We start from the raw sequence: 573,783 nt of genomic DNA, 5'->3' as shown, positions 1-573,783 counted from the left end.
AAAAATGAGAGAAGAAACATGGAAGTGATTTCCAATTCTTCTAGACTTGGGGATCTCATCATAATTCAGAATCAGCTACTGTTGACCTTCAACACAGATAGGAACTTTCCCAATGTGCGGGCATTATTTTGTGGCTTCCTAAGAAACTAAAGAAACCAAACCAACAAGAGAAAAGTCTAAGCCCTCCATTAGGGAGGGAACACATTCCTTTCTGAGTCTTGTCTGTGGTGGGGATGAATGAGGAATGGCTGGGGTTAAAGGTTTTGGAGTCAATGCTATCTAGGTTAAATTTCTCCACTGCTATATTTGTTATCATGGTAAAATACAGATAACATAAAACTTACCATTTTAACTATTTTATTTTATTTTATTTTAGTAGGCTCCATGCCCAGCCTGGAGCCTGATGTGGGGCTTGAACTCACGACCCTGACATCAAGACTTGAACTGACATCAAGAGTCAGACATTTAAGAGAGCCATCTGGGTGCCCCTTAACCATTTTAAATTGTACAATTCAGTGGCATTAAGTACACTCATGATGTGGCATAACCACTACCACTATCTATGTTCAAAACCTTCTCATTATCCCAAATGGAAATTCTGTCTGTACTTCTTTTTAACTGCAGTTTTGGTCAAGTTGCCAGTTTCTTCATCTGTCAATAGAGGCTAATCATATGATCTACTGAGGATCATTGTCTGGATTAAATGATGTAATACGTGAAAACTATCCAGCATAGTGCCTGGCACTGTGTTTTATCAAGTAATACTCAATAAATGTTATTATAGAAAAGAGCAGGGGGGAAAGGAAATTCAAATTATTTTGATCTGGGAGGGGACTTGAGGTAGGGCATACTTAGTTCACAGAAAGCATGCTGGACAGCATCTTGATGGAGCTTGACCAAAACTACACTGGTGCAAGTAACTTCTGCAGGCATGAAAGGTGTGGGGCTGGAGGCAGTGCTCTGTAAAATTCTTTCCACCACTAGCATTACATCTGGCACATCATGGGAACTCAGCAAATACTTGAGTAAGTGAATGAATGACCACATATGCAACCATTTCAATGCTCAAAGGGAGGATAGAGATAACTTGGTCTTTGTTGTCAGTTTATCAATGAGAAGACTCAGAAAAGTAAATTCAGTCCACGTCACACAATCAAGAGTAGAGTTATAGGAAAAAGCCAAGGCTCCTAAGCATGTTGTGCAGTCTTCACTTGAAGCAGAATCCAGAAAAAATAGGAGAAAAACCTGAGAAAACCCCAAAGGCCCCTACAATGCCTAATTTAGAGTCAAAGTCTGCAAATGTTCAATGTCATTCTCCCTAATCTGACTACATATTTGATCCAGAATGTTGCAGATAAAGGCTTTTTGTTAAGGAGAGAACATTTCCTTCCATTTCAGGGGCAGTGGTCATTTTGGTAAGGAGGATCACAGAAAATAACTATTTTAAAATCATGATTCTTGGAAGAACTAGGAACTTTTAAAAGAGACCCCAAATAGCCTGCATATGTGAACCTCCCCCAGCCTCGGTTTTACTTGTCAGAGATGGGTAATAATGCCTCACAAAGCTATGATGAGAATGGACTGAGATAAAGAAAATGATGGTGCCTGGCATGTGGGTGGCATGCAGCAAATATTTGATCCAAGTAAAGGGGGGATATTATTGATGAAGCACACTCTCTAACCCTATCAACAGCCCACTTGACCCTGCTGGGAAGATTTGCTGGTGCTGTACACACTTTGTTTGCAGTGTGGCGGGAAGAATAACCTTGGGGGAAGAGGTGGCCATTACGACGAGAGCAATTTATGGCAAACACGTGCTGCTGTTTTGCTGCTGTTCCCCAGGTTTCAGTGAGTTAGAAATGGCTTCCCATGTTTACTGGAAACATTGAGAAGGGTCTTGGTGACACTGATGCTGTGGCTGCAGATTTCAGTCTATTCCCAGGGATATAGGTCACTCGGTGTAGAGGCAGTCATCTTATACCCATGTAGAGCAATGGGAAGAATCTTGCACTGGGCATCAGGACACTAGGTTCTAGACCTGGCCACTTTATTAACTCTGTAATCTCAGGCAAGGGGCTTCACTTCTCTGAACCTCAGGATCCTCTTCTATGAAATAAGAGGCTTAGAATGCATGATGTCTATGACCCCCTCCAGTTTGACAACACTACATTCTATTCATTTATTCCACTTACAGCTTTCCAAGTATTGCTGCTCAGTGACAATATGAGTGCCCATACATGTGCACAATTACACATGCTCTCTCTCTCTCTCTCTCTCTCACTCACACACACACACACACACATCCTCTTACACTCAAAATCTTCACTTATGAAAATAGCACAAAAACCTAATGCCCCAGTGAATAGCCATTTTACTCACCACCTTTAGAGTGACATAGCCCAGCTGCTTCTGGACTAGAACCTCATCTTCCTTGTGACTCGGTGCTTCTGCTGCCAAATGAGGTAGAAATGGTGCAATCTGATTTCCACCCCCTAGAGCAACTAGAGCAACTGCTGCTGCGGCTGCTGCAGCCGCCCGCCTTTTTGACCATGGATGCTGCATCAGCACAGAAATGCTGAGCACAGCACATTTCTGAGCTTTGGGAGGCAGACTGGATTGCTGCAAGAGGCAAATGGGTTTCCATTCTTCCAAGGGCTATTTTCACCCAGTGAGTTTTAGTGGTGAGAGGAAATTTTCTCTTAAACATTGCAACCCCCAAAGGGATGACTTTGAGAAACCTTGGCTTTTGCCAAGATCAGCTCCCCACCCCTCCTCCCCTTGTGAAGTCAGATTCAATCATCTGGGACTGTGATCTCGCTTCCTGCTCCAGACTTATACACTAAGGCAACATTTGCGTTTGTTGATGGGGATGGTGACAGTGTGTTTAAAGCATCCTAGGACAAATGCCTGTTTTTTTTCTTAAGAGATGATGTTTCTCCAGGCTTCCAGGATTCAGGGCAACATCACTCAGCCTGATAGAATGAGATATTCTTTGTGGTGCTGGCTTTCCTGGCATAATCTATTGGGAATAGACCAGGGCAGAGCCTGGGACTCAGTAGCCATGGGGGTGGAGTTTGCTTTTTAATTTCCACAGATGTTTGCCTGAATTGCTCACTCAGCTTTTGGGGTGCCAGTTTCATTGGTGGCTGGTCTTTACTTCCACATAAATTTTACAGCTCATGTTCTCTGGGCATTTTTGCCACTCTGAGTTTCAGTTTTCTTAACTGCAAAATAATAACACTCACATGGTGATGATCATGAGAAGTTGTTGAAATGACTTATGGCAATGGTCTCCAAATCTTTTTGAGAATGTTTTCCATCAGTAAAAATGTATTTGCATGTGTGCCCCCAATGTATGTATATTTATATATTTGTAAATTACATCACTTATTTCATTAGCTAATATCTCAAGTTGTAATATACATTAAGGATAAGGTTCATTATTAATGGATGCTAAATGGCATTTCAAACAGTTATGATAATTGCAAAATTTTTTGACCAACTTCTTAGATACAAGTAAGTCATTATTTTGATCTTATAATGTGATTGTTATAGGGCTGAGTTCTTACTAGTAGTGGAAAAGCCCTGCCTTTTCCTATTGCTTGTGTTGTAAGTACTCACTTCCATTTGGGATTTCTTTCTGAGCCAAGCATCCACTTTGTTGGCGAGGGAGGGGTTAGTTTAATCAAAACTAGATCATATAATCTGCAATGCCACATGAGCCTTCCATGTTGTGGAGCTCCTACTCTTCTCTCAAGTCACATGATTCCTAGAAGTTACGCCTGGGCTTTTGACACAGGAAGAAAAAGTCATCAATGCCGATCCATGTATTAGATATTAATAAAAATCAATTTCTGGTATTTTTTTTAAATTTTTTATTTATGATAGTCATACAGAGAGAGAGAGAGAGAGAGAGGCAGAGACACAGGCAGAGGGAGAAGCAGGCTCCATGCACCGGGAGCCTGACGTGGGATTCGATCCCGGGTCTCCAGGATCGCGCCCTGGGCCAAAGGCAGGCGCCAAACCGCTGCGCCACCCAGGGATCCCAATTTCTGGTATTTAATGTAACACAGGAGCTCTGATGTTTTCTTTCCTGTGTTTCAATGGATGGTTCTGCATATCCCCTGGCATATGTACATGCTTGTGCCCTTTTTGGGGCACAAGTTAGTGGATGCAAATGTTTTTTATAAGCTGCAAAGCACTGGCTATGGAAAGCAATGGTGAGGATGTGAATTTGGAGAGGAATGTTTTCATGGGCAGAGATATGCTTTTCCAAAGCTCTATGAACCTCTGAACAGGTTTTAAAGAAGAATTGGTGCTCAGAGTAAGAATAGGCCTGGTCATTCCTCCTTGGTGATTGGAGTCTCTGGCAAGCGTGGGGGGTGTCACACCCAGACCTTTTCGACTCCAGACATGCTCCCTGCATGACTAGTAGGAGCACCTTGAGTGTAGATCCCAGTTCCTCCTCTGGATTAGAGGCCTAAGAGAATGCTCTATAAGAAAGATGGCTTCTGTGAGTTTAGTGTGGCTATAGAACTGAAAATGGGAAGAAAGAAAAAAAATGCTTTTGCACTGCAACTTTGGAAGGCTTTGTTGGAGTTCAGAGAATTGGAATTATTACTTTAGTTCTAGGATTTTGGACAGAAAACTCAGAAAGCCTTCCCCAGATCCTGACAAATCCAGTTCTTTCTTCAAAAGCAATTAGGTTACAAGGTTCTGATATAAAATAAGTGAGGTCAGGCTGTGTTGGGCATTGAGCCAGAAAAGATGCTGCTATGACCAGCCAGACTTTGGGAGAGAGCAGTAGAGTATTAAAAAATTATGACATAAGCAAAAATTTAACCTGGCAAGTCTCTGTAGCTCATTCTGCATCATATACATAGGGAGAAGCAAAAACTCTAAGCCATTGTGCCCTCCAAATTTTATTGGGCATGGAGAAACTCTAGAACCTAGGTTTTTTTCTAGAACAGAGTGGTAGTCTCTGAAAGTCTCTTGGATAGTTTCTGGTCATTACAGGGGCAGGTGAGAAAGACTTCTAGAGAGCCTTCTGGCTTGAACAACACCTTGGAGGGAGTGATTCTCTCTGGAGTAAATTTGGCTTCAGGAAGAATAATAGGGTAGGAGAGTCTCAAGGAACATGCGTTATCCAATCCCAAAGGGAGGAATAAAACAAGAGATAATTTTAAACATATATTACATGAAAAAATAAATAGCATCTCAGGCCCTCTTAATATGCCCTCTCATAGATAGTGGAACTGTGTTTGGGCACATGCTTCATGGTAAGACTATATTCTCAGCTTCCCTTGCGATTAGGTGTGGCTATATGATTGAGTTCTTGTCAAAAGAATCTCAGTCACTGCCAGTTCTGTTACTTAAAATATTGCTGTGTCTCCATCATGCTCTCTATCTCCCTCCCATGACATGAACCCAGACAAGATGGTGACCCAGCTTTGGAAATATGGATGATGACAATTTTCTGAGGGATGGCTAAGCAGTGTTTGGATCCTTGAATGGCCACGTAGAATAAGACTGCTGCTGCCCTTCCAAAACCTGAACTACTGTAATGAATCCTGTGGTGGGCTGCCTACATTTTCCCTTTCAGGCCTGAAACACTCATTCCCCCAGATTCTGGGAATCCTGGCTGCCGAGAACTCACATTTGGATTTTTCAGGAATTTCTTCTGGCAGAGAGAGCTGTCCCACCTTAAGTTCCCCTCCCTCCTCCAGTGGCAGCTCACATCCAGTAATTGGTGGATGCGTGGTCAAAAGGTGTGGCCCCCATGACTCTATTTTGGACAACTGTAAAGGGCATCTCAGCTCTAGAGCTTCCTGTGGTAGTGGCTGAAGCTTCTGTTGCAGATGCAACAACCCCTCTGCCAGTTGCTCCTCCCAAAAGCACACCCCAGTAATGCTCTAGCATGCAAGTCTCCTTCTCAGTTTATTTCCTGGGGAATCCAACCCCGTATACCACTCACATTGTGGCTATTACATGAATGGAGAAAAATCCTTATTCATTCTTCAAGTCTCTGAAGTATTGGGTTTATTTGTTATAATACCTCAAATTTCATCTTATTTCAATTATTGAGCAGTGAGAAGCAAATTGACCTGGGAATTAGAAGACTTGAATCCTAGTTCTATTTTCTCAGGAACTCATGTTTTGACTTTGAAATTCACTTCTCTTAGCCCCAATCTTATCTGTACAATGAAGGTGCTAGATTAGATAATTTTAAAGGTCTCTTCCAACTTTAATAATCTGTGGTTATGCTCTTTCTAAAAAGTATCTCTTCATGAGGCTATAGCAATATCCAGTGGCTGTTATATCAGTTGAAAATTTCCACCCAAGCAAAGGATTTAGAATGTAACCCTATATCATGACCTCTCTCTTTTGCTTCTCCTCATCCCATCTCTTTTCCCTTCTGCCTTCACCACCTGTCCTCTATTCCTTTCTGATTCATCTCATCCACCAGCCAGAGAGTAGGTCCAGAAAACCTCAGTCATTTCTTTGAGCTCAGCTGCTGCTGTATGCCTCCAGCTGAAATTCCATCTGGAGCTACTGTTTTAGGCCAACTCCTCCTGTGAGAGCCGTTTCTCTTTTTTTTCATTGCACCTCTCAGCTCTTGCACCCCAGGGATGGCTTGGGCAGCACTGGCCACTAAGGACAAACATTGGCCTTTTTCTTTCACCAAGTCAGAGCTATTTTGGAATCAGACTGTTCTTGATATCTCTCCCTGGGAATATGATGCTTTGTTAGGCCCTGTAACCAGTGAGAAGAACCCAGCCCTGCCTTCATGGCACTTACACACAGCTTACACATTGTCACTCGAACAGTCAGAATATGGTTAGCCTTTTGTTTAATAGTGCTTTGCAGTTTAGGAAGCATTTTCATATTATCTCAGTCCATCTCTGAAATAACTCGGTGAGTCTAGTATTATTATTTTCCTCACTTTGCATACAAAGAAAGAGAAGCTAAATGACCACACTGTAACTGGCAGAATTAGAACTGAAGCCCCTATCTTCTAACCACTAAACCTGCACTTTTTTTCCCCTTTTGCCTTTTATTAACCTAGTAAACTTATTTTCTAGATCATTGCCTAGATCCTCCAGGCAGGTCTCTGGGCTTCCATAAAAATTGGATCATGTCCTGGTATGTAAATAATTAGTTTGCAAGATGCCACCCACCCCCTCAACTGGATTGGGAAATTTTTGAAGATAGAACCTGTATCTTGATCATCTTTATATTTCATTTAAGTGACTAAATAAATATTTTTGATTTATAAGAAGTTTAATGCATTTTCCCCCATGACACTAAAATCTTTCACATTGTGTGATGGTAATAGTAACGAGGACTGCTTATATGTAAAGATGATAGGAGGCTGCTTATGGGTGTAACATTCAAAGTCTGGAGAATTCCTTCCTTCCTTATTGCCTCCCAAATACCTTTCTTAAATGGTGATATAACCATTCATTTCATGGCATATAAGTTCTCAAATGACTTAAATCCACTTTGGTTTAGAACAGATTTCTCTCAGGCTCTCTTCCAAGAAGAAGAGAAGTGGGTTGTGGAAGAAGTGTGCCTAAGACGGGGGGAGGAGGAACCACAGGGAGAGAAAAAAGGACATAAGAAGTGGATTTTTGAGATATTAGCGGAAAATGATCTAAACTGCCAGTTTGGCTGGTATATGTCTCAGGGCTTCAAAAATCCCTTTTCTGTTTCTTCAGGAAGCTGGTGAGAGCAGTAGGAGTAAAGGTAAAGGTGGGTATTTGAGGCATTTTGTACCAATTCTGAAACAAGCAATTCCAGGGTTAAGGGCAGTGTGACTCCAGCTAAATCAGAAGTGGAGCACGGTGCAGCCTGAAATCACCCTTGCTGCCTCTGCATGTTCAGGCACCAGGTTGTGCTACTTCAGCACCGAAGACAGCGCCATGAGGGCCCCCTCAGAAACTGATTTGGGCCTCTGTGGCTCTTAACATTGGGGAGTTCTGCATGTTTGATTCCGCGTCCTTGGCAAGCTGTGCTGAAGCTGGAGTCTTAAGGAAGGCTCAGTATCTAGGAATCTAACTCAGATTCCTTTGGCTTTTACTCTAGGCTAGTAATCCTTTCCCTTTTAAGTTTATTCTTCGGGCTTTAAGGCTCATCCTCCCAACTCTCACCCCCACCCTTTCCCCCAGCCGTTTGGGGCATTTATCTAATCCTTTCTGTCCCATTCTATGAGAAAAATGATGGAATCCTGCGGCATCTTTCCCCCTCCCTGTCCTCTGTAACTAATCTCATCCCTTTTGGTTTAAGTATGCTCTTTCATTCCTTGGATCTCTGGCTCTCTGTTTTCCATGTAAGACTTGGCTACATAGCCCTAGATTTCAGGGAGGCATGGATAGTCTGTGAAATATAATTGACAGAGAATTGGATGCCATTTATTTTCCATTTTCCAAAGTAGTACGTGGACCCTATGGCAGGGATCTCCTGTAGACATGGCATCTTAGCTCAATGAACATGTTCCCACTAGTGGGAGTTTCAGGCTCAGTTTCAGGACAAGCTGGGAGAAAGTCTCTAAGAATCCCCAGGGCTTCAGAGATGCCACAAATTATGCAATAAAAGCTACATTGCAATTCTGTCTCTGTGAAAGGCCACCCTGTGTATAGATTTGATTCTTCAACAAACCATGAAGATTAGAACAGATCACTTAACTTCCTTGAGTCTCAGTTCCCTCAATTGTAAAGAATGAAAACAACAACTACCTGTCTTATGTAAAAATTAATGAGATCATTTATGAGAATTATTTTGTTCACAGCAGAGTGTTGCCCAATAATTAATAATAATAATCCCTGCAAAAACTTTGAAGGGTAGATATTGGAATTTCTGGTTTCCTAATCCTTATGGGTTATGAAAGTATCAAACCATGCCCATCAGAGATGTGCAGATAGTGATTACAGGACAATTCAAAAAGAAACTTGTTATTCTGCTTTGTGTTGGCTATTGCCTGTGAACTTGGCTTTGGCCTGTTCTGTATCTGAAAAAAATTTTTTCTTCCATTAACTTAATAAGCCAGGGACACTCACACTGACACCCTTGATTTATCAGACACAGTGCTGCTGGAAACAGCTAGTGACACATCCCCTCCTCCACCCTCATTTCTCACTGTCAGTTAGACATCTCAGAACCTTGCAGAAGCCTGTGGGTTTTATTAGTCATTGTCCACATGTTCTCATCCTTCCCCCAGCTACCTTCATGTCACTTCCACTCATTGCTGCATATCTTTTGGATGATTTGACCTTCCTTCGGACTTCCTAAGAATGACCACTTTGTGCTGTCTCTAAAGAAGGATAAGCCCTATCATTTTTAGGTCTGTGGAGAATGCAATTTCTGTCTATATGCTCATTTAGGTGTTTAACACTCACCACTCATCCTATTATGTCCTTGAATGATTTGTATAATCATCCTGCTTGGTTGTCTACACAGCCTCCATTTCCCCTTCTTTCCCAACAAGGCTCCAATTGTGTTCATATATCCTCCATTCCCTGTGTAGTCATGTGCCAAACTTACCCCAAGCTCCATAGTAGGCCTGAATGAGGGAGGAGTATTCCTCTTCCCTGTACCAGTGGCTAATGCTGTGAGGTCTCTACAAAAGGCTTTCTTACTCTTAAGAGGCCGTGGAGTGTGTGGATGAGATGCTGAGAATTGCTGCTGCCACGTTGCTACCAGCCTAATATTAAAGCCAACACTGCACGTGACAGGGCACAGAGATGAAAAGAACCTGGGTCCTTAATGACATTGCCAAGCCCCTATTTCAATCAATTGTGAAACCTGCTTTTCTTTTGGCCTTCCTGTTATGTGAGCTAATCAAGTTCTTTATTGATTGAGCAGGGGTTTCTGTTACTTGCAGCTAAAAGCATTCTAATACACCAAGTTTCTAGTCAGGAGATGAGTCTAGGTCATTTGTTAAAGACACAGCGCACACTCGATCTGCTGTTGAGCCCCACCATCAGTACTCCAAATTAATCTACAGAGCTTCTTAAACCAACAGCATTTTCACTCACGCCTGCCATATTTAGCCATGTGTGTCTGACATTAAGCGACAGTAATTAGAAGACGTATTTTTTTAAGATTTTATTTATTTGAGAGAGAGAGTGCCTGCACAAGCTGGGGGGAGGGGCAGAGGGGGTAGGAGGAGCAGACTCCCCAGTGAGCAGGGAGCCAGATGCGGGGCTTGATTTCAGGACACTGAGATCATGACTTGGGCAAAGGCAGACTCTTAACCGACTGAGGCACCCGGGTGCCCCTAGGGGAAGTATTCTCTCAGTTTGTGGATTTTGTTGGGGGGTATTCAGATTCACTCTTAATCATAACTGGTTCTATTTCCTCCAGGTGCCAAGCCTCATTTGCTACCTTAATTACTTGATCTGTGTAGTTTTCTTTGTTTTTGCAAGAAATAGTTCCTTCAGCTATGCAGAACAATGAGCTAACCAGGGAAGAAGATATTCGTCAAGTAGGGAGACCCTTTCACTCCTTGAAGCTTGTTTAGGGGCCCAGGATTCTCTATGTTAAAGATTTCTGGCGGCCACATCTATTAAACTTCCTCAAAGGAACATGTTGAGAGGATATCATATCCACCCTTCTATGGAAGACTCTCTAACCAATGATCTGTCAGCTGAAACAATAATTTCTTTTTCGCAACTGTGGTGTGCTGTCTGACTCACAGGGGTGGTAGAAAGTGAAGAAAGCCATTTTTTAAAGACTGATTCTTCACACTTGTAGATAGATGATTGATAGGCTACTAGATGGAACTTAGAAAAGAAAGGACAGATAGAGGATCTGGGGGACAGAAGAAGCTGCTAGGAGATGAATTTCATACTTCCTACAGATCTAATAGTAAAATCCAGTCCAGAAATCATTTTGAGTGCCTGCAAGTGCAAGTTTTGTTGAAAGGGTCACTGAGGCACTTTCTCTATCCTTGGGGTTTCATAGTCTAGTGAAAGATTGTATAAATAAGCAGAAAGTTACTTTTTACCATAAAACTAACTGAATAGAAGATATGAATAATTGTTCAGGACAATAGTGAAAGAGCTACCACAAAAAGATAGGTCATTAATTTTTCAAATTTTCAAATGAGCTGTGTAGATTATAATCTAGAGAAGAAAGGAAGTTGGGGCTACAATGGTCTAGGAAATTATGGAGGATATGGGAATGAATTCACTACCATTACTGTCTTAATTACTATTATATTGCTACTCTGATGATAACAGATTCTATTAACTGAGCATCTACTGTAATCTAGAGCTAAGCACTTTTCTATAGTCACTCAGTCTTCACAACAGCATTATCTGCTTTATCCCCACTTTATAATAGGGAAACTGAGAATTAGAGGCTGAGGAATTTTTAAAAACAGTTTTATTGATATATAATTCACATACCATAAAATTCACTCATTTAAAGTTTACTATTCATTGCTTTTTAGTATATTCACCACTGCTCAACCAGCCATCACCACAATCAATTTTCAAATATTTTCATCATCCTGAAAAGAAATCCTAAATCCATTAGCCCCATTTTCCCCCAAATCCCCAAACCTCTACTTACACATTTTAACTCAGGCCTGTTGGGCACTGAAGGATTTGTAAAAGATTACAACTCCAGAATTACTATAATATTATTTAGCTCCCCAAGCCTTACCAACTTTGAGACTGATCTGACAAAATGGGTAAGTAGATGGTTTAGTTTAAACATGAGGATGAATTGCTGGATGAATTCTTAGCCGCATCTTGTCTGTTGTGCTGAGTTTTCATATGTATTGACTGGGATAAGAAGCTCTACACTTGTGCTTATAGGCCATTTCTCTCTTCTCTGTTTATGTGCTGCCCAAGGCTGGGACTCTTGCAGATTTCAAATAAAATTTCCTTTGCAGTTTGGGCTGAGAGTGGAGAGCAGAGAGCGCTGATTCACAGATGACTAAACAAATAACGTTTAACATCCTTGGCCTCACCTTCAAACTGGGAGATTGGTTACTAAACAGAATGCTTTGCTGAAGCAAAAGCTCCGTCTCTTCCCCTTTCATCAGTCAGTGGGTTAGCCAAGTTGGAAATTGGTATGTGTTCCTGTTATAGAACTCCCAACAGATCCCTCTGTATTGAGAACCAGTCGGCAAGACTTAAACCCTAATGTCTAAATATAAAAACTTGGTGAATTTGAGATGTGGAATCCAAAACTGAATGTTAAAAGCATTCAAATTGCAAACACTAGGATCCCAAAGCATAAAGCAAGGATCTGAAATTTTCTGATACCTTCTTTTAAGTAAACAAGGACAGGAAGTTGGAGAAGAAATGGGCCCGTCCAGACTGTCCTCAGTCCTGAGATTCAGAGAATATTAAGTAACTTGTCTAAAATCACTCAGCTGTTCAGTTGAAGAAGAGCTGAGCTTTAAATCCAAGCCTCCCTGATTCCAAAGGGCATTTTCTTTCCACTATACCAAGACGTGAAGAGCAAGTAGAGTCATGGAGGAGAACCAAAGAGCCAAGAGACTGAGTGATAAACAAAACATACTCAGAGTATCCTAGTGGGGGGTGGAAATTGCTTCTTCCCGCCAGCAGGAAAGGTGGTCTCAATATCTAGAGGCAGTTCTGAAGGCTGGTAGCAAGAGCTCCTTCCCTTTGGTTTGCTCATTCTCTCAGGGCTTCTGTTTGTTCTGGGAGATGCCACCTGAGTGCTGGGTGGGGGGAACGGGGCTTGAAACAGTAATATCTCTAATCTCCAACAGGCTACCAAGCTTGCAGCATATTTATTTTTTGATGTTTTAAACTTGATGGAACAAACCATGGCCCTCACAGAAATTCCTACTTACAGGTAACAGTGCCAGCAGTGTGCCATCTTTTTATCTTTCATGCCAGGCAGGAGAGGAGCAAAGAGGAACACGTTCAGATGCATGGGTGGGAGGCCATGAGCCTCCCTCTAGACGCAGCCCATAGAGAATCAGCCCCATCTCTCCTCTGGGCTTTCGCTAAGAGCCTATGGAGAAGAATGCGATCATGTCTGAAAAGTGAACTGAATTTGCAGCAAGAAGCTGAATAACTCCAAGACCTACAAGTGCCATTATCTGGCTCCCATTTCTAGTCCTGATTCAAGGACCAGATTGAGTTTATCTTTTAAAAGAACTGGTCAGCTCTTGAATCAAAGAGCCAAGCCCTCTTATTTTCCTCTTCTGGGTTTTTGAATAGTGGTGAGAGCCCCCAGTGCCATGGTAACGGAGCTGTGGAAAACCTAAACCAGAAAATGGGATGGGAATGACCCCAGGGGGGTGGCAAGCCTCTGAGAGATAAGGGAGTCATCCTTGTGAAGGCAGGTGGGAAGCTGGTCCTTTGCTCCATTGTGATGTCGCTCACTCCCACTAAGATCGCGGCGGGTGGCATAACAGGGAGGCCAAACCTGCAGTGCTCAGACTGAATGCCAGCTCTGATACTTACCAGCTGTGTGACATTTGACAGGCTGATTAACCTCTCTGAGCCTACGTCATGGGACTGATGTATGGATGATATCAGAGGATGAGTGATTATAAGTGCTTGGCCCATATTAGATGCTGAACAAATAGAAGTCATTGTGGCTTATTTTAAGCATGGGCTTCTTATCTCTCACCCCAAGTTCTCTCTGATGATATGGTTTGTCTATCTGAAAGAGGTATGAGGGCCCCTGGTTAGCACAGTCAATTAAGCATGCGACTCTCAGTTTTGGCTCAGGTTGTGATCTCAGGGTTGGGAAACTGATTTCCCACATCAGACTCTGTGCTCAGTGGAGAGTCTGCTTGGGATTCTCTCTTTCCCTCTCCCTTTGCGCCTCCTGCCCATGCTCTCTCTCTCTCTTTCTTTTTTAAAATTTTATTTATTTATTTGAGAGAGAGAGAGAGCACACAAGTGGGAATTGGGCAGAGGGAGAGGGAGAAGAAGGCTCCCTGCTGAGCAGGGAACTCAACATGGGGCTTGATCCCAGGATCCTGAGATCAGGACCTGAGCCCAAGGCAGACACTTAATCGACTGAGCCACCCAGGCGACCTCTCTCTTTATCTAAAATGAACAAATCTTTAAAAAAAAAATGAAAGAGATATGGGTGAGAACAAACTCCCATATCATAGGCTTACTTTGATCTGGGAGGACCCAGGGAAAACTAGCTGGTATTTTTCTTATATATGAAGCTGTTCCTGTTCCAGACCTGATGAGAATGGAAGAAGAGAAAATTTGTAGACAGAGAGTCAGAAATGGAAAAACCCAGATTTCTACAGCCCCAACTTACAGACAGACCCTGGGCCAGGCATTTCCTTTCACTGACTTTAGACTTCTGCTATTACATGGGTTCCAAAAGATAGCAAGCTCTTTTGAAAAAACACATATTAGGGTTTGGACGAGGTTACCCTCCTCTGTAAAATACCTTTCTACTCAGCTCCTTGTGGACTGACACCCTGCTGCCAGAGTCTTCTCCCCTGCATTGGGATTTTGTCTGTTGGGCCAAATGCAATCACTGAATGAATCACTGAATACATCACAGCTCTGGGGTGGGGGAAGGACCAGACTTGTATAGGGGGAGGAGAGACAATAACTGAAAAGCCAAAGCTACAAGGCCCGAGTACATCCTCTACCTTTAGCATTTCCCTAGAGCTGGCCCATTGGCCACCTAGCAATGGAGCCCTGGTGTATTTATCAGTCCAGACCACAGAGGGACTCAGGAACTCCCTGTCACTCCATCTCACTGGGTGGAAGGTCACTGCACCTCACTGGGTCCCCAACTCCACTTCTGTGAAATGAAAGCATTGGCCAGCTTCAAGTCTGGAACTCTGATGGTGTGCTTATATGGGAGGATGCTCATATGGGGTTCCCAGTGGGGAGAAGGGTGAGGGGGGTTGGTTAGCAGCCAGGAGCTCTGTGATGAAGCCCTTAGCCCCATTCCTTCTACTGCTCACAGCTTGCTCAGGGGGAAAGGCAGAGGTCACTGGTGAACCATCTTGCAAGCCCTGGATTGCAAAGGCTGACTGGAGAGAGAGGAATTCTACAGGAAGTGGGTGGTAGTGCATTGAAGGAAGCCCCTCTCCCTTTCTTATCTAATGTTATTTTATTTTTTCAATAAATATTTATTGAGCACCTATGGCATATTGGGTCATTGTTCACATCAGTGTACAAATACACAAAGATCCATGTCTTTGCAAAGCATATGGTCTAGTGCGGGAGATAGATGGTAAAAATGAGTGTAGAAAACACTAATTTACGATGTCTTCTTGGTGATAAGGACCATGGGAGACAGAATGAGGGTGGTCATGGTGGGGTTTTGATGGGGGTGTGGTTAAAATGAAAATAAGTGACTTTCAAACAAAGATTAGAAGGACCTTGGCTGGCCAAGGGGAGAACATTTAGAATGCAACTACATATTAATATTCACAAAATGCCCTTTAATGATGCTATTCATTAGTGCTACTTGTTTATTAATAATTAATAAATGAGCCATCATCTGTTCATTCCCTTTTTTCCTCTTTCGCAGAGGCTTGTGCACGCTTTGTGTTTCCTCGGCTGTCCAACTTTTCTCTTTGTCTCCCTCTTCTTAGGGATGCTCCTGTTTCTTCCCTCATTTCTTCCCCGTCACCTGGGATTTTTCCACCGTGGTTCCCGCTCCTGCCGCGTCCCTCCCCCCACCCCCGCCCCCCTTCCCCCGCGGGCTCCCCGCGACCCCGCTCTGCTCCAGCTCCCCCGCCAGCCTGTCAGTTTCAGTCCGCTGCTGCCCGCAAACAGAGTGGAACAGCCGGGCGGGGAGAGAGAGACGCGAGGCAGGAAAACCCTCCAGCCGAGCCGCCGCCAGGGCGCATTGCGGGTGCACCCTCCCCTTCCCCCTCCCCCTGCCCCAGGCTTGGGGGGGCCTTCCGCTCAGCTCTCCTTCTCAAAGTGATTAGGGCGCTGGGGACAACCCCAGGACGAGGCAGCCCCCACCCCCCCCAAGCTCGCATCCCCTTTCAGATGCAGCAGGCCAGCGCGAGGAAAGACACCCCAACTGCAAGCCTCTGCCTCCTCACATTCAGAGTCAGGATGATGATGATGTTCATCATCATATCGGCTCAGGGTTCTTGTGAAAGTTGAATTAAAAAAAAAAAGTATGCGACAGTGCTTTGGTAAATGCCACACTGAAACTCAAGATAACATTCCGGATGCAGGGCAGGTGTGTGTGAGGGGGGTGGGGGTGGGGGGCGGGGGTTGTGCTGGGTTCTGAGCGGGCTAGCAGTGAACTGACCCGCTCTTGGCCCGCGGGAGCCTGCGTTTCCCTCTGGGGGAGAGAGAAAGAGAGGTGTGCCACTGGCTGTGACAGAGTGCAGACAGGGATGAAGCCCACCACAGAGCTCTATTCTGGCCTGAGGATTAGGAACCACCCTTCTTTGTATTGGCCTGGAGTGATCTAAATGTAACTGTGGTTGGAACGCGGTAAGGTTCCAGTGATGATCAGACTGAGGAGGGGCAATGCAAGGACGAGCGTCCATGTGCGATGGGGCTTCCGTTCCCCCTAAGGAACTTGGTGGCCTGACATGCCAGGGAGCACAGAGGATGCTGGGCCCAGCAGGATGCAGGTAAAAGGGCGGAGGATGTGGTTAAGAGGCTCCCGGAGAAGCCCTCTCCCGCCTGTGGGACAGCTCCTCACTGATGCTCCGTCCAGACACTGCTGATCCTTCAGAACCCTTGGTGAAAGGACGCCTGGGTGGCTCAGCGGTTTAGTGCCTGCCTTCAGCCCAGGTCGTGATCCTGGAGTCCTGGGATCGAGCCCCACATCCCACATCGGGCTCCCTGCATGGAGCCTGCTTCTCCCTCTGCCTGTGTCTCTGCCTCTCTCTGTGTGTCTCTCATGAATAAAAAAAAAAAAAAAATCTTATAGGCATGGTAATAAGCTAGGAAGCTATTAAAAAAAAAAAAAAAGAACCCTTGGTGAAGAGGGCATAGTTTTACATTCTGTTGAGACAACGATCTTATGCACGCATATTTGTCATTGTATTTGGTTCTGGATTGCCTACTTGTGCTTTGTACCCATTTTCCATTGCTTATTTGTATACTGTTTTGTGGGGATTTTTGCTTTTTTTTTTAATTTGTTGGGGCACTTAATATATTATGCGCAATACTCCCTTTCTGGCTTGCTGCCAGTAGTTTTTCCAGTTTGTGTTTTAATTTGTTTATAGTATTTTTGACACCTTTTTGGGGTTTAGTTGGTGTATAATAAACTGCACATATTTAAAGTGTTCAATTTTATGAGTTTGGAAACGTGTACATCAGTGAAACCATCATCACGATCAGATTAACATGCATTTTTATCACCCTCCAAAGGGTCCTCCAGGCAGTGGTAATCCACGCCTTTTTTTCTGCCCTTATCCCCAGGCAACCACTCCATCTCCTTTCTGCCACTATAAATTAGTTTACATTTTCTAGAATGTTACATAAATGGCAATATACAGTTTGTGCTCCTTTTTGATCTGGCTTCTTGCACACAGCATAATGATTTGAAGATTCATCCATGTTGTTACATGTATCAATAGCATGTTCTTTGTTACTGAGTGGAACCACTGCATGGATATACCACAGTTTGTGTATCCATTTACCTGTTGATGGACATTTGGGTTATTGCCAGTTTGTGGCTATTAAAATTTTAGCCCCTGTGAATATGTGTATGTCTTTGCATGTCAAGTAGGATTTCGACAGCTACAGATGCAAACATATTTAAGACAGAGGGAGTACATAGCCGCAGAGAAGTAAAGACAGAACATGGACAGGGAATGGTGTTGTAGCTGTCTGGGGTAGGTGGAATCCAAGATACTCGCTCAGAGGGCAAGGGGAGAACAGAGAGCAGGTTAGAGTTGAATCCCAGAGGGTTTTGGAGTTTCTGGTTTGGGTTTGTTTTATTCTATACACAAAGGGGAGCCACGGCAAGTTTTTTTCTAAGGCAGGAAAAATACAATTAGAATTTCAACTCTTTTCAGATGAACATCCCCTCAATTCATATTTTGCTGAATAGTGAAGCCAAATGGTCAGTTTGCTTTTAATGTTAGCATTGGGAAGCAATTACTTAAGCAGAAGCTTGGAGCTAGCCAGTGGCAGAGCCCTAGGGTCTTGCGGGGAAAGGATTGTCCTCTCTCTCTTATTTTTCCCACTTGTATAAGAAAATAATCATAATGAACTGTCCCTTGTCCAGGTATGCCTTTCTGTAGTGGCATGTATGTATTCCAAAAACAGCTCATAAGATGTAAAAATGGATTTCTGGCCAATAAATTCTAATTTCTCATTTATTTCCATTGAAAAAATTGGTTACATGTTACTGTAGAAAAGTGTCATCTTACAAAAATCATCCTTATAAAATGAATTAGTTAGGGTCCCAACAGGAAAAAGGCAGCAACTCAGAATGGGATAACTCAAAGGGACTTTTTTAAAAAAAGAACTCTTTACAAAGGCATGGAACTTTGGGGGCCACAAGAGATAAGTGTGTGTGATAGTCAGAAAGAACAAGTGGAAAGAGTGTTTGTCATTGGGACCGTGATGGAGACTCATGTAGTAAGCCTCCCTTTGTTGAGGTAGAGATAACAAAACACACACACACACACACACACACACACACACACCTTGCTCACACTCTCATCTTTGTTAGTGGCCAAACCCAAGTAGAAGTTGGAGATCATGGGATGTTGCCCTTTGATGTGGCCCATATGAGCTGAAAGTAGGCTGGAGAAGGATAAGAATACCATTGGGAGGTGTGTGAAATCAGCTTCTATTACCTTTGCCTCAGGTACCCCCTTCTCCTCCTGATCCACTCTCCATCCTTCACTGTTCTGTGCCTCAGGGTCACCTTCACCCTCTGGCTTCTGGTTAGATCTGACCAAGAGGAGGTACCATAGAGAGTGGTGTGGTATTTGCTCCCCTGCTCTCTGCTCACTGTATTGCTGCAGGCTGGCTGTGCCCTGTACCAAAGGATGCAGCTGCTATTAGGGAGCATCTCCCTATACAGTTACTTTTCCCCAGGGTCTGGCAGCCAATACTTCCCACTGGCCCTATGGGTTCAGGAATGAAAACGGGTCTCTGATATTTAGTCCTGGGGTACAACATCATCCCTGGTTAGTTTGATCTAATCCGACCAGCTTCTTTATGAATAGTTTCTTCCTATCTCTCCTTTTTAACATCCTTGGGTCGCTATCCATTTCCTGCCAAGATTCCAACTGACCAAAGTCAAATACAAGAAAAAATTCACTTGGCTCTCCTGATTCACCAAATGATTCCCTGTACCTAGGCAGACTAACATAGCTCCTGGGACAGTTGGCCCATCCTACGGCATCTCCTGGCCGCTGGAGGCCTTGTGTTTCCCTGCAGATTGTTTTGGAACCTCAGGAGTGCTCTCCTACTTCTGCCTCCTACATGTGACTGCTCCATCTTGCCTGATCACTTTTAGGAAGCCTTTGCTTCAGGCCTGCTGCTCCCACACCCACCCTATGCAAGGAAGCATAGGGATGGGATATCTCAGTTTTTCTCTGCTTTATGTTCATAGCCTCTTCCAACCCATTCCAACTTGTGTTGTGCAGAACCGAGATCTTTCTTCGCAAGACAAGGGAAACCAGGCCATACCTTATTTTTTTGCTGGCATCTCTATTGTTAATATAATTAAAGTGAGGACTAAGATATAATTGTTCATTTTTTCTCTCCCAAAACTCTCATGTTAAGTGGATACCTCTATTTGAAATCTTTTTTTTTTTTTTTAGTTTCAGAGGTAGAATTTAGTGACTCGTCACTTACATAGAACACTCAGTGCTCGTTCCATCAAGTGCCCTCCTTAATGCTCATCACTCAATTACCCCATCTCCCCCACCCACCTTCCTTCCAGCAACCCTCAGTGTGTTTCCTATGATTAAGAATCTTTTATGGTTTGTCTCCCTCTCTGTTTTTGTCTTATTTTTCCTTCCCTTCCCCTGTGTTCATCTGTTTTGTTTCTTAAATTCTACATATGAGTGAAATCATATGATATTTGTCTTTTTCTGACTCAGGCCATACTTTTGAGTGAGACTTGCTATTACAGTTTCTCCTATCAGTGAGCAGCTGATAGGAACAGAAATTGCATTATGACTATGTTGACTAAAGATCTTAAAATAGGAATAGCAGGCTAGTGGTTTCATACCTGTTCTAATTTATCTTTTTTGACACGTGGCTCTGTCTCATTCCTTGTCCATTTTTCTTAATTAGACTGCTGGTACATTCCTTACTGTAGAATTTTTGTTCTCCCCAGAGTCTATCATCTCGTTCCCCTCTCCGCCCTGTCCAGAGTCTTCTTGTCATTCCTTGTCTGGGAGAGGTATGTCTACTCAGGCTTCTGGTAGAGTTGCACAACAGAAGAGTTTCTCTTCTGACTCCTGGTTTTCTTCCAGTTGATGGAGGGGTTAGGAAAGGCCAGGTATCACTTCGTTATTAGTGAGTTCATAGTCCTTATGAAGCCAGGCACTTGGGTTATGCACAAAATACAAACAAACAATAATAAAATAACAAAATAAATATTTACAATATTAATAAACAATAATAAACAATAAACAATAATAAAATGTTAAAGATATTTGAAAATGAAAATAAATGGAAATTAGGAGTAAGTTTATTTTTTCACAAATATCTACTGAATATATACTATGTGCCAGGCATTGTTCTGGTTACCAGGGAATGGATTGGGCCCATGGACTATTTCCAGCCTAATAGTACTAGTATTAGGCTAGTATCGATAGGTATAATTAGGTATTAGTGACTTATTAATTCATTAGCAAATGCCTAGATAAATAATTAACTTAGGGACTATTTAGAACATAGAGTGCTATTATGGATTTATTGGGTTTCGTAAGGTTAACTGAGGAATGTGGTTTACTGATGCGGTTTATTTAGAACCTTGTCACACATCACACCTGTAAGATAGCATGTTAACAGGCAATGTGTATCACGTATTGTGGTTAAGAAGACAAGCCTGGCAGTATGAAAATCTGGGTCTGCTTCCCATTATTTGTGTGATAATGGCACTCTGCCTTAGTTCTATTCCTTGTCCAATGGGAATGACTGGAGTATCTACCTCAGATAGATGCTTTCTGAATGGTGACTGTTTACATACACAGCCCTTATGACCTGTACAGTCTCCTTGAATTAGAGTTGTTTTTGTACACTTTGTGTCTCTTCTATCTGATTGCGTGTAAGTTGTCTTAATTCACTCAGGCTGCTCTAATAGAATACCACCAACTGGGTGGATTATTCAGAAGAGAAATTTATCATTCACAGTTTTAGAGTCTGGGAAGTTTAAGATCAAGGTGCCAGCTGATTCAATGTCTGCTGAGATTCTGCTTTGTGGTTCATAGATGACTGTCTTCTCATTGTGTCCTCACATGGTAGGAGGGGCGAGGGAGCTCTGAGGGGTCTTTTTGATGAGGGTACTAATCCCAATCATGAGGCTCCACCTTCATGACCTTCTCACCTCTCAAAAGCCTCATCCCTTAATGCCATCACATTTGGAAGACACAAACATTCAGTCCATAACATACCTTTAGGGCATCCCCATATTTCTCATGATGCCTAACTTAGATGTTTGACTGGTGATTACTGACAAATGGAAAACAGTTGCTGAACCCTTACTGCATGCTTACTGCATGTTAAATTGGCACTGTTCTGACCTTTTTTTTTTTTTTTTTTTTTAAGATTTAACTTGTTTATTTGACAGAGAGAGAGAGACAGCATGGCAGGCAGAGGGGGAGGGAGAAGCAGGCTTTTCGATGAGCAGAGAGCCCGACTCAGGTTGGATCCCAGAACCCTGAGATCATGATCTGAGCCAAAGGCAGATGCTTAACCAGCTGAGTCACCCAGGCGCCCCATGTTCTGATCCTTGATGTAAGGATAGCCCTATGAAGTAGGAACTGCTAGTATCCCAGTTTTACAGTGAAGAGAACAGAGTACAGGGGATGTTAAGATTATCACGATAGTAAGAAGCAGAGTAAGGATTTGAACCCACAGGTTGCACTAAAATGTCTCCCAGAGATGTGTTTGATGGGGCCCTGTATTGAGACAATAACTGTAGGGATATAGGGATGGATAGAGGTAGCCACACAGGCCCTCACGTTCTGCATGCTGCGGAATGATACAGCTTCCTTAGGTCTCTGTCTGCTTCCTTATTTGTCTTAATTTGGTTCCAAGGCCTGTTCCATGTCTGGCAACTGCATTTGAAGAAGTTGCTACTGACAACTTAGAGTAGATTTGCTTATTCTTTTTCCTCCAGTCAGGCATATTTACCTGGACTTCTCCTAGTCTCTTTTATGCTTTTGCAAAATTCAGGGCTTAGATTTTGAGTGAATCGAACTAACCGAATGTGCGCTCATGATTTTTTAAGTTCTTGTCAACTTCTGCTCCAATCCTGGAAGGTCTGCCAACTCAAGAGGTAGTGGTCTAGGACTCTAGCTGGGAGCTCAGATATTTGGCCTTCGTTGTGACTCTGCTTTTCATCAGCTGAGGGTCAGACACAAGGAATTCATCTTCTTTGAGCTCCACTATCTAGTTGTAGAATAGAAAGGCTTTTTCCGGCTTGACGTTTCTGCCGGCGTGCAGTGTCCGCCTATCTGGCTGACTGTATTCCCCAAACATTTATTTGAAGGTTGTAAGCACAGCTAAGTAGGAGTGAGAGATGATTTTTCATATTCCATAAGGAACTTGTCTGGTGGTCTTGGAGAATTGATACATTGAAAAAGGGATAGTCAGGCATCAGAACAAGCTGAAGTGTCAGCTAAGAATGCAGATTCCTGGGCCCCTCCTTCAACATATTGAATTAGGCTCTCTGGTTCTTATGCACAATAAGGTGGAGGATTCTTGCTGTGTTGTATTTGGATGCTGGTGGTGACAGAGCACAGATGGAATGCCCAGCAAGAGGTAACTGCCCCACAGAGGATGGCATTCGTCCCTGTGCCACCTTCATGTTTTTTGCCTTAACTATGTGAGACTGCTCTATCATTTAGTTTATAGTGTTCTTTAAATCCATTTATTTAATGATCTGAATTATACCCCTCAAATGAAAAATTTATGCCCTAAGAGTAGATAGTAAACAGATACTTCTTGTCACAATGGAAGGCAACTGTAAAGGGAACAGAATGGAAACAAAGTTATGCAATGCCAGCTAGACACTGCTTTGAGTCCACATTTTCCCAGTTAAAATGGGAAATTAGCAAGTGTTTGAGAGATGGGAGCTTGTGCTCAGAGAGAGGAAGCATGGTTACAGAGTGGAGGTCAGTCTGATGTTGGTGATGCAAAACCCTTGAATGTTGATCAAGAAGAGAGCTTTTCAAATGTATTTTCTTGACCTTTCTTCAGAAAGCATTTTATAGAAACATCAGTGTGTAAAATAGATTAAAAACAACAAGAAGAAAATAAAACCCACAACAGGATAAAAACCAGGATAGTGGATCCATTCCCTACTTTGTCAGAGCCCAAAAGCAATCAGACTGCAGCTTGATAAGCACTGGCTTCAGGCAATGGGGAGATTTGGGGGATGTGGTAAACCAGAGTTTGATGACTTGGGTACAATGACAGGACCCTGCAGTCTCAATGACAATTGAGAAGTATAAGGGGTAATAGGCAAGAGTGAACTATCAGAAGAAATTAGCCAGACTTGGGGTAGGAGGAGGGTTATGAGATTTCTGACCTCAGAATTAGGCTATTTTATGCTATTTTATTTTACTGGTTTCTTTAGATCTACAGAGGCAACAGGGCAATGTTCTCTTAGTCTAGAGCAAAAGCTGGACTTGTCCTTTTGTTCAGGAGGGACAAGGAAATCTAGACATGGTGGTTAAGAAAGCTGGATATATATTTTAGATTATTTGTTAAGGAAAAGATTCTTGGAATTTGGGATTACTTGAGGCCTGGCTCCTGTCCCTGTCACTCTGGCGAATCAGGAAATCATTGAAGCCTAGAAAGAAACATCATGTGATCATCCTAAATGCTTTTACGGAATCTTTTATGATATCTTATTGAAAACCCTTTTTACTCTGGAAAAAGTCAAGGGTGAATCAGTGTGTTCAGTTTTGGAGAAAAACCAGAGTTAGATTTATGATTCTGTTTATTTATTCATGAGAGACACACAGAGAGAGGCAGAGACATAGGCAGAAGGAGAAGCAGGTTCCTCACAGGGAGCCTGATGAGGGACTCCATCCCAGGACCTGGGATCGCCCCCTGAGCCGAAGGCAGACTCTCAACCACTGAGCCACCCAGGCATCCCTAGAGTTAGATCTAATTGTAAATTTTAAGATGGGAAGTTTAGTCAAGATGATAGCCAAATTTAGTGGATACTGTAGGGGTTCAGAATGAGTTACCCCAAGATATGCCACTTTTGCATGTGAATTATTTTGAGTTGAAAGCAATCAAGGCCCAAAAGACTCAGGAAGAAGTTTCACCTTCCCTCTAATTGTTTAAAAGATAGAAGACTTGCTCCAAGAAGAGGGCTAGCACCATAAATAACTATATTATAATGTGAACTAGTTCTGGTAGACAGGAAGGAAACTAGCAAGGCCTATTTGACCAAAGTCCTTTCTACGTCCCACTGTTTCTGGATGGCCCAACAAACATTTGTTTACCAAACATTCACGCTTTCCATTCTTCCTGTGAATTGCCTTTCTTCCCTTTGAAGCCCCAGACCCCTACTCTCCTTCTCCTTCATTCAGGATGACATGTATACCTCATGTTGCCCAATCTCATGTCTTTGAAATCTCATGATTATGTGGATTCTCCATATTTATGAAATTAAAATTGATTTTCTCCTGTTAATCTGTCTCATGTCAACTTGATTCTTAGGCCAGCCAGAAGAACCTTGAAGAGTATAGAACCTTTTTCTTACCCAAGAATACTGTGGCATTCCACTTACATTTCTGGCCACTGGGAAGGGCTGCGAAGGACTGAGAGTTCCATCTCTTGCTGAGCTTTGCTCTTGGCAGCAGGGAACTGCCTCCTCCAAGGTTACATCCCCCTCAGGAGGCAGCCTGCATGATGACTGGCTGATGCAGGAATACAAAGGCTAGCCCCTTGGCTTCACTTTGGGATAACCCTGAAGGGGCATCCTCACTTCAGAGCCCTCTGGTGGGTTGATTCTGGTCTCAGTTGCAATCTCATCCTGGGTCAGCTCCCATCTTCCTGTATTCTTGGTGACATCATGATATGAAACCAGACAATGGAATTAAATAATATTAAGTTTCCAGGAAAGTGAAATTCTCCTGAGGAATAAGGATGCCTCCAGGCAACAAAACTGCTTGGAGCTGCAGAACCTGTCTTCCAAGCCTCCTGTATGGGGTGGCTCATCCCTGTATTCAGAGGACAAGTAATAAAGTTTGGGTGAATACAGATAACACCTGAATGTGTGTCCATAGATACACAATTCCAATATAAAAGTAGCATCTGTGTTCATCTGTGTGCAGTCTGTCCAGATCCAATTTATACTTCTCCCTGATTTGCTTAGTATCAACTGCCCTCTAGTTCTTGGCCGTCTGATCGGTGAAGAACCCCAGCTGCTTCCTCTGTCACCTCACCTCCTAACACTGCCATCTGTCTCAGCCTCCCCCGAGTGAGGGCCAGATTTTGGCAAGGCCTCTGTAACGTCTGCTGTGGTGGTAGCCACAACAGTTCCAGTGTGTGTGGGTGACCTGATACACCCATGGAAGCTTAGGTGCCCTCATGTCTGGTTTCAGAGGTAGTACCAGGTCATGAGTATAGGACTTGGTTTCCTCAGTGGCTGTCCTGAGGATGTGGATAACACAACCTGGAAGCGTAGAGGGGTTTTAATATCCATTGGATGAAGTTTGACCAAGAGACAAGAGACAGGAAGGAACCAGCAAATAAATGACTCCCCTTTTCTCCTTCTCATGGACTTTTTCAGGTGGATGACTTCATGTGGTCTTTCTGGAGACTTCCGGTGTGACTAAGCAACGGGCTCTGTTGTTTTGTGAAGTGGTAGCCAGCTCGGTGTTTGTCTCTGTTATTTCCCCCTCTCATTTCCGCTTTCCCCCTCACCCTGGTGGCCCTGGGATTATATGACTAGTAATATGTTGGCACATAAAATTTGCTTCAGACTGCTTTCTTGAGAATCTGGGCTAAGGCAGCATCTGAGGACTTTCTTGTACATTTAAATGAATATTTTATGTTTAAGTACTGTGTTTAGCATTCAAATGTGAATAAAATACCAACATGTGAATAACAACTGAACTGAATGTGTGTGTAACAATTGAATGAGTATGTTAACATCTGAATGAATGTGGGAAAGAGCTAAACTAGGTGTGCAGAGCTTGTGGGGGTCATACATGTTAAAACTGGTGCATTAGTTATCTATTGCTGCATTACAAATCACCCCAAAATATAGCAGCTGAAAACAGCAAATATTTATTATCTGACAGCTTCTAAACTGGGTCAGGAATCTGGAAGTAGCTGAGCCAGCGATTCTGGTTCAAGGTCCCTTAAGCGGCTGCAGTCAAGTTGTCAGCTCAAGGTTCGACTGGGGGAGAATCTGTGTTCATGCTCACTCATGTCCCTATGGCAGGCTTCAGGTCCTCACCATGTGGTCCTCTCCACAGGGCTGCCTTGCAGCGTGGGAGCTTGTTTCTACAGAGAGCAAGGGAAAGCTCCAAAATGAAGCCATAGACGTTTTATAACTGCATCTTGGAAGTGACATACCACCATTTCTGCCATGTTCTATTCATTAGACATTGATAAATCCAGCCCACACTCAAGGGGAGGGGATTACGCAAAAGTGCAAAAAATACCGGAGGGTGGGGATGACTGGGGGATATTTTAGAGGCTACCTATCATATTGGGTGTAATATTCCAATGTAATAATACCAACTGTCTCTGCTTAATCTTGGAGAAATCTCCGTGTCTTATCCCAGGATCCCCTTGGATTTGTTCTGGAGACTGTTCTGACAGAGCTGAATAATTCTGCTGTTTTTGTTTCCAACTCTGTGGGATCTGAAAATCCCATTTCTCCTAACTGTGGTGGTCATCACAGGTATTTTGTTCAAGTCTGGGAGAAGCATGGCATTTATGTGGGAGCAAAGGTGGACAGGCTCTCTTGGAATGCCATGAGGACAAGTCACCCTTGAGATCCTGAGAGTGAAACTATGGGCCTGAAAAGTGAGTATTTATCTTTCTAGATGGCATGACCAATTTTGCCTTTGTGTTTAGGAGGCAGGGAGTTTTGTACAGCACCTTTCACTGAAACCCGCTGTCTCAGCATTGCTCTAGATTACTGTGAGGAATGCACAAATGAATTAAAATAGAATCTCTGTCCTCATGAAATTTACTTATATGAGCCTAGAGCTGAGAGGGAAGTCAAGGCTACAAGCATACATTTGGTAAAAACATCAAGCTATTGATGAATATTATAGAGGAGTGACTGTAGATAGATCCCAATGGGGCTGAAGATAGCCTTGGGCACTCTAATATTTAGTGATTGGAAGGACCCAGAAGAGAAGGGAAGTCAGGGAAGTCTCATCTTATTTGTCCCTAAGCACATTTGACCCTACTGGGTCAGCAATTGATTTGGTTAGTTCCTGGTTTTGAGACTGTCTCTGGGTCCTCCTGCAGCCAGCTGCAGGTCCTCAGACCCTAAATTTAGAATAGCCACAGCCTCAGGGGACTCTCAGGAAAAAAAAAAAAAAAAGAATATATATATTCTTTTTAGACTGGTTTTAGGGTCACAGCAAAACTGGGCAGAAGATCCAGAGATTTCCCCTAGACCCCTGTCCCATATATGCATAGTCTCCCCAACCAGAGTGGTACATTTGTTATAACTGATAAACCCACACTGACACGTCATAATCACCCCAAGTTTACAGTTTACATTATGGTTTACTTTTGGTGTTGCACATTCTATAGGGTTTGAGCAAGTGTATACTGACATGCACGTAACCATTCTAGTATCATTCAGAGTAATTTCACTGCCTTTTAGCCCTTTTGCTCAGCAGTTTTTAAAGCTTTTTCAGAGCAAAGTGGAAGGGATTGGGGAAGTAGAGGGGCACTACCCTGCATATGGCTTCAGGGAAAAAGCAAGATGTGATCCTCAGTCTTACAAAGAATACTTAGGGTGACCACTGTCTACAGGGGTAGAGTTTCCCACTGCCACTGTCTATACAAGCTATACATGTTTAAATGTTTTCTTTTTCTTTTTAAAAAGATTTTATTTATTTATTCATGAGAGACACAGAGAGAGAGGCAGAGACATAGACAGAGGGAGAAGTAGGCTTCTCGCAGGGAGCCCGATGTGGGATTTGATCCCTGGACCCAGGATCATGCCCTGAGCTAAAGACAGATGCTCAACAGCTGAGTCACCCAGGCATCCCTGTTTAAATGTTTTCTTAAAAATGTGCTCTCTATCAGTGCTATGTGTTGGAGTAGATAAGTCCACCAAAATTTGAACTCACCATATCATCTTGACTGCAAGTTTCTGGATGGTCTTTTTTTGGAGACAGATTTGCTTTCTTTTGATGTGAGTGATCCCTGAATCTCAGATCCCATGAATTTGAGCCTAATGACAGGCACAAGGCTGAATTTGTTTAGGTTATACTAGAGAGAGGTGATCATTATGGGTGAGGGAATACTGATTTTTTATTACAAAATAAGAAAAATAATATCTTGCTTTGCACCAAGTCTCAATGAAATAATATATGTGGAATTGCCTTATAAACTGTAAAGTGACCTATGATTTATAATTGTGACTAAAGAAATGTCATTGACAGGGAGATTTGGTTCACAGAAACCTAGGGTACTCAATCTAATTTATTCAAGTAAAGTAGAGTAAGCAGAACTCTGTGTTTAAAAAATGCACATTGGTTCCTCATTCATTCCTCCCTTCAGCTGTAACTAGATATGGACCCGAGGCCATGCCAAAATGAAGGGAGAACATCTGGCCAATTTAATCAATCCAATAAAAGCATCCTTTTAAACTGGTCCAAAGATTCGGAGTCCAGATCTCTGGTAAATGACTGGCTAAATTTTCTGATTCAACTGATAAGATGTTTTGGGTTGTGTAGACACTACTTAAGAGATCAAGGGTCAAGCAGCAAATGGAAAGTCTAATTGGGATTAAAACTTAGAGTCCTTGTGTTGTGCCAGGCTGAGCTCACCACCCAGGTCTTGAGAGGGGCCCCCGAGTCTATAGGATGGAAGCTAGGGAGTCAGGGAGATGAGCCCTGGAAGAAGCTCAACTGGCTTCACTTTTCCGAGCATAAGTCAGGGAGCTCCTTTCTGTTATCCTTGCTGTCTGATTCTTCCCAGCTCTATTTTAAGTATCATAAGTGATGGATCACTTCCTAAGGGACACCCCTTCTTTAATGCACCTGGTCTCTAGGGAGCTCTTCTTTTCTACTCTCCTCCTTGAATGCTTCCATTTGAGTCAAGGCCACCCAGGGGGCTCTCAGCTTATTGAGACCAACCTCTTCTTTTTCCCAGAATCACTTTATGGACTGAAATCAAAGAGGCTCAGAGACCCCACATGGCAGTAAGAAAACTCAGGAAATAGAAGCCATAATGATTAGGGGAAAACTAAGGCAAGAAAGGGAAAAATCAAAAGACCTCTCCATAGCACTTTGTCTCAATGAGATAATACATGCAGAATGCTTAATAGAGCTCCTGGCACACAATAAACACTCAAACCATGTTAGGTATTATGATTATTATTATCATCATTATCATCTGAGTTTCTCATGGCTGTTTGTTCCTTTTCACTTTGTAAGAGTGACCTGAAATTTAGTGAGATAATGGATGCAAAGCTCCTAGCATTGGGCTTGAAAGTTGGTGCTCAACGAAAGTTTTCTCCTATGTATATGTCTTCTAGGCTTCTCTGTATTTCCCACAGTGCCTAGCATAAAGCTGATGCTGGATTCAATCTTCTGACTGAATGGATATACTTTATTTTATTTGACATACCAGCAAACAGGCTGTTCCAAAATGATTCTCAGTTAAGAGCAGGTTTTTCATAGGAAGGGAATCATGGCCACTTGTATCACTGCGTGGATGAATAGCATGGGGCCAGGTGTCTGCAAAGACAAGCACTGCCATTTTCTCCTCCCTGGGTAATCCAGGGTGGGCATGTCCTCTACCCTTTCTTCTAGGAAGCAAAACAGCCTTCCTGGATTTCTCAGTGAGTAATGGTAGCTTCTCCCTGCATTATATCTTTACATACCTAACTCCACCCCTAACTGACTGCCCTCAAAATATTGTCCCTGAATTTCACTCAGAGGCCTCATCATACCTTGTGGCTAAGTAAGATCCTGACCTCTCTCAGAAAGCTGCCTTTCAGATGTGCTTCCTGCCTCTCCATGCTCTGAGTTGTAAGAGATCCCGAAGCTTGTACAGTTGAAAAGACTCACTCAGTCAACCAATCAACAAAGAAGCCATCAGAACCCAGAGCTTCATACTCTCCATCCAGTGCTCTTTCCATTTTACCCAATCTAGCTTACACTTTCTTTCAAAATATGTAACCCACGTGAGGATTCTTTTCCTTTTGTTCTTGGTTGAATGTCTATTTAAAAGGGAGTGAACTAAACCCATTTCTAATAAACTTAGCATGAATAACATCTCACAGAGATGTAGTAACTTTTCATGGTGCCCTCATGTGGTATCTTCTTAGGTTAGATGGGAGAGTGTCTTTCGAGAAGGATTCTTCCTGAGATGATAAGAACCTGTAGGATGGTTGGAAAGTTGGCCAGGAATTGGTGGTGGGTGGATGGGCTCCAGAATTGAGAGCCTAGATCATTTGTCAGCAGGTTGCAGGACAAGGGTATGCCATAGTTTTTGCCTCATTATAGTTTATGCTGAATATCCCTCTTCCCTAAGCTGATCTGCAGTAGTTTATTTATTGAAAGTACAGGTTACAGAACAGATCTACTTGAATGTTCTTTTTGATCATTCTCTGTGTCCCATTTTCGGATAGCAGAAGGGTCAAGTACATACAGTAGGGTGCAAAAGGCAGAGATTTGGAATCAGACAGCCCTGGTTTCCCTTACTGGCTCTCTTAGATTAGCTTAGTAGGGATAATAGTACCTATGGGTTGTTTTGGGATTAAATATAATATATGTACATACTATGTGTTTCATAAATAGTAGTTATTATTGTCATGAACGCTGTTATGTAATCTTGTGGAAGTTACTTAACCTCTTTGAGCCCCAGATTTTCCTCTGTAAATTAGGGATAATTTTATTTTCAATGTAATCAAACATATCAGCCTTTTTTGGAAAAAATTGTCTTGGGCTCTGAGGTCACAAAGATTCAAATTTCTTATGACTTTTGTATTGATGGACACCTTTCTTGCCTCAAAAATTTCTTTATAGACATTAACATCCCCTTGTAACCCAGATTTTTGCTGGCATACCTCCTGTAACTATGGAATATCCAGTGTTTAAATTGGGGACCTGAAGTGCCTGTGCGTGTGTCCTATGGGAACCATGCCATGTAGCTTTCTATAATCTCTATGAAATAGGTGCTAGAATGATTCCACTTTTTAAAAAGAATATATTTATTTCTCTGCCGGGGCGGGGGAGAGAGAGAGAGAGAGGGAATGAGCACAAATAGGAGGAATGGCAGGCGGGGAGAAGCAGGCTCTCGCGGAGCAGGGAACTTGATGTGGGACTCGATTCCAGGACCCTGGGATCATGACCTGAGCCGAAGGCATACACTTAACCTACTGAGCCACTCAGGCACGCTAGAACAATTCTACTTTCTTTTCTTTTTTTTTTTTTTTAAAGATTTTATTTATTTATTCATGAGACACACACACACACACACACAGAGAGGCAGAGACACAACACAGGCAGAGGGAGAAGCAGGCTACCTGTGCAGGCTCCACACAGGGAGCCTGAGGTGGGACTTGATCCCGGGTCTCCAGGATCAGGCCCTGGGCTGAAGGCGGCGCTAAACCGCTAAGCCACCAGGGCTGCCCACAACTCCACTTTCTAGAAGTAGCTTCACAGTGATATGTAACCTAACAGTGGTTGTCTTTTTTGCTTATGACAGACACATTAGCTGATCATGTTAACCCCATCTTGCCTTGCCTCTTTGACTGCAAAGGGTAGGAAAGCTAAATATTCATTCTCCCAGCTTCCTTTGCAGTTAGAAGTGGTCATCTAACAGTACTGGCCAATGAGGCCTAAGTGGGGCTCTCTGGATGCTTCCCGGAAAACCCTGTTTTCTTAATAAAATGAACAGATTTACTAGAACGACATCCCTTTGTCCTTTTATCTTTCTTGAATGCAGATCTGATACCTGGCACAGGGGCAGCTGTCCCGAGACCATTAGTGGCAAGAAGCCAACAAGCTAAGGCTGGCAGAGTTGAAGATGGATTCAGAGTTTCTGGTGGCATTACTGGGGTCTAAACAAATAACTACCTACCTCCAGTTAACTCTATTTTTTTTAATAAAGATTTCATTTATTTATTGAGACAGAGAGAGACAGAGACAGAGACACAGGCAGAGGGAGAAGCAGGCTCCATGCAGGGACTCGATCCTGGGTCTCCAGGATCACACCCCGGGCTGCAGGCAGCGCTAAACCGCTGCACCATCAGGGCTGCCCCAGTTAACTCTTTAAAATGAAAAGTTATCTGGACATCCTGTGGGGAGGTGTGAGCTGTTCTTATGCTAAGAGAGGGTCACAAAACTTGGCTCTGCCGCAGGGCAGATTGAAAGGGGTGGCTGAGTGCACAACTAGGAAGTTTGCTTTCTTTACTAAGTTTTGAACAAATTTCTAGGCCAAGCTTCAGAGAGGGCCCCCGCTATGAGCTGTCCACCCGGGTGGTGCTGATATGCACATTAAGCTGCCTAGATAGGAGCTGTCCCTGCAATTGCCACGGCATGGCAGCAGCAAGGAGATAGCAAGGTGCGTGTGTGTGTGTGTGTGTGTGTGTGTGTGTGTGTGTTTGCGTGCGTGTGTCAGAGAGAGAGAGAGAGAGAGAGAGAGAGAGATTCTATCATTCCAGTGAGAGTCATCCCTCACAAATGGGATAGCTCACTGGCCATGTCATTTCCAGTCTTCCCAAGGAAGAGAGAATCTTATGGGGATGAGGGTTGAGAGTTCTTGTGGGGGTGCCCCACCATCAACTGTAAGAGATCCTGCTTTATTTCCCAGCCCCTTTTGTTCAATGTGGAATAAAATAAGGGATCTGTGAAGACCAATTGCCTGGGGGATTGGTTCTGATTTTCAGGTAGGCAAGGAATAAAATCCTGAAGCATCTCAAAGACATGTCCCACAGGGGCCTTCTGGGACACACTGTCCTAAGGACATGCCTGGACGATAAGAACAGCATTTAGGTTTTGGTTTTTCTTTTGAGAATCCTGAGGATTGGGGATCCCTGGGTGGCGCAGCGGTTTGGCGCCTGCCTTTGGCCCAGGGCGCGATCCTGGAGACCCGGGATCGAATCCCACGTCGGGCTCCCAGTGCATGGAGCCTGCTTCTCCCTCTGCCTGTGTCTCTGCCTCTCTCTCTCTCTCTTTCTCTGTGTGACTACCATAAATAAATAAAAATTTAAAAAAAAAAAAAAAAAGAGAATCCTGAGGATTGGACCTTTTGCTCATCCTTTTTGTTATCCTGTATTGTCACAACCTTGCCAAACAGGACATAGCACATATTTTTTCCCCTTTGCCTCCCATCCCTCAGTGAATGCACAATCCTAAGCATTTTTGCTGAGATACTGACATGGATAAAAACAAAACAAAAACCAAACATAGGTCAGTTGCTAAGTTACATGAAGTCGTAAAAGCTTTTGAGAAATGGCTGGTACTGATCTTGGTTGAAATCTAAATGGAGCTTCTTTTGACTCTATTTAACCTCTTTCTGACCCTTTCACTGACCTATCTCTTGGATTTTTTTCATCCCTTGAATTCTTTTTTGATTCGATGGACTGGTGCTTTTGTATCTCTCAACCTCCTTCTCATTCAGCTTTTTGCTGTAGAAAGGCAACATTCTACTCTATGGAAAGTGTGAGGTATTGAGGAGGCTGTGATGATCCTAGGTGGCTATTGGGAAGTGAAATGTGCTTGGTCCTTACCTTCACCCTAGGATCTTTCTTGGAGTCCCATTCCATGCTTATAATTGGATTGGTTGATTGATTAATTGATTTCAAAGTCTAGGACTTGTGCTTGGTTATTTATTTATTTATTTATTTATTTATTTATTTATTTATTTATGATAGTCACACGGGGGTGGGGGGCAGAGACACAGGCAGAGGGAGAAGCAGGCTCCATGCACCGGGAGCCCGACGTGGGATTCAATCCTGGGTCTCCAGGATCGCGCTCTGGGCCAAAGGCAGGCGCCAAACCGCTGCGCCACCCAGGGATCCCGTGCTTGGTAATTTATTTATTTTATTTATTTATTTTTTATTTTATTTTATTTTTTTCCGTGCTTAGTAATTTAAAGAGAGAGTCTTAAATAGCTATACTTCTGGTTTTAATTCTGATAACCTTTTCCTACCTTCCTTTCCAAATTACCAAATTCTTCTCATGTTTCAATTTTCTATTCAAGGCCCCTTTTATTTATTTAATTTATTTGAGAGAGAGAGTATGAGCAGAGGCAGGGCAGAGTGGGAGAGAGAATCTCAGGTAGACTCTGAGTTGAGTGTGGAGCCTAACTCCTAGGCTTGACCTCATAACTTTAAGATCATGGCTTGAGCTGAAACCAAGAGTCAGTCGCTTAACTGACTGAGCTACCCAGGTGTCCCAATCTCCATTTTTTTCTGTGAAGGTATTCCAAAAAGTCACAAGATCACTCAATTAACAATAAATTACTTGTGTGTTGTATTGCTCCCAACAAGAATGTCTTTCAAGCTAGTTAAGAACTCACAGATGCTCATCAGGTAATTAAATTGACAGTATTTTAAAGCATTTTGGATACCAGCACTAGAAATCCAGAGATGAGTAAAGGAGGATTTAATCATGATTTAAGCATAGCTTCCATTTTTTTGAGGTCATTTGCCCTTTTTGTCTGTCTACCTCTTATGTACTGTCTACTAATCAATATACTCTCTCCTTACTGGCCTCTCACCTGCTTATCTTGACCTGGGATCTTAGATTCTCCTTTAGTTACCAAGTTGTGTGTTCTTTCATCTACTTACATATCCACTTTTCACCAAGGCAGGAACTCCTTTGAGCACAGGTTCCCTAACTGTTGGACTCTCTTTACAGAGCTCAGTTCTCTGGCACACAGACAAATTGTACTGTCAGATATCCATGGGGTGATCCTCCAGTCGTAGTCTGTTTGGGAACTTCAGCTTTATAGAACTCTAGATTTAACAAAAGCTTCATTAGTGGGTGATTATCCATTTTATAAAGATTCCTTTAAATAGCAAATTCCCAGAATGGCTTAAAATAGGTTTAATTTAACCCCAGTCCAATTGTGCACCCTGTTCAATAACATGCTGATTGTTAAAGATGAGGTACACTTATGCTTATTTATAGACTAATAGCTTGTTTGTCCTTTTAGCCCCCCTAATTCTTACCTACTAGATCATACTCCCTTTTCCAAACTCTTCAAGATTTGCTCTTTGGGAAGATTATCTTCTGAGGAAAAAGAATGCTTTCAGGTAGCTTCAGTTTAGTCCCATCATCACTTATTATCCATGATCAAGGAGAAGAAATTATCGCCATCAAAGGCCACCCCTAGACACATAGCCTCTCCCATATCTTTTTTCAGATCTCTATCCTTGTGTCATTTTTGGGTCTCTCTATCTTTCAACACACCCAATCAGCAATTGTAAAGTTCATAATTGACTTTAATCCAGGTCTCTGGGTCCCCAATAACAAGATAGTGTTCACCCCACACATGGTCTTTGAGATAACACATAGAGAAAGACAATAGGCGCATTGCTTATACTCGTCATAAAGCTAGGTGAAAGGACTTCTCCCTTCTGCTGAAATTGTACCTGAAATTCTACAATAGATATCACTGCATATTCCAGTGCTCATGGCCTGTAGATCTTATGCTATGGTTAGGTTTACAGGATTCTTACTAAGCTGGTAGAAAATGAGGGTAAGTGAGGAGAAAACTCAGCTTATCTTTACAAGTATTTTTTGAGCATTTTACTTATCAACTGAATGTTTTGGAAGTTGGTCTATAGGTAGATCTGTGCATAGGCACATATTAAAAAGCCATTTAAAAGGATGATTTAACAAATTGTTACCATAGCCTTCTGACTGGTCTTCTTAAAATCTCACCTCTTTTTCATGAAAATTTTTCTTTAACTGTGAACCTCAAACTTTAATGCACGTGGATCATCTGGGGAGCTTGTTAAAATGCAGATTCTGATTTAGTACTTTTGGAATGGGAGCTGGGATTTTTTAAAAGTTTCTAACAAGCTCCCATGTGATGCTGATGATGCTAGTCTATGGATTGCACTTTGAGTATCAAGCCTCTATGAACTGCTAGAGTGATCATTCTAAATGTGAGCCTGATCATATTCTCCTACTTGAAATCCATCAATAACCCCATCACTTCCATGGCCAAATGAAAAACCCTTAGATGGCATATAGGGAGCTTTATAATCAGCTCTTTGCCTACCTTCCCAGCTTCCTTTGTCACTTGTGTTGTTCTCAGAACTAGTCATGCTCTTCCTCACTTTAGCACAGGTTATAGACCCCATTGACCTAGCAGAATTTCACTCACCCTTCTAGATTCAGCTCATAGTTGTCTTCTCCAGGAATCCTCATCTGTCATCATGAGGCCTCTATACTTCCTCCTTGTGCTTCCCAAGTACCTGCTATATATCTCAATTATATATTGCATGGGTGGAAAGTTTGGTCTATATTTCTTTCTCTCTGTTAGAATGTTAGTTCCTGCAGGGGAATTGGCCATAACCTTTTAATCTCAGACTCTTCAGCCCCTAGCACTGTGACTGGTGTACTTAATAAGTACTTGAGTTAATGTTGAAACGAGCTGATAGTTTTGTCTTTTTTGCTCCCTATATGGCACTTGCTCAGCTGAGGTCAGCCTATCCCTGATTGTTGTCTGCCAAAACCTCATGCTCAGAAATCCATGTTTTACTTTCTATCTGGGGAGATGAATCCAATGCCTAAAAGTCATGTCTAATTCCATGGCCTGAACATTAGCAGCAGTTAACTCTTTACTGTTTTTCAGAAAATGTTAATTAATCAACATGATTTGTAGGGTGCCCAAGAGAAAAAGTTAAACTATTTTAAAAGCACTGTTTACCTCTTTAGGTAACTAAATTCTGTTAACTAAGGCAGTGGGTCTTAACCCAAGCTACCCACTAGAACTACTTGGGGATATTTTTAAAAATACTGATGCTTGGTCCCAACCCCCAGGAATTCTAATTTAATTGTTCTGGATTGGGGCCTGGCATCAATATTTTAAAGAACTACCACTGAAAATCATTGCACCAAGTTAAATGTCATAACTAGCAATCATATCTCTTTCCTAATAGGGTTGCCACTTATCTGATGATGGATTATCCAGCCATTGTTCCTCCCTGGAAACTCTTGATTTAAATTTCTTCTTGACATAATTAGCAAAAATGATAAAGTTCTTATTTCAACTTATTCAGTAGCTCTCATTTAGAGTTATGCTTCTGTGCAGTCTATAATTTTACTAAGAGGCCTTTTGAATTAAAACCCTTGCTTATCAACTCCAGTTGGGCTTGAATCAGAGAGAGGGAAAAATCAGCTTCAGGTTGCTTTACATCAACCCCAGAAGTGTTCACTGCTTATCTCTAGAATGTAATGTACACAAGTTTGAGGAAAATTTCAGGTAATGGTAGGGGTACAACTTTTTGGCTTTCTCTGGGTCAATTTGGATGGAGTGATTTCTTTGTAGTGCAGTCTTAGAGCCACCAGACATGATTTTTCAATTAGTTATAATTTTGAAGTAAAGCTGTTGATATCCCTCTTTTGGCACAGAGAATTGACAGTAGAATTTACAAAATGTTACCATAGAATGTTATAGAATCAGAGGTGCTTTCATACATAGGGGGCCTACTTTCCCCTCAGGGGGGATGAATTTTGTTAGGGCCTGGTTTGGAAAGGTGCCTCTCACCCTCTTTTCTCTCCTCACTTGGCAGATATAGGTCAACAGGGTCCCGGGAGCCACCATCCCATAATGGGAGATTTGGAGGAGGTCCATAGACACCAAGAGCATCATCCCACATTTTATATATATATATATATATATATATATATATATATATATATATATATATAATTTAAGTTCAATTTGCCAACTTACAACACCCAGTGCTCATCCTGTCAAGTGCCACCCTCAGTGCCTGTCACTCAGTCACCCCTTCCCCCCACCCACTTCCCCTTCCACTACCCCTTGTTTGTTCCCCAGAGTTAGGAGTCTCTCATGTTTTTTCACCCTCTCTAATTTTTCCCATTCATTTGCCCTCCTTTCCCCTATAATCCCTTTCACTATTTCTTATATCCCCTGTATGAGTGAAACCATATGATTGTCCTTCTCCGATTGACTTAGTTCACTCAGCATAATAACCTCCAGTTCCATCACATCAAAGCAAATGGTGGGTATTTGTCCTTTCTAATGGCTGAGTATTATTCCATTGTATACATAGACAACATCTTCTTTATCCATTCATCTGTCGATGGACACCGAGGCTCCTTCCACAGTTTGATTATTGTGGACATTGCTGCTGTAAACATTGGGGTGCAGGTGTCCCGGCGTTTCACTGTTTATCTTTGGGGTAAATACTCAGTAGTACAATTGCTGGATTGTAGGGTAGTTCTATTTGTAACTCTTTGAGGAACCTCCACACAGTCTTCCAGAGTGGCTATACCAGTTCACATTCCCACCAAAAGTTTAAGAGGGTTCCCCTTTATCCACTTCCTCTCCAACATTTGTTGTTTCCTGTCTTGTTAATTTTTGCCATTCTCACTGGTGTGAGGTGGTATCTCATTGTGGTTTTGATTTGTATTTCCCTGATGGCAAGTGATGCGGAGCATTTTCTCACGTGCTTGTTGGCCATGTGTAAGTCTTCTTTGGTGATATTTCTGTTCATATCTTTTGCCCATTTCATGATTGGATTGTTTGTTTCTTTGCTGTTGAGTTTAATAATGTTCTCCACTAGGATTTTGATGGATTCTTATCTCACATTTAGATCTTTCATCTATTTTGAGTTTATCTTTGGTTATGGTGTAAGAGAATGGTCTAGTTTCATTCTTCTGCATGTGGCTGTCCAATTTTCCCAGCACCATTTATTGAAGAGACTGTCCTTTTTCCAGTGGATAGTGTTTCCTGCTTTGTCAAATATTAGTTGACCATAGAGTTGAGGGCCCATTTCTGGGTTCTCTATTCTGTTCCATTGATTTTTGTATCTGTTTTTGTGCCAGTACCACACTGTCTTGATAATCACAGCTTTGTAGTACAACCTGAAATCAGGCATTGTGATGTCCCTGGCTCTGGTTTTCTTTTTCAATATTCCCCAGGTTATTTGGGGTCTTTTCTGATTCTACACAAATCTTAAGATTATTTGTTCCAACTCTCTGAAGAAAGTCCATGGTATTTGGATTGCACTGAACATGTAAATTACCCTGGGTAGCATAGACATTTTCACAGTATTTATTCTTCCAATCCATGAGCATGGAATATTTTTCCATCTCTTTCTGCCTTCCTCTTTTTTTCAGAAGTGCTCTGTAGTTTTTAGGGTAAAGATCCTTTACCTCTTTGGTTAGGTTTATTCCTAGGTATATTATGCTTTTGGGTGTAATTGTAAATGGGATTGACTCCTTAATTTCTCTTTCTTCAGTCTCATTGTTAGTGTATAGACATGCCACTGATTTCTGTGCATTGATTTTGTGTCTGGCACACTGCCGAATTGCTATATGAGTTCTAGCAATCTTGGGATGGAGTCTTTTGGGTTTTCTATGTAGAATATCATGTCATTTGTGAATAGGGAGAGTTTGGCTTCTTCTTTGCCGATTTGAATGCCTTTTATTTCTTTTTGTTGTCTGATTGCTGAGGCTAGGACTTCTAGTACTACGTTGAATAACAGTGGTGAGAGTGGACATCCCTGTCTTGTTCCTGATCTTAGGGGACAAGATCTCAGTTTTTCCCCATTGAGAATGATATTTGCTGTGGGCTTTTCATAGATAGCTTTTAAGATACTGAGTAATGTTCCCTCTATCCCTACACTCTGAAGAGTTTTGATCAGGAATGGATGCTGTATTTTGTCAAACGCTTTCTCTGCATCCGTTGAGAGGATCATATGGTTCTTGTTTTTTCTCTTGTTGATGTGATCTTATCACATTGATTGTTTTACGAGTGTTGAACCAAACTTGCATCCCGGGGATAATTCCCACTTGGTCATGGTGAATAATCTTCTTAATGTACTATTGGATCCTATTGACTAGTATCTTGGTGAGAATTTTTGCATCTGTGTTCATCATGGATATTGGTCTATAATTCTCCTTTTTGATGGAGTCTCCTCACACATTTCTTAAGACTGTTATACTTTCTGGCATTAAACACATTGGTACAAGGGCCTAACGTGAGGGACAGGGCATAGGCCAGTAAATTTGTTGTCAATAATTGGTAGTTTAGAGTCACTCATAGTATCTAATCTGGTTCAAAGGGAGGTTAGGTTTTGGATCATACATGTTCCCAGCAGATTTCCCATCTCCAATTTATAAAGCTGTCTCCTGAATAAGATCAACGATTTAAAGTGCTTTTGACTTGGGCTGGTAATACCTTGATAATTGTAGAATAAAGTTGAGAATTTCTTTCTTTTTTTTTTCTTTTTGGTAAGTTTATAGGAAAGCTTCAAATGCAACCCCACTAGATATAATTTCCTTGAATATAGGTGACTGTTTTATTCACTTTATATTATTCCCTTTATGGATAGTCATAAATGATAGTAAATAAATACAGCTAAAATTTTGAGCACTTACTACATACCAAGTACTTTACCTGTAACACCTAATTAAATATCATCAGTAACTCTGAGAGGTCAGTGATATCAACCAGTTTTACAGATGGCACTATTGAGGCTCAGTGAAATAAAATAACTTTCTCAGAAAGACCATACAACTAGTAAGTGGCAGAAATGAGATTCAGCCTCCATTTGTGTGATTGTAAGACATTTGCTTTTTTTCAAAAAAGATTTTATTCATTTACTCATGAGAGACACAGAGGAGGCAGAGACATAGGCAGAAGAAGAAGCAGGCTCCCTGCAGGGAGCCTGATGTGGAACTCGATCCTAGGACCCCAGAGTCACGACCTGAGCCAAAGGCAGATGCTCAAACACTGAGCCACCCAGGCACCCCTAAAACATTTGTTTTTAGTTTGTCTTGTGCATACTAAATGGTCCTAGGAATATCTTAGTCAGAATCATGAGGTGGGGAGGTAATTTGTAGCAATGCAGATTTCTGACTCAATTGGTTTGATTCTGATTCAGTTGGTTTGCTGTGCGACCCAGGGGTATGCTGCCTTTCAGTTACATGCTTGTTGAATTGCCTGTCACATCAACCCAGCTTTCTTGGCAAATAAGCATCTTTGTCTTCATCTCATGTGGCTGCTGTCAGGACACCCAAAAACAGTTCAAAATTTTCAAGCTCAGACTTTCCTCAGCAACATTAGCTCTCTCCACATCAAGAAGAGTTCTTGTGTAGCACAAACACATTTCACCACAGTCTCTTATGAGGCAAGTAGCTTCACCTGTTTGCTGAAGTGGGCCCCATATTACCTACATCAGTATTAATGTATGAATCATATACAGTGAAAGCTCTTGGAATGCATCAAGGAGTTCCTCAATATCCTCTATCACTGTAAATTGTGCTCTTGTATGTTTCTCAAGTGTGGTATTTCCGTCAGCCTTAAATGTTAATCTTGCATCAATTTATAAAGGTGTTGGTTTAAATTCTCAGGTAATGTGGGCTTCTTCCTTCCTGTGAGTTCTAGAATGTGACTTAAGAAAGACTCTTAGACTGAACAATGGAAGGAAGCTTTGAGATCCTTTTCTGACTTCCCACCTGCCCTCTGTCTGATAGAGGAGATTGGCTATACATGTCTGCTCCATTAGGGGGTGCTCACCCTCTCTAGAGACTGTGAATGCCATTGGTGGACAGCTTCAGTTGCTCCTTAATTTTTTTTTTTTTATCTGTAGAATGTATCATACACATAAAAGAGTGCATAAAATGTGTTGTGTACAGTGGAAGAATAATAGTGAATGGACACCATGTATAGTCTTCACCAGATTTCAGCAATAAAACATGACCAGACCCTGGAAGATCGGCATATGTACCTCTCTAGTTCTATTCCCTGCATTCCTTCCTCCCAGAAGAGTTTTGGGATTTTGGGGTTCATTCTTCTGAAGTTTTGGGGTTCATTATTTCTTGATTTTCTTTTGATGCTATCACTTAGATATGAATCAAGTTGTTTCCTCTTTTATTGTAGAGTCTTGTGACAGAGTTGACTAGTGTGGACTCAAGAGCCACACTTCGTGGGTACTCATCTTACCTGTCACATACCAGGTGTGCAATATTGGGGAAGCAACTTATCTTCCTTATCAGTGAAATCAGAGGAATGGTAATAGTTGCTGCCTTACAGAGTTGTCATGAGAAGTAAAAGAGTTTATGTTGCAAGCATTTATAACAGGACCTGATACATAATATTATGGCAGTGTTATTGTTCTTTACAATAAGCTGATGTCTATCTTCCTGTAGGTCAGTGCTTCTCAAATATCTCTGTGGTGAAGGATTTTAAAAAAATTTTCCAATCCATTGTGGACCAATAATTTTGTAAAATATGATAACATCGAATAGCTAGAAAAATGAGATAAATAGACATATAAAATTCAAACTCCAATTTTTTATTGTTAGAGTCAACAGAAATAAAATTACTATATCAAATTGGTATAAGTGTTTTTAGATAATTACTTTCAATTTCTGTACTTACTTGTCATGAGCTGGTAGCAAACAGCTTGTGGAAGGTCACCAACTCACGGGCACACTCCAAGTTGCCCTGCTCTAGACTTCCGCACACTGGTTTTTGCCTAGTTCTGTAAGAGGCCTATTCTTTGATTTGGCAGTCTTTTGTTGGGTAGCCCTCAGGAAGTTGTTTTTCTTCTAACTGCTTTTCACTTGTTAGAAATGATTTTAAAATAAACAGACATACTTAATCAGCGCTTAGATGTCACCATAGAACTTCTCTTCCTTCCTTTCTTTTCTCTCCCTCTTTCTTCCCTCCCTCTCTCCCTCTCTCCTTCCTTCTTTCTTTCTTTCTTTCCTTCCTTCCTACCTGCCTGCCTTCCTTCCTTCCTTAACACCTTCCTGTTAAGAAATCTTCTCCATAAAGACAAGGAGAAATATACATTCTAATTTTTCTACTCAGGAGTAAGAAAAGAGCAAACTTCCAATTTTCTGAGTCTTGAAATAGACTGTGAGCTCTTGAAGCCTTCTGTCTCCTTTTCCTCCCCTCTCTCCAGTAGCATCTTGAGTCCAGTGGACATAGTGGGTATTCACAAGATAGCTGTTGAGAGACCCATTAATGTTCTAAGGCTGAACACCACATGAGCTTGCCAATGCCTTACCATTTTTGATGATGATAAAGGCAATTTCATGTGGTTCAATCTACTATTTAGGTTTTCTGGGTTTGACCCATTTCATCTGGGGCCTCTCCCCACAGCTCTTTTGAGTCATCCTTAACCGGGAATGGAATGATCCAATTTCTAGATACTCACAGAAATCTCAAGTCCTGAGTGGGGAAGGATTGTCTGCTGGCCTCATCTTGCCTCTGTGTCCTAGCTTTTCACAGTTGCTACTGGAACCCAAGTCCAAGGAATGACCTTCCTCCCACCCCAGGTATCTGTAAAGAAAGAATCAATTTTACCATTAGAAATGGACAAAACCTGGCTGGTGTGTGACACTCATGACACTTGTTAAAGATAGCAAGGAAGACTTTGTTCAAGGACAGCTCCTACAAGGGAGTTCTGTTGTGGGAAAGAGAAAGATAGGGCTCAACTCTGAATACAAAGGGAAAAGTGGGGATTTGTAAGTGAGGAGCAAAGGGGGGAACAGTAGATAGAACATTTACTAAGACAACACAGCGGGAATAGGGAAATTCTTGCTAAACTAACTCAACAGGATACTTATTGAAGGCAGGGCATGGAGATACCATGTTATAGGGTAAGGAGGTGATGGCAGATGAGGAAATGTGATCAAATATTGAGGGTGGTCAGATCTTGAGGGCGGGGATTCTAAACTGACTCAGAAGGATGCTTGCTAAAACTGGAATTTTGAAGAATAGAGATGGAAGCCCAAGGTTGGGCCTAGTGGAGGAGAGGGCTCAGAGGAGCCTGACTAAAAGGAGAGAGTCTTTGTCAGGATATAACTGTTGATCAAAGTCAGGATGCTTGAGTTCTTCCCCAAGCTCTGCTCTGAATTTGTAGCCTAGGTCATTCTGTCTCCTAAATACATCTACATGTGACTTAAATCGGGACTTAAATCACAGTAGTTCAGAGCTTCTTCTGAGCTAGGAAATCTGCTATTTATTTTTAAACTATTAATGTTCACACCAGAGTAGGGGGTCAGAGGCTCTGTCCATCTGATGTGAAAATAACTGTTTTCAATTCTTAACAACTGATCAGTTCTGTGGGGGGGAAAATCACAAAGGCTGTATGAATTTTAATCAAATATTGTCAATCTATTGACCCTGGATTAACATGTGTGTTTTCTGAAAGCCCCAAGAGAAGAATTTTCATTGTCATCCTTTCTGAAAGAAGGGACATGTCAGTTTCTGCTTGCCGAAATCTGCCATACAAAATTCATGCCTGCCACCGGCCCTCAGACTGAAGGACAGGCTGCCAGAGGCTGTCACAGGTTACTGATCCTGTGTCCAGAGGTGTGCACTTGAGGGAGCAGCAGCATGACCACCCTGTGGTAACCTCAGCTTCTCTCCTTTATGTGTCTTTCATAGAGACACACGCTGAGGTTTGCACACAGTCACATTTGCCCAAATGCACACTTTTAGGCACAAATACATAGATCACCCACAAACCCACACAGACCCACACTCACACCATATGCCCTACCACACCCTTCACTGCTACCAGGAAGGGAGCATAGAAAGTTGGTTAAACTCAATCTCAGCTTAATTAGTGGACAAGGTCTCAAATGGAGCAAAGGACAAGGAAGACAAGAACAAAGAATTGTTCAATTCAGACAAGTGGCAAGAGAGAAAAATTAGGAGGTGGAATAAGCAGCAGGCTGCAGGCTGAGATGGAAAAGTTACCCAGCAACATGTACGTGACAGCATTTCAGTGGCAAGTACTTTGCTTTGAGCAGGAAAAGGTATAAGCTGTGCAACTTTGGGGCAGCGACTTTATCTCTCTATCTCAGCTTTTCTATCTGTAAACAGTCAGTAGGGAGTGTGGGAATAGCACAGGAGTTCTCACATCTTAGATTTGGTCAGATTCACTTAGGAGACTTATTAAAACAGATTGCCTGGCTCCACCTCTAAAGTTTCTGACTCTGGGGACGCCTGGATTGCTCAGTGGTTGAGTGTTTGCCTTTGGCCCAGGGCGTGATCCCAGGATCTGGGATCGAGTCCCACATCAGGCTCCTGCATGGAGTCTGTTTCTCCCTCTGCCTGTGTCTCTGCCTCTCTCTCTCTCAGCCTGTGTCTCTCATGAATAAATAAATAAAATCTTTTTAAAAAAATAAAGTTTCTGACTCTGTTCATGGGGAGCACAGCTTGAAAATTTGCATTTCTAACAAGTTCATAGGTGATTCTGCTACTCCTGGTCTGGGGACCACACTTTGAGAGCACAGATATAGAGGACTCTCTGGTCCTTATTAGGTCTGGAATCCTGCAACTGTGGGCAGACACGAGGACTAAATAGAACTTTAAGTTATTGTGGTGCTCAATTGCCAGTGAGTTTGTCCTGCAGAAACCATTTGGCCATATCTGGAGACATGTTTGATTGTCTTCGATCAGGGTGTGTGCAATTGACATCTAGTAAGCAGAGGCCAGATAAACAAACAAACAAACAAAATATATATATTAAGATTTTATTTATTTATTCATGACAGACAGAGAGAAAAAGAGGCAGAGACACAAGCAGAGGGAGAAAGCAGGCTCCATGCAAGGAGCCTGATGTGGGACTCCATCCTTGGACTCTGGGATCACGCCCTGAGCCGAAGGCAGACACTCAACTGCTGAGCTACCCAGGTGTTCCCAGAGATGCTGTTAAACATCCTATAGGGTACATGACAGCCCGCTACCCCCAGCAAAGAATTATCTGGTTTAAAGTATCATAGTGCCAGGGTTGAGAAACCCTGTTGTAAGTGATCTAATTCTGCTAGGTTTGAATTTGGATAAGAATGGGATCCCTGGGTGGCGCAGCGGTTTAGCGCCTGCCTTTGGCCCAGGGCGCGATCCTGGAGACCCGGGATCGAATCCCATGTCGGGCTCCCGGTGCATGGAGCCTGCTTCTCCCTCTGCCTGTGTCTCTGCCTCTCTCTCTCTCTGTGACTATCATAAATAAAAAAAAAAAAAAAAAAAAAAAAAAAAAAAAAAAAAGGCTGATCTCAGAATACCCTGGGTGTTGAGTTTCCATTTCCCAGGAAGAAGGGTTCATAAAAACTACCCAAGATGCTGTAAGTTAGATTCTGCTCCTTGTTCCAGGATCTCACTCAGGGCTGAGCAGGGCAATTGTGACTCTTGGGAAGTTTGCAGATATCAGGTCCCAAGGAGGTGGCCCAACAAAGCACAAGAGCTGGTTCCCAGCAGAGCACATTCCCAAAGCAACATCCATCCAGACCCTGCACTGGATTAGGACAGCACTAAGGTGTTGATTGCATTGTGTTTCCTTTCTCTGCTTCCAACTCATGGGTGAGCGAATGAGGGCAGCCCATGTGGGTTCTGATTACAAGCTTCACATATCAAGTCCCTAAATTTGCAGAATGTTGTAAGCCAGAAAGACTGTGTGTCTGTGTGTGTGTGTGTCGTGTGTGGTGAGAACCACATATTCAAACCATTCCCTATTTCTGCACCTCATCCTGCCAATTACAATCTGCTTGGTGGTGTGAAACTGACAGCCGGCAGCAGTGATGGAGACAGGAGTACGATGAACAGGGCTTTGTGCATTCTCAGCTTTAGAGAGAATGTTCAGTGGGGCGGACAGGCATGTAACTGGCAGGTTTAGGAATCAGTAAAAACCAAGAACTGGAAGTCCTAATTTATTGTCTGTTTCAATACAAGGCTAGACACAGGCTATTTAATATAATGCATTGTTTACAAGTGGAGGAGAGTGGAAGTTATTGATGCATTACAAATGCAGGCAAATGCATCTCATAAGCCAAGGGGTAGGTAATAACAATTGCAGAAGACTAAATTTGACTTTAATCCCCTGAAGAATGGCATGCATACAGCTTAAAATGATAAAAGCTGGAGGGGGTCTGGGGGAGAGGGAAAGAACGTAGGGAAACGGAAGGAGACAGGAAGAGAGAAAGAGAGAGACAGAGATAGAGAAATGAGAGCTGATTTTCTCCTGGGATTATGTATTTCTCAATTAGGAAATAGAGTGGAAATTGAAAGAAAAGGTTTTTTAACCCTGTTTTGATAAACAGCATCAAGCTTGGCAGGGTGTTTTCAGTAGCAGGTCTGGCGTGGTGGTCAAGCAGCTTGGAGTGATTTAAAGACCTGCCAATCCCTTAGATAATCCCAAAGACAGAAATAGAAAACAATCCTTCATTTGATTAGTGCATGTAGCCTATTCTGTATCCCCCCTTTCTGGGGTTGTTAGAGCCACGCCACAGTGGCTAGGTGTAAACAAGCTTGCCCTGAATGGTGGTTAAAATTCCCCACTGCTGACACTTGGTGCATGATGCTTTGGAAAGAGCAGGTGTCCCGTGAATGTTGGCTGAGCGAACAGGGGTGATGCAGAAGCCCATGAAGAAACTCCATGTTTCAGTCTCGTCAGCCAAGTGGCTGTAGAGTAAGCAAACTGAGCCCACTCCCCACCCACGTCAAAATCCCCTCTGAATATTATTGACAAAAGGGTCCACATGCTGAGGAAAAATCATGTCATAGGGCACTGCTTGCCCCTCCAGCAGCCCAGTCCTTCATGGAATGGGATTTAATAACTGTCAACATTTATTGTAAGTACCCTTACTATGTGGCAGTCACTGTGCTAAAATCTCCATGTAGTTTATCTTTATGCTTATATCCAACTTAGGAGATATTAAACATCGTTTTCCTTTAAAGGTGTGGAAATTGAGGCACAGAGAGTATTCACAGCTGGTAACTGGTGGAGGGGGCAGGCTCTGTAGGTCACACTCGGAATCACTGAGGACATTCTTTGTGCCGACCTGAAGTTTGTTTCCCATTCCACCCAGCAGACCCACTGCAGGCGCCAGTGCCACGGACTGGTGTGTCCAAAGTTGGATTTCTATTATCAACATGGTTCACATTTGCCTGGTTTATGGATGTGTTTGCAGTGCACCATCTGCCTTCTCTGGTGATCCAGTGGCAAACAGAGGGAGAAAGAAGATTGGCACCGGAAGATCTTTCTATGACAGCTTTCTAACTGTGACAGCCAAGTGCATCCAGCCGGGGTCATGGAACGCAGAGTCCTTAGTCATAACTGCAGGAAGCCACTGTTTGTGGATCACTCTAAGATAAACAAGTGAACTTACTCTGGAGAATGAGCAGTGGTCTCAGTGACCCCATCTGTGTGCTTAAGCTGGTTGAATCCTAAGGGGAGCCAAAATTTCACCTCTCTAGGCTAACCCCAATATAGTAGGCCCTCAGTAAACATTTGTCGACTATCTGATCTGACAGCATTTCTGCTGATGTTAATGCCGCCAGCCTGTGTGCTCAGAAAGGCTGAGCCTGGAGAGAGGCAACATTTTTTATTTGGAAGAATGATCTTGACTATTTGTGTGTGACTTTGGGGTAAGCAGACCTCACAACCCGGAGTCCTGTTACCTCACCACTGGCTTATATTTTTGTACTTTGTGTTATCGTGTTATTGGGTGTTTGCCCCTCTAGGCACAGTGGGAGTCTCTGCTTGCTCCCGCTTTCCTATGGAAAGCTATAGACAAGTCACTTCCCTCTCTGGCATAAGAAAGTCCCCTCTGGATGCTTCAAAGTGTGAAGCTAAACAACTTCAAAACAAAATATATGGCATACCTCCAAACCATTGTGATTATTTCCTTCTTTTTCTGAGGATTGTTTTTTTCTAATGGAACTTTACTTTTTGCAGTCAAACAAGCTTGAAAAATGAGAGGTATCTTTGTCTTCTCTCCTGTCTCTTGCATCTAATCAACAGCCCATCGTAGTGACTTTAGTTCAGAAGTATCTCCTAAACCAGTTTGGGTCTTCATTGTTTCTCAGTTGAGCACTTGTGGGAAACTTGTAACTGCCTTTCTTGCCTCCAGCGTTCAATCTACTTTGCTCCTGCACACAGGCAGAGAGAGCTTCCTAATGTGGTGATTTTCAAACTATGCCCCAGGAGCCCTAAGGTTTTCCAGAAATGTCATAAGGTCTTTTCAACGAGTGAGAAGCCAGGGCTCCAGTCTAGAAAGGAGCCCTCAGTGTAATTCAACCAGTTCTAATTTGAAAATCTTTTGAGATTTGAGAAATAGAAAGACTTAAGAAGCCAAAGATCAGCTCTACTTTTTAATCTGTTGTAGGACTTTTGTGTGAAATTTCACTTAGAGAAATCTATAACTAAGATTTTTGAAAACCCTAGTCTAAAACACAAGGCTTTCTTGAAGAAACTATAAGATGGAGGTTTAGTCTAGTTTTGAAAGCTTTCCAGATAGGAGAACCGTTTTCTCAACTTACCTCTTTGGTTCCCAAAAGCTAGTGGGACCTGGGGACATTTGGGTTTCTTATAAACCAAGGTGGGGATAGTGGGAGTGAGGAGAGTCCAAGGAAAGTTGGTTGAGTTGATTCAGTTGGTCTAAGGCTTGTTATCTAATCCCTGGAAAGACAAAACAGGAAATGGTTTGAACCAAAGCTGAAGTTGAACAGGGGAACCACTTAGATACCCCTGCCACACACCAGTGAAAGGCATTTCTTTCTTCTCCTGGTGTTGGTAAGGTGATGTACTTTGAATTTCTAGAGAGGAAGAAGATGTCTAATGTGTTCTTATCTCATTTGTGTTTTACAAGCAAAACTAAAGATGATAACAGATGATAACAGATGTGTCTATGGACACAAAGATGATAACAAAGTGGAACACAAGAAATGAAGCATTTGTTCTCTTTCTTTCTAGTCTTGGAGGTTTCCCAAAGTTGGGATCAGGTGTGCACTGCCCTGGAAAAGCCGTGACCTTTGTTCAGGAATATTTTACACGTTCTGGTTGTCATATATGTGACCACATCCTTGCTAGGATGGATAGTTGGAATAAATGAGTCAGTGAATGTGAAAGGAAATCTAATGTTTATCAGATGCATCCTCTGTGCCAAGATTCAAAGCAGGTCGGTCAGATGGCCATGCCTATGTTCTTATCACCACTAGCATGTCACTGAGGTAATTTAGAAAGTCTAATTGCTATATGACTGTGAGGTATTATTACTATTATTATTCTCTTAGTGTTTGAGAGCATACAGGTCTCAAAGAGGAATGTGGTTGTATTTTTAAATGATTTTACTATGAGCTCTCCAAAAAAGATTTAAATTAGTTCAAAATAAAAGACAGAGCTAATAAGACTTAAACCATGAAAACAAGAGTAAGAGAACAAGAATCGAATAATAAAAGGGAGCCAGGAAGTATTTATAAATTAACAAATGTAGGCCAGAGAGCCATTTGTCCTGACTTCTAAGAGCCAATTGTGAATATCTGCTCTAAACTCTCAGCTCAAAAATATTCCATTGGAAGTAGCAAATGTGGGAGTATTCATACCACAGAAATTGGCAAATGCCTCAGATCAGGATCCCCTCACCCAGCAAGAGCTGGTTGTTAACTATTTACCAGAACTTCATGGGGCTATAGACACTGCTACACTAGCCTGGTATGCTTCTGGCATTCTGACCAGCTCCCCATGAGGTGCTGGCTCCTAACTCCCTATAGTCACTGGGAATGCTTTCCATTGTGACTTCTGGAGGCAGAGTGATGGTATCATCCTGTTGAGTGAGTGGCTAGGATGAAAAGCATTATCTCAGAGACTCTGTTTCTTGTGCACAAAACCCATGAAAACTGGCCTAAGCCAAAAGACGTGTCTTTTGAAGATCCCAAGGACAGAGTACACACTTGGGTCTCAACCAGCAGTTGGAGAGGTGTCTTTTGAAGATCCCAGGACAGAGTACACACTTGGGTCTCAACCAGCAGTTGGAGAGGTGTCTTTTGAAGATCCCAAGGACAGAGTACACACTTGGGTCTCAACCAGCAGTTGGAAAGCCCTTAGGAGGAAGGCTTTCTCTGTGTTTGTCTCTCTCTCCCCCAGCCCCCTTTTCCCTCTGTCCCTCCCTCTCTCTCCTCCTCCTCCTTCCAGGACGTGTTCTCATTCTGCTTCTCTCCAGAGAAGAGAGAAGCAGACCACATTTCTCAGTTCTACTTCCATATGGACACAATATAGTCTACTTTGTCTTGACCATGTTCCAGTTTAAGTACTCAAAGGAGGCTAGCTAGAATTTCTGAGACAATGATCTCTTCTTGGAAGAGAGAATCTGGTTGGCACAGTTTGGATCAGGTGGCCGTCCTTGGTCCAGCTGGCCATGGTTGAGGGGATGAGGTCACTTGCTAGTGCTTACTCAGCAGGAATATTGGGAGAATGCAATGCAAGAAGAAGTATGCATTGATATCTCCTGGTGTTTGTACCAATACTGAGGGATGCAGAGGCCAAATCTGAATAACAAGACATACTGTATTGGTTAGATTATCTTTGAATGTACGTAGTCATCCCCTATGACAAAAAAAATGAATTGTATTACAGGAAAACTTTATTCTTAATCTTTTATTTTATTTTTAAAAAATTATTTATTTATTTATTCATGAGAGACACACAGAGAGAAAGAGAGGCAGAGACATAGGCAGAGGGAAAAGCAGGCTCCTCATAGGGAGCCGGATGCAGGACTCGATCCCCAGACCAGGATCACGCCCTGAGCCAAAGGCAGATGCCCAACTGCTGAGCCACCCAGGTGTCCCTATTCTTAATTTTTTAATGTTAATATTTCAGGTAGTTCATTCTTCATAAAAAGAAAGAGAAGGACAGTGGAAAAAGGGTAGGACAGAGACAACCAGAGCAGTGAGGAACCACGGCAGTGAGGAAAAATATCAAGCAGTCTTCTAGCATGGGCCCTGTCTCTTGAGAGTGAGCATGTCATTTCCTCCATACAGATAATATGTCATATTTACCTCTTGCGTGTGAAAGCCTGATGCAGCATTTATTAGTGAAGAAATTCTGACTGTATATGTGTTATTTCCCTAGTTTTCCACACTGATAAAATGAGAGATACCGTATGGAGAAAGAACCTGGGTAATCTTCTATGCGCTCTTTACCTATGGCTCTGAGCCGAATGTCAGTTCCCAGGGAATGGGGTAGGAGGCACAGTGCAGCTGTGTAGTGAGGCATGATATATGCCACTGTGTTGGGATGTAGACATCATGATCACGACTATCATTTATCGAGCACCTACTATGTGCCAGGCATTGCTCAAATGCTGTTCATACATAATTTCTAATTCTTGCTACAGCTTTGCAGTATAGATGCCTGCATAGATTATCATCCTTATCTTGCAGATCAGCAGCTGGGGTTCCATAGAGAGCCAGAGCTACATAGTTGGTACTTGGCAGGACCAGGAATTGGATCCATCTCTCTGGCTTTAAAGCCCACCCCTCAGTTCCCCTCCTTTTTTGCCACATCACCCTCCTTCCAGAAATAGTCAAGAGATGGAAAAAGGAATCAAAGGCAGAGTCATCTGCAAGTTACTGAGAAAAAAAAAAAAGGTAGGGAAGGGGAATAAGGACATATTTTTGTTAGGATTTCATTTAGGCTTTATTTTATTCCAGCTTCCACATGGTGATGATACATGCCTTATGTGGAGTTGCTATCATCGCCAGTTACTATAAGACAGGTATTGTGGGACCTTTAAAGGTCTTTCTCTATTTTTTATTTATTTTTAAAGATTTCATTTATCTATTCATGAGAGACACACACAGAGAGTGGCAGAGACACAGGCAGAGGGAGAAGCAGGCTCCTGCAGGAAGCCCCATGTGGGACTTGATCCCGGTACTCTGGGATCACGCCCCAAGCCAAAGGCAAACGCTCAATCACTGAGCCACCCAGGCGTCCCGAAAGGTCTCTCTTTAAAAAAGAAAACATACGTATGTGTATATTTTATTTCTTTGGAGAATTGGCTGCTGATGTGAAAACATTTCCAGAGTATAATCAGACTGAAGAGTGGTGGACAGGGTTGGGGTGGGGGGAGCCCAGGGGGCCTGAGGTCTGAGAGACAGAATGGTAAACAGCACTGCTTCTGGGGGCAGAGGCTTCACACCAAAGAATAACGTTCCTGTGTGATTTGTTGTGAAGAACTAGTTGCCACACATTTGTCTTTTTAGCCATGTCTGCTGCCTTTGAGGGGAAAACAGAAAGACGTACTCGTTTTAATTTTGAAGAACTGAAAAGGCTTTTAGGAGGACTGTCCAGAAAGCCAAGAAAAAACATCGGTGATTTATTGCTCTGAACTTTGAAATCTTTGTACGTGGATATCACTACATTCCTGTATTCCTGATGCCTAGATAGTCTGCATTATATTGTTGAGATTAGGTGGCAACTAAAACAAGTCGTTTCAACCACCAAAGCCAGATATTTTGGGGAAAATTAAAAATTCTCACTTGAAAATGAATTTTTACATAATATTTTCAATTGTGGTGAATTACACATACCACAAAACCTACTATTTTGACCATTTTATTTTATTTTTTTAATTTTTATTTATTTATGATAGTCACACAGAAAGAGAGAGAGAGAGAGAGAGAGAGGCAGAGACATAGGCAGAGGGAGAAGCAGGCTCCATGCACCGGGAGCCCAACGTGGGATTCGATCCCAGGTCTCCAGGATCATGCCCTGGGCCAAAGGCAGGCGCCAAACCGCTGCGCCACCCAGGGATCCCCATTTTATTTTTTTTTAAACTTATTTGTTTATTCATGAGAGACACAGACTGGGAGAGAGGCAGAGACACAGCCAGAGGGAGAAGCAGGCTCCTCACAGGGAGCCTCACGTGGGATCAGGATCCCAGGATCACGACCTGAGCCAAAGGCAGGTGCCCAACCGCTAAGACACCCAGGCGTCCCTATTTTAACCATTTTAAAAGAAGATTTTATTTATTTATTTAATAAAGAGAGAGAGGAGTGAGTGAGGTGGGGGAGGCAGAGGGAGAGCGAGAAGCAAACTGCCCGCTGAGCAGGGAGCCTGCCTTGGGCTTGATCTCAGGATACTGGGATCATGAACTGAGCTAAAGGCAGATGCTTAATTGCTGAGGCACCCAGGTGCCCCCATCTTAACCATTCTTAAGTGTACAGTTCAGTGGCATTAAATACATTCACATTGTTGTGCAGCCATCAGCACCATCCATCTCCAGAGTTTTTTCATCGTCCCAAGTTGAAAGTCTGCCCCATTGAATAGTAACTCCTCATTTCTGCCCCCAATCCCTGGCCACCACCATTTTATTCTCTGTCTCTTTGAACTTGACTATTCTCAGGACCTCATATATGTGGAATCATATAGTGCTTATCCTTTTGTGCTTGGCTAATCTCACTTAACATAAAGTCCTCAAGGTTCATCCAAGGTATGGCATGTGTCAGAATTTTGTTCCTTTATAAGGTCAAATAATATTTGTCCTATGTATAGATCACATTTTATTTATCCATTTGTCTCCTCCCAACAGGCACCAGGTTGCTTCCCCCTGGAAATGAATTTTAAAACAATGTTTTATCTGAGAACAAACACTGATGACTCACAGCAATGACTGTCTTAAGCCTTTTATTGGGCCATCAGAACTATTTTGATAAAAATGCTGTTTTACAGATTCAAGGTCCAAACATTTTCTGCAGGACTGTAGTCAGGTTGCTCATATCTAGATGCAAACCAAGGCGGGGGCAAATATACTCGGTAGCATACATTCTGTCATTGAAATACATTTGATGCAAGTACAGTTTCTGCCCATGGGAGTCTACCCTCAGCCGATCCCTAGATAGTGAGAGACATATCAAGGCAAAAAATGCGATTCACTTTCTAGGGTTCTGTATCCTTGAAACTTTTCTGGTCTTAATTTAATTTTTGATGCAATTGCACTACATTACCAGAGTCAAAATGCAAGGAGAGCCCACTAAGGCCAGGGGCAAACTTGGAGAGTTTGTCCTAACACAAAAGAGGAAGGGAAGTGGTTAAAGAATCCAATCTAGGGCTGCTGCAGGCAGGGAGGGGTTACCAGAACTAGTCAGCAGCAATGTTTCTACAGAGGTGGGGAAGGGAAACCAGATCTATTTGAATTTACAAATTACTATTCCCATCAAAAGGAGCAAGCTTAGAAGTTCCTCGCCTTCCTAGGATTCTCAGGGAACACAGGAGGTTTCAGGGAGAGACAGAAAGCCACAGTCCCGTCGGAGGAAAAAGCAGTCCTGAGGTGACAAATGACTGGCAAATAGGCATTCAACACTGAAAGGAAAGCAAGCGCTCTTCTCCAGCTGCAGTGGATGAAGACTTAAAAATCAGAGACCAAGAGACAGGTATTTTCTGAAATTAGTAATAATGACACTGATCTCAGGAAGCAACCATTCCAGCACAGAATGGCACGGAACAAGAACAGCTTGGCACGCAGAGGACCAGCAGAACCTTAAATCATGTGAGAAGAAAATAAATCCCCTCGAGACCAGACAAAAGCAGTTCCCTGCCCACCACATCTGACTGGGGCTTTTCACCAGTTCCCCAACCGGGGTGGGGGTGCGGGTGGGGGTTGGGGGGGTTGGGGGGCTGGGAGGGAGATTAGAAGTTAACATCAGAAGGCTGCTATGTATTTCTTGTTGTTGTTTGTATCATCCTGTTTAAGTTAACTATATATGAAACCCTGTGTAGTTCTCATTCCACGGTGCAGATTCACTGATTTCCAACCAACCTCTTTGTTGTTTTCATAATGCCTTGAGTTAGAAAGCCTCTTCAGGTGTTCTTGTAGCCTGATTTGTGAACCAGCTGGAACCTTCTTACTTCTGCAGGCAAAATTCTGGTGCTGAGCATCTTCCTTATGGAAAACAGCCTCAGCCTGGAGTATTCCCATCTGCAGGGGCTGCCCAGTACCCAGCTATTGTTATTGTTATGGAAACTGAAAATCGAGCTTCAGTTTATTGTCTCCCTAGATTTCTGTGTCTCCCATCCTTTTTTTTTTTTCTTTCTTCCCAGTTCTTTCTTGATGCTCCTAAAGATCTGAGCAGATGTAACACAGGGGTGAGGAGACATACACTATACCAAGATCTGAGTTCCCCAAATGGCTTCAACCTCGATAGGAAGCAAAGAAGAGAAAAGGCTAGCTGGGCTAGTAATCACAAACTGAGCTAGGGACTGGGTAGAGGCCATTTGCAATGATAATGCAGCAGCCTGAACCCCCGGCAGGGAGCAGTTTCGGGTGGCTGCAGGTCAGCAGCTGTCTCTTGAGGTACAATCCTTAAAGCTTATTAAAGCAATTAGCCTTTGGGGTTGCCTAAATCTTCCCTCCTAAGTTCTGTTAACATACCCTGATGCAGAGCACTTGCTTAGCTAAGGTAACATGTCCCTTTGGCAGGGCTGCTCTGTGCCCATGTATGTTCCCTGTACCCACTGCCCTCAGAAGCTGGCATGCCTGCCGGACTTCCATGTATGGAGACGTTGAAATTAGTTGTTTTCTCCCAATTCTTTTTTTTTTTTTCAGTGGAAAAAGAGAAAATGGATACGGGTAGGCTTATTTTCCAGAGAGTTAGAACAAATCGCCTTTTATTTTTAGTTGATTCCTTGGGGGCCTGTCTTCGGGCATGCAATATGATTTTCGTTCATCAATTTCTGAGTCACAATTGATTTTCTGGATCACCTCAGATGGGACCTTTCTTTTCACCCCTGTCTTGACATCTGTGAATTGGAAAATTTCTGGTCATTTTTCTGTATACTTCATGGGCATATAGAACAACCAACAAAGCTGTGTTCTATAAAAGTAAAACGAGTATCTTGGGGAAAAGAGTCTAGACTCAGTTTCCTGAGTTTTCATAGACATGAAAGGCAAGTTGAGAACATTTACACTTCGGTACCCTCTATTACATATGACAGAACTGTAGTCCAGAAAAGGTATGTGACTTGACAAAGGTCAAAGAATGGCTTCATGGCAGAGCTGGGTCTGGGACTCGAAGCCTCTGACTCTCAAATTATGTCTCCCCCTGACCCCCATTGTGCTTTGCTCTTTTCCATTGTCTTTGTTTAATGTATCTTGTCAATTCTGAAACCCCAGACCTTTAGGCTCCTGTGTACACCAGTCAAAAATGATTCTATGTAGAAATGAATGTAATTAAACTAGCTTTTCCTTAACAATGGGGTAAGATTGACATTTTAGCAGCTTAAGTCCTTTTTTCCCCCTGACAGATTATTTTCTTTATTCAGATAAAGCCTGTGTTCTATTTTGAATGCTGGGAGAATGTAGATTTTTTTTCATTTAGAGTTTGAGGCAATTAGAGCCACAAATTAATTTCTCACATTAAGAGGAATGTTTTGTCTTTCGATCTGCACCTGCTCAATCCCATTTCCAGCGATTTGTAGGTTGTAATACTAAAGAGGGAGAGGAAATACTTAGGCAGGGTCAGAGGGAATTACTAATGGCTGATCAATAACTATGGAGTATTTCAAAACTCTAAAGAGGCATGGCATAGTGTTGTGGAAGACAGTGGGACCACTTAGTTGTGGTTTCACTTCTGTGGGGTTTCCGGAAGGATCCAGAATTGATCACCAAGCATCAAACAACTCCACTTATGTGTCTTTTAGTCACTTTAAACTCAAGGACACATTCATGTATCTCCATTACCTCTCTGCCCTACTCCCAAATTGACGTCTCTGGATTTCCAGTCTTTGTTAAGGGTGTCAATGGCTACAGCCACCAGAGCCAGGAATCTTGGTGCTGTCCTTGGTACCTCCTTGGTACCTCATTCCTTCCCCTCCATCATGGACAAGAATTGGCTTCTTCCCCTGCATCTATTCCTTTCCTTTCACATTGTTCACAGCACCTCAATTTCCTCTGGGGAATCGCTCCTCCCACCCTGTATTTGTTATGTGGTTTGGGTAGAATTTACCTTGTCCCTACCACTGATGGCGGGCCCTGATTAATTAGAGTCAATCAACATAGTTCCATCTCTCTTGCCACAGAGATTGGCTCAGAGGCCCAAGCCATTTAGTGTATGGCCCTCCCCGGGCCCAGAAATAGGTCCAGTTTGGTCTGAAATAGTGTAAACACAGGAATTTTGGATGATGGCTGCAGGAAGAAAAACCTCTCTTTTGTTTTGAATGGAGTGATATGCCACTATGAGGTCTGGAGAAGCTGAACCCATTTTGTTACCATGAACAAGGCTGGTGCAAGGGGATGGTCTACTCACCAGGGATAGCAGAGCCAAGTGAACCGTGGAAAAACAGAGTCAGAGCCCAGGGTGTCTCTCACTGAGGCATGTCTGGAGCCCATTCTACAGCTGGATTCGTTTAATTACATGAGTGAACCTGTTTCCTTTATTGTTTATGCAAGTTTATGTCGAATGTTCTAGTAATCAAAGGTATTCTTAGCTAACATACTCCCCTCCAAACATTTGCTGCATCCTATTGATTTTTATTCCTTAGTAGATCTCAAATCCAGCCTCCCTTTGTTCTCCATAGTGTACTGGATAATACATTAGACAGTCACTATCTTAGTTATTGGGGCCCAACTTGATTTTTGAAGCTACGTTTTTATGATTGAGAAATTTTTAAATAATGCAGATGCCCAGTAAGTCGGAGATTAGAAAGCTGACTGATGATCCCCAAAGCTTCCAAAGGTGTGGAGTGTTTTATATTCCACAAAAAGGTCTTATGTAAACAAGGCCCTTCATGAGTTTGTTCCTATCTCCTGACCTCACTTTCTAAGCCCCTTATCCACATGCCTCATGTTACAACCACCTCACGTCTCTTGGGGTTTCTTGAGTTCCACACTCGTTCATGGCTCTGTGCTTTCTACTTCTTTTTAAAAATATTTATTTTCTTATTGCATTAAAAAACAGGTAACACAAAATTTAGCATCCTAGCCATCTTAAGTGTATAGTTCAGTAGAACTATTGTGCTATTCACAGTGTTGCAAAATAGATTTCCAGAACCTTTTAATCCAGCAAATATGAAACTCTATACCCATTGACAACAACCTTTTACTCTCCTCCTTCATCCTTTCGTATCCACCATTCTACTTTCTTTTTTTTTTTTTAAGATTTTATTTATTTATTCATGAGAGACACACAGAGAGAGAGAGAGGCAGAGACACAGGCAGAGGGAGAAGCAGGCTCTATGCAGGGAGCCCGATGTGGGACTCCATCCTGGGTTTCCAGGATCATACCCTGGGCTGAAGGCGGTGCTAAGCTGCTGAGCCACCGGGCCGGCCCATCCATTCTACCTTCTTTTTCTATGAGTTTATCTACCTTAGATACCTCATATAAGTGGGATCATACTGTGTCTTTTGTGACTGAATTACTTCACTTAGAATAATATCTTCAAAGACTTATCCATGTTATAGCATGCAATAGTTTCCTTCCTTTTTAAGGCTGAACAACATTCCATGTGTGCATAGACTACATTTTCTTATCCATTTATCTGTTGATGGACAAATGGACATTTAGGTTGTTTCTACCTCTTGGCTATTGTGAGTAATGTTGCTATGAACATGGGTATGCAAATACCCTTTCAAGACCCTGATTTCAATATTTTGAATATATACCCAGAGGTGGAATTGCTGGATCATATGATAATTCTATTTTTATTTTATTTTTTGATAATTCCATTTTTAATATTTTGAGGAAACTCCATACTGTTTTCCATCTCCTTGTACCATTTTACAATCCCAGCAGCACTACTCAATCCCTCCTTTTTCTACCTGGAAGGCTGCCACTTTTCCTGTAGTACAAACTGGAGATGTTTTAGTCTGCTACATCAAGACAGATGTAGAGACACAGGCCTGACCAGGACCAGGGATGAGAATAAATTGACCCCAAGTTCTTGAATCAGGTGGTCCAGAGACCAGTGATGGAAGCATAAACAGAGCTCAGGTGGATCTAACAGCTCCAAACAGGCCAGAGGGCTGGAGGATCCAGCAGAGTTAGAAGGGGGTCACACAACAGTGACCCAGTTAATGGTGCATCTGAGCAGGAGCTGAAAAAAAGAGGGCAGACCTCAGAGCTTCAGCCCTGAGCCCACTGTGTGGATAGCCCTGAGCCCAGTTTGGTTAATCTGAACCAAGGAAGGAAGTCAGAAGATAGGAAGAGAATCCTACCCTTGATTTAGGGACTGAGAGAGAGAGATGCTGAAATTAATTTCAAAGGTTATCTTTTTTTTAAAGATTTTATTTATTTATTCATGAGAGACACAGAGAGAGAGAGGCAGAGACATAGGCAGAAGGAGAAGCAGACTCCATGCAGGGAGCTTGATGTGGGACTTGATCCTGGGACTCCAGGATCATGCTCTGGGCCAAAGGGAGGCACCAAACCGCTGAGCCATGCAGGAGCCCTCAAAGGTTATCTTAACTTAGGATATGAATAACAAGAAGGGAAGGCTGAGGAATGGCTCAGAAATCACGGTTGCATGGGCAAAGAGTGGCCCAGGTTTTGGTTGTTTTCAAAAAGAATTTGTGAGACCACTGAGAAGAAGGTATCCTCTCTCTAAGGGATACTTGGACTAGGGGACGGTGGAGATGGTGATGTGTGTATTTTAAAGAAATTCTTCAAGTAATTCTGATGTCCCCTCCATCAGGATTGCCCCATGGGGATCCTGCATCTGCTTCCATCTTTGATTCTTCTGCCCTTACTTCTTCCCTATATTGTATCAGACTATACAAGTCTCTGCTTTTACTTGTGCTGTTTCAGAATATTCTTTTTCCATATCATCCTCCATCATATCCCAGCTCATTCTATCATATCAATCATTCTCAAACATTCTATTCCTAATTCAGTCCCTAAACTTCTCTATCCCTCCACTCCGGGGTTACTCCACATGCCCTCTGCCACTACAACAATCTGACATTCCACTCCAGGACTTGTTTTTGTCTTGCTATTATCTACTTGCCTTTATGTCCTACCAGAGGTGAACTCTTTGAGGGCCAGGACTATGTAGTAGGTTCAACCACTAAGTCCATGAATATATGGATGGACCCATCCAATGGAATAAAGGCTTGAGGGCACTTGGTAAAACATAAAGTGTAACAAAGATGGAAGGCATTATCACCGCTAGTTAATAACGGTGAAAAATCTCAGAAGTGTTCCAATTTTACATTCCCCTTAGAGAGAATCAATGACTACTTTCTGGGAGTTCTTTCAATATGCAGCACTTGGCATTTTTTTCCAGGATGTTTTATGCAAAATACCAGTTTATGCCGCTGTCTCCCTCAATAGCTAGAAAAGCCCTTTAGGGATCCTTCCTTGGACCCACCTCAGTGCTCTGAACATTAATATTAGTGGGCTTCCTGCCCTCCTCCCTCTCCAGAGCAAATATCTTTATCTGCACCCACCTTCTCTCCTTCCTTGCTCTCAGAGGAAGCAGCAAACATTTACTTTCATGTGCCCTTGGGTGTTGAAGATGGGGGTGGGTCTAGAGTTTCCTTTAATCACTGACAGCTAATGTGTCTGCATGATGGATAAAGAGAAGAGGTCTCCTTGGCTCCCCGAAGAGAGGCCTTTATGCTCTGGGAGAATTAGGACAGAGAAGGGACATGGAGCCATGCGGAATAGAGGACTTTAGATGGTGAGGACTTCCTGAGCAGCTGAGGGAGCCCAGTGAGGGCCTGCTGGTGTCTGTGCAGACCCAGAAGCATCCTTGATGGGGACTGAACCTGGGATTGGCTAGATATAATCAGGTTGCACAATGCCATGTGCAAGCTGACCTCTGCATCGAGCCTGGGATTCAGTGTTTGCCTGAGCTTAACATAAATAACATTACCCTGCTTATTGATCTTGTCTGTCCATGTTGAGGCAGCTGCTGTTTTCCTCAAATGGAGGCCTGTGTGAGTGCTGTGAACTGATGTCCAGCCCAGGGAGGAGGCTGGGGGAAGAGGGAGACCCCAGTTACAAGCAAAGCCTGGAGCCTCAAGGATGGCAGATGGAGCTAGCTGGCATGATGCAGAATCACGAGATTCTGGGGGAGGAGGATTGAGATCATACAGTGCACCATTTAATGGAGAAGGACCTTACAAATGAGGCCCAGAGAGGTTAAGTGACTTGCCCAAAGTCATTGAGATAGACAGATCCTCAATGAGAACAAGTCTTACAGCTGACAGACTAGAGCTCTGTTCATGGTACCACCTGATTGGGCACCCTTGTAAACAATAGGGCTTCATGGAGGTCAAACCAAGGACAACTCTTCATCCTCAAGGGCTGACAGTCCATGGATGGGTCAGGAGAGAAGCTGGCTTTGACCAAGAAGTTATTGGGATGAGGCAGAGAGTGGGATGTGACATCTCTCTGTGGTCCCTTTCAACAGTGATGGGTCTTACTTATCTTATCCTGCAGCTTATTAGCTCAGTTCTGTTACTACGTGCTACTTGTCTATTCATGATGAATAAGACTGATTTCCTCCTTTTCTCTGTCCTTCCTTTCTCTTTCCCCTCCTCCTCCCTCCCTGTCCTCCCTTCCCTCCTCCATTCCTTCCTCTGTTTTTCCTCCTCCCCTGCCTTCTCCTTCCTTCCTTCCTTCCTTCCTTCCTTCCTTCCTTCCTTCCTTCCTTCTTTCCTGAGCACCACCCATATGCCAGACATTGTGTAATTTTGATTCAGAGATGGTATGGAGGAGGAGAGATAGGCAAGGTATGGTATGGAGGTATGGAGGAGGTATGGAGGAGGTATGGAGGAGGAGAGATAGGCAGTGCGTCCTCTTGAGGATTTAATCTTTGGCTTGAGGACTCCTCTACATGGAAATATAAAAGAGAATTTCTAAGATAACTCTGAGAATAAAACAAGATGCTCTTAAAGGCAACCCTCACAATTCAGTGTGAGAATCACTCACATATGATTCGTACACACATATATTCCCCCCCTTCTCTGTTACCTCCTTGAATTTATTCATTTATATTTGACCTTCAGCAAACTTTCATCCACATTCATGCATTTTTATAAATACCAAGCAAGCAGAAGGGCCATGCACATAGATACACATTTATGGAGTGACAGCCCTACACAAATACACATTGCTCCACAAACATTCATGAGTATAAATGTGTACAAATGTCAGTTTATTCGAGGACATATTACAGATATAAGCAGAACTACATAAATACACACATACATACATGAACAAAGCTGTATTTGCATTTGCATAACTGTGTTTGGGTTGGGGGAAGGACAGTTCAGTGCTTTGTCAAAACAACAATGACAATGAGGACAATGACAACACAACATACTTGAAGAAACATGGCCAGCTTTCAAGTGATTTACAACTTTGAATGCCTCAATTCTTACAGGGGAGATCCATCAGAGTAAATACTTCAAAAAAAAAAAAAAAAAAAAAAAGCTGGGATTACCTCAAAAGGAGCAGTAGAAATCTGGTTTCTTCTTTCAGAGGAAAGGAACCCAGAATGCGTTTGGCTTCATCTAGCTCCCTCAGCACTTTGTGTGAGGGAAGCCCTTCTGCTGTCATCACTGGCTTATTGGTTTGTTTCTGCCACTAGACCATGAATTTCTTAAGGCACCCAGTGTTATAGTCATCTTGGTATTCCCAGCTCCTAGCACAGTGCCTGATGCTTTTTTTAAAAAGATTTTTATTTTTTTAAAATAATCTCTCTGCCCAACTTGGGACTCAAACTCACAACCTTGTGATCAAGAGTCACATGCTCTACTGAGCCAGCCAGGTGCCCCACAGTGCCTGATTCATAGTATGGGCTCAATAAATATTTAGTGACTAGTGAACATGAGTAATCAAAAGCAAATGTGACATGCATACACACACACACACACACACACACACAATGGAATACTAGTTAGCCATAAAAAAAGAAGGAGGAGAGCCTGGGTGGCTCAGTGGGTTAGCGCCGCCTTTGGCCCAGGGCAAGATCCTGGAGACCTGGGATGAGTCCCACATCGGGCTTCCTGCATAGAGCCTGCTTCTCCCTCTGCCTGTGTCTCTGCCTCTCTCTCTCTCTCTCTCTCCCTCTAATTCTCATGAATAAATAAATAAAATCTTAAAAAAAAAAAGGAAGGAAATCCTGCCACTTGCCATGGATGGACTTTGATGGCATTATGCTAAGTGAAATAAATCAGACAGGGAAAGACAAATACTGTATGATCTCACTTATATGTGGAATCTAAAAAGAGAACAACACTAAGGGACAAACTCAGATATAGGAATTAGATTTGTGCCTAGTAAAGGTGAGATTGGGGATATTGGGAAGGTAGTCAAAAGGTACAAACTTCTAATATAAGATAAATATGTTCCAGAGATGTAATGTACAATATGATGACGATAGTTAATTGCTATATAGACTATAGTTAATAATCATATAGTTAATGATTATAGTTGATAAAGTAATATTGCTTTGCATATCTGAATATTGCTATGAGAGTAGACTTTTAAAAAAAGTTTTTATTTATTTATTCATGAGAGACACACACAGAGAAAGGCAGAGACACAGCAGAGGGAGAAGCAGGCTCCATGCAGGGATCCCGATGTGGGACTCGATCCCAGGACTCTGGGATCATGTCCTGAGCCAAGGCAGATGCTCAACCGCTGAGCCACCCAGGTGTCCCTAAGAGAGTAGATTGTAAATGTTTTCATCACAAGGTAAAAAATGTAAATATGTGAGGTGATGGATATTAACTAAACTTATTGTGGTGATCATTTTGCAATATACAAGGTCACCTCCTTAATTTTATGTATTTTCTTTCCTCTCAGTGTAGAAGATAGTGTGGTTGGGATCCCTCAGCCCCTATTTCAACCTCCTTTTCTTTTTTTTTTTTTTTTCAACCTCCTTTTCTTTAGTATCCTTGGATTACAGTCTGGAAAGTCAGGAGTGACATTCCCCAGACTCCTTTGCATCTACATTTCTGGATGTGATTTTGATGATATTAATCAGCTACATTTGTGCGAGACCTGCAGTTGATGCTGAGAGGGGCAGAGACTGCATTGCAGCAGACAGTGTGGCTTTGGGGTTCACTGATATGGGGTTAGTTTTCTACTTCATCCAGGAATTTCCTGATTGAGGCAGGAAACTTGATCCAGTTCTGCAGTGGAATTTTTGCAAATGGTTTTGGAAAGTCAGTATAGTCTGTCTCTGAAGCTTTCTTTCTCTGATACCATGAGCCATGCCTGTTGTAAATCCCTTTCTGTTCAAATCAGGGAGAATGGATTGTGTTCTTTGCAACTTATCCTGACCAATCCACAGTTGCAGGGACAAGTGTCATCTGTGCCTAAATTTTAGGGAAGCTGAGAGCAGAGTTCACATTGAACAGATTAGCCTTCTCATTACTGTTTCCATGTGAAATAGTCACAAGATACAAAGACTGCCCATCTTCTCAGATAATAAAATCTGACGTGTTATTTGAGATACAGAGATGACAAAGACCAGTTAGCTTACAGTCTAGAACTGAGGGGGGAAAAAAAACCCAGGAAAGCTGCTAGGAGGTGGTTAGGCTGCCAATCTAGTAAGAATGCAATAGAAAGTGGGAGTCGGCTGACATGCTGGGACTCATAACGATCAGGTGCTGTAGGAGGATGCTATGGACTAAATATTTGTGTCCCCTCAGGATTCACAGGTTGAGGCCCTAATTCCCAATGTGGGTTTAGCTGATTTGTTGGGAGAATGGAGTCTTTGGTAAGTAAGTAGGTTTGGGTGAGATCATGAGTGGAGCCCCCGTGGTGGGATTGGTGCCCTAATAAGGAACTGAAGAGACTAGAACTCCCTGCCATGTGAGGACACAGGGAGAAGGCAGCCATCTAAAACCAAGAAGAAGGCTCTCATCGGACACCAAATCTTCCAGCATCTCCATTTTGGACTCCTAGCCTCCAGAAGTGTGAGAAATAAATGTTTGTTGTTTAAGCCACTCAATCTATGGTATTTTTGTTATAGCAGCCCAGCTAAAGGAGAGGGGTAACTGATGCAGCAGTGAGCAAAACAGACAAAGTACTTGACTTCCTGGGGGCTTATGTATGTTTGCCTCAAATTTTCAGGGAGTTTTAAGAACCTCGTGGGCAAATCCTACCATTTTGTGACCCCAGAATAATGCTTAGCTCTAGATTCACGGTAAGTAAGAGATAAATGCTTGTTGACTTATTACTTGAGGCTAGCTGGATTTGCATGGCAAGATAGAATTACATAATTCCAAATGCTGTGGACAATTTGCCTCTCAGAGGGTTGGAAGTAATATCTCTTGCTTTAAGATCTATGAATTTTTTTCTCTGTAACTACCATGATTGTTTTAAAAATCAAATGGTACAAATATAGGCTGAACATATATTACATTATTTTATCATGACTTGGTTAAGGAACAATATAAAAGGAAAGAGAAGGGATTTTATTAAAATCTTTATAAGCACTATCCCCAAAGTACTGCTCTAATATGTGTTATTATCCTATATGCTCCCCTTTAAAATGGATTTTTTCCTACAAACCTGCATAAATTTTGCTTTATAGCTATTTGCCTTCTATATCTATATATCATTAAAACTTTATTGCTTTAATACAAAATTGTATGCTCCTTCTGATTACAACCAAGCAAAATGATGTGTGCACATGGACAAAAGCCAGAGGAGAATCAGAAAAAAGGAAGTCAGTTATTAGGTGAGGCTATTGAGACCAAGGGTAGTTCTTTCTCCTCTTTCAGATGAGTCTTTTATGCCCTTATCTCATATTTATACAAGACTATATTTACTATTAATTAGGTTTGAAAAAGAAGTTTCTCTGAAAATTTGACTGAAAAGCATTTAAAACCCAGCAGAATGACCTGGAGAGCACTGGCCTGTGCCAAAATGCTGCTGGCCTCACTGAAGCAGGCTGATGGGTGTCCTTGCATGCACCCTACATACCTAGAGGATGCAGAACTCCTCAGATGTTCCAGCCTCACAAGTCCAGGATGTTCAGAAGGGCCTCAGAATTCTCTGGATCTGGCCTCAGTCAAAGAAAGCACTGGGCAAGGAGTTCTCTGGGGAAGCCACTGCTATCGGAGGCCCCATTGTATCCTTGTTTATGTCCCGTATTTGATTCTGCAGACTCAGTGTCATCATTTTGCTCTTCTTCCTTCTTCCTCTCCCCTACCTTCAGCCCAAATATGTAACACAAAAAGAAAGGAAGTAGAAACCTGGAGAAACCTCGGATTCTAGTTCTGGGTCTGCCACTAATTCTTAGCGCATCCTCTTAACAAATTACTTAATTTCTCAGAGTTCCAGTTTCTCACACACAAAAATGAGGATGTTAGGTGATTGTTTCCTGTATTCCATGACTCTACAATTCCAAGAATAAAAAAAGAAAGTCATGCATTTTGTTTGTCAGGCAGAGCTTTGGGGCTCAGTCTGAGAATACTACTGTTGTGGCTACCAGAGAGGCCCCCAGACTCTTCAAGGTAGGTATCCAATCCAGTCTCTTGAAATCAACAGTACCTTCTTATTATTAATTAATTAATTAATTAATTAATGAGAGAGAGAAAGAGGCAGGGAGGGAGAGAGAGTGTGTGAAGGGGAAGGGTAGAGGAAGAAGGGGAGAGAATGAATCCCAGGTGGGTTCTATGCTTAGCAGAGCCTGATCCATCTCACTGCCCTGAGATCACAACCTGAGTTGGAACCAAGAATTGGATGCTTAACTGAGTCACCCAGGTACCCTACACTGAGCATTTCTCTCTCTCTCTCTCTCCTTTTTTTTAAGATTTTATTTATTTATTTAAAAGATTTTATTTATTTATTCATGAGAGACACAGAGAGAGAGGCAGAGACACAGGCAGAGGGAGAAGCAGGCTCCATGCAGGGACCCTGATGGAGCACCTGAAACTGGGTCTCCAGGATCACGCCTTGGGCTGAAGGCAGCACTGAACCACTCAGCCACCCGGGCTGCCCAGATTTTATTTATTTATTTGAGAAACAGAGACAGAGCAGGAGCAGAGGGGAGGGACAGAGGGAGAGGGAGAAGCAAACTCCTCACTAGCAGGGAGCCTGATGCGGGACTCAATTCCACAATCCCGGGATCACGACTTGAGCTGAAGGCAGACTGAGCCACCCAGGTGCCCTTATACTGGGCTTTTTGAAAGCAAGTTCCAGGGGCACTTGGGTGGCTCAGTGGTTGAGCATCGGCCCCTGGCTTAGGGTGTGATCCTGGGGTGCTGGGTTGGAGTCCCACATCGGGCTCCAAACAGGGAGTCTGCTTCTCCTTCTGCCTATGTCTCTACTTCTCTGTGTCTTTCATGAATAAATAAATAAAATCTTTTTTAAAAAAGGAAAGGAAAGAAAGAAAGTTCCAGAAGCTCAACTCAAACGTAGACTTTATTGGCTTATGTTATGAATGTGTTCCTCAAAATTCATATGTTGAAATCCCAGGCCCATGGTGATGGTATTAAGAGGTGGGACCTTTGGGAGGTAATTAAGTCATGAGGGCAGTGTCCTCACAAATGGAATTAATGCCTTTATATAAAAGGCCCTAGATGGATTCTCTGCCTCTTCCACTATTTGAGGTTAGAGTGAGAAGACTGAGGAAGCTGTTCCTCACCAGATTCTGAATCTGCTGGGACCATGATCTTGGACTTCCCAGCCTCCAGAACTGTGAGAAATAAATGTCTGTTGTCTACAAGCCACCTGGTTTATGGTATTTTGTCAGAGCAGCCCAAAGAATGCATCAAAATAGCTTACATGATTAAAAATCCAGTTTCTCATTCAGCTTGACTGAGGGGATCTAACAATATCCTCAGCTCTAGATTGTTTTCTTTCTATCTCCTGATCCTGGTTGCTCCATGTTGGCTTCATGCTCCCTCAAGGCAGCCTCAGGAGCTCCCAGCACAGATCATGCTCACTCCCAATCTTACTCCCTAGGGCAACCACTTTTTCAACCATTCTTGTTTTGGGTTCTTTCAGTTAGTCACTTTTGTAATCTCTAAAATAAATACTAATATAACAATATCAACAAGCTTATGGCGCTGCTTCTTAATTTATCAAAGTCAATTTCTTTTCATGATAGAGAAAGGTCAGGTCATTCTTATCATGACTGGCCCAACAGAGTTCTATCACTGTGCTTGGTTTCTTCTTCCCTGGGTGACTTCTGTAGCTATAAACAACATATTTACTCTTTTTTAAAAATTTTTATTTATTTATGATAGTCACAGAGAGAGAGGCAGAGACATAGGCAGAGGGAGAAGCAGGCTCCATGCACCGGGAGCCCGACGTGGGATTTGATCCCGGGTCTCTAGGATCGTGCCCTGGGACAAAGGCAGGCGCTAAACCACTGCGCCACCCAGGGATCCCAACATATTTACTCTTCATTCTTGTTCCAGCCACTGTATTTTTACTCTCTATTTTATAAGATGAGGAATCCTCTGTTCTCCTCCTTCCTTCCATCCCTCTCCACTCCCTTCTACTCCCTTTACCAGTTAATAAGAGCTACCTCACATTTCATAACCACGATGGGTTTTTCCAAGATTTCTCGATGTGTTGATTCTATCAGCTTAAAGCCAGGAAGTATTATTTACATTATAATGATCATGTAAATATTGTTCATTGATGTGTAATGTACCACGCTTGGGTTTATTCTCTGGGGGTATAATACCATTGCCACTCCCACTCGATAGAGACTATGCCTAACGTTTAGTTCAAATAGATAATTTTCTACACTCCACTACTTGCTTTTATCATATCCTCAACTTTTGTAAAACTTTGAATCCTATTTTTATTGTTGTTGGGGCTATAGTTTATAGTAGTGTATGTGTTTTATTTCTTCTTTTCTGCTTACTTTTACAATCTCTTTATCCTTGGTATTCTGAAATTTCATCATGCCATGTCCAGATAGGGATCTTTCTTCATCCTTTGAGCCTTTACTCAGAGGCTCTCTCTTTAATCAAGATTTGTGTCTTTTTCAGTTCTGGTATGTTCTCTTATACTATTTCTTTGATAATTTCTTCCCTCCTGCTTTCCTTGTTATCTCTTTCCAGACCACTTGTTAATATAATATTGACCTCCTGATTTGATATCTCTCTCTTAAAATTTCTCTTATATTTTTCAAAATTTTTTTCTTCCAATACTCTGGGAAATGATCTCAAATTTATCTTCCCATCCTACCATTGTACTTTTTAAATCTCAACAAGCGTACAGCCAGATTTTTGAATTCTAAGAGCTCTTCCTTATTCTCTCTTGGCTCATTCATAGAATATAATTCTTGGTTTTACAGATTTTGCTTTGCTTATGTTTTTAGTTTTCTTCTGTTCCCTGAATTTTTGTGTGTGTGTGTGATTTTTTTTCCTGCTTGATTTTTTCCTTTACATTTGCAAATATTTATTTACATTTAATACCAAAGCAATTGAGACCAAATTGGGAGTTCAGTGTATAGAACTGGGGTTGTTAACTGTTAGGCTTTTGGACAGGACAGGTGGGGAGCAAGTTGCTATGGAAGGGGGCTCTACATGGAATTAAATGAAGGACTCTTCTCTGTGGGGATACTGCTTAGTGGATGTCCTGATTTTCCTCCAGATTGCATTTAAAATTGAGAACAACTTTTCTTAAAAAATTAAGAACTCAATTCCTGGCCAGGGAGAAATGCCTGACTATGGCTGTTCTGCTCACTGTACTGTTGGGGAGTTGCTGGGAGAGGTCACATATCCAACAATCAGGCCTTCATTTGCTCCTGGTGTTCTCAGCACTGCTTACCACACATGTGCCCAAGTCACCTGCTTTCTTAGAATCCAAAGTTGTTCAGGTCCTGCAGATTCCTTCACTTATACCCTAGGCTGATGCATCCTTGGGTTCCTTTCCTTGGTCAACATTCTTCCATCTGTGTTATGTCTTCCAGCAACTCATCAATGTTGGCTCTTCTCTTGGTTCTTTTGGAGTTATATCTTTCAAATGATTTTATCATCTTTTTCATGAGATCTTGGGAAGAGCAGAGATACCCATGTGTGCTTGGCACCTCACCCTGAACCACCCAACTTTATGCTGATGTTAACTTTGTGTTGAGATGACTTTCTGGATTTTCAATTGATTATGAATATAAAGAGACTTTGAGTTTACTTCAGAATCCTCTAGTTTAGGACTGGAAGGAACTTTGGACTTTAATAAATAAATCCCATCACCCATCTCTTATTTTCTTTATCAGTCATGGTTCAATCAGAGAAGCACAACCACTAGATATTCATTTATTTATTATAGGAATTTGACCTTACACAACTGTGGAAGGTGATTAAAAGTCTCTCTATGACTGTTGTCTTTGAGTTTGATCCTGAATTTGAATTCTGCAGGGTGGGCAGGAGAGATAAATATAAAGCAGGGGAGAGTCAGAACAGGGTGGAACTCAGAAGCATGAGCTGGAGCCCATGAGGATGGATTAAAACAAACCTGTGTCCATTCTTTTTGCCTTTGACCTTGAAAGTGTGGATGTCCTGCTGAAGAAGCTGGTGCCTTTAATCACAGCAGCAAACACATATCTATTCCAGGTTATGGAAAAGCTAATTGAGGATCTGAGGGAAGGCAGAGAAGCTTTAGACTGACTGTGGCCCACACCAACAAACGGAGCCAGCAGGTAAGTGATAATGCACACGAAGTGCCTGGTTCCCTGCACCAGCCTGCTGAACATAAGAACAATATGGCTACTATTTTACTGCTACTTTCTAATTTTGGAGATCTGTCCCAACTGGGAACTTACAGGGAAAGGAATTTTAGGATCCAGTTTAGTTTCATCAACTTGACACATTTGAGCCACCACATTTTAGATTTGAAAAATTAGGCTCAGAGATGTGATGTGAATTTTCTAAAACTCAGTAATTTTTTTGTGGCAGAACTTGGACTAGATCTAGATATTATGATTATCAGTTTAGATATCTTCTAAAAAGTTTCTTCTCCCTCATTATATACATAACACATTCTTACTAAAAAAGAAAAACGAAAGAATTAAAGGACTACCCAGAGTTCCAACATTTAAACTCAATCATTGTTAATATTTTAGTATGTTTCCTTTTTGTTCCTTTTCCTATGCATATCTGCTGACATTTTCATAATTATACAATACATACATATATATGAATAGTTTCCTATGCATTAAAATCCTTTTAAGCATCATAAGTAATAATTTGATTATTTGACATTAAGAATATTTCTAATTTTCTTGCTACTACAAATAATGCTGAATAATACAAACAATGATGAGTATCCATACATATACATTTTTATTCCCATTTTACACTTCTGATAGAATGTTAAGATCGACAGCAATTACTCTGAAATTGCTTTCAACAAAGATCATATCAATTTATCAGAAGTGTGAGAATATCTGTCTTCCTAAACCTTTGATGGCATTGGATATCATCTTTTAAATATCTTTGTTATCAAGTTTTATCATTGCTTTAATTTGTATTGCTTTGAATACTTGAGAGAGTGAAAATCTCACCTGAATTTGTTAATCCTTTGTATTTAATTTTGGCTCATTATTTATCCACTTATTAATTGAGGGCCTTAATTTTTTGTTTTGTCTTTCACTATATTAAATATATTAACTCCTTGTTTTGTTATAGACACTTTTCTCCTGAGAAAGTTAATGCTTTTAGTCATAACCATGCCAGAACAATGGGCCCCAGAGAACAGAAGCACACCCATGTGGAAGATGGGGACAAGTCAACATTTAGAAATATTCTGGTCAAGAATTCTGATTGCTATTTGTTTTTTGAGGATGCTGGTGTGAAGTCCAGCTGAGTCATTAGGTTTAATAGATAACTGCTGTGTAGATTAACAAAGTCATGTAGGGAGCAGGGCAAGGCCAGAAGCTGGTGAAGGGCACATGCCTTGGGGCACCCTTAGAATGAAGAAAAGTGGATGTAATGGGAACAGTTGGGGAATGTGACTCTGACAACTTAGAGTTATAGGCAAGCACTGTCCTCAGACTTTGGGGGAAGTGTATTTGAAAAAGTTCAGATGACAGATGGAGGCAATGTACCATTCCCAAGGATGAAGGAAGCTGCTCAAAAACAAAATTATGACAAATGCATGTAAGAGGATCCTAAAAACTGAAACTTAGAAGAAGCAGCCAAAACATTTTGCTTTTCAATGCAGGGAGAGCAATGGGAAGTATGTTTGGATACAGATTTTATTCTCGAATGACCAATGAATTTTCTACATATTGTGTGGGAATTGATATTCTCATCTACACAGCTTGTGTATATCATCATGTATCTCATATATATTGCAAATAGAGAGGTTAGGACATAAAACATAAATGATTTTTCTGCTTCCTTTGCTGGGGATAATTCCCTTCCTTCTCTTCTCCATCTAGTGAACTCCTACACATACTCCAAGAGACCATTCACTTTTCACCTGTTCTTTGAAACTTTCCCCGGCTCACCCAGGCATAATGAACTCCACTTTTCTTAATGGACAGCTACCATATTGAATAATTAATAGTTTCTATGTGATTATAAACTCCTCGAGGTCTCTGTGCTCTCTATATCCTCACCATCTAGCCCTGAGTCTGCCAAGTATACCTAAATGACTGAAACATGAAGCACAGAAAGTCTTCATGGTGAACACACTTTGTTTCTTTTTTACTTTTTTACGTGGAGAGACTGAGAGTAATCTTTCTGGCCTCCCCCTGCTCTGCTCCCGCAGTCATGTGTCCCCAAGAGAGGAGGAAGGATGCCTCTGATTAGCTTGGGCTTCTGGGTTAGCCTTTATGCAGTTGGCTTTGACTGAGGGGTGAGTCTAATTCCAGGCGGGAGTATGAGGGCGTTCACTATGGCCCTGCACCTGAACCTGCTGTAGCAGTAATAAGTCTGACAAGCAGATCTTGGTCTGGCTGACTCCCTGTGTCTCTCTCAATTGGTTCCTGACTCAGGAATGGAAGAAAGGCATTATCTATTGCTCCCCTGCTAAACCCCCAACGTCTGACATTTGTACAGTGCTTTCAGTTTACAAAGCACTTCCACATCCATTATTTCAAGGGTTGTAAATAAGGTAACAAAGTGCTATGGGAGTTTGGGGGAGCAAGTGATTAATTTCAGCTCAGGAAGCTACAGCTCACGCATGTTTGTAGGCCTTGTTCAGCACAGGTGTTGGTCTGGAAGGTCTCTGAATTCTGCCCCTGCCAACCCCTTATTATGTCCAGCAGAGGACATTAACCCATTTCCAGAATTTGCCTTATCTACTGCCTAATTTACCTTTTGATCTACCACACATCTCATGTGTCTTCCCTGATTTCTGACATCTATTAGTTATGCACTGGTATTTCTAAGTCTTACCTCAGAAGGCCCTGGCTTTGTCGGTCCCTTTGGACATGCTACTGTGACATGATATGGCATCCTATGGGTCAGGACTTGATAATAACTCTCTAGGAGCATGCTCCATGACTACTGATCCTTTCCCCAATCTTGCTGCCAAAAAGTCAGCTGGCACCGACAGCTTTGAGCGCTAATATTCTATCACTGGCCTAGTAGCTTTAGAAGCAACTGGATCTCTTTGCTCAGTCACAGCAAAGACCTCATGACATCAGAGATATTGTCACACTGGAGGCACACACTGGGTGACTTTGTAGATGCCAGCAGTTTTCCTAGGATGTGGGTCCACCAATAGACACTGCCTTGATGTGGATGTGCTAAAAGGCATTTTGGAACAAACAGCTTCCACAAAAGTGCCAAATTCTAATTGACATTGTTTTTCAAAGTGTTAGAATATAAATTGAATTTCAAGGCAAAGGAAAAAAATTAGAATTGGAAGTAAAGAAAGTGAATCTGCAAGCAGAAATGAAATGAGTCAATCTAATTTCAAAGCCTGTCCTGAACCAAGGGTAAAATAACAAACAGTGTTTGTGAAAAAAGAGAATCTAATATTTATAAGGGGTTCAACATCTAAGGGATGATAAATTGCACTTGAGAGGAAACGCTGCATTAGATAAATTTTATCTTGACACTGAACCCTTTAACATGCCTGTAGAGCTTGTCTTGTACATCTGCTGTAGCCCACATACCAGTCTGTCCCCGGTAGTCACCGAAGGGTTATTTTACTGAGAAAAATCTGTTTGACTTAGAGGCTGGAAGAAAGGAGAGGGAAGCTGAGAGATTGGAATCTAAATGAGTAATAGAAAAATTTCAAATGCCACCATGGCAGGGAAAAGATGAACAAGCCTACAATAACTGACACCTCTTCTTACATCTAATTCCATTCTATACGATCTCCAAACACATTCTTAGCCTGGTTTAACATCATTTATGTCTCTTTGGAATCACAATAAAGAATGGGACAAAGGAAATTGAATCAGTGAAGTGCATTGTTGGGTGAAATTACCTGTGGAGATCTAGACCCATGGAGACCAGACATGAGGTGGTCCTGTTTCACTGTGGGCCCTTGGGACCTGTAGTCCTTCTTTGATAACAACTGTGGATGGGGCAGGAAGGATGAGGAGGGAAGGACAGAGTCCTAGCTTGGGAATATATAGGTTTGGGTGAGTAGGGAGTAAGGGCCTAGCTAGAATCACATGTGTTTGCACATATCTATAGCGAATATAGAATGAAGATTGAGATCTAACAGGTAGGATGCCCAGTTGCAGTCAAGTGAGGTTATAGCAGTAGTATCTGCTACAGGGTCTCCTTTCTTTGCTTCATGATTCGGCTTCCTTAGCTGTTGGCTGACCTCCAGAAGGGACACGTAAGACAATGCACTTAACACAAATAATCCAAACTGTGTTTTTAGGATAATCCAAGTAAAAGGTGGACATTAACCAGTGTTTATTCAATATCAAATATAATACTTTAATATGCATGCATTTTAGTTAAATAATTTATTCAATATAAATAATGAGATGATTGTGATGTTTTCATACCTTATAAGTATTTACTGATGAACATTTGATTTGACACTATAGATATAGACCTGGATTCTTTTTTTTTTTTTTTTTAATTATTTATTTATTTATGATAGTCACACAGAGAGAGAGAGAGGCAGAGACACAGGCAGAGGGAGAAGCAGGCTCCATGCACCGGGAGCCCGATGTGGGATTCGATCCCGGGTCTCCAGAATCGCGCCCTGGGCCAAAGGCAGGCGCCAAACCGCTGCGCCACCCAGGGATCCCTAGACCTGGATTCTAATCCAGTTCCCACCTTACCTTGGGAACTTTGAGTTTGTTGAGCCCTGTTTTATCACTTGAAAAATGGAGGTAAAATCCACCTTGAAGACTTGTTATAAGGACTACATGAAAAAATATGTAAAGGGCCTAGAACACATTAGGTGCTTTTCTCTTTCTACATTCTGGATAAGTTAAATTTGGTCTTTATTTTAATTTATTTATTTTTAAAGATTGTATTTATTCATGAGAGACACAGAGAGAGGTAGAGAACAGCCTCTGTGGGGAGGTCTTCACTGCTGCATTTTGCAGATGAGGAATGTTTGGTGCAAGGTCATAGAGCTAGAGAATGGCAGGGCCAGATTTTGAACCTGGGGTTGGTCCCACACTTCCTTTTATATTGGATTGTCATCTCTGCTGAAATTGATGTTAAAAAATAGGTGATTTTTGACTCACAAGCAACAAGTCCACATTGAATTTTACAGAAACTCACATGGTAACAGAGATGGGCGTATCTAAACTCTTGTTCAACATAAACACCTTTGTTCCCATGATTCCAGGTAGCCTGTGGTTGACTCAGTGTGACTCAAAATGACGGTTTTATGTGCTTCTGAGGGAGAACTGGTAGACTAATAGGTAGTTGAGAAACCTTTTACACACAAAGAGCTCAATAATTTCCCACTTTAAAAGTGTCACTTGCAGTTACCGGTTAACAACCGGCAATGGCTGCTCAACAAATAGACATTTATGATGAGTGCTTCAATGTGAGAAGCTGGACAAAACGACCTCTTGGGGCCCTCCCCATGGATGTAATCAATCTCATCAAACCTCAAACTCAGTCAGAGCCTGGAGTGGAGGGCTTCTCTCCTGTTTTGTGCTACTATACCAGTGTTTCAGAGGACCATACCTTATCTCTCCAACTAGCAAACTCTGTGGGAGCAGAGACTTGACTTTGGTTTTCCAAAGCACTGGGTGCAGAGTTGAGTGCATAGTAGGCACTCAGTAAACACTAACAGAATGATTACTCCAAGATCTTGTAACTCCAGGGGCTTGTAATACAGGGACACTCAAAGCCAGGTCAGAGCAGGAGGGCTCTAAAGAAGGATCCTTCAGAGCCATTATAAAATAGATTGGGGGAGACTCCTCAGAAAAGCTCCACAGATGACATTTCCTACTTGAGAGATCTAGCAGCCACTTTGTTATTGTTGTTGTTAAACATGGACTCAAGTAAACGAATATGTCTCTTTTCTCAACTCTGATTCTATTTTGGTCTCAACCCTGACAACGTGTGATAAAGAAATGAGCCTGTCTTTGCCCCTAATAAAGGAAGTTTCTTGAGTTAGAACCACTAATCAGTTTTAACAAGTTTTAGAGATGTGTGACCCAGCATCAAAATTTGTGTCACCCACCAGGGCTACAAGACACATCTTTGTAAAGAAGGCACAGTAAAACCAGATCACAGGATCTTCTTTCAACAGTACCTGATGGAATGAACAACCACATTAAAAAGTCAAGACATAATAAAACACACAAAAAAGTTTTTAAAAAAATGACGAGCAGCATTTAAACAAGAAAAAAATGTATTATTTAATTTATTTATATTTGATCCTAGTTTTATAAAAGTCTTTCTTCTATCTAGTTTAAATATGCACAGAGGACTGCCGGGATGATGTGTACTTTAGTAAAAGGTGAAAGATTTATGCAATCTGAAGAGAAACCAGAGTACCGTGCGCTTTAATATTAATAATGATTTATTTCATGCTGGGATGTTTGGGCTAAAACTTTACTTTTGCATATTCTGTATTGCTTGAATTCTTTGCTATGTATATGCATTATTAAAAAGTCAATATATATTTTGAATGCAGCATTAGCAACTTTGCAGGGTACTGCAAATTGGGACAATGTCCTCCTCCTCAGGTACTCCTGCTCTCATGGCCTTAACAATAGCTTCATTTCTCTTACTCCAGAGACTAGTCAATGTGTGCACAGCTGATTCTAGCTGTAGAGTTCTGCCCTGCAGCATTGCTATAGACTGATTGTTCATGACACTTCCACCCCCTCAAATCGTACACTGAAATCCTGACTCCCAAAGTGTTGATATTTGGAGGTAAGGCTTTTAGGTGTGATTAGGTTAAGAAGGTAGAGTCCTCAAGAATAGAATTAGTGCCCTTACAGAAAAGACCCCAGAGAGATCCCTTTACCATGTGAAGACACAGTGGGAAGGTGACCAGCTATGAATCAGGAAGCAGGCTTTCATCAGACCTGAAATCTGCTAGCCCCTTGATCTTGGACTTCCCAGACTCTAGAACTGTGAGAAATAAATTTCTGTTGTTTACAAGCCACCCAGTCCATGGTATTTTGTTACAGCAGCCTAACGGAATTGAGACAGGTGTCCAGTCTGCCCTTGGGTGGCCTTTTCACCACCATTTTCTTTTTTCCTTTTTTTAAAGATTTGAGAGAGAGAGAGAAAGAGAGCGCATGAGCACATGTGTGCAAATATGTGCCAGTGGGGGAAGGGCAGAGGGAGAGAGAATCTTAAGCAGATGCCCTACTGCACACAGAGCACTGAGTGGGGCTCAGTCTCATGACCCTGAGACCATGACCTCAGCAAAATCAAGAGTCCAATGCTGGGGATCCCTGGGTGGCTCAGTGGTTGAGCATCTATCTGCCTTTGGCCCAGGGCATGATCCCAGAGTCCTGGGATCAAGTCCCGCATCAGGCTCTCTGCATGGAGCCTGCTTCTCCCTCTGCCTGTGTCTCTGCCTCTCTCTTGCTCTGTTATGAATAAATAAACAAAATCTTTAAAAAAATGTCCAATGCTTAACCTACTGAGCTACCCAGGCACTCATCTGGCCATCATTTTTTTAATGTTGGAGTTTTACATTGCTTCTCCTAAGGATGGCAAATTTAACCTCTTATCACTGTTTTTCTACATAATTCTTTGTTTATAACTTTGATTACTTTTTAGGATAAAATCTTAGAGGTAGGGTCAAGGGTTATGACTTTTTATTTTTAGTGTTCATGATCTTATATAGCCAAATTGATTTTCAAAAAGGCTATACTAATTGATGCTTTCACTAGAGGTATTTATAAAAGTGCCTCTTCCATAACTCTCTCACCAGCACTAATCATTTTTTGTTTGACATTTGTGCCCATTTGATAAGCAAAAATGATACTTAATTGCTGCTTTAATTAGCATTTTTATTATTAGTGAGGTTGACTGTTTTTTATATGAGGATCACATTTTTAAAATTTCAGTGGAATTCTGTAAGTAGGCAGACAACATGATCATATTTATTTTTTAGCACTGTAATTTGGGTGAGGGTGTTGAAATTGGGTGGCAGGAGGAGCCCCGAAGTCAGGGATACCAGAGACTCAGATACTAGGTGGGTGTCCTGCTGGTAGGTGATGAGGGCCTGAAGCAGGCAGGGGAGGCAGGAGGTCTGACAGCAGTCCACCTCCACCTCTGACTTCCCTGATTCCCTGTTAAGTTTTTTTTCACTTTGAAAAATTAGCATAGCAATCACACTTTGACCCAATCAATTTCATGATGTTTTTGATCTCCTTAAATTTGGGGGAAGTTTTGTAATTCTCCTGAGAGATCCATTTCCACACTTCACATCTAGAGAATCAATAATTCAGAAACAAATTTGACTGCCAGGTGATGTATTTGTTCCCTATGACACCTATGTGGGAAAATGTGGAAATGGATTCTATGGCTCTAAATATGATGAAGAAATACACTGATCTGTTATTGGCTTTTGCTAGTACTGGTTAGTCTCTTGGCTTTTGCCTTAGACTCCTTGTATGTTACATATTTAGACTAGAGAAACGATACGTAGGTTTTAGCCAAAGCAAATCCTGATGAAAAAAAACACCAGCCCTCTGTCATTCTGAGCTGAATTGTAATTCTTTGTTCTCTGTAGACTTCAGATAAAAGGATTCATGTGGGATGGTAGATAGGGCGGTTTTAATTTGGATCAACTGGACTTACTGCTGGATTTTACACCAGCCATGCTGTGAGGCAGGTTCTTTGTTTTCAGCAATTATCAAACTAAGCCTAATTAAACTTGCTTTGCTTTGATGTACTGTAATGTTTTCCATAATTTTATATTCTGAACCATTTTCATAAGTCCTTGTTTGAAATCAAGGATAGACTAGGGATTCATTTTATATCTGTCATGTCATGATTTAGTATGTATCTAATCAGGTTTTTAAGATGCTTACTTTTGGTCGATGTAATTCAACATTCTTCTTGGTGTTGTGTTTTTGCAATTGGGACCATGGAATTGCTTTTAAATACAATATGCTAATATAATAAATACAATAGATGTATGTAGAAGGAAAGTGCCAACTTTCAATCCTACCAATTAAGTATACATCTTAAACTAAACTCTTCCATCTCATAAATTCAATTTATTTCCCTTTTTGTTGTGTTTTGTTCCTCAAGGGGACTTAAAAAAAAAAAAAAAACAGCTCATTTGGCCCAGTTGACTCTGTGTATATTTCTTTTGTGTAGATGTGCTAAACAATGTACTTTGTTGTCTTTTTTTTATATTCACAAGTTGTTCATTTCCCACTTAGTGGAGTGTCCATTAGATCTCTTATGCTTTATGGGTGCTAGCATAGGAGATGTGAGTGTTTTTCAAAGAGGATTTTTCTTCACCATCACATAGAAATAATTTAAAAAACACATTTGCTTCATTTATCTACTATCATACTTGGGGCTCTTGTTGTCACAATGCCCCTTGCTGCCTTTCAAAATGGACTTAACTGTTTTTGTAATTTTAGCCTAATTTCCTGTGGCTTTTAGCTTATCAGTTGAAATTGGCAAAAGATACAAAACTTGATCAATCATGTTGCACAGATCCTTCTTTCAGCCCAGATTGTGGAGGGGATTTTGCTCTGAAGATCCTTTTAAACATTTTTGAATGAAGTAATGCCTCTCCTTTCAAGATTTGTCCTGAAGAAATCTTATTCTTACCTGTTTCTATAAAAATCAAGAAAACTTAGAGCTAAATTGTTATCAATATTAGAAAAACTTTGTGTTGCTGGGCACAATTCGATATTTTTAAAAACTCTGTGTTGCAGTACAGTACATAGAGAAAAGTGAGTGCACAGTTCAATGAACTTTCACAATAATACCTGCTTAACTAGCACTCTGGTGGAGAGAGAACATAGACAGGATCCCAGAACATCCCTGTCATGCTCCAAACCAGTTACTGCTTCCCACAAGTCACCCCCAGAATAACCACTTTCCTGACTTCTAACAACATAGCTTAGTGCTTGCTACCTGCTTTTGGGCAATATACACATGAATTACACAGTATGTACCCTTCGATGTCTGGCTTCTTTCATTTAACATTATATATGAGAGATTCAGTTGTATTTTTCAATATAGTTGTAGATGTTCATCTGCATCACTTTGTAGTTATCCATTGTATGACTATACCACAATTTCTGTGTCCATTTTTTCTGTTGAAGGGTAGCTTTATGTGGTGCTAGGAGGTGGTGAGGAGGCCCTGGAAGAGGGGTCAAATGACTTTACATTTAATTCCTGCTCCAGTATTAACAAGAATTGTACACAAGTTAAACAGATCTGGTTCTAATCTCTAAGTGTTTGCTCATTCTAGATAGTAAATACCTGGAAGACAGATACTAGCTTAGTTTATCTTCTTCCCCAAACTGAGTGCCTCCTACCAAAGTAGTCAAATGAAGGTTGATAGGATTCAAGATTCTTCTTGCCCCAGCAGAGAAGCAATAAAATGCAATTTTGCGGATGTAAAACATAGACATGAAGAAAATAGTACAGGAGCTTCCAAAAGAAGAGATGGCTAAAGGATAGAGAAAGGAGAAAAAAGATATAACATAATGGCATATGACAATGGCATAAGACAGTATTTATTTTGCAGTCATGTAAATGAGCGTAATTAAGTAGATTCAGCATTACTGAATCATCTGATAAAACGTATAAATAGAACTGTTTTGGTTGGCTATTTTCTTGTTTATTATACAGTAACCTTCCTTGGTCTCCCATCTATGATTATTTTAAATGTATTTTGTTCAGGAGTGCCTGAGTGGTAGCAGTGGGTTACACATCCTACTCTCTTGGTTTTGGCTCAGGTCAGGATCTAAGGGTCCTGGGATTGGCCCCTCTCTGGCTCTCTACTGAATCTGCTTGATATTCTCTCTCTCCCTCTCCCTCTGCCCCTCCCACTCATGTTTCTTTCTTTCTCTCTCTCTGTAAATTAAATAAATAAAATCTTTAAAAAAATATTTTGTTCAATTCACATGATTTTTTTTTCAAGCCCCCAAACAGCAACTGAATGGAATAAACCAGTAATTGTATAAAGTTGACATTCATCACAGCCATATAAATGTTTGGTATTTCAGCCAATTTTGCTTTTCCAGTTTGTTTTTGTATCATGCTTCACTGTGGATCTTACAAATTCTAGTTTTTTGGTTTTTTATTGTTTTTTTTTTAGAACACATCATAACTTCTATTATTTTTTCTTTTATCAACTTGATTGAAGTCACTCCACAATCTCAATAATCAGAACACTAATGTTTGAATAATTGTTATGTCCCAGTAAGAAGAGTAAGAAAACTGTAGAGCCAATACCAGTGCAGTAAATAAATAATTTGTTAAAACATACAATGCCTATCTGGATCTATTGTTGCAGTCTACCAGCAAACATCTATTACTTTATTGGAGATTCTCATTTTGATTAAAAAAAAATTAAGACACCCCATTCATTCTGATAAATTCTGACCGTTAATAATTTGGCTGCTCTAGGAATTGACCTCAAGGGAATGTAAACAAGTGACAGACATGAAAGGAAGGCAGGGTAGAATTTGATTTGGTTGATTTCTGATTTATCTTTGTGTATTAGTTTGCTGGAGAATAGAAATTTATTTCCTTGCAGTTCTGGAGGCTGGAAGAACAAAATCAAGATGTTGGCAGAGGTGGCTTCTTCTGAGGCTTCTCTCCTTGGCTTGTAGATAACCATCTTTTCCTTCCATTTTCACATGGCTTTCTCCCTGTGTGTGTCTGGATCCTTATGTTCTCTTCTTATAAGAACACCAGTCAGATTGGATCACAGTCTCCCTAATGACCTCATTTAGCCTTAATTAACTCTTTAAAGACTCTATCTCCAAATACAGTCATATTCTGAGGAGGTTCTGGGGGCTAGGACTTCAACATCTGAGTTTTGGTGGGGAGACACTTCACCCTATAACACTCTGTTGAAGACAAAACTTGAAACCCATATGAAATACTCAGATCAGGCACATCTCATACTAAGATGTCTCTCAGTGTCATTACTTCCTGGGTCTTCAGCTGCTTGTTCTGTCTCAGCTGCTGCTCTGGTTTCCTTCCTATGGGACTGCATGGCTCCATTCCCTGGAAGTGACCAGTCCCTGGAACCTGCTACACAGCCACACTGACCAGTCACAATCCTGAGTCTTTGCCCTCCTACCCTCCTGCATCTCACATGGATGAGATGCTGTGGGATGGGGCATGGGATCTCATTTATGGAGCATCAGCCAAAGGGGCTAGAAGATGCAATCCAGAAACTCAGAGGAGTTAAGTCCCCATTGGGGCAAACTTTGACCAATTGAAGGAAATAAGAGATGGGAAGGAGCTGGGTGGATGGATTATTGCTTCTTGCTGTTTCCCATGGCTGATCCCAAGCCATTGTATCTCTATATTAGCCTGTCTAGAGATTCTGGCCTGGTGGGCACATCTACTGAGTAGTCAGTTTTCTACCTTCACAGTTAGCAAAGTGGTGGCCGGTGCTGTAATACACAGGGTCTTGGAGTGCTACTCATCCCTCCCAGCCTCACATCCCTTTTCTCTCACTTTCATTGCTTTGAGACTGTACCTGTTAAGTAAAGCATTAAGACTCAATCCTTGCCTCGGGCTCTGCGTTCTAGGGAATCTGGTCCAGGATATTATTTTACCCATTATAGAAATTTCACCCTAATTAGAGGGGCAGGAATAAATTTTATAGAGATTATGTTTCTTCAATATTTGCTGTAGAGCATTTGATCATTTTTCTTGAGATCTTACTAGCAAGGGGGAGCACAACAAAGTTATGACAAATTGCAGTGAACAGTGATAAATATTGAATCAGTTCCACACCTAGACTTATGTAGCTTCATCAAGTGGACTCATCTGCTTTGCTAGGTAATTTTTTATTTTAGTTTTTATGAGAAAATATGTTTATAGGCTGAACAAGATTATTTCTTAAACTACACCTTTATCTGTGACAAAGAATGTGTTTCTCTTTCTAGCAGAGTCCATGTTGCTATCCATGAGATCATGTCATAATGGAGGAACTCCATAAATAAAATTTCTTGAACTATTAAAAAAAACTCATCAGAGGAGCACTTGGATGGCTCAGTTGGTTAAGTGTCTGACTCTTGATCTCAACTCAGATCTTGATCTCAGGGTCATGAGTTCAAGCCTCACATTGGGCTCCATGCCGGGCATGGAGCCTACTTAAAAAAATAATAAATAAAAATAAAATCTTAAAAAATTCTTCAGAAAATTTTACCTTCTTTGAAAGTCTCAAACATTGATATATAGTATTTGACTAATTATTTTGTGAAATTACTAAGTAGCACTAGTATTTGGCCACTTGAAAGAATTTCCTGTAAGTTCTAGTTTTCAGAAAGTAATTTTTCAATTCCAGTGAATTCCTCAGACATCTAGTATATAGTAAGACCAAGGTGTGTCTGCTTATATGCCCATATGCGAATAAAGTTCATTTGAACTAATGGGTTAGATTGCTGTGCAAACTTTCTGATGCATTGAGTAGCATTAATAAATAAGCAGGAAAAACTGTATATTTGATAAGGGGTTTATTATTTATTTCTTTATTTATTTAAAGATTTTATTTATTTATTTATTTATTTATTTATTTATTTATTTATTTGAGAGAGAGAGAGAGACAGAGACACAGGCAGAGGGAGAAGCAGGCTCCATGCAGGAAGCCTGATGTGGGACGCCAGGATCAGGTCCTAGGCTGAAGGCGGTGCTAAACCACTGAGCCACTCGGGTTGTTCGGTTTATTTATTTTTTAAATAAGGGCTTTAATATCCAAAATATATAAGGGAAGTATACAACTCAATAATAAAGACGACCAAATTAAAAAATGGGCAAAGGAACTAAATAGATATTTTTTCAAAGAAGGCATACAAATGGCCAACAAGTACATGAAAATGTGTTCAATGTCACTAATCATCAGGGAAATTTAAGTGTAAACCACAATGAGATATCACCTTGCACCTGTTAGAATAGCTGTCATCACAAAGAGAAGAGCTACGAAGTGTTGGTAAGAATGTGGATAAAAGGGAACCCTTGTGCATGGTTGGTGAGAATGTGAATTGGTACAGCAATTATGGAAAACAGCATGGAGGTTCCTCAAAAACTAAAAATAGAACTACGATACAGTCCAGAAATCTCATTCCTGGATATACTCAAGGGAAATGAAGTCATCACCTTAAAGAGAGCCCTGTACTCTCACGTTCATTGCAGCATTATTTGCAATAGCCAAGATATGGAAATAGCCTAAGCATACGTTGATCGATAAATGGATAAAGAGACTATGGTATGTATACAGAATATTTTTCAGTCTCTAAAGAAAAAGGATAGTCATACCCTTTGTGACAACATGAATGAAACTGGAGGATGTTATGCTAAGTGAAATAAGCCAGACACAGAAAGGAAAAGACTATATGATTTCACTGATATGTGGAATCTAAAAAAGTCAAATGAATATAAAGTGGAGATTAGAATGGTGCTTACTAGGGTCAATGAGATGGGAAAAATGGGGAGATGTTGGTTAAAGGATATAAAGTTGTAGTTATATAGGATGAGAGAGTCTAGAGATCTAACATACAGCACGGTGACTATAGTTAATATTACTGTATTGAATATTGGAAATTTGCAAGATGAATAGATTTCAGGTTCTCTCCCCCACCCCAAAATATGGCACTTATATGTAAGGAGATATGTTCATTTGCTTGACTGTACTAATCATTTCATCATATAAATATATATCATATCATCATGTTTTATGCCATAAATGTATACAATTTTTATTTAAAAATGGATGAAAAATGAATTGCCAAATTCATGACATATGTGAACATTCAGCATTCAAGAATGAGAGAATCTCTGGGAACTTCCAGGACTTCCCAAAGTCATACCTTCTATTGTAATTTTTAGTACTTTACTCATGAATTAAAAAAAATGAGTGGCCATAACAACAAATAGTGAATTTCTGGGATGGTGTTATACATGGGTTTTCTTTTCTTTCTTTTTAAAGATTTTTTTTTTTAATTTATTTGAGAGAGACAGACAGATAGACAGAGACACAGGCAGAGGGAGAAGCAGGCTCTATGAAGGGAGCCCAATGTGGGACTTGATTCTGGGTCTCCATAATCATGCCCTGGGCTGAAGGCAGCACTAAACCACTGAGCCACCCGGGCTGCCCATACACAGATTTTCTATACAGAAAAATCTACCCCATGTAATATGCACATGATATATTCATATCTGGTTTATATGAACTGATATATTATGAAAAGATTATACATTTCAATAACATGCAGAACAATGTTTTTTTGATACAAACACCTGATAATACAAAACACCAAATAAGGGATCATTTGCACCAAATAAAGGCTGAATGAAAATCCTTTAAAATTTGAAAGATAACAGAAATATTTCATATTTTAAAGTTGTCATTCTAAAAGTAAAATTTTGAGGCACAGTAAACATTAATTTTCTTTTCCAATATTGGGATCTCTGCTTTGGTACCAATGTTTCAGATGTAAAGAAATTTCTTTCATTTTACATATTTATTGGTAGAATTGTTAAGGGTGAATCTAAAAGCATCTTCAAGTTGGATATCAGGATTTGTGATGCTTCATTTAAGCTCATTTCTTTTTTTTAATGTTTAAAATAATTTGTTGTTCCCTATTTTAGTCTTGCTATTGAAATCAATATTGCTTGGGGTGCCTAGGTGGCTCAGTCAGTTAAGTGATCGGCTATTTCAGGGCAGGTCACTATCTCAGGGTTATGAGCCAGTCTCACTTCGAGCTCTGTGTTTAGCGCAGTCTGCTTGAGATTCTTTCTCTCTCCCCCTACCCTCTGTCCCTTAACCCGCCTGTGCTCGCTCTCTCTCTAAATAAATAGATAAATAAATAAAATCTTTAAAAAAGAAATCACTATTGCTTTCCTCATTCAGATTTGAGGTCAATTTCTAATTTCATACTGAAGCATTCTATGACAAGTTTCACATCTTATTCTGTTTGCATTTTTTTCTGGTAAACTATTTATAAAAATCTATATAGTCTGTGGATAAAATTCAAGCACTAGAGAACACTAGTAAATACTATTGGGTGTGTTTCAGTAGCATAATATTTGAGTATCCTAGTAAATTTAATAGCACTATACAGAATCACATGTTGGCATTGCCAATTTAAGGTCTTATTTGGCTTCCAAAACTTGTTATTTCTTAGAACGTCACTCATAAGATTTTTACATGTGTTCAAACTTAGTAATTTTATTTGCAAGAATGATTAACCTGCCTTTAAGAGCAGACTGGCCCCATGAACATACACTTACAACAAGACAGCTGTAAACGAGACCACTTGGTGTTGTGATCGCTTTCCTGTTTCATGTCCTCTTCCTGGTTCTCAGAAAGAGAGTCTCCTCATGGACTCCACTTGTCAGTATGTCCTTCTCTTGCTTTTTTTTTTTATTTTTTTAAATTTTTATTGATTTATGATAGTCACAGAGAGAAAGAGGCAGAGACACAGGCAGAGGGAGAAGCAGGCTCCATGCACTGGGAGCCCGATGTGGGATTCAATCCTGGGTCTCCAGGATCACGCCCTGGGCCACAGGCAGGCACCAAACCACTGCGCCACCCAGGGATCCCGCTTCTCTTGCTTTTAACTGGGTGTCAATGGATTCCTTTGAACCCTGTCTGCCTGATGATGTTGAGCATCGATTCTCACAGGAGAATTCTCATTTTTCTTGACTTTGACGGATTTCTTGGAATTCAGGAAAATGTAAATTCCTAAGAAATTCCAGGAAGGAATTTCCTGGAAATGTATGGAAACACCAACAAGAGATGATAGGCCTTCAGTAAAATATTTCTTTATTGCTAGTGGTGGCTAGTCCCACTGTATATCTAGGAGCTGTTGGAGGTCCACTTTGAGTCCATCCTGGGAAGTAGACTCATCTAGGTATATCCAGAGGTCTGGTGGGGTGGGCCTGCCAGAGGCCAATATTCTTTTTTTTTTTTTTTTGCTCATCTTGTTGTACATATTTTATTTTTATTGTGCTGAAATATACAACAACATAAGGCTTACCTTTAAACCACTGTTTTAAAAATATTTTATTTATTTATTTGACAGACAGGTAGAGAGGGCCAGAGAGCACAAGGTGGGGGGAATGGAGAAGAGGGAGAAGCAGGATTCCCGCTGAGCAGGTTGTCTGATGCGGGGCTCCATCTCAGGACCCTGGGATCATGACCTGAGCTAAAGGCAGATGCCCAATTGACTGACCACCCAGGAGCACACCCTCCCCCCCCATTTAAACCGTTTTTAAGAGTATAACTCAGTGGCATTAAGTACATTCACATTATTGCATAATCATCCATCTCCAGAACATTCTCATCACTCCAAACTGAGACTCTGTACCCATTTTTTTTATTTTAAAGATTTCATTTATTTATTAGAGACAGAGAGAGAGAGAGGGGCAGAGACACAGGTAGAGGGAGAAGCAGGCTCCATGCAGGGAGCCTGACGGGACTCGATCCAGGATCACGCCCTGGGCTGAAGGCGGCGCTAAACTGCTAAGCCACCGGGGCTGCCGTCTGTACCCATTAAATACTAACTTCTCATTGTCCTCCATCCCTAGACCCTGGCTACCCCCATTCTACCTTCTGTGTCTATGAATTGATACCTCACGTAAGTGGACTCATACAATATTTTTCTTTTTGTATCTGGCTTATCTCACTTAGCATGATGTTTTCAAGGACCATCTATGTTACAGGATGTGTCAACAGAGGCCAATTTCTTTTCTTTTCTTTTTTTTTTGTTTTTAAAGATTCCATTTATTCATAAGAGACACAGAAAGAGAGGCAGAGACACAGGCAGAGGGAGAAACAGTTCCCTGTGGGGAGCCCAATGTAGGACTCTATCACAGGACCCCAGGATCACAACCTGAGCAGAAGGTAGATGCTCAACCACTGAACCACCCAGGTGCCCCAACAGAGGCCAATTTTTAAAGGGCCCTAAAATATTCTCAGGAAGAAACTCTTCCCAAAGGAAGGTAAGCACACTGGCTGGGTCTTAGAACAATACGTTAGTATTCAGAGTGCTGAGATGCTTCTGAGTACAGTTGGAAACTGCTCTTGAAAGTGGTCCTCTAATGTAGTTTCTTTGGATGTGGATTCCCATGGAGAGAAGGGGCTGAGTAAGAATACAGAGGAATGCCTTCGTCATTAACTCTGTGGCATAGGAAATTCTATAATATTGTAGGACCAGTGGCAGGAGGTAGGGCTGGCATTTCACGAGCATCAAGAGACAGTACATGTGGTATCGACATTCATACTCTCTTAGTGGGCCCCAGGGGTAGAGGCAGTAGAGAGATAGTAGCTTCGTGTGGGCTCATAAGTAGTGAGGGTTGGATAGCAGATATCCTTATTGGATCAGAAAAATATGAAAATGGTAGATATTTCACTGGTATTGGGATAATTTACCCATTAGTATATATGAGATATCTTCTGGAAATTCCTAGAAATAACTGAGGAGGTTTTGAGAAGCATTGGTGGGTGAGAGAAAGGCAAATATACTCTTACTGTGAATGTGATTACTGATCACCCTAAGCCTTATTTAGCTTAAGAAAATAGGTGTCACCATAGCAATGTGTGACTCAAGAAACTGAAAAGAACAAAACCATGCATAATGAATGACTGACCCTTGGCATATGGGGCTCTCCTTTCCTTTACAAATGAAAGACTTTAATTAGCTAGTGGCTGACCATCTTCCTGCTATCCCAAGTGCTGGGTATGGAAATGCTAGAAGAGTCCATTCATACTTCTTTTCATGACTGGAAAAGATCTACTTCCTTCAAGGTTTTGAGATGGACTAGTAGGACTTTGGGTCATTATAGGAAGTCTTTAATAATCTTGAAAGACTTCTCAGATGAGACTGTAAAATATCTGGGGATATTTGGCCAAGATTTCAGAGTAACTTCTCCGAAAGAATTGATGCCTTTGGTGGCTATCGACAGTCTACCATGTTTTACCCTTAAGTATAGTCTTTTGGTTCAAAGAGTCTGTTTCAGAGCACATGGTGTAGTCTCTACCCTCTGACTTTGTTACAACTATTACTAGCACTAATATCGCTTAGTGTAAGCAAGGTAATAGGGAACTGTTTTAAGAATGATAGTGTGATTGCTTCATGCAAGGTGATGTAAAAGTGATCTTGTTGAAGTCTTGTGTATGGTTTTATCTCCTTAAACAGTTTCTCATAAGGTATTCATCAATATAGCATTCCTCTCCATTAATCCTTCAGGCTTGATCAACATGGAAAACAAAATGACCTATGGCGGTGACACATTATAAGCCAGGGTGTTCAATAGTAGATGATTCAAGCCATTCATATTCATAATACTGTAGACAGGCATATAGATCTAAGTACTAAGCAAATATTCCATCGCTGCATGTATAACCCACATATGTAAGAAGGCATGAAAGAAGGAAATAGTTATACCCCATGGGGCAGCAGGTGGCTGCTTTTAACTCTAGTGGCAGTGAGGGCCGGGGGTGGGGTAGTGAGTGAGGGAAGTTTCATGGTGGGAGACAGGGCATAATCATAGAAAAACTGACTGCTGTGTGATGGGAGAGTCTTTCAGGCTGCGTTTGGAATTAAAGGCCATTACACCATCTGAGGACGTGCGGAGGCTGGGCAGAGTGAAGGCCAGTAATAGAGTCCTTTGGCGTTGGAGGGGAATTACCTGCACTGCATTTCCTGCATTTCTTGGTTTTTTGAAAGGCAAACAGAGAAATCACTAGAGCAATAAAAATGTTCTTAATGTTTTTGAGGCACAAGCAAGTAAAGTGATTTTTGAGCAGTTGCAGACAGTCACTGGGTGCACTTCAAAACCAAAAAGCAAATGGACTCTTGTAGGACCTGTAGGGAAAGCTGTCCACCCAGCTGTCCCAGCCAAGCAGGGACAAGTCATTCTCAACCCCTTAATTTTCTCCTCTCTCCTCCAAGTGGATTGTTTCTAGTTTTTTCTCTTAAGAATGTGTTGCTTTGGACATTTTATACATATTTCCTGGTGCATTTGTGTAAGAATGTCTGTAACAGAATGCTAAATTGTTTTTGAAAGTGATTGAACCAACATAAAAATGAGACACAGTGTATGAATCTTGAATTGGGGGAAAATGTAAATGATATATTTGGGACAATTGGGGAAATTTGAATACAGAATGAATATTAGGTGATACTGTGGAATTATTGTTAATTTTTAAAATGTGAATGATACTGGAGATATATAAGAAGATGTCCTTTCTTTTGTCTTTCTTTTTTTTTACTATTTATTTATTTATTTATTTATTTATTTATTTATTTATTTTAAAGTAGGCTCTACATGGGGCTCCAAACTACAACCATGAGGTGAAACCTTGCTGAGATCAAGAGTCAGATGTTTAACCAACTGAGTCACCCAGGCACCGCCCCCGCCTTAGTCTTTCTTAGAATATTTAAAAGTAAAATGCGAAGATTTTTATGGTTTATTTTCAAACAGCTCAGCAAAACAGTGTACATGGAGAGACAGAGAGAGAGAGGAGAGAGGGTAGGAGGTAGAGAGAGGGGAAGAAAATGTGGCAAAATTTTTGATGGGTCATGTATGCATGTTTGAAATTTTTCAAAATAAAAAGTTGTGAGAGGAAAAGATGATTGAAACTGAGTCTAGTTAGGAAAACAGAAATCACTCTAGGTATTTCAAAGGCAGAGATTTGAATAAAAGGAATTGGTTTCAATGGCATTGAAGGGGTGGAAGAGCAAAAGCAAGGAGTGAGGCTGGAGGAACAAAAAGGAAGACTCCGCGATACCCAGAAATCAGAAGGTGCTGGTGCCCTGGGTCTCAGCCCAAATCTGGGTTGGCTGCGGTGAGACCCTATTCCAGTTGGTTCTGGATCCACTGAAGAGATATCACCTCAGTCAGGGCTGGAACTGCTGAAGGATGGGCTGCCTCTTCCCAGACTGCTGGCATCTAGACCACTGCACTACCACTGCTGCTCAGCTTCATGTGTAACTGCCACCAGGTGAGAGCGAAATAGAAAGCTTCCCTCTTCTTCCCACCTTCTCATCTCCACCAGTGGCTTGCACTGGCAGGCCTCATGGTAAGCCAGCAGGCAAGGGATCCTGGGAAATACATTTTGCAGTCTGAACCCTAGTAGTGTTCCAGAGCAGAGCCTACAAGGAGGATGTGGCATTCAGAGGCATTAGCTAGAAATGGACACTCCCACCAATGGTAAGCAAGAGTTCCCTCTGTACCACATCTTTACTACTAGTTGGTTCTATCTGACTTTGAAACTTTTTAATCGGTAGGAGTTTTAATATGCATTTATAGTCATCCTTCATGGCAAGCTTACATGTTTCTTCCTTGGAGAAGCTATCTCTGACCCTAATCAGCTTCTCCTCCTATCCTCTCTGCATCCTGGACTTCTCCTGCATTATACTCCTCATAATTAATAGTTACATATTTGTTTGTGAGATCATTTGATTAATATCAGTCTACTCCACCATTGTGTAAATTCCACCAGGTGGGATGCAACTCTTATTTTTCTGCTGTATTTCTAGTACCGAGCACATTGTCAGACACATAGTAGGCACTCAGTTTACATACTGAATGGATGAATGAAGAAGGATCAGATATGACACCAGTCCTGTGTAATATAAGAAGAGGACCTGCATTGGACCAAGAAGAGGAACATCCACCTGTCACACCTGGGTGAGGGCAACATCAATCACCGGGGGGCTGGTGGTTAATCCCAGAACCCCAAGAAGTTGTGCCATTTTTTATAATTTGTTCTGTGTATTTTTATAATTTGTTTTAAATATTAACTGCTAACGAATTGCATGTGTTCCTTCTGAGGCTGTGATTCATTCATAATCAACGGGTTATGAAATTCAGGATAAAAAGGTCTCTAGATAGAGATTGGTAGAAAGAGTAGCTAAACTAATTGGAGCCACATGAATGGTGACCAACAATCCTGAAGAGTTTCTGAGGACTTGGGAATTGTGGTGCTAAAACCACAAAACTCCTGGGCCACCCCAGGGTTGGATTGGTCAGCCTAGCCAAATACCACTAGGTTACCACCCTGGGCCCCTACTGGGAGCCCTGAAAGCATCAGCCTTTAAAGGAAAGGATCTAACCTTGTAGGAATGCATTAATTCTTAGACCAGGTTGGTGACAGTGTTAGAGATGTTGGTTAGTTTTGAGGGGCCTGTGTTCACAGGCCTATGTTTGTGCATGTGTGTATTTTGGAGGGATTTTTATTTATTGTTTGTACCTATTGTTTTGTATTTATGCATGATGTGATTGGACCAATCAATAATTGCCAATGGATAATGTTGAATATGTTAAGGGGGGAAAAACTCCCCTAAAGAAAGAAAGAAGGTCAATGATAATGGTACAACCCCAGGAGCGGTGAAGCTTTTGGTCAATTCATCCACGGGTGACTCTGTAGTTGTGTAGCCAGCTATGGGAAGTGTACAGGTCTGTCATTTAGAGGCCATATCCATCTGTCAGATCAGAAAAGGGAGTTATTGCTTATGAGACACAACACCTGTGTTCATCAACATAAGCTGTCATTATTTTTTTAAATTTCATTTATTTATCCATGAGAAACACACAGAGAGAGGCAGAGACATAGACAGAGGGAGAACAGGCTCCTTGCAGGGAGCCTGATGTGGGACTCGATCCTGACCTGGGATCACGCCTTGAGTCCAAGGCAGACTTTCAACCACTGAGCCACCCAGGCGTCCCAACACAGGCTGTCATTAACCAAGAAGTCAGTAACTGAGTTTCCAGAAAGCATCTTCAGGCTATAGAGTCAACCTCATGAATGCCAATTCCATGGGATGATGAAGTGGCTCAGTAATGGCAGCATTTTGTTGTGGGGTAAATTCGAGGGCTTTGTGAAACAATTTTGCAAAGTTGCATTCATGGATTGTATAGAACATCCAGTTGATTCCATGGATAACCATTTATTGGTGTGATGACAAATACTGTAGTATTGGGAGAAGCATTTCCCTTCTTCCTGAGATTCTCTCCTTCACTGACTTCTGTTGTTACTCCTTCCTCCTGGCTTTAATTCTGCTTCTCTGGTTGTCCTCCTTCCCTTTCTCCTCTCTCCCTCTGTCCCTTCCTTCCTCCCTCCCTCCATTCTTCCCTTCCTTATTAAATAAATAAATAAATAACATTGTGGTAAAAAACACAAAACATGAGATCTACCCTCTTAACAAAATAATGTACAGCAGATCTCTAGAACTTTTCTGTCTTGCATGGCTGAAATTCTATACCATTGGACATCAGTTCCTCATTGCCCTCCCCTCAAGCCCTTGGAAACCACCATTCTACTTTCTGTTTTCTGACTGCTCTTTCTTGTCCTTTGGGCTCCCTTTCATCCCAAGAGCCCATCCTTGTTGTCAGGGCCATCGTGTCCCTGCTTGTTCTCTTCTCACGGAACACACTCTTCCCAGGGTGACCTTATCATAGTATCATTTCTAAGAGCAAAAACATGATTTTGAAACAACTCAGTGCTTCAACAGTACAGGATTGGATAAATATTGTTTATTATTTAGGTGGAATTCTATGCACTATTTGATGAAAATTGCATTGTACAAGTACATATATTGACATAGAGAGATGTTCATGGTATTGCTTAGTTAATAAACCATGTTATAACATTGCATGTATAATGTGATCCCATTTGTGTAAAAAATAGGTAAATATACAATGACACTTGAATGAATGTTCACCAAAAATATTAACAGTATTTATCTCTGGGTGGCAGGATTATGTGTGATTTAAGCATTATTTCTGTTTGTCAGCAGTTTCTAGTTTTTCTACAAGGAACATATATTTCTAGTGTAATGAAAAAGAAATATACGTTGTATGAAAACATTCTCTTAGGATCTGAATCCCGGTCAGCCAGTTGACTGCATAAAACTCTGCAATAAATATTTAATCAATCATTTCAGGTACAGAGTCAGGTCCATTCAGGGAAAGAGGCCATCCTCAGTTGCTTACCAGTCCTTCTTTTTAAAGACAAATTTTTCTTGTTTTAATAAAAGCCCATTTCTTTTTTTTCCTGGAAACTCATTGTGCTATGGAGCAGTAATCAACAGATAAGGAATGATCAGATCTTGAACATGGTGTTATTTTATTATTGCATCTATTATAAGAGCCATCCTCACTGCCAAGTGTGGGAATGCAAGAGACACTAAAGTACTTTGAACTGTTTGTCTTGCCCCTGGACACACGTAACAGCACCAGAGCTTAAACATCTGGGTGGATTTTTTTTTTAAGTCTATTTATTTATTTGAGAGAGCACAGGAAGGGCAGAGGGAGAGAGAGAATCTCAAGCAGACTTCCTGCTGAGGGCAGAGCCTGATGCAGGGCTCAATCCCAGAACCCTGAGATCATAACCTGAGCTGAAACCAAGAGTTGGGCACCTCTCTGGAGACCCTAGATGAATGTTCTTGAAGCTACATCTTCGATTACATTGTTATTCAAAACCTTTTTGGATGGACGCCTGGGTGGCTCAACAGTTGAGCGCCTGCCTTTGGCTCAGGGCATGATCCCAGGATCTGGGATGGAGTCCCGCATCAGGCTCCCTACAGGGAGCCTGTTTCTCCCTCTGCCTGTGTCTCTGCTTTTCTTTGTGTGTCTCTCATGAATAAATAAATAAAATTTTTTAAAAAATTAAATTAAATCATTTATTTAAAAAAACCCTTTTTTGGAAGTCTTTTTTGATTAATAATAATGGCTATCATTTGGTAAGCACTGGCTATATGTGACTGCTCCACATGCATTATCTCATTTAAATCACCTTATGAGATAGGTGGTGATCTGATTTTATAGGGAAGGAGACAGGCATGGAGAGTTTCAGCCACTTGCTGAGGTCAGCTAGAAAGTGTCAAAGCAGATTTCAGACCCTTTCTGCCTGGCTCCAAATCTAGTGTGGAAACTTGTCTATGCTACCTCCAGGTCCACACTGAAAATCCATCCTGTATCTTTTTTTCTTTTTTAGATTTTATTTACTTATTCATGAGAGACACAGAGAAAGGCAGAGATATAGGGAGAGGGAGAAGCAGGCTCCTCCCAGGGATCCTGATGCAGGACTCGATTCCCAGACCCAAGATCACACCCTGAGCAGAGGCAGACACCCGGCCACTGAGCCACTCAGGCCTTCCTATCCTGTATCTTTTTAGCCAGCCATGTTTCTGACTGAAAACATTGATGCCTAGTTTAATCGTCTGCCTTATTCTCCTTGTTTTACTTAGAAAGATTTCAGATTAGGCAGATTAGGCACCAGAAGTAATACTTAAAAGAATGTCCCTCGGGTTCTGAATCTCCCAAATTTCAAAGAATTGTTTCCCAAATGAGGAAAAGCACATCATCACAACTTCTATTTAACCATCCAAGGGATGGCTGTGAAGAACATCACTCATTTGAACAAGTGAGTCCAAATCCTCTTGTGAAAAACAGTTGGTTCTTTTCTTTAAAATTCTGTCATTCTGAGAGTCTGAATGGAGTTCTATAGAAATCCATGGCTTTCAGCCAGAGACATGGAGCTCCATCTCTTAGCAGCTGGGTGATCTTAGGCTTGTCACTTAATATATTTGAGTCTCAATTTTACCGTCTTTGAGGTGAATCTTATACTAACTTCATTAAGTTGTTTTGAGGATTAATGATCGGGGACCCAGTCTCTCTCACCTGGTCTATACAGTCATTCTTCAGAGGATATGAGCTTGGAGAGTCCCTTGTACTGTAAAGTAGTTTTGATCTTTATATGGCTGATTAACTCTCAGAGGTAGTATCTTTTAATGCAAGTTTTATACATGAAATGAGGTGCCAAGTTAACAACCCAGGAAAACAGAAGGCTTATGTTTTTCCGCATAATAAACCGTGAAGAAATGAGCTGGGCCAGCTTTCTAGCCTCTCTGTGAGCACAGTGTACCTATAAAACACACAATATACACACCAAATCTTTGTTGAGACACTGGGTTGCTCGGACTGAGGAATGGAAAACTAGGATTATCCAGAAATTTTCTAGAACTTGTAGCTAAGCTCTAGAATATCCAGGTTTGTTCAGTACAACAATGCACAGAAATCCTGTTATGTACCAGACACTGGGTATTGAGGGTTTCAGAAATAAGTAAGGCCACCCCCTACCAGGGTCCTCAGTTTCAGGAGAGAGTAGAAGCACAAACCAGTCACTTTCATAGCCCGCAGCAGAGTCAGGAGTGAAGTTTTCCCAGGGTGCTCTGGGAGCCCAGAGGAGAGATGTTCACCTTATCCCCTTACAGAAGACCAGGACTGACACATTTCGATATTATCAAGAGCAACACAAGACCCAGTGAGGCTCCCAAGTAGGCTTCAAGAATATAACAGACATAGTACAGGGAGCTAAAGACTCCTAATTTCTCCAGGAGTTAGCCCCAGTTCCCACCTTCCACTTGTGCGTCAAAGGAATCGCTCAGTCAACACAAGGCTGGCACACAGCTTTGGGGAACTTAAGAGTAGAAAAAGTACTTCACTTGCTCTGGCTCAGCACCTGCTATAAACAGACATTAAAGGGAGAAGTGAGCAAGGTGTTGCCTGGTTGCCAGGAACTTATAGTCTAGTAGAGTGGATTAGTTCTCTAGGGTCGCCATGACAAATTACCACATGCTGGATGGCTTAGAATAGCAGAAATTTGTTCCCTTACAGTTCTGGAGGCTGGAAGTCCCAAATCAAGGTGTCAGTAGGGCCATTCTCCCCCTGAAATCCTGGGTAGAATTCTTCTTGCCCTTTCTTAGCTTCTTTTTTTTTTTTAATTTAAAATAATTTGTTTGTTTGCTTATTTATTTGAGAGAGAGAGAGAGAGAACGAGAGCACAAGCAGGGGGAGCAGGAAAGGAGACTCCCCTCTGAGCAGGGAGCCCGACTCAGGGCTTGATCCCAGGATCCCAGGATCATGACCTGAGTGGAAGGTAGATGCTTAATCCACTGAGCCACCCAGGCGCCCCATCCTTCTTAGCTTCTAATGGTGGCCAGTAACCCTTCACATTCCTTGGCTGACAGCCACATAACTCCAGTCTGCCTCCACCATCATATGGCATTCTCCCCCTGTGTCTTTACATCATCTTCCCATGAGGACATTAGTCACATTGGAGCAAGAGCATGACCTACTACAATCTGCCCTCGTCTTAACTAGTTATACCTGCAATACTCTATTTCCAACGGAGGTCACATTCTGAAGTACTGGGGATTAGGACCTCAGTACATCTTTTTGGGGAACACAATTCAACCCATAACAGGGAGACAAGGCAAATGCACTGGTGTGAGGACATGTCAGCACTCCTCCAGAGCCTGCCCTCCCCCTTCCCTCTCTGTATCCCTTCTCAGTTTCCAAGTGCCTGTAGGCGCTCTGCCTACATTTGCAGAGATCCCTGCCTAGGAGTTCACATCCTCCAGAGCAGCCCTTAGTTTCTTGCCCAAGAAGAGCAAATATAGGTATAATTTAGACTCCAAAGCTCTTTTTGGGATGAGGCTGAGCCTGAGTCTTTACCTGAAGTTACCCTTTATGTGGCTTCTTCTCCTTTCCTCTCCTATTCCCCCCTCCTTCCTCCCAGTCCCTTCCTCAATAAATCAATTGTACCTGAGTCCTCATCTAGGGGTCTGCCTCTGGGGAAGCAAACCTGTGATAGTAAATAACTGTAATACAATGCAGAATACAGCAAGGCCAGATAAAATACACAGGGACTTCAGAGGAGAAAGGGAAGGAGTGTATTTGGATGAAAGAATCGGGAGATTGGCTGGCAAGTGATAGCCTTAATAAAAAAGGTGGGAGAAGAAGGAGGCATGGAGGGGATTGGGGGTTTTCCAGAAGAGAAGCAGCCTGCTGTGAGGCTAGGATGACATCCACCATCCCCTAGCATCTGGAAGAGCCTCTGAACAGTTTCCGATGATCTCTTCCAAAAGCACATCTGCATTTCAATGCTGGAAGCAAGAAATAAGAATATAAGGAGCTGGAGATTTTCCTGTCTTTTTGTGGGGGGCAGTTCCTTAAGCCTGTGCCCTTGGGACCTATCATACCCATCACATGTGGTAAAAGGAGTGTGGATATAGAGATGGAAAGGCCTGGGATCCGGCCTCACTCCCTTATGCTACTTACCTCTTGGGCCTGTGTCTTGCATCAGGGAAATGAGATGGTGGGAACACCTGCCTTTTTTTTTTTTTTTAAAGATTTTATTTATTTATTCATAGACACACAGAGAGAGAGAGACACACACACACACAGGGAGAGGGAGAAGCAGGCTCCATGCAGGGAGCCCGATGTGGGACTCGATCCCGGGTCCCCAGGATCACACCCCAGGCTGCAGGCGGCGCCAAACCGCTGTGCCACCGGGACTGCCCGGAACATCTGCCTTTTATCATGTCCTGAGGTCTTAGGTGAACTCCTTTCCCGTCACCGAGCTGGGTGGGCCTCAGCACGCGCAGCAGAAATACTAGTGCATAGTCTTTGTGTCTAGTGGAGAGCACTGTGCCTCTGTTCGTAAAATTATTACATTTCATCAAGTTTGTCTTCTCTTACTTCCCTCACCCCCAGCTTTTGACACCTCCTCTCTAATCTCTTCCAATTGACCAAGTAGAATAATGTAGCATTGTCAATCAACTGTTAATTACTCTTTAGGATGAAGGAATTCAGGTTCATTTATGACCTATCCTAAACATTTGAAAGTAAAACTTTCTGAGTCAGTGTAACTCCTAAAGAAATTGAAAGCACCCACAAGCAGGCAGGAATGTTCTTTGTTTCAATTCACAAGACTTGGTGTTGTTTCTGAAAAATCACAGTTTGATGATCATCGGAGGATCCTGAAATTACACCTGACTTAAGCCTCCTGGGACAACTGGAGTTAGATGGGGCGGGACGGCCTCCACGCACCCCCTTTCCTCTGTACAGAGCTCAGTTGCTGTATCTTTGGGGCTCTGAGGCCCGGACACCTGCAGGCAGCAGGAGCAAGTGCTGTGTCCCCAGGACCTGGCGCCCGTCTTGCCTGTGCTTGGGATGGCCAGGCAGCCCTCTCTCTCTGAAGCCTCCCTCGCCAAGTGCCTACACTTTGCCTGAGTTGAGGGACAGACCCTGTCCTTTTTCACCATCTTTAGACTCTCTGGTTCTGGAAATGCAGACGGAGGCTTTCTGGAAGTGCACACACTCTCTCTCTCTATGCTACTAAAGTTGGGTAACAGTGCTCTCGATTTCTGGGGAGGCCGCTCACACAGCCTCATGGTTCCAAGTTTCTGCTGTACCAAGTCCCCTGCTACTCAGGAGACTGCAGACAGAAAGCAGAGAGCGGCTGACTGTGGCTTTTGGACTGCTTAGGCAAAAGGGAGGCCATGCGAGGTACAGAAAGAACCTTAGTTCTGACCAGCCAAAAACCATGTTTGTGGGAATCGAATCCTGTACCTCATGTGAGAAAGGGTTCTCTCTCTCTTTTAGTATATGTGCTGCCAAAACGAGCACTCTCTCTCTCTTTTAAAGATTTAATTTTTTATTCATGAGAGACACAGAGAAAGAGGCAGAGACATAGGCAGAGGGAGAAGCAGGCTCTCCCCAGAGAGCCCGATGTGGGACTCAATCCCTGGACTCTGGGATCATCCTTGAGTCAAAGGCAGATGCTCAACCGCTGAGCCACCCAGGCATCCTGAGAAAGGGTTCTCAATATTGATGCTGACAGTAATTGCAATAAAGGAAGGAGATGACAATCATGAACATGTGTGCTAGCTGGAAAAGTAAGCTTACTCATGGCCATTTACATTGGTATCATTCCAGTTATACCAAAATGCCTGTAATACTTATAATACTACTTATATATATTTTCAAGTATTTCAGATTAATGTGATTTATGCTTAACTCTCTCTCCTCAGCTTCATGTTCCTGTTTAATTCCTCCCCTTGCTTCACTGAAGTATAATTTACATACAATACCATTCCCCAACATTTTAGTCACCTAAAAATGTTTCCTCCTGCCCTTTTGTGGTCTAGCCACCTCTCCAATCCCTGGCCTAAGGCAACCAGGATCTGTTTTCTGTCCCAATAATTCATCTTTTCTAGAATTTAGTATAATTAGGATTGTATGGTACTTAGTCCTTGTGTCTCACTTTTTATTTAGTGGAAAGGTTTGGAGACTCACTCATGTTGTATTATTTAATATTTTGTTCCTCCTTATTGCTAAGTAACAGTCCATTTCATAGATGTATCATAAGGTTTTTTAAAATTTAAATCCAATTTAACTAACACAGAGTGTATTATTAGTTTCAGAGGTAATTTAGTGATTCATCAGTTGCATATAACACCCAGTGCTCATTCCATCAAGTGCCCTCCTTAATGCCCATCACCCAGTTACTCCATCTCCCACCCACCTCTCCTCCAGTGACCCTCAGTTTGTTTTCTGTAGTTCAGAATCTCTTATGGTTTGTCTCTTCTGTTTTCATCTTTTTTTTTCCTTCCCTTCCCTTATGTTCATCTGTTTTGTTTCTTAAATTCCACATATGAATGAAATTGTATGATATTTGTCTTTGCCTGACTGGCTTATCTCACTTAGCCTAATACCCTCTAGTTACATCCACATTGTTGCAAATGGCAAGATTTTCATTCTTTTTGATGGCTAAGCACTATTCCATTGTATATACATACCACATCTTCTTTATCCATTCATCTGTTGATGGGCATCTGGGTTCTTTACATATTTTGACTACTGTATCACAATGTATTTAAGCTGTATATCACTGATGGATATTTGGGTTGCTCCCAGTTTGAGGGTTACTATGAGTAATGCAGATAAACACGTTCACATACAAATCTTTGTGCAAGCACATGTTTTCATTTCTGTTGGGCAAATATAGAACTGTGTTCATGGGTGTACAACACAAAAAATAGAAATATACCATAATAGAAAGGTCTTGTGCTTGTGGTTTGATGTTCTTCTTTGTCATCTTGAGCAGTTGCACCATTTTGCATCCCCACCACCAATGTATGAGAGTTCCAGTTGCTCTGCATATTCATCAGTTTCCGTTGCTTTCTACCATAGTTATCTCTTCAAACCCTGAAAACTAGAGAAGGGACTGAGATGTTGTGAAAGTCGCAATGTTTACCCATGAATATGTTCCCTACCCCGCCACCCCTCAAATCATCTTTCCTTTGGACTTTGGCTTCCCTGAGCTAATAAGAGGCTAAATAAACTGGTGTGGAAATGAACAGCAGAATTCATGGAATCATGAGGTTATACAATTGTGATCCTCTCTTTGTTCTCAAGCTGACACTGTCATGTTGTCTAATATCTACAGTTTAGGAAACTTGGGCATAAGAATGTTTTCCAGGCAAATAGACCAAAAGCATTAAACTGCTTTTTATCTGTGATCAACAGCAACTCTGAAAAATCTAGTTGACTTTTCCTATAAGAATAATGTGTGTTTGCCAGAAAACTAGTTGTCTTTAAATTTAATAAATAAGCATAGAGTTAAAAAGATAGCTTCCTTTCAAGTACAACTTCTCCAACAATGTAGCTAGCACCAGACTGTTTACTAGATTCTTTGTGACAGACATATTCATTAGAATAAAGACTTCCTGAAATCCAGATACTTTACATATAATTCTTTGCTGTTATCTAAAAGTCAGTTACGCTGCTCTAGAAGAAATCAGATTGATCTGACAGGCTGTGCTCTTCAAAAAACCACTTTTGCTGCAGTCACATTGTGATTGTGTAGGCATTTCCATAAAGTAACCAAAATATAACTTATAAGACGAGCCATTTCTTCATAACAAAAAGTGACTATGATATTTTCCTCTATTTCCTGTGATTTCTTAAAGTATCATAATAGAAATATTTCAGATTCTTAAATGTCTTGGTACATATGACACTGTGGCTTGCACTTTTGGGTACATTTTAAGTACAGCAAGTTGTTATAAAACAATAATGAATGAATTTAAGAAGTAGGTAGACCTATATAAAGAATGCTAAAATTCATTGAGGCAAAAAGAAAAAAAAAGAAATAGAAAAAAAATCATTTTAATGGATAGGAAAACTAAAGACATCTGTTCTCTTCAGCTTATGATAGGGACATAAAAGACTTCAATCAAAACCCCAAAGGATTTGGGGGCCAATTGACCAACTTATTCAAAATCTATCAACAAGAATGAATAGGAAGAAGAACCATAATATTTTTTTAAAGAATATTAATAAAGAAATACTAACCTCATTAGATGTCAAAACATTTTATAGAAAGTGCTTGGTCTCACTGAGAAATCTCTATTTTTTATCTGTCCATGCTGGGTTTGCTAAAGACAATAATAAATATTTCAGCAGAAATGTGGTGAAATAGGTTTATATTTTTTACTTTTGAACATTTCAATAAGGGAATACTGAACAGTAGCTTGTTCTGGTTGGGCTGGGTTTTTTTCCCCACAAGGGTCAAGTTTATTCCAATACTATCCTTGTGTGGGCATCATGCCTTCCTTTAGGATGGTCCCCACTGATTGTCTGAAAGTGACATGGAGCTTTTAGTATTAATAAAGGGGCTCGGTATCTTTCCATTAGTACCTTCCTTATAATGCTTGGATGTTCCAGTTGATTCCAAGAGCAGATGGATACTGAGAGCATTTAAATGATAGAAAAATAAGTGTATTATTCATACCTAGATTAACAGACAGATTTAGTGAATCACTAGAACTGCATCCATAAGCATCCTTCATAATTTCTGGCTTCTCATTTTCATATTAACTGGAATGAATTTATTCTAAAACACAGTGGGTTGGAAGATGAGAGGGGAAAAATGGATTTATTAATGGAAGAGGAAATAATTCCCTCCCCCCCCAAATTAGGTAGCTTTTTAATTTAAAGTTCCAGTAGATGAATAATGTTGATATTTCCCTAGGGTGACCTTGATTGGAATTTCCACCAAGTCTGAGAGAGCCAGGAAAAGACAGGTAGATGTTGCAGAGCTCCATACCGGCAGCTCTCCTATTCCTCCCCACTTTCCATCCATAGTGCTGGTCAGGTGTGGGGCTCAATGTTCCAATTAAAGCTAACCATATCAATGACAGCTTGCCCTGAACAAGAATGACTCAGCACTGTGACTTCAGGTATAGGATGTTAATGTAGCTAGATACACACTTGGTAAAAACAATTATTTTTAAAACTATCCATATCTTCACAAAACCAGACTTTCACCTTGTTCCGAGTCTCCTACCACTCAACCCCAACCTCTTTTCCAGGCACTGGTCTGTAGAATATGTCTTCCTATTCAGCCTGCCAGGTTATCTGTATATACTCAGATGGATATAAGAATGTATATTTAGGGAACACCTGGGTGGCTCAGCGGTGGAGCATCTGCCTTTGGCGCAGGGTGTGATCCGTGGGTCCTGGGATTGAGTCCCACATTGGGCTTCCTGCATAGAGCCTGTTTCTCCCTCTGCCTATGTCTCTGCCTCTCTCTCTCTGTTGTCTCTCATGAATAAACAAATAAAATCTTTTTAAAAAAAGAATGTACGTTTAGTCATTTGACACTTATTTAACACCTCTCTTCCAAATGTGATTATTATAATATTTTGGTCAAGGATGATCTCTTCCTTTCCCATAGTACTGATGCTGAGCAGGTCCCAATTTGTATCTCCAGCCCTGACATCTCATTGTATTTCAGACATGTGTATTCTGCTGCCTAGGAACATTAATTTATAAGCCAGATATCTGGGAATCATCCTCAACTCTTCTATGTATCTAATCTATTATATCCAAGTCACAAAGACCTGTTTATTCTAACTGCTAAATATTTCTCAAATCCATCCCCACTTCTCCATCTTTATTGGCACTAGCTTCATCCAGAAAACCTCCTAATGTCTTGCCTGGAATACATGGTAGCAGCCACCTAACTGGCCTTCTAGTTCTGGTGTGTACCTTTTCAATATCCATCATGCTTCCAGGGTAGTCTCCCTAAAATGCAAATGATTACATCATTACCCTATTAAAGTCTTTCAGTGGCCACACTAGCAGAGGGGCTAAAGGCCCATCTCCTGAGTATGGTATGTATCACCCTCAGGAGTGCGCACATGCTTACTTCCCTAGCTGCAGTGTTCACCACTCCTTGTTCACGATGGCCTTTCTGGCTATACAGAATCACCTGCAGAATACCGAATGGACCTTGTGTTTTTAATACTTTGCATTGCTGCACATGTCTCCATTAAATGGAATGGCTTTATCCCTGTATCTATCTGGTGAATTCCTATCCACTCTTCCACATTCAGCTGAAACTTAACAGCCTCTCAGGAACCTTCTCTGACCTTGCAAGGCAGAATGTGCTCCGATAACACTTTGTTGCTCAGGGGTAATGAGCTAGAGCTAGAAGGGCACACTTACAGCCTGGTAAGCAGGCTCAGACTCCTCTTTGCTGTCTTACCTTCTCTAAAAGCTGGGGCTAGAGGTGGTGTTTGGCTAAGTTAGGTGCACACCTGGAGCTTATCTACTGACCCTGGGGTCCCTGGGTCTGCCACTGTGATCTAATTTGGGGTAATGTAGCCTTGAGGGCTATGCATTGCACAAAGATATGAATATTCTTGATTTGCAGAAGATAGGATACAAACTTATGCAATGCATTTGTAACTCCATTATTTTCTTAATCATTATTTTGAGCTGATTCCAGAAAACAATTTTGATTTTTTTTCTGGCATTTTGCTGGCTCTGTGAGAGAATAGAGTCCATTCCCCGGTGTTCTGTGTGGGATAAAAGATCCCCTGTCAGGGTTCTTCCCATCTGCACCCCGGCAAGTTTATTATAATACTTAAGCAGTTGTATTTGTTCATATATTTCTTTGCCTGCATTCCCTGAGAACATAGGCCTCTTATGTTGGTTTTTATGGCCCAGGCATATTGCCTGGCACATGTAGGGGCACAATGAAGCATTGTCTTAGCATTTAATTATGATAAAATAACATAGTTTTTCTTATTCCATCACTCATAGCCTTTACTATGTTGCTCTTGATATTAAAGTAGCCCTGGCATTAGAATCATTAATATTTCTCTTGGATTTTTAACATTTACATATTACTTAGGTAGTACTTCATTGTAACACATCTTGTAAGACACACAGGAAGAAAATGACAGTCCTTAGGTTTGTTGGGGGCGAGCTGGATAATTCCATGTTTGGCCACTAGTTGATGTAGTTACAGGTGAAAGCCACCAGATGGCTTAAGGAAATGAATTTATTCCCAATCGAGGTTTTTAGTTTAGAAATCTGAGACCAAGAAAAGCATGAGTGGAAGGAGATCAAAAGGCTCTCTGTAGTAAACCCCAACTAACAACAACCCATTGACTAGTATCATCTGATACAGAAATGCGTTTGTAGAGGTTTTGCAAACTTCAAAGTGAAAAACACTAACCTGTGTTACCCATCCAATGTTCACATGCTTTAAGAATTACAGAATAATTACTGAAATTCAGGTCAATTCCACAAATATTTATTGACTGCCTAAGTTCCAATTAAATCTTATGAAAGGCTTATTGAAGCATATGCCACACGGAGCATAGCTTACTAAACATGGAAAAATGTACGGCTGACTAGAAGTAGAGATGGATGTCTTTTTCTCATTGTGTGCACTGGTGCTGGTTATTGTTTCAGGGAGAAATGCTGGTGGAAAACTAATTATGACCTAGAAAATTTTTGCATATTATCTACAGGCAGAATGGGTAAAAGACAAAACAAAACAAAGCAAAAATCTAAATGACTATAGTATTTATTAAACAAAAGGCATTGCATATGATATTTGTATATGGAAACCAGAGTTGAAATTAGGTTAGATTAAAAACTTTAATGAGGTAATTAAAAATAAACCCATAAATAAATAAACCCATATATAAAAATATCTGAGAGGATATACGCCATTGTTAGAAATATGTGCAAGTGGTTTACTGTACACTCCAGATGCTCTGTACTGTGTGAAGTTTTTGGAAAAAGCACATGTTTATTTATAATTTTGAAATGTAAAGAATGAAATATCAACCTGGTTAAGGATAATTCTATCCATTTATTTGACAAATATACCATGGGGTAGGCACTGTGAAGGAAACATACCTTAAAGACAGAGTTGTGAATTAGAGATCCTAATTTCTATTTACACTGACAGTGAGATAGTAAGATTTGTTAGCCTTTGTAGATAATTAAAAAATTATGTCAATTTGCAAGCCTGCTTTTTAACATATATATTAAATATCTACTTAGATATGTTAAATCTGGGACACCTGGGTGACTCAACAGTTTGGCGCCTGCCTTCAGCCCAGGGAGTGACCCTGGAGACCCAGGATCAAGTCCCACATCAGGCTTCCTGCATGGAGCCTGCTTTTCTCTCTGCCTGTGTCTCTGCCTCTCTCTGTGTGTCTCTCATGAATAAATAAAATCTTAAAAAAGAAATTAAATATAAAATGAAATAAAATAAAATAATTGTTAAATCTATGGGGCACCTGGCTGGCATAGTTGGTGGAGCGTGTGACTCTTGATCTCAGGGTTGTGGGTTTGAGCCCTACATTGGATGCACAGATTACTTAAAAATAAGATCTTAAATGTTAGCTATATTTTTAAGTGTATGTTTTTGAAAGTATATATATTAAAAAAGCCCTTCAGAAATATTCACTATCAAAAAAAAAGAAATATTCACTATCAGCTCATTTTTAAACTTCTGAACAAAGGTTGAAGTAGGTACAAAGGAGTTCAGCAAAGATTTCTGAGGGCAAAACACATTTTATGATACTTGGTTAGCAATTTAAGAATATTCATTTGCTAATGAGAATTTAATAAAATAAACCCAATAAATAGCCCATTTTCAAATATGATCTAACATTGGACAGTTAACTTTTAAAAGCACTAGTTTCTTCTGAAGGTGCAGGGGACAAAAGCTTATTTTCTTTGATAAAGCAGACATTTTATCTTTCTATTCAGGCTATGAATAAACTAAAGGAGAAAATAATCTACATTAATGAGGTAGCCCAGTATTTGAGATGAAAACAATAAAGTTGAATTGGTCAAGATAGTTTACTTACTCTTTCATTTTACCAATCTACAAGTCATATTTGCATTAATAATTCTTTGTTAAATAAACTGCTTTCTTTCTCATTACCAAAGTGATGCATGTTCATTCTAGAAAATTTTAAAATAGAAAAGCATGAAGACAAATAAAAAATACTCAGTTTTATGACAGAGTGGAAGCCATTGTTGGCATTTTGGGTTATTTTCTTTCATTCTTTTTCCTATAAAACTAAAATGAGGGATCCCTGGGTGGCGCAGCGGTTTGGCGCCTGCCTTTGGCCCAGGGCGCGATCCTGGAGACCCGGGATCGAATCCCACATCGGGCTCCCGGTGCATGGAGCCTGCTTCTGCCTCTGCCTATGTCTCTCTCTCTCTCTCTCTCTCTGTGACTATCATAAATAAATAAAAATAAAAAAAATAAAAAAATAAAAAACCTAAAATGAGATATATACAACCAGATGTTGAGGAAAATCTCACCTATTTACCTGGAGTTAGCAAAGAGTACTCACAGCTCAGGACAGAGAGCACTAAATACTGCATGATTGAAAAAGATCTTCAAGCAGTCAGAGTCTAACTGCTCTCACAGAGTTTATTATGAGGTGGTCAAACTTCTTCAGTGACTATAAGCCAAAGGCTGATGGGGGTGTGAAGGGAGATGCATCAGAACCTAGAATGGTCTGCCCCATACGGAGGACTCTACCACTCTGCCCTCCAAAGCTAAAGGGACTATTGGCACTTCTCCCTTGGGGAAATGCTGCTAACACCCTATCCTTGTACAACTGTTCTATACACTTCTGAGTAGGGAAAAGGAGAATAAAGAGGTAAGACAGGATTGTGAGATAAGGTGGTCCCATCGTTTGGCAAGAAGAGCATGGATAAGATCCTCTGGGACAAAAGGACAGTTTAGAAGGCAGTTTAGCTTGATTCATCTTGCCTCTACAACACCCAAAAGGGTTTCCTAAGGGTGGGAGATGAGGTTGGTTCCTAGGAGCCAGATGCCATGGACTGTACATCCAGGCCAGAAGCTAGAGGGTCTTTTCCCTCTGTGGAGCTCCCATACTAAGGTGCCATGCTGTGAGGGAGTCACTTGAACATCAGAGTATCTGCAAGTGACCCCACCACATGGGAGCTCTATCCCAGTGGGTGTGAACCTGAGAAGTCAGTATAGAAACCTCCAGAGAATCACACTGGTGGTCCACTTGAGGAAAGGTGTGCTCCACTTCTTCCATTCTTCTTCTCAGTTCCCAATCCTAAAAATCTTGATCTTAGGAAAAGGGGAAAGTTACAACAAAAAATGATCCCTTCCCTCTTCATAGCCTTTGGGAGGGAAGCAAGATTTGTGCTGGGAAGCCAGGTTTGAGACTGGGAAAGGGAATGAGTGGGAATTAAAATGGATGTGAGTGAAATCTTCAAGTATGGACTGAACTAGACTGAATTTTTAATAACTGAAAATGAGTAGGGAGCTTGGGGAACCCTCTAGATATCCATAAGGGTTGGGAAGGGAGATTTGGTTTAGTACATTTAAGATAGTTTGTTTTCTCCTTTATGCTTGAACTTTATTTCTTAAACTATATTAACTTTTTATAATTAGAAAGTGAAGACAGTTAACCACGTTTATATCTTCTAGGTTCAGATTATTCAATAAATGAATTACAAAATAGCATTTTTTCTGAATTAAAAAATGTGCATATAAAAATCTTCGACAGAATATTAACAAACTAAATTTAACAGCACATTAAAAGGATCATACATCATGATCAAGTGGGATTTAGTCTAAGGATGCAAAGATGGTTTGATATTTGCAAATCAATCAGTATGACACAACACAATGAAATATGACAAAGAAAAATGAAGGGAGGGGCGCTTGGGTGGCTTAGTCAATTGAGCATCTGCCTTTAGCTCAGGTCATGATCTCAGAGTCCTGGGATCTAGCCCCATGTTGGGCTCCTTGCTCAGCAGGGAGCCTGCTCCTCCCTCTCCCTCTGCTTGCTGCTCCCCCTGCTCATGCTTGTGCTTGTACTCTCTCTCTGTCAAATAAATAAAATCTTTTTAAAAAATGAAGAGAAGATGGGCAACCCCGGTAGCCCAGTGGTTTAGAGCCGCCTTCAGCCCAGGGCCTGATCCTGGGGACCCGGGATCGAGTCCCATGTCGGGCTCCCTGCACAGAGCCTGCTTCTCCCTCTGCCTCTCTCTTTCTCTGTGTCTCTCATGAATAAATAAAAATAAATCTTTAAAAAAAAAGGAAGAGAAGAAATTACACAATCATCTCAATAGATGGTAAGAAAAAATTTGACAAAATTCAACATCCATTCATGATAAAAACTCTCAACAATATGGGTATGGAAAAAATACCTCAACATAATAAAGGTCATATACAATAAACACACAACTAACATTAGACATAATGGTGAAAAGTTGAAAGCTTTCCTCTAACATCAAGAACAAGACAAGGATGTCTACTCTCCCCTCCTTTATTCACCATAGTATTGGAAGTCCTACTCAGAGCAATTAGGCAAGAAAAAATAAAAAAGTCATCTAAATTGGAAAGAAGGAAGTAAAACTGTCACTATTTGCAGATGATATGATACTATATAAAACTAATATAGTAAATTAAAACTGCAATAAAATTATAATTTAGTAAATTAACAGGATACAAAATCAATATGCAGGAATCTGTTGTGTTTCTGTACATTAATAATGAACTATCAGAGAAGTTAATAATCTCATTTACAATTGCATCAAAAAGGGTAAAATACCTAGAAATAAATTTAACCAAGGAGGTAAAAGACCCATACCACTAAAAACTATAAAACACTGATGAAAGAAATTGAAGAAGATACGAATAAATAAAAAGATAATCCACGCTCATGGATTGGAAGAATTAATACTGTCAAGATGTCCACATGATCTAAAGCAATCTACAGATTTGGTGCAATCCCTATCAAAATACCCAATGCCATTTTTCACAGAACTAGAACAAATAATTCCAAAATTTGTATGGAACCACAAAAGACCTCAAACAGACAAAATGAGAAAAAAGAACAAAGTTGTAGGTATCATGCTCTCTAATTTCAAACTACTTCAAAGCCATAGTAGTCAAAACAATATGGTATTGGCATAAACACAGATACAGAGATCAAAAGAACAGAATAAAGGACCCAGAAATAAACCCACACATATAAGGTCAATTAATATACAATAAAGGAACCAAGAATATATAGTGAGGGAAGGACAGTCTCTTCAGTAAATAGTGTTGGGAAAACTGGACAGCCACATGCAAAATAATAAACTTAGACCATACACAAACATTAGCTCAAAATGGATACATGACTTGAATGTAAGATCTGAGCATGAAATTCCTAGCAGTAAGCTTCTTGACATTGGTTTTGGATCTGACTCCAAAAGCAAAGGCAACAAAAACAAACATAAATAAGTGGGGCTACATAAAGTTAAAAATCTTGTGCACAGCAGAAGAAATCATCAACAAAATGAAAAGGCAACCTACTGAAAGTGAGAAGATACCTGCAAATCATATATTTGATAAGGGATTAATAGCCAAAATATATAAAGACCTCAAACAAATTAAGAGCAAAAACCCAAACAATCTGATTAACAAATGGGCAGAAGATCTAAGAAGATATTTTTCTAAAGATGACATACAGATGGCCAGAAGGCACATTAAAAGATGTTTAAAATCACTAATTATCAGGTAAGTGAAAATCAAAACCACAATGAGATACCACCTCTCACCTGTTAGAATGACTATTATCAAGAACAAAGTTGGCAAGGATGTGGAGAAAAGGAAACTCTTGTACACTATTGGTGGGAATGTAAATTGGTACAGCCACTATGGAAAACAGTATGGAGCCTCAAAAATTTTCAAATAGAACTACCATATGATTCTGTTATTTCACTTCTGGGTATTTATAAAAGAAAATGAAAACACTAATTCAAAAAAATAAAAGGAACACCTATGTTCATTGCAGTATTATTTAGAATAGCAAGATATGGAAACAACCTCAGAAAGTTAAAAATAAAACTACCCTTTGATTCAGTAATTGCACTACTGGGTATTTGCCCCCCCCCAAAATAAAAAAAAAAACTACTTCAAAGGGATATATTTATAGCAGCATTATTTACAAATAGCCAAATTATGGAAGCAGTCTAAGTGTCCATCAATAGATGAATAGATTAAGATGTAGTATACATATATACAGTGAAATAGTATTCAGCCATAAAAAAGAATGAAATCTTGCCTTTTGCAACAACTTGGATGGAGCTAAAGAGTATAATGCTGAGCAAAATAAGTCAATCAGAGAAAGACAAATAACTGTATTATCTCACTCATATGTGGAATTTAAGAAACAAAACATATGAGAAAAGGGGGGAAAAAAGAGAGACAAACCAAGAAACAGACTCTTAACTAGAGAGAACAAACTGATGGTTACGAGATAGAAGGTGAGTGGGGGGATTGGTGAAATAGGCAATATGGATTAAGGGGGGCACTTGTGATGAGCACTGGCTAATGTATGGAAGTGTTGAATAACCATATCGTACACCTGAAGTTAATATAAGACCAGTATGTTAACTATACTGGAATTAAAAAAAAAAGATATGGAAATAACCTAAGTGTCCATCAAAGAACGAATCATAAGGAAAATGTGGTAAACGTGTACAATGGAATATTACTTAGCCATAAAAAATAATGAAATCTTGCCATTTGTGACATGGACAGATCTTGAGGGTATTATGCTAGGTGAAATAAGTCAGACAGAGAAACAAATACTTTATGATTCCACACAAACGTGGATTCTAAAAAACAAAACAAACAAAAGTCACAGAGAGAACAGATTGGTGTTTATCAGAGAGTAAGGGGTTTGGAAGGTGGTGAAATGTGGGTATTGGGTTAAGGGTATAGTGACAAATGGTACCTAGACTTACTGTGGTGTTGTTTTGCAGTGTATATAAAAACTGAATTATTACATTGTATACTTGAAACTAATACTACATACAAATTTTACCTAAAACATACACATAAAACAAGGAATGTAAAAGAAGGAACAGAAAGAAAGGAAAATTGCCTATATTTTTGCCATCCAGAGATAACTACTGTTAACATCCTAATGTATATTCATGTAGGTTTTAAAAATTACTCTTGTGGCACCTGGGTGGCACAGTCAGTTAAGCATCAGATTCTTGGTTTCTGATCGGGTCATGATCTCAGGGTCATGAGATTGAGCCCCAAATCGGGCTCTATGCTTAGGGCAGAGTCTACTTGAGATTCTCTCTCTTTCTCCCTCTGCACCTCCCCTTCATGCTTTCTCTTTCCTTAAAATAAATAAATAAATCTTTAAAAAAATTTTTTTCTCTCTCTCACATATGCACACAAACACACCTACATTTAAAAATAATGAAACTCTAACTGTATTGTGCTAAAATAACATGTTGGAAAAAAAACATACTTTATCCTGGGGGCAAAAGTGTCCCCAAGAAATATATTGTTATTATTTTTTAAAGATTTTATTTATTTATTCATGAGAGACACAGAGACAGAGAGAGGCAGAGACACAGGCAGAGGGAGAAGCAATTCCCATACAGGGAGCCTGATGCGGGACTCGATCCCAGGTCTCCAGGATCAGGCCCTGGGCTGAAGGTGGCACTAAACCGCTGAGTCATCGGGGCAGCCCCCAAGAAATATATTATTAATTAACTGAATTATCTTCTTACAAGTAGTTCTGAATTATTATTAATAATTAATAGTCAAATAAGTTATCTGATAATCAGGCTTTTAAGAACCTATGTAAATCAGCTTTAAATTATGTAACACTATATCATTCATTATTTCACTCATTTGACACACATTTACTGACATTCTACTGTGTGTCTAGAGATGTTTTCTGGACAGAGAACCAGACAGTCCAGTTTATTAAATGGGGAAAACTTGACAATACCACCTTTGGCCTCTGGGTGAACTTAATGAACTACTTACCAACTGACAGGTCTGCCAAATGCCCTCTCAACTTAAAAAGTTGGTGATTCAGTGAATTTAGAGTTATGCCTTCTCTCTCCTCCCTCTTCAACTTCACTGATTAGAAAAACGGAGACATTAAAACACTAGTCAAAGGTCATAGAACTGGTTTATACAAAACTCGTACTATAATCCAGGCCTCCTCTTTTTTATTCGTTCACTTTGCCATTTATTCATTTAATCGTCAAATGTTTATTAGGTCTCTTCAATGGTAGACCAGGGCTGGGCTTGTCATATCTTAATATAAAAACAATAATAAGAAAGTAAAAGCTGTTAGACATTGGGCACTATATGAAGTATTTTCACTTGGATTATCTTGTTTACCGATCACATAATCTTAGCATGCACTTAGAGAAGAAAAGATGATGTTGATGAATTGTAGTAGTCTCAAAAAACATTTTGGGGCCAAGGGGAGAGATGAATGGGCAGAGCACAGAGTTAATTTTTAGGCCAATGAAAATACTCTGATATTATCATGTTAGATATATGTCATTATACATTTGTCCAAATTCATAGGATGTACAACACCAAGAGTGAAACCTAAGGTAAACTATGTACTTTGTGTGATTATAATGTATTAATGTAGATTCATCCTTGGTGAAAAATGTAGGATTCTGAAGATAATGGGGAAGGCTGTTCATGTGTGGGAACAGATGTATGGGATCTGGGAACAGATGTATGAGAGATCTCGGTACTTCCCTCTTAAGTTTGTTGTAAACTGAAAACTGCTCTAAAAATATAAAGTCTTTATAAAAAACATTCTGAGGAGATATCTATATTTCCCTATTCATTGAAGCACACTATTCACAATATCTAGGACATGCAAACAACCTAAGGGTCCACTGATGGATGAATGGAAAAACAAAATGCAACCCATACAACACCTGAAACTAATATCACACTGTATGTTTAACTAACTGAAAGTTAAATAAAAACTTGGGGGAAAACAAAAAAAATAAAGAAAATGTAGCATATACATACAATGAGATGTTATCCAGTCTTTAAAAAGAGGGAAATTCTTTAATTTGCTACAACATGGATGAAACTGGAGGACATTATGCTAAGTGAAATAAGTCACAAAAGGACAAATACTGCATTATTCCACTTATGTGAGGCATCTAAAATAGTCAAACCATAAAAGCAGAGGGTAGAATGGTGGTTTTTAGGGGTTGATATGAGGGGAAAATGAGGAGCTGTGGTTCAGTGTATATAAAGTTTCAGTTATACCAGATGAATAAGTTCTAGAGATCTGCTATACAACATAATGCCTGTAGTTAACAGTATTCCATTGTGTGCTTAAAATATTATTAAGAGGGTAGATTTCATATAAAGTGTTTTTACTATACAAAGCCAAAACCAAAATAAAGGGACATGAGAACTTTTTTGGTTTCTCTCTCTCTCTTTTCCCCTTTGCTCATTTTCTGAAATTCCACATATGAGTAAGATCGTATGGTATTTAGATTTATCTGACTTATTTTGCTTAGTATTATACTTTCTAGTTCCATCCATGTTGTTGCAAATGGGAAGATTTCATTCCTTTTTATGGCTGAATACTTATTCCATTGTGTATGTATACCACATTTTCTTTACCCAATCATCTATTAAGGGACATTTATGCTGCTTCCATAGTTTGGCTATTGTAAATAATGCTACAAATAAACACACAGATGCATGTATCCCTTTGAATCAGTGTTTTCATTTTTTTTCTGGTTAAATACCTAGCAGTGTGATAACTGGATCATAGAGTAGTTCTATTTTAAAATTTTTGAGGAACTCCGTATTGTTTTCCACAGTAGCTATAGCACTTTGCATTCCGACCAGCATGCACGAAGACTCCTTTTTGTCTTCATCCTCTCCAACACTTGTTGTTTTTTGTGTGTTTGATTTTAGTCATTCTGACAGGTGTGAGGTGGTATCTCATTGTGGTTTTGATTTGCATTTCCCTGATGATGAGTGATGTTGAGCATCTTTTCATGTGTCTGTTGGCCATCTTATGTCTTCTTTGGAGAAATATCTGTTCTGTTCATGTTTTCTGCCCATTTTAAATTTTTTTAATTGAGTTGTATTAGTTTTTTATATACTTTAAATCTAACCCTTTCAGATGCTTGGGTGGCTCAGCGGTTGGGCACCTGCCTTCGGCTCAAGTCATGATGTCGGGATCCGAGATCGAGTCCCACATCAGGCTCCCTGTGTGGAGCCTGCTTCTCACTCTGCCTGTGTCTCTGCCTAGTCTGTGTCTCTCATGAATAAACAAATAAATCTTAAAAAAAATAAATCTAATCTTTTATCAGATAGGTCATTTGCAAATACCTTCTTCCATTCAGTAGGTTGCCTTTTAGTTTTGTTGATTGTTTCCTTCACTGTGCAAAAACTTTCTATTTTGATGTAGTTCCTGAAGATAATGTTTTTACCAAAAAATGAGTTGACTAGATATTACTTAAATTCCTCTGCTCTTAGTCTATCTCCTAGAGAGAAATTTATATCTAAATAAAAAAACAGAATGGAATAATTTGGGCAGAAGGTAAAAGTTTCCTTTAGAGTCTAAAAGATTACCAGTAATCTCCCAATATCCATTACCTACTTCTTAGTCAATAACTCCACCTCCACCCCAGGTTGTAATTGGGCCAATGATATAAGGTAAAGATGACCATGTGTGGCCATGTGACTAGGTGAATGTCAAAAAGATTAGAAGTAATATGTACAGTTTCTAGGTCATGACCCTAGAAGGAAGAGGCATAATCTCCTTCTTTTTTTTTTTTTTAAGATTTTATTTATTTATTCACGAGACACAGAGAGAGAGGGATGCAGAGACACAGGCAGAGGGAGAAGCAAGCTTCACGCAGGGAGCCTGACGTGGGACTCAATCCCGGGTCTCCAGGATCACGCCGGGGGCTGAAGGCAGGCGCTAAACCACTGAGCCATCTGGGCTGCCCCATAATCTCCTTCTTATCCTTCTTTCCTGCTGGCTGAAACTCAGGTGTAAGAGCCAGACTGGAGTAACCACTGCAGACCAGGAGATGGGAGCCACGTATTGAGAGGAGCAGAGTGACCAGATAGAGTGATCTTAGGTCCTCAACCTCATGGAACTGCCATTTCACTCCTAGACTACTTATTCATAGACTAACACATTAGTCAGAGATGAACTTCTATTTTATTTAAGCCACTGTGGTTTTGAGTAGCTTAGTGGTTCTCAAGTTTAGCATACATGAGAATCAGCTAGAGGGCTTGTTGAAACACAAATTGATAAGCCCCACCCGAGAGGCTTATTTTGGGAGCACTCTGCTGGTAGCATTTCTAAGAAATTCCCAGATGATGCTGACACTGCTGGTCTAAGCACTAAACTTCTAGAAACACTATTCAAGTAGGTACCACACTTCCGACTACTCACTACCCTAGTCCTCCATAAACATGCCTCTGGTGCCCCTGGAATGTAATGATATTCTCAACTATCTTCACTCATTTCAGGTCACACACTGAATCCAAAATTAAGGCATAGATCAGTATTAATTTCTCTACAACTATCATTGCTGATTTGGAACATACCAGAAATTATACAAAGAGCTGAAAAAAAAATACAGTATATCCAATGGCATTTAATAGAATCTGTTGGACATCAAAATCCAGATTTCAGGCTGGATAATTTAAATCTTCTCTTTGTACTAATCCATCATTTTCAGGATTATAACTGGAACTTTAAGAACACATTTAAAAAATTCTACATATTTTGTTGTCTGTCAAATTAAATAAGGCTCTGTTTTTCAGTCGTTCATCTTCCTACACCAAGCACATCTTGAATAAGATCAGAAGCTGCTGAGAGGGTAAAGCATATGAAGCAACAGCCAAATGAAAATGATTTGAAGTCAATGATTGAAATTGAAAAACAAAAACCCCCACGGGAGGATCTCAAAGTTGTGAGTGGCAGCAGTTCTCAGCAGACAATACAGGCAGTGATAAGCTGAATGCTTGGGAACCAGAAAGTATCAAAAAGCTCTAAGAGAATATGCAGGGAAACATTTAGGGATATAGCTCACATGTAACTCAAACTTCCCGAAGTCACACCAGCCTTTAGCAGCATCTGATAAGAGATATCTCTGAGTTTTTACTCTGGCAGCATCCCAGGTGACTTGTGAGCTTGTCTCAGCTGTCACTGGTGTCCCCCCACTGCCACCACAGATGCCACTCTCTTGCTGCCACCATCAGAGCATATGACACTGCCAACCCCATGCTGTTGCTACTCCCTAGGGTTCAGGGGTCACCTCATTTTAATTAGGTACCCCTATGGGTAGCCTGATGTACTTCATCTCTGAACCCCTCCTCTTTAAGGAACTCAGGATCAGAACCTTCAAGTCATGTCAGAATATGATTCAGGAATAGGTTTCAGCACTGCACAGACTCTGGCATATAGGAAGCAGTATGTAATTAATAAATGTCCATTTTCCACTCTCTTGTCTACCACTAAGAATTCACCAGTGTTCCAGACCAATATACTCTCAGCACTCCCCTCCCCTACAGCTTGTGAAATACCCTGCCCACCTTGGAAGGTAAGGCAGCCTGGATAGTCTTTCTCAGCCTTCCTTGACTGCCAGGCTAGGTTAGTCCCCCCAGAGAATGACCTCGTGTCACCCACAAACCTTTCCTCCACAGGTTTTATTGGATATACAGATGGGGGTAATAATAGCAGCATGTAGCTTACAGGTCTTTTGGTTTTGTTCCAGTTTTTCTTGGCAATTATTAAATAAGTTAGTGTAGGAAAAGTGCCTGAAATCATGTCTGACACAGAGGAAGCCCTCAATAAGTATTAGTTATGCTTATTATAAACATCTGTTTGTGTGATCATTTGAAATTTGTCTTTTCCACTAGACAGTAAGTTTTAGGAAGGCAGGGATTGTGTTCACTTTTTATTGGATCTCAACTGACTATTCAATGTCAAGGGCATAACACACATTTAGCCAATATGTGATGAAGAAATACATGAATCACTCATAGCATCTCTTGAGCCAATTGCATAAGTCCCTCCAAAAGTCCTTTCTTACCCTTTCCCTTGTGTGTGTCCTGGGTGAATGGGTCTCCATGCAAATAGGACTTAGCTCTTATTTTCTTAGCTAAGTGTTCTTTAGTTAGTATATAAATTAAACTCCTTCATATACACTCATGTACACACATACACACATGCCACGGAGGCCCCCAAAAGATTCAAGTAGAATTTTTTTTGTATATTAATTTCTTTTTTTACCAGCTTTCATGAGAAATAATTGATATACAAAAAGTTGCACATATTTAATGGATAAATCTGATGGGTCTGGACATATGTAATCACCTATGAAACCATCACCAGAACTGAGGTAATAGACATATCTACCACCCCTAAACATTTCTTGTGTCCAAAGAAGACATACAGGTGGCCAAAAGGCACATGAAAAGATCCTCAACATCACTCATCATCAGGGAAATGCAAATCAAAACTACAATGAGATATCACTTCACACCTATCAGAATGGCTAAAATCAAATACACAAGAAACAACAGGTATTGGCAAGGTTAAGGAGGAGAAGGAACCCTTGCACACTGTTGGTGGGAATGCAAAGTGGTGCAGACACTGTGAAAAACAGGATGGAGTTCCTAAAAATTTTTTAAAAATATTTTATTTATTTATTCATGAGAGAGACACACTCATAAAGGCAGAAACACAGGCAGAGGGAGAAACAGGAGCCCTGCAAGGACCCTGATGTGGGACTCAATCCTTGACCTTGGGATCATGCTCTGAGCTGAAGGCAGATGCCCAATCACTGAACCACCCAGGCATCCTTCAAAAAATTTAAAATAGAACTACTCTATGACTCAGTTATCACAGTTACTAGGTTTCCTCCCCCAAAATATGAAAACACCTATTCAAAGGAATACATGCACCTGTATGTTTATTTGTAGCATTATTTACAATAGCCAAACTATGGAAGCAGCATAAGTGTACATTGATAGATGAATGAATAAAGGAGATCTGGTATACACACACAATGGAATATTACCCATAAGAAAGAATAAAATCTTGCCATTTGCAACATGAATGGAGCTAGAGAGGATTATGCTAAGCAAAATAAGTCAGAGAAATTGAAATACCATATGAGATCTCACTCATATGTGGAATTTAAGAAATAAAACAAAAGGGGAAAAGAGAGAGAGAGAAACCAAGAAACATGTTCTTAGAGAACAAACTGATGGTTACCAGAGGAGAGGGGGGGATGGGTGACAAAGATGATAGGGATTATAGAGTGCATTTATCATGATGAAAAAAAATTGATTAAAAAAAGATTAAGGACACACACACAAGAAAAAGGGAAACGATCTTGAAACTCGAGAGTTAAGAAAACTCAGGTTTGAATCCAGATTCTTCTTAGCAGCTCTGGTTGAGTTTCTTTACATATAAAACCATGAAAACAGGTGGTATCTGGGTGGCACAGTTGGTTAATCAATGGACTCTTGGTTTGGGCTCAGGCTGAGATCTCAGGGTTGTGAGATGGGCTCCCCCTTCTGGGTTCCTCACTCCACACTCCTGGCTTCAGACTCCAGGCTCTACGCTCAGCGAGGGGTCTGCTTAAGATTTTCCTCTCTCTCTGCCCCTTTGTCCTGCCCTCAGGCTCTTTCTCTCTCTCAAATAAAAAAATAAAAATTTAAAAAACCTTGTGAAGACAGGTCAGAGTGAAGGTTAGAAACAGTGCATGTAAAGCTCCTAAATGGTGACTGGAGGTTAAAAAGTGCTCAACAACTATTAAGTATTGTTATTAATGTTATATCTATTTTCCTCTTAAAACTCAATGAAATAATCCATGCAATTAGTTGAAATGCTTAAGATAGTTTTGTATCCTCTACTAATAGTCCATAAATAAGGCACATGGTTTTAAGTATGCATACTTAAAGAGAGTGTCACATTAAGCTTTCTATTTATTCATTTATAAGGGTGTCTATACCTAGTTAAGTGGATTTTTATGAAAAAGCCAAAAATCTCTTATCTCAGTTTGAGTTTGCCTGAGGGTCCCCTCAGTTATTTGGGGTTTAATAGAGAATACATGTAAGGGCTAACATGTCTTTTGGAGGCGACAAAGCCTTGCCTTTTTGTACAAGCTGTCCTTGACTTCATCTTCTGTACCTAGAATAGTCCTGGTGCATGGCCCATCCTATGACCTGCAACTTCAGAAGTTAAGGGTCTGATTTCGTCTCCTGAAAGACCCCATAGCCCTTTGTCCCGGGCTATGCTGCTGAGTACCCTTTGGTCTGCCTTGTGTGGTTCTATGGCTGGCTGGGCACGAGATGTCTCCCTACCACACTGTGCACCCTTGGAGAGCACAGAGGCCTTACTCTCTGATGTTGTGTGCCATCCAGTTGGTGCTTGCATCTGACATGAGTTCAATAGTATTTACTAACTGAATGATGTTCAGCAGAATCCGCATGTAGGGGCAATACAAAAAGTACACTTGAAGCAACACATCAAAAAAAAAAAAACATTTAACATTTGTAACCGAGAAGCAGGTATGTTCTCTATAATTTAGTTAATGGCATACATCTTCCTTACATAATGATTGATTTCCCAATTCTTTTTTTTTTTTTTTTTTTTGATTTCCCAATTCTTACTAAATGAAATGTCTTTATGTATTACCTGACTTTTCAGGGAGTATGTTTTTCTTTCTGATTGTGTTTTTGTTTTTAGTATCCCTGGCGCATAGATGGTTTATAAAAGAAAATTAATTGACAAAATAACTTGACACTGAAGTTTCTAAAATTATAAAAAAAGTTGCCTATGTAATTAGGCTCATTTTGTCAGTGATGTATACAATGTAATATGATAGCCCTTAGAAATTTAGTAGTGACACAATTTTATATAATCCTCTGGACAGGTCTTTTTCTTGCCCTCTTCTTTGTTGAACACTAGTCCCCAAATTCTCAGATTCTTCTTCATCCATGTGGATGTTTCTTGGATTTCATCCCCACATTCATGCAAGGGTAGGAGGATGGGAAGGGACACTTGGACTTCTCTCTCATCCCTTAATCAAATCTTTTATATCATTTCTAGTCCACCTGGGGAAAGGTGGCTTAAAATAGTGTGCAGTTAGGAAAGCTGAGAAGGAGAATGAGACAGAGCCTGTGGGAAAAAGAGCAACAGCTCCTTGTTAAGAAACAGGATGGGGTTGGGAGGTTGGATGGTAATGACTGGATGAGGGAGGAAGGGAGCTTGTGTTGATGGAATCCTATTCCGTGCCGGGGCCATCACACACATTACCTCAGTGAGTTCCACACATGCATTTCAAGCACCAGTAAAATTGGACCAAACATTTTGGAAGCCAGCATACATTGTCCATTTTCAACTTTGCCAAATAAGGGTCATAAAAGAACAACTGCTCTCTCATCACAATGTGTGAAGGAAGGATGTTCTAACACCAGAAAAGTCATAAGTGTATTATTTTAGAACAAAAGATAACTTTTTAACTTGAATATATTTAGTATTATGAAAAAATTATTACATTGGCTTTTTTCCCTCTAATTCTGCCCTTTTATTATAGACTGTTACCATACAATACTTCATTTGTTTGCAAGATATCCTAAGAAATAGAGAATATCCCTTACTTTTAGCCAGGGTAAATACCTCTTCTACAGAAGGTATCTTTTTTTTTTTTTTTTAACAGAAGGTATCTATGCTTTGATAGATCACATGTAATGACAGCAAAATTTAAACAACATAGCTCAGATGTAAGAGAAATGTTAATTGTCCTGTTTTCTAGAACTGATTTCATCTTGCTCTCTCATCATTCCTAATGATGGAGAAAAACACTTGATCTTGCCAAATAAAAGTGTCTTTTTTTGTGGCTTTTAGTTTTAAATTGCCTATTTGGGTAACTGCTCAGTTCTTTGGGATTCTCTCCAGGGTTTTTCTTATACCTTTCTCCTTTTCAAGATGGCATCTGGGTACTGGGAGAAATTATATGTCCTCCTGGTCTAATGGCCTCCTGTTGAGATGACTCTCAGCTTTGGCCTCTGTCCTCAGTATGTCTGCACTGGTGTGCAGATATACTGAGGACTCCTGGCCACTGAGTTCCTACACTGCTGACACAGAGCAACTTTTGCTCCATCCTTTGGATATCGTGCTGGCTCCTGTTTGTGAGGACTTTGTTTTTGCATCTCGTCACAAGGCCTCAGGGCTTGGGTCTCCTTGCTCCAGCTCCAGGCTTTGTTGGGGTCATTGGTTCTGTTAGTCCTTCCATATCCCTAACCCTTTTGGGAGACCTGGGAGTGCTCTCCTGCTTTTCCATAGTCAAAACAGTTGTGTAGGATCCTGTGAGGCTGCCTTCAGCTCCGTTGCTCCAACTTTGCATGCATACCACATTGTAAGCCTTGCCAAATGCAAGACTCTTCTGAGAGATTTATAGTCTCTCTAGACCACGACTTTCAATTTTTTAAAAAATTAATTATGAGCACGGGAGAGGCAGAGGGAGAACAGGCTCCCCACTGAGCTGGGAGCTAGATGTGAGGTTTGATCCCAGGATCCTGAGATCATGACTTAAGCTGAAGGCAGACACCCAATCATCTGAGCCATCCGGGTGCCCCTAAGGTTTATTTTATGACCAGTCCTGTATACTTTGGTTATTATTATGTAAAATCAGTTAAGAAAAGCTCTTTATTTTTTAAAAAAGATTTTATTTATCCATTCATGAGAGACACACAGAGAGCAGCAGAGACACAGGCAGAGGGAGAAGCAGGCTCCCTGCCGAAGGCCCTTGCCAGACTTGATCCCAGGACCCCGGGATCACAATCTGAGCAGAAGGCAGTCAACCACTGAGCCACGGAGGTGCCCAAGAAAAGCCTTGTAATTATGATAAGCCTGGTTTTCAAGAATATTGTCTCTTTATCTCACCATGACTTTAAAAAACAGTTTTAAAAAAAACCAAACACGTATTTTTCATCTTATGGCCTTTGTGGGTCAGGAATTTGACCTGAGGCATGTTAGCTGGGTGGTTCTGGCTCAGGTCTCTTATGAGGTTGCAGACAAGATGTCATCTGAAAGCTTGACCAGGGCTGAAGAATTTGATTCTAAGATTGCTTACTCACCTGCTGTTGGTAGAAGAACTCAATTCACCAGGTGAACTTCTTCATAGAGCTGATTAAAGATCTTCATTATATGACAGCTGGCTTCCCCTATAGGGAGTGATCCAAAAGTGAGCAAGAAGGAAGCTGTGCTGCCTTTTATGATTTAGTCTCAGAAGTTACATGCATCATCACTTCTGTCTTATTCTATCCATTTGAAGCAAACACTAAGTTCAACCAGAATGTAAAAAGAGGGGAATTAGTTCACTTTTTAGAGGCAGAAGAAAAAAGAATTTATGTACATGTTTCACATGTACCTTCACAGTAACTTATATATCTTTTCCATAATTATTAAGTACATGCAATGTGCTACCTGAATGATATAAATAGTGAGTTTTATGGGAGAACCCAGACTGAATGAATAATCACTGTCTCCTTGTGCAATCAGAGAAGGTTCACAGAGAAAATCAGTCTTGAGTTGAATGGTGAAGAATAAAATCAGAAAACCAGAGAGAATCAGGCAGGGATTGTAGTCAGTATAAACAGAATGAGTAAAGTTGTGTAGGAGGGTTCGAGAGCCCTCAGATTACTCTATATTACTCACTCTGGTTTCCTGTCTATCACAGTGGACTCTTAATCACAGTCCATGCTCCTGATCTCCAACACTCTCTTTAACAAAACTTGACTGGCCTGCATCTCGTGACTTCTGGGTCTGCTTTCTGAAGAGCAAGAGGCAGTTATGTAGGTGGATCTGGGCTTAAATATTAATGTATTCACTCTGCCCACATAGCAGAAACACACTTTACAAAATTTTTAAAGTTCAATTTAACAGTTTTTGAAATAAAGATACAGTTGTGAAACCATCACCACAATCAAGCTAATGAATATATCCATAGTCCTCAATATTTTCCTGTAAGCCTTTTTATCCCACCTCCCATCCCTTACCTGCATTCTCAAGCAACCACAGATCTGCTTTCTGTTACTACAGATTAGTTTGCATTTTCTCGGATTTTAAATAATTGGAATCATACAATTTTTACTCTTCCCCCCCCCTTTTTTAGTTTGATTCTTTTCACTTAGTATATTGAAATTTTCCGTGTTGTTGACGGTATCAGTTGTTCATTCATTCCCTTTTATTGATGAGTAGCATTCCACTGTAAGGATATACCACAATTGGTTTACCCATTCACCTGTTGATGGTCATTTGGGTTGTTTCCAGTGTTTGCCTATTACAATAAGACTGCTATAAGACTATATGCACACATGCTTTCTTTTTTTTTCAGGTTTAAAAACTTTATTTGCATATTCAAAAAATTGTGCATTCCAATAATTAAAATCACTTGAATCAAAAAATGGCACTCTGATTAAACTGCATTTTAACAGCCTGCAGGACACCTTGGGCCAGCTTGGTTTTTACTCTAGATCTCACTGTCCTGCCACCCAGCTTCTTCCTTCACCAACATGCAAGTTATTTTCCTTCCCTGCCAGTCCGACAAGCAGATGGGAAAGGGAGGAGCCTTCGTTGTCAGTAGTTCTCAGTTCTTTGATGTAAAAAGGGGCAGCACAGCCATTTAAACTTGATCCAATCCCTTTGCATCTTACAATGTTAAACAGCTAAAAAGTAAAATAAGAAGGCAGTGCTTGATGTTGGCAAATTGAACTCCAATTAAAAAAAAAAGAGAAGGCAGTGCTTGTAGAATGTACAGTGCATATTGGCAGCACATGCCTCATTACCATTCACCTGCTTGCTTCTCCTGTTCAATTGTTTCTTTTGAAGGCAGTGAATTTTTCTCTTGCGTTTCTGTCTTCTTCAATTTCGACTTATGGAATTTCTCAATCCCAGCCATATCGGGTTTGTCAGACATTGTTGCAGAGGAAGCAGAGTGAGGCACACGAGTGAGCTGGAGAGAGGAGTGATGCGGCCTGCGCAGTGGTCGCTGCCGAATGGGACCCATGCTTTTATATGAAATAGTTGGATCATATGGCGGGTGAGGGGTTAACAACTTAAGAAACTGATAAACTGTTTTCCAAAGTGATTATATAATTTTGGATCATTACCACAGTGTATGAGAGTTCCAGTTCCTCCACATCCTCATCAACACTTGATATGGTCAGTCTTTTATTTTATTTTTTTAATTAAAAAATATTTTATTTATTCATGAGAGACAGAGAGAGGGAGAGGGAGAGGGAGAGAGGCAGAGACACAGGCAGAGGGAGAAGCAGGCTCCATGCAGGGAGCCCGATGTGGGACTTGATCCCTGGTCCCCAGGATCACACCCCTGGTTCACAGCAGCGCTAAAACACTAAGCCACCGAGGCTGCCCTGGTCAGTCTTTTTAAACTATAACCATTCTGGTGAGTGTGTAGTGGCATTTTATTGTGGTTTTTATTTGCATTTCCCTAATGACTAATGTTGCTGAGTTTTTTTTAAATGTGCATGTTTGCAATCCATTTATCTTACTTGAAGTGTCTGTTTTTGCTCATTTAAAATGTGCTATTTCTTATTATTAAATTTTGAGAGTTATATATTGAAGGATATATATATATATTTACAAATATATATTAAATATATATATATTTATCATATATATATGATTTGTAAATATTTTCTGGCCACCTGGAGCTATATTTTTATTCCCTTAAGAGTATCTTGTGAAGAACAGAGTTCTTAGTTTTGATAAAAATGTAATTGATCAGTTTTCTTTTTATGAAGCACACATTTTGTGTCATATCTAAGAAATTTTGCCTACTCTAAGGTCATAAAGGTTTTCTTCTATGTTTTCTTTTAAACATTCAGAAGTCACAACCTTTGCACCTTGACTGAAAATTAATCTAATATATATATGTACATTTATTTTGAGACTCTCTGTTTTGTTCTATTAATTGATTTGCCTCTTGTGGCCAATATCACACTTTCCTGGCTATTGTAGCTTGTAATAAGTCTTCAACTCAGGTAGTGAAAGTCTTCTAGCTTTGTTCTTTTTCATATTTTTTGTGCCTGTCAGGTGTTGGGATGGTCAATTAGGATAGCAAACAAAATTGAAAGTAACAATCAAATCTTTATTCATTTACTGTAATACTGTAGGTAAGAGGCCAAAATGGAAAATGCTGGCTCCTGTTCCATTTTTTCCCCCATGGAATAACATTGGGTACAAGGGTCAGTGAGATGACATGCAGGACAAGTGGGGGAAATTGTCTTTCTGCTGAAGAGCACTGAACAAAAGTTTCCTTTTATATGGAGGGTGGGTAGGGTGTGGAGAGGAAGAAACCTCTCAAAAAGGCTTTCAAATGGAGATGGCTGAGCTAGAAATGCAGATATGATTATGACTATGGCTTTTGTAGGGTGAGGCCTAAGTCTGATTGCAATTCCCTCCATGAGACTGCAGTTCATTAATTGCCTGTGCTATACTCCTAATAGCACCAAGTGTGAGGAGGGCAGCTTTCCCTTATGAGACCCTTTGGGAAAAGCTTTTGTAATTGCTTATGATTGGGCCTAAAAGATGACATGTAGGATTTTGGCCTGGAGGTGGACTCCTCAGTTTTTGGCTACTCTAGGTCCTTTGCATTTGCACTTGAGTTTTATAATCAGCTTGGCAATTGCTAGGAAAATATCTGTGAGATTTTCATCAGGGTTTCATCAAAACTATGCATCAATTTTGGGAGAAATGCATTTTAACAATATTTAGATGCTGAGCCTTCTGATCCATGAACATGGTATATCTCTGCATTTATTTAGATCTTTTAAGATTTCTCTTAGCATTGTTTTGTGGGTTTTGATGTACAGGTCTAACACATCTTTAGTTAGGTTTATCTCTAAATACTTAATATTTTTTTGGATGGTATTTTATTTTATTTTTTTAAAATTTTATTTATTTATTCATGAGAGGCACACGCATGCACACACACACACAGACACAGAGAGAGAGAGAGAGGGAATGAGAGAGAGAGAGTCAGAAGGAGAAGCAGGCTCCATGCAGGGAGCCTGATGTGGGACTCGATTCCGGGTCTTCAGGATCACGTCCTGGGCCAAAGGCAGCGCCAAACCGCTGAGCCACCCGGGCTGCCCTTGGATGCTATTTTAAATGATGTTTTTAAAACTTCAATTTCCATTTTTTCTCTCATATATATTAGCACAATAAATGTTTGTATATAGGTCTAGTATCCTAAAGTGTTGCTAAACCAACATATTAATTCCAGCAATTTTTCTGTAGATTTAATGATATTAACCTAAACTATATGGCATTTGTTTAACAGCAGGCAGCAGACAAGGACACAGATAATACAGGCTGAAAAGCTGGTGATCCTTCTTAGGCTGGCATAAAACATTTGATAAAATTGCTAACTCAATACCTTGGAAGGCTAAACACATGCTCTTTAAATTTGTAACTATAGGGAAAATTGTCAGAAGGATGATTCTCTGACCAATGAGAGTATTGCTGTTGCCTGCTCCTTCAGCAAAGTCTTTTGCTAAAGATGAACTCAGGTAGAAGCTAGTCATTTTAAAAGATGAAGGGAAATAAAGCTCAGCTAAGATTGGAGTTCTCTGCCTGCAGTCTGCAATACAAACTGATTGAGGGTGGTTATTTAGGGCCTTCTAATTTTGATAAGCCAAAAGTCATTATACTCCCAATAGCAGAAGATAAAACTGCAACCCAAAGCCCTTCTCAAAGGCCATTAGCAAAGTGTAGTCTGCCAGATGATGGAAGCCAAGTATGGAAGGCAAGCAGTGAAGATCATATTAAGGGGAATGCCTTTCCAACCAAACCTGCTGTTTTTGCTGGCTGCAAGGGCACTGTAATTAAGTTAATAGATACAGGATAGATGGGACAAACAGAGCCTAGTACATAAAAATGAAGAGTAATTAGGCATAAGAAATATGACTAGTTGAGGTCTTTAGCTGTGGTTATTTGTACAAGGAATTGTAAAAGAACGAATAAACCAGAAATATTTCCAGTTTCTTTCCAAGTGGAATTGACAAAAAACTACAAGTCTAGCTTGCTGATACCTCTATGCATTTGACCCTGAAGTAATGCATAGTTCCTTGAAGCTGCACCAGTAAGAAACTGGGAACAAAAAGATGTGCAGCCTTCCAGGAAGGCATGCTTATTAACATACTCTTCAGATACAATTATGGAGGATCATGGAGAAGAACCTTCCAGAGGGTAAAGCCAGTAACTTCAAATGCAGCAAGCAGATGAATTCCTTCTGGAAAGCAGAAATGGGGTCTAACCAAGAATTTACTTCACCACTTGGGTAATCTGTAAAGTTTCTCTTTTGCAACATTTTGCTAGGCTTTGGACCAGTGACTACTTTCCCCCCATTCTTTTTCCAAATAATTTTTCAAATTTCTACCTCACCAGGTATGTGGGAGAGGAGAGCACATACCTCATCTTTTCTTAGTAGGTCACTGTGTCATGAAGAACTATATCCAGACTTGTAAAGGACTGCACATCTTCAAACCATGGATGTAAGAGCCAGCTACAATAACTACTTAGAAATTTAGTGCTTCTTCCTTTGGAATAGGGTATGTTCTGTTAGAAGATGGGCATATATAAAAATCTGGGGGATCAGAGGAGTGGACTGTGACAGAGTTGTCCACCAATGTACATTCTCATCTCCTTTTATTACTAGAACTGTTGAGTATTAGCTGGAAACGTGGTTGTCCAGCTAGAGAACTTTATCTCCCACCTTCTAGTTAGATGCGGTTATGCCTCTAATCAGGTCAATGGAATGAATAGTGCTATACATCTCAGGAGCACTGAGAAAGGGAAGGGGCTGAGCACTGAGATGTATAGGGGCAGGAGCACTGAGATGTATACCTCTTCCCTTTCTACCATTTTGCTGGGCTAAGATACAGATGTGATGGCAGGTTCTGGGATGGAGGTTATGTATAAGGATAGAACCACTTACCTCTGGACCTACCAGTCTTGAACCACTTACCTCTGGACCAGAAAAAAACAAAACTATCTTGTTTCAGATATGCATAAATGCATAAAAACTGATGGTTGTGAGAGGAGAAAGGTGGGTGATGGGCAAAATGGGTGAGGGGGAGTGGAAGGCACAGACTTCTAGGGATGGAATGAATAAGTCATAAGGATAAAAGACATAACATGGAGAATATAGTCAATGGTACTGTAATAGTATTACAGGTGACAGATGGTGGTACACTTGTGAGCATAACTAGATTTGTTAACTGGTAGGTCTGAAACTCATGTAACATTGTATGTCAATTATGCTTCAATTAAAAAAAAAGTATCTTGTTTCATATATAGTATCTTTGGGTCTCTGTTAAGGCAAGCTAATCTGTATCCCAACTAAAACCTAGGCCTAAATTTGGAATATAATATTCCAAATAGTATTCTTGTCTCTAAGCCAAGGGAGAGTCATTCTTGAACAAATGGAAAAGAAACTTTTGCTAATCTAAGTCAGGGTTTTGGCTCAATTAAGCCAATAGTGACCACTGGACACTTAATGTAAGCCAATTCAGTATGAGATATTATGGAAGGAAAGACATGGTCCTGTCAGCATTTAACTACCTACTTTTAGATTGTATGTAAAAGAGAAATGAACTTCTATTTTGTTTAAACTGCTGTATTTTGGGTCTTTTTCATATCTAAGAGGATGCTTAGACTGCCTCCTAAACAACATACATTGTTAGAATTTGTTTAAAACCAGTGCACAATCACAAAAATAACAAATCAGAGCAGTGTGTGCCTACTGGGAAATATGGACAAAAAAAAAAGACTCTCAGTGTGGAGCTCAGAAGGGATTAGGAGAGTCTCAAGAAAAGGAAGCCCTGGTGGTGAAAATGGCATCATTGAAGGCTGGAATATTTAATTTTCCCTTTCAACCAACCAACCAACCTACCTACCTTAGCGCAACTTGTCTTGCAACTATTCTGGTAAAAGAGGTAAGAAACTCCTGCTTTATGGGGGGTGGGGTGGGGCGGGGAGCTTTGAAATAAATCAAGGTACTCTTCTTTTAAAAGTTTTTTTTTTTTTTTAAGTAAGTAACATAGGCATTGGAACACTTGAGAACACTGTAACAATGTAGAACATTTTAAGAAAGTGAAAATCTAAAACAAAATAAGAAAGTGAAGACCATTACCTTGAACAAAAAACTACAACCATTATTTTAATTTTTTTTCTAGTCTTTCTTCAGTGGGTGTACAAGTGGCAATACATGCATTTTTGTATATACTACACAGTATATATACACATACTGTTCCTCTGTTGTGCTTTTTCACTTAGTTTTTTTATGAGTACCTTGTGACATGAAAAATCCTTCAGTTCTTAGTTCCTGTTATTTCTGACATGTTTAATTTCATATAACCAACCACAAAACATAGAAAATCAATATGTACGAAAAGGCAATAATTAAAACACACACACACACACAGAATATACACTCTGATGGAAAAGTGATCTTATTTTTTCAGCGACCAAGCGGAGAAGGGACACCTTGGGGGTGTTTTTAGAGAGGCCTGTAGAAACTCCTTCGTATGATCTCATAGCAAAAACAAAAGTAAAAACTGCCAGAGGAAATCTAAAATTACAAAATAAAAACTTTAAGCTTAGTGTTAACATGTCTGACCATATTCTACAGTACAGCAGGGCCAGTCCTCTGTCCTTCTATTGTAGTCCAGACCACATTAAAACAAAAGGGTAACTCAGTTGGGTCAAACTCTCATATCTGGGGGTGCTCATCTGAAGTTCCTTCCCTCATGAGACTATTTGCCCATTCCGGGGGAACATTTGCGCGAAACCAAAATTTCACACATGGAACTCCCAAGTCACCACCCATCTGGCTCTACCCACCTTACTGTATTGGGTCGAAATTTTGTCACAGGAACAAATGTCATCTCCCACGATTTGAGAAAACGACTGATTCAACAGCACCATTAAATTCCTAGAGGCCGGGGATCCCTGGGTGGCGCAGCGGCTTGGCGCCTGCCTTTGGCCCAGGGCGCGATCCTGGAGACCCGGGATCGAGTCCCACGTTGGGCTCCCGGTGTGGTGCGTGGAGCCTGCTTCTCCCTCTGCCTCTCTCTCTCTCTCTCTCTCTCATTAAAAAAAAAAAAAACTTCCTAGAGGCTGCGTTAACGGTGGCATCAAGGCCTTCTCTGTTTTCCTCCCTGCAAAATGGGTTTATTAGCGTGTACGTACGTGTGCGTGTACCGAAAACATCATTTTGAGTTATCTTCCCTGTTTTTGAGCTTTTTGAAAAAGTTGTGCTTGTTTTTATTTGGGATACTCAACTGTTGGATAATTTATCGCTATAATGGCTTCGAGTGGGACACAAAAAACAAAAAAACCCAACACATTCCAGTTGCCTGTAGAGCAGGTGGTCTTCTACCTTATTGGGCACCCTGAGCAAGCGCTAAGGCTCTTAAGGAGGCAACAAACTGTAAAATCGAAGGCTGGGCGGTATGATCAACTTTTGGCCTCTGCCGCTCCACGTACTTGGTTGCCGCAGTTAGCCCAGGTCCTCCGCCGGGGAACTTTGTACTGAAGCCGGCCCAGAAGTACTTGCTGATTGATGGAAGTACCCAGGGCCGGGCACCCCCCCCCCGGGTCCCGCCCCCCCCCCCCCTCCCCGCGAGAACACGCCCTCCGTTCCTGCCGCTCGGGCCCGAGCCTTAGGTCTCTATTCCGGGGCAGCAGCTGCCGCGTCCCGCAGCGCACTCGGCCTCCGCGGACCCGCAGCCGCAGCGCCGCCCAGTGCACGCCGGTCCCGCCGCCGGGCGCCCGCTCAGCCCTCGACCCCGCCGTGCGGCTCGGCGGACCCTCGGCCGGCGGCCCGCCCATGCTCTCAGCCACCCGGAAGGCGAGCCAGCTCTTCCACAGGCTCTTTCCGGGCCCGAGAATGGGCGACTCCGCCTCTAAGCTCGTCAGCCCCCAGGAGGCCCTGCCGGGCCGGAAGGAGCCGATCCCCGTGGCGGGTAAGGACCCCGGCACGCGCGGAAGGCGCGGTCATCGGCCTGGCGCATGCGCGTCGGCGCGGGCGGCTGCGCGTCCCCCGCCCGCCCGGAGGAGAGCGGAGCGCGGGCCTCGGGCGGAGAGTTCGGCTGGGGTCTGCGCAGGCGCGGAGGGGCTCCGCGAGGGGAGGGGGTGGCGCGTGGGGGGGGGCGGGGGGGGCGCAGCTTTTCCTTTGTTTGGCTTCTCACTCCTTAAAGCTGCACGTAGCACTCTGACGGAATCTAGTGTGTAGGTGTCGCTCACCTAGAGTGCAAGTGCCCCGGCGGCTCCAAACTTTGGGTAGGAAAAGCGCAGACCCGACTCCCGCTCTTGCTCGCAGGTGTGTGCGCGCTCCGCGCCGGCTTCTGCGCCCCCCGAACACTTCTGTCGTGTGCGGTCCGCTGGGATGCCGGGCCCTCGCGGCGACGCTGCCGCTGTGTGGTGTTGCTGGGAGCAATGGGATGGTGCACAACGATGAACACTGCAGTTTTGAAGTTGTGTCTCCGTCCACCGTGCCGTTTGCAAAAATTATCCTTAGGATCGCATTAACCCTCCACGGACCCCCCGGCAGGAGTTGCCCTTGACCCCGCGCTCGCGGGTCTGCCGGTGTCTATCAGTAGTCGGAGGGGTCGGCTGTAGAGCACTGCTTTACCAACTTAAAAATGATTTTCTAATCTCATAACGATTACTTTTGGAAAGTGCAGTAAAAAAAAAAAAAAAAAAAAAAAGCCAGAAAAATGATCACATGCTTTGGGTGCCCATCACCCTAAAAGTTATTCTCATAAAGCTTAAACGTCAGTTTCTGTCGCAGACCGGTAGCAGAGCGAAGACAGCCCAGGTCCACCAGCCAAGCGACCATTACCATTACCTTGGTGCAGGGCTTCTCGAAGTGTTTTTAAACAAACCCAACTGGGTGATTCTAATACACGCCATAGTTTGTAAAGCACAGCCTCAGAGCTGCCAGAGGGTTATATGGTGCTTAGTCTTGTACATATAGCTCAATGCCACGATAAATCCCCTACTTAAAAATTCCTAGGAATTCTTTCTCTTTTCCTTAAAGAATTACTGAGGAGGCCATGATGCGGGTGTGCACATCACACGCAATATTCAGTATCAGCATGAGATTTGAAAAAGTAGAGGTTTTTTGGACCTGGGGCAGTTTGGAAACTGAAGCGGTGTGACTTGTTTCTCCATCTGCGTTAGCACTTCTACTTCCTCGGCTCCTCTCCCTTCAACTCCCAACTCATGATCAGCCCAAAAAGTTTGTTTTATTTATTTTTTAAAAATATTTATTTATTTATTTACTTATTTATTGATTCTATTTATTCATTCATGAGAGACACACACACACACACAGAGGGAGGCACAGACACAGGCAGAGGGAGAAAAACAGGCTCCATGCAGGGAGCCATGTGGGTCTCCAGGATCAGGCCCTGGGCTGAAGGCTGTGCTAAACCGCTGAGCTACCCGGGCTGCCCCAAAAGATTTATTTATTTATTTATTCATGAGACACACACACACACACACACACACACACATACACACACACACAGAGAGAGAGAGAGAGAGAGAGAGGCAGAGACATGGGTAGAGGGAGAAGCAGGCTTCATGCAGGGACCCAGATGCGGGACTCAACCCGGATCAGGCCCTGAGCCAAAGGCAGATGCTCAACTGCTGAGCAACCCAGGCGTCCCAAAGTTTGTTATATTTTTGACTCAAATTCGGAGAATGAGTTTTAAACTTTATTTTAAAAATAAATTCTCTTGGGCCACCTGGGTAGCTCAGTTTGTTGACTCTGCCTTCAGCTCAGGTCGTGATCCTAGGGTCCTGCTCATTGGGGACTCTGCTTCTCCCTCTCCTGCTCCTCCTGCTTGTGCTCTCTGTCAAATAAATAAAATAATAAAAAAATTCTTTTTTACAACCCAGTGTTCATAAATGGGTATTTAAAGGCAATCCTTTTTCAATGGTGAACATCCCCAGCTTGTACTAAACTTCCTCTTTTCCTACTACAGTCTCTTTGATATACCTCCTAGACGTCTAAAAAACAAACAAATGAACACAAAAATCTTAATCAGATTTGCAAACTGGTTCAAGATCACCTTCAACTAAAATTTAGTTCTGCTTAAAGTCTTCCCAATCAATTACCTGATACATAAATGACATTTTTGATGAAAGATAAAGCAACATGGCAGAAACGAGCCAATGATTTATTTGTCGCATCCACCTAGTAACTCTAATGGAAAAAATCTCAGGGTTTGGCTCTCTTCCAGGTTCTTCTGTCTTTTTATATAGCCATGTGTACATCTCTGTATCCGGACCAGTAAACGGCTTTTTTTTGGTGTAGGGCCAAGCCTACAATGCATATGCATATGCAGTGCATATGTCCTTATTGCTCAGCTGTTGCAACTCTTTTCCTCCCCAAATAATTTCAGTTTTAGATTGTGGCCTTTCCAATCACACTCATGGTACAACTCCTGCCTTGACAGGTTGCTAAAGGTTCTGACTGGTCCCAGAAGTGGACAGCATTACCTCCTTGGTAGGTGTTGGTGGCTGTAAGCTTGAAGCTTATGGACTTACTGTTTTGAAAGTCAAATTTATCTCTATCCCAACCCCCAGTCTAACAGCCCTTTACTTCTCTTTATTACTCTGTGTCTGTTGTTAATTGTACCTTGACTTTCAAAAGTTCTGTGACAAAACATCACCTTTTGGTTTTCCACGATAAGGCCTGTTTTGTGTCTTTGGTTCAGTCTAGTACTAGGTTCTGTCTTTGTGTTCTATTACCAGATACTTTTGGTGTGAAGAGTTAACATTTTAGCTTTAATCCTACCTCTTTTTGTATTTGTAAGGAAACTTACACCGTTTTATAAACTGTGGCCTAGTAGTAGATTTCTACTTACAGGAGGGTAAGATTGAATCCTTCAAACTTTTTTAGTGTTTAATTTTTCTCAGGCTACCTATAGTGGATGAAAAGATGAATAGTCCTATTTTGGGTGATTGTTTGACAACTAAACTTGGACTAGACTGGCTCATTTGAAGCATACACTGTTCAGGTTAGTGGTGGGTCTGGACAGCACTGGCTGGCAGGGCACACAAGCAGTTTGCCCGATCTTATATGTGGAAGGTGGTCTCTCTCTGTTTCAGTGCCTGGCTTTAAACAGTATTCAGAGAACTTTGGGACTGGGGGGAAAAGTGGAATTCATGCTTGTTGAACTGAATTGGTGGGCAATTAATTGCTAGAGATAGGCAGGAAGTGAAAGGCTTATAATTAAAACTTCAGAGTGCCTTCTGTGTTGTTAAAATGTAAGTTTATTATAGTTAGAACTAATCTTATTTCCAGTGAATTAATTACTGCAAAAGCTCAGTTTTTATTTCGTGTGCCCCCCCCCCCCTTTTTTTTTTTTTGCGTTTTGGAAATATTGCTAATCTTTTTTTGATCAGGTGTTTGGGATTTGGAGATATTCAGGATAACATTGACAGCTCATGTTTAAGCTCTGCTATTTTGCCTTTATATTCTTAGATAGTGGGTTGTATTGTATTACTGTGGGTCTTTTTTTTTTTTTTTTTTTGAGAGAGGAAGCGATGTAGAACACCTGCTCACAGTGTACTCTTTTAAGAACTTTAAATACAAATAGAAAAATGGTAGAACAATATGAGTAATCCAAAAGGTGGCTCCTTGAGAATTGAAATATAACAATAAAATTTATTGTTTTTATTTATTAACTGTAGCTATCTGATAAAAAGGGAAGAAAGTACAAATACACAAAATAATAACTGAGAAGGAGGAGTAGAACATTTAAAGAATGTAAGAGACTATTTAACTCTTTGAAAATAAATTTGAAAACTTGGATGGAATAGATAATTTTTAGGAAAATATAATTGACCTGTACTGATATGAGAAAGATCCCATTCTGTTTAGGAAACAATGATTTTTAGAGAGGAAATGAGGTCAATGAGTTGTCTCCTCTCCAAGCATCATGTTTAGACAATTTTACAGGGGATTTCTACTGAATATTTAAAGAGCAGAAAATTCCAATATTATTTAAACTGAAAGAATTGTCAAATTATTTTTAAGAAGCAAGTGTAAAATTGAAACCAAATCTGATAAAAATTGCACAAAAAAGAAAACTACAGACCTGTCTCACTTATACTGATGAAAAATTGCTAAATAAATACGAGTAAACAGAATCCAGCAATGGGATTTAGTCCCAGAATGCAAGGATTGGTCAGTATTAGGAAATCTATTACTATAATTCATCATTTAATTGATCTAAGAAGAAAAATGGTGTAACTGACTTCTGGATGCTAAAAACTTGTTTGATTATGTTTAACAGCTATTGGGGATAATAACAGTTAGAGATGACTACTTCCTTAACATGATATAATAAATCTGTTTCTGTCCGAAGCTCAACATCATGCTTAATGAAGAAACGCAGAAATTTCCACTGAAGTCCCAATCAAGAAAAAATGTGGAGATGGCCTACTTTTGCTCATTCTAGTAGCAGTTGTACCCCATTACCAGATACTTTTTTTTTAAACATTTTTTTAAAGATTTTATTTATTCATTCATGAGAGACACACAGAGAGAGAGAGAGAGAGGCAGAGACACAGGCAGAGGGAGAAGCAGGCTCTATGCAGGGAGCCTGTTGTGGGACACGATCCCGGGACTCCAGGATCACGCCCTGGGTCAAAGGCAGGCGCTAAACTGCTGAGCCACCCAGGGATCCCCCATTACCAGATACTTTAACAAAAGTATCTGTTGTTAAGGGTTATCATCTTAACTTTAATCTTTTGTGTGTTCTTAAGAAAATTTTTATCTTAAAATTTTTTATTTAATTAAAAATTTTAAAAGAAATTTATTTTAATTCTAGTATAGTTAACATACAGTGTACAGGGATAGGTTAGTTTCAGGTATACAATATAGTTATTCAACAATTCTGTACATTTCTCAGTGCTCATCAAGATAAGTGTATTCTTAATCCCCTTCACCTATTTTACCCATCCCTCCCACCCACCATAATTTGGCTACTGTAAATAATGCTGCAATAAACATAGTGCTATATATATGTTCTTGAATTGGTGGTTTCATTACCCAAAGAAAATTTAGGTAAATACCCAGTAGCATATGGTAATTCTATTTCTTTTTTTTTTTTTTCATTAAGAGAGGGTGGGGGTAGGAGGGACAGAGGGAGAGGGGAATCTTAAGCAGACTCCATGCCCAGTTGGGTTTGATCTCACAACCCTGAGATCATGACCTAAGCCAAAATCAAGAGTTGGATGCTTAACCAACTAAGCCACCCAGACGCCCTTATTTCTAATTTTTTGAGGACTCTCCAGACTGTTTTCCACAGTGACTATACCAGTTTGCATTCCCACATGAGGGTTCCTTTTTCTCCACATATTCACCAACACTTGTTGTTTCTTGTGTTTTTGATTTTAGCCATTCTAATAGATGTGAGGTGGTATCTCATTGTGGTTTTGATTTGCGTTTCCCTGATGATGAGTGATGTTGAACATCTTTTCATGTGTCTGTTGACCATCTGTATGTCTTCTTTGGAGAAATGCCCATTTGTGTCTTGTACCTGATTTTAAATTGGATTATTGCTTTTTTTTTCTTGGTGTTGAGAAAATTTTCATCTTTTTATAAACTGTGGCCTAGTACATTTCTACTTTGCAAGAAGGTGAGATTCAAACCTTCAAACTTTTTTAATGTGCAGCTCTTCCAAAGCTGCCTAAAGTGGATCAAAGCATGACTAGGCCTACTCTAAGTGATTCATTATTAAAATTGTTTTGTAAATGGTAGCTAATGTAGTCAGATAGGAGAAGGCAATTAGAGATGTACAAATTGGAAAAGAGAAGGTAAAACTGCCACTAGTTTGCAGATCATGAGATTATATACCTAGAAAATCCAAGAGAATTAATAGGAATGTACTTACCTGACAACAACCAGTAGCTTTACTCTATGAAAACAACTTGTTAGGAAATATAATGGAAGAAAACAGCAACCAAAAAAATTAAAATTTATGAATAAACTTGGCTAGAAATATGCAGGACCTATGTGAGGAAAACTTTAAAACACTATGAAGGACACACAAGAAGACTTGCACAAATGGTGAGATATACCAGGTTCTTGGATAGGAAGACTGAACAGGAAACATATATCATATTCTCCTTATAAGTTTATATAAAGGTAACATGGTTTTAATTAAAATACTAAATTTTTTTGTTTTATTCTAGAACCAGACACACTAATTAGAAAATTCATATGGAAAAATAAACAGGAAGAGTTATGGTAACTGCCAAAGACGAGCAAAGAGGGTCAGCTAGCCCTACCACATAATAAAAGTGAAGCTTAATAATTTAATCAGTGTGGGGACTCCTGGGTGGCTCAGTGGTTGAGCATCTGCTTTGGCTCAGGGCAAGATCCTAGAGGTTGAGGATCAAATCCCACATTGGACTCCCCACAGAGAGTCTACTTCTCCCTCAGCCTGTGTTACTGCCTCTCTCCCTGTCTCTCATGAATAGATATAGATAAAAAAGATCTTTAAAAATTTTTTTAATTAGTGTGATACTGGTCCATTAATAGGCAGGTCAATGGGACAGAATAGAAAAATCAGAAATTCTTAAATATATATGGGAATGTAGTATAACATAAAGGTGATACCTCGAATCAGTGGGGAAAAGATGGAATATTCAGTAATAAATGGTTATGGGATAACTGGATAGCTGTATGGAAAAAAAAAAGTTGGATCTGTACTCTACATCGTAAACCAGGGTAAGTTCCCAAACAGATGTTTGATGATAATAGCTCATGCTTATTGAGTGTGTAGTGTATGTCAGGGACTCTAGTAATTACTTTACATTTACTAAGACATTTAAACCTCACAGTGACCTTGCAAGGTAGTAATTATTATTAACCTCATTTGTTGATGTGGATGCTAGGTCCATATGGGTTAGGTGACTTATCCAAGGTCATATAGCTAATAAGTGGTGGAGCTAGGACATGAATGTGGGCAGTTGGGCTCTAGAGTTTGTGATCTTAACTACTGTACTTTGCTGTTTTTCCATTTGGTTACATGTAAAAATGAAACAATTTAAGTGTGAGAAAGGGAGAATTCCTTTATAATCTTAGGATGAGGAAAGCCTTTCTACTTTGACTTGAAAATCAGAAGACTTAAAACATTGATAAGTCTTCTCATGGCAAAAATTACGGTAAGCAAATTCAAAAGACAGACTGGGGTAAGTATTTGCAACTTATAAGTAAAGGACTATTCTCCCTAATATATAAGAAGCTCCTAGAAATTAATAAGAAAACACCAACATCCATTAGAAAAATAGGCAGAGGTTATGAACAGATAGTTTAAAGAAAAGCAAGTACAATTGGCTCTTATATAAAGGGGTGCTCAACCTCACTTATAATGAGGAGGATGCAAACACCATTTTTCATTTTTCAGATTGGCAAAACTCCAGAACTTTGATGGTACACTCTGTTGGTAAATCCTTAAGGAAAAAGGCACTCTTGTACATTGCTGGCGAGAGTGTAAATTGGCTCCACTCTTATGGAAGGCAATTTGGCAATATCTATAAAAAATTTAAATGCATATACCTTTTGACCCAGGAATTCAATTCTGGGAATTTATCCTACAGATACACTTGCACGCATGCCAAATGATGACTATACCAGGTTATTCACTGCAGCTTTGTTTGCAGTAGCCAAAGATTGGAAACAACCCAAATGCCCATCAATAGGGGCTAGTTAAATAAATTGTGGTTCGTCCTCACAATGGAATATGCAGCTGTAAAAAAGAACGTGGAAAATCTATATGAATGGGTATAGAGAGATTGCCAAGATATAGTGTTACATGAAAAAAGCAAGGTCAGAACAGTGTTATATGGTATGCTAATTTTTGTGTGAACAGGGAGGAAAATAATAAGATGTATGCACAAAGAAACTTTGAAAGGATGGCTAAGAAGCTAATAGCTGGCGAGAGGGCTGTGCAGTGAACTGAAGATGGATGGGACACACAAGTGGGAGACTTTTCCTTCATGCTTTCTTGTAACTTGATTCTTGTAATGTGACTGCATTATTGAGTTAAATAACTCTGGTATGAGGATGATCCCTTTCTGTGGTATTTAGTTTAATTGACCACCTTTCTATCATCTTTTGTCATCCCTATTTCAAGTTCTTTTTCTTTTTTAAATTTTGCTCTCTTTTTCTTGTCAAGTAAGTCCCTTTTCTTCCTCAACTTGCTTTTGTAATCAAAATCTACATTTTGGCGTGATTTAAAAAATCTAAATTTAGAGGGTGAAATTGGAATAAGTTAACCCAAGTCATTTTACATTTCATAAATATTCATTTTTATTGAAGCATCAATTGTGGTGGCATCATTTATACAAAGAAAAGATCTTTGGGGACAAATTCCTTCCACTATTATGTAGAAAGCATTATGTGTATTTCTTTTATTTTGAGTGATGTACATAGACTTTTAAAAGAAAATGATAGAAAACAATTTTCCTTTTAGAAAAATTTTCCCCAATGTGTGATTAATTTCTAAATTGGAGGACATAGAACTATTATTTCTCTTCTTTGCATCTTGTCTGAAGCTTTTTATTTTACCCTCTGTTTTAGAACCTTGAGTATTTCCCTGAAGTCCCTGGGTATATAAGGGTATTCCATACCCCCCATGATCTGATCCTTATCTTCCCAGCCTTCCTGCTGTGCCCCTATAGAACCCTATCCTCTGGCTAACATATATTTCAATGTTTTGCCTCTGAAGTTGCTCATGTGATTCTACCCAAGTGGGTTTCACATGCCCACTTGGAAGTGTTTCATTTTGTCATTCATTAAATCCTTATTAAATGCTTGCCTAGGTAAAATATTTTTTCCATATGTTCTTATCCTGCCTCTTCCTCAAAACTTGCCCTGATTGGATTCCATTTCTCCTATAAATCCAAACCTTTTCGCTCCAACTTAAGTGATCCCTTTCTTTTCTTTTGGACAAATAATTATATACTATTTCATGAATCCTCCTTTTGGATCTTGCATTGTTACTTAGATGTCGTGTTGCTACCCAGATTGTTAAGTCTATGTCTTTTCTCCTCGTATGAGAGGGAGTTCCCTTGAAAGATGGCCCTTCAGAGGGAGGAGCTGTGTTTCACTCCTTGAAGGGAGGGGCTGGGCATGGTGGACACTGTTTTATCCTTTAGTCTATAGTACTTTGCAGATGACACTGCCTACATCAGGCACTCAGTTATGGTTTGTGGATATCGAGTAAAATATGGCTAATGCTGGTTGAAGGTGGTCTTTTTGTGTGACCATTGTATGACCAGTGTGACACAGAAAAGCTAACATAGTTGATCTTTTGTCCCTGGGGTATATATTCTAGATCATTTTTTCACTATGGTGATAGATTTGGGCTGATTTCAGACTTTCTTCTTAACTACTCTTGTCACCAGTAGTAAACTTTTCTGTTGGCCAGGTTGAGCGATGAGGAGCCCCTCATCTTTAAATCTCTAGGCAGGGACTTGCTAGAAATCTGCAGCAGTGATTGGGAAAGAGCCATCCTGCCCAGCATAATCTGGGGGGACCCTGGCCTGCTTCCTTCCAGATCGGAGTGACAGCAAGCCCCTGCTTCAGCTGGGGGAGGGAGGAGAGTGAAGACAGCTGAGGTGAGAAATGGGAAGCTGGTTGGGTGAGGAGATATCAGCCTGTGACATGGGTCCCCAGAGAGCCAGTAGCCTCCACACCCTCATCAAGAACAGAGTGGAGGCCTTTTTGCTAGGCTTGGTCTGCCCCTTCATAGCCCCCAGTGTCTTGCCAACCATCACCCCTGCTGCCTTGGAAGATGTCCAGGACCCTTCCCATGCCGTAGCAGCTGGCTGGCCCTGTCATCTTTTTTTTTTTTTTTAAATATATTTTTTTAAATTTTTATTTATTTATGATAGTCACACACAGAGAGAGAGAGAGGGGCATAGACACAGGCAGAGGGAGAAGCAGGCTCCATGCACCGGGAGCCCGACGTGGGATTCGATCCCGGGTCTCCAGGATCGCGCCCTGGGCCAAAGGCAGGTGCCAAACCGCTGCGCCACCCAGGGATCCCTGTCATCTTGCACCAGCCCAAATCTTCAAACTCTGGTGAAGTATGAAAGACTGAATTCTGCAAAAGATGGATTCGGAGTGTCAATGCATGATGAGTGAAAGTTGTTGATCCTCTGTATCCTGTTCTTTCGTCTCTCTTCCATCATAAATTCCCAATTTATTTGAGAGAATCCAGTATCTAATGTCTTGTGAAAATGTAGTACTAGATTGCAAAACTACTGAAGGGCAGGAGCTGTCTTATTTATTGTGCCTGGAACACAGTAGGCTGATGATAAATATTTGTGGAATGACTGTATCATATTATATCATGAGCTCTGAGAGGTGGGCCCCAACGAGCTCTTATTCAGTGTATTGGGGGTAGGGGCAGGGAGCTTTCATATACATTAAGGAACTTATACATATTTTGTTACTTAGGTACTTTGGTTAAACTGCTTATGCCTAGCATGTCAATATGCTAGTGCATACATTGTTCAAAAAATGGCAGGAAGCTCCACCCATAGGAGGAAATCTTAGTATAATTATATAACTTCAGGATGACTTGGGGGCTTCTGCACAGGTCCTCAGCTCCCAACCCACTCAAGCTGGCTTGCACATGGGGCTATCCAGCAAACACCTACCTAGCTAGACATCTTGGCAGGAACTGCTGGTTTTAAAACCAGAATACATTCCTTCCCTGCTTTTGTCCTTTCCCTCTCCTCCCTTCTACTGATAGATTGCAGTCTTCTGAGTTGAGTAACTTCTGTTGCATTTAGCTGACATGATGACACTCTTCATCCTGGAGTTAGAAACTTCCTCTACCTTGCTGCTAACCTCAGTGTTCCTGATCTCTGCCCTCCACCCCCCACCCCCCACCCCCAGCTGACATGATGACACTCTTCATCCTGGAGTTAGAAACTTCCTCTACCTTGCTGCTAATAGCCTCAGTGTTCCTGATCTCTGCTCCCCATCCCCCACCCCCACTCCCAGCTCTTAGTTCCTTCCTTCAAAGTTGTTTGCTTTCATCCTCACAGCCTATCTCAGTCTTCTGGGTCTTTCAAGCAGGCTCAACTGAGTTCTTCCCCTTCCATGCTGCTTTCTGGGGGTGGTTTCAACTTTGACTGCTCTTAAGAATTTGTTGTGGAGCTACAGCTTTGGGGCCTGGTTTTACACTTTGATTGTACCGTGTCTCCTCAAGGAGGTGAAAGTTGAGTTCCTTTAATATGTCTGGAGCTCAGTGATTGCTATTTTTCTCTCTGGTGGTTCCTGAACTTTTATTCTGGTTATGGTGCCCTGCTGGCATGGGTAGAGGTCTTGGGTTACAGTGGTTAAGCTGCTGCTTGGTTTTCTGGTCTTATTTCTCCTGGATGTCCTATCAAAGTGCTCTTTCCCATTTGGCGAAATACTTGACTATTTGACTCATGATCCTGTTAAAGGATAAACTGAGGCATATTAATTTTTTAAAGAGTTTAGTTGAACAAAAGTTGACTTGAATTGGGCAGCATCCAATCTAGAAGATAGGAGCTCCAAGGAGCTTGTACAAAAATGAAGGACTTTTTTTATAGGCCAAAGGGAATGGGAACAAGGAAGTTATACTAGGCAAAACAGCAGGTTGGTTATTGCAAGGATATGTTCCCCTAGGCAATGGCAGACTAGTTAGGGTTGATCAGGCAATTCCTGATTGACTGGTTTAGAATTTCATTTCTGGGAGAGCCAAAACTGTAACAAAGTTAAGTCTTGGTTTGGTGATGTGGGGCTTCAGAGAAGCGACTCCATTTTGAGCCAATTGTCTTGTTTTATTTTTTTAACAATACCTGATGCTTGATTGTACCTTGACCAAAGACCACCATATCCTCTGGGTTAGCTGGTATCTGTTCTATAAGCTGAGTCTCTTATGAAAGGTCAAATAAGGTTATTGTCCTTCATAAAGAAAGACACGGTTTCTTATATTTCTGTAGGGCTTTTGTATGATTTTGTGTGAGCATATCTACAGTGTTTCTCAGCAGGGTGTATTTCTGATCCACTAGCTTGTTGTTGAGTATGTGTATTAAATTTGCATTATAATGTAAGAAAGACTGGTAATAGTGAAACTGGAAGAAATGCAGTTACAATATGTTCCAATGAATATATTATCATTACGTTTTTAAAAAATGAAGGATAGAATTGAGAAACATTGAATGTCTTCCCAGAGCATGTATAGAAAATGAATTCTTTTGAAAATGTTACCATGGCAAAGTAATAACATTAGTGTTGAATTTTCTTCCGTAACTTTTTCATATTTTGCCTTTGATTATTTTTATTTGTAGTTTGCTGTTAGGTAATTTATACTTTGCTTAGGTCAAATGCGGTGTGAAAAATTAAAAAAAAAAAACATTGTTCACATGAGGCCAAAATGTATTCTTCGTCCAACTAAAAAAAAAAATTGATATTTTAACAGATTTTACCCAAAAGGCAAGAGTCATGAAAATGAAATACTGTGAGGGAATTCATAGCTTTCCAGCTGGAGAAAATGAAAGCTACAGTAAAAAATCCTGAATGTACCCTCGTTAGCAGATGAAAAGAAAACCATGTTAGAGTTTGCAGAATGGAGTAGCCAGCTGTCAAATCGAGCCCCGGAGAAAACACTGCATTGCTGAAAACCTCTGTTTCCTTATCTCTTCTTAAGAGCCAATTCATAAAGAGCTACGTCATCGAGCAGTCAGCTCTCTGCAGCAACTCCTGCTGGTCCCCAGAGTTCCTAGCTGCCCACTTAGCATTCCTTGCACAGCGAGATGTGTGCACTGGCTTGTAGAAATGCTGCACGGAGCTCCTCACTCCCCCCACCAAGGACTGCAGTGGGCCTGATAAGGGCCCGAGCTCAGGCGGGGGCTCTCCCTGACAACCGGAGGCAGGTTGCTGGGAGACCGCATACCTCCAAGAGTGGAAACTGCATCCAACTGCCTCTGAATGTAAAAAAAAGGTTTGAGGAGCCCCTTGCAGATAACTTTTTATTTTAAGAAACTGAAAAACAATTTTTTTTCTTCTTCAGGCTTATGCTCCTACTACGAAGCTCTGTGGATTTATTTTGTTGAGTGGAATAAATTAAAGGGAATGGCTATTTTCTGATGAAAATTAGGAGTTGGGAGAATAAGATTATATTGCTCTTTGCTGCAGTCGTTTTGGGGCAACCCACACCCGATTTAAGGAATAAGCTGTATAAATTTAAATATGAATTTCCAGGGGCAAGCTATGAACCAAGGGGTTTCTACTAATACATTGCTGGAACTTAGGACTGAATTGTTTTGGTTAGGACAAACCTGACAATTTTTTCTTTCTTAGGATAAGGAGACTCATTAAAAAGCTGAAGTCTAGGCTTCATTTTCTCTATATATTTGTTTTGGAACTTGTAGAATAGTTGACAAACAAAATTGATATAATTTTAAAAATGAGGATTCTCTACTGTTATCATCATATGGTCACATGAAACTAATTAGAAAGGAAACAAGAGATCTCTGCCCTGAATCTCCTGTTTCTCTATCCAGTGAATCTGGTACTGGGCTATTCTCACTGTCCCAGAGTGGGCTCCTTTTGAGGCCAGCCAGTTTATACTAGGATAGCTTCTCCTTGCTTCAGGGCCTTGATTACTTAAATCTCAGACTTTGATTTATATTTTTGCTCAAAGCTTGATTTGTCAGTAAGTTTTTAATTATTTTCATTCTCTTGTCCCAACTTCTAAAGTAACTAGTGTCCAAAACATTGTTGATGTATAATAAAAATGGACCAGCTCACATTCTCTGCATTTCACTCTTCTCATTTATTAGCATATCATGGAAATATCTCCAAGTAGCTGCCATATTTAAAATATTCTTTTTAAAAAATTAGTAGACTGTATAGCCTTGAGCAGTTTTAGGTTTGTAGAAAAACTCAGTGGGAAATGCAGAGAATTCCCATATATACATGCCTCCCACCCAATTTCTCCTATTGTTAATGTTTAGTGTTAGTGTGGTACATTTGTTACAATCGATGAGCCAATATTGATACACTATTATTAACTAAAGTCCATGCTTCATATTAGAGTTCATTTTTTATTTTTGTATATTCTATGGGTTTTGACAAATCTATAGTGACGTATATCCAGCCATTAGAGTATCATACAGAGTAGTCTGACTGCTCTAAAAATCCCCCGTGTTCCGCCTGTTTATCTCGTCCTCCCTACTGAACCCCTGGCAACCACTTGTTTTTACTGCCTTCATAGTTTTGTTTTTCCAAAAATATCACTTATATGGAATCATACAGTATGTATCCTTTTCAGATTGGCTTCTTTCACTTAGCAGTATGCATTTAAGGTTCCTCCATATTTCAATAGCTCATTTCTTTTTCAGTGCTGAATAGTATTCCATTGTATGAGTTTGTTTATCCATTCACCTACTGGTTGCTTCCAAGTTTTAGTAATTATGAATAAAGCTACTATAAACATTTTTTTAAAAAAGATTTTATTTATTTATTCATGAGAGACACAGTGAGAGAGGCAGAGAGACATAGGCAGAGGGAGAAGCAGACTTCCTTCATGGAGTCCAATGCAGTACTCAATCCCAGAACACTGGGATCATGACCTGAGCTGAAGGCAGATGCTCAACCACTGAGCCACTCAGGTGTCCCTACTATAAACATTCTTATACAAGTTTTGTGTGGACATGTTTTTAATTTCTTTGGGTAAATACCAAGAAGCATAATTGTTGGATTGTGTGGTATGAGTATGTTTCATTTTTAAAAAAAACTGCCAAACTGTAGTCTAAAGTGGTTGTACCATTTTGCATTCTTACCACCAATGAATGGGAGTTCCTGTTACTTTACATCCTTGTTAGCATTTGGTGTTGTCACTGTTTTGGATTTTAGCCATTCTAGTAGGTATCCAGTACTACCTTGTTGTTTTAATTTGCAATTCCCCAATGACATATGATGGTGAACATATTTTCAAATGCTTATTTACCATCTGTATATCTTCTTTGGTGAAGTGTCTATTCTTGTCTTTTGTTCATTTTTAAATTGGATTGTTTTCTTATTGTTGAGTTTTAAGTGTTCTTTATTTGGGAGAACAATCCTTTATCAGATGTCTTTTGCAAATATTTTCTTCTAGTCTGTGGCTTGTTTTCTTATGCTCTTGACAGTGCCTTTGCAGAGCAGACATTTTAATTTTAATGAAGTCTAACTTATCAATTTTTTCTTCCATGGATTACACTTTGATGTAGTGTCTAAAAAATCATTGCCAAACCTAAGTTCACCTAAATTTTCTCCTATGTTGCCTTGCAGAAGTTTTATAGGTTTGCATTTTAAATTTTGAGTTAGTTTTTGGGCTATTCATTTCCATTGGTCCATTTGTCTGTTCTTTTACCAATACCACACTGTCTTGATTATATAGCTTTATAGTAAGTCTTGAAGTTGGGTAGTTTCAGTGCTTCAGCTTTCTTCAATTGCATTGGCAACTCTCGCTGCCCCCTGCCCCCTGCCTCTCCATATAAACTTTAGAATCAACTTGTCAATATCTACAAAATAATGGGATTTTGATGGGATTGTGTTGAATCTATAGATCAAGTTGGGAAGACCTAACAATTTGACAATATTGAGTCTTCTTATCCATGTACATGGAATAACTCTCCATTTGTTTAGATTTTCTTTAATTCCTTTCATCAGAACTTTATAGTTTTTTTCAAATATATCTCAAATATATTTGGTTAGATTTATACCTCAGTGTTTAATTTCTTTTAGTGCTAATGTCAATGGTATTTTTTTTGTTTAATTTTTTTGGTATTTTTTTAATTTCAAATTCCAATTGGTTATCACTGGCATGTAAGAAAACAGTTAACTTTTGTATATTAACCTTGTATTCTTTAACTTTCCTTAATCACTTATTAGTTCTAGGAGTTTGTTTATTTGTTGATTCTTTGGGATTTTCTACACAGTCATCTCATCTGTGAACAAAGACAGTTTTATTTCTTTTCTTCCCACTCTGTATCCCATGTTTTCCTTTTCTTATTGCATTAGCCAGTACTTCTAGTATGATGTTAAATAGCAGTAGTGAGAGGGGACATCCTTGCCTTGTTCTGATCTTGGTGGAAAAGTATCTCATTTCTCATCATTAATTATCATGTTAGCTGTAGGTTTTTTTTGGTACATATTCTTTTATCAGGTGGAGGAAATTCCTCTCTTTGCTAAATTCCCTAGTTTGCTAAAAATTTGTATATTTTTAATGGTTGCATAATATCCCATGGTATATATGTACTATAATTTATTAGAACAAATGAAAAAAAGACAACCTCTGTATCAGTTATTAAGTATTTAGCTCCAGTAGTACTATAGGTGTGTTTAGTAATTATGGTATGTGGTATATGTATGGTAATAACTTGTGAATACCTTCCTTGTAAAATCTAGCCAAAAGGAAATAAAGTTTGTGTTAGGTTATGCAGTGCCTTGAAGTCATCTTAAGTAAGGAGTTCAGATCAGAATGGAAAATGAAAAGAATGTAACTTCAGTGATGATGTATACTTTGGGGGGAAATTAGAGGTGCAGGTGGGCATATGGTAAGCATCTTATCCATGAAGTATAAACATCCTATGAGTCTTTGATGCTTGCTGGTATATTTGGATTGGTTTCTATATACACCTTGGCAGCCAGGTTTTGGTATTGGTATTGTTTGTTCTGAGAACTTGAAGGTTGATTTTTACCCACTTACATTTGATGAACTGGACTAAAAAAGTTTTAGCACCTTTGCTATAAGCCAGAGGTTGGCAAAATAGACCTGTGGGCCAAATTTAGCCTGAAGCCCATTTTTTTTTTTAGTAGCAGTACTGCATTAGGAGGGCACATTTTAATTTATTTTTTAATTTAAGATGATAAAGGACTCTTAAATCTGACGAATTTAAGTCGTACTAGTATTTAACCTAGCTAATTATGGCAAAGTGTAACTGTAACAATAACAAAGTAATAATCTAACCAAAACAATGACAAAACTCCCATATTATCTGAATAATCCTCATTGTTTGTATAAACAAGCACCAAAGTTGCTGGATTGTTGTGAAACTCTATGCTTTGCTTTGTTTGGCAGGGTGGGTGTAATATTTTGCCACATTTGATCTCCCATACTGCTGATCAGAAATCACTAATAATATAGTATATGTATCTTGACAACAAAGAAGTCATTTCATTGGGGGTTGTTGAAGTTTATTTACCAGCATACGAACTAATTTTACATGATACCTGAGCTCAAAATTAATCATTACTATTTCTACAATTTTGTGTTTTGTTTATGTGGTCTCATAGCATGTATATTTTGCATCATAATTACTTGTGCTCATGTCTGACACTGCCATGAAATTGTGCACCTTTTAGGAGCTGAATCTAGGTTTGGTTCATCCTTATGTTCCTCTCAGGGCCTAGGATAGAGTTTTGTGAATACTAGATGAATAATAAGTGTTGAGTGAGTAAATGAATGAGTAAATCAACCAATTGCCCAGAAAAACTAATGGCAGTCCTACATACTGTCTGTATAGAATTGTTCCAATTGACATTTGTATATTTGTTATCTGAGGATCGGAGGAAACCAACCATGATCTAAGAGTCCTTTGATATTTTAAATCTGTTATCATAATTTTATTTCTCTCCACTCTGCCTCCCTCCCTAAACTCCTATGAATGGCAAATTTGATTATTGTGAATAACTTTTCAATAGAAACATCTGTTGAGGGCAGCCCGAGTGGGTCAGTGTTTTAGCGCCGCCTTCAGCCCAGGGTGTGATCCTGGAGACCCTGGGATCAAGTCCCATGTCGTGTTCCCTGCGTGGAGCCTGCTTCTCCCTCTGCCTGTGTCTCTGCCTCTCTCTCTCTTTCTGTGTCTCTCATGAATAAATAAATAAAATCTTAAAAAAAAAAAAAAAGGGAAACATCTGTTGATGTAGAAAGTGGCCAATTAGTAAAAAACATAAAGTAAATATAATACAATATTAAGTATCATAAAGAAGATATAATAAAATTTGCCCATTATTGCTTTTTATACTTTATACCATTTTTCTTTTTGTGAAATATAGTTTGTGGTAGTCTCTTTAAGAGAAGATCTAGGGTGGTAAGCTTTCTGTCTGGAAGTTTGTATATCTGAAAAATTCCTTTATTTCACCTTCACATTTGAATGCTTATTTAGCTAGGTACAGAAATCTCCATTCAAGATTTGTTCTGTTTTGTTTCTTAGCACTGAAGTTCTTGTTTCTAGAGAGGTTGATAAGAAGTCTGCTTTGGATTAGATTCTTGATTTTTAATATTATTTTTTTCTGATAACTTTTGGGATTCTTTTCTCTATTTTGAGGTTCTAAAAATTGTCTACATTATTATGCAGCTCAGCACATGGTAACTGTCATTCTGAAGCCTTTGTTTTTTTTTTTTTTGTTTGTTTTGTTTTTTTTTTTTTTTAGTTCTAAGAAGTTCTTAGATGTTATTTCTTTAAAAATTGGTTTCTCTGTATTCTCCTTTATAAACTTCTGTTTGTTAGATATTGGTAAAGCTAAAGCTGTTTTCTATGATTTTTTTCTTTTAAACTTTCTGTTTATCCTTTCTTCTTATATTCTGGAAGAATTCTTTACCCTTAATCTCCTAGCTGACTAATTTTGCTATTTTTTCATTCTGCTACAGAGCTGTTCTATTAAGTTCATAATGGCAACAATTAACATTTCTTCATTTTTCAGATCTTCTCTTGAGTCCGTTTTATAAAAATCAAGATCCTATTGTTTCATGGATATAATGCCATCTTTTACATCTATAAAGGTATTATTTATTTTTCTTATAAATATTTAGTTCTGAAGCTCTTCAAGCTGTGAAGGCTTCTTGTTCTGGTCTTTCTCCAAATCAACAGCCCTCATATTTCTAATTATTCCTGACTGTGAGCTCATCTTTTCTAGACTCTCCACAATCTCAGTTTGGGCAGCCAGTCTTGGAAGGGGGGAGGGGTCAAACGGCCTTGGGTGCTTGTGTTCTTTACTGTTTTCAGTGGGAATAGCGGTTGGGCAGAACTGACAGCAGCTGGCCTTTAGAGCTTGTCTGGTCCCCAGTTTGTCCTGGATATCATCATCTACCTGGGGACCTTCTCTATTTCTTCATCCTAAACACTGACCTAAACCCTGGGTGGAGAAGGAAGATCGTACAAGGATTCAGAACAATAAACTGCTCCCACTTCCACAGCTTTCCCAGACCCTTACCAGCTGTTTCTAGCCCTCTCTCACTCCAGAGTGCTACCACGTGTAGTCACAGAGCTCCCATGGTGCTGCACTCGTGTCTTGGTCTATCCTTGCCTCTTGCTCATCTCAACTGCACCTTTCCATCTGCCAGGAATTACTAGAAGCCTTGAGTCTTTTCACAATTTTTTAAAATTAAATTTCTTACTTTGAAATAATCATAGATTCACCTGCAGTTGTAAAAAATAACACCCTTCACCCAGGTTCTCCAGTGGTAACATCTTGCAAATCTTTTGTACATTACGACCAGGTTATAGTCAGTGATAGATAGAGTCAGTGTACACAACAGTTCTATCACAAGGACCTCTGTGTTGCTCATATATAGCCACATCCCACCTCCTTCCCCACTGCCAGCCCATCCATAACACCTGGCAACCACTAATATGTTCTCTAATTCTGTAATTTTGTTACATCATTAATGTTATATAAATGGAATCATACAGCAGGTAACCTTTTGGGGATTGGCTTTTTCCAATAAACATAATTGCCTGGAGAGTCATTGAAAGTGTTACATACGTTCATTCTTTTCCCTCTTTTATTGCAGAGTAGTATTCCTTGGTATGACTATATCAAATTTTGTTTAACTATTCACCCATTGAAAGACATCTGGATTATTCCCAATTTTTGACTGTTATGAATAAATCTGCTATGAATTTGTGTGCAGGTTTTTATGTGAAGGTAGTTTACATTCTTTGGGAAAAATGCTCAAGAGTGTAATTGCTGGGTCATATGGTAGTTGCAGTTTAGTTTTATAAGAAAGTGCCCAAGTGTTTGCAGAGTCATCCCATTTTTCCATTCCTACCAAGTACATGTATGAGTGATTCATTCTGCATCCTTTCTGGCACTTGATATTGCCAATATTAATTTTTAGCCATTCTCACAGGTGTCATGGCTTCAATTTTTATTTCCCTAATGGTTAAAGATATTGAATATCTCTTCTTGTGCTTTTGTGTCATTTGTATATCCTCTTCAATGAAATGTCTTTGGTAAAATGTTAGACATGTCTAATTGAATTATTAGTTTTTATTGTTCAGTTTTGTGAGTTCTTTGTTCTAAATACTAGTTCTTTGTTAGATATATGGCTTGGAAACATATTTCTCCTTGACTGTAGGTTATTTATTTATTTATTTATTTTTAAAGATTTTATTTATTCATTCATGAGAGACACACAGAGAGAGAGAGGCAGAAACACAAGCAGAGGGAGAGGCAGGCTCCATGCAGGGAGCTTGATGTGGGACTCGATCCGGGGACTCCAGGATTACGCCCCGGGCCGAAGACAAGCACTAAACCTCTGAGCCACCTAGGGATCCCAGGTTTATTTTTAAAAATCTTTGTAATAGGGTCTTTTAAAAGGAAAAGTTTTAAATATGTTGAGTTCCAATTTATCATTTTTTTCTTTCTTGGTTTGTGCTTTTTGTGTGAAGCCTGAGAATTCTTTGCCTAGCCTTGATCTCAAAGATTTCTCCTATTTTTTCCCTAAAAGTTTGATGTTTTTACATTTTACATTTAAGTCCATGATCCATTTTGAGTTAAGTGTTTAAAGTTTGAGATTTAGTTTGAGGTTCATTTTTTTTTTAAGCCTATGGATATCCAATTGTTAAAGTGCCCATTTGTTGAAATCCTTCCTCCATTGAATTACTTCTGCACCTTTGTCATAAATCAGTTGGACACATTTGTGTGGGTCTACTGGGTTCTTATTTTCTTCCATTGATCTATGTGTCCGTCTCTCTGCCACACTATCTTGGTTACTGTAGCTTTATAGTAGGCCTTAATATTGGGAAGAGTCATCCCTCCCACTTTATTCTTCTTTTTCAAGATTGTTTTTTTTTTCGCTATTTTGAGGCCTATGCCTTTTCATATATATTTTAGAATAAACTTGTCTACAATACTATATGATTCTACTTACATAGGTACTTAAAACAGTCAGAATCATAAAGGAAGAAAGCAGAATGGTGGTTGCCAGAGGCTCCATGGGGAGGAGAGAATGGGGAGTTGATTTTTAATGGGTATAGAGTTTCAGTTTTACAAGGTGAAAGAGTTATAGGAATGGATGGTGGTGATGGTTATAGAACGTGTGAATAAATGTATTTAATACCATTGAACTATACACTTAAAAATGGCCAAGATAGGGCAGCCCTGGTGGCTTAGCGGTTTAGCACCACCTTCAGCCTCCAGGGCGTGATCCTGGAGTCCCGGGATTGAGTCCCATGTCGGGCTCACTGCATGGAGCTTGCTTCTCCCTCTGCCTGTCTCTTCCCCCACCCCACCCCACCCCTGTGTGTGTGTGTCTCTAATAAATAAATAAAATATAAAAAAATTAAAAAATGGCCAAGATAGCAAATTTTATGTTGTATGTGTTTTACCACAATAAAAAGAATAAATACACAATAAACTGATCTATGTTTACAGACAAATCTTGCTAGGATTTGACAGGAATTGTACTAAAATTATAAATCAATTTGGGGAGAATAATTGTCTTTACTGTGCTTACTGTGCTGAGTCAATCTATGAGCATTTATTTAGGTTTTCTTTTATTTCTTTTATAATCTTTAGTGTATAGATCTTGTACATATTTGTTAAGATAACCCCTAAGTTCAGTTTTTTTTCCTTTGGAGTAATTGTAAATGGTATTATGTCTTTAATTTTGGTTTCCATATATTTGTTGTTAGCATATAAAATGTGGTTGATTTTTGTGTGTCCATCTTGTATCTCCAACCTCGTTGAACCCATTTACTAGTTATAGAAGGTGTGTGTGTACATATTACATAGGATTTTCTACATAGGCAACCATGTCACCTGGAAATAGAGACAGGTTTAATCTGTATGTCCTTTATTTCTTTTTCTTGACTTACTGCAGTGGCTAGATCTTCAAGTATTATGTTAAACAACAGTAGTGAGAGCAGACATCCTTATCTTGTTCCAAATCTTAGGGGAAATGCCTTCAGTCTTTCACAGTTAAGTGTGATGTTAAATGCGTGTAGGTTTTTTGCAGATGTTCTTTATGGAGTTGAGATAATTCCCCTCTTTTCCTAATTTGCTGAGAGCTTTATAACGAACAGGTCTTCCACCACCCATTTTTATAAATAAAGTTATATTGGGACACTGGCACACTTATTGGTTCATCTGTTGTCTGTGTTGGCTTATGTAGTTAGTACCAGAACTGAGTGGTTGTGACAAGGATCATGACCCTCAGAGCCTAAAACATTTATCCTTTGACCTTTTATAGAAAAGGTTTTCTGACTCCTGCTGTAGTTTCATGAAGTCTTTCTTTTGGTTTGCCTTTTCTTCCCCCCACTGTCAGAGTTACTGCTATCTCTTGATATCATAAGATGTTGCAAACTCTTAATTGGTCCACATGTGCTCTTCAATTAACTGAGACCTAGACCTTGAGTTGTTGGCCAGTGCCTACCTCAAAAGAAAGCAGAGTATGGTTGTGTGTAGATCTAGTTGACTTCCAAAGGCCCTTCCTACTCTAACATGTCTGTATTTTTATAAGCAGTAGTATTTTGTGTAGTTCTTGGCTTGATAACTGCTATTAACTTCCTACCTTGATCATCAATCTGAACAAATTACTTGAATTGCACTTACTTTGCAGCCTGACCTTTCCTGCCTCGATTCTCTGACTTTTACTGTAGTCTGCATTGCTGTGTTTCAGAATGTTCATGTGACAGCAAGATACATGGCTTTAGTGATCTCTAAAGGGTCCAGTAGAGTGTAGCATTCTAAAATTGATGACTCTTTACACTGTAGTTACACATTTATTGTATTTTGTTTTTCTGAGAGAGTTTTAAAGTCTTTAGCTTTGACAAGTTTGTTGTTTTGGCAGAAATGAGTTAGATAAACAATGGCTTGAGTCCTTAAGTTAGGAAATAAGCAAATATGCTCCTTTGATCTCTGACCGTAAACTTATTGTGGTTTTGTGCTTATTGACTATTAATTGGCAGAGATATTAAGTCCTGCATCTTGCTACACATACATTTTTTCTTAGCTTGCTTTATCTTTCTCCAAAACATGCTTTTAGTGATAATATTCCTTTTTCTTCTCTTTGAGGAGCTTCCTTTTACCTAGTTACCTCCTCCTTTCTTGGTGATGTCTTCTCTTACTCTCCAGCACGTTTTGACCCTCCTCTCTTATGAACTTCTAGCTATTTCTTTTCTTTGCTGCTCATTTGGCATGCAGTCAGATTGTGTGAAGACATTTTGTATTGTCTTATAATTGTTTAACTTTATAATAGCCATCTAATTTAATATATGCATATGTTTTCTCTCTAACTGGATTTTCAGCTTAGTGAGGGCTTATTATTTATATCCCCCATGCCTATGTTTATGTTGCACAATAATTATTAGATGAATGAAAGAATGATTGAGCTTATGCTCTGTGTAATATTCTGTTTGGAAGTTGTCTGTTCAATAAAATCCTTTTAGTATGGTGCAGGTCAATAGATATTAATATTAATGAATTTCGATAAATGGATGCTCTGTTTTTAACTTAACTTCCAGTGCAAACTATCTGTCTTCAGAAATTTGATTATGACTGGTTGTGTGAGCCCAATGGCTGACTTTTCAAATAGTTATTAGAGGAGATCCGAACTCTTAGCTGCTACATTACGATTTGTGTTTAATATTTATGGAAGAGAAGCCTTTCTACAAATATGTAAAAATATTGGTGAGTATAGGAAATGGCTCCCAGTGTGACAGAAGAAAATATCTTAAAAAGATCCACAGTTATCTGCAGTTTCCCCAAGGTTGTGTTTACATAAAAAAGACATTGTTTTATGTTCTAGAATCAAGAGGTGATTTTAGGATTTAACAAGTTCCACAAAGAACTTTTGTAAGGTCATCAGTACCCACATAACTGCTAGAGAGATCACATAGCAATATTTTTCTCTGGATTTATTGAGCTTCCCGCGTTCCTTTAGTATCTTTCGTATTTTTCTCCTGAGGGTACCACTTTCCTCTCTTGACTTAATACCAATGTGTGGAAACTCATTTATGCTGCGGTGTATGATCCTGGGAAAGGAGTGCCTGTTTAGTACGTCTCTCTACAGGACCTTTCGTGACCATAGGTAGATGTTTCCCATCTGAGTATAAACAGGTAGCATTCAGAAATGCATTCTCTAGGTTGGTTTGGTGGAAAGCACAGACGTTTCATGTTTGGACAGTGATGCTGAACTTCATTTCATATGCTTAGGCGCATATGAACAGATTTGCCTCAATTTTCTCAGTTGTACAGTGGAAGCAGTGGCACCCGCCTCCCATGAATATTTCTGGGAATGGATGAGACGGTCAAGAAGGAGCCTAGCATGATACCTGGCTTCTGGCAGATTGTGCAGAAATGTTTCTTATGCAGTATGATGTGTTCAGTGGGGACGTATGGGGACAGTTTACTGCTGTGTTATTGCCCTCTGTCCTGTAAAATTGGCTAATGGCCATATCACAACATCACATTCACCAAAAGAGCTGCAGTGTGGGACAGGGGGGCGAGCAAGCCACAGGCTCACTGTCATTTCAATCTCCATTCCTGGGACAGCCTTCCTGTCAGAAGGATTGGCTGCTGGATCCACCTGTGAGGCAGGGAGCTCGATTAATACTTAAGTCCGTATTCTTCTCACCCCTTTGGAATAAAGGTCTCTCAGATGACTTTTGGTGGCCAACATGGGTGACGGGTGTGCATTTTCTCAGCTTCCACATTCCCCACTCTCCAGAGATGGCATCCTTCCTGATTGGCCAATACCAATTTTCTCCCAAGTGAACTGCTTTGTGGTTCAGTGCTCTCTCTGTCAATAGAAAAGTTCTTTTTTTTTTTTTTTTTTAAGATTTATTTATTTGTTCATGAGAGACACACAGAGAGAGGCAGAGACACAGGCAGAGGGAGAAGCAGACTTCTCTCAGGGAGCCTGATGTGGGACTCCATCCCAGGTCCCAGGATTATGACCTGAGCTGAAGACAGGTGCCCAACTGCTGAGCCACCCAGGTGTCTCTGTCGATAGAAGAGTTCTGACAGAGCTCTGGTGGTTCTTTATTTGGGTGTCTGTAGAGCCCTTAACAACAGTGGTAGCTGCAGTTGTTGGTATTTAGAGTGCCCCTGATTTCTGTGTTCTATATTCCTGGAGGAGGGGGGGGGAGCAGAGAGAGAATCCCAGGCAGACTCCATTTGGGGTGTGGAGCATGGAGCCTGACCCAGGGCTCCATCTCAGGACCCTGAGATTGTGATCTGAGTTGAAACCAAGAGCCAGATGCTTAACTGACTGTGTCATCCAGGTGCCCCAAAATGAATCCATTTATACTCCTTTTATTATTTTTCATGTGGGTGCTTATCTTCTTCACTACCTGTCCCCCCGCCTTCTTTAAATTTGTGATTGTTTTCCTCATCTGTGTTCCTTTCTTACTCTCTGGCTCCTCCCTCCTCCTCCCCTCTAACCTTCCCTCCCTTCCTCCATTCCTCTGTCCCTCCTCCTCCTCCTTTTTTCTCTACCTTCCCCCCCCCCTCTTTCCCTCTCCCTTCTTCTCCTCCTCTCCCTGCTTTTGAGATTTCTGACAATTTGTGTATTAATGGGTTTCTTACAATTCTGTTCTTTTGGATATCATCAGTACCACATGGGGATGTGGGTATGGCAACTTCTTATTGTCCTTTCAGGAAGAGACTCGTGTAGTCGTTTGGTCCCATTCATCCACCCTCAGCAATATGTTAATCCTTCCTAATTATCTTTAAATTGTTACTGCATGATTTATATGTGTCATAGAGTATCTCAGAGCATTGTATTCAATACCCTGCTTTGTTACCAGTTTTTCCACTTTCATGCTTAATTCCTTAAAGGTTTTGGGCTGGAAGCCCAACCAGTTTTTGTCAAGAATAGTAGCAGAGGAAATGAAACATACAAAATAGTTTTTTGATTTAGAGCTGATACAAAGCCAATGTGGGAAAATTTAGTTGCTGCTTCCTAATAAAGTATATCATAACTGTTTTTTTTTTTTTTGGAGGGGGAGAGGTGAGTGCAATGAAGATGTCTGCAGTTTTGAAACTTCCTTTTTGTTCTCCCTCCCTCCCTCCTCCGACTTCCTCTCCTCCTCCCCCTGCCTCTCCTCCCGCCCTCATCATTCTCATCATCCCTTCTCCTTCCTCCACCTCTCCTCAGCCAGGTTGGTACTGAGTGTCAGAAGCCATGTTGGAGATAGGAATGGAAGCTGAAATATGTGAGATTATCTGGGCAGTTCACATAGGCATATGCTTATGAACCAACCTGCTACCCTGAGCAATAGATAGAGATGGGGATGGCTGCTTCATGCTCACTGGCTTCGCCCACCAGGCCTCTTGTCTGGGAGTTGTTTCAGTCCCCTTCACACGGCTCCAGCAAGAACTAGACTCTCTGCTGGGAGTGCCCTGGCTCTGCTGATTCCTGCAGTGGGATCTGACCCATCTGGGCTGAGTCTCCCTCCCAGGGCTTCTCTAGAGCCAGGAGCTGTGAATTGTACCCATCCAGAGCCGACAGTACAGCTGATGGAGCTGTTCTGGAGCTGCCTCTTTGGGGAAAGTCTGTTTTCACCAGGAGAGAAGTAAGTTCCATATTGAAGGAGGCAGAGCTGGCACACAGGCCTGGTTCTCACAGTGCTTGCTTTAGAGATCTAACTGCCTTTCTGCCCTTCCTGTGGTTTCATCCTTCAGCATTTCCTTGGACTCCTTGAAACAAAAGTTCCCTGTCTTTCTCCGACTCTCTTTGAAGTTGGATGTTGTCACTTGTCACCAAATGAATATAGGTCCTTTTCTTACCCTTAACTCCAGATGTGGCTTTAATGGGAAATAAATGAGAATTGCCAGTTTCAAGGCAGTGGTCTCTAGCTAGCTTTTCATAATAGCCACAATTTGAAGGCTGTGATAGCCAGGGCTACCTGAATGCCAAACATTTATGTTGCTCCAGTTTTCACTGTTGTTTTCAAAGATTCACTCCACTGGTGGGGCTTCATGCCCACTTGCATCACTGGGAAGCCCACCCTGCAGCAGTGGCTGTGGAAGCTGTAAGTTTGCTTCTTCGTGACCTTGACCACATAGAGCATTTCCCTCCAGGCACAGGACACATAACATATTTAGGTTGCAAGTGAGTGTTAGAACCTGGCTCAGCAATATGATTTGGTACTTATGTTTTTTTGTAGAAAAATAAAGCTCTCTATTAAAATAGTATCACCAGTGATTGCCATTCTTCCTCACTAGAAGCTATAACATTTATAGATAGGTGAATTCCCATTATAAACTAACAGCTTTGTTACTTAGCCCAACTGTTCTCAAATATTGCTTCATAAAAGCTTGGCTCCCCCCTGCCTCCCACTGTAAGGCAAACTTTTCTAGTCTTCCATGTTTAGCATTTCAGAAGTTAATCACAGGGGTCATGGCCTATATGATGACTCCTATAAGCCATGTAATGCTTTCTCCTATGGCCAGTCTTGTTTTGCTCCTCCAAACCAAGATGAGAAGCTGCCATGGCCTCGTGGGGTGGCCACTCAAGGTGGGCTTGTGAGTTCTGGGTTTTGCTTGTGCTGCTGGTCTCTGTGCAACTTTGTACAATTTACTTCCCTGGCCGTTCATTCATTTATCTATATATAAAAAAAAGTGCTTGAAAGCAAAGTTCCAGCAGGTTCTTTTTCCATTCATGCAGTGATTTTAAGTGCTTTCTTGGTATTACGCTTAACACTTCCTCTCTTCCCTTCGAAATGGATCTTCTTTCCTCAGAAGCTTATTCACTGGAGTCCCAAGCCCTGCATCTTTCTTGCATGGTTATAACTTGCTTCCCTCCTCCTCCCCTTTCTTTTCTGTTCTTTTCTCACCTGGAGGAAAAGGCAGAGAAAGGGAAAGAAAATGGAGGCATGCAACATGGTTGCAAATATAGTTAGAACTTCTGAGAGTCTCTTTCTCAGTCTGGAGAAAGGTACTTTGGACGAATGTAGCTCTCTCTTTGCCTCTAAACTGAGTTTTCCTTTCTTATGATTATTACATTTCTTTTTTTTTTAAAATTTTTTTTTATTTATTTATGATAGTCACAGAGAGAGAAAGAGAGAGAGGCAGAGACACAGGCAGAGGGAGAAGCAGGCTCCATGCACTGGGAGCCCGACGTGGGATTCGATCCCGGGTCTCCAGGATCGCGCCCTGGGCCAAAGGCAGGCGCCAAACCGCTGCGCCACCCAGGGATCCCTGATTATTACATTTCTGTGGGATATGACTACCTTTAAAAAAAATCTGGTTTTCTTCTTGAAATTTCTTAAGAGACTAGCTTTTTTCTATATCTGAATATCTGAAAGTACAAGTGAAGCAAATCCATAGGCCATTTACGAGTAGAACCACACCATGGTTTCCCTAATGAGCAAAAGTTCTTTCCACACTTAACCTCATATGGACCTTGTCTTTGTAGACTGTTGGTTCTCTATCGGCATACAACTCTGTCTCCTAAATGTGAAATTTGTCTACAATTTTCCCTTCCAAAGACTAGTGTCCTCCTAATTTCTGTGTGCCAGGTCTTCCACAGCGGCCATGCAGCAAGCCACTAGCCTATAAACTGTCAGTCTAGAAAGAGAAATGGCAAACAGAATGCAGAGGCAGGTTGAGATTGGGTGCTGGGGGAAATGCTTGGGAAGGTGTCATAATACAGATTGAAGCAGAAGTAGTTCAGGGCAGGATAGGCCCAGACACTAGGAGGAGGTAGCATACCTGGGCAGGACTGCATGCGAGATCCAGTCTTAGGGCAATGCCAGATTGCCATCAGGAAGGGGTTGATCCAGAGGCAACCAGCGCAAACATGGCCAGTCTGCAGCCACGTGCAGGAGGAGTACTTCTTTGAAGCTGCCGGTACCCACTTGTAATTTTAGGCCTCCTGCTCTTAGCTTAAACCCCAGTTTCTAATCATGGAAGTCCAAAGCCATCCTTAAGATTCTCTAAACTCTGGAGTGTATGCATGTATATAGGATGCTTATGTTCACTTGGTTACCTCTGCTTCTAGGTTCCTGCATCCCTAGATACCATCCCTTTTTTGCACTGAATCTACCAAAACTGCACTCATCATTAAGATGGGAATGTTCTAGACTTTGTGATGAGGAGCTGCTGACTGTATATGGTGCAGCACAGAGGTGCAGCTCCAGCCTTGGATATTCCTGCTCCCAAGTGCCTTCTGGCGGCTGTCCAGTCATGGTTTCTTCCTGCCTTTCTCAACACACAGGGCAAACCTTGCATCTCTCAGGTTCCAACCTCCCACCCTTCTTGGCCCTCATTTCTTTCACCCTCCTTCTCAGAAAGTGTAAATCTTTTCTCACACAGCAGATAGGACATCTCTTTGACATGGGTTCTAGTTAATATCCATGCTTTAAAAAGGGCCTCACCTTGAATTTCAAAAACTGTATCAAATTATTTTCTCAGAGATGGGTGGATTTTTCTAACATTGCCCTAGGATTAAATTTTGTGATAGTAGAGCTTGAACTTGATGCCAAACTGAGTAGGAGAGAGAATGAGGAGATGGTAATGAGAGATTTGGTTTGGAGGGCCCTTTTATCTATGAAGAGGTGTTTAGTCCTTTAGTCTTGTCACGTGTATTACATTTTACTAGATGATTTAAAAAGTTAATAGTTTCTTAAGGAGCTTATAGTTTTGTCAGGAAGACAGAAATAACTTAGAGGAGAACAATGAAGCCGTGAACTTTGTGGCACTGGTAAGAGAGTGAAATGATCAAGAATTTGGAAACCCTTAACTACATTTATGTTCCTTGTTGTGTACATAGTATTTAAATAAAATTCAGATTCCCATCTCACTTATCACTAATTCAGATACATTTTTTTCCAGATTAAAAACAAAAATGTAAAGTCATATTTCCAGGGATTTTTTTTTTAAGTTTTTAAGGGCACCAAGGCTTATGAGTTTCATTTTTAGCATCAGCAAAGGACAATCTGGTTTTAGTAAGTTATTTTGAATTTAGGATCTCTAAGATTCAGAATTAGTTTTGTTTTCCAGCTAATTATTCTAATGAGGAGACATTGCCAAGCAGGTATCAGGATAAAATATTGTTTTTGGATTTGTGACATATTTCCTGGTATTTTAAAAATCCCTTGGGTATTTTAAGGAAAATTTAATCTATCTGCTTTTGATCTAAATATAATTTACTCAGAATAATGGGGAAATATTTGATATCCAGAGAAATCTATTGATGCTCTAAAAGCTTTTCTCTTGGGAAATAAGAAATCACAGTTTTTCCAAGAGTAAATCACAAACCTACAATGTCTAATTTTTCTGTTTATTTAATAAAGTCTGAATTAAGCATCAGTTGGGCAGTCCAAATCAATTTTTTAATTTTTTGAACCTTCCTTTTAAAGCCATGCATAGGAAATTTTCTTCAAGGAGGTTTTCTTTTTTTCTTATTCTGACAGTTTTATCTGCTATTTTTTTTTTTTTTATCAAACAATGATTTTGGAAGATTTAAGATAATAAAACGATTTTGATGTCTGTGGATTAATAGTGTCTGCATTCAGGATGTTTCAGACCTGTCAGAAACTTGGAAATGGCATTTGAATGTATTTCTTAATTTTAATTTTAAAACACTTCCTCTGAGAATTAGATACCACTCCTAAGGGAATATTTTAAATTTAAAAGAGGAGAAGTTCAGGCCAAATTTTGTACTCTTGAAAGACCTGAAATCCAATTACAAATAAAAGAAGAGGTCATGATACCAGTACTGTAGTTTGAAAGTACAATGTGAAAGGACTTGGGTGGGGGAGATTAGATCATAGGAGGGTTTTAGCCACCTGGCTGCCCCCACACACTGTTCCTTCAGTATCTCTGTTTTCAGGAGTGGGAGGAGGGAGACTTCATCCCACTTTTCAGGATTGACTTCTACCCTCCTAAGGACAATGATGTTCACAGCTCTTCTCTTTCCAGGGTAGAGTTTGTATCTCTGATTTGAGCCTTGGCCTTGTTCCTTCAAATTCCCCCTCTCCACTGGAGACCAACCTGCGGGAAGTCTGGGCAGGAGCCTGTCTCCTGCTCCACAGCCCTCTGCTGCCCTCTGCTGCCCACAGCAAATGGCAGTTAACCTTCCAGTCCCAGCTGGCCCATGGGATCGGATGCCTGGGTTGTTGCAGTAGTCTTCTGGCCTCTCTTTCCTTTAGTTCAAGCATATCATAGCCAGACAAATCTTCCTCAAATATCACTTCACATGAGAATCAACTCAACTGTAATGATTAGGTGCACAGACTGGCTAGAGACTGCCTGGATTAAGTTCCAGCCCTGCCCTTTATTAACTGTATGACCCTTAGGCAAATTGTATGACTTTGGGCAAGTTAGTTCAAGTCTGTATGCCTCACTGCCCTGGCCTGAAAAATAAGTTGATCCAGCTCATATGAAGAATAATGAAATGAGAAGTGTTTAGAACTGTGGCACATAGTAAGTGCTAAATAAATATTCGTTTTTGTTCTACTTACTACCCGCCCCCCGCCATTTAGGATTTACTGTAGACCAGTATTTCCCAAAGAGTAGGACCTCTAACACAAGGCAATATTAGATGGTTCAAGGGTATAGTATTGAGTAGCATGGACCACAGTGAGAAAACCCTTCCTTTTTTCTACTATCTTTCAGCTCTTCTGATTATATCAAGGTGCAAGTATCAGTCTGGTGCTAGAATGTTTTTAGTCCTTCTCCAACACTTGTTAATTTCTCTTTTTAACGGATATAGGCCTCAAGTTTATAGATAGCTGCAAGTTTTGACAATTTAATAGCACCCATTCAACAGCTTTTTAAAAAATTTTCTGGCAAATGAAGCTGGTTTTCATTTTATAGTTGTACTATAAAGTTTCCTTTATAAAGTTAATTACAAATTATAAAATTTCCTTCAAAAACTAAACTAGATTAATAAGTTAGTTTAGGGGCACCTGGCTCAATCAAGCATGTGACTCTTGATCTCGGGGTTGTGAGTTTGAGCCCTACATTGGGTATAGAGATTACTAAAAAAGTAAATAAATAAACTTAAAAAAAAGAAGCCAATTGAAAGAATATTAAGTATATAATAAACAAACCATACTATAATTTCAAATATGGCAAAAATCATGAACATGGCACTGAAATGCCTGAAGTTGAGGAAACCCCATGAGAGATGTGAACACATGCCTTGGGACTTTGTAGTTGGTCCTCAGCTGGCTGGGACCCTTTCTGCTCCCCTTGTGGACCTCTGATTTGTCTATACTGCTTCACTGATGGCTGACATGTCTTGAGCATTCCTGCCCTTGGGAATTTTTTTTTCTCAAGAACACCTTCCAGCTTCCACTTTTTTGGATTTTTGGTCATTCTTCAAGGCCCCACTAAAAGTAATATCCTGGGCGCCTAGGTGGCTCAGTCAGTTGAGTGCCCAACTCTTGATTTTGGCTGGTGTCATGGTCTGGCGGTCATGGGATCAAGCCCTGAGTCAGGCTCCTTGCTGAGCATGGAGCCTGCTTAAGATTCTCTCTCTTTCCCCTCCCCCCACTCGTGTTTTTCTTTTCTCTCTCTCTCAGAAAAAAATAGAACACCCTCTGTAAGGCTTCTTTGAACACCTTGTTTCAGTCTTCTCTCTTTCCTCCAGACTCTATCACATTCTTTGCTCATTCCATATATGGGCAGTCATTTTTTAGTTTATGATATCTGTTATTTCTGTTTTCCTGTCCTGGTTTTGCAACTGGAAGGAGAGGACTGGATGCTCCTTTAGGTCGGGGGCAGTGTCTTAGTCATTTTAGTACCTCCTTTAGGGCTTACTACAGTGCCTCTAGATGCAGTAAATACTCTAATACTCAATGTGTATAGATTGAGGTATCATTTATATAGCATTAAACTCACGTGCTCTGGGTATGCAGTTTGATTTTTTAAAAATATTGTTTACAGTTGTGAAACCATGAACACAGTCTCATCTAAAGCACTTCGACTCACTCCAAAGTGCTCTTTTGCCCTTTGGTAACCAGTCCCCTCTCCTACCCTAGCCCCAGACAACCAGTGATCTTCCTTCTCTACGTAGAGTTTTATCTTTTTAAAAGTATTTCATAGAAATTGAATCATACAATATGTAGTCTTTTCTGCTTGGCTTCTTTCACTTAACATCACGTTTCTGAGGCTCACCCATGTTGCATGTATCAGTAATTGGTACCTTGCTGTCATGCAGCATTGATAGACTGCATTTTGTTTAACCATTCACCATGTTGTAGACTTTGGGTTGTTTCCAGATTTTGGCTATTGAGAATCATTTCTTGACAAGTGTTCATGTGCAGGTCTGTGTGTAGACATATGTTTTCTCATGGGTAGACTTAAGGCTGGAAATGGCTAGTTCTTATGGTAAGTATAAGATGAACTTTTAAAGACACTGCCACACTGTTTACCATTCTGTATTCCCACCAGCAATGTGTGAGGGTCCCAGTTTCTAGCATCCTCACCAACACTTGCTATTAACTATCTTTTTCCTGTTAGCCTTTCTAGTGGGTGCTGAGGGGGTAATCAAGGATGGCCCCTAGATTTTCAGGTTGAGCAGCTGAGTGCCATTGAATTGAGACTGAAAGAGGAATGAGCTTTTCTGAGAACAATCAAGAGTTCTGGTTTGACAAAGTGGAGTTTGAGGTATCTATTAACTCTTCAGAGGGTCTGTTAAGTAGGTAGTGGGATGTGTGCATTCTGTCTTCCGGAGCTCATTTAGTAATGGAATCTGGAATAGTTGCTTCCGTTTCCTATATTTAGATATGTGTCTGATGGTCTGGACAAGTCACATAACTTCTTTTGATGTCAGTTTCCTCATCTATAGAGTAAAATAACACCTGTCTTCTTCCAAAGGTTGGGTGAGAAGTGAATTAATTAAGGAATGTGAAAGTTCTTATTAGCATAGTTATTACTCATGCATGATTACCTTTTGTTGATGTCATTGCTGTGTTCATTGTGGCTTCTCACCCCATATTTTTTACATAACCGAGTGCTCAGTAAATACTGGCTTGATGGGGCAGCCTGGGTGGCTCAGTGGTTTAGCCCTGTCTTCAGCCCAGGGCGTGATCCTGGAGACCCAGGATCGAGTCCCACATCAGGCTCCTTGCATGGAGCCTGCTTCTCCCGCTGCCTGTGCCTCTGCCCTCCCCCCCCATGTCTCTCATGAATAAATAAATAAAATCTTAAAAAAATACTGGCTTGATGAATTAGTAGATGAAGATAATGATTAAGTGCATAATGGAGGAGAAGGGAGAGAAGAGAAGGAAGAAAGAAAGACAAGACTGGGAACAGGGAGGCAGTGGAAGAGAGGGAAGCAGAGGGAGAGAATGGGTAGAATTTGGATCGAGCTCAGGAAGGATGGCCATCCCAATGCCACATTTGAGATTTGTGGAAAGACAGTTTTGTCTTTTGTTTTATGACAACATGAAGGAACATGGAAAAATTAGGATTTGGGGAGATACTCAAATCATAATACTTATGATTATGTAAAGTGTAGTATTTCATAAGTATCTTATCTTCATGCTAGACTTTAGCTTCTTGAGGGCTGGGGTGATTTCTGATGTGCCTCTGGATTTTCTAGAGTCTTAGAGTACTGCTTTAAGCATAAGTGAACACTAAAAATATGTGTCAAATGAATCAATACACCTTTTAAACTTCTCTCCTTGTTCTATCTAAAGTGACTTGTATTTGACTTTTGGTTGGTCAGTGGGTGACCCTTCAGCTTATTTCCTTCTTGTGTTCCTAGGATGTCATGCACATGCTTCTGTCATAGCTGATGGGTGACCTGTAGTTGTAACTGCTTTTTTACATACCTGTTCCATGATGGCAGGGGTTCCATAGTCCCAGGACATACCTGGCATGTAGTGGCTATTCAGATAATGTTTGAGAGAATTATTCCTGAGTGGATATCTATAATTCAAGACATCATGAATAGCTGGGAAAGAAGACCAGATCCATGCTCTTTGGAATTTCGGATTATAGACCTAAAGATCTAAACCTAAGGAGGGAAAGAAAGTGGGAAAATGGCCCAATAATTTTATTTTCCCTCATTTTCTGACTTATGGACAAAGTAGATGCATTCTCAGTCTGATGAGGGAGTAGCTCCTCACTACCATCTTATGTCTCAGGTGACAATGTTAGCTCCTGTTGTCGATATTCAGAGAGAGCCATAACCTCAAAAGTTCTTATTAGATTCGTTCATTAGGGAGTATTTTTCTAGATTGGCTCAAAACAAAGGATTTTATTTTTTTTAAACTTTAAAAAAATTTTTTGTTTATTTATTCATGAAAGACACAGAAAGAGAAGTAGAGACATAGAGGCAGAAGCAGGCTCCTTTCAGGGAGCCTGATGTGGGACTTGATTCTGGGACCGAGATCACGCCCTGAGCCAAAGGCAGATGCTCAACTGCTGAGGCACCCAGGTGTCCTAAAACAAAGGATTTTAAACATTTTTTTTAGAATTTTGTTGTTGTTGTTGTTAAAATCTTGCAGTGTGAACCTTGTGCCAATAAATCATAAAAACAGACCTGTGGTTTTTGCAGTGGTGACATGCATCCTAGGGACCTTGTCTGCTTATCCTTTCTTTGTCCTTTTTTGAGGGCTCTGCAGCCTCTGGGAAGCTCCAGGGCTCCCTGGAAGAAAGTCTGAAAACCCAACGAAGTTTATGCATTTTGACGTGTTTCTTCTGCTACTTTCTAGACTTTGCTAAGTCTGTAGAAAGACTTAACCAGGCTACCATCTGCAACCACTTACTTATAGGCTGTATAAAACTTGAAGAATTGAAAAAAAAAACACCAAAAACTTGAAGAATTGGTCCTTTTTGATTTTTTTTTTTTTCTGAGAGCTTGAATCAAATGAAGGTTTTGAGGCTACCAATAAATCATACATAGTAGGCACAGGGAAGAAAATTCCCCATATTAGTGAATTTACCATTGTGAATTTATAGTCAGTATCATGTGTGGGTATAGAGAGTGCCCTGTCCAAGCAGGTGACTGGGGGAAGGAAGAGAGACAGGGATTCAAGTGTGTCAGATCCTGGGTTAGCACTCAGGAAGCCTCCCGAAGCCTGTTGGGATCAGGCTATACCTGAGTTGTGGGAAGAGAAGATTTGCTAACATGTAACCGAAACTGGCTGTCAAACTTTTGAATTCACTAGGTCCTGGCAGTTATGGAGGGTGACGGAGTGACTGTGTGCTTCAAGGAGGGCCTGGCAGTCCGAGAGAGTAGGCACTGTCTGAGGAGTCAGAACCAAGACAGTGCGCAGAAGGGAGCTGTATTTGGAGAGGCCAGGAATGCTGGAGTTGGCAAGGGTCTAACCAAGAAGTCAAAGCAGAGGAAGGCACTAGAATTCGCTGGGTAGACTCCTAAAGCAGATTCACATGGACAAGGTTTTAGCTAATGTTGAATGTTCTTTATAAGAAGAGGGGCTTTTGTGCGTTTGCCTTGGATGTAATCATTCAAAACACTCAAAAGTACTGGAGAGATGAACTGCAACTTTGCTTTTATTGAGATGTAATTTAACCATAAAATTCACCTTTTTATAGTATGTAATCGAGCAATTTTTGGTATATTTCTGAAGTTGTACAGCCATCCCCACAAATTCCAGAACAATTTCATCATTCCAGAAGGAAACCCTGTATCCACTAGCCTATCCCCATTCTTCTGTCTGCCCAGCCCCTGGCATCCACTAGTCTGTTTTCTGTGTCTATGGATTTGTCTATTCTGGGCCTTTTGTATAAATAGAATTGTATAATATGTGGGCTTTTGTGTCTGTAGCATAGTTTTTTTTTTTTTTTCAAAGGTTCATCCATGTTAAAGAATATATCAGTGCCTAATTCCTTTTTAGGGCTGAATATATACATATATACATATATATTTACAAATATATACATAAAAATCTTTTAAAAGATTTTATTTATTTATTCACGAGAGACACAGAGAAAGGCAGAGACATAGGCAGAGGGAGAAGCAGGCTCCCCATGGGGAGCCCAATGTAGGACTCCATCCCAGGACCCGGGGTTAATGAGCTGAAGGCAGATGCTCAACCACTGAGACACCCAGACACCCCTCCATTTTATATTTAGACCACATTTTGTTTACCTGTTCAACTGTTGATGGACATTTGGATTGTTTTCACTTTTTAATTATTATGAATAATACTGTTAACATTTGTATACAAGCTTTTGATTCACTCTGTCAATTTCTGTCTTTTAATGGGTGCATTAGACCATTGATACTCAAAATGATTATTTATATAGTTGGATAAATATCTACCATATTTGTTACTGTTTTCTATTTGCCCTTGTTCTTTGTTCATATTTTTGTCTTCCACTTTTTTCTGCCTTTTGTGATTTTAATTGAGCATTTTATATGAACTCAATTTTTCTCTTTTCTCAGTATATCAGTTATACTTTTTCTTTTTTAAACTTGTTTTAATGATTGCCCTAGAGTTTACAATATACATTTACAACTAATACAAATCTACTTTCAAATAACACTATCCTACTACACAGGTAGTGTATAAAATAAAATAATCCTGATACTCTCTCCTACCCTAATATCATTGCTGTCTTTTGTTTCACTTATACCTAAGCATACATAGGCATATATTTGTACAAATGGGCACATACAAACACACATATGTATATATACACATACACATATATAATTAAGTACATTGCTATTATTTTGAACAAACTCTTATATGTTAGATTAATTAAAAATAAAAAAATAAAAGTTTTTATTTTACTTTCACTTTTTCCATCTCTTCCTTTCTTTATGTAGATTCACATTTCTAATTATGAAAAGGTATTTGGTTTTGTCACATGCTTTCTGCATGTCTGTTGAGATGATTGATTGGTTTCTGTCCTTTACTTTATTAATATGGTATAGTACATTGATTGATTTTTCTATGTTAAACCAACCTTGTATTCCTGGGATAAATCCCACTTGGTCATGGTTTTATAATCCTTTGTATATGTTGCTAGATTCAGTTTGGTAGTATTTTGTTGAGAATTTTTACTTCTATATACATAAGGGATATTCATCTGTAATTTTATTGCAATATCTTTGTCTGATTTAAAAAAAATTGTTTTTTATACTCTATTTATTTCCACTCTAGTCCTTATTGTTATTTATTCGTCAGTTATTTAGGAGTATTTTTTCCATGTATTTGTGATTTTCCCAATCTTTTTATCCTGTGATTGATTTCTACTTTTATTCCATTGTGGTTGGAGAAATACTTCGTATGATCTCAATCCTTTTAAATTTACTGAGGCTTATTTTATGGTTTCATATATTGTCTGTCTTGGAGAATGTTCCATGTGCACTTGGAAGAATGTGCATTCTGCTGTTGTTGAGAGGAGTATTCTGGGGATGTCTGTTAGGTCTAGTTGCTTTACAGTGTAGTTCAAGCTTCTGTTCCTTGCTGATCTTCTATATAGTTGTTCTAGCTATTATTGAAAGTGGAGTATTGAAGTCTCCACCAATTTAATAATTTTAATTGGTGGAGACTTCAATTATTGAATTGTCTGTTTCTTTCTTCAGTTATTTCATTTTTTGCTTTTTATATTTTAGGGCTCTTTGGTTATGGGTATACATGTTTATAGTGGTTGCATCTTCTTGATAAATTGACCTTTTTATCATTATAAAGTATCTTTATCTTTAGTAACAATTTTTGTCTTAAAATATTTTGTCTGATATTAGTATAATTGTTCCAGCTTTCTTTTGGTTGCCCTTTGCATGGTATATATTTTTTTAATTTTTAAACTTTCAACCTATTTGTGTCTTTGAATCTGAAGTGTGTCTCTTGTAGACAGCACATAATTGGATTATGTATTTTAAATACATCCTGCCAATCTGTCTTTTAATTGGAGTTTTTAGTTCATTTAAGTTTAATGTGAATACTGATGATGTATTTACTTCCGCCATTTTACTGTTTTCTCTCTGTTTTTGTCTTTTTTGTCTCAGTTCTTCCATTGCTGCCTTCTTTTGTGTTAAATATTTTTCTATGGTACATTTTAATTCCCTTATTTTCCCAGTGGTTGATTTTAAGTTAACATTTTAATTTATAATAATCTAATTCAGATGAATATCATCTTAATTTCAGGAGTATACAAAAACTTTGCTCCAATATAACTCTCTTTTATCTTTCCTTTATCCTGTTGTCACAGATTATATCTTCACATATTGTGTGCCTGTCAATATACATTTATAATTATTGCTTTATGTTGTTTTAAAATCAGGTAGGAGAAAAAAGTTATAACAAAAAACACATTTATACTACTTGTATTTTTAAATTTTAAAAGTTTTTACAGGGGAGGAGAGGCAGAGGGAGAGGGAGAAAGAGAATCTTAAGCAGGCTCTATGCGCAGTATAGAGCTCGATGTGGGGCTCGATCTCAAAACCCTGAGATCATAACCTGAGCCAAAATCAGGAGTTGGATGATTAATCGACTGAGCCATCCAGGCACTGGATATTTATATTACTTTTAATATTTGCTTCTGCATTTATCTTTACTTATGCTCTTTATTTTCTTTATAAAGATATGAGTTATTGTCTAATCTCCTTTCATTTCAGCCTGAAGGAAAAAGTTCCTTTATTTCTTATGGGCGGATCTACTAGCAATTAGTGTTTTGTTTTTATCTGGGCATGTCTTAGTGTCTCTTTGATTTTTGAAGAAGACTTTTACTGGTATAGAACCCCCTGTGATTTTTTTTTTCTGTCAGCACTTTGACTATGTCATCCCACTGCTTTCTGGCCTCCATGGCTTCCATTGAGTTATCAGCTGTTAATCTTATCAAGGACCCGGAATATATGAGGAGTCACTTCTCCCTTGATGCTTTCAAGATTCTTTCTTCATCTTTAGTTTGATTATAAATTGCAAATCCACTGTCATCCTGCCCATGTTTCATCACCCTTATTTTGAAGGATTGCACAGAACGCTTTTGTTAGTACTTTAGTTCAACGCTTATAATACCTTGTAGCATTTCTCTGATCTATTAGCTTATGATTTAGTAATATGTGGTTTTATTTTTCATTATATTTCATAGTTTTATGGAACTTCAGAATGATACTTACATGATCCATTGCCATAGTTTATTCACCTAATAGATTTATTGAGCACCTGCATAATATGAAAGGCCTTATGGAAGACTTTCTTAGATAAGTGACACATGGTTTCACCTGAGAATGACACATCTGGCTGGTGAAAGACACATACTTAATTACCGTACAATTAGAGTGGAGGTATATTGAGTATAAACAGAGTATTTTGGGACCACAGAGGAGGAAGTCACTGAATTTTATATTTGACAAATGAGCAAACCAAGGAATATATAGATGAAGCAATTTGAGGCCTTGAAGTTACATACCTTGGAAAGACAGAGCGCCAAAGACTAGAACGTACTATTCTGTTTTTTTTTTTGTTTGTTTGTTTTTTTAAATAAAACCATGGTGATTCTAGAGTATAGCTACACTGTATTTTCAAGTATCAAAGGTAAAAATAGTTTCTTAAATGAAATAGCAGAAAATGGTTTGTCAGAAGTTGATTCTATTTGGGTACCATACCATGGCTTCTTGTTTCTGAATGTATTCATTGATCTGCAAAGGACAAGTAGATGTGTGAAGCACAGACTGCCTATTTTGCTTTAAAAGAGATGAATGCTACAAATAAAAATAAACTACTTATTTATACTTATTAAATTATAGTGTTGTGAATTTAGTAAACAAGCAACTGTTGAAACTTGCGGTTCAAAATATGAAAATGTACTTAATTTTATTAAATCTACTCCTAAGTTTTTTCTTTCCTTTTTAACTGATGTTTGTATTTTGAAAAGAATTCTCTGTCCCCTTCATATCCAGGAAAATTTTGGATGGGTACAGTTTATATTAGAATTTCCTTAATAATGGGATTTGCTGCTCACTCAGAACTATGTTCTTTTCCCATAGGGTAAAGCATGACTTATTTGGGCATACAGTTTTAATTTTAATCTGCATGCCTCCTTTTCTCTGCTCCCATGATTCTTTGCAGCAGGGCAAGGAAAAGCAAGTCTTATAAAAAGAAATACAGTATGTGGTGCTTATTAAAGTTACATACATCTCTTCTCACAGGAGAATTTTGATTTACTGCAGGTTGTGCATATGTCGCATATGGACATTTCTAGGGAACAGATTCCTTATCGCTGAACAGTGAATGGCTTCTAGTACTCCATTATTGCTCCGGGAACATGTTAGTAATGATTATGAAAGGTAGGATACCATGAAATCTGTAAGGTGATTTGGCAGAAGTCGATGCTGTTGGTGCCAGGATTTGGGTACCGTACCACAGTTTCCTGTTTTCAAATGTATTAATTGATCCGCAAAGGACATCTTTTGGAGACAAGAATTCAGACAGACTGGCACAGGCTGGACCTCCGCCAAGACTGCTCGGAAGGTTGCCATACTGGGAGCAAAAGAGTGAGAGAGAAAGAGAGAGAGGGAGAGGGAGAGAGAGAGGCAGAGGGAGAGCTGAGGAAAGAAAAAAAGGCAAGACTTGGCACAGCTCAGTCAAATCAGCTTCTTTTGTCTGCTTTCTCGGCTTGAGCTTCAGGAAAGAAAACCGTCCTGGGGTACAGAAAAACTCAGAACTTTTTGGTTTTCAAACTTAGAAGGCTTTTTAAGTCTCTTGGGCTATTTGAAAGTGTTGGTACATACAATGACGTTTAGTCACCAGTATTAAGGGAAATAAAAGCCTTTTTCAAAATGAAGCTTCCACAGTGTCCATGCATTTGGGAAATACTGTATTTGATTTTTTGCATGTATGATTATACCATGAGAGACAGGATTAATATAGAAGATGGCAAGGCAAATTTCTAATTAGAGAGAATATTAATTTTCTACAAAATAAAGTTTGTTCATCAGTACAAACCTGCTTTCAAATCAAAGCAGACATCCTTCGGAATGTGTTCAGAACGTAAGTTTTTAGATTTTATTTTTTTTTTCCCATTTGTAGACATTCACGTTTCCAGGAGTCTTTCTAAGATTTTATGCAACCCAGCCAGGAAGTCAGAGTAAAAGTTATTTAATCCATGTGTTTAAGAAAACGTTTTCTTAAAGCAACAGCTTTTATTTCTGCTGCTTCATGCTGTCCTAAACTACATCCCCCAGCAATGAGTGACAACACTGAAGACCAGAAAGGCAAGCTGAAGACACCAGACTTCGTTTGAAGGGCAAACAAGAAATGTGAGCTTGGTCATTATTTTTGTGTGTGTCTTTGCTCTGAACCAGTTTTTGGAGGTGGGTGGGGAGGTGGGTGGGGAGGTGTCTATGTCTAAAAGATGTGTGCGATTAGGGAATTCTCATTGTGAGAAGAAAATGATAAAAGGTAATTTTTATGATGTTGGCAGAAATGGCTGGGAATGGTAGAGAATAGAAATTTAATCTTTTGGATAAGAAGTAGCAAGCTGTGTTTGCAATACTTGGAGAAAAATTCCATTATTTTTAGTTGATTAGATTGTATAATTAAACGATTACTATAGCTTGGCTCTCTCAAAATGTTTTAAGTAGAAGGAAAATCTAGAAAGTTCATGAATTTGCTTTTCAATATTACCCAGTATTTTCCTTGGATATATACTTTAAATCTAATTTCTTAATAATAAAGTTTCTATTAGGCCTGGTTATGATTGGATTGTGATAGTTCTGCTCTTAAAAATCAGTATTATTGTAGGAGAGGTTAACTGTAAGGCACGTATTTTTGTGGACCACCCTCGTTGTCAGTAAGTATTGCTGTTTCTGAAGAAGAGAGTTTGAGTTGTAGCATTAGGTTATGACTTACTATGATAATATATGTTCTTTTTATTTCATATACTAAAAGAATATAGGGAAATCGTATATATTCACATAAGTACTAATCATTTTGGGTAGTATAAAAGACTGCTCCATGCTTTTGTTTTAAGCATGTAATCATGGATTTGTTAATCCTTTCACAAAAAAAATTTTTTTTGTTTATAGCTTTATATTACTGAGCGCCTTAAGTGATCAATTGTTTAAAATGGTTTTTATGGTATCATAATGACACACATCAGCAATTCTGAGAATGGCATTTAATATCCAAATACGAGTTAAAAATATGTGAGATCTAATACAGGTGTTTGCACAGTTGAGCTTAAGTATTTCCTTCAACTTTTTTACTAATCAACATTTTGATCTTCAATAAAATGAAATCACTTAATGCTCACATGGGTTGCCAAGATGACAACCTTTGTTTTATAAGCTTCTTTATACACCACCTCGCTGATACTCCTAAAATGGACGCCAAGACATAAAAGACATGCTGATAGGCACTGGGAAGGAGATGCTTGCATGGCTACAGTCTTCCTGTTGAACTGCTCACAGGATCCTTCACGCCCATGCTAGCAACCAACAATATAGGATACAAAAGAAAGTTCAGCAAATAAGTTTAAATTAGAGCTACGTTTTCATTCCGACCGTTTTATTACCGATTTATATTTACTTTCATTTACTTTTTAAACATTTAACATAGCCTCTCGTCATTTAGTTTTGCTAAATGTGTGACTTCTTTAGTTTATTTGAGACCATTTTCCCTTAAAGTTAAAAGAATCATTTGCTAGCTTATTTCAGAACTTCTTCTCAGCGAACTCAGTAAGAATAAACTGATCTTATATCTGGACTATTTTATCTCCAGTTGTTTTCTGACAGGATAATAAGAAATAAGTGAATTAGAAAACAAAGATGTCAGAACATACCTTAAGAAATATTAAATTTTTCGATACTGGTAAAGCTACATTTTATGGTGTTTATTAGACTTAAGATTTGATAATAAATATTAGCTGTTACCCCCAGTAAAGTTTCTTACCAATATATTCTCTCTGGCCTACTTGTTACATATCTTAAAAATGAAAAAAGTCCCATATTAAAATGTTCCTTGCTAACTGGGTATAAAACAGGCACTCCTTTGTACAACCTTTTTAAAAAAGTATGTTTAAAAATTGTTGATAACATTTTCAAACATACACATTTAGGCTTACCACAAGACATTTTTCTTTACTTTTGACCTTTTATTATACAAACACATTGATGTTTAGGTTGTGAATTATTTCCATATCAGTATTAATATTTCAAATCTTATTTTAAAGTGTGTAAATACCAATAGTATGATTGTAAATGAACTCTGTCTCAGCATATATTCATTGTAGTTTGAATTATAGATTTTGAAGTAGACTTATTGAGACAGAAATGGATTAATATTTAACTGCTACTTGATACCTATTATTCAGTCTCATTTAGATGTGTATACCTGAACATGCAAGCACATAATTTTATAAACTAATGGAAACCTCTTAGGGGGCCTTAGCCAAGCATTTTATAATTATTCAGTCATTTATTCATTCATTGAACAAGTGTTTATTGAATACCCACTTAAGCATGGTAATATTTTATTGATGAAGTTATTTTGGGTAAAAGGGAAGGAAACCACATGGATGGAAGAGAGCATAGATTTAAAATAGAATTACAAAAGCCTAGATAGAAAAGAGCACTGTAATGAGGTTTATTTCAATAGATTAAAGTATGTTAACTTTTTTTGCACAATGTACATATTATAAAGTGTTGTTATTAAACCTCAGGAGATTAGCTGTCGTCCATACAGCTGTGGGAACTTTGTTGGACTATTCTTTGGGTTTCTGCATCTTGTTGGCCAAAACCTTCAGTTCAAGTCTTCTGATGGACGTGTACAATAGGCAATTCAAATGTCGCGAGAAAGAAATTAAATAGGGAAGATCGAACCACGGCGCACATGCTAGATTTTACAGTTATCAAAGTGTCATTGAACTTTTGAAGATGTGGCTGCAACACAAAACAGCAGCCTGTTTATGAGGGATTTTTTTTTCTTTGTTTTCTTTTCTGAGAATGAGAAGAGGAGGCCAATCTCACATCTGTAGGCAAGGGTGGCCCTTAGGAAGCAAGTTTCCTAAGGGGCTGTGTATTTTAAGTGCACCAATCTGTTCATCTTCCATGCTGTCTAGTGTTTGATTCCTTAGTTTTGTTTACTAACATAAAGGCTCAGGGGTGATACATCTTTTGACTCTAGACATGAGTGAGCTTTTAACTTACTTAGCAGGCTGTCTTTATTCCATGTAGTTGTTCTTTCATATGAAAAGAAGGTATAGGTTCATATTCTTAAGAGGAGGTGAAAGTCACATGAACCAGGGAGGTGAGCTGAGAGGTTGAGGTTGCTATGGTGGCCAAGGCCTGTGTCAGGGCTAGAGGCAGGTGAAATGAGATGAGAAATATTTCAGCTGCAGGTATGAACTGCGTTCAACAAATATTCAACAAATTCCCAGAGGGCCTGCTCTGTGCCAGGCCCCATGCTGGTTGTAGGGGAGACAAAGTTATAATTTCTGCCCATAAGGAATTCATAGTTGTGGGGAAGGGAAGGAAAAGAATAATCAATAAATGTGTATCTCTTTACAGTTTTCACCTGCATCTCATTAATCCTAGTGACAGTGCCTAGCACTAGTACATAATCGCCATCCAGTAAAGATTCATTGAAGGAATGTATCAAATTGTGAAGCAGATTATTATCTGCTTGAGGCTTATTTGATTAATAAAACTTTTCCCCTCATGGTTGAGGAACAAAAAGCAGTATGCTTGCTTTTGAGTCTGTGTTGTTGGTTATAGGTTTAGAGGGAGTGGTGTGTAGGGGTGCATTCTTTGTGACCAAGTTAGAATCCCCCAAGCTAACCATTAGAAACAATATAAAATAAGGGCTCGACTAGTACACAATGGCCCTGAATGCCCATTCCCTCCCTGCCAGCCCTCTGCTGTCTTACATTCTTCCTCTTCTTGTTTCCCTAAAAGATCCCAGAGCTGTAGGCAGTGGTGGTGTGGCTTAGGCATGGAGCCCACCAACCGACTGTCTAACAGGTTGGAAATCTTCCTTATGTACTTGAGGATTGTGGTGACGGAAAATTGTGGAGAGCTGAGGGCACTGCTCACTAGCTGGCCTCAGTCCTGTCAGTAACTTTACAAAAAGAGTGAGAGTGGATGTAGGATCTTGAGGCTAGACTGGAGTATCAGAATTAGTTAGCACTGAGAGTGTGATAAGTCATCATGAAGGGTTGTTGAGGTCAGTTCATGTTGAACAGCATCTTTCTAGGTCTCTCTACAGAGGTGCTTTGAGGCCCAGGAGAGGGAAGGGCAGAGTCAAGACCATTGTGTATAATTATGAGGGGGTCGAAATTCAGGTCCAACTTTCCTCAAGTCCTGAGCCTTGATATGCTAGAGGAAGGTACTAAGTCACCCCAGGTACAAGTGGTGGCCCTAGAGAGAGTGAGCATGGGGGTGAATCCAGGCTTAGAATTAGAATAACAGGAACTGAAGTGAAGAGGGTCAGAGGAAGTGGGGCAAAGGAGGCAGCATTCCAGTATTTGCCTGTGGGATTCTAGTCAGATAGGAGATGTGATCAGTAGGGTTCCAGAGAACATGGTGAAATAGGGAGAGATAGGTATGTAGAAATTCTGGTAAAGTGAAAGAAAAGATTCAGAGAATACTAAAGTTAGGAATTTATTCTGAAACCCAGCAGGTCAAAAATAATAGCACCAGTTGCAAGGCTTGACTTAATTTGGTTATTGGTTGTGCCAAGATTATTTTATTTCTCTAGAAGCAATGGTAGAAAAAGAAAGAAGTTACGTGCTTGTGTTCTACAATATTCTAAGAATTAAAATTTTCTCTTCTGTTTTATAGTTAAGAATCTCTTGCTCCAGTATAATTACAATGCCTCTAATGTGTGGATCTTGAGGTTTTGTGGAAAATATTTTGGTATTAAAGTTTAGGTTTTGAAGAATTAGTCCCCCTTGTATTGATGCCATCCTCTTCTCATCCAGATCAATGTCATTCCCATCCCCTTTTCTTTTGGCTGCTATTAAGTTACTTTCCCTTACTTGAAAAGTTGAATTGTTCTCTGAGACTCAGGAGTGCTTTATCCTAGTTCTTCACCATCATGGGTTAGAGAAAATGGGTTTCAGAGTCTTACCAACCTCGTTTGAATTTTGACTCCATTTTTGCTTGTTGAACTTTGGTTGAGTTGTGCAAACCCAGTTTCTTCATGCATAGAACAGATCATGCTATCTTTCTCAAGGTTGTTGTGAAGAGACATAAGGAAATATATTCAAAGCTTTAGTGTACTCCCTGATACATAGCAAGTACTCAGTAAATGGTGGATTCTGTTCTTTTTTAGTTAAAATTTAAAAAAAAATTTAGTAAAAATACATAAACTTTAGCATCTTAATGATTTTTAAGTGCACAGTTCAATGGCAGTAAGCACATTCATGTTTTTGTGTGGTCATCACCACCCTCCATGCACAGAACTCTTCTCGTAAGACTGAAACTCTACCCATTAAATGACAGCTTCCCATCCTCCGTTTCCTCTCATCCCTGGCAGCCATCATTCTACTTTCTGTTTCTGTAAATTTGATTGCTCTAGGCACCCGATGTAAGTAGAACCATATGGTATTTGTCCTTTTGTGACTGGGTTTTTACTTAGCATCACATCCTCAGGGTTTAGTAATGTCATAGTGTGTGTCAAAATTTCCTTCCTTTTTGAGGCTGAATGACATTCCATTGTGTGTATAGACCATTTTTTTAATCTGTTCTTCTATCAATGTATCAATGGACACTTGGGTTGTTTCCACCTTTTGGCTGTTGTGAATAATGATGCTTTGAGTATGGGTGTACAAATAATATGTATGTGTCTTTGCTTTCAGTGCTTTGGGATATATACCCCAAAGTGAGATTGCTGGATCAATAGGCAGTATTAGCACGTGTAGCAGGTTACATTTTTGAAAAACTCGTAAGCTGAAATGATGTAAGTTGAGTTTGACTTTTCAGTATAGATAATGGTGTAATAAATTGGAGGTTAGAGACTTGACTATGAGCTCATGATATCTACCTTTTTTTTTTTTTCCATAGAAATAACCCAAATACCACATTCATCATCTCTGAATTATTTTATAGTATAGAGTTTTGCATGGTGTGTTAATCAGGGCACTACTCTAATCATTCACATGAAGTACTATTTATACAATATCATGGAATATAATTGTCATATTTCATTTTTAACACAAAGTGGTTTCTTAGCCTTCTTACCATTTCTGTTTAGAGAACTTCCTTTCCCCATTCTTTTAGGGTCAGTCCGCTGGTAACAAGTCTTTTAGTTTTCCTTCAGCTGAAAATGTCTTGATTTCCCTTTTCTCTGAAGGATATTTTTGTTGGATATAGAATTCTAGGCTGACAGTCCCCTTTTTTCAGTACTTTAAAAACACTATGCTACTTTCTTCTGCCACAGTGGTTTCTGGTGAGAAACCTTCTGTTATTACAATTGTTTTTCCCTTCTAAGTAAGATGATGTTTGTCTTTCACTACTTTCAAAAATTTTTTCTTTGTCTTTAGTTTTCAAAGAGTTCAACCGTGATGTGGCTTGGCGTGGATTTCTTCGGATTTATCTTGGGTTCACTCAGCTTCTTAAATATGTAGGCTTTTGCATTTTGCCAGATGTTTTTAAAGTTTATTTTTTTTAAAGTAATCTCTGTACCCAACGTTGGGCTTGAACTCATCCCTCTCAGATCAAGAGTGGCGTGCTCTTATGACTGAGCCAGCCAGGCATCCCTGTCTTTTGCCAGGTTTGTAAATTTTTCAGCCATAATTTCTTTGAATAATTTTTTAAGGCTTGCCCTCTTTCTCCTTTCCTTCCAGGACTTGGGATGATATGAATGATGGATCTTTTGTTATAGTCCTACAGGTGCTTGACACTGATTTTTTTTTTTAATTATATTTTTCCTTTGTTGTTCAGACTGGGTAATTCCTGTTGTTCTTGTCTTCAGGGTCACTGAGTCTTTTCTCTGTCATCTTTATTCTGCTATTGAGCCCACCTAGTGAATTTTAGTTTCACTTAATGTGTTTTGTCTGTTTCTTTGCTGAGACTTTCTCTTTTTTTTATTTCTTAACTATTCATAATTGCTTATTGAAACATTTTTATGATGGCTGCTCTAAAAATCCTTCTCAGGTAATTCCACCATCTGTGTCATCTTGGTATTGGCATCAGTTGATTATCTTTTCTTGTTCAAGTTGAGATTTTCCTTGTTCTTGGTAGAATAAGTAATTTTGATTATATCCTGGACGTTTTGGGTATTATGTTATGAGACTCATTACTGCAAGGTGCAGGTGGAAGTCCACATTCCTCAGTGGCTTTTATTTACAGCCTGCGGTGGCAGGGGTGCCTTGTTACCGCCTTGTGAAATTCAGGTTCCCCATAGGTGGTCCTGTTACTAGGATGGTTAGTTTTGTACTTGGTAGAATAGCCTGAATAGTCTCTGAGCTGTTACCATTAAATTTAGCTTCCATTGTTGGTGCTATTTGTGTTTGATAAGTTATTTCATAATATTTAAATTCTCACTAGCTGTCTCTAATCACCCACTTCCCTAAGATTACTATGTATTTACCATTAGCACATTGAATAAAAGATTTGAAGTGAAGAAACAAGATTATAGTTTGTATTTATTAACTTTGAAAATTTATTTTTTAAAGGAGAGAAAAACTTACCTGTGCAAGGTTTCCATTTTTTTCCCATTAAGAATATGCTGGCTTTTATCAGACTTTTATTACTTATTTTTAGAGGAGGTCAGTATATTAGAAATAGAAGAAATGGATTTGATGGGAGGCTTGAAAAATTATAAAGTATTTCATTTCATTTGCTAACTCATTTGATAACATAGACCTTAAAGATAATGCCTTTGACTTTAGAATAATAGATTTTCTAGATTCCCAGCGGTCATCTGTGGTGATGACAGTACTTACTAACTGGGTTATCTTGGGAAGAACTCTGAAACCCTAAAAGTTGACTTTTCCTCTCAGAAAAATGGGCGTCATAATACCTAAATCAAAGATTAAGATTATTAAATGAGATAATACACCTCAAGGCAATTTAACTGATAGATATTACACAAATATGAGAGATAATTATCTAGTTTAGCTACTTTAGGCATATCTTTACTTTAGGTAAAGATAATGCACCTAATTCTGTATGATTTCCAGTGCTCTTTGCCAATGGATTATAGGTTATATACATATATCTTTAAAATGCTTTAAAAAGTCTTAATTATGAAAACTTTCAAATACATAGCAAAGTACTGAATAAGAACAGAGTAAATACCCAGGTACTCATTATCCAGAACTAATGAATGCCATATTTAATTGTTCCAGTCTTCTTTTTTAAAGAAAATAAAACATTAGGAATATAACTAAAGCCCTATTCTTTCACCTCTGAAATTGATGTAGAACATTTCTACATACATTTTTGTAGTATTACTACATAAACTATACACAGTGTAACTTGTTTTCCATAATTTAAAATGCACATAAAATGTTTTATACTGTACTGTCTTTACAGATGAGATTAGGTATTTCTGAGATTGATCCATGTTTCTACTACAGGTGTAATGCTGCAGAGCATATTATTTTAGTTTACCCATTCTTTTGTTGTGGACACTTTATTTTTGCCTGTGCTAACCATGTTATGGACAACTTGCACATGTCTTTTATACATATTTGTGATCTCTAGGGGAATTACCTAAAAATGGAGCTGAGCTGCCAAACATGTTAACTTTACTCATAATTCCAAATTTTCTTTAAAAATTTTTTAAAAAAGATTTTATTTATTTGAGAGTGAGAGAGAGAGTGAGAATGAGCAGGCAGAGGGAGAGGGAGAAGCAGACTCCCTGCTAAGTAGGGAGCCCAACACAAGGCTTGATCCTAGGACCTCCTAGATCACGACCTAAGCCGAAGGCAGACACATAACCAACTGAGCCACCCAAGGGCCCCAGTACCAAATTACTCTTCAAAGCATTTTACCAGTTAACATTATGGCAGTATCGTATCTCTGCTCTGTCTCTGTCCTAAGTCTTTGCCAGTATTTGGTGGTATCAGATTTTGACATTTTGTCAGTGTGGTGTACAAGAAATATTTTAATATATGTACCCGATTACTGAGTTTGTGCCTTCTTTTATATTGACAATTTAGATTTCATTTTCTATACATTCTCTATTTATATCTTTTGCATCTTTTTCTTTCAATTGCTTTGTTTTTATTAATTAGTAGTATATTTATATGCCATTCCTTTATTATACAGATTGAAATATCTTCTCAATCTTTGATTAGTTTATTTTCCTTACAGCAGCTTTTGAAATCAACTATAATATACATTTGAAAAATTAGAATACTTTCATCTTTTATTTTCAAAAATGGTTTTGGTGATAGTACTTACAATCCATGCTTTTGGATGTGGCAGAGAGGGCTAATGAGACTAACTAATATTTCTTTGAATGTACCAGAATTTTATCCCCTAATTAATATCTAGAGGATAAAACTTCTTAATTTTCATGTAGACTTTTGGTTATTTGAAATCATTGCGTAGATTCCAAGCTTCTGAGCACCAATTATTGAATTAATGACTATTGTGAAGTTTTATTTTGTTATTTGTAGAACCTCCTACAGCACACCAGTAACACAGGCACATTCCCATTGCATCAGCAGCGTTAACAAATTGGAGTTCTTGGGCCCTTAGAGAGAATGTTCTGTTGATCTTATTACAGTGATTTCTATACAGTGAATAATCTCGGTGCAGTAAGCACTTTCTCCTTTCCCTAACCAATCCTCTTGCTAGCAAAATAACTTAATTGAGAAATTCAAACTGTTGGGGCAAATGGAATGGAGTTGTGGCTGAGGCTCTTTGGGTATCTTTTGTTGTGCAATCAAGTAGCACTTATTCACCAACTTTCCTTGCTGTCCCGCCCAGAAAAAATCCCACCTAATCTCCCAAATCACTTTGCAAAACAAAAGAACACACAGAAGATTGAGAAACCAGGAGGACTGGGGGCCCTGCTGGGTGTTGTACATTGAGCCCTCCCTCTCCTTTCCCTGCTAGTTACTATTTATATATAACTGCTTTGATAATTATATATAATTATATATCTGTTTTAAAATCTGAGTGTGAAAGTGTGCTCTCTTTACTTTACTACAGGTTTTTGGTAGTTCAAGCCATTTGGTGCCACTGCCTACAGGAAAAGATAGTTTGCCATAACCAGAGGTCGGTAGGGTTCTAGGTAGAAATGAACAGCTGGTGGAAGACTGGACTTGAAAATCCAAATCTTGAGGAAAAATTCCTGGATTTTGCAGATTTGCCTTTTTTAAGGGCGGTGGCCATGTGCTTTGCTCAATGCATGTTTGCTTCACTATACTTGCTTGCTATTTAGTGCCATGAATGAGTCTCTAGACAACACAGAAGGAAGCCAGCTAAATGCTCTGTCCCTGGCTGCACTTTGGTAATACTTCCTTCTTCCACTTACTGAGTTCTTCCCTGGAATCAGCATTTGGCACCAGTCTCCATCTCTGTACCACTCCTGCACTATTTAAAAGTTTTATGGAAAACTTCAGTAAAGAATGTGAGAAGAGTCACTATCCTTTTAATTATAAACTCTATTTTCCCTATGTTACCTATGTTAGCACAGCCCTCTGAGAAACACACACACATACACTCACACTTCTCCTCCCTCTACATTTAAGGTGAGAAAATTAAGGCCCAAAGAGGTGAAGTGCCTGGCTTAGTGACAACATTATGGCTAAAATCAAGTCTTCTGCCTCCAAATCCCTATTCACTCTACTGTTTGGCATTTGTTTACTCCTTGATGGGGTCACTTGAAGAGCAAGTTGCTACTATTAAAGGAGCCCCTTTCCATATGCCACTTTGGCCTGCTTAAATCCTCTGCCCTCCATTCATTCATTCATTCATTCATTCATTCATTCATTCATTCAAGTGGTTAACCCATCATTTATTTAATATCTGAGTATCTATTAGTGCTAAGTGATGAGGGTACAGTAGTAGACAAAACCTACACGTTGCCTTCATGGAGCTTATCTTACAATGCTGAAGAAAGACCGCAACTAAATTCAATCAAGTGTAATGACCGGTATGATAGGAGAAGAGGAGGATTCCATTTAAAAATCCTCCTTACTCTCTTCAACATAAAGGGAGAATTAAAATTCAAACATTTTAAGGAACAGGGACCTCTTGGAATGTGAGACTCTTTTGAGGTTTTTTAATATGACACTGAGTAGAGAGCCATAAAATAAACAAAGACTCCAGAATTTTAGAATGCTAGAGGTCATTTAGTTTGCTTCTTTGTAGCCAAACCAATGGGAATCTCCTTTTTTAGCTTCTGAGAAGCAGAACTAGAATTTCTGGGCAGCAGTGCCCCGTGCTAAACAGCACCTCACAAAGAGGTGCAAAATAAATTACTCCGTGGGTCTTTGACTCAGAACATTCTTCACACTTAATCTTCCACCTGGATTCCTTTTAAAGCTTTGGAATAACAGATCAGTGGAGATGAGCTTTGTTTGGCTATTTCTGGATGTAAGTGTTAAGGAAAAAAAAAAAGAAAAAAAGAAAACCACAAAAACCCAATGTGCAGTTTAAATAAAGAAAAATGAGTTTTACTTCCAAGAGAGCTTTTGCCATTTTATTAATGCTTATTCTCCTTCGGAGAGCTCATTATTGAACAGAGTGTGACAGTAGTTTACCATGGTGAATGTGTCTTGTCTGGGCCAGGGGATGAATTAGAGCCCCGATAAAGGCCAGAGGAGCAGGCGGAACTGTACCTAAATTACCCCAAGATAGTTGCCAAGCTATTCGACTTTTTTAAAGACCTCCAGAGAGCATCCTTAATCGCCTCTAGTTTCCCTTTTCAATGTTTAATACCTTTGCTGTCAGGAAATTCTTCCTCATATTTAACCCGATTTTCCCTTGCCACAGTTCGATCCCATTTCTCTTGTTGTCCTTGGTGGTGACAGAATAGCAGGTCATTATCTTGTTGGCAATATCCTTAATGTCCTTGAAGGGCATCAGGAAGTTTCTCCGAAGCGTATGTGATCTCCAGTGAAATGAAACCTATCCCTTATCTCTCTCTCTTCCCCGCCCCTCTTCTCATGGGTCCTATTCGGAAATATAATCTTTGACATTTTGCACATAAGTATCTGATCTAAATATTCACATCCTTTCTTGAGACCTTCATTGGTTCCATTTTTACTCAAAGTTCAAGATCGTTTTGTCCCTTCCCTTGTATTGGTTCATTCAACTTGACCACTCTTTGCAGCCCTCCCTCTAGGTGAAAGATGCCGTTGTAGAGGCTGAGCCAGGTGTGACAAGGAGTTCCTGTGTCTGACTTCCATGTACAAGGAGGGACCCTAATGCTTCTCACCACTCATGGTCTCGCCATAGACTGATAGTTCATGGGTTGGGTCTGCCAGTTTCTCTTTTCCATGAAAACATTTTATTCCAGTTTACATTTTGGTACAGTTAGGATTTGCATCGATCTTATCTTCAGAAAGATATGGTGTGTCAATGAAGTTGACAATATCATGTTATCAGTATTCTCCGCCCTCTTGATTTAACTTTATGAATGCCACAAGGGAAATTGGAACATAGAAACTTTGCTACAGAACTGATGGGTCAACATGTCTGTTTCCCAACTGATTTCTGTACCATCCTCACAAGAGGGTATGACTGATCTTTAATCTTCCCAGTATCTCTCGGAAATGGGTGACACACTTTAAGCGAACTTAATGACTGCTGTTTGGTTGTCAAATGAGTTATTGTGAAATTTACTTTATTTTGTTATTGTTGGTTTCTGCCTCCTTATTCCTTTCACCTAAACACAAAAGCAGCTCAAATCTTTTGCCTGGCTGCCAGTGTGGGCAGCCCTCCCACCTCGGCTGCCAAGCTTTTAGCAGATGAAATAAAAATCTATTTATAACTGGTCTCTGATGGATTTCCTCCCTACCTGTGGTAGTGCTCCATCAGCAGGTGTACTGAACAGATGGAGAAGGGTTTTAATTTTTTCAGTTCAATTAGATCAACTCTCCAGGTTCAGACCAGCACATTCCCTTTCTTACTTAGTTTCTTCCTCTTGGCATTAAAATTGTTGAGCATAGCAAAACACAAATTAAGACCAGAAGATACAATACATATAGTGCCTGCATTTAAGATAAATACTCTGGCAAAGGAACCACACTTAACATCAGACAGTATATCAGTTTTAATCTTTCTCTCCCTAGCACCTGATTTTAATGTTACTTAATATTTGGAGTACTAAAATGCTGAAGTATATGCATGTTTTCCTTTTCCTTCTGATGTGCTTTTAGCATTTGAATTTACATATTTTGAAAATGTATCATGCTGTTTTTCAAGAACAGTTTGTCTTTGATAGTAGTAGTTCAGTATATAGTAGTAGTTCAGTATATATTGCGAAGAAGGAGGAGCTGAAGTCATTAATTTCATGAAGTTCATTTGACATCTTTTCTCATCAATGATTGAATTATCCAGGATAGTGATGAAATGGTAGGATGTAGTCCCAAACCAGTCTGAATGTGACCTTACTTAGCTCTGGATTTTACCATCACTAGTCACTGAAAGATAGGTTATCATAATTTCTGACTTTACCATATTTATAGGTATGTTCTACTTTATCACATTTGCCCTTAGTAGGTTCTATCATCTCTTATTCTCAAGATCCTAGATTTCAGTTAATCCCTGGCTCTCAGATGTGAGGCCAAGGCTGACTGCCTTATTGAATGATTCCTGCATTCAGCAGACCTTTACTAAGCTCCTGTCCAGTTTGATGACACTGCTGTCACTGAGGCCCACAATTCAGGCCTCACTCTGTTTCCTTTAGCATCATCAACACTATTTAGTTAATATCTCTTTGAAGCTGAGTTTGAAAAAAAAAAGATTTGGCCTATTTCATTATATTTTTTAATTCAGATTTTAATAGAAGCAGCCCCCCCTCCCCCGCAATTTTATTTTGCTCAGTTCTTAATCATTCTTGGGTGATTTTTTTCCATAGATGTAGATTGTTCAGATTTGTGGTTTGCCCTCTGGCCTCTATTCCCATCTTCTTGCCCACTGAGATTTGTATCTGAGGTGTCTGGAGCTAAGTGAGATTCAAATAAGTCACTGCTGGCTAGAAATAGGGGGAACACTTTTGTTAGGAGAAACAACATAAATGAGAACCACCACTGCTCACCCATGTCATTGTCTGATGAGTGCATTTTAAGATTCTCTTTAGTCGTTTGCTGTACTTTTTAAAATGGGCTTCCGTATTTGGACAATAACTGGAAAATAATCTAGCAAAATCACCTTCTCTGATCCTTCTGTCTCCTTTGCAGAATCTGTGTCAAGTGACTGTCTTAGTTTTCACAGTAGAGATCTCTCTTTCTCCAAGGCTGGCTGATCCATGCTATCTTTGGTAGGTTATTCTATAGAGTTGTGATGCTGTAATCTTTCTTCCTATTACTTTCATCTGCTGATCCTCCTTGTACCTTTTGGGGTCACAGAGAACAAAATCTAATTCTAATATGTGCCAGCCTTTCACATATTTGAAAAATATCCCTTCTGTATTCAACCATTTATATATGACATGATTTAGTTGCCTGGCATTCCTCTAACCTGCTCCAATTTAGCTACTTCTATATTACAGAGTGGCATGCAGAATGGGGAGCAACATTTTATTGAGGTGCAGCCTGACAAGTGCCACGAAAAGCCAGATCATCACTGTCCTAGTTAGAGGTCAAACAAGTGTGAAAATTTCTTACTTGTTTGATTTGACTAAATAGATCATTTTATTCCCCCAGTAGAATAACAGAGTTTCTGTTGTATCCAGAGACAGGCGGAATGTTTCTGGGATGTGATGGATTCACTTTGATCATCTGGACCTAGCTTCTGTCATGCCTTGGTACCCAGTACATGGCTGTGTGATCATGGTATGTGAATGTATGGCGAATGATGTCAAATGGGTGCTGAATGACAAATTTGGGGCCATCTGGAATGCTTATGTGGCCTGTGAACATAAATCATTCTACCTCTCCCTGGCTCCTTCCCTCATTGCGATGCTACACCAGTGTGTAGTTTTCTTTCACAGGGCCACTTAATCTAGTCTCCTTTTAAAAATACTTTATAAAAGTGAAAACAATGGGATGCTAGGTTCTCAAATTATATAAAATATATTCCTAGGTTAATTCGATTTATGATTTATCCATCTCTTCCCCCGTAGCAAGTAGAATCGTCATAGGGAGGGGCCATCAGACAGGTTTCTTGGTAATTTTTAAATTTTTTGCATAGCATTAGTGTATCATGTTTTATTTCCAAGCGGAAGGTATATGACTAGGGATGGGAGTATCTTAATGTGGGAATCTTTAATGTCTCCAGAAGAACCTGGCACAAGGTAGGTGTTCAGTAAATGTTTGTTGAATGAATGAATGAGGCAGCAACTTTTATTCTATGTTGTGACCATCATTGTTTCAAAAGCTATTATGCCGCGAGACTGGCAGAGTTTCCCTGAGCTTCCTAATAGATCCTCATCTAACTACCACATTTGGGTGGCTCTAGAAGAAAGGTCTCTCAAATCTCTATTTAATTATTTTTAAAAAAATTTTAAGTAGCCTCTGTGCCCAACGAGGGGCTCAAACTTAGGACCTCGAGATTAATAGTTGCATGCTCTACTGACTGAGCCAGTCAGGCACCCCCCAGATCTCTATTAAATATGGCAAATCCCCAAGCTATCTTTGATTAATAATATCTCTCAAATAGTTGCCTCATATAGATTCAGCCTTACCTAATTTACTTTAGTGTACATTTAACAGATATGTTCTGAGTATTTTCCATATGCTAGGTGCTATGCTAAAAACTGGGGTACAGTGGAGAGCAAAAAATTCAGATCTCTGTCCTTAATACAGTAGACAGATATATGTTACATATAGGTGTGTGTGTGTGTGTGTGTGTGTGTGTATAGTATATCACCACAGATTATAAAGCACAAGTGCAAGGAGCTGTGAGAACATACTTCTGAATTACTACTATGTCCCAGGCATTTTGCTAAGTACTAGGATTAGATAGAGCAAGGATGTTAAAAAGGAAAAGAAATTTAAATAGGTATAGTCTGTCATCAGAAAACTGAAAATCTTTCTGCAGGGAAATAAAAACAATTACTGCCCAATATGAGAAGTTCCATGAGAAATATTATGAGCAAAGTTTACCCAATCACAGAGGTTGGATTGACCAATTCTGTGCCACAGTGAACTTGATATTCGAGTTGGATCTTAAATGATGAGTAGAAGTGTATCAAGTGAAGACATCGAGGCAAAATGACATGAATATCTGAGGTCTAGCGAATAGTTCCAGGTGGCTAGAGCATAGAATGAGGGGTGGAGTTCTAGAAGGTAAAGTGGGAAGGAGATGGTACAGTTTGCTGAAGATCTTACTGTGGAAAGTTAAGATCCTTGCTATAGAGACAAACCTTAGGTGCAGAGGATATCACAAGGAAAATGCTATGACATTTGAATTAGCAATTTGACAATTTGAATATATTAGGTTAAATGGATGATTTTTTGAGAAAATAGAAATGACCAAAATTGCCTTTAAAATAGGTAGAAGAACATAAGTAGATCAAGACTACATGGAGAAAGCTGTTAAGAAATTAGGATCTCAAATGCCATTGGGATTATGTAATTTTAAAAGCAAAGTATTTGGCTAGAATGCCTAGGTGATATAACATCTTCTAGAATACAGGGGAAGAAGTAACATGTGCTTATTCATGTTATTAGCCTGGGATAATCTGTTAAGGACAGGCAGGATGAAAGCCCAAATCTAAGATGTTAGCAGTTTTTTTTTTTAAAAGATTTTATTTATTTATTCATGAGAGACACAAAAAGAAAGGCAGAGACACAGGCAGAGGGAGGAGAAGCAGACTCCATGCAAGGAGCCTGGTGCGGAACTTGATCCCAGGAATCCGGGATCACACCAAAGGTACGTCTGCCAAAGGCTGACGCTCAACTGCTGAGCCCCCCAGGCGTCCAGATGTTAGCAGTTTTTTTTTAAATTTTTTAAAATTTATTTATGATAATCAGAGAGAGAGAGAGAGAGAGAGAGAGAGAAAGAGGCTTTAAAAGAGCACTTCTTTTCGTTTCTCAATGGAGCCAGCACTGTGCTCTGTGAACTATGTCCCTCAAATACATCCCTCAGTGACTGCATATTCTGTGATTAAGGGGGGGGGGGGGGAACTGAGGCTTTCGTGAGGCTTACTTCATCTGGGCATACAGCCTCTTTTTTCTAATGTTGGTTTTTTGTGGTCATCCTTTTTTCTTGGTCAAATTTGCCAGAAATTTATCTATTTGTCATTCTTTTCAAAGACTCAGTTCTTAGGTTCATTTAGTAACCCTAATAGATTTCCGACACCTAAGTCCTAGGTTTTATTGGCATTCTGAGACTACCTCCTTATTTTAAAAGAATAATTTGCTACAATCAGGTAGAGTTTACTAGAAGCACAAGAATAGTTCATTTTTTTTAAGGAAAGCTAGTATTGTAATGAATCATATTAATTTCTTAGAGGGAAATCTCTGTATGGTCATCCTGAAAGGCATACAAACCGTTTGATTTAATACAACATCCACTTTTTCTTAAAAATAAAGAAATAAAAAGCTCTTTGCAAAGGAGATATAGAAAGTGACTTTCCCCACAAAATAGAGTATCAATGAAAAAAACCATTAGCAATGTGATATAACTTGTTGGTGAAAAAAAAAAAAGCATTCTTATTAAAGTCATGACCAGATGAAATACCTGGTATCTTCATAATTATTCAACCTTGTTTTAGAAGTTTTAGCTAATGCCATAAACAATATAAAGAAATAAATACAAACACTGGAAAAGAAGCAAAAACATTATTTTCAGTTATAACTACCTGGAAAATTCATGAAAAGATACTTATAGAGTGTCTATCATATGCTAACTCCCTATCTTGCAAAACTTACAGTGTGTTGGGGAAGACATTCAATTAAATGCAATTGGAATTGCATTAAATAAATTAATTAAATGCAATTACTTAGTAAATTATTAAATAAATAACATTACATTAAATTATTAAATAATTGCTTAATTAAATCCCAATTAAATGTAATTCTAATATAGTGTTGTAAATTCCATGACGGAGAAAGCACAGAGTGCTATGGGAACTATCATATAATTGAGGCTATCCTAACTTTGGAGGATTATGTATTTATTCTATTCTTTAAACTTGCCAGGTTCATTACTGCCTTACAGTGGTGCCATTCCCTCTGCCTGGGAGCTCTTGGCCTTGACTTTTTATGGCTGGCTCCTTTGAATCGCTCAGGTCTCAGCTCAGGTGTCTCCTTTTCAGAGTGATCATTCCTGACCACCCCAACTAAAGCAGCCCCACACCCCCACCTGAAGTGCTTTCACATCTCTCTGTTTTATTTACAACAAGGTCACTCTCTGTAGTGGTCTCATCTATTTTTGTCTCTCTCTACTCCCATCACCTAAAACAGGAACAGCACAAAAACATAGGAACCTTGTTGCTCTTGCTTGATGTTGTATCCTCAGAGTGGAGAACTGTGTCTTCACCTAGTTGGTACTCACTAAATATTTGTTGAGTGAACGTGCTGGAAGACAGGAGGTGGAGATGGAGATGGAGATGACAGTTGGCCAAGAAGGCAGGACCTGGGCTGGGTTAGACTTGAGAGGTGATATGGACCAAATGTTTGTGTGCCCCTGAAATTCGTGTGTAGAAGCTGAATCCCCCATGTGATAGTATTAGAGGAAGAGGCCTGTAGCAGGTAATTAGGTCACGAGGGTAGAACCTTTATGGATGGAATTAGTACCTTTATAAGAAGAGACACCAGAGAGCTTGCTTCCTCTTTCTCTGCTCTCCACTGTGTGAGGATACAATAAAAAGATAGCTATCAGAAAGCTAAGATAGTTTCAGTTAAGAGAGAATCTGAAGTAGATTTTGCTCCAAGTATGGAGCTTAATGCAGGGCTGGATCCCATGACCCTGAGATCATGACCTGAGCTGAAATCCAGAGTCAAAGACTTAACTGACTGCACCACCCAGGCACCCCTTCTTTTTTTTAACGGCTGGATAATATTCCTTTGTGAGAAAGATATATCATATTTTCTTTTTTTTAATTAAGATTTTATTTATTTATTCATGAGAGAGAGACAGAGACATAGGCAGAGGAAGAAGCAGGCTCCATGCAGGGAGCCTGACATGGGACTCGATCCTGGGTCTCCAGGATCACGCCCAGGGCTGAAGGCAGCTCTAAACCGCTGAGCCACCTGGGCTACCCATAGAATATTTTCTTTTTCCATTCATCCATAGATGGACACTTAGGTTGTTCCCATGTACTTGGTTATTGTAAATAGTATGGCAATAAACATGGTGGTGCAGATATCTCTTTGAGAGCGATTTCCTTTCCTTCAGATATATACCCAGAAGTGGAATTGCTCGATCGTATGGTAGTGCTATTTGTATTTTTTTTCAAAGAGCCTTCATATTGTTTTCCACAGTGGCTGCAACAATTTACATTCCCACCAACAGTGCACAAGGGTTCCCTTTTCTCCACACTGAGCAGGGAGCCTGTTGTAGGGTTCAATCCCAGGACCGTGGGATCATGATCTGAGCTGAAGGTAGATGTTTAACTGACTGAGCCACCCAGGTGCCTGTATTGCTTATCTTTTTGATGATAGCCTTTCTAACAGGTGCAAGGTGATATCTCACTGTAGTTTTTATTTTATTTATGTAATGGTTGGTGATGTTGAGCACCTTTTTATAGATCTGTTGGCCATTTGTATATCTTCTTTGGAAAGATGTCATTGCCTATTTTTTAAATCAAGTTATTTATTTATTTGTTTGTTTATGCTGTTGTATGGGTTCTTTATATAGTTAGGATACTCACCTCTTATATGTGATTTGCAAATATTTTCTCCCTTTCCACAGGTAGGCTTTTCATTTATTTTTTTTAAAGATTTTATTTATTTACTCATGAGAGACATACAGAGAGAGAGGCAGAGACACAGGCAGAGGGAGAAGCAAGCTCCACACAGGGAGCCTGATGCAGGACTCAATCTTGGGACTCCAGGATCACGCCCTGGGCTGAAGGCAGGTGCTAAACTATGCTGAGCCACCCAGGGATCCCTGGCTTTTCACTTTGTTGATGGTTTCCTATGCTGTTCAGAAGTTTTTTCGTTTGATATAGTACCATTTATTTATTTTTGCTTCTGTTGATTGTGTTTTTGTTGTCATATCCAGAAAATTATTGCCAAGGCCAATGTCAGAGAGCTTTTTCCTGATGTTTTCTTCTAGGGTTTTTATGGTTTCAGGTCTTACATTTAGTCTTTAGTCCATTTCAAGTTAATTTTTGTGAGTAGTATAAGATAGGGATCCAGTTTCATTCTTCTGAGTATATTATTTAGTGTCCTATATTTTTGAGTTTTCTGGCTTTCCTCCTGTTACTGATTTTTAGTTTCATACACCATTATGGTCAGAAAAGATAGTAGATATAATTTTTGTCTTTTTGAGAATGTTAAGACTTGTTTTGGGGCCTAACATATGTTCTATCCTAGAAAATGTTCAATATATGCTTGAGAAGATTGTGTATTCTGCTATTGTTGGGTGGAATGTTCTGTATATGTCTGTTAAATACACTTGGTGTAGTGTTCAAATCTTACTTTTCCTTATTGATTCTCTGCCCATTGTCAAGAATGGCGTATGAAAACCCCCAACTATTATGGTATTGCTATTTATTTCTCCTTTTAATTCTGTTAGTATTTGCTTTATATAATTAGGTGCTCTGATGTTGTGTGCATAAATGTTTACAATTGTTTTATCTTCTTGATGAATTGACCTCTTTATCATTATATAATGACCTTCCTTGTCTCTTTTGACCATTTTTAGCTTAAAGTCTCTTTTGCCTATATAAGTATAGCTATCACTGTTTTCTTTTGGTTATCATTTGTTTGAAATATCCCACACTTCATCCCAGTGATCTCAGTCCATATATCCTTAAAGTAAGTCTCTTGTAGGAAGCATATCATTGGGTATGTTTTTTTTTAACCTATTCAGCCATTATTTGTCTTTTCTTTTTTAAGATTTTATTTATTTATTCATGAGACAGAGAGAGAGAGAGAGAGAGAGAGAGAGAGAGAGAGGCAGAGACACAGGCAGAGGGGAAAAGCAGGCTTCATGCAGGGAGTCCAGTGTGGGACTCGGCCCCGGGGTCCCTAGATCAAGCCCTGGACTGAAGGCAGTGCTGAACTGCTGAACCGCTGAGCCACCCAGGATGCCCCATTATTTGACTTTTGATTGGAGAATTTGTCCATTTGTATTTAAAGTAACTATTTATAGGTGAAGAATTACTATTGCTATTTCACTGTTTTCTGTTTTGTAAATCCTTTGTTCCTTATTTCCTCTCTTGCTGTGTTCCTTTCTGTTTTGATGACTTTTTGTGGCTGTATGCTTTGACTCCTTTGTCATTCTTTTGCATAGCTACAACAGGTTTTTCCTTTGTGAATATCATGAGGCTTATGGAAATATAACATCCTGTTTTATTTTTTTTATTTTTTTTAAGATTTTATCTTTTTATTCATGATAGTCACAGAGAGAGAGAGAGAGAGAGAGAGGCAGAGACACAGGCAGAGGGAGAAGCAGGCTCCATGCACTGGGAGCCCGACATGGGATTCGATCCCAGGTCTCCAGGATCGCGCCCCGGGCCAAAGGCAGGCGCCAAACCGCTGCGCCACCCAGGGATCCCAACATCCTGTTTTAATCTGATAACAAGTTAACTTCAATGGTACAGAAACATTATACTTTCATTACTCCCCCTCCCCACATTTTAGGTTATTGATGTTGCAATTTACATCTCTTTTATATTGTGTATCCAATAAAAAGTTATTGTAGTTGTGGTTATTTTTAATATATTTGATTTTTAACTTTTAAACTAGAGCTGTAAGTGAATTATGTACCAGCATTACAATATTAGGGAATCTGACTTTGACTATGTATTTACCTTTACCAGTAAATTGTACACATTTTTATGTTTTTACAATGTTAATTAGCATATTATTTCCATATGCAGAATGCTGTATAGCATTTCCTGAAAGGCAGGTCTGGTAGTGATGAACTACCTTAGCTTTTGTTGGTGGGAAAGCATCCCTCCTTCATTTCTAAAGGACAGCTTTGCTGGGTATAGTATTTTTGGTTGGTAGTTTTTTTTTTCTTTCAATTTTTTGAATATATCATTCCATTCTCTTCTGGCCTGCAAAGTTTTTATTAAGGAATCTGCTTACAGTCTTCTTGGGGCTCCTTTGAATATGATGAGTGACTTTTGTCTTGCTGCTTTTAACATTTTCTCTGAGTTTTTGACTTTTGATAATTTAATTATAATGTGTCTAGTTGTAGCCCCTTTTGGTTCAATAAATTTGGGGCTCATGATTCCAGATGTTTATTTCTCTCCCTGACTTTGGGAAGTTTTCAGCCATTATTGCTTTAAATAGTCTTTTTTCCCCTTTTTCTTCCCTTTTGCCTTCTGGATTCCCATAATGTGTATATTGTTTCTTTTGGTGGTATCTCTAAGTCCTATAGGCTTTCTTCACTCTTTTTCATTCATTTTTCTTCTTGTTCCTCTGAATGGGTAATTTCAAATGACTGATCTTCCAGTTCATTAATTATTCTACCTGGCTGATCTGATGTTGAAGCTCTCTATTGAATTCTTTAGTTCAGTCACTATATTCTTCAGCTCTAGGATTTCTGTTTTTTAAATTTTTTTTTTATAGTTCCTACTTCTTTGTTGAACTTCTCATTTTGTTAGTGTGTTGTTTTCCTAACTTCATTTAGTTGTCTGTGTGTTCCTGTAGTTCACTGAACTTCTTTAAGAGGACTATTCTGTTCGTTTACTTAACGTTTTAAATTTTAATTCTAGAATATTTAACATTCAGTGTTATATTAGTTTCAGGTGTACAATACAGTGATTCAGCAATTCTATACATTACTCAGTGCTCATCATGTTAAGTGTAGTTAAGTGTACTCTTAATCCCCCTTCACCTATTTCACCAATCCCTCACCCACCTCCCCTCTGATAACTGTCAGTTTGTTCTCTATATTTAAGAGTCTGTTTTTTGATTTGCCTCTCTTTCTTTTTAAAGAGAACTATTCTGAAATCTGTGGTAGATAGTTAATAGATCTCCATTTCTTTAGGGTCAGTTATTGGAGCTTTATTAGTTTCCTTTGGTGGTATCATGTTTATCTGATTCTTTGTGATCCTTGATTTCTCCTATTTGATTCTGAATGTTTGAATACATAATCTCCACTTTCAGACTTTATAGTTTTGCTCCCTCAGGGAAAAACCTTCATCAATCAGCTCAGCTTGGGGTATGAGACAGGTCAGCTGGTAATGTTCATGGCAGGTAGAGGTGGCTATTGGGGTCTCTGCCTATGTTCTGAGGCTTGGAGGGTGACATTGGCTGGGCTGTGTGGTTGAGTGGGCCTCTTGGCCGGCCTCTGCACTCAGACAGGACTATTGGGTGGAATATTGTTCTGGCAGAGCTGCTGGCTGTGGTCAGTGAGACCACTAGCTAGACTCTGCAGTCAGTTCTGGTTAAGAGAGGTCACAGACTTTGTTCCCTTGTAGGGTAGGCCAGGTAGTTTGTTGGTCATGCTGTGCTGTTGGGAAAGGTCATTGGGTGAGCTCTTTGATTGGAGGGGCCTTCAGCTAGATCCTGAAGTTGGGTAGGTCTAGAGACTGGGCTCTACAGTCAAGCAAGGAAACTGTCTCCTTTGTTGAGTTGGGCTGCAGGCTCTGCTCTGAGATTGTGCAGGGTCTTTGTCTGGACTCTCTGTCTAGGTGAGACCATAGGCTATGTTAAGCAGCACAGTGCCAGCCTGCAGGAGGAGTGATATGGTCAGCAATGTAGTCCTTCCTCTTATCCTTCTAATGTGCTCTTTTTTGGTCTCTGTGGCTCCTTAGAGTGCTTCAACCTTACCCCAGGGTTCTGGGATTTTCACAGTGGTACCTTGTTTATGGATAGTTGCTAGTAGGTCTTGTGAGAGGCACTGAAGTTGGGAATGACTTATGTTGCTGTCATGATGACATCACCCTGGGTTTTTGTTTGTTTGTTTGCTTGCTTGTTTATGTAGGATGGATTTGAGCAAGTACTGGGGGGAGGTTTACGTTGAAGTTACAGAAGAGGAGAGGGAGGGTTATTCTTTGGAGGACTGGGATACAGGGCACAGGGGTTAGCCTGAAAGAGGAGAAGAAACAGCTCATCCCTGTAATGGGAAGGTAGGAGGAGGGTATTGGCGCAGAAAGTGAGGTTTATAGGTTGGGTAATGACAAGTGGGGAAGTTTTCTTTGAGATGATGTTATCTTCTGAGAATGAATGGGAGGTGGCAGGGTTGGAGGTTTGAGTAAAGTAGATAATAAAATGTGCACAGGCCATTAAGAAGAGAATGAAAGACAACTGACTAGAAAAACATGGAAGGTAGAGGACCCATGAATTTATAGGGGCAATGGTCTATGAGTATAGGTGATTTTCTCTAGAAGCTTATAATGGTTAGCTCTTGTATTTGCATGTTTTTAAAAAATTAGTTTAAAAATTATTTTATTGAAATATAATTCACAGTCTGTAAAATTCTCCATTTTATAGTGTACAATTCAGTAGCTTTTAGTATATTCACAAAGTGGTACAGCGGTCATTATTGTCTAATTACAGATCATTTTCATTATCCTAGAAAGAAACTCTGTACCCATTAGCAGACAGTATTCATTCTTCTCTCCTCTCATCCCTTGGCAACCACTAATCTACTTTTTGTCTTTCAATTTGTCTATTCTGGACCTTTATTTTATTTTATTTATTTTATTTTATTTTATTTTATTTATTTTATTTTATTTTATTTATTTTATTTTATATTTTATTTATTTTATTATTTTATTTTATTTTATTTTTTAATTTTATTTATTTAATTTAATTTTATTTTATAAGATTTTATAAGATTTTATTTATTTATTCATGAGAGAGAGAGAGAGAGAGAGAGAAAGAGAGGGGCAGAGACACAAGCAGGCTTCATGCAGGGAGCCTGATGCGGGATTCGATCCAGGGACTCCAGGATCACACCTTGGGCCAAAGGCAGGTGCTAAACCACTGAGCCACCCAGGGATCCCTGGACCTTTCATTTAAATGGAGTCATATGATAGGGTGGCCTTTGGTATCTGGCTTCTTTTGCTTAGCATAATGTTTTCAAGGTTCATCCATATCACAGCATAGATCAGTACTTCATTTCTTTTTATGGCTGAATAATATTCCATTGAATGGATATACCACATTTTGTTTACCCGTTCCTGAATCAATGGACACTTGTGTTTCCACTTTTTGGCTCTCATGAATAATGTTGCTGTGAAGACTCATGGACAGGTCGTTATGTGGACATACATTTTCAGTTATCTTGGGATTATACCTAGGAGTAGAATTGCTAGGCCATATAACAACTTATGCTTAACATTTTGAGGATCTTCCAAACTGTTTTCTATATTAGCTGTAGCATTTTACATACCCACTAATAAGGGTATGTAAATACAAGGGTTCTGATTTCTCCACATCCTTGCCGACACTTGTTTTTGTCTTTTTCCTTATGGCCGTCCAGGTGGGTGTGGCATTTCAAGTAAATGCCTGTTGAAGGAGAGCAACTGGATTGATCCATGTTTGGGATTTTTTTCTAGGAGGTTCCATGGCAAAAGAAAGTCCTTATGCTTGAGAATGATGGCAAGTGAACGGTTGAATGAAGTGATAGGCCAGGAAATGAGTTAAAGAAATTAAATAAAGGACATATGAGAAGGAACTATAAAACTTCACATAAAGGAAGCCTTAAGTTAATGAAAGAATCAATATTGTAAAGGTGTCAATTCTTGCAAAATCTCATATACAAATGAAATATAAATCCAGTAAAAATCCCAATGCAAGTTTTTTTTGAAGAATTTGCTAAAACAATTACAAAGTTCAACTGAATGAATAAATGCACAAGAACACTCTAGATAAAAAAAGAACAAAGATGAGGACTTATTAAAGCATACTATAAAATTAGTAAACAGTGTGGTTTTATTTTTTTTAAAGATTTTATTTATTTATTCATGAGAGACACAGAGAGACAGAGAGAGAAGCAGGCTCCTTGCAGGGAGCCCGATGTGGGACTAGATCCTGGGATTGGGATCACGTCCTGAGCAAAGGTAGATGCTCAACTGCTGAGCCATTCAGGCATCCCCAACAGTGTGCTTTTAGTAATGGAAGAAGTCAATGGATTGGTGGGAAAGAAGACCCAGATTTACATGGGAATTTATCTTGATAAAGATGACATTGTATCATCAGAGTTGAAAGGATAGGTAATGTGACATGGCAATTGGCTCATTGTATTAAGAAAGTGAAGTTATGTCCCTGTCTTACACATTCAAGCAAATAAATTAGAGATAGATTAAATACTTACAAGGAAAAATATATCTATACAATGTGAGAAGAGAAACTTTGTAGTCCTGTGGGGGTTAGATTTTGTGTGTGAGGGGGGATAGGAGGATCAGAGATAGAGAAGGCCATGGAAGGACACATAGGGAAGACAGACCATGTGAAGGTGGAGGCAGAGATTGGAGTGATGTAGCTGTAAACAGAGGGCTAGCAAGGATTACCAAGCCATCAGAAGCTAGTAAGCAGGAAAGGAAGAATCCTTCCCTAGAGCCTTCTGGGGAAGCATTGTCCTGCTAATACCTTGATTTTGGACTTCTAGCTTCCAGAACTGCAAGAGAATAAATTTCTGTCTTTAAGCCACCAAATTTGTGGGAATTTGTTATCTCAGTCCTAGGAAATGAATGCAGTAACTAATCAGACTTGATTTGATAGAAGGAGTAGTCAGAAACATTACTGAGTTTTCTAAGAGATTGATACTGTAACCTGTATTTGATTATTCAGTTCTTGCGAAGGCAAGAAGTTCAATTTCATGGTTAGGAAAGCCTCATAGATCTGCATGATGAATTTGAGGAATCTGGACTGGTCCCATGGGGACAGCAATTTTGTCTTGTCACTGCTGTTTCCCCAGCATTTAGAACAGTTAGAACAGAACATAGCCTATACCCAGGACCTCTTTAATGATTGAATTAATAAATAGAAAATATACAAAAATACAAACTGTATCAATTTTTTTGTGGATTTTTAAAAAAGATTTTATTCATTTATTCACGAGAGACATAGAGAGAGAGAGAGAGAGAGAGAGAGAGAGAGAGGCAGAGACAGGGCAGAGGGAGAAGCAGGCTCTGTGCAGGGAACCTGATGTGGGACTCGATCCTGGATCTCTAGGATCACGCCTTGAGCGGAAGGTGGTGCCAAATCGCTGAGCCACCTGGGCTGCCTGTATCAATTTTTAAAACAATAAAGATAAATAAACCAATTTTTATTTATTTTATTTTTTTAAAGGTTATATTTATTCGAGAGAGAGAGAGAGAGAGAGAGAGAGAGAGAGAAAGGCAGAGACACAGGTAGAGGGACAAGCAAGCACCATGCAGGGAGCTTGATGTGGGACTCGATCCGAGGACTCCAGGATCACTACCTGGGTTGAAGGTGGCGCTAAACCGCTGAGCCACCCAGGCGTCCCTAACCCAATTTTTAAATTGGTTTTGGAAAAAAAAATCAGCATGTGGTGGGGACAGTAGAGCCAGAATAGCTACAAGAAAGAGAGGAAACAGTCCCTAGAAGGAACACCAAAGAGTCTGGAAAGTCCATAGCTTTCCTTTGGGCTGGGCCTGACAGTGCGGTAGGCCCTCTCCCCCACTCCCTGCTCCGACATGCTAGCTAGCTTCAATGTGCATAGAAAGGGAAGCATGGGGATCCCTGGGTGGCGCAGCAGTTTGGCGTCTGCCTTTGGCCCAGGGCGTGATCCTGGAGACCCTGGATCGAATCCCACGTCGGGCTCCCGGTGCATGGAGCCTGCTTCTCCCTCTGCCTGTGTCTCTGCCTCTCTCTCTCTCTCTCTCTCTCTGTGACTATCATAAATAAATAAAAATTAAAAAAAAAAAAGGGAAGCATGAGATACTCTGTCTTGAGTAAGTGTGAACTCATGGCCCTTCTTTTTGGGAATGGAGAAAGATACTGGATTTATATAAATGTAAGTTTCTATATTCTGGGTATTAGAATGAATCTTAGTTCGTGGGACCATGTCTTTTGTTAATCTAATAAAATGTCTTGTATAGATAGTCAGTAATTTGATGGTGTGATGTGAACACAATCAATACATATGCTTGCCCTGTTGTAGGCTTTTTGTTGATAGCTGTGAATGTTACTTGCTAGTATTAAAATATTTTAAGTTTTGATAACTTGGACTCCTTTTACTTTGATGAACCAGTTAGAAGTGTTGTCAGAGAAAACCTAAATTTACTCTCATTTTTAGTCATGAGTGAATCTCTGTTTACCATGATAAAGAAAAATCTGGGGTCCCTACATTCTTGCTTGAATTCACATGAATGTAACATTCCATCTTGATCAGAAGATGCCAAAGGTTGAACATAAATGAAAACATGCAAAGCACTTTATCACTCTGAGAAGATACTTAATTTTCATCAGTCAGGAAAGATACAGACACCAAATCAAAGGTGTTTACAGGATTTTAGTGAGTTTCTGGTTATTTTATTTTCACTGGCTTTTAACTGTCCCCCTGGGCACATGTTGGTTGGCAGATCTTGGATATTAGCTTTAGCTTTTGTTATCCCTCACTCTTGCTTTGGAGTAATGTTTTTACTTCATTGCATATATAGCGTTGGCAGGTATAATTAGTCACTGATGTACATTCTTGATTATAGGAAAGACTTTATAACAATGGCTCTTTTATTCATCTATTAAGCAAACAGCAACTGAATATTAGTTATGTGCAGTGAACTATGGGAAATGCTGAGGGGAAACGAAAATATGTAAATCATGGTTCCAACTATGTATAAGTCCTTTGGATGACATAAATAATCATAGAACACATATCTTTATCTCAAGTGGTTTATAACCTTATTGAGGAAATACTATAGTCTTAATCATCTCTTCTCTTTTCAAAGACTTTCAGTGGCTCTCCATTTTCCCTACCGTAGAGTCTGGACTCTTCAGCTGAATACTCAAGTTTATTTACAATCTAATTCCAAACCACCTTGATATCCTTATCTTCTACAGATCCTCCCCATATGCTGTGCTTGATTTTTTTTTTTCTCTTTTCCCAAATTCTATTTTCTTCCCTACCTTTGTGCCTTTGTGCTTTCTGGTTGTTTATGTGGGTTTTTTTTTTTTTTTCTTAGACTGGCCTCCCTTATTTTCACTAGTTGGTAAACTTCTACACATTTTTTAAGGTTTTAAAGAAACCTCCTCTGTTACCCCTTTTGTGAAACTCTTATTCAATCCCTTCCCTTTCCCCAGTGGCAGAGTTGGTCTCTGGGCTAGTGCTAAAAGAGCAGGGATGTAGAATCACTTTGGGGAGAAGTCACTGGTGCCTAGAATATTGGAAAGCAACAATCCTTGGCTTTTCTGGCTTAGCCTAGGCTGGTTTGGCCCCCTCCAAAAGGATCTCAGTATTCATAAAGGCAGGTTTTAGAGACCTTTAAGGGGAATCCCCCTATTTCTGAAACCTCTGGAATCTCCTGTGAATATGAAGGGCCTGTAGTATGACTTTTGGTTCTTATACATCTGTGTGGGCTATTGTTCTACTTCCTTATATTTCATAGTTTATGTCTGGACAAGTACTCCCTGAGAGCATGATAGTAAATAACAAGTATTAAGTGGAGATACATTATCCTGGATATCATTTCTAGTATGTTTGGTATTTAATATTGCTATATAATTTGTCTATAAAATTCATGTCTTTATAATAAAATATGAATGGGTATCTGTTGAAGGAAATGGATTTTTGATGAACAAGATGATTACAGGATACTATAGGAACCTGTTATTTAAGTCTTTATTGGGTGACCTTCTTTAGTATCTAGGGGAGGTAATGAAGGCCATTTGGTTAAGGTACTTTCTGTTGCAACCTCAGAAAACAGTGATTAAGTTCTATACTTTGGAGTTGTTTGCATTGGACTAAATGGTTGAAGTGTGGAGTTACTCTGGAATGAAAAAGCAGCTGTGGCAAAGTATTTCTTTATCTATTTGATTCTCTGATAAGCACTTTGGTACTGAGGTAATTAATACACAACCTTGCCCTTTTGGAGAGAAAAACATTCAAAGAAATGTGTGACCAAAGTATTGAGTGCTAAGAGAGGCTTGTGTTTGATTCTTGGTGAGTACCAGCTGGTTGTGAAGAACAGTCTTAGAGTAGGAGAAGAGATGGGGTTGAGTCAAAGACTTTTTAGAATTTGGGGCTGGACTAGAATACTGAGAGCAGTAGTGTTGGGATTATCTCTCTGTGTAGTGGATAAAGAGACTGTCTTAGTAAGGGTCTTGGCAGAAGTACTGAAGAGGAATAATTGGAGAAAGTTAATGAAAACACTGATTACAAAGGTGATCAGGGCTAAAAGAAAGCAATGAGGTATAGTAGAGCATCCAGGAGCTAGCAACAGCTCTACCAGTACTAGATCCAAAGGGGCAAGAGGAGAGAGGAATTATAGAATGGAACTGTGCTGTAGGAGAGGATCACCCCACAGGAATTGTGCCCTTCAGTAGAGGAACACAACCATTGCCAAATTCTGGTCTGGAAGGGAGAGATAGCTAGAGGAATACACTTGTAGGCAGTCTGTTGTTCAGTCTCCTGCCAGTATGTCCCATTAGCCAAACCCAACCAGAAGCCAGGGGTCAAGGGAGCCCATTAATGCATAGTCCATACAGACACCAATAGGACAGAGAAGAATGGAGAGTAGTTCTGAAAGAGGAAGTAGAAAATCGAGCAGAGGAACTTTTAGGCATAAGTGAACATTGTATTTCAAGACATCAAGGGCTCTGCTGAGTTTGGAAACAATGAATTTGTAATTGTACCAGATAGGAAGAAGATAGACTTTTTAGTGTGTGAGCATGAAGAGCTTTCTCTGCTAATCAGAAGACTTGTAACCTGCTAATTGGTATATGATTTCTGGTTAGCACTCTGGAATATGTACAAACGGATAGTGACACCAAGTGTTAAGGACTTACCTCTCTGTGTGGTTGTCACACAAAAAGTGCATCTACAACTTTTGGGGTGTTTATATACTTCAGCCAATATTACCTCAGTTGAATTAATTTCAATTAAATTCAGAACATTTTCTGAAAATCCATAATTTCCTTGGAACTGTGCTAGATAAGCTCAGGATACCAAAACAAGAAGGCACAGAGAGTTAGAATATAGTGAAAAAGATGGTTATGTAAAAATACTTGTGTAATTAAAGGATAAAACAGGACAGTAGGCAAGCTCTCTTGACTGATTTTCACTTAAAAGACTCACTGTATTAGTTGATAAGCCTTATTCTCTCCTTAACCACTGTGGCTGTTATGTTGTTAGACTGAATGTTTTCAGCTAGTAGGCCATGTGTTTGTGTATCTGTGCACTTCTGTAACTCATATGCTTTATTGAGAGCCTGTTGTGTTTTGTTCGCAAATGTTTTTGGGCTTGTTACTAAGTTTACACAATTTAATTATATATAATAGGCAAACCAATGAAATAGAAGTGCAAAAAAAAGATGTTGTTTGCATTAAAATCAAGTCAAACATTTTGGAAAAACTTAATAAAAATTTGTCACTTAAAAAATCCCATTGAAATAGGTACAGGTAAGACAGTCCTTTATCCTTTGAGCCTGGCAGTAAGGATGATCTTGACGCATAATTTTGTTGGTAGTGGACAAGATTAAGACAGTACCTTCTTGATGGTTTCTAGATACTTCTATGAGGTATGAGTAGACAGGGAAATGAGGAGGTGGGGGCTTGAGGAGGGTGAAGAAGTTTTGAAATAGATAATATGGAGAGTGGGAGAGGGAGCTTGTTGGAGGCTTATAGGACTTCTGCGTGAGAGACTGATGGTCTGCCTGAGGCTGGAGACCATGACTTTGTCATGGCACAACTTAAATGACCTTGTGACATCCTCTAGCAGTGCTCAGTAGGCTATAGAAGTAGTGTGGTAGTGATCTAGGTGTGGGCTTTTGTGAGGCAGTTGTGGCAGAAATTTAAAGGAGAGTTGGAGATTGGGACAAAGTGATTTAAGTCTTCTGTTTGGAATCAGCACCTCCTAACAATTTGTCAAAAAAAAAAAAAAAAAAAGCAAAGGGAAAGCAGACAGACACTGGCTATATGTTCTATAGGCCTTTTAGAAAACAGAGTTGTTCCTTTGGAAGCACCCATGTAAATCTATAAGGTGATATTGTAGATACCAAGGAATGGCCCATGAATATCACTATGGCATTGTTGTAAACAAGTTAAGGACAAGGTTATTGCCAGGAGTGTTAATAGAACACGTGTGCAAGAGCAAGAGAGAGCATTTTAAGCACTCTAAGAGTCAAGATAGCTTCCTAAAGTTCATGAAAAAAAAATCAGAAAAATAGGGAAGCCAAAGGGAAAGGTACCTGGGTTCAACTAAAGCACTTGCCCCCTCCTGCCAGAGAAGCAAGAGTATGTAAGAACCAGTGGAAAAGAACTTGAGCTGCTGGAAATTATTCCTTATGAATACATGGCATAATAGGTCTATAAAAAAAAAGACTTCCATATTGTTAAAGAAAACAAAGTGATTTAAATGATGAATTGTGATGTTTAGTCTTATTAGAAATGTTAGTGGATCCAAGGAACATAGTAGAGTTAGGGTCAAGGGTTTGGATAGAGAGTAAGCATGATGAGAGAGAGGGAACATTTTATGAGGCTTGCTAGCATTTGAGATTGCAGGGATGGAGGGATTTCTGGCTTGGGTGTGGCTGCAGATGTGTATGTCTGGCATAAGTGGTGGTGAAAGTCAATGGAACTGAAGACATCTATGAACTAAGAGGCAAGGGGATTCCAATGCTTTTTTTGGGGACACTGAGACCACCCTCAAATAATGCCAGGATTTAGGACAGAGAAGTAGATTGGGAGACAATTGACAAAGACCTGGACAAAAGTGGGAACATTCTCAAGGAGGTCAGTAGGTATGGTGCATGAGCCAAAAAGGGTTTTTTTTTGCCAAGGAAGGGAATGATGGTTTCCCCCTTTTTACCTCTGTTTCATTTTTTTTAAAGCATTTTTTTTTAATTGAAGTGTAGTTGACACACAATGTTACATTAGTTTCAGGTAAACAACATACTGATTCAATAACTCTATAGGTTATACTGTGTTCACCACAAGCATAGCTGCTTGTCACCATGCAACACTATTACAATACCATTGGTTATGTTCCCTGTGCTGTACCTTTCATCCCCATGACTTACTCAATCCATGACTGGAAACCTGTACCTCCCATTCTCCTTCACCCATTTTTCTCATTCCTCCTTCCTCTGGCAGCCACCAGTTGGTTCTCTATTTATGGGTCTGTTTCTGTTACTTTTGTTTGTCCATTCTTTTTTTTTTTAATTCCACATGTGAATGGAATCATATGGTATTTATCCAAAGAAAATGAGAGCATGAATTCAAAAAGATATATTCACCCCTATGTTTATTGCAATATTATTTACAATAGCCAAGAATAGAAGCAACCTGAATGTCCATCAGTACATGAATGAATAAAGAAGATCTGGTATACATATGTGTGTATATATACATATACATACACACACATATATATCTGGTATATATATATGATTATATATAATTATATATTTATATATATTTGCATATATATATAATCACTAGATTGTATACCTGAAACTTACATAACTTTATCAACTATACTTCAATTAAAAAATGGTTTTTAAAAAAAAACCCAGAAATACACACACACATACACATGTGTGTGTGCATGTACTGGAATATTACTCAGTCATAAAAAAGAATGCAATCTTGCCATTTACAGCATGGTTGGACCTAGAGGGTATTATGTTAAGTGAAATAAGTCAGAGAAAGACAAACACCCCTTTCTGATTTCTTTGTGATAAATCAGATCTCTTCTTTATGAACAAAATTTATGCTTTTAATTGGGCAGGGTATCTGCTCCCAGATAGGGGAGCATCTATTAGGGGGGCATCTGCTTGCGGTACTTGTGAATCTTAGGGAAAAATCCCAGAGTGACTTTGCCATAATTGGAACTAAGATTCATTTCTTGCTCCTATGATTCTACTTTGATATTAAATAAGTTTTCCTTTATGAGACATCAGTAAATAGAACAGAATGTATGGTTAGGTAATTAAAATTATTTTCATCATTACAATTATAATATGCCTTGCCATTTCAAATACCGAATATATGCTTATCTTTCCTGAGATTTTGCAAGAAATCTATTATTCAAGGGTACAGAGATGATTTTTTTCAGTTGAGTTAAACATTTTTATGGATTAGATATGAATTCAGTAAAAATAATTGAATTAAATTAGATGACATGAATAATTCATGACATGTAATTTCACATCAGTTCTGGCATAAAAATAAAGCTATTGGTTTATGTGCTAGGAAAATGTATTTTATTATTTAGAAAGATAGTGAACATTTATTATTTTGGAAGATAATTCACTTTATGATTAAATTGAGATACTAAATTGTAAGATTGAAAGAAAGTATAACATTACTAAGAGGACTTGGTGCAAGTCACCACTTCATCTACTTGACAAACCACTTGTAGCTGTGTCTTGGTGATTAGTGATTTTAGAAGATTTACCATGATAATCTTCCAGATCTTTTTTTTTTTTTTTTTTTGATAATCTTCCAGATCTTGAGGAGAAGTCCAGTAATTGTGCCAGAACATTCTAGAGTGTATGAAGGCTGCCAGATGTTCTCTTTGAAGAGCAGAGAGCAACTTTCTGGCTAGGTCTGTCCTCTGGGGCTGGGCTCTCAGGTCCTTGACTGCACAGATTTCCTCATTCTTCATCCTACTTCCCTATTGTGCAGGCCAGGTACCTTTCTTTTCTGGTTAAACTTTTTTTTTTTTTACTTTTTAAAGATTTTTAATTTATTTATTCATGAGAGAGAGAGAGAGAGTCAGAGACACAGGCAGAAGGAGAAGCAGGCTCCATGCAGGGAGCCCAATGTGGGACTTGATCCTGGATCTCTAGGATCATGCCCTGGGCTGAAGGCGGTGCTAAAGTGCTGAGCCACCCGGGCTGCCCTCTGGTTAAACTTTAAATTTTTGCCAGAAGAGAGCATACAGTTGGGCCATGGGGCTGACTCCTGATGTGGGTGGAGAACTGGCCTTTTCACACTTATCATTTGATCTGAATCTGGTAGTACTTAACGACAGTTGTTCGAAAACCTACTCTGTAGAATTTGTCATTCTTCTTAATATGGAAAATAATTAGTTCAATAACATCATTCATTCATTCAAAAATATTTACTGTATGCTCACTCTTTGTATAGCCCAGGATGCTGGGACATTTGGGTGAAAAAGGCTCAGGGAGTCTCTCACAGAGTTGGAAGAGTTGATGTGGTGAGGTGGGGGGCCAGGAACAGGGAGGCCCAGATAAAAATTTTAATAGAAAAGTGAACTTGGATAGGCAAAGATTTGGCCTAAGCCTTGAAGGGGGGCAGGTAGGAGTTAGCTAAGCAGAGAGGGGAAAGAAATGGGGACATTCTAGTAGTGGGAATAACCTAACCGGTGGTGCTAAAGTGAAATGTAATTGGTCTAGAACTGCTGGCTTTTGCTGGAGGGAAGTAGCATGGGGAGTATGGTGGGACATGAGGCTGGAGAAGATTTGGGGCCAGGTCACAAAGGCCCTTAGCTACCAGGGTAACAAGCTTGAACTTGATCTTGAAGGCAAAGAGGGAACCATTGAGCATCCCTGAATGATGGGCTTCTATGGGCTTCAAAGTTGTCTGAACTTTACATTCTATGGGCTTCAAAGTTGTCTGAACATCTCTCAGAAAAGTTATTCCTCCTAAACATTTTTGGTTGTTCAAGATATCAATTGATCCACAAAGGTATTATATAACAGATGATGCGGTATCTTAACCTCTGCCATCTTTTAATGAGGACAAGAAGCTCATTCACAGAAATATATACCAATAAATGTTATTACTTACACCAATGTTTCAACCTCTATTAGGCTACCAGAGTCTTTTGGCCGTTTAATAGTAAGGCGGCCATATTCCTTTTCAAAAAGCCTTTGTCACAGCTTTTATGATATGAGATTAATCGGAGGCACCAAGGGTCAGGTGTTCTACAGCACTCATCCAGATTTTGTAGGAAAAGCTCTGTATTTATCCATCTTTAAAAGGAAAGAAAGGAAAACCCTGGTAAACATGTTACTTTTATACTTGAAAGATTATCTCCTGGGTAGGAATACAAGGTTCCTATAATTAATAAGTTATAATTAACAAATTAATAAATACTGCCTGATGAGTGGAGTTGTGTCTCAGGTCAAATTTGTTGAAGCCAGAGAAAGTGGAGGAAGATGACAGATAAAATGGACTCCACTGTGCAATGTTTTAGTCAGTTGTTCTTTGTTAACTTTATATATATAATATCGTTAACCTTTTGTTTTAATTCCAGTTAATGTGCAGTGTAATATTTGTCTCAGGTACACAATATGGTGATACACTTCCATACATCACCCGGTGCTCATCACAAGTGCGCTACTAATCCCCATCGCCTATTTTAGCCATCCTCCCATCCCCTCCTCTCTGATAACTATTAGTTTTTTCTCTGTAATAAGGAGTCCGTTTCTTGGTTTGCCCCTCTCTTTTTACCCCCTTGCTTATTTGTTTTGTTTCTTGACTTCTACTTGTGAGTTAAATCATAGGGTATTGTCTTTCTCTGATAGACTTATATTGCTTAGGGGGAATCCCTGGATGGCTCAGCAGTTTGGCGCCTGCCTTTGGCCCAGGGTGCGATCCTGGAATCCCGGGATCAAGTCCCGCATTGGGCTCCCGGCATGGAGCCTGCTTCTCCCTCTGCCTGTGTCTCTGCCTCTCTCTCTCTCTCTCTCTCTCTCATAAATAAATAAATAAATAAATAAATAAATAAATAAATAAATAAATAAATCTTAAAAAAAAAGACTTGCTTAGCATTATACTCTCTAGCTCCATTCATGTCATTACAAATGGCAAGATTTTATAATTGTTTATGGCTGAGTAATATTCCATTGTATATATACATACCAAATCTTCTTATCCATTCATCAATAGATGGATACTTGGGTTACTTCCACATCTTGGCTATTGTAAATACTCTTATAAATATAGGAGTGCATATATCCCTTTAAATTATTGTTTTCATATTCTTTTTTTTTTTTTTTATGATAGGCACACAGTGAGAGAGAGAGAGAGAGAGGCAGAGACACAGGCAGAGGGAGAAGCAGGCTCCATGCACCGGGAGCCCGACGTGGGATTCGATCCCGGGTCTCCAGGATCACGCCCTGGGCCAAAGGCAGGCGCCAAACCGCTGCGCCACCCAGGGATCCCTGTTTTCATATTCTTTGGGTAAATGCCCAGTAGTAGAATTACTAGATCAGGAAGTATTTCTATTTTTAACTTTTTGAGGAACCTCTATACGGTTTTCCACAGTGGTTGCACCAGTTTGCATTCCCACCAACACTGCAAAGTATTCTTTTTTCTCCATGTTCTTGCCAATACCTGTTGTTTCTTGTGTTATTGATTTTAGGCATTCAGACAGGTGTGAGGTGATAGCTCATTTTAGTTTTGATTTCCATTTCTTTGATGGTAAGTGATGATCAACATCTTTTCATGTTACTGTTGGCCATCTTATGTCTTTGGAGAAATGTCTGTTCATGTCTTCTGCCCATTTTTAAATTGGATTATTTGTTTTTTGGGTGTTGAGTGCTATCAATTCTTTATATATTTTGGATACTATCTTTTTTATCAGATGTGTCATTTGCAGATATCTCCTCCCATTCAGTAGGTTGTCTTTTAGTTTTGTTGACTGTTTCCTTTGCTGTGCAGAAGCTTTTAATTTTGAGGGAGTCCCACTAGTCTATTTTTGCTTTTGTTTACCTTGCCTCAGGAGACATAACTAGAAAAGAATTGCTACAGCTGATGTCAAAGAGGTTATTGGTTGTGTTCTAGGATTTTTATGACTTCAGGTCTCACATTTAGGTTTTTAATCCATTTTGAATTTATTTTTGTATATAGTTTATTAAAATGGTCCAGTTTCTTTCTTTTGCATGTTGTTGTCTAATTTTCCCAATACCATTTGTTGAAGAGACTGTCCTTTTCCTATTGGATGTTTTTCCTGCTTTGTTGAAGGTTAATTGACTATATAAATAACTACATTGTTTTGTTAAATGATGAATGCTTACTATGAATGAAGTCAGTAGTACCCCAAAATACAAAGAAAGTAAAAATCACTGAAAAATTTCATCCGTTAAGGATAACCACGTATGATATTTTGGTGAACATAGCTTTCAGACATTGCTCTAAAACTCTGAGCCTTGTGTTCTTAGTCACTCTCAGTTTGTAAATTCTGGAGTGATTTCTCCCCTCTGTAAGATATCTATTGTGATTTTCTAGACTTTTTTTTTTTTTTTTTTTTTTTACTTTGCAAGTTTCTTAAATTAGAAATTATGTTCAGTTTTTTTTTTCAATTTTGTTTTTTCTCTTTACGGTACCTGGCTGTTTTCTAAATAAATATGATATATATAGGGTATGAGGAAGGGAAGGCAAAACCGAATCATTTGTAATTATCTTTGATTTGGACAATCTACTTTTTGTATTGTGATAAAATATACATAATGGAAAATTACCATTTTAACCTCCTTTAAATGTATAATTCAATGGCATTAAATGCATGCATAATGTTGTACAAGCATCACCACTATCCATTTCTGGAACATTTTTACCATCCCAAATAAAATCTGTATGCATTAGGCAATAACTCCCTATCTTCCCTTTTCTTGAGCCTCTGGTAACCTCTATTTTACTTCCTGTATCTATGAATTTGCCTGTTCCAGAAATCTCATGTAGGTGGAATCACCTGGTTTCCTAGATGTAGGAAACACCTACAGTGTTTCTCCTTTTGTGTCTGACGTATTTTATTTAGCATAATATCCTCAAGGTTTATCCATGTTGTAGGATGTATCAGAACCTCATTCCTTTTAAAAGGCGAATAATATTTGTATGTGTACACCACTATTTAAATTTGGTTTAGAGTTCATACTTGTGTTTAGTGGTCATTTTACAAAATAGATTTGTTCAGAAGAGTAGACATCACCCAGAAGGAATGAGCAAAGGGGTGATATAGTAAATGATATTCTCTAGGGATCTTCCCTGAAGTTTACCACTTAGCATTAAACCAATCAATGAATATTTGATACTGGGGTTAAGGACATTTGTTATATTTATGATAAAAGAGAATTGCGTAAATTAGCAAGTATTTTAGCTGACTTGATTAAAATTCAAAAGGTTGTTGTTAAATGGAATAAATACATAATTAAAAAATGTCAGAGTTTGAATAAGTACAAGTAGAGAAATTCAGCTATGAATACCATATATTATTATCTTTATAGCCTTGTAGGAATTTAAATTTTATTTAATTTTGGATTTTTTTTTCAGATGTTCAGGAAGAATGGATTTTTGTGTTGTCTGCATGTGGAATAATGTCTCTTTGCATGTGGGCATGCTGCCAGCTGTCTTTTCATCAAGGGCAGAGTTCTTCAGACTGGAGTGAATCATGACCACTCCTGTGGACTATGGTGCACTGAGGGAGAGCAGATATAGTTTCCCTCTCTGTATGTTCTTCAGGAGATCTTTAAGAATTTTCTGTTTTAATTCCAACAGTAATAAAGTGTTAATATAAACATATTCAAGATCATGTGGCATTGGTACTGGGTTTGCACTATTTCTGACTTTGACTGTCTTTTTGTGTATCCAAACTTCATTGACTCATATTAATTTACAATTCTCTGGAGAGGCATGTCTGTTGAGGCTAGTGTGGCTCCCTTAGCTAGTAACTGAGCCCAGAAAATGAGGTACTCAGTATTCACCTCTCAGCCCGGCGTTGTTGCCTATATAGGTACATTTTATGAGCAAATTCTGTCTGTGGTGGTATTCTAAATTTAGGACAGTTTCCAGAATGGGAAGGGGCTACTGTATTGTACCTTGTTCCTTCAGATAGTGCTGAGGACCCACTGAAAAATTATTTGCTATTCAACTCTTGCATTTTATCAGAGATGCTATTCATTACCTCATTTATTCATCCATCCCACAAATATTTACAAAATGTTTACTATGCAATGGACACATCATAATGAGTCATATCAAAAGCTTGTTATGTTAATTATATTTAAATTGATTTTTTTTTCCAGAACAGGAGTTGAGGAAGACATTCAAGTCTCCTTGGTAAATTTCCAAATGCCTTTACTGTCAGCTTTATTTAGGCGGCAACATTGCATAATATGCACTGTCTGTAAGTCTTCATTTTCTCACTAGTTGGCAAACCCCTTGAGGGGAGAAGACTCTATCTAACACTATCCCAATTTTGTTCTCCACAAACAGAGGTACTTTGGGGCCAATTGATGGGTTCTATCAACCAGAACATTTTATTCCTCTAGCTTCTGGTTGCCTGAAACTTATTTTTAAACAGACAGATACAAATTTGCTGCACGTTCTATCCTGACTTGGACATTCTTTGGCATTGTTGTAATTTTTTTTTTAAATTTTTTTTTCTAATTTTTTTTTTTATTTATTTATGATAGTCACACAGAGAGAAAGAGAGGCAGAGACACAGGCAGAGGGAGAAGCAGGCTCCATGCACCAGGAGCCCGATGTGGGATTCGATCCCGGGTCTCCAGGATCGCGCCCTGGGCCAAAGGCAGGCGCCAAACCGCTGCGCCACCCAGGGATCCCCATTGTTGTAATTATTAATGGTAATCCTGGTGGTGTGGTAGTGTAGAGGCAGAGCTGTAAAGAGAAGTGAGTGCAGCTTTGGGGTGAACAGATTGGCTCCCCTACTTGGAAAATTCATTTGACCTTCAAAATGAGAATTGAAATATACATCTTTCAGAGCTGTTGGGAAAATGAAATGAAACAACGTATATGTAAAATGACAAGGTGAAGAAATTGCTGTGGCAGTAACTTGAAACAATGATTTTTCTTCTTTTGCCGTCAAGTAGATGCTCATGTCCGGCCTGTCCCCGCAGCCTTGGGTTCAGGGGAACCAGAGCCCTAAGAAGCAGGACTTTGAAAAGGGGAAGGAGTAAAATCAGTTGAGAGAAGGAAGCCTGATTTTTGTTATTAACAATTAGAACACGAAATTCAGTGGATAGGACTGTATGGATCATAGTGGGTAGTAATGCTGTTAATTAGCAGTTTCAGATTTTCTTTCCCCAACTCCCCTATCCTTGAGTCTCTGGAAGGTAACAAATGTAGAGATACCAGTGATTAGGAAATATAAAGACATTCTGTATTTGTAAATAGTCGAGTTGAATCTGTGTCCAAACCTGCTTGTACTTGTGAAAGCAGTGCACATCTGGCTTGCTCACATTTGGCATTTGGCAAATATTAGTTCCACACTCTACATTCACTCTTTCTTATTTCTTTCTCTCTCTAGTAATACATGTGTACATATAACCCATAACACACATAGCAGCAGGCAGTTTATAAAATGTGTGTGCATGTGTGTGTCCTCGTCGGTCTATGCACTAGCAGTTCTCAATTCCCTTAGGAGTAGCTGGGTACATGGAACTGTTGGCAGGTGCATTTGGGGTAATCACATTGACTGGGGATGGGTACTGGCATTATCATGGATGCCAAATATTCGGCAGAGTGAGAGATAATCCTCCACAGCAGAGAATTGTCTTGCCCCAAATGCCAGCAGCACCCCCACTTACAGGGTGGAGGAATCCTCAGCAACTCTGTGAATTAGAGATTGTTTATAATTCTGTCATAAAGGATAACAACTTTTCAGGGGAAGTAAGAGAGCCTGTGCCTTAACTAATGGTGTTACTTGATGAGAATAGTGACTGCATCTTGATTCTTACTGTGAAACTCTAGATACGTTACATTCTGCCCTATATGTGAATATACTTTTGGATTTTAGGGCATTGCTCTCACTGTTATCTTAATATAGGTATGGGTGAAACAAAGGTGGTTACTGTTTGGATTCCTCCCCTGCCACCCCAGACATTCTTTCTTTAGGAAGCTATTAGATAAAAATTGGGTAGGCTTTGTGGACCAGGCATTTTACCAGAAAAATAATCTTAGCATCACTGTGCGCACACACAGAGACTGCACTCACAAAGCAACTTTGCGGGGCTCTTTTGATATGACATAGGGAAACTGACAGTGCCAATAATAGCACAGGGCTGTATCTCTCACAGAGCTTTTGAAGGCATAGAAAGCAAATGACAATTCCAGCGGTAGCTAAGATATATTTTGCAGTGGCTGGAAAGAAACTGGCATTCTTATAGGAGTCCAGGAAATTGTCTTTGAGCCTTTGAAGGCACACAGAAAGCTAATGACACCTCAGAGGAATAGCGTTCTCAGGTTTTAGATGCCACAGATGCCAGCGATGCTAAAGCCAGGATATAAAACCTTTCTTATAGGGCCTTTAAGAATCCTCAGTGTGCTTTTATTAGCAGGCTGAGTGTGTATATAGAAATGTTAATGGTCTGTGTAGCAAGCTCAGCTTGTTTTTGCAAACTACAGAACTATAAAAGTTATCAGAAAGGACACACGTTCTCTTTCCTTCCTTTGTTCCTTTAAAAAATTTTTTTTGTTTCCTTTTCTATATAATAGAGCACCTATCATGTGCTGGGTTCTGTGGATACAAAGGGAATCCCATGTAGATTCTTCTGTCTTAGAAGCTGACCACCTAATATGGGAAGAAATGTGTGCATTAATATCTACAATGCAAGGTAGAAGGTGATAATGATGCAAATAAAGCACCAATTAAATGGAAATTTAGCCAAAGCAGAAATTACTTCTGGCTGATAGGATCACAGAAAGCTACATAGAGGAAAGAGTGGAAATGGTATTTAACTGTTTTCAAGGATGTGTAGGATTTGGGCAGGTAGCAATTAGCTTGTAGGGAGAAAGAAGTGAGCATTGTAAGGGAGGGCACTCCAGCTGGTGGAATAGCATTGTAAAGGTTAGGGCAGGAGTGGTGCAAAACGGGGAACAGCGAAAGGTTAGGAGGGGCCTGGTATGTACTTCTGATTGTTCAGAGAAAGAACCTCTCTTTATTGGTCATTAATTAATGATTTGGAATTCTGGTCCTTATATTTTGATGTGCCATGGAAATTCCTGTGGAGCTTGTTGAGAAAGGGAGCCCCCTCCACACACCCTTGTCTAGAAGATCTGAGGTCCTTGTCATAGCTCACGACCTGTAGTTAGTGTTGGCTTAATAGTCAGCCACTGGACACTCTTGTCATGTGTGTCACTGTGCTGTGATACAGCGCCGGAATGCTAGTGGGTGGTGGAGGGGTGCTGGAGGGAATTGGAAATTATTTTTCTAAGAAGTAAAATCCCCAAATCTCCTTTTAAGCAGCTCTAATAACATCTCATATTTTATTTAATTTTCTTTTAATGGAAAAGCCAGTTATGCTAAATGAAAGCAAATGACCAGTAAAGATATGAATGTTGTTTATAAGTCTTTTCTGTGATTTTTTTATTGAGTTTTTTGGTTTCCTAATTGATTAATAAAGGGAAGAATGGGGGGTAGACTGATGTTTGTTATATTCTATCAGGGTTCAGATAGAGTGAAATGATTCCCACCTTGCCAATAAAATCCTCAAGGTTGATTGCTATTTTTAATTTATCTGAGCAGAGCTTTTCAGTGAAGTGACATTGATCCTGATTGTTCTGTAAATAGGGAATTTTACCTGAGGAAGTGAAATTTCCCCCTTCACAAACAAATTTGGGTTTTCAGATTGCTTATCTGACATTGATGATGTCAGATCCATCCTCCACTGCAGTCCTGCCCAGGCCACTGTCTGATGTTTTTGTCAGTAGATTCCCTGTAGCATCTTTGGCCCTAACTGGGTGTCCTGTCCCTCGGCGCAGGGTCTGGCTATCATGGTGTATATTCTGTGACCCACCCAGGTATGAGGAGTATTCTGTCAAAGAATAAGCCCCGTGGTCACATCTGAAGCATCAAGGGCTGCTGTTGCAGTAGCTTGCCTTAGAAGTTCCCTGCTGCCCGGCTCACTTCTGCCCACCTCAGTCTCTCCTGACTTTTCTATACAAAGCACTTGCCTGGGGCAGCCCCCATGGCTCAGTGGTTTGGCTCCGCCTTCAGCCCAGGGTGTGGTCCTAGAGACCTGGGATGGAGTCCCACATCAGGCTCTCCCTACATGGAATGGAGCCTGCTTCTCCCTCTGCCTGTGACTGTGCCTCTCTCTCTCTCTCTCTCTCTCTCTCTCTGTCTCTCATGAATAAATAAGTAAAATCTTAAAAAAAAAAACAAAAAAAACAAAGCACTTGCCTGTAAATGTAAAGCCCAACCATAATCCTATGAGATATGTAATAGTAATAAGCATACTGGTTACTGTTTACCAAGTGCCTGTTGTGTGTCTGATACAGTGCTAGGATCAGAAGGTTTAAATGACTTACCCACAGTCATAAAGTAAATAGGTGGCAGTTAGTACAGAAAGCCAAGTCTTTTGACTTGCAGTCTGGATGGATCCCACACTTGAGGAGAACAAAGTCTTGGGCATTTACTAACTGCCCCTGGGCTGGAAGTTCAGAATTCTCCATAGCAGGGCTGGCCTTACATAAATTCTCCTTTACTCAGAATAGGTACAATATGGGATCTTGGCTTGGAGCTGAGTCCTACAGGAGTGCCTTTAAAGGCCTGGAACTACCCAACTCTCAGGAAAGCAAAGCTATATTGGTTATCGATGCTCTGGGAAGTTGCCAGTGATCCCTGGACCACTGTCAGTGAGACCTACATTCTGCATCCTATTTTTCATGGACTATATACCGAGGCAGTCAGGCTGGTTGGAGGGGAGAGACTACTGTTTTTTTGTTTTTTAAAAGATTTTATATGTTTATTCATGAGAGACACACAGAGAGAGGCAGAGGGAGAAGCGGACTCCCTGGGAACCTTATGTGGGACTCGATCCCAGGACCTTGGGATCACACCCTGAGCCAAAGGCAGGCACTCAACCACTGAGCCACCCAGGCATCCTGAGAGACTACTGTTGATTGGGCATTAGCCACATGGTGCTAAGTGTGGTACATTCTGTTCTAGCTGATTGGGTTCTCAGACTACTCTGTAGGATTTGTGTCATTGACCTGTATTAGAAATAAGGACAGTCCTGTGGGGACACCTTGGCTCCTGTGTTTCCCAACTCAGGGAGGTGTGTGGTTCATCCATACCCAAGCCCAGCTTTGCTCTTGCCTCTGTGTTTCAGATGAGGTCCTGGCTGTGCACATGACTAGATCTTAGGGCTCTCCTCTCTGACCCTCTAGGAAAGATGTTTTATTTTAATTTTTTAATTATTTTAAGATTTTATTTATTTGAGAGCGAGAAAGCACAAGCTGGGGGAGGGGCAGAGGGAGAGGGAGAAACAGACTCCCCACTGATCAGGGAGCCTGACATGGGGCTTGATCCCAGGACCCGGAGATCATGACCTGAGCTGAAGGCAGACACTTAACCAACTGAGCCACTGAGCCACCTAGGTGCCTCCAGGAAAGATGTTTTAGAGACAGTCATATACTATAGGTCAACTAGCCTAGTAGATAGGCTTTGCTGCTTACTAGCTGTGCAACCTTTCAAGCCTGAACCTATCCAAACTTTAGTTTTATTATCTCTAAAGGTAGATAAATATACCTAAGTCATAGGATTATCATTAGGTTTAAATGAGAATATTAATATAAAGTATAAAGCACGTGGCCTGGCACATGGTAAATGCTCAAGAAATGGTAGCAACTGTTATTGTGATTCTTTGAGGCTGGCTCTTAACTGGATACATATCCTCCCATAAATCTACCTCTTTAGATCCTGTCTTAAAAGAACTTATGTCACAATAAGTTATAAAATGTCATTTCCATGCCATCTGGTTTTCTGTATTCACTCTTCCACTCTCCCCTGCCTTCATATGGCTCTGTTATAGGTGAGTTTCACAGCCTTCCAGGTGCAAGTTGGTAGCTGTTACCATATAAGAAAATGAGAAAATGGCTTATTGCTTCCTGGTGGTGTTCACCAGTTAGAAAACACAATACAACCCTTCAAATCTCTTAATGTTAAGCTAGTGTGGAGTGGAGATGAATTCTGTTCATGCCTATCTAGGTGCTACAAATGGGAATTTTAGTTGCTACCTCAGGGTTGCTCTCCAGTACACGTGATAGCAGGACCTATCCATGCCAGTGTCACACACCATTGCTGTCAGTGCTTGCTCTGGCTTGGGGACCTTTTGCTAAGAGGTTCGTTTTTCTGCACAATCTCTGGTCTAACATTACCCGTGGCCCATTGATTCTGGACGGGAGTCCAGACCAGACTGCACGCACCATGCTACACCCCTGAAGCCGGGTAGGGACAGAAACAGCCCAACTGCTTTATTAGAGAGGTATTAATGAAGAGTTTAGCAGGGAGGGATTTTCCTATGGCAGAACAGAGAAACTAAACCACATGTTTGGTTGAAATGTATCTGCAATGAACCCACTTTAATTTTTGTTTAAAAATATCATTCATTGCATTTTCCATTCAAGTGTTTTACAAGCTATGTTATGCTGCAGTGTAGGCTTTCTAAGAAATCAGTCCCAAAGAACTCTTGCTGGAGTGTTCTGTATCCAAGGTAGGCTGTTCAAGTTATGGCTGTTGCTAAGGGTATCAGCTGAGGAATTTGAATCTATAAATCTTGCTATTATATTTAAATTTAAGTTTTAATTTTTATTTATTTAAAGATTTTATTTACTTATTTAGAGGGAGTGCATGTACAAGTGATGGGGGGCTGGGCAGAGGGAGAGGGAGAGAGGATCTCAAGCTGACTCTATGCCTGGCAGCGATCCTGATGCTGGGCTCAATCTCATGATCCTGAGATCGTGACCTGAGCCAAAACCAACAGTCAGACACTTAGCCACTTAACCAGGTGAGCCATCCAGCTCACCCCTGGATTTTAATCTTATGTAATATCTGACCCAAACTTTACTTTAGGGTGAAGAGGGAAATGGAGTGTGGGAATGATAATAGGCAAGGACTAATGAGATAGGTACCATCATTTCAGAACTTTCTACCAGTAGGGTTTTTATTTCAGTCTTCTTGTGAACAATTCTATTTTTCTTTTAAAAAAGGTCCTAGATAAGCCCACTCTGTTTCAGGCCATGCCCTGGATGATGCAGCTTTCATCACTAGGGGCTGCTTACTTCAGGGAGAGACAAAGTGGTGGGGAAGAAATGGTTCTCCTAGGTTTTAACCATTGTTCCAATTTTAGTATATGTGCTGCCGAAGCGAGCACAGGTTTTAACCATTGAAACAAATCTCTAGAGTGACAAAAGAAATTCCACGGTTTACTGGGTGTGATTTTCTTTTTTTGTACCAGTTCTATTCTTTTTTTTTTTTTTAAGATTTTATTTATTTATTCATGAGAGACACACACACACACACACAGAGGCAGAGACATAGGCAGAGGGAAAAACAGGCTCCATGCAGGGAGCCCGATGTGGGACTCGATCCCGGGACTCCAGGATCACGCCCTGAGCCAAAGGCAGATGCTCAACCACTGAGCCACCCAGGTACCCATGTACCAGTTCTTTTCTACCTAAGCTCTGCCTGTTCCATTTTACCTAAGATCCATGCAAGGTGCCCGATGTGGTACTTGATCCTGGATCTCCAAGATCACGCCCTGGGCTGAAGGCAGCACCAAACCACTGAGCCACCTGGGCTGCCCCGAAAACAAGAATATTCTTATGCTGAAAAATAGCTGAAGCAATTCCAGTGGGTAATATTAATGATTTAATTAGTAACACTGAGATATAACTAATGTGCTGGGTATTATATTAGGAGTTTAATATACATTATCACACTTGAATTTATACTATGATAGACAAAGGTATTGGTTCATGATCCCAAGCATATAAAATGCACAGCAGCTGAATATGGAAGCAATATTTTCTGTATTGGTGTGCCCTTGTGCTAAATATATTTATTTTTTACATTTTTTTATATAAATTTATTTTTTATTGGTGTTCAATTTGCCAACATATAGAATAACACCCAGTGCTCATCCCATCAAGTGTCCCCCTCAGTGCCCATCACCCAGTCACCCCCACCCCCCGCCTACCTCCCCTTCCACCCCCCCCTAGTTCATTTCCCAGAGTTAGGAGTCTCTCATGTTCTGTCTCCCTTTCTGATATTTCCCACTCATTTTTTCTCCTTTCCCCTTTATTCTCTTTCACTATTTTTTATATTCCCCAAATGAATGAGACCATATAATGTTTGTCCTTCTCTGACTGACTTATTTCACTCAGCATAATACCCTCCAGTTCCATCCACGAGTGCTAAATATATTTAGATTGAACCACATGATAGGTACCATCATGTGGTTGGTGTTTTGTGAACTAAAAGAGTCAAATATTAGCACTTTCATGTGGTTCAGCCCAACACATGTGTGTATATTCAAATTGCCAGACATAGGTCTAGAATTTCCTTGGGACATACCTGACATCCCGTAAAAACATGGGCTTTCTCACAAATATGTAATTAACAAGGGAGGAAAATAAAATTCTTAAATGCTTTATGTATTATTAATCCCAGAACTGAAGAGCCACAAGGATCATTAGGGGTTGTGTGGTGGCTATGCCTTGTTTTCCAGAAGCAAGGCCCTGAGAGGTGAGGCGACTTGCCTGTGGTCATGAGGTGAGTTACTGCTGTGAGGCTGGGACTTAGACCTTTGTGGCTTTGGGAACACTCTGTTTGACCTTCTCCTATTGATTTTTCAATTACAGGCCTTCAAAGTCCATTTTACATGGGATGTCTGCAACTTAGAAGTAAACTAACTGGGATAGTCCTGCTGTTATGCTAGGCACAGGCATTCTAGGGGATAAGTTCTGTGGTGCAGAGAAGAATGATGGGAAGGAGTTAGACATTCTATGTGGAGATGGTGGAGGATGTTGGGTGGTCAGATGGGGGGGTGGGTGGGCAGCACAGAGCAGGGGCCTGCGTGTGCACTCAGGGAGGGCCAGCAGGGGAGACTGTCACCTGGCTGGCTGAAGGGTTGACCACCTTGGGCCATTTGGATCTCCCCCCCTGCTGCCCTGTAAGAAATGCTCTGGGTTACCTCCCAGGGCCTGTCAGCTGGATGCAGGCCTGTGCTGCACTGCTGGTTGGGAGTGGTCCTGCAGTTTCTCTCTTTTTCATCTCTTGGGGGTTTTACCTCAGGGAGTCTTGCTGTCCTTCCCTGCCGCTGGCGCCATCCATTTCCATCTCAACAGGCCTCAGGAATTTTGAGTTTTGGGTAGAAGGGTAGTGTTCAAGACCTAACATTTCCTTTTCTCTCAGAAGGACCATGGTACTGCAGATTTGCTCACCCTGTATCCACCAGCTTCTGAGTTCTTCACATCCCTCCTTATGCTCACATGCACAAGAATAAAGTTCCACTGCATTAGACTACTAAATTCAACTGTGTAGATAGTAAATAGCCACGTAGAATAGATACATCTTGGCAAGGACTATGGGCTTGTGACTTTCAGAAGCATAAAACATTTAAAAATTGAGACAAAGGTAAACCTGTACATTATATGGGCATATTTCTTTTTACATAGTAGAAATCAGTGCATATCAAGTTGAGTGGCTCAAATTGATGGGCACACATTTTTTCTGGAATTCTGCAGCTGGGACAGGAATCCACACTCGAAGCATGAGGAGTTTAATACTGGATCACCTCTCCTTGTCATACCTTGTATGGCCTCCAAAGGTTTACCTGTGACTGTATCTCTGCCCCTCTCTGTAACCATTCTCCATATGTCTTTCTCAAAATTAGAAATTGCCTCATTGTTTCTCTCCCACTGATTTTCTGCCCTGCTGCCATCCACTGTGGAAGGCATATGGTCATGTTAGAACACCTCTGGTCACTGTTCCCATGGACCTGAAAAGACTCTGCCCCTTTAACTCAGATAAATCAAAGAGACATTTCTCTTGAATTCTCCAGTAACCTGTGATGTATGTTGGTCTGAGAAAATCTGCTTCCACCTCAAATCCTTGTATACCATAGAAGGTATACATTTAACAGCAAAACAAAGCTCATCCTCTTTGCTGGGATCATGGGTAGATCATCAAACAGTAAACTGTCATTGGTGTCTTTCTCATTCTGACACCAACTTTAGAAAATAGTGTGTCTGCCTTTATTTCCCAAGTTTACTTAAAAGTGTATTTTAAAAAATTGGCTTTCAGTATTTGGGTGTAAGGAAATTGTTTTCTGGTTTTGTTTAATTTAGGAACTTGGAGGTGCCTGCCATTTTTCATGGCAATCATCTGAAAGATCCGTTTGACATTCCGAAGTTAAGTGCTCTTTCTTGACAGCAGACAGGGCTCAGATACACACTCGGAATCGGCATTTATCTTTTTTATTCTGTGCCTGTTTCATTGTAAGAGGATTGTGGTATACTGAGAAATAAAAGAATTCAGTGAAAACTCATTTCATAGTAAATGAGCTAAGCTATTAGAAAGAATTGACCATAAGCTTAATAGGAATCAGCCACGTGATGTTGAAACTAAAACAGTGCAAGTGGGTTTCAGTCTTTTATAAAGTAGGAGAGCCCTTTTCTCCATGGAAATCCTGGAACTATGCTTAAATGGACTGGGGCACTGACTGGTAGTTACGGGAGTGGAAGGAGCCCAGTGTAGCCTGCTCTACTCCTTTTTTCTTAGGTAGTTTACTCCTCAGAGCTTTGGAAAACTGTTGTGCTAATACACTAATTATACAGATAGACTAATACCTTAAGTAAATAAAGTGTTACAATTTTATTTTATTTTTAAAAAGATTTTATTTATTTATTCATGAGAGACACACAAAGGGAGAGAGAGAGAGGCAGAGACATAGGCAGAGAGAGAAGCAGGCTCCATGCAGGAAGCCTGAGGTGGGACTCTGGGATCATGCCCCAAGTCAATGGCAGACGCTCAACTGCTGAGCCACCCAGGTGTCCCAAGTATTACAATTTTAGAGGCATGCTTTCATGCATCATTTCTTTGGGCTCTGGGGAATGGGCAGCAAAGCCATCGTCCCCATTTCTTAGAAAAGGAAACTAAGGATCAGAGAGGTCCATGGCCACACAGCTAATCCGTAAGGCAGCAGGATTGGAATATGGTTCTTTTGGCTTTTAGTTTAGGGCTCACTTCACTGAGTCATAGGGTTGTCTCTGGATGATATAAAAGTCCTGGCTTTTTTGGATTGAAACTCTTTCTGGAATGTTTGTTCAGTGGTGGGTGGTAAATGGGAGGATGCCCAGAGCTAGGTGATTGGTATATAGCCCTTCACATCATAGATAGAAGTAAAAGACTTTAAAAATGGAAATGTTTGGGAGTTATTCACTAGTGTAAACTGATTTCAGTAAGTGCATGAGATGCTACGTAAGAAGGGGCTTGAGGCTCTGAGGGCTGGAGGGCAAGCTTTTGGATGAAGGGGTGTAGACATCCCAGCAAAGGAAGGAAGAGTAAGAGGACCAGGAGGCTTCAACCTCCTGTAACTTCAGCGATAAGTATTCTGTGGCTCAGGAGACACAGCTGGCCTACCAATTTTCAAAATACAGCCTTTGTTCTTTTTTTCAGGTTAAAAATTAGAAGGCTGCTTTCATGTTTCTACTTCTCACATATGTCAATTTTTTTCAATGACAGTCTTTTATTCAATATAGTAGGTAATTTGAACTCTAAGAATATTGTATATTGCCCCATGGGACTGAATTAAGCTATTTGCATTTTGAATGGAATAAAAGGCTCTAAAAACATTTTCCTTTCCCCCTCCTGAATCATCCTTGGAAAAAGGTTGCTCATCACTGATTATTTCATAATTTTATCTGAGGAAAAGCCACTTTTGTAGAATGAACACCTTTGTGAGTATGATGATGCAGAAGTAAGCCCAAAGGGTGGACAATTCAGTGAGAGAGATTTGGGCTCAACCTGACAGCAGCAGCAGCAAAATTACAGCAACACAGCTAGTCACCAGAACAGGTGGCCTAGAGTGCCACACTCCCCCTCCTTGGAATGTGTAGAGGCTGCACACTAAGTCAGGGGTACCTTAGACCGCTCTGTTCTTTTGAAATCCAAGACTATTATTTTAAAGGTTTTCACTGAGCTCTCGGTTCAGAAGGAGTAACTTGACTTTCTTGCATTTGAGTGGATAATGCCGAAGAATACTTAGCTTTCAGCACTTGAGCACTTCATTTTCTTATGTTGTGAATTTCTCAAAACTCTTGAAATGTTCTCAGAAAGAATCGGAGAGTGTGATGATGTTCATTGGGCCTGATTTGCTAATGTATCTTAAAAGCATGTAATCTGTGAATAAAAACTGATCTGAATATTGTAATGGTAAAACAGTAGTCTACATACATTTTATTTTAAAAATAGCATTTTTAAGTCTTGGAATGACCCTGGGGTTGGTAAATGTGTCCCTGGTGTAAAAAGTACAGAGAGGCTGTGTCCCTGAAAGTTGTGTATAAAGTGCCCATATTTTTCGTTTATTTGCATAGGTTTTCAAAGATTTTCTATTTTCATTTTTGATTCATTTTCAGGTTCCAGGTAGTTTTTCATAACTATTTAGCTTTCCTATTCTCTATCAGTGTTAGGACTCAATGGTCTATAATAAATTCATGTTTCAGTGTACTAAGGATCTAATATTAAAAATGAGAAAAAAATGAGCAAACAAAAGACCCTTAAGTGAACTCTTTTGGAATTCACAAGATTTCCCAACTTAACCTATTTTATAATTTGGATTTTCTTGTAGCAGAGGTGGAAAGCACTTTTTCTATCATAAGTCACAGATCCACAGGAGGAATGAATCAAGGTCTGCTAAGTAAAGAGCAACTTTATTTCTTTAAGAGAGAAATGTATTCTACTTCTGTGCCTTAAAAAAATAAGAACACGGGACATAAAATCTGTATTTAATAAATCCTAGAGGTAAAAATTAAGAGAGATTGAAGATGAAAATAAAGAGGGAAAGAGCTCACAGAGAGAAACACATACACATGAAGAGAAACAAAGGAAAAAAAATGTGGAGCAAGAGACCGAGACAAAGTGAAACAGACACCCAAAGATGAATCTACAGGAACACTGTAAAGCTGCAAACTGCTATCCTTTTTGAGGGCCAGGCAGGTAATAATGTAACATAATGAGAAGCAGAGGCAAATGTGAATTGGGGAGTGCCTGTCTTGCCTAAAGACACTCAAATCCAACAAAACAAAACACTTTCCTGACCAGAGGAAGTCCATTTGTCACATGCCAGCCACCAGGTCAGACTCCTGGTTATGAACACTCACTGAAGTAAGAGCTAACATTTACTGAGTGCTTCCTGCACGCCAGGCCTGGTTGGACATGCCTTACCTATAATGACTCCAGTCCTCAGAGCATTCTTAAAGGCACACGCTGGTGTCATTAGCCTCATTTCCGAGATGGTTACAGTGCTTATAAAACTGGGAAGTGGTGGAGCTGAGATTTGAACAGGAGACAGACACCCTTGCAATTGTCAGAATGTTTTCACATGCAGTATTTTACTCATCATCTGGAAACTTCTTGAGGTAAGTAAGGTAGATACTGTTATTCCCATTTTACAGATGAGGAAACCCAGACTCGGAGGGCTGCCTTGACTGAGGGCTTCCAGCTGGCAAATGAGTGAGCTGGTACCCAAGGGCTTCAGCCTCGAAATCCAAATTCTTTTTACTAGCCCGCACCGCCCTGCAATGATTTGAACAGAAAGCCATGGATCAGTCTTGAGGGAAATGTGAAACTTTGACTTATTTTTTTTTCTACCGTGGGGAAGGAATATTAAATATTTGCAGCATTTTAAAATTCCCTTCACCCCCTTCCAGGTCTTGATCCCCTTTCAGAGGATGTTTGGGACTATCATTTTCCTGTTTGTTTTTAATGTCACACTTTTTATTCCTCTGCAATTGAAAGAGGACATCGAGTATGATACTTTCACCCATTAGCTTTTTCCTAGGCTGTTTGATAAGATCTGTTTTAAAAAGAAAGGTTCACTGCCAAAGTCAGTTGCAATAATAACCATAAGAGTTTTAAAGTGATATTCACTAAATGCAAATTTCCTGTCGCACAGCTTTTGAAATTTTGAGCAGGCGTTGGAAAACAGCATTATTTTAAAAGTGTGTTCTTATTTTTAAGAATCTTAATTGAAAATTAAATGTTCCTGGAAACAAAGGCAATACCTTCCTTTTCCTGACCCCTGATCTTTTATTTTGTGCTTCTCTCCTGTAAATTCAGAGAACTTTGTTTTATGGAGTGAGAACTGGAATATTTTACTGGGACATACTTTCCAGTATGGGGGGGACATTCCCCCACACCCTAAATCAAGAAATTAAGCATGTGTCTATCAAAAGAATGATATGAAAAGAAGATTCCCTTTGCCATAATTTTGTTTTGTCTTTTCCTTTCAGGGGAGAGAGGGGCTGAAATGTGCTTAATTATTTGCTACATTTCCTGTGCGTACATATTTATCCCTCATATTATCTGAGACCAACTGAAGAGGGAGTGTTGAGAAAAGAGAGGAAAGCTAATACAAGTTGAAAGTAAGATGCTTGCATCTTAATTTTAAGAGAACACAGAAAGCCAAATGCTTTCAGAAAAGGGCCCCTTCATGGAGTAATTTGCCTGGTATGGCATCACAGTTTGCTGTATAATTTCAGCCCTGTTACTATGGAAACCTGCTTTAGTGTAGCAGTGATTGTTAATCAGGATTTGTCGTTATTCCCCTTTCATCACGAGGCTCTATATCCTTATGGATTAAATCACAGTTCTCATTGACAATGGCATAGATCAAACATTATTGCCACACATAAAACCCTGGGCCGCTCCCTGTCATTTCCCCCCATTACCAGCAGCCGTGAATGCCAGCTGAAGTCTAACTTTTACAAGGAAATCAAGGCTCCTCTTGGCTCCTCTTGGCTCCTCTGCTGTCTACTCTTGTGACAGAATGCCAAGTAGAGGAGGAAGAGGGCTACTTCCATTTAGACTCACCCTGCACCTATGGGAACGGCAAGCATCATTTCATGTCATTGCCAACCTGAGCCTGCAGATACAAATCCAGGCGGGCAGTTGTTTCGTTGTGACCTCTGGCTTCTTCTTCCATCCTTTTTCTGTGTTAGCACATTGGGCATTTAACTGAACCCCCCCCCCCCCCCCCCCCAGTGCAGCCAGCTTTCCCTTTCTTTCTGATCGATCTTCTGGATTCCTAGCTGCTGCTTTTTCATGGGAAGGCTGTGTCAAGGCAGTGAGGCCAAACTACCACCCGAGTTGTTGTGGCTGTTCAGTTGTAAACCAGGGAGTGTGGTGCAGCTTACAGGGTAGTGGTTTGCTTTTCTCACTTTGGAGAATTGGGTGATGACAATATCTGGATTTAGTAGTGCTACATCGTCACCGACTTTATTGCAATCCTCTGGAAGGAATAGGAGAATGGCGACAACGACAACTCTCGCTACACAGTGGTTTAGGGCCCATCACCAGTCATAGTGCATCTTTGGATTGCTAATGAGTTTGTTTGGAAACAAAAACCTTTAAACTGGGCTGGTTAATACATAGCCTCTGGAGCTGGTCTGCCTGGGTTCCATTTCTGGCTCTCTCACTTATTAGCTGTGTGACCTTGGCAAGCCTTTTAACCTCTCTGAGCATCTGTGTAAAGCAAGAATACTAATAGTACCTACCTCATGGTCTTGAAGATTAAATAAGTGAATACTCCCAACATGCTCATACTAGTGACTGGCACATTCATTGTGAGTGCTGTATAGGTGTTTGTAAATAAACAAAAAAGAAACAACACTGTGCTTACATGTATTCAAAATATATTCCAGATCGGATTACCCAAATATTAGTGAGGTGTTGAAAACAGCACTCCCTTCCCCCTCTCATCTCATCCCCCCCCCCTTCCTCTCTGCTTTCTCTTCTTCATCTCTGCAATGTGCCCAACCCCCAAGTATAATTCTGATTGGCTAAATTAATTCTGCAGCATCCTGCTGTGAATAATTATGTTGATCCAGTGTGTATTCTGATGCCTTTTTTTTTTCCCTTTGCCTAAATTATAATGTGACAATTGCGGCTCACAGCTGGCTCATCAGAGGTGGGCAGTTTGGGAATTGGCGCATCTGAATGTGCTTCTCTGTTAACCCTCTGCCTTGATTGCTTAAGACAAGACATATGTAAACCCCATGATTATTGCCATTTGTTTGGACTTTGCAAAGACTCTGCCTTCAAACATAAAGCTGCTGGGTTTGTTTTGGGGGAGGGGGACATAGAGAAGTCCCCTCTTCCTCTCCCCTCCCCCCCTTTCCCTTTTCAGACAATAAATAGCTGTCAGGCTTATGTCAAGGATGAAATTATAGGTGCACGTGAGGCCTTGATTACATTGTTTTGGAGAGATTGCTATTAGCATACTGAAATGAAGTCTAATTTTTCACTGACAGAGCTGAGTCAAAACTCAAGTGACAGAGGCAGGGCATAGGGTGTGAGGAAAGAAAGGTCCGACGGGAGCCCCAGTTCTATATCGGGCAGGCTTTTCCGTATTTAAAACAAACAACAAGAACACAATAATTAATGTGAAGAACACCTCGTTGGAAAAGAAAGGCCAGCTGATCAAGGATGAAAGAAGACATTTGGGTTAGATGAGGTTCTTTGTGAAATTACTGTGTGTGATGTTCAAGTGTATTTAATCCATTTTAAGGCAGCATCCAGATTATTAAGCGTATGTTTTAGCTGAAGAATGTACTGTCTTGATTTTTTATTTTGCTTGATGCCTGCATAATTCATTTCACACTGCCACGTCCCCCCCACCCCCTGCTCACATCCTCTGAAGATGCACGCTTATGATCACCCAATCTGCAGGGTGAGTGCCCTTGTTGTACTTCTGCTGTTTATACATTCTGATGATGTGAACATGTGGCTTGTTCATTTTCAAAATCCTTCATTTAAAGAAAAGTTCTTTGCATGTGATTCCCCTGAAATGATTTATGGAGTGGCATCTCATGTGATGGTAGATTAATAATTATATATGTTTTATTATAACTGTCCCTGCTCACTGTGGTGGAAATTTAAAAATTATACACACACGCACATGCCCATACACACACACACACAGGCACACATACACACAGATACACCCATGCAGGGTGTGCGTGTGTATGTGTTTGTTTGTGTATAAAGGTTTTGAAACTGCAAGTACCTTGAAAGGTTATTCCATACCATTGCTTTATTATCACTGTTATTAAAGGGGAGAAAATGAAGATCTAGTGTGGAGGGAGAAAGAAGAGGATGTCCTCCAATTTGAAATCTTGTAACAGTGAAGAAAATTTGTAGACAGATCTATTTGTATTTATTTGGAATATTAATTTCAGTACCTACTAAATACAAGCCACTTCACTGTAGTTATTGTGGGGATTTAGAGGTGAATTAGCAATGGTCTCTGCAGTTCAGGGATGGGTGGTCTGGACCGGAAGAGAACACATATGCCCACATTGCTCTAGTAGAGCAAAGCACAGTGGGATTGTGGAGGAAAAGCTGATAGTTGCTGTCCATTTGAATGTTCAGATATACAAAAGAAAATTGAGGAAGTGCAGAGATCCTTGAAGGTTTAATGGAGGAGGTTGTATTTGAAGTGCAGGGAGAATTTTAAACATGGAAATGGGAGAAAAATATCCCAAGCAGAGTGAGACACAGAAGCCAAAGCTGGGAACTAAACTGGTGAGAGGTCTGGTTTGGCTGGAGGTTCTCACCCCTGCCTGTGCTTTTACATGGCCTAACTGGTAGTAAAAATGTCTGCTGCCTGAAATCTATGGAGACAAAAGTAGATCAATGGCTGCCTAGGATGGGGGAGCTCTTACTGAGTATGAGGGTCCCTTTTTGGGGTGATGAAAATGTTCTACAATTGAATGTGGTGATGGTTGCACAACTCTGGATATGCTAAAAATCATTGAATTGTGTACTTTAAATGAATTGATTGTGTAGTATGTGAATTATAGCTCATTAAACCTATCTAAAAACATTACTGCTGCCAGGTTCCCATAGCAGACCCATGAGATCAGGATCTCAGGCCTCCTGTGACGGGTCCTCAGGTGAATGCTGTGTCGAGTGACGCTGAGCTGCAGCATGGGCTAAATAGGGGAGACACTGGGAGTTCAGGCTGGAGGGAGGGAGGTGGGCTTTATCGTACAGAGTCTCAGAGGTCATGTTGCAAGATCTGTGCTTCTACCAGCCAAAAAGAACCATTGTTAAGTTTTAAAGTAGGGGCTTGGCACATTTAGACTTTTTAAAAAAGCCTGCTCACAGACAGTTTGAGGATGGTTTCTGGAAGTTAGGATGCCAGTGGAGGTTATCTGAGGTTATCAGGGAAGAGACAAAGTGGTCCCCATCTATGCCAATGGGGAGTGGTTGCAGTGAGAATGGAAAGTTAGGGATGATGGAGGGGATGCCCAGGAAGCAGAAGTGAGGCCCAATGACTGTCTGGACACGGGGCTAGCAAGAGAGGGGCTGAAGCATTTTTCTAGACTGTGTTTTGTGAAGGACAGGGGAGTGAGACCAGATGAGGAGTGGAGAGATGCAGAGAAGGGCAGCTTTGCAAGAAATGATGTGTAGTTTTGCGTATGCTGGACTAAGTGACCATTAGCCCATCCACAAGCAGATGTCTGGCAAAGAGTTGGAAATATGGCTGTAGATTCCAGAAAAGAGGCAGGTCACAGAGCTTTGGGAGTCTGCAGACAGAAGCTTTGTACGATCTGTTTCTACAAAGGCTCACTCACCTGGCTGTTGGCAGGAGGGCCCAGACCCTCATGATGTGGGTCTCACTGTTGGCTGCCCATGTATTCTTACATCATGGCAGGTAACTCCCCTGGAGTTAGGTACCCAAAACTGAGCAAGTGAGAGGGTGAGACAGAAGTCAGTATCTTTTGTGACCTAGCCTGGGAAGTGGCATCCCATCTCTTCTGCAGGATGCTCTCCATTATGCAGAGCAGGGTGATACAGGGTTAGAGGGGGAACGCATGAGGTCGTGAGAACCTGGGCCTACTGGAGGGCATTCTGGAGACTGGTCACCACACTCTGATTCCTGGCACTACAGAAGATTAAAGAACAAACAAACAAAACAGTGTGGTTGGTCACTGACGCCAGAGCTTCTGCAAAGGGAAGGGCCATCAGATGCAAGGCCAATACGAGCTCAAGTGCACGGAAGCATGTGTTGCAGTGAATGGAAGCATGCGCTCCCTGGTAGATTTGCTCATTCACTCAGCATGTGAGGGCACCCCTGTGTGTCAGAGGCGGGGAAACAAAAGAAACAAGACCCCGAATCTCTGGACTGTCCTTTGTGGGAGTTTGCTGTCCCCTGACTCTGAGGGGGTGGGGCAGAGATTCCTAGACCTCAACAGTTGTCCCCAGTGCCATTCCATGGTGCAGAGCTCCAAAGGGAGGTTATATAACTTCTGAGGGACTGGAAAAGGAAGTAAATTTTTTCATCATCTGAAGCCTTGCTGCCAGTGCCCATCCATCTTGGCATATTGCCAGGTGACTTCACTAAGGACACTGCCACAGAGGCTACCAAGAAGGGCTGCACGAGTGATCCCAGGCCAACATCACATCTAAGCCCAGGTAAGCCACAAACGAAGGTGGGAGTGGATGGAAAGGAATCTTTTCAGCTCGGCAGCATATTGTTTTCATGAGGAGGAAAGGGGAAGTCTTTTTTCGAATAAGGATTACAGATAATATTCTATTTCTGGGAACACAGGGATGAGATGAAGCTTCTTAAATAGTGTGGCTTCTGATCCGTTTAAAAAAATGTGTTAAAATTTATTCCCTAAAGAAATTCACCCTATTTTAACTTTGGGGCTGGGGCTGAAGCGTTTTTTTCTGAAATGGAAAAATGTTACTTTTAAAATTAAGAATAGGAACTTAATTGTATTTAAAAAATAACGAGTTCTAGATCTTTAGTTTGATTATAATTTGGTAAGATGAGGAGAGGTAATCACGGAAAAGCTCAAGTGGAGAAGCTGAAGTCTGAAGACTGAGTCTCAGGGAGAGGACGCTTCATGCGTGAGGAGGGAGGGAGCAGGTGATCCCAGAGTGCATTTGCTGGTGGTAAATTGTTTATACCAACTTCTGTCCTGCTTGGTCTAGACCCCCAGGGCTCCTTTAGTGCCCCTGCTGCATGAAAGGAGGTCTCACCTTAGCTGCAACATCAACATGTCTATAATACTTGCTACTTTCCTTTTTTTTTTTTTTTTTTAAACTAAGAGGAAGCCTTGGGTAGGCTCAAATTTTGACATTGTTTGGTTTTCGTTGTATTTATTATATAGCTACCTTCTGTTTGTGGACAGTGATACTTGGCTTTCCATTTATGATGGTAGTGTGGAGTTCTCTTTGGAAAATAAATGGATATACATCTTAACAGTGGTTTACATGAAAGATAATATGTAACTCATATTAAAGGTGGCAAAAATCATGAAGGTGGTAGTGAAATGACTAACAATTAGGAAATGATCCATGGGGCATGTTAGTTTGGCTTTGATTTATTTAGTCAAAAACTGGTTGTGTTAGCCATCTTGGGCTTTTGTAGGAAAGTAACACAGACTGAGCAGCTTAAACAACAGACATTAATTCCTGTCTGTTCTGGAGGCTGGAAAGTCTGAGATGAAGGGGCTGGCATGGTCTGATTCCTGGTAAGGGCCCTTTTCTGGTTCACAGATGACTGGCTTCTCTGTGTGGTCCTCACATGGTGAGAGAGCTCTGGTCTCTTCCTCTTCTTGAAAGAATGCTAATTGCATTTTGGGGACCCCACCCACATGACTTCATCTAAACCTAATCACCTCCTAAAGCCGTACCAATAAAGACCATCACATTGGGGGCCAGGACTTCAACATGTGATTTTTTTGTGAGGGGAATACAAACCTTGAGGGCATAGCATGGGTGTTGTGATATCTTAGTGTCATGGGAAATGGGGGTGCTGGGGTTGGCATCCTCACATCTTGAGTGTGTGGCTACTGACAGATCATTCAGCTCAGTCTCCACATCTCTAAGGTGGGTTTGTGACATCTGTTCCTCTTCCTTCACGGGGGTCAGGGGAGCCCCAAATGAGATAATATTTGTGCAGTTTGTGTCCTTTAGGACTGGGAAAATGACCCTCTGTTAAACTGACTTTTCATTATGCCAGGTGACAAATGCATAAGCCATTTTATGTTTTTATAGAAGTTTGGGAAATATTTAAGAATACACTGTAGAATAAGATCCAAGTGTTACAGTGTAGTTTTGTCTTCTTGATATTAAGATGATAATACTGATATCTAGGACTAACTCATTTTTATGTAAATGAAGAAAGAGTTATCACCTTCTCTCCCCTCTGCCGGCCCCCAACTTAACTTTTTCTCCAGTTTCCTTAGCAGTCTGGCCAGTCATGTCCCCTTATTCTCCAGTCTTAAGTTTATTAGGAATTTGCTCATGCTTGTTCATTCATTTTATTTTTCTCTTGTGAAAACAGTGGGTTCTGGATTGGGGAGTGTGTCTTTAAAATATATGTTATGTGTAGCTGTGGCCAGAGAGGGCAGGTTGCCCCTTCCTATGCTCTGGGGAGGGTGAGGCATTAGACTGGCTCAAATTTGTTAAACGAGTTACCTCTTTCTTCCACCACCACTGTCTTTGGAGTTCCCACTCTGTGTCGAGTGACAGGAGAAATGAAGGCAGAGAGTAAGACCCAGAAGGGCAAGCACAGGGTCTTTTCTCTGAGAGCATCTGGCCACCCTTTGGCAGATATAAGAACAGCCTCCCCTGTGCCCGCAAGTTAGGGAAGCCCTAGGTCACTACATTTTCCAGGACATACCAGTGTTTCTGGACCCTTGTGGGTAAAGGAGACACCTTGGTCTAGAATGGCAATTTTGTTGATAGGCAGGATTTATTTTTTTAGTTCTTTTTTTAAAAGTTTATTTATTTTTAAAATTTTATTTAAATTCAATTAATTAACATATAATGTATTATTTGTTTCAGAGGGAGAGGTCTGTGAGTCATCAGTCTTATATAACACCCAGTGCTCATTCCATCACGTGCCCTTATTAATGCCCATCACCCAGTTACCCCCTCTACCACCCTCCTCCCCTCCAGCACCCCTCAGTCTGTTCCCTATGATTAAGAATCTCTTATAAAAAAAAAAAAAAACCTCTTATGGTTTGTCTCTCTCTCTGATTTCGTCTTGTTTTATTTTTTCCTTTCTTCCCCCATGATCTTCTGTTTTGTTTCTTAAATTCCACATATGTGTGAGATCGGATGATAATAGGCAAGATTTTAAAAACAAGCCCATATTATTGATGATGACTTCTTATGAATTGGCACTATTTATTTATTTATTTATTTATTTATTTATTTATGTAGGGAGGCAGTTTTAAAAAAAACACTGAGGTTTTTGCAGTCTTTCTCTGTCAGTTTACAAATATAGCGACACTCAGTCTGTTGGTAAGTGCTGTGATTTCCTAGTGGATGTTGTTAAACCACTCTGGGAGGCTTTACCTTTCTTAGATTATGATTTCTCTGTTGGATTGGGGGAAAGAGTGCCCTAATGATACAGGAATGCTTTAATAAAAAGGTTCACTTAAATACGGAGGGAATGCCTAGAGCTGAGTAAAAATGCAGAAAAGCTCTCTCAGTGAGTAATCTGCCAAAAAGGAAAAATGGAGCTTGGTGTGGTTTTTAGAATGTCCTTTGTCCTTCTGGCTTCTCAGAGCTCTTTTCAGATGAAGGAAGTGGCTGATACAGAGATGTTGCTAATTACTTCTGTGAAGGAAGTGAAACAGTGCGACCAGCCCAGAGCAAAGACCAGAGCAACTTTAGAGAGAAAACCAGTCTGTCATATTTGTACAAATATGTGCACTTCAATGATAATTACCATAGTCATTGTTTACTATTGCTACACTATATTAATTATCTATTCAATGATAATTAAATACATAATTCTAAACACCATCCCCAAACAAATTACCTTTTATCAATTGAAACAAACCAATTAAAAATTTCAAAATGCAACCATGTAATCAACAGCTTAATACATGTTAATTATGACCAAAATTTCAATTAATGTGTTAATATATGACCTCAAATCTCCAGAAACAAACAATGAAAAAAGCAGCCTCACATAGCAATTATGGCCTCATTTGATTGACAGATATCTGTGAGTATGTTTTTGTGTCTGACTTGGTAATTTGACTTATATCAAAAAAGCTGGCCTATTCCTCTGCTGTTCTGAAGTCGCTGCATGAAAAGCACACAGGGTTTTGAAACAGGGTTTTGAAAGCTCTCTTCTCTTCAGCTCCTGCATTGTCTCTTTCCTGCACTTGTATTTCTTTAGTGCATTGTTTCTTTAGTGCATCCCAGGAGCCTGTAGGGTGGTTAGCAGAGACTGTGATCCCTTCATTTTATGGATGGGTAAGGTGCGGAACCGGCAGGTTCATGCAGCATTCTGAACACAATGGTGGAGGTGATTTCAGGGAGTGCAAAGCAGCATGTACGTGGATGTGTTTGGAGGGCAGAGTGGATAAGACATGGTTGTAATCCATCACATAATATTTGTTCCGGGTGAGGGCCATAATAAGGAAGATTAGAGCAGGAAGGAATCATGCCTAGGGGTGTCAGGAAGGGCCTCTTGGTGGCTTGATGGATGGAAAGGACTTAGATTGGAAGAGATTGGGGGTGGACAACATTCTAGCAGAAGGAAGGGATTAGAGTTTTTGCATGGAGTCAGGATACAAGTTTGTCTAGAACTTAGAGTTGTTGGAGACGAGCAATGGTGAGATAAGTTAGATTGGGAAGATGAATCTATGAATCTTATTTTTAACTCTGCATGTGCTGCTTGGTAAGAAGACTGTGTTTAACCTGAAGTCAAGGACGAGGTCATTTACAAGGTTACCTGGCCTTTTTATCTGACTTAAAATTTGCAGCATAACTTCACATGTTGGTGTCCCATCACTTGACCCTTATTTCCTTGGTGTCTTATGATCAGTTCATTGTAGGGACTTTGTTTATTCAAAATAGAATGGGGGGTGCTTCTAAAGTAGTTCTTTAAAATTTTTTTTAAAAATATATATTTATTTTGAGAGAGAGAAAGAGTAGGGGAAGGGGCAGAGGGAGAGGGAGAGAAGCAGACTCCTTGCTGAGAATGGACTCACCTCCTCCTTCCTCCCTGACATGGGACTTGATCCCAGGACATTTATGTCATCACCTGACCCAAAAATCAAGAGTTGGATGCTTAACCAACTGAGCCACCCAGGCACCCCTTAAATTCTTTTTTAAGTAAACTCTGTGATCAATGTTGGGCTCAAACTCATGACCCTGAGATTAAGAGTTGCATGCTCTACCAACTAAGCCAGCCAGGCACCCCTAAAATAGTTCTTCTAAAAAAATGTACATATCACTACTCTGAAACATGGCTAACTTAACTGCCCTGGCAGTTATTATGTGCTGGTAAGTTGTGAGCATATTTTTTGTGTGTTGAAGTAGAAATCCCCTTGAAAATTCAGCAAATTGGACTTCAGTTTGGAAAGGATAGATGAAGAATAGAAGTCTCTGTGTGTAAATAAATGTGTATATGTGTATATATAAAAACACGATAATACATACACACATATAAACACATATGCATATGTATGTGTATATAAATAAATAAAATTGGATTGAGTCATAAAAGTATAAATATATCAAATGTAAAATCTATTAGAGAAGGAGATTGTTTTTATGACTCAGAAGGGAGGTGTAATAAAGAGGTATTTTTAAGACCAAGAACTAGTGTGTGTCAATTTCTTTTTGCCCAAGTCCTCATCTTCTTGACAGAAAGATGAGTCACTGGATTTGAATCATAAGGCTGTAAAGAATCCTGGGGCAAACTTATTTTAGGCTGGATACTTAGAAACATTGGTGAAATCAATGATTAGGTATCTGGGTGGGTTGGGGAATCATCAAAACAAATATTTCTCTTCAATTTTTTAGAATCTGTGGGTCTCCTGCTGAGTACAGAAGTGTGTTTTTAAAAAACATCACAAAAGGATAAGTTCTCTATAATCCAGTTATATGATGAGGTACCTAGAGTAGTTAAATTCACAGAGACAAGAAGTAGAATGGTGGCTGCTAGGGGCTGGGGGGAGGAGGAATGGAGAGTTTATGTTTACTGGGGACAGACTTTTAGTTTGGAAAGATGAGAAAATTCTGGAGATGGGTGGCGCTGATGGTTGCACAACCATGGAGGTGTATTTAATGCTGCTGCACTGCACTCTGCAGAATGGTTAAAGTGGTAGATTTCATGTTGTGTGTATTTTACCACAATTTAAAAAAACGAATGGATGATTTTATTCAGAATGTGGGAAAATGGAAACCTGAGAAATTGGCATGGCTAGACTGTTGTTGCCTGGTATGGAAGCACTGATAAGCCATGAGGTGAGGCAAGAAGGCAATGGAGCTTTCTTCCAATGAAATTGTTCTTTCTACCATGTCTTCTGCCTTCATTTCCCTCCTAATAACTAATCTCGTCTTTCTTACTTACCTACTGTGTACATTTCCCCTGTCACTTCTCCATTCACTCAGTCTATTTTTACCCTCTCACCTTTGCTCTTCTTTACCCTTGGAGAATGCTCACACCAGCATCTTTCTTCTGCTCCAGTCTTTTAGTCTCTTTTTCTCTTCTTAAGGCATAAGATCAACAATATGGGTAGAGATCTAGTGATGACTCTTCTTGGCTGAAAGGTAGGAGTCTGATGTTGTCACTTCCCACAGCGACAGCAGTCAATAGCACAAGGGGGGATGTTGCTGACCATGAGAAAGGCACATTAATGCTTTGGCTGCTTTTCCCATAATGAAGAGTGTGCTATGGTGTTCCTAAATATACTTCTGGAAAAAGCAAGTGAAACAGATGTAGAAAAAATTGGAGAAAGAGGACATAAAATTAGTTTTGAATCTTTTTTTTTTAAATTTTTTATTGGTGTTCAATTTACTAACATACAGAATAACCCCCAGTGCCCGTCACCCATTCACTCCCACCCCCCGCCCTCCTCCCCTTCTACCACCCCTAGTTCGTTTCCCAGAGTTAGCAGTCTTTACGTTCTGTCTCCCTTTCTGATATTTCCCACACATTTCTTCTCCCTTCCCTTATATTCCCTTTCACTATTATTTATATTCCCCAAATGAATGAGAACATATAATGTTTGTCCTTCTCCGACTGACTTACTTCACTCAGCATAATACCCTCTAGTTCCATCCACGTTGAAGCAAATGGTGGGTATTTGTCATTTCTAATAGCTGAGTAATATTCCACAACTATTGGGACTTCATCAAGATAAGAAGCTTTTGCACAGCAAAGGATACAGTCAACAAAACTAAAAGACAACCTACAGAATGGGAGAAGATATTTGCAAATGACATATCAGATAAAGGGCTAGTTTCCAAGATCTAGTTTTGAATCTTGTAGTCTCAGTTTCAATCTAAAATTCATTTTATTTAAGGATCAAGGTTTTAGGATGCTTCTTGTTGACTTCATTAATTACAAATTATTGAGATGTTTAACATCTAGAAAGAAACACAACAGTGGTATTTTGGCCATTTTCCTGTGGGTGGTCAATGTCTTATAGTCTAAGTCAGAATCACTGAGTCTGTACTTTCAGAGATAGTGAGGAGAGGAAATACTAGTTTGGGATCCTCAACATAATGTAGGCTTCATCTGTTGAAACTAGACTGCAAGGGGTAAAGCCTGATCTTCTTGATGGGTGAGAAACAGTCAAAACAAATTTACTAATTAAATTTCTATGGGTGGGGACACTTGCTTTCAAATCTTGCAGAAGAGTAGCCATCTTACCAAGGTTAGAGTAGATGTGACCATCCAATTAAAAGAACTAGCTAATAAGATACTACTAAAATATGCTTCAATAAAATGTAAGCCTTCAAGGCCATATTTATGTTTTATAGAAGTAAATTCCATTTTAAATAGAACAATTCACTTATTTCGTGTGAAATAATGTTAAAGCATGGGTCAGACCTATTAATTGTTGGAAGGTTATCTTAAGAAAATTACTTATGTGTTGAAAAAGATTTTAATTTTTTTTCTTGGAAATAGTGATCTATTGTTTCTATGGAAATTGGGACCATGGTCTTTAAATGCTCTGCAATGTTGATTCACAAAAGCTTAACATCTATTTAAATACCACAGGTACTGTAAAGCTTAGTGTGAAGGCTAATTTTAATAGAGTTTGATTCTTATATGTATATGTACTGGTATTATCTTAAATTCACATTTTGAGAGAGCAAGCTAATTTTATGATTAACAGAATCATTAAAAAGATCTTTTTATTCTAAGCTTGCCAAAGGGTCCTGTATTTAAAAAATCATACCCACACTGGATTTGGTCTAATGACAAAAGGAAATATAAAGAAACATTGAAGATTCTTTTTCTTTTTCTTTTCCTTTTTTTTTTTTTTTATTTTATTTTTATGATAGTCACAGAGAGAGAGAGAGAGGCGCAGAGACATAGGCAGAGGGAGAAGCAGGCTCCATGCACCGGGAGCCTGATGTGGGATTCGATCCCGGGTCTCCAGGATCGCGCCCTGGGCCAAAGGCAGGCGCCAAACCGCTGCGCCACCCAGGGATCCCTTTTTTTTTTTTTTTTTTAAGTAGACTTGTGTTGGTAGAGATATTGGTGATGAAATTCAGAATGTATTTTGTTCCCATTTAAGAGAGAGCAGGGGCGCTTGGGTGGTGTAGTCAGTTAAAGCATCCTGCTCTTGGTTTTGATTCAGGTTGTGATCTCAGGGATGTGACCTCAGGATCATGAGATGGAGCCCCTTTTTGAGGCCCACATCAAGCTCTATATTGGGCTGTGTGCTCAGCAGGGAGTCTGCTTGAAATTCCCTCTCCCTCTTTGCCCCCACCCCGCACAACTCTCTCTCTAAAATAAATCTTTAAAAAGAAAAGAGAACAAATGAGTAAATTTAATGATGTGTTGAGATCAGAGTTTATACTATGGATGAAGGAGGGACACAAATATGGAAAAGGGGGAATGTAAGGAAGAATCTCATAGTATTAGTTTTGAGTCAAAAATATCAGTATGAGTTGATGTTATACACACACAGAGACTAGTTGTAATTACTGTAAGAGACTAGAAGCCATGTCATGCCACTACTAACGAGCATCTCTAATGCCCAGATCTTGATTTCTAGATTCCATATTCCAATGAAAGAAACCACTGGAGGAATTAAGCCTGAGATATTTGGTTTTGCCTGAAGCAAGGAAGTGCTGGCAGACTGATGAGGTCGAGTCAAGGGACCAACTGAGAGGGACTTTCACTGGCCAAACTTGGAACCATTGCAGCATCAAGCAGAACTTTGATGATCATGGTTATAGCATATTAAATTTTAAAAAACTTATGAGTCCACAGTGATGAGGGAGAGTCAAGAAGGTGGAAGTAGGGAGAAGTTCTGCAGAGATGAAGGTTAGGTAACAAATGAACAAGGAATTATGGAGTTAAAAAATCATCAGTTTGTAATACCAGTGTAATCATGGACTCAGGGTGGATGCTAAAACCATTGGGAGAAAGATTGTTGATGGTGAAGAACAATGTTCTCATGTTCTCCAGGTATCACTCCACAGATTGTTTAAGAGAAGGAAATGTTGGGTGTCAACACATTAACCAAATGGTCAAGGTTGGCATCCCAAATAGTGAGAGTCCTGATATGATGGGGGGGGGGGGTCCCTGACTTCCACAAGATTGGTCCTGACTCCTTAAGTGATTTAATGTCATAAAGAAGAGAGAGAAATGCATATACTGTTTCAGATTAGGGGAGCATCAGGAGAAATAACAGCCAACTGCAATGAATGGAACTTGGTTGGATTCTGGATCAAAACAAAAAAACAAAGAAAATAAAGGGCATTTGTGAAACAAGTGCAGAAATTTGAGTATGGGCTTTATGTTGGGTGATAATATTGAATTAATGTTCATTTTTAAAAAAGGCATGCTTAAATAGGAGACGATCCTTGTTCTTCATTTATTTTTCAGAAGTTCCTTTTCCTTGATGGAATTATTGCTAAAGTAATTTTATGATGTCTTAAGTCCACTTTTGTATAGCGAAAGGGCAAACTTTTGTATTTATACATGTGTGTGCATGTGAGAGAGTGAGAGAGATTTGCCAAGCTACTAATAGTTGATGAACCTGGGTGAGGAGTATATAAGCGTTCAGTATACTATTGTTTTAACATTTCTGTAGGTTTGAAATTTTTCAAAATGAAAAAATTACAAGTAGGTAGAAAAGATAACCCATTAGTCTTTTTTTTTACCCCACACAGAAACATAAGATATGATGCTAGCATAGGGTCTGGGAAATAGTTTCCAACAGGACTAGTATATTCTCTACTCCCCTTCACCATGGAAAATGTGAATGCTGATGCATTTCTATTGAATAGTGGTAAGGGGGTGGAATTTTCTAGTAATACAGTTGTACTTATTTTCCTCTGGTTCTGTATTAGTCAACTTAGTTCTTTATAAAATTGGGAGATTTTTTATATGTTAGATCAAATTCATGTTTCCCAGTGAATTCTGGTAACAAAGGAATTACTAAGAATGCTCTCATTTATGGAATGCCTCCTCTCTGCTTGAAGATGTGCTATTTTTTGTTTGTTTGTTTTTGTTTTTGTTTTTTTACTGTAATTGTCTCCATCCTCCATTGTCTCCATGTTATGATGAGCAAACAGGCTCCACATGATCAGTGCCTTTCACAAGGTCATGTGGTGAATAAGGTGTCAATTTGAGATTTAAATCCAATTCTGTCTGACTCTGGTGTTTTTACATATTCATCTTGCAACATCAGGCTGCTGGTACCTGAAAGTCAGTGGTTTCAAATAGTTTCCAAAGTGATGACGTTTTTTTGAGAAAATTCATGGTCGTAAAGATCAAGTTAATACTTCGAATTGTGTGGTACTTGAGTTTAAGTAAGGGGACAATGGAAATGGAGTTGTACCATGATTAAGCAGTCCTGGCACCAGGGGGCGCCTGGGTGGCTCAGTCTGTTGAACATCTGATTCCTGGTTTCAGCTGGGATTGTGATCTCAGGACTGTGGGATCCAGCCCCATCTGGAGTGCTGCATTGGGCTCCACACTCAGCAGGGAGTCTGCTTGAGATTACCTCCCTCTGCGCCTCACCCCATGAGTGTGTGTACTCTCTCTCTCAATAAATAAATAAATCTTAAAAAAAAAAAAAAAAAAAAGCATTCCTGGCACTCGTTCCAGTTCTGTCCCTGTCTAGCAGTGTGATATGGAGGCCTTAGTCTTCTTGGATATATGTAATCACTGGTTGGCCTAGTTGATATCTCTGTTGACTTGAGGAATTAAAATAGCATGATACTTGCAAAGATTTCTAAAAAAAAATCACTGTGGCTGAAATAAGGCTTAGAGGTGAGGCTGATGAAGAAGGTTTGGGAGTATGCAGTGGTGGGAGATGGCTGCAGAGAGACGCAGGGCTCAGGTGTTAGGGGTCTGGAAGCCATCTCTTAGAGTTCCAAGTAATTATAGGTCAAATGATGGTTCTGGTAGGTTTTTTTTTTTTCACTCCAAAAATTTAATAGTCATTCTTTAATATCATTAAATATTAGAGTCAAATTTTCCTCACTTGTACTTTGTTCAAGTCAGGATCGAAAGAAGACCCATAGATTGCAATTGTTTGGTAACTCTCTCTTTCTTTCTCTCCCCCTTTCCTCTCTTTAATAACAGCTTTATTGAGATATAATTCATATATTTTACAGTATACATATATTTAAAGTATACAATGCAATGCCACACAGTTGTGCAAACATCACCACAATCAATTTTAGAACATGTTGTGACCCCAAAAAGAAACCCTGTGCTTGTTAATAGTCAATTCCTCATTTCCTCTCAACTCACCCCTAGGCCTAGGCAAATACGAATCCATTTTCTGTCTCTATGGATTTTCCGCTGGGGACATTTCATATAAATGAAGTGAAATCATATAATATGTGGTCTTTTGTCATCTTTCACTTAGCATAAGTTTTCAGGGCTCATCAATGTTGTAGCATATGTAAGTACTTTACTCCTTTTTATTGCTGAATAATATTCCATTGATGGACATTTGGGTTGGTTCTACTTTTTGTCTATTATGAATAATGCTGCTATGGTCATTTGCATACAAGCTTTTGTGTGGACGTTTGTTTTAATTTCTTTTGTGTATATCTAGGAATGGAATTGCTGGGTTATGTGGTAACTCTATGTTTCACATTTTGAGGAACTGCCAGCCTGTTTTCCTGCACCATTTTACAACCCCACCAGCATTGTGTTCCATCAGCAGAGGGGTCCAATTTCTCCACATCCTAACCAACGTTTATTATTATCTGTCTTTTTAATTATAGGCATCCTAGTGGGTGTGAGGTGATACCTCATGATACTTTTTTTTTTTTTTAGATTTTATTTATTTATGAGAGACACACACACAGAGGCAGAAATATAGGCAGAGGGAGAAGCAGGCTCCCTGTGGTGGAGCCTGATGTGGGACTCGATCCCAGGACCCTGGGATCATGACCTGAGCCAAAGGCAGACACTCAAACATTGAGCCACTCAGGTGTCCCCTTCATTATACTTTTGATTTGCGTTTCTCTGATGGCCCTTGGAGGGCGGTAGAGTGGCATTATCTGGTACAGATTTTACAATGATTACTCTTACTGCATTGTAGAAGATGGATTAGATGGGTACAGGAGATAAATAGGTGAAAGATGACAGTAGAGAGACAAAGGTAGTCGTAGTGAGGATGGTGAGACATAAAGGATCACAGGGGTAGCTAAGAAGTACAGTCTGTAGTAATTTGTGACTGATTTTATGTGGGGGTTGGGGAGTGCTTACAACTGGATTTCCTGTATGGGCAGCTGGGTTTAGGGGTTGATGCCATTCATTGACATAAGGGTCAGAGCAGGGTGGAGGGAAGAGTGATGTGTTTAGATTTGGATGGGTTAAGTCTGATGTGAAGTGCTTACTGTCAAGAGAAGACATTTGGAGAGATCTCTGGACTGTGGTGCATCTGCTATATGGTTAAGGAAGTACAAGGGGAACTACAGGTATAATACCCCTTTCCCATCCTCAAGGAGGGGAGATATGGAAAGGAAATCAAGACCTTCTCTGTGCCAGTCTCCAGTACTTGGTACGAGAGCACAGAGATGACAAGGACCCTGCCCTCAGGGTTCCATAGCATTCTAGTGGGAGGGAGAGGGAGTAGGAAGAGTGAAGGAGATAGGAGGAGAGGAGAGAGAGAGAAATATGGTATAGACAACACAGTATCTGTGAAAATCCACTCATTCAGTTAGTATTTATTGAGTATCTACTATGTTCCAGGTGCTGTTCTAGGCACTGGGGATCCAGCAGAGAACAAAGATAAAAAATTTTGTCATCATGGATTTTAAATTCATGTGGGGTTTCCAGACTATAAACATTAAGTAAACTACATATTATGTTAGAAGGTTATAAAACAAGGAAAACCTAAAATTATGAGGGGGTGGGAATGTGGTACAGTGACGTAGGGGATGGTGGTGATATAGTTTTAAGTAGAATGACCAGATACGAAGAGTCATTTGAGCAAAGATTTGAAGGTGGTAGGGGAGAGTGCCATGTAAATGTGTAGGAGAAGGACATTCTACACAGGGAATGAAGGTGCAGAGGTCCCAAGGCAGGATTGTGCCCAGAAAGTTCAAGGAACAGCTAAAGGTCATTGTAGCCAGAGTAGAGTGAGGGGAAGGTAGAGTAGTAGATGAATTCAGGGAGAGGGGGCTTGAGGGGTTGGGTAGGGAAGAGGGGTAGGTGACAGATTATGTGAGTTATTGTGGGCCACTGTAAGGAGTTTGGCTTCTGCTCTGAGATAGGAATTTATTGGATTTGAATTAAGGGCTTGAAAGTATCACCCTGGCTATTGTACGGAGAGTTTATTGAGATGGAGATGGCGGAAGTAGAATCAGGGAGGCCAATTGGAGAGATTCGTGCAGTAATTCTGGTGAGAGACAGTGATGGCTTGGGCCAACATGACAAGTAGTGGTTGGATTCTGGATTCACTGTGAAGGTACAGTGACGGATTGGTTGTGGGCTTTGTGACCCAAGGGAGGAGTCAAGGATGACCCCTTGTTTGATAGCCTGAGCCAGGGGAAGGAGAGGGATGGCACTGAGAGAGGATGACCGCCCAGGAGAAGATTTGGGCAGAAGGTTTGCCCACTCCATTTGCCATGTCTAGTGCAGGTCTAAGTACAGATGCTGGGCCAGTTGGGGTGGCCTGAGCAATCAGACCACAGGGGTGAGGAGTTCCGGCAGATGCTTGAACCAGAGATCTAAATGTGGATCATGTTCCCACCCCTGCAGGCAGGGTCACAGAACCCATATGGATCATATTCCTTGTAGGAGAAGAGGGTTAGCAAGAGGACAAGCTCTGCATTTCTTTCCCTATATCTTCATAACCAAATCTGAGATGGTTCAGGTGGGATGCAGTGACCTCTAAACTCTCCAGGTCTCAGATGCAAGAATCAGGTGGGGCTGCAGACCCTTGGTCCTGAGGTGCATGTGGAAGGATCTTAACTCTCATTTCTGGAGCCTTGTGGTGCTTTTTCCATTTACCTTTTTTGAAAAATTCAGAGAAGTACATTTCTGGTTCTTGCTCCATATAGGATTCAGTAAAAGAACTCTAATTCCTTCAATTTATTGAAATTTGTTCCAGGATAACATCTCTGTCAAAGCTCTTTAGTAAAGCAGATTTGTATGTATGTGTGTGGTGGGGAAACTGGAGAGAGGTTGCCTCTTCTAAGGCAGAATTTGATTGGCATTGCCTCTTAAAATCGTTATTCCTGGCAAAAATCATCCTAACATGCTATTTGGATATAAAGAATGGGGGAACTGTATTCCATGAAAAGATACACTGGTAGAAAAGTGGCTCTGGCTACTTACCTAATTTTTTTTTTAGGAAATGCATTTGTAATTTTAGAATATTCTTAATGGACATTTCACTGGTAAATTTGACAAAAAATGCTTATAAAGTTTTACTTGGTTTTTCCCAGGAAGATACCGTTAGAACTTAAAGTCTTTTGAAATGCTTTAGAAACACTAGTCAGTATAATGCCTTGCAGGGTGTTAAAATCAAGTACTTGTCTTTGTGTTCTTTGCATTTTGTCAGTTGAAAATGTGCAGAAAAGTCCATCTGAAATTCTCTTTGGGCCACTTAATTCAGCTTCATTGCAGTGCAAGTAGAATAAAAATAATATCAAACAAACCTAACAGGTGAATTGAAATATGGATTTGGGGGTGAATCAGTGGCTCATCCTTAAAATATCTTTATTTTTCCATTTCATGAATTTAGCCTGAGGACCATTTTAGCTAAAACTCTAGACAATATATGTCCTCTGCTGGCTTGGTTAGAGAACATGGGCAAATAGATTTTAGTTTTTACAAATGTGAATCCAATAAGTCACTCAAATTCCAAATAAATAAATTTATAAATTCACTTATGTTCTAGAATAAATGGAAGTAATTATGACTGCATTAGTGCAGCATTAATTAACATTGCTAATTCTTTGTATGTAATTATGTCAAATACTAACACTAATAAAATGTAAATATCAAATGAATAAGAGAGGAGCCTCCCTCCTCTTTTTAACGCCACCACATTACAGCGTCACATTATGAACACACAATATCATCAAGCTTCCAGACACCTACTTTCTAAATACAGGCTGTATGAATTCTAATGAAAACATGAACTCTGTGGTATAAATCTCCTCTGCTGCCTGGTTCAATGAGGGGCTGCCCAACAAACCAATAATTCCATTCCTCAGAGTATTGCTGAGAATATTTATATAATTAAATATCATCTGTTTCCCCATTTAATTCCTGGTGGCTTTTTTTTCCCTGGCTGTTTTTGCTATTTCCTTGGATGGGAATGGCCCAATAACGTTGTGCAGCTCTGATGGATTATCTTCATTAGCTACTTGGGGTGATGAGTCCCTGAGTAATGCTGAATTTGATTTACCATGCACCAAAGCCGAATCTTACGTGGAAGTTCTAAGTGGGGCAGGTTTTATGCAGCTTTAAACTGGTTTGAAGAAGAGAAAAAAAAAAAGTTCTTTTAGGAAATGATTTTGGGACACACAGAATCTTTTTTTGATAAAGAACGAAGAACATGGTGTGCCGAAAAGAACACAGGACGCCTGGGTTCTGAATCTAGAGGTACTGCTGACTCTAGCGGCTGATTCTTCCGTCTTGGTTTCTGTATTCAGAAAGCAAGAGAACTGGAATGGCAGCTGTCCAAGGCCTCTTCCAGCAAGAACCAGGCTGGGAATTGACAGACCTGTGTGTGAGTCCTGCCATTGGGCTCATAGCACAGCTCCCAGGCAGGCCACCCACTATTTCAAGCCTCAGGTTCTGCAGTTTTAAATATTTTATTTATTTATTCGAGAGAGAGAGAGAGAGAGAGAGAGAGAGAGGCAGAGACACAGGCAGAGGGAGAAGCAGGCTCCATGCACCGGGAGCCCGACGTGGGACTTGATCCCGGGTCTCCAGGATCGCGCCCTGGGCCAAAGGCAGGCGCCAAACCGCTGCGCCACCCAGGGATCCCCAGGTTCTGCAGTTTTAAAAGGGAACACACCACTCACTTGGTCCAGGGTGGCCGTGAAGATTAAGCAGGAAACTTGAGAGCAACTGCACAGAGTCTGGTTTCCAGCAGGTGATCATGGAACACTGGGTCCCTGCCCTTCCGTTCTATCTGAGAATCTAGAAGGCACAGAGAGTGCGACTTTGAAACAGGGTCTTAGGACTTTGACATGAAGTGATTAAATACTAAAGTGACAGATTTGAGCCTGCGACAGAGAGGGGGTCTGCTACGGAACAATGCTTGAATTATTCCTATAGCTCTGAGCCAAAGCTCTTACTTATTTATATTTTTGGAAGGGGTGTTGGCAGAATTGAGGCTTTGGGGCTGTGGTGTGTGATCTTGAGTGCATCCTGCTATCATTTTGAGTATTCAAAACACCCACTGAGTGCCAACAATGCTTCTCCCTTAATTCACAAGTATTTGCTTTCTGTGAGTGCCCTGCTTCTGAAGGTGCTATGAAGTGCTTCCTGATGAGCTGGCGGTATGATAAACGGAGGGCCAGCCACCATGCAAGAGGGGAGGGCTGAGGGGCTTTTATTGCAGGGCTTGTCAAACTATGGCAAGGGGAAAATCTATAGCGTGATGGTTGGCCTAAAGAATCAAGTACAAGATAAGACAGACTAAGGGAACAATTTCCTTTTATATTCCCAGGCCTGGTTCCAGCAGTATTAGGCTCCCTTGTGGGTTCGGGATACATTGCGTATTCTAGCATGTGAATATATCTGTTCCTAACCCCAACACTTCCGTTGCTCTAGGAAGAGTTGCTTTCTGGGTGCTGCTGCCATTTCTTTGGCCCCAGGACATCCCCGCCCCCTATTATTTCCATGGTTCTGTCCTGCTCTTCTTTCCTCAGAGACCTTGGAAAAGGGGAAGGAGAAGGAAGGCAGTTGCCTGGAGATGTGGGATTTGGAAGGTGGGGAGAGGTGGCCCAGGGGCTTCTAAAGAACATAAAAGAAGGGATACAGAATTCAGTAGTCCCCCCTTCTCTCAGTGAAGGGTACTTGTAAAAGGCAGTCGTGCAAGAGGCAAGAAAGGTCTCCAGAGTGCCTGATTGAGAATACATAGGCACACAGATACACCCATAAAGGAATGGTATTAATGATATGAGTAGCTTCTATTTATTACTGATTTCTGTGTTTTAGGCATTGTACTAAGGACTCTGTATACTCCATTTCATTTAATTCTCTTGACCTATAAAGTAGGTAGTAATATCATTCCCATTTGTAGATGGAGAGACTAGGGCTTGAGGAGGTTAGGTGGCTTGACCAAGGTCACCTAGGGAGGGGCACTAGGATTCTGAAGCAGGCATGATCAGAGCAGTCACACTTTAACCACAACTACGTCGTGTGCAGTGGGAGTTCACAAGGTATCATGGAGACTTAGACTTGGGGGGGCTGGTACTCTGAGACCCTAAGATGGATCCTTAGCTCTTACTTGACCTCTCCAAGGTAATCTGTTTTCTCTTTTGTAAAGCGGTACTCACCTTGTTGGGCTCTGTGAGAAGAAAACGAGGCCAGGTGAACGAAACTGCTGGGCATGCTGTTAAGAAGCCACAAATGTTTGTTCCATTTAAACTGTCACGAGGCTGATAGTCATTGACCATAGTTATAATCCTGCCATTTCCCTGGGGGACGGGGGCAGGGTACTCACGCACATGGAGTTGGAGAACAGAATTCCTATTTCGGTGCTATACTAGAAAGTCAGATTAAGCCAGCATGTATCCGGAAGTTGGAAGGATAAGTGTGAAATCAGTATGGTGTTGGGTAGAGACAGAATGCTCTGGCATCCTAGTGTGCTCTGAAATCAAAGGACTATGTACAGGATGGGTAATGTGGGAGCCACAGGCATCATGAAGGGGAAGGCACGCCTGGGTAAGATTTTTGTCAGGGGCCATAGACCCTACTGAGATGGACAGTGGATACCTCTGTGGCAGCAGATGGCCCATCGAGACGGAGCAGGTGGGAAGGTTGCCACTACCAACATGGCATCTTCTGCCATTTTGCCTTGAGTTGGTGTTGTCAGCTGCCACTTTTTAAAATATGAACACTCAAGGTACTTTATAGAATTAGCTTTTCTGTTTTCTGTGTTCTGAACCCAGAAGGGAGATTAATACTGCCAGGTCTACTTCTGGAAATATAAGAGGAAATCATTCTCTTAGTCTGTCTTACCTTGTACTTGATTCTTTGGGTCCTTAAGTTTTTTTTTTGTTGTTGTTGTTATTGTTGTTTTGTTTTCACTATTCTCCTCTTAAGAAATCATGCTCTTCTTTTTAAAACCACATACTTAGGGGCACCTGGGTGGCTCATTCAGGGCCCTGCGATCGAGCCCCACTTTGGGCTCCCTGCTCAGCAGGAAGTCTGCTTCTCCCTCTTCCTCTGCGCCCCCCCCCCCATGCTCGTTTGTGTGCTCACTCTCTCTTTGAAATAAATAATTAAAATCTCTAAAAAACAAACACATACTTAGCCACAGGTAAACTTATATCATGGAGTAGTACTTTTAACTGAACATAAAGAAAAATAAGTCTAAGGGTTAGTGTATCTTTCTTCCTCGTCCTGAACTATTATCATTCACACTTTAAGGTAATCCTCATCATAGCCTTCCTGATCTCATTTCTCCATTAGAATGTTTCTGTTAAATTTTCCTTTTTTAATTAAATTTTTTTTTCTATTAAACTTCCTTAAATACTTCCGGAGTGAAAAAAATCCCTCTGTGGACTGTTTACAAAGCCTTGAGACTTCTGTGTATTTGGCACCAGATCCCTTCTCTTAGCTGCTAGTCTGTGTTCCCCATCTCACTGATGTTTAGTTAGGGCAACCAAAGAGATGATCCTGGTTGGCTTCTCCAGCTTTGTGGAAGTTTTATGCTGTGCTGTTTCTACTTCTCCCCCTTTTTATAGGACTCCTCCATAGGCCAAATAAAAGTGAAATATATTTTTTGCCATTTTATTTTATTTTACTTTATGTGTGTATTTAATTGAAGAATAATTGACATATGGTGTTAGATTCATTTCAGATGTACGACATAGTGGTTTGACAATTGTGTACATTATGCAGTGCTCACTGCAGTAAGTGTAGTTGCCATTTGTCACCATACAGTTATTATAATATTATTGACTATATTCCCTATGCTGTACTTTTTATCCCTATGACTTATTGCTTTTATAACCAGAAGTTTGTACTTCTAAATGCCCCTCACTTGTTTTATTTCACCTATCCCTACTTCCTCTTCTCTGGCGAACACAGGTTCTCTGTACTTAGACTATTTCGCTTTTTTGTTTGTTTTTTTTTTAGATTCCACATTTAAGTGAAACCATATGATACTTGTCTTTTTCTGACTGACTTATTTCCCTTGGTATAATACCCACTAATTTGTGATGAATGGCAAGGTTTCATTCTTTTTATAGTAATATTCCATTATATATACATACATTGATAGACACTTAGATTGCTTCCATATCTTGGCTATCATCAATAATAGTATAAGGGTGCATATATATTTTTGAATTAGTGTTTTTGTTTTTTTGGGGTAAATACCCAGCAGCGAAATTACTGGTTCATATGGTATTTCTATTTTTAATTTTTTGAGGCACCTCCGTACTGTTTTTCATAGTGGTTGCACCACTTTACATTTTTACCAACACTGCATAAGAGTTCCTTTTTCTCCACATTCTTGTCAGCAGTTGTTATTTCTTGTTTTTTTTTTTTTTTTTTTTTTTTTAATCCTGTTTTGACTGGTATTAGGTAATGCATGCATTTCCCCGATGATCAGTGATGTTGAGCATCTTTTCATGACTATTGGCCATCTGTATGTCTTCTTATTGGCCATCTGTATGTCTTCTTTGGATCAAATGTCTTTTCATGTCTTCTGTCCATTTTTAAATTGATGTTGAGTTGTATGAGTTCTATATATATTTTGGATATTAACCACTTGTTAGATATATCATTTGCCAATATCTTCTCCCATTTAGTGGGTTGCCTTTTTGTTTTGTTGATAGTTTACATTGCTGTGCAAAAGCTTTTTTTTTTATATAGTCCCAATAGTTTATTTTTGCTTTTGTTTTCCTTGACTACGCATTCATATCTAGAAAATGCAGCTAAAGCCAATGTCTTATTTTTTTTTTAAGCCAATGTCTTATAAACCAGAGATTCCTTTTGGTTTTATTTTAGGAGTTTTATGATTTCAGGTATTATATTTAGGCAATTCACTTTGAGTTTATTTTTGTGTATGGTGTAAGAAAGTAGTTGGGTTTATTCTTTTGCATTGTATATTCTTCCTTCTTTTGTCATAGATTAGTTGACCATATAAACATGGATTTCTTTCTGGACTTTCTATTCCATTCCATTGATCTATGTGTCTATTTTTGTGCCTAGTACCATACTATTTTGATTACTTTAGCTTTGTTGTATAGTTTAAAATCTGAGATTGTAATACTTCCACCTTTGTTCTTTTTTCTCAAGGTTGCTTTGGATATTTGAGGTATTTTGTGGCTCCATACAAATTTTAGAATTGCTTGTATTAGTTATTTGGAAAGTTTTATTGGTATTTTGATAGAGATTGCATTGAATCTATAGATTGCTTTTGATAGCATAGACATTTTAACAATATCTGTTCTTCCAATCCATGAACATGGTATATCTTTCCATTTGTGCTATCTTCAGTTTCTTTTATTGATGCTTTATGGTTTTCAGAGTACACATCTGTCACCTTGTTGGTTAAATTTATTCCTAGGTATTTTATTCTTCTTGATGCAATTGTAAATGGGATAGTTTTCTTAGTTTTTCTTTCTGCTGCTTCATTATTAAGGTATAGAAATGCTACAGATTTCTGTATATTAATTTTGTATCCTGCAACTTTACTGAGTTCATTTATTAGTCCTAACTGATTTTTGGTGGTCTTTAGGATTTTCTGTATATAGTATCATGTAATCTGCAAATAATGACAGCTTTATTTCTTCCTTATCAATTTGGATGCCTTTTATTTCTTTTTGTTGTCTGTTTGCTGTGGCTAGGACTTCTAGTACTATGTTGAATAAAGGTAGTGATAGTGGGCATCCTTGTATTTTTCCTGATCTTAGAGGAAGAACTTTCATGTTTCACTATTGAGTAATGTTAGCTATGTGTTTGTCATATATGGCTTTTATTATGTTGAAGTATGTTCCCTCTAAACCCATTGGTGAGAGTTTTTATCATGAACAGATGTTGAATTTTGTCTAGAATTTTCTGCATGTATTGAAATTATTATATTGTGTTTATCCTTCATTTTCTTAATGTGGTGTATTACAGTGATTGATTTGGAGATACTGAACCATCTCTGCATCCCTGGAATAAGTCCCACTTGATCATAGTGAATGATCCTTCTAATGTATCATTGAATTGGTTTGCTAATAGTTTGTTGAGGATTTTTGCATCTATGTCCATTTTTGCATCTAGCCTATGTTTTGCTTTCTTGTAGTGTCTTTGGTCTCAGTATTGGGGTAATGCTGGCCTCATAGAATGAATTTGGAAGCTTTGTTTCCTCCTCTAATTTTTGGACTAGTTTGAGAAAGATAGTAACTCTTTTTTATATGTTTGGTAGAATTCACCTATGAAGCCATCTGGTCTTGGACTTTTGTTTCTTGGGAGTTTTTGATTACTGATTCAGTTTTGTTACTGGTAATCAGTCTCTTCAGATTTTCGATTTCTTCATCATTCACTCTTGGAAGATTGTAGGTTTCTAGGAACTTATATATATATTTTTAAATTTTATTTATTTATTCATGAGAGACACAGAGAGGGAGGCAGAGACACAGGCAGAGGGAGAAGCAGGCTCCATGTAGGGAGCTTGATGTGGGACTCAATCCCGGGATTCCTGGATCACACCCTGAGCCAAAGGCAGACGCTCCACTGCCAAGCCACCCAGACATCCCAGAATTTATCTATTTTTTCTGGGTTGTCCAATTTGTTGGCATATAATTTTTCATAGTATTCTCTTACAATCCTTTGTATTTCTGTGGTGTTGGTTAGTCTCCTATTTCATTTCTGATTTTATTTTAGTCCTTTCTCTTTGAAAAAATAAAATATTTAACAAGCAACCTTATGTTACAGAGAATGGAATAACTCTTGGGATTACATACTTGTACCCAAACCATAGTAGAATTCTTATTTTTAAAGTCAATACTATATTTGAAAACAAAATGCAATACCTGGAATACAGAAGGACTTTTAAAATATTAGTTTCTCCTCCCATCAGTACATGCTCCTTAATCCTGGTTGCCCATAAGAATTGTCTAAGAAACTTTAAAGAAAATATTGATGCCTGGGTTCTATCCTAGACTAATTAAATCAGAGTCTCAAGGGATGAAATATAGGTACAAATATGTTTTAAAAGCTTCCCAGGTAATTCTAATATTCAGCTTAGGTAGAGAAATGTAGCTCTTAGAAGAATGCACCTGGCCTTTTTTTTTTTTTTTTTCTTTTATACTTCTTGAGCTGCTGGCTTCTAATTAGAGTTAATATTACAATACATAATGCCTTTGTTTCACATTAAACTTATTTAGAACTAGCACTCCTCTTTCCAATAACATACCCACTTTCTCTGGCTTAAGCACTCATTAAAAAAACAAAAACAAAAAACAACAACACAAAAAACAGCCAGATTTCCAATGAAGAAACTCAAGCTTACACCAGAACAGAACCTTTGAAGTGCAAACAAGATTTTAGATCATGGATTTCAAATAGCTTGCTGGCAAAACCAGCCTGAAGACAGGCAAGAGGGTAAGACAAAGGTTGGGGAAGGGGGATAGGCTAACAGTTGAATTCACCCCTGTGCATTATTTACCAGGAAATGAGGGGCAGTCTGTGCACAGGTGGCCTTAATTTCCTAATGATACTTTACAAAGCTTTTAGGTTTTTTTAGGTTGAGTCTACTTTCTAACCTCCAAATCAGGACACACAGTCTTATAAGTGAGAGAGTACGTATGATGACATTGTCAGTGGAACCTGAGCCTGAGTTTCCAAATCTGTAAATTGGAGGCATTGAGGAGTCCCTTATGGGATTACAAAAGGATTAAATAATTGCTAACATTTACTGAGTGCTTACTTTATGTCACATATCATTCTAACTTCTAAAAAATATGAAGTTATTTAATTTCCAAAATAACTCTGTGAGTAGGTATCATCATCATCTCTTTGTTATAGACCTGAAACTAAAGCACAGAGATGCTAAGTAACTTGCCTGAGATTGCAGGGCTGGTCCATTGGGTACTGGGATTTGAACCCATGTAGTATGATTCTGCAATCTGCACATAAAACTGTGCTGCTTTGCCTAAGGCATATGAGTTTGCTTGAGATAATGCCTGGCACAGGATAGACCCTCACATGAATGAATCTGGTAACGGATGAATCTGGCTGATAAAACCACACGGACCAGACATGATTTTGTCTACACTCAAAAGAGCCAAGGCAGAGAATTGGCATGGGGTGGGGGGCGGGGGTGGGGGTAGTCTGTTTGTAGGCTTTTTTAGAAGTTTTGGAGGGTTTGGTTAGTTGCATTGCAGGGTAGAGTGAACTTGGAATGTTACTAATTAATGAAACTGTCAAAGGTTGAAATGTACAGGAGATGCATTTTGGCATGGTATGTGTGCCCACGTGTATATGTGCTTGTGTGTATGTGTACTTGTATTTGTGTGTGTGTATGTTTGTGAACATTTATGTATATGCACGTGTGTTTCTGTATTGGAGACTTACTTGAGAAGTGACCTGGTCTCAATCTTAAACTTTGCATTACCCAAGCTGGGGATCTACATTTTCTTTTTTGGCATCGTGTATTGCCCCAGCCCAGTTACTCACTTGCTCATACTTTCAGAGCTGGCTGCTATTTTTGCTGTATCAGCTTTGTCCTCACTAAGTGATATGATGGGTTCAGCCCTTTTCCTGAGGTCTGTGAGCAGCCCTGACTGCCAGCTCTGTGGCCTGCCTGGCTCTCAGTTGTCTGCAGAACCCATGAACTTACCTCCAAACCACAACCTAAGTGCATGTTAGCATCCTCTGGGACTGGCATCCAGGTTGCTCCCAGTCTCTCTGCCCAACTTTGCACCCTGAACACCCCTAATTAAATCAGGCCCTATAGAGGAGGGACCTGCATAAATCTAGTGTATTCCTAGGGTTGAGAAATCCTGGCTGTATGTACCTCATCTCTGTGAAGAAGACAGGGTTATGTGGACAAGTTAGTCTTCTAGGAGCTGCAGGAAAGCAGTAGGGCCAAATACCTTAACTCTGAGTCATTATACCTTTTACATTCTCCCCTTTCTCCTCCTCCTCTCTTCTCCATCCTCTTCCAACATTGCCCTTGCCCTTAAGCCCCCCTCTCCCTCACAAGGAATTAAAATGTTTTGTCTGGAAATAAGCGGACTTGGCAAATACGGCTGGGGCTCCCGCTGCAGCTGTGTTCAGTGTGTTTGGATGCCAGCGACGTGAGCTTTAACATGGAGATTGGTGTCCAAAGGCACCCGATATCGCTGTGTCCATTTCCATTGTGCTGAACATCACGTGGAAACCAATCAAATAATGATCTTGGGAATGAAATATTCAACGTACAGTGTTATTAACATATAAAAGACTTATGGGCAAATCACTTTTAAGTATGACAAGGCTTCAAAATGTGTTTCATTTGAGTATAGGGAAAAAGATTTTTGGGGGGTTGTTTATCAGCAGTGCCATGAGGGAGGCTTATTTCTTCCCTTTAAATCTGGATGAATATGCATGTGTGCGCTGCATGATAATAACAATCATGCCAGCCAGGAGATTAGCTGAGCTTTTGCTGTAGTAATTCTAGCATGCAAATTCAAAGTATGCAGAGCAAGCAGAGGAGGCATGTGTGGCATCTTTTGCTTGTCTACTTCCCAACCTTTGTGCTGTGTCCTGGGTATGCATCAGGGACAGCTGAATATGGAACCTTCCTGGTGTTCAAAGCCTGTGTAGTTGGGTCCTTACAGGGATGCTGATCCACTTTCTCTTATTATGAGATATACAAACAAAAGGGTACATAGAACTTAATGAATAATTACAGATATCTATGAAACTGCCCCTCTCCCAGGGAAAAGAATATTGCTGATACAGTAAAAGGTCCCTCACGTACTCTGATATTGTGTAGGAAAACCAAGCATGTTGGGATGCCTGGGTGGCTCAGCGGTTACGTGTCTACCTGAGGCTTGAGCGTGATCCTGGAGTCCTGGGATCGGGACTCCGATCATTGGACTCCTTGCATGGAGCCTACTTCTCCCTCTGCCTATGTCCTGCCTCTCTCTCTGTGTGTCTCTCATGAATAAATAAATAAAATCTTTTAAAAAAAAGGAAAACTAGGCATGTTGAGTAGGCATGTGGGTGGCCAGGAATGGAAAAACTCTTTTAGGACTTGGCGATGACTGACCAGAAGACAGTTCCTTTCCTTTCTGATCTTTAGGAGACAATAGGGATTCTTGAACCGTGTTACTAGCTTTATGACGTTGGGTAATGTCATACGCACACACGCACCCCATGCCTTAGTTTTTCTATCTGTGAAATGGGGATAATAACGTACCTAAGTCAGGATTGTGGTGAGGATCAAGTATGTTAGTACACAGGAAACACTAAAAACGGTGTCAGTTTTTTGCTGCTACTATTACTACTACTTTTATTATTATTAATATTCTTGGGTCTATATGTGTTATTTTATGTGTTGACTTCTTAGTCTGGCAAATACTATTGACATATGTAGATTTATATTATTCTGGTCCATTCACATCACTAGGGTAGCATCATCCCAGGTCAGCCCAAATGCCACTGGGTATGTCTCAAGCTTATGCAATTTCTTTCTCCACTTTCATGCAGAACATTGCAGTTTCACACAAAAACAGTTTTTAAAAGAATCCTAGAGTACAAATTGTTGAGAGGTAGAGAGGAGGATCCAGCACTGATTGAATATCTAAACAGTTCCATTTAGCCCCAATGAAGAAACCCTACAAAATAAAGTACTTTAAGTTCCTTTTATAGGCCAGGAAAATGAGGCTCAGAGAAGTGAAGGAACTTGCTGTCACACAGATGGTAGAGTTCAGCTGGGATTTGAACATGTGTCTGTTTTCAAGGACCTGAGGGGCTTTAAGCTCACCTCACTTAGTTCAGTCTCCCACCCCTGCAGGAATACATTTTTCCACATACCCACAAAGTGATAACCCAGGCTTTGCTGTAATACATCATAAATTTGGAAGAGCATGACATCTTGACTATGCTAAGTACGTATCAGTATACCTGATTAATTGCTTCTAGTCACTGGTAACACTAATTGACTTCAAGGCATGTGTAGATATTCATGATCAAAAGACATACACGTTGTTGGTGATTAATCACCATGTGGTACGGGCAGGATTATGGGTGAACCCTAATAAAGGGCATGTTATAAGGATTTTGGTATTTGTATGCTTTTTCTTATAACCTTCTCTCACAGGGACAAGAGATAGCTTTCTCACCCAGATACTCAAATTGAAACATCAGCTGTGACAACCTGCTAAGGCATCAAAGTGATGATGTAGCAAAGACAGTGATGGAATCCTGAGTCTGTGGCTATGCTTAGACACTACTGTGTTCCCTTACTTCTTTATCAGTCTAACTGTCCAAGTGAAGGATTTGTACAATAGGAAAACTGGTGAAAACCTTAGCATATTCATCAGCCTTCATTACTAGGTTTATAAAGCACAACTCTTTGCCTTAACCAGGGGAAGTTAGCATAAACGGTTATTTAGCTCTGTGTGTATCCTCTGAGTTTTGTCCGTTTCTCAGTTTCCCATGTTCTTGCCACTTTAGTTTATTAGTGTTTGCTTATTTCAGAACTACTTACCTTTCACTCCATATGAAATTGACTCAAAATGGATCATAAACCTCACTGTAAGATCTAAAACCATCAGATTTCCTGAAGAAAACATTGGATAAATCTTTGTGACCTTAAGTTAGATAAATAATTGTTAGACAGGACACAAAACCCCCCAAATTATAAAAGAAAAAAAAACCCCTGCTAAGTTGGGACTTTTAAAAAAAATTTTTTTAAAGTGTTCTTCAGAAGACATTGAGAAAATGAAAAGACCAATCTTGCACATATTAATTTCTAATGGTTTCATTTTCTTTGATGCTATTATAAGTGAAATCTTAAAAACATTTCAGTTTCTATCTGTTCCTTGTTAGTACATAAAAATTAACTTGATTTTTGTATATTGACCTTGTATCCTGAGACTTGTTAAATTCACATATTAATTCTAGTAACTATTTTTTGCCCATTCCTTAGTATTTTCTAGGTGGTCCATCCTGTCTTCTGTGAATAATGATGGTTTGATTTATTCCTTGCCTATCTAATGTGTTTTATTTCCTTTTCTTACCTTATTGGGCTGGCGAGGACCACCAGCATGATGTTGAATAGGAATGGTAATTGGAATAGATAGCCTAACCCTGTTCTGTTCGGTCATTTCCCATTGATGCTGGCTGTTTGCTAGAGAGCCTCTAGCTAGGTTTTGTGCCATTCACTTTACTTGAGGCACATTGTTGAGAAGGCTGTAGCTTCCTAACCAACTTTTTCTCTGTATCTTTAATATTCTGCTCAAGGGTAGAAAAGAGAAAGGGTGGGCCAGATGTAGAGAGTTAGAAAAAGCTGTTATTATATGGGAGTCAGTTTTAATTTGTTTTAGAAATATTTGACCTTTCTCTCCTGTGGGCCAGCGTGGGCAGCCCCCCCCTCTGCCCCGGGGTGTCCTTATTCTTTTCCCCCTCTACTCCTCAGGCCTGAACAAAAGTGTTGGGTTAGCATTTGGGGAGGATTATTCCAATTTAAACTTTGCTTTTTGAAAATAGGACTTTATGAAAATGAATAGCTCTCTTCATCTCCTTGTATTTGTAACAAGGATTCTTATCAACTTTTCACCCTCTAATTTCTATGAGAGAAAACAAGGGCCTTATATCTTTGTTGATAAGACATCAAATAACTGTTATTAATGAGCAAAACTATGAGAAGAAATATACTTTTTAATTTGTCAGTGTTGTTCTTCCCCCGGTGACTAAATTGCAGCATATTTGATAGCACTGGCAGGCGACCACAAACTACTGATATGGAATCACCCAGTTAATTAAATAAAGATTATATTACTGGAAAAAGCTAAATCATCAACTCAACCATGTGAAAAACACTTTTAAAATTATCTTTAAAATGTCTTTGCAATTTGTTTAGCTGGTAGTGGAATCTGTGCAAAGTATCAATCACGATAATAGCGTTATAGTTCTATTAACAACTACTCGAAATCAGAAGGTATTATATCTGTTGTTTAGATTTGCCAGAGCATTTCTTTTATAATGCTATCACGTGTTTATGTGTTTCTTATTAGAAAAGATAACATAGTATCTGAAGTCTGAAGTAGGCAATGGAATCAGAAGAATTTAGGTTATGGGACAGGGTGTATATAGGTAATAGCCCATATGCAGTGATGATGATAATGGTAGTAGTAGTAGTAATAATAATAATAATAATAATAATAATACCAGCAAATTCCCTCTTAGATGTCCACCTGGACTAGGGAATACCCTCCAAGGTAGGTGGGATCAGAGGGACAGAAGTGTCACAGAGCTATGGACATACTTTTTCTGTGCCAGTATCTAAAAAGTCGGTGACAGAAAGGCAATGGGATCTGGGGGGGAGGGGTGGCTGGAGTGATGGTTACCCTGCATGGGAGATGATTCTGAGCTACTAGAGGAGCTCATGGGTTTCAGAAGAGCGAAGGAATGACATTTGAGGAGAACCCAGGAAGTGTTGGTTGAGGTTAGAGGGACAGAACAGGCAGGAAGTGGAACTAGTTGGAAGGTCATGGCTGCTAGACTCATTTCCAGGGTTGACTCTGAAGCCTGAGCAGAAAAGTCCCATTGTGGGTCAGTTGAGGAGACCGGTAGGAAAAGAGGAAAGAGACAAAGAGAACACAAGCTCCTAACTTGGAACACTGGCCAAATGGCAGACTATTAATTGAGAGGCAGAGGTTAGAGAAGTGCCAGTTAAAGAACCAGTGGATGGAAAGTTACCTTTGACCTGAAATAGAGGAGGGATAAGAGCACGGGTCAAGGAGGCAAAAGAAATAGCCCAACTTGGTATTGGGAATGGACATAGGATGAACTTCTAAAAGAGAAGCTACAACCAGTGTTGCATGGGAAAAGAACTGGCTCATGAGAGAGGGGGAATCAGGGAGCTTTGAAGAAATAGAGTCATGCTCTACTTGGAGGCAAAGTAGTCAAGCAGTCAGAGACTCTGCCTGCAGCTCACCTTCTCCTCAGGTAGAATCTTGGGTTGATTAACTAGCCATGCGTATGAAGCACTTAGCATGAGCCAGACATAGTCACTGTGTCACAAAGACAAAGAAAAGCATCTTGAGGTTATGTGTGAGAAGGGGACAGATATCATACCAAGTGGAAATTGATAGCAAAAATGGGAGGAAAGAATTGGGTCTCTAGAGAGTTTAGAAGGTGAAGGAGAGAGAGGAAAGGGAAGAAGAACATTCCAGGCAGAAAGAAAGCATTGTAGAAAGGCCTTTTAGATTAGCACAGGACTTATGCAAATAGATGAACTTGGAGGGAGAGTTGCTCTTTTTTCTCTCAGAGCTGTCCCTTACGGGCCCTTTTTCTGTTTCAAAGCCTTCCCCAGTTCAAGCTGCTTTATTTACAGTCTTAAGTACCTTTAGTTCATGGATGTGGTTTTGAGCTTTTCCGTGAAATGCCAGGGCACCTGTGTGCTGAAGGTTCTCTGCATTCAACTCTATGTCGTCTTTGTTCTCTGCCATGTGAGAGAGTGAAAATGGTATCAGCAGTGTCATACCCAGGTCTTTGGAACTTGAAAGATCACTCTGGTGAGGAATTGAGACCAGTCAAATGGCCCACCATCACGGTTTAACTTGGTCTGGTGAAAGAGAGGGGTTGTGTCTCAGTAGCCGGGGTCACCTTGCTTCTACGCTGGGCCAAGCGGTCTCTCTTTCCATCCTTGCACTTGAAAGCATCAGCCCCCTCTGCTCCCCTTTGCAGGCATTGCCCACGAATTGAGGCCCCAACTGCTCTCCAGGCGTCTCCCTGACACCTCAGACTGAGCCCTCCTTGGGCTCCACGCCCAGCAGTCTTTCCGCTTGTCTCTTTCCTGGGCGTGCAGCCAGGCTCAACTTTTCAAGATGTTGTCATCCAAATCCTGCCTTGATTAACTCAATCTGCAGCCCCTTCTTTGTCACTGTTTTCTTGTCACTCTTTTAGTTTTGCCTGCAGTCATCTGTGTTCCTAGTCTGTCCCATCTTAGGTATTTGCATTTGCAAATGACTCCATTTACATTTAACTCACAGGAGGCAGCTTTGGTCTACCGCATAAAGAAGCACACCTGGGCTGCACCAAAAACCCTGGAGGAATCCAGCTGGCCGTCCTAGGGTGCTGCGGAGGTTTGATGGATTGGGCTCAACATCCAAACCAAAGAGGATTAGCCTGGGCACGTTTCCAAAACAAGAGCTAAGATGGAAGACTCCCAGCCACATGATTATCTGCGAAAGGTTTTGGGAAAGGGAGTAGGAGCCGTCTTAGCCCTCTGCACATTACAAAAAGGGATGTGGGTACTTATTAATGGCTATATCAATGATGGCTGGAGAGGTAGAAGTAGGGAGCTTGTACCAACCCTGTAAAAGAGGAGAGGGTGTGAAGGAAACATGGATGGAAGTGCTGATGTGGCAGCCAGAAGAGAGGAAGTGGCCTAAGTAATCCCAAGTAGTGCATGGGGCAGGCAGGTGAGAGGATGACCAGGAGTGAACTCAGGCTGGAGGAACCCAGATTCACCAGTAGCAAGCCATTATGTTTGGCATCATGCAACTGTTTTTTTCCCATGGCTCTTCCTGGATTTTAGGACATTGTCCGGGCTTCCCTCCTGCCTCCCCTGATGGCTTCTTTTCCAGATACCTCACCAGCTAGCTTCCCTTCTTGAATTCAGACCCCAGCCCAGAATTTTGCATACTTCTCCCTCTTGAAGCTCATCCATGCTCCTAGCTTCAATTATTACTTCGATAGTGACAGACTCCTGAATCTATGTCTACCTTCTTGACCTCTCATTTGATCCTGTTCCCATTTTTTTTTTAATTGCTTGTTGGACCTTTCCACTGGCTGCACCACTGTCACATCAGGCCCAGTGTGTGTGGTATACTGACATCTAGGTGGATGAGTCCGATTAAGTGACCTCTAAGATCTCTTCTGGTTCTGAATTTCTGTGGCTTGTATTCAGAAAGCAAACTCATCATCCTCATGTTCTTAAAGAGCATTTTCTTCTGTTTTCTTGTATTTGTCAGTACAGTAGCACCGCAGCCTGGTAGGCTTCACTCTCTCTAGCATTTCCTTCCCTTCACTGCCTTGTTGGTCTTGCATCTAGTCCTCCCCCTTGGTAGTGCAGTCACTACCAATTTGGAGTTTGATTCCTAAATGTCTGATCTCTGGCCTACCTGGTCTGTGATCCACCCTGGCAGTCCCTGTGCCCTTCAACACAGCTTTCGCTATCTGTGAGACTTGGCCTTCTTTAGCTATTGAGCACTTTTCCCTACAACTTTTCTACATTCACCTTTCTACACTCAAGCCACACAAGAGTGCCTCTAACTCTCTAGGAGCAGCAGGTTCTTCTCCCCAGTACTCCTGAGATGCCATGATGCTCACACCTCACTGCCTCCTGGAAACCTTCCCAGCCTATATTGATCATTTCAGTTTTTTCTTTGTTCCTCCAGAACTGATAACTTCTACTACACACTTTAACATGTCATCATATGTGTTCAGTGTTTTCTGTTTCAAGTGTATCACTTAAACACACCCTGTTATCAGATTACAGTGATTATTATTCTTCTATTCCATCAAATGCCAAGAATGTGAAATTGATTCAACAAATGTTAGTTAATTGATGACTGAGATTCTGGATTAAGGAAAGATTTTAGTCTAAAGAGCTTAAAACTTCAGGGCAAGAAGTCTGGGTGGAAAATACCCTTAGTTTGGGTGTGGTTAAAATGACTGTTTTGAATCTCTCTTCTCCTTTCCCTCCTCACACCCTTTCCATATTGCTGCAGATACCAGGCAGTCCTTGCTGTCAGCCTCATGTCTTCCCACTCAAATTAGTAGATGTTTCTACTAATTATGTTATGTTGCGTAAAAACCAAATGTTTACAGGATATAATCTAAACTCTTTATTATGGTATTTAAAAACCTTCCATGATCTGGCGTCTGCCTCACTAGAATCATAGGTCTTCTAGACTCCCCACCCTTTTCGAACCCAATCTCATGCTTCTTGCCCAGCCATATGTAATGGTGACCCATCGCCCATCCTCTGTCTCATCATTGGGTCCATGCTGCACCCTCTGCCTGGAATGTTGGTAGCCCCTTTGTTCACTTGGCTTAGTGATCTTCCTTTTCGGGCACACTTCTGGCAGGCATTCTTTCCAGAATCTTTCTATGACTTCATCTTCTTTGACTTAGACGCTACAGTAATACCCTATGCATCTTCCTATCAAACATGCATCACACTATGTTATAAAAATTGGTATACTTATTTATCTGTCTGATTGTCCTAAAACTCCTTGCTGGTAGGGGTAGTGTGTCATTTACTTTTGTATCCTCAGTACCTAGCAGGGAGCCCAATTTATTGGCAAAAGTTTGTTGAATGAATATTTAACCAACTTGTTTCAGCTTTTCACATTGAAGATGTTTGGCACCACTTAGATCCAGTCCTTGTAGTATTTAGGTAGCATTGTAAATGATGATTGAAGGTCCTCCAAACCTATGATGAACTGTAGGAGGTATTTTGCTTTCCTGGTTTGTCTAGGTAAATACAACTCTTTTATATTTTTAGTATTTACTTCTGGACTTATCATTCTTTCAAGTTTATTTGTATTTGATTCATTCCTTACAACTGATGTAGCAGAATGGATAAGGTGGCAGCATTGCCTTTCATTCCATTTTATCTTTTATCAGCATTTTGTTCTTCATGTGTAGCTTTGCCTGAGTCATCAGTATCGGGCTAATGGACTGGAACGGCCCAAGTTGAATGGTAATTACTTACTCTGTTGCTGATAGCTCAGATGAGAATAGGACTTATTAGATCTGTAATAATGGAAATCTGTGTTTAAGGCAGATCTTTTAAGCAGTTTGAAACGATCTCAAATTCATCTCTCTTTGCCATATGTTAAAATGTCACATTATGGTTTTAAAATTCAGGATAAGAACTGAAGTTTCAGAAGAAGTCTGCCTGTGGAAAAGTTCTCAAATCTGTCCTTTCTAAAATCAGAAGCATTTGTTCATCTCAAATCAGGTCTCCTCAGACAAGCAGTCCTGTCCAAGCGGTTGCCCCCAGCATGGAGTGGTACCAGGAAGAATAGGGCCTCAGTTCACAAGGGCCCAGGACAGTCAGGAGGGAGAGGAACTGGCTATGGTGGCCCCTGGGTGGTGCCTGGTGGCCTTCCCAGAGACTTAACACATGAATCTAGGTTGTATCTACATGGGGAGTTTCTTTGTCTCAATTGTCAAGCTGGGCCCCAGAACCTAATGCTCATACTTGTGTAGCATCAGGCCATCTCTTGTTTCAGCTGTGGAGGACTTCAGCTTCTCCACAAATACTGATTTATTCTTTCTCCTTTTTATGTGAAGAATAAAGATAGAAGAGATCTGACTTCAGAAACCTCTTTGAAAAGGTACTCAGTAATCATAGTCTGTCCTCTTCATTTTGCAGAGTGGATGAGCAGATTAGTGAAGTTAAATGGCTTGCCTGAGGTCATATGGCATTAGTGCAGCAGCAGGGGCTGGAGGCAGAATCTAATTCCTACCCAGGGCTCCTGCCATCACTTTTAGAAGTAAGTATGTTGCAAGAGGGCCTGTGACCAACCCAACAGCTAGGTGTGTTTTCAGGTTATTTCCACTCCCCTGTATCCTTCTTCTTGACTGGGAAATGGCCCTAAATAATTTAGCTTCCTCTCTTTTAATAGAGTCTTATCCAGAGACTTATGAATGGGAACTATAATATCACCATATATCATAAATGAAGCAGGGTCATGATGGAGCTCTCACCTTAGGGTGAGAAATGGTTCTGCAGACTTGTCCAGTTATGTGCTGCTCTTCTCTTTGGTTCAGTGAATCTCATGTGTCTTTGCAAATGGTAGATGTCCTGAGTGGTATATTATAGCACTGAAGAACTTGGTACTACTCCCGGCACATTTAAGTCCTGTGCATGGGGTAATGGAGCAGCTGATAACCTGGATCCTGTGTCAGCCTGTGTTCCTATGAGTGTGCGGTTCATGGCTGACAAATATCCGACAGAAAAAAAAAAAAAAAAAAAAGAACTTGGTACTAGTGAAATGCACCATGTATGTACCTCTTCTGGTTTTGAAAGTTTTGCAGCATTCATAGACAGGTTGATGCAGATTCATTGATGAGGGATTGGTTTGGATCCTTTGAATCTAAATTACTATGTACTTCACTGATAGATATAGTGGCCGATAAAATATATGATTTTCTGAGCTCAAGGTACTTATACTGTATGTACTTGTATATCGCTGCTCTTTAAAAAAAATATATTTCTGAACTTTGATACTTCTTGTTGATAAATTTCTTTGAGTTCAGTGAGCTTGATGAGTGCGTAGTACTTTACAAGTATATTTTTAGCAGCTCTTACTTTGGGAGGAAATGGGCACATTTTAGTACTTACCCTAATGGCTATAGAAATAATGGTAGTATATCAGCATTGACTTAAAAATTGCTTATAGTTATTTGGCACATGTTTTGGCAATATAATATGCACCATTAGGGAAATTTAAGATCATTTTTGGTAACAAAGGTCTCAGCTTATGTCTGGTATTTGTTGATGTTTTAAAAATTGGTGAACTTTTTCTAGCAGTAGTCTATGAACAGCCTTGAAATTTCTTAAAAACAGTCTTGGAAAGTCTATGGATACCTTGGATGGTAGGTTAAAAATAACCTGCATAGTATCTTTTCCATGTGAAGATAAGTCTGTCTATAGCTGAGGTAGACTGAGATTTTTGAGAACCAGAGGGAGTTTTCTGGGTTCCCAGTAGAGAAAACAAAAATAAAGAGGCAATGTGACTTCTCCAGAATCACTTAGAATTAGGTCCAGAATCTGGGTCTTTCTCACCTCTAGGCTTATGTTCTTTCCACCATATCACCTACTTCTTTTATTCCAGAAACATAAACAAATATTTTACATCTGATCACCTCCTAATGAGTACATCTATTCCCGAGACTGGCAAACTTTGTGATTCTATCAGAGCAAGCAATCTTATTTGTAAAGATGCTGGCTAATTATCCATGACATTTTAAATGTCTGCATTGTCCTTGAGCTAAGAGTGTGAAAATCAGAAGACTCAGGGGTGCATACACTTCCTGATAGATTTCACTTAGTTTAACACACTCTGACAGCAAAAACAAAATGAATCTTAGCTTTTCAAAAACAATACCATTCCAAGCAGGAATGTAATTTTAAAAAACCTGTTAACTGTAATATTGCTAATTTTCTATCACAGAAACTACCACAGAATTAGAAGTACAGTACGGTAAAGATGTGAAAAGATATATTTTGTCTGAGAAAAATGAAAAAAGGCATATATTTACCTTGCATAGATACCAGTGACAATGATGGTCACCTAACTCTGGTTTTATTTCATCAGTTGAAATTCCAAATAGCCCAGGTAGATAGGAAGGTAATGTAGTTGATAGACTGGAAAGCATTTCTGGATTTTATTTAGGATTGGATCTAAGTTGAGATGCTGTGAGATATTTTACTAGAAAAAGAGGCAGGAGAGATAATTGTTGTCTGTGATTTGGGAATAACAGATGGCAGCAGGATCTGGGACCTATGGCTCAGTCCTGTTGCCCGATGAAGAGATTGCTTCAATAAGGCTTTTGTGTCATGGCGTTTCTGGTTGTTCTCTGTTTTTTTACGAGAAGGACATGACTTAATACTTACACCTGGTTGCAAGTTTCTGGATGTCCCGTTGATTCAGGGGTTTTAGAGAGAGTTAATATAGCCTCTTCATCATAAGCTCCCCCTTGGTGGTATCTGATTAACTTGGATAATGGTGGTAAGTCTGTGCCCCATCCTTTGTCAGGGCTGGCTCACAGCTCAGTGCTTTTAATCATTGAAAAAAGTATTAATATTTGCATTTTTTTTGCCTCTATAGTATTTTTATTTTTAATTAATTTAATTTTAAAGATTTTATTTATTTATTCATGAGAGCTACAGAGAGAGAGAGAGGCAGAGAAAGAGACAGAGGAAGAAGCAAGCTCCTCACAGGGAGCCTGATGTGGGACTCAATTCCCAGACCGAGACCACGCCCTGAGCTGAAGGCAGAAGCTCAACCACTGAGCCACCCAGGTGTCCCATATGCTATTTTGATTTTTATAAAATTATTTTTGCCTGTATAGTAATGTGATGGTAAGACAGAAGCATCTTTTTTTAGTAGGCTGTACGCCCAGTGTGGAGCCCAGTGTGGGGCTTTAACTCATGAACCTGAGATCAAGACCTGAGCTGAGGGGCACCTGGGTGGCTCGGTGGTTGAGCATCTGCCTTTGGCTCAGGGCATGATCCTGGAATCCCAGGATCAAGTCCCGCATCAGGCTTCCCACAGCGAGGCTGCTTCTCCCTCTGTCTATGTCTCTGCCTCTCTCTGTGTTCCTCATGAAAAAATAAATAAAATCTTAAAAAAAAAAAAAAGACCTAAGTTGAGATCAAAAGTCTGATGCTTAACTGACTGAGCCACCCAGGCGCCCCTCATCTTCTATTTTTAAATAGATAGGAAATTTTCAAGTTTTGAATCAATCAGGTTTCTTGTAGGAGCTGCAGTTGTTTGGATCTGTACGTTGAAGAGGTACCAAGGACAGAAAACAAGGGTTCAGTTGCTTCAACTGTGGGACTCTGGGAGTTGGTCCCTTCATCTTTCCAGTAAAGGGGTGGAGCTGAGTGATCTCTTTGGTTACTTTCAGCTCTAACAATCTCTCATTTATAATTATAATGTATGCTGCATGTGGGCATTTCAGTCCTTCCAAACAGAAAGAAGGTTTTTTGTCTTACATTAGTTTTGTCTTGAATTGGCACCTATGTTTTTGTCGAACGGGTGCTTTCTGCCTTTTTCTGGCATGGTCTTGTCTTGCTTTTTTCTGTGTTGATGGTTTCTAGTCCAGGCCTGAATCCACCACCCAGCTTATGGGGCCTATTAGTTAGGAATGCCATCTGTGGAGTTAAATGTACCTGGGTTCAAGTCCTGGTTCTAAATCCCATTGAGCTAGTTTTTTCCTGTGTGAAATGGAGATGATGCTGACTTTGTGAATTGAGGTGAGGCTTAATGAAGTGCTGATGGTAAAGCCTTTTGACACAGGGCCTCACACCTGGCTATGTTGGTTATGCCGTCTAGTTTCCTGGCCCTTCCTCCCAAGGAAAGGCTTTTATATTCAGAAGTATGAGTCTGAAAGTTGCGTACTGTTTAGTATCAGACACTGTTTGAAATTGTTTTGTAGCTTCTTTTAGTTGAATGTATTGAAGAAAAGGATGGGAAACCAAATGTTATCAGAAGATAGTGGATCGGGATCCCTGGGTGGCGCAGCGGTTTGGCGCCTGCCTTTGGCCCAGGGCGCAATCCTGGAGACCTGGGATCGAATCCCACGTCGGGCTCCCGGTGCATGGAGCCTGCTTCTCCCTCTGCCTGTGTCTCTGCCTCTCTCTCTCTCTGTGACTATCATAAATAAATAAAAATTAAAAAAAAAAAAGAAGATAGTGGATCAAGAACTGGGCTAATATGCTCTGCCTTCTGCTTTACTATGTCCAAATATTGATGTAATTCTGAACCTGTCATATCCCTTTGCCTTAACTGACTTTCTGAACTTGATCTCTTGCCTGTGATGTTTACCTTGCTATCTCTCCACCCCTGTTTTCCTCTCTGGGCTTCCCTATCAAACCCACAGTGAATGCAGTAAATATTTATTGCATAGTAGGCACTGTCCCTAGGGCTGGTGAGTGATAAGTTAGAACAAGATAAATAGTATCTAACACCCACAATAAACTTACACTCAGGTGGAAGGAGGGAATAGAACATAACAGTGAACAAATACATAATTTCATATTGTGGTAAATGTTATAAAGTAAAATAAAGCAGAAGGTATAAATAGGGAGCAGAAAGGCTGGCCAGGGAAGGCCTTTCTGTAGAGGTTGCGTTTGAGTAGAAACCCAAATGGGATAAGATAGTAAGTCAAACAAATACCTGCAGGAAGAAAATTCTTGGAAACACTTTGTGGGGATGACAGCCTTGACATGTTCAAAAGACAGTGTGCAGTGTGGCTAGGGAACAGTAAGCAAAGAGAAGAGGAGATGAGATTGGAAACCAGTCATGGACAGATTCCAATTAGAATCTAGTTTCTTAGCGGCTTTGAAGTTTATAATACCATATTGTTAAATATAATCTCTATGCTGTGCATTAGATCTCCAGGAGTTATTTATCTACTAGTTGCAAGCCTATACCCTGAGACAGCATCTCCCCAATTTCTTTTTCCCCCTCAGCCTCTGAGAACCACTATCCTACCTTCTATTTTTACAAGTTCAACTATTTTGGATTCCACATATAAGTGGTATCAAGATTGTATTTACATTTAAGACAATTGCTGTCTTAGTTTGGGCTTTCATAACAAAATACCATAGTAGACTAAGTAGCCTAAATAATAGACATTTATTTTTCATAGTTTTGGAGTCTGGGAAATCCAAGATCAGGTGCTGGCAGATTTGGTTCTTGATGGGAATCTATTCTTGGCCTATACATGGCTACCTTCCCATTTTGTCTTTATGTGGAAGACATAGAACAAGCTCTGGACTCTTTTTATAAGGACACTAATCCCATCTTGAGGGGGCCCCACCCTCATGATCTCATCTAAACCTAATTAACTCCCAAAGATCCTACCTCCCAATGCCATCATATTTGAGATTAAGGCTTTAATGTGAAATTGGGAGTGGGGAACAAATGTTCAGTCCATAACAACTGCTCAGGGTGGAATGGGGCCCACAGAGAGGGTAGTTGTGGAATTGGTAGATGTTTTACTAAAGGAGGGAATTAGGTGAACTACTTGAGTAGTGGTAGAACTGATGAGAGATGGTCATACTCTAGATATATATTGAAGGTTTAGCCAGTAAGACTTCCTGATGTCAGGTACAGTTCATCTCACAAGAGTATTAGTGTCCTAGAGACCTTACGTCTCTCCTGTGTTCGTGCTCTTGCACATGAATGGCTGTTCCTCCATGCCTCCTATGCCTTGGCCTGACAATGTGATTGGTGTACATTTTTAGTAAAGGAGTGGATAGGGGGAGATTAAGGTAAGAACATATTTTTCTCTTCCTACAATATGGATATGTAGGTGAAATATAAAATTGGGGTGGAGAGAGGAGATAGAATTATCTTGGCACATGACCTCATCTGTAACTTTAGAGCTATTTTCTTAACCCTTCCCTCAAAGATTTTGAAGGTGGGGAGTAAATGGGGTGGGGGGGGGGGTGATTGAAGGTCTTCCATGACTTGCCTGGTTTATTTATTAAGACATAAAGCTGAGTCAGTTTTCCTGGTTCCTGACCCCAAATCCAGGTAATCTTTCATTTGATTTATAAGGTGCTATAAAAATATCTTTTTTTTTTTTAATTTTTTTTTTCGTTTATTTATGATAGTCACAGAGAGAGAGAGAGAGGCAGAGACACAGGCAGAGGGAGAAGCAGGCTCCATGCACCGGGAGCCTGACGTGGGATTCGATCCCGGATCTCCAGGATCGCGCCCTGGGCCAAAGGCAGGCGCTAAACCGCTGCGCCACCCAGAGATCCCGCTATAAAAATATCTTAAGTAAGAGGCAGAAATGCAGCCTATCGAGGCCATGGATACAAACAAAGCTATGTGTATTAGTTACCTATTGTTTTGTAATAAATTATTCCCAAACTGAGTGGCTTAAAACAACACACATCTATCATCATAGTTTCTGTGGTAAGGAATCTGGACAAGACTTTGTTTTATCTTTTGCTTTAGGATCTCTCACAATGCTGCACCTAGGGTGTTGACCAAGACTGAGGTCTTCTCTGAAAGCTCAACTGGGGAAGGATCCTCTCCCAAGCTCACTTATATGGTAGTTGGTAGAATTTAGTTCCTCAAGGGTTGTTGGGCTGAGGGACTCACTTGTTGCCTAGAGGCTGTCCTTGGTTCTTAGCCACATTGACCTGTCCATATTCTTTTAGTTAGAAGTAAGTTACTCAAGAAGAAGGGATTACATAAAGCCATAAAGAACAAGAGGTGAGGATATTTGGGGGCCATCCTAGAAACCACCTACCATAAATATATATATCACAGATTCACCTATAGAGCAAGAAAGACCTTAGTGGTGACGCTTGATCTCCTTCCTTCCTTCCTTTCTCTTTCTTTCTTTCTTTCTTTCTTTCTTTCTTTCTTTCTTTCTTTCTTTCTTCCTTTCTTTCTTTCTTTCTCTTTCTTTCTTTCTTCTTTTTTTCTTTCTTTCTTTCTTTCTTTCTTTCTTTCTTTCTTTCTTTCTCTTTCTTTCTTTCTTTCTTCTTTTTTTCTTTCTTTCTTTCTTTCTTTCTTTCTTTCTTTCTTTCTTTCTTTCCTTTTTCTTCTTTCTTTCTTTCTTTCTTTCTTTCTTTCTTTCTTTCTTTCTCTTTCTTTCTTTCTTTCTTTCTTTCTTTCTTTCTTTTCTTCTTTTCTTTTCTTTTCTTTTTCCTTCCTTCCTTCCTTCCTTCCTTCCTTCCTTCCTTCCTTCCTTCCTTCCTTCCTTCCTTTTTTTTTTTTTTATAGATGAGGAATCTAAAATTCAAAGACATGATATGATTTACTCAAGGCAGTGGCTCCTCTGAGGTAGAGCTGGGCCTTCTGATTTTCAACCCAGCGGACTATAAGATGGTTATATTTAGCCTGCCCCAAGCTGGTAGATTGTGACTTTTAAGTTTGCAGTGCCAGTTTCAAGTAGTTTTCTTCTGTACATTTTTTTTTTTTTTAAGAGAGAGAGTGAGCTTGCATGTGTGAGGGGGTGGGGAAGGGACAGAGGGAGAGGGAGAGAGAATCCCAAGCTGGGGGTTGATCCCACGACCCTGAGATCATGACCTGAGCCGAAATCAAGAGTCTGACTCTTAATGGACTGAGCCACCCAGACACCCCCTCTTCCATACATTTTTAAATTCACTGCCACTGTGTGGTGATCCCAGGCCTAGATCTGAATAGTATTTAAATGGCCCATCCTGTATGGGCCAAAGTATAGAGGCTGTGCCTAAGCTTATCCAGCTGAAAATCTGTATTTTCTATGCTTTTTCTTTCCTTTACATTAATATATCTTTAAAGTATGTAATGCAGTGTTTTTTTTTTAATAATAAAGCTTACAGCATGTCTTTAAAGCAACCACACTCCATGATCCAAATAGCCATCTCACTTGTCTTATCTAATGCTGTAGATCACCATGTTCAAAAGCTTCAGTACTATAGTTTATTTTCAATCTTAACTCTGCATTTACTCTTAGCTCATGAGACCTGCTTGGTTCTCTGACCCTGGTACTATGTTGGCCCTTTTTGTCCTGGCCTATCATTTTAGACTTTTATCACACTAAGATATAGGAGGTGATAGAAACAGATTATTTATGCTCAGGACTGGAACTGTCTGAGGAATAACAGAAGACAGACCTGTGCCATGTCCCTGGTACTTATAGGGCTAAATGTGAATAATAGGTCACAAAGTGGGAAGTTGAGAAAATGGCTGTGGTGCCCCCGGGATCTATTGATGAGAGATCTTACAGTGAAGGAGCCAGAGCAGTCCTTAGGAGTCTATTGAAGCCTCAGTCAATGACAAACGAAGTTTGGAGCAGTGGAAGTCAAGGAAGAAATGGTTTAAAGTACAATTCGGATTCAACACTGATGAACAGAGCAGGAGGCAGGCCAATTCTTGGTAAGAATATTTGTCCCCAGACTTTTTTTTATTCTTCAGTGGAAGCCTAGGCCTTGACATAGATGCCTTGTGTCCATTCTGCTACACGGAGGGGAGGAAGGTATATAGCACTAGAGGAGACGAAGCTGAGGCTGGCACTGTTAGAATTGGTAGTGTTGTTGTTTGTTGTTGATGTTGGTTATTGGTGGTAGTACTGGTGGAGTTTTAGTTCCTTACTGCTTTCCAACATGGTCAGCCTCTGACATAATTCCTAACCTCTAAGGGTCTCCATCTCCCTTAGAGTTTTATAGACTCCAAACCTCTTCCCATTAAAGTAGAAAGAATCAGTTCCCTGTCCCTGGGAACAGTGCATGTTAATAACTACACTCCTTCTAAATGTAGAAGGCTTGTCTACCATGTTATATTCAATGAAAAACCCTCTTTTCTTTCCATCCTGGGATTAAAAGGCATGGTTTACATTGGATTCTATCCCAGTTTAATTTTTTTTAATACTTCTTTGGCCAGCTGTTTTAGAAACTAGCAAGAAATCTTGAAAGACGGGATCCCTGGGTGGCTCAGTGGTTGAACGTCCGCCTTTGGCTCAAGTTGTAATCCCAGGGTCCTGGGATCAAATCCCACATTGGGCTTCCTGCAGGGAACCTGCTTCTTCCTCTGCCTATGTCTCTGCCTCTCTCTCTCTCTCTCTCTCTCTCTCTCTCTCTGTGTGTGTGTGTCTTTCATGAATAAATAAATAAAATATTTTTAAAAAATCTTGAAAGATGAAGACACATTTATCCCTTAGATTTGTCTGATGCTTTAATTTTCCTCTGTCCATCTTCTCATATGTTTTCACCTGATCCACTTAAATACCTTGGTAGGCAGGTAGAGCAGGCATGACTCAGATCTTATGGATGAAGAGAACTAGGCTCAGAAAAGTTAGGTGATGAAAAGTTAGGAGTCAAAGGACACACGGCTCTAGGTTGTACAACTCGTAATTATATGCAGTCAAGATTCCTATCTCGGTCTTCCCTCTTCAAATCCAATGTTTAGATTGAACAGAAAATAGCCAGATTTTATTACGCAGCCTGTGAAAGAAGAGAAAGCAAGGATGAACGAAAGGAAAGGCAGTAAATGATATTGAATAAAACATGAGAATAAATAGTTTGCATATGTAGCCTTATGATTTTTATTGCCAGGCTGAGACCTGGTTCTTAACTGTTCTTTCCTTGTGCCTTCTGCTTTTTGTAAATATTCCCAACATTTACCATGAAATCCTCTATCTGAAGGCTAAAGGGCTGCTCTTCTCTTTTGCACAACCCCTGCTGCTCTGTCGTCTCTGGAGATTGGCTGTGCCCTTAGTGAATAGGAATCCCCCTGTGGACAATTGGTGATTGAGGGACAGCTGGCTGCAAGGGGGCAGTTCATCAATATGCATCATGACTGGGGCCTGGCAGTGATTATAATTCATTATAAATTACTCAGAGTCCCAGGAATCTCATTTAGTTCTCACTCAACAGCTGGAAGATGCTACCAGCTGTGGATCTAGGGTTTCCCCCAAAGACTTCACCTAAGCATGGGGGGGCAAATAGGTCAAATGATCTGATGATGAGTGGGTGGGTGAAAGGGAAAAGCCTGTTTCTACCTCAGAGTGGATAGATTCTCTAAAGATGCCGTTGGGGGAATGAATAGAACTGTAGGCACAGATTTACTCTTGGTACCTCTGGTGAGCCATGGAAGACTCAAGAATATCTTTGGGAGTCATTGGGCAGAGGGATGCAAACAGAGAAGGGAGATAGACAACCAAAGGGAAAATGAAGGGCAGAGTTGTACATGGTGCTTTCTGATCTTCAAGATCTGATCTCTGATTGTCTTTTCCCTTTCAGCTACTTTGACACCTTTCACCGAATCCTTGATGGTGACCTAAACTAACCATTCCCTTGATCCTCTGGACCTTTGAGTCCTGTGTTCTCTCCATGTCACATGGCTTCCTTTCTTTCCCAGTTTTCCATGTGTGAAAATTTATCATCTTTGGAGGGCTCAACCCTAGCATGAGGACCAAGTACTATGGTGTGGATCATCCCCCTCACAATTCTCACAGAAGCTTTCTCAGATAGATGTTATTTCCATTCATTTTTTTTTTTCAGATGAGGACACTGAGGCTCAGAGAGGTTATGTGACTTGCTCAAAGGTACAGTTTTGGTGGTGGGGAGTAGAGTCCCCCAGCTATAGCTCTTTCCCCATTATTCTGTGTTATGATTTTATGGGTTCCCCTCTCTCATCAGGTCTTCATGTCCTGGCCCTGATATTGTGGCAGAGGTAGCCCTGTTTGACGTCTGTGTCCTTTCATTGTGTATCCGTTTTCCTGTCTATGTCCATGTCCTTACTGAAGAGGAGGCTTCCCCATGACCTCACATTCTGATCCCCTCATATACTGCCTCTCAAAGCTTTGTCCTAGGACAGGGGCAGGATAATTTTTCTATAAAGGTGCAGATGGTAAATATTATAGGCTCTGCAAGCCATACGGTGTCTGTCACAACTACTCAACTCTGCTATTGTAGAGTGAAAGCAGCCACAGACAATGAATAAATGTGGCTGTGCTCCAATAAAACTTTATTTAATGACACTGAAATGTGAATATAATTTGTGTGTGTCATGAAATATTTTTCTTCTTCTGATTGTTTTCCCACCATTAAAAAAATATAAAAACCACTTTCAGCTCAAGGGTTATACAAAAAGAAGTGGCAGGCTTTGGCTAGTGGGCTGTAGTTTGCCAACCCCTGCTCTAGAGCTAATTGGACAGTAATCATTTACTTTTGGTAAAATTGTCACTGTGTTGGTTCTCTTGGAAGCACTGACAATTTAAGCCTTTTCCTACAGAGGTGACACCAGGGGGATAGCTGCCTCTGTGTAAAATAAGGTCAGTCCTGCTGTGTTCCTATTGTCTCTTCAGTGAAAATATTAGATTTAAATCCTATATGTCATTTATCTTTGAGCTCTGTATGAAGAAAAAGGTCTTGCTTTGGTTTTGTAAAAATACCACGCTTAGATCTTTTTGTGTGAGCTGTCATCAGCCATTCTGATTGTTGATCTTGTAAATTCATGCTTTTTAGTGCTGGCAGAGGGATTGCTTTTGTTTCTGAACAATTTCATGAAGTGTTTCTTTCAGTAGGGACTTATATTGAATTTCAGCTTTAGCTATATTTTTCATCTCAACTAGATTTTAAAGACACGGGCAACTGCCAGTATACTATAGGGGGGTGCTTTGGAATACTTCTTCAGCATGAGAGCTTGAGCAAAGGGTACAGTTAGTTGTAAGCTATCTTCTTTTGGCCATAAAGACCACACAGTTGAGCCCTCTCCACTTTTGGTCTCTAGGTGACCCACAGTGACCATGAATTTTCTGAAATTTGGCCAGTGATCTCTGGAGTGCCTTGAAAGTTTTACTGCTTATCAACTCTTAGGTACATCCTACAGAAAAAGCTCTTATAAAATGTTATGTCTATTTGTGGAATTTGGAAAGAAGCATAGGAAAGGAAGTAGAGATTTAAGGAGGAACTGATTCTTACTAGTAACCCTTCCCCTCTTCCCTGTGCTGTGTGTTAGGAAGCATGGAATGTTGTACCTAGGATAGTAGGTAGGTGTCTGACTAATATGCGCACCCCTCTGAAAGACCTTCCACAGCCCAAAGGAGCACCTGTTTATTAGATTTCTGTATAAACTAGGGCATGGTAATCTGAGAACTAGAAAATTAGGTAGGTTACCCACTATAATACCAAGCTACAACTTCTTCCCCTGTATTTGTTCCTAAAGTGTTTGATTATATTAAGTATTACTAGCAGGTGGTAATTGCTTGCTATTATTTTTAAATTAAGCTGATTACGTTTTTCAAGTGTTTTAGATACAAATTATGTTGTCTTGCCAGCATGGAGCTTATACTCTGGTTCTTTCTATTCAGAGGCAATTCTGTAGTATTTCTACGGTACTAAAGAAATAGAATGATTGTTATTCAAACCTTTAATATGATTATACATGTAAACTGGAGACACATGGAATTTAATTAACCAATTTTAAAAATGATTTATTTATTATTTGAGAGAGAGAGAGAGAGCATACGGCGGGGGGTTAGGGGGGGTGGAGGGGCAGAGGGAGAAGGAGAGACAGAATCCCAAACAAACTGCTGGCTGAGTACAGAGCCTGACTGGGGCTTCATCCCATGACCCTGAGATTATGACCTGAGCTTAAATCAGAAGTCAGACATCTAACTAACTGAGCCACCCAGGTGCCTCACAAGGAAATTAAATTAAATGAGTAGGTTGGTTCTCTGGAACTTTGAAAATTATGTGCTGGGAAGGATAATCTTTTCTGTTTGCTTTATGAACTTTGAGTATTTCTATTTTTCTTTTCAGAAAATTAGGGAATATTGATATGTTTAGGATTTCTCATAAGATGTAAAAAAAATTTACTTTAAAGGAGTTTAAGACTCAAGGGAAGTTGCAGAAATAGTACAGAGTTCCAGTGCGCCCTTCAACTAGCTTCCCTCAGTGATAATATCTTATGTAATCACAGTACGTTGTCTGAACCAGAAAAGTCACGTTGGTATAATGTGATTAATTCAAATATAGACCTTATATGGATTTCACATTATTGAATGTACTTTTTTTCTAAGTTTAGTTTCCAATTGATTTCTGCAGTGGTATGTTTCATGTGGATGACATAAAAACAATGGAGAGCCATATTCAGGTTGTGAGCACTCCTACATTTACATCTACAATCCCTTTCAAGCTAAATGTTATGTAAGGTGTGATGTAATGTTGAGGTTTACTTTGTCCCATATGGATGTCAAGTTGTTCCAGCACCATTTGTTGAATAGACTACCCTTTTCTGATTGAATTACCTCAGCACCTTTGTCAAAATGCAATGCACTCTCTATTCTGTTCCACTTACTTATAGGACTCTCCTTTTGCTAACCCCACACTGTTTTGATTATTAGAACTTTATAGTAAGTCTTAAAATTAGGCAGTAGAAGTCCTTCAACTTGGATTTCAAGTTGTTTTGGCTATTTTATTAATTTTTCCATTTTTGTTGAGATATAATTGACTTATTGTACTAGTTTAAAGTATACAATGATTTGATATATGTATATATTATGAAATGATGACCACAATAAGTTTAGTTAGCATCCATGACTTTATGTAGTTACATTTTTTTTCTTGTGATGAGAACTTTTAAAATTTACTCTTAGTCACTTTCAAATATACAATACAGTATTTATTATAAACTATAATTACCATGCTATACGTTACATCCCCAGAAGTTACTTATCTTATAACTGGAAGTTGGTATCTTTTGACCACCTTCACTCATTTCCCTAACTCCTTACCAGCTACCTCTGGTAATCAATTTATTCTCTGTTTTATATGAGTTTGATTTTTTTAGGTTCCATATTTTTTAAAAACTATTTTATTTATTTATTCATGAGAGACACAGATCGAGAGAGAGGCAGAGACACAGGCAGAGGGAGAAGCAGGCTCCATGCAGGGAGCCTGACATGGGACTTGATCCCGGGTCTCCAGGATCACACTGTGCTGCAGGCGGTGCTAAACTGCTGGGAGATCATACAGTATTTTTCTTTCTCTATTTGACTTTTTTCACTTAGCATAATGCCCTCAAGTTCTATCAATATCACAAATGGCAGGATTTCCTTCTTTTTTATGTATGGCTGAATAATATGCCAGTGTATATACATACCTTCACCAATGGACATGTTGTTTCCACATCTTGGTGATTGTTAATGATGCTGTAATGAATTTGGGAAGCAGATATCTCTTTGAGTTAGTGCTTTCACTTCTTTTGGATATGTCCCCAGAGAGTGGAATTGTTGGATTATGTGGTATATCTATTTTTAATATTTTGAACAACCTCTGTACTGTTTTCCATAGTGGCTGCACCAATTTATATTCCTATCAATGCTCAAGAGTTCTTTTTTCTCCATATCCATATCAACGCTTGTTATCTCTTGTCTTTTTGATGACAGTCATTCTAACAGGTGCCAGGTGGTATCTTACTGTGTGTGTCTGTGTGTGTGTGTGTTTTAAGTTTTTAATTTTAATTCCAGTATAGTTAACATACAGCATTATATTAGTTTCAGGTGTATAGTGATTTGACAATTCTATGCATTACTCAGTGCTCATGATGATAAGTGTACTCTTTAATCCCTTATGTCCTCTACCCTCCTACACACCTCCCTTCTGATAACCATCAGTTTGTTGTCTCTAGTTAAGAGCCTGTTTCTTGGTTTGGCTTTTTTTCTCTTTTGTGTTTTGTTTTCCTCTTAAATTCTACATATGGATGAAATTAGATGGTATTTGCCTTTCTCTGAGTGATTTATTTAGCTTAGCATTACACTGTCTAGCTCTATCCATGTTGTTGCAAACAGCAAAATTTCATTCTTTTTTATGGCTGAATAATACTCTATTTTATACATATAGCACATCGATTTATCAGTTGATGGACATTTGGGCTGCTTCCATAATTTGGCTATTGTAAATAGTGCTGCTATAAATATAGGGGTACATATGTCCTTTTGAATTAGAATTAGTGTTTTTGTATTTTTTAGATAAATATCCAGCAGTACAGTTACTGGATCATAAGGTAAAGGTAGTTCTATTTTTAAATTTTGAGGAACCTCCATACTATTTTCCAGAGTAGCTGAACCAGTTTGCATTCCCATCAATAGTGTCTGAGGGTTCCCTTTTCTGCATTCTTTCTAGTACTTGTTATTTCTTGTTCATTGTGATTTTGATTTGCATTTTCCTGATGATTAGTGATGTTGAGCACTTTTTCATGACCTATTGGCAAGATGTATGTCTTCTTTAGAAAAATGTCTGTTCGGATCCTCTGCCCATTTAAAAATCAGATTTTTTTTGCTATTAATTTACATGAGATCTTTATATATTTTGGATATTAACCTCTTATCAGATATATATGATTTGTAAATATTTTCTTATGTTGCCTTTTCATTTTGTTGATGGTTTCCTTGCTGTATGGAAGTTTTTCAGTTTGATGTAGTCCCACTTGTTTATTTTTGCTTTTATTGCCTTTGTGGCCTTTGGAGTCAGATCCAAAAATTTAATTCTAAGACCAGTGTTAGGGAGCTTACCATTTATGTATTTTTCTAGGAGCTTTATGCTTTGAGATCTTACATTCAAGTCTTTTATCCATTTTTAGTTAATTTTTGTGTATGGTGTAGGTAGGTAGGAGAGTCTAGTTTTATTCTTGCCTATGACTGTTCAGTTTTTCCAGCACTATTTATTTAAGAGGTTATCCTTTACCCATTAAGAACTCCTTTATTGGGCAGCCCCGGTGGTGCAGCCCTGGTGGCGCAGCGGTTTAGTGCCGCCTGCAGCCCAGGGCGTGATCCTGGAGACCCTGGGTCGAGTCCCATGTCAGGCTCTCTGTATGATGCCTGCTTCTCCCTCTGCCTGTATCTCTGCCTCTCTCTCTGTCTCTATGAATAAATAAATAAAATATTAAAAAAAAGAACCCCTGTATTATTATTATTATTATTATTTTTTATTCATGATAGTCACAGAGAGAGAGAGAGAGAGAGAGAGAGGCAGAGACATAGGCAGAGGGAGAAGCAGGCTCCATGCACCGGGAGCCCGACGTGGGATCCGATCCCGGGTCTCCAGGATCGCACCCCGGGCCAAAGGCAGGCGCCAAACCGCTGCGCCACCCAGGGATCCCCAAGAACCCCTTTATTGTAAATTATTTGACCATCTATGTGTGGCTTCCTTCCTTCCTTCCTTCCTTCCTTCCTTCCTTCCTTCCTTCCTTCCTTCCTTCCTTCCTTTTCTGTGTGTGAGAGAGTGAGAGTGGGAGGGGGGAGAGGGGCAGAGGGAGAGGTACAGAGAGAATCTTAAGCAGGCTACATGCCCAACATGAAGCCCGATGCAGGGCTCAATCTCATGACTTTGAGATCATGATCTGAGCCAAAATCAAGAGTTGAATGCTTACCCGACTGAGCCACCCAAACACCTGTGTGTATTTATTTCTAGGTTCTCTATTCTGTTCTATTTTCCTGTGCATCTGTTTTTATGCCAATACCATACTGTTTTGATTGCTGTAGCTTTGTAATATAATTCAAAATCAGGAGGTGTGATACTTCTAGTTTTGTTCTTCTTTCTCAAGATTGCTTTGGCTCTTTGGGATCTTTTGTGGTTCCATACAAATTTTAGGATTATTTATTTTACTTCTGTGAAGAATGCCTTTCGAATTTTGATAAGGATTACATTGAATCTGTAGATTTCTTTGGGTTATATGTACATTTAACAATATTAATTTTTCTACTCTATAAGCATGAAGTATCTTTTTATTTGTATCTTTTAGATTTCTTTCATCAATATCTCAGAATTTTCAATGTACAGATCTTGTTTTGGTTATCTTAAGGCTTTTAATTTTCTATTTAAATTTTAGAATCAACTTCTTGGGGTTTTCATCTGCGTTATGTTAAACTCTAAATTTATTTGGGAGAATTTACATCTTAAGGATACCAAGTCTTCTAATCTACAAACATGGTATATTTCTCTGTTTATTTTGATATTTAAAAATTCTCTTAGTAATGTTTTCAGGCTACAGGTTATATATATATATATTTTTTAAAAAATCTCCTTAAGTGTTTAATGTTATTTGATGTTATTACAAATAATACTAAATATTATTTAATACTACTACTTTAATACTACTTACATATTTTTTCAATTTCCTTTTATCTGTTGTAACTAGATAGAAATATAGTGTATTTTTGTATGCTGACGTAGTAAGTCAGTGATCTTGATAAACTTACTTATTAATACAAATAACTTATTGATAAATTCCTTAGAGTTTTTTATTTTCACAATCATGTCATTTACATATAAAGATAACTTTTCCTTATCTTTCCTTTTTTATATGCTAGCTGTAGAATTTGGGTTGCTATTCATTATCAAATTCTCTTTTTAGTTTACTGAGAATTAAAAAAAATTATGAATTGGTGCTAAATTCTGTCAAGTTTTTTTTTTTAACAGCTGTTGAGCTGATCATCTATTTTTTTTTTCTTTTTTAGTCAGTCAGTATGGTAAATTACACTGATTGCATTTTTTTAATGTTGAAACAATTTTGAATTCCATGGATTAACCTCACTTGACCATCATTATTATACTTTTAAAATATATTCCTATATTTAATATTTATTAAAGGATTTTTGTGTTCATAAGGAGGATTTGTCTTCTAGTTTTCTTCTGTCTTTGTTTAGTTTTGTTATCATGGTAATGCTGGTCTCATAAAATGAGATGGGAAAAATTCCCTCCTCCTTTATTTTTTGAAGGACTATTTCTATTACCACTGTAAATAGAAATAATCCAGCCATCTCTTCCTTAATGTATCTAGAATTTCCCAGTGAATAAGCCCAGAGTGTTTTACTTCAGATTTTTTATTCAGATTTTTCTATTTCTTTTGTCAATTTTTGTAATTTGTGTTTTGCAAGGTATGTTATTAACTTATAGCCTTTCAGCTCTGAATACATCATTCTGAATATATTCGCTGAAAAACACAGGAATTTCTTTAGTATATTTCTTTTAATGTGAGCATGGTGCTAAGCTTTCTCAGTAGAGGGCACTAGGGAGATTTTGTGAGAGGAAGAACCTCTCCTGACATTTTTGGTATGGGCCAGGGTTGATAGTGTGAGTGTGAGGACCTCCGGTGGAGCATATCCCAGCCACTGGCCCAGAACTTTAGTCCCTGTGCGACTTTACAGCTTTAGCCTGGTTGTAACTTCCCTGCATTTCTCTTGACAAGCTCTGGAAACCAGAGCTCCTGTACTGTCCACATGCTCTCAGAGTCCCTGCAGACACTCTAAAGGCCTCTTGGGTTGTTTGGACCTTTACTGCATACTCATACCACTGGTTTCTGATTGCCTGCCTTCTGGAAGGGGGCCTGTTGCTTGCTTAACATCTCCAGGTCAGTTCTGGTCTGGCCAAATCAGTGAACTTCTCTGCTATTCAGTGGTTTACCTGCAACTTCTCCAGTGAGGTTTGAACCTGTCCAAATCTATCCTTCCTTCAGTAACCTTAGCCCTAGAATGCCATAGAGATTTTAAATTGTATAGTTGCTTTTTAATCATAGTTAGTGTCCTTTATGTTAGACTTCCCCTGTTTAACCTACTATATGGTTTCTGTCTCCTGATGTGATCGAGACTTCTGCACAGGAACTATTTGAGTTGAGACTTTTGTGACCTGTGGATTTTGTAGGAGACATTCCTACATATTTACCCAGTACTTTTGCTTCTCCCTTCACTCACACTCTTCCCTATGTGTTTTAACCTGGGATTTAACCAAAGTGAAGGAAGGGAAGACCAGAGTGTGAAGAATGATATTTCTCCAAGAACTGAAATTTAGCAAATAATGAGCCAAGAATATGGTTTCCTACACTACTGGAATGATCAGTTCCAACCTGACTCTTACAGTGTTTCATGGCTGTTGGCAGGGATGTTCAGAATTTCTTGAGGTACAGGAAGCACAGGATATAATAGGATCTTACTATTTTTCTGCTTAGAATAGATGCACTATGATCTTAAACTGCTATGGATGAAGTTATCCAGGCTAGTAAAAAACCTAGTATAATATCAGCAACAATTTTGATTTTTAGATTTGATTTTTATAGCCATAGAAAAGGGGAAAAACTATTTCTTAGAGATACCACAGTAAATAGAAATAATCCAGCCATCTTCTTACTTCAATGTAGTTAAAGAAAACAGCACCCAAATTCAACCAACCAAACAAAACCCCATCAAAATACAGAACATTTTCTCCATTGCAGTTAGGGCCTTTGGCATGAATTTAAAGTTAGCTTTCCTGGGAATTTTGGAAAAACATTTTTCTTCATTGTTTTCATAAGCCCTATGAGGCAGAGATATAACTTCCCCAAACAAAACAGCAGGAAAAGCAACTAACAATCCTCTGGATAATGCAAATGAATAAAAATTGCCAGAATTATTTTAGAAGTGCTAAAAGCCTTACTCTGATCTTTTATACACTATTCCTAGGCTTTAGTAGTTCAGGAATGCCTGTTTTAGCAATCCCAGCACACTAGGGAATGAAGTTTGTGGAGAAAATAAATTACATAGAGATAGTCTCCAACTTAGAAATGGATCACATTTTCTGGAGTTGATTTGTAAAGCAGCTACTGAAATAACTTTTTTTTTTTTTTTTTTCTGTAGAAAACAGCTCTCTGAAAAATGGTTTTATTTCCTGGTTTGTATTATCAGTTGTTAATTACTAAAAATTACATTATTTTTCCTTTATTAGAACATGTTTAATGTATTAGTTATCTACTGCTACATAATCAATTATTCCCAAACTTAGCAGCTTAAAAGAACAATCACTTATTATCTCATAATTTCTTTGGGTCAGGAATATGGGTGTGGCTTAGCTGCGTGCCTCTGGATCAGTGTCTTTCATGAGGTTTCAATTAAGGTATCAGCTGTGCTGCATCTTCTGAAGTCCCAACCAGGGCAGGGGTTGGGGGAATCCGCTCTCAAGTTCACTGAGACTGGGATACAAATGAGCTTGAGAACGGTTCTTCCCCAGCTGAGCCTTTGGATGAGACTGCAGCCCCAGCCAACACTTTGATTCCAGCCTGCAGGAGAACTTGAGCAAAAACTACCCAGCTTTACATTCTTATCTGAAATGAGATCACTGCATCTAAAATGTACCTCATTTTGAAAGTGATTCTTGTGCAACAAGGGATTTTTTTTGTTCTCTTCTCCTTGGGAGAAAACGTCCTTTCCACAGTGATAAAGTAGAGATTTCTTTCTATAGTTGAGTTAGTAGTTGAGCAGCTTGGAAAAGTAGGGAAAATGTTTTCTTTTCTCTATTTGCAGCCCCTAACCAACTTGACCAGTATGAAAGGGTGTGTTCTTGATGTTTGTAGGGTAGAAGGTAGAGTATATTTTCACAGTGAGGCAGTATCCCAGAAACAATGTTTAGACTCCTAGGAAGGAGTTCTATTTGAGACTCATTATAGGTTGAATAGGCCCTTGTGGGCTAGCTCACTACGATTTATAGCAGCATGTTCCTGAGAAAATGGATTCTAGATCCTAGATGTCCATCTTATAAACATACTTTTGAAATGCAACTCATTTTTAAGTTGGGGACTTGCTTATATTTCACTGGGTCCTCAGCTACCTTTCCACATTTTGAACTATTAGCCTTTTGGGAAGATAAAGTGACAGAAAATAGAGATCACTATAATTCACTCTTAGCACTAAGAGCCTGGCAGACCTATCAAGACATAATCTTGGTCCTGATCAGATTTCCTGCAGGGCCTGCACTGAAGTCCCTTTATAGTTGAGTTATGCCAGGCTATAGTCATCTTCTCCTTTTGTGGGATTCTGGGGTCTTAATTAGGTATTTCCAAAAACACTTGATCAGATTTAGTACATAAAATGGTTTTGGCCTGTCTTACACCTCCTTTAGCCTGTATCTGTACAGAAGCCAATGGCCTTCCACCTGAGAGAAATACCATTCAGGGCCCTGAGTGGGTTAGTGGAAGGCTGCTTGCCTTGGCTTCCTGCATACTTGATATTTTCAGGCATGGCTCTCATTTTATTCAGCATTACTCCAGTCAATCATTAGGGAATTCAACTAGAAATCAGCCCATCACTTGAATATCCAAAGGTCTGCTTGAGCATATATTCAAGGAAGAGAACTAAATAGGCTTTGCATTGCCACCTCCAAATCTCTATCCCTTCATTAGGTTAGATGAGCAAAGGCATGTCTTAAGAGCCATCCTTATCTCCATATAACTCCCTTGAGTTAAGATGTTCAGTTTTGTATCACTCTTTCATGGGAGACAAGTATTAAAAAAGTCATAAAATGCCTTTCTATGTCATTTATAGAACTGTAGTTGAAGATTGTGTCCACTGTGTTTCTTAATATGAATATGTACTGGATCAGCCAGTTTCCCTTAATCAGCCATGTGACTAAGCCTGCTCTCTCAGAATGACAGATCCTTAAGTGAAATTTGTAGAGTAGATGAGTTACATGTGCTGCTTCTCTAATAAGAACTGGATTAAAAAAAAAACTTCACTGACTTATTGAAAATCAGTTGAAGCCTTCATAGTAAAAACTTCATTTATCTTTTTTGAGAGAAATAGAAAATGTTTCAACCACTTTTAAAATTAGGAATGGTGAGCATAATCTCTATTCAGTAAATCTAAAATAGATTTTAAAATACTCTTATCTTCTATTGTGGAGGAAAATTACAAGGGAAGAAGAAACAGGATGAGAAGCAGGAGAGACAGAAATAATTAAAATATGTGTCAAATTCCAGAAAGGCAAAATACTGGCTTTCTCTCTTTTTCTCCCTCCCTCTCTTTCCTATAAAAAAATGGTAAATCTGGAAACACCTTTTATTTTAAGTAAACAATGTTTAAATTTCATCCAAAATTTGATTGATCCTCTTAAAATCCTTTCCCTTTTAAAAAGAGGACAGCTAACATATTGCTTTGGAGAATGCTGATCAATTTTAGGGAGGAAATGTAATGATATCTATATCTTGAGGACTTTTAGGATGCTGTAAACTACAGAGAATTTGAAAGCTTGTTGCAGACGGTTTTGCTGAGATCCAGGTGAGATCGTCTTTGGCATTTACCCCAGGCTTAGATAAAATGTCATCATCAGGCTGATCCAAGCTCAGAGGTTGCTTGCCTGCCATTGACCACCTTGTGTGTCATTGTGGCCCTCTGCCCTGGGAAGAAGCCCTTGGGTTGCAAGGGTAATCACTGGGTAGTGAAGACTGGGGACATTTAAAATAATTTTTTATTTCTATTTTTGAAAGTGTATTACATCACACGCACCATAGTTCAAAAAGTAAAGTCAGAGTGTTAGAAAAATTAACTGTAGCACATTGTACACATTATCCTGTTCTTTGATTCCAAATCCTCCTCAATAAATGGTGCATTTTGTAGATCTATGTCTATACCTATAAAGTTGTCTCATTCTTTATAATGGTTGCATATTATTCCACTGCATGGATTATTTAATGCAAAAGGTTGGTGCCAATCGTTTTACAAATGATTCTGAAACAACTTTATACATGAGCACAATGTACTATAGAAGCTAATCTCTAGTGAATCTTGTTAATGTTTAGTGTTAATGTTCTATCTCTTTATCAATATCTTATTCCCCTTAGAATCTTTTGTCTCTTTCTCCTTACCCCCAACAACAGATAATAATTTAATAAATGGAAAGCTTATTGATTTTAATGGAAGCTAAATTGATATTTGTTTGTATCTATGACTCTTCCTCTTTCTTGCTAGAATCCCATATTTAGCTATATCTCCTTCATTTTTAATGTAAGAAGAGAGTTGAGACAAGTTACGTAGGCTTATAACAACATACTCTGTTTTTGATTAGGAGCTTCCATTTAGAAATAAAGTAATAATTCCTTTTCATGAAAGAGCAGCAACAAGAAAGCAGACAGATCTGACCTTACCCTGTAGCAGGCCCCTTTGTAGTGCTGATGGAGAATGTTGGGAGGAAAGGTTGGTGTTGGTCTGAAACAGATTGCAAGGGGAGGTCTGGGCGGGTCAGGCTCAGCTGAGCAGAGGGCCTGATCATTTATCACTGTCAGAGGGGTGGGGGTGGAGGGAGGAGGAGGAACTAGAGCATCTCTCCCCGTTGGCTGATTGACAGCTGACAGCACCTCATGCAACCTCCAGGCCCACTATGTGCCATTGAGGGGCTATGTGCTTCCTGCTGAAGGCTGCCAACATGTTCACAAGGAGGAAGAAAGAAGGCCGGCTGCATGCTGTGGCTGCCCCATTTCCACGTGGCGTACAGAACCATTTGTAAAAGCCGACTTAATGGTATTAGAGGCATACAGCTAGGCTCCAGAGTGATACCAGCACTCTAGTAAGGGTTGAGGAAACCCCTCTGTGGTCTCATGCCTTAATCACATTCACAGGACTTAGATACTCTGTACAACGTTGATTACTTCAATGTGGCAGAATTGACATTGACAAATGCTGGGGAAATAGTAGATAATTTTGCTTCGCCTATGAGTAAGGGACCAAAACAATGCAGCCAGGGAAGCTGGGGTCCCCTAGAAGTCTTTGAAGGGCAGCATTTAAAAAATAATACTAAAAAGTATGATTTCTGCATGCCCCTTAAGAGTTTTTTTTTTAAGATTTAATTTATTTATTCATGAGAGACACACAGAGTTATGTTAACATCGATCTTACAAATCCAAAATATGTTTTAGGATCAACAGGAAGCATGCACCTTAGACTAAAAGAAAAGCATTGTGGGGGCAGCCTGGGTGGCTCAGCGGTTTGGCGCCTGCTTTTGGCCCAGGGTGTGATCCTGGAAACCTAAGATCGAGTCCCATATCGGGCTCCCTGCGTGGGGCCTGCTTCTCCCTCTGCCTGTGTCTGTGCCTCTCTCTTTCTCTGTGTCTCTCTCATGAATAAATAAAGAAAATCTTAAAAAAAAAAAAAGAAAAGCATTGTGATTTACTGTCACATTGTTCAGTACCACTATTTTCAACACTCTTATTCACAGAGATGTCATATTCATCGGGATGACATATAGATTTTAATCCTTAAGATAAACTTATTTTATTTTATTTTATTTTATTTATTTTTAAGATAACTTTATTTATTTATTATTTATTTATTTATTTAGATAACCTTATTTTATTTTATTTTTTTTAAAGATTTTATTTGTTCATGATAGACATAGGGGGAGAAAGAGGTAGAGACACAGGCAGAGGGAGAAGCAGGCTCCATGCAGGGAGCCTGACGTGGGACTTGATCCCGGGACTCCAGGATCGCACCCTGGGCCAAAGGCAGACGCTAAACCGCTGAGCCACCCAGGGATCCCCTATTTTATTTTTTTAAATAAATTTATTTTTTATTGGTGTTCAATTTACCAACATACAGAATAACACCCAGTGCTCATCCCGTCAAGTGCCCCCGTCAGTGCCCGTCACCCATTCACCCCCACCCCCCGCCCTCCTCTCCTTCCACCACCCCTAGTTCGTTTCCCAGAGTTAGGAGTCTTCATGTTCTGTCTCCCTTTCTGATATTTCCCACACATTTCTTCTCCCTTCCCTTATATTCCCTTTCACTATTATTTATATTCCCCAAATGAATGAGAACATATAATGTTTGCCCTTCTCTGATTGACTTACTTCACTCAGCGATAACCTTATTTTAAATGGAAATTCTATTCTCAAGATTAGCTAATTTTGGTTGTCATTAGGAATTATCTGTGTTATGAGGCGGCAGGGAGATTTTTATAAAAGTCAGGTGGAAATTGTCTATCAATTAATATTATATGCATGTCACAGATGCCTAAGTTAGACATGGTTCTTAAATGTAACTAATGGGGCACCTGGGTGGCTCAGTGGTTGAGTGTCTGCCTTTGGCTCAGGTCGTGATCCCAGGGTCTTGGGATCAAGTCCTGCATCAGGCTCCCCACAGGAAGCCTGCTTTTCCCTCTACCTATGTATCTGCTTCTCACTCTGTGTCTCTCATGAATAAATAAATAAAATCTTTAAAAAGAATAAAGTAAATGTAACTAATAGCATTACAAAGTAAAAATGAAATTTGTCTAAAAATGAAATAAATGATGATGGAATGCTTTATTGGAATAATGTAGCGTGGGAACTCATGCTAGTCTGGTGATAGTGGGGTAACAGGATATGTTAAGAGCTGTAGGCAGTGCTGCTAATACAGAAGCCTTGTGTCGGTTAAACCTGATCAGCAGCCCTAGAAGTTGGTGGTCTGTGAAGGATGAAGAGAAGGCAGACATTGTCTTACTATTTTTGTGTCACCAACAACAAACCCAGTGCCTGGCACATGACGAGTATTCAGTAGTTGTTTTCTGAACTGTGGTGTTATTGGGGCAGAATGTGGATCCCTGTGCTTGGACTTACTGAGGAAGATATGCCCTAAGTCCCTCTGCCAACCTTCATTCCGCCTCCCCTCACATACCTATTTATGAGTTCACTTGCTTGCTTATGAGCCCTACCCAGGTGAGGAACAAGTCCGAGATGGCCCTCATCACAGAGTGTCTAATGGGCCTGTGATACACCTGATTTGAGTTAGTCTAGAAGTCCTAGGACAGTTCCAGTGCTCATTACTTAGGGTGCAATATCTTAAGGAGCAAGCCAGAGAGTTCATGGTATTTAAAACTGCAAAGAAAAGGGCGCTTTGGTGAGGTCTTATGTGATTAATCAGGAAATAATATGCTCATTGGTTACTTTCATAAGAGAGTTTTAGGCTTTCTCTACTCAAAACATTTAGATTTTATAATTTTCAAGTAGACCTAATAGGATCTAGATTTCTTCTATTTCAAGTTTGCCTTTTAGTTTTTTTCTGCTTATTGTAGTTTACTGATTATCAAGGAAATATTTGCTCAAGAAAAATTTGGAAATGGATAAAAGTGTAAAGATGGAAGAAAAATCAGCCATAACTCGGCATATACACGCAGCCACATAGACTGTTGTACCGTTTCCTTCTGGTCATCTTTCTGTGCCTTTGTTCTTAATTGAATAGGATCCTTTTTTAGTATCTTGCTTTTTTCCCACTAAATTCTTATTCCTATTTCCTGATGCCATAAAAAAAACTATTTATGATCATACTTTAAAAATTACCATGCAATATTCCACTTTAAGATTGTGTCATAATTTACTTCATTATCTCCTTTTTGTTGGGTCATTTAGGTTGCTTACAGTTTCTCACTATTATAAATAATTCTGTTGTAAGCATCTTTGCACACCTTTGGTTCAGTTCTAATTTCCTAAGGTAAATATCTGTACTTAGAATTATTAGGTCAAGGACCTAAATGCGTTTGATGGTCTTGATGCATATTGCTGGATGGCTTTCCAAATAGATTGTATTCTATTGTATTGAATTCTCACTTCCATGAGTTGCATCTGAGAAGGCCCGTCTCCCTACACCTTCATTGGTACCTAGCAATGATTTGTAAATTTGCCATTTTCATGACTTAGAAATGATATCTCAATGTGGTAGGGATCTATTCGTGCATTTATTTGTTATTTATATATTTAGAGATTTTTTTATCTGTGATGCCTTTTCTGTCATTCTCCACTTTCTCTGTGGCAGTGGGATGGCTGTGGCTGTCTTTTACAGAATTGTGGAAGCCTTCTTTGGCACATGGAGAAGTCTTTCTGATGCCAGTTTCTAGGGGCCCCAGCTTGCCTGGTGCACTGTTGTTGTGGGTACTCTGTGTTCACTTTCCCTCACTCTCCAGGTCAATCCTGTGGCTTCTGGGAACACAGGAGCATAGTAGGACCACTCTAGGTCAATTTTTCTTAGGAACAAAAAAGGACCTGTGTCTGAGGGGATGTGCATATGGTGTGTCTGCTCTGGGTTTGTAGTCACACTCGTGGTCTTGTGCACCGAGCAGACCTCAGAAAATATAGCAGGCACTTCATGAACAACAAGAATGTCCCATGCTTGCATCATGTCATACTCTTCTTAAAACACATTCCTATCTTCAGCTCTCTGACTCTTTCAACTGGAAATCTTCCCTTAGGTTTCTCTCAACAAGTTTGTGGTTAAATAGAGATTCTTAGTGTAAGATCCATGAAATTTATCTTTGCTCCCACAACACCTAGTATCTGGCATGTACTAAACACTCAAGATGTAATTGCCAAAAAAAAAAAAAAAAAAAAGATGTAATTGCCAGTGGGTATGAGCCAAAGACCTCACCCATAAGTATTAGCTTATGCTTCATCAACATGTGTTATTGTGTAGGCTGGGGTTTAGGAACAGGTAAGAACCTGCCTTGTTCTGCCCCATTCTGCTCTGACATTGTCAAATTCGGGCTTCTGCCGAGGGACCCTGGGAGGTTTGGGGGCTGCCTGAGCTGGGGCATTGGCTTCTTTACTGGCCAAGAGATGCAGCTTAGGTTTGCTGTGCACAGAGCAAAGAGAGAAGAGAAGGAAGAATGGTGTTGGTGGGTGGGATTTAACTGGAGGAAGGACAACGATCAGGGGGTGAGGGTAAAATCCTGAATGGTATATAAATTCTTTTCTTAGAGCTACAATCTTAAACTGTTCCATCTGATTTCTTTTGCTTTTTGTATAGCTCCCACTTATATATAGTTGTTGGTCACCACGTGAGGAAGACAGTGAGGGTAGCCTTCCCTTCCTCCTTGAGCTTTGAGAGGAATGCTCTCCTCTTTGCCCACAGCAGTTGAGGACTTTTGTCTCATTTCCAGCATTGCCTTTACCAGAGACTCCTTGCTAGCCTCTCCTAGCTGCAAATTCCATCTGCCTCTAGCACGCACCTCAGCAGTCAGTAAGAAGGACCCAGACTTCTCTGGACATAGGATAGGTGGAGAGTAGAGGTCGGCCCGCAGGCTGAGTAGTGTCCCAGCAACTTGCCCACTGCCTTGTAACTGCCCAGCCTTCCTCTCCTCACATGCAGAGTACACTTTTAGGGGGCAAAACCCATTCTTGGTTGACTTTCACCTCAAAACATCACAGTCAGAAGTTATAGAAAATTATGTAAAGGGCCACAGTATATAAGAACAATATGGAACCACAGTGCCTCTAGAAGCACCATTACCTCTCTTTTCCTAGTGGACCTGTCCCATATTTCAGTGACTGGGTGACAGATGCATCTTTAGGACTCTGGCTCCTCTTTCTCTACAGTCAATGCTCACAGTAATCAAATCAAATCATGCTATAGAGGGCGCCTTGGCAGGACTAGGGCCCAGAATGCTTTGGTCAGTGTGATCCAGGGTCCTTCTGCTAGAGGCAGGAGAGGCTGGTCAAAAGCCAGGGCTTGGGGACCAAATATGAAACCTGCTTAGTTCCAGTCTGACTTGTACCTTGAGACCCTGGGAATTTGTGACCTGGAGAAAAAGCCACAAAGAAACAGACAATGAGAGGCAATGTGAGACTATATTTTGTTGTGGGCTTGATGGATTTTTGACAGATTTTTATTACCACACGAATAAAGGTACTTTTATTACTCTAGCCCCAAACTGAAGCTAATCACCACCAATGAGTTTTGTAGCAGCATGAATGATGGGTAGTAACACTTGAGAAGTATAGGCTGGGTTTTTGCAGGGTTAATAGCATGACTGGGAGGAGCTTCCATTGTTAGCTGACAAGTAGGCTTTAGTCGGACACAGGGCTGTTCCAATCCTGGGATGGTTCTAGGTCCAGTAGATGAGTAAGACTCCCTACTACAAGGTTAGCAACAGCACAGTTCCTGCAGTCTTGAATTTGGTGGTGTTGCCATCATTACCCAGACTGGAGGAGATTGGCCCTACAGGAGAATAGTCAGGGTCTGGGGGCCCACCCTCTAGTCCCTCACTTCCATGCCATTTACCTGCCTCATTTCCGCTCACTCTCCTCACTCAGAAGATAGAAGTTTTAGCTCTCTCTGTTTCGGCATAGGACATTATGCTAATCACTGGTTGGTTTATGTCTGAATTTGTATTATTACAGATATATTATTGAATAATTTCATTGTATTATTTTCAAAGAAAACAGTCATAAAGCTTCAAGTGCATTAGATATTCACAAAACAAAAGAAAAAAAGAGTGCTCATGTCATCTTCTAAAGCTTTTAAACATGTCCCCCAAATCCCCTTCAACATCTCTCTGATAGTTGACTTTGACCCAATCTTGCTCTAATTAACCTCACTGCTCCATAAGCACTGGGCTTTCAAGATAAATGAAAATCTATTCCTTGTCCTCATATACCCTTGACTGAGGACACGTCATGGCCATCAGCAGAGGTTGTCCTCCTGGAGCATGTGGCTTTGGAATGTGCCCCCATGGAGTGGCGGCAGGGATATCTTCCCGTTTAGCCAGATTGGAGGCATCCACCCTGCTGTGGCTGAGCAACAGATGTCCCTGTCATTGACCCTCTCCCGTCTCCATTTCATGCTCTGCCGGTAATCAATAGTTAGTATCCAATCAATGAATGATTTTTCTGTTTAGTCAGTTTGATTGTTCCTGTGGTGACATGTGCCACCAATTTTGAAAAAAAAAAAAAATTATAAATGCTCACTAGGTTCCCAAATTAGCCCACCCCTCCCCCCAGTCTTAATGACCTATGTAATGTGTTTAAAGGATCTCTGGTTCTTTGGCTCCCAAATACTTGCCTCAGCAGTTTCAATAGGAAAATACCCTCAGAAGCTAAACCTCGATTTCTAGTAGAACTGCCATGGCTTGATTTTTAAGAACTCACCATTCTTACATTATGGAATGGAAGTAGCACTTAATTTCCCCCTTTTCTTTTATCCCTAAAGCTATATATAGAGTTTTGGAGATTTTCAAAGGATTTTTTAAAATTGCAATTTATCATATAGAAACAAGAAGGAAATGGCTTCTTTTTTTGTCCATCTTTCTGTTTTATTCACTTAGACCAAGAATGACAAACCAGGGGCACCTGGGGGGCTCAGTGACTGAGTGTCTGCTTTTGGCTCAGGGTGTGATCCCAGCGTCCTAGGACCGAGTCCTGCATCAGGCTCCCCGCAGGGAGCCTGCCTTTCCCTCTGTCTATGTCTCTGCCTCTCTGTCTGAGTCTCTCATGAATATTTAAATAAAATCTTTAAAAAAAAAAAAGGAATGAAAACCAATTTCATCACATATGCACATATATCTAAATAATAAGGGACTCTGTGGGATGGTAGGTTAAGAAAAGATTTCCTGGTCCCATTTGGAGATCAAGAAGGTATGCTATGCTTGATTAGTGATGTCTGCTATGAGCACGGAAGTAGAGGAAAGGTATATCATGTGCCACAAACTTGAGTCAGGAATGACTAAGTCAGGAATGACTCAGATCTTGTGAAAAATAAAGTTGACACATAGATGAGAACACTATCTAACAGTTAGGGGGTGTTTACTATGTGTCAGGCACTGTTCTAAGTGTTTTACCTATATCAAAAAATTTAATTCTCAAAGCAGCCAACAAGGTAGGTACAAATGAGGAATCTGGTATAAATGAGTAAACTTGAGGCACAAAGAAGTTAAGTAATGAAGCCATGTTCCTACAGCTAGGAGGTGGGATGTCTGAGGTTCAAAGTCAAGGCAGTCTTGATCTAGAGCCCGAGTCCTTAAGCTGCTGACACTATGCTATCTCTTCTTGGCTAATGCTGTGTCTTTGCTGTCCAGGAACTGACTCAGCTGCAGTTCAGAAGAAAATGCCAAATTAGCTTTATAGATCCTGTTACTTTGGGCCTTGCGCTCTAGAATAAAAGATAAGACAGGATCCAAGGGGATCTGAGCATCCAGGAGAGGGTTGCATATGAACTTCCTCCTTCCTCTCCACTTCCAGTAGCATTTCTAGTCTTCCTGCCTCCACAGGCACTGCCACATTCTCAGATGAGGGTAGGTGAATAATAGGAAGGGGAGAGGTGAAGACATTTATGGAATGGAACAGAGAGGAGTTCCTTGGTCTCTGGCACCTGAATGGGAAAACTGCTTTTGGGTGGCCATTTTCAATGATCATTTTGTGTTAGGGACAATTGTACATATGAAGAAAGATATGTCTTTAGTGTATGCAATAATATATCCTTCATAGTGGCTGAAGAGAGACCTTTTAGCATTGTTTATGTCTTCCTTCATTAATTTAACAGCTACTTATTGAACACCTGTGCTTTGTGCCCTATTGAGCAGGGGCTATCAAAATGGTGACCCAAAGGAGCTATAAGCCATGTCCTTCCTGTGCTGGTAGTCTCCTTGTCCAGGTAATGACTAAGTGTAAAGTGCAGCTCTGGTGAGTGCTGTAGAAAATCGTTGGTCCCAAGAAAGCATTAGTAGTAGAGGGAATGAGGGACTCAGGTGGTCGGACCACATGGGTCCTCGAAGGCCACATTAGAATTTTGACTTTAGCCTAAAAAGCAGTGGGAAGCCATGGAAGGTGGGGGAGGAGGTTGGGGAGTTTGTGTCATAGAGTGACTTTGTCTTTCTTTTTGAATGATTAATTGTGTTTGAACTGGGAAGAGTGGATTGGAGAGGGGACATAGATGACCTAGAGGTATTTATAGGAATCCAGGCAAAGAGACCATGATATAGGCCACAGTGGTTTAGTGGTAAAGGGAAGAAGTGGAGGGATTCTGGATGTCTGGAAGGTAAAACTAGCTAGGTTTGGTGATAGATTAGATGTGGATAGTGAGGCTTCAAGAACAGGCAAGGATGCCTAGAAAGTAGGACAATAGTCCTATTCCCAGGGGTGGGGTTGCTGGTAGGTGGCCATGTTTGGAGTGGAAGGTCATCTTGTGTTGGAGGTGCTTTTGAGATTAGAAGTGATGTCATATAGGCTACACTTTTCATTGTAAATGTGTATTGTTTGGGCCGGGCTATGAATAAGCCTTGATGGGTTGGCCTGGGAAATCAAGTACTATGGGAAAATTTTTTTAATACATAATTTTGTTGTTTCTTAAAAATCTGAACAAACATATTTTCATTTAGAGAATGAGAATCTAACAATGACAAAGGAAATTATTAAAGGTAAATATCTTGCATGATCTCCCTTGTTGTTTTCATTCTTGTGTGTTTGTCTGCTAGAGAAACATTTCCCTTTTCCTATAAGCATTCATATTTTAATTGTCATTGCAGTCTACATCCAGTGTTGTAATAGGATTGTTTCACTTATTATCTCAAGTATTTTTTCACATTTTTATATGTCTTTCAAATGCCCTATTTGAAATATGTTGCATAATATTACATGTGTTAGATAAATCACAAATTATAATTTTCTAAGCAATGTTAGTACTTTTGGATTTGAATTGATTTTAAAATTTTGTTATTACAAGTAATAAATATTATATGTGTCACCTTCTTTTTTTTCCTCTGTATTATTCCTTTGGTTGAATTTTTATGAGTGGGATTAGTGGATCAAATAGTTTGAATGGATTTACAACTCTTGATGTGTGTAAAGACAAACATTTTTAGAGCCATAGGCAGGCACTGTGGGGTGCTGACCATAGAATAGAACTGTGACTTCCATGTCAGGCCTTATCACATTTCTTTGGATTCAGCAACCAATGGTTCTAACGATATCAATGAGTGCTTGACAAGGTCCTGTGGTCACCTGGGACCTGGGCTGGTCTCTTCCCTCCTTCCAATGTTTTCTGTTACTAAGATAGTGCCACTATCCCTGAAGAACCAGTGAGAGTCCCTGAATTGATGGTGTCCTGAAGATGTTGTCTAAACTCCACTGAGCCTCATAAGGCTTCAGGTTCTAAAAGACTTGCAGTGTGCTGTAGAGGCTGCCTGGAGTTCCAAGAGTTTGGATTAGGTTCTCAAGACCTTCCATGCCCTGGTCCCTGCCTACCAATCCATCCTTCATTGCCACTGCTTCTCAACATATCACCTGTACTATGCCCAGATGAGACTCTTCTGGCCTGAGCTGATGCTTCTGTCACATCCATTCTGGCTCTCATTCAGGTTGCTTCCTCACTCTCTGCCTTTCGAAACCCTGCCTCTTCTCTAAGACTCTGCGCTGGTTGCACTTCCTCCACATTGCTGACTCTTACCTCCCAGCTTGCTATTTCTCTGCTGTGAACTCTTTCTGTACCTTTAGTCCTCATTCCAGGACTAACAAATAATTGTAAGCTTTCTGATAAAGTTTGACATTCTTACCTCTTGAAGGTAACCGCACTCTCCACGAGGGCAGGAACTGTGTCCTACTCTCCCTAGCCCCCTTAGAGCCTAGCTCTAGTGCTGAGCCCTATGCCAGTGTTCCATAAATCTAACAGGACCCAGGACATCACAATATATGTATTAGAGGACGCAGTGTCAAGGATTTTCAGCCATTCTTTTCATTTTCAACATAAATGCCCATATCAAAAAATTGCTGAGGATATTAGTAAAATACACTTAGATGGATCATACTCAGATATGCTCTGTCTGACTGCAGTTTGGGGGGTGATGAGAACAAGTTACTGCTGGAAAACCATAACCTGGTCACCTCTTATTTCTAAGTTCTTAATATGCACAGGGTGGGAAGGATGATTGGCGGAGGGAACAAGGGTGGATGAATATTAGTAAGAAGCATTGGAAGGAATATCCCATCTGGTCTTTAAGAAGGCAAATATCTTTGGCTCCTGGAAACAGTGCTTGAATTGTAGTAAAATGGTGTGTCCTGCTATTCTGTTTTTTGAAAAGTTGGCTCCAGTGCTACCCTGCTGTCTTCACAGCTCACTTCATTGATTAGGTCAGTGTTTTGATAATCAGGAGTCTTCAGATGAAGCCTCCCCAATTTCCCCTGGAGCCCTGAGATTCCCTTGTTCTTCAGAGGCTGGCCTGGTGCTGTGAGGCCTCTGGCTAGGAGTCAGGAGTTTTGGGGCTGGGCTGGCTCTGCTGCCACCAGCTCTGCACAAGCTCAAGCCTTGGCGTCCTCATTTGTAAAACTACATGCTTGAAACTAGACCATCTCTAGGCTCTTCAGTAACTGAGATTAAAAACAAAATAATTGAAACTCTCATAAAAGGGTAAACTTTGGTGCCATTTTTAACTAAAAATGAGAAATAGGCTCTTTGACACATTTAATGACATGTGTTAGTATGTGTGTGGAACTTTACACTTAACTTGTATTTCTTTCTTTCCTCTCTCCCTCTTTTTTTTTTTTCTAGCCAAACATCATGTCAATGGCAATAGAACAGTTGAACCTTTCCCAGAGGGAACACAGATGGCTGTATTTGGTAAGATATCAACTCTGAAAGAAAACCCAAATTGTGTGCAAAGACTAGTGCCAAATTTCTGAGTTTTAGCAAGTGTCCTCAGGGCTTCAAAATCTGGGCTCTTCTAGATATTTACAAGTCATTGGAGCCAAAAAAACTATCGAGTTCTTAGAATTTCTGGGATCAGAAAAGCTTATTCTATAGAATTTAATATGCTTTCTTTTCTCACTTTGCAAACCAAATATCAAACTGTGTATTTGCTATTTCTTACGTCCACACTGTGAATTAACCTGATAATTTACAGTTTTGAGTTTTTCTTTCCTAGAAGAGCTTTTTTTTTACCCCGTACATTGATATGTAATTTTGTCAAAGGCTGGGGTTCAAGTAGTTTTGAGTTGTTATTCCACAAAAATCAATCTAATTGAGTAATTTCTTCTTCTTCCATTATGAACTTAGCATAATCAATTAAAACATCTTAAACAGAATAAAGTCTAATCTCGGAGTATATATTTACGATATACAATTATTTGGTTGAGCAGAACTCTATTAGATTCCGAATCTTTTGGTGATGAGGTCGTTTTTAATTCATGGTTCCTTCCTTCCATGTTGAATGTCACCCATACTTCCTTCAAAATGTCTCTAACCTGGCACTTATTTTGCCTGCCTACCTCCTCTTCTCCCTCCTTCCTCTGTTCCTTCCCTTTTCTTTCTGACATCCTCTTCCTTTTAGCCTCCGCCCTCCCCCCATCCCTCCAGCAATACACTGGGCACCCCCCATGGCCTGTCTCTACTTACTCTTTCAGGGATTACTGCCTCTGTCCTCTGGATTTTCATTTTCTCCTAGCTTCTGGATCCTTCCCATCAGCACTTATACAGATTCTGTGATCTGTCCTATTCTGAAATCCTGAAGTCCTCTGACTTTATACCTTCCTCTAGCTTCCATTCTACCCTGATCTTGATGATGGTCTCCTACAAGGGCCTTTGATGTAAAACTGCTTTAAGCATGGAGGTGTCTTTGAGCTGGAAATTAGCCTCAGGATGACCCATCTCTAAATTAGCCTATTCAGGATATAACATTAGCTTATTCACAGAGATGGAACCAGAATTAGTAATCAATGATGATTAACAGTTGCAGAGTTATGAAACAGGGAGCTAATTCTGCCTAGGTGTTTGTAAATCTTGCTCTGTATGGGCTGTCACCTTTTAAAATACACTGATCAGTGGTTAGGAATTATTATGCTCAGAAATTTAAATGAAGAATTTGATTTTGGAGTAAAAGAACATAATGGACACTCTAAAAATGTGTGCTAAATATTTAATTTGTTAACTTTCCTCTGAGGACTTATGTTCAGATGATGCCATTTTATTGGAGTTGTAGGTTTAGGATTGTTCCCAGGGGATGGCAGATGTCACATCAGTGCTCAAAGGGTTATTTTGATGATCTTTTTGTCTTTCAGATTTTTCATCCCCAGGCATGTTAGAAATTCAGTTCCATGTCCTATTGGGAAATATAAAACAAGACTGACCTATCTTAGCAGGTTTCCCTCTGTTGTGTTATTGGAGGAAAGCTTCCTTCCCACAGGAGAGCCCCAGCACAGGCAGGCAGTGATGTTCAGCCACAGATTTGGAAGTATCAGTGAATAAAGCTCACTGATGAGATTATTATTATTATTTGTCTTGGTTTTGGTGTATAGGGGTTTTCCTAAGAATCCTAAGCCATGGTCTTCAGTGTTTGGCTTTGGGCTTTGGGCAAGCACGTTCCCCTCTCCAAGCCTTGGTTTTTTTCACCCTATAGAATAAGAGGGCTGACAGAGTGCTCCGACACTTGCTCCTTTGCTTCTACATCTTACATATTCAAGACGGAAGGCTCATCTGGCAGCATGCAGTCCTCAGGAAACCCACTGTGAATGGCTAAGGTGTGTGGCTTTTAAAAGAGATGAATCATGTTTAATTTCTACAAGTGCAGAATTCTATAGATCGTAAAATACAGTATCTTTTGACATCCAATAATTTTTACATTATTAGAACTGCAGTTTGGCTCTTACACATGCTTAAATTAAGGTCTCTATTTGGGTTAAGTATGTGCAAGCATTTTATATTAATGTTTTAAAAACTGTTCTCATTCCCTGTTGTCCACCTGGCCTGCAGTAGAGAGAAGCAGCAGATGGTTCTGGGGGTGGGCTTCTCTCATTCTGGGTTGTTTATAGCTCGACTGAAAAGGTTAAACCAAGTATATAGCACTTGGCTCTTTGACATATGTTGGACATTTAATCCTCCTGGCACCTCGAAAGGCTGGTAGGAGTATGTAATCCTCTTCGCAGAGTGCTCACGTGACTTATCCGAAGTCACTCAGCCAGTGATATGATGGAGAGAGAATTTGAGTCCAAGTCTAACTGACCCTGAAGCCCACGCTCTTTTTGTGATGCCCCCTGACTCTTAGTACTGATGGAGGAAGCCACGGGCAAGTATGGTAGATGCAGAAATGCCTTTCAGCTGGATCTATGCACGAAAGCATGATTTCCAGCCAAGCCAATTTAGCAAATTGATTTGTAAATTTCTGTGAATTCCCAGAGTGCTCTGAAGGACTCTTGAGTTACAGCTTTTGCTGGGAAAATAGTATTGGAATGACTTCTCCTACTATTTATCATTTTCCCCTATTTGATGTCAGTAGCATTTGTTGATGTACAGGAGACTGTCTTACATATACTTGACTGTGAGTTCACCAAGGCACCAGTGGCACTTTCTATTTGTCCCAACCCATTCTTCATCCTTGCAAATTTTAATATTTTATGACAAAATAGTATCACCACTTTCAGTTTTATTGTCTATTGTTTAATCACTTGAATGTACTTTACAGAATGCTGTCTACATAGGAACTTTCAAATTTAATCCACTCTGAAAATGGTCATTGAACTGCCATTAGGCATTTAGAGTGGATAACGTAAGGAAGTGTAGCGCAAGGGACAGGGTATGCTCCACTGTGAAAAACATATGAGTGTGTCATTATATCAAGTGACCAAAGAATATATAGGTGGTCCTTAGTTTCTGATATATAATCTTCACAGATTATTCTTAGGCTAAGATGTTCATTTTTTTTCACATTTTCTTTCATGGCCCATTTGTTAGTCCTTGTCTTGTTTTTGTGTGGTCACAGTTCTTAAGATTCTTTGTTGCTCTTTCTGTACTCTGCACTTTAGGACAATGATAATGAAGGTAACAGGCTTTGCTCGCCCAGTGGGCTTCTCCTCGTCTGTGTATGATGCTCTCTTTCAAGTCAGCAGGAGCCTTTTTCCCACAAGCTGGAGAAGCAGAACTGAACATTTTGCAATTACTTAATGTCTTTGTTCCTGGTGGCTGAGAGTGCCCTATGGCTATTGTCCCTTTAATCCTACAACAGCCCTGTGAGGTGGGCACTATTGTGCACTGTTAGAGACAGAGAAACTGAGGCACCCAAAGATGAAAGAAATCTGGTCAAGTGGAGGGAATGCTTTCCCAGGCACGAGGACATCCATATTACATTTGCCAGCATGCTGTGCCTGACTGAGAAAGGTTCTCTCTGGCTCTCAATAACTTAATGAAAGTGACATCCCGTTGGCAGTGAGCCACTCCATCCACGCAGAGAGCACAGGCTCCAGCTTCTCTGTTGTGGTGGTTTTTAAGCACCGGACAACTTTTCATTTTATTAAAAATACTGCGTAGTCAAGAAGATGTCTCATTTCAAAATAAAATAAAAACCTATTAATTAAGGAAAATGCAGAGAAGTCAGGAGTTGGGAAGATTTGTGAATTTGGGAAGATTTTTAGTATAATTTTAAACAAATGAAATACTTGAGTTTAAAAACTTTAAAATACAGTACTTTACCATAAAATTTATCATTCAAAGTAGGATGCTTCTGAGGGTGAATGGATGCTGTTAAAATTATGTTAAAACAATGAGGTACAAACCTGAAGGACTTCAGACAACTGGAGTATAATGTCCCCCAATAATAAGAGTGTATATTATAAAATATTTTGGCAAGAGTAATAAACACGCATTGAGTAAAGTTGAAATTGAAAAATAATGAATGTAGATATATTAAAGGAAGTAAACAAATGAAAAAATTACAATGTGGTAGACCAGACTTACATTCTATATAATCTAATATCAACAAGTTTTACTAACTCCAAGATTTTCTCAATATATATTGTTATATTCTTTCTGAATGACTTGAAATTGAAAGTTAATTTAAATTTATAAAACCTGGTTCATAGCTCTTTAGTGAGAGGTAGGGAATTGATCTGATTATACCCTTGCAATTTTAATACGTGCTACTAGCATCTACTGATGTAGGGTGATGAGTTTTCTGTCACTAGAGGTATTTAAATGAGAGTGGTCATTCCTAACCAATTGAGAAATGGTATTAAATAGCCTATAAGAGCCTTTCTTCTTAATTAATGAGCATTTACTTTATTTCAGAATGTTAAGCCTTTTTGAAAAAAAATAAAAAAAAATTACTTCTAATGAGAAACCCTTTGATCCTATCATTTAGAAACCCACACCGAGGCTGTTTGCTGCAAGGTAAGATTCTGCAGTGAGGAATCTTAATGTATAGGAGTTGATACCAGGGACAATAGCAGAGGTATCTCCATGAGTTCTTAGGGTGCGTTTTTTAGGCTCCCACTAGTCTGACGGCAATGACCCTGTGATCTCAAACCTTTGTAAAACATGTTTTCTTTGTCAGGTTCTCTTAGTGCTTCTCAAATGAGAGGGAGCAAAAGACAATCCAAGATATCATGAAAATGCGCTGATGACCTTGTTATAGCCAGGGTGCCAAGAATTCCCCAGACTGTTTCTTGAATAGATGTGTGGAAGGACTGATTCCAGGGCCGGGGCTGGTGGCTGGCATAAACCTGCAGATGCACCTCAGTCCAGGGGCCTCACCTACAGCACCCCAGAGGAGAATGAGATCAGTGTCTGTAAGATGAACCAATCGTAAGACATCCAAGACATCCCCCTGCCCCCCCGCCCCGACTTCAACTGGAGGTGAATTTTGAAACAGCCACAGTTATTTTGTCTGCTAGCCAAGAAAACAGCATTGAAAGCAGCAGGCAATATGTCAGACTTCAAAGGAAAATATATTGGTGTCTCATTGGCTTGAATCCAACATTATGTTGGTAAATAATCAAATCCCGGTGTGGCATATTTCTCCCTGAACCTTGACTGAAAACCATTGAAGACCATTCTGTGAGCTGTGGAGTGGCAGTCACTCATTCTAGGAAGAAGGCCAGAAAGAATGACTTTGAAATGTGTTTATAATTAACTAAACAATCTAAATTCACAAGACTGTTAGAACAGCAGGCTGCTAACTGGTGCAAACTTCTTAAGTGATGAGGCACTTGGGGAAACAAAAACAGGCCTTCCTCCCATATAATCTGAAGCACCTTTGAGGGACAATAATTGGTCATTTAGGGACATGTTTTAAGATATATTTTGTTTTATATGTCTTTCTCATGTGTGCTATGATCTCAATTTTTATTTTTATTTTTGAGCCTGAAGAGGTCAGATAATACAGGGAAGGAGGAGGAGACCTAGCTGAAAATCCCATTTGGATTGTGTGGCATTGCTTAGAATGGTGCAGCCCACCTGGTCCTGGTCCAGAAAAACACAGCTGTGGAGTTTGAGAGTGTATTCTGGGGTGGGGAGGGTCTAAGGGGGATATATTTAGAATATGGAAGCTGGAGTGTGGGTGGGGGTTTCTGTGCTCCGAGAATGGAACTGAACCCACTGTAGAAAGGAGTAAATCCGAATCCAATAATGGTTGGTTATCATGCATCCACCAACCTCAACCATTTGGAATGCATGTAAGAGCCAGAAAATAAGTCCCCCTTGCCACACACACACACAAGAGCTGTGGAGTAGTCTATAAAGAATTCCAAATCCACAGAGACCTGTGCAGTCAGATATGAGTCTAGAACCAGCTCCTTACCTGTCCTAAGCCCCATTCCTCATCTGTAAAATGAGGGGAAGAATGTCTACTCCATAGGGTTGTTGTCCGAATGTCATGAGCTAATATGCACCAAGGCACTTAGAATAGCGGTGACGGAATTGGCTGTCAGATCTCAGGCACTGCTGCTCACAGGACAGCCAGGGAGGTGCTCCCCAGGGGCCACCTGGTCTTCCCAGTCAGAGCACACTCTGATCCAGGTCCCAGGCGATTGACCCCAACATTAGTTCCATTTGATCCATAATCTGTTTTGCATAATACCTGATGAGTCCCATAACTCAGGGATTTTGAAGGATAACAGATTGCATTAGTGGACAACTAATCTAACGTTGGCCCAGTACTGACCAGCCCTTATTAAACTTCTGTTAGGCCATTCTCATCATGTTGCTAAATGAGACTGGCTTCATCTTTCTGAATCAATACAGAGCTCTCAAAAAGTACCATGATTTTCCTTTGGCCTCCACTATTGAGTTGATCAGTTGTGTTATCCTAGTATATAGTGACCATCCAGTTGACCACCTTTTTTTTTTTTTAAGTTTTGAAAATGAAGAAGAGTTATATAATTTATTTTACAAATATGGCAGTAATTTCTTAAATTCCTGCAGAGAAGATATGCTCAATAGGATGTGCAAAAGAAACAATTATATATCTATTGTTTCTCTGTGAATTAGCTTTTTTAGAAGAGAAATGTAGATATGGAGAATGAAAAAAATTAGAGTTAATTATTATTGAATTTAACTCAAGTAGCATTTTTTTAGAAAAATACAGAACCCCATATTGCAGATAATATAAAGTGGAATATTCTGTCTCTCTCTTCCTCTTTCCAACCATTTATCCTGGGCTTTGTTATAGAACAAAATAAAGGAAAACAAATAGATACAAGCAAAATAGCATACATTAGAATGAGGTAAATGTTAGACCAAAGAAAAATATGAAAAATGAAATATACCAGTAGTGCATGTGGTAATACAATATAATTTATAAAAGTTGGCCACAAATTTGGCTCTATATTTTCTAGCAGCATTGTGAAGTTCAGTCAGTTAGTCGTATGGTTGGTTTCAGTTTTTAAAACTTGTGGTAAAATATGTATAATATAAAATTTGCCATTTTAACCACTGTTAAGTGTATGGTTCAGTGACGTGAAGAACAGTTATACTATTTTGCAACTATCACCACCATCCATCTCCTGAACTTTTTCATCTTTCCCAACTGAAATTCTGTATCCCTTAGATAATAATTGTACATTCTGTTTTCAGCCAGCCCCTAGCAACCTCCATTCTACTTCACGTCTCTTGGAGTTTCACTACTCTAGATATCTCTGATGAGTGGAGTCATTCAATATTTATCCTTTTGTGACTGGCTTATTTTACTTGGCATAATGTTTTCAAGGTTCATCCATGTTGTGACGTGTTGGAATTTCCTTCCTTTTTTAAGGTCAAGTAATATTTCACCAGATGTATATGCCACATTTTGTTTATCCATTCATCATCTACTGAAGGAAGATGGGTTGCTTCCACCTTTTGGCTATTTTGAATAAAACTGCTATGAACATGGGTGCAAATACCTCTTTAAGAGCCTACTTTCAGTTCTTTTAGTGAAAATACTTTTAAGTGAAATTGCTGGATTGTATGGTGATCCTGTGTTTCATTTTTTGAGGAACTGCCATCTCATCTTTTTACAATTGGCTGACCATTTTACATTCCCATTGGCACAGCACAAGGATTCCAATTTCTTCACATCCCTGCCAGCATGTGTTGTTTGTTAGTAGGCATCCTAATGGGTATGGTACCGAAAATCTACATGCTTGGGGGAATCCTCAAAAAGTAGAGTCTAGATTCTAGAACCAGAATCTAGAATGAGAAAGAAATTTCTTTCAAGGATATGTATAAGGTGGACACTGTAATATAAGACAGTTAACAGTACTACTGATAACCCTTTGGAGTGATTTTGTGAGCTGTTGGTTACACTACTCTTCTCTTTGGGCTCCTGACATTCACTAGGGAATATTTGGTCCACACATCTCCATAGGCACCACAGTGTGCTTTTCTGGTGGGCTTTGGATTAACCCATAAATTACTTGTATTGCATCTAAAACAATCAATGGTCTGGTTATCTTATAAAGAATTTTCTATCAGTATTATTTCTTTCAGTGGATTTAAAAAATATTTGTTTATTAGTTCTTTATTGTGAAAAATTTCAAATATATTAAAATTAAACTCAGGTAATGAAGCCTCCCTTACTCAGCTTCAGCAGTTATCAGTTAGGGCTGAGTGTGTTTCATGTATATTCTTACTTCTCTCCTCCATTTCAGGTTATTTCAAAGCAAATCTCACATATCATCTCATTTCATCCATGAATATTTTGGTATATATCTCTAAAAGACCAGTTTTCTGGGGGGAGCTTAGATGGCTCAGTTGGCTAAGTGTCCAAATATTGATTTTAGCTCAGTTCATGATCTCAGTGTTGTGAGATTGGGCCCCAAGTCAGGCTCTGTGCTGAGTGTGGAGCCTGCTTAAGATACTCTTTCTCTTTCTCTGCCCACCCCCGCACCTCCTACTTGGATGTTCTCTCTCTCTCTTTCAATAAGTAAATAAGTAAATAAGTAAATAAATAAATAAATAAGCAGCTTCTAGGAAACATACCACAATGCCATTATCACACCAAAAACACAGTTTTTAAAATATCATCAAATATCCCATGAGTCCATATGTTTGAACCAAGATCCAAATAGAGTCCATACATTGTAATTGGTTGGTATAAATACTTAGTTTCTTTTAATCTGTAAGTTCATCCCTTTCTTTTTCTTTGTAATTTGTTTTTTCAAGAAATTAGATAACTTATTCTGCACTGTTTCCTTCAGTTTAGATTGAATGATCATGTTTGTCATTCTTCTATATTTTCCAAGAACTGGGAGCTAGAGTCCTGATCAGAGTCCATAGGTGGGGTACGTAAACCATTTAGGAGGCATTTAATAACTGAATAATTAAGTTACCAGCCCTTAATGATCATTGCCTAGATCCATTATTTTATTAGAGGCTGCAGGATGGTGCTCTTTTAATTCTAGCATTTCCTTTTATTTATGAACTAGAATATTTCTATAAAAAGAAACTTCCCTTTTATTAACTAGTTGGTTATCTTGACATCCAGTTTGATGTAAAAAGAAGAATCATTTTTCCCCCCTTACCTGCCATTTTGCTCCATGGATCTGAACATGGGTTAAATGTATACTCTTGAATTAGAAGCATATATAAATGGGAAGCTTGGGTGGCTCAGCGGTTGAGTGCCTGCCTTTGGCTCATGTCGTGATCCCGGGATCCTGGGATCGAGTTCTGCATCAGGCTTCCTGCATGGAGCCTGCTTCTCCCTCTGCCTGTGTCTCTGCCTCTTTTTCTCTGTCTCTTATGAATAAATAAATAAAATATTTAAAAATAAGCATATATAAATATAATTGTTTAAGTAAAAATGATTTAACAAGTAATGGAAACCTCTTTAATTTGGCTGAATGACCATTTTCATGTGGGCATTTAATCAAATTATTGAAATTTATAACCATTTGGTTAAACACTTGAAAATATAATCATGATAGATTGGCTCAATAGATTTGGGTAAAACAAAGATGCAGGCACATAGGTGGTAGTAGGATGTCTCCAGCAAAGCTGGATCTGGGGAGCAGCCACCTTCTCTGCTGTTCTCACCCCAGATCTTGTGACCAGGAGATGTGCTGCCATGTGAGTCTCAGTCCTGAGCCTCAGCAACCCAGGATGAAAAGCCAACTCCAGAGAGAGCCTGAGGACTGGGGGCCATCTTGCTTTTAGATGTGGAGTGCTGTCAAAATATTGGACTGATGAGACTGGATAAGCATCCAAGAAATTACAAAGCCTCCCCAGGACTGCTGCCCACTGTGAAGACTAACAGCTGGGCTGTCTCACCTGGAGCACTTTTTCATGCTTTGGCTTAATATTATGAATGCGTTTGAGGGTAGCAGGAGACATATATATCAGAGTGCATTTTCCATGCTCTGTGCCTTCTTCAGTTTTCACAGACAGAGCAGGTAAAACTATCTGCAGTTTTTACTGCCAAGTATTTTGGGAACTATTTACTGATTCATTTTTTAATCTCATTTTCATTATTTATTATATTAGGTATTTTTTAGGGGTAAGTTGTCTCAGATTTTCCATTTGGAATGATGCTGTGTATAAAGTAAATAAAAGTAAAATAATTCCTATGAATGAAATTTCATAGGTCTAGTACAACATACAGGTTATTTTTTAAGGCATTCAAAATCAGACAGTGCCAGATCTGTTTTTTCAGAAGTAACTGGGATGTTATCACTGAAACCCTAGGGAGTGGGATTCAGTTGAAGCAACATGTTTGATCCACACTGAGAAACAGCCATTTAGTTCTGCATACCTTTGGCCAAAATAGTGTGAGCAGCAATGAAAGCCCCTGTGAACTTTCCCTGAGTTCTTATGTATAGAGTGTCAGCAGAATCACAGGTGTCTTATAGACCAGGAGCTATTACGTTGAACACCTTTCATCCTCCTCTTGTGTCACTGCTGCCCCAGGACTTAGACAAAGGACTATAGTGGATCAATTACATTGGGATCCATGGTAGTGCTTGCTGGATGATTTTCTTTCTGGTTTAAGTCCCACCATAAATCCTTCCAATCTCAGCTGTGATTCCAAGACTCATGATAATAGGGAGATAATTAACTATAGTTCGTGGTAGACCTTATCATGAGCAAACTCAAAGAGATACTTTAAAAATATGCTTACTTTAACATGATTGAAAACACTCTCAGATGTGGCTTTCCAGAATCCAGCTGAGTAGGAAGAATCACTGCTATTTGTTTTGTGGGAAAATAAATTTTATTTTTTAGCCACATCTCTGGACTCCCCAAACACCCTCTACTGGAGTCTTTTTAATCTCAAATGTCTTTCTATGTGATGACCCTTTCCCAATTTCTTAATTTCCATAGTATTGTCACTAGGTTCAAGATGAGAATGTGCCCATGTGGGAGCCTGGCATCCATGTTGCTTCTAACACTCCAACATTCATTTACTGCTTGGGAGAATTTCTTGTCATACTCTTCCACCAGGCTTCCTTTTCTTTGCCATATGACCTTTGTCCGAGTGGCAGTGACATTTGCATTGAGAGGAGCGGTAGAATTTGTGTTCACCTCATAGGGAATATCAGAAGGAGGAAGGTTTGAGGAGGGTTACCTGGGAAAATTCAGGAGTATGATGACACTAGGAGCTTAGAGTGAGAACTACCTGTGTATTGAGTGAGCTCTCAGGCGTACACAGGATAATGCTTTCTAGCATTCCTTTTGGCTCAATAGCTTGTGATTGGCAAGTATGTTCTTTGACCAGGCCTCATCTTAACAGCTTTGTTGTAGAAATGTGCACTAGCAGGACCACAAGATGGAGAAGGCCCTATAGGCAAGGATTCAGCATTGGCCTTGCCTCCCCACATGTAAAAATAAAAGCTGGATTCCCAAGCAAATAATGTGTGCTTTAATTTTGGTGTTAATACGTAGGTCTTCAGTGACACATAACAAACATTTAGGCAGGTATATAGCTGAATGATAAATAGTTTCCTAGGTGCTATTAATGCATTGGTAACTGGACTGACAATTTTGTCCCTGTGTTTTTTTCTACCATGTAGAACTTTTTTATTCTACCTAGCAATGAAGTGGCTGTAAAAACACCACCACCACCACCAACAACAACAACTTTTATATTTGGGCAGTAATGTTTATGTTTTAAAGTACTTATATATGCATTATTTCATTTGTTCTTTGTATTTAGCTCTGAGATGAGAAAACTGAAGCTCAGAGAGGTAAAGTGACTTTCCCAGGATGAGGCTACTAGTTAATGGTAGAGTTAGGCCTAGCACTCAGATAATTTATTCACTTATTAATCAAGTTGTTTATTTATTGCAGCAGGAAACAAACAAAAAATATCTCCCCTCAAGGACTTGTGTTAGTAGGCTAGGACAGAAAATAAGATAAATATGTAAAGTATATGGTACAGAATGTCAGAATGTGGTGAAGGCTGCTGACTCATATAAAGTGAGGGAGGAGCATAGGAAATGCCAGGTTGGGATTGGGATGGAGGCTTGTATTTTAAAATGATGATCAAGCCTGGAGTCCCGGGATCGAGTCCTGCGTTGGGCTCCCGGCATGGAGCCTGCTTCTCCCTCTGCCTGTGTCTCTGCCTCTCCCTCTCTCTCTCTCTCTCTCTCTGTCTAAAATAAATAAATAAATAAATAAATAAATAAATAAATAAATAAATAAATAAATAAATCTTTAAAAAAATAAAATGATCAAGGAAGAAAGCTACCAATGAGGGAATATTTAAGCAAAGATCTAAAAGATCATAGAGAGATCTGTGGAAAAAACATTCTAGGCCAAAAGAGTATAAGTGTAAAGTCCTAAGGCAAAAGAGTGCCTGACACGAGGCCTGTATGTTGGGATATAGTAAGCAAGGGGGGAGTAATAGTTGCTGAGACCAGAGATTAAGGACCTTGTGGTAACTTTGAGGACTTTGACTTTTATTTGACATGTTATAGGAAGCCTGTAGAAGATTTGGGGCAGAGAAGTGACATAATATGACTCATTTTTTAAAGTAGCACTTCGGCTGCTATCTTAAAGATGGACTGTTTAGGGTGATGAGAAAAGAAGCAGAGATACCATTGAGGAGGCTGTTGCCTTTCGGTCCCGTACTTTTGGCCAGAACACACACTGCCTTGAATGCTTTATACCTTTGTGAATCTTTCTCAAATGTTGTATCTTCTTAGTTTTAGAATATTTTCTATCCCTTGGTATTAAGAATTTAATTGGCCCTTTTAAATGACACATTAGCTAAAAGAACAGATATAAATCCTTTGTAGAGAATACAGTTGACCCTTGAACAACATGGATTTGAACTGCATGGGTCCACTTATATGTGGATTTTTTTTAAAGCTTTTATTCATGGGAGAGAGAGAAAGAGAGAGAGAGAGAAAGGCAGAGACACAGGCAGAGGGAGAAGCAGGCTCCATGAAGGGAGCCCGATGTGGGACTTGATCCTGGGACTCCAGGATTACGCTCTGGGCCAAAGGCAAGCACTAAACCACTGAGCCACCCAGGCGTCCCTTATATGTGGATTTTTTTCAAGTTTATTGGAAAGTTTTCTGAGATTTGCAAAAAATTTGAAAAAACATATAGATGAGCCATATAGCCTGGAAATACTGAAAAAAAATTAAGAAAAGGGTATGTTGTGAATGCATAAAATATATGTAGATACCAGTCTGCTTTTAAAATATAGACAAGTCTATTTTAAGAAGTTAAAATTTATCAAAACTTGCACACAAAACCCCTCATAGACCATATATGGTGCTATTTGCAGTTGAGAAAAATGTAAATAAATGTAAAGATGCAGTATTAAATCATAACTGCAAAAAATTAATCATAGTAAAACTGTACTATTGTAATAATTTTGTAGCAACCTCCTGTTGCTAGTGTGGTAAGCTCAAGTGTTGGTAATATCCATTTAAAATGCCATGTGATGCTAATCATCTCTGCATGAACAGTTCATCTCATTTTAAAATTGCATAGCCCAGTTAAAAGTGATCTCTCATGGTTCTTGCGTGCTTTTCTTTCTTTTCTTTTTTTTTTTTTTAGAGAGAGAGAGAGAGATCAGGGGGAGAGGGAGAGAGAATCTCAAGCAGGCTCCACGCTGGGGCTCGATCTCATGACCCTGAGATCATGACCAGAGCCAAAATCAAGAGTCAGATGCTTAATCAGCTGAGCCACTCTATTCTTGTCTATTCATTGTGTTTAGTGCAATACCATAAACCTTGAAAAACACCATAGAACTCATACAAGGTGCCACTAGTGATGTTGGAAGTGCTCCCAAGAAGCAGAGAAAAGTCATGACATTATAAGAAAAAGTTGAATTGCTTCATATGCACCATAGATTGAAGTCTACAGCTGTGATTGTCCACCATTTCAAGATGAATGAATATGGTAAAGGACAGTTGTGAAAAAGGAAAAGGAAATCTGTGAAGCCATCACTGCAGCTATGCCAGTGGGTGCAAAACCCTTATACTTTTTGCAAAATACCTTTTTATGTCGTATTGAAAATGCAGCTTTTATGTGGGTGCAGGATTTATAAGGCCTACCTAGAGATTCTAATAGGATTCAAGAAAAAGGAAAGTCATTATATGACAACTTGCAGCAAAAGGAAGGTGAAGGCTCTAAAGCTGGAGAATTTAATGCCAGCAAAGGATGGTTTGATAATTTGGCTTAAAAAATGTCAAGATAACAGGGGAAGCAGCTTCTGCCGACCAAGGGGCAGCAGACAAGTTCTAGATGCTGTTAAGAAAATCATTGAGGAGGGGATCCCTGGGTGATTCAGTGGTTCCGTGCCTGCCTTTGGCCGGAGGCGTGATCCTGGAGTCCTGGGATCTAGTCCCACGTCAGGCCTCCTTGCAGGAAGTCTGCTTCTCCCTCTGCCTGTGTCTCTGCCTCTCTCTCTCTCTCTCTCTCATGAATAAATAAATAAAATCTTAAAAAAAAAAAGAAAATCATTGAGGAGAAGAAATATCTGCCTGAACATGTTTTAATATAGACAGAAGTACCTTATTCTGGGAGAAGAAAAAGACACAAAGGACATTTATTAGTTAGAAAAAGAAGCAAGCACCAGGGTTTAAGGCAGGCAGGGATTCTACTATTTTGTAGAAATACAGTCACATTTATGACCAGGACTGCCCTTATCTATAAAGCTGCTAACCTCCAAGTCTTGAAGAGAAAGGTAAGCACCAGCTGCCCGTCTTTTGGTTGTAGAACAAGAAGGCCTGGACAACAAGAACCCTTTCTCTGGATTGGTTCTATTGACGCTTTGTCCCTGAAGTCAGGAAATATTTGCCGATAAGCTCTTCTGATACTGGAAATGCTCCTGGCCACGCAGAGCCCCATGAGTTCAACACTGAAGGTATTGAAGTGGTCTACTTGCCCCCAAACACAATGTCTTTAATTCAGCCCCTAGATCAGGAGATCATAAGGGCCTTTAAGATTCATTACACATGACAGTTTGTGTAAAGCTTTGCCAACACAATGGAAGAGAATCCTGATAGAACATCATGAAAGTATAAGAGGATTACATCATTGAAGATGCCATCATTATAGGAAAATCCATGAAAGCCATTAAGCCCAAAACAATAAATTCTTGCTGGAGAAAACTGTGTCCATATGTTTTGCATGATTTCAAAGAATTTACAATAGAGCCAATCAAGGAAAACATGGAAGAGATTGGGAATATATTAAAAAAAGGTGAGGTGTGAAGGGTTTTGAGATATGGATCTTGGAGAAATTCAAGAGCTAATAGGCACCATCCCCAAGGAATTAACAGAAGATGACCTGAGGGAGATCAGTGCTTCTGAACCAATGCTTGATGATGAGGAAGATGTAGAAGAAGCAGAGCCAGAAAATGAACTGACATTAGACAATTTGGCAGAAGGGTTCCAATTATTCAGTGTCATTTTTCGCTTCTTTTTTTTTTTTCTTATGACATGAACCCCTCCGTGATATGGGCACTGAAACCAAAGCAAATGGTGGGAGAAGGCTTGGTACTGTATAGAAACATTTCTAGAGAAAAAAGAAGCAAAAAAAAGGTCAGAAACTATGATGTATTTCTGTAAAGTTGCACCTAGTGTGCCTGCCTCTCCGACCTCTCCTTCTACCTCTTCTACCTCTTCCGAAACCTCTACCACCTCTGGAACTGCAAGACCAACCCCTTCTCCTCTTCCTACCCTCCTCAGCCTACTCAATGTGAAGACAATGAGTATGAAGACCTTTATGATGATCCACTTCCACTTAATGAATAGAAAATAATCATCATGCTGTGCAGTGAATAAACTCATCTGTGGTGCATGTGTATGAGTGAATTTGTGTGGAAATCTAATAACTGTAGGCAAGAACTCTTTGAAATGGTTTTGTGTCATCATCATCACCTAAGTAATCATTATGTAGAACATTGTGTGAAAGACTTGTATGGAAATGGATAGCCTATCCTTACATAGGCCTAAGATAAGTGATATTTAATATAAAGTTAATGTGTTAGTTTTCTTATTGTTGTATAACTGTTCTTTGAAAGAGTTATATTACCATACAGTATGCTTCTCTGTCTCATAATTGGAGAAACTGCACATCAGGCTATCATCCCAGGTAGGTGTTTTGTTTTGTTTTTTAAAGATAACAATGTTTCCAATACTGTATTATGAATATGACTGTAATACAGTATGCCATACAAGTTTTATAATAATTAACTCGTTAGTGTGAAGGCTAGGCTACCATAAAGCAATCATACTGCTGCTTCTTTGTATCAGTGTATGAATTGCTACACCTGTAAATAAATGTGCATTTCTTTACACATTATCTTTTCATTTTTGATGTCTAGTGTTAATAATGTGTATAACATCTACAATGTTTTGTATCATATAAGACAATATTGACATAGGTACTAACATGATTTGTCATATAATAGTCAATGTAAACTTACAGCATTGATACAATTTGTTTTTTTCTTCATGATTTTCTTAATAACATTTTCTTTTTTCTAGGTTTATTGTAAGAATATGAAATGTAATACATATAACATATAAAAATGTGTCAACTATTTATGTTATTGTTATTGCTTCCAGTTAAAAGGAGGTTAGTAATAGCTAAATTTGGAGGTGAAGTGTTAAAAGTTATACATGGGTTTCAACTATGCAGGTGTTTGGTACCCATAACCCCTGTGTTTTTCAAGAGTCAAATGGAAGGCTGTATTATTACTGCTCTACTTACAGATTGGTGTTACTTTCAGCTTTAGATGGAATTGATTGAATTAAGCTATTTAGAATCATGTTGAATGTGTGGATAAGATTCCTTTCAAAATGGGTTGTCCTGCACTACATTGAACAGTTTAGAAGTACTTCAGATTGAGCTCCTGGAATACACAGAGTATGGAATTGAGCACAGATCAAAGGAAATGGTGATGTGATTTAAAATATGAAGTCAGTGTTTATAATAAGACTAAAAGTTATCAATGAAGTTAATTAGTATTTCCCTAAGAAAGTACAGTTCCCTAAAAAATCTCTTAACTCTTCTAGCTCCAGAAACTGTTGTGATGGAATAAGAGATTTTTGTTATCATCCAAATTTGAGTTTGAATCCTAATTCACCTGATTTCTGAACTTATTAATAAGTTTCTAAAACTTCAGCTGATAATAATTTTGCCTCTGGACAAAACAAAACAAACACACACACACACAAAACCCCAAAAATAGTTACTTGAAGGAACTGGAGAGCAACCAAATGTTGCTGTCTGGGCAGAATCTAGAGGGAACATATCTCTTGAAATAAGGGAAACAAACTTGAAATAAGGGAAGCAAACTTGATAAGCACCATATATAACTAGCTTTTTCCTTGAGGGTACCTTCCATTAGTCAGTTCAGTTGCTTAGAAAAAATGAAAATACAGTTAGAAAGTGGCTATCTCACTAGGCTGAATAGAGAGAGGTCAAATTGTAGTACTGCAAGAGTAGCTAGCAGTTAATGCAAAATATTCTGTAAGGAAGGAGCAATAGAGGGAGAGTCCCCAAAATCTCTATGCCAATTCCCCTCAAATCAGTAGCTGCCTCTATCTGTGCCTGCACAGAGTGAGACTCCAAAGAAACCAGCAGAAAGCAGCTGCTAGAAAGCTGAGGTTTCAGCAGCAGCTTGGTTCTGGGAGGAAGTTGGAGTTCAAATCCTGCTAAGTTAAAGAGACTTTTAAAAACCTTAGGCTTTGTTTGAAACTCTAGGAGGGCCATGTCTTAGGAGTAAACCCAGGATAGAGGGTTACATCATAGGGCTAAGGGGAAAAAAAACAGAAATAAACCTACTCTTATAAAATCTAAAACTAAACTTGGAGAGGATCAAGATGACCCACCAGCAGTTTACTCGTGTGTCAGGATAAAATTCAACAATCTTTGGAGAAAAATGATAGAATATAGCACATATCATTCACAATGTTTAGTATGCAATAAAAATGATCAGATATATGAAGAAACAAGAAATTATGGCTAATAGAAGAAAAAAAGTCAATAGAAGCAGACCCAGAGATGAATCAGACATTGAAATGAGCAGTCAAGGACTTAAAACACGTTATAAATACATTAAAGAACTTATGGAAAAAAGATGGACAAAATGAGTTAGTAGAAGATACCAGCAAAGAAATGTAAACTATAAGAAAGAATAAAATGGAATTTCTAGAACTGAAAAATATAGCATCTGAATTAAAAAACAAACAAACAAACAACCCACGATTATTGGATAGACTTCACAGGAAGTACATTATTCCTTAAGAAGGGATCAGGGGGGATCCCTGGGTGGCTCAGTGGTTGAGTGCCTGCCATGGGCCCAGGGCGTGATCCTGGAGTCCCGGGATCAAGTCCCACATCGGGCTCCCTGCATGGAGCCTGCTTCTCCCTCTGCCTGTGTCTCTGCCTCTCTGTGTCTCTCATGAATAAGTAAATAAAATCTTAAAAAAAAGAGAAGGGATCAGTGAACTTGAAGAAAGGTCATTAAAAAATCGTGTAAACTTGAGAAAACTTTTTTCCTTTTAGAGGAGAGAGAGAATATTAAGCAGGTTCCACACCTAGCATGGAGTCCAATATGGGGCTTAATTTCTCTACTCTGAGATCATGACCTGAGCCAAAATCAAGAGTCAGACACTTCACTGACTGAACTACCCAGTGTCCTGAGGAGAGAAAAAAAAAAAAGAACAGTCTTGGTGATTGGGAGATAAAATCAATTGATCTAATATATGTAAATGGAGTGTCAGAAAGATCCCAGAGAGAGATACTGGAGCAGAAATACATATTTGTGAAAATAATAACCATAAATTTGATGAAATATTTTTTGGGGGTAGTCAAAATGTGTGCCAGATCTAGAGGGTCAAAGGCAAGGATCCAATCAGGACAATAGCACAAAGAGTTTTGAGTGGGGGTAAAGATTAAGTAAAAATAGATAACTGTAAAACAGGGAAGGTCTGTCTTTGCACACCTGCACCCTTACTCCTTTTAGAACACATTGTTTCTTTTCCTGTGGTTCCATGGTGACTTGTGTTGAGATGGGCTCAGTCTTGGGTTCAAACCCTAGCTGTACCTCTCTCACCAGCATATCATTATAGTCTGCATCCTAGGGTCATCACTTGTTAAATGAAAATAGTGATAACTTTCTCACAAAGCAGGTCTCTATGGGATAGACTATGTACACTTTATCAGGTAGTGCTGGCCATATCATGCTTAGGCCGTGGACAGTTAGTGGTTTCCTTTTTCTGCTTCATTTATCCCCATTGTGGTTATGAGACATCACTACCCACCCCGTTAGCCAGGGGAGGGAAATTAAACTTTATCTTAAGAGCAAGAAGAACCATAGAAATGGTAGGATCATGGTTGAATTTTAGAAAGAACCTCAGGCTTCAGTGTGAAGAATGGACTGGAAGGATAAGATTTGAGAAGATCTGATTGGATGCTACCAGAGGCCATTGCACATGCCTTCTCTTTATACTCTTTATAAACAGCTGTATTATCCTCTTTTCTTTCATAAGAAACCCCTGGTTTTCCCATTTATATCACAGCCTCTATTATTACTAACAAAAGTAAAATTGGGTTCCCCTTTCTTCAAGAACAGGGATGTTCAGTCTTTAAAGTGTGAGTGATGCACAACCCTGGTGGTGCAGCGGTTTAGCGTCACCTGCAGCCTGGGGTGTGATCCTGGAGACCCGGGATCGAGTCCCATGTCAGGCTCCCTGCATGGAGCCTTGCTTCTCCCTCTGCCTGTGTCTCTGCCTCTCTGCCTCTCTCTCTGTGTCTCTATGAGTAAATAAATAAAAAAATAAAATAAAAGATAAAGGGTGAATTATGATGATTGTCTGGGCCAAGGTGGTGGCAGTGGGCATGCAGTCCAGTGGACACATCTGAGAGTCTCTCTGCCAGTCTGTCATTGTCTTTTGATATTTTTTTCCAAGAGATTTGATACACACCCGACAGAGATTCTTTTTTTTGGGGGGGGGGGATTTCTTCTCAAAGTATAAATATAATTATACTGTTCTTTTCCTGGGGCATCTTTGTCTCTAGAAAGATAGCTCCACTCCTTAGTCTAGCATTTAAGTCCTTGTAGCATCTATTCCAGATCCACTCAGCAAGCTTTCATTTTCAATATGACTCTCTCCCAACCTGTGAGGGGCCTCCTCTTAGTTCTCTAACCACTTCACACACTTTTATACTTTTAGCTTAAACCCTCCTCTTAGAAGGCTCAGCAACTTTTCCCCAGTCTTTCCCTCTAGGTCTTTGTGCCTTTGTTCATCACATAAGATTTGTCACTCTGCATTATGATTAGATATTGAATTGATTACCTCTGTCTGTGTGCTTTTTGATGATAGGTACTATGTCTTACTGCCTTTCTGTTACCAGGGTCTAGTCTCAAATACAGTCCTTTAATATAAATATTTGTTAGATGAAAGAATGAATAGTATTCTGCACATCTGCAATGGAAATGAGAAGAAATTCTGTTACTTAATTTGCACACAGTTGTGTAAAAAATAATTTTCAAAATTTAGCTTGAGGAAAAGAAGCCTCGATAAGAGGAGTGAGAAGATGTAGAGACTTTTGGGGGAAGTCTTGAGGTGGGTTTCTGGAAACTTCTGAAGAATTTAGTGGTGCATGGCCTATTGGGCTTTATGGAGGGTAATTTTTATCCTCTGTGATGTACATGTACCACCATTCTCTGCATCCTTGTTGGATAAGTGACATTTGGGGATCCTGAGAGGAGGTGGGATGAAGGTGTGTGGTGAAAGGGGCTACATTTATTGACTGTCTACTAGATGCCAGGCAATGCTGAAAGGAAGGTATTTCCAAGGCAGAAAAATAGCGAGTAATAAGAAACTGAAAGAGGGAGTAATATATTCATGCTAAAAGAAGAAAAGGAAGAACAAAAGAAAAAAAGAAAGTGAAATGCCAGAAGAAAGATGGAATGTCTTAAATTCTTCAGATTCACGGGATAGGCAACCTGAGGAGTAGTTTACAATGTCATTTAATTTATTCAGTTGCTCCTGAACCCTGTAGATGCTGTCATGAGGTCTGGGGTAAGTTGGTGGCAGACACCCATAGCTTCTAGGATGTTTTCACCCCTGTTCCTAGAGCAAAAAGGTACTTGACCAAGTCACTAGGGGTCACTTTAATACTGCTTAGTCTGATGAAGTCACTTAGTATCTCAAACTAGTTGTCTTGTCTGAGCCTCAGTGCATAACTGGTACCATGAAAGCCTTGGTTTTCACTAACATCCATCCCAGCTACATTGTTCATTCTTGATCAAGTAGAATGATCCAGGCTGGCCTTCACCTCTCTTTATTGTTTTTCTGCTTCACATTGTGGTTGCAAATTGTTTTGGAAGTTTACTTCATTTGGGACCTCTTTCTATATCCATTTGTCTGTCCATTATTGTCTCTTAGGATTGAACTGGAACTGACACATTCTACTGTATTAGTCAACACCTACTGGCAAATGTCATGGTCATTTATTCATTGAAATTCTATAAATCTCCTACCCACTCTAGAAAGGAAAATAAATTTGCCTTACAGAAGGCAGGGCCCATGAACAGACAAATCTGGGAAATTAAAAACATACTTAAAGATGCCTCTTAGGAAAACTGAATGCTATTTCTTTTTCTTATGGCTTTCTTTTCTTTTCATAACTGTTGACCATATTTGTCAGGCCTTGATAAAAATCTCATAGCTCACTCTTACCCTGCCTTAGCTCTAGCCTCATGCTCATGTCCTCAGGAAGAGTATGGTTCTCTTGAATTGAGGTGCTACTCTATTATTCTCTAATCCAGCTAGCAACCACTTTCTTTCTACATGCTGAGAGAACTGTGCTGCTTCCTGCAAGCTTGTTTTGCAAAGCCTGGGCTTTCACAGTGCAGACACATCCAATGGTTGTCCTTTGTCTGGGAATCCACTGCCTCATCAGCCCATATCTGGGGAGCAGTTGTGGCTCTGCTGTCCTTAAAGGATACAGACACACTTGTGCATATTCTTTTTTCTTTTTTTTAAACTATGCTCCACACCCAGCATGGAGTCCAACACGGGGCTTAAACTCATGACCCTTAGATCAAGACTTGAGCTGAGATCGAGAGTTGGATGCTCAACTGATTGAGCCACCCAGGTGCCCCAAAAGTAAAGCTAGCAAAGCGAATATATGAGACCTCATTTACATTTCTACCACCTCTATTCATCTTCTTTAGGAGAGAGTCCTAGCATTTTAAAACTGAAAACTATCTTCAAATCCCCCTTCTCCTGCCCTGTTCTCTGCTGGATAGCTGACCCACAGTGATTTGCCCCAGGCCACACACAGCCAGGGTTTATGAATGTGTGTCTGTGACCAGGGCCTGACTGCCTCCTGTCTCAGGTCAGTTGAGTGCCTTTCTAGAATCTAGCCCAGGACATTCTCCATCTCTGCCCAGGTTCCCCCTTCTGTTAAAGGGTTTACACCTTGTGAGATTGTGGCTAGAACCTGGGTGTCAGTTTGTAGCCTTGGTCTGAGCTCTTGGCTGGACCAGAGTGACAACATTTAGGTGTCATCCCTGTGCTTAATAAGGGACAGGGAGCCATGGAAAGGAGTGCCTTGGAAATGTGCCACAAATAGTGCATTGTGTCTTTCTATTGAGTCTTTAGATATTTTATTTATATCTAGTAAAATCCTATTACAGAAAATGCAATTCCAGCAGAGTGCTCCATAAAATCATACTGCCTTTATAAGATCCACATGAACTGCCTTTTATTTACCAGGTGCCACTAAATTCCTGTAATGCATAATGTGGCACAGCAGAACCATCCTTCAAACCCTGTATCTGTAATAGGCAGGTTCTTAATTTAACTTGCTTATGGGTTTACACAGATTTCCATGAAGATAAGCTTGTGAAGTTTGTTTCTAGGAAGGCAGCATGGCATAACGGAAAAAAACCTCAGCTTTGAGTTCTAGGCATGCTTCCTGGATATGCCGTGGTTCTGTGTCTATGGGGAAGTGACCTAACCTCTCTGAATCTTCATTTTCTCATTGTTAAAGTGGGGTTGCTTCTGCCTTCCTTGAATAGTTACTGGTGGGGTTGGGGGGGTGTTTCATGTATACAAAGGTCTGGTACCATGTGTGGCTCACAACAGGCATTTGATAAAGGGGAAAAGAATACCAGGTTATGTACTGTTTGTAGGAAACATTTTATTTGCTCACTGATCACAATTGTAAAATCACAGTTAAAGTTGAGGCGAAGAGGAATATAGATTTCAATTCTCCCTCTTATTCTCTCCACAGAGCCATTGGATCATTCAATGATCAAGCTGGATGTTAGAAATATAATGTCATCATTTCTATATGACATGCATATGAAGCTTTTTCAGTGACTCTGTGATTAGTACTATTTATCTTCCTAGTTTATGGATGAAGAAACTAAAACTTAAAAGAGTATAAGGAGCTTCCTGAGACCACAATGTAGTGTTTCAGCATATAGGCCGAGTTGAAATATCCACTTTGAATGCTTCTGAATCCTTGTCTACAAAAGTCCAGAAATCTGTTAGAGAAAAGAGAAGTGAAATGAGAACTTTTTTCCTTTTTATGTTCAACACTCCATTTTTCCTCCATATAATCACTGAGTTTCCACTTTAGAAGACTCAAAGGAAGATCTGAGCAATCCATAAGCTGGCACTATGGTTTCTGGGAATGCCTGCTTTATAAACACCTTGAAAATGATAAAAGATGGTAGATTAAATTTCAGAGAATTCTGGTTCAATTCAAGGAGGCTAATACATGCAAGGTACCATACTAGGTGATAGAGGGAAAACCAAGTCCGGAGAGATGGCCCCCATGTTCTTAGTTTATAGTGTAGGGATGAGGTCACAGCACAGAAAACAAAAGTCATTACATAAGATAGACTATATAAATGTCTAATATGGGAGGACTTGGACGTGCTTTGGGGTTCCAAGAGGAGACACTTTATATCTGAATGGCACTCTGGAAAGAATTAAGGGAGAAGGTGATATCTGAAATTATTCTGAGTAGATAGGCAGGATTTCCAAAAGTGGAGGTAGGGATGAAGGATGCAGGGCATGGGTGGATAACATGGGGATGGTAGTAATGAAGCCTATTCTAGTTTGGCTGAGGATAGGGCATGAGTATTAAAATCTTAAAAGTTACTTTAATTTTGTTGGTTATGAAAGTGGCACATGTGCATTAGGGAAAATTTGGAAAATCCATAAAAACGCAAAAACAACTAGAGACAACTATTATTCTGGCATTTTATTGCATTTTCTTCCAGACTATCAATCAATCTACATAAACATCTAAAAAAAAACCCTCTTCTTTTTTATTATGACAGTTGGAATACATATTTCTTGTAGAAGTTTGGGAAATACCAAAGAGTATAAAAAGAGAATGAAAATCACCTGTAATCTTACTGTTAACATTTTGACTTATTCCCCTTGAATTTTTTTCAAAGTGTATACATTAAATCAAATATGACCACATTCTTTATGTAGCTTAATACCCTGTGTTTTCTTCCTTAACATTATATTTTGAATATTTTCCATGCAATTAATTAATCTTAGACAGATGGGTGCATAGGTATTAGATATATTGAATTCAAAGTGTCAAGGAACCTTCCAGGTAGACATACCTGACAGAGAGTTGGAAATGCATGTCTTTCTACAGCTTTCTTAGGTGGATGGACAGGGGTTTGATCTATGGATTAAGAGACATTTCTGTGATTTGAACTGTATAGAAAAGGGCTGGTTTAAAAGTGCAAAAAGGAAAGTATAAATGTGTACCTCACAGTAAGCTAAAACAGGCAAAGTAATTTTGGGACTTTGAACTGTCAGAAACTATAAGGAGTTAGGGTAGAAGTATGCAGTCTCAGAAGGGGGTAGCTGTGTCACTCTTCCTTTTCTCTTTACCTTTCTGTAGTCCTAGTAATGGAGGTAGCCCTGGAAATGACTGTGAGCATGGCTGTATTCTGTGTGAAGTCTAAAAGTGGAGAAAAGAGCTGGAAGAGAGGGAACGTTTGGATAAAATGTTAAAGGAACATGTGGTGACTGCACATGTTCTATTGAAAGCCTGGCCTCCCTGTTGGTTTCCACTCTGACAGTACAGACCGCTCTTCCTATCCCATCTGTTGTCTGAGGGTTTGTTATTCAGTGACACCCCTTGCAGGCAGAATTAGGAGAATGGGGTATGCTAGTTAGCAGGGAATGGGATGTGCTAGTGAACAGAGCATGGGATTTACTAGTGAGCAGAACTTGCCTCAGCCACTTTGTATAGGGTACTAAGGCAGACAAGTGAGACCACCTTTCAGAAGTGCCAAAGTTGTAGTGGCCAGCCACTCTCTTACTTTAAGAAAAATAGCATTTCAGCAATCACAGATCCTTAGTAATCAGGTCAAAAATTGCAGTGTGAATACAAAGGGCCTAATGAGATTTTGAAGTTTCCTTAAAGTTGTTTCTGAAAATTTCAGCTGAGTATCATAAATCTTAAGGGAAGATAAAGTAATTCCCACAAATATAAAAAAAATTCCATAGCCACAGATCATATTCATGAGAATTGACAGATAGAAAGTTTGACTAGAAATGCAGAATTCTAAAGTAATTCTAAATAAAAAAAATCCAGCAGGACTTTTGAAAATTTTTTACCATCTAACAATTTTGAATGATAGTGCAAAGAATGTAAGTCTGAGACAATGATGTAGTTGTAATTTTGATATGATTTTAATCTCTTAATTAAATGAGATGCTTAAATTTTGATATAAAGTGGAGTCTTTCCACCCTTCTGTTCAAAACTTTATTTCTACACATGTAGAATAGGTGTCTTTCAGAAGTTCTGGAGTGGGGGTGGTGGTGACAAGTAATTCATTCAATCCATGACTTTCAGAGATGAGTCTGCAGACCACTGGCATCAGTACCACTTTAGGATAAAGTATTCTTTAAAGAGCCAGTTAGTTATATTCTGTAAAAGAGAGCTGTTGTATTCCAGGAATCTAGGATTCACTCATCTCTTGTAGCAGTCCACTAAATAAGTCTCAACAGGTTTCAAAAGAATATATTAAGATCACATTCTCTAAGCACAATGTAACAAATTGCATCAAAATGAAAAGATAGTATTAAAAATGTGCTATATGTTTGAAAACTAAAATGTATGCCCTTACATAACTTATGGGTTAAAATAAAACATGGAAATTATAAAATACATAGAAATGAATGATAGGGAAAATACTACATATCTAAGCATATTTAAATATGTGGGGATGTATCTAAAGCAAAACTTAGAGGTAAATGTATAGCCTTAGCTACATTTATCAGAAAACAAGAGAACTTGAAAATAAATAACTATTCATATCCAAAGTCTTTTGGAACATAATGTAAGGAACATATTAAGAGTAAACTGCACAAGATAATAGTAAAGAAAGAACAGAAATAGAAAACAACAACAAAAAGATGGTCCATAAAAGCCAAGGTTTGTTCTGTGATGAAAACTTCTAAAAACAGAAATAGAAGTAAGAAAACCTGAATAAATGAATAACAGCAAAACAAAGTCTCTTATTTCCTCACTTCTACTCTCTAAAGACACAAGGTCCAGGTGGCTCAGAAAGTTTTACTGTAACTTCAAGAAGCAAATAATTCCTTTCTAATGCAATGTTATATAAGAGGGGGAAAAAGTTAACCAATCCATTTTATGAGGCCAATATAACTTTGATACTAATTCTGGACAAGACAGTACAAGAAAATAAAACTATGACAAATGTTCCTTATGAATATAAATGAAAAAATTTGAAATAAAATATTAGCAAAAGTAATTCTTCAGTATTAAAATACATTGTAAGTAGGTGAGGTTTATTGAAGGATGGCTCAGAAAAATCTGCAAATGTAATATACTACTTTAAGAGATGAAAGGAGGGAAACCATATGATCATCTCTAAAGAATGGAGCATTGTTAAAACTCAAAACTCATGCCTGATAAAAAGCTATTTACAGAATAGGAATGAAAGGAAACATTTCTAACTTGATAAAGAGTGTTTAACCAAGAACCTACAGAAAAACTTATACCTACTGAAGCATTCTCTTCTAGGGTGAGACAGATTCCCAGTATTACCTTTATTATTTAGCATTAAGCAGGGGGTCCTAGCTGATGGAAGAAAGTAAAATAAGAGAAATAGAATAGTAATTGGACAAGGAAATATGAAACTGTCAATTGTACAAAATATGATTCTTTATAGAGGAAGTCAAAGAGAACATGGAGAAAAGCCATTAAAACTAATCAGAGGATTCTCTTAAGTTTTCTGGCTCTATGGAAAGTATACTAAAATCAATGGAATTTTTATATCCCAACCAGAAGCAATAAAAAAGTATAATAGAAAAAGTAGGGTTTATAGCAGCAACACAAATCACAGGATACATAAAACCATACGCAATACAAATGTATAAGTCTTTTATGGAGGAATGATAGCATGGTATTGAAGGACATGTAAGAAGACCTAAATAAATGTACAGCTATATTGTGTTCATCGAAAGAAAGGCTCAACATTATTAATATGACAACATATTTTTCAAATTAATCTAAGTTCAGTGTAATTCTAGTCAAGATCTTAACAGGGTATGTTATGGAATTTGACAAGCCAGTATTAAAATAAATTTAGAATGGTAATGGGACAAGAACAGCAAAGAAAATTTTTGAAAAACTTGTTGCACTAGATATTATGACTCATTAAAACTAGAATAATTAAAACCTTTGGTTTTCCCCTACAAACCTGCTTCACCCACAATTCTTTACTCAAGCCAATAATTTCAGAGTCAACCTTGACTCTTTCTTTCAAACCTTGCTTCCAGCCTATCTGGAAAGGAAATCTTTTGGCTCTATCTTCAAAATATTTCAAAAATCTGATCATGACTTCCTCTGCTACCATTCTCTTGCACTTGGATTACGTTAGCAGTTTTCTAATCATTCCTTGCTCCACACCAGTCACTTCTCAGCAGAGGACATGGTAAAACATGACATTCCCTCTCCTCAAAACTCAACTATGGCCATCCATGTCACTCTGTAAAATCCATGGTCCTTACAGTAGTCTTCAAGGCCCCACACAATCTGGCTTATTTGATTTATGTTTCACTACTTCCCATGCTCACCTCACTCAAGCCACATACTTCTTTCCTGCCCATTAAACATAGCAGGCATGTTCCTAATGCCTTTGTAACTGTTTCCTTTGCCTGAAACACCCGATACCCAGGATATCTGAATGTCTTTGTTTTAAGTTGCCACCTCTTTGTTTTTTTTTTTTTAAGATTTTATTTATTTATTCATGAGAGACACACAGAAAGAGGCAGAGACATAGGCAGAGGGAGAAGCCTGATGTGGGACTCGATCCTAGGATCCCGGGATCACGACCTGAGCCAAAGGCAGTTGCTCAACCATTGAGCCACCCAGGTGCCCCAAGTTGCCACCTCTTTGAGCCCACCCTGAATACCTTATTTCACATTGCATCCTCTCCAGTACTCCTGATTCCTCTGATCCTGCTCTGCTTTTCTTTTTTAAAGAATAGCTCTTTATATCTTCTAACTTGCTATATCATCTACTTATTTATTTTTATTGTTTGTTACCTGTCTTTGCCACTAGAGTGTAAGTACTATAAGAGGGTAGGGTGTTTGTTTTGTTCACTCATGCATACTAAGTACGTAGAACACTTCTGGCACATAGTAGGCAATGGATATATATATTTGTTGAGTAGTAGGTTATTGGTGTAGGAACAGGCAAATGAGTGGAAGATAATAGCCCATTAATGGGAACACCTGAGATGATGTTAGAGATAAATGGGGAAAAATGTAATAAATAATAATTTATTTCTGACACTTGTTTATATAGAAAAAATCAAATTGAATCCCTACTTATGTACTACGTAAAAAATTATTTCAAGATGAATTAGCAACATAAAATGAACAAAACTTTAAAATTTCTGAGAATATATTATCTTTATAACTATAATGTATGGAAGGAATTCCTATGCCTGACACACAAAACGAATAGATTATAAAGGAAAATATAGAGAAATTTAGCCACAATTAAAATTTAAAACATCTGTATGAAAATAGGCATTATAAATGAAAGTAAAATGCAAATCTGACACAAGATGATATCTACAATCATAAAATTGACAAAAAATTAGTATTCAGAATATATAAAAATTCTGACACATAGGGCGAAAAATATAACAGTCTAAGGGAAAATTGGACAAAAGAAATATACAAAAGAGCAAACATGAATGTCCAACATGAAAACATGTCAACTTTACTAGTAATTATCCAAGTATATGTTAAAACCACAATGAAATATTTTTTAAGCTTGTCTGGTTGGCAAAAATCTCTATCACTTCTAACACCAATGTTTACAAGGCTGTGGCCCAACAGAGATCTGCTTTACTGCTTGTGGGTTGATTCTGCCTGACAAGCTTTTTGCCTATTTGTCCCTGGGCACAAGAAGCTCAAAGTACCTTAAAAAACAGCTACAGCTGTTATAACTCAGTGGATTCTTGCTATGACTCCTGATGAAAGTTTACTCTCCTGAGGACCAGGATATCTAACTCTGGAGTGCCAAGAGTTCTGGCAACAGGAGTACAAAGTCCCCCAGTGGTCACTGAGAATGATAGTAGAGCCAATTCCGTTTTCACACCTTGCTTTTCTAATGCACACATTCATCTTTTGGGTGACATGGTGCCCCAATATTTTTGGGGTCTTTTATTCAGTGCATATTCAGATTTCTAAAAGATACCACCTTGTCCTCATAAAGTATTGTCTATAAACTGGCACTGCAGCTGTGCCTTTGGACTGTTCAAAGCGCTCTATCAAAATGGCAGTTCTGGGTGGTGTGGTATATCATAAGGTAGATGGAGACTGCAGTCATGGATTTGTTGCTGTATCTTCTGTAAATCTGGTTCTCTGGTCTGATGCAGTGTTATATGGGACTGCATATAATTGGCTGAGATTTGGGAGGCAGAGAAAGTGGAATATGTGTCTGTAGTGTGAGAACAAACCACTGGCTCTTTCAGCATTGGAAAGAGCCTGGTGTTTCCCCCGTGCCACCTAGTGGTTGGTTGGTCCTCTTGAGAAATTGTACTAGATAAGGTACTTGGAGATTATTTCTGTTTCTGGCAAGTTGGACATCGGTGGTGGCAGTGGGTAAGATTGGTTAAGTGGGAGTCCACTGTTGTGCTCATGTGTGCCCTCCATCTCTGTAACTATGACCACTTTGTTCCTGTACCCATCATGCCAGTACTGTATGGCTAATGAAACAGGCTGACTGATGTCCATCAGCCAGGTCATTTTGTTAGCTTTGTATTTAGTGCCCATTTCTTGTTGAATGTTCTCTGTCTGGCATTAACATTAACATGATTGCAAGAATACATGAGTTACGAAGAATCAGGCAAATATGACACCACCAGAGGAAACTGATAAAGCTCTGACTGCAGAGGGAAATCTATAATTTTCCTGACAAAGAATTCAAAATAATCACCTTAAAGAAATTGAATGAAAAGCAAGAGAACATGGATAAAAAACTAAATGAATTCAGGAAGACAATGCATGAATAAAATGAGAAGTTTAATAAAGAAATAAAGCCATACTTGGGTGGCTCAGTGGTTGAACGTCTGCCTTTGTCATGACCTTGGGATCCTGGGATTGAGTCCTGCATCAGGGTCCCTTCAAGGAGTCTGCTTCTCCCTCTGCCTATGTCTCTGCCTGTCTCTGTGTGTCTTTCTTGAATAAATAAAATCTTAAAAAAAAAAGAAAGAAAGCCATAAAAAAGAAGTAAGCAGAAATCCTGGAGCTGAAGAATACAATGACAGAACTGGAAAATGCAGTAGAGAGCTTTGATAATAAATTTGTTTATGAAGAAGACAGAATCAGCAAACTCAAAGACAAATCATTTAGAATTAGCTAGTTAGAGGAACAGAAAGAAAAAAGAAAACAGAGTGAGGAAAGCCTGTGTGAATTATGGGACACTCTCAAGTGAATGTCCATTTGTATCCTGGGAGTCCCAGAAGGAGAAGAGAGCTTAAAGGGTCAGAAAGATTATTTAAAGAAATATTACTGAAAACTTCCCCAGTCGGGAAAGATATGGACATCTAATTATAAGAAGCTCAAAGGACTGCAAGCAGGATCAACCCGAGGAAGATTAATCTAAGACACATTATAATTAAAATGTTAAATTCAAAGACAAGGAGAGAATTTTGAAAGCAGCAAGAGAAAAGTGACTCATTACACACAAGGTAAGCCCTGTTAGGCTATCAGAGGATTTTTCTGCAGAAACCTTGCACACCAATAGGCAGTGGGATGATACATTCAAAGTGCTGGAAGAAAAAAAAATTGTCAACCAAGAATACTATACCAAGCAATACTGTCCTTCAGAAATGAAGAAGAAGTAAAGGCATTTCCAAACAAAGCCTAAAGGAGTTCATTACCATTAGACTTGTCTTACAGGAAATGCTAAGAAGAGTTCTTTAAGTTGAAATGAAAGGATGCTAAGTAACATGAAAACATATAAAAGTATAAAACTAACTGGTAAAGGTAAATATGTAGTCAAATGCAGAATATAATACTGTAATGGAGATGTGTAAATTACTTTAACACTAGTTTGTAAGTTAAAAATAATAAAAACATAGCTGTAATAATTTACTAATGGGTGCACAATATAAAAACTGTGACATCAATAACATGAGTGCATAAAATGTGAGAGAAGGAGAAATGAAGTGCAGAGTTTTTAAATGTGATGTAAAGTAAGTTATTATCGACTTAAAATAGACATATCTTAAGATATTTTGTATAAGTCTCATGGTAACCACAAAGAAAAAATATATAGTGAATACACAAAAGATAAAAGAAATGTATTAAAATATACTACTATAAAAAACAAGTTAGGAGACAGTAAGAGAGGGAAAAGAATAAAAGAATTAAAAAAAAAACTAGAAAGCAATGAACCAAATGACATTAGTAAGTTTTTACCTATTAATAATTACTTTAAATATAAGTAAGCTAAATTCTCCATTTGAAAGACCTAAACTGACTAAATGGATTTAAAAAAATAAGATCCAACAATGTGCTGCTTATAAGAGACTTTAAGTACAAACATAGGTAGAAAGTGAAGGGATAGAAAAATATATGCTGTGCACATGGTAACCAAAAGATAGCAGAATTGGCTATACTTACATCAGATAAAAGAGACTTTCATAGAGAATTATCACAATGGACAAAGAAGGTCACTACATAATGATAAAGAGACTAATTCATCAAGAGGATATAACAATTATACTATGCCCAACATGGAGCACATAAATACTTATAGCAAGTATTAACAACTGAAAGGAGAAATAGTAACACAATAGTAGGAGATTTCAGCGCCTCTCTTTTAACACTGAGTAGATCACTCAGATAGCAAATTAATAAGGAAACAGCACACCTGAATAATGCTATTAGGCAAATGTACATGACAGATATATACAGAACATTACATCCAACAGCTTTAGAATACATACTCTTTGCAAGTACACATGGGACATTCTTCGAGATAGATCAAATGTTGGGCGACAAAGCAAACTTAACAAATTTGAGAAAATAAATAATAAATAAAATTATAAATGAAAGAGGAGACATTACAGTTGCTACCACAGAAATACAAAGGATCATAAGAAACTACTATGCAAAATTATATGTCAACAAATTAGGCAACAGAAGAAATGCATAAATTCTTAGAAACATAGCCTACCAAGACTGAATTGTGAAGACATAGAAAACTGAACAAATCAACATAACTAACGGGATTGAGGCAATAATCAAAAATCTTCCAACAAAAAAAGCCCAGGACCAGACAGCTTCACTGGTGAATTCTACCAAATATTAAAGAAGAATTAATACTGATCATTCTCAAATTCTTCTAAAAAGTTGAAAAGGAAGGGACACTCTAAAATTCACTTTATGAGGACAGCATTACCCTGGTACCAAAGCCAGCTAAGGATGCTAAAGAAAACTACAGGCTAGCATCCCTGAAGAATATAAATGCAAAAATTGTCAACAAAATATTATCAAGCCAAAACTCAACAGCACATTTTTAAAAGGATAATGCACTATGATCAAGTGGGATTTATCCTTGGGATGCAAGGATGGGTCAGCATATCTAAAATAATAAATGTGATACATCACATTAATAGGATGAAGCATAAAAATCTTATGACTCAAAGATGCAGAAAATTGTTTTGCCAAAATTCAACACCCTTTCATGACAAATCGTTCAACAAATTTGAGAAGATGAGGAGGGAACATACCTCAACATAATAAAGGCTATATATGACAGACCCACAGCTAACATCATACTCAATTGAAAAAGCTGAAAGCTTTTCTGTTCAGATCAGAAACAAGACAAGGGTTCTCTCTCAAAATTCCTATTTAACATAGTACTGGAAGTTTTAGCCAGAATAATTAGGCAAGGAAAAGAAGTAAAAAAAGCATTCTATTAGAAAGGAAGAAGTAAAATTTTCTCTGTCTGAAGACAGCATTATTTTATATGGGAAAGATTCTAAAACTTTCACCAAAAAAACTTGTTAGAACTAATCAATGAATTCAGTAAAGTTTCAGGGTACAAAGTCAACATACAGAATTAGTAGCATTTCTATACACTAACAATGAAATATCTGGAAGAGAAGTAAAATAATCCCACTCCCAATGACATCAAAGCCAATAAAATAGGAATAGATTTACCTGAGCAAGTGGAGTAATCTGTGCACTATAAAATTGATAAGATACTGATGAAAGAAATTGAAAAAGACTCAAAGAAATGGAAAGCTATTACATGTTCATGAATTGGAAGAATTAATACTGTTAAGCTGTCTGTACTCCCTAAAGCCCTTTATAGACTTAATGCAATCCTATATCAAACCTAATATCAAATTCTAGTGGCATTTTTCACAGCATTAGAAAAACAATTCTAAAATTTGTATAGAAGCACAAAAGACCCCAAATAGCCAAAGCAATTCTGAAAAAGAACAACAAAGCTTTAGGCATCACACTTTATGATTTCAAATTATACTATAAAGCTGTGGTAATCAAACCAGTATGGCACTGTCATAAAACAGATACATAGACCAATAGAGTTGAATAGAGAGCCCAGAAGCAAGCTCACATATTTATGGTTAATTAATAATTGATCACAGAGCCAAGAATACTCAATGGGGAAAAGATAATCTTTTACATAAGTGATATTGAGAAAAATGGATATTCACATGCAGAAGAATGAAACTGGACCCCAATCTTATACTACTCACAAAAAAATAATTTGAAATGGTTTGAAGACTCAAACATGAGAACTGAAATAAAACTCTTGGAAGAAAACTTAGAGAAAAAGCTCCTTGACATTGGTCTTGGCAATGGTATTTTGGATACGACACCAAAAACACAAGCAACAAAAACAAAATCAAGTAAGTGGGATTACATCCAAATAAGAAGCTTCGATGCAGCAACAGAAATAATCAGCAGAATGAAGAGGCAATGGAATGGAGAAAATATTAAGGGGTTGACATCCAAAATATATGAGGAGCTCCTACAACTCAATACCAAAAAAACAAAGAATTTGATTGAATAGATGTTTTTCCAAAGAAGGCATACAAATGGCCAACAGGTACATGAAAAGACACTCAACATCATTAATGATGAGGGAAATGCAAATCAAAACCACAATTAGATTTCACCTCACATCTGTTAGAATGGCTGTTACCAAAAAAACAAAAGGTCACAGGGTGTTGGCTAGATTGTTGAGAAAAGGGAACCCCAGTGTGCTGTTGATAGGAATGTGAAGTTGCACAGCTATTATGGAAAAGATTATGAAGTTTTTCAAAGGTTAAGAATAATAGAATTACCATATGATCCAGCATCCTACCTCTGGGTATATATCCAAAGGAAATAAAATCACTATCTTGGACAGATATCTACACTCCCATGTTTATTCCAACATCATTTGTAGTAACCAAGACATTGGAACCAACCTAAGTGTTCTTTGACTGATAAAGAAAACGTGGTCTATATACAGCAGAATACTATTTGGCCATAAAAAAGAAGGAAATCCTGCCATTTATAACAACATGGATAGACCTCGAGGACATTATGCTAAGTGAAGTGAGTCAGATTGAGAAAGACAAATACCCTATGATCTCACTTCTATTGGAATTGTAAAAAAAAAAAAAAAAAAAAAAAAAAAAGAAGCCAAATTCATAGAAAGGGGAGTAGAATGGTGGTTTCTGGGGGTTGGGGAGGAGTGGGTGATGGGTAGATGTTGGTCAAAGGGAACAAACTTCTGGTTATAAGATGAATAAGTTCTGGGGATCTAATACTCATGATTATAATTAATTAGATTGTTTACTTGAAAGTTGGTAATAAATCTTAAATGTTCTTACTACAAAAAATGAAAATTATAATTATGTGAGGTGATGGATATGTTAACTACATTTATTGTTGTAATTATCCATAATATATATGTATGCAAAATCTTGTGTACCTTAAACTTACACAATGTCGTAGGTCAATTATGTCAATAAAGCTGGAAAAAAATTAGAAGTTATATAAAAAAGAACATAGTATCACCCATGGTTTTGCCAAAGGGTGAAATCTGAGTCTGTTCAAGGTTCTGGATCCAGCTGCAGATTTGCAGGCAATACCGAGGATAGAACAACAAGTTGAATTGTGCCATGAGAATGCAATTGGCAAAATCTACATTGTGGGAAGCTCTGCAAGTCAATGGCTCTTGTTTTCTTCAGTGGGTAAATCAGAAGGAAAAGAATGGAGAGGGAACCTGTTGATTACTTAAGGACATATCAGATTTAAAAAAATGAGTACAACCAAACAGTATCAGCATGGACACCTTGAGTGATAGAAATATAAAGAGACATAAGGAAGTGGTTGCTGTAAAGGTCAGGGAGTGGTTACGTTTGAGGGGGAGGAAAGGAGTTGTGATTAGGGTGTGATACAAGGAGGGATTTCTAAGGAGGATGGCAAACTTCCATTTCTTGATCTGGTTGGTAGTTACAAGGATATTTGCCTAATAATGATGCATTGAGGTATGCATCTGTTCGCTGTGGCTTCTCTGTACCTATGTTTTACTTTATAATCAGTTAAAATATAAAATATTTTATTTATTTACTTATTTATTTTTTTTTTTAGAGAGGGAGAGTGTGTAAAAGAGGGGGAGGGAGAGAATCCCAAGCAGGCTTCACACTCAGTGCAGAGCCCAATGTGGGGCTCTATCTCATGACCCTGAGATCATGACCTTAGCCAGAATCAAGAGTCAAACAACCAACTGAGCCACCCCGGTGCCCCCCTGCCAAAATATAAAGTATTTTAATGAAATTAATGCATACTATATCTTTATGTAGAGATATTTATGTTTTTTACTAGATTATTGTAAGTTCTGAGAAATTCTGTCTAAACTTGTTTTATTTGTCTAAGTACACACACATGCATACTCAAAATCAAATAATAGAATGTTTAGATTATACTGGAAGCCACTAGATGAAACATCTGATTGCTTCAAGGAAGAGTTTTATTCCTACAACAACCCTTATTCTAAGTTAAGTACCTCTCCAGGAATTTTGACATTGATTACACACCAGGTCCCTGAGGCATTATTTCAGCCACATATGACCCCTGTCCCTGCAGGCCTGTGCCCAGCTGGAGCTGGGTCATCCTCCCTCTAGCAAGAGTCTTTTCTTGATCCCCATTAAACATCAAAAAGGGATTAAAGAACTTGCAGCAAATATTTTGTTTGGTTTGGCCAAGATCCTTTTTAAGTATTATAAATCTATATAGCATGAGGATATAGTGAAGATATAAAGTCTGGCATCATTATAGACATTGGTCAGATTAGGCAGGTTGCTAAAATGACCCATCATGTACCTTGTGCATAGAATGCTGAAAACTTGAAGTACCCTTTGGTACTATCAATGTTAGTCGTTGTGTGAGAAGTATTTTACTCAGTGAACTTCACAAACCTCTGAACTCAGGGGTTAGAGTACCTTCAGTTTATCACATTGCACAACTCTGAGGTGCGTTTGTGGCCTTCGATGCTCAGTCATGCTGCCCATCTCACTTTTTACTTACCCTTCTCCAGAGATTCACTGTCATCATGCCTGTGGTGATTAATTTTATGTGTCAACTTGACTTGGCTGAGGGATGCCCAGATAGCCATTTCCAGATGTGTTTGTGAGGATGTTTTGGGAAGAGATCAGCCTTTGAATTGGTAGATTGAGGAAGGATGATCACCCTCACCAATGTGGGTGGGCATCATCCAGTCTGTCAAGGGCCCAGATAGAATAAAATGCCAGAAGAAGGGTGAATTTACTCTTTGTTTGAGCTGGGACATCTATCTTCTCCTGACCTTGTACATCAGTGCTCCTGGTTATCCAGCCTTCAGACATGGATGGTGACTTACGTCACTGGCTCCCGTGGTTCTCAGGCCTTTGAGTTTGGACTGGGATTATAGTACCAGCTTTCCTGGGTCTCTGGCTTGCAGGCAGTAGTAGTACATCATAGACTTCTCAGCCTTCACAACTGCAGGAGTTAATCTTCATAATAAATCTTTTTCTCTCTTTGTATCCTATTGGTCCTGTTTCTCTGGAAAATCTTTACTAATATAATTCCCTGATCCCAGAAATGCAACAAAGTAGAACTAATAGGGAATTTTTGTTCCAGATATTTGAGGATAGGCAATTTTTATTAATACTCTAAGTATTTAGCTGTATTCACTAGCAGCAAAGAACTCACTTGTAAAAAGGAAGAATGGTATCTTGCAGTTGTAACTCAAGCAATGCATATGGTTATGTTTTTCTTAGAATTTTTCCTTTTTAAAAAAGTACACATTTTTCATTTTTAAAGTAATATAAATCTATTACAGAGAATGTTGAAAAATGAAAAAAAATCCTGTATTCTCACCACTATAAAACAATCATGGTTATAACTTTGTATATCCTTCTAGTATATTTTGGTATGGATATTTTTTATAGTTATAATAAGAATGTGCATATACTTGTGTTTTTTTCCTTCTAAATTTAGCCCTAGTTAATTATGACATAGTCATATGCATATATCCATGTTACATTATGATCACAGTGGTAATTTTTTTACTATATTAATTTTTATCATTTGGCTCTATCATATTTTTTAGCTGTTAATTTATTTTTGGTAAATATACTTCCCCTCGCGTTTGACCAATATGTTTTTGTATAATGTATAGCATTATGCACATCTCATTTTCATTATTACTGTTCTGAATTTTAGGATATTAACAAGTGTCAAGAATTTCAGTAAACTTCAATCTAATTTTTCTTTCAGTTCTGTCATCGAGTCTAACAAATCTAGTGATTGTAGATGTAGGAGGCATATATTAATTTGCCAACTGTTGTTCTACCCAAGATCTTAATTATATATGACTTAATAAAGTCGTAATAAAGTTGAGCAAGGCAGTAATCTTGTTTAGATCTAGAAGTTGGTCACAGAATAGCAGTTGTGGACAGTTCAGAAACTCATGATACAAAATGAGGGCTCTTTATTTGGAGCCCAGGGAGATCTAATGCTACATTTTCGAGGTGTGTAAGTATGTGCATTCTTGGGAGATAGGTCTTGGTTTTCACCATATATTCAAAAGAATCCAATAACTACTGATGTGAGCAAAGTGTTTGCTAGTTGAATGGAATGCTATTTTTGTGAGTTTCTTTGTGTATTTGCTGTCGTCTCTTTCTTTGCCTTCCCCTTTCTCTCTTTCCTCATTCATCATTTTCAGTAATAGAACTCAGAAAAATGTACCCTTAGGTGAGCAGTGATTTATCACATGGAAGTTTATTTTTTTTAAGATTGTATTTATTTATTCATGAGAGACACAGAGAGGCAGAGACCTAGGCAGAGGGAGAAGCTAGCTCACCTTTGGGAGCCTGATGTGGGACTCGATCCCAGCACCCTGGGATCACGACCTGAGCTGAAGGTAGACATTCAACCACTGGCCACCCAGGTGCCCCCACAAGGAAATTTATGATGACAGACATTTTTGAAGAAACTGAACACATATATGGAATTGTTCATTGAAAACTGCATCAATCTGTGTTGATTTAGGGAAGTTTTCACATTTAAGTCAGTAAGTTAGTGTTACCTTTCTGTGGTGGTATTTTTTTTAAAAAGCAAAACCGGAATATTGATCATTAAATAAATTTTGCTATTAATACAAGTTATTATGTTTTAACAGGTCCATAATGAATTGAGTGCTGAAATCATTCATCAAATGCAGTTATTTTTTTACTATGTTTTTTGGAAAGATATATTTTACTAACTTCACCAAAATTTGAGCTTTCTGAGTTTTTGCAAAACTAAGGCAAAAAGACAGTCTATGCAAATAAACTTAAGTAAAATTATTTTTAGATGTTAAAAATTATTAATTGATTTTTTCACTTTGATTTCTAACATGTTTCTTTTTAATTTGACTACAGTTGACATACAATGTTACATTAGACTTAGGTGTACAACATAGTGGTTCAACAAGTTTAGACATTATCCTATGTTCACCATAAGTGTAACTACCATCTGTTCTGATACATTGCTATTATAATGTCCTTGACTATATTCCTTATGCTGTGCCTTTTATTCCTGTGACTTATTCATTCCATAACTGGAAGCCTCCTATTCTCTTTCACCTATTTTGCCAAACCCCCTACCCCTTCCCTCCTGGCAACGATCAGTTCTCTGTATTTATAGGTCTGATTCTGCTTTTTGTTGTTTGCTCATTTCTTGTTGTTACTAGCTTTTTTATTCCATTTATGAGTGAAATCACATGATATTAGTCTTTCTGAATATTTCACTCACCTTTAGGTACATTCATTTTGGCTCAAGTGGCATGATCTTATCCTTCTTTCTGGTTTCATGATATTCCAGTGTGTGTGTGTGTGTGTGTGTGTGTGCATGTGCATGCATACATGCATGTGTGTGTGTGTACACATTTTCCTTATCCATTATCTATTGATGGACACTTAGATTGCTTCCATGAAACTGTCCTTTTTTAAAAGATAAAATATTAGTTATTTTTGATTACCAAATGACATGAATAACCTCTTTTCTAGTATAACAGGGCTTCTGACATTCAATGACTACTTGTTTTTGACAAAGGACTAATCCATATCTTATGTTTTCTTAGGAATGGGCTGTTTCTGGGGAGCTGAGCGGAAATTCTGGACCAAGAAAGGAGTATATTCAACTCAAGTTGGTTATGCAGGAGGCTATACTTCCAATCCTACTTATAAGGAAGTCTGTTCAGGTAGGAAGAATTTGATCCAACTTCTATTATAAGAAGCAAGAAAGGGCACATCTTTGCTGGCAGGTGACAAGATCTTTAAAATGCAAATAAAATTGTTTGTGTTTCTTTAATCTTTTCTTTCCCATTTCTATAAATATACTTGCTGGCCTCTCACTTTATTTTTATATTTTTATTTCATTTCATTAAAGATTTAAAATTTTATTCATTTTAGAGAGAGAACACACATGAATAAGAGGAGGGACAGAGGGAGAGAATTTCAAGCAGACTCCCCACTCAGGCACAGACCCTGATACAGTGTTTGATCCCGTCACCCTGAGATTATGGCCTGAGCCAAAACCAAGAGTTGACACTCAACTGATCGAGACCCCTAGGCACCCATCTCACTTTATAATTTTAGAAGATAATAGATTTCCTATGGAATGTACCATTTAGGTTTTGTTGCAAAATAATCACTATTAAGCTTAATTCTAAAGTAGTCACTTATTAGTTTATGATTATGTGGGTCAGAATTTGGACTGGCCTCATCCTGGCGGTTCTTCTGCTAATCTCATCTGGGCTCATTCATGTGACTCCAGTCAACCAGTAGGCTGCCTGGGTACTAGTTGGTCTAGGATGGCTTCACTCATAGATCTGCGTTTGGTACTGGCTGTCCATTTTTGTTGGCTGGGGTAATGGGAATGATGGACCATGTCTTCAACATACTGGCCTGGGCAAATTCACATGGTGGTGGATGCAGATATTTCAGGAGCAACAAGAGAGGATAAGCCCTATTCTTCTAGCACTTTTCAAGTCCCTGTTTATGTCACATTTACTGTTGTCCCATTGGCCAAAGCAAGTCATGTGGTCTAGCCTAGAATCAATGTGGGAGGGATCCTCTAGGATAGAGAGGTGTGAAATCTGCAGTAGTCTACTATATATGAGGTAAACATCACGCACTATAATTGCTTCTCTGTGGGTAAGACATTCAAATCTAGTCCATAATGAAGGGATTGGCAAACTGGCTTGCAGGCTAAATCCTACCCACTGCTAGGTTATGTAAATAAAATCTTAGAAATCCAGCCAGACTCATTTTTTTGTTTATTTTCTGTGAATGCTTTCATGGAATGATGGCAGAGTTGACTGGATATGTCAGAGATGGTATGGCCTGCAAAACCTAAAATATTTATGATTTAGCCTTTTACAGAAAAATTTTTGGCTACCAGGATAGGCAGATGCACTCATGGCAAATTCTAGCTCAAATACCAGGCAACCATTCTGGATCTGTTTTTTGTTCTGGCCTTCAAAGATTTTCTTTATTTCACTGCCAGCTCAGGTAACATTTAAAACACAATTTTTTTTCTCTTTTAAACACTTTTTAAAAAATTTTTCAAATAAGAGTGGTATATATTTAAGGTGTATGACATGATATTTTGATATGCACAGTGAAATGATTACTAATAGTCAAGCTAATTAACATACACATCTCCTCACATACTTTTTTGGTGGCAAGAGCACCTATGATCTACTCTCTTAACAAATTTCAAGTGAAAAATACAGTATTATTAACTACCATCACCATGCTATACATTAGATTTCTAGCACTAATTCATCCTCCATAACAGAAAGTTTGTAACCTTTGACCAACATTTCCCTGCTTCCTTCTACTCCTGCACCTAGTAACCACTCTCTGTTTCTTTGAGTGTGATTTGTTTAGATTCCCATATACAAATGAGAACATGCAGTATACAGTTTTTTGGTGTCTTGATTAATTTCACTTAGCATACTTTCTTCCAGCTTCATCCACATTGTTGCAAGTGGCAGAATTTACTTCACGTGTAAGGCTGAATAATATTGCATTATATATATACCACAATATCTTTTTTTTTAAAATTTTTATTTATTTATGATAGTCACAGAGAGAGAGAGAGAGGCAGAGACATAGGCAGAGGGAGAAGCAGGCTCCATGCACTGGGAGCCCGATGTGGGATTCGATCCCGGGTCTCCAGAATCGCGCCCTGGGCCAAAGGCGGGCGCCAAACCACTGCGCCACCCAGGGATCCCCTACCACAATATCTTTATCCATTTTTTTCTGCTGGTGGAGACTTCAGTTGTTTCCAAACCATGGCTATTGTGAATGATGCTGAGGTGAACATGGGGGCATAGCTTTTGCCCTGAGTTACTGATTTCATTTCATTAGGATATATGCTCAGAAGAGAGATAGCTGGATCATAGAATAGTTTTATTTTTAATGTTTTGAGGAACATCCATACTGTAAAACACATTTAAAAAATATTTCATTCAGTATCTTGAGTTCTTTTTTAAAATTTATTTTTTTTTTATTTCAGAAAGTGAGTGAGTGAGCACAAGTAGGGTGAGGGGTAGAGGCAGAGAGGAGATAGAATTGCAAGCTGACAGTCTGCTGAGCGTGGAGCCCAACGTGTGGCTTAATCTCATGACTCTGAGATCACGACCTGAGCCAAAATCAAGAGTTGGATATTTGACTGAGCCACCCAGGTGGCTCTCTTAAAGAGCCCCTCTTAAAGAGTTCTTAAGAGGGAGGGTTTATTATCTTAATATATAGTCCGCCATAGTGACAGAAGTGGGATTTTAAAAATACATAAATAATTTTATCTTTTAAAAATAAAGAGTTGAACTCACGGTACTTGTAGAGGGCCCACTCAGCTGTCGGAGGGCACCATGAAGACAGGTGGGGGAGGAGTTGGAGTCTGAGAGTTTGTTCCATAATGAGCATGTTGGTTTGTTTGCTACAACATGAATTCTGATTTTGAAATGAAATTTGAGCGGTGCAATATTGAAAATATCATAAGAACATACATATTCTTGTTTTTCCTGCCTTTACAGAAGAACTGGAATTTACTCATTGGTGTTGAGAATGTGGAATATTGAACAAATACTTTAATAGTTAATCCAAGTTTTTTCTTTGCATCTGTTTCAAAATTAAAGAAATGCTTATGCAGAGTTATAAATAGATTCAGTTGAACCCTGGAGATTGCCCAGGTGTATCCTCTTAAGTCTCAGGAATGGAAATGAGTAGATTCCTTCCCATAATTGCAGACATGACTTAATAGCTCAAGAGAAAAGGTTGCTAAGAAAACCTCCAAATATCTACTGTTTATACTATTATTCTTCACCAGCAAAATGTTAATAATCAATTAGAATACTGTTTGCTCAGACTTGTTTCAATTCAGCTCTTTATGTTAAGAAGAACAGCATGGTAATTGCCCTTTGTTGAACTCCTACTATGTGCCAGACACTGTAAGAAGCACTTTTTTTTTTGTCTCTTTGCTTTTTTGCATCTAATTTTCTGAAGAATTCCATGAAATGTTTCAGTTTCTGTCTTTTACAGAGGGAGTGTTGAGGCTCAGAGAGGAAAGGAACTTCCCCAAGGTCATATACAGGAGGAATTCTAACCTCATCAACTGTCCGCTCCAAGTTTATGCCACTGACCATGGTGTCTGTCACCCAACTGTCATATCCCAGTGATTCTCTGTTCATCCATTCATACTTCCTAACACCCAAGTCCCACACTCTCTTTCATGTCCATCTCCACTACACTTTAAAAAAATTGGTGTGCTTTTTAATGATAATACAGTAAAGAAAATACCAAGCAGGTTTTGTTTTTGTTTTGTTTTTGTTTTGGTCTTTCTGATGTTTCGAAGGACAGAAGACAAAACTCTTTTAAGATACAGTTCATGCAAACAGCTGGTATCTCAGAGTCTTGTACAGAAGCCACGGAGGCTGGTAAAGAACTCTGTATTTGATGTGAACGCTATCTGCTAAGTTAGTGGTGGCACTGGGAAGCATGGTTGTCATGGAAACTTGTTCCTGATTGGGCAATGATGGTTATGGGGTCTTACCCAGACACAGAAGGAGAGATGATTTCTTTCCCTGGGCTTCCTTTTTTTTTTTTTTTTTGTTCTGATCATGAAAGGAAAAACAAAAAGACAGAGAGAAACTGTGATAGAAAAGACCCCCTGGCACAGAAGTGGTAGAGCCTTCAGATCTCTGGGAATAGCAGGGAAGGAGAACAAACAAGGTCCCCAGCTAGAGTAATTAGGGTAAGCAGCTAATTAAAGATTTGTGACCAGAGAGAGAATGGGGGAGACAGAATACAGGTGATACTGGCAGGGCTTCCCTGCTGAAGCCTCGGGTGCTCACAGCCGCGCTGAACAAGTCAGCCCTGGGGGAGTCTGACTTGCAGGGAAGAAAAACCAAGGCTCTACTACAATGTGTAATAATTGCTGAGGTTTCATATGAGAGAAATACTAGTCTGTGCTCCAGGATTTGGATTAATTTCAAAACTGCTCACGCTTGTGTTTGTAATTAAGTTTGTAAAGCTTTGGTCACTGCAGATTCATTCATTCATTCATTCATTCATTCATTCATTCATCATTCAAGAAACAAAGCCTAGGACAAGGACTGTCTGCCAAATTCCTTCTCGAATAGCAAGTACACTTGAGCCCAAGGTACCATTTGGTTTTTGGGGCAGGTGCCAGATTTCCAGGGATAGCACTCAGGGAGGGGGAGCAGTTTTCAAAATCCAAAGGGCCAGCTCTACCACTGCCCCCTACCCCCACCCCGACCCCTCATGTGATGACTAATGTTAGAGCTTCCACAGCCTTGTCTCAGCACACAGATTGGTGTGTGCCACAGAGGTTCCACAAGCCATGGAACCAGAAACATTAGCTGACGTTTGTTATACCCGCACACCAGTGGGTGCTATGTGTTGCCTGGAGGGATGAGCAGGTGAGTGGGTGTGTATGTGAGTGTAGAAGCAGGTGTGTATCCAGGTAGGATGCATATTAATGTCTGAATGGTATTTCTTTGTAGCTATTAATGCTCTTGTGATTCTGAGACTCAAGCTGGAGGTGTAGTTAGGCACGTAGAAAAGCTGTGTGTTTTCTAGTAAGAGCCAGGAGAAAGATGTGATCCCATGGTGGGTGACACATGGCCAGAGTTGATTTTGACATGTAAGTAGAACATTCATTAATGGCTCACTAATAGGGGTGTTACATGCCGAGTGATCTGCGTGATATTTGAGCCTGACATCTGTCGAAAATACAAGCGGACAACAGTTCCTAAGGCAGTAAAGTTGCCCTTTGGGAATGAAATATAAGCTGGCAATGCCTCAGAGTACAGATAGGCAGTCACTTAGAGGAGAGCTTGGCTTGGTCCGTAGGACCTCAGAGTAACCTGATGGAATACCCTGCCATATGTATAAAGGGAAACAAACAAACAAACAAACAAACAAACAGAAGGCCTCAGCAAGGAGGCTGGTCAGCCAGGCCAGCCTGGAAAGGGGAAAGTCCTGCTGGCCCTCTCCGGGTTGCTTTGTAAGGTTTGGCTTCTGAATAGACTACCAGACAGAGCCTGACACTCTGATGCTTTTAAGTTTTATCAGTAACTCCTCTTATTCTGATCCACACCCTATAGAAACTTCTCATCTTTTGTCCTACCGTGGAGATTATTTACAGAAAGAAAATGCAATGAGACCAGGTTGGTCAGCCAGACAGTTCTAATTCTCATTTCAAATTCAATTATATGCCATTCTGAGATGTATATCTCAGTTTATTGTGAGTTTAGTCTACACAGTTCATTCTCTCCTTATTGGATTAACCTTGGGTTAAATTAAATGATAAAAATGGAAGTTTGGCCTTCAAAGCTGAGAGAAGCCAGATCACAATGATTTTCCAAAGGCTGTGATTGTCTCCTTGCATTTCCCCAGAGACTCCTGCCCCTCACATGTCCATCATTTCATTTAAACCTGTTTTAAAAGTGACCTTTTTCCTGTAGCAGGCACCTAAACTTCCCTTCCTTGGATTCATCACTTAGCACTGAACCAAGAGCCACAGGCTGAGAGACTTGCATTTCCCAGATATTCTAGGCCTGAATTAGAAGCCTTCTGTGAGCTGCCTACCACCAGCTCCTGCACTGTGAACTCAGTCATGGCTTGGACTTGAGGTGGCGTGGCTCACGGCCACTGTTAAGCCACTATTTCTTGTGGTGTTTCAGATCTGTCTCTAATAATGTGCCAAGAAGTAATCTAAGTCCTGGCGGCCACCATTCTAATCCTAAATTGACTTCCAAAGATTTATGCATTCATTTGGTGTTCCTTAAAAGCCCAGTGCATGCCTAGCACTAGAGATCCCATAGAAACGTGGGATGACATAACTGTCAGGAGCCTAGATTTCATGTAGCCTTTCTAGAATGAATTAAATTGTACCTGTCTTCCAGAATTCTTTCTCTGTAGTCAAATGGAAGCTTAATCTCTCACATTTGTTTTAAAGTGTTGCGCTGACCCTGGATTTCTCTTTACACACACATGCATGTGCGCACACACACACACAAAACACACCAACTCCCCCAAACATTTGTTATGCAAACCAACTGATTAACTGGCATGCTGTTGCTTTACTACATTGATTTTAGAAGTAATTGAGCTATTCAGATCCCTGAATACCCTGATAGAGAATTATTCTTACATTTTATAATAACGACTACACAGATGAAAATATGAAAAGACATTCTGCAATGGGTAAGCATTCTGGGTTAATTTCAGTGCATTAGCCTAATACACAAATAACCCCATTTCTGGCGAGAAAACCCAGGATGTTCATTCACTGGGTAATATCTTTTCGTATTTTGCTTACAGATGTTCAGAACAATTCCATGTTTATTAGTCTATTCAAAAGCTTTTAGAAATTTGCACAGCCAAGTGGCACCAAAACCAGAAGCATGAAAAGGACTGCATAACTTTTTCTCAGAAGTGAGATTTATACAATCACCACAGAGGATCTGAGGCCCAGATACTTTCTTTCAATAGAACACTCCGGACGATTTTCAGGCAACATGTCCAACGGCGGATCTGAGCCGGAGCCTGGTCTGGGAGGAAGAGTGTGGGAGTCCTCATGTCACCTTCCAATGGTTTTAATGTTCAGGCCATTTTGCTTCCTGGACTCAGTCTCCTCTCTTGTCAAATGGGGGCGGTACTATTTTATGAAGCCAATAGAGTTGTGGTGAGGGTCTTATTTGAAAATAAAATGACTTTAAGTTGGAAGTGTCATAGAAAATCAAGAACATACACTTTCTACCGTGCTAGCTCTTGGGCATATTAAAGATCAAAGTGAAGGGTCAAGGACTAGGTGATGACCTGGGATCAGCCTGCAGAATGTGCACGTGACACAACAAATGGAAGCCATCTTCTCCTATTCCTCTTCTTTGTTCCTTATTTCCTTGATGCTGAAGAGTTCTAACGCAGTGTTGAATAATTTCTCCACTGATATAAAGCAACTCAGTATACTTTTTTAGTTTGACTTAATTTCTGAAGTGTTTGGGTGGATGTACATGTCTATGTATCTTACATGAGATTAATGATCCCATTTTTCTTCAAAGTAGTGATGAGTTCTGTTATTAGCAGATTTTACCAAGCAATGTAAAACTCTTTCTAAATTCCTTGCAGACTACATTAAATCTCTTTTTAGTGTGTAGTAAGTCTTATTGTACTCATTTCAATGTCAGTCAAGGTAAATTACTAAGTTATTGGCAGATCCCTGAAAATGCAAGAATTCTGGTGTTCAGTTCATGCTATAAGCAATTTGATCACTTTTTATTCCTCAGGTATTAGACATACAATTGATGTTGAACTTGTCTGCAGGAGAAAATGCTTGTCTTTCTCAAACCCCCTGACAGAAAGCAAGCCCCAAGGGCAGTGGTCCTATGACTCCTAGTTATAATTCCTGAGACCAAATATAGCTTCCCAGATCACCATGTTGCTGGAATCCTAAAAGAAAATTGAAATCAGTACCTATAATTCTTTTTAGAGTGAGGATGGGGATCAAGGATTCAGAGTGCAGTTAACTTTTCATTTTTCAGTGTTGAGATTTCAATACATCAATATTCTTGTCCACTAGATCCTGGTTATTTTTTTAGTTAGGCTGGATTTTTTTTTCCCTAAAAACTGAGGACTGAGATTTTTCTAATAGATCATTCTTATATCTGCTAGATGCTCTAAGGGCTGAGTGCTACAGTCAGGAGCAGAGCTAAGGGTGTGACAATGGAACCTTCAGGAACCTCTCTTGTTAGCCACTGTTTTGGCACCTTGTTTCCCCTAGACCTAGGAATAAGAAAGGAAATCATTAAACGAGAGGCTGTTGGGGCCTCACTCTCTTTCAAAGCTTCTGCAAATCTGGTTTCCAGCCTCAGCTGTGGAATCACAGGGCCTGTAGCATTAGGACACAGAATCTGTAAATTGATTTGTCCACTGAGCATGGCCTCATGATCTGAATAATCATCTCACATCTACTTCAAGTTTTCAATCTGTAAGGGAGCTGACACTGTGATAAATAAAATATACATTCCTCCAGTGTTACTGACCTCAGAGCAGTTCTTTGTTATCACATAGGTTCTTCATCCTGGATTCTAAAATTAGAGTGACTATCCTGGCGGCTCTTAAGCAGCATCCAGACAGAATTATTCTGTCTCTCATGCTCATATAGTGATGAGATCACCACGCTAAAGGACTGTCCAAAGTTCCCAATGTGAAGTGAAATACACACAAGCATGTCTCTTTGCTAGAGACATTTTGAGTTTGCCGAAATCTTTCATTCCAGCTTTAGGCATCACAGAAGATGAGTATTTTCTATAGCTTCTCAGGACTGCATGCTGACAAACACCAACAGAGGAGGCAATTCAAGCCCACCGTCCTCACCTGGTAAAAGAAGCATTTGTGCTTTTCCTTCCTGTTGGGTTTATTGACCAAAGACCCCAGGTGTGTCAGTGTCTTTTTTTTGCCATTTAAGGGAAGGGATGGTGAATGAATTTGATGGTTTATGGATTCTCTGAGGACTAGAGCATGTTCAATGTATTCTTCGTGTGACTTCATATTTTCACATTCCCTAAGTTTATTTGGCTATTCAATTCATCTGTCTCCTTGAGCAGCTTAAATCACTGCTGGGTACAGGTGTGGAGGTCAAAGGTCAATAGACCGACAGACTTGAAGTAGCTAAACATGTCAGTGTTTGAACATATCTGATGGTAAAATTCTAGTAGAGGCTCTTTAAAAGGAAAGTAAACTAAATGAAAAGGAACAATAATAAAAACATTCTTCATATTCACCCAGCACTAGGAATAGGTTCTTCTTTCATTGTTTCAGGATTATATTCTCAAAGATTTAGGAGGGAGATTAAGAGGAATTTGCTATAGCAAGCAGTTCTTAGAACATAATTGCAAAAGCAATTGATGAATATGTCTACACTGATATTTTCAAATCACATATAATGGAACCATAATGTAATATGAGAAAATAACCTTTTAGGGGGTTGAGCTTCTCTAGGAATTTTATGTGATACTCTGGGTCTTAATTACTTCATAATGACTGACAATTTTTAGAGGCTTCAAATGAGCATTATTTTTTTTCCTAAGTTACATTAAAAATAAGTATCTGGGTCAATTAGTGCCCCATCTGCCAGTTAAAATGGCAATAAGAGAGACTCCAATGAAAACCCGGTCACCCATTCTGTGATCGCGTCACCCAGTAGGAACGGAGCAGCTTCAGAGGAGGTCACTGCTGTTTGCCTTGCTGGCACGTTCAGTTTGCCCAGGCCTCATCAGCATGTGAATCAGCAACAGACCACTGAGTGCCTTCAGTGGTGAGCTAGGCTTTGCTTGGTAAATCCTGGCCTCCGATGAGTGGCATTGCGGGATCTATCAGAGGGCACGGAAGGACAGAACCGAGCTCCGCCCCTTCCATCTTTGCAGATGGGAACTAGTACAGCTTCTGTGTGCCAGGAGCTCTCCCAAGAGGACTGTTCACCCAGAATGGGCTGCATCCCTTTTATTTATCCCTTCCTCTTCTTTTTGGTTATTCCCCCTCCCTCTCCCACTCCCTCTTTTGTCCCTTCTTTCCTCTAGTTATAGATACATTGCCTTTCTCCTCAAGTACTGTTATTATTATAACATCCTTAAAAATCACAACTAATGACTTAAATAGTGCCCATCTTAGGTTTGGAACAGTTTATAACTTGGGGCATCTGGGTAGCTCAGTCAGTTGAGCATCCGACTCTTGATTTCTGCTCAGGTCATGATCTCGGGGTCTTGAGATCAAGCCCCACATCCGCATCTGTGCTCAGCGGGGAGTCTGCCTGAGATTCTCTTTCCTTCCTGCTCAGCCCCTCCCCTCACTTGCTTGTGTGCGTCTGCATTCTCTCTCTCTCTCTCTCTCTCAAATAAATAAATAAAATCTTTTTTTAAAAGGAACAGTTTATAACTTAATATTCTCCACAGGTATTACATTAGCTTATATTAATCACTAAATTTGTAAAATCTACAAGATGCTTTCCCAGGATGATCTTTGTCACACGTCTAAGAAATAGAGTGGCACTGTTGCTCCCACTTACAACACTGCAAAGCGCTCAGAATCAGTAAGTTGCTCAGTGTGGCACCTGCTAATTAGAGGTAGTGACAGCCTCTTCTGATGGCATTTCTTTTGAAAAGAAAACAGGGTTTGTATTTCAAACTGTCTCCTTCTAAGCTTGTTCTTTATCTGTTTCCAACAGATGCATTTTCACATGCCCTTCTTGAGCATTTTAGGATACTTTGAAAGAAATTAAGATGTGACGTTGTTGTAGGAATAAACTAGAATTTTGAAAATGGCTTGTAAAAAATGTCTGGGACTATTTAGATGAACTTGACCTATAGAAACAGGGATTTCTTTTTTTGTTGTTGAAATATAATTAATAAAGTTATATTAGTTTCCAGTGTTCAACATAGGGATTTGATAATTCTATACATTACTCAGTGCTCACCACAGTAAGTGTATTCACCATACAATGCAATTATATTATTGGTTATATTCCCTATGCTGTACTTTTCATCTGCATGACTTACCTATTTTATAACTGGAAGTCTGTACATCTTAATCCCCTTTATTTATTTTGCCCATCCCCCAACTCCCCTCTCCTCTGGCAACTATCAGTTTGTTCTTTGTATTTATGTCTTTTTTTTTTCTTTTTCTTTTAGTTGGATGGATCTTAGAGGTCCTCTGTTCCAGTGATTTCTGAAACTTCTCTTAAGCATTAGAATGGTTTCTTCAGATAAAAATTTTGCAGAGATGGCTAATATTGAAACAGGGTTCAGGATACTCTGATTAGAAGAGGGAGCTTCTCTTACCCTGTCCTCATTCTTTAGGCCAAGGAGGTACATTCCCAGAATGAAGCCTAGAAGCAGGTGAGGATCAGGGACAACTTCACTCTCAGCTGAAACACATGGAGGAGGTTAAGACCTCCCTTACCTCAATAAACTCTCATGCCTGCTTTAAGCCTGCACACTGGAAGTTATGGAAATCTCCAGCATTTCAGGGAGACCATCCAGAGGAAAGTTCTAGAAGGCCTGAGAAAGGAGTCTTTTTTCTCAGAGCTGTACCCAGGTTCCCAAAGCATAGGTGTTTCTGTGTTAGTTCCTTGTCTCACAGCAGATGGGCCCAGAGCATCCAGTTTCTTCCAATCACTGTGCTCCTTTCCTTTTCACTTTCAGCTCTGGCTCATGGAGCATATTTATTTGAAAGTGCTCTCTCCCCTCCTTTGTTCTGGAAGTAGGGAACTCTTAGCTACTGTAACACCCATGCCCCTGTCAGCAGACCTGCTTTGCTCCTGAAGGGTGAGTTGACAAAAAGTCATAGGTGCCTGAACTTATGTCTTTGTGCACAAGAAAAAAAAAATCTGTCACCTTGTTTAAGGCTTGTTCGGTTGTGTTTGATTGTTTGAAAATACTCCAGGGAAAACCATCTGTCTACTTCTGAGAGTCAGGTTGTAAAATGGCTAAGCCACATACTGGGGGTGGGGATGGGGTGGGCATCAGGAAGAAACTATCTTGTTTTGGATCTTTAATACCATTTTAAAATTAATACACTTTGTTTTTTTAGAGTGGCTTTAGCTTCATGGTAAGATTAAGAGTAAGGTACAGAGATTTCCCATATATTCCCTGCCCCCTCCTCCCTACCCCTCCCCACCCCCACAGAACCTCCCTGACTATGGACATCCCCCTCCAGAGTGGTGCCTTTGTTACAGCTGATGAACCTCCTTTGACACATCATGATCACCCAAAGCCCACAGTTTACATTAGAGTTCACTCTTGGTATTTACATCCTGTGAGTTTGGGCAACTGTATAATGACATGTAGCCATTATTATCGTATCGTACAGAATAGGTGCACTGTTTTAGACCTCCTCCATGCTCTGCCTCTTCATCCCTTCCTCCTTCCTTGCCCCCTAGCAACCACTCATCTTTTTACGGTCTCCACAGTTTTGTCTTTTCCAGAATGCCATATAATTGGAATAACGCAGTATATTATCAGATTGACTTCTTACACTTAACAATAATACATTTTAGTTTTTTTCCCGTCTTCTTTTTTTTTTAAGATTTTATTTATTTATTCATGAGAGACACAGGGAAAGAGAGGCAGAGACACAGGCAGAGGGAGAAGCAGGCTCCCTGTGGGGAGCCCAATGTGGGACTTGATCCTGAGATTCCAGGATCACGCCCTGGGCTGAAGGCAGACACTCAACTGCTGAGCCACACAGGTGTCCCACCCCTGTCTTCTCATGGCTTGATAGCTCCTTCTTTTTAGTGCTGAATAATATTCCACTGTCTGGTTAGATCACATTTATATAGTCACTTACCTACTGAAGGACATCTTGGTTGCTTCCAAATTTTGGCAATGATGCATAAAGCTACTGTAAACTTAGGAAGCTGGTTTTTAATCACATGGTAGAGATGAACTCTGGTGTGAGGGCATCCTGGAGGGCTGCACTGAAGGGACGCTCTCCCAGAGAGGATTCCTATTAGGTAATGTCTAGCACTTGGGAGCTTTATCCACCCCAAGCACTTTAAGTTAAATTCTCTACTTGAGTTTTTTGTTTTTGCTCTTTGATGGACCACATGGGTAACAAGAATTTGGAGAGCATGCCTGCATGTGAGTGGCTGGTGGTTATGAGATCTCAAAGGAAGTAGCTTTCTTCTCTCCTCAGAGCACCAGAATTCACATAGTGATGTTTTTTTTTTTTTTTTTTTGATGTTTTCATATTGACCTTTTGGTGGGCCAGGTGTCTTTCTCTGTTTAGCCTAATGTCAAGGATGTTGCTTCTTGAAGTTCCCATCTCTATGGGGGTGGTTCCTATTAGAGTCTTCACTTGGGGAGTTCCCTAGATTTCATCTCCTACCCTCCTTCTCCCTCCCCAAGTGGCTACCAAAGTAGGTTCAGAAGAAACTTTGGAGCTTGAGTCCCTTCTGGGGGCTCTTATTTTCACCTTGTTTTTAGCTTTTCCATGTTTCTTTCTTTCACACTAGCTTTGTGAAGAATTTTTAAGATTTTATTATTACATTTTCATATATATTTCAAGTTCTTCTTATACCCAGAGTTTTAGTTTTATCAAATAGGGAGATTGCATAAGGTGTTGATCTGTTATATTCTTGACCAGGGTATCCTGAGGAGTGGTTAGTGCTCAGAAACAAATGAGGGCTTGTAGGAAGTAGGGACACCATTGCCCGTTGGCGTGGCTAGGCACCTGCCTGAACAGATGGAAGGAGGGACCTGGAAGGGTCCTTGGACAGTCTGGAAGTGAGAAGATGATAGACTTTTTTTTTAGCCCCAAGCAAAAACAGTGTCCTTAAATACGGAATAGCCTTACAGCAGTATAATTTGATCTTAGAGACCTTGGGTCTCAATGCATCAGGTGACATAGGTACTCCATTAGCTCGTGTGTTCTGTTCTGTGTGTGTCTAAAAGCCTTTTTTCATTTATTTGAAATTACCACATCTCTATGAGCTTCTGTTTGAGTATAGTCAAAGGAACCTGTAAAAATTGTCAGAACAAGGTTCATAATCATCCAGATGGTAAAGTACGTACTTCGTGGTGAAACCAGGTATGTAGGGACTCATGTCATTCTCCAGTCTATAGCAATCTACTTCTCTCTCCTCCCTCCTGACATGGATTCATAAGTCACTTTCCCTTTTCTTTCCCTCTTATATGTATCAAGTCTCCCCTAGCTGAAAAGCATTCTTTTGGGCATTTGAGAAAGTTAAGAAAAGAATATGTTGAATATTCTACTCTCGGAACATATATTATAGTAGAGACCATAGGACCAAAGAAAAACAATCTAGGTAGGCTGAGGAGGGCATTGAGATGTGATGTTCTCCATTTTTCTGGATTTTATCTTCTACATCCCTGATTTTGCCTTTACAGATTGTGATTGTTGCTTTCCTGGGCTTTTCCTTGAGATTTGTAGCTTTGCTCTGCTCACTGGTGCTCTTGACATTGATTGGTTCCTTTAAGCTCTGCCTGCCTCACCATCACCTAGAGGCCCTCATGGTTGGGTGGCTGTGTTGCTAGTGATCCTCCTTTGATGTATGCCCTCAGAAAACCTAGCACAGAAACTCCAGGGTAGAGGCCTGGACCTATTTCCCTGAGATTCTATAAGCTACCGAAGTTCCATAAAAGAAAACACAACCACTGGTTATTTAGGTCTCTTTCCAAATGTGGACTGGAAACAAGCACTGCCAAGACAAAGTGAACATGATAACTAGATGATCTGTCAGAACAAATGGCAAAGAAATCAGCAACCATGTGTAGGTGAGCCACAGATGAACGAGGCTCACCCTGTAATTTAGATCAGTTGCAGCAGAATAAAAGCTGCACTTCCAGAGGAGGAATCCTACATGACAAGCAAGCAAAAGCTATTTAACACCACTGTGCCTGGGCAGTTGTGTAGGGCGCAGAAGTCTAGTTAGTGATGGAAGTGGAGTGGAAAATCCACAGGTAGCCCACAGATATCAATGGAACAGAGAAGGAGAAAAGTTTCCACAGTGTGTGTGTGTGTGTGTGTGTGTGTGAGAGAGAGAGAGAGAGAGAGAATACCTCACACTAGCAGCACATGCACATAAGCAAGGCAGACCACACTGTCAACAAGCACAGATGGGCTGGTCACGTCGCCTGGAGGTAGGGCAACAGATGGACGATTCATCGCATAAATTGGATACCCACAGACTGTGGTCCCTGCTATGAAATCCAAGGACGTATCAGGTTGACCCAATGACAACATACCTGTGCAGGGGTAGAATCAGAGTGCCTATGATCTGAATGGGCAGTGGACAGCAATTTGCACTGACTGGGAGAAAAACAAATGAAATTCATTCAGTAAGGGAATAAAGGAAATCCTACCATCTGCATATATGTCTAAATTTTTTTTTGTTTGTAAGATGACACATGGTCTTTCATTCATTTTTGTAAGACTTTATGTTATGATGTCACTTCTGAATGTTGCAATCCTATGACATTCAGAGCACTGGAAGAAGAGTATTTGGATATTTGAGAGATATGCAAAATATATTTGAAATAAATTTTCTTAGCCCTGAATTTTACTCCAAGCATAAAGTGCAAAATACTTTCTTAAAAATAATTGATTACAAACTGTGGTTCAGTTTTAAAAGTACATCATAAAATGCAAGATGAAGCCTTCATTTAAAACCAAATAGTATTGGGATCCCTGGGTGGCGCAGTGGTTTAGCGCCTGCCTTTGGCCCAGGGCGCGATCCTGGAGACCCGGGATCGAATCCCACGTCAGGCTCCCGGTGCATGGAGCCTGCTTCTCCCTCTGCCTGTGTCTCTGCCTCTCTCTCTCTCTCTCTGTGACTATCATAAAATAAATAAAAATTAAAAAAAAATAAAACCAAATAGTATTAAACTCAAACAAAACTCACTATATTTATGTAAGTCACTTTAATAGTGTACCACAAAAACTATGGTCTACTCTGATGGTACTGATAACCTCTAATCTGGTGAAAAAAATGAATGAATAGACATGTTTTTAAGTTGCTACACACTCAACACTTTTCTGTACATTTAGTACATGCATACATTCAAGTTAGGAGTTCTCTGTTGGAAGCTTTCTAAAATTCGTCACTTGCTCTGTGAAATAACTGTGAAGTGCCAGTTTTATTTTTGTTTCATGAAAGTTTACATCCATTGGTTTTATATATATATATATATATATATATATATATATATATATATATATATTTAAGAGCAGTTTCAGACTTATAGAAACATTGAGCAGAAAGTACAGAGTTCCAGTACCCGCCCCCCCCCACAACTGCCACAGTAGATTTTGCTTTTTATTAACATCTTGCATTAGTCTGATGTATTCACTATAATTGATAAGGTAATATTGGTACATTATTTTCCACTAAATCCACAGTTTACATTTTGTCCTTTGTGTTGTACATCCTGTGAGATTGGACAATTGTATAAGGATGTGTATCTCCCACTATGGTATCATAACAGAACAGTTTCACTGCCTTAAACATTCTCTGTGCTCCACCTATTCATCCCTTCCTTTCTGCCTCCAAATTCCTGGCAACCACTGACTTCTTACTGTCTATGTTTTTGCCTTTTCCAAAATATACATGGGATTATATAGTATATAGTCTTTCAGACAGACTTTTTTCACTTAACAGTATGCATTTAAGGTTATTCTGTGTCTTTTTCGTGGTTTGATAGCTCGTCTCTTTATCACTGAACAACATTCCATTGTATGGTTGTATAATTGTTTACCCATTCACCTACTGAAAGGCATGCCAATCCTTGGTGATTATGAAAAAAATGTTAGAATCATTTGTGTGCAGGTTTCTGTGTACACATGAGTTTTCAACTCATTTGAGTAAATACCTAGGAGCATGTGCTGGATCATACGGTAAGATGATGTTAGCTTTGTAAGAAACTGCCAGAGTCCTTCCCGAGTGGCTGTGCCCTTTTGCTTTCCCACCAGCAATGAATGAGAGCTCCCACTATTCCACATCTTTGCTAGAATTTGGTGTTGTCAGTGTTTTGGGTTTTTGTTATTCTAATGGATGTATGGTGGTATCTCATTGTTGTTTCAATTTGCAGTTCCCTAGTGACGTAAAATGCTGCTCATCTTCTCATACGCTTTTTCAATTTGTATATTGTCTTCAGTGAGATGTCTATTCATATCTTTTGCCCATTTTTTTATTTGGGTTTTTTGTTTTCTTCTTAAGTTTTAAGAGTGTTCTGTCTGTTATCAGATATATGACTTGAAAGTATGTCCTCCCACACTGTGGCTAGTCTTTTCATTCTCTAACAGTTTCTTTTACAGAGCATCTACTACTTTTTAAGTGCTCGGATCAGGCACTGATAGACCAGAGTGGTGTGGCGGGGCTGGGGGTAGGGGGTGAGTTTTGGATTTTAGAGCAGGCTCTGTTATTCCAGGTATTCTCCCAGAAAGTCATTTTGAGCTGAACCATACCCAAATCCTGACTCTTAACACCATTCATTTTTACTTGGATCCATTGACCTTGACATTGGGTTGTAACCATGGTTTCCATCTCTCATGTTTTGCTCTATTCGGCATTTTGTCCTTCTGCTGATTATAATAGTTGACCCTGGTTATGCTCCCGATGTCAGACTCATTCTGTTACCTGCCTGTGACCAGCCACCCACTCTTGGCTGGTGCTGATCATTTTGTCTGTTTACTGGTTTTGGCTTTGTCAATATGGCTCATCTTGCCCGACACTGATGCCTAGTGCCTAGAACAGTTATTGTATTTTCAGTAGTTGATTATAAAACCACTTTTCAATAGGATATTTATTGTTTTATATGCTAAACCCAAACCCTTTATCACTCTCACTCCCAAATTAACTTCTCTTTCTAATTTTCCCATTTTTCCCCCATCAATGGCGTCACTTTTCTAGCAGTAACTCAAACTGTAGGTCACAGGGTTATCTTTGATTTATGCTTTGGCTTTATCACATGTAGACAATCAGTGGTCTTCTTTTGTAGCATGAGTCCTATAACGTCCACCATTTACTACATTAAAGGACCTGGGTTCTACTACAATAAAGATAAAAAGTTTACATTGTCCCAGGAAGATATTTATGTATGCTCAGGCATTCTGTTAATGCTGTATACATTTTTATGAAAACATTATGTATCTTCTTTCCTGTGACAGCCTCCAAGAGCCTTTTCAGTGCTACATTCTGGAAGGATTCTTTGACTATTTTTTTTTTAAACATTAAAATGCTTCTCAAGTCTTTTCTTCTCTCTCTCTCTCTCTTTTTTTAATCCCAGCTTCCACCAGTGTGAGTGGCTCTGGCTTTGGCCCATGGAAGGGACACTGTCCTGGGGCAGGAACAGAGATGGGGCTGAGTAGAAAAAATAAGATGGAGAGGAACAGATAATTTTTCAACATCTTACAGTCAATTTTGCATGACTCTACAGCATGATTTTGTTATTGAGAATATCCAGTACTTTTAGAAATCAAAAGATGCAAAACACATTATAAAGCTAAGCTTTACTAATTTTAAAAGCTTTGTTATTTGCTTGTTCATACCATCATTTCCTCCTCTTCACTCAGATAAATAATGATTTGACCAATTTTTTTAACTTTAAAAAATATTTCTTTACAAACTTCATGTCTATGTGTCTACTTTTCATGAAGGTATTTTTGGGTTTAATGGGCTAATGTTTTTTATAATAGAGGATGCAAAACCCTCCACATTTATACCAAGGAATGACTTCAAGGTTTTAACTAAAGAACTACCTTTCTAAAAATCAATCTTCTGTTAAAATTCACCCTCAAACTATACCTGTGTCATTAAGTCACAGCTAAAATGCTCTTCTCATCTCTGCTAGCTTCTGCAAACTACACTTATTAGCACGGAGCATTTCACCTTCTGTAATATTATGACATTTCTTTTCCTTAATTGTCCCAAACCATCTTATCACTGAACACAACTATTACAAATTATCTGCACCTACTTTAAAATAATTGTAAGATATATTTGATTCTAAGTTTGTTTTTATTTTTTTCAGAAACTCAACATTGAATCCTTTTCAAAGCTTTTATCCTGCAACTTTTCCAAATATATTTCAACTTGTTTGTTAGAATTGTGATAGTCTGGGCTACTGCTAGAGTTGCCAGGCAAGGCTGCTCCAGGTTGGGACCAGGTGGGTGCAGCAGGGAGCTGGCTGTCAGGCTGGGCCTAAGCTGCTTGGACAAGCAAGAGTGAACAGGCGGGCATGACAAAGGGCATGGCTGGAGTGTCCAAGGCGAAGAAGGGGTACCTTCTGGAGTATGTGGTTATTAAATTGACTAATTGTGAGGAACCTTTAACCTTGGTGAATGGGCCAGGAGTAAAGTCCTGTACATCAAGTCCAAGGAAGTAACCTTCAGAATAAAGTATGCAGCCAATGAAGTGGGTCCTAGGAAGTCAGTTAAACAGATAAGCCAGTATGTTGTGGATGTTAAAGGAGAACCAAATGGGGGAAATGGGTATCAGGTCACACCATTGGGGGAAAGGAAGCTTCTGAGTCATCTCTGAGAATGTTGCTGCTATGGGAGCTGGAGTGAGGCTGAGGTTTTGGTTAAGTCATAGGTGGCCACGAGGATTAATTATGACAAACTCAGGTTTTTGACTTTGATTCAAGAAAGCAAGAGCATTGAAGGTTATTGCTCGCTTTTCACCTGTGGTTGTCACTTTGTCTGAATATCCTGGTGGTGTTTACCCAATTAAGTCCTGCATGTAGGAGAGCCTGGTCTGTATTCTAGAAAGAAGACCAGATGCTTAGGTACCAAGTAGCTGGTAGGAGGAGAGCCTGGCCAAACACTAAGTGGTGGGGAGAGAAGAGAAGAGCAAAGGGAACAGGCTGGTCTGGAGCAGCCCATGGGATCAAGGCTGATTTACCTGAAAGAGATACAGGCAGCACACAAGATGTCAACCAGTGGATGGTGATTTGGGCAGTACAGACATGTCCTCCAGGCAGGAGTCAGCTTTGGGCAGTCTCTTTAAGTCAAATCTTTAAGTCGATTGAAAGTAGGCTGAGGTCATCACAAATGGTGAGAACTGCTGGAAAGAGTGACCTGTACCTCAACCAAATTAACAGAGCCAGAAAGGCCTTTGGAATCATTTCTTTTCACTCAGTGAGAAACAGAAACTCAAGAAAAACAATGACTCACCATTGTCAGACAGCCAGCTTGTAGCTAAGACTACAACAGGACTCTCGTCTTTTTTTTAATATATTAATTTTTAGAAACAGCCCTATTGAGGGTAACTGACATATAGTAAAATACACATATTTGAAGTATATAATTTGATAACTTTTAACACATATAGACACCGTAAAACTATTACTTCAATTAATATATTGAACCTATCCCTCACCCTCAAGATTTTCTCATTCACTTTTGTAACCTCTTCTCCTGCTGTCCTCATCCCCCTCACCCCCAGCCACCCTTGCCTCTGATTCCCCCGTCCCCTGCAACTGGGCAACCTCTGATCTCCTTTGTGTCACTATAGAAAATTTGCATTCTGTAGAATTTTATATGGTATCATACAGTGTGTGCTCTCTTATGTCTGGCTTCTTTCATTCAACTTAATTGTTTTGAGTCATCCATGATCTTGGATTTATTGATAGTTCATTCCTTTTTATTGTTGAATCTCATTCCATTGTGTAGATACCTCATTCATTTGTCTGTTAGTGAACGTTTGGATTAATTTTGTTCTTGGCAATTACAAATAACACCAACACAGTCATTCATACAAGTCTTTGTGTGAATATATATATCTTCATTTATTTTAGATAAAAACCTAGAAATGAAGTGACTAAGTCATATGGTAGGTGTATGTTTAACTTTTTCAGAAATTGCCAGTCTGTTTTCCAGAGTGGATGTACCATTTACATTCTTCCAGCAGAGTATGGGAGTACCAGTCACCCTACATCTTCACCAACACTTGGTATGGTCAGTCTTTTTAGTTTTTGCCATTCTAATAGCTGTATGATAATATCCTTTGGTGATTTTCACTTGTATTTCTTTAACCACTAAATGATAATCAGTATTTTTAATGTGCTTGTCATCTGTGTATTTTCTTTCATAGAAGTATCAGTTCAAATTTTTTGCACATTTTTATGGTATTGTTTTCTTATTTCAGAGTTTTGAGAGTTCTTTACATAAGTCCTGTAGCAGATATATGCTTTGCAAGTAATTTTCCCAGTCTGTGACTTGTCTTTGCATTCTTTTAGCAGTATCTTTTGAAGAGTAGAAGTTTAAATTTTGATGAAGTTCATTCTATCAATTTATTCTTTTATGGTTCATCCTTTTAGAGACAGTGTCATATCTAAGAGACTTTTGCCTAACTCACATTCACAAAGATTTTCTCCAATTTTTTTCTAGATGTTGTATAGTTTATCATATATATTTGTTCATAGGTCTGTGATCCATTGTGAATTAATTTTTGTATATGGTGTAGGAACCCTATGGTCTCATGATGTATGTGTAACATAGTAAAAGGCATGTGGACTCTTTATCCACGCATGATTATAGGAATCTTCTACCAGTACTGTCATGTTTCAATGCAAAGGTCAGCCATACATTAAATATGTACATCACTCAAAAAAAAAAAATAAAAAAGAGAGACCCACTAAAATTCATTGCCCAGTTTTCATAATACATTTAATGAAAGAATAATAAGGTCATTAAGGGCAATCAGTGTTTTGTTATATTCTTGATTATATTCTTGATTGTAGTTTGTTATATTTCTTGATATGAACATAGTTGTAGTAAGAAGTATGCCTCTTCCCTTTTAATAGGGACCAACATAGTTCTGGACCGAAGTTTAAAACCTTGTCAACAGCCATGATTACACATTGTTTACCCCCACCCCCTCCTGTTGTCGTAATTATGGCACTTTAGAATTCCTGGAGAGGATGCAGTGCTTAATCATGTAATTATGTCCCAAACAATGTGGGGCACTCTCTCTGCCATTCATACGAACAGCCAAAAGAGAAGTTTGTTTCGGTTCTTATTGTGAAGACCCAGTGGGAGGGGAGCCGGCAGTGACTGAAGGGAACAGCTCAGGGATGGAGAAGATGTTGATTTGGAGAGAATGAATAGGGCCTTGTCGGGGTATCTGGGGTTTTGTCCGTGCTTGTCTTTGTAATTATGAGAAGGGGAGGATTTCTTAGCACCATCTTCTTAACTAAGGTATATAATGTAGGACTCAGGTTCCATGACACAATGAGCTGGTATGGGAGCTAGTCATTTCATCCCTGGGGATTCTTTATCCCTAGCGTTCAGCCTTCTACTGCACTCTGACCCTAGGGGTGTGCTTGCTTTCTGAAGAGCAATAGCGATGTACAGAAAAGGGTACTGGGATGGGGGTCAGCAGATGTATATATGTTCTGACCTCACAGCTATGGGGGACAGGAGTAAGTCACATACCCTCTCCCAATACCAATTTCTTTATCTGCCAAACAAGAAGAATATCTTTTTAGTGTACTTATGGGCATACTAGGAGAATAAATGCTCTATACATACAGTGGGTATTACTGTTAATGCGTGGGGGCCATGCATTCTTTCATTCTTTCATACAGAGAAAAAGTGCTTGCGTGCATTTTTTCGGAAGGCAGCATGAGAATTGGACTTACCTACTCGGGGGATCTTTTCTGACCCCATCCCCAGACCTCAAGGCCAGGTGAGCTCTCCCCTTCTCTTCATTCCCTCCTGCATATTTCCTTCGGTGTCTCTACTACATCACAGTGATCATCTTCCTCCTTGTCTGGAGCAGGAGTTTCTTCAGAAGCAGGACCTTAAATTTATCTTTATAATCCTAGTGCCATTTAATAAATGTTTGATGAATAAACAACTAAATGAATAAATATAGAGATGAGAAGGGCATTCCTTGTGTTAAAGGAATTCATAGTTTAATGGAGGAGATGGATGCGTATATGAATACTTGCAGCACACTGTTCTAACTACAACAAGCAATTCATTTATTCGTTGTTAAACAGAATGTGAACACTCCATTTCTTATCTAACAAAATAGCTTTTATTGGCACTCAAGACATTTGGGTGGAAAGTATGTTGCTGAAAAATGATTTCTAAAGAGAGTAGAATAGATAAGGAGAGACATTATTCCTTTATTCCAGTCATTACTCATCTTTAAGTCTTTGATTTCCATGGCTCCTCCCCATCTACTCCTGTATTAGATTAGATACCCCCACACACACATTCTCACAGTACCATCCTTCTCTGTTCTGACAAATTATTTATTTAATATCTACCTTAGTAACTGCCTTATTCACTACTCTGTCCTTATCATCAAGGACAGTGCCTGGCCTATATAGTAAGATCTCTGTAAATTGCTATTGAGTAAGATTAAGTATACATGCAGACAGGTTCTGCACATAAGGAATTTAAAAAGGTAATTGTGGCTTCCAAATGTTAAGGCCTTGAGTTCTACTGTTACACCATTGTGGGATTTTTAGTATGGCTCTGTGACCCAATATTCCTTTTGAGAAGACTACCAGCTGATTTTCTCAGTAGGCCACACTGAGCCATTAAATGGATCTCCATATACCTAGCTGAGCTAACCTATTGAAGAGAATGGTTTCATGTTATAATCCTGAAATTCAGGTACAGTGTAACTTCTTGCTGTCCTCACACAACTTTATAGTAGTAACCTTTTCCCCACCTCTTGGGACCCTTGTTTTTAGTTTTTCTGGAAAAGATGCAGATTTGAGCACAATTGCTACAAATAGATAAGGCGTACCCCACAAGCCCTTCTGCAGGTGCTCCCTCTGTTTCCTCACACAGTCATTTGTCTCCAGGTTTGAATGCTTCTCCTGCGCCTTTATTGGCAGTTGAAAATAGAGTTCTAGCCAATGTAGATGCATTGTTACCACAAAATGCAATTTGCTGCCACACGTTGTGTTCAGATAATGGGAAAGAGTAGAATTCATCCAAACAATTGTGCTCAAACAATTGTGCTCAAAGAAATGATACCACAGAGTGAGCCATTCTCAGTTTTTCTGAATCATTTAAATGGTTTCATTGTAAGATATCCCTTTGTCAACTACTTTTCAGTGGGAAAATAAAGGCTTAAAGGAATTTCTTTTCTTAAAGAAACAGAACTTAGAGCAGAATCAGAAATATGTCATGACATCTACCCATTTATGAAAAAGAAAGTTACCAATGATTATAGGATCACTTTTGTGAGGTTGGGACAACATTGTTAATTCTTTGAGTTTTCTAGATGCATCAGGTATAGACTTTTGTGGACAAGTGAACTGTTACCTAGGGGGAACCAGAAGGCACAGTGATAAAAGCATTGGATTTAGAGGCAGAAACCTTGGCTTTCAGCCTTGTGGCTCCCACTTGTTCTCTGTGATCATGGGAAAATGAGTCTCTTGGCTACCTCAGGGGTTTGTTACAAGTGTCAAAGACAATGCAGATGCATATAGTATTGCTTGAACAGTAAAGGAGAAAATTTTTTTCATTGCCATAAAAGTAGTATATTCTTGTGTAAGCTGAAAAAACTCATTCAAGTTACATATTAGAAGTTTGGTATTTCCTTAATGCAATACTATCAGAAAAAATAGTTTTGTTATGTATCTATTTCTGGACATCTCACTTATATACCAGATTATGTTATAAGTAATACAATAAAGGTCTGCCTATCAATAGCTATTTGTGTTTCAGGGTAATGAACCCAGCTGTACAATTCTATATTAAAGGCAACATGAAATCCTTTAGTAGACCACATTTCAGTTTGTTTTCGGGAAGAAAATCCATAGAAAAAATAATGTGTAATCTACTAGTTGCCTTATTCATGTAATAGAAATTTTAATTCAGGTTTAATTTATAAAAAGTAATAAAGAGAATTTTGCAAAGTAAAGACTGGCAGCTTGATGCTAATCACACATAAGACCTTCAAATGGACTGCTAAAAAGGAGGGAGGGAATGGTCACCAGTGGCTAGCATAATGTCACTAAAACCATGTCAACCAACTTTACCTCCAAATGTTTATGAGAGATGCTGTCCAGGGGACTCAAGTGTCATGGGGGTGGATGTATCTTAAATTCTCTGATTTAATGAGCACTTACATGGAGTATTGACACAAGGTATATCATTAGCTCATTTGTATGTGACCTAACCTTATGAAGAATTTAGGAAAGGTCGATTTTGTGGTCTTTGGGTTTTATCTTCAAAAGGAGAAAGTGGTTAAACCAGACTGAAGGTATGGAAGTGTCGGAATCTGTGCAGGAGAAGATGGGCATCCAAACATAATAGAAAGCCAGGCGTCTTTCCCCACCATTTGGCTTCACCACTACAGAAACATTGAGTTGGCAGAGATCTCATTTCATCCCTGGAAGAGGGCTTTATTTTATTTCAAACCCCCAGCTGCCTGGTGCACATTTTTGTTCTGTCAGTAAATAGCTTTAAGCTCATTTATGAGCTCTCTCTTTTTTTTATATTCCATAGAAGAATAAAAGTTTTTATATAAAGAACTCTGAAAACTCAATAATAAGGAAACAAACAACTAAAAAAAGTAGGAAAAAGAGTTGAATAGATATGTTATCAAAGAAGACATACAGATGGTGTATAAAAACAGTTAAAGATTCTCAACATTATTAGTCATTAGGGAAATGCAAGCTAAAACCACACTGAGCTGCTGTAACTTACTAGTATGATTAAATTAAAAATACTGACAATACCAAGTACTAGTGAGGATGCAGAGCAACTGGAACTCTCATATATCACTGGTGGGAATGCAAAATGGCACAACCACTTTGGAAAACCATTTGGAAGTTTCATATGTTTACCGTATGAACCAGCAATCTCACTCCAGGGTATTCACTGAAGAGAAATGAAAATTTTTATTTATATGAAAACCTATATAGGAATGTTTATAGCAGTTTTATTCATAATAGCCCCAAATGAGAAATACCTCCAATGCCCATAACAGGTGAACTTGTAAACAAATTTTGGTACCTCCATTAGTGGAATATTGGTGAGCAATAAAAAGGAACAACTGATATACAACTGATAAACAGAATAACATGGGAGAATTTCAAAACAATTATGCAAAAGAAATCAGGCAAAAAAGTTCATACTGTATAATTCAATACATATAAAACTCTGGAAATACAAACTAATCTATAGTAGCAGAAATGTCTGCATGGGGTTGTGGCCAGAGAGGAATGGGAAGGAAGAGTTACAAAGGTGAATGGGGGGAAACATCTGAGTGATGGAGATTTGTTCATTACCTAGATTGTAGTGATGGTTTTAGGAGTGGATACATATGTTAAAACCTCTCATAGACATTTTAAGTATGTGCAATTTATTGTATGTCAATTATAGTGGCTCCTATTATATATATATGTATATTTTTTTTTATTTTTATTTTTATTTTTTTCTATTTTATATATTTTTAATTCCCCTAGTTTATGACTGAAAGTCATCTCTATAGAAGAATTCTAAGTATTAACGTAAAAGTAATTGGAGAAGTAGCAACATCACCATTTTGTAACCCTAATGAGATCTTTCCTTCGGCGACATTCACCCTGCTAAAACCATTAGGATAAACATTTCTGGGAGTAGGTTAGCTTGTTTTCACAATCTGAATCCATTGATCCATCTTAGTATCACTGAGAGTGGAACAGCCATACATTATACATCTCTTGATTTAATGCAAGATGAAATACACAACAGTGTCTATGAAGAATTCTTGCTAAAATAGTTGAACCTAAAAAAGCCCAAACCTTCGATCTAACATCTAGTTAATATGGAATAAAGGGGCTAAAGAAATACTTTACATGATACACATGCCATTAGAAAGCAATGAGGCAAATATAAAGTTGTAGGATATTCCAAGGACAACTTAGTTTCTTAAACATGTCAATAAGTTAAAAAAAAAAAAGCATTGTCAATTACATAATATTTAAGAGACATATCAAATTTTTTTTTTTATTTATTTATGATAGTCACAGAGAGAGAGAGAGAGGCAGAGACACAGGCAGAGGGAGAAGCAGGCTCCATGCACTGGGAGCCCGATGTGGGATTCGATCCCGGGTCTCCAGGATCGCGCCCTGGGCCAAAGGCAGGCGCCAAACCGCTGCGCCACCCAGGGATCCCCGAGACATAACAATCAAATAGGTTGTGTGGACCATGGATGGAAATTGATTTGAAAAAAAAAAAAAAACAACAACTCAAAAAGGACATTTTTGAGGGGCAGTAGTCAAGGAAACTTGAATATGGACTGCGAATTAGATGATGTTAAGAAGTGACTATTAATTTTGTTGGGTTAGATAATGAATTATGAACAAAAGCATCCTTATTTTTTTTAGTAATTACACATGAGAATATTTAGGTATGAAACAATGTGGGAAATTTGCTTTAACATACTACATAATAAAGGAAAAAGGAAGGAAGAAAGAGAAAAGGAGCTATGAAGTAAATATGCGCAAATGTTGGCAGTTTTTATATCTGGAGGTTAGGTTGGTAAGTGGGGTTTATTTTACTATTATTTTCGCTTTTGTGTATGTTTGAAAACTTCCATAATAAAAATTCTTTATTACCATCTTTATAGGAATTATGCAGAATGTAAAATATGAGTAAATAGACACATAACTTTAGGAATAGATTACTGTGCATTTTACACGCAAGAAACACCTGCCCATAAATTCAATTAAAAATGGTTTTATCTCTATTAAAAAATTCAGATTTATCAACTGTTGATTAGCATTACAAAGGGGATTGTTTCTTTTATAAAATGGTTTACCATAAAATTCCATTAAATGATTTATTTAATTTCCATGAGTATTCTCTTCTAAATCCTCACAGTTTAACCTTTTTCTTTCCTTGGTTTCTTCTACTCCCTAGCCAAGCATGCTGAGTCTTTCATGTCTCCAAAATTTGATGAAAGCTTGTTTCCTTTATCTGAAATGATTTTCTTTACTTTATACTTAACAAAAGCTTATTTCAGTTATCAGAGTTTTCCAGAGAATCAGAATCAATAGAATCGTTATCTATCTATGTATCTATCCAGAAATTTATGATAAGGAATTGGCTCACGGGATTATGGAGGCTGACAAGTCCCAAGATTCACAGTGGGCAGATCAGAGACCCAGGACAGCTGATGGTGTGAGTTCTAGTCTGAATGCTGGCAGGCTCAAGACCCAGGAAGAATTGATGTTTTCATTGTGTATGAAGACAGGATATGCCAGCTTGAAGGTATTCAGAGAGGAGTTTCCTCTTACCCAGGCTTTTTGTACTACTCAGGTCTTCAGTTAATGGGATGAGGCCCACCAAAATTAGAGAGGGCAGTCTACTTTACTCAGTCTGTTGATTCAAATGTTACTGTCATTTAAAGACACCCTTACAGGGACGCCTGGGTGGCCCAATGGTTGAGTTTCTGCCTTCAGCTCAGGGTGTGATCCTGGGGTCCAGGGATCGAGTCCTGCATTGAGCTCCCTGTGGGGAGCCTGCTTCTCCCTCTGCCTGTGTCTCTGCTTCTCTCTCTGTGTCTCTCATGAATAAATAAATCTTAAAAAATAAAAATAAAGACACCCTTACAGATACAGCCAGAATCATGTTTGACCAAATTTCTGGGCACTCTATGACTGATTCAAACTGATACATACAACTAACTGTCACACTTAATGCATGTTTTAAGATCTAGCTCAAATACAAATTCTATAGTAAAGCCTCCAGATGTCTATGCTGTATAGATTCACACATGTCTGTATTTTATTCTAGGCTATACATTCCTTAATGCAGAGGTTGTGTCTTAGTCATCTTCCAGTCACTAGAGACCAGATGAGTGCCTGGCAAAGAACAGGTGTCAAATAAATGTCTGTTGAGTGAATGAATGGATGAGTGATCGCATATGCAGTAGATTTAGGAGAAACTCTACAATTTAGAAAGTATCAAATTTTAATGTTCTAAATTTAAATATGACTCTCATAAGAGCTTTTTTGGGATTGATATAAGTAACCCTAAAGGATGATGATCTATTCAAAAGTAGACCAAATAAAAGCAAAATAAAGTCATCAAGTTCATTCTTAAATACAATTCATGTACAGATTTGAGGTTAAAGGTATGATCAGGTTATTACTCAGTAGGATCTATTTGAATTTTGTTTTAGTCTAAATTATTGTGAATTAATAAAAAGATTTTTTATATGCATATGCTTAAAAATCAATTACTATTTCAAATAAAAGCGATATTCTTCATCATTATTCTACTCTACCTTAAATCCTACTTCCCGGAAGTCTGTACTTAAGCTGTATCTTCTACTAGTGACCTGCATGTCTTAACATAACATATTTACAGTGCTGTTTGTTAGTTTACCCATTTTAGATATTAATTTCACTCCCTAGTAGTTGTACAACTTTGGACAAATTATTTGACTTTGCTGTGCTTCAATTTCAAATTTTGTAAAAGAGGGAAAATAATATTACTGTATCTGCCAGCACTCTTATAAAGATTAAACGAGATACTATATGAAAAATGCTTGGTGTATATAGTCAGAATCATGCAAACTTTAACTACAACAATAATAACAATGGTAATTATTATAATCACTAATAATAGATGGAAACGTAGCTTTTTTTAAAAAAGATTCTACTTATTTATTTTAGAGATAGAGATATTGAGAGAGTGTGCGAGTAGAGGGGAAGAGCAGAGAGAAGGCAAGCAACTCTCTGCTGAGAGTGGAGCCAGACGCCTGGCTTAATCCCACAACCAAGAGCCAAAATCAAGGGTCATGCTGACTGAGCTACCCAGGCACCCCTGAAACTTTGCTGTCTTTACATCACCTCCCCAATTTCCACCATGTCATCTACTTTCATTCTTCCTATATAATTATAGAAAATTTTTTCAACAAATCAATAAAAAAGTTATGATTATTATGATAAACTAAAATATATAATATATTCTATATGGTAGGATTCATTTGCCAATAACAGAATGATTCAAATTACCTTAAGCACAACCCAATAAAGAGACTTGGGGGCTGACAGCATGATCCAGAGCCAACAGTTGCATTTAGCAGCTTCCTGTAGATGAGATGGCAGTTATTCTAATAGACCTGCATGAGCCTTGTAGGAGGAAACTGCTGAACAGGAAGTGAAGACTGATGAGTCCTGCCCTGAAGAAGCCCAATGAGGGAAGCACATGGGAATCTGGCAGTGAAATACCCTTTCCTCCTCTAGCGTCCCTCTGGCACCCTCTAGTGACAAGGCTTAACCTCGTGGCATCTGGCGAAGAGAGTGTTTACAAAGCCTACCTACCTCCATCATCACAGAGCAGGAAGGAAGAGTGGATTTGGAGCTAAGAGGCAATAACTTAGTAATTTACACATGTATTCTATTCAGAAGCCTTTTAACATACTATGATGATTAAATTCCACATAGTCAAAGGTTTGGATATGTGGGTGGGTAAGGGGAGCATATTAGTTGTTTTCAAATATTGGAGGAACTACCACATGAGGGAAAAAAATCATTATTATGTGTTGTTCAGGGGGAACAAAACTATAGGAGATGGTTTTGATAGATTCTGTGAGGAATTTGGACACTTATCACTGCACGTTGTGATTATCCTGACGCTAAGGCCAGAGGGACTCTGTCACGTTTGGGAGAACAGCCAGGGTAGGACATGGAGAAAGATGATCTCCAAGGCCCATTCCAATGTGGAGAAGCCATGGACTTTTCAGGAATACCTCTGTTACCTAACGTGAGGTGTGCCTGTGTATCTGTCCCTATCAGTCTCTCCATTATGTTTATTTAGGCATTATCCAACCATTTGCGCACCCATCCATCCTCTTTTGAGTGGTCTTTAAATGAAGTTATTTCACTCAAAACTAATATTATTTGGACTAGTGTTTATTGGTTTCCTAGGGCTATTAATAATGGAATTAGTCGACATTACATGTAAAGGCATTATTTTTATTCAGTTTAAATACTAGAATAGGTTTTATTGGCTGTTTTTTTATATTCTAGGTGTCCTTTTTTGTCTTCTTTAATCTTTTTTTAAGACTTTATTTATTTGAGAGAGAGAGAGAAAAAAAACACAAGCAGAGGGAGCTGCAGAGGCAGAGGGAGAAGTAGGCTCTCTGAGTAGGAGCCTGATGCAGGACTTGATCCCAGGACCCTGAGATCAGGACCTGAGCCAAAGGCACCCACTTAATCAATGAGCCACCCAGGTGCCCCTAATATTTTCTTTTTTAAAGTAAGCTCTAGGCCTAGTGTGGGCCTTGAAATCATGATCCTGAGATCAGGAGTCCCATGCTCTACCAACTGAGCCAGACAGGCACCCCTCAGGTGTCTTCTTTCTAAAAGTTTCTTATACTATGCCAAAGAGACAGGAGTAATATCAGTTAAAGAGACTGAATAAACCACATACAACCAAAGCACTAAAACAAGAAAATAACATATTATATGGTAAACTAAGGGACTCCAAGGAAATTCCACTGTAAAGTTTCAGAAATGTAGCATAAAGTTGTCTCGGTAGAGCTGGGCCTAGGATCCAGGTCTATTACATCTCTCCTGGCTTATTTCCTTAGTTTAGGTCTTGTCTGAGAGAGTTAATGGGACAATTTTACTGTTTGAATGTGTTTTCTTTTCTGACACCTAGGAGTTTTAAAGAATTGGGCTGCTAAAACAAATGAAATCATGCAAAGTATTTCCTTGGTAGGGCCTCTTCATTGTCCGGTGGTGAAATCCCTACTAATAATGGTGAGCTCTCTGCCATTGTGTGGTGGCATCTCCCAAAATGTTAGAAAATCTGTAAGTGTAAGGGGATGCTCCGGGAAATCAGGAGTTGGTTGCCTCTTGTTGACAGCCATGTGATACAAAGCCAGCACCTTGGTTTGATTGATGAAGAAAGTAGGGCCCAGAGAAAAAAGTGAACTGCGTACCATCATGCAGTGTTGGACATCTGGGATTAGAAATTAGATATTGAGATGCCTGGGTGGCTCAGCAGTTGAGCACCTGCTCAGGTGTGATCCTGGGGTCCTGGGATCAAGTCCTGCGTCAGGCTTCCTGCAGGAAGCTTGCATCTTCCTCTGTTTATGTCTCTGCCTCTCTCTGTGTGTCTCTCATGAACAAATAAATAACATCTTTAAAAAAAAAAAAAAGAAAATAGATCTTTTGTTTCATGGCCCAGGACTTTTTTTTTTTTTTTTTTGACCTACTTTTTAGTTTGATTGCATAGAAAATTAAGATAATTGCTCACGAAAATCAAAATCCTCCTACCAAAAGCCTGTTACCTGGCACTCAGGGTTTAGTCCCTTCTGTCCCTCAAATGCTTTGGCACCGTTTCCTTGTTCTTGTCTTTCCGCCCCCCTGTCCATGTGTGGATCAGTGCAGCCGCCGTCTTGATGGAGGAGACACGCACTGTGTGTAAGCTGGTCTCTACTCTGTTTCTTTATGGGCAGGCCTTTTTTCTCACCAATAACCCAACCAATAACCCAGAGTAGCGGCTCTGGGACTGTGCTTCCCACAGCAGCTGTTGGGGGCTCCACATCTAGGGGCACGGTTGCAATAGTGCCCGCCACCCCATCCTGACAGTGAGAGTTGGTTAATCACATACAATCCACCAACAGTGGGGCCGCCTTGTAATTGTTACAGAGCCCTTTCAATTTCTTGCAATTTCCTTTGTCTCAGCAGTTTTGGTTGCATCCTGAAAACTGTCAGGCTTCCTTGTTTCTGTAAGGACCTGACAATTCCGGCCTCACAATGCAGCTTAAATTGGACCAGCTGCTGCCTCAATGGAGCAGTCTGCCCATCTCCAAGGCATTAAGCCCAAAATTATTTCGAAAATTGAAGCCTTTGACTTGCTCTGGATTAATGTGATTAAGCAGGGCTTGCTTTAATTTGTAGCCATCTCTTCCTTTATTAATAACATCTCATCAATTGGAGCAGCACGTACGTATTCGAGACAACAGAAAGTTAGGTTGATTGCAGTTTGTCTGTAAGAAGTCTTTAATGTTTCAGTAGCAACTGTTACAAGGCTTGAGTTGTGGGCAGATTCAGATCTGCTTGCTTTTCTTAATTTTTTTTTATGGAAACCTAATAAGCAAATGAGTTCTCCCTCCTTCTCTTTGTCCCCACCCCCCGGAGGTCTACATTTGATTTACAGCTCCCTTTAAGTAATAAAGAAAGGATCTTTTTTTCATCTGAATTGTATCAGCTGGTGAAATCTGGAAGAAATATCCTTCAGGGTTAAGAGAGGTAGAATTAAAAGGGATTTGATGTTTTTCTCTGTATAATTGAAAGCGTATAACCATTATGATGATTAAAAATAATCTGTTAGCTTTTCGAAATAAGAAAGTATATACCTCATTACTTGAGACCTAGATTTTTATGATAACAATGGTGAGAGATAATAGAAGGAATAAGGGCAATATTTTAAAAATGTCTTTAATAATTTCCGTAAGCTCACCGAAATTCTTCTTATAAAATGTATCCTGGCCAATTTAAGATGGTTCTAATTTTAGGTTGCATTTTTTTTCCCCCTTAGTATAGTTTAGCTAATTGGAAGTATAGTTCAAGACTTTTTCTTAAGTGTGATCTTCCTTTTATATTATCAGAGCCAAAGAACCCAGGTCTGGGAGTCAGTGAATCTAGAATTATTCTTCCTTTCCTCTGCCCACACCAAAAAGCTGTGTTACTTTGGGAAAGTGACTCAACTTCTCTGTTCCTAAACCTCCTAATATTTAGTTAGGGTATCAAGGAGGAAGGCTTTCTAAAATCCCTGTCTAGTCCTATTATTCTATAGATCCAACTTTAAGGTTTCTTACCTTATTTAAAAAATACAGTTCACTTGATCTGATTCCAATGTAATATTCTTGCCTTTCTCCTTTACAAAGTTTGAAGAACAAACAATCAGATTTACTGATATTTGGGTCACATCTCCAATTTGGTACTTTCTGGAAGTCAAAGAGCCTTAAGTAACTCAGTATCATTCATATAATTGAATCTAAAGCCCCAGAGGGGCGCTTGGCTGGCTCAGTTGGTGGAGCATGAGACTTTTGATCTCAGGGTTTTAAGTTCAAAACCCCACATTAGGTGTAGAGATTACTTAAAAATATAATCTTTTTTTTTTTTTTTAAAGCTCCAGACCTGTGCCTTCCCTACAGTTTTCCTTTCATGCACACATAAGTCAAGGTTTTTATTCCTTAGTCCCATTCCACTTGATGGTATATATCTAAAAATAGTCCTCACTTGAAAAACTTAAAAAATGTAACAGAACTTAATGCTTGGAGCCATCCTTGCTATAAATAAATGGCTGTCTTATTTATAGTTTTTGTGGCTACTACTTACTGATATAAATTTTGTTTGCATTAAGAACTGTTTAGATGGGCAATAAAAACCCATATCAAAGAACAATACATAATATGCCAGGCAGAAGTTCTAAAAACATTTTTCCTTTCCTTCTCTTATTTCACCCAGTATTTTGATACCTCCTGTAACTCTGATGTTCACTGTCCTGTTAAATACCTTATGGTCAGTTGAATAATTCATTTACTTATTCTTTAGATCTCCCTTCCACAGATGCTGTGTGGTAGTACCCCTGAACTGAGGATGGCTGGTGCTAAAAGCCAGGGACACCAGCTGGTAGCCCCTTGGTCTAAGTCACAGGATGTGCTGCAGAGTTCCTCTGGGGCTCTGCTGGCTCTATCTGTTCCATAAATCTCTTTATTACACAAGAAGCCACATACCTGCTTCTTTTTTTTTTTTTTTTAATTTATTTATGATAGTCACACAGAGAGAGAGAGAGAGAGGCAGAGACACAGGCAGAGGGAGAAGCAGGCTCCATGCACCGGGAGCCCGACGTGGGATTCGATCCTGGGTCTCCAGGATCGCGCCCTGGGCCAAAGGCAGGCGCCAAACTGCTGCGCCACCCAGGGATCCCACATACCTGCTTCTTAACCTGGTTATGCCATCATCTATGGGATCGGACTCCCTCTATGACAGACCCACAAAATGTATAGTGGTTCACAGACGTACAAACTGACTTTTTGTTCATGAAACAATTGAAAGCAGGCATTCTCTGTCAGTGGGTGGCTTTGCTCACATGGTGATTCAGAGAATCAGGCAATTTCCATTGCCTGCTAGATCCCTGTTGTCACCTACATCTGGTTTTTGAGATGGGCAGACAGAGCATGACCAGGGTGACCCTGCTGCTTGAAGACCTGGCCTCAAAAATGGTGCATGTCACTCCTGTTCACATTTGTGTTAGGACTCAATCACGGGGCCACACTAACTGCCAGGAAAGCTAAGAAATGCAGTTAAGATGGGCTTCCCAAGATGAGGATGTTGATTTCTAGTGAAGAGCTTGCAGAATCTGCTGACATCTTTAAGTCATTTTCAGCTGTACCCTCTTGGAATTTCCTGGTAACTCCTGGAAATAGTGCTAAAGTGGTTACCATTTGTGAATGAAACTCTATGGAACTTTAGACATTTCAGACAGTTTTTTTTTTAGTTGATTTCAAAGGACCTAAGCATCTCAAGCCCCCTTCTGACTAATTTGGCTTCTGGCTCGATCCTTTGAGGTTTATTGGAACTCTAAGTCTCATTGGCACCATTTGGGTGGCAGGGCAGTTATGCTAGTCTTGGGTAAGTGACCAGAATAGACTTTTTTCCTTTTAATGAATATTCACTTTACAAGGTAATGCAAAGTTGTCCCCCTCCCTTTTTAAAGATTTTATTTATTTATTTTGAAAGAGAGAGAGAGAGAGAGAGAGGGAGCTTGTGCATGAGCATGCATGAGCAGGGTCAGGGGCAGAGGGAGAGGGAGAAGCAGACCCCCCACTGAGTGTAGAGCCCGATTCAGGGCTTGATCCCAGGACCTCAGATCATGACCTGAGCCAAAGGCAAATGCTTAACTGACTGAGCTACCCAGGCATCCCCTCAGAATAATTCTTTGCCTTCAAGTAGAATTTTTTTCATTTTTTAAAAATTTTAATTAATCAATTTATTTTTAAAAAATTGAATTTATTTATTTATGAGAGACACACAGAGAGAGGTAGAGACATAGGCAGAGGGAGAACCAGGCTCCCTGCAGAGAGCCCGATGTGGGACTTAATCCTAGGACCCCTGGATCATGACCTAAGCCAAAGGCATCAGATGCTCAACCATTGAGCCACCCAGGGGTCCCCTTTTTTTTTTAAACAAAGGATATTTGAGTGATTGATTGTATGGGGATCATGCTGTTGTTTTCTTCTTACTTCCTACCATAATTTTTTCCAGGCTCTGCTACTAAATGGCTACATAATCTTGGTATCTGAGCCTTTGTGTCTTCATTAGTGGAAGTGGGGATACTAATTTTCACCTTGATGGATGGCGTGATTATTAAAGCATGCATTTTATGTTTTCTGTGTGGCTACTCAACATAACCCTGTTAAAAGAATTAATTAAAATAAAATAGCCGGCTCTCCAGATATGTGTAATGGGTGAAAATGGCCAGGGGTAAGGGGTGGGGGTGGGGTGGGCTGAGGGGAGTATGAACATTCATTTAGAGGTAGCATTCTTAGAGATTTAAGAAATCAGCTATATCAAAGCTAATTCCCACTGAGACCTCAGTTTGGGCATTTCCTCTTTAGGTCAGTCTTCCCTGATCCACAAATTTGGGTTCAGTGTTTTCCCCACATGCTCTTACCTCACCCTACACGTGTACTCCAGAGCACCGGTCCATTGTATTGTTATTACCTATTTATGTTCCTCCTCTTCCACTGTGTTAAAAGCTTTTATTTTCTGCTTTATCTCTGGGCCTAGCAAGGTTGAAATACACAAAATTGCCATTTATCATAGTAGAAGATGGTTAGATATTAGCAATTTCATGTGGTCCAACTTAATATATAGGTATCATGAGATATTTTGCTAGCTATTGAGTGACTTTTGACACCTCCAAGTGGGATTCATACTTCTTTTGAATTTCATGGCTATGTTTAGTATCTCTTATGCTATCATTGACATCACATAGGCTAATGTATGATGTAATTTTTAGTGTGTTTCTCCAGCTATTTCAAGTATCTATGACAGATTATCAGGTGCACAAATTCCTTAAGAATAAGCTAGTCTCTGGTTTGTTGTGCATCTCCCACAGTGCCAGATAGTTGTAGGCAAATGGTTGGCATAACTGTTTCAGATTTGTCTTTGAATCACTTGTTTTAAATTATAGTTGAAGAATAAGAGTCTCTTAATTGAGAAATGTTAAGTGATTCAGCCATAATACCAGAGTCTTTGACAGAACTAGTGTTTATACTCAGTGGCTAGTCTGTTTCCATGATGGCACGGTTGCCTTAGACTTACTTGTTAAGGATGTCAGGATGATTTGACAGTATGTTTTCTTGCTCTAGGCTTTTTTGTGTGTGTGTCATCAGGTTTCATGGGAAGAAACACCAAATTTGGAATCAGACCTGGTTTCAGATCCAGTTATGCCATTTATAGACATGTGACCTTGGCATAGCCATTGCAATTTTTGCTATTTTATTTGCTTCATTTGTAAAATGCCTGCTTCACACTATTGTTGTGAGAATTTAATGAGATCCAATATGTAGTTACTTTTGGCAGCGAGTAACAGAAATTTCAGCTAAAATTGGCTTAAAAATAGGAACATGTACTGTTTTTTACATAACTGGAAGTCAAGAAGTTCCAGGGTAGTTAATTTAGTGGCTCAAAAAAGAAAAATCATCAAGAATTCAGGTTCTTCCCATCTTTCTATTCTGCTATTCTCAGCTTTGGCAACATCCCTCACTGGCCCTGGACACCTGCCATGGTTTTAGGCATCTAGGTTCTCAACTTCAATATCTGCTGTCAAGAAAAGGGGGTTGGCACTCCATTTTTATGTCCTTTTTGTGAGAAGGAGAAGAGTGTCTTAGAAGTCCCTTAGAAAATGTCCCCTTATGTCTCGACCACTAGAATTGTTTCATGTGCCTATGCCTAGGCCAATCACTGAAAAATGGAATATGATGGCCATGGAATGCAATGGTCAAATCACAAAAGCTGGCAGGAAGGGGAGATTGGAACAGTTAAAACTTACCCTTCGTATGTCACAAGGGTCCAGCCTGGCCACCATCATTGCCTATCTGTCTGCTATTATTGGTACTCTATAAGCAAAGACAATGTGGGGAGTGGACAGTTGTTGGACAGCCAACGATGTGTGCCATAGCACAGATGTGCAACAGTTCTTGGCTAACCATAAAGCACAATGTAAATGCAAGTTTAGGGTTATAATATTTAACTGGGTGGTTATTGGTGTGTGTTTAAAACCCCAGATGCATTCCTTTCTTATGTTTTCATTTCACACACATCCAAGTAGAAGTTCTTGATCTTTAATCCTATTTTATTTGGAGATGTATGTCTAAAAACAATTTCCCTAAAAAATAGAACTTTAGAAATGTAACAAGATTTTAGTACTTAGGGACATCAATTTGGAGAAACAGTGTGCTGAGACTTTGCAAGAAGAATAAACAAGTAGCTGTACAGGTCTTCAGATATTTCATCTGACTACCATACAAAAGTAAAAACAAAAACAAAAACAAACACTTGTCATAATAAACGCTGGGCTTACAAGAAAAATGTTGCCATAAGATGATCAAACATATCTTACTCATTATTGTAGACTTGATATAAGATATGATTTGCTAATGGGGGAATAGCAGATATACAGAAATGTTTGTAAGCATTTCTTTGCATATTTTTACTTTCTGAAAAACATAAAAGAAATCTTGACTTTGTTTTACTGTTCAATAACTGTGACCAAACTTATAAATCAAATGTATGAGTTAACCTTCTTTGTCAATGTTCAGTGTCTCCCATCATTGAAGAATAAATTATGTACATTGTTAAAATACACATGTATACCAAAATTCTTTCAGTGCTTGTTAAGTGCCATTCTACATATCTGTCAATGTGGGTCCTATGAGGGGTACAAAGGTTCATAAGGCATAACTGCATTATAATTCACGTAGCTCATTAGAAAGTAATTCTAGTTTCAGGGAGAAAGTGCTGAGGGCCACAGGAGAAATCCAGGTGGACAGCTCTAATAACTCGGGAGGGGGGATGAGAAAGGTGTCACATACGGGCTAACGCTGGACAGATTGAGGGTGACAGGGCAGGTCTGGATTGAAGCACCAAGCATGTGTGAGGAACAGTGTTAGGAAAGTGGTGGGAAAGGCTAGTGGGAAGGGGAGGTTGAGGCAAAATCATGTGGTGTGCACACATGGCATAAGTGTAATATTCTGGCATCGAGTAATTTCCCGCAGATACTAAAATGTGTTTTTAAGTAGTCAAAACAATAATGAAAAAAATCAATGAAAAACAAGTTGCCTTCTATCTTCACCAGTTTCTTCACAAGGCCCAGGGTAGTTAGGCTCTGTATTTAGAATTCCCCTTAAGGAGCATTCAGCGAATCACCTCCTACAGGAAGATACTGATCTGAGCTGCTTGGGGTTCAAAGGCAGAATGCGATTCAGCTCCTGTCCTTGAGATGGGTGGGCTCCAGGGCTCTTTCATCAGCTCATGCCAGGCTTCATCATCCCTTGGCCTCTAGGGTTGTCTAGGTTATGCTCTTGGAGAAACAGGTTAGTTCTCTACCTTGCTACCTGGGGAGCAGGGAACAGCCACACTCTCTGGGGATAAATCATCCAGCCAAATTGCAGAGGAGAAACTGTGAAGAGCCATCCTGCACACCCCTGTAGGGCCTGTGTCTGGCCTCTGCCTCTCAGTCACTTCTACTGATGGATTCCTTCATATCATCCAGGAAAGTAGGCAGCGGAAAAGTGAAGTGGAACTGGATGTTAACTTCTACTTACCAAGGTCAGAAGAGCCCAGAACCTAGAACAACAGAAGTGGTGCCGAGCCCCACATTCTGGAGAGAAGTTCTAGACGACTGCTCTAAGACCTTCTAAGAAATTGTAAAATGTCTATACCAGCCTTAGAGGGGTTTGAAGAGTTGAAAGTGAGGATTTCTCTGGAGGATGTATTTGAAAATGAGGCATCCTCTCCCATCCAGTACCTAGGGAGAGCCAGTAAAGTGGATACCTTGTTACCTCAAGCCAAGTGAAGGAGGTCCCAAGAAGGTGACCTGGAGAATTTCACACCTGCTCCAGGAATTCGGGAAATGTAAGGATTGGTGTGTAATTCTTGCCCATGGAGGGAAAAGGCCAAGGATGGAGGAAGAGCTGGCTAGCTGGCAATGGAAAGAAGACACAACGAGGGATATTGTGCGATGAGTTCTAGTTGTGCTTCCACCAAAGTGGGGCATAGGTGTGTGTTTTCCAGAATTGGACCCTGTGCTAAGAAGCCAGCCTGGGATCTTTTACAAATTATCTCTCCCAAGAGGACCACCCAAAGGGGCAAAAGGAGTCTTACAGAGAAATCTATGGGGTGGATTGCTAGAAGCCCAGAGGTTAGGAGCAGGTAGGGGCAGTAGTAAGCAGCTGGCTGGAGCAGACAGAGGAGAGGCCCTTTCTGCTTCCAGGGAGCAGTGGCCAGAGGTTCTCAAAGGGAGGATCCCCGGAAACCTGCCAATTTACCCAGTGAGGAAAAGAAGCTTTAATTATCCATTTGCCACATATAGAGGAACCCTTAAATACCAGATGTATTAATTTTATAGGACTTCCCTAAAGTCCTTGGACTGATAGAATGATAGAAATTCATTATCTCATAGTTCTGGAGGCTAGAAAACTAAGACCAAAGTGATGGCAGGTTTGGTTTCTTCTGAGGCTTCTCTCGTTGTCTTATAGATGGCTGTCTTCTCACTGTGTCTTTGCTTGGTTTGGCCCTTGTGTGTGTCTGTGTCCTAATCTCCTTGTTTTATAAGGATTTCAGTCATATTTAGGGACCACCCCAATTGACCTCATTTTAATTTAATCACCTTTTTAAAGACCTTCTCTCAAATGCAATCACATTCTGAGGACTTTGGGTTTAGAAATTCAACACATGATTTATGAGGGGACACAAATCCATAACACAGATTACAAATGCCACCTACCATATGGGACTGAGCTCTTTCTCCCCTATCTTCTCTCTCCCTCTGGGCTCAATTATGAAAGGGTCAGGATGACAGAGAAAGAGGATAAAGCAGAGCATGAAGAAGCTAACTGTGTCTTCCCCTCCAACCCCAAGCTTCCTGGCTTGAAGATGGCCCAAGTTGGGAAGAAGAGGAGTTAGAGTGTTCTCAGAAGGTCATCATCAGAATTCTTTGGACTTTGCCAGCTATGAACAATACAACTCTCTTCTCAAATCCTTCTTTTTTTTTTTTTTAAACCCAGTCATCTCGTGAAAGCATTGCCTGTGATAGGAAAATACCTAGCTCATTTTAAGGTTTACTGCAAAAGGCAATCATATTTAACTTTCTAGAAGAGACTTTCCAAGGGTTATTGAACATCCTCCAAGTCACCTTTTGGGTTTTATCACTTACAAGGCTTCTGAAGAAATAAAGGGAATAGAATTTTGAATCATGGCCTCTCTAATGAAAATGATTATTTTCCATTCTGGATTGACATGGCACAACTTAAAAAAATTAGTAGACTAGTAATTAACTTGTATGCTTGTATGTATAATTAAAGTGAAATGCTTAGGTGAGGTGTTCAGAATAACTTGCTCTTAAGATGAAAAATAAAGGTTAATATTTTTTTCCATAAAAACATGTAAGTCTGCTATTCTAGGGACATTACAGATCTTTGTTTTAAAATTAAATATTTGATATATGAAAGGGGTTATATAAAGTGAATTTAATTTATAAGGCCTGAGGAACCCATCTTTCAATTAAGAATGAGAACTTTACCTGTAATGTTGAAGCCCTTGGCATGCCCCTCCCTCATTGTATCCCCGGGCCATCTTCCCAGCGTTGTCCACTCTCTGAACATGGTTTTTATTGTTCCTTTGCTTATCTTTGTAGTTTTGTCACATACTTATGTATTCCAAAGCAATATATTATTTGGCTTTGTCTGTTAGGACCATTTCATAAGCGGTGTCATATTGTATGGATTCTTGCATGAATTATTTTTCTCAGTCAACTTTTTATTCCTGAGATTCATCCATATTGAACCAAATAGCTGTAGTTCATCACTGCTTTTCTGCTGATGGCATATTATCATATGGTTATGCTGCGATTTATTTTTTCATTTTCCTATAGATGGACATTGGGTTATTACCATTTTTTCCTGTTATTTTAAATAGTGTCGCTTTGCGCATCCTTACGCATTCCTGGTGCCTTTGTATAAGAGTATCTATAGGTCCTTCTGGAATTTTGAGTTGTAGAGTCTCTGTAGCTTTTGATTACCAAAGCAGGATGCACCTTTCTCAACATAAATTTTTTGCCGATTCTATTGGTATGAAATAGTATCTTGTGGTTTTAATTTGTGTTTTATTAATTACTGAGATACAAATAATGTTCATATATTTATTGAGTATATTTCATATATTAATTTGTCTTCTGTGAAATGTCTATTTTTATCTATTGCTAATTATCCTATTGAAATTTTTGTCTTTTTCCTTCCTGATTTAGTTTTTTAAATATATATTTTAAATATTTTACATTTATATTTTATATTATATTTTAAATATATTTTAGATATATTAATATATTCTGCTAAAAATTATCTCTTGTGTCTTTTGAAAGAGAAGTTCTTAATTTTTTTTTTTAAGATTTTATTTATTTATGAGAGACACAGAGAGAGGAAGGCAGAGACACAGACAGAGGGAGAAGCAGGGAGCTCCATACAGGATCAGACCCTGGGCTGAAGGCGGCGCTAAACCCCTGAGCCACGCAGGCTGCCCAAGAAGTTCTTAATTTTTATGTGATTGAATTTATTAATCTCTTTCGCTATGGTTTGTGCATTTTGTTTTTTTTAATTTTTTAAAAAATTTTTATTTATTTATGATAGTCACACAGAGAGAGAGAGAGAGAGAGAGAGGCAGAGACATAGGCAGAGGGAGAAGCAGGCTCCATGCTCCGGGAGCCCGACGTGGGATTCGATTCCCGGTCTCCAGGATCACGCCCTGGGCCAAAGGCAGGCGCCAAACCGCTGCGCCACCCAGGGATCCCGGTTTGTGCATTTTGTATCTTGCCTAGATTCCTTAACCCAGGGTCACAAATATCTTTCCCTCTGTTGACTGCTAAAGGACAATAAATGAGTTTTACCTTTTACATGAAAAAGTTTTATTTATTTATTTATTTATTTATTTATTTATTTATTTATTATTTATTATTTTTTTAATATATTTATTTTTATTGGTGTTCAATTACCAACATACAGAATAACACCCAGTGCTCATCCCATCAAGTGCTCCCCTCAGTGCCCGTCACCCATTCACTCCCCCCCCCCGCCCTCCTCCCTTTCTATCACCCCTAGTTCGTTTCCCAGAGTTAGGAGTCTTTATGTTCTGTCTCCCTTTCTGATATTTCCCACACATTTCTTCTCCCTTCCCTTATATTCCCTTTCACTATTATTTATATTCCCCAAATGAATGAGAACATACACTGTTTGTCCTTCTCCGATTGACTTACTTCACTCAGCATAATACCCTCCAGTTCCATCCACGTTGAAGCAAATGGTGGGTATTTGTCGTTTCTAATGGCTGAGTAACATTCCATTGTATACATAGACCACATCTTCTTTATCCATTCATCTTTCCATGGACACCGAGGCTCCTTCCACAGTTTGGCTATTGTGGACATTGCTGCTATAAACATCGGGGTGCAGGTGTCCCGGCGTTTCATTGCATCTGAATCTTTGGGGTAAATCCCCAGCAGTGCAATGGCTGGGTCATAGGGCAGGTCTATTTTTGACTCTTTGAGGAACCTCCACACAGTTTTCCAGAGTGGCTGCACCAGGTCACATTCCCACCAACAGTGTAAGAGGGTTCCCTTTTCTCCGCATCCTCTCCAACATTTGTGGTTTCCTGCCTTGTTAATTTTCCCCATTCTCACTGGTGGGAGGTGGTATCTCATTGTGGTTTTGATTTGTATTTCCCTGGTGGCAAGTGATGCAGAGCATTTTCTCATGTGCATGTTGGCCATGTCTATGTCTTCCTCTGTGAGATTTCTCTTCATGTCTTTTGCCCATTTCATGGTTGGATTGTTTGTTTCTTTGGTGTTGAGTTTAATAAGTTCTTTATAGATCTTGGAAACTAGCCCTTTATCTGATACGTCATTTGCAAATATCTTCTCCCATTCTGTAGGTTGTCTTTTAGTTTTATTGACTGTATCCTTTGCTGTGCAAAAGCTTCTTATCTTGATGAAGTCCCAATAGTTCATTTTTGCTTTTGTTTCTTTTGCATTCCTGGATGTATCTTGCAAGAAGTTACTGTGGCCAAGTTCAAAAAGGGTGTTGCCTGTGTTCTCCTGTAGGATTTTGATGGAATCTTGTCTCACATTTAGATCTTTCATCCATTTTGAGTTTATCTTTGTGTATGGTGCAAGATAGTGTGGTACTGGCACAAAAACAGACACATATATCAATGGAACAGAATAGAGAACCCAGAAGTGGACCCTGAACTTTATGGTCAACTAATATTCGATAAAGGAGGAAAGACTATCCATTGGAAGAAAGACAGCCTCTTATTTATTTTTTTAAATATTTTATTTATTTATGCATGAGAGACATAGAGAGAGAGAGGCAGAGACCCAGGCAGAGGGAGAAGCAGGCTCCACTCCATGCAGGGAGCCTGACATGGGACTCGATCCCAGGTCTCCAGGATCCCACCCTGGGCTGAAGGCAGCACTAAACCGCTGAGCCACCAGGGCTGCCCTACATGAAAAAGTTTTAATGTAAATATAATTGATTTTTTTTTATGTGAGGATCTGATTTTATTTTTGTCTTTATGAATAATCAGTTGTTCTGGGGGTCTATAATGTAACCTTTGTCAAATAATAAGTTTTCATACTTGCATGGGTCTTTTTCTGGGCTCATTATATTGTTCCTTAGCTTGATTTATCTATGCTACCAATGTATCATCTTAATTATATATTTGGTAAAACAGGTCTTTTCAACTAGTTTTTGAGGAGAGTCTTGGCTGTCCTTAGCCCTTTGCTCTTCCATTCTAACATAGAATTATCTTATCCATTTTGATGAAAAATTCCTGGCCATGATTTTGATTACATTTTTGAGATGTAGGCTGGCCATGAAATATAGCTTTTAAATATATCGCTGGGTTCAGTTGTTATTAATTTTGGCTTGGAGTTTGCATAGTTGTTCATGAATGAGATTGGCCTATAATTTTCTCTTTTTTTATACTGTTCTTGTCTGATTTTAGTATCAAGTTATACCAACCTCACTGAATGTGTTGGAGAGCGTTCCCTCTTATATCTAATATTTTAAGAGATTATATAGGATTTAGATTATCCATTTCTTGATTATTCTATAGAATTTACTTATAAAGCCCTTCAGGGGGGATCCCTGGGTGGTGCAGCGGTTTGGCGCCTGCCTTTGGCCCAGGGCGCGATCCTGGAGACCCGGGATCGAATCCCACATCGGGCTCCCGGTGCATGGAGCCTGCTTCTCCCTCTGCCTGTGTCTCTGCCTCTCTCTCTCTTTCACTGTGTGCCTATCATAAAAAAAAAAAAAAAAAAAAAAAAAAAAAGCCCTTCAGGCCTTATGTTTTCCTTTGGGGAAGATATATATGTTTTTAGCTAACAACCCATTTTTAAAAAATGCCTATTAAAGAGAAATCAACCTTTTTTTTTTCTTTGTGCATGATTTTTGGAAAGTTACATTTTTTTTTTACATGAAACTATTGCAGTGTTTTTCTTGTCATTTTAATCCTTGCTGCATTGGTAATTATGGCCCAATTTTATTTGTAATATAATTTATTTGTACCTATTCCTTTTTTCTTCATCAATTCTTGGCTTCAGGATTCTTTATATTGAATGTTTTATGTTTTATTAGTTTATGCTTCCCTCCTATAGTTCCTTCCCTCAAATATTTTTTTATTCTATTGTTCTCTAACTTGTTATTTTGTTCATTGATATTTTAAATTTTGACTCCTTCCTCATTATATAAATGAATTAAAGTTATAAATATCCAACAAAGAGCAGTTTTGCTACCTCCCAATAGGTTTTTTTTTTTTTTTTTTTTTACACAATGAGAGAATTTTGAGCAGGCTCCATGCCCAGTACAGAGTGTAATTCAGGGCTTGATCTCATGACCCTAAACTAAGATCATGACCTGAGCCAAAATCAAGAGTTGGGTACCTAAACCAACTGAGCCACTATGTACCTCCCCCCAGTAGTTTGTCTGTTTTAGAGAAAGGGGGCAGAGGGAGAGGGAGAATCTTAAAGCAGGCTCCACGCCCAACATGGAGCCCAATATGGGACTTGATCTCACCATCCTGAGATCATGACCCCAGCTGAAATCAAGAGTCAAACACTTTACCAGCTGAGGTGCCCAGGCAGCTCCCACTAGTTTTAATAGTATAGTTGATCCTTGATCAATGTGGAGGTTGAGGGCACTGACCCCTCATGCAGTCAAAAATCAATGTATAACTCTTAACTCTCCCCAAATTTAACCCTAATAGTGTACTTATCAGAAGACTTATCAGTAATATAGTTAACACAGTTTATATGATTTGTGTATTATATGCTATGTTCCTATAATAAAGTATGCTAGAGAAAAGAAAATGTTGTTAAGAGAAATCATCAGGAGGAGAAAATATATTTACTATACAGTAGTGTAAAAAATTTGCAAAGTGGACTCATGCAGTTCAAATTCATGTTGTTCAACATTGTAGTGTTTTCATTGTAATTTGGCTTTAAGTATTTTAAAATTTTTATTGTGATTTCTTCTTTTTTACTTTATTTAATTTTTAAGGTTTTTTTGGGATCTTTTTAGTTAATAATCTTGTCAAAAAAAAGCATTTGTAACCCTCATACTTTGCTGATGGGAAAGGATGGTGGTGAAAGCAGTCTTTGGAAAGCAGTTTGGCAGTCCTTTGGAAGGTTTTTAAACATAGAGTTATATGACCCAGCAATCCCACTCCTAGGGAAATAACAACCTACGTCCACCGAAAAGCCTGTGCATGAATGTTCATATCAGCATTGTTTGGCTGTTTATAGTAGTCAAAAAATAGAAACAACTCAAATGTCCCTCAGCTGGAGAATGGATAAATAAAGTGTGGCATATACATATAGTGGAATATTATTTGGCAATAAAAAAGAACAGGATACTGATACATGCAACAGTATGGCAGACCTTGAAAACATCCTTATTGAAAGAAGCCAGTCACAAAAGATCACAAAGTGTATGATTCCTTGTATTTGAAATGTGTGTATTTCCAAGATACGGAAATCTATAGGGACAGAAATTAGATTAGTGGTTGCCTAGGACTACAGAGGATGGAGGGTTTGGAGGATAAGAATTAAAGGGTATGGAATTTCTCTTTGGAGCAATGAAAATGTTTTAAAATTGATTGTGGTAATGGTTGTCCAACTCTGAATATCCTAAAAACCACTGAATTGCATACTTTATGTGGGCAAATTATATAATATGTGAATTTTATCTCAATAAAGTTCCTACCGAAGAAAATCAAAGAAAGCATTTTCTATTAAAATTGCCAATTACAATAGCTCTAAGCTACTTAGTTTTAATCTGTACTTGCCAATCCTTATTCTATCTCCTTCCCCTCCACTTCTCCCCTCTTCCTTCTTGTCCTTCTCATCCTTTTCCTTCTTTTCTCTCCCTCTCTGTCACTGGAAATGTCGAACAACAAAGTTTAACATAAATATCAAAAAGGATATATTTAATGAAAACTAATGATGAACACTGACGTGAACATAATTTTCCAATTTCCACCCTTATGGATAATTGTATATGAACAGACTGAGATGACACAAGCGTGGGAATGTCAGGACTTACTAAGTAGCACACGAGGCTTAGACTATGATGTTGAGAAAACCGAGCCCCGAAATAATACAAGTGCAGTGAATGTAGGAACAAGTAGACCATATATAACATACCTTAGAAAATGCTATGGATAAGAAATGGTCTTTGAGGGATGATTTCCGGCAGTATGCCACAGGGGAAAATGGTATCAAATCTACACAATGACTGGGTTCTATAGAGTGACTCCTCTGTGGAGAATTTTACTTTATTCTCTGTGTCAGAGACCTTGACCCCACCCTGTCTGTGAAGTAGGAGCCTGCTTTGTGAAGGGGCCTGATCAAGACGATGGCCATTATCGAGCTGGGATCCAAACATCTGAAGGTTATAGCCAAGCACAATAGTGAAGGCTTCTTATCCACGTTTCTAATTATATTTTTTCTGCTTTTTAGATAAAGGGACAAAGAAATATGAGACTTACTTTTCAGGGTTTTCAGGCTGCTCTGAAGTGTTCTTTTTAAGGTAGAGGGATATAGTTTTGTTTAATAGCGGTGCTGTGAACAGGGTGTGTTCTTCAAGACCATCCTCCTGTGTACAATAGCATGTGGATGTCAGAGATGCATTAGGAGCTGAAATAATTCATTTGTTCTTTCTAATGAATAGTAATAATTTACAATTTGTACTAATCAGAAACCTTTCATCCACAAAACCCAACAAGCTTTACAAACATTATCCTCTCACCAACCTCTGAAGTAAGTGTCTGGCAAGTACAATTATCCTTAATTTGCAGAGGGCTAAGATGGAGAACAGTACAGAAATAGTTATTGATGTGTCTGCAGCTTGAAATTTATATGTTGAAAGTCACTTTGGGCTTATTTTCGTTAGTTATTTCGGTGCTTAAGGAATATAATTTATACTGACCTTACAGAACGGATATCTACCAAGGTGAAAACTATAAAGTTCATTTATCCAGGTGTTTTTTAGTACTAACAGACCGAGAGAAGCTCATATTTGCCAGAACCATTGCCATCTGGGGGATGGGTGTCTATTGTGTGCCCCACTTGTATCCAGCCCAATTGTCTGTGCTATCTCAGATGACAGAAGCAACCATGATGGTGCTTCTGGGACGCACATTCTCATCTGTTCTCTGATCAGTGAGTGATGGCGGCGAGGGTGAGGGTAAACCCAGAAGAGTAGAGATGCCTCTTTAATCACAATCTTTGCCTCTAGACCCCATTACCACCAAACTAGCCCACAAAGGGCAGAAGGTCCTCTTTAATGTAGCTCTTACCAACTCACTCTCTTGCCACCAAATCTATACTTTTGATCTTGGAATTCAGAGTCCTCCATCAAATACAGAAAAACATATTGCTTCCATAGCTCTCATCCTCTCCTCTCTAGTTTGTTAATGAAAAGACTTGATTTGATTTAACTAAATTTCTTCCACCCCTACCCCTGCCAAAGAAAAAAAAAATTAGGTCAGTGCTCACCCTTAGAAAATGCATAGCACTTACAGACTGCTTTTGAAGACAAAAGGAGGGAAAATCTCATTCTTTATTCCAGAAGCTTTCTTTTTTTTCAAATTTTTATTTATTTATGATAGTCACACAGAGAGAGAGAGAGAGAGAGAGAGAGAGGCAGAGACACAAGCAGAGGGAGAAGCAGGCTCCATGCACCGGGAGCCCGACGTGGGATTTGATCCCGGGTCTCCAGGATCGCGCCCTGGGCCAAAGGCAGGCGCTAAACCGCTGCGCCACCCAGGGATCCCCAGAAGCTTTCTTAAACCTAGCCAAGAAGACTTCCCCGAGAGTCCAGCCAATTCAAATGATAGGTGCAGACACATCAGATATACATGTATTCACCTTACACACACACACACACACACACACACACACATACACACACACACAGACAGCTTTCTCCTTGCTTAGGAAAGGTTTTTTACATGAGTTTCTGTTCCAATAAAACCATGTGAGATGCATCCAGATGTTCCCTTAGGTTCCAGTGGCACAGAGTGAATTGTACATTTTGTCATGTGAAAAGTGCACATCATTATCAGCTGACTTCAGAGCTGTCTCTGTAGTCTCTGTGCTTGTTGGGAAAACCACTGGCTCCTGTCACGCTCGAGCAGCTGAAACCATTCCTCCCTGTGGATTACCAGTGTGGGATGATGGCTTGCTTCCTGGGCTGCATTAGTATCTCTATCTCTGGTTAGGGTGAATATAGTAGAAATGGTTCTCCGCTGCTTCTTTGGGATGATAATTGGCTAAATGGGAAAATTAATGGGAGGGTGAATCATGAAAAAAAAAAAAAAAGGTTTACAGAAACCTTTATTTTTTTTTGGACTGAAATAAACATTGTGTCAACCTTTGGACTTGGGGTCATTGTCTTTCCTTTGATGGTGAGTTCTCTCTGGAGTGCCTCTGTGTCTTCCTTCCCTGGCCCAGTGAGGGGAGGTGGGTAAGAGTATAGACTCTGGAGCTAGACTCTTTAGTCCGTATTTTGGCTCTGCCTCTTATTGGTGCTGTGATCCTGTTTATGGCATTTAACCTCTTGTGCCTAATTGTCTTCATCTCTAAAATGGGTATCGTAGTAGCCCCTCTCCTATTGGCTTATTGGGAGGATTAAATAAGTCATTATATGTAAACTGCTTAGAACTGTGTTTCATACAGAATGAATACTAACTGTTTGCCATGATTATTATTATCTACAATTTCTAGTTTTGGCTTCTTTCAAGTCAAGTGAGAACTTAGATGTGTGTGAAACAATCTGAACATAGGGTTTATCTGGATTGTTATGATTTACTCCCCAATTTTTTGGAATTTTCTTCTTAATTGTGGTAAAATACATATAACATAAAATTTACCAAGTTAACCATTTTTAAGTGTAAGTTTTTTAAGTATTAAGTTAGCATTCATGTTGTGCAACCATCACCACCATCCAACTCCAGGACTCTCTTCATCTTGCAAAACTGAAACTCTGTCCCTACTAAGCAATAACTCCCCATTTCCCCCGTCCTCCAGCCCTTCCCAATCTTATGTAGTAGAATTTCCCACATTTAATGTCATAGTGTTTTTGAACAACTTCCTTGTATTGAGTTTTCTAAACTCAATTCTTAAGAGAAACAAAACTCTATTTCTTTTCTTCTGTATGTAATAGTTACGTTTTGTAATCACAACATAAAGTACAATTGGTCTTAACAGGTTTGGGTACCAACTTGGTAAGTTACCCTTAAACTGGTGGGAGCAGAAGGGTGCAGGTGTACCAGAGAGAGCCATATATATTCTGGTGCTGTGGTCATTGGCCATCATGTTTGCCAGAAGGAATGATGTGGGTGTCAATTGGGGCTGTTATATCCATTCTGCGGTTTCCCTTCTCTGTACTGGGGTGCTTGTAATTTTCATCATATGAAACACCTGCATTCTTAGCTTTGTCTGCCTAAACTGTACCCATTTCTTAATGTCTAGTTCATGTGCACCTCCTCTATGAAATCTTCCCTGTTGTCTTTCCTTTCAACTTCCAAACCACTGACCTCCAGTGGCACCTAAGACTTTCTTCCTTGCATTGTTAATGTTTCTGTGAGTTCTCCAAGAGCAGGCTCTGTATCACGTGTCTTTGGATTTCTCCTATCATTGGCTTAGTCTTGTGCATATAGCCATGAGTCAGGCTCACATTTACTAAAGTACTTGCCTTGCCCCAGGAGACGATAGAGAGAATGAGAAGAAGGAACTAAGTATTGGAGCACTTTAGAGTTAACAAAGCCTCTGTGTGTGTGTGTGTGTGTGTGTGTGTGTGTGTAAAGCAGTGCATTTTTTGACATTTTCATTGTAACTGCTTTGCAGGTGAGGAACCTGAGACTCAGAGAAATTAAATAATTCATCCAAACTGAATATTCCAACTGCACTGTCAATGCCCTTGGCATAGTGTCTCAGCACTTCATTGTTGATACCATTTGCTTTTGTTCAAGATTGTCTCTGGGTTCGTAAATTAATTACTGGGTATCATCAAAGAACTGCTAATCAATGGGTTGCTGGGGTGGTTCAGTCAGCTAAGTGTCTGCCTCTAGCTTGAGTCATGATCTTGGAGTTCTGGGATCAGGCCCTGTGTCAGGCTCCCTGCTCAGCAGGGAGTCTGCTTCTCCCTCTGCCCCTCACCTAACCACTTGTGCTCTCACTTTCTCTCTCTCTCAAATAAATAAATAAAATCTTAAAAAAAAAATGCTACTCAAGACTAAAAGATTCCCAATATCAATCAAGTTCCAGATGAATTAGGATCTATAGGCAGCCATAGGCAGCAATCATTTAGTGGTTACCCTCAGCCTCAGTATTTATGGGGAAAGAGCATCAAGGCTATGGAATCAATGACTGGGCTGCAGCCTTGGTTCAAACCTACTAAGTTCTGCTACCTCTGAGTGACTTTAATTCAAATAATTTGACCTCATTGAGTCTTGGTTTTCTCTAAAATGGATGAGATAGTTAGTACATGTAGTTACTATGAAGATTTGGTGCATTTGAAAATATTTTGTGATCTATAAAAATATTGCATGGGGTGCCTGGGTGGTTAGGTGTCTGACCTCTTGCTTTTGGCACAGGTTGTGATCTCAGGGTCATGAAATCGAGTCCCATGTTAGGCTCGCACTCAGTGTGGAGTCTGCTTAAGTTTCTCCACCCCTCTGTCCCCCCCCCCCCAAATAAATATATAAATCTTAAAAAAATATGTTGCACAAGTCTAAAGTACTCTTGTAATTAACCTATACTTACTAAATACTATTTATCTCAAGGCACAAAAAGTCCAGTTGCAGAGTTTGGATTAATATGGAACAAGCTACCTTAAGTCCAAAATTGGGGACTCTGGTGTTAGTTACCATAGGACTCCTTTTGGGACATATACCCATCTAGCATGATGTGCCTGGTATTAGTCTCCTGGACCAATGAGATTTTTGCTCAGAGTCTTCTTTCCCTTCATAGCTTAAAATAATTACAGGCAAGGGCATGTAGTCTAAGGCAATGCCTCCCCATTTGTGTTTTGGATTGCCTACATGTCCAGGCTGCCAAGTCTGAAGTTGCCAAAGATGAGAGAGGCGTAGGGGTCAAGTTTGGCTATGGTAAAGCTTAGTATTAAGAGCAGGCTAGCCTTGTTGTTCCTCCTGTGCGCTCCCATAGAACTCTGAGTGTACCCCCTCTGAGAGCCGTTGTTTTATCCTCTACATTCCCATGTACATGTTGCTCTTCCCTCCTGGACAGGGAGCTCCTCTAGGCTAGGAGCTGTCTTCTTCACTGTTGTATTAGTTGTTCCCAAAGGAGTGCTCAGTACATGTTGAGTGAATCCCCCGTCTGGCAGGCATGTTCTATTACACACCTCATCCAGAAGTGAAAATGAGGCAGGAGTTATGGCAAACTGCTTCACCATTTTGATTGTATTGATATATTAATTGAATTAATGAGATCAGTGTTTCTTAATTTAAAAAAAAAATGATAGCCACCCTAGGGAGCCTTTTTAACCATTGCTTTCCTAATTGTCTCCCTCTATCCCTCGTTAAAATTTAATATCACATGGCAGCCCTGGTAGCTCAGTGGTTCAGCACTGCCTTCAGTCCAGGGCGTGATCCTGGAGACCTAGGACCGAGTCCTGTGTTGGGCTCCCTGAGTGGAGCCTGCTTCTCCCTCTGCCTGTGTCTCTGCCTCACTCTCTCTCTCTCTCTCTCTCTCTGTCTCTCATGAATAAATAAAATCTTTAAAAAATTTAATATCACAGATCTACTCTATGATAGTTTATATACTAACGTAGATATATATGTTATATACTAACTTTGTTTATATACTAGTTAGTTATAGACTAACTTTGAAGGGCCACAGCATTTTGGTATGTAAGATGATTTTGTCCCTGAAGAGCCAATTTTCTCCCCCTGGGGAGAGATATCACTCCCATTAAGAAAGCTTGAATTAGGGGATCCCTGGGTGACTCAGCGGTTTAGCGCCTGCCTTCGGCCCAGAGCATGATCCTGGAGTCCCGGAATCGAGTCCCACATTGGGCTCCCTGCATGGAGCCTGCTTCTCCCTTGCCTGTGTCTCTGTCTCTCTCTCTGTCTCTCTCTCTGTGTCTCTCATGAATAAATAAATAAAATCTTAAAAAAAAAAAAAAAAGAATGCCTGAATTAGGGCACCAGAGTAGTTCAGTAGGTTAAGCATCTGCCATTGAGTAGTGATCCCGGGGTCCTGGGGTCTGGCCCCACATTGGGCTCCCTAATCAGCAGGGGAGTCTGCTTCTTCCTCTCCATCTCCTTGCTCATGCTTGCATGCTCTTTCTCTCGCTCACTCTCTCAAATAAAATCTTTTTTTAAAAAAAGAATGCCTGAATTAGACTATATTTGACTGAATGTGTAGAATCAGCTGGTTTGGTATTGTGCCAATATTTTAAAGAGTTTCTATTTGATATTTACATAGTTATAACATTGAGATTAAGCCTTGGTCGCTCATATTATTGATATGCTTTCAAGATAAGGCTGTGGGATTGATTTTTTTGTACAAAGTAACTGGTACTTTTGGTACGTTTTAAATAAGGAGATAAAGCCAAGGGTTTTCCCAGACCACCAGTACTATTTCAGTTTGGGGCTGTTATGCACAAAATTTAAAGGCTTGGTTCAGAGTTCCATTCTTCTAAAAAATATTTAAACTAAACATAGAGTTACATTTATTGTTAATGAATGTAGACATCTAAATAAGTCTTCTTATATGATCATGCCAAATCATTCCTGGGCGGGGTATTTATAAATAATGTACCATTCAAGTTGGGAGAATATGCTACTACCACATGAACTTAAAAAGCAACTGTAGTGTGCTGTATGTTCAAAATGAATAGGCAATTATTATCTTTGTATGTCTTAAAGTAGCTCTTCTGGAAATTCTGTATAAGCAGCCACAGTATGAGAAATGACAAGCTTCAATTGAGTTGCCTTTTCTCACCCATGTTATTATGAGTCAAGAATAGTTTTTGAAGAATGTGAAAAAAAATCTGACTTGGTTTTAAAGACCTTTCAGTTCATGATTGTGAAGGTTCACTAGCAGTCTTTTCACTTGGATTCAGAACACATACACTTTTAGGAAAACCTGCCCTTGGCAGCTTACCCAAAGCAACCAGTCTGTTACTGCTCTGTTTGTATTAACCTAGATTCTAGTGGTTTGAAAGTTTCTGGCTTTTCATATTGAACTTTCCTGGTGACATGTTTATCATTAGTAGTATATGGGTATAGAAGGACTAATCCTGATATCACGGATTAGATTACTACTGGTAAATTCCCAGAGTGCTTTCCCTTTATTTCTGTTAGTGAATGCTCTCAACCATACCCTAGGATCCATGGGAACAAGTCTTAGTATTCCCATTTTACAGATGAGGAATTTGTAACGACGGGAAGTTAAGCTGCTTGTCTGGCAGACTATGTGCTCAAGATTGTTTTTTTTTTACTTCAAAGTCAGTGCTCACTTAATGGCACCATGATGTCCTACACTTCCAGCCTTTTTAAGAGTCACTGTGTAGGAGTGACTAGCCCTCAAGAGGCACAATCTGGAACACTAAATAGAAGGGAGTAGTTTGACTCCATAAAGGCAGAACTTTCCAGCAATTGAGACAGTCCAACAATGGCATGGATATTTTGTGAAGTAGTTTGCCTCCTATTACTTGAAATGGTCACCTGAATGTTGCAGTGGGGTGAAACACAATGTGGCATTTGGCTAGTTGACCTTTCAGGTCCCTTATAATCCTGATACTTTGTTTAAAAAATCTTCTGTCTGGTTTCCTCTCCCTTGCTATAGCTGTATATATCAAATGCCTAATTTCATGGTTCCTGCTTCCAACTTTGCATCAGAAGCACCAATCAAGCTTTGTGAAGATACAGATGCCTAGGCCTGACTCCAGATCTCCTATGTCCGAATTCCAGTGTGGGGTAGAGTGGGAAATTTGAGAATACATTTCAGAAAGTGCAATTTGAAGGCATCACCCTTCTTGTCCAGTCCACTGATATCAGGGTACAAGCAAACCTTGTTTTGGACTTGGTGTCATTTAGAAGCATCGAGAAGTCAGTTTCTCAGTGTACAATCCCCTTTGAAGTTTTAATCAGGCCATTTAATAAAAGTGTGTTTGTTCTTTTGGATGCAAGAGGACCATGATCCCTTCTTGGCAGGTTAGTTTTTCTAATATCTCATAATGCTTGTCCCCTTCATAGTAGGTTGGGAGTAGGTGCTGGCCTAGGAAATGGGCACCAATCCACCTAACTACAAGAGCCTTTCATATACTTCATGTTCTGGAAGAAACACCTTGAAGGGTGTGAAAGTCAGCCTCTATAATCAGCAAGTAGGATACAGAAACTAGTCAGCTGCTCACTCCTAGACTGGTTACCTACTAGTTGGCTTTGTAGCAGTGAGAAACGTCCAGTGGCATAAAGAGTTTAATGGTTGTAGTTTCTTGTTTTCTTGAGGAATTTTCTTATCAAGTGCTCAACTATGTTCATAGCATTTCTCTGAGAGAATAATCTCTAAAGAATGTGTCTGTATTAAATACAGAGGATTATAAATTCCCCACTATGTCTCCCCACGGCAGGCCAAAAAAAAAAAAATGCAATTGCTCCAACAGTACTTTTTCTACTTTTCAATCAATAGGATGCTTTTTAAAGCTTACATTTCTCTTTGGACACTTTAAGTGACTGATGAGACAAAAGAAAAAAAGCAAAGATAAAATGACAGTATAGACACTCCTCAAATCCTATAATGAACTCCACAGGGCACCCAATTTTGATGTATTAGGATTTTTTTTTTTTATAATGAGTACATTGTTGGAAATCACATTTTCTATCTGCAGGAGCTGGAGATGAAACTGAGCTGACATCTTACCTCTTTGTAGTTAATTAGCAAGAGAAAAGTAGTATTTTGAATCTTGTATGGGAGAAGAGAGGTATTAGTCATCCAGTGCTCCTCCATTCCCTTCAAACACCTGGATCTTTCTGTCTGCTCTTTGATTTGTTTTAACGGCTTGGATGGGTCTTGTTGGCTGGGAAAGATAAGGGGAGTTGAGCAATGGTTATTATTTAAGGAAAAAATAACTATAGCTTACTTCTCCCTGTCATCTTCCCTGTAGGATAAATAAAATAGGTCAGGCCTTTTGCGTTTAAAGAGCCATTCCTTACCTGGTCCCAGACTGCAGGCAGTACCCAGGCTGCAGAATTTTTGTTATCACCTTATTAACATTTGTCACCATTGAATCCCCAGCACTTAGTGCAGTACCTGGAACTTAGTAGGCATTCAGCAAGTATTTAGGAATTTAGTGAGCATATAAAACAGTGTGTTGACCCAGATATCAAGGTAGTAATGTTGTATCTAATACCTTTCTTCAGGTAGTAGCTGCATCCATTTTAAGACATGTGGCAAGTGTTACATTGAGTTCAGTTAGGGGCAGAGAGGCAGAGCAGAGCATTTATACTTTATCCCATTTAGGGTACTGGTCCTTGTCAGGTGAGCAGTGCTGGGGCCAGTGTGGACACTCATCCAGATGAAGGCTGAATAAGAGGTAGAAAAATCTAGCACAAAGAATCCTCCACTCTGATGTATTTAGTAATATCAGATCATGTACCCAGTCCTGGGATGACAGAGGAGAGCCATTTCCATGACTCCTCTTCTCAAGGAATTCACCATTTATACAGAAAAACTAAGCAAGTGCTCAAAACCAGTCGGGACTCCTCAAGTGTTACAAGGTGTGAGACTGATCCCAAGTGAAGAAGAATTTAAGGGGGGTGGAGAACAGTGGTGTTTGGAAGAGAAACACCATTTTCTGAGTGCCCCCATGGTAATTGCTACATATATCATTTCTTTCATCACAGGAACCTGGGGAGGATCCCCAGGGAACCTGACTCAGTCAGGAAACCCAAATCTGAGCAAAGTAGATCCCATAGGATTCCACTGACTGTGCTTTCCCTGCTACATCATACCTCTTTTCCAGGTCCTGTACTCAGGGAAGGCTTCCTGGAAGAAGCAGCACCTAAGGGAACCTTGAAAGTAGGGGAGGGCTTTGATTGCAGGTGGAGGGAGGGCACGTCAGGCTGGCAGACTAGAGCAGCTAGAGGTGGAATTGGGGATACAGACTGTCTAGATCAGGGAGAAAGCGTGGGGAAATGAGAGTGGGACCCCAGGGCAGAGGACAGTTATGGAAGAAGCAGCTGGAAGCGGAGTGCTTGGACAGTGGCCAAATTCTCTGTCATCTCAGTTGCTTACAAGCTCTGAGACTTCCAGCAAGTTATTCAGTCTCTTTAAGCCTGACTTTCTTATCAGTAAAATGGACATAATAATATAATCTTGCTAATCGCACAGGGAAGGTGGCTATAATACTAAAATGAATTTGTGGAACTTGGCAAATAATACAGTGCTATGTTTAAATGCAGAGGGTTTGTGGTTATGTTGGGTTGAGCAGGGGAGCTTGGAGGATGGACCAGCTAAGGGGCTTTTCCAGTGACAGGACATGATAGCAGGTCTGTGGCACTGTGGCAGAAAAGAAGAGCTCTCTGTGCCTGTCCTTCCTGAATTTGTGCTTTTGCTTATGGCCATGACCGTGCCCTGGATGCCCTCCCTGTCCTCTTCCATGAAGCACCCCTGACTACACACAAACCCACCTTACTTAACGCTGCCCTCTAGTTGTCTCTCTGTGAACCATGTCCTGCTCGGTTCAAGTCTAGTCTCTGCCACTTAATATGTATAGGACTTTGGTTTCTTTTACCTATTTCCATCTCAATATCTTCCTCCAAAAAATGGGAAGATTGTTACTTACCTCAGGGTTTTTGTGAGTGTTAACTTCATCAATACATATCAAGAGTTTAAAATAATGCTTGGTGTTTAGTAAGTGCTACATTTAAAAATGTATTTTCCTATTCATATTTCCCTGTTCCCCCACCCATCCTCATTTATTCCATAGTAAAGGGCGTTAAATTAGTGAAAAGGAGGCCATTGGACTGGGGCACCTCTTTTTTTTTTAATATTTTGTTTATTTATTCATGAGAGACAGAAAGAGAGAGAGAGAGAGAGAGAGAGAGAGGCAGAGACACAGGCAAAGGGAGAAGCAGGCTCCATGCAGGAAGCCCGATGTGGGACCTGATCCTGGGACTCCAAGATCACACCCTGAGCCAAAGGCAGATGCTCAGCTGCTCAGCCACCCAGGCATCCCATAGACTGAGGTGGCTCTAATGCTGTAGGACCTACATAAGCAAACAGGAGTCTAGGCGTGCAAGTGCCTTATGGTTACAAAATCAAAATGCTAAGGACAGCCAATCACAAGCGACTGACTAAGCTTTAAGCTTTAGCCAAAGAGTTTCCTGTATTTGTTCCCACATGTTCTCTATATAAGTTTCTTCCCACTTCCCACTCTCCTGTCTGTAGAGTGCTCCTAACCACTTTCGGGGTTTGTCACTGCCCTATTTGCATAGATGTTTGCTTATGGAAACACTTAGGATGTTCAATATGCTTCAGTTTATTTTTTAACAGGGGTGAATATCCTTCCCCCTTTCCTCTGTGCCCTCCCCACTCTCTCCCCTCTCCTCCCCTCCCTTCCCCTCCCCTGCCCTGCCCTGCCCACCCCTTCCCTTCCTGTCTGCCTAACTTTCTTAAGGCCTGTGGGACATCCAAGTACTTCGTGATAACTGAGACAGCAAGTATTTGGATTCAGGAAAGTGGAGGTTGAGGGCTAGCTGCTTAAGTAGTGCACCAGGCTCAAGATGAATGGTTTTCACAGTTCAGTTACTATTAAGAATTACCTGGGGAATCGTGTAAAAATACAGGTTCCCAGACACCCCCCCCCCATTATGAAATAATAGCAATAGTAGTAATAATAACAATATTAACCATACTATTATGAATAAAGCTAGTATTGGATGGGCTTCCATGTGTGTCATGGGTCAGACTACCCTAATTGCTTCCTCTGGATTCTTGAACTAATCCTCCCAATAGTCCCTGAGGTGAGTGTTATGAATATCCCCATTTCACAGCTAAGGAAGCTAAAGCCCAGAGAAGGAAGAGCTTGGCCAAGGTCACACAGCTGATAAGTGGCCATGAGGCAAGCCCAGGAGGCCAGCTTGGCCCAAGCATGTGGCTGCATGTTTCTCGGCCTGAGTGGTGCCTGGCACTCTGGGTGTAGACAGACAGGCACCTGTTGACTATGGTGTGTGGCCCGTGGCTGGATCATGACATGGGGAGGGGAATGAGCAGGCCTGGAGGCCTCTCATTGCCGTGCAGATATAGCAGAAGCCCTGCTCACAGCAGCGGGGTACCCATGTAGCTAGGGTATCTGCCGGGGACCAGATGGGTGACCCCTTCCCTGGCCCTCCCCACAGTAGCAGCAAAGAGCCCCAGGAGCCCTGACACTGGAAGTGGGATCCATGTGCCCAGATCTTGCCAGCAGCTTCCTTTCTCCACCTTCAGTCCATCTCTCTTTGCTTTTCTTCTCTGTGTCTCTGTTAAGCTCCCTTCCAGAGGGCAGGGGCTCTGCTCTCATTCCCAGGCTTTCCCTCACATACTGGGACCTGGAAATCCACACAACCCATGCAGGTCTGGGCTGCCTGGCTTGTCTTCGGAGCCCCTCTTGGGCAGGCTCTATGCCACACCCAGGAGCCCCTCACAGACTCAACCTGGCCATGGCACAGATGGTCCTGCTCATTCTCCTTATGGAGATCTCCTCTGCATCAGATTTGCCCACCCTGTTGGGGATGGGCCACCATTCCTACAGAGGATTTGGAGTATAACTCTTGACCCCAGCTCACTTGCTTATCTCGCTAGCGGTGTGATTCTGACCACTCATGACTGCCACCTCTTGGCCTGTGGCTATTTGACCTGGCAGAGGTGGCCTCACATATCCTGAAAACTGCAGCCCAGGGGGCAGTGGGAGTCTTCCACTCTTCTCAGTCAGGAGGCTCTGCACTGTCTCCTGAGTACCACAGACTCTGACCAACAAAGGTTCTTGTCCAAAAGACATTGTCGACAGCTATAATAGCACAGTAGGTAACAGCTTGTCTAGGGAGGTGAGCTTCCTACCTGCTTCCAGAGGTGGCTTTTTACCTGAATTAAGAACTTTCTCATTAAACCCCTGTCATTTTTAGTTCTGATTCTGCAGTGGGGAATCACACATGATTCATCACAATTCATCAAGAGTGAGAATCTGGGTCCTTGCCTGGTGTGGACAAAGGCCCAACTACGGTTCCTACTGGGGCTGGAAGGTGTTGGCTGGGACCTCACCTTAGCACCTGTGTCAGTCCTACATGTACTGACACATGTACACAATGAATTGCCCATAACGTGCCCCTCTGCATTCATTCACCTTTCTTTGGGGTCATGAGGTAAGGCAACACTGGAAGTGCTCAGAGGAGACATTTGTCCTTTTCGTTTCCTTTCAAGATATTTTTGAACAACAGTGTTAAGAGAGTGTTAAAACACCTCTAACGCTGCTGCGCATTGTTAACAAGCACGTTTGCACATCACATCTATCATGCTATTTGCACGATGTTATATGAAGAAACAGCTCAAAGTATTTTTAAGATATAGCCTTTTATCTCTGGAAGCACCAGAAAGTATTTGCAGATTGGTCTCGGGAATCAAATTAGCCTAGCACATTGGTGAGTTCCTGGAGGCCTGGGCATTTCTGTAAGTGGTTTCTAGCCCCTTAATCCTTTTGATCATTTGCACTGTGTATTTTTACACAGGCTCTTGTACTTTGGAGAAATAAAATAAAGAAACTTAAAGGTGAGTTTGGCGAGGGCTTCTCCCCACTGTTTGTCAATGCAGATGGATGTTGAATTTTAATGGTAGTAGTTTCTTTTAAACAACCAAGCTTCTTTAAACCTCTCCACAAATAATGTCAGTGCTCAGATTATGTCTAAAAGTGTTTGCAGAAATCTTTCCTGACCCCATATTGCTACCACAAAAAAAGAGCCTAACCCTGGAAAATAGTCTTGACAGCCTGGATGTCAATTACCCTACAGCCGTGATTTCTAATATGGGCCACTGCCTATGTAACATTTGCTGTCACTTGGTGACTTCAGGGGTCTACAATTAGGAGCCTGGCTTGTGGTCATAAAACGAGATCTTCATTGGTTGACTCTTCACTAGATCCTGTTACTTACAGGTTGTGGGATGTTGAGTGAGAAAACATGTGGAGAGGACTTAGTTGCCTCATCTTTAAAATGGAGACCACATTTCTCTTGTAAAATGATTGTGAGAAATATTTGTATGCCCATGTTCATAGAAACATTATTCACAGTAGCCAAAAGGTGGAAGCAACCCAAATGTCTACTGACCGATGAATGGATAAACCAAATGTGGTCTACTCACACACACTGGAATATTACTCAGCCTTAAAAAAGAATGAAATTCTGACACATGGTATAACATGGGTGAACGCTGAGGATATTACGCTGAATGAAAAACACTGTGTGACTTCACTTTCATGAAGTACCCGGAGCACTCCAATTCATAGAGACGGAAGTAGAATGGTGGTTGCCTGGGGTTGGGGGTAGGAGAGAAATGAGAACTTGGTATTTGATGGATGCAGTTTTAATTTTGTAAGATGAAAATGTTCTGGAGATGGATGATTGTGATAGGAGCATAACAGCGCAAATGTACTTAATGCCACTGAACTGTATGCTTAAAAGATGTTTAAGATGGCAAATTTTGCTATGTGTTATGTTCCACAATAGAAAATAATTGGGAAAAAAATTGTTGTGAGCATTAAAGAACATCAAGTAGGTAAAGTGCCTGCCCATTTTGTCAGATTTCAGTGAATGGTAATAGTTTTTACTAGGGTTAGGACATTGTTTTAATGGTTATATGATACTTATTATGTGGCTATCCCATACTTGGTTTCTTTTTTTATTTGACTTTTGGATTTCTTACAGTACTCCACTATTGTAGTAATGATAGAGTGAGTTCTTTTTTTTTTTTCATATATGTATCTTTTCAATTATTTAGGGTTGTATCTTTGAGATAGATTTTCTAGGTCACTTAGGGAAAGAAGTTAATTTTAATCTTTGTGGCTCTTGATACATATGCCTGTGGGGTTGGAAAGGGCATGGTTGTATATGCTGTCACCAGCCAAGTAAGGGTGCCAGTTTCATAGTCTCCTCACCAGCACTAGGTACATTTTTAAGCAGTTTTACAAAATGTAATGAGAGATGTTATGTTTATGTTTTCATATGAAAAGGTTGAGCACTTTTCAATCTTGATTTACTTACTATGTGTCCTGCCTGTTTACGTCTTTTGCTTATATTTCTAGTATGGTTTCTATGCCTTTCTTACCAAAATATTTGTCATGCTTGTTATGTATTGTTGCTATTGTTAATATTTAGAGTTTAATTCTTTTTTTTTAATTTTTTTTAAATTTTTATTTATTTATGATAGTCACACAGAGAGAGAGAGAGAGAGAGAGAGAGGCAGAGACACAGGCAGAGGGAGAAGCAGGCTCCATGCACCGGGAGCCCGACGTGGGATTCGATCCTGGGTCTCCAGGATCGCGCCCTGGGCCAAAGGCAGGGGCCAAACCGCTGCGCCACCCAGGGATCCCTAGAGTTTAATTCTTATGTAGTTAAATCATTCATTTAAAGATTTCAAAATACAAAATAAGATTTTAAAGTAGGATCAACAGTGTTTTATAATAACATTACTATTAAATTTAATAATCTCTTCCCATAATTCTCCTGATTCTTTTCTTTTTTTTTTTTTCTGATTCTTTTCATATCTGTGAATATAAAATCTGTTTATTTGCTTATTTACATGACTGTAGTATTTCAATTAAAATTATGTAGAATGACCAATTAATTAAAAATATTAATAACCCAATATAAAAAGGATATTACAAAACTTAGAGCAAATAATTTAAAATTAGTAAACATGACTTTTTTTTTTTACCTTACCATAATTAAATTCATTGAAAATAAAATGGACACTATTATCCAGCTATAAATTGTTAAGAGTTAAAAACATTGTAATAGTGACTGAGACTGGCCCTGAAATATGCTGTCAATAGGGAGAGAAAATTGGGTCAACTTTACTGAATAGCAGCTAAGCACTAGATATCAAGAAACTTAAAAATGTTTGTAAGCGTTGGTTTAGAAATCCCACTTAGGTTAACCGTGGCTTGAGGCAGTCTTGGAAATGTGGAAAGATATTTACACTGATTGATAAAAATAGGATCCAGTCTAAACCTCCAATGACAGGGGATGATTGAATAATAGCACAAACGTCTTTGGAATGATATATAGTCATTATAAGTAGCATTTCCTAAAAATTTCAGTGATATGGGAAAATATTCATAATATTCTGGTAAGTGGAAAAGAAGCATGATGCCACGATCACAATAAAGCAAATTGGGGCAGCCCCGGTGGCGCAGTGGTTTAGTGCCACCTGCGGCAGGGACGTGATCCTGGGGACCTGGGATCGAGTCCCACGTCGGGCTCCCTGCATGGAGCCTGCTTCTCCCTCTGCCTGTGTCTCTGCCTCTCTCTTTCTGTGTCTCTATGAATAAATAAAATAAAAAATCTTAAAAAAAATAAAAAAATAAATAAAGCAAATTGTGCCTGGTGTGGTGGTATGTGGGTGTGTATGAGCCCACGTGCACTTGTGTATGTCTGGTACATATACAGAAAGAAATGTGTAAAAAAGATTGATAGCACTTATTTTATGTGGCCAAAATATAATATGTGATTTAAAAACTTTATTTAAATTCAGTTTACCAGCATATAGTATAACACTCACTGCTCATCTCATCATGTGCCCTCCTTAATGCCCATCACCCAGTAATATGTGATTTTTATTTCCTTTTTTATACTTCTGTAATTTTCTAAGCTTCATGTTGTTTGTAAATTATTATTTCTACAATCAGAAATTAAATATTAAAAAATATGAAAGATAATAAATATATGTTTTATTCATTTTGTGGATTCGTGTTCACTTTGCTTTCTTTGGTTTGTTTATTGGATGGAATCCTAGACAAAAAAACAGAAAGTGTTTAAGTTATGGTTCAGCTCTATGTGATGTTGGGCAAATGTAACTTCTATGTATTTCCGTTTTCCCATTGGTAAAATCATTGTGAGAATTAAGGTGAGATTACCAACCTATGGGCAAACACTTTTGCAAACTAAGGTAAGGTTCAGTGGATTCCCAAACCACTGTGAGGTCTGATGATTTGTTAGGACTCACGAACTCACTCAGAACAGTTATCCTCAGAGTTATAGTTTATTACGGGGAGAGGATACAGATCAAAATCAGCCAAATGAAGAATCTGCATAGGGCAGAGTCTAGAAGGGTTCCAGTGCCAAATTTCTGTGTTGTCCTCCATGTGTTGTTATTAGGGCTTCATTCCATAGGTATTATTGATTGATTGCCCACTGGTTGAACTGTCTTTGGGTCAGCTGATTCTTTGTTACCCAAAGTCCCCAGTCTCAGCACATGGTTGTCTGTCTGGCACAGCTGGCCGTGACCATAACACTGTTGGGTGTGGCCAGCCCTACTGTAAGATTCCAAGTGGCCAACTTCCACCCCAAGACTGTTGCTGTGGCCAGCCCCACCTTAACAAAGGACATTCCTGTCAGATATGACATAGATTACCTTCAGAGGCCAAAGCAAAGAAAGGCCAGGTATCTCCCTGGGCAAGGCTAAATTCTTTACTGCATATAAGGTGACTGGAAAGAGATGTAAAACAAATTTAAATAGATGATATGTATGGAAGGTCCTATTATTTACTATATTCTAACACTGTAAAATAAGGAGGGCATGAATTCCATAGGTAGAAGTGCTACTTCAAATACCCACTTTCCTGATCTACAGAACACTGGAGACCACCTCTGAGAGTGGGCATGCTAACAGAGAGACCTTCGCTGTGGTAGTTTTGTTTACCACTGAGACAAATTAGGCTGAGAAAACACTTGCCACCCCGCTGGGTATGTGAACCTGACCCTTGCCTCTATGTTAACAGCACAGCAAATATGTCCCCCCGTTAATGAATTTATCTGATGTGAATGAGATATAAGCCTGTTTGTTACAGGTTTCTTGATCTGGCACCATGTCACCCTGTAGTGCAGCCGCGCTTACTGCATATAGCGTGGAGTGATGATAAAAATAAATTGGCTCATTCCCCTCACCGAGCTTCAAACCTTGAGCAGTATGTCAGGCTGGATCCATACGGTTTCACAGGGGTGAGATAAAAAAAGAAATGAAAACTCGAGTTTGTTTTCTCATGAAATGAAAGAAAAAATTAGAGCACAATGATGAGAAGTCATCATCCTCACATCCTTGTGCCAGAGGACAACTGTATGCTCTTATGGAGACAGAACCAGTGACAGACGTCTATGAAATCATTAGCTAACGTACAGTTATGCTCCCACCCTTCCTTCGGAGGGAAGAATTTTAGCCCCGGTCTGGTCTGGTGGTTCTTTGGAAGCAGATAACTTGTAGTACATTGGTGTTGTCAGTAAATTTTGGTTGTACGTTCTGTTTCTTTCAAGGAAACACTGGCCACGCAGAAGTAGTCCGAGTGGTGTACCAGCCAGAACACATCAGCTTTGAGGAACTGCTCAAGGTCTTCTGGGAGAATCATGACCCGACCCAAGGTAGATGAGTGAGCCAGTATTTAATTATCTTACTAATTACAGCTGGGATAATTAGTGTTTGAGCTGCATGGAAGAGATGAACCTTGAAATCACACAGGAGCTCAAGAATATGATTGCAGACATTTATTGACGGAGGGGAGGAGGGGCTGGGGAGCAAATGGGGGAGGGGGTGGAGAGAATAAAGGCACAGCCACAGTCTGCGCTCCTCCCCCCTTTACAGCTGTCAGGGGTGGGGAGATTCCCACAGAGAAAGACGCCAGACAATAGAGATTCGTTCACCTTTGATTATTGCATTATTCCTCCTTAATGCCGTCTTTTGTCTACAAAATTAAAGTGTCTTTCTAGCAGCTCCAAAGTTTTCCTGATTTATGGTTCCTTTATTTCCCTGAATTTAGCCTTTCTCATCTTTTGACGTTATCAGGTTTCTTTCTTCTTTTTTTTTTTTTTAATGTCTGTGGGTGATAAAAAAAAAAAAAGAGAGAGAGAGAGAGAGAGAACATAAAGGTAAAATGCAGTATTCAGTATGTCCACAGTGCTTGGGTTATTTAAATATTTCATTCGTCTTCTTTGGATTTTGTTATATGGGGATATTAATATATTTGGGCTATAAACAATAGTGGCCAGAAATTTTATTGGAATGTGCACACAAGCAAAAATCCCCTGTTGGCGAATATCATTTGTAATATTCAATAATGAAGCAATTTCCAGATTTCATCCTAACAGCCTTACAAGCACTGCCTTGCCAATATGATGATCTGATATTATGAGGCTTATGAACTGAAAAGTCCTATATAATAGAAGTGATTTTCACAAACCCTGTTCATTTAGCAATCAGTCCACTTAACAAAAATATTTTCCTTTTGGTGTCAGGTTTTTTGGTAATGGGTATGCTGTGTTGGCTATTTCTGAAGAAGGGATCTATCTGTCTTTTTCCAAATGTGCAGTGTTCTTTGTGGTGGAATTTAAATAGAACCCCAGCAACACAGAGTGGTGGGGCTTGAGTTCTGGTTCTAAGTACCACCCAGTGCCTGGGTGATTTGCTAGAGGGCAAAAGTCAGAGCTAAGCCAAGAGTAGCAAATGATAAATGAGCCAGGGTAATGCAGGTACAGGACCCAGGCAAATCCATCAGGGTGGGTGAAGGCCTAGGAAGGAGGCCAGGAACAAGCTTTCCTGATTTGATGGTGGGGTGGCGGGTGGAGGGGGTGGGGGGAAGATGAGTTTCTAGCAGGAGAGCCATGAGGTATGGGGCAAGGGAAGTAGAGGACTGGTAGGGTAAGAATACTATAATCAGAAGTTTCAGATGTCACCCTGTTTTGGACTACTGGACCAAGCCTATCATATGAAAAACGTTAAGCCTGACAAACTTAAGGTTGGCTGAGCAGGAAGCTCTGACAGTAAGCAGTGTAAGAGTGATGATGGCTAAGAGCTTATGCTGGTGAGGTAGCATTTGCCTCTCAAAGCCAAAGGTCAGGGCAGGATGCTCAGAGCTCCAAAATTCTCCATAGAGACACACATTAGGAGCCCAGGGAACCTAAAGTCATGTAGGGGACAGGTTGCTCACAGGCCCACAAGATTGGGTATGTGGCCTTTTGCCAGGCCATCCATAGTGTCATGTCCTGATACAATCATTTTATGCTTAGCTCTGGCAAGATTTCAAAAAGGGCAAAATCTGTCATGCACTTCTCTCTCCTTCCTTCTCTTACCTTCTTTCCTATTTTTATCACACCTTTACCAGCACACTTCAGTTAATTATGTCACTAGATACTGGCCTCTGAATCTTAGGGGGAGTTCTACTTTTAAAACTGAACCTTGAAAGAATCTCTTGGTCTTCCCATCTCATGTATCAAATTTGTCTCAACTGTGCCTCAGTCCTCTTTGAAATTCTTTGTTTACTGTGTGTATTATTTGCTATATACTATACACATACTATACTTGGTATACACTACAGATTAGGTGGCTTAAACGACAGAAATTTATTTTCTCACAGTTCCAAAGGCTGGAAGTCCGAGATGAAGGCCATGGCAGGGTTGGATTTTTCTGAGACCTCTCTCCTGGGCTTGTAGACATCTGCATTCTCCCTGAGTCCTCACATGGTCTTCCCTCCATGCGTATCTTTGTCCTAATCTTCTCTTTCTATAAAAACACCAGTCAGATTGGATTAGAGCCCGCCCAAATGACCTGATTTAATTTTAATCTTTAAAGACTCTATCTCCAAGTAGGATAATATTCTGAGGTACTAAAGGTTAGGGCTTTAACATATGAATTTGGAGAAGATACAGTTCAACCCATAACACTGTCTAATAAAGTAATAGCTTGGTATACTATTCTTCCAGAGGTATTTTGATTCTAACAGAAGGTTTGTAGACTCATAGACTGGAAGAGACTTAAGAGGTCACCTGGTTAATCTTCAGCTTCAATTCTATAAGTCAAAAGATGAAATTAGTGCTGATGGGTTTCATGGACAATAGGATTTGATTGTTGAGTGACATATTTTTTACACTGATTTTTAGACAAATTATGCACATAAAGGGAGAGTTTTTCTACCCTTGCCTATGTCTGTTTCTACTTAGAATAGTTCCTGATGCAGTGTATACATTCACAGATATAAATCACAGGATATCTGATCTTCCCACGTTATTACTAGGATTACTTTTGTTGGATAGTTTAGTGTAATGGGCCCTGGTAACAGTCTTTATCTGCATTCCAAAGTTTCTTGTGATACTTCTGGAAAGTGGCCTGTGGCCTGGTCAATCACAGTATCTTTTGCTGTTGGCAACAGTGTTGAATTCAAGGAATGGGTCTGTGACCCAACCACAACCATTTGGAGTCCTTCCCTGGGACCATTATGTGAAAGAAAGAGGTGTTCTCCCATTTCTGGGGACACCAAAGTGGAGGTGCTCTGTATGTGGAAAGAGCTTGTCCACAGGAGAAGCAAGGGAGGAGGTGTCTCAGTAAAGACACAGAGAGGCAAGAGATGGGAAGAGAGAATCTTCAGGAGCCTGGGGTCCTCCAGAGAAATTAGGTGCCTACCCTCCTCCTCCTACATCATAAGCTAGTTTGTTGGTTTTCGTTATTTGCAGCAACAACAAAAATCCTTGCTAATCCACTCATTCAACTTAATCATCGTGCTTATTATATTACGCATGTTATTACACATGTCATTATATGTGCTTATTAGGTAGCCATGTTCATTCAGCTCTATAGATCAGAAGTCTAAAGACATTTGGTTAATAATCCTATCCACTCATGACTCAGACATGGAGTGGAGTACACTGAAGATTTCCTTAAGACCTGTTGGTAGTTTGACTGGGGGGGCGTTCCTTGGCAACTCAGAATTAAGAATTGTGGTTTAAGATTTGGGTTATATGGTCTGAATACATATCAGATCATCTTAATATTTCTAAACTACTGTGAAAGACAGTCATTAATGACATTTATCTTTTGTCTACTCTGTTTGCCAGACACTCTGTCAAGTGATACTAAATCACCAAGTTGTCTGTAAAAAGCAGCAGTCTCTAACCTCTTGGCCAATGCACAGAGAAAGCATATTTCTATAGGAAGAAAATAGTTTAATCTAAATGTACTGAGATCAGGGAACCCTGGGTGGTGCAGCGGTTTAGTGCCTGCCTTTGGCCCGGGGCGCAATCCTGGAGACCCGGGATCGAATCCCACGTCGGGCTCCCAGTGCATGGAGCCTGCTTCTCCCTCTGCCTGTGTCTCTGCCTCTCTCTCTCTCTCTGTGTGACTATCATAAATAAATAAAAATTAAAAAAAAATTTAAAAAAAAATAAATGTACTGAGATCAGATGAGCATTCAGATAAATGTATATAAGACCAAAATATTAACCTGAAAGCATTAATACAAATATATGTTAACACTAGAGCTTTAAAAGCAAAGCAAAACAAAACAAAACAAAAAACAAAAACAAAAAGAAAAACCCGCTTTAAGTTCAGAAGAACTCTAGTGCTAATGAATTTCATATTCCCAGGGAATGCTGAAGGTCCAAAACATGTGGTCACATGTAATTTTTTTGAGCTAAGAATTTGAAGCCCACTCCCTGAAAGATGGGCATGAAGCAGGAGCTAGCTGGGATGCAGTTGAACTTGGCCATCTGAACACAACTTCTAAATTCTCTACTGAAGTCTCATGGTGACACCTGTCACTTATCCTACAGTTAAGTGGCCCAGAAAAGAGAACCTCCCATTAGAACAGATGAAGGAAATAGAGACACGTAAGACTGACTGGTTCTACTCAGAGAGTGGACGTTTCAGAAGATAATAGCGTGTTGGATTTGGTGGAGACTCATCTGTGAAGCAATAGCCCACTCTGGGTTATTTTCAGAAGTAAGAGTGATTTTTATAATTGTGCAAGGGATACTGTTGCCTATGCCAGAATTGCTTATAAACAAAAAGACAAAACTTGAGTAAACTTGGGACGTCTGGGTGGCTCAGCGGTTGGGCATCTGCCTTCAGTTCAGGGTATGATCTGGGTCTGGGGATTGAGTCCCGCATTGGACTCCCTGTGGGGAGCCTGCTTTCCCTCAGTCTATGTCTCTGCCTCTCTGTGTCTCTCATGAATAAATAAATAAAATCCTTAAAAAACAAACAATCAAAAAAACCTTGAATAACCTTGAGAAGTCATTGACCTTTGATGTGAAGATTTGCCCAGGAAACACATGATTCTCAACAGAAAATGCCCCAGGAGAAATGTATTTTAATTGACATGTTGAAAGACTTTAGTACTTTGTTTATGAAGTCATGAAACCTTTGAAGGGGTCACTTAAATTTTTTTTAGTTATGACTTACATCGTTTTGTGAGAGAAGCAATATCCTAGATGATATGTGCAAATGTGGGGACTCTTGCTAATGTTCAGGATTTACTGTGGTAGAAACAGCAAGAATTTCAGCTTAAAGTCCCTTTTCAGTTAAATTAGATCTTCATGGCATAGACTAGGCAGAGAAAATCCTGCCTATCCTTGACTGCTTCACAGTACTGGAGTAGCTCTCACGGTATCTGATCTCCTGGAAAGGAAGAAATTCTCTCAGTTGGCCATTTGGAAAGGAGCAAAGCAGGCAAGAGAGCTATTAGAAGGTGTAGGCTTTTAAAGATACTATTTTAAAGATAGTATACTGTGCTATTTCATAGCCAATAGGCAATGAGTCCTGAGAGAGAGCTACCCAATGGATTGGCTTCAGGCAAAGTCACAGACCTAATAGTGTCATTATAGACTTGGCCAGTAATTGGAATAGTCTCTTCTCTTAATTTGCCAATTACCACAAAATTTCTATTTTGCTGAAGCATTCAGATATCACTGTTTAAACTTATATGTCCTGTTGTACCCATGGGACAAATATGACGCCTCCAGGCTTCTAAGGATAGACTCAAGCATGCTCAGTCCTGACCATGTGGCATCCAAACTCCCCAGTATCCAGACAACATGGCAGAGCCTGAGATGAGGAGGTTTGGATTCTAGGCTGCACCTCACCCCTTCCTAACTGCGTGACTTCGGCCAAGACACTTATTCAATCTAAGCCTCTATTTTCTCATCTGCCAAAAAGGGATACTAATGTCTATAACTCATAGGTCATGGGTTGTCATAAAAATTAAATGGAATAATGTGAAAATAACCTGATAATGGTTAAGTACCATGCAAGTGCCAGGCAAGGTTGCTATGTCCTTCTCAATACAACAGTATGATTTCAGTGGGTTTATTTTTATATCCTTGATTTCTGTGGGAAAATATTTACCCTCTACCTACAACAGTGTGGGTTTTCTACCACACTGTTGTTTCTTTTGTCCTTCCTGTTAGTGGGAAAGATTTCAGCATTGTTGATGTTGTCATTCTGTAATCGAAAAGCTGCTGGTGTGGTGGCGGTGGTTGTGAGGCTGAGGGACAGATGGCTCCTTAACTTTGCTGGTGACCTGATCATCCAAAGAACCAGATCAGATCGCAGCCTCTAATGCTTGATCTGTATCCCTCCACCTAGCGCCCTCTGTGCACGAATCACATGCCATTTCCATCCCGATCCTGCTTGAGGATGTGAGGCACAGACACATACCTCAGGCCAAGCCACAAGTGCACAAGCACACAATGTAGGGAGATTTCTGCTTGATCCCAAAAGTCTGACTTCTCAGTTGCAACCTGTTTTATTCTCCTCAATCCTGGGAGAAGGGAGAACAATTTTTTAAGCACCTCTTATGAGCCAGTCTTAGTGATGGATGCTTTCAATTTATAATTTCATTTAATCCTTACCACAACCTGATGAAGTGGGGTTCACGGTAACCCTGTTAACAGAAAAGAAGAAATAAGGCTCCAAAGACTGACAGTCTTGCATGATGTGGATGGCAGGATTTGCACCCTGCTCTGTCAAAAGCTCAAGGCTCTTTTATTTCCCCTGTACCAGAGGGGCCCAGACTTCCTGCTAGGAAGACCTCTTCTAAGGACAAATGATTTTATGGATCCCCCATGTGATATAGTTGTGTTCTTAGTAACCTTTTTAAAGCAAATATATTAAGATGCCCCTATGAATTTCATTACACTTTAAATTGAATGCTTATTTTATTAACCTCCACAATGTCACGTACCACTGGAAAATGGAAGTGCTCACACGCATAATGCATTCTGCAGACTCTAGGCAATGCCTGCTGCACAGTTGGATTTTGCACCTCTTGTAGTAACTCCATGCCTTCTCAGGGGACTATGGCTACAGGTGGGGGAGTCCTCCAGTGCACCCCTGAGGGAGCAGTGGCCTTTTTGCAGATGCCTGTGGGCTAAGACTGCTAGTTGAGCCCAGTATCAATTCCCCCACTTCTGTAGGGTTGGAATTTTAATTGGATTTGTAGCCATGATAAGGACTAAATTTCTCTGACTCCTGATGGCCAACGATGGCCACATGTCAAAGATCCGACTTCTGGGGCATGAGTATAGATGATGCTGTGCAACTTCTGGGTTATATGCACTTAGAGCAAGGAATGTTCTCTTTCTCTTCCTCCCTTCCCACAAACTGTGTGTAGAGGTAGTGGTGAACCAGCTTGGACCATAGGGATAGAGGCCTCACCCTTAAAATTGTGGAGCTACAAGCTAGAAGATTCCAGAGTTACCATCCCAGGCTGGACTCTATGCAAGAACTATCTTCTTTAACCTGCTGTTATTTGGTTTGGTTTGGCTTTTTTTCTCCCCCCTTTTCTACAACAGCTGAACCTATATCCTTACTAAAATAGTCTTTCACTAGAAGCTGGCAATGAACTCCCAGTCACTCTTCTGAAGATCTTAATTAAAATGTTTCCTTAATTAAAGCATCTTTAATCAAATCTGTTAAGAGCATGGACCCTGGGGTTAGAGGAGATACGGCTCTAACCAGGTCTGCTGTGAACTAGCTGCATGACTTGGGAAAGGTACAGTACCTCACTGAATCTCATTGCTTTGCTTCTTCTTGAATCCTTGTATTTCTCTAATTTTCCCAGCTCTTGTTCTAAATATCTTTGATCTTTTCCTGTGCTTGGCTCATACCCTTTATCTTCAATCAGTTTTTCAGCACCTCTCCCCCTCCCACAGTGAGTCCCCATTTGGAAGCTTTGTCTGACTTTCCCCAGTGGGCCACACTGTCTATGGTGTTAGATTTCATGGGGCCCCAGCCTGCAGCCTTTGTCCTCAGAGTCATGAGTAGGAGATTAATGGCTCTCTTTGGTTGATGGTTGGAACTAAAGACCACCACCACCCCCCTGTGCCATCAAGGACCCTTTTCCATACAGTGCCCTTGGGTCCCACATTTCCCCATCCCACATGTATGTCCCAACACGCTCACCATGAAGCATTACTGTAGGTGGGTTGTTCCCAGGAAGCCTTTGGGAATTGAGGGTGGGGTTGGTCCATTCCGTCTTCAGCAGGTTTGCTTCTTTACAGGTATATAGTAAGCGAGCCCCCTCATGCTGTCTCCTGAGAAACATTGATTAGGGAGAGGAAAGATCTTATTTCCTTCTGTGTCTCATCAAGTTGGCAGTTATATGCTGGTGTTCATGTATTTGAACTTGACAAATTAATATCTGAACTTCGTTGTGCTGACCCTTTTAAGTTAGTTTTTTTAAGTAAGTCACCACTTTTGAAGGACTATCCTTTTTTTAGACCATGTACAAGGATCTATCATCTGCAAATAATTAGACAGTGGGAATTATATTGTATTGCTAATGAGCAGATGTGCATACTTATAGTGGAGGAACAGCTGCACACATATAAAATGCAAAAACGACCCAAACCCGGCATTATGAATTCTGAAAGGGATTTCATTCTTTTAAGAATTTCAGAAACAGAAAAAAATGAAACAAAGCATTTAACTGATATTTTTCTTTATTAATTGTTCTTTCAGTGGCACTTTTCCTTGCATAACATTATCATACATGTACATAGTATCTTTGCTATTTGCAAATGCGCTATTTGCACTTTCAAATCCCTCTCTTCTATAATGCTATAGAGCTTATATTTAACATTTTTCCTTTGCCTTTCTAGTTCTGTAAGGATTTGGTGCCTCCAAATCAAATGAAAGACTCTTACTGGGTGTTTTTTCTGGGCTGGGCATTGTGCTGGGCACTTGACTGCATGTGATCCCAACTCGTGAGTAAGTGGGTCTTAGACCCATTTTACAGATGAATAAACAGTCCCAGAGTAGTGAAGCGATTTTTAAAAGCCAATTATTGTATGTGAAAGAGCTGAGATTTGGACCTAATGGCTTACTTCATTCCAAACCTTGTGTTCTTTCAGTTGTATATTATAGTCCTACCTTGTTAAATGTTGTTATATGATGCTTTCAGCCAACAGAAAACACAACACACTATGAAAACAGCAGCACATTATCCAGTGAGAAGTTTCAGTCCTTTTGAGCTCCTTGTAAAATACATTACAATGTTATAATCCCGTTAAGCATATGCAAGATGAAGAAGTTCAAATAGTCTGGCTTTTGAAAACGTTTAGCCATGAAGAATTCCACATATTTTAGATAGGAATGGTTAGGTCATTTAAAATTATAGTTATAGTTAAAGCAGTTCCTAAAGCATTCCTATAGGGCATCAAAACTTATAGGGCATAGTAAAAGTAGTTCTAATTTCCAAAAGGAAATTAGAAATTATTGTGAACTGAACAGCAATTAGAATGCTACACATGTGAACTTATAGTGCATAGTTAAAGCAGTTCCTAAATAAATATAAATTATAAATATATGTGTATAATATTTATTATATATTATATATTATATATATTTATCTGAGAGATAGCATGAGCGAGGGGAGGGGCAGAGGGAGAGGGAGAAGCAGACTCCCCACTGAACCCAACTCAGGTTTGATCCCAGGACCCTGAGATCATGACCTGAGCTGAAGGCAGATGCTTAGCAGACTGAGCCACCCAGGTGTCCCCTAAAGGGAAATATAGAGCCTTAATTCGTATATTAGAAGAAGAGAAAGAGTGAGCTAAGTACCCATCTCAAGAACTTAGAAAATCAACAACAAAATAAACCAAACAATGAAGATAGAAATAATAAAGATCAGAAATAATTTAAATAGAAAGTAAACAAGTAGTAGAAAGGTTTAATAAAGCCAAAAGTTGGTGTTTTAAAATGGCCAATAAAATTGATAAACCTTTGGTAAAGAAAAAAGTGAGAAGCAGCAAATACCCAATATCAGGGATAAAAAAGTGGGATGTCACTACAGATGAGCAACTTTCTGTCAATAAATTTGAAAAGTTAGATAAAAACAAATTCCTTAAAAATATAACTTAAAACTGAATAGATATGTACTCATTAAGAAATAGAATCAGTATTTAAAACACTTCTCATAAAAAAAAAAATCGTTAAGTTCAGATGGCTTCATCAGTGAATTCTACCAATATTTAGGGAAAAAAACTCATTAAAATCTTCCACACAGTGTTCTAGAGATTAAATAATAATGCAATTTGTCTTATGATTTTTGTATAATCTTGGTACCAAAACCTGACAATATGAGTAATGAAAATTATAGGTCAAGCTTATTCATGCACATGTATACAGAAATCTTAAATTATTAGCAAACTGAATTTAGTAATATATATATAAATATATATATAAATAAATATATATATCATGATCAGTTTAGGTTCCTTCAAGGAATGTAGGGTTGGTTTAGCATTTTAACATCAACTAATATAATTTACTACATTAGTAGAATTAAAGGAACAAAGCATATGATTATGATGTGGTTAAGCTTCAGTGAGCCTAGGTCTCTGGAGAGTTCATGAAACAAAACTGTTCTGAATGCCTTTTTACTAATTGGACATCACGTGATCAAGAAATAAACTTCTAGTAAGTTGTCACTGGAATTTCAGGGTTTATTTATTTACCAGGAATTGGTACCTTGAAGCAGACTGCTACCAAAAACTTTAAAAATGTGGCATTAGCTTGGTGGTTGGGGAGCAGAAAGATACAGTATCCATCTTGCATATTGTCTGTGAAGATTTCATCTCTCTCCAAGTTGTTTTATAAATTCCATGCAAACCCAAATGAATAAATTCCAACAGTTTTTGTTGTTACTTTTGTGGATCTTCAGAGTTGATTCTGATGTTTACATGGAAATGCAAAGTTTAAGAAAAGCAAAGACAAGAGAATGGAAGGATTTATTCTTCTACATACCAAGATTTATTATAAAACAACAATTATTAAAACAGTGTGAAATTGATGTAGGGACAGATAACTAGATCAGTGCAGTGGAATAGAGAGTCCAGAAAGAGACCCACACATACATAGACATGAGAGATGACACACTTGGTATTTCAGTGAGCAGTGCAAGAATGAATTTTTAATGAATAGTGGTAAGATGATTTGTGTTTTCATATAGGAATACGTTCAATTGGATTTCCACGTTGTACCTTACACAAAAGTCAATTTTGAGTAAATTAAAGAGCTAACTAGAGCAAAGCTACAAAACTTACAAGGTTTTGTAATATCATCATGTCACCTTGGGTTTGAGAAACATTTCTCTTTTTTTTTTTGTTTTGTTTCAAGTTTGTATTTAAATTCCATTTAGTTAACATGTAGGGTTAACATTAGTTTTGGGTGCAGAGTTTAGTGATTCGTTACTTATATACAATACCCACTCATCACAAGTGCCCCCCTTTAACATCCATCAGTCATTTTTTTTTTGTTATTCTTTAGCTCTTCTTTTTTTTTAAATTTATTTTTTATTGGTGTTCAATTTACCAACATACAGAATAACCCCCAGTGCCCGTCACCCATTCACTCCCACCCCCTGCCCTCCTCCCCTTCTACCACCCCTAGTTCGTTTCCCAGAGTTAGCAGTCTTTACGTTCTGTCTCCCTTTCTGATATTTCCCACACATTTCTTCTCCCTTCCCTTATATTCCCTTTCACTATTATTTATATTCCCCAAATGAATGAGAACATATAATGTTTGTCCTTCTCCGACTGACTTACTTCACTCAGCATAATACCCTCCAGTTCCATCCACGTTGAAGCAAATGGTGGGTATTTGTCATTTCTAATAGCTGAGTAATATTCCATTGTATACATAACCACATCTTCTTTATCCACTCATCTTTCGATGGACACCGATCACTTGCCATCAGGGAAATACAAATCAAAACCACAATGAGATACCACCTCACACCAGTGAGAATGGGGCAAATTAACAAGGCAGGAAACAACAAATGTTGGAGAGGATGCGGAGAAAAGGGAACCCTCTTACACTGTTGGTGGGAATGTGAACTGGTGCAGCCACTCTGGAAAACTGTGTGGAGGTTCCTCAAAGAGTTAAAAATAGACCTGCCCTACACCCAGCAATTGCACTGTTGGGGATTTACCCCAAAGATACAGATGCAATGAAACGCTGGGACACCTGCACCCCGATGTTTATAGCAGCAATGGCCACAATAGCCAAACTCTGGAAGGAGCCTCGGTGTCCATCAGTCATTTAACCCATCCCTCTGCCTATCTCCTCTCCAGCAACCCTTGTTCTCTTTAGTTAGGAGTCTGTTTTATGTTTGCCTCCTTTTCTTTTTATTCCTCTCTGTGTTCATCTGTTTTGTTTCTTAAATTCCACATATGAGTGAAATCATAAGGTATTTGTCTTTCTCTGATTGACTTATTTTGCTTAGCATAATACATTCTAGCTCCATTGATGTTGTTGCGAATAGCAAGATTTAATTCTTTTCGATGGCTAAGTAATATTCCATTGTAGATATATACTGCAACTTCTTTATTCATTCATTGGCTGATGGATATTTGCACTCTTTTTGTAATTTGGTTATTGTTGATAGTGCTGCTATAAATATCAGGGTGCATGTGTCCCTTCAAATCAGTATTTTTGTCTCCTTTGGGTAAATACCTAGTAGTGCAATTGCTGGGTCAGAGAGTAGTTCTATTTTCAATTTTTTGAGGAACCTCTCAACTATTTTCCAGAGTGCCTGCACCAGTTTGCATTCCCACTAACAGTGTAAGAGGATTCCCTTTTCTCTGCATCCTCGCCAACATATGTTGCTTCCTGTGTTCTTAATTTTAGCCATTTTGATAGATGTGAAGTGATATCTCGTATTTTTTTATTTGTATTTCCCTGATGTTGAGCAGTGTTGAGCGTCTTTTCATATGTCTGTTAGCCATCTGGATGTCTTCTTTGGAAAAAATGTCAATTTATGTCTATTCATGTCTTCTTCCCATTTCTTAACTGGATTATTTGTTTTTGGGTATTGAGTTTGTTAAGTTCTTTATAGATTTTGAATCTTTGTCAGATATGTCATTTACAAATATTTTCTCCCATTCTGAAGGTTGTCTTTTAGTTTTTTTGATTGTTTCCTTTGCTGTGCAGAAGCTTTTATTTTGATGCAGTCATAATAAATAAGAGGTGGCTCAAGATGGTGGCATAGGAAAATCTTGCAGTCACCTCCCATAGACACACCAAATATACAGTTATATACAGAGTAATTCCCTCTTAAAAGAACCTGAGGGATCCCTAGGTGGTGCAGCGGTTTGGCGCCTGCCTTTGGCCTAGGGCGCGATCCTGGAGACCCAGGATCGAATCCCACATCGGGCTCCCGGTGCATGGAGCCTGCTTCTCCCTCTGCCTGTGTCTCTGCCTCTCTCTCTCTCTCTCTCTCTGTGACTATCATAAATAAATAAAAAATTAAAAAAAAAAGAACCTGAGAACTAGGTGAACAGTTATCTACAATAAAGGATCAAAGACCACATCAAGATGTGTAGGAAAAGCAGAAAGTCTTGCCCAAAACTCTACCTTTGGTGTAGTAACCTGCAACTGAGAGGGATCTCACAAATATGGAACTTTCCCTAAGGAGCAAGGGGCTTGTGCCACACATAAGGCACCCCAAACCTTGGGACCTGCACTGGAGAGATGAGCCACCACAAATTCTGGCTTTGAAAACTAGTAGGGCTTACATCTAGGAGAACTAGAGGGTTGTAGGGATTGGAGGTGGTGCCCTTAAAGGGCTTGCATGCAAATCTTCCCTGGGACCCAGTTCAAAAGCAGCAGTTTGAAAAAAGCATAGACAATACATAAAGGATTTTCATTTGCTAATCTGAATATATCTGCCAGAGGGGCAAAAGCCTGTAGGGACTTAATTCAAGGACAGAGGCACTGGTGGGTGCCATTTTAGCACTGTCCCTGAACCTGGTAGAATCCAGCTGCTGCTGGGCCTCACTAAAGTTGGTGTGTAAGCACTCTGTGCCCCTGCACTATTCTGGTAGCTCTGCCCCTTCACACCACTCCCTTGGCCAGCCTGAGGGGAGCAGACAATGGTCCTCCTCCTTGCTGCTGCTGCAGCCCTACCAGATGCAGTGGGCAAGCACCCTTCATCACTAAACTACAAGGTGCATATAGCCCACACAGGGGATGCCCATTGAGTACTTGGCTGTTGTGGCCAGAGGGGATTGTGGCTCTCGGTCCCAGAGTTCTGAAACAGAGAGAAAGTTCAAGAAACAACCAAGAATTAGGGCAAGGTTAAATGGTAAGGTTTGTCACCCATATAGAGCCACCTCTGTAAGAACTTGGAGGGATAATTGTTTCATGAACATAGAAACAAACAAAGAGTCAAGCAAAATAAGGAAACAGAAGAATATGTTCCAATGAAAGAACAAGGTAAAACCCCAGGGAAAGACCTTAATGAAACAGAGAAAAGTAACAAATATCTAATAAAGCATTTAAAGTAATAGTCACAAAAATGTTAAACTCAGGAGAAGAATGGATGAAAACAGAAAGAACTTCAAATTGAAAATTATAAGAAAGTACCAAACAGAAATAACAGAGCTGAAGTAAATAATAATTGAATTTTAAAATTCAATTTTTAAAGAGGGGTTCAACAGCAGACTAGATGATGCAGACCAGAGGAATCAGTTATCTGGAAGAGAGGATAGAGGAACTCACCTAAAACAGAGCAGTGAGAAAAGAAAAAAAGAAGGAATTTTAAAAAGTGAAAGTAGCTTAAGGGACCTATGAGAAAATATCAAATGGAAAAACATTCACATGATAGGGGTCCAGATGGGAAGAGAAAGGGGCAGAAAATTTACTTGAAGAAATGGCTGAAAACTTTCTACTCTGGAAGTAAAATGAATACTATTTGTGGTTGACATGATTTTATATATGGAAAACCCTAAAGACTTTCAAGAAAAAGAAAACCCCAAATGGCTAGAAATAATAAATGAACTCAGTAAAGTTGCAAGATACAAAATCAACATGCAAAAATATATTGCAATTTTTTTATGCTAACAACAAATAGAGAAATTAAGAAAACAGTTCCATTTATAATTGCATCAAAAAGAATTTAATACCTAGGAAAAATTTAACCAAGAAATGAAAGACCTGTCCACTACAAGCTACAGGACATTGATGAAAGATATTGAAGAAGACATAAATGGAAAGATATTCCATATTCAAGGATTAGAAGAATTAATTTATTGAAATGTCTGTATTTACCAAAGAAATCTACAGATTCAATACAATCTCTATTAAAATCTCAATGGCATTTTTCATAGAAATAGAACAAACAATCCTAAAATTTGTATGGAACCAGAGGAAAATCTCAAATAGCCAAACCAATCATGAGAAAGAACAAAGAAGGCATCATGCTCCCTGATTTTGAACCTATATTACAAAGCTATCATAATCAAAACACTATGATATTGGTATAAACAAATATATAGATCAGTGGAACAGAATAGAAAGCCCGGGAATAAACCTCTAAATTAGTGGCCAATTAATTTATGATAAGGAATACAAAAGTATACAATGTGGAAAGGTTAGTTTCTTCAATAAATGATGTTGGGAAAATTGAACAGCCACATGCAAAAGAATGAAACTATCTTACATAATATACAAAAACTAACTTGAAATGGATAAACAACATGAAAAATAAGACTAGAAACCATATAACTCCCAGAAGAAACATAGATGGTAAGCTCCTTGAATCACTCTTGGCAATATTTTTTTGGATCTGACTCCAAAAGCAATGGTAACAAATGCAGTAATAAACAAATGTGACTACATAAAACTAAAAGTCTTCTGCATGGTGAAGGAATTCATCAACAAAAATAAAAGCAACATAACAACCTATTGAACAAGAAAAGATATTTGTAAGTCATATATCTGATAAGATATTAATATCCAAAATATATAAATCTGAATTAAAAATGGGCAGATGATTTGACTAGACGTCTTTCCAGAGAAGACATACAGATGGCCAACAGGCACATGAAAAGTTGCTTGACATCACTAATTGTCAGAGAAATGCAAATCAGAACCACATTAAGATATCATCTCACACCTGTCAGAATGGCTATTGTCAAAAGGATGAGAAGTAACAAGAGTTGGTGAGTAGGATGTAGAGAAAAGGAAATCCTCCAGCACTGTTGGTGGGAATGTAAATTGGTGCAGCCACTATGGAATACAGTATTGAGGTTCCCCAAAAAACTAAACATAAAACTACCATGTAATTCAGCAATTCCACTTGTGGGTATTCATTTGAAGGAAATGAAAATACTAATTTGAAAAGTATATGTACACTTATGTTTATTTGCAGCATTATTTATTTTTAATTTTTTAAAAGATTTTCTTTATTTATTCATGAGAGACACAGAGAGGCAGAGATACTGGCAGAAGGAGAAGCAGGCTCCCTGCAGGGAACCCGATGCAGGACTGGATGCCAGGACCCTGGGATCATGACCTGAACCAAAGGCAGATGCTCAAACACTGAGCCACCCAGATGCCCCTGCAGCATTACTTATAATAGCCAAGATATGGAAACAACATAAGCATCCATCAGTGGATGAATGGATAAAGAAGATGTGGTATAAGTATACAATGGAATCCTACTAAGGCATAAAAAATAATTAAATCTTGCCATTTGCAATATGGATAGACCTTAAGGTTATTATGCCAAGTGATACAAATCAGAAAGAGAAATACAAATACCGTATTATTTCACTAATATGTAGAATCTAAGAAACAAAACAAATGAACAAACAAAACAAAACAAAATCAAAATCAAACTCATACATAGAATAGCTTTCTGGTTACCAGAGGGGAAGGGAGTGGGTATGGGCAAATGGATGAAAGAGATCAAGGGGTTTACACTTTCAGTTATAAAATAAGTAAGTCATGGGGATGTAATGTAAAGCATGATGGCTGTAGTCAATAGTATTGTGTTTGTAAATTTGAAAATTGCTCAGAAAGTAAATATTAAAAGTTTGCATCACAAGAAAAAAATTTCTTGTAACTGTATGGTGAATGATGGTAATTAGACTTTTTTTTTTAATTTTTATTTATTTATGATAGCCACACACAGAGAGAGAGAGAGAGAGAGGCAGAGACACAGGCAGAGGGAGAAGCAGGCTCCATGCACCGGGAGCCCGATGTGGGATTCGATCCCGGGTCTCCAGGATCGCGCCCTGGGCCAAAGGCAGGCGCCAAACCACTGCGCCACCCAGGGATCCCGATAATTAGACTTATTGTGGTAATCATTTCACAATGCATACAGAGGTTGAATTATATTGTGCACTGGAAACTTATATATGCCAATTATACTTCAATTAAGAAAATCATAGGGCAGCCCGGGTGGCTCAGCGGTTTAGCACTGCCTTCAGCCCAGGGTGTGATCCTGGAGATCCGGGATCGAGTCCCATGTCGGGCTTTCTGCATGGAGCCTGTTTCTCCCTCTGCCTGTGTCTCTGACTCTCTCTCTCTCTCTCTCTGTGTCTTTCATAAATAAATAATTAAAATCTTTTAAAAAAATCATAAAAAATGAAAGAACAGAGAAGTTATATTTGACAAAAGATTGGTATCTAGGAAATATAAAAAAGAGATTTTAAAAATATTTCCAATAGATTTTTTAATTAAAATAAAATTAATGTACAGTGTTATATTAGCTTCAGGTGTACAATATAATGACTCAACAACTCTATACATTTCTCAATGCTCATCATCATAAAGTTTCTCTTAATCCCTTTTTTCCATTTCCCCATCCCCTCACCCACAACCAACACCCCAGCAATCACCAGTTCTCTAAATTTAAGAGTGTTTTTTGTTGTTGTTGTTGTTGTTGAAGTTTCACATATAAGTGAAAAAATAAAATATTTGTCCCTTTCTGATTGACTTATTTTACTTAGCATTATACCCACTAGGTCCATCTATGTTGTTGCAAATGGCAAGATTTAATTCTTTTTTTTTATAGCTGACTAGTATTCCTGTGTATGTATGTGTGTGTGTGTGTGTGTGTGTGTGTGTGAGTGAGAGGTGTGTGTATAGCAATGGATATCATGAAGCAATGAAAATGAAGAAAATAGAAGGATCTCATGAATGTAATAGTAAGTGAAAGATTAAAAATGACAGTACAGTTTCATTTACATAAATTTCAAAAATGAGCAAAACAAAACTATGTCTTTTCTAGGTGTGCCTATGCACCACAGAAATTATTGTCACAAAAATCAGCTAGAAAGGAGGAGGGTATTATAACCAAAAGGGACCCACAGAGGGCTCTTGAGGATGATGGCAATGATATATTTCTGGACATGAGTGGTGGTTATATGAGTGTTCACTTTATGGTAAATATTTTAACATTATATGTAACAACATATACAATATACTAATATTAATATGAACACTTTAATAAACTGCATTTGTTTTATGCACCTTTGTAAATTTATGTACCTTTCTGTAATTAGATCTAAAAATTACAAAGATTAATATGTTGATTGCCAATTCTGCTAATAAGCTGCCCATGAACAATGTCTGTGCTGAAGGGAAGGCCTAGATTTGTGAATATGTGTGCACATGTGTGCTTGGTATTGGCTCAAATGTAAAAATCTTATAAATCTCATGCACATTCTTAACATTCTGTAGTAGAGTTCTTTGACTATCTCATTGCTATGAAACTTTAAGATTTGGACAAGAAATGGTGACATATAAATTTTAATATTTTGGAAGTTTTCTTATACATTTTGATGATCATTTGAACATTTCAAAACTCATTATTTGGGCAGCCCAGGTGGCTCAACGGTTTAGCACTGCCTTCAGTCCAGGGCATGATCCTGAAGACCTGGGATCAAGTCCTGCGTCGGGCTCCCTGTGTGGAGCCTGCTTCTCCCTCTGCCTGTGTCTCTGCCTCTCTCTCTCTCTCTCTCTCTCTCTCTCTGTGTGTCTCTCATGAATAAATAAATGAAATCTTAAAAAAAAAAAACTCATTATTTGGTTAAACTTGGGAGTTAATAGCATAAATGGATATGGAGTCCCAGGCATTCTAAGAAAGATAAAATAATTTTAAATGTTTTCTCTTACCGGTCATAAATAGAATTTCCCTTTTATAATAGCAAAATCTGTACTAAGGTGACTTTTTACCTTTCAGGAAGAAATCACCATATCTTTTCAAAATAATTTATTTATGATTATGGAAGTAATGTTTTCTCATTATTGAAAATGAAAATCTTCCTTTTAGGTGCAGAGTGAATATCTGCTCCTCTGTTATATAGCAATATCATTGAATCCTTATGAAATGCATTGCATTAAAAAATTAAAAAGAACATTGTGCAAATGATAGGGAACACAGGGTATTTCCTTTTAGAGGAGAGCCACATAGTATCTTTCATAGTTTACTACATCCTACTTCATTTTAAAAATGTACTTAAATGATATATTAATTACAAATTGGAATGATAGTGACTAAGACATGGGCTTTGGAGTTAGCTGGTTCCAGATCAAGCATTGGCTTGGGTCAATACTTAGCCTTTCTCTGAGTATCAGTCTTATCTTCGGGAAATGGGTTCAATATTAATACTTAATGTACTCGGAGAATTTGGTGAATAATATAAGTATAATACAATGCTACATAGTGAAGGCTCTAGCATCATTAGCTATTTTGTTGATCACCTGAATCAAATATTAATTGCATTTGGAGTTAAGATATGTTTAATTTAATAGGGTCATATGTGTGTTATTGTAACTGTTACATAGAGTATATTTTATGTGTAATATTCAGACATGAGAAGTGAAAAGGATTAGTTAGTTTTTCTTAACTGGTGTGGCCTACATTCTTGTCAAGCAGAGGTTGAAATGAGCCATTGGAGTTCTATTAAATCTGGGCTGGCCAGTTGCATAGTGGACCATTTGCCATAGTTCCTCCACCACAATATTTTTTCCTCAGAATTATTTTCATATTCCATAAGAAGAAAAGAAAAGAGGTACTTCAAGAGGTAAACAACATATATCTCCCTCTCTTCCTCCTTCGGGCCCTTCCTCCCAACCCCCTTCCTTCTTTCCTTCCTTCCTTCCTTCCTTCCTTCCTTCCTTCCTTCCTTCCGATGTATTTCAAAATCAAAATGGGATGTCATTTAAAATTGACAGAATTAATTTTCAGTCGAGTGAAGTGGGGTTGTTCCATATTAATAAGCTTGTCTCAAACACCTGAGTGTAAAGGCCAGGTATGCCAGGAAACATCATGTGGATGATGATAAAAGGGTGATGATAAGAAGGGCTGTCTATTACTGTGAGGGAGACAGGCTCATTCATTTGTTGGAGCACCTCAGGGCCCTGCAATGTTTACCCCATGGAGCCCCTATTTAGCCATATGCTAAGGAGAGTTGAGTGGAAAGAAGAAATTTTAGTTCCTGGGGACCATGGAGCCTACCTTAGTAGTTGTCACCTATTTTTAAATGAAAAAGAAATATAATCCTATTTTGTTTAAGTCACTGTTTTTTTTGTTCTCTGTTAAATTGATTGCAGTTCCTAATTGGTATTATGAGGTAGGACCATACTAATTTTTGAGATGTACAAGACTTTCTGAGAGATATGAAAAGATGCTGTAATCACCAGCAAAACTATTAAGTAAGTAGAAAAACGGACTTTTTTCTTGCTTTATTCTTATGATTCAGAACTTTATCTCTTTGCAATTGTCTACATGTTGATTTCAATTTCTGCTTATTCACTTGAAGACTGTAATATCTTCTTCCCTTCCTTGTAGACTTTCAATGTATAACTTAAAATGCTGTTTAACCAGAAAAAAATTTTGAAAAAGGTCTTAGCTTCTCAAATGCAAATCTTCATTCTCTTGAATTTGGGCATAAGATAGAAAGGAATGGAAGGAAGGAATGAAGCAAGCAAGCAAGCACATTGGTAACCACTGAAATTAGTGGATATAAAAGAAAGTATAAATACCAAAGACCTGTGATACTCTTTTGTAACTGTTGGTTTTCACATTCTAGAGCTTTCACCTCCATGTGTTCCTTCATTTAACTGCCTTGAAAAAGGACGCTTTATAAGTGATGATATCAAAAGATGTTGCTCATTAATAAATAGTACTGGGTTTCAAGTAGGGGCAGTTTCAACCCTTCAGGGGATATGTGGCAGTGTATATAGATATTTTTGGTTGTCAGAACTGAGTGGATGCTGCTGGCAATAGTGGATAAACTCTAGAGATGTTGGAACACATTCTACAATGCATAGGGCAGCCCCTCACTGCAAGGAATTACCCAGGCCACAATGTCAATAGTGCCAAGGTGAAGCAACCTGACAAAGAGTCCTTTGTAGTTACCCTTCTATTTTAAGTTTAGTTGCCCAGTAGTGGCTTTTTAAAAACACCTAGGTTTCATTTTATTATATTAGTTGATTTCTTAGCATTTCCTTCCCTCTTTAAAATAGCCCAAGAACTCTTGCCTCCTTCAAATGATCTAGATAACATTTTCCCTTGCTGATAGTTTATCATCTCTTGGTATGCAAAAGAGTGACTGAAGGTTTATGCTTGACCCAAATCACATGGAAGTCTGAATTTCAATGTAATGTCCTGGGGTGCCCTGGTTAAAAAGTCAGGAATTGGACATATTTATATTCTAAACCCCTTGGATTGTTTAAAGGAAATTTTGTTCTACCTGCCTTCACTTTACTTTCCTTTCTTTCTTTTTTTATTCACTTTACTTTTCAAAAGCATCTTCCTTTAGTGAATATTGATATGGAAGAGTAACTGATAAATGTATTGACTTTTATAAAGTTTAAGGAGATAATAAGTCAAAGCTATAAGTCTAGCATAAGAATTATTAAATTGAATGTGTTTCACAGGAGGGACTTGCAGACCTCTGTCAGTTTTCTGCATTATGTTCACTTTGTTCTGAGAATGGAAAATCTGAAAAATGATGCCTTTAGGCTCTGTACATGGGAAGAGGAGTGAAATATTAGGCTTGTAGTTCTGGAAGCAGTAGTAGGATTATGTAGTGAAATGATCCACTATTACAAAGAACTACCAATTCGTTTACTCAATATACACAGCCAGAAACAACCTGGAAGAATTTATTAAACAACCCTGAATTAGGTCTCTACTGAAGATCCGAGTATTCATCCTGGCTTTATCATCACATACCATGAGGTAGTGAGTTTAGATGAGAGTGGAAGCTATAGAAGGGGAAAGAAGATTAGTGAAAGATTTTATAGAAAACAAAGGTAAAGTTAAGTGACTGTCTGGCTTAAGGTATAAAAGAAGCTCAAATGAAACATGGATTACTACAAGACTGAAAGCTTGGGTTGCTAGGGGAATGATCATGTCATTTGGAAGAGATGAGAAGGTAGGGGACAATGAAAGATAACAAGGTTAGTTGAAAACTGAAGGATGAGGGAGCCTAGGTAGGTAACTGTCTAATGGGAATGTGGTTCTACAAGACTGAAACTTGAAAGGGAATTTGGGTCACAAATATAGATTTGTAAGAAAAGGGAGATTCCATTGGATGGCACATGCAAGGGAGGGGAATGGCAAAAGACCAAACTTATGAACGATTGTTGTAAGGAGAATGAAGGGGGAAGATGGAGAAGCAGATAGATAGGAGCTGGTCAAGAAATAGGTAAAGTCTTAGGTGGTGTTACCAGGCCAAGGGGAAGAACACTTAAGGAAGGAAGATGCTATTAACACTGTCTAATGGAGCTGGGATAAAGAAGAACAAAGACAAAAAAGTAAAAGAAAATTGATTTGTTGATTAAACATGGGAATTTAAAGATATTTGCTAGGGCATCTGGGTGGCTCAATGTTTGAGCATCTGCCTTTGGCTCAGGGCATGATCCTGGGATCCTGGTATCAAGTCCTACATCAGGCTCCCCGGAGGGAGCCTGCTTCTCCCTCTGCCTATATCTCTGCCTCTCTCTATGTCTCTCATGAATAAATAAATAAAATTTTTAAAAAACAAATAAAGATATTTGTCAACATCTAGATGCCATTTCTGCACATTTTAAATTGAATTATTTTACTGAAATAAATTTAGAGTCCGTTTGTTAACAGAATAGTAACATAGAACAAAAAATACAAAAAAATCCACTCAAACCTAAGGAAAATTTTCAGCCCAGCTATCCATGCCCCTGTGCCCATTATTTTAACTTTAAATGATTTTTTTAAACTTAGGGCTAGAAGTGATATTTGAAAGGACCAAAATATTAGACAAGATATATAAAACAATGGTTCTCAAGACATTGGACATCAGAGAAACAAATAAATCCTACAGTTGCTCCCATCTGATTTCATAGAGCAAATTTCTCTGCTGCTGAGCAAGGAAAAGGAGCCCAGGCCAAGCCTCACAGTATCCAGGAGTTGAGGAGATGGATGTGGAAATTTAGGGATCCTAAGGAAGGAAGAAGGGAGGCGAGAGAAATCTCTGGATTTCTGCAAAGTGTTCCTTTAAGTGATTGTCTGCAAAGTGTTCCTTTAAGTGATTGTCTGAGTACTGACCAGAATATTGTGTGATTAAACAACTTGAAGCCAGGAAAAGAATCACTTTGAAGAATTAGAGGGAAAAATTCCCAGAACTCATACAGGGTTCGAAATGCTACCTGTTTTTGCCAGCCAGAGTGGTAAATATAAAAATTCACTGGGCTTCAGGTACTCAGAAAAGTTTACCTCATTCATAGGAAAATTAACCTAGATTAAAAGGTGCTTTGGTCCAAAATAACAAGTGCTTGAAAGTAAGAACCAAAGGACATGCTACTTAAAATTTTTATTTTTTAAAATTTTAATTCCAGTATAGTTAACATACAGTTATGTATTAGTTTCAAGGCTACAATATAATGATTCAACAGTTCCAAATATTACTCAGTGCTCATCAAGATAAGTGTGCTCTTAATCCTCTTCACCTATTTCACCCATCCTCTGACTCATTTCCCCTCTCTGGTAACCATCTCTTTGTTCCCTTTAGTTAAGACCCTGTCTTTTGGTTTGTCTCTTTTATGCCCCTTTGTTTGTTTTGTTTCTTAAATTTCACATATCAGCAAAATCATAAGGTATTTATTTGTCTTTCTCTGACTTACTTCACTTAGCATTATGCTGTCTAGCTCCATCCATGTCACTGTGAATGACAGGATTTCACTCTTTAATCTGGCTAAATAATACCCATTGTGTATGGTGTGTGTGTGTGTGTGTGTGTATGTGTGTGTGTATGTGTGTGTGTGTGTGTGTGTATATATATATATATATATATATATATATATATACCACATCTTCTTTATCCATCTGTCTTTTGATGGACACTTGGGCTGCTTTTATAATTTGGCTATTGCAAATAATGGTGCAATAACATAGGGGTGTATACATCCCTTCAAATTAGTGTTTTCATATTCTTCATCTAAATACCTAGTAGTGCCATTATGGGATTTTAGGGTAGTTTTATTTTTAATTTTTTCAGAAACCTACAAACTGTCTCCTATAGTGGTGGCTGCACCAGTTTGTATTCCCACCAACAATGCACAAGGGCTCCTTTTTCTCCACATCCTGACCAACACTTGTTCTTTCTTTAATATTTTATTTTAGCCATTCTGACAAGTGTGAGATGATATCTCATGGTAGTTTTGATTTGCATTTCCCTGATGATGAGTAATGTTAGGCATCTTTTCATATGTCTATTGGCCACCTGGATGTCTTTTTTGGAGAAATGTCTGTTCATGTCTTCTGCCCATTTTTTATTTGGATGATTTGGGTTTTCGGTGTTGCTTTTTTCTAAGTTGTTTTATATATTTTGGATACTAACCCTTTATTGGATGTGTCATTTGCAAATATCTTCTTCCATTCAGTAGGTTGTCTTTTAGTTTTGTTGGTGGTTTCCTTTGCTGTACAGAAGCTTTTTATTTTGATGTAATACCAGTAGTTTATTTTTGCTTTTGTTTACCTTGCCTTAAGGAGACAGATCCAGAAAGATGTTATGGCTGATGTCAGAGAGATTACTGCCTATGCTGTCTTCTAGGATTTTTATGGTTTTGGATCTCATATTTAGGTCCTTAATCCATTTTGAGTTTATTCTTATGTATAATGGTCCAATTTCATTTTTTTGCATTTGGCTGTCTGTTTTTCCAACAGCATTTATTGAATGAAGAGACTGTCTTTTTCCCATTGGATATTCTTTCCTGCTTTGTTGCAGATCAATTAACCATTTAATTGTGGGTTTATTTCTGGGATTTCTGTTCTATTCTATTGATCTGTGTGTCTATTTTTATGCCAGTACCATTCTGCTTTAATTACTACCACTTTGTAATATAACTTGAAGTCTGGAATTGTGATACCTCCAGTTTTGTTTTTCTTTTTCAAGATTGCTTTGGCTATTTGAGGTCTTTTGTGGTTCCTATAAATTTTAGGATTGTTTGTTCTAGTTCTGTAAAAAATGCTGTTGGTATTTTGATAAAGATTGCATTAAATCTGTAGATTGCTTTGACGAGTATAGATATTTTAACAATATTTGTTCTTCCAACCTATGAACATAGAATATCTTTCCATTTCTTTATGTTGTTCTAAATTTCTTTCATCAGTGTTTTATAGTTTTCAGAGTATAAGTCTTTTGCCTCTCTGATAAGTTTATTCCTAGATATTTTACTGCTTTGGTGTAATTGTAAATGGGATTATACTCTTATTAGTATATAGGAATACAACAGATTTCTGTGCATTGATTTTGTATCCTGTGACTTTACTGAATTTATATTCAGTTCCAGTAGTTTTTTGGTGGAGGGTTTAGGATTTTCTCTCTATATATATCATGTCACCTGCAAATAGTGAGAGAGTTACTTCTTCCTTACCAATTTGGATGCATTTTTTCCTTTATGTTGTCTAATTGCTGTGGCTGGGACTTAGAGTGCTATGTTGAATAAAAGTGATGGGCGTGGACATCCCTGTCTTGTTCTTGACCCTTAGTGGAAAAGCTCTCAGCTTTTTACCATCAAGTATGATGTTAGCTATGGGTTTTTCATGTAAGGCCTTTATTATGTTGAGATATGTTCCCTCTAAACCTACTTTGCAGAGGGTTTTTATTATGAATGGATGTTGTTCTTTGTAAAATATTTTTTTTGTATCTATTGAAGTGATCTTATGGTTTTTATTTTTTCTTTTATTGATGTGATGTATCACATTGATTGTTTTGCAAATATTGAACCACCCTTACATCCCAGGAATATATTCCATTTAATCATGGTGTATTATTTTTTAATATATTGTTGGGTTTGCTAACATTTTATTGAGGATCTTTGTATCTATACCCATGAAGGATATTGGCCTGTAGTTCTCTTTTTTGGTGGGGTCTTATCTGATTTTGGTATCAGAGTGATACTGGTTTCATAGAATGAATATGGAAGTTTTTCTTCCTCTTGAATTTTTTTGGAACAGTTTGAGTATAGGTATTAACTCTTTAAATGTTTGGTAGAGGGCAGCCCTGGTGGCTCAGTGGGTTTAGTGCCGCCTGCAGCCCGGGGTGTGATCCTGGAGACTTGGGATTGAGTCCCACGTCTGGCTCCCTGCATGGAGCCTGCTTCTCCCTCTGCCTGTGTCTCTGCCTCTCTCTCTCTCTCTCTCTCTCTCTCTGCATCTCTCATGAATAAATAAATAAAATCTTTAAAAAAATAAATGTTTAGTAGATTTCATCTGTGAAGCTGTCTGATTCTGGGCTTTTGTTTCTTGGAAGTTTTTTTGATTACTGATTCAATTTCATTGCTGGTCATTTGTCTGTTCAGATGTTCTTTTTATTCCTGCTTTAGCTTTGGTAGGTTATATATTTCTAGGAATTTATCCATTTCTTCTGAGTTGTCCCAATTTGTTGGCATATAAGTATTCAATAGTATTGTTATAATTGTTTATTTTTGGTGGTATTGGTTATTATTTCTTCTGTTTCACTAGTGGTTTTGCTTATTTGGGTCCTTTCTCTCTCTCTCTTTTTTTATTGAGTCTTACTAGAGGTTTATCAATTTTGTTGATCCTTGAAAGAACCTGCTCCTGGTTTCATTGATCTGTTCTGTTTTTTCAGTTTCTGTATCAGTTATTTCTGCTCTAATCTTCATTACTTCCTTCTTTCTGCTGTTTTTGAGTTTTGTTTGTCCTTTTTGTAACTCTTTAGGTGTAAGGTTATTTGTTTGAGATTTTTCTTGCTTCTTGAGGTAGGCCTGTATTGCTGAGAACTTTCCTGTTAGAACTACTTTTGCTACATCTCAAAAATTTTGGACCATTGTGTTTTCATTTTCATTTCTCTCCATGTTTTTTTTGTTTTTTTCTTTGATTTCTTGATTGGCCCATTCATTGTTTAGTAGCATGTTATTTAACCTTCATGTATTTATGGTCTTTCTAGATTCTTTCTTGTGATTGACTTCTAGTTTCATAATATTGTGGTCCATAAAAGATGCATGGTATGACCTTGATCTTTTTGAATTTGTTAAGACTTGTTTTATGGCCTAATATGTGATCTATTCTGAAGAATGTTCCATGCAGACTTGAAAAAAAATGTGTATTCTGCCATGTTAGGATGGAATCTTCTGAATATATCTTTTAGATTCATCTGGTCCAATGTATCCTTCAAAGCCACCGTTACTTTGTTGACTTTTTGTTTGGATAATCTATCCATTGATGTAAGTGGGGTGTTAAAGTCTTCTACTATTATTGTATTACTATTGATTACTTCCTTTATATTTGTTATTAACTGCTTTATGCATTTGGATACTCCAATGTTGGGTGTGTAAATATTTACAATTATTGTATCTTCTTGTTAGATTGTCCCCTTTATTATTATATAGTGTTCTTCTTTGTTTCTTGTTATATTCTTTTTTTTTAAATAGATTTTATCTGATAAAAGTATTGCTGTCCTGGCTTTCTTTTCATATCCATTTGCATGATAAATATTTGTCTGTCTCCTCACTTTCAAACTGCAGGGGTCTTTAGGTCTGAAGTGAGTCTCTTGTAGGCAGTATATAGGTGGGTTTTGCTTTTTATCCATTCCATCACCTTTAGTCCATTTACATTCAAAGTAATTATTGACAGATAGATAGGAACATTTAGTCCATTTACACTAAAAGTAATGATAGATAAATAGGTATATATATATATATATAGATAGATAGGTAGATAGATATTTATTGCCATTTTGTTATTTGTTTTGTGGTTGCTTTTTTTTTAAAAGATAGATTTATTTATTCATAAGATACACACACACACACACACACACACAGAGAGAGAGAGAGAGAGAGAGGCAGAGACACAGGTAGAGGGAGAAGCAGGCTCCATGCAGGGAGCCCAATGCGGGACTCGATCCCAGGTCTCTTGTGGTTGCTTTTGTAGTTCTCTGGTTTTTCTCTTGCTGTCTTCTGTCACATTTTGTTGGCTTTCTTTAGTGATCTACTTGGATTTATTTTTATTTTTTAAATATCTATTACTGGCTTTTGATTTGTAGTTGCCATTAGGTTTGTATATAACATCTTCTGCATATAGCCATCTATGCATATCCAGCTGATGATCATTTAAGTTTCAACCCATTGTTTACTCCTGTCCCTACCACATTTTAGGTATGTGGTATCATTCTTTACATCCTTTTATTTTGTATGTCCTGTGATTGATTTTATAGATATACTTATTTTTACTGCTTTTGTGCTTCTTACTTTTCTTACTCTTAATTATAGTCTTTCCTTTCTATTCAAAGTGTTCCCTTTAATATTTTTGTAGGGCTGGTTTAGTGGTCATGAACTCCTTTAGCTTTTATTTGTCTGGGAAACTCTTTATCTCTCCTTATGAATGATAGTCTTGCTGGGTAGAGTTTTCTTGATAGCAGATTTTTCCCTTTTAGCACTTCACATATATTGTGCTACATTCTTCCGGCCTGCATAGTTTCTGCTAAAAAATCTGCTAATAACCTTATGAGGCTTCCCTTGTAACTTTCAATGCTTTAAAAATTCTCTCTTTATCACTACTTTTTGCCATTTTAATTACTATGTATCTTGGTGTGGACCTCTTTGGGTTAATTTTAGGGGGGAATCTCTGTGCCTCGTAGATCTGCATTTATCTTTCCTTCCCCAGTTATGGGAATTTTCCCACTGTTATGTCTTCAAAGAGACGTTCAGTCCTCTTCTCTCTCTTCTTCATCTGGGATCCCTGTAATATGAACATTATTATGCTTGATGGAGGTGCTGAGTTCCCTAAGCCTATTATCATTTGGTACAATTTTTTTCTCTCACATGCTCAGCTTCATTATTTTCCATTAATTAATTTTTCTGTTCCAGGTCACTGATGTTTTCTTTAACTTCTTCTAGCCCATTTATTCCATTTACTGCATTTTTAATTTCATTTATTGTGTTACTCATTTCCAGTTTCTTTTTTTCTCTATGTTAGGGGTCTCACTGATGTCCTTCACTCTTTTTTCCAAGTCCAGTGAGTATTTTTATGATCATTACTTTAAATTCTCTATCAGGCATATTGCTTATGTCTTGCTTCTTGCTGTGGTTTTGTCCTATTTTTTCATTTGGAACATATCCCTCTAATCTCTTCATTTTGTCTAACTCTCTGGACTATTGCTGTGTGTTAGGAAAGTCAGCTACATCTCCTGCTCTTGGAAGTAATATCTTAGGCAGAAGAGATCCTATAGTGTCCTGAAGTGCAGTATCTTCTATTCTCCAGAATCTGGTGCTTCAGGAATATCTCCTAGGTGTGTTGTGCATACGTGCCATTGTGTCTTGGCTGCTTTTTCCTTTAGTCCATTTATGTCTCTCTTTGTCTGTTGTGGGCAGTGTTTGATCTCTGTGGTGTTAAGGGACCAGTCTGGGGCTGCTTTGGGCTTGAGCTGAATCAGACAAGGCATTTGCCAGAGATGTAATAGCACCAAACTGCAGGTTGCTTTCCCTATGTTGTCTCAAAGAAGTTTTTGTTGGTGGGTGGTCCTTATAATCACACCAACTGTTTACAGTGTCTGATTGGTGTGTATGGTTATCTTCCTCTCACCCTAGGGCCAGAGCCACTTTGGAGTGGTGCTGGATCCTTTTAGGGCTGCTTACACACTGCTAGACTTGTAGCCTGGTTTGAATGGGCTCTGACCAAGAGTATATTGAAAGGGGGTCAGTTTAGTGGTGCCTACAAAGTTTGCATGCCAGCAAGAAGGGATATGCCACCACTGCCACCACTGGGACTGGGTGGCTGGGGTGGGCATGCAGTTTGAACAGTGTGCATGCTGGCCTGCTTACAAACTGAGTCCTGCTGCTGCCACCCCACTGGCACCACCAGGGGTGGTCAGGGTAGATCTGCAAAAAATGCATGGGGAAGGTGCACAATTTTAATAGAGTGTGCCAGTCTTCTGGGGGAGGGGTCTGCAGTGCTGGGACTGAGGCAAGCATGACTGGAAAGGCAGATCTGCGGATTGTGGAAGCTGTGTAGATAGGGGATGCTAGACATAGGGCTTGTTAGTGAATGTTGGTGCCATGCCAGTTCCCACAGGTGGCTATGTGTTTATGCTGGGGGGCAAAGGAGGGAGATGGCACCTTCCAGCTCCTTTGTTCTTAGAGAAGTCCCTTAGCAAACACCACACCTCTGGGACACACTCTGAGATTAGTAAATAATTCTCCGTCTTGTATGCCCCAGGTGTTTTCAAACTGCTGCTTCTACTCTGTATCTCTGTGGACTTTTTGTCATGCTGTTTTTTTAAGAGGAGGGACTCCGCTTCCTCTTACCTTCCCAGTTCTCCCAGAGCCTAGCCTGCTGATTTTCAAAATTCCCAGCTTTAAGTCCCTCTGGTTGTAAGAACTCACAAAATTCAGCCCCTCTAATTTTCAAAGCCAAATGTTGTGGGGATTCATTTTCCTCACATGGTTCTCTTTGGTATGAAAGTTTGTTTCTCTCCCCTCTCCTTGGTCATGGCTCCTGGCCTCCCCTCCACATTACCCCACAGATGGTCTGGTCCCTTTAGCTCCTTACCACATCTCTGCTTTTCCTACTTTCTTCAGTGTGGCTTCTTTACACTTAGTCGTGTACTTTGTTCTATCTGGCTTTCTGGGCTGTTTACACTAATGTGAGTATTTTTTAGTTGCATCTGTGGGATGAAATGAGCTTAGGGTTCCCCTACTCCATAATCTTCCCCTAAGTTCAAGGATACATAGCTTTTGCCAAGTAACTTAACCTCATTTCATAACAAAGAATATGGGCATATATGTAGCATTACAAAATATCTAGCACCCAGCAAGGTAAAAGTCACTCTTTTTGGTATCCATTAATGATAACCAGGCATTCAAACAATCTTCATGACTTAGGTTAGATAAAAAATTTTAGGTACAACACCAAAAATATGATCCATAAAAGAAGCCATTGATAATTCAGACTTCATCAGAATTAATTTGTGCTCTTTGAAAGTCACAGGAGAATGAAAGACTAACCATGACTGGGAGAAAGCAGTTTCCTGTTATATATCTGATCAGACACTTGTATCCAGAATATATTAAAAAAAACTCTTTAAATTCAATAATATGAAAACAACACAATTTTAAAAATATATGAAATATTTGAACACTTTACCAGAGAAGATGTACAGATAGCAAGTTATCACATGAAAAATGCTTAACATCATTGGGCGTTAAGAAATTCAAATTAAAACCACAATGAGCTATTGCTACACATATATTAGAATAGCTAAAATTAAAAGGACTGACAATGCCAAGTGTCTGTATATATAAGACAACTGGAGTTCTCATACATTGCTGGCAGGTAATATAAAATATTACAATCACTTTGGAAAAAGCTTGGCAATCTTAAGTGAAACAAAAATGTACCAGCCATTTCACTCCTGGGTATTTATCCAGAAGAAATGAAAGCATATGTACATACAAAGACTTGTACATTTATACTATTTATACTAGTTTTTATTTTATACTATTTTATACTCATTTATTTATACTAGTTTTATTTTAATAGCCCAAAGCAGGAAAGAACCAAAATGTCCATCAATAGGTCGATGAATAAACAAATTGTAGGATATCCAATCACTGGAACACTACCCAGCAATAAAGAAGGAACTATTGAACTTATAACAACATGGTTGAGTTACCAAAAAAATGGTATATGCTATATGATTCCACCTGTATAAAATTCTAGAAAATGCAAATGAACCTAAATGAATGATAGAATGTAGTTGAAAGTTTGCCTGAGGCTTGAGGGTGGGGACTGAGAGTGGTGGGAAGGACAGATTTAAAAGGGGCCTGAGAGGGATCCCTGGGTGGCGCAGCGGTTTGGCGCCTGCCTTTGGCCCAGGGCGTGATCCTGGAGACCCGGGATCGAATCCCACGTCGGGCTCCCAGTGCGTGGAGCCTGCTTCTCCCTCTGCCTGTGTCTCTGCCTCTCTCTCTCTCTGTAACTATCATAAATAAATAAAAATTAAAAAAAAATTTAAAAAAAATAAAAAATAAATAAATAAATAAAAGGGGCCTGAGGAATATTTTGGAGTTCATTATCTTGATTGTGGCAATGGTTTCATGATCTATATAGATGTCAAAACTGATCAAATCGTATACTTTAAATATATAGCATTTATTGTATATCAATTTTACTGCAATAAAACTGGTTTTAAACTTATCTAACCCAAATTCTTGATTGCCACTGAGGGAAGAGTGGTTAAGAGGCATGGATGCTTGATGGATCTCTGTTCACTCTTAATGAGCACATCTTGCTTCTTTTCATACTTATCTATTTGATGATACATTATGGATACATTGTAGAAATTTTCTGAAACTAAGATCAGGTTCTTTGGTGTGTATTTTAGCTGAAGTCCTAGTAAGATTCCTGAACTGAGGTAGGTGCTCAGCAACTCTTTATTGACTGAGAAATTTCTAAATTCGTAAGAAGTATGTTGAAAAAGTCTCTTTCTTCAATTTCTGCATTAGAAGTCACAAGGGGATGGAGGAATTATGTTTACTGAGCTCTTATGTAAGATAGCTAGTAACCCTGTGAGGAAGTATGGCACCATCACCCCTATTTTTCCAAATGAAGAAACTGAAGTGTAGATGAGTCTAATAACTTGACTGAGGTTCCACAGTTGTTTAACAGCAGAGCCGGTTTTAGAATTAAGAACTGTCTCATGACAAAATCCAATTATGGGTCAGGATCCATTTTTTTCCTAGCAGCAGTTTATAGAAGAGAAGAATATGGATTCATTCTGATGGAAGTCACCCTGTCTCTGCAACCAACATGGAGAGCCCTCTAATGATGTTGCTCCTTTGAAGTTCCCTAACATAGTCATTGCAGGCCCTTATATTATATGTCCTCCTTTGCCCTGATGTTCACTATCAACTGGTGAGTCCTGGGATTTCTTAATCACTTTGAAACAAGCCATAGTATGTGAATTTTCCTTTAAAATTACCATGTTCAAGCAGATTTCTCATGTCTCCAGTTAAAAGGTGTAAAACAGGCCTGGTAGCCAAAAATGAGCTAAGGTTAGAAGGCCCATTGAGCAGATGAGAACTTCTGTCTTTTTACTTCATTATAGATTAAGTATTTCTCTATTTTCCAATGCTTTCTGTGACTTTGGAGAGAGAGAGAGAGAGAGAGAGAAAGAGAAATCTTAGAACAGTCTTGGGATGGTTTGTTCTTTCAAATCTTATTTGAAGAAGGTGGATGGAGAAATTGCAAACAGTTGGTAGATGCCAAGAGGTCAGTCCTCTTCAAGAAGGCCCCAAAGCCCAATCCTCATTACTTAGTTTAGAGAGTGTTGTGGGAGAATGATCAGCACAAGATGCTGTTTCTCAGCCAGTTATTTTCATTTCACTAACTACAGCAAGCCCATCACTAGCTTTCCTGGAACATGAAAACAGCTGAATAGTGTCAGTAATTTATCGTCTCAGTTTTTCCAAAGCCAAGAGGAGGGAACAGTGAACTTTGTGACACTAAATCTGTATGAAAGAGAGTTTTGGATTTTTGAAGATTATGCTTACCCAGGGTTCTGGGTGGCTTCCTTAAGCCTGATGTTTCTAAATGTATCTGGTCCCCTGTATGTCCTGTCCAGATTTCTATGTGGCCTCCTGCTCAACTAACCAGCTTCATCTCCTTCTAGGCTTATAGGCAGAACCAGCCTTGTCTTTTCACAGTCCTCAGCGCATACCAAGCTTGTTCTTATTTCTGGGCCTTAGGTGGTGATGCTCCTTTCCAGATGCATCACCTACAGTGCGCTTTGTTCCATTGTCCTTGATTTTTTTTGCTCTAACTTCTTGTGCATCAGTTTTGGTGTCAGGTGGATCTAGCTTTAGTCACAGCATGGCCATTTACCCGCTCTGTGGCATTGGGCAGGTCACTTAATGTCTCTGATTCACAGCTTCCTTTGTGTCAAAGAAGGTGGAGAATACCAACTTGACGGACTAATTTGAAGATTAATGACAGCTGTCTACAATGTGAGAGGAAACGTTGGCAAAAACCCAGTATAGTGCAGTATAGGGTCAAGCTCATTCCTTTCTCTCTTTCCCTTTTCCCTTTTCCCAGCTATTTTTTTGGGATCAAAGCTTATAATTAATTCTGCATAGCTTCCATAGTGCTGAGTACACAGTTGGTACTATGTGAATACTTTGTGCTGGAGAGAATGTATTTATTTATGGAAGAAGGGAAAGCAAGTAGGAATTCTCATCACTAACATTTTTCTGTCCTTTTTCACAATGCAATTTGATTAGTTTTGCCATCTTGATAACAGCATACAAAGAATGTTTAGGTCAGGTATAAGAGTCAAAATATTTCACTTATTTTGTGATTTGATTGGTTGGACCAGGCTCTTTCTTGGAATCAGTGTCAAAAAGGCCCAATTTTGCCATACTTCGGATCAGAGGTCAAGGAGATATTACTTTGGAAAGTTCTTCATGGATGGGGCAGGTGTAGGAACATTCACTCAAAAGAGTTTTCCCCTTTCTTGGGTTTGTTTTCCATTGAAATAGAGAACTGGGCTGGAGATTAGTAGAGGTGAAATTTTAATGGAGAAGATAATTCTGCTAAAAAATGTAATGAAGAGTTAAAAACAAGTACATTTGTACACACATAAAATAGATTCTGATTATCTCTTTGGATCTATGTAACCTGTACTGTGTGAGCATCTGAGAGAAGAATATTATTTAATGCTTTTCAGAGAATGAAAAGGATTGTACCTAGAGTATCTTGTGTGACATCATTTGTTATTTTTATTTCAAACTAGTTATTCTGAAGCATTCCAAGTTTATTAAAAGTGGTTTAAATAAAAGTACTTAACACCTACGTAATTTTTTTGTAGTAAACAAAGTGCTTTACAGATTTCATCTTATTTACTCCTCACAACAAGCCTATAGTTTAGGTCCATATAATTCTTATTTTACAAGTGAGGTTTGAAGCTCAGAAAGATGTGGTAATTTACATAAAGTATGTCAGTGGCAAGTCAGACTTAAAAACAAGATCTTGTAGCTCTGAGCTCTAGGCTTCTTATGAGAGATTTAGTGAACAGGTTTTCCTCACATGTGAATTACTATTTTGTGTTCATAACATAAACCAATAGTGGTTGAAAGAAATGGTGAAAAGTTTAATGATGCTAAATATCTGTAAATGCAATGTATTAAAAATAACAAGAACAGAAAATCCATAGTTCTATAGGTTTTTTGATCTGTTGAGCATCAAATCATACTTCCCAGTGAACCATCTGTTTCCACATTTCAAGCACCTATCCATTTAATAAGCCTCTTCCTCAGTGAACTGAAATGTACATGCACTGGAATTAACCAAACACACACACAAGCTTGTGGAAATGTGTGTATGGTTTTAAGATATTAATACCTTCTCCTTGGGATGAATTTTGATTGAAAAAATTTAATCAAATTAACATTGTTATTCATGAATATACCAGAGAGTTAATGTCTTATCCAGTGTCACTCAAAATTCAAAGATATCTGAATAAAGGCTTTGATGTTTTCTCTTGATCCCCTACTGTATCTCTTTAGCATTTTCTTGTTTTCCTTTCTGGCCAGGCAGGGGTTCAGCCACAGTGACTGGGAAGAGTATATATTGGTTCTGACATGAGGAGCTGTCAGGTTTGTGAAAACATCCAAGAAGAGTTGGGATCAGAAGGTTAGGGCTATAAATTCAAATCTGTAAGACTTGAAGATAGTGACTGTAACTGTGTGAATAATTCCCATTTTTCCATATTGATGAATAGTCAGTTTGGATTGGTGCAAAGGGAGAGGTGTGAGGTATCTAGGGCAGAGCTGTGGATAATGCCCACTATGTTACTCCTTTTTATAGCTGTCCAGGGTGATTTGGGGATAGCCAAAGTCTGCACAAAGAAGACAAGGACAACAGTGACAGAAGCCCTATCAGTATTGTAGTATTACAGTTAGCAGATGATCAAGTTAGAGCTTAATTCAAGAGTTCATGGCTTCAGGAAAAGGTTCATAAATTCTTATCCTGATTTGTAGTAGTAGTACAATCCACAATTACATAAAAAATAATCCATGGATTGTTTTTTATAGAAATTCATTACCTTATAAACTTGTCTAGAAATGACAAGTCATGTGCATCTTTTCTGCCCAACCATGCAATTTTCTGTTTCTACCCTTCAGGTTGTCATATCACTATAAGAGAGCTCTAAATATGGATATAAGTCTAAAGATTTTATTGTGCACTCTTCTACCAGACTATTTGTGAAAATATGATCAGTGGAAGGGCCCACTATTCTATAATTTCCTTGGGATGATTCTTAATTATCCCCATCTTGTTTGCTAAACAGTCAGTTTTTATTCATAAGCAGCAATTTCTCATAATCCTATGATAATTCAAGTATCTTCATCCAAATGCAGAGATATTTATTGTCTTCAGTGTACAAGGCACATGGAATGTTAGCAAAATTTGTTGAAAAATATAAATAAATCACTTCTGCATGTCCTCTTTTACTCATATACTAGTTTATCTTCCACAAGAAAGGGAACTTGAGTAGATATGTAACAGCTCCACACGGAGACCCTACTGTTCTGAACCTTGTGCCGAATGGAGATAGGTCAGATTTTACTGAAAATCAGCCATCCACCAATCTTTTGGGTGAATGTTTTGGAGAATATTTTCAGAGAGAACAACAATGCTACCATAACATCATTGTGCACCAAAGAATGTGAAGTGGTCACACAAGGAAAGCCTTTCATTTAAGTGAAGGAGGGGACATTCAGGAAGGCAAAGAAAAAAATGTTGCCAAAGTGCCATTCTGGAATGTGTATTTATCCAATTTCTTAAATTATACTGGAATGTGAACTCTGAGAAGGTAGCGTTTGCTTTTATTTATTGCTGTATTCTCAGCACCTGGAAAGGTATTCGACACATGTTAGGTGCTTAATAAATAATACTATGACAATACCTACACAGTAGATACCATAAATAATATTTGTGCTGTAATAATACCTATATGTTATGTATTATAATAATCATATTATGATACTTAAGTGAATATATAACTTATATAGGAATGAAATATATATTCTAATTTGGTATTATACAGTGCTTATTGGAGACATGAGCTGGTTTATTTTTATTATATATTATTAAACTAATATTCTGGTGTCATTAATATTGGCTGTTTAAGCCACTAATTAGTTTCTGGTCCCCATGTGTGTGGCAAGGTGGGGATGGAACTCTGAAGGTGGGAAGATGGAATTTCTAGGAAGTCAGCCAATCTGAAGTATAAACAAGTAGGTCCAGAAAACACCCCCCACTGGGTGCACAAGTATGCATGTACACGCCATAGATAGCCTATGACTTGACCATAAATCCTATTCATTTGTTATTATTTAAACCTCTATTTTTAGCCTCTAGTTTTGATCATGAATTCTAGCTTGTCTATTCATTAACTGCCATAGTGAACTTTTAGTGTCTTTAACTACTACACTTCCCTCTACTAGTCAAATGTATTAGATTACTGGTAACTTTTTCCTAGAGCTCTTAAGATTCTTTTATTTACATTTGAATTTGCATTTTCATTTACAAAGTAAAAAGCACTTTGATTGATTGATTTGCACTCCAGTATTGATTGCAGGGCTTTGGATCACAAGATATAAACTCATATGTTCTTCATGCAACAAATATTAGTGGAAGTATATCCAACTGTCTGATGCTATACCAGGTCCTATGACTGTAAGGCTCTGCCCTCTGGAAGGCTCACAGGCAAGGAAGAGGGACAACCATATAATAACAAGACAATACAATAAAATCTCTGAGACAAAGAAGTCAGTGATTGTCACAGCCCTAAGGAGCACTCAAGGGAGGTTTTGTGGAGTGAAGTAGCTTGAACTAAGTCTTGAATAGGAGTTTAGTAAAAAGTGTGTGCCTTCTGGGAGCATGGGGGCAGGCAGAGGGAGCACTGTACACTGCATACCTCAGGAACCTGTGTTTTTGAAAGACTTAGGTTTTCCTCACTGCATTATTGGAATTAAACTTATTGTTGATGGATTATAAAGAATCTGGAAAACATCTGAGCAAATTTTAAACCCTAGCTACTCAAAGTGCAGTCTGGAGGTCAGCACCACTCGTGAGCAGCTTAGAAATGCATGCAGAGTCTCACTCAGGCTCACCCCAGACCTACTGAACCAGAATCTGCATTTTTAACAATATCCCCCGGTAATTCCCATGTACAGTAATATCTGAAAGTACAAAGCTGTTCTTTTTGGAAGACTGAATCTTCTGTTGGAGGAGTCTTGGAGCACTTGCTAAAACTGAGGTTGATTTTTGAATGATGCAGTAAACACATGGGAAGTTCATTGTGACAACAGCATGGAGATCTATAGAAGATCTATATTAAGCCTGTGGCTGTTTAACTTTGGGGACTAAATTATTCAGTTAGAAATTGGTCAGGATCTATACTTTAGCAGCTGTGACAGAGTGGGAAATGGGCTGGGCTAACTTTAAGGCTCAGGTTTTTCCTTAATTGGGTGGATGACCTTAGCCAAGCTCTTCAGACTCCCTGAATATCAGTTATTTAGTCATTTATAGGCACCTCCTATGTGCCGAGCAGTATGCCATGTGCTTACACATACATAATCCCATCTCCTTGTTTCCCAAGTGAGGGACCACAACCTGCCACACAGAGTATCTCATTAAGATCCCAAAAAATAATGCACAGCACAGTGCTTTGCAAGTGAAAAATGGAATATGTTATGGTTTAAATATCTGCATAGAAAAATACATATTTGTAGAGCATCTACTATGATCTAAGACCTGTAATAAATTTACCTAAGTTCAAACATATATGTTGTAATTAAATTAAGCAAAGCAAAACAAATATATTTTGTGTTTATTTAAGGAGAGTGTCAAGATGAAATTAAAATAAGCACTTAGTAATATATGCACCTCTGGGTCTATTGCAGCAATATTCATAATAGCCAAGATATGGAAGCAATGTTAAATTTCCATTGATGGATGAATGGATAAAGAATGAAATCTTGCCATTTGTGACCCCGTGGATAGACGTAGAGGATATTATTTTAAGGAAATAAGTCAAACAGAAAAAGACAAATTCACATATTTGTGGAATCTAAAAAACAAAACAAAAAACAAACAAAAAACCCCAAAACAAATGAACACACACAATGTAGAAACAGACCCATAAATACAGAGAACAAACTGATAGTTACCAGAGTGAAAGGGTTGTGGGGGATGGGTGAAAAGGGGTGAAGAGGAGTGGGAGGTACAAGCTCCCAGTTATGAAATGAATAGGTCACTGGAATTAAAGGCACAGCATAGGGAATATGGTCAAAGGTGTTGTAATAGCATTGTATGGTGACAAATGGTAGGTGCCCTTGTGGTTAGTGTAGCATAAGGTAAGACTTGATAGATCACTAAGTTGTACACCTGAAACTGTTGTAACATTGTGTGTCAAACTATACTTCAATTTTTAAAAATGCAAGCACTTAGTAACACAGGAATCATAGAAAACTTGTGACATTGGCCTTGTTGCCTGGTCCACTCCAGTAATCCTTTCTGCTTTCTACTTTCCCAGGCATGCGCCAAGGCAATGACTATGGCACTCAGTACCGCTCAGCCATCTATCCAACCTCTACCGAGCACATGGAGGTCGCCCTGAGGTCCAAAGAAGACTACCAGAAGGTAGGGCCCTGTTTTGCTCCTGGACTCCCACTGTTGGTCTCCACCAAGTCAGACCCCACCTGTAGAAGGAGAATCTGGTTGTTTTCACCTGCCACTGTGTTCCATTTACACAATTTCCATCAGCTTCTGGTCCATAAATATGCTAAATGAGATTTTAGAAGTAGGCCTTTGTGAATTTCTTTTTGGAAGACTTTTTTAAAATCAACTCACCTCAGATGAATATGTATCTTGACATATAGTCTTCTTTACTATTTCTCTCTGCCTCTCTCTTGCTGAATCTCATTTTTTCTTTCTTCTCTCTATAATGGTTTGTTCAGGCTGCCATAACAAAGTACCACGAACTGGTGGTTTAAATAGCAGAAATGTGTGTCTCATGGTTCTGGAGGCTGGAAGTCCAAAATCAAGGTGCTGGCTCTGCTTGGCTCCTGGTTCCTTCTGGGGCTTGCCATAGAAAGTTCTGCTCCAGGCCCCTCTCCTTGGCTTATAGATGGCAGTCTTCTCTTTATACCTTTTTTGCATTATCTTTTCTCTATCATGTCTGTTTTTGTGTCCAAATTTCCTCTTGTTATGACAACTCCAGTCATAATAGGTTATGGTCCAACCTAATGACCACATTTTAACTTGATTTACCTCTGTAAAGATACTATCTCTAAATAAGCTCACATTCTGAGACACTGAGGAATTAGGATTCCAACCTATATTTTTTTGGGCAAGCAGTTCAACTCAGAATACTCACTGTCTCTTGCTAATAAGAGTAGATTGAATTATAATAAAATACTTCTTAGAAATATAGATACTACAGCATGAAATAATTATTTTCACTCCTGTATAATATTTAAAAATCTCCAACAGAGCTTTGGTTCTTTTAAAAATAGCTTGCATTGCTTTAATTTTAAAACTTTGTGATGATACTTAAATTTTAATTATTGTTATATCTCCTGATTTACATTTATGCTTAACAATAGATCCAGTAGCAGGATATGAAGTTCACAGTCAGTTCAACTCTGAAAAGCAGAGAGGGCTAAAAGAGATATTGATAGGCCCCCACTTATTCTTAGCACACCCTCTCCCTCCAGGGCTGTGATGTCTATTTGGGTGATAATAGTAAGCAGCCTCTGGGATGGCTTTTAGTGGTCTCTACCCTTGTGTAAACCCCTCTCCTTGAGTATGGGCTGGATTTAATGACCCACTCCTAATGAGTGACAGAAGTGGTGGGATGTCACTTTTGAGATGAGTTTATTAGAAGACTTTGGCTTCCCTATTGGGGGCCCTCTCTTATGATCTCTTGGATCACTTGCCCTGGGGGAAACCAGCTGCCATGTTGTGAGGCAGCCCTGTGTAAAGGTTCATGTGGCGAGTCCCGAAGATCCTACAAGCCCCTCAGCCCCAGTCAAGCTTGTGGATGGGTCTGCAGCCCCAGTTGACAGTTTGGCTACAACCTGAAAAGACCTCAAGCCAAGGGCGCTGCCAAGCTAAGGGTGCTATAGAAACCAAAGGATAATAAATGTTTGTTGTTAAAGCTGCAAAGTTTTAGAGTAATTGGAGTATATCTATACTGTCATTCTCAAAACTTTTCACTGCAAATTATCCTTTTTTATTGTCTTTTCATCATGACTTTCCTAATAATGATGGGCTCACCTGGGCATATGCGGTGGTGGTTAAGCATGTAGCCTCCAGCACCAGATTATCTTAATTCATATGTCAGCTGCATAACTTTTTATCAAGTACTTGACACTTAGAAAACTATCTTATTTAACTCATGCAAACCCTATAAGGAGAGAGACCTCATTATTATCCCTGTATCTCAGATGCCCAGAATTAGAATGCTCCATTAGAATAACTTGGATTACAGAAAAAAGACAAGATTCAGGGAAATGAGCTGGACAGCTGATACAGGACTCTAGACCAGAAATGATGGGACCCTTCCTTAGGGTGCTGCCAGTCTGAATGGGATAAAGGGATATAAAGGAAGTAAAAGTTATAGAACTTGGAAATTGATTAGAAGTGGAGAAAAAATAAGAGGGAGGAATCCAGGGTGATTTGTAGGTTTTGGGCTTGCTATGTTTTGTGTGAAGGTATGGAGAAACAGAGGCAGATTTGTGGGAAAGGTAAATTAAGTCTGGAAACGTGGAGTTTAAGGTACCTATGATCTGGGCATCCAGATGATTGTTAGGAGGAGATGTGGGCTATTCCTTCCTTGCAAAGAGAATTGTTGTTATTGTTAACCGGGTTAATGCTTGTAAGGCACAGGGCCTAGCACATAGTTCATGCTCAATAAATGGTAGCCCTTATTATTGGGAGTTATATTTGGTAAATGAAGCCCTAGTTGCTGATACAGTCACTTAGGAAAAATGATAAAAGAGGAGAAGGCTCAGGATCTGTGGAACACTAACTTTTGAGAGGTGGGTAGGGAAATGCCTACACTAGGCAAGATGCTGTACTAGGTAGGCCCAACAGAGCATCAGCCCCAAGCAAGAACTTAAAAATTCCTTCTCTTTGGTTTAATCTCACTATATTTAATTACAAAGGCCATGTGAGTAACAAGTAATACTGACATGTGATTGATGCAGTATGTAAATTACCTAGTATTGTGCTCCACAGTCTCTTAAGATACCAATAGTTCTACTAAGAGACTTGAGAAGTATGTTAATGTCTCTCTAGAATATAGCAAAATGAGATGATATTCTGATATTCACAATGAGAATTTTAAGTTCAAAAGGTTAGTACTTTCCATCTGATGATGAAAAGGCTAACTTATACCTAATTTTTTGGCTTCTAACCCAGTATAGTTTCTTATCCTTAGCTTTGCGTGGAGCCCATGTTGATTTTAGATAACTGATAAATATAGGAAATAAAATTTAGATATTAAATGCAATGAACTGTTTTAATAATTTCTCCATTATTTTTGTAGATTTGTAGATTTAGGGAATGATAATCTTATACTCTAGATAGTTGTCTAACCAAATACTTTTTGAGTGTTTTGTACCTAAGTATGTGGGAACTAAATACATACATACATATAAATATTTTTGCTTGGTTTTTAAAAGTAGGGTCTTACATAAAGTTCAGGGTCTCCTGTGCCCCCAGCATCCAGATATCCATTGTTGTTAGTGTAACCACATATGAGTGCTTTATTACCAACTCAGAGAGCAAATACTCTCACATTTCTTTTATTTTACCATATAAATAAAAGTGGCCGTACATTCCCCCGGTAGGTGAGTGGCAAATCCAGTGTTTGCCTCCTGACTGACTAAAACCCAGAGTCTTGACTCTAGACTAAAATCTAGACTAGAGCCGCATCTCCAGTACAATTTCTGCCATGATCGCATTGGTCTCTTTTGCACTTTCCAAAATAGTAGCCACTAGCCACATTCTGGCCATTGAACATTGAAATGTGGCTAATGCAACCAAGAAGCTGAGTATTTTGTTTTGTTTTATTTTAATTCATTTAATTATATATTTAAATAGCTGCATATGGCTAATGGCTACCTGATTAGACAGCACGGCAGTCTATAAGGGGTGTGTATCTCTGTTGTAGGGGGCACAGGGCATGTCAGTCTGGGTCTCTGGCTGGGATACCCGAGATTCCAAGCCTCTGCTCCTGTGTTGGCTTATTGCAAGAGCGTGGGACTGCCATGGAGCACACTCCTCAGGGCCATCAGCATTGCTGCACCAGAAAATGCTCTCTCCCTTTCTTTTCTGGAGATATGCAGTATGAGGGTCAAGTAGTTTTACTTTCAGAAGTCACCATTGGAAAGAGCTGAAAGCTGCAGCCCTATGGACCCTTGACTGGACTCCATCAAATGCAGAAAGGTCTTCCATTCTTGACACAGTCATTGCCGAGGAGCCCTGGGCCAGGATTTCTTCTTCTGTTCCACCTTGAGCACTCCTTCACCCCTTTCCAGATCTCTACCACACAGGTCAAATAATTTTCCTTTTTTGGGAACTGAAGAACAAAATGCTTCATTTTGTCACCTTCCCTGGTGAGCAGTAGGGCTAATTGTGCCCCTACCTGGGTGACCACTATAATTTTTATCTTACTCCAGGTCCCATGGAACACAGCTTGTGGCAAAGGCTTGTGTCTGAGGACTGCCCATTTAACGTGGGAGTCTGGTGCCATGGAGGAGGAGTAAGGGACAGGGGGAGTGGAAAAGAAAGGAGGGAGAACAGATATAATTTGGTCTGGGCTGTCAGTGATAAGTTTCTTGGTCCTTATGGAATGACCAGTCATTCTGGAAGAAGAAGGTAAGCACATGTCTATCAGATGCCATTCCCCAAGGGTTCACTCTGTGCTTCTGAGTGGCAGATGTTTGGACCCAGGAGACTATGTCCCTGCAGCAGGAGACAGGAGGCACATGGCATGTGTGTGAGGTGAATCACTGTAGGGTTGCACCTGCCTAAAGCTAAGCAGAGTCCATACAGAGCTGAGGGCTGCAGTGGTAGCTGGAGGAGAGGATGGTGAGGCTGAGAGGGTCTGAGCTGGTGCATGTGAAGTGACTGATGTGACTGTCTACAAGGGGTCCCTTATCTACCGCACCCCATCCCATCCAGGCAGCTGATTGCCTACATTGCCTGAAGGATGACCTACCATGATTTAGTGACTTTCTGGCACCTCTCTTAGGGCAGAGAACGAAAAAGACAAGTTTATTTTTCAGCAGGCATCCTGCTGTAACCAGGTAGTTACATAATATACCATTACATGCATAGTTTATAGATTTATATATAGTATATATGTAGCTATATAATGGTGATGATGTTGATGACAGAACAGCATCTACATGCTAATATACTGTTTTAAGCACTTTAGATAAATGAAATCATTTATATATCTCTAACTATATTTATCTATATACATATATAGATGTAATTAATATGTTTAGATAGAGGTATGTATGTATCTCTTTGTATCTCTGTGTAAAATTGTATGCATTAATGTTTCTTGTTTCTAGTTTTGAAAGTTGTATAAATTTCTAATCATTCAATTGGTATAATTGGTAATATACACACCAAAAAAAGTCAGTAATTTGCAGTGCCTATGAGAGATGATACAATTAGCTTTTATACCATAAAGAATTTGATTTCTGCTTTTGCATTTACCTTAAAAAATACCCACCTTAATAATGTTTCTAATAGATCCTACAAATTAGGGAGAGAGTCCGAGATATCTCCAGTTGCCCTAACAGGTGAGTAAAAGAGAGGAGGAAGCTGAAGAGGTGACTTCCTGGGGTTGACTTTCCTAGGTTTTCTACCTAGGGTAACCTTGCACAAATTCCTGAAACCACAGAGGTCTTTAATCTAGGTAGAATCATTTCTTAACAATACTAGATTAAGGCCTAGGACTCATAGTCTTTTCACAAACATATAGGTTTATTTCTGAGAGCAGGAGATTCTGCAGATGACTCATTCCATGCATTTTTATACACACTAATTTCCCCTTTAAGAGTTGGTATTTCCGGCCCTGTCATTACATTCTGGGAATTCATCTTGAGCCCTGGTGGGACCCCTGTGCACTAACTATAACATTGACTTAGGTTACTAATTTAATAGTCTTCACTAGTTTGCCCCCAGTGACCCCCTCTTAACCAGCTTCTTCAGCAACTTCTTTATACTTGGAGTTGAGAGTGACAGTATTGCTTACCACGGAGCAGCCATTTGAACATAAAATTAGCTGATTTTATCACAGGGACCAATTGTTGAGCTAATTAGATGTGCAGTACTGCTGATGAGCCAGAAACCCAAAGTGATTTTCCATCTAAACTGTGGTTTTCTGCAAAGTTGGCTGGGTTGTAGATACCAGGCTCACCAACAACCCTAGGAAAGGAAAAATGGCTGAAGAAGTTTGCTAATTTTCATTCAGATTAAAGGAGGCCAGAGAACATTATAGAAGATTGGAGTGAAAATTAAACTTCATACGGGGTTCATTGACCTTGGAGGTACTGGATTCTGTTCACAGAATACGACGGCTGCATCATGTCTTTGGTGAGGTGAAGACTTTGCACAAAATGTGGGCGTGTTCTTGACTTTGGATGAAGATTTTGTAATCTTTTATTAACTGCATTTTTATATTTTTTTCCTGAGTTTCATGATGGAATTATTTGCTAATGATATTAGTTGGAGGAGACAATTTAATGTATTATTAATTGCCTTTGGATTATCAAATGTAGACAGTTTACTTCCCATGTGAACCTGTCATTACCTTTTCTAATATTCTAAACTGAATCATGGCCTCTGTCAGGGGATGTGGGTGTTCAGATGGGATTCTTATGTTCTGAAAATGTAACTCTTCCCCATCTTTAGATTACTGATAGATTTTGTTTCTTGAAATTTGGTAGAGGATTAATAAGTCTGAAGATAGTTCTCCTTATTGTATGACCTATCTCCTTCCCAGCTCCTTGAAACTTCATGAACAAGCACGACGTTTCCTCTAGGTAACCTTTTTGGGTGAATGCTAAATTATCCACCATGTGCCAAATATAAAATAGTGTTTTAAAATCTGTCTCTATCAGTCTCCCCATCTGTTTGTTCATCCATCTATCCACTCATCCACCCACCCATTCATTCATCCATATCTTCAACACAGCTATAATCTCCAAGTATTTACCATATTTTATCTTAAATTTCAATTATCTAGCTGTCTGTCATCTGTCATCTATACTCTATATAGTGTCATTTTAAAGAGAAGTACCAAAAGTGAAAGATTAAAAACCATATACATTAATTGGATGACAGTAGCATTTTTTAGAATTGTTTCAGCATTGATTATTTAATTTTCTTCCCAAAGCACTGAGATTGCAGCCAGAGAGTCAGTGATTCTCTATGTCCTCCAGTTAAGCCCTGGCAAGTTGCTATTTGGCTGCTCAGCATGTGTGCGTGTGTGCGTTTGCGTGTGTGTGTGTGTGTGTGTGTGAGAGAGAGAGAGAGAGAGAGGGAAAGAGAAAGAGAGCAGATTTCATTTCTAAATAACCTATCTACCTGTGCTCCTAATTGAGTTTTTGCTTCTTTTTTTTTCTTTTTTTTTTTTCTTAAGATTTATTTATTCATGAGAGACAGAGAGACAGAGACAGACAGAGACACATGCCAAGGAAGAAGCAGGCTCCATGCAGGGAGCCTGATAGGGACTCGATCCCAGATCCCGGGATCACACCAGGAGCAGAAGGCAGACACTCAACCACTGAGCTACCCAGGTGTTCCCTGCTTCTTTTATCTAATGTAGCTTAAATGCCATCATCTTTATACTGCTGACACTCAAAATTTCTGGTCCAGAGCTACTCTCTGGCTCCAGATCCCCATATTCCACTGCCTACTTGTTAATTCCCCTTACTTATCAGCATAATATTTCCTAATCTGGAGGCTTCATTCCCTCTCCTCCCCACCCTGCCAATAAACAAGCCTAAGAGTTTTCCCCTCCCCCATTTTTGGCCTTCCCAGCTATCATCTTTTTTTTTTTTTTTTTTTTTTTTTTTAATTTTTTTTTATTTATTTATGATAGTCACAGAGAGAGAGAGAGGCAGAGACATAGGAAGAGGGAGAAGCAGGCTTCACGCACCGGGAGCCCGACGTGGGATTCGATCCCGGGCCTCCAGGATCACGCCCCGGGCCAAAGGCAGGCGCTAAACCACTGCGCCACCCAGGGATCCCCCCAGCTATCATCTTTTAACTTAGGCAGGATCCCTAGGAGTTATCACTGGTTCACCCTTTCCTTTACTCCTCCCCTCTAGCTAATCGGATTAGCCTAGCTTCTTCTGAGATAGGTCTCCACTTGTGCCTACTTTCGTATTTTCGTGTTTACTGTCATAGTCCAGGCTACTGTTATCTGTTCCTAGACCAATGGGCTGCGTACCTCTCTACTACAATTCATCTACACAGGGCAGCCAGAGCAACATCCTAAATCTAATTACAGTCGTTTCCTTTTTCTCTCAAACTCGTACACAGCTTCCCACTACATTTAGAATGAAATCTAAACTCCTTAGCATGGCCTCTGAGTCATTTTGCCATTTTGCCATCTTCCCATGAGACATCTTCTATTCAGAGTGCCTTATTATTATGGTATATGTAAGAATTAACATATAATTCTTGCTCAGAGCTCCAAACCTTTGAATAAAGCTCAAGAACTTCAAGGAGGGGGGGCACCTGGGTGTCTTAGTGGTTGAGCATCTGCCTTTGGCTCAGGTCATGATTCCAGGGTCCTGGGACCTAGTCCCACATCGGTCTCCCTATAGGAAGCCTGCTTCTTCCTCTGCCTATGTCTCTGCTTCTCTCTCTGAGTCTCTCATGAATAAGTAAATAAAATCTTAAAAAAAAAAAAAAGAACTTCGAGAGGTCTGGGGACTCAGGGTAAGAACCACAGTCACTCATAGAAAATTGTACAGCTGTGCAGTGAACATCATAATGAATGGTTTTATATTTCTTTGTATTTCAAAGTTAACTCTTATACAGACTCACTGTTGCCACAAAGAGACCAATTTTGGAGGTTTGGGGAATTGCTGCTTTATCTAGTATGTGTTATGTACCAGGAAGAAATAATTATTGAGTTACACATAGTGTTCTTGACCTCAAAGCCTATCTAGCAAACTCTCTTGACAGAAGAATTGCTAAATGTCACAGTCTTAAAACAACATTTTGGTAAGATTAAGTCAGTGGTTAGTACATGAAACTGTCTTCCTTTTTCTAATTTTCCATATATCTGACTTTTTTGTCTTTCCCTCAGTTACAAATGACTACTGCAGCTACAAACTTGGTGGCTCAAAACAATAGAAATTCATCTTCTCATAGTTCTGGAGACCAGAAGTCCAAAATCAGTTTCATTGGACCAAAATAAAGGTTTCAGCTGGGCTGTGTTCCTTCCAAAAGCTCTAGGGGAGAATCCCTTTCTTGACTCTAGTCTTCTAGTGGTTGCTGACTTTGCTTGGCATGAGGCCACATCGTTCTGTTTTCTGCCTCGATGTTCACATTGCCGCCTCCTCCTTTGTGTGTCTAATCTCCCTCTGCGTTTCTCTTATAAGGACACCTGTGATTGCATTTTGGGCCTATCTGATAATCCAAGATAATCTTCCTGTCTCAAGATCCTTAATTTAATCATATCTATGAAGTCTTGGCCACATAAAATAATATTCACATGTTCCAGGGATGAGGGCATTGAGATTCTGGGGGCACTATTATTCAGCCTTCCATTGTCTTCAGGCTTGGTTTCCAGACTGCTACCAACACATGTCCAGCCTCAAATGGGGGACTGAAACTGGGAGCTCTTCTTTTCTGGTCTGCTCAGAAATGCAGACCATGCTCCTCGAGTGGGTATCCTTTGGATCCCAGGGCTAAACACACAACACAATTCTCCAGAGCAGATGGGACCTGATCTCTTCCTTGAGATCCTTGCCTACTTTTGAAGAGAGGAAGAAATTTGCATAGGCTTTTCCCCTTTCAAACATATATACCTTCAAAAAACCCCAACTTTACCCCTATGCTACTTAGCAAAATAAAGTAGCATACCAAAAATAACAACAGAAAAAAAAATCTTAGGAGTTACATTTTGGGGATGATTGGAGGAAAAAATGGTGTGTGTATGTGTGTCTGTGTGTGTAATCAAAATAACATTTGAATGGTTGAAAAGAATGTTCTAGTACTATCTTAAGTCATTTACCACCTTACCTCTCTGGTCTTCGTTTTAAATTATCTAACAAAATGTCCTCAAAGTTTTATTATAAAAACTAAATGAGACTTTACGTATATGTAAAATACCCCTATTATGGACTAAATATTTATATAAGTACATCAATACATACATACTAGCATACATACATACTATTAGCATATAATAGTCAGCATATATATATATATATACACACACACACACATATATTTTAAAGATTTTATTTATTTATTTGAGAGACAGAGACAGAGACAGAGACAGAGAATGTGTGCAAGTGGAGGGAGAGGCAGAAGGAGAAGGAGAATCTCCAGCAGACTCCACACTGAGCACGGAGCCCAACTCAGAGTTTGATCTCACTGCCCCGGGATCATGACCTGAGCCAAAATCAATAGTTAGATGCTTAACTGACTGAGCTACCCAGGCACCCCAGCCAATATATATTAATTGAAGCTGAGCCTTTTCAGTTTTCTAATCCAGAAAGCAGTTTTAATTATATCAACTCAACTGAGAGAAATTCAACATACCTAGTAAATATCCAGTTATGCTATAATCATCATCCCATAACTGGATCTGACAATTCCCTACCAGGAGGTACAGATCCTTTGTGTTTCCTTGTAAGCATCTATAGGCTAAAAATTTGAAAATGTCCTTCCTTCCTTCCTTTGACCCCATCTTCTTCAGGAAATTAATACATTAATTGCCTTATCAAATATTAATTATGTACTGATTAGTTGCCAGACTCTCATTACAATTGTTTCAAACACAGCTATCTGAAGAAGGATCTCATGAATTTTGCTGTAATAAACTATGCTATCCGTAGTCATAAAAGCCCAATGTGTCATAAATGTTCTTTTCTTTGGAACATTTCATAGGAACTGTCCTGACATTAAACTCTTTGGGGACTCCTAGTCATTCTTGTTACCCCAAAGGCCTGGTACTGTGCTTGGCCCCTAGCACATTATCAGCAAATATTTGTCCTAGACTGAAAATATGGAGCAGGATAAAGAGACCCAGTGTTACCCCTTGTTATGGGCTGAATATTTGTGTTCCCCAGAATTTATACTGTTGGAGTGCTAAACCTCCCAGTGTGATAGAATTTGGAGATGGGGCTTTGAGAGGTAATTACGGTTAGATGAGGTCATGAGGGTGGAGCTTCCATGGTGGGATTAGTGCCCTCATAAGGAGATACACCAGACACACCTCCACATGGACAAAAAGAAGAGGTTATGTGAGCACACAGTGAGAAGATTGCTTCTTTAAGTCATGAGAATAGTCCTCACAATAAAACCTACTCTGCTGGCACCTCCATCTGGGACTTCCCAGCCTCTAGAACTGTGAGAAACAAAGGTCAGGGCTGACAAAGTCACTTTGGAGGGTGAGAAGAACCACAACTTTGGATGAGAACACCTGGCCAAGGCCCTGCTCCACCTTTACTGACTCTGACCTTGGACAAATCTTGATAGCCCTAGTTACTTGTTTACAAAATGGAGGAAAATAACAGAACTCTTTATAAATCTTAAGTTTTCAGTGGTTTGCGCCATATTACACAAGTGACCCTCCTCTTTACACAGGGAGGTAGTTCAGGATCTGGTCTCCTTCCTACCTGCCTTAGGAAGGAATTAAAGCTGCAGAAGGCTTCATTCACATTCCCAAGGTGGCCTAATATTACGTTTAGAGTTAGAGGCGTTTGACTCTGAATTCCATATGTTCTGCTCACATGTTGTGTGGGGATATTTGATAATCTGTCAAGCATTTTGCAAATATCAGGGTTTAATGGGGTGACTCTGGAGACATGCTGTTTGCAGTGACTCCATCCTGCTTTTCCAAAGACCCTCAAATTTCAAACCAATGTGAAAACATAGGGTCAGGGAATCTTCCTTTCTGTCATGATGAGAAAATGTCATGGTCATTTCCATGTCTTTGTTTATTGAGAAATGGATAGGTTATCCATGGGTAAAAGTATCCCGGCTCGATCAGTATATTGTGTGCTCTGTGCTGCAATGTTAAAACCAGTAACCACACTAAGAGATTCTGCTTTCAAAAACACCAAGAATCATTCATCTGCTCAAAGGACCCTGAATAGACGTGGGGAAATGTCCGTTGATGTTTTATGATTTGAGGATTAGCCAGTTGTTGTTCTTTTTAAATTTGTGTCGTTGTTTAAAGTGTGGAGTTACAGGTTCTAGATGTCCATGGAAAGACCCTGAATAATTTGTTCACTTATCTTAGCCAAAGAGTAAAATCCCGCTTTGTATGCCCAGCAGTAAAGATGAAATTCATCCTCTACCCTCATGTAGCTTTGTAGTTATCATTACAGGTATTATTCTGAACTCTTAATAAAAATTAATGAAATAAATGTTTTAAAAATGCCCATTTCTGAGAGGCAGGCATCTATATTTCCATGCATGCAGCCATCTAGACAGATAAATCTTTAGCCTTAATGGTTTAGTTGCATCTGGGTGTTTATTTTCATTTCCACTTATCACTGCGTGTTAGACTCCCTGTGTATGAGTACAGATTGCCCTTTCCTGCACTGTATTTAGAAATATCTGCATTACCCCTGGGCATTTGTTCATTAATAGGGGGTGGGGAGAGGAAAAGCTTGTAATAATGGGCTTTACATATTATTAAACTGTGTGCATCCACATTTGGATCCAAAGGACAAATCTGGCTTGTGTTACTGCCCTCTGGTGGTTTGGGTCCATCGCTGCAGTGGCAGGGAAGCACATCCCCAGGGTAGGTGGAGCTGGGCGGGCAGAGGCAGCCCACAGGAGCAGAGGCAGCCCACAGGACACAGGAGCAGTGCTATTGCCGGGCCCTGGGCCTTTTATTCACATCACTGCCTTTCATTCAAGTGCACTGCCAGAACCCTAGGATGCCACTTACTGGCCAAGATAATGAGAAAAGAAAGCATTCTTGTGAGGACCAAGAAGACATTTTCATTTCAGTGGAGGCAGACGTGCAAAATAACCCTGACCCACATAGGGTGATCATTGAGCAAATTCAGATTCTCCATGGGCCACACTCCTACTCATCATCTTTCAAGGCTAGTGTGGGAAAACGCAGTGGCTCCCAAAGTGTGACATCTTCGTACCCCTTCAGTTACACGGGATGACTTCAAGGTATATCCAGATGAGCCTTTTAAATATAATAGTCACATGTTTCTTTTTAATATGTAGTAGGAAAAATGCAGTGAGTGTTAGAAGCCCACAGCTTCAGAGATGCTATTTCGAAGACCAGGAGGTGGTACCTCAATACACAGCTGTGTTCTTTGCAGCAGTGTGTCACTTCTGCTCATCGGTTGGTGGAGCAGAACCCTATGGAGAGAGGGGATGACATGGATCACCAGGGGCTCTGCTACCTGCTTATGGTAGGACCTTGACTGTTAACCTCCCTGAGTCTGGGTTTCCTGATTTGTTGGGTTGACGGTGGCTACTTCTTAGGGTGATCTGAGGATCCTGTATCTGCCAAGTGTCTGCCACAGAATAGGCGATCTCATTCCCCCATGCCTCAGGACACTTCTCAGAGCCTGCCTTTCTCTAGGTTCACATCATGCTTTGCTCGCCACACTTCCTTCGTCTTCCCTGTTGTCAAAGTTTCCACATTTCTTTTCACTCTTTTTTTTTTTTTATTGGTGTTCAATTTACTAACATACAGAATAACACCCAGTGCCCGTCACCCATTCACTCCCACCCCCCGCCCTCCTCCCCTTCTACCACCCCTAGTTCGTTCACTCTTGATTATAACTGGGATCTTCCTTTGCCTTGCATCGTTTGCAACCCTCCACGTGGCCTTTTGCACAAAGCAGGCACCCTGTGAATGTTCATCAGGGAACGTAAGTGCAAGTGCACATTCTAAGCAACATTTCTCCATCCTCTGATGCATTCAGTGTATTTCATCCATCAGATTAAGACTGGTCCTATATCTTGTCCCTTCTGTCTCTCTGATTCATGTAGTCTGACAACAGGAAGAAGATTAGGTTCCTGCCCACTGGCTGCAAGCAGGGAGGAAAAAAGGCCTGCAGTGTCTTGTGTTTGCCTGCCACTAGTATCACCTTATCGTAGCAACTAATATATACGTTCATTCTGTGCCCCCACGTGCCCACATTCTACTGGTTCATTTCAGTGGCAGGTGAGCAGAAGGCAGTGGAAATATTTTAAATACATTATTTTATCTAGGATAGAATCTATTTTAGAGATAACAAAAGAGCCTTTGTTGTTCAAGCAGGTAGATTTGTAAGCCTTGCCCTGGTTTAGTCTCTATAAAATGGCCTTAGGAATGGTAAGATCAGAGAACTACCCGTGGCGGGAGGGTAGGAGGAGCCCTTACATTTTAGCGGGACCTAGAGTGAAACAGGGTTTGTTGTGCACCTACAGAGCGGTGGGTCTGACTTTAAAATTCCTGTGGATTTTGTCTCAGTTCCGTGTGGTTCTCAGTTTCCCTGATTCACCTCCACAGAGCTTCCCAGCCTGTTCCTAAATGGCTGCAGAATGCCTGCTTGCATTTCTGCAGTGAAGGCAATGTTCATTTAAGGCTTCGAGAAATCAGAGCTTTCATGTTTGCCATGAAAGCCAGAGAGCCGCAAGCATCTCAGTAGCGAAGATAAAAGGACCTTCGTGTTTGTGCATGTGTGTTTAGAACTTAAAGGACAGGGAAGAGAAAGGAAATAGATGTTACAGCTTTGCACTTACTTCAAAATCTGCTTCACTCCCTCTGGTGGGACCATTTAACTCCAAATGTCTCCCCCCAACCCCCCCCCCCAGCCACATGCTCCCCACCCCCACCACATTCATCTGGGCTCATGTGACATCTGTTCTGGGCACTGCCGAGCAGTCATCTCGTTGCCATGGCAGCCGGTGGAGAGAGCCCGCCCATTGGCTGCTAGCTGAGAGGAGGAAAAAAAGGCCCGCAGTGTCAGGGGTCGTGTGCCTAGTGCCTGCCTGCCACCGTCTCCGTCAGCTGCTGGCTGGGCCACATTAACGGTGTGTGCTGCAGCGGGCAGGGGCCCGCAGGGACCGCCTGCCGCAGCTGTGGACACCGCCGGGCAGAATGGGGGCCCCGAGGTCAATGTCATTAGTTTCTCCCTCGAGTGTGAAGTGCGTGAAGGACAAAAGCAGAGCACGGAAGGAGAAGTGGGCTGCTGTTTCCTCCACCTTGAACTCCTCCGAGCTCTCTTTTCTTCTATCTGTTTTGATTTGAAATTTGGTAGAATGACCCCTTCCCCTCCCAGCCATCCTCCTGGTGAGAGGGTCTGAGCCGGAGTCCAACTGTCAGAGTAAAACCTCCATCAGATTCCATTTCCTCAACCATTACCCTGTCACTCTAAAACGAAGAGAGGACAGCTTCCCATTTCGAAATGTACACCTGAACCTGATTGTTTCTGAAATCATTTTCGTCTTGTTGGATCCCCTCTGAATTTAATGGTGCAACTGGAATCGCTGTCCTCAGAGCTGTAGGTCACTCATGTTCTATGAGAGGAAGTGAAGGCCAGGTGAACCAGTGTTCCCAATACCTGATCTTGCACCTGGCCAACCAGACAGGTCTAGAGAGGGACAGCCATGTGAAAGCTTTATTGGCTGAATACTGGCTGCCTCTCTCAGGGTTTGAGGTCCCCACCAATGAGTGATGGGGGATACCTGTGTGCCAGGCACACCTGTGGTCTTCAACCTCCAGAGCTGGGCACTAGTTGGGATTTGGCTGTGGCTGGTGACCTTGCCCCCCAGCACCAACAACCATGCCAGTCAGCACAGGGGAGGGTGGAGAAGGAACTTTTGTGAACATTCTTTCATCTACGCCTTCCAGTGAGCATCGGCCTCCCTGCTTTATAGGACATGGAGGCCCCTAGGTTCCAAGGTCACACACAGCCTGTAAATGGGTGAGCTCAGGATTCATACTCTGGTTCTTGGCTTGCGAACTATGTGTGCTCTTTCCCTTCTGTCACACAGCCACTGTAGATTCCTGGGCACTTAATACTCACACAGATTCATACATAGTTAAGTTGGGCTATGATCAGGCCACTCCTCCCATTTCTACTCATGCTTGATCATGCGTTTTTTACGTTTATAAGAATGGGTCATTAGTGTTTAATTTGTCAAGATCAAAGGCTAAAGGCTTGAGGAGTTTCAGTTGTTTCTCCTTCCTTCTTTGTTGCTTATGTTTATAGTTCAGAGAAAGCACTGTTTCCAGTGTACTTTCACTGAGCAAAAGGCTCTTAGCTAAGGACAAGGAGGGGATTTGTGCCAGAGCCAGGGAGATAAAATTAAAAATTGTTGTCCCTTCTACTTCCCTCTCTCAGTCTTATTTTGGTCACTTATTTATTTTGGGGATGGTTCAGGCATTATCAAAATAGAAACGTACCACAAAATCATGACAAAGAAGGTCTGTATTATTGATGTCTACCTCTCTGCTGCCTTTGCTCCTTCCTTTTGTTCTTAATCTAGAAGTTTGAGGATTTAGTCCTAAATCTTTGAAAAGACTAAGGAACAGAAAAAAAGTGTTATGTCTTTTTGTACGTTTATATGAGAGTGATTTCTTCTGCATCTTGGCAGAACCAGGACTGACACAACTGTCAGTGATTCGCATACTAGTCTTTTCTATCCATATGCTGATCAGAGCCAGCAAAGTTAACAAACATTGGATTAGTTTGGAGCTGAGGCAGGGAGTCCCTGAAAGCTTACTCTCAAATCTAGTATCCTAATGTAGCACCGGCTTATTAAACCTATTGGCAAGCTGTGGCTGAGTTTCTTCCTTTTTCTCTTGTACACTGGGTATAACATCCTCTTAGGGGACTTTAAGCAAAATTAAGAGCCTTCGCTTACCTAGAGATAGATCCTTAGCAAGCTTTCAAAAGAATATACCTTAGTGGAAACAAGAATAGTAAGATGTTTCACATCACAACTCAAATGGTGCTTTTATTAAAATCCGAGTGGTGAAATTACCATAAGCAATATTTTGCCCCCAAAGGTAGGATGAAGTCTATAAAGTGAAGATAATAGGGAGTATATCTTGACTTAAGAAACATATAAGCAACTGTTCTTCCTCTTATACTTTACATTTACCCCCATTATTCATTGTTAATCCTCCTATTATTGTCCTTGATTAGTATATATGAGGCTGTAAGAAAAGTAGAGTGAAAGATTTTAACAATGAATTTTCCAGAGAGAAAATTGAACAGGTAATGGCCAGAGAAGTTCCTGATGTCTGTTTAAACACCTGGAAATGAATCAATAGGAACTCTCTGGATTAGTAAGAAATCAACCTGGTCTATGATCATGATTTACTAGAGACACACAGGAATAAGACCATTAGCCACCAATACTTCCACTGCTTACTTTACATTGAAAAAATGGCAAGGCTTTCTTTTTTTCTCCATTTTCTTATCTGTAATTAGAGATTCATCTACCAGGAAGAAGTCTTCTAAATCATTTAGTTCAATGTTATTTAGCCACAAAGATGTGGGTTAGTAGTTATAAAAATGACTTAATTTCCTCACTAATTCTTAGATTGTAGAACAGAATAGTAGTAAGGGAATATGGAGAATATGAAGTGGGATTAGAGCTTGATATTTTCTTAACAAGGACTTATCAGGCATCTACTATACAGTAGGTGATGAAATGACAATTTGTCTTGATTAAAACTGTGAACTCTTTATACATTTTTATATCTTCTTTGTATGTTTTATAGAGCGTCCTGTCCCTTACCAGGCAATAAATGCAATGTACAAAGTCCTCCAAATGTAGATCTAATGTTTGTTTTATTTAGACATCTTCATGTCCTTAAAGAAAGCACTGGACCCTTGTGCCACAGGATTACTATACAAACGTAGAAACACGTTTACCAATACCAATACTTTACAATAAAACAGCAAGATTTACCAGAAAAGAAAAACAATTGTGTGAGAAAAAGGGAAGCTGGTTTTGGGGGCTGTCATTGTTTGTGCCAAAGTCACTTAGTTGAGTGAAACACTACTACATTATTTTTATACATATTTGCACAAAGAATGTTGTGTGATTTCAAGAATCCATAGAGTTTAACAGCCGAGCATTTGTGATAGGGGAATGTCACTAAAGCAATATTAGTATGCAGCAAAGTGCCCTTCTGTCTGCTAACTCAGTTTGCAAAGTGGTCCTAAAAAATGCACACATCCTTTGTTATGATGGGAGGGCTTTGTGTTTCTGATGCAGAACTGAGGTATAGAGGTACATTCAGTAGCCTAGAAAGTCAGCAGTCAGAGGAGGTGATAAAAGATAAGAGAAAGGAACCAAAGGGATACTCAAAGGTCGTCAGAAGTAAGAAGTGTCCTGAAGTAGAAGGGAAAGCCAAAGAGGACATGTTGGGGATCAGGGGAATAAGAAAATGTGAGCCACAGTATGCACATTGTGTGTGGAAAAGGAGCCTAAGAGGAGAGGCCTGGATAAAGAAGTCCTGGCAACAAGCAAAAGGTGACCAGGAATTATAAATAAATAAATAAATAAATAAATAAATAAATAAATAAATAAATAAATAAATTTAAAATTTTTAACAAGGTGGCCAGGAATAATTGTGTTCTGGTAGGAAGAAAAACTAAGCATTTTAGGATTGACTGGAAAGAAGGCAAACAGACAAAAATTATCTGAGAAGCACTGTGTTTGTCCTGAAAGTTTCTAATACCCTTGGGTGATTATTTTGTGGGGCTTCAACCACTCATGCCACTTTTTAAACCTAATTTCCGTTTGTCTTTAAAAAATATTTTATTTATCTATTCATGAGAAACCTAAAGAGATAGAGACATAGGCAGTGCGAGAAGCAGGCTCTCTGCAGGGAGCCTGATTTGGGACTCGATCCCAGGACCCCAGATCATGACCTAAGCCAAAGGCAGACGCTCAACCACTGAGCCCCCCAGGCATCCCTTAAACCTAATTTCCTAATCTGCAGAGTAGAGCTCGTGATCCTGGTCCTGCTTGCTGACACTATGGGGGTTGAGGATCTAGGGGGATTGTGAGTGTGCAGAGGGTCGTAATCTGCAAAATGCAGCACAGATGTAAGGCATTAGCTAAATTGGGGTTGCAGGGAGCAAAAGATAGCCTAGTGTCCAGTCCTTGCCAAGCTGCATTTTCTAGCTGACGGAAGATCTGACATTCTTCTATCCTTTTCTATTGTTTCACTGAATTTGGGTTCTTACCTTGTTCTTGGGAAGTGAGCTGACCTGATTACAGTAGTAGAGTTGAGGGTGGCTTGTATATGAAAATGTAGTTATCTGCCTCTTGTCACCAGTGGCCTCTCAAATTTAACATAAAACCATGACTCGTGGACTCTCAATCAGGAGCCGTGTTTCAGCTAGACTCTGTAAAATTCTTCCATTACCATCCCTTTCTTTGAGTGTGGAGATGGGCTTTTTTCAGTAACTTTCCTGGCTAACTTTTCTTGGGAAGGCAACTCACTCTTTCATCAGAGTTGAAGTTGTATCTTAAATTGCCATGATTTATGTTTCAGGCCTGTAGTGGCCAGTTTTAACTTTGCTTGGTTCATCCACGCCAATGTAAATAAGTCGATCAGAGAAAAAAGAAATCCTCCTATGGCTTTGTGGAATATAAGAAATAGTGAAGGAGACCAGAAAGGAAAGGAGGGAAACTGAGTGGGGAAAAATCAGAGAGGAAGACAAACCATGAGAGATTCTTAACTCTGGGAGACAAACAAAAGGTTGCAGAAGGGGAGGAGGGTGGGCAGATGGGGTAACTGGGTGACGGGCATTAAGGAGGGCATGTGATTGGATGAGCGTTGGGTGTTATACTATATGTTGGCAAATTGAATTTAAATTTAAGAAAATTGGCTTTGTTCAGAAGTCAACATGTGAAGTCCACAAAGAAAATAAATTTAGCACCTACCCTGTTCCTGGCTGTTAGTTTTGTTTTGTTTCCCCTATAAAGCAGTAGGGTTTTCACTGAAGACTCTGGGACGATTTAAGAGAGGAAACATGGGGACTCCTCTGGCCTGCTGTCTTGTGTCTCCTCAAGCCCTGTGTCATCCAGGCCTCTGCCCTCCCTTCTTCATCTCAGAAGCAGTAACACTGGCTTTCTTGTCTACTCTTAGGGTGATAGCAGCTGTCAACACAATGGTTACCTGTTCTGTGTGGTATGAGAATATGGGTGGCCGTTAATGCTGTCACAGCCTGGGAAAAAGACCATGCAGACACAGCTGTCCGTTCCCAGTGGGGCTCTGTGCAATGCTTAGTTCTTCTGAGTGGACTCCAAAGTGCCCAGGCTTTTCCAGGTCAATACCACTGGGTTGTTGAACTGGATTTTGGTGACTGAAAACTGTTTATATCCCAATTCTATTTACTGTGGAAAACCTGTGAGCCGTCACAGAATTATTAAACCTACTTAACAGTTATAAGGATTACCTACAATCACATTTCAACTTAATTCAAAGGTATTGACCAAGGACCTGCATATTGCAGGGAGAGAACCTAGCAAAGTGTGTGCATGGCTGCCTAGAACTTGGAAGAGCATTCCATATCAACTTCTCTATGGGCTTCATCTCCATTCAGCCTCCGGTTAAAGACCAATGCTCATTATGTAATCAAAATACTGTTTCTTTGAGGGGGGAAAAAAAGCCCAGAAAAGAAAGCCAACCAGTAGTACTGGTGTGGAAAATGCCTTCGAATGTGTGTACCAATTAGCAGCTGACAGTTGGTAGGGTTTGGTGGATTATGGAGTCTCACCCAGACCTACTGACTTAGGATCTTCAGGGTAGGGCCAGGAAATGTGAAAAATTGGGAACTCTCCAAATGATTTTGATGCACAGCTAGGTTTGGGAACGTCAGCATAGTAGCTGAGTGCTCAGTCTCTGGTGTCCTTAGTCCTAGGACATAGTCTTGGGTGAGCCTAGGTAACTAACTTAACCACTCAGCTTCAGTTTCCTTTTTTTTTTTTAAAGATATTATTTATGGGGATCCCTGGGTGGCACAGCGGTTTGGCGCCTGCCTTTGGCCCAGGGCGCAATCCTGGAGACCCGGGATCGAATCCCACGTCGGGCTCCCGGTGCATGGAGCCTGCTTCTCCCTCTGCCTGTGTCTCTGCCTCTCTCTCTCTCTCTCTCTGTGTGACTATCATAAATAAATTTAAAAAAAAATAAAGATATTATTTATTTATTTGAGAGAGAGAGAGACAGAAAGAGAGAGAGAGCACAAGCAGGGTGAGGGGCAAAGGGAGAAGCAGACTCCTCACTGAGCAGGGAGCCTGATGCAGAACTCCCACCCCAGGACCCCAGATTCATGACCTGACCTGAAGGCAGACAGTTAACTGACTAAGCCACCCATGCACCCTCAGCTTCAGTTTCCTAATCTCCAAAATGGATCTAATCATAGGGATCTCAGAAGTTTATTGTGTATAATAAATGAGATAATATGTAGCAAGCCCCTGGTTTGCAGGAGGGTGTGATCAATATTAGTTATTTTCCCTCTTCTTCCTGCCCTTCCTGTCTCAGCACAGCATATTCAGTTTATAGTGAAGTCTTCAGTTGCATCAGCCCTTGGCATACAGAGGCAGTGACTCGCTCACAGGACTTAGTATTGACACTCAGCTGTTGATGAGGCAGGCATGGTCAGGACAGTTGCCAACAGAGCTCTATTTCTAATGCAGTTTTCCATAAGTCCATTTTCTTCCCTGATGTAAGTTGCGCCCCCTGAGTGGTGGGCTCCCCACCCATGGTTGATTTTTTAGGGAAGAGTTAACCCACGAGGTCCTCATCTTTCCCACTCTCATTCCCTTCCTATGTTGTGTGAGTCAGCTGGATCTGCTCTGTTCAAGAATTAAAAATGGCTTGTTAGTAATCAGCTGCACGAAAGCAAAATGGGTCTTTTTGTTCTTCAGTTTTGTTTACCAGTGTTTGAAATGTTCAACTATTTTGTTTTGATTGGTCTTACAGTCATGATCTTGAGCAGTGGTTCTCAGACTTTTGGCTTCAGGACCTTTTTAAACTCTTAAAAATGTTTGAGGACCCCAGCAAACTTGTTTTTGAGGGATTTTTTTTATCTATTGATATTGACCATATTAGAAATTAAAACTGAGACTTTTTTAATATTATATTTATTTATTCATGAGAGACAGAGAAAGGCAGAGACATAGGGAGAGGGAGAAGGAGGCACCCTGCAGGTAGCCCGATGTGGGACTCAATCCCAGGACCCCGGGATCGTGATCTAAGCCAAAGGCAGATGCTCAACTACTGAGACACCCGGATGTCCCTAAAACTGAGATTTTTAAAGCACAAGAACACACATTCCATTAGCCATCAGAGTGATGGTGTCATCACACTTCATGTAGCTTCTGGAAAATTCCATCAATACTCATGAGAGAATAAGAATGAAAGAAGGAAACATACCTTAGTATTATCATTAAATAGTTTTGACCTTGTGGACCTTGGATAATATCTTGGGGACCCTCAGGGATGTCCAAGCCACACTGAGCTGTTAATCTTGATGTTATATCTTGCCACGTGAGTCTGGCACAGAAATCATAGAGAAGCACAGAAATTAGATCCATTGAATCGCTCACCAGTACAGCTGGAAAAGGATAGTTTAGAGAGGGCGTCACAGCCCAGTTGCCAAACTGAGTTTATAGCTTAGATCTTCTGGTCACTTGGCTTGCCATAGGTCTTAGTTTAATGGCTTAGGGCACAGGCTCAAGTAAAAGACAAATGAGTTTTAGTCCCAGCCATGCTGTATGACCTTAGACAAGTTTCTTAACTTTTCCAGCCTCAACATCCTCTTTAAACTGTGGATAATACAAATATGGATAGGCTTGCTGAGAAAATGAAATAAGATAATTTATGGAAAGGAACTGGCGTCTTTCATAAGTATCCAGTAAATATTAACCATAATTACACTCTGATAGAGCTCTCTGACTTGTTCATCACTTTTATATTCTTCCTTTAGCTTCAAAACTACTGACTCCTGGAGGTGTACATTTATAATATTATAGCAGTTTCCACTCCTAGGAATTGCTACCAGCTTATCCCCATCTCCTGGCCTCAATTGTTCCTTTTTCTGACAACGTTCAGGCTTGTTCAGCAACTGAGCAGAGCAAGGGGATTCCAGGTTTTGTGGTGAACGCCACATCTATCTGCCTCCCCAGCAGGCTGAAGGCAGTGCTAAAATCGGATATAATTAGCTTACATGTCAGACCCAACAATCCGTGCTGTACGTCATGCAGGCGTGATCAGTGCTTTCAAGGTGGTATGAAACCTCATAATGAGCCAACGAATAGTATTATTACAATTGAATAAACTGAAGCATGATTTATGATGATTAAAATTTGTTTGTAGCCTTTGTTTTTCTGTTTCTTTTTTTTCCCCCAAAGTGGAATGTGTGCTTCTGTAGCACTATCCATTTGGAAATTGCATTCCCAAACCACTTTTATTGTCTACTAATCAGTTCAGGGGAGAGCTTAGTGATGGTAGGTGACCCAGTTCTCCTTTTGCAAAAATGTAAATGTAATGCTTTGTTCCTTGGTTTTTGTTGGGGGTAGGGAGTGGTCCCTGATGGCCCTAACATACAAGCCAACAGATTTCTGCTGGAAAAATGTTAACGTTGTTTTAAACAGTATGTGTGAATTTGAAGACTTCACTAGCAAACAAACAACAAAAAATCTCCCAGAGATTTTAAAATAATGCCTGATAAATAAGTAGTTTTATGTATCCAGACAAATGAGATAATCTACATTCCATGGCCCTGCCATCTCAGACCCTGTTAAGACACATGTGAGTATCAATAATGAAAAAATAAATTAATTCATACTGTCTTGCTAACTGTCTCTCTGGGAGACACCTCTTGTGGTCAGTTGTTCACCTAAAGATCTTTGAAGACAAAATGCCCTGTAGTCCCAAATGTTCACATGTCACATACCTAGAAGTGACATGTGATCACTATCTCTAAGCCTAGGGATTGGAGCTTCTCTGTCTTGCTACAGAAGTAGCATATATATCACCTAAAAGATATTGGCTTTGTAGTAAGCAGACCTGGGTTCTCATCCTATCCCTTATACCAACAGCTGTGTGATTGAGGCAAGTGCCTTTGTCTCTGGTTGTCCTTTATTCCATCTGTACAAAGATGTCTCAGCAGTTGTCACCTCTGATTTTGGTCTAAAGAGTGGTGGTGGTTCCCTTCCCAGTCAGGCATACCCAGTGGCTTTGAGTAGAGGAGTCTGTTGCATAAGATGAGAATCAAAAATTGTTAAGCAGTTGGATGAGCTAATTACAGAGATTTTGAGTGAATCTAGAATGTGGAATCTCAGATTTCTAAGTCCAGGATAGCAAGACATTCCCAAATCTATGTGAAGTGATGGATTTTGAATACCACTGTGGGGACTGTGAATGACACCATGGACCAATTCCTTTTTTCTTAGTTTATTAGTTACTTACTACTACATAACCTACCCCAAAACTTAGTCATTTAAAACAAAAATGATTTTCTTTTTCTCATGATTCTGTTGGTTTTGCCCAGGCACATTCCTGCGATTACATTTAGTTGGTGAGTTACCTGGAAACTGGGCTTGGTTGTGGCAGCTGGGAAATCTGAACCTCTTTGTCTTTACATAGTCTGTCCTCGTCAGGGAGGTTACCCGGTTTGGGCTGCCTCAAACAGTGGTGTGTGCTCGACACCAAGTGCTTATGGAGCCTCTGCTGACTTTACTGATGTTGGATAAAGCAAGTCACATGTTCAAGCCCAAAGTTGATGTGGGAGGGGACTGCACAAGAGTGTGAATATCAGCAGGCATGATTCATTGAAGCTATTTGTGTAACAGTCTACTCCCTCCCACCTCAACCTCAGTCTTGGTCAGTAAAATAATTGGTTACTAAGAATGCATAGAGGGCCAGTTGTAAGAATGCGTAGAGGGCCAGTCTAAGGGTCAAAAGACAGATTTTTTTTTTTTTTAAGTCCAATCTCTAAGTATATGAGTGATCACGGGCTCCATTTTCCTCAGGAGTAAAGAGAAAGTCTTGGACCAAGTGATCCAAAGGCCCATCTATTAACACATGTACATATACAGCGCACACACACACACACAGTTTTCCATCTCCCATTCAATGTGGAAATCAAATGTGCTTGGAAGTATCTTAAAAGTGGTAAAGAGTTATACAAATGCAAATATTTATTACCAATATTTATAAAGACTTCTGATAGGACAGCCTGGGTAGCTCAGCGGTTTAGTGCCAGCCTTCAGCCCCCACCCCCCCAGGGCCTGATCCTGGGGACCGAGGATCGAGTCCCACGTCGGGCTTCCTGCATGGAGCCTGCTTCTCCCTCTGCATGTGTCTCTGCTTCACTCTTTCTCTGTGTCTCTCGTGAATAAATAAATAAAATCTTAGAAAAAATTCTGATAAATATATTTTCAAAAAATCTTATGATAAAAAGTCTTATGAGATTGTAATCATATTTATTAAAGTATAGCATAATTAAAATAAGCAGCTTATTCAAGGTTCCATTTCTTGTGTTTTAGATTCACTCTAAAGAAGTTTGGCCAATCAAGGTGTGTTTGCATAATGTTAAACATCATAGGAGGAGATTGAAAGGTCCAATCTTCCATTTGGTTAAAGCCTTTGTTCTAAATGGAGTGTTTTAACTAATTCAGGTGTTCTTGTGCTCTAACCATTTGACAGCCTACTCTGATGCAGAGTAACAGTTCATCCATTTGCTTCTGCTTTGTGTTTTGTTTATTTGCTTAGTTTGCTGAGTTGTGTTTGGGTTACATGTGTGTGTAGGGCAGCTCATGTGTCATCTCTTGCTTCGTGTTCCAAATTTGCAAAGTCCCCTGGGAGTAGCAGGGGGGAGTAGCAGGGCATCTATGGACCTCTTCTTATATGGTGGGCAAAGATGGATGACTTTGAGTCATTGCCTCAGTAAATGTGGTCCTGTCCCCACCGATTTCTTTTTACATTCTCTGAAAACTAGTCCTAAAAAGATGGGACTAAAGATTCAGGATCAGCTCTCGCCTGTGCATAGCCGCCTTTACACTCAGCATACACTTCGTATTCCTTCTCCTGACTTTAAAGTCATTCCTAATGTAGCTTCCGATTGCCCACACTGCTTAAGAGAAAGAGCCCAAACTCCCTTCCCATCCTATTGATCTTCCCACATACATCTGGTGCACTCCAGCCCTACGCAGCCACTTGCTGTAATGGAAATAAACAAAGTGCACCAAACATGAACAAACAACAGCTATGCATTCAGAACTTATGATAACAAAGGAGTCAGCCATTATTGCTTGCATTTGGCAGAGACTCAGAGGCAAGCATGAGTAGGAGAGCTTTATAGAGGAAGAAAGGGACTGCTTCAGGTGTGCCCTGATTGGAGGCTATAGGCATGGAGTAGTTAGTTGCAGATGGGCTAACTAGAAGTGGGACATCCTGTGACTAGTTAGGGGTATGTATTTGGCTTTCTCTAGATGGTCCTAAGTTAGAAAAGGGGTCAAAATATAGGTGAGGGGTCAGTGACTAGCCAGGTGCTGGCTGCTTGGGGACAATGGCTTTAGGAGTTTTTGTTTGGCTTCCTGGGCTGGTTACTATAGATAGTATTTTGACTTCCTGGGCTGCTTGCTGTAGGCTGTGAATCAGAGCTCTCTTATAGATTGGCCATTGTCCATCTGTATATTCAGCCTCTCACCATTCTCCAAACTGAAGGTGCTAGTCTGATGTTCCTTGTTCTCCTTTCTTACACACCTCCTTTCTTGACCCCATAATTCTGGCTTAATCCCCCCTCCAATGTGTTTTCAGAGCACCTGCATTTTTATCATAACACTTATCCTCTTTTATTTTGATACTGATTTCTTTCCTCCTTCAGTTAAAAAATTCCTTTAGGGCAGGGATTTTGTCTTGTTCATCATTGTGTCTCCAGTCCCTAGCAGTGTCTGGTACCCAGTCAGCATATAGTAAATAAATGTTAATTAAACAAATGATGGATGACTATCTAAATACAACCCAACTTATCCTCTACTTTCTACCTTCTGGTCCACTTTTCCCACTGCGTTATGGATATTATCAATTGGATACCCCATTGGCATCTCAAAATTAATGTCTTCAGCCAACTTTTGATCTTTCTCCCAGGCCAAGTCCTCTTTGGGCTGCCCCCATATTTTTAAAGTCCCACCATTCTCCCAGAACATTCTCCCTTGTCCCCTGTAGTTATTTAGTCATCGTTTCCTTCATCTTTATCCCTTCTACTTCTGTCCATGTCTTTTCATTCCCTCCTCACTCCTTGTTCTGGACTGTTACGTCAACAGTAACAGTCTTACCTAGTCTTACAACAGTAACAATCTTACCTAGTCACTGGATTCCTCTCTAATCCATTCTCTACCTTGTTCCAAAGTTCCACTTTGGTTATGCTTCTCTCTTGTGGAATACCCTTCTGTGGCCTCACACCTCATTGCCTGGCATTCACAGGTCTGTAAAATATGATCTTACATGATTCTGTACACCATAGTGCTCACTACTCCTTGACATGTACCTGACCTTCTGATCAAATTGTCCTAATTATTTGTAGGACATGCATTTCCTTCCCCCCTCAATGCTGCCTCACCATCACTGCAATATAAACGAATGACTAAATATTCCCTTGTATCATTCCAATGGCAGTTATATACTGCCTGTATCATAGTCATCAAAGCATCTATCCTTTCTTTCTTACTGGACTAACCTCATTAAAACATCCACCCTCACTGTTCTTTGCCTTTGTGTGTAGAGTAAACACAAAATAAGTATTTGTTGAATCGGTGAATGATGCCCTTGGTCTGTGTATCTAGAATAATCCTCATATAAAATGGGTTCATCTTTAGATTGATTTGAGACTCACTAATTTTAAACCTGCAGTTGAGAGTTTGCTTGTAAATCAGGGAATCACATCGGTAAAGTATCAGAAAAATTGTGTCTGAACTATCAGCATTTACTTGCTTCTTCCTTTCATAGTGCTAGTAAATTACTTTGCATTTGAGTAAGTGCTAGGGCCCTCTCCCCGGGAGATTTCTTTTTTTGAGGTCTATACCAGAAGCAGGGCCAAATGCCTATTTCCCAACTTATATCCAGAGATAATTGGCTTCTCTTTAGTAGAAGTTCAGTTCACACTACTGAGGCATCTAAAATATTGATTTCCTAACTCATTAACACTTTGCAGTCATATGTTGTACTGGAAACAGGCAGAATTTGGGACCAGCAGGTAGCTGGGATCTGGGAGGTATTAGGGGAGAGACAGCTTGCTGAGGAAGAGGCATATATAATAAGTCTCAGAGACCAGCATGGAAATGGCTGCTCTGTGGCTTGTACTATCTGATAAGAGCTTGCCAACTTGGTATTTTGGTTCTTGGATTTTTGCATCTGATAAAGAGAATGACAGCACCTTGTAAAATGCCAGCCTAAGAAAATGGAATGAAAAGAATGCCTATGAAATCTGAATAATCATATGCAATACATCTATTAGTTTAAAAACATGATTAGATAATGCAAATTATACATGATAATCATAAATTAAAACAATTACAGATAAAATAGAATACATTCATGTTGAAATTGCTCAGGTTTATATTTAGAAATTGCTTTTGGTAGCATCAACATTTACACTGTCAGCAGATTCACCTTTGCTGTCATAAGGTGCAAGGCAACCATTTCAAATGGTTTTAATAACACGCACAATATGTGCTTCTGATGCAGTGAAATGTTTCTCTGATCTGCTACGCTCCTCTCCATTCTCCTAGGTTTTATCATATGCCTTTATACAAACTGTTCCCTCTGCCTAGAGTCTTTATCCCTTCTCTGTTTCTTTATATTTTTCAAGATGTAATTAAAACCCCAGCTCTCATGTGATGCCACTACCCTAACTCCCTTTGGTATTGCTTTCTCCTCTACAACCACATGGCATCCTGCTTATTCTCACATTTGCACCCATGCCCTTGGTAATGTACCTTGAACATGAGTCTCTCTCTCCCTTTAACTTCTTGAAGACAGGGAGGCCTTGCCCTAGTTTTTGTAAATTCCCTCTAGGCTATGCCTGGCACAGGACCTGACACTTACTGGAGTTCAGTAAATAATAATTTAATGGACTAATACAGTGCTAGAACTCTAAACATTTGGTTCTTAGAGAACTGCTATCTCTTTATTGCTGCTAATTTGGCCCTGTAGCCCCACTGCCCTTAGTTCTGTGACAGGTCACTCCTAAGTTGTGTATGTGAGGCCCATGAACGCTAGAATGTTAGAGCCCAAGAGGACCAAGGAGTCTTCTCATATAACCTCCTTGTCTTAGTCTGTTTAGGCAGCTAAAGCAAAGTACCTCAGACTGGGTGGCTTATAAACAACATACAGTTATTTCTTATGGCTCTGGAGCCTGGAAGTCTGAGGTCAGGGTGCCAGCATGGTTGGGTGGGGGGCCCTCTTCCAGGCCACAGACTCCTCGTATTCTCACATGGCAGAAGGGGCCAGGGACTTCTGTTAGCCCTAATTTATACAAGCCCTAATCACATTCATGAGGGCCTCTACCTCACCACCTCTATCTCCCAAACCCTAACCTCAAGGGTTAGATTTCCAACATAAAAATTTGGGGGGAAACACAAACATTCAGATCATAGCACCCCTCATTTACAGGCACAAATCCCAGATGGGTAAAGGGGCTAAATGAAGGTCACAGGTTTCCTCCAAGCTGCCATTTAAGCTTTTCACTTTAACATGAGCCTCCAAAAGGAAAAATGTGGGACCGTAAGCATCAGGAGACTTAGGTTTTCATTTTAGACCTTGTGTTAACTAGCTGTGTGATTGAGGCAGAGCCACATTAAAAAAAAAAAATCATTAGTCACAAACCAGTGACTTGTAAGTAGAATTTGGTCTGTAGTCTTCTTTTTTTCCTAAAGCTTGAATTTAGATTCCTTTCCAAAAGGCATCTACTTCACAGTTAGCTGTGGTCTCTACCGGTCCCCTTTGTTCTAGACTGGCACTGTTACACAGAAGTGTGACACACACCACAAATCTGAGTCACATGTGTAACTTAGAATTTTCTAGCATCCACACTAAAAACGTTAGAAAGAAATAAGTGAAATTAATTTCAGTTACTTAACCCGATGTCATAAAAATATTTTTGGGGCAGCCCAGGTGGCTCAGCGGTTTAGTGCTGTCTTCAGCCCAGGGCGTGACCTTAAAGACCCGGGATCAAGACCTGGGATCAAGTCCCACATTGGGCTCCCTGTGGAGCCTGCTTCTCCCTCTGCCTGTGTCTCTGCCTCTCTTTCTCTGTCTCTCATGAATAAATAAATAAAATTAAAAAAAATATTTTCGACATTTAATTATTGTAAAATATATCAGTGAGCATTTAATATTTTGTCTCCTATACCTTTGAGAAACTTTGTATTTTATACTTAACAGCATCTGTCAGTTTGAACTAGTCACATATTAAGTGTTCATTTGTCACCTGTGGCCAGTGGTTACAGTACTGGACGGTACAGTTCTAGATCTTTCTCCCCTACCTCATTTTTACTATCCTTCCTGGCTCCTAAAGGTATTTGAATCCGAAACTCCTGGAGAAGTTAGAAGGCCATATAAAGTCCTTCCTGCTCTAGCACCCTTGGAGTCTACTATTAAGATGAATTTCTGAGTTAAATCAGAAATGGTTGTTTCGAATTAGAACTCACTTGGCAGCAGCCATAGTGTTGGAACCGGAAGCAGAAACCAGCTCTAAGATTTGGTAGCCTCTGACTGAGTGGGCTTGTTGCTAGTTCACCCTTTGTCTCTGGGCTGGGCATGACAGCCTGTTAGCCACTTTGTGCTCAGTAGCACCACGGCCAACACCCCAGCACTCACCCCCTGTAGCAGCGCTCATGGGAGCCTCTGCCTCCACCTCCACAGCAGCCAGCTTTCCTCCACAGATGCTACCTTTGGATCTCTTCTAGTTCCTAGGATCCTTCCAGACTTTTTTAGCCATTTGCTGCAGTCAGTCTGGTGGGGAAGGGTTCAGTGTATCCCTTCCTGCCTGTGGCCTCCCTCAAGGTGACAAGTAGTATGCGTCTTAAACCAGCACACAAAACTATTATTTCCTGCTAATTCTATGCAGCTGATGCAGAATTGGCTGGAAAGAGAAGCTCATTTAAGCTGCCTAAGCAGGAGAAGGCTGTGAGTCAGAAGACATGTAACCATAGACAACTGGAGATGCTTCACTGGAAGCTTGTTTCTTAATAGTGGCACTCTATTTCCAGGCTCATCCATTCGGGTAAAAAAACACTAGACTTCCCATTCCTTAAACCGATCGTTACAAAGAACACTCTGTTATGAACAGTGATCTTTTTTTCTTCTAAACAATGGAGTGACTTCTATTTGTATAGATCGCTATGAAAAAGCCAAAGGGTTTTATGAAAACCTGGTACTCATAAAATATCTTTAGAGGGAAGAGTTCTAGATTATTAAAGTCCTTGCCAGTCAAGACAGTATAACCTAAGAATACTTGTCATCTGGATTCGATTGTTGCATGTAATTAGACGACTGTAAGATGACACTCCTCAAACTTTTACCTATGCATGGGTCACCTGGGGATCTTGTTAAAACGCACACTCAGGTTCGGGAGGTGAAGGGCTGAAGCCTGAGGCTCAGCATTTCTAACAAGCTCCCAGGTGAGACCCACATTTTAAGGCTCTAAGGAAATTTTTCTGAACTGTGGATATCCCGTAGTCATCGTAAGAGCAGAGAACCCGATGGTGCGGTTGTGGGCGTTGTTAGGAAGGAATGAGATCTGAGCTGCCTTGTGAAGCTATGATTTTAATGTTCTGGAGCCGAATGGCTTAGATTTAGCAAAACAGCAGGAAATGTGGGCGTTTAGAGAAGGGAAGAAGGGAGCTATAGGAAACAGCTTCCTGTTTTCGTAATTCAGTATCAGGAGTCCACTATTTGCTGATGCCAGTGAATGGGAAAACACTCAGCTGAACAAAGTCCTATCACATTTGGACATGATGGAGATTTTGTATAGTTAATCTAATGAACTTTTTCTGGATCCTAAAATTGTTGTTATATATAAGAACATGTAGATAAGAATACCTCAAAAGAATATATAAGATTCTGTGTGTTTGTATATACAAGTGTTTGTGTAGATGACTGTTTCTGCTAGTATGTAAATGAGAAAAATCCTATGTTTGGAAGGAGTTCTACATTGTGCTTTGGGACCGCAAGTTCGGCTTGGAGCAGGGCAGAGGGGTTGGAGAGGAGAAGGGTAGGAGGGCAGGATGGGGCCGTCATTCCTGTACGGTTCGGAGCCCATTACTTTAATTTTGGTCAAAGAACAATCGGAGGGCTGGCTTATCAATGTGTAGAAGATTGCAGCAGCAATTTGCTGGTTAGTCTCTGTTCTTTTAATGCTTTCCTGAAGTGCCATTTTGTCTCAGTAAAATGCTCCCGAAAAATACTCAAATATTTTTAGTTGTAGAGTACAAATCAGATTGAGCTGCACATTTCCCTGGTGAGCAAAAGTGATGAGTTTGTGTTCATTAACTCGAGGCCATCTGGTGCAGACACGCAGCAGTCTGTGAATCAAACGTGCATCAAACTCCAGGGATCAGAGCCCGCGCCAGACCCAGTGTTTCGGAGAGTCAACAACAACCAGGGGGAGAGAAGGGCCGCGACTATCTTTTTCTTTTATTTTTTAAAATCAGTTCCGCCTTGCAGTATATCAGAGCGTTTCGCGCTGCTCAGCTGGCGAGCCACATTGCTTTCCCATCATTGCCCGTCGGAGCTGTCTTTGGGGTGTGCTTCTGCAGTTGAAGTCATTTCTGTCACCATCTCCGTGTGTGTGTGTGTGTGTGTGTGTGTGTGTGTGTGTGTGTGTGTGTGTGTGTGTGCAGGGTGAGGTTGTTGGGGGGGGGGGGATGATCAGTGCATTAGCATCGTCCCTCCCTCTGCACTCTTCTGTATGGAAGGCCAGAGCCGCCCACGTGCGTGTGCGCCCACACGTTCTCACCGGCAGACAAAGAGCGCTGAAGCAAAGCAGGGCTCCAGGTAGAGCGGGCACGCCGCACCGCACAGAACCTTCTCGTTCTCGGAGGGCTGCCTTTTGCAAATAGTCCCTCGCTGGAGGAGACCGCGAGAGCTTCTCGCAGCTCTGCTAGTAAAAAGCTACTCGGCGGCTGCTAGCTTTCTGTGTGAGTGTACTTACCAAAATATAAATAAAATCAATTGCTGCGCGGAGTTGTTACCGACTGCCACCCGACCCCTTAGATGAAGTGGGTTGGGCGGGCCCGGGAACCTTCTCGGGGCTTGCCTTCACCTCCCAGCCTGCGATGCTGCTCTTGAAACGGGAGCCGGTTGTCCTGCAGAGCAGCCTGGCTCACTGTTCTGTGCCCGAGGTGCTGCGTCCCGGTCAGCTGCTGTTCCAAGGACCGTCTCTGACCCTGCGCTTCTCTAAGGCACCCGTGCGTGTGCGTGCTTCAGCCAGGAGACCAAGTAGACGGGTGCCCGCCGGGGAGGCTGTGACTAGTGCTGACCCCAGCTCGTAGAGCCCGCCCTTCTGTGTTCTGAGATGCCAAGCAGACGACCGAGTTGCATCTGGAAGATTCCTTTGAATCCCGCATTGGACAATAATAAGCAGAAATAAAGAAACGGCTGTTTTTCCGTATTTGTGTCTTAGGAGACTTGGTATTTCAAAACTTTTAAAGAAAAACGATGAAGCAAAAGACTTTTAAATTTTTTTTTAACGATTTATTTATTTATTTATGATAGAGAGAGAGAGAGAGAAAGTCAGAGACACAGGAGGAGGGAGAAGCAGGCTCCACGCAGGGAGCCCGACGCTGGACTCGATCCCGGGACTCCAGGATCGCGCCCTGGGCCAAAGGCAGGCGCCAAACCGCTGAGCCACCCAGGGATCCCCAGCAAAAGACTTTTAAAGATGGATGCAAACTTTATCATTAATAGGAAGCAGGAAGCCAACATGTAAGAAAATCTGCCCAAGTGCCGTGAAGAAAACTAAAAATCGTTCTTTTTCCAATGGGTTTACTTTTAAAAGTACGTGTTATTCCATGCACTGCATTGCAATGTTCCTTTTTTTTTTATCATATAATTTCCAAGTGTACAGCTTTATAATTTGATGTCTGTATACACTACAAAGTGATCACCACAAGTCTAGATGGTCACCATATAGTTGCCCCTCCTCACCCACTTTGCCCACCCCCAACCTCCTTCACCTCTGTTAATGACTAGTCTCTTCTTTGTATCCATGTTTGTTTTCATTTTCTTTTGTTTGTATGTTTCCTTTTTTGCTTTTCTTCCTTTCTTTCTTTTTTTTTAGACTCCATATATAAGTAATATCATCTGGTATTTTTTCTCTGATTTCTCAGGCTGATGGATGGATACCATTAAGGTCCATCCATGTTGTTGCAAATGGCAAGAGTCCATTCTTTTGTGTGGCTAAATAATATTCCATTGCATAAATATCCTATATCATCCTTATCTGTTCATCTTTTGATGGACACTTAGGTTGTTCTTGGCTATTATAAATGATGCTTCAGTGAACATGAGCGTATATCTTTTTAAGTTAGTGTTTTCATATTCTTTGGACAAATACCCAGAAGTAGAATAACTGGGTCATATGGTAGTTCTATTCCTAATTTTATAAAGAATCTCCATACCATTTTCTAGAGTAGCTGCACCAACTTACCTTCCCACCAGCAGTGCGCAAACTGTTCCCCTCTCTACATCCTCGCTAACGTTGTTATGTCTTGTCTTTTTGATAACAGCCATTCTTACAGATATTAGGTAACATCTCATTGTGGTTTTGATTTACATTTCCCTAATAATTGGTGATGTTGAGCATTTTTTATTGTCCCCATTGGCCATCTGTATGTCTTCTTTGGAGAAACATCTATATTGAGATCCTCTGCCAATTTTTTAATTGAGTTGTTTCATTGTTGTTGAGTAGTATGAGTTCTTTAATATATTTTTGATATTAATCCCTTATCAGATATATGGATTGCAAATATCTCTCCCATTCAATAGGTTGCCTTTTTTTAAAGATTTTATTTATTTATTTATTTATTTATTTATTTATTTATTTATTTATTTATTTATTTATTCATGAGAGACACAGAAAGAGAGAGGCAGAGACACAGGCAGTCCACTTTTGTGTACTCAGTCCCAGGACCTCAGGATCACCACCTGAGCCAAAGACAGACCCTCAACCACTGAGCCACCACGACCTTTGATTTTGATGATTGTTTCCTATGTTGTGCAAAAACTTTTGAGTTTGATGTAGTCCCAGTAGTTTATTTTTGCTTTTGTTTCCTTTGCCTTTGGAGTCAGATCCACAAAGATGTCATTAAGATCAATGTCAAGGAGTTTACCACCTGTATTTTCCTCTTATTAAAGACATTCAAGTCTTTAATCCATTTTGAGTTAACTTTTTATTTGATGTAAGATAGTGGTCTGCTTTCCTTCTTTTTCATGTGGCTGTCCTGTTTTCCCAACACCACCTATTATTCTCCATTGTTTTTGGCTCCTTTATTTTAGATTAATTATCCACATATGAAAGTTTATTTCTGGGCTCTCAATTCTGTTCCATCAATCTGTATGTCTGTTTTTATGCTAACTATCATACTCTTTTGATTACTAAAGCTTTGTAGTATAGTTTGAAATCAGGGAGCATGACACCTGTAGCTTTGTTATTCTTTCTCAAGATTGCTTTGTATATTCAGGGACTTCTGTGGTTCCATACAAGTTTTAGAATTATTTATTCTAGTTTTATGAAGTACGCCATTGGAATTTTGGTAGGGATTATATTATATCTGTAGATTGCTTTGGGTAGTATAGACAGTTTTACAATATTAATTCTTCTAATTCAGAACCACAGAATATCTTTTTCTTTATTTGTATTTTCTTCAATTTCTCTCATCAGTGTTTTATGGTTTACAGCATACAGTTCTTTCACCTCCTTGGTTAAATTTATTCCTTGGTGTTTTATTTTTTTGATGCAATTGTTAATGTTTTCTCTTTTTCCCTCTTTCTTTTGTTTAGTTATTAGTATACACAAATGCCACAGGCCTCTGTATATTGATTTTGCATCCTGAAATTTTCCTGTATTCATTTATTGGTTTCTACATATAGTATTGTGTCATCTGCAAATAATGGAAATTTTACTTCTTCCTTTCTAATTTATATGCTCACCTCTTTCTCTTTCTTTCCTTCTTTTCTTTTTCCTTTCCTTTCCTTTTTTTATTTTATTTTTATTTTTATTTTTATTTTTTTTTTGCTGAATTACTATGGCTAGCACTTCCAATACTATGTTGAATGAAAGTGCAAGAGTGGGCATCCTTGTCTTATTCCTGTTCTTAGAAGAAAAAGCTTTTAGCTTTTTACCATTGAGTATGTTAGCTGCAGGATTGTCATATATGGTCTCTATTATGTTGAGCTGCATTTTCTCTATACCCACTCTGTTGAGAGTTTTTATCATAAACAGATGTTGAATTTTATCACGTAACTTTTCTCCATCTATTGATATGATCATCTGATTCTTATCTTTCATTTTGTGAATGTGATGTATCACATCGATTGATTTGCAGATATTGAACCATTCTTGCAGCCCTGGAATAAATTCCACCGGATCATAGTCTGTGATCTGTTTAGTATATTGTTGGATTCAGTTTATTAAAATTTTGTTGAGGTTTTTTGCATCTATGTTCACCAAGGATAGTGGCCTATAATTTTCTTTTTGTATGTGTTGTCCTTATTTGGTCTTGGTATCAGAGTAGTGCTGGCCTAGTCAAATGTGTTTAGAAGCTTTCCTTCATGTTCAGTTTCTTGGGAGTATAAATATTGAGAAGTATAACTATTAAATCTTCTTTGAATGTTTGGTAGAATTTGACAGGAAAGCTGTCTGGTCCTCGACTTCTGTTTGTTGAGAAGTTTTTGATCATTATTTCAATATCCTTACTAGTAATTGGTCTATTCAGATTTTCAATTTCTTTATGATTGGAATCTTAGAAGGTTGTATGTTTCTAGGAATTTACCCATCTCTTCCTGTTTGTCCAGTTTCTTGGCCTATAATTGTTTCCGGTAGCCTCTTATGATTCTTTATATTTATGTAGTATCAGTTATAACTTCTCTTTCATTTCTGTTTTTATTTATTTGTGTCCTCTTTTTTTAATTTTTTTTTAATTTTTAAGTTTTATTTATTTATTTATTTATTTATTTATTTATTTATTGGTTCTCTCTCTTTTTTACTTGATTTTTCTAGCTGGTTTGTCAATTTTGTTTTATCCTTTCAAAGAAGCACCTTTTAGTTTCACTGGTCTTTCCCATTTTTAGTCACTATTTTATTTATTTCTGTTCTGATCTTTATTATTTCCTTCCTTCTACTAATTTTGGGTTGTATTTGTTTTTTGTTTTGTTTCTTTTGATGTAAAAGTTAGATTGTTTGAGATTTTTCTTGTTTCTTGAGGTAGGCCTATAGTACTACAAACTTCTTTCTTAGAACTGCTTTTGCTGCATTGCTTGGATTTTGGTGTGCTATGTTTCTGTTTTCAGTTGTCTCTAGGTGTTTTTTTTTTTTTTTTAATTTCTCCTTCAATTTCTTAGATGTCCCATTGGTTGTTCAGTAGCATGTTGTTTAATCTCCACATTTCTGTGGGTTTTCCCATTTTCTTGTAATCAATTTCTAATTTTATACCATTACAGTTGGAAAAGATCCTTGATCTGATTTAAATTTTCTTGAATCCATTGAGACTACTTTTGTGGCCAAGTATGTGTCCTCTCCTGGGGAATGGTCCATCTGCCTTCAGAAGAATGTGTATTCTGCTGCTTTGGAAGGAATGTTCTGTATATCTTTAAGTCTGCTAATATTTGCTTTATATATCTGGGTGCTCCTATGTTTGGTGCATATATATTTATAAACGTTATATTGTCGTGCTGGATTGATCCTTTTCTCATTATGGAATGCCTTTATTTGTCTTTTTTATGGTTCTTAAAGTCTCTTTCTTCTGATATGAATGCAACTACTCCTCCTTTTTTTTCATGGAATATCTTTTTCCAGCCCTTCACTTTCAGCCTATGTGTGTCCTTACTTCTGAAGTGAGACTCTTGTCAGCAGCATATAGATGAGTCTTGTTTGTTTGTTTTACCCATTCAGCTATTCTGTGTTTTTTGATTGGTGAAAATAGTCCATTTACATTTAAAGTAATTATTAATAAATATGTACTTCTTGTCATTTTGTTTATTGTTTTCTGGCTGTTCTTGTAGTTCCTCTCTGTTCCTTTCTTCTCCGTCTGTCTTCCCTTGTGGGTTGATGGCTTTGTTTGGTGTTATTATGTTTAGATTCTTTTCTCTTTTTCTTTCATGTATTTACTGTAAGTTTTTTTTTCTATTTTTTTTTCAAAATTTTTGGGGTTATCTTTAGGTTCATACCAAATATCCTATGTAAATAGCATTTTATTTTAAGTTGATAAAAACTTAAACACTTTTCAAAGATTTTTACTCCTCCTGCCACACTTTATATTTCTGATGACATGTTACATCTTTTTATTTGATACAGTAGTTGTTGACTATTTTTGTCTTTTAACCTTTATGCTTGCTTTCTAAATGTTGGATACTACCTTTGTCATATATTTGCCTCGTCCAATGAGACTATTACTTTCATATGTTTTATTATTATTAGTGCCATTTACTTTTGCCTTAAGTCCCTTTAACAATTTTTGTAGGGCTAGTTTCATGGTGATGAACTCCTTTAGCTTTTGCTTATCTAGAAAGCTGTCAATCTCTCCTTCAATACTGAATGATAATCTTGCTGGGTAGAAAATTCTTGGATGAACTTTTAATTCCTTTCTATACTTTCAATATGTCGTGTCTCTCCTTTCTGGCCTGTAAAGTTTCTGCTGAAAAATCTGGGGATAATCTTATGTGATTTCCCTGGTCCAGAAGAAGTTGTTTTGTTGTTGTTGTTTTTGTTTTTTGTTTTTTGTTTTTGTTTGTTTGTTTTTGTTTTTGTTTTTGTTTTGCTGCTTTTAGGATTCTCTTTTTTCCCTTAACTTTTGTCACTTTAATTACAATGTGTCTTGGTTTATTCTCTTTGGGTTTATCTTATTTGAAATTTCCTGTGCTTTCTGGATGTGGGTGTCTGATTTCTTCATAAGGTTTTTGGCCATCATTTTTTCAAATAATTTGGCCCTTTTTCTTTCTCTTCTCCTTCTGGGGTCCTTACAATATGAATGTTATTCTTCCTAATGCTGTTCCAAAGGTTCTATAAGGTATCTTCACTTCATTCTTTTTTTATTTTGCTGCTGTGTCTTGATGAGTTTCATTGCTTTGTCTTCCAGCTTGCTTATTCATTCTTCTACTTGAATAAATATTCTGCTTTTGAACCCCTGCAAGTGTATCTTTCAGTTGAGTTATAACTTCTGTTTGGTACTTTCTTAGATTTTGTATTTCTTTTTTGAAGTTCTCACTGTGTTCATCCATTCTTCTCCTGAGTTGGTGAGAATCTTTATAATCATGACTTTGAACTCTTTATCAGATAGATTATTTATCTCCATTTCATGGAGTTTTTTTCTTTGTTCTTTTGATTTGAGCATACTCCTTTGTCTCCTCATTTTGCCTAACTTTCTGTATTTGTTTGGATGTGCTAAATAAATAAACTCCCTCTCAGTTTGCAAGGAGTAGCCTTATATAGGAGATATTCTGTGAGGTCCAGAAGCACAGTCTCCCTTGGTCACTAGTGGTAGGTGCTTAAGGGCTATCACTTTTCATAAGCTGTGTGCACCTCTCTGTTGTGGTGTGTTGGTGGGACAGAACACTACATCTTACCAGTCTCAGTGCTTTTTTTTTTTTTTTAAATGTTGATTGTAATCATAAAATAGCACTTTATTTTGTTTTGTATATTTTTGGTTAGCACTAGAGTTTAAAATTGGTTTTTATCAACCCTGAATGAAGATCTTCTTGCACTTAGGAAAGTTCATTTTCTAATATGCAGAGAAGCCAGCTCACTGAATGTCTTAAGTATTAATTGAATTATAACGCATTTGCTTTGGACTTTATCTCTAAGTTGGTGAAATCCACATTGTTTGCAAAATCAAACTATAGAGCAAGAACACACAATGACAGTAAGTGATATAATCAAATGAGTTTCATTTTTCGGGAGTTTCCTGGAGGAAGAAAATTTTGTTTGAATTTATTACAAGTTAATGTGTGTTTATTGTAGAAAATACAAATAAACAAAAAGAAGAGAATAAAAATTACCTCTAATAATCATACTTTGAACCATTTTGGTATAAAAACTTTTGTCCCTTTCTGTTTTGGAATAAATACTCTAAACAATAGAATCTTAGTATGCATTCTGTTTTTTATTTTTTTACTATACATTCTGTTTCTTAGTATATGTTTCATGATCAATATTTCACAAATATATTTTCATACCATTACATGTTACTTTCCTGTATTGTTTTTTGCTATAGTTTCCACTGAATATACCATAATTTAGTCAATCCAGTATTGTTTGACAATTGTGTTGTTTCTTTTTTTTTAAGATTATTTATTTAATGAGACAGAACACTAGGTGGTGGGGGAGGGCCAGAAGGAGAAGGAGAAGCAGACTCCCCACCGAGCAAGGAGCCAAATGCAGGGCTTTATCCCAGGACCCTGAGATCATGACCTGTGCTGAAATCAGACACTTAACTGACTGAGCCACCCAGGTGACCCAACGTGTGTTGTTTCTAACAGGTCATGATCATAAACACTGCTGTGATAAGCATAATGCCGCAAAATCTTTTCATGTAGCCATGATAATTTCCCTAGGAAAAGTTTCCAGAAAGGGAATTGCTGCATATATGGGGAGTGCAGACGTTTATAGCTTTTTAAAGCTTTTCACATGTGTATGTCAATAGCATCATGTCCTTTATGTTCAATGGCATTGTTATAGAAAAAAGTGTTCATGTCACTTGCTGATGATGGTAAGGAAGACTAAAGTCCATAGGCGACATTGTGATAGGTTTATGGGCCACTGCAATGTCATGCAGTGGGGGAAACTAGGCTCAGCTTCATATATACCATGGGCAAGTAGGACTTTGTAGCCAAGGGTCAGGATCGGGGGTCAGGTCCCTGGATGGAACGTTACTAAGGGGATAGATACATCAGGGTTAAGGGGATTCTGGTTAAACCAACATAGCAGGATTATGTGCTGAAGGCCAGTGCAATCCTACATGACCTACAGAGGGTGGAGGATGAGGAGGACCATGATCAGATATCAAGGATGATCACATACTGACAGTGGGGGGTTCTAGTTAAACAAATTTAGCACAATTCTTGCTAAAACTGGCCAATACAGAAGTGAACATAGAAGTCCAAAATCCAGACCTAGTTGAAAAAAGTTCAGGGAAGTCTGAGTAGAGTTTAGTCAGTGAGAAAATCTGTGTTTACATTTAGCTTGTTCTACAGTAACTTCTTGTTTATAATCCTCCTCATAAATCTTTTTTTATATTAGAGCAGGACTGTGTGTACCTTGTCCATTAACCTATACACCAAGTTGCCCCACCAGCCTTTAGCACCATCTGTTCCTGCCTAGCATCATTCCTGGCACTGAGCTAATGGCAGCTTGCACAGAAGTGATGAGTACTAGCACGTTTGAAAGAAGACAATGGGCAAGGAGGGATGGATAGGTAGGAGGGAGAAAGTCATTGTCAAAGAATCCTGGGTTCTGGTATAAGCTTTGTTACTGATAGATGTAGGAGTTGCCAAACCTGCCATTACTTCTTTGATGCTCAATTTCCTAACAAAAGCAAATGAGGTAATATAAAAAGATGATCTGGCTGAGGGAATTTTCACATCTGCAAATGTATGAGTCTTTGATTGTAAGTCATGTATAAGGGTCAGAAAAATCTGGCCTGGCTGGTATGTTGTGTTGAAGAAAAGAAAACTGCAGTGAAGTTGGAGAGGTTGCCTAATAGATAAATTCCTCCAGAATATAAATGATAGCAGAAAGGCCTGGGATAGTCAGTCTTTGGGAAGTCATGCCATCAGGGTGACTTGGAAATAGGCAGCACCTTGAAGTCATGGATGACTGGAAAACAGCTTTAGAGTCTTGATGGGCACCTCTAGATGGCAGATGTTTGGTGTTGGTCCTGGATGAGGGTGGGGGTTTCCAGGAGCAGGGAATGGTCAGAGGTCTAGCCAGACAGATGGCCTGCATCAGGGAGACCCAAAAGCCATGGGACTAGGATTCAAAGTAGAAATCTAATTTCTTAGAGATTTGGAGATGGTAAGGGCTGACCTTATTCCATAGGAACTGGGGTTCTATAGTCTTAACAAAAGAAAAACTGATATCTCATGCTAAGACTGAGATTTGAAGAAAGAGCCTATTCACAACGGCCAAGATGAGGCCAGCAGCCCAAATCACTGAGCTGTTGACCTGACACACCTTCATTTACCTGGCCAGCTGGGATTAAGTGGCCCCAGCTGTGAAGAAGGAGTGGTTGAAATCTGGACCATCACTACTATTAACTCTTTAATTGGCAGTCTTGTCAGTTTTTATTTAGGTAGAACCTAGAGCACTCTGAACATCCTTTAAAACTGATCCCTATTGAAATTATTAAAATTTTGTTTCATTTTTCTATTGCAGAATCAAAGAGATACAAAAAGCAATACTGAAATCTATAGCTTAGTGAATATTTTTTAAAGATTTTATTTATTCATGAAAGACACAGAAAGAGAAGCAAAGACATAGGCAGAGGGAGAAGCAGACTCCCTGCAGGGAGCCCAATGCAGGACTCAATCCCAGGACCCCAGGATCACAACTGAGCCAAAGGCAGATGCTCAGCCACTGAGCCACTCAGGTGCCCCAGCTTAATGAATTTTTAAAATTCAAACTCTATACTGTTACCACAGAACTTTGCCAGCTACCATCAATGCCCCTCCATTTGCTCCATCACAATCCTAGTCCCCTTTCTCCATTTTTATAGTAATTACTCGCTTGCCTTCCTCTGTGGATTTGTCCCCTAAGTTTGCATTCCTCGGTGCTATTTTTTAGTCTTGCCCATTAAAACAACAACAAAAAGATATGTTTTTAAGTATCTTTTAAAAGCTACAGCATTCATCTTATCCCTTTTGTTTCCTTATAATTTTTCTATCGAAGGACCTGGTCTTTTTTAATCTGTTGAATCTCACAAGCTTGTATACTTGCAGGGCCATTCAACATATTCCTGTCTTCTGTATCTCCTGCACATTGGTAGCTGCATATGGAGGCTTAACCAGACTCAGGTTCAGTCTTTTTGGCAAGGCAGTGGTGTTTTTCATCAGGAAGCACATAACCTGTGTTTTTTACTTTGTCATGTTAACACTTAGTGATGCTTAATGTCTAGATCCACCACTTCACTGAGGGTTGCAAAATGGTGTAACTCTAACACTATAATTTTGTTTTCATTTAATAGCTGGAATAATTTTGTAAGGAGAAGCTCCCATTCATCTACCATTGGTTACCTAGTGGCACAGTTGTTATAGGAAAGGAGACTAAATATTCAGTGCATTTATATACCCATTTTTTAGGGTTTTAAGTTGGCTTCCTGTCATCTTTAAAATATAACCAATTAGTTCTTTTTAAATAGTATTATGAACTCATGGATTTACACATATTTGATGGGTCTGATCCATTGCCAGTTGGAACTTCTTCACTTGGCTCCTGGTCCTTTTGACATGGCTTCAGGAAATTACTAACCTTTCTTATTGTCTTGTATATGAAGACACTCCAAGATCCTCTTGTGTATATCCTGTCCCAGACCTGAAATCAACCATTTCTTCAAAAAGAAGCATGATTTCTTTTAGTGGGAAAAGGTATTTCAAGACTGGATACTATGGATGTTTATTCTTACTGGATTAGCCATTGTTTCTACCTTTATCATCAAACATAGCATACACTTGTGTAATGTGTGTGTTTGTGTATGTTTGTAATGTGTCTGATCAAATACATCGTGAGTTCAAACTATTCAGACTCAGATTCAAACCTGTGGAGTTTTTGCTTAACTATTTTATATTACATTTATATCTTTTATTCCAAGCAAGAATCCTGTTTCTGTTTTTGTTTTTTTTTGTTGTTGTTGTTGTTGTTTTGTTTTTTCAAGAGAGAGATGAAGGGAGAGAGAGAAGAAGGGAAGGGGCAGAGGGAGAGAGAGAATAGAATCCCAAGTAGTCTCCATGCCCAGTACAGAGCCCAAAGCAGGATTCTGTCTCATGACCTTGAGATCATGACCTGAGCCAAAATCAAGAGTCAGATACTTAACCAACTGAGCCCCCCAAGAATTCTGGTTCTTTAAAATATAGAGTTAGAATTAGAATATCCCATAATTATTATAAAAGTCTCTGAATAACAATAATATAATAATAATACCACCATCAGTTATGATTACTGAAAAGTTAACATTTTTTATATCTGTATTTTTTCTTCTCCCTAGTTTTTAATGGTTGTATTATATTTGTGTTATCAAATTATTTAGCCAAATCTGCCCCTTTTAACTGCCATTTAGTTTTAGTTCTATAGCTACGATTTTAGTATTCACTATTCTTAATGTTGATGCCAGTTTAGTCATTTTGGTTGTCTGAAATTAATTATCTAGTAGATTCTTTAGTAAGCGTTCATCTCATGGGACAATATTATCTTGCTTATTGGTAACAGCTTGTGTTCTTTATACATGAAGTCTGTTTTGCTGGATATAAAATCCTTAGTGCACATTTTTTCTTAATTATCATAAATATGAGTATTTAAAATACAATAAAATAGTCTAGTTTTTTCTAGCATAAAATATTGCTGTCAAAAGTATGTGATAATCTAATTTTCTTTCCTTTATAAGTCATGTATTATAAAGATAGTTTCTTTATTTTTAAAGTCTAGTAGTTTTGCAAGATAATGTCTAGATGTTGCTCATTCTGGGTTTATAATATTAGGTATGTGGTATGCTCTTTTAATATGTAGTTTCAAATCTTTTTTAAATATTTCAGGAAAATTGTCTTGAGTCATACATTTTAATATTTTTCTCTTCCCTTGCTTTGATTTTCTTTTTTTAGAGACGACTCCTATTCTCCACTGGTTGGGTCTTCTTTTCCTCTCTTCAATATTTGTCCCTTTCTTGAGATCCTTTTCATCTCTTTCTTTATTTCTTTTTTATTTTTAAAACATTTTATTAATTTTACCTTCTATTTCTGCATAAGCATCATTTGTTTTATGTATTAGCTTGTGTTACTTCTAGTTTAGCTTTTATTTCTAAAAAATATTTTTAATATTATGTCAGATCTTGAATCATTTTCTTAAGGCCTTTGGTTCATTTTGAAATAATGTTGCAGGTTTGATAGTTTTCTGAGCTCATCTTATTGACATGCCTTTATTATCTTTAGGGATTATATTCTGCTCCTAATTCTTTTTTTTTTTCAATAATAGATTTGCATAAAACTTTACCTATATACACACTGCCACAGAAAGGCCCTTTTTCCCAATTCCCCTACTGAGTTCCCCAAGGGGAGGATGGTCTTAGTTGTGGGTTCTTTTGCAAAATGTGAATTTTTATGTGAATTTACTTTTCCTGATTTTTTTTTTAGATTTTATTTATTTATTAATGAGAGACACAGAGGGAGAGGGAGAGAGAGTGCAGCAGAGACACAGGCAGAGGGAGAAGCAGGCTCCATGCAAGGAGTCTGATGTGGGACTCGATCCAGGGTCTCCAGGATCAGGCCCTGGGCTGAAGGCAGAGCTAAACCACTGAGCCACCCGGGATCCCTAACTTTTCCTGAATTTTTAGGAGGAGGATTGGTTTATTTAGCTTTCTGACATAATGGTGCTTCTTCTTCTGTTGTTTCACTTTGTGTTAAAAAAAATATGACAGTTTTCTTTTTGAGATTTCCTGTTTATGTTGCCCTCCTCTATTTTTATCCAGACTGCATCTTTCCTTTATCTCTGTAATTTCTATCTGATCAGTTTTGATTCCCCTCCCAGCAGTGGAGTCCTCAAAGAGTTCATTGAACCTTCACAGGAACCATACAGCTCCAGCCTCTTTACTTCAGACCTTCTAACACAGGTCCTTAAATGCTTCTACTATTAGAATGAGCAAAACTGCTCCCAGTTTTAGCCTCTGTACTAGCCATCTGTACTTTCCAGTAAATTCCTGTTGGATATTTTTGTGTCTTGTTCTCAGGTCCATCAGATGCCCTGCTGTTTCCCTCCACCTTCTTAGCCTAGATGCCAATGATAAATGTCACATGCCTTATGGCTATTGGTGGTTTGGACCACTGGCTTGTATTCTGAGATTTATGGGGATATCTTGTCGCCTAGTTTTGTTGTAAGTGTTGTCCCTGCATTCTTGATTTTTCATTTAGTTTCTCTGTAATTTTTTTCTATAAGGCATTGGGAGAATATAACTGCATCTGTTCTCTTCCTCGAATCCCCCAGTGGGGTTTTAAGCTGGTGGAGGGCAGGGTTCACTGTTGAATCTCCAGCGAAACAGTTCACACTGTCCTATGTATAACATCTACTTGATAAATGCTTGTGGAATGACTTGAAACTGCCTACCTCTGGATTAGAACCCCAGTCCACAGACGGTCTCTTTGGTAACTCATCCCGTTTACAAAGAATCCGGCTGTTCATTGGGGTGCCAGGGACACAGGGTCTGGCCCTGGTATGGGTGGACTTCACCCTCTAGTGGGAGGAGAGGTTTCTGCTGCCTATTACATGGAGATAATGAGTTGCAACTGTTGAATTGGCTTTTAGAGTTCACAGCCTGCCACTTTGAACCACAACCAGGATGGAAAGTAGTTGGGTAAGCTTATGACTTCCAGTGCCTTTGTCTATTAAAGCACTTTATATAGCAATAACTTATCTGCTTCTATGCTAGGTCCCTAATTAAAGCTGTTTTCAATCCAATAAACAGCCTCACCCCAGCTAATAGAGTTGGACAACTCCTTGGTGACCTCTCCTTTTGTCCTCTCAGGCTTTGTGGCTCTGGGGTTAAGTTCCTGCCGCCTTCAGCAGGGCCACCCACTGAAACATTTAATGAGGAGAAGAGTATTGTTTCTTGGAGACATAATTACAAGAGACACTTAATGCAACCTTTTCTGAGATAACAGGCCTTTTGAAATGCAATGTGTTGGGGAAAGATTTAGCTCAGATCAGTGACTGTCTTAGCTGTTATGAGACATATTAATAATACTGTTTTTCTGCCTTGGCCAAATGGCTCTGGAGCTTGTCTCTAAAGTTTATTAAACTTTTATATGAGAGACTTGTAGTTGGGATTTGTGGTTCTAGGTCTTTTCTTTCAACTCTTTAGGTTGTAACTCCAGTTTGATGGTTGTGACTCTGGGTACACCTGTGAAATAGGTCATTTCTTTTTTGAGTCTCCTGTTATTATCAGACCATTATGTCCTGGGTGTTGGGAGTGCATGAGCCTATTTTTGCATCTTTTTAAGGATTCCTGAATACTGGAAACTCTGAATACAAATAAAAATTACTTTGGGAGACACAATTGAGGCATTTGAAGACTCATATTTTCTTCCCTTCTCAGGAACCCACCTGTCTCCCTCAAGTTACACGTGGAAAATTTTTTATTTGGCTCTTAGCTTAAATGTGCTTGGGAAACTGTCTCCTTAAAGTAACTTAAGAAAATCACTTTGTCAAGTAAATGTCTTTTGAAATGTGAAAAATATTTCCCTAATTTATCCGTTTTAAAATTTTAGCTTTTTAATATCACACTGTTACCCTTCAAGGCAAAAATGTGTATTATTTTTCTTGTTTTTCCTTCCCACTGTCTTCCCTTCATTTCCTGGTAAGGGAAATCATTTCCTTTGCACGAGATATGTGGTTTGTCTTTCCCTCATTTTCCTATTTCACTTTGTTTGAATCTTGTTTGTGAAGAAACAGAGAAGAAATCTTGGACTTTCTTGGATTTGGAGTGAGGGAGCCTAGGGCTCCTATCCTGCCTTATCCTAACTTGCCATGAGACTGCAATGAGCTAGCTAACCTCCCCGACCTGTAAAATGGGTATAACCATCCCTGCATCATTTTGTTGCTGCAGGATTAATGTAATAAAACAAAGCATTTGGTGTCTGGTACAATGTCAATTTTTCATAAGTAATTACCCTAAGTTGGGAGCTCTCCTGCCATTGGAAACATGACCTCCAGCTGAAGAGAAATACTTTATGGTGCTTGTTCTCATTCACTCTTCTCCTTGAAGATGGAGCTTCATCTCTTTTTTCTGCACTGTTGAGAATGTGTTTCTCCATACAAATTTATCTACAGATACTAAGACAAATCAGAAAGATCCATTTACAGTAATACTAGAAGCAAAGAAATTGAAGCAAAAACTGTGGGTGTGGAATCTTTAACAATGTGGGTGGTGGATTGGGGGAGAGAGTCACCTCTTGGCTCCATTCCTATTTCTGAATTTTTCATCCCTCAACTATTTTCTCTTCATATATGGGATGGGCTCTTTTCATAGATGTGACTTCCAGCCAAGCAGTCTCCTTAAAGTCTAGGTTCTACAGAGAGGCCTCTTCTCCCTCCTCCCCCCGACCCCCGCACTGTCTCCCAAGGGGAAAGTGGTCTCAAATTGGGGCCCTTTTTCAAAATGTTGCATAAGAGACCAGAAAATCAAATATATGCGTGCTGGTCCTGATTTCTTTCCTGACCTCCTGTCCCTTCTTTTTTCTACCTTGTCAATTTTTAAACACAGTTTCCTCCACCAGTTGATGCTGTTCCTGATGTGCTCCCACCCCTCCTGGCCCCCAGTTCTTTTGTTCTTCTGTCCCTGATGCTGCCCCCTTACCCCCACAGTACACTCAGCTTCATTGCTGCTTAAATGTCATTTTTGAAACAACAGAAGGACATACTGTTTTTGCAGCATCTCAGAGAAAAAAATTTTTTTTTGATCCATTTGGTGTTAAGAGCACTTACAAGAAATATATTCAGGGACCCTCGCCAGCCTCTTTCAATGGTGTGGTTCGCATTTGGTGGTTGGTGATATAACAAACACATTTTTCTCCCCAGAAACGTCCATTCTCCTATCATCTGTTTCCTTCTTAGATTTCTTTGTCTTTCGGGTAGTTTTATATTTGAAGCACAGCAGTTCCTGATTTATTCTCAAGATGGATCCCCAGCTAAGCCCCTTATCAGGGTTTCAAACCAGCTTCTCAGGAAGATGATGAGGGAACATGGCCAAGTGGGGTTTAGTTCTCTATGCCATAAGATGGAGGGAAAGTCTTGAGACTCTTTGTCCCCACTGTGACCCATAGGGCCAGTGTAGATAGAGCATGAGAGGAACCTGTCCAATTGTGTGTGTCAAGGCCTCCCTTCTGAGAGGGAATATTGAACCTCCTCAGGAAATGAGTTCAGAGTTCCTTTTGTTCCTTATCTGTCTCTTTCCTACAGGCCCTACCATGCTTCATCAGAGATTGTATATACATATAAATATGTATATACAATCACATTTATACATATAATCACACACACTATATATAGTGTGTGAAATAAATATACTTATTATAATATATAATATTATATAATATATATATAATATATATATATATATTTCACACTTTAGGTTGTAACTCCAGTTTGATGGTTGTGACTCTATATATATATATTTCACACTTTATTATTCCTCTTAGATGGAAAGTTCCATAGGGTAAGATTCATGTCTGATCCATCTGCGTGGCTTCCAGTACCTATAGCCACATCTTGTAACTGCTACATGTTGGCTGAGAAGAAGAACATCACACTTAGTCACTCAACTCAGTGTGTGAAGAGGAAGCAAAGAAAAGGGCACACTTTCTCCAGACTTCTTCAATGCTCTATTGAAGAAATGATGCACCATACTTGTAGTAGTATTTTAAAACCCAGAGACCCTTGGCTCATTACTGAAGGTCCAGATGAGCAATTAAGTTGGAATTGTAATTTTAATTAGCTTGTTTTTCTGGCCAGAACACCTGCATGCAATATAGTGACCGGGATTATCCCAGCCATTTGAGTTATTTAGTCATTAGGTCTGTGGTGCTCTGAATTTAGTTAGGTTGTAATCCATGAACATCCAAAGTGGGAGTTTTGCTCCTTTCCAGAGTCATCAAAGCAAGCTCCTCAAGCCTTGAATGTACCAGAGGACCCTTAATACAAGAGTAGTTTGAGAGATACTGTTAGTCTCAAAATTCTATCTGGTGGGTCTCCATTCCAGTTCCTTTGCGAGGTCTCTTGTTTCCTTTTGGTACCCTTGGAAAAAGAATTGTAGGGCACTTAGGTACCCCCCTACTTGCCTTCTAACCATCTGATGAATTTGGAGGAAATGAGAAATAGCTCAATTTTCACACACACACACACACACACACACACACATATCAAGAATTCTTGTTCTAATGACTTGTTTTGACATTCCATTTGACAGGAGTCTGGCAATTTGAGATTTGCAGCCTGAATGACCTTCTTTAGAAGTATACTGTGTCCTCACCAACTTTGAATAGACTTTCACTGATGGGTGCGTCCCTCTGCAGTTGGGCATGCCAGATATCATCTATACTACCTAGAATCTGATTGAAATGCGTAGTAGACATAACCTCCCTCCGGCTCTGTTTTGAGAAATTCCCTGGATGTAGAAACAGTGGAGTCGTCAATTTCATGTGTGTAGGTCTTTCCTAAACCGTGAATCCTTCCTTCTTGAAATATCATTAATTGATCCTGGCTTAAAAATCGTCTCAGAGGTGGGCTTCTTATGTAACATGGCTCTTGGCACCTCTCTGTTGAAAAGCATGTTTGAACTTCTCCTTATGGGCTTTTTCCTCACCTTTGAATTCCTCATTGAGGCTGAGTTTTGCCAAATAGACAGCTATAGAGCAAAATTAGAAGCTTTTCATGGGACAGACTTCTAAGGGTCTTCATGGTTTTCTAAGAAGCAAGCAAACCAAACCAAACCAAAACAAAAAACAAAAAAGAAAAGAAAAGAAAGACAGAAAGAAAAAAAGAAAAAGTAGGGACTGGAAGAAGCAAACTTTCAGCTAATTATCATCTTTTTTTCCCCTCTGAGCTCAGAGTACTGTTCTTAATTTCCTGACCAGCTTGTGCCCCTCCCCCGCTCCCTCCGAGCATCTGTGGTGGTTTCAAATTGAACTGCATACCTGCTGCTCTGAATTTCCAACATACCATACCAGTTGGTTTGCCAAACAGTGAACTGCCAGCCATCTGCCATCCAAAGTCAGAATTTACATTGTTTCATCTTAAAATAACGCCTCCGGAATAGCAAGCCACTCTATGCATCAGGTTTTAAAATTGACAATCAGCCAGAATTAAAAACAAATACCAAATGGGCATAAAAAAAGAACATGGGGCGGGTGGGGGGGAGGGCTGGCATTTGACGGAGAGTTTATTTTTCAGCATTTTTACCTGCTTTTCCACCAAAATAGCCATGCCATTTAATTTTATCTGCAACAGCAGGAACTACTTACAGACTGAGAACATTAACTTTTTACTTGCCTGGCTCTAGATAGAAGAGGATCAAGACTAGGGGCTGGAGCAGTTGTCCTGGTCTCAGGGAGAACAAATGCCTTCATACTCTCTGGCTGTAGGACAGGAAGACCTGTCTTCACCTCTTCCTTTTCAGGCTTCCGAGTTGCTTGGATGAGAAAGGTGAGATGCATGAAGGTGGGATGCCCAGTCCAAGGTCACTTAACAAAAGGATGAAGTCCTAAACCCAGAACTCCTGGCTCTCAGGCGTATATATCCTTTTGCCACTTCCTCCCCCTCTCCCACCATATCTCCACTAGTCATTAGGGATGTGGGAGACCCTCTGTCACCCATTAGTTCCTGCAGAACTGTAGCAGCCTTTTCTGCCTTACTGCCTCCCCTGCTACTTCAGGACAGACAGAAGGGATTTCTGCAGGATTTGGAGAACACCTGGGGACCTGCGATGTTGGCCTTGTGGAAAAACAACCATTGAATCTGGATGGCTTTCCAGAGCAGATGGGCTCAAAGGAGATTTTTTTTTTCCAAAGAGAAAAAGAGAAGAGGTTTCATGTTTCTTTTAGGGAAGCTGTTCCAGGCGAAAGCAGCTTCGGGAAAAGTGTGAAGTTATGAGTGGGCAGAGGAAGCAAATGGCTCTAAATTTATACCAAAGCCACCTGCCTACAGTTTGGCACCCTATGCCATGGGCAGGCTAGCCTGAGCTGAAAAGATGCAAAGAATGCTTATACCTGACCCTGGACTGGTAGGGCACTGCATGATGTCTGAGCCGGAACTCCCAAGCCTCTTTGGAATTCTGCTTGAGCTGATGGTGGAGACAGTGGCAGGCATCACCCCCATATGGACTCAGACAGTCTGGGATCTAGGCAAGCTGCCTGTTCAGGCTAGGTCTTAATGTGTCAGAGATGGGAACTGAGGTTCCAGTGGTGGTTAGGTTTGGTTCTTGGCCGGATGGTAGCAAGCCTTCTGGAAGCCTTCTCTCAACTCCAGTTAGAGGCCCATCTTGCATGCTCCCAGAGCCCCCTGCCCATAGCTCTGACATACCTACCCCACTAGCTATCCTTTCTTGCTGTGATCTTACATCCTTCCTATAGACTCCCTGTGGTCAGGGCCTTCTTAGTCATCTTTTGGATCCTGTGTGCCACTAGTATATGCTCAGCTCATGCTCACTTAATGAATGAGTGAATCCATGAGTTGCTGAGATGATACAGAACAAAATTGGTTGTGTTGATCTCTAGACACAGTCCCATGGTATTTCATCTAAGAAAGCTGTTTTTCATTTACTTAAACTCCTCATTTTGTTGTGTTTCAATTAGCATGACTAGTACTAGCTACAAATCCACTGAGAGTATATTCCTGGGCCAGTCGCTGTACTAGGTACCTTGTATATATTCTCATATAATATGATTTAATTACATTTATTAATAATAATCCTGTGAGGTCATTCTTGTCATCATAGAGATGAGCCGACCAAGGCACAGAGGTACTAATTTTCCCCAAGTCACACCTCAAGTAAGTATCAGAGGCAAATTGGAACCCAGGAACACAAGAGGGCTCCTTATAGATGTACCCTGATGCTTTGTATCTGGCATTGGCCAGGCTTCATTGTGCTTTGGCACACTGGAGCATCAGTCCAGTACTGGTGACAGCCTGACATGCCCTGATACCCACAGCATACCTAGAAGATAGTACATTAGATGAGAGGGGCCTTGTGAGGAAGATCCAAGAAACAGGTCTACTTGAGAAGAAAACAGTGAAAGAGGTATGAAGGTTGCATTCAAGATTCTGATGGGCTGTCCTTGGCAGAGAGAAAGGGTGTACTCACTTACTCCTGGGGACAGGAGAGGACTCAGGGGTAAGAGTGGCAATGAGGCAGATGTTAGCTCATCATAAAGGATTTCCAAGTGAACAGAGCTGTCTATCAGTAGTCCTCCCTTTCCTGCAAAAAAGTAAATGCCCCACACAATAAAACCAGGCAGCAGCAGGATGACCATTTGTCATGAAGCCATAGGAAGGACACTTCACTGCTATGGAGCTTGGTACAAGTGTGTTAAAATGTCTATTCCAACTCCAAAATTTCTTAGTACTGTGATCTTAGTTTAGTATAATGGTGAAACATGATACAATGGTGATTATGATGATACATTTTTGAAAGTTAAAATACTCTTTACAGAGTGGGTCATTTTAAGGCCTCTTCTCCAACCCCCTGTCTTGAAAATCTGATCAAAGGGATCCCAATGTTGAAAAGGCAAAGAAGTTAAAAACCAAGATCAAATGCAACACTATCATTTGACTTCCTAAAACATGTTTTCCTTTGCAAAATTGGAGGATGAACAAGTGACCCCTGCTGGGACTGAGGTGTAGATCTACCTAAGTCCTGAAGGGAAGGCTGCAGGTACTGCTCAGGAGAGGGGCTGAAGAGAGTACCTCTTAGGGCCAAAATTGCTGTAACAGGGTCTCACCCATGATTGCTTCTAGCCATGGAACCCTCTAGATGTGAGTGTAAAACCCTACCTACCCATCTGCACAAATGCTATTTGCAAGGTGCACTGTTTTGTGATAAAAGATAAAAGCTCTTTTATAAAGCAGTTGTGAAACAGTCTGTACCTGACCCTGAGTTAGAGTCGTTACTAAGGGAACCACAGAGAAGGAGAGAGAGAGATGATATTTAAATGAACCAACATCTCAGGATTCCCCTAGGCTGGAGGGATGTTTTTCCTGTAAGAAAGAGTGGAACATAACTTTCTTCCATGTAGTAAAAAGGATTCATGGTGTTTGCTGCCCACAGGTGCTTGTACCTGTCTGTCACTGCTTTTCTCTTCTGCCTGGGAGATAGGCCAGACTACTCTTAAAGGCCGTCAAGCTGATCTAATAGCCAGAGAAATAAAGCAAGACTTCCCCTCAGGTTGTCTCTAAGAGCTTAGTAAGAAAATTGAGTTCTTGTGGTTATAGAGCACAGCTGTGCCATCAACAGAGCACATTCCACAGGTGTGTTAAAGCAAAGGCATGAAGTTCAAGGCTAAAAGAGCAAGTGTGAGAATACAAGCTGAGGATTTTTAGTGAGTTTGAGATAAATTCTGCATTCAGTTCTGGGGGACAAACGATTATATTAATTAATGATTGAGTAATTAAGGATGAATAGTTGATGTAAAGTTTGTAATGGTTTCATATTAATTTATGTTAAGTATTAAAAACTAAAGGGAACTAGAGTTGTCTTTTAGATACTGTTGAAACGTGGCTCTTTTAATAAAGAGCTTTTTTTTTTTTCTTTCTTTCTTTTTGGAAGAAAAATAGGTTCTGCCTCTCAGCTAATAGTTGTAGATAGGATCTTATTTGAATATAGAATGACTATGACACTACTGCCACCTAATGGTAGAGTGCCTTAATTGCAGACCAAGCACGTAAAGAAATGAGCAGACATTAAAATTTCAAAAGTAAACATAATTACAGCAAAACAAATACCGCCTATGGAGACTGATCTTGTATACAGTATATAAATTACTGTCGGACACAAATAATATGCCCAGGTTATCTTTTAACCTTTGCTTGCCTTTGACTTGTCGTGCTTTATGCTTTACTAGTCAGTCCATCAGAAATTAAGGCAATATAAAAAAATTACAGGAATTTACAGTATATCAAAATTTGATTTTAGAATGAAGATAGTTGTTAAAAATGAAGTATGGAATAAAATAAGTACAATATGTACTAGGTGAGGGTCATCAATGGTCATTCTATTTTATGTATTAACAGCTCAATAATTTATTTAACTTCATTAGGGCTTGTTAATCACAAAACTGTTTTTTAAAACAGTCATAGGAAGAAAAATACATTGATGAGAATTATTCATCGTATTTCCAGGTTTAAAATCATCCTTATATAACTCATAGCAGATACAGGAGGACAGTCATTCACCCATTCTCCTATGCAATTATGAAACCATGAATTTATAACTGAAGTATCCACACAGGCAAAGTCCCATCATCTAACTCTTTTTTTTAAAAAAGATTTTATTTATTTATTCATGAGAGACACAGACAGAGAGGCAGAGACATAGGCAGAGGGAGAAGCAGGCTCCTTGCAGGAAGCCTGATGCAGGACTCAATCCCAGGACCCGAGGATCACGACCTGAGCCAGAGGCAGACACTCAACCACTGAGCCATCCAGGTGCCCCCCATCATCTAATTCTTGATGGATACTTGGCACATATATTCTATTATTATCGCAGAAGAAGCATGTTGAGTCCCCAGTAAGGGTAGACAGAAACTTAATAAAGTTATTATTTTTGCTCTCTGGTTTAATAACAAGCAACATCAGTACCATGTTTTGCAGTTGCAAAATGTTTTTACATGTTGTTTTCACTGTCTAAACCATTAGATATTAGTGCCTTTGTTTACAGTTGAGGAAATCGTTATGTTTCTAGAAATGAAATGACTTGCTCAACATCACACAGCCAGTAAGTGGCAAAAGCAGGATATAAGTCTAGATTTTCTGGCTCTAAATTTCATACTCCTTCTGTTATGTGTCACTGTTTCCCAAGAGAAGTTAATAGGTGTACCTCAAGATAGAATTCTTTGCTTCTGTTACATATGGTGGCATAGCATTCACGTGTTGGGTCAAGAAATAGCAAAATAGGCAAGGAATTATCCAATGTCTGAGGCTTCTAAGGAGAGATAATTCACATTGAAACCATCAGAAATACTCTTCTTTCCATGTAATCTCAGTTCTCATTACTGTAAGAGTAGTAGCCACCTCATCTGTCCTGTCAGTGCAGAGAATGAAGGCCTGACTCAGATTGTGGAGGGGCGCACATGCTGATGACCTGGAAAGTGCTTCTCCCATATTCTAAACACTTGTTCTCTTCTTTATCTGCCAGTCCATGTTGGGAAGGGAGAAAATATTGGTCCCCTGGCCAAGATAAAGTTGAGACTCTCCATGACACATGGTGTCTTCCCCAGTCTTAATAAACTTACTAAGCTTATTTATTATGGAAATGTCATTGCTTGTCACGGTGAACAACAAGGAGGAAAATGTATTTTGCTAAAAAAATGTTTTTTCTTCATGAGATCTCGTGGGTCAGCCTGTGGATTGGCACATGGATCTGTTCTCCTGCCAAATGAGCCAGTCAGTGCAGGAACATTTATGTGAACAGATATGTGCCAGGGTTACCATGGAGAAATAAAGGTTCTGGCATTTTGTTTGGGGATGTACTATCACACATACATGTGTGCACACGTATTAGCTAGTCATTAGAAAATGTATCTTAAGTATGATCCAAGTTCCCTCTCCATAATTCAAATCCTTTTTTTGGGCTTTGGCCCTTCCTAAAAATGAAGATTACTTGTTCACCATCCTGCTTGACCTGGACATATCAGCATATCACAGTCCTCTGGGGATGCTTTCAAGCCATACGTGCCCACTGTACCCTCTATGCAACCCCAATTAAGAAGCTGAGCTCTCAGTGTCATGATAGGTAGCTGATAAAAACTTAATTCATTGGTTATTTTTAGGGTGTATTATTTTGGGACAAATTGGGAAGGAGATAAATACCAGAAAGCACTTGAAAGTCAGAAAGGAAGTAATTTGCCATGTCAGCCTTTAGAGGTGGTGCACGTTTAAATTGGGGAAGCACGTGTATTGTGGAGGACATCTACTTCATTACACTGTCCCTCATGTTGGACACAGGAAGAATGGCATTAGTCCCCCTACCTCTCTGCTGGCCCTCACCTCGCTCCCCAATTTCTCTGACCCCACACACATGATAAATACAGGATTGGCACAAGGCTTCCCCAGATGGTCCCTTCACTTTGAGAGTGACATAATTGTTTGTGTCTTGTTCTCAGCTTTTTGCCTGAACAAAGTAAACAGCAGTAAAGAGAAATATTCCCACCAGTTGGGAAGAGAGAAAAGGAGATTTGGTTCCCTGGCCATGATGATAGAGTTTGGGTGCCCTAACATGGCATGGAAGGCCGGACAGATTTTGCCAGACTGCCTTTTCTCTGCCAACCCCCTTACTCTGCCATGAGCTTCTTTTGTTCCCTTTGATACCTCTGTGCCTCTACCCATAGGGTTTCCTCTGCTTTGGGAGGGTGCTGTGAGCTCTTCTCACCCGGGCAGTGGGTCCCCCTACCTTTCACCTCCAGCTCTGCTTGGGGCTTTCTCACTGGGTGCCTCTGGCCCTGCTGGGCAGCTAGCTGCCATATAAGCCAGAGGGGTCCAATTAGGAATTAAGAAATAGACTATTACAATCACAGGCCTCATTGAGCTGAAAGTGTTTAGAGTAATTTTCCAAGTGAACTCCACAGAGATTATCTTCAGCATGCTTGCAAATAAGATAAACAGATTCCTTAGGCATGTGTAGTGCTTTGCAGTCATAACATGCTCGTATATATACCACTTTATTTTGCTCCCTGTTGAAATTTTAAAAGGTAAGCAGGGCAGGTGCTCTTTTCCCTGTTTCTAGATAACTAAACCGAATGTTGGAGAATCTGTTATATGACCACCATGTTCCCAGGGACAGAAATGATCCAGTTGACATGGATCTACCCCCACCTCCCTGTCTCTGGATGTGAACAAAGGGAGCAAGCCTTCAACTAGACAAAGCTAAGAGATAAGAAGCCAGAAAAAAGTAACACTGAATGATGTGAAGCGCTACAGGAATTTGTAAAAGAAGGTTGGAACAGTCAGGGAATAATCACTAAAGTAATAGCTGTAATTTATGAGGGTATAAAAGTTGAGGTAGACAACTAAAAGTGGCTTAGACTCCTTTAAAGTGAAAAATGGGATTTCCCATAAAGGTTTAACTGTGTGCCAAGCACTGTGCTAAGTGCATGTTTACAAGCATGATCCTATGTAGACCCCATCCAATCCATGGGGCACTTACCTATTGTTGTCATTTGCCAAATAGTCGATCAAGGACCAGAAAGATTAGGTAAATTGTCCACAATTAGCTGCTTAGCTGGGAGATGGGCTTGAAGCCAGGCCTGCCTGATTGTGCTGTGACATGGCTCTGTGCTGCTGCCCTGGTGGGCTTCATGGAGGAAGCAGAGTAAGAACTGACCTCTTGGCTGAGGTCAAGATTGGTTTTTCTGGGGAGAGGAGGCAGGGTGCTTCAGGAAGGAAGCCAGTAGGACTAGAGACACAGGGGCAAGACATATGTATTCATGGAACTCTGGGGACACAAGGCGAGAAGGCAGCTGTCAAGGGGTTGTGGGGATCAAGTGGGAAGCAGTGAGAATAGGTCAGATCATGATAGGCCCTCATAGTCAGATGGAGGAACATGGGCCCGGTAGGGTAGGCCATGGAGGCTGTGGAGAGTTTTGAGCAGTGCAGGGCCTGAGGAGAGGTGTATGTAAGGACCACTGAAGCACAGCACTGACTGTGGGGTCAGAGTTGTGGCTACTGGCTTTCAGAATCCATGGAAAGACTGTGTGGGCCAGACCTAAGGGCAGGTGCATGACTCCTGCCATATTAGCATCCTTAGCTGTGGTGTTTGCCCTCCCCCGGCACACTGCAAACCCCGTTTCTGGCTTATCTGCAAACATAGGGAACAGCAGTGGAGACTTTTCCCCTGCTATTAGGCTGATTGATGGAGAAGTCAAGCCTCCTTCTGTTCAGTGTGGGTAAGCTGATGGGCTTTTGTTCTCCAGGCCAAATTCCTAGGATCCTTTTGGTCCCAGAACACTTCGCCTGTGGAGTTTATGATAAGAAAGTGCAGAAGTGAACTCACAGAATATAATTTGAGGATTATGGATAGGCATAGTAGAGGGGAAAATAGCAACTCTCCCAAACCCAGGGCCTTGTGATATGGAATCAGCTGGCTGGCTCAGTGGGAGTAGGGAGACCCCAGCATCTCTAATGCTCTGTGTCAGACATGAACCGAGTGCAACTGCTACTCTAACAAATCCTGCACTCCGGCACCATGCTTTATGTATATGAGTCTTACAGAACTCTGTGAGGAAGGTCTTATGGGTCCATTTACAGATCACTAGATTAAGTCTTGGAAATATTATATAACTTTCCTCAGGTCTTAGCTAGTCAGTGAGGTAAAATGACAGGGTAGGTCTTTCCGTGTCCCTCCCACTGTACATCAGCAGGAGAATCATTACAGAGATGTAGCTGGCTGGGTCAGGGGTCTTTTCTTGGATACATTCAGAGAACTTCACCAGTTAGTTTGTGTTTTTCCCTCAATTTTATCTTCGAGATCTCTTATACATTTGAACTGACAAAAGACTTTTGGAATTAGTTTATAACGATACATGTCTGCTCCTCTGCTTTTCCCTCTCTTCCCGGCATCTTTCCGCCTCACTCTCCACAATAAATTTAGAAGAAAACAAAACAAACAATCCAAGGCCAGCACCAGCTCTGTCGTAATCTGACTCATTGTCAGACTTCACCCGATCAGGAGTTATTGGCATGTGTGCCACATATGAACGCGTGGGATGGATCTTTGTCCCCTGAGATGGGTGAAAAGCTCCACATTCGGGGCACTTCCACAAATGTATTTGCAGAGCTGAACTCATATGCTTATGTGTTTCTTTGAATCCTCCAGTAGGATGACGTTCTGTGCAGCCGGGGATTCTGTAGGTGCCTCAGTAAGAGCGAGATGTGTTTGGGGAAGCAGGGACCGAGGGCAGGCTGCACACCCTTAACAGGTGAACACCAGCAGTGAGTCAGGATTAAAGGGAGATGCCCATTAACCAGCAGCAGGTCCCTCAGCTTTGGGCTTTTCAGAATGGTGGCCCATCAGTAAGGCAGGCATCAAGCTCACTCCTATCTCTTTGCCCGCTGGAAGCCACATCACTGATGGGAACAGGGAAACACAGAGAGCTCAGCCCTGCAGGTGCCTGCCACCCAACAAGGACCAGCATCAAGCTGGGTGGGGAGCAAAGCCAAGCCCTCAGGACTTGTACAAATGTTCGGTCTCAGTCATTCCTGTTCTTATAATTACGGCTTTCCCATCTTGACCACTGCAGGTGGGAATTCCCCCTCACTTCTTTTGCACAGGATTGGAGTTGAGTATGGGCCTGCAAAATCAGCATTCTATTGGAGGTTTCTGTGTGGACTTACAGATGGGAGCCGTTACTAACCTGGGTTCCTACTTGATAATGGCTTTACCCTCTGCATCAGGTTAAGACCTTACTTCCGAAAGGCCCTGGAAAGATCATGTCTTCCTGGAACTGGATTTGATTGGCGCTCAGTGGATAGATCATCTATTCCACTAGCTGAATCATTTGACAAACATTAGGGCAACTTGTACACATAAGGCATTGATGTTCCTGGCGTGGTTTTGGGGGATCCTCGATCCTCATAGCTCTTGATCCTACAGTCCGACCAGGAACAAACAACAAACAACACTTGGCTTGCTTGACTGCAAGGCATCTTCAGGACTGCACCTACCCTTCTGGTCAGGCGCCTAACTAGAGGCAACATAGCACAATGTTAGTATCACAGGTCCTGCTGTCTTATGGTCTGGGCTCGAATCTCTGTGGGGCCACTTAGGGCACGCTGTTGGGTATCATATATTCCTTCTCTACTCTGCCTGAGCTTCTCAGTATGTAAAGGGAGGGCAATGATACTACTGGCCTTCTGGGTTCTGTAAAAAATAAATAAGATACTCCATGTAAATTACAGAATAGTGCCTGATACATAGTAAGCATTCAGTACATATTAACTTTTATGAAGCTCTTCAAGCCCCAAAGAAACCCTATGTTTCACTTTACTGGAATCTTTATATCAGCTTTAATTAGAGCCAGCTCAAATTGTCAACTCTTGTAACTACCAACATTTAGTACATATATACAATGAACTGGCTTATGCTAAATGCTGAATATATAAAAGCAAATGATCAAAGGTCCTTGTCCTTAAAGATATCTTATTATAGTAGAAGCAGATATTCCTGGGTCTAATCACAAGCAATATGTAGGTGCTTTATTCACTGTATCATTGCACTTAGGTTTGAAAAAAAAAAAAAAAAAGACTTTCCTTTGAAAAGAAGTGGAGGGGTGTGAGGCTCATGAGAACTGAGTCTAAGCCCAAATTCATTGACTGTGAGGCCTTCGGGAAGCTGTTCAAGCTTTCTGGATCTGACTTGGGTTTCTCATCTGTAAAATGGGGTTACAAATTTATTACCTTAATTTCTGATGACAGTTCATGTTATGTAGCTGCATGGAAGGTCTATTGTGATCCATCTTACTGAGAGTAATCACAAGGTTGTTTTTTGGGAATAATTCACCTACTATACAGGTGGACCCAGCCAGAGGGTAAAAACCAGGCCAGTTTGCCTGCATGATTTTACATTAATTACATTTGACATTCTTGGCTGGCATAATCTCAAACCTGAAGGTGGCCTGAATCCCCTTTAAGGAGATTTCTGCCAGCATCTATGTGGGGCCTCTGATTTGAAACACAGTTTGACCTATTAAGAACCAGATCCTTTGATATTACTAGTAGCAATCCTTTTCCATTAGCAGATATTGATTCTTTGTTCGCTTTTGCAAAAGTTTATTGCAATAGCAGTGACTGACTCTGTTAGAAGGAATGGCTTCTCTATCTCCTTCGGATGGGTGAGAAAGGGGGATGGAGGTGAATGAGGCAAGGAGTGCAGATATTTTTCCCAGAAATGCACTCTGCACTTCCAGCCTTTTGGTTTTGCATCTGCCCAGCAAGATACGGTACCAAAATGTCTCATGGAGACCACTGGAGGCTTGCAAACTGGAGTTGAGGGACAGCAGGCAATGTGTGCCTTTCAGAATGCTGGGCTGACTGATTTGAGGCCTGACATCAGATTTGAACCTCTGCTGAGTCTCTCTGGGTGGCTTTAATTATGGCAAGTTCACAGGGCAAACTCCTGCTGCCAAAATGCTTTTTCAAAGGAGGGTCATGAATACCAAAGTGCTGGGTGCGGAGCGGGTGCTGAGTCTCTCAAGGGCCAACCAGCTGGGAACCGCTTAGCACAGACCCCAGAAAGAAGTTTCCTGGCAGCACTGGCACTTGTGGTTCAGGAAGGTCTCAGTTTGAGCCTGGGCAGCGGCAGCATGCATGTGACCCCCACACTGGGAGCGCTGGCCCCGGCACAGAAGCTTCTAATCAGCACCACCTGCTCAGGGTGAAAGGCCGTGGGTGGCCCGGCCAGCAGATATCTTCATCAGTGACTGAACATTGGCAGAGGAGCTCTGCTGACTCTTGAGAGCACTGAGCATTGTAGCGGAGAAAGAGCTGTGGCTCATGAGCTGGGAGCCCTGGGTTCTAGTCGCAGCTCTGCCACTAGCAACTGCATGGCAGTGGCGTGGCTCTCCACTCTGGCCTTGGTTTCTTCACATATGAAAGCTGACAGTCACTCATGGGTCCTTATGGTGTGAAGCCCCATGTTCTGGATTCTAGGGGACTGCAGAGAAGAGCAAATGTGGAAGAGTAGTCACCAGTGAGAGAGTCCTTAAGTGGGCAGCTGCCTTGAAGGTATGTCTACGAGGGAGCCCTGCAGTCAGACATACCATGGCACCCCTGGAAACTAGGGACTCTGGCACCTCACCCATCTGGAACAATCTCTCAGTCTCCTTAGCCATGAGGAACTTTCTGATCAGGTCTGTTAACCAGTGACCTGGCCATATTAGCTCTTGATATTGTTCTTAGCAGCTTAAGGCTCAAACTTTATAGGGACCACTCACTAGCCCATGATTCTCAAAGTCTGGGCCCAGTGGCACCAGCATCATCTGGGAACTTACTAAAAATGCAAACTCTCAGGCCCCACCCCAGATCTATTGACTCAGGAACCCTGGAGATGGGCCAGCAATCTGTTTAACAAGCCCTATAAATGGACCCAGGCAGGCCAGAGTTGAGAACCATGGTACCAGCCCCACCCCATAGTTGGAGAACCACCATGTTGCGTGTGTGTGTGTGTGTGTGTGTGTGTGTGTATTTTTCTCTTACTTAATCCTGGATTGTAATATTAAGATAACACTATAACAATAAAGGTGCTTTGAAAAATTACTCAAAGCCCACTGCCCCACTGTTTTTATCTTTCTGGGCTTTCTGTCCATTGCATATTTATTTTTTACAGGGATGACATAATATAAAGGCTTGTGCTAGGCTTAAAATCATTAGCACTTTTTCTCCACATTGCCTCATAACCTTCATACTTGTCATTTTCAATGAGTGCAAAACACTTCCTTCATGTGACTGGCTTTACATGCTTTGACCACCTGTCCCTAGACATTCGGTGACTTGCTGCTTACCACTATTGGAGAAGTCGCCTGCCTGTCCAGGGTGAAGTTGGCTTCTGGGGCATTGCATATGACCTCCTGTTAGCCCAACATCTGACCTTGCTGTAAGTCCTAAATATAAGGTTATTGGAGAAGGACCAGTTAATGGGAAAAGCAACAATAGGAAACCCAGAACAGATACTAAATCTGCAGTGATGCATCACGACTGAAAGAGCCCTGTTCTCCCGAGTTTTGTTAACCTGAGTTGCTTCTCATTTTGCTCGCAGGTGGCATCAGTCCAGGGGGCATGGTGTGGGGGTGGGGCTGGGCGCTTCCCCTGCCCTGATGGGCTAGAAGCCTGTGGCCTTGCCCTGTGCCAGGCCTGCTGTCGGTCATTTCCTGACCATCCTGGTCCCCAGCAGGAAGGCCCCTCCTTCTTTCACGGGCGCCTCCACCTTCTCCCTCCCCCACACCTGTGCACCCTCTTGTCTCCTTCCCTTGCTCCCAGCCTGGCACAGTCCTTTCTGATTCTGGAACATGCAGCCTAACTAGCACGGCCCCTGGTGGTAGCCCCTTTGTCTTGACAAGACCTGATCATTCTTGGGCCATAGAAATAACACTGTATCTTTTATTTTTTTAAAGATATTATTTATTTATTCATGAAACACAGAGAGGCAGAGACATAGGCAGAGGGAGAAGCAAGCTCCCTGAGGGGAGCCTGATGCAGGGCTTGACCCCAGGACCCCGGGATCATGCCCTGAGCCAAAGGCAGATGCTCAACCACTGAGCCACCCAGGTGCCTTGACACTGTATCTTTTAAAGGTGATTTTGTTAGGATAAATCCATGGATGGGGGATTACAGGTCTAAGAGTAATCCTTAGGGCATTTTTTATGCCATTGGCTGTTCTGTGAGTACCAGTGTACATGTATGTCCAGTCAGTGGCTGCACGTTGCCTGCCCTTCGTGACGTAGCAAACTAGGTTCTTTGTTACTCAGCTCATGTATCACAAACTGAATTCAGATGCCTAGAAGGGGCAGGCTGGTAACATATATATAGACTGGGCCGGACCATAGGAGAGGGTGGGCCTCTAATGAACTGGAGAGTACACCCAACCTAAATGCATTCATGTGCAACGGGGGGAGAAAGTCCCAGTGAAAGATACATGATGGAGGAGCACTTGGATGGCTCAGTCATGAAGTCCCTGCCTTCAGCTCCGGTCATGATCTCAGGGTCTTGGGATTGAGCCCCACAGTGTTCTGCAATCAATGGGGACTCTGCTTCTCCTTCTCCCTCTGTCCCTTCCCCTGCTCAGCTCTCTTTCTGAAATAAATAAGCAAACTCTCAAAAAAGAAAAGAAAGCTACTTGATGGAGAGCACTGGTTTCAACCTTGATTTTAGTCTCTCTTCAGCTTCATCTGCCTTGCATCTCCCAGCATGTTGAGGCCACGCCCGGGCCACATTTGCACTTGCCTGCTGGTTTGATTGGATCTTGCTGCCTTTCTACATGTTTCCCTACTTAGAATGTCTCCTTCCCCTTCATCTGTGGATGGCTCCTCATGATTTAAGGCCCAACTAGAAGGATCACCTGCTGCAAGCGTTTCCAGGACAACCTCTACAGGGTTAGGACAAGGCCTGGCCTTTTGCACCGGCAGCTAGAGAAGATGCTCCTTGCACTGTGCTTGGGGGAATGTGCCACAGGGTGCTCAACCTCACTTCTCTCTGACAGCTTTGTGATTATTTAATTTTGAAATTTCTTTCTTTAAGGATATTCCGAGGGACCTATGTAACACGTTGATGGCGCAGCCCTTTCCTGGGCAGTTATCCTGGTTAGCCAGGATAACTTGAAATACCTTGGATTCTGGACCTAGTCTAGAGATAGCCCAGGATAGGAAAATGCAGTTGCATTTAGCTTTATTTCTTTCCTTTTCTGGTTGAAGGACTGTTTTGTTTTTGTTTTGTTTTGTTTTTTGTTTTTTTTTTTGTTTGTTTTTTTTTGTTTTTTTTGTCTCTGTCTCCAGAAGTTGGTGAGATGCTTGGCACACAATAGGCAGTTGGTACTTCTTTGTTTAGATGGATGTCTGGCTGGCTGTCCCATACCTGCCTGCCCCATGGCCCCTGAAGGGATGCTGTGGCAACATCTTCCCTAATGAGGCAGCCTTTCCCAAACTTCTCCCTCATTCAGCCTTCCCGCCCTTGTCTTCCTTCCCTCCCACCTCCCTCTGGCCCCTGCTCATTTCTAGCTCTACATTGGTCTCATTATCTTTGTCCCTCTTTCCTTTTCTCTCGGATCCACCCTCTCCCTAACAGAAATCAGCACATTGGCCACCTGCTCTACCTTGTTTCACCCTGACTACATAGTTAGCAGCTGTTTTATTTAGGGCTCATTCCCAGGGCTTCAGAAAGGAAGTGGCCCGAGGAGCAGAGTCCCCAGAACATTTCAGAAGACCTGGGAGAAAGGAAGCCATGAGGCATCGGTCCTCGAGCTGGATCTTCCATGCTGGTCTCTCCCTGGAGAGTGGCCACCATCCTTCACATTGGAGTCAGGCCCATGTGCTGTCCTGGAGGCCAGGCTGCTAGCTGGGAACCCACATGCTCCCACCCCAGTGGCTGGAGGCTGGAGGCTCTTTTCTTCAGTTGCTGATCGAACCCCCAAGTGGGACACTTGCCCCACCCTTCCTCTACCTGCAGTGTTGAAGCAGATGTAGGGCAGACCCTCAGGAAGCTAATGAGGCCCAGGCTTTTCCTTTGAGATCGAGGAACTGTGTCAGAGACACTGGAAGGTGGGGCCATACCCAGGCTCTGGAAAAATCACCTGGGGTTAGTTTTCTCCCTGCCCCACCTCAGGCATCCCCATCTGAGTGATGCCAAGGGCAAACTTGCAGGCCCAAATCACCAAAAGGTAACTGAAGACGTAAAATGTACCAGGATAACAGTAAAGCTGAGCCACTTGACCTTGTGAAGTGTGGGGTCTTTCTGCTCACTCTGTAGTTGAAGACAGTGAGGCCCAGTGAGACTAAGTGGCCTGCAGTGGCCATGGGATTGGGAGAAGGATCGTTGTGTATTACTTGGTTGCGTGTTTTTATTTTCACTTCAGCGATGGAGCTACCTCTTTCCCCTCCTTTGGCTGCCTCTGCAGGTCACTGAGCACTGCCAGCCACTCAGGAGCCTTTGGACCAGGAGGCGGCTCTGCCCACACACAGCCCCTCCTGACCGTTGTGGTTCTCCTGGGTCTTTAGGATAAGATGGCAGAGGCATGCCTTCCTTAATCTTTATCCCCCGACCCACACTGGTTTTGAGGAGATGCCCATCACTGAACTGCTTTTAATGCCAAGACCCGACGGTAGGAGCTGGCATAGAGGCTCAGCTTGACCTGGGAGGAAGGCGCACCTTGAGAGCCGTATTTGCAAAATGACCAGAGGCTGTCATTCTACACCTGCCTCACATTTGGAGGCCTGGTCTAGAGTTGTAAAGGTGGTGCCAGGAGAGGGCTTTGCCAGAGCATCCCAGGAAAATCTGGCCAATGGGCCTCTGGGGTCCACTAGGTACAGCTTCACATGGCAAATGCCTCAGCTCTTTTTTCCTATTTGGCAGTTTGCAAAGGTCTGGAGGGGGTCATTCCAGGGCCGGAATGGCATTTCTTCTCTTTAAGTGGACACACCCTTCCAGTCATAGGACAAAGCCATGCTTGGAAGGGCTCCAGCTCTGCCTCAACCAGCTGTTACTGCAGACTGAAACCAGAGAGTCACCTACTGATGACTTACCTGTTCCTACCAACCCGAGACCCCACTCACTTTCTTCTCTTCTCAGCCTATTCCCTTGTAGGTACTCAGCTTCCTAAATATGTTAGCCTTCTTTAGAACTGCCATCATCTCCAGAGCTGTTGGATGTGAGAACAGAATTCCCAGACCTTCCCTTTTTGAAAATGGTGAGCGCTATGGGGCTTTCCTAGATTGTGGGAGCATCTATGAGAGAAAACCTGGTTAGCCACCTGACCTTTGAGGCAGACTATTTGAGGCCTGGTGATTTGCTGGGGTTCCATAGAGCCAGGTGATGGCTGAGTCAGGACTGTCTGGGGAAGGGTGTTAGCCAGTTCTGCTGCCATCTAGAGAGCAAGGAGGTTGCAGGGAGTGAGGCTGGGATTCTGGCTTCAGAAGTATTATCTGTGTGCTGTGGGGTCAAGGGAAGCTCTAGAATGGCAAGTGGGGTGAAGGGGGTCCTTCACACAGGGTTCATTTTTTTTTAAAGATTTTATTTATTTATATTAGAGAGAGAGAGAGAGAAGAGGGTACAGAGGGGGAGGGAGAGGGACAACCAGACTCTGTGCTAGAGCTGAACATGGGGCTGGATCTCAAGACCCTGAGATCATGACCTGAGCCCAAATCAAGAATCCAGCGCTCAATCAACTGAGCCACCCAGGCACCCCACAGGATCATTTTTTAAAATATTCATTTATTTATTTATTCATGAAAAACACAGAGAGAGGCAGAGACATAGGCAGAGGGAGAAACAGGCTCTCTGTGTGGAGTCTGATGCAGGATTTGATCCCAAGATTCTGGGATCACAACCTGAGGCAAAGGTAGATGCTCAACCACTGAACCACCCAGGTGCCCCGGATCATTCTTTTTTTAATCAAAGTACATCTGACAATTAAGAATTGTGTGCATTTAAGATATACAATTATCTTAAAATAATAAGAAATTATTATTCTGAAATAATAATTGTGAAATTATTGTGAAATAGTCACCATATTTAAGCTCATTAACACATTCATCTCCTCAGATAGTTACCACTGTGCATGTGTGTGTGTGTGTGAGAGAGAGAGAGAGAGAGAGAGAGAGAGAGCAAGGTAAAGTTTTGTGGTCTGTTCTAACTCAAGCAGCTTCTGGGCTCTATGGAAACAATATCAATTTGGTCCATGTGGTTTAAAAGGTCCATGAAACACTGCAGCAAAATTATAGCTCCTTAATTTAGCTGCCTGTCAGTTATTTTTTTCCAGGTGGTTTAGGGTTGACAGTGAGTTTGACATTTGCAAGAATGTTTTGGAAACTCTATCAGACACCCTGAAATCAAAAGGAATATAAAGCACATTATTCCAGGAGGCATGATTGGAATTATTTTCCTGGTCACCCCAAGTCATATCTCTTCTTTCAGTAATCTTTTCAGACAAAGCCCAGTGATGGATTGTAAAATTGCAGGCTACTTCTGAGCCTGGTTGCCTTTGTGAATTTCCATCCTGATCACCATCACCCTGATTCTGATAAATTCTGCTTTATTTGGGCATCACTAAGGACAGGCATTTCTATTCTGTTTGTCAGAGTATTGTAGTATGTTAGAGACAGAAAGAACTTTAGGGACCTTCTTCGTTTGCTCACCCCCACTCCTCTCCCCCTCCAGGGGAGCTTGGAGGGTGGAGAGTGTGGCCAAATTTATATGACCAATGCCCGCAGAGCTGAGATCCACCCTCAAATCAAGGGCTCCAGACCACCCTCACTTCATGAACCTACACATTAAAATGCTGTGACATTTACCTGCCAGTTTAGGACAGCTATGAGCCAAAGCTTGTACTGAAATTGGAAATGCTTGACATGTAGGGCTGTGTCACCCTGGAGAACTATGTGACAACTCCTGTGCCCTTACGAATGGGAGAAGTAGTAGCAGCCTGAAATTGGACAATCTCCCTTAACCCCAACCTGCTGGCTCTGACTCCTTCAAATCAGTTCAGAAACATTACCAGGCACCCACTTTGGGAATCCAAAGAATGAAAAACTAGAATCCCTACACTCTAAAAATGAAAGTACAGTTTGATAAACACCCTAGAGATGGTCAGTGTGCTCTCTCAAGATAGTCTCTGCAGAGTTATTTTCTTTCCCTAGGTGGGGAGGGCAAAGGAAGTCCAGACCAGAGGGTTTCAACTCTGGCTGCTGCTCAATGAGGTCACCTGTAGAGTTTCAAACACTCCTGCTCACTCCCCCACATCTACTCTGATGTTGAACCAACTGATCTGAGGTGGGACCCAGACATAAGCAGCCTTTTTTTTTTTTTTTTTTTTTTTTAAAGAAACCTCTAGCTCTTTCTCAATGCAACCAGGATTCATTACTGCTGGTTTAGGTGGGACTGACATTTGAGTCCTATTTGGGGAAATGGTGAAAAATAAAATTATTCATGACACTTGTTAAAGATGGTAAGGAAGAGTTTATTCAAGGGTGGCCACTGTGCAGTAGGGGAGAGAGATAGGGCTCAACTCTGAATACAACAGGGAAAATGTGGGAATTTATACCTAGGAGCCTGATGAAGGTCAGTGGAAGGAAAAAGGACTAAGAGGGAACACCAGGGGTAAATGCACTCGACAGGAGGGTGATCAGATATTCCCTGCAGGGTAGCAGGGGACCAGGAATGTCATCAGTTATGGAGAGTGGCCAGAGGGGGGATGATTTCCAGTTAAACTGATTTGGCGTGATTCTTGCTAAAATTGGAGATGAATGCAGAAGTCCCAAAGTCAGGCCTAGCTGAGAGGAGTTCAGAGGAGCCCGAATGGAGTTTGCTCAAGGATAGAACCTGCCAGAACAATAGGTGGCACATTGCAGGAGGAAGGTTGCTGGGAGTGGGGCAGAAGGGGAGGTAGGACGTGTGACAGGATGGATTTGATACATGACTGGAGCTGGGGGTGGGGCAGGGGCGTGAGATCAGGTCTGCAATTTTAAAAGATTTTTCTCTTAAAATCAGGAGATTGGGAGTGCTGGCTCTCAAAGAAAGGTGGGCTATGGGATGTGTGGCCCCTGAGGTCCTCATTGGACAATCCAGGTGGAGATTTCCAGAAGTCAGCAAGATAAAAATCTGAAGCTAGGGGTGCAGTGAAGGAGATTCAAAGGTAGGCGTCATTAACATTTAAAGACTGGTTAGATGGTTTCTGTAGCCAAGGGAGTGACTTGTGCACATTCTCACTCACTCCAGAGGAGATAGTCTGTAAAATCAGGTGAAGGACAGGAACACCTGGGGGCTCAGTGGTTGAGCATCTGCCTTCACCTCAGGGTGTAATCCCCGGGGTCCTGGGATCAAGTCCCACATCAGGCTACCTGCAGGGAACCTGCTTCTCTCTCTGCCTATGTCTCTGCCTCTATGTGTGTGTGTCTCATGAATAAATAAATAAAATCTTTTTTAAAAAATCAGGTGAAGAACAGAACATCAGTTGTGGAGAGAGCAAAATAAGAAGAGCCTGCAAAGGTGGTAAGAGTAAATAGTGACAGAGAAGGACAATAATCTCTCATGGAGACCAGGAGAGGAAGGGGTGGCTTTCTGGAAATGGCATCTCTCCCATCATCATAACCCGTTCCTTAGTGGCTCCATCTGTGAGTATTTCAGGGATGGTGGTGATAGAGGGACAGTCACATGTGAGCTTCTCTTAAAATCTCAGAACATAGTGGCCATTCAAGTATATGTGCCAGGATTGTTGCTTACTCATTAAAAATAATGAGAAATGAATATAGACTGAGTTTCCTTCAATTCTTCTATGATTCTATAAGGTAAGGTATTATCATCTCCAGCTTGCAAATAGAGAAGCTGAAGCTCAGAGGTGAAGTGACTCCCCCAAGTTTAATACCTAAGAGCAAGAGACAATCTAGGCCATTCTGATTCCAGACTTTTCGATTGCCTCATGCTATTTTTGCACCAATTAACTTTGTTCTGATTCGACCTTAGGAAGATGTGAAAGGCAGCTAAAGGGGAGTGGGTGGGAGTGAAATAGAGATGCTTAAAGCAGGAAAGGAGATGAGACTGTTGTAGGATGATGCTCATTCTGTTCATCAGAACATTACTGACAGAAATGCCCAACAGCAGAGGAATGACTCTTTCCTTACAATAGATTCTCAGAAGTGGCAGCCACACTGGCTCAAAGGCTGTGAATATTCACATCCGTGAACATGCATATCCGTATTCACAAAGGCTATAGGCTGCTCCAGTGGTCTTCAAACTTCAGTGTGGGTTGCTGGCACCCAGAGGGCTTATTAAATCACACTAGGTGGTGGGGCCCACCTTGAGTTGGATTGGACCCACACCCCAAAATTTGCATGTCTAACAAGACATGTAATCCTGGGATCACACTTTGAAAACCACTGGTCTAATTTGACACACATGTGTGATTTTAGTTCCAAAAATATGGAGTGAATGCATTTGGCTTTAGATCTCTAAACAGTGTTAGATTCCCTTTTCCAGAGGAGAATGCAATGCTAACTCTTTGAGGAGACTCTTTAGAGTTTATTATTTAAAAATATATATATTAAAAAAAATTTTTTGAGTGGTGCCACAAACTGGCCTGCAGCTGGTTGAGCCATGCCTCTCAAAATATTAATGTACATGTGAATCACCTGGGGAATTGTTAAAATGCAGATTCTAATTCAGCACGTCTGGGGTTGGGGGGGAAACTGAGCTTCTGCATTTCTAGCAGCTGCTACTCTGCACAGCTGACCACACCATGTAGCCAGGCTAGAGGATGCTCTGTGCACTGCTACAATCTCATTGGATTTCCACCCCCTACCCCCATATAACTCAACTGACATTTGAAAATCTCTCTTTGAAAGCTCTATAAGGTTAAGAAGGAAGGTAAAATAGAGCAAATGCATTAGTAGTTGTGTTGGCTTCAAAACACCCTGTAAGCTAGGAGAGAGTATATCTCCCACTTTTCTGAGGATAAAACAGAGCCTTCAAGAGGTGAAAGAAACCTGCCCAGTGTTCAAATCTTGGCTTCTTTCCACTCCATCAAGCTCCAAATAGCATACACAATACAACCTTCAACGCCATATTTACGGAGAGCAGGATTTCTCAACAATTGGTATTTGGGGCTGCATAATTTGAGGGGAGGTGCAGGCTGTCCTGTGCGTTGTAGGATGTTGAGCAGCTTCCCTGACCTACCCCACTAGATGCCAGCAGCTCACTTGCCGCCACCACCACTACCCTGCCCCAGTTATGTGAACCAAAAATGTCCCTAGACATTATCAAATGCCCCCTAGGGGGCGCTTGTCTGCAGTTGAGAATCACTGAAGAGAGTAAGAGTGTGCTGGTTCTGATCACTGGCAGTCAGAGTGGCCTGGGCCCCACCAGACACAATCCACATAATCCAGTTAAGTGTTTCTCTGAGAAGGACCCTGGTGCCTGTAGTTTTTCACACCCCCAGGTGATTCTAAATGGGTAGCCAGGCTCGAGAACCACTGCAGTAGTCTTCTGAATCGAGGACTGATATCCTTGGACCAGACATCTTTTAGATTACTTTTGAAGCCCAGTGAGAGAAGGCAGTATAATTATAGTATGAGGGGTTAAAAACTATATTTGGTTCCCTCTTCAGTATTTTTTCAAAGTAATTACTAGGCTCTAAAAACCCCTGGAATTGATTTATCAATATTTCTGTTTTCCTATCTCGTTGCAACTTTCTTGTTAGTGCTTCACTGGCGCCAATATCCTCTTTTAAAAAAATGGGGGAGGGGGCATGGTCTAAGAACCCCTGATAATGAGCTTCTCAATATGCCTTCTCTCTTCCTGCTCCCCTCTGGGTTGGGTTGGAGCAAACTCTATCCTTCCTCTTTTGCCTGCCCACCGCCCCCCACCCCCCACCCCAGTCATCTGGCTCAGCAGCTAGATGAACCCTCCTCTGCATCTTGGCGCTTCTTTGTCAGAAGACTTTTTTCAGAAGACTTAACTGATTCCCATTGCCACCTACCATTTTTGCCTGAAATTCAAGGTCATTGATGGCGGACCCCTGTGGGTACACTGCAGCGGGTGCGGTGTTCTGATTGCCCCATGCCTGCTCCCCAGGTTTGCTCACACGGTCTGTCCTGCTGCAGGCCAGCTCACTTACCACCTCTGCTGTCTCCCCTGTTTAGGTGGGATCTTTCTCTCCCCTGTAGCCCTGTGGTTCCTGGCTGGGTCACTTTTGAGGATTTCTCAGTCTTTCTAACGCTGGAGACTGCTCAATGCCCATGCATTTACCTTTTTTAAAGATTTTATTTATTTATTCATGATAGAGAGAGAGAGAGAGAGAGAGGCAGAGACACAGGCAGAGGGCGAAGCAGGCTCCATTCTGGGAGCCTGATGAGGGACTCAATCCCGGGACTCCAGGATCACGCCCTGGGCCAAAGGCAGGCGCTGAACCGCTAAGCCACCCAGGGATCCCCTGCCCGTGCCTGTAGAGTCGTGTTCCACAAGGGGACTTGCCGTGAATAAACACAGGCGTCTATGTGGAGTGAGCACATGGAGGGGGGGGTCCTTGTGTGGTCATGTGATGGCAGCCTTCTCTTTCATGGTGCAAAACTGGGGACCTGGCAATTATCTGGTTAATGGGTCCATGGAGGATAGTTGGCCAGCCAGACTAGTCTGGTTAGCTGTCAGCACTGATCAGGCTCATCCATTAGGGTTCTTTGCCCTTAGGGTCTCATGGCTCAGCATCTGCTCAATTTTCCCACCCACTCATGAAGCCAGGGGCATCCCTGTGAGTGCGGAGGACACGATAGGAAGCACAATGAAGACTTCTAGTTAGATTACATCATTATACATCTGACCATTGTCACATGATCATTTGGGAAATTTTTTAGATACCAAGGCAAAGTCATAATTACATCAATAAAATGACACCTTCCATTTGGTGAATTATGGTTGTCGTTTTTGTATGTATCACCTTACTTGATGCTTTCGAGAGGTGTGGACATACATTAACTCTATTTTAAAGATGAAAAAATAAAGAATATAGAATTACATTTCAAAAACAGTAATGAGGTTTGGTGCTCTGAGTTTGTAAAAGTGAATTCTGCTTGTTCTCAAATGTAGCTCATGTTTTGGGACTTAAAAAAGCAAAAATAGAGGGGAAATATTCCTTGAATTTACTTATATTTTGATTCCATGGGAATAATGCTTTTTAAAAAATCTTAACCCAATTTTGCACTGGCTTTTATTTCCCCCTGAAACCTTTAAATCATCCATAACACAAGCCAACTTAATCCATTTAGAAAAGAGGTTTATTCCTCTTTGCTGTGGCTGGAAACCTAGATTCCAATCCTGCTCTGACACCTAGCTTACCTTTTGTTCTTGGTAACTTGGGTTCTCATTTCTTCATCTGAAAATGGGCATAACTGTAGATTGGCCCTGTCTGAGGTGAGGTTCTGTAGTGTGTGGAACATCTTAGGCACTGCCTGGGACCCAGCAGACCATTATAGATATCTGTGGCATCCTGGGTAATGAAACCAAAATTGTATCTTCACTCAGAACTCTATTAAAGGGGCACCTGGGTAGCTCAGTGGTTGAGCGTCTGCTTTTGGCTCAGGGCATGTACGTAGGGTACCGAGATCGAGTCCTGTGTCAGGCTCCCTGCTTCTCCCTCTGCCTATGTCTCTGCCTCCCTCTCTGTGTTAAATAAATAAAATCTTTTTAAAAAATGCTACTAAAATGTTTCTCATCACTCATTGATAAGTCTGTGGGTATTTTACTAATAGTAAATCCAGTGAGTATAAGAGAGTTTGCTAGAGGTCACATAAAGCCAACAGTGACCTGGCACAGGTGAGGACGCTGAGGTCAGAAGAAGTGGGTGAGTTCCCACAGTCACACATCTATTTAACCTCTGGGAGCCACGCTTAGAGACCCATTCTCCTTCTACATGACCACACCTAACATGTCTGCCACCCACTGTTCCAACCTGCCCTGCCCTTGAGTCCAAGAAGATGGATCCATGGCCTCATTTGCTCATGGCTTCATTTGTCCCTCATGAAAGGAAGTGACAGAAAGTGAGTGGGAAGACAGTGACGTCTTTAAAATACTGCGTTCCACTTACTAAGGACTTGGGTCACTGGCCTAGTTTCACTGCAGCACTCTTCATGCAGTGAACATTTCCTGGTCTATAGAAATATCTGAAACATTTTAAAAGTTGGTGTTTTAGGCTCAGTTTTCTGACTTCCAGATTAAAGGAACTCACCACATGAGCATAGAGTGGCTCAGAAAACAAGACAAGGAGGTTTGGTGAATCCCAGCCTCCCCTGTTGGCTTTGTAGCAGAAGGTTCACCTCTGCGCAGGGAGGGAGAGTGAGGACTGATCTTTCTGTGTGATGATGACGGTTGATCTGAGACCTTCACCCCTAGAAAGGGGGAATGAAGGTGCACCATAGGCTGGCCGAAGTTCAGTGGGCAGACATCTCTCTGCTCTCCTCTTAGATTTCAACAGCCTCTATGCCAGGGCATCCTGACACATTAAATGGTGGTTTCTACCTCCCGCACCTGTCTGAATTGTGAATATGAGAAGGGACAGTATAGGCCAACTCCCTCCTTTTACAGCTCAGGAAGTGGTCAGTCAGAGAGGAAGATTGCTTTCCCCTAGACTTTGAGGATGTTCGATGTCAGAGCCAGGCACTAAGCCAGGCTCTGTTCCCAGCTCTGTGTCTCTCCCCGCTGGTGTCCACCCCCTTCTCTTGGTCCTGAGTGCTACTTTCCACCCTCATCTCCCACTTTGTCGCTCTCTCTGGATCTAGCCATGATGCTTTTTGTTTTGTTTTGTTTTGTTTTGTTTTGTTATCAGTCAATGTGCTCAGTAGCCAAGTGTGCTCTGTAGTGAAAAATTACTCTGGTGGCAAAGCATGTCACTGCAAGTACCCTTTAGCCTTTAATCAGTGTTGTGGCTCATGGCCATCACTTCACCCCTTGGCCCTCAGTGTTTTCATCTTGGATGTTAGGAGAGCTGAATTAGCTGACCCCAAAGGAACATTCCCATAGTAGAGAGATGTTTTATAATTCTTAAACCATGAGCCCTGTCCATAGCTACCCCTAGTCCTGGGAAGATGTGGGGCAAGGACAGAAAGCAGAGCTCCCTCTACCTCACCCCAGGGTTTCCAACCATTGTGTGAAGAAGAGTCAAGGTCTCTTCTTCTTTTAGAGCAGATACAACTACTGTTTGAGGTTTGTTTCATTGTCATTGGCTGGGCGTATTTTTCTGCATTATTTTTCCATTGAATTTGCCAATATGGAGTTCTCAGACTTCAATTTCAGGTTACTATAGCAGGTACTGCTATAGTTTTAGGCAAAAGGATGCCATCTTGAAGAGAATTGGCCCAATAATTCCATGGCTGACATGCGGTCACTCTGTGGCATGATGCACTCCTGGATGCTGTGTGACAGTGTTGTGACCAGGACCTAAGTATTATAGATACACAGCCACTTGGCAGTAGTACAGACATAAAATATGTAGTTATATATGACTGAATGTATATGGAAACATTCTGTGTATTTGACTATAGCATAGGAATTATAAATATTCAGGACTAGCTAGCATGTAGCCATCCTATATCATTCATGACCTGCACACGGGCAACATGAATCTCTAGTTGTATATTTGGCACATGGGTAGCACGCATGTGCCCTGAAAAACTACATGGTAATAGGTAAGCATCTAGGTGTTGGACTGAGACAGTTTTGTTGTGACTGGTCCCTGAACATCATGCGTGCCTTTCTGTATGGTTGCTATGCAAGTGATGATGTATGGGGCTGGCATGAAGATACCATATGGGTAGTTACGTGGTCTGCAGGCAACATAATGTATGCACGGCCACACGACCAGCCCATAGGCCTTGTGTCATTTAGGCTTTCTGCAACCTGTGGTGAAGTTTACTTCAGATGGGAGAGACCCTAAGACAACTCATCTAGTGTTGGCATTGGATTCTCAACAATTTAAGAGGAACTTTAGCTAGATGACATTTGCATCTTGTATAGTTATAATAATATACCAGACTGGTAATATTTTACCAGTATCTTTATCTTCCTTGTTATGATAAGTTTTTCTCCCTGACCTTTCCAAAACTAAAAGAGATTGTTCAGTGCTTTTATTATAGAGAAACCAGAGTTAACACTATGCATCTGTGTTTTTGGCAGCCAGAACCCTGTGGTCCCCAAAGAGAATAGTTTGTATTTTCTAAGGCGCTATCCCAAAGGGTCAGACCCTTTACCAACACAGGGGTATGAAACCATAAATAGTACTTCCCACTCTTCCCATCCCATACCTTCTTTATGGTCCAAAAAATGGGAGGAATGCTATATTAACTACAAAAATTTGCTTATCACAGTAGGATTTCCAGAATAATTATGTAAGTTTTCTCATTTCTCATTTGAATAGCACATTTTTAGTTCTTAAATCCCTTGATATATAGCATCCGACTGATTTTCTGAGCAGCCTTGTTAGATGGACAGAATTCCCACATCCAGTTTATAGAAGGGGAAGCCGGGGCTCAGAAAGGCCATGCAACTTCCCCAAAGTCACATAGCTGCCAGAAGATAGAGCTGATGCCATAGCCAGGTGGTTCTCCATACCTCCCTTTGCTCTCAGTGAGCTGGGACCTCTTTCTTTCATAGTCTGCTCTAGTGAACGGTATTCTGTAGTGAACAAATTCTAAATAATTTGTTCTGAGAGGTAGAAAAGTGAGTTGGCTTGTCAGATTTGCACCTAAGATTGTAGGTTATTTGTCTGAGCTGGATCCAGGTTTTTTTCAATAATGTCCATACTTACTGATCATAAATTAATGATCTGCAATTACATATTCAGTTCAATCAAACTATGTTTGACACTGCCCTGGGATGCATAAGAGCTGGGTGGGACCCATAAAAATCATTTCACCTCACTCTCTGCTCTCAAACTGGCTTACAGAAAGCAAAAACCAAAAAGCAACACACATACAGCAACCTAGAACTATTTGATAAGCGTGACAAGAAAGACAAGCCCAGGATGCTCTAGGAACACACCTAAGTGGGCATTGAATTCTGACCCAGGGGAGATAGGAAAGCTTTCCCGAGGGTGTGCCTATTTGGGATTGTGTCTTAAAAGATGAGCAGGATTTTTAATCAGAAGTGTGTAGCTGTGCGTGTGCCTGTGTGCGTGCTCATGTACACACATGTGTCTAAAAGGCCCATGGTGTGTAAGCAGAGAGGGAATGCATTCCAAGGAGAAGCAAGCATGATTCAGAGAAACAATGTGTTCACTGGGGCAGAACTATAGGATGTGGATAGAGAGGGGGGAGGGAGTGAAGGCATTAAGACTGCAAATTTGGAGGGCACCTGAGTGGCCCAGTGGTTGAGTGTCATCCCAGGGTCCTGGGATCAAATCCTGCGTCGGACTCCCCGCAGGGAGCCTGCTTCTCCCTCTACCTGTGTCTCTGCCTCTCTCTCTGTGTCTCTCATGAATAAATAAATAAAATATTTTTTAAAAAGACTGCAAATTTGAATGAGGCCAAAATGTGGAGAAAACATTTCACCATATTTTTGATCAGAAGGATGACATGGCCAGAGATGTGTTTAAAAACAAAAACAAAAAAACAAAAACAAAAGAAAACATCCTAACAGTGGCAAGGTGAATGGAGCAAAGGAGTTGCTCACTGCACATCAAAGGCTAAGGCTGCTTTGGAGGTGAGTGCATGAGCAGAGCATGAACACGTCCTCTCAACTTGGGGTGAAAAGGGTTATTGCTGCCACGCGGACAACAACACACACACACACACATACACACACACCATTTTTAGCGAAATGTTGAGACTGCATGTGTGTCTGCTGACCCCGCGTCCACCCTCACTGCAGAAATTACCTTTAAGCACAGGACAATTTGAAACTCTCCCTTATCCAACAAAAATTACATTTGCCCACTTCTGAGAGTGCTTTTCAGCTTCCTTTGCCCTGCATCCTCGAAATGCTAAAGTCCTTGAGGTTGTAGACGTCCAATCTTTTATGGATCTCAGAGGCAAATATCTTTAGTGATAATATAAAGTGGTTCTCCTATGCACACAGCCCCCTTCTCTACAGAAACTGAAATCAGAAATGACATTTCACAAAGATTCCCATTTCTGTCAATCTTCACAAGGCCTCCGAGTACAGTCAAGCTCAAGTGGGTGATATCTTGTGTGCACTCCGTATTGCACAATTTCTGTTGGAATAACCCATGTGTGATGCTGCTCACGCCCTTCCCCCTTCCCGCAAGAGCCCTTAGCTGTAATCTCTCACCTTTCAGGTTAGCGTCTCCATGGTGCGAGGCCTGATCCCCCATCTTCTTTTCCTTTAAAATGTCGTTTTTCCCACTTACTAACTGGAACGTTGGCTAGTTGAATTACAGAGACAGGCAGGAGGTGTTGTTGTTATCGATGGTTTCTGTCCTTGGGACAAGTACCAGGCCTCCAGGAGGACACCATTCATGCGCTTAGCCAATTCCGCTGTTCTTCAGATGAATCTGTATTTTACACATTGAGTGGCAAGGGCCATGAAAGAAGAAGCAGCATTTCAATGGTGAAGATGTAACATTTCAATAACTTCTCATGTTCCTATATTTGGAGCTTCGGTGTGATAAGAGGCTGCATCACTAAAGGAAAATACAATTTGGAGGAAAACCAGATAAGTATTCCAGTGGAAATAGGATTCGTTTTTGAAGATTATGCACTGAGAACTTACACCGTGATCCCCTGAAAAAGTATCCTGGCTGTTAAACCTTTTGGTAATGATTACAGGTCATTTCAGTTTCCTTAGAGTGTAAGGTACGGGTTGAAGATATTTTCTGGACTAGAACTTTCTAGAAGGATGACATGCTTCTGCCTGTTGTGTGACTTCATTTCTTTTCCCAAAAGAACTGCCACTAGAACTATTTTAAGACTAGTACCTCCACTTGCAGCCTTGAGGTTGTTAAATGAATGAAATCGCCCAAGCCAAGGGAAGTTGAGGATCTGGGGTCTGGCTCTGAAACTGTGGTGGCAGCATGCCCTGTTTAGCAGGGGGCCACTGTTGCTTGAAGAATTGTGTGGTATTTGTCTTTATAGTACCACTTGTGTTGTACTGTCAGTGGCAGCAGTAAGTCTGGCTTGGTGGCTTTAGGGAGTCTTCCCTTCTGGGTAGCCTAATTTAGATGAGACCTTCCCTGACCCTCCCACCCAAACTTATTCAATTTGATGTCCATGCTCTGAGGCACAACCTCTTGGGTGCTGGTGCCCTCAGTCTACATCCAAACAGTGACCATTTAGAGCACCTGCTGTGTACCAGCTTCTATACTTTTATATTCAATATTGGTATGAGGATTTTGTTCTCCATCCCTAGAGAGCTTGGAGACCATGTCCTGTTCATTGATGGAGTCACATTTGCAGTTCTATTTTAGCAGCTATGCAAGACTTAATGACCTGAATGTGTGCATCCTATCTTTGTCTCCTGACCTGATGTTCCCCTAGAAAGTACATTTCCCCTGGTCCTGTTTTATTTTTGTAAGCCATCTCTGATGCTTGGGGAATAAAGTGGAGGCATAAGTGGATACATATTTAGAACCTAATCACCTTTGAATCCTACTCCTCCAAGGTCCTAACACTGACACTGGTGCTTTGTGGGGGTCAAACAAATATTGCTTGGATTGAGCTTATTTGTGAGACAGGCAGCCAGAGGACAAGCCTGTTGACCTACAGGGAGTCCATGGGGCTGGGCAGAGGGTGGATGCGGGTCTGGTGGGGAATGAGGTGAGAACAGCCCAGAGTGAGCAGAGCACTGGTATGAGTGCCGTGGAGCACTTGCACTTCTATGGAAGTGCTTGCTGTGCTAGGCTTCAGTATGCTTCTTGGGAGTCCCTGAAGGGCAGGGGCCACAGTTTTTGTATGTCTTTATCCATGCTGGTAGTTAAAAGTAGAGCCTCACGCATAGCAAGTGATCTCCAAGTTTGGACTGGAAGACTCTCTACAAGGGAGACTTATTTTTCTCCTACCTACTTCATTTTTTTTTTTTTTTTGCTTTAGATTTCCATTTAAAAATACTCCACATCGAACATGAAGATGTCTTTGGAGTACTGGGTATATGGATTGAATATAAATGTAAAAACTTTCTTGGAAGAACATTCTGTCTTCCCGTGGTCTTCAGGACTTTTTATTCCTGTTGTTCTAAGTTACCAAAAAAGAAAACAGCAGAAGTGAAGCAGTGAGCCCATTATAACAGCTTGACGAGGAGCAGAAGTGGGTAGAGTCCCTGTCTTCTCTCGTGTTAACGTGGAAAACCTTGAACCTGGGACATAGCATCAACATTAGAAAAGGTAGTGTGGGGTCAGCACGGCATAAAGATGGGCAGGTACTCTGTGGCTTGAATCAGTCAGTAAAAAATTTGTAGTTTAGTGTAAAAATCCACTCCGGAGTTTATAAAACTGTTGGCACCTCTTTCCAGCTGCCTGTCCACAGTGATAACGTTCGACTCCTGACCACTCTGCATTACCGGCCTCCCTGCCTCCAGGAGGCCAGGTGCTTCTTGCTCGACCCCAGGGATCCCTGTTACACAATTGCTGGCAAACAGTCAGCCTCAATTTGAACGGATCTGAAGTCACCCTTCCACCATCACACACCTGTCTGTGGACAAGAGTTTTCTTCATAATGAAAGGACTCACTTCTACATCTGTGTAATTCTACCTGCTGGCCCTGGCCTCAGGTACAGAACAGGACAGACCAGGTCTTCCCCCTTTTCCAAAAGAGAGCTTCCCTTGAGGCTGGCAGTGAAGCTCCATTGGAGCCTCCTTTTTGGGGTGTTGAACACCCCTTTCTCTTCAAAGCCTCCTCCGTAAGGTCCTTGACCACCAGAGCTTCCTGGGCCCCGAGGCAGATGTATCACTGTCAGTGTGAAAATGGGGTCCACAGGCCCGGACAGAAGTATCTACCCAGATGGTGTCAGTGCCCCTCCATGCTGTGCAGGGGAGACGCTGCCTGGTGCCAGCAATTCCTCTACCAGCTGTTCAACCAAAAATAAGTTCTCAGCTGCTGAGGGCTGATCTTTCCACTCCCCTTCTCCTCGGAAGCAGAGTCCAGCGGTCTGCCAGCTGGAACTGGGAGATTGGGGATTTTTTTTTTTTTCATTTCAGCTCAAAGGAAATGCAGTACGAGGTTTTTTTTTCTTTCTTTTTTAACCTTATTCTGTCAAAGGATTTGTCTCACTCTTAAGAGCAAAAAATATCACCATTGCGTCCGAATTTGCTTTTAAAATAGCATTAGGAATGGTGGGGCTATGTGGAGCCTTCCCTGGTTCCCTGGCAGGAGCCCCTATCAGGAGAGTCAGATGTGGCTTCCACTTGAGTGGAGGGATGGCTCTGGGAAAAAGCTTGAGGGCTGAGTTGGGCTCAGCAGATCTGCTGCCAACCTTTGGATTGATAAACTGCCTATTTGCACAGAGGACATGAGCAGCTGCCCAAACTGGAATTTTCCAACGGCTGCAAAACTTTAAAGTGGGAGCCTGAAGTCATTCCTTTATTTAGCAAATATGTATTAGCACCTGCTGGGTGCCAGATACCGTGCTGGGGCCGAAGAGATGAGGAGAGGAGCCATCCCCATCCTTGGATCTCTCGCTGTCTCGGGGAAGTAATGGACAAGAGAACAAATGAGTATGGTGTTACTGTAGTGAGAATTTTTCAAGTGTATTTCAATTGGGATGCCTGGGTGGCTCAGTGGTTAAGCGTCTGCCTTCAGCTTAGGGCGTGATCCTGGGGTTCTGGGATCAAGTCTCACATTAGGCTTCCCACAGGAGCCTGCTTCTCCCTCTATCTATATCTCTGCCTCTTTCTGTGTGTCTCTCATGGATAAATAAATAATATCGTAAAAAAAAAAAAAAGAATTTTACAAGTGTTCCCCCATAGTGTCAGAGCATGAGAGGCCTGTGGCAAATGGTGGTCGTGGTGGTGGCATTGATGATTTCCACTGTTGTTATTCATAAACCACACAGGATGTGCAACACATATGAAAGAACAACCAGCTCTGCTTCTGATGGTCTTAAGGAATAACTAGAACTTGTCAAAAAAGGAAGTGAGATCTAATTTGCTTTGGAATAGTCAGGTGGACAGTGGGAGTGAGGACTTCCCTGATCAGGGAAACATAAGGTGCAAAGGCATGAAAATTTAAATGGATTATTTAGGGGCCAGCAGCAGTTTCCATATATCTAAAGCATGGTGTGTGTGTGTATTGGCCATGAGGGGGTGTGTGATAGACTGTACTCCTAGAAATGGGGACTCTTTGAGGAACTTTAAGCAGCAGAGACAAAGTCCAATTTGCATGTTACATGATCACTCTGGAGGAACAGTAGAGGCTGGATGTAAACCAGGCGGGGTAGGGGCAGTGGGATGGGGTAAGTGTGAGAAATGTTGAGAGAAAGCCTGGTTTAAGGCAGTGGATGGAGAGGATGGAAGGGAAGAGATAGATTTAGGAAAAAAAAAATAGAAAGAATATGAGGAGGACTTCATCACCTATAACCTACATTCAGTCTGTGTGTGATTTGGGGTAGTGGTTACAAGCAATGAGTGAGTGAGGCCTGGAGCTCAGAATAGCAGTAGGGTTTTCCCTTTTATGGCTGGCATTGGAGTTGAGATAGGAAAAACAGGAATGAGTGTAGATATGGGAGAACAGAGAAAGAATTAATGTGGACCTGTGCTGATTTTGAATGGTGCATCTGCTCTAGGGGGCATAGTACTGGAGATAGTACTAATCTGGTTAGGAGATGTAGGGGATGGGCAGCCATCAGCTTTTCAGGGGAGTCACATTGCTGAGGTGGTGGCAGAAAGAGAAGGGCAAGGGACAGTATTAAAAAGAAAGGCTGGACCCTCACATATTTGGTCAATTGATTATTAGAAAGAGTACCAAGACCATCCAATGAGGAAAAGACAGTCTTTTTAATAATACTGGGAAAACCGGATATCTAGTCTTGTGTCTGAATGAAAGTGCAAAGGAATGAAGTTGGATCCTTCCCTTACACCATGGATATAAATTAACTCCAAGTAAATTTAAGACCTTAGGGGCTAAAACTAGAAGACTCTTAGAAGAGAATGTAGAGGAAAATCTTTACTGGACTTGGGTTGGATTTAATGCAAATCTGCATCGGATATGGCAGTGATTTCTTGGATGTGGCACGAAAAGCATGGGTGACAAAAGAAAAATAAATAAGTTGGACTTCACCAAAATTAAAAACTTTTGTACATCAAAAGACACTACAAAGAATGAAAAGACATCCACAGAATGGGAGAGAATATTTGCATATCTGATATGCAAAGCATATCTGATAAAGAATTAGTTACATATCTGATAAAGAATTAGTATCCAGAATATGTAAAGAACTTCTACAACTCAACAGCAACAAAGCAACTCAATTTAAAAAATGGGCAAAGGACTTGAATAGACATTTCTCGAAAGAATATATCCAAATAGCCCATAGGCACATGAAAAGATGCTCAACATCATTAGTCGCTAGGGAAATGCATGTCAAAACTACAATGAGATACTAACTGCTTCATACCCATTAGGATGGCTATTATTTTTAAAACTGGGAAATGACAAATATCCCTTTCATGTTACTGATAGGAATGGAAATTGTACAAATGTAGGAAATAGTTTGGTAGCTCCTCAAAAGTTAAATGTAGAATTACCATATGACCCAGCAATTCCACTCTTACATATATTTTCAAAGGAGTTGAAAGCAGGGATATAAGCAGATATTTATACACCAGTGTTCATAGCAGTATTATTCACAGGAGCCAAAAGGTGGAAACAACCCAAGTGTCTGTCAACAGATGAATAGATAAACAAAATGTGGTCTATCCATACAATGGAATATTATTCATCCTTAGAAAGGAATGAAATTCTGACACATGCTATGACATGGATAAACCTTGAAAACATGATGCTAAGTGAAATAAGCCAGATACAAAAAAACAAATATGGCATGATTCCACTTACATGAGGTAGTCAGAATAGGCAAAGTCACAGAGACTGGAAGTAAAATAGAGCTTACCAGCAACTATGGATAGGGGAAAGTAGGGAGTTGTAATTTAAAGGGTATAGGACTCTGGAAGATAAAAAAGTTCTGGAGAGGGATGGTGGCAATGGTTGTACCACAATGTGAATGTACTTAATCCATTGAATTGTATACTTTAAAATGCTTAAAATGGTAAATGTTATGGTATTTTACCATAAAAGTAGAAGAAGAAAGAGGAAGAGGAGGAAGAGGAAGGGTAGGCCCTGACCTTAGGCTCTTTGCTCAGGTCCCCATAGTTCTCCTGAAGTACGTTTTGAGCTTTGATGGGACTGAGGGCTGCCGTTCATTCACTATGCAATTCCCATTACCCCAGGGCTGTGCTGTGGGTCCACATCCCGCCATCCCTGGGCAAGAATTCTGGCCCCTAGTGGCTGAGAAGGAGTTGTCTCCGGCCCGAAGTCTACCCTGAGGGGTCCTGGCCTCTGATTTCAGCTCCTGCCTGGATAAGGCAGAGAGAGCCCTGACTGGCCACCCACACTAAGGGCAGTACCAGTGGGGTTCATCTTCTACAGCCACTAGGGACCAGAATTCTTTCCTGCATTTATAACTTCCTCTTACCCTATTTTCCTCAGGAGGAGGAGAGCCCTGAAGCTGCATTTTGTGCATCATCATTCCTAAGGAGCAAACATTCAGAACCCCTGCCATGTACTGGCTGATAGCCCATGATGCTCCCTAGGCACAGCTGGAAGCCCAGGCCCCTCTACCAAACTCTCTAAAGACAGCTCCTTGTTTGTGGGGAAGGACGAGAGAGGAACGGAGAGGTGGTGAGGGAGTGTTAGTGATGGTGAAGGAATGTTAGTATCCCCAGAGAGGCATGGCCACTTTTGTGTCCAGAGATGTCCTTTTCACAAAAGGTTTACTTCTGGATGGCCAAACTATTTTTAAGAGGATAATAGAGTGATACTTCTGAGTGGTATTTATAGTAACTTTCTTTTGCGATATGTATTTGCCAGACTTGAGGTTTAAACACAGAATTGTATTTTCCTGCACTGAATGGCCCTGCCATTGGTGATGGCAAACTCTTGCTTTTTGGAGGAGTTTATTTCTGAGAAGCAGAGAGTACACCATGCCTGCCATGTTCCTGGCCACTGAATCCATGGTCAAAGTAAGTACCTCCCAAGTAACAGAGTGGTTCCAAATATCTGAAAACCGGGAGAGAAAGCAGCTTCTGAGCAACCAAAAGATGTCACCAAGTCCCTGCACTAAAGCCAGTATACTCTTTCCCTGTATGACTCTGGTTTTAGGCCTAGATACATAGAAGGCTTGAGATTCTTGTTTACCAGCACCTTTAAGTTAGAAGCCACAGGGGCATCTGGATGGCTCAGTGGTTGACCATCTGCCTTTGGCTCAGGACATGATCCTGGGGACCCAGGATCTAGTCCCACATCAGACTCCCCTGAGGGAGCCTACTTTTCCTTCTGCCTAGGTTTCTGCCTCTCTCTCTCTCTGCATCTGTGTCTCTTTCACACAAGATAAATAAGATCTTTCAAAAAAAAAAAAAAAAGAAGAAGCCACAGATTAAAATATTTTGGGATTGGGGATTGGTTTGAAGAAGGCCCTTCGAAGGTACCAGTGAAGCTTCTGGAAGTTTGGTAGCTGGAGAGGAAGGAAACACCAGCCAACAAGCTAGGAGGGAAATGCAGATTTGAAGATTCCAGAAGCAAGGTGCCCCACTGTGGGACAGCTCAAGAGAAAAATGATGTTAACCCAGCCAACAAGAAAAAGTCCCACTGTGCTATGGGAGCAGGCAGGCATGACACCTTATATAGTCCACCAAGCTTGTGGTGCACCTGCTGGAGATTGGGACAGCTGGTCCTGACCCCCACAGAGCTCACACGCCAGTGGAAGGGTGCCATGGATAACTGGGTGCCTTAGCCCTAAGGAAGTGGTGGGAAGAGGGACCCTAGGAGGCTCTGTGAGCCTAGGCAAGGAGACTTCCAACCGGGGCACCTGAAACCTCTGTGGGAAAGGGGGCTTTGAGCGGCTCTAACACTCAGGAGAGAGGCTGTCAGGTGGCTCTTTGGAGAAAAGTATTCCCCAAGAGACAGCAGCATATGCCTCATGTGTATTTGTGGCCCACAGAGGCCTAGTGTGTGTGTGCTTTGCAGATTGTGGGTGTTCGTGAAGGCGTTAACTGCTTGAGAGACACAGAGTAGTGTGGCCAGTGGGTTCCAAACCCAGGGGCTGGAGGTAAGCAGGTGGACTGGAGCCCCTGCTTTCACATACTGGCAGTGTGTCCCTCACAAGCAGCGTCACCTCTTTAAGCCTTGGTCCTCCAGTGGATAGGAATAAAAACTGCACCCACCATATAGAATTATTGTGAGGATTAAGGAAAATAAAATAGCAGAATGCCTGCAAGTAATGAACATTGAACAATGACAAATACTTAAAATACTTATGGGCGGGGGACTCACTTTAGAAAGCTTTTTCATTAGAAATTGTCTGTTTTTATTTCATTTTAATGAAGTAAACTCTGTTTACCTGAAAGAAAATGCTTCAGAGGACCCAGTCCCAAGCCACACCACCCTCTAATGCTCATTCCAACCTGTCACCTCAGCATCCGGTTGACACAGATGGAAAATCATGTCCCCGATAGGGCCAGGGAAAGGAAGTGTTACTGTTCTTCCTCCCGTGAGGTGGGGGTTTTCACCATGGGAGTCTCTGGGCTCACACCTCCACAGAAGAGTTGCCCAGGAATTTGTCTGTTCCCTATGGGGAGTCCTGAACGCATTTCTCTTCAACCTCTGTGACAAGCGACTGTCATCCTTGGTACTGAGGAGGCAAGGATGGTGGTGTTCCTCCCACCCTTCCCGTGAGGAAGCAAATGACAGCGAGGGATTTCATCACTCCCCCTCCTCATGGACATGGGCTTCAAAGTGAACAGTTGGCATTCCTGTGGGGACAGGCCGTGTGCTCCCTGCAATAGGCCATCCCGGGGTGGGGCTGCTTCCTCCCTCACCTACGATCTGCCATCAGCAGCTGTTTCCGACAGGTGCTCGGGCTCTCCACGACAGATGGTGACCAAAATGGGCTTGTTGGCAGGTTTTACCACACGCCGCCCTCCCATCACATACATTGATGTGTGTACAAACACACATCTGAGCACATGGCTTTGTTCTAAAGGCACCTGCCTTAGGTTTTCAGGTGGTGCCAGAGGGCTCATTCCAGAGGACGCACTTGGTCCCCAGGGTGTCCCCCTCAGCCTTAGCTCCTTCAGTATTTGGCCACCAGACTGTGAAGGTGGCTCATGCCTGGCTCCCCGGCACAGCTTTCTCCTTCCTCCATTCCGCAGCCACATGTCTCCTCTCTCCTCTCTGGTGTGTTTGCCCAGGAGCGTGGCTATTTTCCCAGGGCATCCATGACGGCTTTGGGCTCAGCCTGGATGACCCCCGCGAAGGCCAGGTGGCCACTGCTACGGTCACAGGACTCCAGATGCAGAGGCTGCACCACGCTTTGCCCCCACCATCTGTTTCCTGGAGTGTGGTCTTGTGTACATCGGACAAGGAGACCCACGGGGAGCAGGAGCTGCTTTACTCTTGATCCCAAATGTGCTGGGTGCCACGTCTTTGTGAAATAACAAGACATGTCCATGCCCCCTGCCAGGGGGAAACAGGACCACTCGGCTCACCCTTGGGAGAAAGACAGGAGGGAAGAAGTGCATGTGTGTCCTTCAGAGGGCCCCTTTGCCTTCTGCAGACCCTGCACCTGTGCAGAGAGCTGCCCCGTAGTGACCCTGTACCCCCACCCCCAGAGGATCGGGGCATTACGAGGGCCGGCACCCAGCTTCGCCGCCCACAGCTTCGCAGCAGCCCCGCCTGCACTGTGTTTGGGCTGCTCATTCCAAACAGCTAACCAGCCAAGGCAACCAGATGAGGGTGACATCTGGCTTGAGACTGTTGCCAAGTCACTACTGTTCCATCCCTGGCAGGAAGGAGGTGAGCTCTTAGTGCCAGATTCTTAAAGAGAGAGAGAGAATAAAAATGTGTGTTCCACACCCCGCATAACATTTTTTTTCTTCTTTTTACCCTGATGCCTCAGCTGTCACTTTTCTCTCCCTAGAACTTGGACACCTAAGGACCCAATATCCATAACTATTCTAGAACAGACTTTCACCACCTGATGGTGATTAAAGCATTGGAGTAAATGATGTGAATGGGGGCAGAGTGGTGAGGTTCAGAGGCAAACCCAGAGAAAATGCACACAGGTGTGCATTTGCACACACACGCTCACTCATATACATGTGCATGATGGATCATAAGGGACAGAGGGGTGACAGAGAGGAGCTGCTCACTGAATATTTTCCATGGGTAAGGCTCCCCACTGTCACTCCTTTTCTAGGGAACTGAATATGATCAAAATAAGAATAGGAACTAAGTACCGTGTTTCCTGCTCTTTCCCAGCATGGAGGAGAAATGGTAGTGATTTTCACTAAATCTGATTCTTTGTGGAGTGGCAGGCACAGCCTATGCAACAGGCTGGAGCCAGCAAGAGGGCTCATCCTGTGTGTCCGGCAGGGACAGCGGAGAGAGAGTGTGTACATCCAGCCAGGGGAGTGGAGAGAAAGTCTAGCTGGCAGGCCAAGGATGGCATCCAACACTCCCAATGCTCCTGGCAACTTGTTAGCTGTAGGACACTGGGCTAGTGACTTAACCTCTCTGAGCCTCTGTTATTCATCTGGGAAATGAGAATAAGAGCCTCTTAAAGAACATTTTGTGGACTTCCAACAAACACCTCTTACCACACTTTTACAAGTGTGTAAAAGTATGGTAAGTACTTTTTACAAGTACAAAAGTATCCTTGTATTATATTACAAGGATAATATAAATTATCCTTATTTCAGGAACATCAAGCAGCAAATATGGGGCAGCATAGTCCAGGACACATTGGCATTATCTTTTCTGCAGTGGCCTCTATACATTGCATGCTAATCGGCAAGGCGTCTACTTTTCCCTCTTGGCATAAATTAAGCTGACAGCCTACTCCCAAACACACAATGTGTTATTTCTTCACATGTGAGCTATGTCTCCCTGCTCTGTGCTCGAGCCTTTGACTTCTTTGAGGCATGCAGGGGTTTTCTTTCTCTTTTTGCAACCTCTTGTTTGGACCTACTTTTATGGCCAGCTGAGAACTCCTTGAAATATATCCAGGCTCCAGGCACCAAGGTGAGATTCATGCTGAGGATGGCCTTGAGTCTTGCCTTGCCAGATGTGACATTTTTTTTTTTTTGTCACTTGTGAATGTGATAAACAAGAGTTCTATATTTCCCAATGTAGAGGTTGATGTAACACACCTGTCTTCTCATACACAGCCTTTCATCAGCTCCCCTTGGTCCATACTCAGGGTCGGGGATAGATTTTAGGGTTGTGACATGAGTCGGCAAGAGCAGCTGAGGGCTTATAACAACAGTCCATTCAAAGGCTGGTGATGGTTGGACCGGGAGAGTATCGATAAGGATGGGGTGGATTTGTGAACCATTCAGGATGACGCGTCAAGATTTGCTTAATAAATATGATTTGCTGTAAGACATCAGAGAGGAGAAAGTTGATGATAACAATGAGACGTATAGCTTGGGGGATAGGTAGCTGATGATGTTAGGTACCAGGAGAGGGAACAGAAGATGAATAGCTTTGAGAGAGGGAGAATGAATGGCTCTAGTTTCGGATGTGCTGTGTCTGAAGCTCTATGTTGGGGGGTGAGTGGCAGGATTCAGTAAGCAAGTAAAGAGAAAGGTCAGAAATATAGAGAGTGAGTCATCCATGGTTTAAACAACACAGTGCCTGGAGTATAGGATAATTTCTATTTTCATTAAAATTCTTACTCATTAAATTTATAATTTAATACCTATTCTGCATCCTATGATGATTGCATTCTGAATCCTGATCAGACACCAATTCTGAGAGTTTTGTCAGGGATCACTTAAATCTGTAAGCTCCTCTGGCAATGCAAAGATTCTTTGAGTGGACTAATAGGATTGCAAAGAAGAACCAACAGATAGAAATTTCTTAGACTTTCAGTAAAAAGTAGTGGACATGCTGACAAGCTTCAATACCCAATTCTAAGTTTGTTTCAAGGGTAATCATGAGATCAGGAGCACCATAGAAAATCTCTGTTGTCACAAACAAGGAACTAGCCTTACAGACAGCAAATGAAAGCCAGAGATAAATGGTCACCTCACTGGGAGAAATAGAAAAATCAAGGTACTCAGGATCATTAACTTGCACCTATCTTATTTTACATCTTTACAGTGATATTCAAAGGGGACTATGTAGTCAAAGCATCCCAGTTTGTAGATGAAGCTAATCTCTTCCATCATATTGAAAGCAGATAATGTGAGTAAATATCCTATCATGAGCTAGGCATATTGTCACATAGTGGGCATAAAGCACTATTTAATCAGGAATGTGGGTCTAGTGAATAATTAAGAACATGGGCTCAGGAGTTGGACTGCCTGGGTTCAAATCCTGGCCCTCGCTTCTCTGTGCTGAGTGCTCCCCTCATAGAAATGAGTTGATAATACTACTTTCAGCAGAGGGGATGTTAGGAGGACTGCATGAGTAACACATGGGGCAGTGCCCCACAGAGTCAATGCTCAAGAATGGCTTGTTGCCATTTCTATCCCTTCCCCCATATACATTCTATTCCTTGTCTTCCAGAAACCTGGCTTTCCCAAGATCTTAATAGACCTTGATCAAGACCTTTCTTCATGGAGCAAACCAAAGAAAGAAAGATTATCCTCCAAGGCCTGTGTCCAAGTTCTCTCCAGGGGCACTGCCAATCTCACCCACTGCTTGTAACTTGTGACAATCCTATGCAGACTGTGTGCTCACCCAGGGCCACCAGTTCTCTTGTATGGGGAATCTGGGCTACAGGCTATGTCTTCCAAGTACCAAAAGTGTCCATGACATATAAAAGCTTGAGTTGCTCATTTGGTTGTGCCAGGAAAAAATAAGGAAGGGTAGAATGAGGCCACAGCTAATCAGGCTCTGGATTTCTCACCTTCTCGGGGCATAAAATCCCTGCACCTCAAGTTCCCACAGAATGACATTCCAAGGGCTCAAAAGGATCACAATCTTCAAAGATAACTACCACCATATAAGCAGTGCTACTAAAGTGGAAATATTATGTCAAATATATAATCTCATCTATTCCTCACAACAGCACCAAGAAGTAGGTGTCTCATTCCCATTTTACAGAAGAGAAGGCCAAGCCTCAAGGTCATGTGGTTGGGTAGGGCCAAGAGTAGAACTCAGACCCCTCTTGTTACTAATATCTGAATAACCAGATCTACTTGAGAACCCCTGGGGATACTGTAAGGAATTTTGGATACTTAGAGATATAAAGTGCTCTTTTAAATATATACCACCATTGTCTTAACTCCAGTTAACATGGATTTATATTGCCTTAACTGGAAAGCATGCCAATGATATTGTATTACCAAATTTAAGTTGTATAATTAGCTTCTGTTCCTGCCACCTTCTCTTGAGGAAGTTCCAGTTCTTCCACTGGTTCTGAGCCTTGAAGAAAATTAAAACTGTGCTTTGGCAAAGAACACCCATAGCCTATTTTGGATTCTTTCTTTTTTATTTTCCCATTTCTTTCCTCCCTCCCCTCCTCCTTCACTCCCTTCCTTTTTTCTCTCAAAAAAAAAAAAAAAATCCTGACTGTACTTCATGGCTAAGAAGCTTAGACAGCCTGAATAGAGAGTCTTCATTAATCCAGACCCCTCCATCTTATCTGCACTCACATTTTCTGTGTCCCTTTGTTATTGCATTAGCAATTAGGGGAAATGAAGAGGCAAGAGTCCTCCAATGATGCCTCCTTAGAAGTTGAGATGATGTTGCCTGAAACCAGAAACTAAAACATGGCCATCACCTGCAGCTTCTAGGCCCCACACTGACAGTATCACAGGGAAACAGCTTTTTGCAGGCCGTTCTCCATTTACTCACACTGTGTCATTTTCAAGCTTTAGAGGAAACCAACAAAAGCTTCTTTTCTTTCTTTATTTAACATCATCGTTTATTCTCTACCATGTGAGGCTGGAAGCTAAAGCATTAAAGCAAAATATATCTTAAATGCATTTCTCCTTACAGCTTGTATTTTATTTTATAGCCCTATTTTTAGTTTCCTTTGATAATAAAAAAATTCCAATCATTTCATTCTTAGCCCTAGACAATACAGTGCGAGGTTATACATATTGCAGCCCCAGGGAGAATTTCTGCATGCAAGCTGGCCGGCCTGCTTGTAGTTGACAGATGTAACCTACTCCAGGGCAGAGAAAGTCTCAAGGGAGGCTTTAATTTCTTAATATTGAAATGAGCACAACTTTTATTGTCTTAATCAGTGAATAAAAAAACAATAAAGTTGCTAAGTCTCATTTTTTAAACTCAGTATAAAAGGATTTTAAGAAACTGCAATAGCTTTTTAAGTTACTGTTGAAAGTCAGTTTTCTCTGTGTTCAAAAGATTCTTCTAGCAGTTCTGCAGATAGTCATGCTGCAGTTAAGTGAAATGTTTTTCTGAGCTGTTCTTTTTTTTTTTTAAGGTTTATTTATGTATTTGAGAGAAAGAGAGAGAACACAAGAGGGAGGGGCAAAGGGAGAGAGGAGAGGGAATCTCAAGCAGACTGTGTGCCCAGCACAGAGCCCAATGTGGAACTCTATCTTACCACCCTGAGACCATGACTTGGACCAAAACCAAGAGTTGGTAGCTTAACCAACTGCCTCACCCAGGCACCCCTTTCTGAACTGATCTATAGACACCTCTTTTGGCAGGGAAAGGGTGTGTGCTAAGATGTGCACAGAGTGGTTGTACTTTGTCCTTGAAGAAACATGATTTGGCCTTCATCATGTTTCATGAGCTTGAAATACAGGAGTATCCATTTAAAATTATAGCAGAAATCTTAATGCAAACTGTATTCTTTCAGGACATGTGCGGCTTTAGACATAGAGCTATATATTAAGGGATATTTCTGACTATGAATAAAGGAAGGATTTACTCATGATAATTAACGGCCTTTCTAAAGTCTATAAGCATGATTCAACTCTTTGTATGAACAAATAATTTTACACACTAAAAGTTGAGGTATTACATGTAGTCATCCTTATGTATTTATTAATCCAATTGAAAGCCATATTTCTTAAAACAGAAATTTTCTCAATATGTTCTTCAATTGTGATTCCCTAGTACTTTGTACAGTTCTTTAATAGGAATACAGTAAGTGTTTCTTGAATTAAATCAAAAAGGTAAATTGCTTACAGAGCTGTATTTGTGTGTGTGGGGCGGGAGAGAGAGACAGAGATATTATGTACAATAGAAAACATTATGTTACAGATGTACAGTCAAGATGCCCAATGGGAGCACACCCGAGTCTCAGGGCAGGGTAATGCATTTGAAATCAAAACAGAACTTGCAAATATATAGAATTCTCAAAATTTGACAAAAACAACAAACAAACCAATTAAAAAAATGGGTAAAAAATTTGAACAGACACTAAGCCAAAAAAGATATATGGAAGGCAAATAAGAACATTAAAAGATGCTTAACATTATTAGTCATTAAAGAAATCAAACTATAACCACATTGAAAGACTACCCCATACCAGTTAGAATGACTATATTAAAAAATAACAGCAGTACCAAGTGCTGACAAGGATGCTGAGCAGCAGGAACTCTCCAGCATTGCTGGTAGGAATGCAAAATGGTATAACCAGTTTGGAAAACCACTTGGAAGTTTTTATCAAGTTTAATTTGCCATGTGACCCAGCAGCCTCACTTCTAGGTTTTTACTTAACAGAATTAAGACTTCTGTTCATTGCAAAACCTATTCTTGGATGTTTATAGCAGCTTTATTCATGATAGCCCCAAACCAGGAACAACCCCAATATCCTTCAGTTGGTGAGTAATAACCAAACTGCTGTATACGTGTACCCTAGAAGTCCCTGATCTCTCACCTCTACCCACCTTGAAGCCTATGCAAGGAAAGAGGAAGAGAAGGCAGAGTGGCAAACTGCTGTAGCCATGAAGCTGCATTTGCTCCAAAACATACACACAGAGCCAAAGGGTAGAAGACCATTGCTTCACAGAATTCAAGGAACCCTGTGCCCAATCATTAGCTGGTTATTTGTAAACCAAGCAGAGATTTCAGTGGCCACACAAAGGGCTACACAGACTTTATAGAATTAGGCCAAGAACATCCCTAAGCAAATGAACTGCAGTCACAGTAACAGCAATAAACCAATGGGGACGGTAGTCCAATTTTCAGTTACCACATTATATTATTTAAAGTGCCTAGTTTTTAAGAAAAAGGTATGAGAGGGATCCCTGGGTGGCGCAGCGGTTTGGCGCCTGCCTTTGGCCCAGGGCGCGATCCTGGAGACCCGGGATCGAATCCCACATCAGGCTCCCAGTGCGTGGAGCCTGCTTCTCCCTCTGTCTGTGTCTCTGCCTCTCTCTCTCTCTCTCTCTCTCTGTGACTATCATAAATAAATAAAAAAAAAATTAAAAAAAAAAAAAAGAAAAAGGTATGAGATAAAGAAACATGAAAGTAAGACTTACTAGAACTTTAGATCAGCTATTAGAAATATGCTCAAAGATTTAAAGAAAACCACATCTAAAGAATTAAAGGAAAATACAAAGACAATGTCTCAACAAATGAAGACTGTCAAGGAGATAGAAATGATCAAAAAAGAAGGAATTAATAGAAATTCCAGAAATTCAAAGAAATTCAAAGGAACAGTAACTTAAATGAAAAAAAATCACTAAAAGTAATCACTAAAGGAGCAGAAGAAAGAATGAGCAAATGAAAATTCGTTGAGATTATCCAACCTGCGAAACAGAAATTAAAAAAAGAAAAGATGGTGACGGATCCCTCTGAGGCTGCACCACAGAACAACACAATGTAAACTTTAAAGGGGTGAATTTGGGGATATGTGAACTACATCTCAATACAGCAGTTATCTGAGACACAGAATCACAATTCAGAGGATGCTCTGGACACGTGACTGCAAGAGATAATCCAAGGTCATCTAGGGTGACTTCCTAGATGAACCTCATTTACAGTTGGGGGATTTGAGGCCCTGATGAGGGAAACAAGCTACCCTGTGCCTGTAATGGAACAGGCATGAATTTCTTTACCTGTTCCACAGCTCTAGTGACCAGCCAGACTATCCTAGGTTTAGCACTGACAGTTCCACATCCTGAGCAGCCCCTTTGCCCTGGGCAAATGGGGACAGTTGGCTACTCTGCCTGTAGTTCAAATGGGGAATGAACCTTCTTTCCTGCAGCTCCGAATCACTGACATCGTACATAAATGAGAAATGGTGGCATTCAGAAAAGTTCCTTTACCTTGCTGAATTCAATGTTCTAAACTTACGCAGCTGGCATTTTCCTTTAAGTTCTTTTCTATTCAACCTTTTGGAATGAAGGATCTTTCCTTTTAATGAAATCTGCATTTCATCCCCAAGGTGAAAGCCAGTGTCCTTGGCTTCCTCTGCAAAGTGACAAGTGGATTCTTTTGTATACTAAATGCTAAGAAGATAGGAAAAAGAGAGGTTGTAGTTAATTGATTTTAGATATGAAAAAATAGATTATAACTCCTTAGAGATATATACAGAGGAGAGAGAGAGAGAGAGAGATCCCTTTCCTGTAAAACTAAAAGCCATGAAAGTAAAACTCCTATAGGAAAAGTCATTTGAATTCCTTTTCAAAACCAGCAGACCTCAAAGAGAAGATCAAATGAAGAGAAAGCAGCAGTCCTTGAGTGTGTGATTGATGTAAGTCATCTTGTGGTTGGAGGAAGTGCTGCTTTAGCTGGAGCAAGTGGACAGTGGCCCAGTTCAGCCATACAACCCCGAGTTGTTGCCCCAGGTCTGAAACTAAACTCTCCAGCTCAGCCTTTTTCCTTTCCAGGCTGCAGCCACAGCCCAGCCCTACCCAGCCTGGTGGGGTTCCATCTTTCAGCACAAAACAGAGAAGAAGGAAGGACCCAATTTTCTCTTGTACCCAGGAAATGGTGCTTGGAGTTTGTAAGATACGAGGCCGTAAAGGATGACAACTAACGGGACAATGAGCAATTGCTGTACCCTCCCCCAGCATCTCTACCTTGGCTCATCGAGTCTTCAAGACATTGTGGCAGGCAAGCAGGTGAACCTCAGAGGCATCTGCCAGCTTTGCCTGGATTCAAGTGGTTCCTTTAATGTTGTAAAGTGCCTCTACACGTCACTATGATTGCGGGGCAGAGATGAGCAGAAAGGGGGCACCGAGTTACCTTAAATGGGAACAAAGAGGAAAAAAGGACCATAACCTGCCTCCAAAGGCCAGTCTTTCATCTCTTCCTGCTGTTCAGCCTTCCCACCCCACCTCTCCAGGCCTTTCAGCCAATTCCCGATTCCACATCCGCCTCCTTCAGGACCCACCTTCCCACCTGGATTAATCTTTCCTTCCTCCATGTGTTCAAGCACAGTCCCTCTGCCTGGCATGTACATGAATGTCCTGTCTCTTCTGGCAGGATTTTGACATCTCCTCGGATGGACAATGGTCCTCTTCATTCCCCAGCATGTGGGCGCAGCTCCCACCTTGTCACATTTTAGCTGTCATGCCACACTCTCAGGCAGTCACATCCTCATCATATAACCTAACTCCATCTCTGAACCACAGACTCATCGCAGAGAGGTTTGTCTTCTTCAGTCTTACACCATTCCCAGCACCTAAAGCAGTGCCTGCTGCATATTGGCACGTACGTTGTAATGGCTCATATATGCATCCCCTCCCACTCTAGGGAGAGGTACCCCAGACCACCTGTATATGCCTAATACCTAGCAAGTCCATGGCACATAGTAAGTGCCCCACAATTATTGCTGAATTTAATTAAGTGGAGTTAGAAAGTTAAAAACGTATTTGCAGAGGAGTGACCAGCCTACACGGAGCTGTGCCTGCCTTCCATGACTCTTCAGCATCATACCCCACACCAGGGAAAACCAGGCACCTGTAACAGAGGAAATAAAATATTCTGTGCAGGGACTCTCCTCCAGATTGGCCTTGTCCTCATGCCAGGATCTGGGGTGATGGAGCCACTACCACTAGCTGGTACTGCTGGCTACTGGCTGAAAGGGAAAATGCTGGCACTGGACAACTTCTGCCCAGGAACAACATAGGTCCCACCTGCTCACAGCCTGACCAGAGCAGGTCACACGGACAACCTGACATCAAGAGGGAGGGGAGGGGATGTTGGTGATCACTAATACAGTCTGCCATGCTTGTCTGCTAGAGAACAGCTTCTCAAGTTCTAATGTGCATGTGGGTCACTTGGAGATAATTTTAAAATGTAGATCCTGATTCAGTAGCTCTGAGGAAAGGGCCTGATTTTGCATTTCCAACAAGCTACAGGCCCATTGTCCACACTCTGAGGAGCAAGGGTAAAGCTTTGAATCTTTACTGGCCATACTGAGCTCTCTCTTTTCCCTTTCTCAGCAGAGACAAAATTCAGCTTGTACCTCTATCATTTTGTGTTACGAACCAGGGAAAATATCCTTACTGGTTAAAAGACACTTGTGATTTACCTTGAGGGTGAGGAGGGACACAGAGAAGTAGATAATGAAAGCCATTAACCGCTCCACACAATTGCAGTGTCCAGAGAAGGACAGAGCACAGGGATGCTGTAGCTGTCCTAAGAAGGCCAAAGTCATTCTAGCTAGAGGCCACCATTTGCATACGCAGGTTTTGTAAATGGACCAAATTAGATCTAATTGAGTCACCTTCTTTCTACTTTGCCTCCTTAGTTTCACAGGAAGTGTCAGTGCAGCTCTGATTGGGCCTTAGGAAGACTCTTGCATCTTTGAGCGCTCACCTTGTCAATGTCACATCCTTGTTCCAAGAGATCGTCCGTGAGCCCTGACTTGTCTCCCTTGCATATGGTAACAGTCACTGATTGACTTACAGGGGTGAGTCCGTGGTGCCAGAGCCTGCAGCTCTTGCTGTTTCAGGGTCCTCTATGGTGTGGGACAAAGCCCATCTCTCTCCTCTTTGTGGCCTAACCACTACAGCAGGGGTAAACCTCTCCCCACACACCTGCAGTTTTGTGGGTGCTCTGTGCTGTCCTGAACCAGAAACACATGAGTCTCTGCTCAGCTTGGAATAGATGGTGTTTTTCTTTCTAGTGGTTTTATTTAAAAGCCATGCCAGTCATTTCGCATCCCTTCCCAGAAGTTTTGATTGATGGCAATCTGGTCAGTTAGAAGCTGCCAATGGAATAAAACTGCTGACTTGGGCATTGGCATTGGTGGAGCTTGTTAAGCCTGCACTCTGTGTGTGTGTGTGTGTGTGTGTGTGTGTGTGTGTGTGTGTGTGTGTTTGCAGGATGGAAACATAGCACGAGATTTGATGGAATTGAATCTGGAAAGAACTGACGGGGTCTCAGTTCAGAAAGAGAAAGCAGGAACCAAGGAGGGAGCTATGCCTTGTCCCTGCTCCCTGCTGCCACTAGAGGGCAGAATGAAGAATAGAATCCAGATCCCTTGTGTTTGCTTGGATCAGACCTAACTAGGCTTTATAAAATATGAATTGAATGAGGTTTGAACCACAATTACCTTCCTCCTTTCCTGGTGACTTTCTCATTAGCAACACAGCCATTTCTCAATGGACCTTCAAGCTATGATTGAAATTAAGGACATCCGTCTTGAAAATGTTCATCACTGATTGGATAGACTTGCATGTTTCTAGAATACCATGGATGGGCAGGTATACCATGATGACTTTGGATTTGGTGGCCCCATCTAAAGGTTCTAAATATGGGGCTCATGGTTAGATCCAAAGGGTCATAGAATCCTTTGAATTATAAGCAAATATTTGATTGTGAGTTTATGTGGAGTGTCCATAGTGTTTATTGGATTCTCAAGTGAATCCATGACCCTCTAAGATTTTAAGAGCCACTAGTACAAATGCAAGTTTTTTTTGTTTTTGTTTTTGTTTTGTTTTTTCGTTTTGTTTTGTTTTGTTCTGTTTTTGTTTTTGTTTTTTTTACAAGGATACATTTTCTGGAAAGTGAAAGGTGTCTATAGGTTACTCCATCTTAGGTGGGGTTGAATGTATATCACACAGCATCCTCACATGCACTTGTATACAAGTGCACGTGATATACACGTGATACAGTATTTGTATACACATGCATACAAGTGCACACTCACAATCCTAAATATGCACACACACCTCTCCCACACACATGTGCACATACACACATGCATTAGTGCCTCTAGAGCCTATGTTCTCTCCTCCCTCCTGCCCTGCTGTGTAGAATTCCAATACATGGTCCTTGGTGGATTCATATTGACTGTTTCTACCTCAGACATGCTGCAGAACAGGACAGACTGGGCTCTTTGGGGTCTTACTTCTACGTTCCCAAATTCAGGGGACAATATGTATGTGAGAAGGAGCATAGAATCCAGAGCCAGATGGACATGTATTCTTGTCTTAGACTCACAACTCACAGTCTAGGCACATGAGCATTAGAAAAATCGATATGGAACCTGGCACTTAAAACACAAACTCTGCTTTCCTGACACTTTGAGTAGGTCTTCTGTCATTTCTTGGGATCAGATGATGTTTGAAAAGTTTGTAGAATTTGCTATTTGGAGGACTTCTGTCCTTCTGAGTGGATGGGAGTCTCCCTCTCTATTAAGTGGCCTTAGAGGAGATCTCTGTGTTAGTTTTCCATCTTTAAAATGCCGTCATTGGCACATGGGATCAGTTGAGGTGAGACAAGAAAAAGAGTAACCGAACCACATGTTTGGAGCAAGTCTTTTCACTGTTGTACTCTTTGGGCACTTCTTTGGAGCAGTTTACCATCCTAACAAGAGGCTACTGATGTAAGCAGGCCAGGATGTATCTAAGTAACTGTTGTGGGATGCGCTTGTCATGCAGCAAAATCTATTATTTGACAACTAAAAATATATTATTTGACAACTAAAAAAACAATGGGAAGCAACCCAAGTTTCACTGATGAATATGAATGGATAAACAAAATGTGGTCTGTACATGTCACGGCATGTTATTCAGCCTTAAAATGAAGGAACTTCAACACAGGCCACAACATGGATGAACCTGAGGGAAATAAGCCAGTCACACAAAGACAAATTCTGTGTGACTCCACTTACATGAGGTGACTAGAGTGATTGGACTCATAGAGACAGAGAATACAATGGGGCTGCCAGGAACTATGGGATGGGAGGAATGGGCAGTTATTATTTAATGGGTAGAGTTTTAGTTTTGCAAGATGAACAGTTCTAGGGATTAGTTGTCCAACAATGTGAATGTATTTAACACCTAAAAATGGCTAAGATGGAAAATTTGAGGTTACATGTATTTTACCATGAGTTAGAATACAAAAGTCAGTGAGATGACCTGAGAAATCTACATCACACATTTTGAGTTCTGGGGTTGTGAGCAGGGTGGGGAGAGAGTATGAGACCAACATAAGATGATCCATGTTTAGAACTCTCTTGGAAGGGGCACCTGGGTGGCCCAGTGGTTGACCATCTGCCTTTAGCTCAGAGCATGATCCTGGGGTCCTGGGATTGAGTCCCGCATCGGGCTCCCCGCAGGGAGCCTGCTTCTCCCTCTGCCTGTGTCTCTGACTCTCTCTTTGTGTCTCCCATGAATAAATAAAATAAAATCTTTTTTAAGAAAGGACTCTTTTGGAAGTTTTGAAATAATGAATATCCCTCTCTAAGAGAAAGGTACATCTTTATCTGGCCACCTGGGACAGTGTGCCTGACTGGCAATAATGGAAATGATCAAGAACGGAGATTCTAGTCCTATCTCTGCAGCTTACTAGCAAGCGGCTTTAGACAAGCCTCCTTCACTGTCCTGCCCTGGGCATTAAGAATAAAAATTCCTCTCTCTTATGGTTAATGAAAGCCTCACATGGACTAGAGCATGTGAGGAAGTCCTTTGGAGACCCTGCAACTCAGGACAAATGCAAGGGCCTGGCATTAGTGCTGGCCTCCCTACCTTGGCACACTCCTAACCCGATCTGTTGATGCTCTACCAAAGCCTGTGTTGCTGTGACCGCCAGGCTGTGCTTTTTCAGGATGCAACAAGAGTCATTTCCATGCAATATGTTGAGTATTCTTGGGCACTCAGAAAATCTCAGTGAAGCTAATAATAAGCTTGTTAGCAGGTTACAGTAAGCAGAACGGTCATGTGCTCATTAATTTTATTAAAAGAAAGGCTTCCTGCCTGTAGCTCTGGAAAGATGAGTCGGGCTCAGGGCATTCCTGCTGACAGAACATCTGTGAGGGAATGGCCCGGCAACTTCCTTGGGCATTTGTGCCGTTTGGCAACGGGGGTGGGGGCTGGGGACACCTGTTGGGACGGGGAGCTCTGTCATAGCTTATTGATGGCCATCTCCTTTTCTTGCCCCACAGAGGTCAGCTGCACAGCTGTAGAAACAGGGAGTACTTGGAGGGTGTACGTGGAGACCTGTTTTAGGAGGACAGGGTGGGTGGGCTAGCTTCCCTCCAGCATGGGGGCTGATGGCAAAGGAAGCCAGTGCTGTCATGTAGTTAAAATATGCTAGAGTGCCATGCACTTTCTCTGCCTTTTTGGGGATCTTCATAATGAGCAGTGAGCTCATTGCACCCATTTTATGGATAGAAAATCTGCATCTAGTAAGAACAGGATAAAAGAATAAAAGCACAGGGCACTTTCTGGAGCCATCTAAGAAAAAGGTGAAGTAAGAATCTGTGAGAAAAGCATAACTGGTCAATTTTATTTAGGTGACCTTCCAGAGATTTCCTGGTCCAGATGTCACAGTGATGTGGTGTGATTATTTTAGTTAGGTCCCACTTCTGTCCAAAAAAATCAACAAGAAAAAATAATGCCACAAACAAGAAGCTTTGAATAATCATATTGAAGTCAACAAGAGTAGGAGACAGAAAAATGAAGGGTAGGGGAGTGAGGCCCAGATCATTCCTTCCTCTGGAGCTGGTCCTGGGTGGGGAACCTAGCAGAGGGGGCATGCAGGGCTGGCTTTCCATGTGATAGTGGGGACTGAGCTCTGGAGCCCAGGGAGGGGAAGGACTAGTTGAACCCTGGGGTTTGACCAGTGAGAGAATCGATTACCTGGCAGCATGATAGTGGAGTTTTCTATTTTTTTTCTTTTTTTTTTTTTTTTGTATTTGAGTACAGTAGGCACACAATGTTAGTTATATTAGTTTCAGGTGTAAGACATAGTCATTCAATAAGTTTATACATTATGCTGCACTGATCACACGTGTTGCTACCATATATCTCCATACAGTGCATTACAGCATCATTTGCTATATTCCCTATGCTGTGCCTTTTGTGCCTGGGCCTTACTCATTCTGTAACTGCCAGCCTATATGTCTCACAGCCCTCCCCACAGTTTGCCCAGCCTCCCCATCCCTCTCCCCTCTGGCAACCTTTATAGGTCTGATTCTGCTTTTTGTTTGTTTGTTCATTTTTTTGAAATTCCACATATGAGTGAAATCATGTGATATTTCTCTTTTTCTGAGTTCACTTAGCATTATACTTTCCAGGTCCATGCAAGTGCTCATAATACTCCATTGTGTGTGTGTGTGTGTGTGTGTGTGTGTGTGTGTGTGTGTCTACCACATCTTCCTTATCCATTTCTCTATTGATAGGATGCTTAGATTGCTTCTATATCTTGACTATTGTAAACAATGCTGCAATAAACATAGGGGTGCCTGCATCGTTTATTGTTTAGTTTTCCTTGGGTAAATACCAATAATGGAATTATATAGTATTTTTGGTTTTAATTTTTTTGAGGAACTTCCATGCCGTTTTCCACAGTGACTGCACCAATTTAAATTCCCATCAACAGTGCACACACAAGGGAGTTCCTTTTTCTCTACATCCTTGCCAACATTGTTATTTCTTTTTTCTTTTTCTTTTTCTTTCTTTTTTTTTTTTTTTTTAGCCATTCTGACAAATATAAGGAGATGTCTCATTGTGATTTTCACTTGAATTTCCCTAGTGATGGTGAACATCTTTTCATGTGTGTGTTGACCATCTGTATGTCTTCTTTGGAGAAATGTCTGTTTGTGTCTTCTGCCCTTTTTTAAATTGGATTATTTGTTTTTATGGTGTTGAGTTGTATAAGTTCTTTATATGTTTTAGATATTAACCCCTTATGAAACTAGGCCACTTTCCAACACTATACACAAAAAGAAACTCAAAATAGATTAAAGACCTAAGGGTGAGATCTGAAAGCATAGCAGAGGTTTGAGCCAAGCTGGTGGTCCCTTTGACCATGCAAGTCCTTGGTGACCTGCACTCATTTCCTATACCACAGGGTGACTCAGTAGAGCCTGAAGGAAGAGCACAATATTCTAGGGTGGCATCACCCTGGTGTTGGAGGCAGGTCCCCCTAGCCTGAGGGCCTCTCAGGGATTCAATCTGCCAGGACTTCTGTGCTTCAGGCCAGAGCATTTGCTGCAGCTGCTTTCAACTCTCTATCTGCTGTGATTTTCCTATGGGCAACCCACTTTCATGGGTACAGCCTCCTTTTTATAAGATACCAGAAAACTTTGTAAGTAATGTGATTCATCCTTTCTATAATCAGAAATGGTACACCATCGGCATGGGCCCCCTCATAGACAGTGGGAAGAGACCACACAGGTTGTGGCTTATGTGCCGCCCAAATTTTGCTGTCCCGACACTCCCTTCTCTCCCACTATAGTGGGCCAGAAAGCTGCAGCAATGCTTGGATTGGGATAGCTCTCCATCTGCCCTAATTCATTGAGGAAAAGTAAGTTACTCAAAAACATTGATACATTAGCCATTATTGGTAACAAATTACCTACGACACTCATACTGATTGGGGCACCTGGTTAGGTGATACTATGGGAGAAGACAGGTTCAACCCACCAGCACCATAGATCCAAAATGACCAGTGGACCTTGGGGGCCAGAGGGATCATCTATAACCTAGGTCTTCACCTCTCATTTCCTGCAGCTCTTCCATCTCCCCCTTACCACTCCCTTATTCCCTTCCCCAGAAGAGTAAACAGGCTTTATCAGGAGCTGTCAGAGATACTGAAGTCATTCTTTTATACAAGATGATTGGTCCTCCCTCCACGGACACAACCACTGCAATGCCGCAGTCTAAAGAGTAAACCTACCTATGAAATTGGCCGGGGGTCTGTGACCAGGACAGTGACAACCTGAGCTCCCTGGTACCCGAGCTCCCTCTTGATGTTCCTTCCCAGGAGCCCAAGGAGGTGCTTGGGCTTGAGGCAACAGGAGGGACCCAAGTGGAAACCCCTAAGGTGAAAATCCCCAAGAGATCCCCAAGACTCAACTGTTTTTTTATTCATTCATTCATTTATTATATATCAAGCATTGAAATAAGGTAGAGAAACAAGACAGTCCATACTCTCAAGGAGCACATGATCTATTGCATGATGTATTGCAAGAAGGGAGAGGGACTGGATTAGAGAAACAAAGGACAATTGTTATGCAGTGTCACAGGTGCTAAAAGGGGTAGCCCTTCTGTGGGAGCCTGGAAGATGGAGTCATTTCAGCTTTTTAGGCTCAGGAAAGGTTTTATAGAGGTGGGGACATTTGATCTTAATGCTGAGAGATGGGTAAGAGCTCATGTGATAGGGAAGAGAAGAAAGAGCATTCCAAGGAGGTTGTGTGCAAGGGAATGGAATGTTCAGGAAATGTATAAAATTTAACATGACCCAGAAAAACAGTTCTCAGAGAGAAAGGGAAAGAAAGAGTTGGCAAAAGATGAAGGACATGAGGCTGAGGAGGTGGAGTGGAAGCCAGTGGATTCTCCTATGGATGAAGGGAGGATTCACTGACTTCATGGTTTAAGGAAGTGTCATGACCAGCACTCACTCTCCCAGCTTCTGGGGGCAATAATCAGTCCTAGTCCTGAGTTCTGTTCTCCTAACCCTGTAGCTTAAACAATGCAGTGGAAGCGTTGGGATGAAAGAGCAAAGGGGCCTAGGAAAGCCCACTGTCACCAACCAGGTCTGAAACAGGTCCCAGGATCCCCAGCACTGCGTGAGCCCTGTGTGTCTGGTGATACCTCTCCAGGAAACAGGCCTTGGGAGGCTGAGGACACTGACCTGCCTCCACAGTCTTGGGAGTGAGAAAGCAGAGGTGTGGGATGTGAGGAATGAGGGAAACCAGACACTAGTTAGGATTTTTGGTTTCCTGCTCCCTTTTCTTTTACATCTAGTTTCTTTCATGTGTTTTTGTACCTCCCTCCCCAGTTTTAGGGCGAGGGTTAAAGACAGCCACAGCCCTGTGCTCAGGGATGGATGGCTTCTGCCTGAGTGCATCCAGAGAGACAGGCCAGCCCGGTGCAGAGGGGGTGATGTTGACCCCAGACCCACTGGTGCCACCGGATGTCTCCCACCCCAACAAGAATAAGCCAAAATGTCCCAGCTTAACTGGAGTGCAGGAGGGCAGCTTGGAGCTGTCCTGTGGGTTTTCATCACTGTTTCATCTTGGTTTTTCCTCTCAAATAAAAGTGAAGTGTCTGCCATCTTGTGGCAGAGGTCTGGTACTGCCTGGGCCCCCACAGTCACCTTCCCACTGCTCCCCAAAAGGGATGCTGCCCCGCTGAGGTGGGAGCTGGTGTGGAGAGGAGGAGGGAGCCTGGGCAGCAGTGCTCACCAGCCCTGGCCTCTCTGCCTCAGAGAATAAGTTTCTGGAGTCAGTAGCTGTGAACTCCAGGACCTCAGGAAGGGTATCCTTGGTTGTACAAGGAGGACAGGCATTTGTGAAAGAGAAATAGGGTGAGTAGTGTATGAGGAGGTCATCCTCAGAGAGGACAGAGCCTAGATGGGGATGAGGCAAGTGAGTGGAGCCTGGGAGCTGGGTCCTGGCCCTGAGGTTGAGAGAGAAAAGGGCAGAGGATCTCAATAGCGGGCAAGCTCCTGTGCAGTGGGCCATAGCCAGGAAGCTTTCAAGGTCAAAATATGAGAGCACATCAGAATATAGGAAATTCACGCCAGCATACAGGCAGTATCTCGGCGAAGGACCAGAGGGGAGCATCACTCCATACGTGATGTCTGAAACAGTGTGAAAGGATGAGCTCTCTGAGGGCAATCACATGTGCATGATATTACTGGGCTCCTGACCAGTGAGGGTATCAACTCCACTTGTAAATTGGACCCCTTTAATTTGGTATTTGAATGAAGCTACTAGAAACAGATATTATTTTAAATCAGTTCTAGAAACTCTTCACCTCTATCAACTTGGGCCGGGAAAGTCAAGTCGTGACCTTCCATCCTTTCTTTCTACAAGCTCTCAAAGTACTGTCTGAAGCAGCCAGCACACCACATAGACCTCATCCTTATCATCTTTACCAGAATAGTCCATTGCCATAGCCCCCTGGTGTCCCAGAGCCTTTCTACAATGGACACTTCCTCACGGGCAAATGCTAGCTGTAATTTAAGTGACTGCTGACTACACACCATGGGCACTGACCCATTTGCCACTCACAGTGAGGCCATTTTTAAAAAACATTTTATTTATTTATTCATGAGAAACAGAGAGGCAGAGACATAGGGGCAGAGGGGAAACAGGCTCCCTGTGGGGAACCTGATGCAAGACTCGATCCCAGGACACCAAATCACACCCTGAGATGAAGGCAGATGATGAACCACTGACCACCCAGGTGCCCAGTGAGGTCTTGCTAACTCTAAATCTGACCAGGCCAGGTAACCATTCCGGACTCTCATTCTCACTGAGGTCTTGGTTCCTAAAAACAATTCTGGAACCCACTCCTGTGTCAGCTGGAGTTCAGTCATAGAAACAGAGCGTTCGAGGTATTTCAAGCAGGAGGGTGGATTTTACAAAGGGAATTTGATGCTTTCGAGAACCATTAGAAAGGCTGTCTGAAGGAAGGTCAGGCTAAAGCACCAACATTTCAGGGTATGAAGCAGTTAACAGAAATTGCTAGAAATCATTGCTGGTGGCTTTGCCTGCAGCACCACCGTCAGTGACTGTTAGGAGGAGCTAGCAGAGTCCCGGTCTGCCCTTTGGAGATACCTGTGCCCATCCTCATGGCTGCACCTTACAAATAATGGCCTCCCTTCTGCCAAATTTCACGTGTGCTTCTCTCATTGGTGGAATCCGCAGTGGAGTGCTGCTGGCAGGAGAATCTGGGAAATGTAGTTTCCACGCTTCCAGCTTCTGCAGTATCAGGGCAAGTTGAGAATGTCAGGGATCAAGGCACAATCCCTGACACACGTTTTTAAATACGGGTGATAATAATAGTACTTCCTTCATATGGCTGTTGTGAGGCTAAAATTAACGCTGTGAAGTCTCTGCGCAGAGTGTGGCATATGGTAAGCCCTCGATAATTGCTCGTTTACAAAAAATTGTCAAAACTGAAGTCAGAATGGCTCCTCGTTCTCGTTTCTAACCCCTGTAAGGAAACTGGCTGCTTCCGAGCTGCGGGGTCCAACCGCCCGCCTTGGCGAGGATCCTGTCCCTTGCCATCCTGGGCCAAATGGCGTCAGATCCTCAGTCTGCCTCATTCTGGCTCAGAGGGCTGGATGGAGCCTCAGGAAGAAGGGAGAAAGTTCTCAGGGAAAAACTGCAGCAGCGAATCATGCTGAATGTTAATACTGGAGTGCCCCCCGCTCTGCCGAGGGCAGGACTGCGTCTCAGATGGTCCGACAGATAGTCAAAAAGACTGCTCAGATCCCTAATGCAAGCACAAGTCAGGGCTCTGCATTGCCCTTCCATCCCAAGTGGAATTCACAAACCCAGGGTCGAGTCTCTGTAGCCTTGTGCCCAAATGCTCCGGGCAGCCTGGAAGGAGAAAGAATTAGGGCACAGCTGAAATCCAAAAGGGAAAGGAAACGGGCTAAGATCCATGGGGAACAATGTCTATTTCTTAATCTGTCTCCTGCCCCAAATAGCTCTGCTTCCTCCCCCACTTGTGTTTATGTGTCTGTTTCTTTCCCTGGCAGCAGATGCCACCAGGCCTTAAAGTAGGTCACAGAGGGCACTGAGGAGCCTGAGCAGGCCCTCAGGCCATGTCCTCCCCTGACCTCCCTCCCCGGGCTCCGGGGCTCCCGGGCGGCCCCGTGCTCGCCAAGGCACCCCTGCAGGGCCCGGGCTCCCAGAACCATAACAAGTGGAGGTTCCTCCGTCCAGCTTGCGAGCGGGCCGGGCGTTCTGTTCTGAACTGGCCACTGAGGGGACAGCACTGGGCTGGGCCGCAGCCCTCCCTGTCAATCTGCCCCTGCCCCTCCATCCCCTCCTACCACAGCCCTGCCTGAGTGCCCTCAGGGAGGCCCGTTCTGCCCAGGGCAGCCAGGGAGCCACATGGCCCTGCTGTTTTCTCCTGGGAAGCACTGGGGTCTTTCCACACAGACCCACAGCACCCAAACTAGGGCTCCCAGACCACACTGGGCAGGGGTGCACCAGTGGTGGTGCAAATTACAGAGGCAGAAAACAGGATTTCTGACCCCAGTCACCTGAGGCCCAGGGAGGTAGGAGCATGCCCAGAATAACCCAACTGGTTAGCAGTAGAGCCCAGGCCCATAAGGATCCACTGAGCACCCAAACCACCTATGTCTGCCTCCCTCACAGCCTGACCCCCATCTGTCCTTCAGGACCTCTCTGCCCAGCATCCAATCCTCATGGCTCCTTTCTCTCCACAGGTTCTTTCAGAGCACGGCTATGGCCTGATCACGACCGACATCCGGGAGGGACAAGCTTTCTACTACGCAGAGGATTACCACCAGCAGTACCTGAGCAAGAACCCCGACGGATACTGTGGCCTCGGTGGCACCGGAGTGTCCTGTCCGCTGGGTATTAAAAAGTAATGTCTCCCCATGTGGTCAGCCCTTGAAGTCACAACAAAAATGCTTTCAACAAATTGGGCAATGATTTTGTGGTTCAGGTCACTGGCTTTTTGGAAGTGCACAAAGTGCAAAGGCATTCATGAAAATCTGGTTTAATGAGCTATAATTACATGAAGTGCAATGGCGAGTTGATAACCTGGAGTTTATCTTCTAATAAGTTATGCTGGGAGTCGAGCTGTGACATTGTTTGGATCGCTTAGGGTCTGAATGAGGATAATGGATATGCTGTGCTCCCCCTTCGTGGGCCTGAGTACCTGCCGTGGAAGCTAGGGAAGGGGGCTGGGAGACTGTTGGAGAGGGTGAGGCATGGTGGACATCCTAACTGTGCCCTGTCCTGCCTCGCATGCCTTCCTGCCCTCCAGTGCCTTAAAGTATGCAGACATTTAGAGCCTCAATGAATCATTCACTGTAACACTTTGCTCTACTGATCCTCTGTGTGCAAGGGGCTTTCTCTCCTTTTTGGCCCTCCTGTGGCAGAGAAAAGATGAGTTAGCTTGATGAATTCTAATGCTTTGCTTACAGCTTTGAGAAATGCTTGTTCTAATAAAAAAAAAAAAATCTGCAGTCTAATACAACCTGCCTCATGTCTCATGTCTTTTACTTTTTAGGCAGGATGTTTCTAAGGATTGTAAAATAAAAGCCTCACAATGACTGCCCCCCAAATGGAAAATATGATTGAAATGTTTGGAAAGCATGTACACCTCAGGCTCCTTGATCTTTGGTGATAATAGCTTTTTTTTCCAGAACCCTGTTAAGCTGCCACATCCTGTACTATTCTAATTAGAACAGACGTGTGCATCCCTGCCCTTAAGAGTCTTTATATTCAAGATAAGGGGTGGGAACATAAGCAATAAACATGCAATCACATGAACAAATAAGATGATCACAGGTCCTGACAAGTGAGAGGAAGATGATAAATAGTATAGAGTAAGTTGTGTCTAGGGGCTGTGGAGTTACCTACAGAGAGGTTTGGGCTACATAGGTCAGGGCAGGCCTCTGGGTCTGGAGAAACAAGTAACCTGAATGATGCAAAGGAGAAATACAAACATAAGGGAGGAGCACAGAGCTTTGGAGGCAGGAGACAGATAAAGAAATACATTGTTCCCCATGGATTTTGTGTGTTTCTTTACCTTCTTGGATTTCTTCTGTGCCCTAAGGCACTGTGGAAAAATTAAAAATAGAAATACCATATGATCCAGTAATTCCACTACTGGGTATTTACCCGAAGAAAATGCAAACACTAATTTAAAAAGGTATATCTAGGGCCACCTGGGTAGTTCAGTTGGTTAACCATCTGCCTGTGGCTCAGGTCATGATCTTGGGGTCCTGGGATCGAGCCCCACATCCAGCTCTCTGGTCAGTGGGAGGTCTGCGTCTCTATCTCCTTCCACCCCAACCCCTCTCCTGCTCTCTCTCTCAAATAAATTTTTTAAAAGATATATATATCCCTTTATCACAGAATTATTTATAATGGCCAAGATATGGAAGCAACCTAAGTGTACATCGATAAATGAATGGATGAGGAGGATGTGATTGATGTGTATACACACACACACATACACACACACCCCTGTTGTATGTGTATACAACAGATTGTTATGCAGCCATAAAAAACGATGCAATCTTATCATTTGCAACAACATGGACAGACGTAGAGGGTATTACTCTAAATGCAATAAGTCAGACTGAGAAAGACAAATACCATTTGATTTCACTTATACATGGAATCTGAAAAGCAAATGAATAAAAAAACAAAAAGCAGAAACAAACCTATAAATACAGAGAACAAGCTAATGGTTGCCAGAGGGTACAGAAATAATCAAAATGGGTGAAGGAGAATGAGATACAGGCTCCCAAGTATGGAAAGAATAAGTCATGGGGAAGAAAGGTACAGCATAGAGAATACAGTCGATGGTATTGTAATAGTGTTGTGTGGTGACAGGTGGTAGCTACACTCGAGGTGAGCACAGCAGAATGCATAGAGATGTGGAATCACTGTGTTGTATACCTGAAACTAATGTAATACCGCGTGTCAACTGTACTTCAATTTAAAAAATTATCATTAAAAGGAAGAATACATATGTGGAGTAGATATGCCTAATCAGTCTCCGCATCCCCGTTTTGTCTGCCTGAAGGAAAACCTTTCCACATAGAAGGGCCAGGCAGTGTAAATGGCCCATGACAGGGAGAAATTTGTAATGTTTGAGAAATAGAAAAGCCAGTAGGGCTGGAATAGTGTGAATGAGGAAGAGTATTGGAGAGAGGTATCTGAGAGGTAGGAAGAGCCAGACCATGCAGAACCTTCGAAGGACATATGAAATGGGACTTGTTTGGGTGTTTGTTTGCTTATTCTATTTAATAATTGACAGCCATTGGGGAGTTATTAAGTTTCTCCTTTTTTGTATAGGCTGAGCAGCTAGAGGGAAGCTGGAGTTATTTACTTGTGAGGGAACAGACAGAGGAGAGATGGGTGAATGACTCCACTTTGACCACATAGAATGTGAAGCGCTTCTCATGCACCTTCGTGGAAATGTGAGGGAGAGCAGTTTGCTGTGCAGTTCTGGAGCTCGGGAGGGATCTGAGAGAGATACATTTAAGAATTGCCAGATGACATTTGAGGCGTGAAACTAGTTTAGATCATCTGGGGAACGAATGTAGAGAGGGAGAAGAGGGTCAGAGGATTCAATGCTGGGGTGTTTTCTGACATATGGAGATATGGTGAAGGAGGAGCAATGGAATTTCAGAAATGACATTTGAAGGAGGCACATAAGGAGATATGTCCTTGCAATGAAAAGTAAGCACAGAAATATACCCCAAGAACTGAATAATGATCAGAATGACGCAAAAGGGAAATGCAGATGATGCATCACAGGTCTGGGTTAAACTCAGATCAACTTTTTTTCTATAGTCATACCGGAACATAATACAAAATGACGAGGAAGCCAGGTCTTTTTTGAGGAAGGACCTTTTAACATTTGAAGAGGTATATACTTTGAATCTCGCCCTAAGCCTTCCCCAGAAGAAACTGAGGGACTTTTACTGAAGTAACTCTTTTTTTTTCTTTTTTTTAATTTTTATTTATTTATGATAGTCACACAGAGAGAGAGAGAGAGAGAGAAAGAAAGAGGCAGAGACATAGGCAGAGGGAGAAGCAGGCTCCATGCACCGGGAGCCTGACATGGGATTCGATCCCGGGTCTCCAGGATCGGGCCCTGGGCCAAAGGCAGGCGCTAAACCGCTGCGCCACTCAGGGATCCCTGAAGTAACTCTTTACTCAAGAAGTAGAAATAACCCAGGTCTCCTTGGAGTTATTATTTACTGGCTAAAAACTTCGGTGTTGGGAGACCTGCCACCATGGTCTACTGGGCAGAGGGACAGTTTATAAAGCCCAGCTGATCGAATAGGTGTTGTTCCAAGTCTATCTCACAGAGGGTCTAATGGGTCTGAATAATATGCTTACAGTTCTTCTTCACTCTCAGTATGCCTGATGTGTATTAACTATGTTTCTAGCTTCTGTAAATTTGGTGCTTTAACATTTCCCTGCATGCGTGTGTTAGACACAGCTTGTCTGGACAACCCTATAATATGCCTGAGCTGCCTTGTCTTGGCTCCCCCCTCCTTTGTCACTCCACTTCTCCCTGGAAGGAGTCTTCCTCCCGGAGGCACTTTTCCAAATATAAACCAATGAATCCAGAGTTTGCATCTCCATTCACTTTATCAGGCTTTCATACTCCAGACCATTATCTGCCCTAAACACCCCAAGGTCACCAGGTGCCAGATAACTAGGGATAGCTATCATGCCCCAGAGCCTGCTAAGATTATTAAATGAGCTAATCCTAAATCTGCTTGCCCTGCTTCACCCATTCCTTCCCTTGGGAATCACAATAAAGACTCCTGCCCACAGTTCCCCCCACCTTCTGCCTCCTGACAGACCCTGATACTTATCCTGATAGCCTCCCCATGGCATGGCATGGCACTGTATGGCATGCCTCTTCCCCTTGGGTGCTGTGAATAACAAACTCTCTTTTTAATGGTAGCCATCTCCTGTTCTGTTGGCTCTACCACACCTAAATAATTATAAAACCTATTAAAACATAATGAAGATAGATATACCTAGTAAGTGACAAAACTCCCATTTTAGTTCCTTGATTCATGGAATAAAGATCCCCAGACTTCCTCACGCCCAGTAAGGAAAAATATAATATCTCTGAGGGAATTTAAAATATAAAATTAAATGATTCAGAAGTTAGGATTGGTAACTCCCCATTTTGTTCCCATTTGGCAGATGCTAAAGTGAGACTGGTTGGGTGAATTTAGATTATTATACACTTAATGATATGCCAATTATGTGAGGAGCTCCTCACGTATAAGATATAGCATACTTACTGGAGCAATTAATATAGCCGTTGGCACCTAATATGTAGCTATTTGCTTAGCAAATATTTTCTTTTCTATGCCTACAAGTAAAGACCAACAGAAGCAGTTTGCTTTCACAGAGTAGAGTCACCACTGTATCTTTGATGTCCTGTCTCAAGGCTGTGCCAATTCTACTTTACATCATACAAAGAAACCTTGATCATCTTGGCATCTCACAGAACATCAATTGATTCATTGCATTGATGACATTAGATGAATTGGATTTAGCCAGCAGGAAGGAACAAGCAGCCTAGATAGAGATTTTATCCCCAAAAGTTCAGGGACTGCCACATTGGTTAAGTTTCTAAGAGTCTGGTGATCTGGAGCATTAAAGACAAGTTACTGCATCTTGGGACTACATATCATGATAAAAGAGACACAATATTTAGTGGGTCTCTTTGGATTTGGGAAGCTACAGATAACCACATTTGTGTGGTATCCACACATATGCTCACTGGATTTGAGATGGACCCAGATTAAGAAAAGACTCTTTAGCAGGTCTAAGCTGACATACAAGCCACCTTGTCAACAGCAGTCCCTAAGGTATTGAATGTATCTGTGGCAGACAGAGATGTTAGATAAAAATTCTGGCAAACTCTAGTAGGAGAATCACAGTGCAGTCCCTAGGGCTTGAGGAATAAAACTATGCCCTCTTCCATTCTCCTTTGAAAAAGTGACTCCTGACCTGCTACTAGGCCCAGGTAGAGAAGTAAACAACTCTATCCACTTTGGAGTCAGTAAGCAAGTGGTAAGATTCCCTATCCTGTGAGTCCCCAACCATATGGCTGCTTGCTTAATGAGCTCACAAACAAAATGACCACAAGGTAGAGATGGAAGCTATGCATTAACTCAGAAACATAGATTCACTAAGTCTGATCTGGTTACACTCCAGTGCTGAGTAGCCAAAGGAGAATACCAGTGTGGTCCTAATCATATGTTGTAGGCTACATGTGTGGAGGTGGGGAAGGGACCAGCCAATCACCTGGTAGCATTTTAATTATTTTGTACCTTTTTATATTGGAGGAGATTATGATTTGTGGTCACAGAGTGGGCACATATTCCATATATTCATTTACATCACTATTCATAGAGCTCCTTTAACCACCCCATATGTGGAATTACAGGTACCTTACCTATGGTTATGATATAATGCTCCATAGTAACCCCTCCAATCATATTTTCTGCTCATGGAATTCACTAAGCTTACCACATTCCATGACTCAGAAGCAGTTGGCTTGACAAAATTATGGAATGGCCTGCTGAAGGCTTGGTTATTACATCAGCTAAGTGGCGACCTCCTATACAGTAGATATGTTTTTTGGACATAATATATTACTTAGATCTGCATCCAGTATTTTCTATTGTCCTCTCTTGAGCCAGAATGTATAGGTTCAGGAACCAAGACATGGAAGTAATTTGTCTCATCATAGCACTAAGTAATCCACTGGAGAAATTTTTGCTTCATATCCTCAAGACTTTTGACTCAATAGGTTGAAGGTTGAAGTGATCAATGCTTCCATTAGAGAACACATTCATGATTCCCTTTGAATATGGAGTAGAAACCCCTGAACATTTTTGGCTTCTCATGTTGATGAATCAGTAGACATATAAAGGAGTTCCTGTATTAATCAGGTGATCTCAACTTTTAAGGAGAAACAGTGAGAGCAAGGATTATGTGTGGACCTAGGCCCTAACAGGAGTAGATTTGGATCACCCCACTGGCAAAGAACTCTGCCCACATGATTTCCTGGCGGAGAGAAAGGGAGCCATGAAACAGGTGGTACAAGAAGGAAATTGTGTTATTCATTTAGTTCTCATGTTCTATTTTAGGTACGTTAATTGTCCTCTTTCCCCTCCATTTTACCCCACCACCATATGTGAAGATAGGACAAAATTGACATATGATAAATTTGCTAACAGGACTTTGTGTGTGAGGAACCTGAACGCTTTACCCAGACAAAAGATAAAGGTGAATGTGGATGTCAAAAGACAAAAAGGTAGTGTGATAGATTTCATGGTTGTGTCTTCCCAAAATTTATAAGCTAAAACCCTAACCCCCAATGGGATGGAATTAGGAGGTGCAGCCTTTGGGAAGTAATTAGGTTTAGATTAAGTCATGTGGGTGGAGCCTTTGTGTCAGGATTAGTGCCCTTATTAAGGAAAGAAAGAGACAGGCACTCACTCTCTTGGCTATGTGAGGATGTGGCAAGAAGGTCATTTTCTACAAGCCACGAAACTAGCCCTCGCCAGTCACCAGATCTGTTGGCACCTTGATCTTAGACTTCTCAGACTCCAGAACTGTGAAGTAAATGTTCATTAAGCCACTCAGTCTATGTTATTTTTGTTAAAGCAGCTCAAACTGTCTAAGACAGCCTGTGCTGAATATCATTTTGTTCCTTGAGATCCAAACAACCTTTCTGCATCTTTCTCTGTATCCTGGGAGTCCTGAATGCCTGTAACAAATAACAGGCTTTCTTTCTGTCTTGCTTTAATCGGGGTCTGGCCAACAGAAGGCACTAGTAGGGGACTGAGGGTGGGAGATGATTAAGGTATTTGTTCTCCAGTAGTTCCGCCATGGATGGCTGTGGTGACTGTTCCATGCTGCTGCTGATTATGGCCTACGACACTATCTATTTAGAGTTCTCCTAAACCCTGTTTACTTTGTAAATATTCCCTATATGAATCTCTACTTAATTATCCAGTTTGAGTGTGCGTTTATTTCCTGGCAAGACCTTCAAGCGACAAATAGGGAAGGTATACTTTCTTCCACAATTAATTCCAAAATTTCGTATAAAAAGATGCTTCTATTCTAGGGTTCATGTTAATTAAGTAAAAATATTTTTAAGTACTATGCCTTGGCATGTGAAATCCAACATTTTACCATGCGAAAGTCTTATAGATTATTTAAATTACTGCCCTTGCTTTATAGATGGGGAAGCTGAGGATCCAAGAAGCAACTTTTTTCACTATTAGAAAGTGGCACATTTTCATTTGTATATCAGAAAGAAATCTCCCCACTGTGGTTTTCAGATCGTTAGCCCTGGTCCTGCCTTCTGAAGTTCCCGAGGACGTCTGACCCTTTTCCTTAGGAGATAGATACTGAGGATATTTGAAGACAAAACTTCTCTCCTCAAGTAATATTTTCTAGGCTCAATAACTTTCTATGTCCCTTCTAAAACCTTAATTCACACTACTACTAGATGTCCCAGGTCCAACAATGAATGTTGTTTCTCAAAATTGCACTGTCCAACATGATAGCCAACCAATGACATGTGACCATTTAAGTTACTTAAAATTAAAAGTATTTAAAATCTGACTACTCATTTGCACCCTCTATATTTCAAGTACTCAATAGCCATAGCAGTTAAGTGGCTACCTTATTGGAGAGTGCAGATTTAGAATATTTCCATTACCACAGAAAAGCTCTATTAGTGCTAGTCTAAGGAAAGAATTTGATGGGACTTGCAGGTCCTTAGATCCTTATCATATCCTTTTTTAATGAAGCTAAGTCATCTCATTGGCCCAGAGGATCAATAAAAGCCTAAGTATTTTTCATATCAACTACCTTTAAGTGAGGGATTCCATTCATACTCTTATATCTTGCTCTATTATTATCATTTTAACCTTATTTATAGGAATTTACATTCATTCTTTGTTGATTTTTGTTCTGTTTATTTAGGCCCTGCATTTCAGTTTGTTAAGATAATTTAATACACACTCTGACATCTGGAATATTGTTTCCCTTTCCCAGATTTATGTCATGCATGGGCTACATTAGCATGTCCTCAGTGCCTTCTTGAAAGTCATTATGTAAAATACTAAACTGGGCAATTTGCTTAGAAAGATATGTCACTTGTTTAAGATCTTAGAGCATCTATTATAATTGGCATGCCTTGTCACTCTGCTGCCACTCCTGACCATCATTTTCCCTAGACTTTAGCAGAAATTGTTGGTGGATTTCATGATTTCTCCTGCTCAGCCCAGACGCACCTTCAGAATTCTTCTCCACAAAGGACTTTGGGCAGCTACAGTCAACAATCAGACATGATTTTCCAGGTGAAATCTATAGCTTTCTTTCCAAATAGACTCAAAATTTTTGACAAGTGCTTTGGATATAAAGCCTCAACTATTGTAAGTTTACCTAAGAGAACAATTGTATGTACAAACAACATACCATTATTTTACCTACAACGTGGTGATCAGAGGATGGGACAGATGTTTTGCTGAAATCCAGAAATGCCATTGAAGCTGAAGGAGAGATCAACTAGAGTCTGACAGAGCTGAGCGAAAATACTAGATCTGCCTCTTATAGGCTAACTGATCTTGAGAAAAATCACATGATCTCTTTAAGACTCAGTTTCTTGGAGTGTAAAACAGTGGTGATAATACCTACATTGTTGGTTTCTTGGGAAGATTAAATATTTATATACATATAAAGGTCATTCCCTAGAAATTTTTTGAGCTATTCAAACAAATTAGTATAATTTGGGTAAGGTCACTGATTATTCTGGGGCCAAGGCGGATTCACAAAAGTAAATAAGATTAAAAGTCTCATCAAATAATTACCTTTTCTCCTTTTCATAAGAAGACTTTATAAATCTTGAAGGGAGCAATTACTATGTCTCAGTGCTTACTCTTGTGAATCCACTCTGCCTCAGAATGGTTAGTGACTTTTTTCCAAACATGATTAGTTTGTTGGAATATTTTATAAAATTTCAAGGAAATATCTTTTTTTTTTTTTTTACCTTATACTGATTCCAAAATGCCCTTTTGCCCCCTGAAAATCTAGATATTTCCATCTGAGATCCAGCTACAGGTTTATGGTAATGTGTTCTGAGTTCCAGTGGAGACATTGGGACGCCAAGAATACGTCTCAGATATCAGCAATGGGTGTGGAACAGGTATCCCAGGGGACCAGCAGTTTACTTACTTATGTATTTTCATACAGGTTGACAACCCTATGAGCCATCTACTCTATCCTTGCTACGTAGGTGTTCTGCTACTGAATGGCCCCCTTAGAGGGAGAAGTTAAAAGGAAGAGCTCTGGACTGAGGCTCCTGGATCACCTGTAAAAATTGTGCATTAGAGGATTTCTTTTTTTTTTTTCACATTAGGGGATTTCATCCATGATCTTCCTCTTACCTTCTCTATTCTTTCTTTCTTTCTTTCTTTCTTTCTTTCTTTCTTTCTTTCTTTCTTTCTTTCTTTCTTTCTTTCTCTTTCTTTCTTTCTTTCTCTTTCTTTCTTTCTTTCTTTCTTTCTTTCTTTCTTTCTTTCTTCTTTCTTTCTTTCTTCTTTCTTTCTCTTTCTTTCTTTCTTTCTTTTCTTTCAACATGTATTTGCTGAGTTCCTAGTATGTTCCAGGGTCTATAATACATGATGGGGCCCTGTGTGGGCCACATATGGTTGCTGGCGTCATAAAAATCAGTCTAGTGGGGAAAATAGACATTAAACTTACAGCATCATAAATATATGATTACAAACTATGGACAGTGCTCAGAGGGAAAAGTAGTGTGTTATAAAAATGGAACAATAAAAATGGAAAAAGTAAGGGGTTCTGTTTCAAGCTGATGAAGGTCCATATAGGCTGACTTTTGAAAGATTCATAAGAATTAACATGCAAACAGAGGTGAAGATGTGATCAAGAGAGGGGACAGAGTTCAGATAGAGACATGTAAAGGCCCTACTGTGGGAAGGAGCAGAGCATTGGGGAGAAGTGAAGGAAAGGTGGCAAAAGGGTATTTAAGAGCAGTAGTGGGCAGCCCAGGTGGCTCAGCGGTTTAGCGCCGCCTTCAGCTCAAGGTGTGATCCTGGAGTCCCAGGATCGAGTCCCACGTTGGGCTCCCTGCATGGATCCTGCTTCTCCCTCTGCCTGTGTCTGTTCCTCTCTCTCTCTCTCTCTCTCTCTCTCTCTGTGTGTGTGTGTGTCTCATGAATAAATAAATAAAACCTTAAAAAAAAAAAAAGAACAGTAGTGATGGTGATGTCTGTTGATGATTAATTTTTTTATAGCTGCCCAGTATGAGGAGGGGTCCTGGAGTTGAAGGTTGGTGATGGCAACAAAGGGGGTTTCTGTGCTTCTGAGCATCCATAATTGAATTTACTACACTCTGTACCTTGGTTGCACAAGGCGGCTACCTCTTTTGTTTTGTTTTTTGTTGTTGTTGTTGTTGTTTTATCTATCTTCCAGGATCACATCTTGAGGGCCCTCTGGGGCCTTTGATTTTTATTGGTGATGCTTTTCTTAAAACTGCAATTATTTCACTGTCAGATTTCTTTCCTTTTTTAAAAAGAATTTATTTTTAAGCAATCCCTGTACCTAACAGGGGGCTCAAACTCATGACTCCAAGATAAAAAGTTGCAAGCTCTTCCAACTGGGCCAGTCAGGTGCCCCAGATTTCTCTTTTTTTAAAGGATATTTTGGGGAAAAATGATATTTTGAGATGTTATTTACACACACACACACACACACACAAACCACACCAAAAAATCAAAAGTTGTATACTTAAAATATACAATTTGATAAATTTTGACATATGTATATAGAGATGAAATCATCACTACAATTAAGATAATAAATATATCCATCATTCCACACCTCTTTGAATCCCTCATTTCTGGACTTCCTTCCTCCAGCCCATATCCTCCTCTGCATCCAGTCCTAGGCAGTCAGCTTTCTGTTATTACAGATTAGTTTGCATTTCTAGAAATTGCATATAAGTGGACTCATAAAGTATTTACTCTTTTTTTGGTTTGGCTTTGTACACTCGGTATAAGCATATTAAGATTCATCCATGTGGTAACGTGTCTCCTTAGTTCATTCCTTTTTATTGCTGAGTAGTATTTCATTGTATGGTTATATAACAATTTGTTTATCCATTGATCTATTGAGGGACATTTGGGTTGTTTTCCATTTGTAACCATAACACATAAAACTCCTACGGAATGAATATGCTTACCTTTGTACGGATATATACTTTTATTTCTCTTGGGAAAACATTGAGGCATAAAATGTCTAGACCAATGGATGCATGTTTAACTTTTTAAGAAGCTGACAGACCCTTTTACATTACAGTTATAACATTCTACATCATCACCAGCACCATATGAGATTTTTCGTTATTTCGCTCCTCATCAACACTTGACAATGGTCAGTCTTTTTGTAGACATTCCAGTTGGTGTGTAATGTATCTCACTGTGGTTTTAATTTGCATTTCCCTAATGACAGATGATGTTCAACACCTTTTCATGTATTTATTGCCATGTCTCCTTTGGTCATATGTCTGTTTAAATATTTTCCCCTTTTCTTGTTAGGTTGTTATCTTAATACTGAGTTTTGAGAATCCTTTATATATTGTAGATACAAGTCCTTCATCAGATATCTGTTTTGTAAACTTTGTAGTTTATCTTCTCATTCTCTTAACAGTGTCTTACAAAGACGGAAATTCTTAATTTGGATGAAGTCCAATTAATCAAGTTATTCCTCTATGGATTGTGCTTTTGAAAACATATCTAGGATATTTTGTATAAGGTTATCATAAAAGTTTTATAAGGTTTTACATTTTGGCCTGTGGTCCATTTTGAGTTGATTTTTGTATGAGGTATAAACTATGAATTGAAGTTCTTTTTTTTCTTCCCTGCATATGAATATCCAATTGTTCCAGCACCATTTGTTGAAAACACTATTCTTTCTCAAATGAATTGATTTTGCACATTTGTTGAAAATCAATTATCCATATGAGTATAGGCCTATTTCTAGACTGTCTGTTTTATTGATCTATTTGTCTATCTTTATACCAATACTGCAGAGTCTTGATTGCTATGGATTACCAAATAAGTCTTAAAACCAGGGAGTTTGAACAGTGAAAATCACTGAAAGTTGAGAAGATAAAGCCCTTCTCTGATTTCAAATCTGGTACTTAAATGGTGCTTTTCCATCATTCGATGCAAATATTCCCTAAATTTCTTTAAAGTTTGATTTTTGTTCTTTTTTTTTTTTTTTTGATTTTTGTTCTTTATTTCATGATAAAGTGCTGTGAACAGTCAGAACCTATTTTCCCTGACCCTGATGAGTTCACATGAAGCCATTGCACAGGAATTGAATTTTTAAAGCCGCCTTGGAGGGGCCGTGTGGCCCCACAATAGTTTGCTGCCACCAGCCCTGGAAGAATTGATATGGGCTTCTGGGAGGGACCATGGCAAGGATCTGCTTACAAATTGGGTATGAATGCAACTGTTTTTAAGTCTTTCTCTGTAAACGTAGGCTTAGTAGTTTATATCTTCATTTTATAATATTACGTCACTTTATGTTTTGCAAATTCAGGTAATGGAAGTTCTCCAACTTTGTTCTCTTTTAAAGTTGCTTTCAGTTATCCTAGGTCCTTTGCATTTCTATATAAATTTTATAATCAGGGGCAGCCAGGGTGGCTCAGCGGTTTAGTGCCGCCTTCACCCCAGGGTGATCCTGGAGACCCGGGATCGAGTCCGACGTCAGGCTCCCTGCATGGAGCCTGCTTCTCCCTCTGCCTGTGTCTCTGCCTCTCTCTCTCCCTGTGTCTCTCATGAATAAATAAATAAAATCTTTAAAAAAATTATAATCATCTTATCGATTTCTATAAAAAAGAATTCTGTTGGTATTTCAATTAAGATTGCATTGAATCAGATCAATTTGGGGAGAATTTACAGCTTAAAAATATAATGTCTTTCAATCCATGAACAAAACATAGCTCTCAATTTAATTAATTAATTTGTCTTAATAATGTTTTACAGTTTTCAATGTATAGGCTTTGCATGTAGTTTTTAGATTTTTCCCTAAGTATTTTATACTTTTATGGAGTTGTTATAGTATTTTTTTAAAGTTTCACTTTCTGATCGTTCTTTGCCTATTTATACAAATACAATAGATTTTTATACATCTTTATACTAACATGTTACTAAACTCACTAATTTTAGTCTACTTTTTGTAGTTTCCATGGAATTTTCTACATAGATAATCGTGTCATCTGCAAATAGACACAGTTTTACTTCTTCATTTCCAATCTATGTGCCTTCCCACAGCCCCTGCCCTTGTCTCATTGAACTTGATTTCCAGTACAATGTTGAATAGAAACGGTAAGAGCAGTTGTTCTTGTCTTGTTCCTGATCTGAGGGGGAAAGTATTTAGTTTTTCACTATTAAATATGATGTTAGTTGTAGATATTTAATAGAAGCTCTTTGTCAAGTTTCCTTGTATTCCTAGTTTGTGGAAAGTTGTTTTGTTTTGTTTTGTTTTAAATCAGGAATGTATATTGGATTTTGTCAAATATGTTTTACAGCTAGGAAATGATATGGATATTCTTTATT

At 40.1% G+C, this 573,783-nt stretch overlaps 2 protein-coding genes and 3 long non-coding RNA genes across 14 annotated transcripts; 1 reads left to right on the top strand and 4 right to left on the bottom strand.

Moving 5' to 3' along the window:
- Positions 1 to 11,424: 11,424 nt before the first annotated feature.
- LOC144296500 (uncharacterized) lies at positions 11,425 to 14,481 on the bottom strand. The gene is made up of 3 exons (XR_013363597.1): positions 14,407 to 14,481; positions 14,120 to 14,190; positions 11,425 to 12,996 (listed from the first exon to the last, which is right to left on the bottom strand). It is a non-coding gene; the product is annotated as an uncharacterized LOC144296500 (long non-coding RNA).
- Positions 14,482 to 102,573: 88,092 nt separating this feature from the next.
- On the bottom strand, positions 102,574 to 134,665 carry LOC144295960 (uncharacterized). The gene is made up of 3 exons (XR_013363112.1): positions 134,098 to 134,665; positions 124,902 to 124,988; positions 102,574 to 102,824 (listed from the first exon to the last, which is right to left on the bottom strand). It is a non-coding gene; the product is annotated as an uncharacterized LOC144295960 (long non-coding RNA).
- LOC144296499 (thymosin beta-4-like) lies at positions 126,167 to 126,785 on the bottom strand. Its single transcript, XM_077869658.1, has one exon. The coding sequence runs from the start codon at positions 126,740 to 126,742 to the stop codon at positions 126,608 to 126,610; it is 135 nt and encodes a 44-aa protein (XP_077725784.1). The 5' UTR covers positions 126,743 to 126,785; the 3' UTR covers positions 126,167 to 126,607.
- On the top strand, positions 133,573 to 560,600 carry MSRA (methionine sulfoxide reductase A). Of its 10 annotated transcripts, XM_077868672.1 has the most exons (7): positions 300,928 to 300,987; positions 301,328 to 301,366; positions 303,493 to 303,561; positions 343,828 to 343,947; positions 410,137 to 410,241; positions 449,980 to 450,086; positions 559,822 to 560,600. In XM_077868672.1, the coding sequence occupies exons 2-7, from the start codon at positions 301,345 to 301,347 to the stop codon at positions 559,984 to 559,986; spliced, it is 588 nt and encodes a 195-aa protein (XP_077724798.1). In that variant the 5' UTR covers positions 300,928 to 300,987; positions 301,328 to 301,344; the 3' UTR covers positions 559,987 to 560,600. The 10 variants fall into 10 exon arrangements, with proteins under 10 accessions (XP_077724792.1, XP_077724791.1, XP_077724790.1 ...); XM_077868663.1 differs by lacking the exons at positions 300,928 to 300,987; positions 301,328 to 301,366 and adding an exon at positions 133,593 to 133,817; XM_077868668.1 differs by lacking the exons at positions 300,928 to 300,987; positions 301,328 to 301,366 and adding an exon at positions 175,505 to 176,061.
- Positions 462,872 to 464,477, bottom strand: LOC144296498 (uncharacterized). Its single transcript, XR_013363596.1, has 2 exons — positions 464,424 to 464,477; positions 462,872 to 463,049 (listed from the first exon to the last, which is right to left on the bottom strand). It is a non-coding gene; the product is annotated as an uncharacterized LOC144296498 (long non-coding RNA).
- Positions 560,601 to 573,783: the final 13,183 nt, after the last annotated feature.

This window comes from Canis aureus, chromosome 24 (assembly GCF_053574225.1).
Source record: "Canis aureus isolate CA01 chromosome 24, VMU_Caureus_v.1.0, whole genome shotgun sequence".
NCBI classification, from domain to species: domain Eukaryota; kingdom Metazoa; phylum Chordata; class Mammalia; order Carnivora; family Canidae; genus Canis; species Canis aureus.
Note: the sequence above shows the minus strand (reverse complement) of the source record. Positions and strands in the feature narration are given on the sequence as shown.

Bases quoted from the DNA above. Each gene is read 5' to 3' on its own strand.
- MSRA (XM_077868663.1), top strand. From the start codon at position 133,682: ATGCTCTCAGCCACCCGGAAGGCGAGCCAGCTCTTCCACAGGCTCTTT. The intron at 343,948-410,136 runs GTAGGAAGAATT...GTTTCTTTCAAG, and splicing joins TTATAAGGAAGTCTGTTCAG to GAAACACTGGCCACGCAGAA. The intron at 450,087-559,821 runs GTAGGGCCCTGT...TTCTCTCCACAG, and splicing joins CCAAAGAAGACTACCAGAAG to GTTCTTTCAGAGCACGGCTA.
- LOC144296499 (XM_077869658.1), bottom strand. From the start codon at position 126,742: ATGTCTGACAAACCCGATATGGCTGGGATTGAGAAATTCCATAAGTCG.